This window comes from Lepisosteus oculatus, chromosome 6 (assembly GCF_040954835.1).
Source record: "Lepisosteus oculatus isolate fLepOcu1 chromosome 6, fLepOcu1.hap2, whole genome shotgun sequence".
Taxonomy (NCBI): Eukaryota; Metazoa; Chordata; class Actinopteri; order Semionotiformes; family Lepisosteidae; genus Lepisosteus; species Lepisosteus oculatus.
Genome location: NC_090701.1, coordinates 42,587,357 through 43,156,724, shown reverse-complemented (window position 1 = coordinate 43,156,724; position 569,368 = coordinate 42,587,357). Strand labels below are relative to the sequence as shown.

Below are 569,368 nucleotides of genomic sequence, written 5' to 3'. Positions count from 1 at the left end.
ACCTGCAGTGCAGGAAAGGTGTTGTTTTGCTGTTTCCTGGAAAAACAAATTTGACCCAATTTTGCCGTTTTTGCTAAGCCGCGCGCCTGTCAAAAATGGTCGAAAATCAAAATTCTCAATCCACACTTTGTACATGCTAAACTTTCTTCTTTTCTGTTTTGAAAACTAGAGGAAAGAACAATTTTGGCCCAACCTTTCTGGTAATTGTAATGCTCACGTGAAAACCACTCGATAATGGCATGTTTGAAATGTCTTTCCAGCAGCAGTTTTGTCAAAAAAGCAATGCCACAGAATTGAATCCCTTTCACTCTAGATGCATTAAACAATAACTGTGGACTGGTAATTGACATGATTCTGACTAATTGGGAGTCATTTGTGGACTTTTTTGAACACAGTTTTTAAAGCAGGGATTTGGAAGTCTGTTCCAAAAGTGTCCGAGCTAGGGTTAGGGTTAGTGTTGGAACAACACCTACACATTTTCGAATGCCTTTGCTGTGCTTTAGGATGTACCTGCAGTGCAGGAAAGGTGTTGTTTTGCTGTTTCCTGGAAAAACAAATTTGACCCAATTTTGCCGTTTTTGCTAAGCCGCGCGCCTGTCAAAAATGGTCGAAAATCAAAATTCTCAATCCACACTTTGTACATGCTAAACTTTCTTCTTTTCTGTTTTGAAAACTAGAGGAAAGAACAATTTTGGCCCAACCTTTCTGGTAATTGTAATGCTCACGTGAAAACCACTCGATAATGGCATGTTTGAAATGTCTTTCCAGCAGCAGTTTTGTCAAAAAAGCAATGCCACAGAATTGAATCCCTTTCACTCTAGATGCATTAAACAATAACTGTGGACTGGTAATTGACATGATTCTGACTAATTGGGAGTCATTTGTGGACTTTTTTGAACACAGTTTTTAAAGCAGGGATTTGGAAGTCTGTTCCAAAAGTGTCCGAGCTAGGGTTAGGGTTAGTGTTGGAACAACACCTACACATTTTCGAATGCCTTTGCTGTGCTTTAGGATGTACCTGCAGTGCAGGAAAGGTGTTGTTTTGCTGTTTCCTGGAAAAACAAATTTGACCCAATTTTGCCGTTTTTGCTAAGCCGCGCGCCTGTCAAAAATGGTCGAAAATCAAAATTCTCAATCCACACTTTGTACATGCTAAACTTTCTTCTTTTCTGTTTTGAAAACTAGAGGAAAGAACAATTTTGGCCCAACCTTTCTGGTAATTGTAATGCTCACGTGAAAACCACTCGATAATGGCATGTTTGAAATGTCTTTCCAGCAGCAGTTTTGTCAAAAAAGCAATGCCACAGAATTGAATCCCTTTCACTCTAGATGCATTAAACAATAACTGTGGACTGGTAATTGACATGATTCTGACTAATTGGGAGTCATTTGTGGACTTTTTTGAACACAGTTTTTAAAGCAGGGATTTGGAAGTCTGTTCCAAAAGTGTCCGAGCTAGGGTTAGGGTTAGTGTTGGAACAACACCTACACATTTTCGAATGCCTTTGCTGTGCTTTAGGATGTACCTGCAGTGCAGGAAAGGTGTTGTTTTGCTGTTTCCTGGAAAAACAAATTTGACCCAATTTTGCCGTTTTTGCTAAGCCGCGCGCCTGTCAAAAATGGTCGAAAATCAAAATTCTCAATCCACACTTAGTACATGCTAAACTTTCTTCTTTTCTGTTTTGAAAACTAGAGGAAAGAACAATTTTGGCCCAACCTTTCTGGTAATTGTAATGCTGACGTGAAAACCACTCGATAATGGCATGTTTGAAATGTCTTTCCAGCAGCAGTTTTGTCAAAAAAGCAATGCCACAGAATTGAATCCCTTTCACTCTAGATGCATTAAACAATAACTGTGGACTGGTAATTGACATGATTCTGACTAATTGGGAGTCCTTTGTGGACTTTTTTGAACACAGTTTTTAAAGCAGGGATTTGGAAGTCTGTTCCAAAAGTGTCCGAGCTAGGGTTAGGGTTAGTGTTGGAACAACACCTGCACATTTTCTAATGCCTTTGCTGTGCTTTAGGATGTATCTGCAGTGCAGGAAAGGTGTTGTTTTGCTGGTTCCTGGAAAAACAAATTTGACCCAATTTTGCCGTTTTTGCTAAGCCGCGCGCCTGTCAAAAATGGTCGAAAATCAAAATTCTCAATCCACACTTAGTACATGCTAAACTTTCTTCTTTTCTGTTTTGAAAACTAGAGGAAAGAACAATTTTGGCCCAACCTTTCTGGTAATTGTAATGCTGACGTGAAAACCACTCGATAATGGCATGTTTGAAATGTCTTTCCAGCAGCAGTTTTGTCAAAAAAGCAATGCCACAAAATTGAATCCCTTTCACTCTAGATGCATTAAACAATAACTGTGGACTGGTAATTGACATGATTCTGACTAATTGGGAGTCCTTTGTGGACTTTTTTGAACACAGTTTTTAAAGCAGGGATTTGGAAGTCTGTTCCAAAAGTGTCCGAGCTAGGGTTAGGGTTAGTGTTGGAAAAACACCTACACATTTTTTAATGCCTTTGCTGTGCTTTAGGATGTATCTGCAGTGCAGGAAAGGTGTTGTTTTGCTGTTTCCTGGAAAAACAAATTTGACCCAATTTTGCCGTTTTTGCTAAGCCGCGCGCCTGTCAAAAGTGGTCGAAAATCAAAAATCACAATCCACATTTTGTACATGCTAAACTTTCTTCTTTTCTGTTTTGAAAACTAGAGGAAAGAACAATTTTGGCCCAACCTTTCTGGTAATTGTAATGCTCACATGAAAACCACTCGATAATGGCATGTTTGAAATGTCTTTCCAGCAGCAGTTTTGTCAAAAAAGCAATGCCACAGAATTGAATCCCTTTCACTCTAGATGCATTAAACAATAACTGTGGACTGGTAATTGACATGATTCTGACTAATTGGGAGTCCTTTGTGGACTTTTTTGAACACAGTTTTTAAAGCAGGGATTTGGAAGTCTGTTCCAAAAGTGTCCGAGCTAGGGTTAGGGTTAGTGTTGGAACAACACCTGCACATTTTCTAATGCCTTTGCTGTGCTTTAGGATGTATCTGCAGTGCAGGAAAGGTGTTGTTTTGCTGGTTCCTGGAAAAACAAATTTGACCCAATTTTGCCGTTTTTGCTAAGCCGCGCGCCTGTCAAAAATGGTCGAAAATCAAAATTCTCAATCCACACTTAGTACATGCTAAACTTTCTTCTTTTCTGTTTTGAAAACTAGAGGAAAGAACAATTTTGGCCCAACCTTTCTGGTAATTGTAATGCTCACGTGAAAACCACTCGATAATGGCATGTTTGAAATGTCTTTCCAGCAGCAGTTTTGTCAAAAAAGCAATGCCACAGAATTGAATCCCTTTCACTCTAGATGCATTAAACAATAACTGTGGACTGGTAATTGACATGATTCTGACTAATTGGGAGTCATTTGTGGACTTTTTTGAACACAGTTTTTAAAGCAGGGATTTGGAAGTCTGTTCCAAAAGTGTCCGAGCTAGGGTTAGGGTTAGTGTTGGAACAACACCTACACATTTTCGAATGCCTTTGCTGTGCTTTAGGATGTACCTGCAGTGCAGGAAAGGTGTTGTTTTACTGTTTCCTGGAAAAACAAATTTGACCCAATTTTGCCGTTTTTGCTAAGCCGCGCGCCTGTCAAAAATGGTCGAAAATCAAAATTCTCAATCCACACTTAGTACATGCTAAACTTTCTTCTTTTCTGTTTTGAAAACTAGAGGAAAGAACAATTTTGGCCCAACCTTTCTGGTAATTGTAATGCTGACGTGAAAACCACTCGATAATGGCATGTTTGAAATGTCTTTCCAGCAGCAGTTTTGTCAAAAAAGCAATGCCACAGAATTGAATCCCTTTCACTCTAGATGCATTAAACAATAACTGTGGACTGGTAATTGACATGATTCTTACTAATTGGGAGTCATTTGTGGACTTTTTTGAACACAGTTTTTAAAGCAGGGATTTGGAAGTCTGTTCCAAAAGTGTCCGAGCTAGGGTTAGGGTTAGTGTTGGAAAAACACCTACACATTTTTTAATGCCTTTGCTGTGCTTTAGGATGTATCTGCAGTGCAGGAAAGGTGTTGTTTTGCTGTTTCCTGGAAAAACAAATATGACCCAATTTTGCCGTTTTTGCTAAGCCGCGCGCCTGTCAACAATGGTCGAAAATCAAAATTCTCAATCCACACTTTGTACATGCTAAACTTTCTTCTTTTCTGTTTTGAAAACTAGAGGAAAGAACAATTTTGGCCCAACCTTTCTGGTAATTGTAATGCTGACGTGAAAACCACTCGATAATGGCATGTTTGAAATGTCTTTCCAGCAGCAGTTTTGTCAAAAAAGCAATGCCACAGAATTGAATCCCTTTCACTCTAGATGCATTAAACAATAACTGTGGACTGGGAATTGACATGATTCTGACTAATTGGGAGTCATTTGTGGACTTTTTTGAACACAGTTTTTAAAGCAGGGATTTGGAAGTCTGTTCCAAAAGTATCCGAGCTAGGGTTAGGGTTAGTGTTGGAACAACACCTACACATTTTCTAATACCTTTGCTGTGCTTTAGGATGTATCTGCAGTGCAGGAAAGGTGTTGTTTTGCTCTTGCCTGGAAAAACAAATTTGACCCAATTTTGCCGTTTTTGCTAAGCCGCGCGCCTGTCAACAATGGTCGAAAATCAAAATTCTCAATCCACACTTTGTACATGCTAAACTTTCTTCTTTTCTGTTTTGAAAACTAGAGGAAAGAACAATTTTGGCCCAACCTTTCTGGTAATTGTAATGCTCACGTGAAAACCACTCGATAATGGCATGTTTGAAATGTCTTTCCAGCAGCAGTTTTGTCAAAAAAGCAATGCCACAGAATTGAATCCCTTTCACTCTAGATGCATTAAACAATAACTGTGGACTGGTAATTGACATGATTCTGACTAATTGGGAGTCCTTTGTGGACTTTTTTGAACACAGTTTTTAAAGCAGGGATTTGGAAGTCTGTTCCAAAAGTGTCCGAGCTAGGGTTAGGGTTAGTGTTGGAACAACACCTGCACATTTTCTAATGCCTTTGCTGTGCTTTAGGATGTATCTGCAGTGCAGGAAAGGTGTTGTTTTGCTGGTTCCTGGAAAAACAAATTTGACCCAATTTTGCCATTTTTGCTAAGCCGCGCGCGCCTGTCAAAAATGGTCGAAAATCAAAATTCTCAATCCACACTTAGTACATGCTAAACTTTCTTCTTTTCTGTTTTGAAAACTAGAGGAAAGAACAATTTTGGCCCAACCTTTCTGGTAATTGTAATGCTCACGTGAAAACCACTCGATAATGGCATGTTTGAAATGTCTTTCCAGCAGCAGTTTTGTCAAAAAAGCAATGCCACAGAATTGAATCCCTTTCACTCTAGATGCATTAAACAATAACTGTGGACTGGGAATTGACATGATTCTGACTAATTGGGAGTCATTTGTGGACTTTTTTGAACACAGTTTTTAAAGCAGGGATTTGGAAGTCTGTTCCAAAAGTATCCGAGCTAGGGTTAGGGTTAGTGTTGGAACAACACCTACACATTTTCTAATGCCTTTGCTGTGCTTTAGGATGTATCTGCAGTGCAGGAAAGGTGTTGTTTTGCTCTTACCTGGAAAAACAAATTTGACCCAATTTTGCCGTTTTTGCTAAGCCGCGCGCCTGTCAAAAATGGTCGAAAATCAAAATTCTCAATCCACACTTTGTACATGCTAAACTTTCTTCTTTTCTGTTTTGAAAACTAGAGGAAAGAACAATTTTGGCCCAACCTTTCTGGTAATTGTAATGCTCACGTGAAATCCACTCGATAATGGCATGTTTGAAATGTCTTTCCAGCAGCAGTTTTGTCAAAAAAGCAATGCCACAGAATTGAATCCCTTTCACTCTAGATGCATTAAACAATAACTGTGGACTGGTAATTGACATGATTCTGACTAATTGGGAGTCCTTTGTGGACTTTTTTGAACACAGTTTTTAAAGCAGGGATTTGGAAGTCTGTTCCAAAAGTGTCCGAGCTAGGGTTAGGGTTAGTGTTGGAACAACACCTGCACATTTTCTAATGCCTTTGCTGTGCTTTAGGATGTATCTGCAGTGCAGGAAAGGTGTTGTTTTGCTGGTTCCTGGAAAAACAAATTTGACCCAATTTTGCCGTTTTTGCTAAGCCGCGCGCCTGTCAAAAATGGTCGAAAATCAAAATTCTCAATCCACACTTAGTACATGCTAAACTTTCTTCTTTTCTGTTTTGAAAACTAGAGGAAAGAACAATTTTGGCCCAACCTTTCTGGTAATTGTAATGCTGACGTGAAAACCACTCGATAATGGCATGTTTGAAATGTCTTTCCAGCAGCAGTTTTGTCAAAAAAGCAATGCCACAAAATTGAATCCCTTTCACTCTAGATGCATTAAACAATAACTGTGGACTGGTAATTGACATGATTCTGACTAATTGGGAGTCCTTTGTGGACTTTTTTGAACACAGTTTTTAAAGCAGGGATTTGGAAGTCTGTTCCAAAAGTGTCCGAGCTAGGGTTAGGGTTAGTGTTGGAAAAACACCTACACATTTTTTAATGCCTTTGCTGTGCTTTAGGATGTATCTGCAGTGCAGGAAAGGTGTTGTTTTGCTGTTTCCTGGAAAAACAAATTTGACCCAATTTTGCCGTTTTTGCTAAGCCGCGCGCCTGTCAAAAGTGGTCGAAAATCAAAAATCACAATCCACATTTTGTACATGCTAAACTTTCTTCTTTTCTGTTTTGAAAACTAGAGGAAAGAACAATTTTGGCCCAACCTTTCTGGTAATTGTAATGCTCACATGAAAACCACTCGATAATGGCATGTTTGAAATGTCTTTCCAGCAGCAGTTTTGTCAAAAAAGCAATGCCACAGAATTGAATCCCTTTCACTCTAGATGCATTAAACAATAACTGTGGACTGGTAATTGACATGATTCTGACTAATTGGGAGTCCTTTGTGGACTTTTTTGAACACAGTTTTTAAAGCAGGGATTTGGAAGTCTGTTCCAAAAGTGTCCGAGCTAGGGTTAGGGTTAGTGTTGGAACAACACCTGCACATTTTCTAATGCCTTTGCTGTGCTTTAGGATGTATCTGCAGTGCAGGAAAGGTGTTGTTTTGCTGGTTCCTGGAAAAACAAATTTGACCCAATTTTGCCGTTTTTGCTAAGCCGCGCGCCTGTCAAAAATGGTCGAAAATCAAAATTCTCAATCCACACTTAGTACATGCTAAACTTTCTTCTTTTCTGTTTTGAAAACTAGAGGAAAGAACAATTTTGGCCCAACCTTTCTGGTAATTGTAATGCTCACGTGAAAACCACTCGATAATGGCATGTTTGAAATGTCTTTCCAGCAGCAGTTTTGTCAAAAAAGCAATGCCACAGAATTGAATCCCTTTCACTCTAGATGCATTAAACAATAACTGTGGACTGGTAATTGACATGATTCTGACTAATTGGGAGTCATTTGTGGACTTTTTTGAACACAGTTTTTAAAGCAGGGATTTGGAAGTCTGTTCCAAAAGTGTCCGAGCTAGGGTTAGGGTTAGTGTTGGAACAACACCTACACATTTTCGAATGCCTTTGCTGTGCTTTAGGATGTACCTGCAGTGCAGGAAAGGTGTTGTTTTACTGTTTCCTGGAAAAACAAATTTGACCCAATTTTGCCGTTTTTGCTAAGCCGCGCGCCTGTCAAAAATGGTCGAAAATCAAAATTCTCAATCCACACTTAGTACATGCTAAACTTTCTTCTTTTCTGTTTTGAAAACTAGAGGAAAGAACAATTTTGGCCCAACCTTTCTGGTAATTGTAATGCTGACGTGAAAACCACTCGATAATGGCATGTTTGAAATGTCTTTCCAGCAGCAGTTTTGTCAAAAAAGCAATGCCACAGAATTGAATCCCTTTCACTCTAGATGCATTAAACAATAACTGTGGACTGGTAATTGACATGATTCTTACTAATTGGGAGTCATTTGTGGACTTTTTTGAACACAGTTTTTAAAGCAGGGATTTGGAAGTCTGTTCCAAAAGTGTCCGAGCTAGGGTTAGGGTTAGTGTTGGAAAAACACCTACACATTTTTTAATGCCTTTGCTGTGCTTTAGGATGTATCTGCAGTGCAGGAAAGGTGTTGTTTTGCTGTTTCCTGGAAAAACAAATATGACCCAATTTTGCCGTTTTTGCTAAGCCGCGCGCCTGTCAACAATGGTCGAAAATCAAAATTCTCAATCCACACTTTGTACATGCTAAACTTTCTTCTTTTCTGTTTTGAAAACTAGAGGAAAGAACAATTTTGGCCCAACCTTTCTGGTAATTGTAATGCTGACGTGAAAACCACTCGATAATGGCATGTTTGAAATGTCTTTCCAGCAGCAGTTTTGTCAAAAAAGCAATGCCACAGAATTGAATCCCTTTCACTCTAGATGCATTAAACAATAACTGTGGACTGGGAATTGACATGATTCTGACTAATTGGGAGTCATTTGTGGACTTTTTTGAACACAGTTTTTAAAGCAGGGATTTGGAAGTCTGTTCCAAAAGTATCCGAGCTAGGGTTAGGGTTAGTGTTGGAACAACACCTACACATTTTCTAATACCTTTGCTGTGCTTTAGGATGTATCTGCAGTGCAGGAAAGGTGTTGTTTTGCTCTTGCCTGGAAAAACAAATTTGACCCAATTTTGCCGTTTTTGCTAAGCCGCGCGCCTGTCAACAATGGTCGAAAATCAAAATTCTCAATCCACACTTTGTACATGCTAAACTTTCTTCTTTTCTGTTTTGAAAACTAGAGGAAAGAACAATTTTGGCCCAACCTTTCTGGTAATTGTAATGCTCACGTGAAAACCACTCGATAATGGCATGTTTGAAATGTCTTTCCAGCAGCAGTTTTGTCAAAAAAGCAATGCCACAGAATTGAATCCCTTTCACTCTAGATGCATTAAACAATAACTGTGGACTGGTAATTGACATGATTCTGACTAATTGGGAGTCCTTTGTGGACTTTTTTGAACACAGTTTTTAAAGCAGGGATTTGGAAGTCTGTTCCAAAAGTGTCCGAGCTAGGGTTAGGGTTAGTGTTGGAACAACACCTGCACATTTTCTAATGCCTTTGCTGTGCTTTAGGATGTATCTGCAGTGCAGGAAAGGTGTTGTTTTGCTGGTTCCTGGAAAAACAAATTTGACCCAATTTTGCCATTTTTGCTAAGCCGCGCGCGCCTGTCAAAAATGGTCGAAAATCAAAATTCTCAATCCACACTTAGTACATGCTAAACTTTCTTCTTTTCTGTTTTGAAAACTAGAGGAAAGAACAATTTTGGCCCAACCTTTCTGGTAATTGTAATGCTCACGTGAAAACCACTCGATAATGGCATGTTTGAAATGTCTTTCCAGCAGCAGTTTTGTCAAAAAAGCAATGCCACAGAATTGAATCCCTTTCACTCTAGATGCATTAAACAATAACTGTGGACTGGGAATTGACATGATTCTGACTAATTGGGAGTCATTTGTGGACTTTTTTGAACACAGTTTTTAAAGCAGGGATTTGGAAGTCTGTTCCAAAAGTATCCGAGCTAGGGTTAGGGTTAGTGTTGGAACAACACCTACACATTTTCTAATGCCTTTGCTGTGCTTTAGGATGTATCTGCAGTGCAGGAAAGGTGTTGTTTTGCTCTTACCTGGAAAAACAAATTTGACCCAATTTTGCCGTTTTTGCTAAGCCGCGCGCCTGTCAAAAATGGTCGAAAATCAAAATTCTCAATCCACACTTTGTACATGCTAAACTTTCTTCTTTTCTGTTTTGAAAACTAGAGGAAAGAACAATTTTGGCCCAACCTTTCTGGTAATTGTAATGCTCACGTGAAAACCACTCGATAATGGCATGTTTGAAATGTCTTTCCAGCAGCAGTTTTGTCAAAAAAGCAATGCCACAGAATTGAATCCCTTTCACTCTAGATGCATTAAACAATAACTGTGGACTGGTAATTGACATGATTCTGACTAATTGGGAGTCCTTTGTGGACTTTTTTGAACACAGTTTTTAAAGCAGGGATTTGGAAGTCTGTTCCAAAAGTGTCCGAGCTAGGGTTAGGGTTAGTGTTGGAACAACACCTGCACATTTTCTAATGCCTTTGCTGTGCTTTAGGATGTATCTGCAGTGCAGGAAAGGTGTTGTTTTGCTGGTTCCTGGAAAAACAAATTTGACCCAATTTTGCCATTTTTGCTAAGCCGCGCGCCTGTCAAAAATGGTCGAAAATCAAAATTCTCAATCCACACTTAGTACATGCTAAACTTTCTTCTTTTCTGTTTTGAAAACTAGAGGAAAGAACAATTTTGGCCCAACCTTTCTGGTAATTGTAATGCTCACGTGAAAACCACTCGATAATGGCATGTTTGAAATGTCTTTCCAGCAGCAGTTTTGTCAAAAAAGCAATGCCACAGAATTGAATCCCTTTCACTCTAGATGCATTAAACAATAACTGTGGACTGGTAATTGACATGATTCTGACTAATTGGGAGTCATTTGTGGACTTTTTTGAACACAGTTTTTAAAGCAGGGATTTGGAAGTCTGTTCCAAAAGTGTCCGAGCTAGGGTTAGGGTTAGTGTTGGAACAACACCTACACATTTTCGAATGCCTTTGCTGTGCTTTAGGATGTACCTGCAGTGCAGGAAAGGTGTTGTTTTGCTGTTTCCTGGAAAAACAAATTTGACCCAATTTTGCCGTTTTTGCTAAGCCGCGCGCCTGTCAAAAATGGTCGAAAATCAAAATTCTCAATCCACACTTAGTACATGCTAAACTTTCTTCTTTTCTGTTTTGAAAACTAGAGGAAAGAACAATTTTGGCCCAACCTTTCTGGTAATTGTAATGCTGACGTGAAAACCACTCGATAATGGCATGTTTGAAATGTCTTTCCAGCAGCAGTTTTGTCAAAAAAGCAATGCCACAGAATTGAATCCCTTTCACTCTAGATGCATTAAACAATAACTGTGGACTGGTAATTGACATGATTCTGACTAATTGGGAGTCCTTTGTGGACTTTTTTGAACACAGTTTTTAAAGCAGGGATTTGGAAGTCTGTTCCAAAAGTGTCCGAGCTAGGGTTAGGGTTAGTGTTGGAACAACACCTGCACATTTTCTAATGCCTTTGCTGTGCTTTAGGATGTATCTGCAGTGCAGGAAAGGTGTTGTTTTGCTGGTTCCTGGAAAAACAAATTTGACCCAATTTTGCCATTTTTGCTAAGCCGCGCGCCTGTCAAAAATGGTCGAAAATCAAAATTCTCAATCCACACTTAGTACATGCTAAACTTTCTTCTTTTCTGTTTTGAAAACTAGAGGAAAGAACAATTTTGGCCCAACCTTTCTGGTAATTGTAATGCTCACGTGAAAACCACTCGATAATGGCATGTTTGAAATGTCTTTCCAGCAGCAGTTTTGTCAAAAAAGCAATGCCACAGAATTGAATCCCTTTCACTCTAGATGCATTAAACAATAACTGTGGACTGGTAATTGACATGATTCTGACTAATTGGGAGTCATTTGTGGACTTTTTTGAACACAGTTTTTAAAGCAGGGATTTGGAAGTCTGTTCCAAAAGTGTCCGAGCTAGGGTTAGGGTTAGTGTTGGAACAACACCTACACATTTTCGAATGCCTTTGCTGTGCTTTAGGATGTACCTGCAGTGCAGGAAAGGTGTTGTTTTGCTGTTTCCTGGAAAAACAAATTTGACCCAATTTTGCCGTTTTTGCTAAGCCGCGCGCCTGTCAAAAATGGTCGAAAATCAAAATTCTCAATCCACACTTAGTACATGCTAAACTTTCTTCTTTTCTGTTTTGAAAACTAGAGGAAAGAACAATTTTGGCCCAACCTTTCTGGTAATTGTAATGCTGACGTGAAAACCACTCGATAATGGCATGTTTGAAATGTCTTTCCAGCAGCAGTTTTGTCAAAAAAGCAATGCCACAGAATTGAATCCCTTTCACTCTAGATGCATTAAACAATAACTGTGGACTGGGAATTGACATGATTCTGACTAATTGGGAGTCATTTGTGGACTTTTTTGAACACAGTTTTTAAAGCAGGGATTTGGAAGTCTGTTCCAAAAGTATCCGAGCTAGGGTTAGGGTTAGTGTTGGAACAACACCTACACATTTTCTAATGCCTTTGCTGTGCTTTAGGATGTACCTGCAGTGCAGGAAAGGTGTTGTTTTGCTGTTTCCTGGAAAAACAAATTTGACCCAATATTGCCGTTTTTGCTAAGCCGCGCGCCTGTCAAAAATGGTCGAAAATCAAAATTCTCAATCCACACTTAGTACATGCTAAACTTTCTTCTTTTCTGTTTTGAAAACTAGAGGAAAGAACAATTTTGGCCCAACCTTTCTGATAATTGTAATGCTGACGTGAAAACCACTCGATAATGGCATGTTTGAAATGTCTTTCCAGCAGCAGTTTTGTCAAAAAAGCAATGCCACAGAATTGAATCCCTTTCACTCTAGATGCATTAAACAATAACTGTGGACTGGTAATTGACATGATTCTGACTAATTGGGAGTCATTTGTGGACTTTTTTGAACACAGTTTTTAAAGCAGGGATTTGGAAGTCTGTTCCAAAAGTGTCCGAGCTAGGGTTAGGGTTAGTGTTGGAACAACACCTACACATTTTCTAATGCCTTTGCTGTGCTTTAGGATGTACCTGCAGTGCAGGAAAGGTGTTGTTTTGCTGTTTCCTGGAAAAACAAATTTGACCCAATTTTGCCGTTTTTGCTAAGCCGCGCGCCTGTCAAAAATGGTCGAAAATCAAAATTCTCAATCCACACTTTGTACATGCTAAACTTTCTTCTTTTCTGTTTTGAAAACTAGAGGAAAGAACAATTTTGGCCCAACCTTTCTGGTAATTGTAATGCTGACGTGAAAGCCACTCGATAATGGCATGTTTGAAATGTCTTTCCAGCAGCAGTTTTGTCAAAAAAGCAATGCCACAGAATTGAATCCCTTTCACTCTAGATGCATTAAACAATAACTGTGGACTGGTAATTGACATGATTCTTACTAATTGGGAGTCATTTGTGGACTTTTTTGAACACAGTTTTTAAAGCAGGGATTTGGAAGTCTGTTCCAAAAGTGTACGAGCTAGGGTTAGGGTTAGTGTTGGAACAACACCTACACATTTTTTAATGCCTTTGCTGTGCTTTAGGATGTATCTGCAGTGCAGGAAAGGTGTTGTTTTGCTGTTTCCTGGAAAAACAAATTTGACCCAATTTTGCCGTTTTTGATAAGCCGCGCGCCTGTCAAAAATGGTCGAAAATCAAAATTCTCAATCCACACTTTGTACATGCTAAACTTTCTTCTTTTCTGTTTTGAAAACTAGAGGAAAGAACAATTTTGGCCCAACCTTTCTGGTAATTGTAATGCTGACGTGAAAACCACTCGATAATGGCATGTTTGAAATGTCTTTCCAGCAGCAGTTTTGTCAAAAAAGCAATGCCACAGAATTGAATCCCTTTCACTCTAGATGCATTAAACAATAACTGTGGACTGGTAATTGACATGATTCTGACATGATTCTAATTGGGAGTCATTTGTGGACTTTTTTGAACACAGTTTTTAAAGCAGGGATTTGGAAGTCTGTTCCAAAAGTGTCCGAGCTAGGGTTAGGGTTAGTGTTGGAACAACACCTACACATTTTCTAATGCCTTTGCTGTGCTTTAGGATGTACCTGCAGTGCAGGAAAGGTGTTGTTTTGCTGTTTCCTGGAAAAACAAATTTGACCCAATTTTGCCGTTTTTGCTAAGCCGCGCGCCTGTCAAAAATGGTCGAAAATCAAAATTCTCAATCCACACTTTGTACATGCTAAACTTTCTTCTTTTCTGTTTTGATAACTAGAGGAAAGAACAATTTTGGCCCAACCTTTCTGGGAATTGTAATGCTGACGTGAAAACCACTCGATAATGGCATGTTTGAAATGTCTTTCCAGCAGCAGTTTTGTCAAAAAAGCACTGACACAGAATTGAATCCCTTTCACTCTAGATGCATTAAACAATAACTGTGGACTGGTAATTGACATGATTCAGACTAATTGGGAGTCATTTGTGGACTTTTTTTAACACAGTTTTTAAAGCAGGGATTTGGAAGTCTGTTCCAAAAGTGTCCGAGCTAGAGTTAGGGTTAGTGTTGGAACAACACCTACACATTTTCGAGTGCCTTTGCTGTGCTTTAGGATGTATCTGCAGTGCAGGAAAGGTGTTGTTTTGCTGTTTCCTGGAAAAACAAATTTGACCCAATTTTGCCGTTTTTGCTAAGCCGCGCGCCTGTCAAAAATGGTCGAAAATCAAAATTCTCAATCCACACTTTGTACATGCTAAACTTTCTTCTTTTCTGTTTTGAAAACTAGAGGAAAGAACAATTTTGGCCCAACCTTTCTGGTAATTGTAATGCTGACGTGAAAACCACTCGATAATGGCATGTTTGAAATGTCTTTCCAGCAGCAGTTTTGTCAAAAAAGCAATGCCACAGAATTGAATCCCTTTCACTCTAGATGCATTAAACAATAACTGTGGACTGGTAATTGACATGATTCTGACTAATTGGGAGTCATTTGTGGACTTTTTTGAACACAGTTTTTAAAGCAGGGATTTGGAAGTCTGTTCCAAAAGTGTCCGAGCTAGGGTTAGGGTTAGTGTTGGAACAACACCTACACATTTTCTAATGCCTTTGCCGTGCTTTAGGATGTATCTGCAGTGCAGGAAAGGTGTTGTTTTGCTGTTTCCTGGAAAAACAAATTTGACCCAATTTTGCCGTTTTTGCTAAGCCTGTCAAAAATGGTCGAAAATCAAAATTCTCAATACACACTTTGTACATGCTAAACTTTCTTCTTTTCTGTTTTGAAAACTAGAGGAAAGAACAATTTTGGCCCAACCTTTCTGGTAATTGTAATGCTCACGTGAAAACCACTCGATAATGGCATGTTTGAAATGTCTTTCCAGCAGCAGTTTTGTCAAAAAAGCAATGCCACAGAATTGAATCCCTTTCACTCTAGATGCATTAAACAATAACTGTGGACTGGTAATTGACATGATTCTTACTAATTGGGAGTCATTTGTGGACTTTTTTTAACACAGTTTTTAAAGCAGGGATTTGGAAGTCTGTTCCAAAAGTGTCTGAGCTAGAGTTAGGGTTAGTGTTGGAACAACACCTACACATTTTCGAGTGCCTTTGCTGTGCTTTAGGATGTATCTGCAGTGCAGGAAAGGTGTTGTTTTGCTGTTTCCTGGAAAAACAAATTTGACCCAATTTTGCCGTTTTTGCTAAGCCGCGCGCCTGTCAAAAATGGTCGAAAATCAAAATTCTCAATCCACACTTTGTACATGCTAAACTTTCTTCTTTTCTGTTTTGAAAACTAGAGGAAAGAACAATTTTGGATCAACCTTTCTGGTAATTGTAATGCTGACGTGAAAACCACTCGATAATGGCATGTTTGAAATGTCTTTCCAGCAGCAGTTTTGTCAAAAAAGCAATGCCACAGAATTGAATCCCTTTCACTCTAGATGCATTAAACAATAACTGTGGACTGGTAATTGACATGATTCTGACTAATTGGGAGTCATTTGTGGACTTTTTTGAACACAGTTTTTAAAGCAGGGATTTGGAAGTCTGTTCCAAAAGTGTCCGAGCTAGGGTTAGGGTTAGTGTTGGAACAACACCTACACATTTTCGAGTGCCTTTGCTGTGCTTTAGGATGTATCTGCAGTGCAGGAAAGGTGTTGTTTTGCTGTTTCCTGGAAAAACAAATTTGACCCAATTTTGCCGTTTTTGCTAAGCCGCGCGCCTGTCAAAAATGGTCGAAAATCAAAATTCTCAATCCACACTTTGTACATGCTAAACTTTCTTCTTTTCTGTTTTGAAAACTAGAGGAAAGAACAATTTTGGCCCAACCTTTCTGGTAATTGTAATGCTGACGTGAAAACCACTCGATAATGGCATGTTTGAAATGTCTTTCCAGCAGCAGTTTTGTCAAAAAAGCAATGCCACAGAATTGAATCCCTTTCACTCTAGATGCATTAAACAATAACTGTGGACTGGTAATTGACATGATTCTGACTAATTGGGAGTCATTTGTGGACTTTTTTGAACACAGTTTTTAAAGCAGGGATTTGGAAGTCTGTTCCAAAAGTGTCCGAGCTAGGGTTAGGGTTAGTGTTGGAACAACACCTACACATTTTCGAATGCCTTTGCTGTGCTTTAGGATGTACCTGCAGTGCAGTAAAGGTGTTGTTTTGCTGTTTCCTGGAAAAACAAATTTGACCCAATTTTGCCGTTTTTGCTAAGCCGCGCGCCTGTCAAAAATGGTCGAAAATCAAAATTCTCAATCCACACTTTGTACATGCTAAACTTTCTTCTTTTCTGTTTTGAAAACTAGAGGAAAGAACAATTTTGGCCCAACCTTTCTGGTAATTGTAATGCTCACGTGAAAACCACTCGATAATGGCATGTTTGAAATGTCTTTCCAGCAGCAGTTTTGTCAAAAAAGCAATGCCACAGAATTGAATCCCTTTCACTCTAGATGCATTAAACAATAACTGTGGACTGGTAATTGACATGATTCTGACTAATTGGGAGTAATTTGTGGACTTTTTTGAACACAGTTTTTAAAGCAGGGATTTGGAAGTCTGTTCCAAAAGTGTCCGAGCTAGGGTTAGGGTTAGTGTTGGAACAACACCTACACATTTTCGAATGCCTTTGCTGTGCTTTAGGATGTATCTGAAGTGCAGGAAAGGTGTTGTTTTGCTGTTTCCTGGAAAAACAAATTTGACCCAATTTTGCCGTTTTTGCTAAGCCACACGCCTGTCAAAAATGGTCGAAAATCAAAATTCTCAATCCACACTTTGTACATGCTAGACTTTCTTCTTTTCTGTTTTGAAAACTAGAGGAAAGAACAATTTTGGCCCAACCTTTCTGGTAATTGTAATGCTGACGTGAAAACCACTCGATAATGGCATGTTTGAAATATCTTTCCAGCAGCAGTTTTGTCAAAAAAGCAATGCCACAGAATTGAATCCCTTTCACTCTAGATGCATTAAACAATAACTGTGGACTGGTAATTGACATGATTCTTACTAATTGGGAGTCATTTGTGGACTTTTTTGAACACAGTTTTTAAAGCAGGGATTTGGAAGTCTGTTCCAAAAGTGTCCGATCTAGGGTTAGGTTAGTGTTGGAACAACACCTACACATTTTCTAATGCCTTTGCTGTGCTTTAGGATGTATCTGCAGTGCAGGAAAGGTGTTGTTTTGCTGTTTCCTGGAAAAACAAATTTGACCCAATTTTGCCGTTTTTGCTAAGCCACGCGCCTGTCAAAAATGGTCGAAAATCAAAATTCTCAATCCACACTTTGTACATGCTAAACTTTCTTCTTTTCTGTTTTGAAAACTAGAGGAAAGAACAATTCTGGCCAAACCTTTCTGGTAATTGTAATGCTCACGTGAAAACCACTCGATAATGGCATGTATGAAATGTCTTTCCAGCAGCAGATTTGTCAAAAAAGCAATGCCACAGAATTGAATCCCTTTCACTCTAGATGCATTAAACAATAACTGTGGACTGGTAATTGACATGATTCTGACATGATTCTAATTGGGAGTCATTTGTGGACTTTTTTGAACACAGTTTTTAAAGCAGGGATTTGGAAGTCTGTTCCAAAAGTGTCCGATCTAGGGTTAGGTTAGTGTTGGAACAACACCTACACATTTTCTAATGCCTTTGCTGTGCTTTAGGATGTACCTGCAGTGCAGGAAAGGTGTTGTTTTGCTGTTTCCTGGAAAAACAAATTTGACCCAATTTTGCCGTTTTTGCTAAGCCGCGCGCCTGTCAAAAATAGTCGAAAATCAAAATTCTCAATCCACACTTTGTACATGCTAGACTTTCTTCTTTTCTGTTTTGAAAACTAGAGGAAAGAACAATTTTGGCCCAACCTTTCTGGTAATTGTAATGCTGACGTGAAAACCACTCGATAATGGCATGTTTGAAATGTCTTTCCAGCAGCAGTTTTGTCAAAAAAGCAATGCCACAGAATTGAATCCCTTTCACTATAGATGCATTAAACAATAACTGTGGACTGGTAATTGACATGATTCTGACATGATTCTAATTGGGAGTCATTTGTGGACTTTTTTGAACACAGTTTTTAAAGCAGGGATTTGGAAGTCTGTTCCAAAAGTGTCCGAGCTAGGGTTAGGGTTAGTGTTGGAACAACACCTACACATTTTCTAATGCCTTTGCTGTGCTTTAGGATGTACCTGCAGTGCAGGAAAGGTGTTGTTTTGCTGTTTCCTGGAAAATCAAATTTGACCCAATTTTGCCGTTTTTGCTAAGCCGCGCGCCTGTCAAAAATGGTCGAAAATCAAAATTCTCAATCCACACTTTGTACATGCTAAACTTTCTTCTTTTCTGTTTTGAAAACTAGAGGAAAGAACAATTTTGGCCCAACCTTTCTGGTAATTGTAATGCTGACGTGAAAACCACTCGATAATGGCATGTTTGAAATGTCTTTCCAGCAGCAGTTTTGTCAAAAAAGCAATGCCACAGAATTGAATCCCTTTCACTCTAGATGCATTAAACAATAACTGTGGACTGGTAATTGACATGATTCTGACTAATTGGGAGTCATTTGTGGACTTTTTTGAACACAGTTTTTAAAGCAGGGATTTGGAAGTCTGTTCCAAAAGTGTCCGAGCTAGGGTTAGGGTTAGTGTTGGAACAACACCTACACATTTTCTAATGCCTTTGCTGTGCTTTAGGATGTATCTGCAGTGCAGGAAAGGTGTTGTTTTGCCGTTTCCTGGAAAAACAAATTTGACCCAATTTTGCCGTTTTTGCTAAGCCGCGCGCCTGTCAAAAATGGTCGAAAATCAAAATTCTCAATCCACACTTTTTACATGCTAAACATTCTTCTTTTCTGTTTTGAAAACTAGAGGAAAGAACAATTTTGGCCCAAACTTTCTGGTAATTGTAATGCTGACGTGAAAACCACTCGATAATGGGATGTTTGAAATGTCTTTCCAGCAGCAGTTTTGTCAAAAAAGCAATGCCACAGAATTGAATCCCTTTCACTCTAGATGCATTAAACAATAACTGTGGACTGGTAATTGACATGATTCTGACTAATTGGGAGTCATTTGTGGACTTTTTTGAACACAGTTTTTAAAGCAGGGATTTGGAAGTCTGTTCCAAAAGTGTCCGAGCTAGGGTTAGGGTTAGTGTTGGAACAACACCTACACATTTTCTAATGCCTTTGCTGTGCTTTAGGATGTATCTCCAGTGCAGGAAAGGTGTTGTTTTGCTATTTCCTGGAAAAACAAATTTGACCCAATTTTGCCGTTTTTGCTAAGCCGCGCGCCTGTCAAAAATGGTCGAAAATCAAAATTCTCAATCCACACTTTGTACATGCTAAACTTTCTTCTTTTCTGTTTTGAAAACTAGAGGAAAGAACAATTTTGGCCTAACCTTTCTGGTAATTGTAATGCTGACGTGAAAACCACTCGATAATGGCATGTTTGAAATGTCTTTCCAGCAGCAGTTTTGTCAAAAAAGCAATGCCACAGAATTGAATCCCTTTCACTCTATCTAGAGTGAAAGGGATTCAATTCTGTGGCATTGCTTTTTTGACAAAACTGCATTAAACAATAACTGTGGACTGGTAATTGACATGATTCTGACTAATTGGGAGTCATTTGTGGACTTTTTTGAACACAGTTTTTAAAGCAGGGATTTGGAAGTCTGTTCCAAAAGTGTCCGAGCTAGGGTTAGGGTTAGTGTTGGAACAACACCTACACATTTTCTAAGGCCTTTGCTGTGCTTTAGGATGTATCTGCAGTGCAGGAAAGGTGTTGTTTTGCTGTTTCCTGGAAAAACAAATTTGACCCAATTTTGCCGTTTTTGCTAAGCCGCGCGCCTGTCAAAAATGGTCGAAAATCAAAATTCTCAATCCACACTTTGTACATGCTAAACTTTCTTCTTTTCTGTTTTGAAAACTAGAGGAAAGAACAATTTTGGCCCAACCTTTCTGGTAATTGTAATGCTCACGTGAAAACCACTCGATAATGGCATGTTTGAAATGTCTTTCCAGCAGCAGTTTTGTCAAAAAAGCAATGCCACAGAATTGAATCCCTTTCACTCTAGATGCATTAAACAATAACTGTGGACTGGTAATTGACATGATTCTGACTAATTGGGAGTCCTTTGTGGACTTTTTTGAACACAGTTTTTAAAGCAGGGATTTGGAAGTCTGTTCCAAAAGTGTCCGAGCTAGGGTTAGGGTTAGTGTTGGAACAACACCTGCACATTTTCTAATGCCTTTGCTGTGCTTTAGGATGTATCTGCAGTGCAGGAAAGGTGTTGTTTTGCTGGTTCCTGGAAAAACAAATTTGACCCAATTTTGCCATTTTTGCTAAGCCGCGCGCCTGTCAAAAATGGTCGAAAATCAAAATTCTCAATCCACACTTAGTACATGCTAAACTTTCTTCTTTTCTGTTTTGAAAACTAGAGGAAAGAACAATTTTGGCCCAACCTTTCTGGTAATTGTAATGCTCACGTGAAAACCACTCGATAATGGCATGTTTGAAATGTCTTTCCAGCAGCAGTTTTGTCAAAAAAGCAATGCCACAGAATTGAATCCCTTTCACTCTAGATGCATTAAACAATAACTGTGGACTGGTAATTGACATGATTCTGACTAATTGGGAGTCATTTGTGGACTTTTTTGAACACAGTTTTTAAAGCAGGGATTTGGAAGTCTGTTCCAAAAGTGTCCGAGCTAGGGTTAGGGTTAGTGTTGGAACAACACCTACACATTTTCGAATGCCTTTGCTGTGCTTTAGGATGTACCTGCAGTGCAGGAAAGGTGTTGTTTTGCTGTTTCCTGGAAAAACAAATTTGACCCAATTTTGCCGTTTTTGCTAAGCCGCGCGCCTGTCAAAAATGGTCGAAAATCAAAATTCTCAATCCACACTTAGTACATGCTAAACTTTCTTCTTTTCTGTTTTGAAAACTAGAGGAAAGAACAATTTTGGCCCAACCTTTCTGGTAATTGTAATGCTGACGTGAAAACCACTCGATAATGGCATGTTTGAAATGTCTTTCCAGCAGCAGTTTTGTCAAAAAAGCAATGCCACAGAATTGAATCCCTTTCACTCTAGATGCATTAAACAATAACTGTGGACTGGGAATTGACATGATTCTGACTAATTGGGAGTCATTTGTGGACTTTTTTGAACACAGTTTTTAAAGCAGGGATTTGGAAGTCTGTTCCAAAAGTATCCGAGCTAGGGTTAGGGTTAGTGTTGGAACAACACCTACACATTTTCTAATGCCTTTGCTGTGCTTTAGGATGTACCTGCAGTGCAGGAAAGGTGTTGTTTTGCTGTTTCCTGGAAAAACAAATTTGACCCAATATTGCCGTTTTTGCTAAGCCGCGCGCCTGTCAAAAATGGTCGAAAATCAAAATTCTCAATCCACACTTAGTACATGCTAAACTTTCTTCTTTTCTGTTTTGAAAACTAGAGGAAAGAACAATTTTGGCCCAACCTTTCTGATAATTGTAATGCTGACGTGAAAACCACTCGATAATGGCATGTTTGAAATGTCTTTCCAGCAGCAGTTTTGTCAAAAAAGCAATGCCACAGAATTGAATCCCTTTCACTCTAGATGCATTAAACAATAACTGTGGACTGGTAATTGACATGATTCTGACTAATTGGGAGTCATTTGTGGACTTTTTTGAACACAGTTTTTAAAGCAGGGATTTGGAAGTCTGTTCCAAAAGTGTCCGAGCTAGGGTTAGGGTTAGTGTTGGAACAACACCTACACATTTTCTAATGCCTTTGCTGTGCTTTAGGATGTACCTGCAGTGCAGGAAAGGTGTTGTTTTGCTGTTTCCTGGAAAAACAAATTTGACCCAATTTTGCCGTTTTTGCTAAGCCGCGCGCCTGTCAAAAATGGTCGAAAATCAAAATTCTCAATCCACACTTTGTACATGCTAAACTTTCTTCTTTTCTGTTTTGAAAACTAGAGGAAAGAACAATTTTGGCCCAACCTTTCTGGTAATTGTAATGCTGACGTGAAAGCCACTCGATAATGGCATGTTTGAAATGTCTTTCCAGCAGCAGTTTTGTCAAAAAAGCAATGCCACAGAATTGAATCCCTTTCACTCTAGATGCATTAAACAATAACTGTGGACTGGTAATTGACATGATTCTTACTAATTGGGAGTCATTTGTGGACTTTTTTGAACACAGTTTTTAAAGCAGGGATTTGGAAGTCTGTTCCAAAAGTGTACGAGCTAGGGTTAGGGTTAGTGTTGGAACAACACCTACACATTTTTTAATGCCTTTGCTGTGCTTTAGGATGTATCTGCAGTGCAGGAAAGGTGTTGTTTTGCTGTTTCCTGGAAAAACAAATTTGACCCAATTTTGCCGTTTTTGATAAGCCGCGCGCCTGTCAAAAATGGTCGAAAATCAAAATTCTCAATCCACACTTTGTACATGCTAAACTTTCTTCTTTTCTGTTTTGAAAACTAGAGGAAAGAACAATTTTGGCCCAACCTTTCTGGTAATTGTAATGCTGACGTGAAAACCACTCGATAATGGCATGTTTGAAATGTCTTTCCAGCAGCAGTTTTGTCAAAAAAGCAATGCCACAGAATTGAATCCCTTTCACTCTAGATGCATTAAACAATAACTGTGGACTGGTAATTGACATGATTCTGACTAATTGGGAGTCCTTTGTGGACTTTTTTGAACACAGTTTTTAAAGCAGGGATTTGAAAGTCTGTTCCAAAAGTGTCCGAGCTAGGGTTAGGGTTAGTGTTGGAACAACACCTGCACATTTTCTAATGCTTTTGCTGTGCTTTAGGATGTATCTGCAGTGCAGGAAAGGTGTTGTTTTGCTGTTTCCTGGAAAAACAAATATGACCCAATTTTGCCGTTTTTGCTAAGCCGCGCGCCTGTCAAAAATGGTCGAAAATCAAAATTCTCAATCCACACTTTGTACATGCTAAACTTTCTTCTTTTCTGTTTTGAAAACTAGAGGAAAGAACAATTTTGGCCCAACCTTTCTGGTAATTGTAATGCTGACGTGAAAACCACTCGATAATGGCATGTTTGAAATGTCTTTCCAGCAGCAGTTTTGTCAAAAAAGCAATGCCACAGAATTGAATCCCTTTCACTCTAGATGCATTAAACAATAACTGTGGACTGGTAATTGACATGATTCTGACATGATTCTAATTGGGAGTCATTTGTGGACTTTTTTGAACACAGTTTTTAAAGCAGGGATTTGGAAGTCTGTTCCAAAAGTGTCCGAGCTAGGGTTAGGGTTAGTGTTGGAACAACACCTACACATTTTCTAATGCCTTTGCTGTGCTTTAGGATGTACCTGCAGTGCAGGAAAGGTGTTGTTTTGCTGTTTCCTGGAAAAACAAATTTGACCCAATTTTGCCGTTTTTGCTAAGCCGCGCGCCTGTCAAAAATGGTCGAAAATCAAAATTCTCAATCCACACTTTGTACATGCTAAACTTTCTTCTTTTCTGTTTTGATAACTAGAGGAAAGAACAATTTTGGCCCAACCTTTCTGGGAATTGTAATGCTGACGTGAAAACCACTCGATAATGGCATGTTTGAAATGTCTTTCCAGCAGCAGTTTTGTCAAAAAAGCACTGACACAGAATTGAATCCCTTTCACTCTAGATGCATTAAACAATAACTGTGGACTGGTAATTGACATGATTCAGACTAATTGGGAGTCATTTGTGGACTTTTTTTAACACAGTTTTTAAAGCAGGGATTTGGAAGTCTGTTCCAAAAGTGTCCGAGCTAGAGTTAGGGTTAGTGTTGGAACAACACCTACACATTTTCGAGTGCCTTTGCTGTGCTTTAGGATGTATCTGCAGTGCAGGAAAGGTGTTGTTTTGCTGTTTCCTGGAAAAACAAATTTGACCCAATTTTGCCGTTTTTGCTAAGCCGCGCGCCTGTCAAAAATGGTCGAAAATCAAAATTCTCAATCCACACTTTGTACATGCTAAACTTTCTTCTTTTCTGTTTTGAAAACTAGAGGAAAGAACAATTTTGGCCCAACCTTTCTGGTAATTGTAATGCTGACGTGAAAACCACTCGATAATGGCATGTTTGAAATGTCTTTCCAGCAGCAGTTTTGTCAAAAAAGCAATGCCACAGAATTGAATCCCTTTCACTCTAGATGCATTAAACAATAACTGTGGACTGGTAATTGACATGATTCTGACTAATTGGGAGTCATTTGTGGACTTTTTTGAACACAGTTTTTAAAGCAGGGATTTGGAAGTCTGTTCCAAAAGTGTCCGAGCTAGGGTTAGGGTTAGTGTTGGAACAACACCTACACATTTTCTAATGCCTTTGCCGTGCTTTAGGATGTATCTGCAGTGCAGGAAAGGTGTTGTTTTGCTGTTTCCTGGAAAAACAAATTTGACCCAATTTTGCCGTTTTTGCTAAGCCTGTCAAAAATGGTCGAAAATCAAAATTCTCAATACACACTTTGTACATGCTAAACTTTCTTCTTTTCTGTTTTGAAAACTAGAGGAAAGAACAATTTTGGCCCAACCTTTCTGGTAATTGTAATGCTCACGTGAAAACCACTCGATAATGGCATGTTTGAAATGTCTTTCCAGCAGCAGTTTTGTCAAAAAAGCAATGCCACAGAATTGAATCCCTTTCACTCTAGATGCATTAAACAATAACTGTGGACTGGTAATTGACATGATTCTTACTAATTGGGAGTCATTTGTGGACTTTTTTTAACACAGTTTTTAAAGCAGGGATTTGGAAGTCTGTTCCAAAAGTGTCTGAGCTAGAGTTAGGGTTAGTGTTGGAACAACACCTACACATTTTCGAGTGCCTTTGCTGTGCTTTAGGATGTATCTGCAGTGCAGGAAAGGTGTTGTTTTGCTGTTTCCTGGAAAAACAAATTTGACCCAATTTTGCCGTTTTTGCTAAGCCGCGCGCCTGTCAAAAATGGTCGAAAATCAAAATTCTCAATCCACACTTTGTACATGCTAAACTTTCTTCTTTTCTGTTTTGAAAACTAGAGGAAAGAACAATTTTGGATCAACCTTTCTGGTAATTGTAATGCTGACGTGAAAACCACTCGATAATGGCATGTTTGAAATGTCTTTCCAGCAGCAGTTTTGTCAAAAAAGCAATGCCACAGAATTGAATCCCTTTCACTCTAGATGCATTAAACAATAACTGTGGACTGGTAATTGACATGATTCTGACTAATTGGGAGTCATTTGTGGACTTTTTTGAACACAGTTTTTAAAGCAGGGATTTGGAAGTCTGTTCCAAAAGTGTCCGAGCTAGGGTTAGGGTTAGTGTTGGAACAACACCTACACATTTTCGAGTGCCTTTGCTGTGCTTTAGGATGTATCTGCAGTGCAGGAAAGGTGTTGTTTTGCTGTTTCCTGGAAAAACAAATTTGACCCAATTTTGCTGTTTTTGCTAAGCCGCGCGCCTGTCAAAAATGGTCGAAAATCAAAATTCTCAATCCACACTTTGTACATGCTAAACTTTCTTCTTTTCTGTTTTGAAAACTAGAGGAAAGAACAATTTTGGCCCAATCTTTCTGGTAATTGTAATGCTGACGTGAAAACCACTCGATAATGGCATGTTTGAAATGTCTTTCCAGCAGCAGTTTTGTCAAAAAAGCAATGCCACAGAATTGAATCCCTTTCACTCTAGATGCATTAAACAATAACTGTGGACTGGTAATTGACATGATTCTGACTAATTGGGAGTCATTTGTGGACTTTTTTGAACACAGTTTTTAAAGCAGGGATTTGGAAGTCTGTTCCAAAAGTGTCCGAGCTAGGGTTAGGGTTAGTGTTGGAACAACACCTACACATTTTCGAATGCCTTTGCTGTGCTTTAGGATGTACCTGCAGTGCAGTAAAGGTGTTGTTTTGCTGTTTCCTGGAAAAACAAATTTGACCCAATTTTGCCGTTTTTGCTAAGCCGCGCGCCTGTCAAAAATGGTCGAAAATCAAAATTCTCAATCCACACTTTGTACATGCTAAACTTTCTTCTTTTCTGTTTTGAAAACTAGAGGAAAGAACAATTTTGGCCCAACCTTTCTGGTAATTGTAATGCTGACGTGAAAACCACTCGATAATGGCATGTTTGAAATGTCTTTCCAGCAGCAGTTTTGTCAAAAAAGCAATGCCACAGAATTGAATCCCTTTCACTCTAGATGCATTAAACAATAACTGTGGACTGGTAATTGACATGATTCTGACTAATTGGGAGTAATTTGTGGACTTTTTTGAACACAGTTTTTAAAGCAGGGATTTGGAAGTCTGTTCCAAAAGTGTCCGAGCTAGGGTTAGGGTTAGTGTTGGAACAACACCTACACATTTTCGAATGCCTTTGCTGTGCTTTAGGATGTATCTGAAGTGCAGGAAAGGTGTTGTTTTGCTGTTTCCTGGAAAAACAAATTTGACCCAATTTTGCCGTTTTTGCTAAGCCACACGCCGGTCGAAAATCAAAATTCTCAATCCACACTTTGTACATGCTAGACTTTCTTCTTTTCTGTTTTGAAAACTAGAGGAAAGAACAATTTTGGCCCAACCTTTCTGGTAATTGTAATGCTGACGTGAAAACCACTCGATAATGGCATGTTTGAAATATCTTTCCAGCAGCAGTTTTGTCAAAAAAGCAATGCCACAGAATTGAATCCCTTTCACTCTAGATGCATTAAACAATAACTGTGGACTGGTAATTGACATGATTCTTACTAATTGGGAGTCATTTGTGGACTTTTTTGAACACAGTTTTTAAAGCAGGGATTTGGAAGTCTGTTCCAAAAGTGTCCGATCTAGGGTTAGGTTAGTGTTGGAACAACACCTACACATTTTCTAATGCCTTTGCTGTGCTTTAGGATGTATCTGCAGTGCAGGAAAGGTGTTGTTTTGCTGTTTCCTGGAAAAACAAATTTGACCCAATTTTGCCGTTTTTGCTAAGCCACGCGCCTGTCAAAAATGGTCGAAAATCAAAATTCTCAATCCACACTTTGTACATGCTAAACTTTCTTCTTTTCTGTTTTGAAAACTAGAGGAAAGAACAATTCTGGCCAAACCTTTCTGGTAATTGTAATGCTCACGTGAAAACCACTCGATAATGGCATGTATGAAATGTCTTTCCAGCAGCAGATTTGTCAAAAAAGCAATGCCACAGAATTGAATCCCTTTCACTCTAGATGCATTAAACAATAACTGTGGACTGGTAATTGACATGATTCTGACATGATTCTAATTGGGAGTCATTTGTGGACTTTTTTGAACACAGTTTTTAAAGCAGGGATTTGGAAGTCTGTTCCAAAAGTGTCCGATCTAGGGTTAGGTTAGTGTTGGAACAACACCTACACATTTTCTAATGCCTTTGCTGTGCTTTAGGATGTACCTGCAGTGCAGGAAAGGTGTTGTTTTGCTGTTTCCTGGAAAAACAAATTTGACCCAATTTTGCCGTTTTTGCTAAGCCGCGCGCCTGTCAAAAATAGTCGAAAATCAAAATTCTCAATCCACACTTTGTACATGCTAGACTTTCTTCTTTTCTGTTTTGAAAACTAGAGGAAAGAACAATTTTGGCCCAACCTTTCTGGTAATTGTAATGCTGACGTGAAAACCACTCGATAATGGCATGTTTGAAATGTCTTTCCAGCAGCAGTTTTGTCAAAAAAGCAATGCCACAGAATTGAATCCCTTTCACTATAGATGCATTAAACAATAACTGTGGACTGGTAATTGACATGATTCTGACATGATTCTAATTGGGAGTCATTTGTGGACTTTTTTGAACACAGTTTTTAAAGCAGGGATTTGGAAGTCTGTTCCAAAAGTGTCCGAGCTAGGGTTAGGGTTAGTGTTGGAACAACACCTACACATTTTCTAATGCCTTTGCTGTGCTTTAGGATGTACCTGCAGTGCAGGAAAGGTGTTGTTTTGCTGTTTCCTGGAAAATCAAATTTGACCCAATTTTGCCGTTTTTGCTAAGCCGCGCGCCTGTCAAAAATGGTCGAAAATCAAAATTCTCAATCCACACTTTGTACATGCTAAACTTTCTTCTTTTCTGTTTTGAAAACTAGAGGAAAGAACAATTTTGGCCCAACCTTTCTGGTAATTGTAATGCTGACGTGAAAACCACTCGATAATGGCATGTTTGAAATGTCTTTCCAGCAGCAGTTTTGTCAAAAAAGCAATGCCACAGAATTGAATCCCTTTCACTCTAGATGCATTAAACAATAACTGTGGACTGGTAATTGACATGATTCTGACTAATTGGGAGTCATTTGTGGACTTTTTTGAACACAGTTTTTAAAGCAGGGATTTGGAAGTCTGTTCCAAAAGTGTCCGAGCTAGGGTTAGGGTTAGTGTTGGAACAACACCTACACATTTTCTAATGCCTTTGCTGTGCTTTAGGATGTATCTGCAGTGCAGGAAAGGTGTTGTTTTTCCGTTTCCTGGAAAAACAAATTTGACCCAATTTTGCCGTTTTTGCTAAGCCGCGCGCCTGTCAAAAATGGTCGAAAATCAAAATTCTCAATCCACACTTTTTACATGCTAAACATTCTTCTTTTCTGTTTTGAAAACTAGAGGAAAGAACAATTTTGGCCCAAACTTTCTGGTAATTGTAATGCTGACGTGAAAACCACTCGATAATGGGATGTTTGAAATGTCTTTCCAGCAGCAGTTTTGTCAAAAAAGCAATGCCACAGAATTGAATCCCTTTCACTCTAGATGCATTAAACAATAACTGTGGACTGGTAATTGACATGATTCTGACTAATTGGGAGTCATTTGTGGACTTTTTTGAACACAGTTTTTAAAGCAGGGATTTGGAAGTCTGTTCCAAAAGTGTCCGAGCTAGGGTTAGGGTTAGTGTTGGAACAACACCTACACATTTTCTAATGCCTTTGCTGTGCTTTAGGATGTATCTCCAGTGCAGGAAAGGTGTTGTTTTGCTATTTCCTGGAAAAACAAATTTGACCCAATTTTGCCGTTTTTGCTAAGCCGCGCGCCTGTCAAAAATGGTCGAAAATCAAAATTCTCAATCCACACTTTGTACATGCTAAACTTTCTTCTTTTCTGTTTTGAAAACTAGAGGAAAGAACAATTTTGGCCTAACCTTTCTGGTAATTGTAATGCTGACGTGAAAACCACTCGATAATGGCATGTTTGAAATGTCTTTCCAGCAGCAGTTTTGTCAAAAAAGCAATGCCACAGAATTGAATCCCTTTCACTCTAGATGCATTAAACAATAACTGTGGACTGGTAATTGACATGATTCTGACTAATTGGGAGTCATTTGTGGACTTTTTTGAACACAGTTTTTAAAGCAGGGATTTGGAAGTCTGTTCCAAAAGTGTCCGAGCTAGGGTTAGGGTTAGTGTTGGAACAACACCTACACATTTTCTAAGGCCTTTGCTGTGCTTTAGGATGTATCTGCAGTGCAGGAAAGGTGTTGTTTTGCTGTTTCCTGGAAAAACAAATTTGACCCAATTTTGCCGTTTTTGCTAAGCCGCGCGCCTGTCAAAAATGGTCGAAAATCAAAATTCTCAATCCACACTTTGTACATGCTAAACTTTCTTCTTTTCTGTTTTGAAAACTAGAGGAAAGAACAATTTTGGCCCAACCTTTCTGGTAATTGTAATGCTGACGTGAAAACCACTCGAAAATGGCATGTTTGAAATGTCTTTCCAGCAGCAGTTTTGTCAAAAAAGCAATGCCACAGAATTGAATCCCTTTCACTCTAGATGCATTAAACAATAACTGTGGACTGGTAATTGACATGATTCTGACTAATTGGGAGTCATTTGTGGACTTTTTTGAACACAGTTTTTAAAGCAGGGATTTGGAAGTCTGTTCCAAAAGTGTCCGAGCTAGGGTTAGGGTTAGTGTTGGAACAACACCTACACATTTTCGATTCCCTTTCTGTGCTTTAGGATGTACCTGCAGTGCAGGAAAGGTGTTGTTTTGCTGTTTCCTGGAAAAACAAATTTGACCCAATATTGCCGTTTTTGCTAAGCCGCGCGCCTGTCAAAAATGGTCGAAAATCAAAATTCTCAATCCACACTTTGTACATGCTAAACTTTCTTCTTTTCTGTTTTGAAAACTAGAGGAAAGAACAATTTTGGCCTAACCTTTCTGGTAATTGTAATGCTGACGTGAAAACCACTCGATAATGGCATGTTTGAAATGTCTTTCCAGCAGCAGTTTTGTCAAAAAAGCAATGCCACAGAATTGAATCCCTTTCACTCTAGATGCATTAAACAATAACTGTGGACTGGTAATTGACATGATTCTGACTAATTGGGAGTCATTTGTGGACTTTTTTGAACACAGTTTTTAAAGCAGGGATTTAGAAGTCTGTTCCAAAAGTGTCCGAGCTAGGGTTAGGGTTAGTGTTGGAACAACACCTACACATTTTCTAAGGCCTTTGCTGTGCTTTAGGATGTATCTGCAGTGCAGGAAAGGTGTTGTTTTGCTGTTTCCTGGAAAAACAAATTTGACCCAATTTTGCAGTTTTTGCTAAGCCGCGCGCCTGTCAAAAATGGTCGAAAATCAAAATTCTCAATCCACACTTTGTACATGCTAAACTTTCTTCTTTTCTGTTTTGAAAACTAGAGGAAAGAACAATTTTGGCCCAACCTTTCTGGTAATTGTAATGGTGACGTGAAAACCACTCGAAAATGGCATGTTTGAAATGTGGTTCCAGCAGCAGTTTTGTCAAAAAAGCAATGCCACAGAATTGAATCCCTTTCACTCTAGATGCATTAAACAATAACTGTGGACTGGTAATTGACATGATTCTGAGTAATTGGGAGTCATTTGTGGACTTTTTTGAACACAGTTTTTAAAGCAGGGATTTGGAAGTCTGTTCCAAAAGTGTCCGAGCTAGGGTTAGGGTTAGTGTTGGAACAACACCTACACATTTTCTAATGCCTTTGCTGTGCTTTAGGATGTACCTGCAGTGCAGGAAAGGTGTTGTTTTGCTGTTTCCTGGAAAAACAAATTTGACCCAATTTTGCCGTTTTTGCTAAGCCGCGCGCCTGTCAAAAATGGTCGAAAATCAAAATTCTCAATCCACACTTTGTACATGCTAAACTTTCTTCTTTTCTGTTTTGAAAACTAGAGGAAAGAACAATTTTGGCCCAACCTTTCTGGTAATTGTAATGCTGACGTGAAAACCACTCGATAATGGCATGTTTGAAATATCTTTCCAGCAGCAGTTTTGTCAAAAAAGCAATGCCACAGAATTGAATCCCTTTCACTCTAGATGCATTAAACAATAACTGTGGACTGGTAATTGACATGATTCTGACTAATTTTGAGTCATTTGTGGACTTTTTTGAACACAGTTTTTAAAGCAGGGATTTGGAAGTCTGTTCCAAAAGTGTCCGAGCTAGGGTTAGGGTTAGTGTTGGAACAACACCTACACATTTTCTAATGCCTTTGCTGTGCTTTAGGATGTATCTGCAGTGCAGTAAAGGTGTTGTTTTGCTGTTTCCTGGAAAAACAAATTTGACCCAATTTTGCCGTTTTTGCTAAGCCGCGCGCCTGTCAAAAATGGTCGAAAATCAAAATTCTCAATCCACACTTTGTACATGCTAAACTTTCTTCTTTTCTGTTTTGAAAACTAGAGGAAAGAACAATTTTGGTCCAACCTTTCTGGTAATTGTAATGCTGACGTGAAAACCACTCGATAATGGCATGTTTGAAATGTCTTTCCAGCAGCAGTTTTGTCAAAAAAGCAATGCCACAGAATTGAATCCCTTTCACTCTAGATGCATTAAACAATAACTGTGGACTGGTAATTGACATGATTCTGACTAATTGGGAGTCATTTGTGGACTTTTTTTAACACAGTTTTTAAAGCAGGGATTTGGAAGTCTGTTCCAAAAGTGTCCGAGCTAGGGTTAGGGTTAGTGTTGGAACAACACCTACACATTTTCTAATGCCTTTGCTGTGCTTTAGGATGTATCTGAAGTGCAGGAAAGGTGTTGTTTTGCTGTTTCCTGGAAAAACAAATTTGACCCAATTTTGCCGTTTTTGCTAAGCCACACGCCTGTCAAAAATGGTCGAAAATCAAAATTCTCAATCCACACTTTGTACATGCTAGACTTTCTTCTTTTCTGTTTTGAAAACTAGAGGAAAGAACAATTTTGGCCCAACCTTTCTGGTAATTGTAATGCTGACGTGAAAACCACTCGATAATGGCATGTTTGAAATATCTTTCCAGCAGCAGTTTTGTCAAAAAAGCAATGCCACAGAATTGAATCCCTTTCACTCTAGATGCATTAAACAATAACTGTGGACTGGTAATTGACATGATTCTTACTAATTGGGAGTCATTTGTGGACTTTTTTGAACACAGTTTTTAAAGCAGGGATTTGGAAGTCTGTTCCAAAAGTGTCCGATCTAGGGTTAGGTTAGTGTTGGAACACATTTTCTAATGCCTTTGCTGTGCTTTAGGATGTACCTGCAGTGCAGGAAAGGTGTTGTTTTGCTGTTTCCTGGAAAATCAAATTTGACCCAATTTTGCCGTTTTTGCTGAGCCGCGCGCCTGTCAAAAATGGTCGAAAATCAAAATTCTCAATCCACACTTTGTACATGCTAAACTTTCTTCTTTTCTGTTTTGAAAACTAGAGGAAAGAACAATTTTGGCCCAACCTTTCTGGTAATTGTAATGCTGACGTGAAAACCACTCGATAATGGCATGTTTGAAATGTCTTTCCAGCAGCAGTTTTGTCAAAAAAGCAATGCCACAGAATTGAATCCCTTTCACTCTAGATGCATTAAACAATAACTGTGGACTGGTAATTGACATGATTCTGACTAATTGGGAGTCATTTGTGGACTTTTTTGAACACAGTTTTTAAAGCAGGGATTTGGAAGTCTGTTCCAAAAGTGTCCGAGCTAGGGTTAGGGTTAGTGTTGGAACAACACCTACACATTTTCTAATGCCTTTGCTGTGCTTTAGGATGTATCTCCAGTGCAGGAAAGGTGTTGTTTTGCTATTTCCTGGAAAAACAAATTTGACCCAATTTTGCCGTTTTTGCTAAGCCGCGCGCCTGTCAAAAATGGTCGAAAATCAAAATTCTCAATCCACACTTTGTACATGCTAAACTTTCTTCTTTTCTGTTTTGAAAACTAGAGGAAAGAACAATTTTGGCCTAACCTTTCTGGTAATTGTAATGCTGACGTGAAAACCACTCGATAATGGCATGTTTGAAATGTCTTTCCAGCAGCAGTTTTGTCAAAAAAGCAATGCCACAGAATTGAATCCCTTTCACTCTAGATGCATTAAACAATAACTGTGGACTGGTAATTGACATGATTCTGACTAATTGGGAGTCATTTGTGGACTTTTTTGAACACAGTTTTTAAAGCAGGGATTTGGAAGTCTGTTCCAAAAGTGTCCGAGCTAGGGTTAGGGTTAGTGTTGGAACAACACCTACACATTTTCTAAGGCCTTTGCTGTGCTTTAGGATGTATCTGCAGTGCAGGAAAGGTGTTGTTTTGCTGTTTCCTGGAAAAACAAATTTGACCCAATTTTGCCGTTTTTGCTAAGCCGCGCGCCTGTCAAAAATGGTCGAAAATCAAAATTCTCAATCCACACTTTGTACATGCTAAACTTTCTTCTTTTCTGTTTTGAAAACTAGAGGAAAGAACAATTTTGGCCCAACCTTTCTGGTAATTGTAATGCTGACGTGAAAACCACTCGAAAATGGCATGTTTGAAATGTCTTTCCAGCAGCAGTTTTGTCAAAAAAGCAATGCCACAGAATTGAATCCCTTTCACTCTAGATGCATTAAACAATAACTGTGGACTGGTAATTGACATGATTCTGACTAATTGGGAGTCATTTGTGGACTTTTTTGAACACAGTTTTTAAAGCAGGGATTTGGAAGTCTGTTCCAAAAGTGTCCGAGCTAGGGTTAGGGTTAGTGTTGGAACAACACCTACACATTTTCGATTCCCTTTCTGTGCTTTAGGATGTACCTGCAGTGCAGGAAAGGTGTTGTTTTGCTGTTTCCTGGAAAAACAAATTTGACCCAATATTGCCGTTTTTGCTAAGCCGCGCGCCTGTCAAAAATGGTCGAAAATCAAAATTCTCAATCCACACTTTGTACATGCTAAACTTTCTTCTTTTCTGTTTTGAAAACTAGAGGAAAGAACAATTTTGGCCCAACCTTTCTGGTAATTGTAATGGTGACGTGAAAACCACTCGATAATGGCATGTTTGAAATGTCTTTCCAGCAGCAGTTTTGTCAAAAAAGCAATGCCACAGAATTGAATCCCTTTCACTCTAGATGCATTAAACAATAACTGTGGACTGGTAATTGACATGATTCTGAGTAATTGGGAGTCATTTGTGGACTTTTTTGAACACAGTTTTTAAAGCAGGGATTTGGAAGTCTGTTCCAAAAGTGTCCGAGCTAGGGTTAGGGTTAGTGCTGGAACAACACCTACACATTTTCTAATGCCTTTGCTGTGCTTTAGGATGTACCTGCAGTGCAGGAAAGGTGTTGTTTTGCTGTTTCCTGGAAAAACAAATTTGACCCAATTTTGCCGTTTTTGCTAAGCCGCGCGCCTGTCAAAAATGGTCGAAAATCAAAATTCTCAATCCACACTTTGTACATGCTAAACTTTCTTCTTTTCTGTTTTGAAAACTAGAGGAAAGAACAATTTTGGCCCAACCTTTCTGGTAATTGTAATGCTGACGTGAAAACCACTCGATAATGGCATGTTTGAAATATCTTTCCAGCAGCAGTTTTGTCAAAAAAGCAATGCCACAGAATTGAATCCCTTTCACTCTAGATGCATTAAACAATAACTGTGGACTGGTAATTGACATGATTCTGACTAATTTTGAGTCATTTGTGGACTTTTTTGAACACAGTTTTTAAAGCAGGGATTTGGAAGTCTGTTCCAAAAGTGTCCGAGCTAGGGTTAGGGTTAGTGTTGGAACAACACCTACACATTTTCTAATGCCTTTGCTGTGCTTTAGGATGTATCTGCAGTGCAGTAAAGGTGTTGTTTTGCTGTTTCCTGGAAAAACAAATTTGACCCAATTTTGCCGTTTTTGCTAAGCCGCGCGCCTGTCAAAAATGGTCGAAAATCAAAATTCTCAATCCACACTTTGTACATGCTAAACTTTCTTCTTTTCTGTTTTGAAAACTAGAGGAAAGAACAATTTTGGCCCAACCTTTCTGGTAATTGTAATGCTGATGTGAAAACCACTCGATAATGGCATGTTTGAAATGTCTTTCCAGCAGCAGTTTTGTCAAAAAAGCAATGCCACAGAATTGAATCCCTTTCACTCTAGATGCATTAAGCAATAACTGTGGACTGGTAATTGACATGATTCTGACTAATTGGGAGTCATTTGTGGACTTTTTTTAACACAGTTTTTAAAGCAGGGATTTGGAAGTCTGTTCCAAAAGTGTCCGAGCTAGGGTTAGGGTTAGTGTTGGAACAACACCTACACATTTTCTAATGCCTTTGCTGTGCTTTAGGATGTATCTGAAGTGCAGGAAAGGTGTTGTTTTGCTGTTTCCTGGAAAAACAAATTTGACCCAATTTTGCCGTTTTTGCTAAGCCACACGCCTGTCAAAAATGGTCGAAAATCAAAATTCTCAATCCACACTTTGTACATGCTAGACTTTCTTCTTTTCTGTTTTGAAAACTAGAGGAAAGAACAATTTTGGCCCAACCTTTCTGGTAATTGTAATGCTGACGTGAAAACCACTCGATAATGGCATGTTTGAAATGTCTTTCCAGCAGCAGTTTTGTCAAAAAAGCAATGCCACAGAATTGAATCCCTTTCACTCTAGATGCATTAAACAATAACTGTGGACTGGTAATTGACATGATTCTGACTAATTGGGAGTCCTTTGTGGACTTTTTTGAACACAGTTTTTAAAGCAGGGATTTGGAAGTCTGTTCCAAAAGTGTCCGAGCTAGGGTTAGGGTTAGTGTTGGAACAACACCTGCACATTTTCTAATGCCTTTGCTGTGCTTTAGGATGTATCTGCAGTGCAGGAAAGGTGTTGTTTTGCTGGTTCCTGGAAAAACAAATTTGACCCAATTTTGCCATTTTTGCTAAGCCGCGCGCCTGTCAAAAATGGTCGAAAATCAAAATTCTCAATCCACACTTAGTACATGCTAAACTTTCTTCTTTTCTGTTTTGAAAACTAGAGGAAAGAACAATTTTGGCCCAACCTTTCTGGTAATTGTAATGCTGACGTGAAAACCACTCGATAATGGCATGTTTGAAATGTCTTTCCAGCAGCAGTTTTGTCAAAAAAGCAATGCCACAGAATTGAATCCCTTTCACTCTAGATGCATTAAACAATAACTGTGGACTGGTAATTGACATGATTCTGACTAATTGGGAGTCCTTTGTGGACTTTTTTGAACACAGTTTTTAAAGCAGGGATTTGGAAGTCTGTTCCAAAAGTGTCCGAGCTAGGGTTAGGGTTAGTGTTGGAACAACACCTACACATTTTCTAATGCCTTTGCTGTGCTTTAGGATGTATCTGCAGTGCAGGAAAGGTGTTGTTTTGCTGTTTCCTGGAAAAACAAATTTGACCCAATTTTGCCGTTTTTGCTAAGCCGCGCGCCTGTCAAAAATGGTCGAAAATCAAAATTCTTAATCCACACTTTGTACATGCTAAACTTTCTTCTTTTCTGTTTTGAAAACTAGAGGAAAGAACAATTTTGGCCCAACCTTTCTGGTAATTGTAATGCTGACGTGAAAACCACTCGATAATGGCATGTTTGAAATGTCTTTCCTGCAGCAGTTTTGTCAAAAAAGCAATGCCACAGAATTGAATCCCTTTCACTCTAGATGCATTAAACAATAACTGTGGACTGGTAATTGACATGATTCTGACTAATTGGGAGTAATTTGTGGACTTTTTTTAACACAGTTTTTAAAGCAGGGATTTGGAAGTCTGTTCCAAAAGTGTCCGAGCTAGGGTTAGGGTTAGTGTTGGAACAACACCTACACATTTTCTAATGCCTTTGCTGTGCTTTAGGATGTATCTGAAGTGCAGGAAAGGTGTTGTTTTGCTGTTTCCTGGAAAAACAAATTTGACCCAATTTTGCCGTTTTTGCTAAGCCACACGCCTGTCAAAAATGGTCGAAAATCAAAATTCTCAATCCACACTTTGTACATGCTAGACTTTCTTCTTTTCTGTTTTGAAAACTAGAGGAAAGAACAATTTTGGCCCAACCTTTCTGGTAATTGTAATGCTGACGTGAAAACCACTCGATAATGGCATGTTTGAAATATCTTTCCAGCAGCAGTTTTGTCAAAAAAGCAATGCCACAGAATTGAATCCCTTTCACTCTAGATGCATTAAACAATAACTGTGGACTGGTAATTGACATGATTCTGACTAATTGGGAGTCCTTTGTGGACTTTTTTGAACACAGTTTTTAAAGCAGGGATTTGGAAGTCTGTTCCAAAAGTGTCCGAGCTAGGGTTAGGGTTAGTGTTGGAACAACACCTGCACATTTTCTAATGCCTTTGCTGTGCTTTAGGATGTATCTGCAGTGCAGGAAAGGTGTTGTTTTGCTGGTTCCTGGAAAAACAAATTTGACCCAATTTTGCCATTTTTGCTAAGCCGCGCGCCTGTCAAAAATGGTCGAAAATCAAAATTCTCAATCCACACTTAGTACATGCTAAACTTTCTTCTTTTCTGTTTTGAAAACTAGAGGAAAGAACAATTTTGGCCCAACCTTTCTGGTAATTGTAATGCTGACGTGAAAACCACTCGATAATGGCATGTTTGAAATGTCTTTCCAGCAGCAGTTTTGTCAAAAAAGCAATGCCACAGAATTGAATCCCTTTCACTCTAGATGCATTAAACAATAACTGTGGACTGGTAATTGACATGATTCTGACTAATTGGGAGTCCTTTGTGGACTTTTTTGAACACAGTTTTTAAAGCAGGGATTTGGAAGTCTGTTCCAAAAGTGTCCGAGCTAGGGTTAGGGTTAGTGTTGGAACAACACCTACACATTTTCTAATGCCTTTGCTGTGCTTTAGGATGTATCTGCAGTGCAGGAAAGGTGTTGTTTTGCTGTTTCCTGGAAAAACAAATTTGACCCAATTTTGCCGTTTTTGCTAAGCCGCGCGCCTGTCAAAAATGGTCGAAAATCAAAATTCTTAATCCACACTTTGTACATGCTAAACTTTCTTCTTTTCTGTTTTGAAAACTAGAGGAAAGAACAATTTTGGCCCAACCTTTCTGGTAATTGTAATGCTGACGTGAAAACCACTCGATAATGGCATGTTTGAAATGTCTTTCCTGCAGCAGTTTTGTCAAAAAAGCAATGCCACAGAATTGAATCCCTTTCACTCTAGATGCATTAAACAATAACTGTGGACTGGTAATTGACATGATTCTGACTAATTGGGAGTAATTTGTGGACTTTTTTTAACACAGTTTTTAAAGCAGGGATTTGGAAGTCTGTTCCAAAAGTGTCCGAGCTAGGGTTAGGGTTAGTGTTGGAACAACACCTACACATTTTCTAATGCCTTTGCTGTGCTTTAGGATGTATCTGAAGTGCAGGAAAGGTGTTGTTTTGCTGTTTCCTGGAAAAACAAATTTGACCCAATTTTGCCGTTTTTGCTAAGCCACACGCCTGTCAAAAATGGTCGAAAATCAAAATTCTCAATCCACACTTTGTACATGCTAGACTTTCTTCTTTTCTGTTTTGAAAACTAGAGGAAAGAACAATTTTGGCCCAACCTTTCTGGTAATTGTAATGCTGACGTGAAAACCACTCGATAATGGCATGTTTGAAATATCTTTCCAGCAGCAGTTTTGTCAAAAAAGCAATGCCACAGAATTGAATCCCTTTCACTCTAGATGCATTAAACAATAACTGTGGACTGGTAATTGACATGATTCTGACTAATTGGGAGTCATTTGTGGACTTTTTTGAACACAGTTTTTAAAGCAGGGATTTGGAAGTCTGTTCCAAAAGTGTCCGATCTAGGGTTAGGTTAGTGTTGGAACAACACCTACACATTTTCTAATGCCTTTGCTGTGCTTTAGGATGTATCTGCAGTGCAGGAAAGGTGTTGTTTTGCTGTTTCCTGGAAAAACAAATTTGACCCAATTTTGCCGTTTTTGCTAAGCCACGCGCCTGTCAAAAATGGTCGAAAATCAAAATTCTCAATCCACACTTTGTACATGCTAAACTTTCTTCTTTTCTGTTTTGAAAACTAGAGGAAAGAACAATTTTGGCCCAACCTTTCTGGTAATTGTAATGCTGACGTGAAAACCACTCGATAATGGCATGTTTGAAATGTCTTTCCTGCAGCAGTTTTGTCAAAAAAGCAATGCCACAGAATTGAATTCCTTTCACTCTAGATGCATTAAACAATAACTGTGGACTGGTAATTGACATGATTCTGACTAATTGGGAGTCCTTTGTGGACTTTTTTGAACACAGTTTTTAAAGCAGGGATTTGGAAGTCTGTTCCAAAAGTGTCCGAGCTAGGGTTAGGGTTAGTGTTGGAACAACACCTACACATTTTCTAATGCCTTTGCTGTGCTTTAGGATGTACCTGCAGTGCAGGAAAGGTGTTGTTTTGCTGTTTCCTGGAAAAACAAATTTGACCCAATTTTGCCGTTTTTGCTAAGCCGCGCGCCTGTCAAAAATGGTCGAAAATCAAAATTCTCAATCCACACTTTGTACATGCTAGACTTTCTTCTTTTCTGTTTTGAAAACTAGAGGAAAGAACAATTTTGGCCCAACCTTTCTGGTAATTGTAATGCTGACGTGAAAACCACTCGATAATGGCATGTTTGAAATGTCTTTCCAGCAGCAGTTTTGTCAAAAAAGCAATGCCACAGAATTGAATCCCTTTCACTCTAGATGCATTAAACAATAACTGTGGACTGGTAATTGACATGATTCTGACATGATTCTAATTGGGAGTAATTTGTGGACTTTTTTGAACACAGTTTTTAAAGCAGGGATTTGGAAGTCTGTTCCAAAAGTGTCCGAGCTAGGGTTAGGGTTAGTGTTGGAACAACACCTACACATTTTCTAATGCCTTTGCTGTGCTTTAGGATGTATCTGCAGTGCAGGAAAGGTGTTGTTTTGCCGTTTCCTGGAAAAACAAATTTGACCCAATTTTGCCGTTTTTGCTAAGCCGCGCGCCTGTCAAAAATGGTCGAAAATCAAAATTCTCAATCCACACTTTTTACATGCTAAACATTCTTCTTTTCTGTTTTGAAAACTAGAGGAAAGAACAATTTTGGCCCAACCTTTCTGGTAATTGTAATGCTGACGTGAAAACCACTCGATAATGGCATGTTTGAAATGTCTTTCCAGCAGCAGTTTTGTCAAAAAAGCAATGCCACAGAATTGAATCCCTTTCACTCTAGATGCATTAAACAATAACTGTGGACTGGTAATTGACATGATTCTGACTAATTGGGAGTCATTTGTGGACTTTTTTGAACACAGTTTTTAAAGCAGGGATTTGGAAGTCTGTTCCAAAAGTGTCCGAGCTAGGGTTAGGGTTAGTGTTGGAACAACACCTACACATTTTCTAATGCCTTTGCTGTGCTTTAGGATGTATCTGCAGTGCAGGAAAGGTGTTGTTTTGCCGTTTCCTGGAAAAACAAATTTGACCCAATTTTGCCGTTTTTGCTAAGCCGCGCGCCTGTCAAAAATGGTCGAAAATCAAAATTCTCAATCCACACTTTTTACATGCTAAACATTCTTCTTTTCTGTTTTGAAAACTAGAGGAAAGAACAATTTTGGCCCAACCTTTCTGGTAATTGTAATGCTGACGTGAAAACCACTCGATAATGGCATGTTTGAAATGTCTTTCCAGCAGCAGTTTTGTCAAAAAAGCAATGCCACAGAATTGAATCCCTTTCACTCTAGATGCATTAAACAATAACTGTGGACTGGTAATTGACATGATTCTGACTAATTGGGAGTCATTTGTGGACTTTTTTGAACACAGTTTTTAAAGCAGGGATTTGGAAGTCTGTTCCAAAAGTGTCCGAGCTAGGGTTAGGGTTAGTGTTGGAACAACACCTACACATTTTCTAATGCCTTTGCTGTGCTTTAGGATGTATCTCCAGTGCAGGAAAGGTGTTGTTTTGCTATTTCCTGGAAAAACAAATTTGACCCAATTTTGCCGTTTTTGCTAAGCCGCGCGCCTGTCAAAAATGGTCGAAAATCAAAATTCTCAATCCACACTTTGTACATGCTAAACTTTCTTCTTTTCTGTTTTGAAAACTAGAGGAAAGAACAATTTTGGCCTAACCTTTCTGGTAATTGTAATGCTGACGTGAAAACCACTCGATAATGGCATGTTTGAAATGTCTTTCCAGCAGCAGTTTTGTCAAAAAAGCAATGCCACAGAATTGAATCCCTTTCACTCTAGATGCATTAAACAATAACTGTGGACTGGTAATTGACATGATTCTGACTAATTGGGAGTCATTTGTGGACTTTTTTGAACACAGTTTTTAAAGCAGGGATTTGGAAGTCTGTTCCAAAAGTGTCCGAGCTAGGGTTAGGGTTAGTGTTGGAACAACACCTACACATTTTCGATTCCCTTTCTGTGCTTTAGGATGTACCTGCAGTGCAGGAAAGGTGTTGTTTTGCTGTTTCCTGGAAAAACAAATTTGACCCAATATTGCCGTTTTTGCTAAGCCGCGCGCCTGTCAAAAATGGTCGAAAATCAAAATTCTCAATCCACACTTTGTACATGCTAAACTTTCTTCTTTTCTGTTTTGAAAACTAGAGGAAAGAACAATTTTGGCCCAACCTTTCTGGTAATTGTAATGCTGACGTGAAAACCACTCGAAAATGGCATGTTTGAAATGTGGTTCCAGCAGCAGTTTTGTCAAAAAAGCAATGCCACAGAATTGAATCCCTTTCACTCTAGATGCATTAAACAATAACTGTGGACTGGTAATTGACATGATTCTGACTAATTGGGAGTCATTTGTGGACTTTTTTGAACACAGTTTTTAAAGCAGGGATTTGGAAGTCTGTTCCAAAAGTGTCCGAGCTAGGGTTAGGGTTAGTGCTGGAACAACACCTACACATTTTCTAATGCCTTTGCTGTGCTTTAGGATGTACCTGCAGTGCAGGAAAGGTGTTGTTTTGCTGTTTCCTGGAAAAACAAATTTGACCCAATTTTGCCGTTTTTGCTAAGCCGCGCGCCTGTCAAAAATGGTCGAAAATCAAAATTCTCAATCCACACTTTGTACATGCTAAACTTTCTTCTTTTCTGTTTTGAAAACTAGAGGAAAGAACAATTTTGGCCAAACCTTTCTGGTAATTGTAATGCTCACGTGAAAACCACTCGATAATGGCATGTTTGAAATGTCTTTCCAGCAGCAGATTTGTCAAAAAAGCAATGCCACAGAATTGAATCCCTTTCACTCTAGATGCATTAAACAATAACTGTGGACTGGTAATTGACATGATTCTGACATGATTCTAATTGGGAGTCATTTGTGGACTTTTTTGAACACAGTTTTTAAAGCAGGGATTTGGAAGTCTGTTCCAAAAGTGTCCGAGCTAGGGTTAGGGTTAGTGTTGGAACAACACCTACACATTTTCTAATGCCTTTGCTGTGCTTTAGGATGTACCTGCAGTGCAGGAAAGGTGTTGTTTTGCTGTTTCCTGGAAAAACAAATTTGACCCAATTTTGCCGTTTTTGCTAAGCCGCGCGCCTGTCAAAAATAGTCGAAAATCAAAATTCTCAATCCACACTTTGTACATGCTAGACTTTCTTCTTTTCTGTTTTGAAAACTAGAGGAAAGAACAATTTTGGCCCAACCTTTCTGGTAATTGTAATGCTGACGTGAAAACCACTCGATAATGGCATGTTTGAAATGTCTTTCCAGCAGCAGTTTTGTCAAAAAAGCAATGCCACAGAATTGAATCCCTTTCACTCTAGATGCATTAAACAATAACTGTGGACTGGTAATTGACATGATTCTGACATGATTCTAATTGGGAGTCATTTGTGGACTTTTTTGAACACAGTTTTTAAAGCAGGGATTTGGAAGTCTGTTCCAAAAGTGTCCGAGCTAGGGTTAGGGTTAGTGTTGGAACAACACCTACACATTTTCTAATGCCTTTGCTGTGCTTTAGGATGTATCTGCAGTGCAGGAAAGGTGTTGTTTTGCTGTTTCCTGGAAAAACAAATTTGACCCAATTTTGTCGTTTTTGCTAAGCCGCGCGCCTGTCAAAAATGGTCGAAAATCAAAATTCTCAATCCACACTTTGTACATCCTAAACTTTCTTCTTTTCTGTTTTGAAAATTAGAGGAAAGAACAATTTTGGCCCATCCTTTCTGGTAATTGTAATGCTCACGTGAAAACCACTCGATAGTGGCATGTTTGAAATGTCTTTCCAGCAGCAGTTTTGTCAAAAAAGCAATGCCACAGAATTGAATCCCTTTCACTCTAGATGCATTAAACAATAACTGTGGACTGGTAATTGACATGATTCTGACTAATTGGGAGTCATTTGTGGACTTTTTTGAACACAGTTTTTAAAGCAGGGATTTGGAAGTCTGTTCCAAAAGTGTCCGAGCTAGGGTTAGGGTTAGTGTTGGAACAACACCTACACATTTTCTAATGCCTTTGCTGTGCTTTAGGATGTATCTCCAGTGCAGGAAAGGTGTTGTTTTGCTATTTCCTGGAAAAACAAATTTGACCCAATTTTGCCGTTTTTGCTAAGCCGCGCGCCTGTCAAAAATGGTCGAAAATCAAAATTCTCAATCCACACTTTGTACATGCTAAACTTTCTTCTTTTCTGTTTTGAAAACTAGAGGAAAGAACAATTTTGGCCTAACCTTTCTGGTAATTGTAATGCTGACGTGAAAACCACTCGATAATGGCATGTTTGAAATGTCTTTCCAGCAGCAGTTTTGTCAAAAAAGCAATGCCACAGAATTGAATCCCTTTCACTCTAGATGCATTAAACAATAACTGTGGACTGGTAATTGACATGATTCTGACTAATTGGGAGTCATTTGTGGACTTTTTTGAACACAGTTTTTAAAGCAGGGATTTGGAAGTCTGTTCCAAAAGTGTCCGAGCTAGGGTTAGGGTTAGTGTTGGAACAACACCTACACATTTTCTAAGGCCTTTGCTGTGCTTTAGGATGTATCTGCAGTGCAGGAAAGGTGTTGTTTTGCTGTTTCCTGGAAAAACAAATTTGACCCAATTTTGCCGTTTTTGCTAAGCCGCGCGCCTGTCAAAAATGGTCGAAAATCAAAATTCTCAATCCACACTTTGTACATGCTAAACTTTCTTCTTTTCTGTTTTGAAAACTAGAGGAAAGAACAATTTTGGCCCAACCTTTCTGGTAATTGTAATGCTGACGTGAAAACCACTCGAAAATGGCATGTTTGAAATGTCTTTCCAGCAGCAGTTTTGTCAAAAAAGCAATGCCACAGAATTGAATCCCTTTCACTCTAGATGCATTAAACAATAACTGTGGACTGGTAATTGACATGATTCTGACTAATTGGGAGTCATTTGTGGACTTTTTTGAACACAGTTTTTAAAGCAGGGATTTGGAAGTCTGTTCCAAAAGTGTCCGAGCTAGGGTTAGGGTTAGTGTTGGAACAACACCTACACATTTTCGATTCCCTTTCTGTGCTTTAGGATGTACCTGCAGTGCAGGAAAGGTGTTGTTTTGCTGTTTCCTGGAAAAACAAATTTGACCCAATATTGCCGTTTTTGCTAAGCCGCGCGCCTGTCAAAAATGGTCGAAAATCAAAATTCTCAATCCACACTTTGTACATGCTAAACTTTCTTCTTTTCTGTTTTGAAAACTAGAGGAAAGAACAATTTTGGCCCAACCTTTCTGGTAATTGTAATGCTGACGTGAAAACCACTCGAAAATGGCATGTTTGAAATGTGGTTCCAGCAGCAGTTTTGTCAAAAAAGCAATGCCACAGAATTGAATCCCTTTCACTCTAGATGCATTAAACAATAACTGTGGACTGGTAATTGACATGATTCTGAGTAATTGGGAGTCATTTGTGGACTTTTTTGAACACAGTTTTTAAAGCAGGGATTTGGAAGTCTGTTCCAAAAGTGTCCGAGCTAGGGTTAGGGTTAGTGCTGGAACAACACCTACACATTTTCTAATGCCTTTGCTGTGCTTTAGGATGTACCTGCAGTGCAGGAAAGGTGTTGTTTTGCTGTTTCCTGGAAAAACAAATTTGACCCAATTTTGCCGTTTTTGCTAAGCCGCGCGCCTGTCAAAAATGGTCGAAAATCAAAATTCTCAATCCACACTTTGTACATGCTAAACTTTCTTCTTTTCTGTTTTGAAAACTAGAGGAAAGAACAATTTTGGCCAAACCTTTCTGGTAATTGTAATGCTCACGTGAAAACCACTCGATAATGGCATGTTTGAAATGTCTTTCCAGCAGCAGATTTGTCAAAAAAGCAATGCCACAGAATTGAATCCCTTTCACTCTAGATGCATTAAACAATAACTGTGGACTGGTAATTGACATGATTCTGACATGATTCTAATTGGGAGTCATTTGTGGACTTTTTTGAACACAGTTTTTAAAGCAGGGATTTGGAAGTCTGTTCCAAAAGTGTCCGAGCTAGGGTTAGGGTTAGTGTTGGAACAACACCTACACATTTTCTAATGCCTTTGCTGTGCTTTAGGATGTACCTGCAGTGCAGGAAAGGTGTTGTTTTGCTGTTTCCTGGAAAAACAAATTTGACCCAATTTTGCCGTTTTTGCTAAGCCGCGCGCCTGTCAAAAATAGTCGAAAATCAAAATTCTCAATCCACACTTTGTACATGCTAGACTTTCTTCTTTTCTGTTTTGAAAACTAGAGGAAAGAACAATTTTGGCCCAACCTTTCTGGTAATTGTAATGCTGACGTGAAAACCACTCGATAATGGCATGTTTGAAATGTCTTTCCAGCAGCAGTTTTGTCAAAAAAGCAATGCCACAGAATTGAATCCCTTTCACTCTAGATGCATTAAACAATAACTGTGGACTGGTAATTGACATGATTCTGACATGATTCTAATTGGGAGTCATTTGTGGACTTTTTTGAACACAGTTTTTAAAGCAGGGATTTGGAAGTCTGTTCCAAAAGTGTCCGAGCTAGGGTTAGGGTTAGTGTTGGAACAACACCTACACATTTTCTAAGGCCTTTGCTGTGCTTTAGGATGTATCTGCAGTGCAGGAAAGGTGTTGTTTTGCTGTTTCCTGGAAAAACAAATTTGACCCAATTTTGCCGTTTTTGCTAAGCCGCGCGCCTGTCAAAAATGGTCGAAAATCAAAATTCTCAATCCACACTTTGTACATGCTAAACTTTCTTCTTTTCTGTTTTGAAAACTAGAGGAAAGAACAATTTTGGCCCAACCTTTCTGGTAATTGTAATGCTGACGTGAAAACCACTCGAAAATGGCATGTTTGAAATGTCTTTCCAGCAGCAGTTTTGTCAAAAAAGCAATGCCACAGAATTGAATCCCTTTCACTCTAGATGCATTAAACAATAACTGTGGACTGGTAATTGACATGATTCTGACTAATTGGGAGTCATTTGTGGACTTTTTTGAACACAGTTTTTAAAGCAGGGATTTGGAAGTCTGTTCCAAAAGTGTCCGAGCTAGGGTTAGGGTTAGTGTTGGAACAACACCTACACATTTTCGATTCCCTTTCTGTGCTTTAGGATGTACCTGCAGTGCAGGAAAGGTGTTGTTTTGCTGTTTCCTGGAAAAACAAATTTGACCCAATATTGCCGTTTTTGCTAAGCCGCGCGCCTGTCAAAAATGGTCGAAAATCAAAATTCTCAATCCACACTTTGTACATGCTAAACTTTCTTCTTTTCTGTTTTGAAATCTAGAGGAAAGAACAATTTTGGCCTAACCTTTCTGGTAATTGTAATGCTGACGTGAAAACCACTCGATAATGGCATGTTTGAAATGTCTTTCCAGCAGCAGTTTTGTCAAAAAAGCAATGCCACAGAATTGAATCCCTTTCACTCTAGATGCATTAAACAATAACTGTGGACTGGTAATTGACATGATTCTGACTAATTGGGAGTCATTTGTGGACTTTTTTGAACACAGTTTTTAAAGCAGGGATTTAGAAGTCTGTTCCAAAAGTGTCCGAGCTAGGGTTAGGGTTAGTGTTGGAACAACACCTACACATTTTCTAAGGCCTTTGCTGTGCTTTAGGATGTATCTGCAGTGCAGGAAAGGTGTTGTTTTGCTGTTTCCTGGAAAAACAAATTTGACCCAATTTTGCAGTTTTTGCTAAGCCGCGCGCCTGTCAAAAATGGTCGAAAATCAAAATTCTCAATCCACACTTTGTACATGCTAAACTTTCTTCTTTTCTGTTTTGAAAACTAGAGGAAAGAACAATTTTGGCCCAACCTTTCTGGTAATTGTAATGGTGACATGAAAACCACTCGAAAATGGCATGTTTGAAATGTGGTTCCAGCAGCAGTTTTGTCAAAAAAGCAATGCCACAGAATTGAATCCCTTTCACTCTAGATGCATTAAACAATAACTGTGGACTGGTAATTGACATGATTCTGAGTAATTGGGAGTCATTTGTGGACTTTTTTGAACACAGTTTTTAAAGCAGGGATTTGGAAGTCTGTTCCAAAAGTGTCCGAGCTAGGGTTAGGGTTAGTGCTGGAACAACACCTACACATTTTCTAATGCTTTTGCTGTGCTTTAGGATGTACCTGCAGTGCAGGAAAGGTGTTGTTTTGCTGTTTCCTGGAAAAACAAATTTGACCCAATTTTGCCGTTTTTGCTAAGCCGCGCGCCTGTCAAAAATGGTCGAAAATCAAAATTCTCAATCCACACTTTGTACATGCTAAACTTTCTTCTTTTCTGTTTTGAAAACTAGAGGAAAGAACAATTTTGGCCCAACCTTTCTGGTAATTGTAATGCTGACGTGAAAACGACTCGATAATGGCATGTTTGAAATATCTTTCCAGCAGCAGTTTTGTCAAAAAAGCAATGCCACAGAATTGAATCCCTTTCACTCTAGATGCATTAAACAATAACTGTGGACTGGTAATTGACATGATTCTGACTAATTTTGAGTCATTTGTGGACTTTTTTGAACACAGTTTTTAAAGCAGGGATTTGGAAGTTTGTTCCAAAAGTGTCCGAGCTAGGGTTAGGGTTAGTGTTGGAACAACACCTACACATTTTCTAATGCCTTTGCTGTGCTTTAGGATGTATCTGCAGTGCAGGAAAGGTGTTGTTTTGTTGTTTCCTGGAAAAACAAATTTGACCTAATTTTGCCGTTTTTGCTAAGCCGCGCGCCTGTCAAAAATGGTCGAAAATCAAAATTCTCAATCCACACTTTGTACATGCTAAACTTTCTTCTTTTCTGTTTTGAAAACTAGAGGACAGAACAATTTTGGCCCAACCTTTCTGGTAATTGTAATGCTCACGTGAAAACCACTCGATAATGGCATGTTTGAAATGTCTTTCCAGCAGCAGTTTTGTCAAAAAAGCAATGCCACAGAATTGAATCCCTTTCACTCTAGATGCATTAAACAATAACTGTGGACTGGTAATTGACATGATTCTGACTAATTGGGAGTCATTTGTGGACTTTTTTGAACACAGTTTTTAAAGCAGGGATTTGGAAGTCTGTTCCAAAAGTGTCCGAGCTAGGGTTAGTGTTAGTGTTGGAACAACACCTACACATTTTCTAATGCCTTTGCTGTGCTTTAGGATGTACCTGCAGTGCAGGAAAGGTGTTGTTTTGCTGTTTCCTGGAAAAATAAATTTGACCCAATTTTGCCGTTTTTGCTAAGCCGCGCGCCTGTCAAAAATGGTCGAAAATCAAAATTCTCAATCCACACTTTGTACATGCTAAACTTTCTTCTTTTCTGTTTTGAAAACTAGAGGAAAGAACAATTTTGGCCCAACCTTTCTGGTAATTGTAATGCTGACGTGAAAACCACTCGATAATGGCATGTTTGAAATGTCTTTCCAGCAGCAGTTGTGTCAAAAAAGCAATGCCACAGAATTGAATCCCTTTCACTCTAAATGCATTAAACAATAACTGTGGACTGGTAATTGACATGATTCTGACTAATTGGGAGTCATTTGTGGACTTTTTTTAACACAGTTTTTAAAGCAGGGATTTGGAAGTCTGTTCCAAAAGTGTCCGAGCGAGGGTTAGGGTTAGTGTTGGAACAACACCTACACATTTTCTAAGGCCTTTGCTGTGCTTTAGGATGTATCTGCAGTGCAGGAAAGGTGTTGTTTTGCTGTTTCCTGGTAAAACAAATTTTACCCAATTTTGCCGTTTTTGCTAAGCCACGCGCCTGTCAAAAATGGTCGAAAATCAAAATTCTCAATCCACACTTTGTACATGCTAAACTTTCTTCTTTTCTGTTTTGAAAACTAGAGGAAAGAACAGTTTTGGCCCAACCTTTCTGGTAATTGTAATGCTCACGTGAAAACCACTAGATAATGGCATGTTTGAAATATCTTTCCAGCAGCAGTTTTGTCAAAACAGCAATGCCACAGAATTGAATCCCTTTCACTCTAGATGCATTAAACAATAACTGTGGACTGGTAATTTACATGATTCTGACTAATTGGGAGTCATTTGTGGACTTTTTTGAACACAGTTTTTAAAGCAGGGATTTGGAAGTCTGTTCCAAAAGTGTCCGAGCTAGGGTTAGGGTTAGTGTTGGAACAACACCTACACATTTTCTAAAGCCTTTTCTGTGCTTTAGGATGTACCTGCAGTGCAGGAAAGGTGTTGTTTTGCTGTTTCCTGGAAAAACAAATTTGACCCAATTTTGCCGTTTTTGCTAAGCCGCGCGCCTGTCAAAAATGGTCGAAAATCAAAATTCTCAATCCAGACTTTGTACATGCTAAACTTTCTTCTTTTCTGTTTTGAAAACTAGAGGAAAGAACAATTTTGGCCCAACCTTTCTGGTAATTGTAATGCTCACGTGAAAACCACTCGATAATGGCATGTTTGAAATGTCTTTCCAGCTGCAGTTTTGTCAAAAAAGCAATGCCACAGAATTGAATCCCTTTCACTCTAGATGCATTAAACAATAACTGTGGACTGGTAATTGACATGATTCTGACTATTTGGGAGTCATTTGTGGACTTTTTTGAACACAGTTTTTAAAGCAGGGATTTGGAAGTCTGTTCCAAAAGTGTCCGAGCTAGGGTTAGGGTTTGTGTTGGAACAACACCTACAAATTTTCCAATGCCTTTGCTGTGCTTTAGGATGTATCTGCAGTGCAGGAAAGGTGTTGTTTTGCTGTTTCCTGGAAAAACAAATTTGACCCAATTTTGCCGTTTTTGCTAAGCCGCGCGCCAGTCAAAAATGGTCGAAAATCAAAATTCTCAATCCACACTTTGTACATGCTAAACTTTCTTCTTTTCTGTTTTGAAAACTAGAGGAAAGAACAGTTTTGGCCCAACCTTTCTGGTAATTGTAATGCTCACGTGATAACCACTCGATAATGGCATGTTTGAAATGTCTTTCCAGCAGCAGTTTTGTCAAAAAAGCAATGCCACAGAATTGAATCCCTTTCACTCTATATGCATTAAACAATAACTGTGGACTGGTAATTGACATGATTCTGACTAATTGGGAGTCATTTGTGGACTTTTTTGAACACAGTTTTTAAAGCAGGGATTTGGAAGTCTGTTCCAAAAGTGTCCGAGCTAGGGTTAGGGTTAGTGTTGGAACAACACCTACACATTTTCTAATGCCTTTGCTGTGCTTTAGGATGTATCTGCAGTGCAGGAAAGGTGTTGTTTTGTTGTTTCCTGGAAAAACAAATTTGACCTAATTTTGCCGTTTTTGCTAAGCCGCGCGCCTGTCAAAAATGGTCGAAAATCAAAATTCTCAATCCACACTTTGTACATGCTAAACTTTCTTCTTTTCTGTTTTGAAAACTAGAGGAAAGAACAGTTTTGACCCAACCTTTCTGGTAATTGTAATGCTCACGTGAAAACCACTAGATAATGGCATGTTTGAAATATCTTTCCAGCAGCAGTTTTGTCAAAACAGCAATGCCACAGAATTGAATCCCTTTCACTCTAGATGCATTAAACAATAACTGTGGACTGGTAATTTACATGATTCTGACTAATTGGGAGTCATTTGTGGACTTTTTTGAACACAGTTTTTAAAGCAGGGATTTGGAAGTCTGTTCCAAAAGTGTCCGTGCTAGGGTTAGGGTTTGTGTTGGAACAACACCTACAAATTTTCTAATGCCTTTGCTGTGCTTTAGGATGTATCTGCAGTGCAGGAAAGGTGTTGTTTTGCTGTTTCCTGGAAAAACAAATTTGACCCAATTTTGCCGTTTTTGCTAAGCCGCGCGCCTGTCAAAAATGGTCGAAAATCAAAATTCTCAATCCACACTTTGTACATGCTAAACTTTCTTCTTTTCTGTTTTGAAAACTAGAGGAAAGAACAGTTTTGGCCCAACCTTTCTGGTAATTGTAATGCTCACGTGAAAACCACTAGATAATGGCATGTTTGAAATATCTTTCCAGCAGCAGTTTTGTCAAAACAGCAATGCCACAGAATTGAATCCCTTTCACTCTAGATGCATTAAACAATAACTGTGGACTGGTAATTTACATTTTTCTGACTAATTGGGAGTCATTTGTGGACTTTTTTGAACACAGTTTTTAAAGCAGGGATTTGGAAGTCTGTTCCAAAAGTGTCCGTGCTAGGGTTAGGGTTAGTGTTGGAACAACACCTACACATTTTCTAAGGCCTTTGCTGTGCTTTAGGATGTATCTGCAGTGCAGGAAAGGTGTTGTTTTGCTGTTTCCTGGAAAAAGAAATTTGACCCAATTTTGCCGTTTTTGCTAAGCCGCGCGCCTGTCAAAAATGGTCGAAAATCAAAATTCTCAATCCACACTTTGTACATGCTAAACTTTCTTCTTTTCTGTTTTGAAAACTAGAGGAAAGAACAATTTTGGCCCAACCTTTCTGGTAATTGTAATGCTGACGTGAAAACCACTCGATAATGGCATGTTTGAAATGTCTTTCCAGCAGCAGTTTTGTCAAAAAAGCAATGCCACAGAATTGAATCCCTTTCACTCTAGATGCATTAAACAATAACTGTGGACTGGTAATTGACATGATTCTGACTAATTGGGAGTCATTTGTGGACTTTTTTGAACACAGTTTTTAAAGCAGGGATTTGGAAGTCTGTTCCAAAAGTATCCGAGCTAGGGTTAGGGTTAGTGTTGGAACAACACCTACACATTTTCTAAGGCCTTTGCCGTGCTTTAGGATGTATCTGCAGTGCAGGAAAGGTGTTGTTTTGCTGTTTCCTGGAAAAACAAATTTGACCCAATTTTGCCGTTTTTGCTAAGCCGCGCGCCTGTCAAAAATGGTCGAAAATCAAAATTCTCAATCCACACTTTGTACATGCTAAACTTTCTTCTTTTCTGTTTTGAAAACTAGAGGAAAGAACAATTTTGGCCCAACCTTTCTGGTAATTGTAATGCTGACGTGAAAACCACTCGATAATGGCATGTTTGAAATGTCTTTCCAGCAGCAGTTTTGTCAAAAAAGCAATGCCACAGAATTGAATCCCTTTCACTCTAGATGCATTAAACAATAACTGTGGACTGGTAATTGACATGATTCTGACTAATTGGGAGTCATTTGTGGACTTTTTTGAACACAGTTTTTAAAGCAGGGATTTGGAAGTCTGTTCCAAAAGTATCCGAGCTAGGGTTAGGGTTAGTGTTGGAACAACACCTACACATTTTCTAAGGCCTTTGCCGTGCTTTAGGATGTATCTGCAGTGCAGGAAAGGTGTTGTTTTGCTGTTTCCTGGAAAAACAAATTTGACCCAATTTTGCCGTTTTTGCTAAGCCGCGCGCCTGTCAAAAATGGTCGAAAATCAAAATTCTCAATCCACACTTTGTACATGCTAAACTTTCTTCTTTTCTGTTTTGAAAACTAGAGGAAAGAACAATTTTGGCCTAACCTTTCTGGTAATTGTAATGCTGACGTGAAAACCACTCGATAATGGCATGTTTGAAATGTCTTTCCAGCAGCAGTTTTGTCAAAAAAGCAATGCCACAGAATTGAATCCCTTTCACTCTAGATGCATTAATCAATAACTGTGGACTGGTAATTCACATGATTCTGACTAATTGGGAGTCATTTGTGGACTTTTTTGAACACAGTTTTTAAAGCAGGGATTTGGAAGTCTGTTCCCAAAGTGTTCGAGCTAGGGTTAGGGTTAGTGTTGGAACAACACCTACACATTTTCTAAGGCCTTTGCTGTGCTTTAGGATGTATCTGCAGTGCAGGAAAGGTGTTGTTTTGCTGTTTCCTGGAAAAACAAATTTGACCCAATTTTGCCGTTTTTGCTAAGACGCACGCCAGTCAAAAATGGTCGAAAATCAAAATTCTCAATCCACACTTTGTACATGCTAAACTTTCTTCTTTTCTGTTTTGAAAACTAGAGGAAAGAACAGTTTTGGCCCAACCTTTCTGGTAATTGTAATGCTCACGTGAAAACCACTCGATAATGGCATGTTTGAAATGTCTTTCCAGCAGCAGTTTTGTCAAAAAAGCAATGCCACAGAATTGAATCCCTTTCACTCTAGATGCATTAAACAATAACTGTGGACTGGTAATTGACATGATTCTGACTATTTGGGAGTCATTTGTGGACTTTTTTGAACACAGTTTTTAAAGCAGGGATTTGGAAGTCTGTTCCAAAAGTGTCCGAGCTAGGGTTAGGGTTTGTGTTGGAACAACACCTACACATTTTCTAAGGCCTTTGCTGTGCTTTAGGATGTATCTGCAGTGCAGGAAAGGTGTTGTTTTGCTGTTTCCTGGAAAAACAAATTTGACCCAATTTTGCCGTTTTTGCTAAGCCGTGCGCCTGTCAAAAATGGTCGAAAATCAAAATTCTCAATCCACACTTTGTACATGCTAAACTTTCTTCTTTTCTGTTTTGAAAACTAGAGGAAAGAACAATTTTGGCCCAACCTTTCTGGTAATTGTAATGCTGACGTGAAAACCATTCGAAAATGGCATGTTTGAAATGTCTTTCCAGCAGCAGTTTTGTCAAAAAAGCAATGCCACAGAATTGAATCCCTTTCACTCTAGATGCATTAAACAATAACTGTGGACTGGTAATTGACATGATTCTGATTAATTGGGAGTCATTTGTGGACTTTTTTGAACACAGTTTTTAAAGCAGGGATTTGGAAGTCTGTTCCAAAAGTGTCCGAGCTAGGGTTAGGGTTAGTGTTGGAACAACACCTACACATTTTCTAAGGCCTTTGCTGTGCTTTAGGATGTATCTGCAGTGCAGGAAAGGTGTTGTTTTGCTGTTTCCTGGAAAAAAAATTTGACCCAATTTTGCCGTTTTTGCTAAGCCGTGCGCCTGTCAAAAATGGTCGAAAATCAAAATTCTCAATCCACACTTTGTACATGCTAAACTTTCTTCTTTTCTGTTTTGAAAACTAGAGGAAAGAACAATTTTGGCCAAACCTTTCTGGTAATTGTAATGCTCACGTGAAAACCACTCGATAATGGCATGTTTGAAATGTCTTTCCAGCAGCAGTTTTGTCAAAAAAGCAATGCCACAGAATTGAATCCCTTTCACTCTAGATGCATTAAAAAATAACTGTGGACTGGTAATTGACATGATTCTGACTATTTGGGAGTCATTTGTGGACTTTTTTGAACACAGTTTTTAAAGCAGGGATTTGGAAGTCTGTTCCCAAAGTGTCCGAGCTAGGGTTAGGGTTAGTGTTGGAACAACACCTACACATTTTCTAAGGCCTTTGCTGTGCTTTAGGATGTATCTGCAGTGCAGGAAAGGTGTTGTTTTGCTGTTTCCTGGAAAAACAAATTTGACCCAATTTTGCCGTTTTTGCGCGCCTGTCAAAAATGGTCGAAAATCAAAATTCTCAATCCACACTTTCTACATGCTAAACTTTGTTCTTTTCTGTTTTGAAAACTAGAGGAAAGAACAGTTTTGGCCCAACCTTTCTGGTAATTGTAATGCTCACGTGAAAACCACTCGATAATGGCATGTTTGAAATGTCTTTCCAGCAGCAGTTTTGTCAAAAAAGCAATGCCACAGAATTGAATCCCTTTCACTCTAGATGCATTAAACAATAACTGTGGACTGGTAATTGACATGATTCTGACTATTTGGGAGTCATTTGTGGACTTTTTTGAACACAGTTTTTAAAGCAGGGATTTGGAAGTCTGTTCCAAAAGTGTCCGAGCTAGGGTTAGGGTTTGTGTTGGAACAACACCTACACATTTTCTAATGCCTTTGCTGTGCTTTAGGATGTATCTGCAGTGCAGGAAAGGTGTTGTTTTGCCGTTTCCTGGAAAAACAAATTTGACCCAATTTTGCCGTTTTTGCGCGCCTGTCAAAAATGGTCGAAAATCAAAATTCTCAATCCACACTTTCTACATGCTAAACTTTGTTCTTTTCTGTTTTGAAAACTAGAGGAAAGAACAGTTTTGGCCCAACCTTTCTGGTAATTGTAATGCTCACGTGAAAACCACTCGATAATGGCATGTTTGAAATGTCTTTCCAGCAGCAGTTTTGTCAAAAAAGCAATGCCACAGAATTGAATCCCTTTCACTCTAGATGCATTAAACAATAACTGTGGACTGGTAATTGACATGATTCTGACTATTTGGGAGTCATTTGTGGACTTTTTTGAACACAGTTTTTAAAGCAGGGATTTGGAAGTCTGTTCCAAAAGTGTCCGAGCTAGGGTTAGGGTTTGTGTTGGAACAACACCTACACATTTTCTAATGCCTTTGCTGTGCTTTAGGATGTATCTGCAGTGCAGGAAAGGTGTTGTTTTGCCGTTTCCTGGAAAAACAAATTTGACCCAATTTTGCCGTTTTTGCTAAGCCGTGCGCCTGTCAAAAATGGTCGAAAATCAAAATTCTCAATCCACACTTTGTACATGCTAAACTTTCTTCTTTTCTGTTTTGAAAACTTGAGGAAAGAACAGTTTTGGCCTAACCTTTCTGGTAATTGTAATGCTGACGTGAAAACCACTCGATAATGGCATGTTTGAAATGTCTTTCCAGCAGCAGTTTTGTCAAAAAAGCAATGCCACAGAATTGAATCCCTTTCACTCTAGATGCATTAAACAATAACTGTGGACTGGTAATTGACATGATTCTGACTAATTGGGAGTCATTTGTGGACTTTTTTGAACACAGTTTTTAAAGCAGGGATTTGGAAGTCTGTTCCAAAAGTGTCCGAGCTAGGGTTAGGGTTAGTGTTGGAACAACACCTACACATTTTCTAAGGCCTTTGCTGTGCTTTAGGATGTATCTGCAGTGCAGGAAAGGTGTTGTTTTGCTGTTTCCTGGAAAAAAAATTTGACCCAATTTTGCCGTTTTTGCTAAGCCGTGCGCCTGTCAAAAATGGTCGAAAATCAAAATTCTCAATCCACACTTTGTACATGCTAAACTTTCTTCTTTTCTGTTTTGAAAACTAGAGGAAAGAACAATTTTGGCCAAACCTTTCTGGTAATTGTAATGCTCACGTGAAAACCATTCGAAAATGGCATGTTTGAAATGTCTTTCCAGCAGCAGTTTTGTCAAAAAAGCAATGCCACAGAATTGAATCCCTTTCACTCTAGATGCATTAAACAATAACTGTGGACTGGTAATTGACATGATTCTGACTAATTGGGAGTCATTTGTGGACTTTTTTGAACACAGTTTTTAAAGCAGGGATTTGGAAGTCTGTTCCAAAAGTGTCCGAGCTAGGGTTAGGGTTAGTGTTGGAACAACACCTACACATTTTCTAAGGCCTTTGCTGTGCTTTAGGATGTATCTGCAGTGCAGGAAAGGTGTTGTTTTGCTGTTTCCTGGAAAAACAAATTTGACCCAATTTTGCCGTTTTTGCTAAGCCGTGCGCCTGTCAAAAATGGTCGAAAATCAAAATTCTCAATCCACACTTTGTACATGCTAAACTTTCTTCTTTTCTGTTTTGAAAACTAGAGGAAAGAACAATTTTGGCCAAACCTTTCTGGTAATTGTAATGCTCACGTGAAAACCACTCGATAATGGCATGTTTGAAATGTCTTTCCAGCAGCAGTTTTGTCAAAAAAGCAATGCCACAGAATTGAATCCCTTTCACTCTAGATGCATTAAAAAATAACTGTGGACTGGTAATTGACATGATTCTGACTATTTGGGAGTCATTTGTGGACTTTTTTGAACACAGTTTTTAAAGCAGGGATTTGGAAGTCTGTTCCAAAAGTGTCCGAGCTAGGGTTAGGGTTAGTGTTGGAACAACACCTAAACATTTTCTAAGGCCTTTGCTGTGCTTTAGGATGTATCTGCAGTGCAGGAAAGGTGTTGTTTTGCTGTTTCCTGGAAAAACAAATTTGACCCAATTTTGCCGTTTTTGCTAAGACGCGCGCCTGTCAAAAATGGTCGAAAATCAAAATTCTCAATCCACACTTTGTACATGCTAAACTTTCTTCTTTTCTGTTTTGAAAACTAGAGGAAAGAACAGTTTTGGCCCAACCTTTCTGGTAATTGTAATGCTCACGTGAAAACCACTCGATAATGGCATGTTTGAAATGTCTTTCCAGCAGCAGTTTTGTCAAAAAAGCAATGCCACAGAATTGAATCCCTTTCACTCTAGATGCATTAAACAATAACTGTGGACTGGTAATTGACATGATTCTTAGTAATTGGGAGTCATTTGTGGACTTTTTTGAACACAGTTTTTAAAGCAGGGATTTGGAAGTCTGTACCAAAAGTGTCCGAGCTAGGGTTAGGGTTTGTGTTGGAACAACACCTACACATTTTCTAATGCCTTTGCTGTGCTTTAGGATGTATCTGCAGTGCAGGAAAGGTGTTGTTTTGCTGTTTCCTGGAAAAACAAATTTGACCCAATTTTGCCGTTTTTGCTAAGCCACGCGCCTGTCAAAAATGGTCGAAAATCAAAATTCTCAATCCACACTTTGTACATGCTAAACTTTCTTCTTTTCTGTTTTGAAAACTAGAGGAAAGAACAGTTTTGGCCCAACCTTTCTGGTAATTGTAATGCTCACGTGAAAACCACTCGATAATGGCATGTTTGAAATATCTTTCCAGCAGCAGTTTTGTCAAAAAAGCAATGCCACAGAATTGAATCCCTTTCACTCTAGATGCATTAAACAATAACTGTGGACTGGTAATTGACATGATTCTGAGTAATTGGGATTCATTTGTGGACTTTTTTGAACACAGTTTTTAAAGCAGGGATTTGGAAGTCTGTTCCAAAAGTGTCCGAGCTAGGGTTAGGGTTAGTGTTGGGACAACACCTACACATTTTCTAATGCCTTTGCTGTGCTTTAGGATGTATCTGCAGTGCAGGAAAGGTGTTGTTTTGTTGTTTCCTGGAAAAACAAATTTGACCCAATTTTGCCGTTTTTGCTAAGCCGCGCGCCTGTCAAAAATGGTCGAAAATCAAAATTCTCAATCCACACTTTGTACATGCTAAACTTTCTTCTTTTCTGTTTTGAAAACTAGAGGAAAGAACAATTTTGGCCTAACCTTTCTGGTAATTGTAATGCTGACGTGAAAACCACTCGATAATGGCATGTTTGAAATGTCTTTCCAGCAGCAGTTTTGTCAAAAAAGCAATGCCACAGAATTGAATCCCTTTCACTCTAGATGCATTAAACAATAACTGTGGACTGGTAATTGACATGATTCTTAGTAATTGGGAGTCATTTGTGGACTTTTTTGAACACAGTTTTTAAAGCAGGGATTTGGAAGTCTATTCCAAAAGTGTCCGAGCTAGGGTTAGGGTTAGTGTTGGAACAACACCTACACATTTTCTAATGCCTTTGCTGTGCTTTAGGATGTATCTGCAGTGCAGGAAAGGTGTTGTTTTGTTGTTTCCTGGAAAAACAAATTTGACCCAATTTTGCCGTTTTTGCTAAGCCGTGCGCCTGTCAAAAATGGTCGAAAATCAAAATTCTCAATCCACACTTTGTACATGCTAAACTTTCTTCTTTTCTGTTTTGAAAACTAGAGGAAAGAACAATTTTGGCCAAACCTTTCTGGTAATTGTAATGCTCACGTGAAAACCACTCGATAATGGCATGTTTGAAATGTCTTTCCAGCAGCAGTTTTGTCAAAAAAGCAATGCCACAGAATTGAATCCCTTTCACTCTAGATGCATTAAAAAATAACTGTGGACTGGTAATTGACATGATTCTGACTATTTGGGAGTCATTTGTGGACTTTTTTGAACACAGTTTTTAAAGCAGGGATTTGGAAGTCTGTTCCAAAAGTGTCCGAGCTAGGGTTAGGGTTAGTGTTGGAACAACACCTAAACATTTTCTAAGGCCTTTGCTGTGCTTTAGGATGTATCTGCAGTGCAGGAAAGGTGTTGTTTTGCTGTTTCCTGGAAAAACAAATTTGACCCAATTTTGCCGTTTTTGCTAAGACGCGCGCCTGTCAAAAATGGTCGAAAATCAAAATTCTCAATCCACACTTTGTACATGCTAAACTTTCTTCTTTTCTGTTTTGAAAACTAGAGGAAAGAACAGTTTTGGCCCAACCTTTCTGGTAATTGTAATGCTCACGTGAAAACCACTCGATAATGGCATGTTTGAAATGTCTTTCCAGCAGCAGTTTTGTCAAAAAAGCAATGCCACAGAATTGAATCCCTTTCACTCTAGATGCATTAAACAATAACTGTGGACTGGTAATTGACATGATTCTTAGTAATTGGGAGTCATTTGTGGACTTTTTTGAACACAGTTTTTAAAGCAGGGATTTGGAAGTCTGTACCAAAAGTGTCCGAGCTAGGGTTAGGGTTTGTGTTGGAACAACACCTACACATTTTCTAATGCCTTTGCTGTGCTTTAGGATGTATCTGCAGTGCAGGAAAGGTGTTGTTTTGCTGTTTCCTGGAAAAACAAATTTGACCCAATTTTGCCGTTTTTGCTAAGCCACGCGCCTGTCAAAAATGGTCGAAAATCAAAATTCTCAATCCACACTTTGTACATGCTAAACTTTCTTCTTTTCTGTTTTGAAAACTAGAGGAAAGAACAGTTTTGGCCCAACCTTTCTGGTAATTGTAATGCTCACGTGAAAACCACTCGATAATGGCATGTTTGAAATATCTTTCCAGCAGCAGTTTTGTCAAAAAAGCAATGCCACAGAATTGAATCCCTTTCACTCTAGATGCATTAAACAATAACTGTGGACTGGTAATTGACATGATTCTGAGTAATTGGGATTCATTTGTGGACTTTTTTGAACACAGTTTTTAAAGCAGGGATTTGGAAGTCTGTTCCAAAAGTGTCCGAGCTAGGGTTAGGGTTAGTGTTGGAACAACACCTACACATTTTCTAATGCCTTTGCTGTGCTTTAGGATGTATCTGCAGTGCAGGAAAGGTGTTGTTTTGTTGTTTCCTGGAAAAACAAATTTGACCCAATTTTGCCGTTTTTGCTAAGCCGTGCGCCTGTCAAAAATGGTCGAAAATCAAAATTCTCAATCCACACTTTGTACATGCTAAACTTTCTTCTTTTCTGTTTTGAAAACTAGAGGAAAGAACAATTTTGGCCAAACCTTTCTGGTAATTGTAATGCTCACGTGAAAACCACTCGATAATGGCATGTTTGAAATGTCTTTCCAGCAGCAGTTTTGTCAAAAAAGCAATGCCACAGAATTGAATCCCTTTCACTCTAGATGCATTAAACAATAACTGTGGACTGGTAATTGACATGATTCTGACTAATTGGGAGTCATTTGTGGACTTTTTTGAACACAGTTTTTAAAGCAGGGATTTGGAAGTCTGTTCCAAAAGTGTCCGAGCTAGGGTTAGGGTTAGTGTTGGAACAACACCTACACATTTTCTAATGCCTTTGCTGTGCTTTAGGATGTATCTGCAGTGCAGGAAAGGTGTTGTTTTGTTGTTTCCTGGAAAAACAAATTTGACCCAATTTTGCCGTTTTTGCTAAGCCGTGCGCCTGTCAAAAATGGTCGAAAATCAAAATTCTCAATCCACACTTTGTACATGCTAAACTTTCTTCTTTTCTGTTTTGAAAACTAGAGGAAAGAACAGTTTTGGCCCAACCTTTCTGGTAATTGTAATGCTCACGTGAAAACCACTCGATAATGGCATGTTTGAAATGTCTTTCCAGCAGCAGTTTTGTCAAAAAAGCAATGCCACAGAATTGAATCCCTTTCACTCTAGATGCATTAATCAATAACTGTGGACTGGTAATTGACATGATTCTGACTAATTGGGAGTCATTTGTGGACTTTTTTGAACACAGTTTTTAAAGCAGGGATTTGGAAGTCTGTTCCAAAAGTGTCCGAGCTAGGGTTAGGGTTAGTGTTGGAACAACACCTACACATTTTCTCAGGCCTATGCTTTGCTTTAGGATGTATCTGCAGTGCAGGAAAGGTGTTGTTTTGCTGTTTCCTGGAAAAACAAATTTGACCCAATTTTGCCGTTTTTGCTAAGCCGCGCGCCTGTCAAAAATGGTCGAAAATCAAAATTCTCAATCCACACTTTGTACATGCTAAACTTTCTTCTTTTCTGTTTTGAAAACTAGAGGAAAGAACAGTTTTGGCCCAACCTTTCTGGTAATTGTAATGCTCACGTGAAAACCACTCGATAATGGCATGTTTGAAATGTCTTTCCAGCAGCAGTTTTGTCAAAAAAGCAATGCCACAGAATTGAATCCCTTTCACTCTAGATGCATTAAACAATAACTGTGGACTGGTAATTGACATGATTCTGACTAATTGGGAGTCATTTGTGGACTTTTTTGAACACAGTTTTTAAAGCAGGGATTTGGAAGTCTGTTCCAAAAATGTCCGAGCTAGGGTTAGGGTTTGTGTTGGAACAACACCTACACATTTTCTAATGCCTTTGCTGTGCTTTAGGATGTATCTGCAGTGCAGGAAAGGTGTTGTTTTGTTGGTTCCTGGAAAAACAAATTTGACCCAATTTTGCCGTTTTTGCTAAGCCGTGCGCCTGTCAAAAATGGTCGAAAATCAAAATTCTCAATCCACACTTTGTACATGCTAAACTTTCTTCTTTTCTGTTTTGAAAACTAGAGGAAAGAACAGTTTTGGCAAACCTTTCTGGTAATTGTAATGCTCACGTGAAAACCACTCGATAATGGCATGTTTGAAATGTCTTTCCAGCAGCAGTTTTGTCAAAAAAGCAATGCCACAGAATTGAATCCCTTTCACTCTAGATGCATTAAACAATAACTGTGGACTGGTAATTGACATGATTCTGAGTAATTGGGATTCATTTGTGGACTTTTTTGAACACAGTTTTTAAAGCAGGGATTTGGAAGTCTGTTCCAAAAGTGTCCGAGCTAGGGTTAGGGTTAGTGTTGGGACAACACCTACACTATTTCTAATGCCTTTGCTGTGCTTTAGGATGTATCTGCAGTGCAGGAAAGGTGTTGTTTTGTTGTTTCCTGGAAAAACAAATTTGACCCAATTTTGCCGTTTTTGCTAAGCCGCGCGCCTGTCAAAAATGGTCGAAAATCAAAATTCTCAATCCACACTTTGTACATGCTAAACTTTCTTCTTTTCTGTTTTGAAAACTAGAGGAAAGAACAATTTTGGCCTAACCTTTCTGGTAATTGTAATGCTGACGTGAAAACCACTCGATAATGGCATGTTTGAAATGTCTTTCCAGCAGCAGTTTTGTCAAAAAAGCAATGCCACAGAATTGAATCCCTTTCACTCTAGATGCATTAAACAATAACTGTGGACTGGTAATTGACATGATTCTTAGTAATTGGGAGTCATTTGTGGACTTTTTTGAACACAGTTTTTAAAGCAGGGATTTGGAAGTCTATTCCAAAAGTGTCCGAGCTAGGGTTAGGGTTAGTGTTGGAACAACACCTACACATTTTCTAATGCCTTTGCTGTGCTTTAGGATGTATCTGCAGTGCAGGAAAGGTGTTGTTTTGTTGTTTCCTGGAAAAACAAATTTGACCCAATTTTGCCGTTTTTGCTAAGCCGTGCGCCTGTCAAAAATGGTCGAAAATCAAAATTCTCAATCCACACTTTGTACATGCTAAACTTTCTTCTTTTCTGTTTTGAAAACTAGAGGAAAGAACAATTTTGGCCAAACCTTTCTGGTAATTGTAATGCTCACGTGAAAACCACTCGATAATGGCATGTTTGAAATGTCTTTCCAGCAGCAGTTTTGTCAAAAAAGCAATGCCACAGAATTGAATCCCTTTCACTCTAGATGCATTAAAAAATAACTGTGGACTGGTAATTGACATGATTCTGACTATTTGGGAGTCATTTGTGGACTTTTTTGAACACAGTTTTTAAAGCAGGGATTTGGAAGTCTGTTCCAAAAGTGTCCGAGCTAGGGTTAGGGTTAGTGTTGGAACAACACCTAAACATTTTCTAAGGCCTTTGCTGTGCTTTAGGATGTATCTGCAGTGCAGGAAAGGTGTTGTTTTGCTGTTTCCTGGAAAAACAAATTTGACCCAATTTTGCCGTTTTTGCTAAGACGCGCGCCTGTCAAAAATGGTCGAAAATCAAAATTCTCAATCCACACTTTGTACATGCTAAACTTTCTTCTTTTCTGTTTTGAAAACTAGAGGAAAGAACAGTTTTGGCCCAACCTTTCTGGTAATTGTAATGCTCACGTGAAAACCACTCGATAATGGCATGTTTGAAATGTCTTTCCAGCAGCAGTTTTGTCAAAAAAGCAATGCCACAGAATTGAATCCCTTTCACTCTAGATGCATTAAACAATAACTGTGGACTGGTAATTGACATGATTCTTAGTAATTGGGAGTCATTTGTGGACTTTTTTGAACACAGTTTTTAAAGCAGGGATTTGGAAGTCTGTACCAAAAGTGTCCGAGCTAGGGTTAGGGTTTGTGTTGGAACAACACCTACACATTTTCTAATGCCTTTGCTGTGCTTTAGGATGTATCTGCAGTGCAGGAAAGGTGTTGTTTTGCTGTTTCCTGGAAAAACAAATTTGACCCAATTTTGCCGTTTTTGCTAAGCCACGCGCCTGTCAAAAATGGTCGAAAATCAAAATTCTCAATCCACACTTTGTACATGCTAAACTTTCTTCTTTTCTGTTTTGAAAACTAGAGGAAAGAACAGTTTTGGCCCAACCTTTCTGGTAATTGTAATGCTCACGTGAAAACCACTCGATAATGGCATGTTTGAAATATCTTTCCAGCAGCAGTTTTGTCAAAAAAGCAATGCCACAGAATTGAATCCCTTTCACTCTAGATGCATTAAACAATAACTGTGGACTGGTAATTGACATGATTCTGAGTAATTGGGATTCATTTGTGGACTTTTTTGAACACAGTTTTTAAAGCAGGGATTTGGAAGTCTGTTCCAAAAGTGTCCGAGCTAGGGTTAGGGTTAGTGTTGGAACAACACCTACACATTTTCTAATGCCTTTGCTGTGCTTTAGGATGTATCTGCAGTGCAGGAAAGGTGTTGTTTTGTTGTTTCCTGGAAAAACAAATTTGACCCAATTTTGCCGTTTTTGCTAAGCCGTGCGCCTGTCAAAAATGGTCGAAAATCAAAATTCTCAATCCACACTTTGTACATGCTAAACTTTCTTCTTTTCTGTTTTGAAAACTAGAGGAAAGAACAATTTTGGCCAAACCTTTCTGGTAATTGTAATGCTCACGTGAAAACCACTCGATAATGGCATGTTTGAAATGTCTTTCCAGCAGCAGTTTTGTCAAAAAAGCAATGCCACAGAATTGAATCCCTTTCACTCTAGATGCATTAAACAATAACTGTGGACTGGTAATTGACATGATTCTGACTAATTGGGAGTCATTTGTGGACTTTTTTGAACACAGTTTTTAAAGCAGGGATTTGGAAGTCTGTTCCAAAAGTGTCCGAGCTAGGGTTAGGGTTAGTGTTGGAACAACACCTACACATTTTCTAATGCCTTTGCTGTGCTTTAGGATGTATCTGCAGTGCAGGAAAGGTGTTGTTTTGTTGTTTCCTGGAAAAACAAATTTGACCCAATTTTGCCGTTTTTGCTAAGCCGTGCGCCTGTCAAAAATGGTCGAAAATCAAAATTCTCAATCCACACTTTGTACATGCTAAACTTTCTTCTTTTCTGTTTTGAAAACTAGAGGAAAGAACAGTTTTGGCCCAACCTTTCTGGTAATTGTAATGCTCACGTGAAAACCACTCGATAATGGCATGTTTGAAATGTCTTTCCAGCAGCAGTTTTGTCAAAAAAGCAATGCCACAGAATTGAATCCCTTTCACTCTAGATGCATTAATCAATAACTGTGGACTGGTAATTGACATGATTCTGACTAATTGGGAGTCATTTGTGGACTTTTTTGAACACAGTTTTTAAAGCAGGGATTTGGAAGTCTGTTCCAAAAGTGTCCGAGCTAGGGTTAGGGTTAGTGTTGGAACAACACCTACACATTTTCTCAGGCCTATGCTTTGCTTTAGGATGTATCTGCAGTGCAGGAAAGGTGTTGTTTTGCTGTTTCCTGGAAAAACAAATTTGACCCAATTTTGCCGTTTTTGCTAAGCCGCGCGCCTGTCAAAAATGGTCGAAAATCAAAATTCTCAATCCACACTTTGTACATGCTAAACTTTCTTCTTTTCTGTTTTGAAAACTAGAGGAAAGAACAGTTTTGGCCCAACCTTTCTGGTAATTGTAATGCTCACGTGAAAACCACTCGATAATGGCATGTTTGAAATGTCTTTCCAGCAGCAGTTTTGTCAAAAAAGCAATGCCACAGAATTGAATCCCTTTCACTCTAGATGCATTAAACAATAACTGTGGACTGGTAATTGACATGATTCTGACTAATTGGGAGTCATTTGTGGACTTTTTTGAACACAGTTTTTAAAGCAGGGATTTGGAAGTCTGTTCCAAAAATGTCCGAGCTAGGGTTAGGGTTTGTGTTGGAACAACACCTACACATTTTCTAATGCCTTTGCTGTGCTTTAGGATGTATCTGCAGTGCAGGAAAGGTGTTGTTTTGTTGGTTCCTGGAAAAACAAATTTGACCCAATTTTGCCGTTTTTGCTAAGCCGTGCGCCTGTCAAAAATGGTCGAAAATCAAAATTCTCAATCCACACTTTGTACATGCTAAACTTTCTTCTTTTCTGTTTTGAAAACTAGAGGAAAGAACAGTTTTGGCAAACCTTTCTGGTAATTGTAATGCTCACGTGAAAACCACTCGATAATGGCATGTTTGAAATGTCTTTCCAGCAGCAGTTTTGTCAAAAAAGCAATGCCACAGAATTGAATCCCTTTCACTCTAGATGCATTAAAAAATAACTGTGGACTGGTAATTGACATGATTCTGACTATTTGGGAGTCATTTGTGGACTTTTTTGAACACAGTTTTTAAAGCAGGGATTTGGAAGTCTGTTCCAAAAGTGTCCGAGCTAGGGTTAGGGTTAGTGTTGGAACAACACCTACACATTTTCTAATGCCTTTGCTGTGCTTTAGGATGTACCTGCAGTGCAGGAAAGGTGTTGTTTTGCTGTTTCCTGGAAAAACAAATTTGACCCAATTTTGCCGTTTTTGCTAAGCCGCGCGCCTGTCAAAAATGGTCGAAAATCAAAATTCTCAATCCACACTTTGTACATGCTAAACTTTCTTCTTTTCTGTTTTGAAAACTAGAGGAAAGAACAGTTTTGGCCCAACCTTTCTGGTAATTGTAATGCTCACGTGAAAACCACTCGATAATGGCATGTTTGAAATGTCTTTCCAGCAGCAGTTTTGTCAAAAAAGCAATGCCACAGAATTGAATCCCTTTCACTCTAGATGCATTAAACAATAACTGTGGACTGGGAATTGACATGATTCTGACTATTTGGGAGTCATTTGTGGACTTTTTTGAACACAGTTTTTAAAGCAGGGATTTGGAAGTCTGTTCCAAAAGTGTCCGAGCTAGGGTTAGGGTTTGTGTTGGAACAACACCTACACATTTTCTAATGCCTTTGCTGTGCTTTAGGATGTATCTGCAGTGCAGGAAAGGTGTTGTTTTGCTGTTTCCTGGAAAAACAAATTTGACCCAATTTTGCCGTTTTTGCTAAGCCGCGCGCCTGTCAAAAATGGTCGAAAATCAAAATTCTCAATCCACACTTTGTACATGCTAAACTTTCTTCTTTTCTGTTTTGAAAACTAGAGGAAAGAACAGTTTTGGCCCAACCTTACTGGTAATTGTAATGCTCACGTGAAAACCACTCGATAATGGCATGTTTGAAATGTCTTTCCAGCAGCAGTTTTGTCAAAAAAGCAATGCCACAGAATTGAATCCCTTTCACTCTAGATGCATTAAACAATAACTGTGGACTGGTAATTGACATGATTCTTAGTAATTGGGAGTCATTTGTTGACTTTTTTGAACACAGTTTTTAAAGCAGGGATTTGGAAGTCTGTTCCAAAAATGTCCGAGCTAGGGTTAGGGTTTGTGTTGGAACAACACCTACACATTTTCTAATGCCTTTGCTGTGCTTTAGGATGTATCTGCAGTGCAGGAAAGGTGTTGTTTTGTTGTTTCCTGGAAAAACAAATTTGACCCAATTTTGCCGTTTTTGCTAAGCCGTGCGCCTGTCAAAAATGGTCGAAAATCAAAATTCTCAATCCACACTTTGTACATGCTAAACTTTCTTCTTTTCTGTTTTGAAAACTAGAGGAAAGAACAGTTTTGGCAAACCTTTTTGGTAATTGTAATCCTCACGTTAAAACCACTCGATAATGGCATGTTTGAAATGTCTTTCCAGCAGCAGTTTTGTCAAAAAAGCAATGCCACAGAATTGAATCCCTTTCACTCTAGATGCATTAAACAATAACTGTGGACTGGGAATTGACATGATTCTGACTATTTGGGAGTCATTTGTGGACTTTTTTGAACACAGTTTTTAAAGCAGGGATTTGGAAGTCTGTTCCAAAAGTGTCCGAGCTAGGGTTAGGGTTTGTGTTGGAACAACACCTACACATTTTCTAATGCCTTTGCTGTGCTTTAGGATGTATCTGCAGTGCAGGAAAGGTGTTGTTTTGCTGTTTCCTGGAAAAACAAATTTGACCCAATTTTGCCGTTTTTGCTAAGCCACGCGCCTGTCAAAAATGGTCGAAAATCAAAATTCTCAATCCACACTTTGTACATGCTAAACTTTCTTCTTTTCTGTTTTGAAAACTAGAGGAAAGAACAGTTTTGGCCCAACCTTTCTGGTAATTGTAATGCTCACGTGAAAACCACTCGATAATGGCATGTTTGAAATATCTTTCCAGCAGCAGTTTTGTCAAAAAAGCAATGCCACAGAATTGAATCCCTTTCACTCTAGATGCATTAAAAAATAACTGTGGACTGGTAATTGACATGATTCTGACTATTTGGGAGTCATTTGTGGACTTTTTTGAACACAGTTTTTAAAGCAGGGATTTGGAAGTCTGTTCCAAAAGTGTCCGAGCTAGGGTTAGGGTTAGTGTTGGAACAACACCTACACATTTTCTAATGCCTTTGCTGTGCTTTAGGATGTACCTGCAGTGCAGGAAAGGTGTTGTTTTGTGGTTTCCTGGAAAAACAAATTTGACCCAATTTTGCCGTTTTTGCTAAGCCGCGCGCCTGTCAAAAATGGTCGAAAATCAAAATTCTCAATCCACACTTTGTACATGCTAAACTTTCTTCTTTTCTGTTTTGAAAACTAGAGGAAAGAACAGTTTTGGCCCAACCTTTCTGGTAATTGTAATGCTCACGTGAAAACCACTCGATAATGGCATGTTTGAAATGTCTTTCCAGCAGCAGTTTTGTCAAAAAAGCAATGCCACAGAATTGAATCCCTTTCACTCTAGATGCATTAAACAATAACTGTGGACTGGTAATTGACATGATTCTGACTATTTGGGAGTCATTTGTGGACTTTTTTGAACACAGTTCTTAAAGCAGGGATTTGGAAGTCTGTTCCAAAAGTGTCCGAGCTAGGGTTAGGGTTAGTGTTGGAACAACACCTACACATTTTCTAAGGCCTTTGCTGTGCTTTAGGATGTATCTGCAGTGCAGGAAAGGTGTTGTTTTGCTGTTTCCTGGAAAAACAAATTTGACCCAATTTTGCCGTTTTTGCTAAGCCGTGCGCCTGTCAAAAATGGTCGAAAATCAAAATTCTCAATCCACACTTTGTACATGCTAAACTTTCTTCTTTTCTGTTTTGAAAACTAGTGGAAAGAACAGTTTTGGCCCAACCTTTCTGGTAATTGTAATGCTCACGTGAAAACCACTCGATAATGGCATGTTTGAAATGTCTTTCCAGCAGCAGTTTTGTCAAAAAAGCAATGCCACAGAATTGAATCCCTTTCACTCTAGATGCATTAAAAAATAACTGTGGACTGGTAATTGACATGATTCTGACTATTTGGGAGTCATTTGTGGACTTTTTTGAACACAGTTTTTAAAGCAGGGATTTGGAAGTCTGTTCCAAAAGTGTCCGAGCTAGGGTTAGGGTTAGTGTTGGAACAACACCTACACATTTTCTAAGGCCTTTGCTGTGCTTTAGGATGTATCTGCAGTGCAGGAAAGGTGTTGTTTTGTTGTTTCCTGGAAAAACAAATTTGACCCAATTTTGCCGTTTTTGCTAAGCCACGCGCCTGTCAAAAATGGTCGAAAATCAAAATTCTCAATCCACACTTTGTACATGCTAAACTTTCTTCTTTTCTGTTTTGAAAACTAGAGGAAAGAACAATTTTGGCCAAACCTTTCTGGTAATTGTAATGCTCACGTGAAAACCACTCGATAATGGCATGTTTGAAATGTCTTTCCAGCAGCAGTTTTGTCAAAAAAGCAATGCCACAGAATTGAATCCCTTTCACTCTAGATGCATTAAACAATAACTGTGGACTGGTAATTGACATGATTCTGACTATTTGGGAGTCATTTGTGGACTTTTTTGAACACAGTTCTTAAAGCAGGGATTTGGAAGTCTGTTCCAAAAGTGTCCGAGCTAGGGTTAGGGTTAGTGTTGGAACAACACCTACACATTTTCTAATGCCTTTGCTGTGCTTTAGGATGTATCTGCAGTGCAGGAAAGGTGTTGTTTTGTTGTTTCCTGGAAAAACAAATTTGAACCAATTTTGCCGTTTTTGCTAAGCCGTGCGCCTGTCAAAAATGGTCGAAAATCAAAATTCTCAATCCACACTTTGTACATGCTAAACTTTCTTCTTTTCTGTTTTGAAAACTAGAGGAAAGAACAATTTTGGCCAAACCTTTCTGGTAATTGTAATGCTCACGTGAAAACCACTCGATAATGGCATGTTTGAAATGTCTTTCCAGCAGCAGTTTTGTCAAAAAAGCAATGCCACAGAATTGAATCCCTTTCACTCTAGATGCATTAAAAAATAACTGTGGACTGGTAATTGACATGATTCTGACTATTTGGGAGTCATTTGTGGACTTTTTTGAACACAGTTTTTAAAGCAGGGATTTGGAAGTCTGTTCCAAAAGTGTCCGAGCTAGGGTTAGGGTTAGTGTTGGAACAACACCTACACATTTTTTAATGCCTTTGCTGTGCTTTAGGATGTACCTGCAGTGCAGGAAAGGTGTTGTTTTGCTGTTTCCTGGAAAAACAAATTTGACCCAATTTTGCCGTTTTTGCTAAGCCGCGCGCCTGTCAAAAATGGTCGAAAATCAAAATTCTCAATCCACACTTTGTACATGCTAAACTTTCTTCTTTTCTGTTTTGAAAACTAGAGGAAAGAACAATTTTGGCCCAACCTTTCTGGTAATTGTAATGCTCACGTGAAAACCACTCGATAATGGCATGTTTGAAATGTCTTTCCAGCAGCAGTTTTGTCAAAAAAGCAATGCCACAGAATTGAATCCCTTTCACTCTAGATGCATTAAACAATAACTGTGGACTGGTAATTGACATGATTCTGACTATTTGGGAGTCATTTGTGGACTTTTTTGAACACAGTTTTTAAAGCAGGGATTTGGAAGTCTGATCCAAAAGTGTCCGAGCTAGGATTAGGGTTAGTGTTGGAACAACACCTACACATTTTCTAAGGCCTTTGCTGTGCTTTAGGATGTATCTGCAGTGCAGGAAAGGTGTTGTTTTGTGGTTTCCTGGAAAAACAAATTTCACCCAATTTTGCCGTTTTTGCTAAGCCGTGCGCCTGTCAAAAATGGTCGAAAATCAAAATTCTCAATCCACACTTTGTACATGCTAAACTTTCTTCTTTTCTGTTTTGAAAACTAGAGGAAAGAACAATTTTGGCCCAACCTTTCTGGTAATTGTAATGCTCACGTGAAAACCACTCGATAATGGCATGTTTGAAATGTCTTTCCAGCAGCAGTTTTGTCAAAAAAGCAATGCCACAGAATTGAATCCTTTTCACTCTAGATGCATTAAACAATAACTGTGGACTGGTAATTGACATGATTCTGACTATTTGGGAGTCATTTGTGGACTTTTTTGAACACAGTTTTTAAAGCAGGGATTTGGAAGTCTGTTCCAAAAGTATCCGAGCTAGGGTTAGGGTTTGTGTTGGAACAACACCTACACATTTTCTAATGCCTTTGCTGTGCTTTAGGATGTACCTGCAGTGCAGGAAAGGTGTTGTTTTGCTGTTTCCTGGAAAAACAAATTTGACCCAATTTTGCCATTTTTGCTAAGCCGCGCGCCTGTCAAAAATGGTCGAAAATCAAAATTCTCAATCCACACTTTGTACATGCTAAACTTTCTTCTTTTCTGTTTTGAAAACTAGAGGAAAGAACAATTTTGGCCCAACCTTTCTGGTAATTGTAATGCTCACGTGAAAACCACTCGATAATGGCATGTTTGAAATGTCTTTCCAGCAGCAGTTTTGTCAAAAAAGCAATGCCACAGAATTGAATCCCTTTCACTCTAGATGCATTAAACAATAACTGTGGACTGGTAATTGACATGATTCTGACTATTTGGGAGTCATTTGTGGACTTTTTTGAACACAGTTTTTAAAGCAGGGATTTGGAAGTCTGATCCAAAAGTGTCCGAGCTAGGGTTAGGGTTAGTGTTGGAACAACACCTACACATTTTCTAAGGCCTTTGCTGTGCTTTAGGATGTATCTGCAGTGCAGGAAAGGTGTTGTTTTGTGGTTTCCTGGAAAAACAAATTTCACCCAATTTTGCCGTTTTTGCTAAGCCGTGCGCCTGTCAAAAATGGTCGAAAATCAAAATTCTCAATCCACACTTTGTACATGCTAAACTTTCTTCTTTTCTGTTTTGAAAACTAGAGGAAAGAACAATTTTGGCCCAACCTTTCTGGTAATTGTAATGCTCACGTGAAAACCACTCGATAATGGCATGTTTGAAATGTCTTTCCAGCAGCAGTTTTGTCAAAAAAGCAATGCCACAGAATTGAATCCCTTTCACTCTAGATGCATTAAACAATAACTGTGGACTGGTAATTGACATGATTCTGAGTAATTGGGAGTCATTTGTGGACTTTTTTGAAGACAGTTTTTAAAGCAGGGATTTGGAAGTCTGTTCCAAAAGTGTCCGAGCTAGGGTTAGGGTTAGTGTTGGAACAACACCTACACATTTTCTAATGCCTTTGCTGTGCTTTCGGATGTACCTGCAGTGCAGGAAAGGTGTTGTTTTGCTGTTTCCTGGAAAAACAAATTTGACCCAATTTTGCCGTTTTTGCTAAGCCATGCGCCTGTCAAAAATGGTCGAAAATCAAAATTCTCAATCCACACTTTGTACATGCTAAACTTTCTTCTTTTCTGTTTTGAAAACTAGAGGAAAGAACAATTTTGGCCAAACCTTTCTGGTAATTGTAATGCTCACGTGAAAACCACTCGATAATGGCATGTTTGAAATGTCTTTCCAGCAGCAGTTTTGTCAAAAAAGCAATGCCACAGAATTGAATCCCTTTCACTCTAGATGCATTAAAAAATAACTGTGGACTGGTAATTGACATGATTCTGACTATTTGGGAGTCATTTGTGGACTTTTTTTAACACAGTTTTTAAAGCAGGGATTTGGAAGTCTGATCCAAAAGTGTCCGAGCTAGGGTTAGGGTTAGTGTTGGAACAACACCTACACATTTTCTAATGCCTTTGCTGTGCTTTAGGATGTACCTGCAGTGCAAGAAAGGTGTTGTTTTGCTGTTTCCTGGAAAAACAAATTTGACCCAATTTTGCGGTTTTTGCTAAGCCGCGCCCCTGTCAAAAATGGTCGAAAATCAAAATTCTCAATCCACACTTTGTACATGCTAAACTTTCTTCTTTTCTGTTTTGAAAACTAGAGGAAAGAACAATTTTTGCCCAACCTTTCTGGTAATTGTAATGCTGACGTGAAAACCACTCGATAATGCCAGCAGCAGTTTTGTCAAAAAAGCAATGCCACAGAATTGAATCCCTTTCATTCTAGATGCATTAAACAATAACTGTGGACTGGAAATTGACATGATTCTGAGTAATTGGGAGTCATTTGTGGACTTTTTTGAACACAGTTTTTAAAGCAGGGATTTGGAAGTCTGTTCCAAAAGTGTCCGAGCTAGGGTTAGGGTTAGTGTTGGAACAACACCTACACATTTTCTAATGCCTTTGCTGTGCTTTAGGATGTATCTGCAGTGCAGGAAAGGTGTTGTTTTGTTGTTTCCTGGAAAAACAAATTTGAACCAATTTTGCCGTTTTTGCTAAGCCGTGCGCCTGTCAAAAATGGTCGAAAATCAAAATTCTCAATCCACACTTTGTACATGCTAAACTTTCTTCTTTTCTGTTTTGAAAACTAGAGGAAAGAACAATTTTGGCCAAACCTTTCTGGTAATTGTAATGCTCACGTGAAAACCACTCGATAATGGCATGTTTGAAATGTCTTTCCAGCAGCAGTTTTGTCAAAAAAGCAATGCCACAGAATTGAATCCCTTTCACTCTAGATGCATTAAAAAATAACTGTGGACTGGTAATTGACATGATTCTGACTATTTGGGAGTCATTTGTGGACTTTTTTGAACACAGTTTTTAAAGCAGGGATTTGGAAGTCTGTTCCAAAAGTGTCCGAGCTAGGGTTAGGGTTAGTGTTGGAACAACACCTACACATTTTCTAATGCCTTTGCTGTGCTTTAGGATGTATCTGCAGTGCAGGAAAGGTGTTGTTTTGTTGTTTCCTGGAAAAACAAATTTGACCCAATTTTGCCGTTTTTGCTAAGCCGTGCGCCTGTCAAAAATGGTCGAAAATCAAAATTCTCAATCCACACTTTGTACATGCTAAACTTTCTTCTTTTCTGTTTTGAAAACTAGAGGAAAGAACAATTTTGGCCAAACCTTTCTGGTAATTGTAATGCTCACGTGAAAACCACTCGATAATGGCATGTTTGAAATGTCTTTCCAGCAGCAGTTTTGTCAAAAAAGCAATGCCACAGAATTGAATCCCTTTCACTCTAGATGCATTAAAAAATAACTGTGGACTGGTAATTGACATGATTCTGACTATTTGGGAGTCATTTGTGGACTTTTTTGAACACAGTTTTTAAAGCAGGGATTTGGAAGTCTGTTCCAAAAGTGTCCGAGCTAGGGTTAGGGTTAGTGTTGGAACAACACCTACACATTTTCTAATGCCTTTGCTGTGCTTTAGGATGTATCTGCAGTGCAGGAAAGGTGTTGTTTTGTTGTTTCCTGGAAAAACAAATTTGACCCAATTTTGCCGTTTTTGCTAAGCCGTGCGCCTGTCAAAAATGGTCGAAAATCAAAATTCTCAATCCACACTTTGTACATGCTAAACTTTCTTCTTTTCTGTTTTGAAAACTAGAGGAAAGAACAATTTTGGCCAAACCTTTCTGGTAATTGTAATGCTCACGTGAAAACCACTCGATAATGGCATGTTTGAAATGTCTTTCCAGCAGCAGTTTTGTCAAAAAAGCAATGCCACAGAATTGAATCCCTTTCACTCTAGATGCATTAAAAAATAACTGTGGACTGGTAATTGACATGATTCTGACTATTTGGGAGTCATTTGTGGACTTTTTTGAACACAGTTTTTAAAGCAGGGATTTGGAAGTCTGTTCCAAAAGTGTCCGAGCTAGGGTTAGGGTTAGTGTTGGAACAACACCTACACATTTTCTAATGCCTTTGCTGTGCTTTAGGATGTACCTGCAGTGCAGGAAAGGTGTTGTTTTGCTGTTTCCTGGAAAAACAAATTTGACCCAATTTTGCCGTTTTTGCTAAGCCGCGCGCCTGTCAAAAATGGTCGAAAATCAAAATTCTCAATCCACACTTTGTACATGCTAAACTTTCTTCTTTTCTGTTTTGAAAACTAGAGGAAAGAACAGTTTTGGCCCAACCTTTCTGGTAATTGTAATGCTCACGTGAAAACCACTCGATAATGGCATGTTTGAAATGTCTTTCCAGCAGCAGTTTTGTCAAAAAAGCAATGCCACAGAATTGAATCCCTTTCACTCTAGATGCATTAAACAATAACTGTGGACTGGTAATTGACATGATTCTGACTATTTGGGAGTCATTTGTGGACTTTTTTGAACACAGTTTTTAAAGCAGGGATTTGGAAGTCTGTTCCAAAAGTGTCCGAGCTAGGGTTAGGGTTTGTGTTGGAACAACACCTACACATTTTCTAAGGCCTTTGCTGTGCTTTAGGATGTATCTGCAGTGCAGGAAAGGTGTTGTTTTGCTGTTTCCTGGAAAAACAAATTTCACCCAATTTTGCCGTTTTTGCTAAGCCACGCGCCTGTCAAAAATGGTCGAAAATCAAAATTCTCAATCCACACTTTGTACATGCTAAACCTTCTTCTTTTCTGTTTTGAAAACTAGAGGAAAGAACAGTTTTGGCCCAACCTTTCTGGTAATTGTAATGCTCACGTGAAAACCACTCGATAATGGCATGTTTGAAATATCTTTCCAGCAGCAGTTTTGTCAAAAAAGCAATGCCACAGAATTGAATCCCTTTCACTCTAGATGCATTAAACAATAACTGTGGACTGGTAATTTACATGATTCTGACTAATTGGGAGTCATTTGTGGACTTTTTTGAACACAGTTTTTAAAGCAGGGATTTGGAAGTCTGTTCCAAAAGTGTCCGAGCTAGGGTTAGGGTTAGTGTTGGAACAACACCTACACATTTTCTAAGGCCTTTGCTGTGCTTTAGGATGTATCTGCAGTGCAGGAAAGGTGTTGTTTTGCTGTTTCCTGGAAAAACAAATTTGACCCAATTTTGCCGTTTTTGCTAAGCCGTGCGCCTGTCAAAAATGGTCGAAAATCAAAATTCTCAATCCACACTTTGTACATGCTAAACTTTCTTCTTTTCTGTTTTGAAAACTAGAGGAAAGAACAATTTTGGCCAAACCTTTCTGGTAATTGTAATGCTCACGTGAAAACCACTCGATAATGGCATGTTTGAAATGTCTTTCCAGCAGCAGTTTTGTCAAAAAAGCAATGCCACAGAATTGAATCCCTTTCACTCTAGATGCATTAAAAAATAACTGTGGACTGGTAATTGACATGATTCTGACTATTTGGGAGTCATTTGTGGACTTTTTTGAACACAGTTTTTAAAGCAGGGATTTGGAAGTCTGTTCCAAAAGTGTCCGAGCTAGGGTTAGGGTTAGTGTTGGAACAACACCTACACATTTTCTAAGGCCTTTGCTTTGCTTTAGGATGTACCTGCAGTGCAGGAAAGGTGTTGTTTTGCTGTTTCCTGGAAAAACAAATTTGACCCAATTTTGCCGTTTTTGCTAAGCCGCGCGCCTGTCAAAAATGGTCGAAAATCAAAATTCTCAATCCACACTTTGTACATGCTAAACTTTCTTCTTTTCTGTTTTGAAAACTAGAGGAAAGAACAATTTTGGCCTAACCTTTCTGGTAATTGTAATGCTCACGTGAAAACCACTCGATAATGGCATGTTTGAAATGTCTTTCCAGCAGCAGTTTTGTCAAAAAAGCAATGCCACAGAATTGAATCCCTTTCATTCTAGATGCATTAAACAATAACTGTGGACTGGTAATTGACATGATTCTGAGTAATTGGGAGTCATTTGTGGACTTTTTTGAACACAGTTTTTAAAGCAGGGATTTGGAAGTCTGTTCCAAAAGTGTCCGAGCTAGGGTTAGGGTTAGTGTTGGAACAACACCTACACATTTTCTAATGCCTTTGCTGTGCTTTAGGATGTATCTGCAGTGCAGGAAAGGTGTTGTTTTGTTGTTTCCTGGAAAAACAAATTTGACCCAATTTTGCCGTTTTTGCTAAGCCGTGCGCCTGTCAAAAATGGTCGAAAATCAAAATTCTCATTCCACACTTTGTACATGCTAAACTTTCTTCTTTTCTGTTTTGAAAACTAGAGGAAAGAACAATTTTGGCCAAACCTTTCTGGTAATTGTAATGCTCACGTGAAAACCACTCGATAATGGCATGTTTGAAATGTCTTTCCAGCAGCAGTTTTGTCAAAAAAGCAATGCCACAGAATTGAATCCCTTTCACTCTAGATGCATTAAAAAATAACTGTGGACTGGTAATTGACATGATTCTGACTATTTGGGAGTCATTTGTGGACTTTTTTGAACACAGTTTTTAAAGCAGGGATTTGGAAGTCTGTTCCAAAAGTGTCCGAGCTAGGGTTAGGGTTAGTGTTGGAACAACACCTACAAATTTTCTAATGCCTTTGCTGTGCTTTAGGATGTACCTGCAGTGCAGGAAAGGTGTTGTTTTGCTGTTTCCTGGAAAAACAAATTTGACCCAATTTTGCCGTTTTTGCTAAGCCGCGCGCCTGTCAAAAATGGTCGAAAATCAAAATTCTCAATCCACACTTTGTACATGCTAAACTTTCTTCTTTTCTGTTTTGAAAACTAGAGGAAAGAACAGTTTTGGCCCAATCTTTCTGGTAATTGTAATGCTCACGTGAAAACCACTAGATAATGGCATGTTTGAAATATCTTTCCAGCAGCAGTTTTGTCAAAAAAGCAATGCCACAGAATTGAATCCCTTTCACTCTAGATGCATTAAAAAATAACTGTGGACTGGTAATTGACATGATTCTGACTATTTGGGAGTCATTTGTGGACTTTTTTGAACACAGTTTTTAAAGCAGGGATTTGGAAGTCTGTTCCAAAAGTGTCCGAGCTAGGGTTAGGGTTTGTGTTGGAACAACACCTACACATTTTCTAAGGCCTTTGCTGTGCTTTAGGATGTATCTGCAGTGCAGGAAAGGTGTTGTTTTGCTGTTTCCTGGAAAAACAAATTTCACCCAATTTTGCCGTTTTTGCTAAGCCGTGCGCCTGTCAAAAATGGTCGAAAATCAAAATTCTCAATCCACACTTTGTACATGCTAAACTTTCTTCTTTTCTGTTTTGAAAACTAGAGGAAAGAACAATTTTGGCCAAACCTTTCTGGTAATTGTAATGCTCACGTGAAAACCACTCGATAATGGCATGTTTGAAATGTCTTTCCAGCAGCAGTTTTGTCAAAAAAGCAATGCCACAGAATTGAATCCCTTTCACTCTAGATGCATTAAAAAATAACTGTGGACTGGTAATTGACATGATTCTGACTATTTGGGAGTCATTTGTGGACTTTTTTGAACACAGTTTTTAAAGCAGGGATTTGGAAGTCTGTTCCAAAAGTGTCCGAGCTAGGGTTAGGGTTAGTGTTGGAACAACACCTACACATTTTCTAAGGCCTTTGCTTTGCTTTAGGATGTATCTGCAGTGCAGGAAAGGTGTTGTTTTGCTGTTTCCTGGAAAAACAAATTTGACCCAATTTTGCCGTTTTTGCTAAGCCGCGCGCCTGTCAAAAATGGTCGAAAATCAAAATTCTCAATCCACACTTTGTACATGCTAAACTTTCTTCTTTTCTGTTTTGAAAACTAGAGGAAAGAACAATTTTGGCCTAACCTTTCTGGTAATTGTAATGCTCACGTGAAAACCACTCGATAATGGCATGTTTGAAATGTCTTTCCAGCAGCAGTTTTGTCAAAAAAGCAATGCCACAGAATTGAATCCCTTTCATTCTAGATGCATTAAACAATAACTGTGGACTGGTAATTGACATGATTCTGACTATTTGGGAGTCATTTGTGGACTTTTTTGAACACAGTTTTTAAAGCAGGGATTTGGAAGTCTGTTCCAAAAGTGTCCGAGCTAGGGTTAGGGTTAGTGTTGGAACAACACCTACAAATTTTCTAATGCCTTTGCTGTGCTTTAGGATGTACCTGCAGTGCAGGAAAGGTGTTGTTTTGCTGTTTCCTGGAAAAACAAATTTGACCCAATTTTGCCGTTTTTGCTAAGCCGCGCGCCTGTCAAAAATGGTCGAAAATCAAAATTCTCAATCCACACTTTGTACATGCTAAACTTTCTTCTTTTCTGTTTTGAAAACTAGAGGAAAGAACAATTTTGGCCCAACCTTTCTGGTAATTGTAATGCTCACGTGAAAACCACTCGATAATGGCATGTTTGAAATGTCTTTCCAGCAGCAGTTTTGTCAAAAAAGCAATGCCACAGAATTGAATCCTTTTCACTCTAGATGCATTAAACAATAACTGTGGACTGGTAATTGACATGATTCTGACTATTTGGGAGTCATTTGTGGACTTTTTTGAACACAGTTTTTAAAGCAGGGATTTGGAAGTCTGTTCCAAAAGTATCCGAGCTAGGGTTAGGGTTTGTGTTGGAACAACACCTACACATTTTCTAATGCCTTTGCTGTGCTTTAGGATGTACCTGCAGTGCAAGAAAGGTGTTGTTTTGCTGTTTCCTGGAAAAACAAATTTGACCCAATTTTGCCATTTTTGCTAAGCCGCGCGCCTGTCAAAAATGGTCGAAAATCAAAATTCTCAATCCACACTTTGTACATGCTAAACTTTCTTCTTTTCTGTTTTGAAAACTAGAGGAAAGAACAATTTTGGCCCAACCTTTCTGGTAATTGTAATGCTCACGTGAAAACCACTCGATAATGGCATGTTTGAAATGTCTTTCCAGCAGCAGTTTTGTCAAAAAAGCAATGCCACAGAATTGAATCCCTTTCACTCTAGATGCATTAAACAATAACTGTGGACTGGTAATTGACATGATTCTGACTATTTGGGAGTCATTTGTGGACTTTTTTGAACACAGTTTTTAAAGCAGGGATTTGGAAGTCTGTTCCAAAAGTGTCCGAGCTAGGGTTAGGGTTTGTGTTGGAACAACACCTACACATTTTCTAAGGCCTTTGCTGTGCTTTAGGATGTATCTGCAGTGCAGGAAAGGTGTTGTTTTGCTGTTTCCTGGAAAAACAAATTTCACCCAATTTTGCCGTTTTTGCTAAGCCACGCGCCTGTCAAAAATGGTCGAAAATCAAAATTCTCAATCCACACTTTGTACATGCTAAACCTTCTTCTTTTCTGTTTTGAAAACTAGAGGAAAGAACAGTTTTGGCCCAACCTTTCTGGTAATTGTAATGCTCACGTGAAAACCACTCGATAATGGCATGTTTGAAATATCTTTCCAGCAGCAGTTTTGTCAAAAAAGCAATGCCACAGAATTGAATCCCTTTCACTCTAGATGCATTAAACAATAACTGTGGATTGGTAATTTACATGATTCTGACTAATTGGGAGTCATTTGTGGACTTTTTTGAACACAGTTTTTAAAGCAGGGATTTGGAAGTCTGTTCCAAAAGTGTCCGAGCTAGGGTTAGGGTTAGTGTTGGAACAACACCTACACATTTTCTAAGGCCTTTGCTGTGCTTTAGGATGTATCTGCAGTGCAGGAAAGGTGTTGTTTTGCTGTTTCCTGGAAAAACAAATTTGACCCAATTTTGCCGTTTTTGCTAAGCCGTGCGCCTGTCAAAAATGGTCGAAAATCAAAAATCTCAATCCACACTTTGTACATGCTAAACTTTCTTCTTTTCTGTTTTGAAAACTAGAGGAAAGAACAATTTTGGCCAAACCTTTCTGGTAATTGTAATGCTCACGTGAAAACCACTCGATAATGGCATGTTTGAAATGTCTTTCCAGCAGCAGTTTTGTCAAAAAAGCAATGCCACAGAATTGAATCCCTTTCACTCTAGATGCATTAAAAAATAACTGTGGACTGGTAATTGACATGATTCTGACTATTTGGGAGTCATTTGTGGACTTTTTTGAACACAGTTTTTAAAGCAGGGATTTGGAAGTCTGTTCCAAAAGTGTCCGAGCTAGGGTTAGGGTTAGTGTTGGAACAACACCTACACATTTTCTAAGGCCTTTGCTTTGCTTTAGGATGTATCTGCAGTGCAGGAAAGGTGTTGTTTTGCTGTTTCCTGGAAAAACAAATTTGACCCAATTTTGCCGTTTTTGCTAAGCCGCGCGCCTGTCAAAAATGGTCGAAAATCAAAATTCTCAATCCACACTTTGTACATGCTAAACTTTCTTTTTTTCTGTTTTGAAAACTAGAGGAAAGAACAGTTTTGGCCCAACCTTTCTGGTAATTGTAATGCTCACGTGAAAACCACTCGATAATGGCATGTTTGAAATGTCTTTCCAGCAGCAGTTTTGTCAAAAAAGCAATGCCACAGAATTGAATCCCTTTCATTCTAGATGCATTAAACAATAACTGTGGACTGGTAATTGACATGATTCTGAGTAATTGGGAGTCATTTGTGGACTTTTTTGAACACAGTTTTTAAAGCAGGGATTTGGAAGTCTGTTCCAAAAGTGTCCGAGCTAGGGTTAGGGTTAGTGTTGGAACAACACCTACACATTTTCTAATGCCTTTGCTGTGCTTTAGGATGTATCTGCAGTGCAGGAAAGGTGTTGTTTTGTTGTTTCCTGGAAAAACAAATTTGACCCAATTTTGCCGTTTTTGCTAAGCCGTGCGCCTGTCAAAAATGGTCGAAAATCAAAATTCTCATTCCACGCTTTGTACATGCTAAACTTTCTTCTTTTCTGTTTTGAAAACTAGAGGAAAGAACAATTTTGGCCAAACCTTTCTGGTAATTGTAATGCTCACGTGAAAACCACTCGATAATGGCATGTTTGAAATGTCTTTCCAGCAGCAGTTTTGTCAAAAAAGCAATGCCACAGAATTGAATCCCTTTCACTCTAGATGCATTAAAAAATAACTGTGGACTGGTAATTGACATGATTCTGACTATTTGGGAGTCATTTGTGGACTTTTTTGAACACAGTTTTTAAAGCAGGGATTTGGAAGTCTGTTCCAAAAGTGTCCGAGCTAGGGTTAGGGTTAGTGTTGGAACAACACCTACAAATTTTCTAATGCCTTTGCTGTGCTTTAGGATGTACCTGCAGTGCAGGAAAGGTGTTGTTTTGCTGTTTCCTGGAAAAACAAATTTCACCCAATTTTGCCGTTTTTGCTAAGCCGCGCGCCTGTCAAAAATGGTCGAAAATCAAAATTCTCAATCCACACTTTGTACATGCTAAACTTTCTTCTTTTCTGTTTTGAAAACTAGAGGAAAGAACAATTTTGGCCTAACCTTTCTGGTAATTGTAATGCTGACGTGAAAACCACTCGATAATGGCATGTTTGAAATGTCTTTCCAGCAGCAGTTTTGTCAAAAAAGCAATGCCACAGAATTGAATCCCTTTCACTCTAGATGCATTAAACAATAACTGTGGACTGGTAATTGACATGATTCTGACTAATTGGGAGTCATTTGTGGACTTTTTTGAACACAGTTTTTAAAGCAGGGATTTGGAAGTCTGTTCCAAAAGTGTCCGAGCTAGGGTTAGGGTTAGTGTTGGAACAACACCTACACATTTTCTAAGGCCTTTGCTGTGCTTTAGGATGTACCTGCAGTGCAGGAAAGGTGTTGTTTTGCTGTTTCCTGGAAAAACAAATTTGACCCAATTTTGCCGTTTTTGCTAAGCCGTGCGCCTGTCAAAAATGGTCGAAAATCAAAATTCTCAATCCACACTTTGTACATGCTAAACTTTCTTCTTTTCTGTTTTGAAAACTAGAGGAAAGAACAATTTTGGCCCAACCTTTCTGGTAATTGTAATGCTCACGTGAAAACCACTCGATAATGGCATGTTTGAAATGTCTTTCCAGCAGCAGTTTTGTCAAAAAAGCAATGCCACAGAATTGAATCCTTTTCACTCTAGATGCATTAAACAATAACTGTGGACTGGTAATTGACATGATTCTGACTATTTGGGAGTCATTTGTGGACTTTTTTGAACACAGTTTTTAAAGCAGGGATTTGGAAGTCTGTTCCAAAAGTATCCGAGCTAGGGTTAGGGTTTGTGTTGGAACAACACCTACACATTTTCTAATGCCTTTGCTGTGCTTTAGGATGTACCTGCAGTGCAGGAAAGGTGTTGTTTTGCTGTTTCCTGGAAAAACAAATTTGACCCAATTTTGCCATTTTTGCTAAGCCGCGCGCCTGTCAAAAATGGTCGAAAATCAAAATTCTCAATCCACACTTTGTACATGCTAAACTTTCTTCTTTTCTGTTTTGAAAACTAGAGGAAAGAACAATTTTGGCCCAACCTTTCTGGTAATTGTAATGCTGACGTGAAAACCACTCGATAATGGCATGTTTGAAATGTCTTTCCAGCAGCAGTTTTGTCAAAAAAGCAATGCCACAGAATTGAATCCCTTTCACTCTAGATGCATTAAACAATAACTGTGGACTGGTAATTGACATGATTCTGACTATTTGGGAGTCATTTGTGGACTTTTTTGAACACAGTTTTTAAAGCAGGGATTTTGAAGTCTGATCCAAAAGTGTCCGAGCTAGGGTTAGGGTTAGTGTTGGAACAACACCTACACATTTTCTAAGGCCTTTGCTGTGCTTTAGGATGTATCTGCAGTGCAGGAAAGGTGTTGTTTTGTGGTTTCCTGGAAAAACAAATTTCACCCAATTTTGCCGTTTTTGCTAAGCCGTGCGCCTGTCAAAAATGGTCGAAAATCAAAATTCTCAATCCACACTTTGTACATGCTAAACTTTCTTCTTTTCTGTTTTGAAAACTAGAGGAAAGAACAATTTTGGCCCAACCTTTCTGGTAATTGTAATGCTCACGTGAAAACCACTCGATAATGGCATGTTTGAAATGTCTTTCCAGCAGCAGTTTTGTCAAAAAAGCAATGCCACAGAATTGAATCCTTTTCACTCTAGATGCATTAAACAATAACTGTGGACTGGTAATTGACATGATTCTGACTATTTGGGAGTCATTTGTGGACTTTTTTGAACACAGTTTTTAAAGCAGGGATTTGGAAGTCTGTTCCAAAAGTATCCGAGCTAGGGTTAGGGTTTGTGTTGGAACAACACCTACACATTTTCTAATGCCTTTGCTGTGCTTTAGGATGTACCTGCAGTGCAGGAAAGGTGTTGTTTTGCTGTTTCCTGGAAAAACAAATTTGACCCAATTTTGCCATTTTTGCTAAGCCGTGCGCCTGTCAAAAATGGTCGAAAATCAAAATTCTCAATCCACACTTTGTACATGCTAAACTTTCTTCTTTTCTGTTTTGAAAACTAGAGGAAAGAACAATTTTGGCCTAACCTTTCTGGTAATTGTAATGCTGACGTGAAAACCACTCGATAATGGCATGTTTGAAACGTCTTTCCAGCAGCAGTTTTGTCAAAAAAGCAATGCCACAGAATTGAATCCCTTTCACTCTAGATGCATTAATCAATAACTGTGGACTGGTAATTGACATGATTCTGAGTAATTGGGAGTCATTTGTGGACTTTTTTGAACACAGTTTTTAAAGCAGGGATTTGGAAGTCTGTTCCAAAAGTGTCCGAGCTAGGGTTAGGGTTAGTGTTGGAACAACACCTACACATTTTCTAATGCCTTTGCTGTGCTTTAGGATGTACCTGCAGTGCAGGAAAGGTGTTGTTTTGCTGTTTCCTGGAAAAACAAATTTGACCCAATTTTGCCGTTTTTGCTAAGCCGCGCGCCTGTCAAAAATGGTCGAAAATCAAAATTCTCAATCCACACTTTGTACATGCTAAACTTTCTTCTTTTCTGTTTTGAAAACTAGAGGAAAGAACAATTTTGGCCCAATCTTTCTGGTAACCCAATTTTGCCGTTTTTGCTAAGCCGCGCGCCTGTCAAAAATGGTCGAAAATCAAAATTCTCAATCCACACTTTGTACATGCTAAACTTTCTTCTTTTCTGTTTTGAAAACTAGAGGAAAGAACAATTTTGGCCCAATCTTTCTGGTAACCCAATTTTGCCGTTTTGCTAAGCCGCGCGCCTGTCAAAAATGGTCGAAAATCAAAATTCTCAATCCACACTTTGTACATGCTAAACTTTCTTCTTTTCTGTTTTGAAAGCTAGAGGAAAGAACAATTTTGGCCCAACCTTTCTGGTAATTGTAATGCTGACGTGAAAACCACTCGATAATGGCATGTTTGAAATGTCTTTCCAGCAGCAGTTTTGTCAAAAAAGCAATGCCACAGATTTGAATCCCTTTCACTCTAGATGCATTAAACAATAACTGTGGACTGGTGATTGACATGATTCTGACTAATTGGGAGTCATTTGTGGACTTTTTTGAACACAGTTTTTAAAGCAGGGATTTGGAAGTCTGTTCCAAAAGTGTCCGAGCTAGGGTTAGGGTTAGTGTTGGAACAACACCTACACATTTTCTAATGCCTTTGCTGTGCTTTAGGATGTACCTGCAGTGCAGGAAAGGTGTTGTTTTGCTGTTTCCTGGAAAAACAAATTTGACCCAATTTTGCCGTTTTTGCTAAGCCGCGCGCCTGTCAAAAATGGTCGAAAATCAAAATTCTCAATCAACACTTTGTACATGCTAAACTTTCTTCTTTTCTGTTTTGAAAACTAGAGGAAAGAACAATTTTGGCACAACCTTTCTGGTAACCCAATTTTGCCGTTTTTGCTAAGCCGCGCGCCTGTCAAAAATGATCGAAAATCAAAATTCTCAATCCACACTTTGTACATGCTAAACTTTCTTCTTTTCTGTTTTGAAAACTAGAGGAAAGAACAATTTTGGCCCAATCTTTCTGGTAACCCAATTTTGCCGTTTTGCTAAGCCGCGCGCCTGTCAAAAATGGTCGAAAATCAAAATTCTCAATCCACACTTTGTACATGCTAAACTTTCTTCTTTTCTGTTTTGAAAGCTAGAGGAAAGAACAATTTTGGCCCAACCTTTCTGGTAATTGTAATGCTGACGTGAAAACCACTCGATAATGGCATGTTTGAAATGTCTTTCCAGGAGCAGTTTTGTCAAAAAAGCAATGCCACAGAATTGAATCCCTTTCACTCTAGATGCATTAAACAATAACTGTGGACTGGTGATTGACATGATTCTGACTAATTGGGAGTCCTTTGTGGACTTTTTTGAACACAGTTTTTAAAGCAGGGATTTGGAAGTCTGTTCCAAAAGTGTCCGAGCTAGGGTTAGGGTTAGTGTTGGAACAACACCTACACATTTTCTAATGCCTTTGCTGTGCTTTAGGATGTACCTGCAGTGCAGGAAAGGTGTTGTTTTGCTGTTTCCTGGAAAAACAAATTTGACCCAATTTTGCCGTTTTTGCTAAGCCGCGCGCCTGTCAAAAATGGTCGAAAATCAAAATTCTCAATCCACACTTTGTACATGCTAAACTTTCTTCTTTTCTGTTTTGAAAACTAGAGGAAAGAACAATTTTGGCCCAACTTTTCTGGTAATTGTAATGCTGACGTGAAAACCACTCGATAATGGCATGTTTGAAAGGTCTTTCCAGCAGCAGTTTTGTCAAAAAAGCAATGCCACAGAATTGAATCCCTTTCACTCTAGATGCATTAAACAATAACTGTGGACTGGTAATTGACATGATTCTGACTAATTGGGAGTCATTTGTGGACTTTTTTGAACACAGTTTTTAAAGCAGGGATTTGGAAGTCTGTTCCAAAAGTGTCCGAGCTAGGGTTAGGGTTAGTGTTGGAACAACACCTACACATTTTCTAATGCCTTTGCTGTGCTTTAGGATGTATCTGCAGTGCAGGAAAGGTGTTGTTTTGCTGTTTCCTGGAAAAACAAATTTGACCCAATTTTGCCGTTTTTGCTAAGCCGCGCGCCTGTCAAAAATGGTCGAAAATCAAAATTCTCAATCCACACTTTGTACATGCTAAACTTTCTTCTTTTCTGTTTTGAAAACTAGAGGAAAGAACAATTTTGGCCCAATCTTTCTGGTAACCCAATTTTGCCGTTTTTGCTAAGCCGCGCGCCTGTCAAAAATGGTCGAAAATCAAAATTCTCAATCCACACTTTGTACATGCTAAACTTTCTTCTTTTCTGTTTTGAAAGCTAGAGGAAAGAACAATTTTGGCCCAACCTTTCTGGTAATTGTAATGCTGACGTGAAAACCACTCGATAATGGCATGTTTGAAATGTCTTTCCAGCAGCAGTTTTGTCAAAAAAGCAATGCCACAGAATTGAATCCCTTTCACTCTAGATGCATTAAACAATAACTGTGGACTGGTAATTGACATGATTCTGACTAATTGGGAGTCATTTGTGGACTTTTTTGAACACAGTTTTTAAAGCAGGGATTTGGAAGTCTGTTCCAAAAGTGTCCGAGCTAGGGTTAGGGTTAGTGTTGGAACAACACCTACACATTTTCTAATGCCTTTGCTGTGCTTTAGGATGTATCTGCAGTGCAGGAAAGGTGTTGTTTTGCTGTTTCCTGGAAAAACAAATTTGACCCAATTTTGCCGTTTTTGCTAAGCCGCGCGCCTGTCAAAAATGGTCGAAAATCAAAATTCTCAATCCACACTTTGTACATGCTAAACTTTCTTCTTTTCTGTTTTGAAAACTAGAGGAAAGAACAATTTTGGCCCAACTTTTCTGGTAATTGTAATGCTGACGTGAAAACCACTCGATAATGGCATGTTTGAAAGGTCTTTCCAGCAGCAGTTTTGTCAAAAAAGCAATGCCACAGAATTGAATCCCTTTCACTCTAGATGCATTAAACAATAACTGTGGACTGGTAATTGACATGATTCTGACTAATTGGGAGTCATTTGTGGACTTTTTTGAACACAGTTTTTAAAGCAGGGATTTGGAAGTCTGTTCCAAAAGTGTCCGAGGTAGGGTTAGGGTTAGTGTTGGAACAACACCTACACATTTTCTAATGCCTTTGCTGTGTTTTAGGATGTATCTGCAGTGCAGGAAAGGTGTTGTTTTGCTGTTTCCTGGAAAAACAAATTTGACCCAATTTTGCCGTTTTTGCTAAGCCGCGCGCCTGTCAAAAATGGTCGAAAATCAAAATTCTCAATCCACACTTTGTACATGCTAAACTTTCTTCTTTTCTGTTTTGAAAACTAGAGGAAAGAACAATTTTGGCCCAATCTTTCTGGTAACCCAATTTTGCCGTTTTGCTAAGCCGCGCGCCTGTCAAAAATGGTCGAAAATCAAAATTCTCAATCCACACTTTGTACATGCTAAACTTTCTTCTTTTCTGTTTTGAAAGCTAGAGGAAAGAACAATTTTGGCCCAACCTTTCTGGTAATTGTAATGCTGACGTGAAAACCACTCGATAATGGCATGTTTGAAATGTCTTTCCAGCAGCAGTTTTGTCAAAAAAGCAATGCCACAGAATTGAATCCCTTTCACTCTAGATGCATTAAACAATAACTGTGGACTGGTGATTGACATGATTCTGACTAATTGGGAGTCATTTGTGGACTTTTTTGAACACAGTTTTTAAAGCAGGGATTTGGAAGTCTGTTCCAAAAGTGTCCGAGCTAGGGTTAGGGTTAGTGTTGGAACAACACCTACACATTTTCTAATGCCTTTGCTGTGCTTTAGGATGTACCTGCAGTGCAGGAAAGGTGTTGTTTTGCTGTTTCCTGGAAAAACAAATTTGACCCAATTTTGCCGTTTTTGCTAAGCCGCGCGCCTGTCAAAAATGGTCGAAAATCAAAATTCTCAATCCACACTTTGTACATGCTAAACTTTCTTCTTTTCTGTTTTGAAAACTAGAGGAAAGAACAATTTTGGCCAAACCTTTCTGGTAATTGTAATGCTGACGTGAAAACCACTCGATAATGGCATTTTTGAAATGTCTTTCCAGCAGCAGTTTTGTCAAAAAAGCAATGCCACAGAATTGAATCCCTTTCACTCTAGATGCATTAAACAATAACTGTGGACTGGTAATTGACATGATTCTGACTAATTGGGAGTCATTTGTGGACTTTTTTGAACACAGTTTTTAAAGCAGGGATTTGGAAGTCTGTTCCAAAAGTGTCCGAGCTAGGGTTAGGGTTAGTGTTGGAACAACACCTACACATTTTCTAATGCCTTTGCTGTGTTTTAGGATGTATCTGCAGTGCAGGAAAGGTGTTGTTTTGCTGTTTCCTGGAAAAACAAATTTGACCCAATTTTGCCGTTTTTGCTAAGCCGCGCGCCTGTCAAAAATGGTCGAAAATCAAAATTCTCAATCCACACTTTGTACATGCTAAACTTTCTTCTTTTCTGTTTTGAAAACTAGAGGAAAGAACAATTTTGGCCCAATCTTTCTGGTAACCCAATTTTGCCGTTTTTGCTAAGCCGCGCGCCTGTCAAAAATGGTCGAAAATCAAAATTCTCAATCCACACTTTGTACATGCTAAACTTTCTTCTTTTCTGTTTTGAAAGCTAGAGGAAAGAACAATTTTGGCCCAACCTTTCTGGTAATTGTAATGCTGACGTGAAAACCACTCGATAATGGCATGTTTGAAATGTCTTTCCAGCAGCAGTTTTGTCAAAAAAGCAATGCCACAGAATTGAATCCCTTTCACTCTAGATGCATTAAACAATAACTGTGGACTGGTAATTGACATGATTCTGACTAATTGGGAGTCATTTGTGGACTTTTTTGAACACAGTTTTTAAAGCAGGGATTTGGAAGTCTGTTCCAAAAGTGTCCGAGCTAGGGTTAGGGTTAGTGTTGGAACAACACCTACACATTTTCTAATGCCTTTGCTGTGCTTTAGGATGTATCTGCAGTGCAGGAAAGGTGTTGTTTTGCTGTTTCCTGGAAAAACAAATTTGACCCAATTTTGCCGTTTTTGCTAAGCCGCGCGCCTGTCAAAAATGGTCGAAAATCAAAATTCTCAATCCACACTTTGTACATGCTAAACTTTCATCTTTTCTGTTTTGAAAACTAGAGGAAAGAACAATTTTGACCCAACCTTTCTGGTAATTGTAATGCTGACGTGAAAACCACTCGATAATGGCGTGTTTGAAAGGTCTTTCCAGCAGCAGTTTTGTCAAAAAAGCAATGCCACAGAATTGAATCCCTTTCACTCTAGATGCATTAAACAATAACTGTGGACTGGTAATTGACATGATTCTGACTAATTGGTAGTCATTTGTGGACTTTTTTGAACACAGTTTTTAAAGCAGGGATTTGGAAGTCTGTTCCAAAAGTGTCCGAGCTAGGGTTAGGGCTAGTGTTGGAACAACACCTACACATTTTCTAAAGCCTTTGCTGTGCTTTAGGATGTATCTGCAGTGCAGGAAAGGTGTTGTTTTGCTGTTTCCTGGAAAAACAAATTTGACCCAATTTTGCCGTTTTTGCTAAGCCGCGCGCCTGTCAAAAATGGTCGAAAATCAAAATTCTCAATCCACACTTTGTACATGCTAAACTTTCTTCTTTTCTGTTTTGAAAACTAGAGGAAAGAACAATTTTGGCCCAACCTTTCTGGTAACCCAATTTTGCCGTTTTTGCTAAGCCGCGCGCCTGTCAAAAATGGTCGAAAATCAAAATTCTCAATCCACACTTTGTACATGCTAAACTTTCTTCTTTTCTGTTTTGAAAACTAGAGGAAAGAACAATTTTGGCCCAACCTTTCTGGTAATTGTAATGCTGACGTGAAAACCACTCGATAATGGCATGTTTGAAATGAATTTCCAGCAGCAGTTTTGTCAAAAAAGCAATGCCACAGAATTGAATCCCTTTCACTCTAGATGCATTAAACAATAACTGTGGACTGGTAATTGACATGATTCTGACTAATTGGGAGTCATTTGTGGACTTTTTTGAACACAGTTTTTAAAGCAGGGATTTGGAAGTCTGTTCCAAAAGTGTCCGAGCTAGGGTTAGGGTTAGTGTTGGAACAACACCTACACATTTTCTAATGCCTTTGCTGTGCTTTAGGATGTACCTGCAGTGCAGGAAAGGTGTTGTTTTGCTGTTTCCTGGAAAAACAAATTTGACCCAATTTTGCCGTTTTTGCTAAGCCGCGCGCCTGTCAAAAATGGTCGAAAATCAAAATTCTCAATCCACACTTTGTACATGCTAAACTTTCTTCTTTTCTGTTTTGAAAACTAGAGGAAAGAACAATTTTGCCCCAACCTTTGTGGTAACCCAATTTTGCCGTTTTTGCTAAGCCGCGCGCCTGTCAAAAATGGTCGAAAATCAAAATTCTCAATCCACACTTTGTACATGCTAAACTTTCTTCTTTTCTGTTTTGAAAGCTAGAGGAAAGAACAATTTTGGCCCAACCTTTCTGGTAATTGTAATGCTGACGTGAAAACCACTCGATAATGGCATGTTTGAAATGCCTTTCCAGCAGCAGTTTTGTCAAAAAAGCAATGCCACAGAATTGAATCCCTTTCACTCTAGATGCATTAAACAATAACTGTGGACTGGTAATTGACATGATTCTGACTAATTGGGAGTCATTTGTGGACTTTTTTGAACACAGTTTTTAAAGCAGGGATTTGGAAGTCTGTTCCAAAAGTGTCCGAGCTAGGGTTAGGGTTAGTGTTGGAACAACACCTACACATTTTCTAATGCCTTTGCTGTGCTTTAGGATGTACCTGCAGTGCAGGAAAGGTGTTGTTTTGCTGTTTCCTGGAAAAACAAATTTGACCCAATTTTGCCGTTTTTGCTAAGCCGCGCGCCTGTCAAAAATGGTCGAAAATCAAAATTCTCAATCCACACTTTGTACATGCTAAACTTTCTTCTTTTCTGTTTTGAAAACTAGAGGAAAGAACAATTTTGGCCCAATCTTTCTGGTAACCCAATTTTGCCGTTTTTGCTAAGCCGCGCGCCTGTCAAAAATGGTCGAAAATCAAAATTCTCAATCCACACTTTGTACATGCTAAACTTTCTTCTTTTCTGTTTTGAAAACTAGAGGAAAGAACAATTTTGGCCCAATCTTTCTGGTAACCCAATTTTGCCGTTTTTGCTAAGCCGCGCGCCTGTCAAAAATGGTCGAAAATCAAAATTCTCAATCCACACTTTGTACATGCTAAACTTTCTTCTTTTCTGTTTTGAAAGCTAGAGGAAAGAACAATTTTGGCCCAACCTTTCTGGTAATTGTAATGCTGACGTGAAAACCACTCGATAATGGCTTGTTTGAAATGTCTTTCCAGCAGCAGTTTTGTCAAAAAAGCAATGCCACAGAATTGAATCCCTTTCACTCTAGATGCATTAAACAATAACTGTGGACTGGTAATTGACATGATTCTGACTAATTGGGAGTCATTTGTGGACTTTTTTGAACACAGTTTTTAAAGCAGGGATTTGGAAGTCTGTTCCAAAAGTGTCCGAGCTAGGGTTAGGGTTAGTGTTGGAACAACACCTACACATTTTCTAATGCCTTTGCTGTGCTTTAGGATGTACCTGCAGTGCAGGAAAGGTGTTGTTTTGCTGTTTCCTGGAAAAACAAATTTGACCCAATTTTGCCGTTTTTGCTAAGCCGCGCGCCTGTCAAAAATGGTCGAAAATCAAAATTCTCAATCCACACTTTGTACATGCTAAACTTTCTTCTTTTCTGTTTTGAAAACTAGAGGAAAGAACAATTTTGCCCCAACCTTTGTGGTAACCCAATTTTGCCGTTTTTGCTAAGCCGCGCGCCTGTCAAAAATGGTCGAAAATCAAAATTCTCAATCCACACTTTGTACATGCTAAACTTTCTTCTTTTCTGTTTTGAAAGCTAGAGGAAAGAACAATTTTGGCCCAACCTTTCTGGTAATTGTAATGCTGACGTGAAAACCACTCGATAATGGCATGTTTGAAATGTCTTTCCAGCAGCAGTTTTGTCAAAAAAGCAATGCCACAGAATTGAATCCCTTTCACTCTAGATGCATTAAACAATAACTGTGGACTGGTAATTGACATGATTCTGACTAATTGGGAGTCATTTGTGGACTTTTTTAAACACAGTTTTTAAAGCAGGGATTTGGAAGTCTGTTCCAAAAGTGTCCGAGCTAGGGTTAGGGTTAGTGTTGGAACAACACCTACACATTTTCTAATGCCTTTGCTGTGCTTTAGGATGTATCTGCAGTGCAGGAAAGGTGTTGTTTTGCTGTTTCCTGGAAAAACAAATTTGACCCAATTTTGCCGTTTTTGCTAAGCCGCGCGCCTGTCAAAAATGGTCGAAAATCAAAATTCTCAATCCACACTTTGTACATGCTAAACTTTCTTCTTTTCTGTTTTGAAAACTAGAGGAAAGAACAATTTTGGCCCAACCTTTCTGGTAACCCAATTTTGCCGTTTTTGCTAAGCCGCGCGCCTGTCAAAAATGGTCGAAAATCAAAATTCTCAATCCACACTTTGTACATGCTAAACTTTCTTCTTTTCTGTTTTGAAAGCTAGAGGAAAGAACAATTTTGGCCCAACCTTTCTGGTAATTGTAATGCTGACGTGAAAACCACTCGATAATGGCATGTTTGAAATGCCTTTCCAGCAGCAGTTTTGTCAAAAAAGCAATGCCACAGAATTGAATCCCTTTCACTCTAGATGCATTAAACAATAACTGTGGACTGGTAATTGACATGATTCTGACTAATTGGGAGTCATTTGTGGACTTTTTTGAACACAGTTTTTAAAGCAGGGATTTGGAAGTCTGTTCCAAAAGTGTCCGAGCTAGGGTTAGGGTTAGTGTTGGAACAACACCTACACATTTTCTAATGCCTTTGCTGTGCTTTAGGATGTACCTGCAGTGCAGGAAAGGTGTTGTTTTGCTGTTTCCTGGAAAAACAAATTTGACCCAATTTTGCCGTTTTTGCTAAGCCGCGCGCCTGTCAAAAATGGTCGAAAATCAAAATTCTCAATCCACACTTTGTACATGCTAAACTTTCTTCTTTTCTGTTTTGAAAACTAGAGGAAAGAACAATTTTGGCCCAACCTTTCTGGTAACCCAATTTTGCCGTTTTTGCTAAGCCGCGCGCCTGTCAAAAATGGTCGAAAATCAAAATTCTCAATCCACACTTTGTACATGCTAAACTTTCTTCTTTTCTGTTTTGAAAACTAGAGGAAAGAACAATTTTGGCCCAACCTTTCTTGTAATTGTAATGCTGACGTGAAAACCACTCGATAATGGCATGTTTGAAATGTCTTTCCAGCAGCAGTTTTGTCAAAAAAGCAATGCCACAGAATTGAATCCCTTTCACTCTAGATGCATTAAACAATAACTGTGGACTGGTAATTGACATGATTCTGACTAATTGGGAGTCATTTGTGGACTTTTTTAAACACAGTTTTTAAAGCAGGGATTTGGAAGTCTGTTCCAAAAGTGTCCGAGCTAGGGTTAGGGTTAGTGTTGGAACAACACCTACACATTTTCTAATGCCTTTGCTGTGCTTTAGGATGTATCTGCAGTGCAGGAAAGGTGTTGTTTTGCTGTTTCCTGGAAAAACAAATTTGACCCAATTTTGCCGTTTTTGCTAAGCCGCGCGCCTGTCAAAAATGGTCGAAAATCAAAATTCTCAATCCACACTTTGTACATGCTAAACTTTCTTCTTTTCTGTTTTGAAAACTAGAGGAAAGAACAATTTTGGCCCAACCTTTCTGGTAACCCAATTTTGCCGTTTTTGCTAAGCCGCGCGCCTGTCAAAAATGGTCGAAAATCAAAATTCTCAATCCACACTTTGTACATGCTAAACTTTCATCTTTTCTGTTTTGAAAATTAGAGGAAAGAACAATTTTGGCCCAACCTTTCTGGTAATTGTAATGCTGACGTGAAAACCACTCGATAATGGCATGTTTGAAAGGTCTTTCCAGCAGCAGTTTTGTCAAAAAAGCAATGCCACAGAATTGAATCCCTTTCACTCTAGATGCATTAAACAATAACTGTGGAGTGGTAATTGACATGATTCTGACTAATTGGGAGTCATTTGTGGACTTTTTTGAACACAGTTTTTAAAGCAGGGATTTGGAAGTCTGTTCCAAAAGTGTCCGAGCTAGGGTTAGGGTTAGTGTTGGAACAACACCTACACATTTTCTAATGCCTTTTCTGTGCTTTAGGATGTATCTGCAGTGCAGGAAAGGTATTGTTTTGCTGTTTCCTGGAAAAACAAATTTGACCCAATTTTGCCGTTTTTGCTAAGCCGCGCGCCTGTCAAAAATGGTCGAAAATCAAAATTCTCAATCCACACTTTGTACATGCTAAACTTTCTTCTTTTCTGTTTTGAAAACTAGAGGAAAGAACAATTTTGGCCCAACCTTTCTGGTAATTGTAATGCTCACGTGAAAACCACTCGATAATGGCATGTTTGAAATGTCTTTCCAGCAGCAGTTTTGTCAAAAAAGCAATGCCACAGAATTGAATCCCTTTCACTCTAGATGCATTAAACAATAACTGTGGACTGGTCATTGACATGATTCTGACTAATTGGGAGTCATATGTGGACTTTTTTGAACACAGTTTTTAAAGCAGGGATTTGGAAGTCTGTTCCAAAAGTGTCCGAGCTAGGGTTAGGGTTAGTGTTGGAACAACACCTACACATTTTCTAATGCCTTTGCTGTGCTTTAGGATGTATCTGCAGTGCAGGAAAGGTGTTGTTTTGCTGTTTCCTGGAAAAACAAATTTGACCCAATTTTGCCGTTTTTGCTAAGCGCCTGTCAAAAATGGTCGAAAATCAAAATTCTCAATCCACACTTTGTACATGCTAAACTTTCTTCTTTTCTGTTTTGAAAACTAGAGGAAAGAACAATTTTGGCCCAATCTTTCTGGTAACCCAATTTTGCCGTTTTTGCTAAGCCGCGCGCCTGTCAAAAATGGTCGAAAATCAAAATTCTCAATCCACACTTTGTACATGCTAAACTTTCTTCTTTTCTGTTTTGAAAACTAGAGGAAAGAACAATTTTGGCCCAATCTTTCTGGTAACCCAATTTTGCCATTTTGCTAAGCCGCGCGCCTGTCAAAAATGGTCGAAAATCAAAATTCTCAATCCACACTTTGTACATGCTAAACTTTCTTCTTTTCTGTTTTGAAAGCTAGAGGAAAGAACAATTTTGGCCCAACCTTTCTGGTAATTGTAATGCTGACGTGAAAACCACTCGATAATGGCATGTTTGAAATGTCTTTCCAGCAGCAGTTTTGTCAAAAAAGCAATGCCACAGAATTGAATCCCTTTCACTCTAGATGCATTAAACAATAACTGTGGACTGGTGATTGACATGATTCTGACTAATTGGGAGTCATTTGTGGACTTTTTTGAACACAGTTTTTAAAGCAGGGATTTGGAAGTCTGTTCCAAAAGTGTCCGAGCTAGGGTTAAGGTTAGTGTTGGAACAACACCTACACATTTTCTAATGCCTTTGCTGTGCTTTAAGATGTACCTGCAGTGCAGGAAAGGTGTTGTTTTGCTGTTTCCTGGAAAAACAAATTTGACCCAATTTTGCCGTTTTTGCTAAGCCGCGCGCCTGTCAAAAATGGTCGAAAATCAAAATTCTCAATCCACACTTTGTACATGCTAAACTTTCTTCTTTTCTGTTTTGAAAACTAGAGGAAAGAACAATTTTGGCCCAACCTTTCTGGTAACCCAATTTTGCCGTTTTTGCTAAGCCGCGCGCCTGTCAAAAATGGTCGAAAATCAATATTCTCAATCCACACTTTGTACATGCTAAACTTTCTTCTTTTCTTTTTTGAAAGCTAGAGGATAGAACAATTTTGGCCCAACATTTCTGGTAATTGTAATGCTGACGTGAAAACCACTCGATAATGGCATGTTTGAAATGTCTTTCCAGCAGCAGTTTTGTCAAAAAAGCAATGCCACAGAATTGAATCCCTTTCACTCTAGATGCATTAAACAATAACTGTGGACTGGTAATTGACATGATTCTGACTAATTGGGAGTCATTTGTGGACTTTTTTGAACACAGTTTTTAAAGCAGGGATTTGGAAGTCTGTTCCAAAAGTGTCCGAGCTAGGGTTAGGGTTAGTGTTGGAACAACACCTACACATTTTCTAATGCCTTTGCTGTGCTTTAGGATGTATCTGCAGTGCAGGAAAGGTGTTGTTTTGCTGTTTCCTGGAAAAACAAATTTGACCCAATTTTGCCGTTTTTGCTAAGCCGCGCGCCTGTCAAAAATGGTCGAAAATCAAAATTCTCAATCCACACTTTGTACATGCTAAACTTTCTTCTTTTCTGTTTTGAAAACTAGAGGAAAGAACAATTTTGGCCCAATCTTTCTGGTAACCCAATTTTGCCGTTTTTGCTAAGCCGCGCGCCTGTCAAAAATGGTCGAAAATCAAAATTCTCAATCCACACTTTGTACATGCTAAACTTTCTTCTTTTCTGTTTTGAAAGCTAGAGGAAAGAACAATTTTGGCCCAACCTTTCTGGTAATTGTAATGCTCACGTGAAAACCACTCGATAATGGCATGTTTGAAATGTCTTTCCAGCAGCAGTTTTGTCAAAAAAGCAATGCCACAGAATTGAATCCCTTTCACTCTAGATGCATTAAACAATAACTGTGGACTGGTAATTGACATGATTCTGACTAATTGGGAGTCATTTGTGGACTTTTTTGAACACAGTTTTTAAAGCAGGGATTTGGAAGTCTGTTCCAAAAGTGTCCGAGCTAGGGTTAGGGTTAGTGTTGGAACAACACCTACACATTTTCTAATGCCTTTGCTGTGCTTTAGGATGTATCTGCAGTGCAGGAAAGGTGTTGTTTTGCTGTTTCCTGGAAAAACAAATTTGACCCAATTTTGCGGTTTTTGCTAAGCCGCGCGCCTGTCAAAAATGGTCGAAAATCAAAATTCTCAATCCACACTTTGTACATGCTAAACTTTCTTCTTTTCTGTTTTGAAAACTAGAGGAAAGAACAATTTTGGCCCAACCTTTCTGGTAATTGTAATGCTGACGTGAAAACCACTCGATAATGGCATGTTTGAAATGTCTTTCCAGCAGCAGTTTTGTCAAAAAAGCAATGCCACAGAATTGAATCCCTTTCACTCTAGATGCATTAAACAATAACTGTGGACTGGTGATTGACATGATTCTGACTAATTGGGAGTCATTTGTGAACTTTTTTGAACACAGTTTTTAAAGCAGGGATTTGGAAGTCTGTTCCAAAAGTGTCCGAGCTAGGGTTAAGGTTAGTGTTGGAACAACACCTACACATTTTCTAATGCCTTTGCTGTGCTTTAGGATGTACCTGCAGTGCAGGAAAGGTGTTGTTTTGCTGTTTCCTGGAAAAACAAATTTGACCCAATTTTGCCGTTTTTGCTAAGCCGCGCGCCTGTCAAAAATGGTCGAAAATCAAAATTCTCAATCCACACTTTGTACATGCTAAACTTTCTTCTTTTCTGTTTTGAAAACTAGAGGAAAGAACAATTTTGGCCCAATCTTTCTGGTAACCCAATTTTGCCGTTTTTGCTAAGCCGCGCGCCTGTCAAAAATGGTCGAAAATCAAAATTCTCAATCCACACTTTGTACATGCTAAACTTTCTTCTTTTCTGTTTTGAAAGCTAGAGGAAAGAACAATTTTGGCCCAACCTTTCTGGTAATTGTAATGCTCACGTGAAAACCACTCGATAATGGCATGTTTGAAATGTCTTTCCAGCAGCAGTTTTGTCAAAAAAGCAATGCCACAGAATTGAATCCCTTTCACTCTAGATGCATTAAACAATAACTGTGGACTGGTAATTGACATGATTCTGACTAATTGGGAGTCATTTGTGGACTTTTTTGAACACAGTTTTTAAAGCAGGGATTTGGAAGTCTGTTCCAAAAGTGTCCGAGCTAGGGTTAGGGTTAGTGTTGGAACAACACCTACACATTTTCTAATGCCTTTGCTGTGCTTTAGGATGTATCTGCAGTGCAGGAAAGGTGTTGTTTTGCTGTTTCCTGGAAAAACAAATTTGACCCAATTTTGCGGTTTTTGCTAAGCCGCGCGCCTGTCAAAAATGGTCGAAAATCAAAATTCTCAATCCACACTTTGTACATGCTAAACTTTCTTCTTTTCTGTTTTGAAAACTAGAGGAAAGAACAATTTTGGCCCAACCTTTCTGGTAATTGTAATGCTGACGTGAAAACCACTCGATAATGGCATGTTTGAAATGTCTTTCCAGCAGCAGTTTTGTCAAAAAAGCAATGCCACAGAATTGAATCCCTTTCACTCTAGATGCATTAAACAATAACTGTGGACTGGTGATTGACATGATTCTGACTAATTGGGAGTCATTTGTGGACTTTTTTGAACACAGTTTTTAAAGCAGGGATTTGGAAGTCTGTTCCAAAAGTGTCCGAGCTAGGGTTAAGGTTAGTGTTGGAACAACACCTACACATTTTCTAATGCCTTTGCTGTGCTTTAGGATGTACCTGCAGTGCAGGAAAGGTGTTGTTTTGCTGTTTCCTGGAAAAACAAATTTGACCCAATTTTGCCGTTTTTGCTAAGCCGCGCGCCTGTCAAAAATGGTCGAAAATCAAAATTCTCAATCCACACTTTGTACATGCTAAACTTTCTTCTTTTCTGTTTTGAAAACTAGAGGAAAGAACAATTTTGGCCCAACCTTTCTGGTAACCCAATTTTGCCGTTTTTGCTAAGCCGCGCGCCTGTCAAAAATGGTCGAAAATCAATATTCTCAATCCACACTTTGTACATGCTAAACTTTCTTCTTTTCTTTTTTGAAAGCTAGAGGAAAGAACAATTTTGGCCCAACATTTCTGGTAATTGTAATGCTGACGTGAAAACCACTCGATAATGGCATGTTTGAAATGTCTTTCCAGCAGCAGTTTTGTCAAAAAAGCAATGCCACAGAATTGAATCCCTTTCACTCTAGATGCATTAAACAATAACTGTGGACTGGTAATTGACATGATTCTGACTAATTGGGAGTCATTTGTGGACTTTTTTGAACACAGTTTTTAAAGCAGGGATTTGGAAGTCTGTTCCAAAAGTGTCCGAGCTAGGGTTAGGGTTAGTGTTGGAACAACACCTACACATTTTCTAATGCCTTTGCTGTGCTTTAGGATGTATCTGCAGTGCAGGAAAGGTGTTGTTTTGCTGTTTCCTGGAAAAACAAATTTGACCCAATTTTGCCGTTTTTGCTAAGCCGCGCGCCTGTCAAAAATGGTCGAAAATCAAAATTCTCAATCCACACTTTGTACATGCTAAACTTTCTTCTTTTCTGTTTTGAAAACTAGAGGAAAGAACAATTTTGGCCCAATCTTTCTGGTAACCCAATTTTGCCGTTTTTGCTAAGCCGCGCGCCTGTCAAAAATGGTCGAAAATCAAAATTCTCAATCCACACTTTGTACATGCTAAACTTTCTTCTTTTCTGTTTTGAAAGCTAGAGGAAAGAACAATTTTGGCCCAACCTTTCTGGTAATTGTAATGCTCACGTGAAAACCACTCGATAATGGCATGTTTGAAATGTCTTTCCAGCAGCAGTTTTGTCAAAAAAGCAATGCCACAGAATTGAATCCCTTTCACTCTAGATGCATTAAACAATAACTGTGGACTGGTAATTGACATGATTCTGACTAATTGGGAGTCATTTGTGGACTTTTTTGAACACAGTTTTTAAAGCAGGGATTTGGAAGTCTGTTCCAAAAGTGTCCGAGCTAGGGTTAGGGTTAGTGTTGGAACAACACCTACACATTTTCTAATGCCTTTGCTGTGCTTTAGGATGTATCTGCAGTGCAGGAAAGGTGTTGTTTTGCTGTTTCCTGGAAAAACAAATTTGACCCAATTTTGCGGTTTTTGCTAAGCCGCGCGCCTGTCAAAAATGGTCGAAAATCAAAATTCTCAATCCACACTTTGTACATGCTAAACTTTCTTCTTTTCTGTTTTGAAAACTAGAGGAAAGAACAATTTTGGCCCAACCTTTCTGGTAATTGTAATGCTGACGTGAAAACCACTCGATAATGGCATGTTTGAAATGTCTTTCCAGCAGCAGTTTTGTCAAAAAAGCAATGCCACAGAATTGAATCCCTTTCACTCTAGATGCATTAAACAATAACTGTGGACTGGTAATTGACATGATTCTGACTAATTGGGAGTCATTTGTGGACTTTTTTGAACACAGTTTTTAAAGCAGGGATTTGGAAGTCTGTTCCAAAAGTGTCCGAGCTAGGGTTAGGGTTAGTGTTGGAACAACACCTACACATTTTCTAATGCCTCTGCTGTGCTTTAGGATGTACCTGCAGTGCAGGAAAGGTGTTGTTTTGCTGTTTCCTGGAAAAACAAATCTGACCCAATTTTGCCATTTTTGCTAAGCCGCGCGCCTGTCAAAAATGGTCGCAAATCAAAATTCTCAATCCACACTTTGTACATGCTAAACTTTCATCTTTTCTGTTTTGAAAGCTAGAGGAAAGAACAATTTTGGCCCAACCTTTCTGGTAATTGTAATGCTGACGTGAAAACCACTCGATAATGGCATGTTTGAAATGCCTTTCCAGCAGCAGTTTTGTCAAAAAAGCAATGCCACAGAATTGAATCCCTTTCACTCTAGATGCATTAAACAATAACTGTGGACTGGTAATTGACATGATTCTGACTAATTGGGAGTCATTTGTGGACTTTTTTGAACACAGTTTTTAAAGCAGGGATTTGGAAGTCTGTTCCAAAAGTGTCCGAGCTAGGGTTAGGGTTAGTGTTGGAACAACACCTACACATTTTCTAATGCCTTTGCTGTGCTTTAGGATGTATCTGCAGTGCAGGAAAGGTGTTGTTTTGCTGTTTCCTGGAAAAACAAATTTGACCCAATTTTGCCGTTTTTGCTAACCCGCGCGCCTGTCAAAAAGGTCGAAAATCAAAATTCTCAATCCACACTTTGTACATGCTAAACTTTCTTCTTTTCTGTTTTGAAAACTAGAGGAAAGAACAATTTTGGCCCAACCTTTCTGGTAACCCAATTTTGCCGTTTTTGCTAAGCCGCGCGCCTGTCAAAAAAGGTCGAAAATCAAAATTCTCAATCCACACTTTGTACATGCTAAACTTTCTTCTTTTCTGTTTTGAAAACTAGAGGAAAGAACAATTTTGGCCCAACCTTTCTGGTAACCCAATTTTGCCGTTTTTGCTAAGCCGCGCGCCTGTCAAAAATGGTCGAAAATCAAAATTCTCAATCCACACTTTGTACATGCTAAACTTTCTTCTTTTCTGTTTTGAAAACTAGAGGAAAGAACAATTTTGGCCCAACCTTTCTGGTAATTGTAATGCTGACGTGAAAACCACTCGATAATGGCATGTTTGAAAGGTCTTTCCAGCAGCAGTTTTGTCAAAAAAGCAATGCCACAGAATTGAATCCCTTTCACTCTAGATGCATTAAACAATAACTGTGGAGTGGTAATTGACATGATTCTGACTAATTGGGAGTCATTTGTGGACTTTTTTAAACACAGTTTTTAAAGCAGGGATTTGGAAGTCTGTTCCAAAAGTGTCCGAGCTAGGGTTAGGGTTAGTGTTGGAACAACACCTACACATTTTCTAATGCCTTTGCTGTGCTTTAGGATGTATCTGCAGTGCAGGAAAGGTGTTGTTTTGCTGTTTCCTGGAAAAACAAATTTGACCCAATTTGCCGTTTTTGCGCGCGCCTGTCAAAAATGGTCGAAAATCAAAATTCTCAATCCACACTTTGTACATCCTAAACTTTCTTCTTTTCTGTTTTGAAAACTAGAGGAAAGAACAATTTTGGCCCAACCTTTCTGGTAATTGTAATGCTCACGTGAAAACCACTCGATAATGGCATGTTTGAAATGTCTTTCCAGCAGCAGTTTTGTCAAAAGAGCAATGCCACAGAATTGAATCCCTTTCACTCTAGATGCATTAAACAATAACTGTGGACTGGTAATTGACATGATTCTGACTAATTGGGAGTCATTTGTGGACTTTTTTGAACACAGTTTTTAAAGCAGGGATTTGGAAGTCTGTTCCAAAAGTGTCCGAGCTAGGGTTAGGGTTAGTGTTGGAACAACACCTACACATTTTCTAATGCCTTTGCTGTGCTTTAGGATGTATCTGCAGTGCAGGAAAGGTGTTGTTTTGCTGTTTCCTGGAAAAACAAATTTGACCCAATTTTGCCGTTTTTGCTAAGCGCCTGTCAAAAATGGTCGAAAATCAAAATTCTCAATCCACACTTTGTACATGCTAAACTTTCTTCTTTTCTGTTTTGAAAGCTAGAGGAAAGAACAATTTTGGCCCAACCTTTCTGGTAATTGTAATGCTCACGTGAAAACCACTCCATAATGGCATGTTTAAAATTTCTTTCCAGCAGCAGTTTTGTCAAGAAAGCAATGCCACAGAATTGAATCCCTTTCACTCTAGATGCGTTAAACAATAACTGTGGACTGCTAATTGACATGATTCTGACTAATTGGGAGTCATTTGTGGACTTTTTTTAACACAATTTTAAAGCAGGGATTTGGAAGTCTGTTCCAAAAGTGTCCGAGCTAGGGTTAGGGTTAGTGTTGGAACAACACCTACACATTTTCTAATGCCTTTGCTGTGCTTTAGGATGTATCTGCAGTGCAGGAAAGGTGTTGTTTTGCTGTTTCCTGGAAAAACAAATTTGACCCAATTTTGCCGTTTTTGCTAAGCGCCTGTCAAAATTGGTCGAAAATCAAAATTCTCAATCCACACTTTGTACATGCTAAACTTTCTTCATTTCTGTTTTGAAAACTAGAGGAAAGAACAATTTTGGCCCAACCTTTCTGGTAATTGTAATGCTCACATGAAAACCACTCGATAATGGCATGTTTGAAATGTCTTTCCAGCAGCAGTTTTGTCAAAAGAGCAATGCCACAGAATTGAATCCCTTTCACTCTAGATGCATTAAACAATAACTGTGGACTGCTAATTGACATGATTCTGACTAATTGGGAGTCATTTGTGGACTTTTTTGAACACAGTTTTTAAAGCAGGGATTTGGAAGTCTGTTCCAAAAGTGTCCGAGCTAGGGTTAGGGTTAGTGTTGGAACAACACCTACACATTTTCTAATGCCTTTGCTGTGCTTTAGGATGTACCTGCAGTGCAGGAAAGGTGTTGTTTTGCTGTTTCCTGGAAAAACAAATTTGACCCAATTTTGCCGTTTTTGCTAAGCCGCGCGCCTGTCAAAAATGGTCGAAAATCAAAAATCTCAATCCACACTTTGTACATGCTAAACTTTCTTCTTTTCTGTTTTGAAAACTAGAGGAAAGAACAATTTTGGCCCAACCTTTCTGGTAATTGTAATGCTCACGTGAAAACCACTCCATAATGGCATGTTTAAAATGTCTTTCCAGCAGCAGTTTTGTCAAGAAAGCAATGCCACAGAATTGAATCCCTTTCACTCTAGATGCGTTAAACAATAACTGTGGACTGGTAATTGACATGATTCTGACTAATTGGGAGTCATTTGTGGACTTTTTTGAACACAATTTTAAAGCAGGGATTTGGAAGTCTGTTCCAAAAGTGTCCGAGCTAGGGTTAGGGTTAGTTTTGGAACAACACCTACACATTTTCTAATGCCTTTGCTATGCTTTAGGATGTATCTGCAGTGCAGGAAAGGTGTTGTTCTGCTGTTTCCTTGAAAAACAAATTTGACCCAATTTTGCCGTTTTTGCTAAGCCGCGGCGCGCCTGTCAAAAATGGTCGAAAATCAAAATTCTCAATCCACACTTTGTACATGCTAAACTTTCTTCTTTTCTGTTTTGAAAACTAGAGGAAAGAACAATTTTGGCCCAACCTTTCTGGTAATTGTAATGCTGACGTGAAAACCACTCGATAATGGCATGTTTGAAATGTCTTTCCAGCAGCAGTTTTGTCAAGAAAGCAATGCCACAGAATTGAATCCCTTTCACTCTAGATGCATTAAACAATAACTGTGGACTGGTAATTGACATGATTCTGACTAATTGGGAGTCATTTGTGGACTTTTTTGAACACAGTTTTTAAAGCAGGGATTTGGAAGTCTGTTCCAAAAGTGTCCGAGCTAGGGTTAGGGTTAGTGTTGGAACAACACCTACACATTTTCTAATGCCTTTGCTGTGCTTTAGGATGTATCTGCAGTGCAGGAAAGGTGTTGTTTTGCTGTTTCCTGGAAAAACAAATTTGACCCAATTTTGCCATTTTTGCTAAGCCGCGCGCCTGTCAAAAATGGTCGAAAATCAAAATTCTCAATCCACACTTTGTACATGCTAAACTTTCTTCTTTTCTGTTTTGAAAACTAGAGGAAAGAACAATTTTGGCCCAACCTTTCTGGTAATTGTAATGCTGACGTGAAAACCACTCCATAATGGCATGTTTGAAATGTCTTTCCAGCAGCAGTTTTGTCAAGAAAGCAATGCCACAGAATTGAATCCCTTTCACTCTAGATGCATTAAGCAATAACTGTGGACTGCTAATTGACATGATTCTGACTAATTGGGAGTCATTTGTGGACTTTTTTGAACACAATTTTAAAGCAGGGATTTGGAAGTCTGTTCCAAAAGTGTCCGAGCTAGGGTTAGGGTTAGTGTTGGAACAACACCTACACATTTTCGAGTGCCTTTGCTGTGCTTTAGGATGTATCTGCAGTGCAGGAAAGGTGTTGTTTTGCTGTTTCCTGGAAAAACAAATTTGACCCAATTTTGCCGTTTTTGAGCGCGCGCCTGTCAAAAATAGTCCAAAATCAAAATTCTCAATCCACATTTTGTACATGCTAAACTTTCTTCTTTTCTGTTTTGAAAACTAGAGGAAAGAACAATTTTGGCCCAACCTTTCTGGTAATTGTAATGCTCACGTGAAAACCACTCGATAATGGCATGTTTGAAATGTCTTTCCAGCAGCAGTTTTGTCAAAAAAGCAATGCCACAGAATTGAATCCTTTTCACTCTAGATGCATTAAACAATAACTGTGGACTGGTAATTGACATGATTCTGACTAATTGGGAGTCATTTGTGGACTTTTTTGAACACAGTTTTTAAAGCAGGGATTTGGAAGTCTGTTCCAAAAGTGTCCGAGCTAGGGTTAGGGTTAGTGTTGGAACAACACCTACACATTTTCTAATGCCTTTGCTGTGCTTTAGGATGTATCTGCAGTGCAGGAAAGGTGTTGTTTTGCTGTTTCCTGGAAAAACAAATTTGACCCAATTTTGCCGTTTTTGCTAAGCCGCGCGCCTGTCAAAAATGGTCGAAAATCAAAATTCTCAATCCACACTTTGTACATGTACATGCTAAACTTTCTTCTTTTCTGTTTTCAAAACTAGAGGAAAGAACATTTTTGGCCCAACCTTTCTGGTAATTTTAATGCTCACGTGAAAACCACTCGATAATGGCATATTTGAAGGCATCTACTCTTGTTTGTTCTTGGGGTGGATCCTCCTGTGTGCAATGCAAATGTACATCTGGTATTCTAATGATCTAACTCACAAAAGAGGATTGGAACAACCTGAAATAATGCAGACTGAAAAAGCAAATATCTGAAGACTTGAAAGAAGTATCTTAATATTCTAAGTCTAACACATCTTCAGATGTGTTATCTATGGAGGAATGCAGAGTTACAGAAAAGGACTTTTATTACACATGCCTGTTCTTTGATTCTGCAAGCTCAGCTCCAGAGCTAAGCAGATGCTTCTCATTGTATTACGCAATTCCTTCATAATAATTTGAAAAACCGTTAATAAGATTAACACATCAAGAGAGACTACATTCTGTAATTAGAATTTTGAGATTACAGTCATTGTTTTTCTTTAAATGTCAATGCATTAGCATGTGCAAACTTTAAATGTTCAATAGGTGTGTAGGAGGAATAATCAAAATACTGGTATTAAAACAAGAAACCTCCTCCTCACTGTAATTTAACTGAAAACAAAATATCAAAGCAAGTTTTATTAAATTCTATACCTGGTGGAAATTACAGTTTCAGTAACAGTGCTAAGTAACCACACTGATGTGTTTTTTATAGGTATAAAACTGATATTAGTGTTAGTTTCCTCAACCTTGCTAAGAAAAGGTCTGTTGGAATTGTATTTTTCTTGCTCTGCTTCCCCGGGGCATGACTCTATTCATCACTAGCATTACGCCAATGCACTTATGGTTTAAGAAATTATCATCGTATATCACTGCGATTAAATCATAACACTGTTATTGAAGTCACACGAACCTTTCTCGCCTTATCTTAGATTAACTCCCTACAGCTGGCACATCATTTGTTCTGTCTTTTGTATTTCAAAATAGCAGATTTGAAACCATAAAAATAGTTTCTCAGACCATAAAACCACCACATTTTTTTTCCTCATATGGATTTCCCTTTTCTCTTGTCTGTGTAAAAGATGTGTATCGAAAGTGCTTGAATTGCTGTTGGTTGAACTTGGATGGGAAAAAAAAGCATCTGCCACGCTTTGATTTTTTTTTCACAGCTTATGTTGCAAACTCAAATGAAATTACCTTTATATGGGATTTTTTGTTACTGATCACTCTGTGTCGACATCACTCTACAATGGAGAAAACCTCATTGTAGGCCACCTGTGTTGGAACCTGGGCTGGAACAGAAGGAAAGGCAGACAAATTAGAGAGAGAGGGCAGTAGGACACCTGCAGGCTAAGCCAAGAGTGGGATGCCAGACAAGCCTGTGGCTGAGGAGGCAGCATCAAGAACAGCAGGGGCAGAAAGAGAGAAAATCAAGGTCAAAGGCACATAAGGTGTCATCTTAAGGTGTTATTCGATGTTGGGCACAGGTAGAAGAAAGGGTAAAAACAACATGCAACATGCAGGAAGGGCACAAACATGGGGCTGGGTTGTTAAAACAAGGATTATATAAATCAAGAGGCAGCAGGGACAGCATAAAAAGAAAAAGAAGGGATAGTGTCACAGATTGGGACTCCTAAATGCTTTTTTAAAGTTATGGCCAGCTACTCCACCTAGCAATTATAATGGTGCTGGGACCCTTTCCCCCCTGTGGTTCTCTATAAGTGGGAGAAACAGGGCACTCACAGACAAAACAGTCACCCCTGTTAAATACCCTATTTGATTACAGTCTGTCAATTTACTCATCACACAGAAGCCATGACTCAAGTTATCCACAAGGGACTCACTCACAGATCATATGAACACAAGGACAACAGTTACCACAATCCCAGTGTCCCAAGAAGCAGTTCAACATCCCTGTTCTCTAAATCCAGCTCCCCATGATGACCTGGTGTTCCTCCTTCCATCACAGCAAGGAAAGTCCGTGGTGTCTGAGTCCTTTCCTGAGTCCAACATTGCAATCTGTGTCCCCCTCAATCCTACCTTCTCCAGTCCTCTTCTGAGTGTTCCAGACGTGGGTTCCTCAACCCCAGGCATGCCAGAGCTCAGGAGTCCTTCTCAGGTGGGATAGAAATGTCCCTTTAATGTCTTGGGTGTGGACCGACTTAATTGCTTAGGGCTTATTGATCAACTGACTGTACGCGGATGGCCAGGTGTAATGATGAATTGTGTATTCACTCCCTGTTCTTAAAGCCCCTCCCCTCTCTCACAGTTTGACAGGATTTTCAATCCCACATGTCACCTCTAAACTGTGTGGTGATTAACAATGGTCTGTACACTTGTTGATGGGAATAAGATCAAAGAACAAGAACGTTTAACACATCAACTCATCATTGGGAGACACTGGCCAAGTCAATGCAACCTTAAAGTCAGCACAGTCCCTGAGTCCTGCTGCCCCTACGTCCTTATTTTTCACTGAGTGGAAATAGCCTACAAGCAGTAAAAGCTGAGTCCGACTATAAGCAAGAACAGGAAATGTTAAGAGAATTAAAAGGACAAGTTAGGATGGAAGCACAGGCAGCACAGGGTTCCTTTCAGTAGATGAGAAGCTCCCGTCACAATGGATGATGTCACCACCAACCATGGAAGTAGACTGGAAACTCACTTTCTTCAAGGCATTCCTTCTGAAAGAAATACCATTTTTATGAAAGGTCCTTTGCAGCTTGTCTAGAGTTAATGAAATAGCAGACAGAGATGGAAATGACAGCAAAGACTCTGGGATGAACACCAGGAGCAGTTCTGAATCTTTTGGGAGCTGCAGAAGTGCAGGAACATAGTCCTGGTGAGATTAAGAGGAGCAGCATGGTGATAAGGAACCAGAGACACCTGCTGGAGTCTGAACAGCTCTTTGTCAAAGCGGCAATCTGGAGATCCGTATCAAAGAGGAATACTTCTGTGAAACTACAGTGGTGAAACAGTTAAGAAATCCTATCAGAAATATTTTTTTTTCCATCTGTTGTTGTTTTATGAATGAGATGAAATATGAAAAGAAAAATATTTGCGTATCATATATATATATAGTAGCTTCAAGAAGTGATGTTGGAAATGATAATAATGGAGAACAGCTGGAACAAAAGTGATCTGGTTGTCTTCATCCCTCCTGAACTTCAGTTAAGAGCATTCTGTTAAAGCTAAGGTATGTTTCTTTGTTCAGTAATTTAAAAAAATGATTTGAAAGAAGACACGTCAAGTCACTTCAAATAACAAGTTGCTACAAGATAAAAAAACTTCTTATATAGCCAACCTCATTTAAATAAAACTCTGATAGCAACACATTTCCTTATCAAATAAAGCTTTATTTTTCCAAATAGCAACATATTTCTGTATCAGATAAAGGTAAAATAAACTTTTTTCTTTAACAAACTCTGTTATTAAATTACTTTATTGGTGGTTCTATTCTATTATGTATAGTTGTATCATTTCCTTTGGGTAATATATTGAAAAAAGATATTTTAAAACATAATAAAAACATAATTGGGGATTTCACATTTTGTGGATTTTCATTCCTGCATTATTTAAAACTAGTGATGGCACATATCAAGGCTCTTAAATAGTTAATCAATCTCGGTTTGATTACCTTATTCAGAAGGTTTGGAAAAATTGAGATTGTTGTATAGCATTTAAGCAAGAAAACATGGATGACAAAGATGATCAGAATGAGGCATAATAATTTATTCAGGTTAATTAGCTTCACTGTAATCATTTAGATATCCATATAAAAGAATAAACATACAACAGTGGCCATCCCTAATGAGGTCATTAAGCTAGTCTTCATACTGTTGGAATGGGCAGTGAGATAAGTAACAGCACATGTCAACAAAAACCTAAGAGAAATAATAAAACGTTTATTGCATTGTTTTGAATGATTCAGGACCATGAGCCCTTTGGCTGCAATCACGGTTACAAGTGTTTTTGGTAAGCCCCATGAACGCCGATCACCGTTCAATGCAATGCGGTTGGTGCAATTTTTGACCATTTGTCTTAGCGGACATTCTCATTCTACAGTATATCCAATTGCCTTGGGATCGCTTATGGATAGTAGTAGTAGTAATAATAATAATAATAATAATAATAATAATAATAATAATAATAATAATAATTTCGTACACTTATATAGCGCTTTTCTGGACACTCCACTCAAAGCGCTTTACGGGTAATGGGGATCCCCTCCACCACCAATGGTGGTGGTAGTTCTCACCTCTTTCCACAGATTCTCGGTATCTGTTCTCAATTCTCATTTTTTCAGGGTCACTCCAATGTCAGTCACTGAACTCTGTAACGCTTTCAAAGTAGCCATTGACCTGAAGGTGACATCCTTATCCAGTTTACTCCATGCTCAGTTGCTCAGTTTGGAGGGACAGCCTGATCAAAGTAGTGTCTAAGTGCTTTCCATATTTATTTTACAAGATAATTTAAGAGATGAAGGGGAATAAATTCTGAAACAAAAAAAGGATTCCTTGGGTTTACCAGATTAACATAATAATCATGTAATTCCCTCCACAATTGTATGTTTTTAAAACTTGTTTTGAATTCCTAGTGTAGCAGAAAGGCATACATGACCCAAAGGATGACCCATGACCCAAAGGACAATCATCCAATGAGGAACCTGCTGGATACTGTAGATATCAGGATTATACCTGATGACATCCTAACCAATCATCAGCTGTAATTTATGCTTTTTAAGGTAGTACCTATCTCACTTTGTTGGTTAGCTTGCAGGCACGGTCATCTGCTCTCTCTCGTAGCCTGACAATCTGACTTTTCCAACCACGTGACTGCAAGCAATCCGAGTCGGAACTTTAATTTTGCTTTAATTGTACACCAGGTTCTGCACTGCTTCAGTCTGGCCTTGGTCACATGCGGTTTCCAAATAGCAGAAATTGGTAAATGTTGCTGTTTCTGTGACAGACAAACCTACAGTGTATGAACTCTTTCACAATCTGTTCTCTGTCTCATGTTGCTTTAGAAACTCACACATTAAACTGTCGATTTTAATATATCTCTTATAGCAGAAACACTTTGGTAATAATTATTGACATTAAAATTGAAACACGTTGAGAATCCTTCTTGATTGAAATTTAGTTACTTCAAAATACAAGTCTTTTTTTTGTAGGTTTTTCAACTATTCTATCCACCATCTGTACATACTATCTGAACTCCTAGTAAAACACTATGCACATATTCAGCGTGATCTATAATATCTATATATGGTTCTAAGGCAGCATGGTGGGTCCAAACCTGGACTTGGAGTGTTGTCCAAGTGGAGTTTGCCTGGGTTTCCTCTGGGTTCTCCAGTTTTCTCCCACAGTCCAAAGACATACTTGTTGGTTAAATGGCTTCTGGGAAATCTGACCCTGGTGTGAGTGTGTGCATGTTTTTGACTTTCTCTCTGTGTCTAACCTGCGATGGACTGGTGTCCCACCTAGGTTGTGTCACGCCTTGCATCCATTTGCTTGCTGGGACAGGCTCCAGCTCCTCCGTGCTCTTGTAGTGGATAAAGCAGTTAGAAGATTACGGGCCTTTCCCCCAGACTATGCTAGCAGTGTTTAAATTGAACGTCTACATGGTATTTGATGGATTCTGTAAAATGTGAGAAGAAAAAAATAAATGCATTGAAAAAAAAACTTACATTCAAATAATTAAGGAGAGACCATCTAAAGAAAATTGGTATGCCCACCAATTATGTTTATTACAGCAATAATTACAATGAAACAATACAAAAGTATCAGTATTAGTAAGTCTTGAGTATAACATCATATTTATTAGTAATTACACGTACATGTGTGTTTGACAGTGTTTCTCAATGTAGCTAGTGGTTAAGTGTAACAGGTTAAGTTATAACAGGAAACATCACAAAATCACAAATAAATTGTGCAGTTATTCCAACATCATTAAAATTGCATGTATATTCAATTATATTTACCATGAAACAATCATATAAGTATTTATTTACCCTGTAACACCATAAAATAATTCAATGCATATTTAATAAACATAATGTTGAATTCAAATATTTGACAAACTGTACTCAAATATCTGGCATTATATCTTTGTTTTTTTTCGTTAGTAATACGCGATGTTTACATATTCATGTCAATATTTGTATTTCTTTGAAAAAATAAAACAAATGTATAGTCTATTTGTTAAATGCTTTTTGCGTTTTCTACAGTTAATTAAGCAAATCATAGACACATCTGGCAAATCAAATGTTCACACAATTTATCTTCACACATTAAGCTCATGAATATTTGTTTTGAACACATGGCTCCAGCTATTTTCGAGCCTTTCAGCTCCTACATGTTTGTGTAAAACACATAATGTAAAGTAGCCGAATTGTTTTTGTATGTGTGTTTGTGGTGTGACTTCAGCAGACACTTATTACATATTTAATAACTGAGAAACTGTTAACTGAAGCTCTCTACATATGCAATATGCTAAGGCAGGATTATATAAAAAGATTTTATGTGTAATTAAACAATGCCCTTGGGAATCTTTTTTGCTTAATTTACATTGCATTCATTGCTTGTGTTTGCAGTGTAAAGTATTTGTCATCTGTGATCAAGACAGCTTCAATGAACAAATGTCAGTGCAATAAACACTTGACTATCAGCTAAACTTCAAGAGGACTGTTCTTTATATAGGAGGTAAGACCAAGTAAATAACATGGTCTCCATTACTTTAATAATAAAACCAGGCAACTTCAAATTGTTTTGGTACCATTACCTAGAGGAACGTTATTTGTAAACCGTGATTGAGGGGTCAGCCTCTTTCTGTACAGGTTATAAAAAATAGATTAATGCCATCTTCCATTTTAACATCATGTATATATAACTTCAGAAACATGTTTAACATTAATGTGGAGGATGTAAATAGGTTCTGTCATATCTAAAGCTTTAGGATAATAAAAACAAAATCAATATTTTTTTGTTCAAGGAAATTAAACGCAAACAAATCAAAGTATTTTCTATTCCTAGGTTGTCATGTTCGACAGGTATACTCTAACATAAGTAACATAAGGTGAAATTGTATAAAAACAAGGTCTAACTACATTTTTAAAACAGCCCCGCATTATGAAAAAGCACCATTTGCTAGATTCCCAATTTAACAAAACATACTCATTACCTCTTTGTATGTATCTCTTTGTAAATCTTGTTCAAAAACTGGCAAAAATGAATCAGCTGCCATATAAATGTTCAGTATATCAGGTGGGACAGAAATGCAAATTAAACAGGCTCCGGGATTAGTGATCAGCATCATTTGTAAACTCTGCTTGAGGGCCTGATAAGGCTAACACTCAGTGTCTGAGATGATAAGTGAAAGTAGCTTGCCTTACTTTGTAATTAGCAGTTCATTAAACTGTCGTTATTAACTACTGATATACTAAGGTGGTTCAAAATGTAGTTGTAGAGGAAGTGTGTGGACAGTCTGTCAATGTTTTCCACTAATTCAGAGCTTTTCACATTCCCCTGACAAGCTAGATCTGTGACAACATCAAACAGGGTCACCATGGTCAGAGGTAGAGAACCATGCTAATTTTTTACATCTTGTCCTGAAATTCAGTTCACTTGCACCGTTCAGCTTTCCTGAAGTCTGTGCTGGTGAAATTGAAGGCTGAAGTGGCTTCTACCAGTTTATAGTTATAAAACTCTTAACAACAGAAGTATAATTTCCTGTAAAGAAAAAAATAGTCAGTAGGTGGACTATAGAGCTTGTGAGTCTGAGTATTCAAAGACATTCAGAAATAATCGGATTTTTGCATATGTGTGATATTATTAAACAGTTTCAGTGAATTTTTTGCCTCTTTAACCTGATGGTCCACAGGACAGGAATATATCCACATGTTCCAATTGTTTGTGCAGGATGTGATCGGCCCCCAGGCATACCTTCTCAGTTAATGGAAGTTGTGACCATTACTGGCTGATAGCTGAGCACCGAAGTTCCTGGGTTGTGATTATGCCTGGTGTTTCCACTGCATAGACTCCACCTTGAACTAGGTGTGATGACGATGACTCCATGTTTCATCGGCTCTATGTCCTTGCCTTTCAATTCCACTGATGCAGTTCCCTCTCCTGGAGGAATCAGGTGTACCATCTTGCAAACACCTTGGACACGCAGCAGATACCATAGTTCAGGTTTATTTTAAAAACAGTTCCACAAGAAATATAAAGTTCTGTCATGATCAAACGGACCAGTAGGCAAAACATGTGTTTTAAATGCTTCTGTTTCAGCAATTGCTCTGAGTTGTCCCTTCCAATAGGTCTATGACCAAGTTTCTTCTAGAGTAATTCTAATGTAATGAGGTACACCATCACAGACTCGTCCAGCGCGTGTCCTTCACTCGCAGAAGTTCTTAGTTTAAATAATAGAAGCTCACAACTCACAACTACAGTTCAACTTTAGGGGAAACTCTTTAGGTTTAAACGTTCATTCTGGGACATAGAAGGTTAGTCAAATAATATTGTCATGCTAAGCTGATGCTTGAATCTAAATAATTTGACAATTTTAAAATGTCTCCTAACAATGAGTCAGATCATTGGTCCGTCTATAGTTGATTGATTTAAAGGTAAAGTTCAATTACAGATAGTATTTTATTAAAAAACGCAAAATGTTCAGTATTCTATTGAATAGTTAATTGTGTATATAATTAATAAATAAATAGTTTAAACAGACAATGTCTATGAAAAATCTTTCTCCAAAAGAAAGAAGACAAAAGGTTTCCCTGCATTTGTTTATTAAGGATCTGTACTTTGTGGTGCTTGCTGCTGTTTTGTATGCAGGCTATTTATAAATTCAGCAATATTAACTAATTTACTAAGATTGTATCAATTAATCTTTTGCATTGTACGGTACATCTTTTATCAAATCATCTCAAACAAAAATCTAGGGTTCGTATAGGCATTACAGATTGCATGCATTAAACATAACAATAAACCTTGACATACATAAGCTTCATTCACTTGGACCAAACTGCCACACTCACATCTAATAACATGAGTTAAACTTGCTTCATTTTCCTACGTTTTAAATGCCCCGAACATGAGATTCAATAAATGTACTCTCCCCGACAACCTGTACAAGCTTCTGACTTTTATTTTGGTTATCAGCTTAGTAATAAAAATATTTGTCTATTATTTAAACACAAGTGGTACAGTAGATTGGTTTGGTTTCCATTAGTGGATATTCCACTAGTGGATATTTCAGATTACCTACAGATAGCTCATGATGGATGTTGATGCTGAATACTTAGCTGTTCTTCATATGTTTTCCACTGACCTCGAAAGACTGACACTGCAGGTTGCATAAGTGCTAAAGCATACGGAAATTAAATTGCACCACTAAAAGAAACAAAAACACAGAATTTGTCATTTTAAAAGCAATATCACTGGTCATTACAGGATTTTTCACCATGAGTCAAATCCTATAATTCTTTCAGAGGAAATGCTTCAAAAACAATAAAAATACCAGATTCAGCATAGCTGAGATTTCACATTTTAACAATCAACATCCAAAATTTGAGTTGAAAATCATTTTTTAAGATGCAGTCAGTTCATGGTTAAGTGAGAAAGCACAAATCAGCATTTCTGGAAAAATAGTGATACTCATTTTTCCTTGTGTTTATGTAAAAGTGTAGATATTGTGCCTGGTTCTCTTTTTTGTTTACAATGTTCACCACATTTTCTTAAAATACAGATGGAAAGTGTATGTCTAATTTTACTTTGCATATCCAAAAAATGTATTGTTGATTCATCTGAATGCTTGACTGCATCCGTAGTTGACTGAGCATTAAAGCGACAGCTAGTTTAGTCTTAATCTTTTAATCTGTCTTTTATGTTTAATTTGTGACTATAAAATTAATCTTTTCTCTTCCCAAGGTAATTCACAATCTAGAAAATTTGATCCCCTAGAAACCATTGCTTGTTTGGAAAAAATTACTATTGAATTTATTATTATTTGAGCATTTCCTTTGAAAGTTACACATCTTTAAGCACAATTTAACCTTGTAACACTTCATTTATCTTTCTGCTGTTGGCATACTGCAGATTAAGTTTTTTAGAAGATATGACTTCTGTTCAAACTCTAGAACAAAACTTGTAGTACAAGCACATACAAATGTCTCCTACAAACACTGTAACAAAATGCTTTATACATGACTTATTTTTCTGTATTCCATCATGTAATTTATTCAACGCTACACCTGTTCACTGGATTCTGTAGGCTTAATGCCAGATGTGCCCATTCAAGAAAAACTGGACTTGATTACACAGTGTAAATACTTGGGCTGAATTTAACACTTCACTACAGATAGATCACCCCATCCAGACACTTTGGACATTGCTGTTATATCCTTGAGCAACAGACTTTATCCTGATTGGTTCAATACACCCAGCACTATGGATACACTAGCACTGCTGGGGACAGTCCTGAGATGAAAGAGTACTCCATCCAGGAGTGAGTCCTAAAGAATCAGTCTACTTCACAACACAGGGACAGGGCCAGACATTGGCATGATGGCCCAACACATTTGAGGATAGTCTTTACATGTGTGATTCCTTGGGGTCTTGGCTTGATTTAACAGGTTTGTGTGTGCTCTACATCTGAATTGTACAGATTCTTCGCTTCCGTCTTAACGAGAGTTTGTATGGCCCCTGGCACCAATTTGACAGAATCTGGTAGGTATACATTAATGAAACTGGCTGGTTCCACCCCTTAATAAACAGTATATGACTGTCAGCTACACTAAAAGTCCTGATTTTAATTTTTAATTTTCCTTCCCCTTCATATTGTATGGCATAGTGGCTCAAGCGGTTGAGGCCCAACCCTAATGAAAAAGTGGATCATCTTGCTCTATAGAAGACTTTTAGAGATAATCCACATACTGCATTGTGTTTACAAAATGTACAGTTATTTCCTCATGTCATTTTTGTCACAGAAAACGCAAAACCATCTTTTAATATGGTTTACTGGCTTAAAAGGAAGCATGGCAGCATTGTGTTATAGAAGTACCCTGATGCATGTAATAATACATTTTGATAGAATTTCTAATGAAGCATCTCCACACAGTATTTATATTTCAAAGTATATTACATCACAATTAAAATATATTGTTTTTACATTCACATGCATGTGTACTTAAAATGAAACCGATCTCGATCGCGTTGCATAAGACACATATACTGTGCTCACGTGCCCTGAAAATATAAAAATATTGAAAAAGAGCAAAGTGCCAAGAGAAATATACATTTAACTACATTTCAGTTATAGTCACTTCTTAACAAAATTCTGTTACTGTCACTGAGTTTATGATATACTGAAGAAATAAATTCAGAGGTAGAAAGAACAATGCAGGAAATGTTCATCAGTAATGATCACAACAACCAGTCTGAAATTATGCATCAAATTCAAATAAATTAAAAACTACTGAATGTTAAATAAAGCATCAATAAACTCTAATAGGAGAGTGTGATCTACATTGCAAAAGACTAAACTTTTAAAACTAGCCTTAACAGTAAGAATCTCTGTTTTACAATTAACCTGGATCTGACCATCCTTTTACACAAAGTGTTAATGAGAATACTGCAGTAGAAAATAAAAAAATGAGTTATAATGAATTTCCTAATCAGTCAAAACACTCAGTGTTCAAAGATTTCTTTACAAAAGTACAGAATTTGCTTTTAATTTACTTACTTTAATTATAAAAGTGTGACAATGCCTGTCAGACTAGAGACAATATGCAGTAGATTTGGAAAAATATATTTTTTAAATTTATTTTACTTATAAAATAATGTAGGGATTTTTGGTGAATGGTATTCAGAGAGAGAAAAACTGGAGAACATTTTGGAATGGATTATAAAAACATAAGCTATGAGTATACTATCCATTTTGTCTTAAAAACTCATTCAAATTTAATTGTTTTCCTTTACTCTGAAAACAAATACTAAGTAGTTTTTTTTAACTGACATTTCAATCTCTTTAGACCTGAGGGCAATCATTATAATAAAAAAACAAAGTCTGCTCATCTCATTAAGGCCTGATACACAGATTAAAGATAAAACAAAGTTAATTGTTAATTGTTATAATTTAATATATTTTAAAAACAAGTTTCTGCTTATAGCAAATTGTGGATATTGAATAGATAATCACAACTGGCCTAAATAAGATTTAATTTACCCCCTTGCAATAAAGTGTATATTTCCCTGCTTGTTCACAACTAGTATTTTGAAAATGGTACACATTAAATGTAAGACATTCACGTAAAAACAGTGCCTTGCAAAATGATTCAGTCCCTTCCAAGATGTCCCATTTTGTGAAATTACAAAATGATGGATACACGTTTTTAAACACAAGACTTAGGATAAGATAAATTACAATAAATGTGGGCAAAAACTAATGAATAAAAAACTGAAATATGCTGATTGCAGGAGTCATCAGACCCCTAAACTCAATATGTGGTAGATGCACCTTTGATGGAAATAACAGCCGTAAGACTTTTTGGGTGAGTCTCTACCAACTTTGCACAAACTGGTGCAATTTTCATTCATTAGTCTTGGCAGATTTGCTCAAGCTCACTCAAGTTGCTTGTGGATCACTTATGGACAGCAGCTTTCAAGTCCTTTCAAAAGGAATTTAAAATGATCCAAGTCACGACTTTGACAGGTCAATCAAAGACATTCACTTTCTTATTTTCAAGCCACTCCAGTGTAGCTTTTGGTCTTGTACTTTGGATCACTGTCCCACTAAAAGGTGAATTTGTCTCAGTTTTAGGTCTGAAACTGGTTTTTACTCTAAGAATTACTAGTACTTTGCTCCACTTGTGTTCCCATCAGCCTTAACAGGTTTTCTGGTCCCTGCTGATTAGATGGAGAACTAAAGCATAAAGTTTTCTCCAGAATGCTTGAAGGTAGGTTTGGTATTGACTAAGTGATGTGCTATGTTGGGTTTGTGTCAGATATAAGAGTGCAATTAGTCCACAAATTCCAATTTTGTCTTGTCTGACTAAAAATCCTTTTGCGAAAGGTTTGTAGAAACAAATATATTGCTAGACCATGGACTTTTTATACTATCTTAGCCACTGGACTCTCTTGTCACTCATTCTAATCGGTGTCTGGTCCACTTCTTAATGATCACCATGCTCAAGGAGATATTATCTTAGAAATATTCTTCTTGTTGTTCTCCTGATCTGTGCTTTGATATAGCTTTATCCCTGAGTTGATATTAAAAGTCCTTCACCTTCATCTGGTAAAATCTCTGCTTGAAATGTACTACCTGATCCAGGAACCTTACAGATGTACTGTATGTGTATTTATTCTCAGATCATATGAAACACTATTATTGCGCACAGAAACAGGCCACTATACTTATATTTTGTGATTTACTAAGATAATTGTGTATACCGTAATTAATTTAGGTTTGCCACAGCAAAGGGTTTGAACACATATGCAATAACATTTCCTTTGTTTCATATTATCTATTTATATCATTTTTCTTTGAATGTGTAGAGTAGGTTGTGCATTTAAGAAATTCTAATTTATACAAATTACTAGGTGACCACAAGCTTTAAAGCAACAAAATATGTACAAGGTCTTAATACAATTGCAAGGCACTGCAGACATTAATTTGTATTTATCCTTTAAATAAATATAAAAAATAACAGTGGATTTACACATAAAAAATATTTACACTGGTCAAGGTAAAAATAAATCTGTAAATAAAAAATAAAAGCACTCTGAAAATACATGCACAAAATACTATGGGGTAGCAGCTTTTGAGTGTGCTGGCACTGTCTCCAAAGTTATCTCCAAGCTGTCAATTTCTGAACTCTTTTTACCTCTGACAATAACTCGGACAGATTTCTTGGAGGTTTGTCGCATTTTTGGTTGCTGTTTAGGCTCTGGGGAAGTGCTTTCCTGAAGGCTAAATTGCACAGTGTTGACACTCACCTGGCAGCTTTTGGGGTAGTTTTTAAAACATTCAAAAGTGTTGTCGCATTTTTCACACGTACATTTAGAACATTCTTGGCCCAGCTGAGCAGAGGGGGCACTGGATCCAGTTCTCCTTTTCAAGGACTTTAAACTGATCTCAATGACTGACCTGTAGTGACATTTTTGCAAGCTCCTGATACACAAACAATTTCCCGAACTAATGTGCTGTAGAATTCCACAGTCTTTGCACACGAAGTTCCTGAAGTTGGGTTTCAGCAGAAGATAGATGATGGGATTATAGAGGGTGGAGGATTTAGCAAACACAGCTGGGATAGCAAAGGCTAGTGGAGGAATATTTTCTATGGAGCCAAAGGCAGCCCACATAGACACCAGCGCATAAGGACTCCATGCGGTGAAGAAGCCGATGCACACTGCAACACTCAGCTGAGAAAAGGGAGACAACACTGTTATAAGATATAATTTGAGGCAGCAGTTTTCAAAAGTTAACGTTTCTTTCATTTTCTGACTAATTGACCCAGGGATCTCCACCACCTGTTTCTTAAAAAAAAAAACAGGAGATCAGTTTCAGTTATATAGCTGAGCTATTGTTTCACACTCCCACAACATCAAGACCTGCCAGTATAAATTTAAAGAATTATCAAAATACTGTAAATAGCTCACCATGCTGACCTCACAGCTCTGTAGTGGATAAAGTCATTAGAAAATGGATGGATGATTAAATGGATTTTATAACGAACGTTCATGAGGGATGACAACCACCAAGTTTAATCAGCCTTAGTTGTCAGTAATTTGTAATCAACCCTGATGTCTTTTTCTCCCCTAAACATAAGAAATACTATAAGTAATACCTTTCTCTTCCTCGTATACATGGACCTGTTTTGCATTGACTGCTCTACAACTCTGCATCTTCCCTGTTTCACTACTGCTGCTTTGCTTCGCAATAGATTTTCCCAGTATGCTGCTATTGGTGTAGGACACCTCGGGTCCTCAAGCTTACTCTATACCTGCACGTTTTCCTTCTGCTGCTTCACCGTCTAAGTCAGTCACTTCCAAAGCTTGTTTCAGCGACGGGTTCTGTCACGAAAGCTGGTTCTGACCCCCGTGAAGGTGTGTTGTTAAAGATCCTATGCGGCACGGTATTATCCGGAAGTGACTGGAGAAGGACATCAGGGAAGACCTGGCGAGGAATGGGCGGGATGACGGGCAGGGGGCAGTGAAGACAGTGCAAGGGATGAGCGCAGGCGAACGAGTCCAAAAGGAACTCCAAAGGGGGACATCAGGGCGCAGTCCAAGTTCCAGGTGCCGGGAGATCCACCAGAGACGAACACACGGTGAACGGGGAACTAGGAATACGAAAGGTTAAAACCATAATGGGACAAGGCGCTCCGAGCCCCGGACTCAGAGGTCAGGACATCTGGGGAAAAGGCCTGTGCCCTCGGCCTGCTCCTGAGCCCGGTGGATAGACGGGCCTTCAGACATCCATCTTCCAAAGCTGAGCCCAGAAAAATTGAGACACCGGGTTTAAATAAGGGAAAGGGAATTGGACACAGGTGGGAACAATGAAAAAGTGTAGGAGCGCCCTCTAGAGGAGGGCTGACGATCATGACAGGTTTGTGACAACTCAAGGAACAAGTGTTCTTTAAACTAAGCCACTCATTCAATGCTGGAAATCATTGGACATCAAATCTATTGGATGTCAACTTTAACTCTTCAATCTGTTCAAGCTTCTCTTGCCGGTTCTTCACATTGGCAGTTTCTGCGATGAAGCTCATAGCTGCTCTATGTGCCCTCATAGTCCTTTTCCTTCATACTCTGCGTCATGTTCACATGACTATTGATTCACGTCTCGACTCCGATTGATATTCCCAAACTGGCTTTCAAATTACGTCATTACCCTGAATCACTCCGGATTCAGATCATCAATAGCTAGAGCATCAGGGCCAGCGGTGCAATGGATAACGCGTCCAAATACGGATCAGAAGATTGTAGGTGGTGGTTATCACATTCGCCACACACGAAAGGACCCGGTTCGCAACCAGGCAGGAAGAGCATCACGTTCGGCCAGCAGCCATATCACCCTGCAACTCACCACTGGCACCCCACTGAAGCCCAGCAGTTACTGGAGCCAGTAGGGGGCACTCACCCTGCAGTACGAGTGAGTCCTAATGCCCCAGTATAGTGACGGGAACACTATACTGTAAAAAGGCACCACATTTCGGATAAGACGTAAAACTGTGGTCCTGACTCCCTGTGGTCATTAAAAATCCCAGGGTGTTTCTCGAAAAGAGTAGGGGCATAACTACAAGCTCCCATTTCTCCTTTGTCTCCTTGATGATTTTCTCACAATCAACTTTCCTTCTGCAAAGGTCTCATCCACTTTGATATTGGTTTTCAACTGAGGGTCCCTCTTGCCCGGGATGAAACATCAGATGTCCCCTCTCTACAATCCTGGAATTCACTGAAATCATTGTTAATTCCAAACATTGTACAGTCACTTTACCCCACAACACGCTTGACCACATTCAATTGTATATTTCCACCTACTTGTCTGCTACGTTTTATGCGAAAAAGGAACCGTTGTCCTTGCTGGGTCACCTCAACTATGCTATGCAAATTATACCCCAAGACAGATCTTTTATTCCAACTCTTCTCTAGCTTTCGTCATCACTCTCATCCTTACACCAAGACATAACTCTTAATTCAAATGGAAAAACAGAGCTTTGGTTCTCCTCTGAGTTATCCTCCATCCGTGCTTCTGATCATTCATCTGCCTTATTCTAATTGTTTCCAACTGTCATGGCTGCTTTTTTGGGGGGAGGGTAACTACTGGAAACAGAAACACTCAATAAAACTTTTGCTACACCTAATCTTAGGTGATGTGATTCCTGCTGCAATATAAATTATCCTTTGTGGAAATAAAGGCTATATTTCTTTGTTTGGCATTAGCTCTGACCAGAGGGCATCTCCACACCATCTTTTCCACCATCCCCATGAAGATGCCCCTGCTCAGGTAGGTGTCCTGTTCTGCACATCTATTGCTTTTCATGTTTTTGTCTAATTCTGTTGTACCTACTGTAAATGTTTTTAGACCCCTCTGGAACTGACTACTTCATCACAATCTCATCAACTTTTTTTATGCTGGAGACTACTGGACCAAGGGAAATGTATGAAGATGGTTGTGACTCAAGGCACTTTACATGTGTATTGAATGAGGAAAATACAGTACATTGTTTCCAAAGACTTTTTTCTGTTTCTGCTATTTGCTGTTTGCTGTTTTTAGATAACTTTTGGCATTAGTCTAGGATTAGTCTGGGATTAGTGGAGAGGGTCATATGTTAAAAATATAATTGTGTTAAACACAAATTATTTGCCACTTACTCAAGTGCCCTTGATTTTTTTTTTTAGAATCTAAATTTAAACATTTAGAAATGCATTAATTTAATTAAAAACCTTTTCTACAAATTAACCCATTAAGGCTATGTAGAAACAAAGCATTTTTCTCCTCACTGTAGTCCAATTTGTCTACTATTATTGCAAAACGGACATTAGGCTTACTAATGTCTAAATGTTTACTATGTTTTCAAACCATGGAATGCACAGTGCCAGTTCACACAAGGTAATTCTGCTTCTGAGACTTGATAATCGCATAGTAATTAAGATTTCTGTGGCTTCATTCCCTCGCTACTTGACTTCAGGGCTTATTGGATTATTATTTGACACAGAAGCCATAAAACATGTTAACAGAAAATAAGTTTATATTAGAGGCACAACTAATGGGCAGATGTAAACACTGCTGGTATATAATTAAGATTATCTTTCCCTATATGTAAAGAGCTGTGGAATACTTTAGAAGAAATGGGCCTTATACTGTAAATGCTGTATTTATTCATTTTTATCTGTATAGTTATAGGAACAAGTATTGGTAACAAATATAGCATGCAGAACATACTGTACATATAGTACATTTGAAAGTTGATAATTTGGAAAGCTTATTTTATTTTCACACACATTTACTCTAAATGCCGTATTATGCTATGTTATCCTAGTGACTGCACATCTCTCCCCTTCTCTGTTTCTGCATTGTGGTCCGCTTGTCTCTTTCTGAGGGGGTCCGTGTCTCCTCATCCTATGGCCAGAAGGCTACCCCCTTAACCAAGCAGGCTTAGCCAAAACATGTTGCTGATGGTCACCAAGCCACACAATATATGACTTACGTATACCGTACTTCTACTGTACGTACACAGCAGCCCCATTAAAAAATAAAAAATAAAGTTCCAAGTCACTTGTAATCTTTTACAAAGCGCACGGAGCTCAGAACTACCGTATGTCGTGTTGAACAACGTGGCTGGGCTGTGAAAGAACATGCATCCCGGACTGAACTCAGCATTTAATCTCATAAATTCATTCTAACCAAGGACAGCAAGCGAACATCGGATGTGAAAAGCAGTCCTGGTGCAGTGACGAAAACGATAACAATAAAATTATTATGCTAGAATAAAAAATGGATCTATTTCATAAATATGAAAAGGGCAACTCACTATCAAGACTGCACCTGAACGCTGTGGGCTGGTGTTATTTACCAGGGAAACGAATAATTGAACATGCTCAGCGATCTGCCCCCGTGAAATCAATTACTACAACAAAGCACTGAGGGGATGTTATTGAGGAAATAGAAAAACTTTTAATTTTGTGGATAGAAGATCAAACACATGCCTCAAAGCATTGCCTCTCATTAAGGTATATGTTATCAAATATTACATTCATTTTATGGTTGCATTTAATCATGTTCTTTTCCAGGTTTTTAATATACTGTATAACATAAATAATATACTATATACACATCAGCAAATGCTTACTGTAGCTTTGTCATAAATATTAGGGTCTTTATATACACAGTGTTTGAAGCTCAGTTATTCCTACAATGATGATGACCTCACTCTGTATATTTAACATTTCTTTACCTGGAACTGTCTTCAACACAACTAACAGACAACAGATAGAACTATGATAAAACACAGTGATATGGCCTCTCAACAGCAGTAAGTCCTGCAAGGAAATAAAACACACAAAGTATAATACCTATACTGCTACACACTATCAACCCAATATAAAAAGCAACAATTAATTATATACTGCATTTGTTCTTGTTTTTTTGTGAAGTTTTTTTATCTTATAGATAATATTGTAATTTTGTATACTGTACATAATATAAACAGATCAAATTGTGTCTCTAGCACACAGTTTTTCCACAGGTTTAAGGCTTGATATGGACAGTATAGAAATTCTATGGAAATATGAAAAGGCGAGTTACGTAATATTCAGGTTACGTAGCCGGTTCAAGAATGTAACCCCTATGACTGACTGTATACTTAAAATATTCAATTAATATTCACAAAGTATTTGATTCTTGCATGTTGTTATTCCCATTGAATTTGTCCTTGGATCTGGATGATAGGACAGACCCATGCTAGATTGAGGTGATTGAGGCTGATTTGGGTAAGAAAAGTACAAACTTGCATATAAGATCTGTATGATATGTAAAGATTTTGAATAATAATACCTGCTGCTTGCTGGGATAAACTCAGCCTCCCTTGCAACCTTGTATTGGAAGAAGTGATTAGAAAATGGATGGATGTCGTTTGTACCTGAGATCTCTCCTCCTGTGGCTCGTGAGGCCTGAGCACATGAACAAACCTCTAGTGAAGGAAATACTGGGAAATTGGGACTTGACTCAAGTCAAGGTTTGCAGTCCACACAAAGGAAACCTACTCTAGCACCCTGACACCTGCTGTCACCAGGGAACACTTTCTATACATGCCTGGACTAATGGGCACCTGTGTGAGAGTATGACTCTCACCCGCCACCAATTAACCTGATTAATTAACTAACCCATCCCACGTGAATCTAAATACAGTCTACAGTATATACTGTGGAGGTATATACGCCCTCTAGTGGCAGGACAGCAGAAACGAATTCTGTACATCAATCCTGCTGGACACAGCGCACTGTCCTTTGAATTAACCTCCATTTATGGGAAACTGCTGAAGTTAAAGCACTAGGAAAAACAACCAGCACCAGAGTAAGAGCCTCACTAAGGAGATATTCTCCTTTTGCTCAGCTGTTGTTTCAGGGGCTGCACCCAAAAAAGTCCAAACTGAAAACAGTTTCTTTACAAAGAAAATAAATGAATCACACAATTAAGCCATTACCATTGGGACACAAAATGAAGAATGTGAATAACTGTTCTGTATTTGTATAATAATACCCCCTTTGTGTTTGTTCCTTCGATCATTGCTTTTATACTAATACACCTGTTGTGTATGTGAATGGATAACATTGCCCTCCAAGTAGGTTTGTTACTGTAATAAGCTGCTGCAATTTTTGCTCAGCTTGTAGATTTCTATTTCCTGTGAGTTGTGCGGAAATGCAGAAACCTCAAGCAGCCCCAGCATATTGCTGCACTTATAAAACTACCTGTAATTACATAGCACCCATAGGTTAAAGGCATTGCAAAAGGGGTGGAAATGAAAGCAGCAGCCAGCACAACAAACAGCATGGTATTTGTACAGCCCCAGACTGATTATCATGTCATTTGCCTGAACCATTGGAAATCAAATAGGCAAAAGCGTACTAATTTCTAAAATGTGCTCACAAGCATTTGTTTCCTTTCACAGTTGAGTATTGCAACCGTTTTCTTCAATGAATCAGCTGTAATAAAAGTGATAGGTTCAACGGCGTGGGTTTTATTGTACAGTACATTCTCCCCCCAAAAAATTTAAAAAGCCTCTAAATATGAAAGTCTGAGGGTGTACAGGGAGAATACAAACTAAGTTATTCTGGGTCTTTCCATTTGGATTGGTCCAGTGAAGTACGTTTGTTTTGTTTGTTTCGTTCTTTATCAGTCCTGTCCATCTTGGGGGGGTGATTTTCCACGGCTTAAAGAGACAACTTCAAATTCAGGAAATCTTAGGATAAACTTGTGAGGACTTTGTATTTCGCAGGTTAACTACCATTTTGGTGTAGTGTAAACTGCATCAGAAGAGGGAGAATCAAAAGAAAACCAGCAAAAAAGAGCAAATAGTTTAGGACTCGTAGTTAGAGGATCTGGCCTCACTACATTTCACCCTTAATTCAGTTGGGTGAGGCAGTGTTTCACTTCTCTGCTGTGTCTTGGGGTTGCCTGCACACGATTGCAGTCACACATACCCGAGGGGCTTTGGTAGCCTTGGGGGATACAATGCACTATACAGTACCTGCAGCCTTTTTAATGTGTTTGCCAGACCTTTCAATACAGTATAACATTTGTTCGCATAACTTTTGTAATTATTTGAGAATTGTGTCAAATTAATTGAGTTTGAGTTAGAACACATGCTTCCAAAGAGAACTAGAAAAACGCAGACAATTGCTTTCAGGAGCTGTGAAATATATTCTCTTTGAATTGAGAAAGTAAAGCGAGTTTCTGAGTTGCTCTCAAAACGGTTAAAAACAAAATATTAAAGGACCGGGTACTTAATACTTGGTCCTAATACCACGAGTATTAGAACCAAAGTACAACAAATATGGGCCACTGAGTTGTCAAGTGATTATGGTGAAATGAGAATAGAGACACATGGCTAGCAAAAGAGTGATGGTGATGAATAGAACATCAATGAATGCTCAGCAGCCCAATGAGACAGGAACGCTGGAAGCAAAGCACAATAAATCAACCTGAATGAACGAAGCATCTCAGAAACTACAGTATCTGAGTCCGTATCTCAGTGTATTTGAAAAAACTCAACAATATACTATTTTTTTCTGTAAACTATGCAACAAATTAAATGCAACAGAGAACCATGTGTCCATAACACTGTTTCTACTGTCTGTGGTGTTTGTAGTAGCTGGCTGTGATAAGAAACGATCATTAACTCACCTTAACAATGATAGTCTGGATGTTGCCCATTCTTGTTGGGGTGGACACATGCTGCTCCACTGCTTTTCTGGATTCTTTTACCGTGATCAGGATTTGCGAGTAAGAGGCAATGATTATGCCGCAGGGCAGAATGAAGCAAAACACGAACAGGACTACGGTGTAGGATTTTGCCACCGGGTCCGTGTTGGAGGACTTCCAGTCGATGCAGCAGGCGGTGCCGTAAGGCTCAGGGCCGTACTCCCCCCAGTGCGCCAAAGGCGAACACGCGAACAGCAGCGCGTATGCCCAGGCGCAGGCGATCAGCAAACGCCCGTGGTCGAGAGTAAACCTGTTTCCTGCCAACGGAAGAGAAAGAAGGAGTAAGGGGCACGTCAATCTGTCGGGCTGCCGCTTCCTTTCATGAGCTCGCTTGCCCAAAAGAACGTACGGTTCAATTACGTCTTTAGTTATTTGTGTACAAGAGACAATACCGAGGCTGGGTCAGTCTACTTCAGTGCTTATACTGTAGCAGCAACGTGTGGCCGAACTGATTCCGCTTCATGTTGACACTCGGCCAATAGCTCTTGATTAAGCTTCTCCGAGTGATGTGGGTAGAGGACTCAGCTGCACTTTCTGTTGGAGTTTTTGTCTGCCGAACTGTAAACGCTCACATCAAAAAGAGTTGTTCACTAGCGGTCCCGGCACAAGAGCCCGCAGAAAAATCCATAAGCGCTAAATTAAAGCAGCGAAAGAAAATCCACAAGCGAGACGCATAAACTGTACAGTGAAAAATAAAACCCAAATCAAAACAAAACAACAAAGGACCAGGTTATTATTTGCTTCTACAGAGCCTTGTAAAAGTGTCCAGATCCTGCCTGTGGTGTCCCACTTTGCGAAATCACAAAATGATGTGAACACGTTTTTTGAACTTCACAATTGATTCGAAAGCTGAATGTCCTGACTGAAGTCTTCTGGCGGTAAGGTTAGTAACAGTTAATCGAACTAATGAGAAGAAATTGAAATATGTCATGTAGGTGGGACAGCATGCAAAGGAAAATGCAAAGGTTTATTCCACGCTGAAAAGAGAGGAAAAGAAACACAGTGTTTCGGCTGTGGAGCCTTCTCCGGGGGGAAACTAAAATATGTTAAATTAAAGTATTCAGATTTGTTAGCACAACATTTGGTGGACATACTGTATATTTAAAGCAGTTACAGATGCAGCTCTTTTTGGATAAGTCTCACGTTGTGTCCACGTTTGGCACTTTTTTCTCAGTAGATCAGATCTAGCTGTTTCAGGTTGCTTGGGAATTGCTTAGAATCGACAGTTTTCAAGATTCTGCAACGGATTAGAGTCAAGATTTTCATTATGCCTCTTAGGCACATTTACTTACTTAGCCTTAAGCCACCCCAGCATGGCTTTGGCCTTGCTCTTTGGATCACTGTGCTGCTAGAAGGTGATTTTATTCTCTCGTTTTTTATTATTTTGCAGAATTAAACAGTTTCTGTTTCCTCAGGTCAGACCACAGGAATGGTCTTTGCAAAGCATTGTAAATGACAGATTTTCTTGCTGTAGTTCAGCAGGATGGTAATGCAGATCTTTCTATGATCCTGAAAGTTAAATTTAATATTAACAGACTTAATAACTAACAGACAGCTTTGGTTCAGTTGTTCTAAAACTTCATTTTGTTTTGAGTACAGGAATAAGTGGAGAAGGGGGGAGGTTATGATTTCAAAAAATGTTTAAGGAATAAACCAAATCACTTGTTTGAGTTTAAACCCTGTGACCAGTGAAGTTTCCATACTTCACTGGTCACGCTATTATTGGACATCTCTGAATTTGTTTACTTATTGTGCTGACATGAGGGCAGTATGTATCCCACTTCTTAATAGATTGTGTGCATAGCAGAGCCCAGCACACAGCAACTGAAGTTTTTCATCTCCAGATTAAAAATATTATTTTAATCTCCGGATCAAAAATATGATCTTGGGTTCTTTGAAAAGTGGCGATTCATTAAGCCATTTACTAAGCTGAAAGTTTTTTCAGCCATATATGAATTATCTATGATTTATTTTATTCTAGCATGAACATTTATTTTAATTTTGCAAAATGGACGTACTACCAATCATCAGTTTAGATCACCAGGTAATCCACTCTGACCTGACACTTTGCAGATGTTCTGAACACAGCCTCAAGAGGGAGCTTCAGCACTGCTCCAGAGTGGATTTAGAAGAGGCGCTACAGAACATGAATAAAGCCAATTCCCACGGGTCTGATGGAATACTGCCCATGTTCGCCCTTCCAGGACAGGCTGCTACTATTACTAGTGGAGATGATGCAGGGCTATAGTGATATGCCTTTTATTAGCCATTTGAATAGTACCATCGTTTCACTGTTACTGTTGAAAGAAAAGGACCCCTCTCTGTGTGCTAGCTATTGTCCCCTCCTTGATAACTTTGGACCTTAGGCCATGTGCCAAAGTATTTTCATGTAGACCTGAGACTTATGTGACTACATTGATTCATCCTCATCGTACAAAGTTGCTTACACTGGATGCCATTTGGCGAGAGTTTATATCCATCTGCTTCACTCTATTCATGCTGTCACTAACACCAAAACATCCACTGTACTGTACATTCCCTACTTTGAGAGGCTGAACGAGTATTCTTTGAATATAAGTGACATTGTGCGGCCATCAGTCAGTCACGGTTTCTCCTTAGAGGAATATTGTGATGATAGTCAGTTCCTCTGGCCAGGTGAACGGCGCAGCTGAAGAAATGTGCTGAGGGATGTGCAGTACATGTGTCCACTTCTTGCTCCAAGAAGCATGAAAGGAGCAGCTCTGCAGAGATCTCCAGAGACTATGTGAACTGTAAAGGATGTTGCCTTGAGTGTGAGGTGGTGCACTAGGCAAGGTTGTCAGAGGCCTAGAGTCATGAGGAGGCTCCTGTATTACTGTACCTACTGCAGCTGACTGGGCCTTCTTGGCTGGAGGTCATGGCCATCCCTAGGTGGGTGGGTTTTCCGTTGGAGCAGGCTGCTCTGGATCAACTGATTTGTCCAGGATTTTGGTGTCTTTTGGCAAATTAGTCAGGCTCATTATAACGTGATATTCTTCTGATATACTGTATGATGTTAGTGTATCACATATAATTGTAAGAGTTATATGAGATATACTATAACTAGTTCAGAAAGCTGTTATAGAAAGTTTTACAGGGGAAATGTTTTCCCTATTTACTTTGCTTTTTGTAACACCTGAAGCACTGAAAACACATTTTGCCAACTATTGTTAAAAATAAGGAGGATATTCACAAATGAAAATAACCAAGGGAGATCACAAGAGCCTTTGTTGTTGACAAAATACAGCAAAAAACAGGTTTTGAAATAAACGCATAGTTGTCACAAAAAATCATAAATCTAGCATTCATTCAAGGGGTTGGGATATATTTTTTAAAGAAAATTTATATAATGTGTAATAAGCAAAACTATGATATTTTAAGTAATTACATTTATGTTAAAAATCTCATACTAAGAGAGTAATTAGTAAGTTTTGTTAAATTGGCATCTAGTGATGCCAAAATGCAAAACACTAGAAGTGATACTTTGCAATGGTTGAGTCTAGTAAGTTATTGTACAGATTGCATAGTCTGCTTGAAGTACACCCACTCCCTGGGTTACATAAGATCCAGCTTTAAGTAAAGACCTCCCACGGGCCCCATAATAAACTTTTGGAGTTGTGGAAAGCAGAATTTCATTGTTTGAGAGATAAACCCAGTAGTAGGTGAGGTAAGAGGCAGAGTGGTAATGTAGCAAGGTGGGCATGCAAGATAAACAAGCAAGAGAATGCAATTAACAACAAAACAAAACATGTAGCTGGCAATAAATACATTAACAAGGCCCAAAGGAAAATCAAAAAGGCATAGTGTCAAATGTAGTGGGGAAACTACAGGAGTCCAGGAACACAGGAAGCTGAGACAAAGCATTTGAGAGGCTCCAAGTAAACCCTATACCAGAGTGCTGAGCACACTCAGAGGAAACCTTAAATTACCTGAACCACCTGAGGTGGGAGTGGTCTTAAATTGTTCCCAGGTGGCACAGGTCTCCTGTCTGATTACATATCCACGGCAACCAGTGTGAGTGGGCAGTTGCCATGGCAATACAAAGTTGCCCTGCAGCTCTCCAATAGGGACAAGTATGATGTAAAGATCAAGCAGTGTGGTGAGGTCCTTCTGCATGGAGTTAGTGCAATGTGGTCACACCACCATTATTCAATTTACTCTTCAGTCTCACTTTCTTTTCACACGTGTGGCACCCTCCACATATTATCTTGTGCTCTGTCATTGGAAATGGTGAGTAATCCATACTGTAATCATGTCAGGGAAGCAGATTTATTATTGAGTATTTAAATTTGTGTTTAATTACTCAAGAGTGTAAGGTAATGACATCGTATATATAATTTTGTCAAAAGGTAAATCTCTCTCTCCAATGTTTAATATACTTATATTAAGTGTATGTTGTATTAAAATTGTAATTATTCCTAAAATAGGGTTACAACATTTTTATTCAAAGTTTTTAAATCTCTCTTCCTCTGTAATAACAAGGGAAGATTCCTTTTGTTCTCTGTACCTCCTGGACTGCTGGCATTCTGCTATGTTCTCTCTCTCTTTCCCTCTGCCTCGACCTGACCAGCACACACCCCTGTTAACCACCGCAGGGCAACAGACCCCAGTGAGCCTGCAGTTCTGCTCTCCTGTCTCTCCTTACTCACCTACCAGCACAGCTGGAGAAAATAAGGGAAAATCGCTGCAGTATCGTGAATGGTACATCTCTAGATGTGTTCATGCAGTGGGTAAGAAAGGGTCATTTCTGACTTATGTAAAATTCAGTTTACATAAAGACCTGCAGAGCAGAATCCTAATGTATCTTAGAAATGCACCTTTAAATCAAATCTGGCACACCTGGAGAGATTAACACCCCTGCCTTAAACACAAAATCAGACTCAGCAAAATAACAAGTAGGTAAAAACATACCTACCATACAGCGGATAACAGACTTTCATGCAACACACAATGCTAAGTAGGGTTAATGTTGAAAGACTGCAAATTCCAAATAACACCCCACAGAACGCGTAGATTAAGCACATTGTTTTTCCATATAGCCACCTGCAACAAAAGAAAGAGTTCAGCCATTAGCTGTTAGTGTAAATCAAAGATCAAAGCTGTTAGTGCAAATCAAAGATCACCAGCCGTGGTCCTGTGGGTCAAATGGGTCTATTGGTATCATTCCAGGCAAGCCCTCAGTTACTTAAAAGATCCAATTATTTCTGATTAAATTAAGATCTGTGTTATTTTGGCTAATGCATGACCTCTTCAGGACAGGTGATGATTATAATGCAAGCTTATTTTAAAAATTATCTGCCCTCCTTTACTCCACATGTAGTGAGTTCAAGGCCCATGGTGGCTTTGCCATTAGAAGGCTGGAAAGACACAGCATTAGCATGAAAAAGTGAACATAAAAAATAAATACATCCAAACAGCAAACAACAATTATTAACAAAATTGTTAAAAAGCCTGATTTTACATTCTAGGCTACATACTATACAATGCAGAAAAGGCCACCACTGGTTTTGTAAGTAAACAGAGCAAACATGCGATTACATACTGAGAGGGCTGGCCCGCACACTGCTTTAAACAAGTGCCTTGTCATAGCTGGTCCGAACACTCACACGTGTGCCTTAATGCTTCTCCCTGCTCAGTGAAGCAGCTCGTCACGGTGTGCCCCTGGTCCCGTGTGCATTGCTGAGCTGGCACATTCATATATAGGTTAGTGTGCTTCTGCCAAGCAAAAGCAGTAGTGGCATCTATTTATCCATCAATTTCTTCCAATTCAGGGGAAGTCTGCAGCCTAGCCAGGCAAACAACAGGCACACGGCAGGGCACACCCTGGACAGGACGCCAGTCCATCCCAGGACACACACAGACACAAACGCGCGCACACTCACACTCACACCTGGGCCAGTTTTCCCAGAAACCAATTCACCCACCAGTGGGTGTTTGGATTGCAAAAACGGGGATAATGTACAAACTCCCCACATACTGTAGCACCTCAGGAATTAGAGCCAGGGGACGCAGCACTGCAGGGTAGCAATACTAGCCACTGCACCACAGTGCCACTCTTTTTGGACACCGAATAATATTCGTTAATCACTTGTTTGCATTTTTCTCGCATTTTTCATTAACACAGAATCTCAAAGTATGCACATGCAGGAGGAGAGCTTCCTCCTCGACAGGAGTACAGCACCCGCCTGGGTGAGGTCTGCCAGTCATTCTGTAGCAGCAGGTCCACTACACAGCACCACAGGTAGAGAAGTGCGCAATTTGCCCAAATCAGCTGTTCTTTGCCGTTTGGGGAAAAAAAACTGTTAATGATTCATTTAGGCTCACTTTAATCAGTAGTCAAACCCATCCCTATTCTCACCACTTTATCCAGTACTGTGTCGCAGGAAGAGCCAGAGCCTATCTGGGCAAGCAATGGGCGCAAGTGCTGGAGCTCTGGGTTCGATTCCTGGTGCTGTCTGCGTGGAGTTTGTATGTTCTCCTCTGCTCTGGTTTCCTCCCACAGTCCAGAGGCAAGCTGGTAGGTTAATTAGCTTCTGGCCCTGGGTGAGTATGTGCATTTGTGGCTGTGTGCGTCCTGCAATGCACTGTTGTCCCATCCAGGGTGTATCCTGCCCTGCACCTGTTGCTTGCCAGTATAGGCTCCGGCTCCCCAGCGACCCTGAATTGCAAGAGGCTGTTAGGAAACGGATGGATGAATAAACAGACACCTAAACATGCTTGTTTTTACATTCCTGTTTTCCTGCTCTTCATTTTTCTTGAAAGCTGTCCTTAGGTGTAAGTATATAACCTGGGTGTTTTTGGACAGTTATCTTCCATGAAGAAATGTTTTGAATTTCCCAATCATATTGCCTTGTCAGGAAAGTCTCTTTATTGACGTGGTGATATTGACCTTCGAGAAGCTGCGAGGTGTGTGGTAAATCACTCTGTCATCTTGTTTTCTTCTTATTTTTCTTCTTCTGCCTGAGCCATTTCTCCCTGTGTAGCTACCCATTTCTCATATAGTACTGATTACAGTGTAGGCATTGATTTTCTTGCCTTTTCCCTATCAGAGCGCCTTTCTGTGTGAAGGGTAATTGCGAATACATGACTGTTCTATTTAGGAACACACGGAGGTTAATTCCATGCTGTGAAGTAGAAAGGGAGAAAAAAAGCAGTGCCATATCTACTGTGTTTTATCCAGGTCATTGTGACACTGTGGGGCTCTGGTGTTTCACTTACTGCACTTGGAACATTAGCACATAAAAAGGCTGCAAACAGATCCTCCTATGTTCCATTGAGCCTATTAAATAGACTGATAACAAAAGCAGCTTGGAGATACTGAGACAACTCTGCTGCACATAAAGGGACACCACTCCAGTTTTTGAACCTTTCTCTGCTGTCCTGGTTTTTATCATTCAAGGCCATAGAGATCATCATATGCAAATGACTACTAATTCTAAGACATTTCATTATTACAATTTCCGAATTACATCTACTGTATGTGTTGTGGCCCCTTAGCAGTAATAATAATAATAATTAATGTTATTATTATCCTTGTTGAACTTGCAGACTCACTAGCTTGTATGTTTTCTTTCTTTTTCCTGAATCCAATTAAAATAAAACAAGGTGATAGTTTTTAAGATATCTAATTTATGCACAGCTCCGGGCTCTGTAGATTAAATGATGAGGAACACAAAGTCAGCATAGAATTCAGCAATATATCGTACGCAGCCATCTTCATTGTTATTAAACTAATTGAACTTTTATAACCATCTTCTAATTTAGGGTATAGGATGCCAGTTCTTGTGTGCAACTCCATTCATATCTACAAAGCTGCATCTATTAAGCTCTAGACACCCAGTGTTTTAAATTAGTTTGTTCATGTCCATTTGTAAGGACACATATGGGTTCATTAAACAAAGAACAGGTACCACTGATAAATAAATATAACAATTAAATTTATATATAATTACTTAATAAAATCTAAAATTATAGCAAGTAAACTGGTTTTAGATCATTGATGCCAGGGTTTATTTCTGCAACTGCAATAACTATGAACTGATATTATCTCTCTGTTCTCCTCCACACTGAAAGCTGGTGTTGTGAGCGTTCTGGCGCACTATGGCTGCTGTCGCATCATCCAGGTGGGGCTGCACACTGGTGGTGGTGGAGGGGATCCCCATTACCTGCAAAGTGCTTTGAGTGGAGTGTCCAGAAAAAGCACTATATTAGTTCAAAAAATGATTATTAATAATCAGCAATACATTTCATTTGGTTTGCTAGCCAAGATGACATTGACCGAGATGGCTTTATTAATGTTGTGACCTTCCACAGTTTCTATCTATTGTCTCAATCTGTAAGAATAGCTGCGAGTCCCTTTCAAGGTCACTGGTTCAACTGTAATATTATCATGAGTGGCTTTCAGTTCCTTAGCTGGGGTGAATCTATTACTTAAAAAAGCTGTTGTTGCTTCTGCTTCATGATAGGTACTGCACATTGCAAATGTATTTACATTGAGAAAACATAGCTTACCTGTGAGATATGCTGGATGTTATTGCTAGAGGATATAAAGTCACAGTCATTCCCAGGTCACTGATGGCGAGGTTGATAATGAAAAATTCGGCTGGCTTCAATAAATGTTTTTTTTTGTATGAAACATACAGCAGCGTGCTGTTCCCAAATAAGGAGCAGATGCCTATGACAAAACAACAACGAACAAAAAAGTACACCAAGATATTACAATACATACAATAAACAAAGTCAGTCTAGGAAGTACTGCACAAAAGTACTTTGTTAAATTATTCCATCGAGATTTGTAGTGAAAAGGGGTGTGGTACTAATACAGTCTAAAAAGAGACCAAATACTTGTCAGGCGGAGTTGTACAGTAAAGTAGTGATTACACCCTTTCCATGGGTCACACAAGACTTAACTTACACAAATTAGACAATTCTCTCCACTAATTCTCTCTAATGTTTTTACTGTACTTTATACTTTTCATTGTGTGCTGTGATGAATAATTCTAACAACCAGGTTTTTAAATGATCTTTTTCATTCATGGTTATTTCATTTCTCTCCCCCTGTAAAAACAGGGCACGTTTCCCATCTCTCTCTACCTCATGGCCAGCGAACTGCTGCTACATCCTCTCTCTTCCTCTCTAACCCCTCCTTGATCAGCCACACACCTCTTAACCATGAAAGGACAGCAGACCCTGTTGAGCCTGCAGTCCAGCCCTCCTGTCCCTCCTGCCTCACTCACAGACACACCTAGAGCGAGTAAGAGAGGACGCACTGCAATACAATGACTGGTAATTCTCTCTGTTTAATCTCATAAAAGCTACAAAAGAGTCACTTTTGACTTACAGCAGACCCAGGTTACAGTTAGACTTGTGGAACTGAACGTTTAAGTACAGTAAGCTGGGCAGTGGGTGTAGAAAGGTACAGTACACATATTTTGTGTTGTACTGTATTGCCGAACTGAGGCATCAAAATGTCACTTTGCTCCAATTTTTGTAAGAAACTAAATGCTTTTATTTTCTTTTAAACCCAATATCCCCAAAGACCCACCCCCTTAAAACACAAAAATGTGAGGGGCCGTTACGGAATGTCCCCTTTGTTTATTTAGATCAGGATGTCTACATCCAGTCCTGCAGAGCCAGCTTGTCATTCCTGCTCACTTGGTAATACCCCAGTCCAACAAATTATTGATTTAGCTTGAGCAGGTTAGCGACTCTTGCTGTTTTTTAAGGTGCTGCTAATTTAGAGAGAACTATAAAATCTTCTGCACCTGGCACCTGGACCTCCAAGCACGGAATTAGTCCCCCCCTCATTTAGGTTATCATCTGCGTGGCAAAGTCCTGTAAGAAACTCACTGTACGTGCACCAGACAAAACAAGCAGCTGACACCTAATGCTCATCAGAGTTTTGAATCTACAGTACCAGTAGTACCAGCATGACCAGATGAAAGAATGTTCAAAAGAGGAAAGGAACATACTGTAGTTGCTGTCACAGCTTTTTTTGTGCCTTTTGCCTACTAGAAGTTGTGTATCTTATGTTAAAGACTGGCGGAAAAAGAGGACTGAAGATAACAATTGATGTAAAGCTCCAGGTAAGCACTTAAAATAAATGGATTTATCATTTTTCTTTTAGACCCCTCAAACCTGGAATTGTCCTTCTTACTGTACATACTTGGTTTTACCCAAGGTGCCCAATGCTGCATCAGTCGAATCAGGTTGAGGACTATGTACAGTACATTCTCCTCCAGTGCTGACTCAGCATCTCTCGGAGGTTAAATATGGCTCTCAGCCCTGCGTGTACTTAACAAGTTAATTTTTCCTTGACAGCAATAGTATGAAAACAGTAGATTGTCAGCGATACAAGTTCATCATTTCAAAGGTTCTTTTTTGTTTGGTTAATCTTTCCAAAACATTTGCACCCTTTGCCACGTCCTTTGTTCAATCAGAATATTGGAGCTTCCAAAGGAACATTAGAAAGGTTAAAAAACAAAAGGAGTCTGTTCAGCCCATCTAGCCCAGTGAGGTCGTTAGTGGACGACTGATCCAAGGATCCAGCTGTTTCTCGAAGGAGGCCAGTGTTTCAAGGTTTCAGCTTCAACACCATGGTTACGTACAGTAGCTTGCTCCATACCCCCCCACAGCTCTTTGAGTAAAAATGTGCCTCTTTTTTCAAATTGAAATGCACTTCTACTGGGATCTCTGGTTGGTGCTTCACTGTTGATTAATTAATTCGGCTCACCCCTATTTATACAGTTTGAAGGAAGTTCCTTTCTCAAGGATAAGTAATAGCCATTAGAAACACAATGTTTCATTATTAGTCCAGAGCCCTAACTACTAGTCCCCAGTGTTCCCACATTTGGTAGAAAGACATTTCATAAACGCAATTTTCCAAGGAATAAAAATATCACTGTATTTTGATTATGAGGGCACAGCCAGTTCATACAACAAGGCAGCCTTTTCTGGACCACATTTCCCAGAAGCCTTTGGGGAATGAGCTGCTGCTGCCCTCAGTCACCTGACCAGTGGTGGGAAGATGATCGGTCAAGTGACAGTTTAAAAAGCAGGACATGGAGACTTTCTGGGTCTGTTTGTTGCCAGAATGGAGATGCCAGAATGGTGTGTTCAATATACCAGAGGGAGAAAAACCAATCATGGGGCAGTGGACAGTGAGAATCTGAGATTTTGGAGGAGTCTCGGAGAGAGTCTTGGTGAGAGACTTAGTTTGGTAAGTTTGGTAGTCTCAGACTGAGACTGAAGTTTTGTGAATTGTTGGTTTTAAGGGAGGAAAGCAGCTTATCTGTCTGGCTATAACAGTCAGGGACTGAAGAAGTTCAGTCAGGAGCACAAAAGGTGCTCTCAGGCTTTTGTTCTGATGTTTTGGTTTGTAGTGACTATTTTCCCTGTATTGTAAAGTAATGAACACTATTCTCTTACCCTAATGCCTGTATTGGTACAGTATGTCTGTTGTCCTGGGACTGCCTATTTTAAAAGATTCTATTAAGTTGTGCCCAGCAGGCCATCATAGTTATATTTGTCAAATATAGCATTAATAATTTAACATAGCAAAATTTTGTTTGACATTAGTAAAAATGAAATTTAATTCATGACTTTTGAAAGTTATGATTGTGAATGTATGTGCAGTGATCAACAGTCCACAAGCTATTTACCATGATGTAAACAGAGAAAAGATTTCAAACAGATTTGAAAAACAGCATATAATTCCATTTACTTTTTCAAATTCTAAACTTTACATAAGATTAACCTTCTAGATATACAGTTGTTTCTGTATACATACACTCTTATTAGAAAAGAACACTTCAGCTTCATGCAAAGATTCTGCTTGTGGAGAAATATGTTCTTTTACATAATAGTATTTAATTACACCTTTGCAGACTATGCAAGATGATGCACCTGAACTACTTCAACCATTGTGGTATTTATTTTTGTTTATTCAAAGCGTCAAATGCAGTCGGAATCCAACTTTTTTTCCTTTGTTACAATGAGAAACTGCACCCAGCCTTTATAACTGGCGCATTGTAATGAAAGGATTCACAGCGAAAATTGATCAATAAACATTCACTACATAACATCTCAAGAATTACAGTTATACTTGAAACCCCCCATAGTAGGGTATACAGAGCACCTTGGACCTCCAAGCCATGTTTGGAGTTTGTGAACCTTCACAAAAAGATGATATTGTGGGGGTACATGAGTTTATACATTTCTGGGTACCTTAGACTATTTTGTTAGCGTAAATGAAAAAGGAAACAGAAGAACAAGGCAGATTCATCAGCCAATGTGGAAGCAGCAGTATTTCCACACAGACACTTGACCTGGCGATGATTATCACAAACTTTCTGCTTCTTCTAACTTACATTTAAGAGTAATCAGGATTATTTATATCCATGGATGGCAGAGGGATGTAAGTATGTATATGATTTATACTGCACTTACCCCAGAAGACTTTAATGATGTTCCAAGCATGGCAGCGAATTTCTCTAACCATGGTAGCATGCTTACTGGATCATTCATGCAGACAGATGGATTTATGGTAGGAAGACTGCAAGTGACCTAGATTAGAATATACTCTGATGAGAAGACCACCCGTTAAAAGCTGTGATACAGAAAAGCTTGTGTGCTGGCTCTCATGCATACTAAACAGCCACGCCAAATGTGACAGATTTGACACCCACAATGGCTTTGCACAATGTTGCGATGGGGAAAGGGATGCATTTCTGCATCACGTGGTCCAAACTGACTGACTTCCAGTCTCCTTCCTCTTTTTTTCCAGTGCTAAAAATTAAAAAGCGATGCACGTTATTGTTAATGAGTGAGAATAAAAACCTTGCTGGATTTTTTGCATGCCCACGTACAAGAATGTTTATCGCTGATCGCAATTAAATATAAACTCTAATTAGCAACATGGTACCAGATAAATTATGCTTTCCACCAGAAGGCAGTACAAACACCTAATTAGTGCAATAATTACTAACAGAAATGATGTTGCTCATCAGCTGTAGTTAACAGTGGCTTAAGGATGCTTTTTCGCATTTGAAAAAAATATCCACTAAACAGCTTGACAGATATCAGAGGCATTAACTTCCTTTTCTTCTCATTAACTGAAATCTTTTTTTATTCCATATGTTGGTTTTACTCATGTAGGTGCAGTGCACTACATACTGTAAGTATTGGGACAGTAAAGTAAAAAATGTTATCTTTGCTGTACAGTATAATCAAGCTCAGGAACAAGGTGTTATGGGCAGAGGATAGATAACCCTCTAGGAAAGTGATGGCAAGGAGAAAGTGTGGAGAAAGGAACAAACTGCAGATGATCCAAAGTATACAACACCACTTCATCTTCATGGCTGCCTCTGGAACTGGCAAACTCGTCTTTATTGATGATGTAACTAATGAATGTAGCAAAAGAATGGCTTTCAGGAGTGTATAAAAACATCTTGTCTGCCTGTGTACAAGAAAATATCTCTAGATTCGTTGGTCGGCTTCAAGACAATGACCCAAAATACACTGCCAATGCAACCACAGAGCCAACCATAGGAAAAACTGCCCACACCAGTCTCCTAGTTTAAATCCAGTTGAGCCTGTATTTCACTTGTTTAAAAGCAAACTGAAGTCACAAACCCCCAAGAACAAATAGCAACTAAAAATGGCTACAGCAAAGGCTTGGAAAAACATCTCAGAAGAACAAACCAATTCCAATGGGTTACAGGCTTGATGCAGTTGATGTGTGCAAGGGATTTGCAAACACATGTTGTTTTATACTACTTTAATTTACTTTAGGGTAATTTGTCCCAGAACATATCCTCACCAGAAATGGGGGAACACAACACAACACATGGTGTTATTCTCAAATGTTTAAACATATATGCTCAGAAATACCCACAATTAAATCATGACATTCTGTATTTTTGTCTGATATTCATTTTTTCAGCTCAAACCTGAATTAGTTGAATATAGAGCAAACATTTTGATGACTTTACACTTTAAATACTTTTGCAAGGCATGAAAAACATGAGCATTGAGGCAAGAGCTTATAATGTAAGTAAAAATATAATTAGAGCTAGAAATATGTTTCTGTATATATTTACTCTTTACAAAATGATAACCCCAAACAGTATAGTATAAATAGACCATGATATAGGACTCATGCTACTTTGTGATTTATAAATGTGTTGCTCTCCCCATCTTCTTCATTGCAATACACCAGCGCAGTGCATTGCAACAGGTAAAGGTATTGAGTATCATTTCCATAAAACAAAATATAGAATTTGTCCATTTGGTAGCATCTCCTGATATAGAATAATATTTCTGTAAATTCACATTTTCAAGCACATACTTATGTATTGGCATACTTTGTTCTCATTAAGGTTAATGGTAATATCCATTGGATCTTCATGAGAGGGCCTGCCAAGATGTACAGTTTATTGACTCTTTAAATGAGTAGAGTTGTTTTGAGATATTAATATTCATGTTTTTAATATTATATTCAGACTCCTTTTTGATCAAATACAGAGTGTGTTCTAGCACTTGTGCAGTCAAGGTTATGGAACAGAAGGCCCAGCAGCTGAAAAGGTTTTAAAAATGCTCCTTCCGCTAAGATTTCTGCTGTAACATCATATTCCAATAATGTAGTAAATTCATTAAGTTTAGAGAGAAAAAATGTAATTGCAAAGATTCCTTTTAATTGTAAATTTGTAGTGGAATTCACATTCAGGGCTGCACTGTGATATATTACATAACATTTATTTTAAAATAATAAAATAAATTCAAGGCCCAGAAAAGGAAAAATATTGCTTCATCTACAAACAAGTCTTGGTTCTTTTAACTATACATTGCAGTTAGGAATGGTGCAATCTAATGCTTTAGAATCAAGGACTTTCATCATGTGTGAGTTTATACAGTATCCGTAGTATTTTAAATATGGGGCTTAGCTAATGCAAGATGAAGGCAGCCCAAGAAAATCTAAAATTAGACATGAATGAATACATCAAAAAAGCCATAAAATGTTTAAGATTGACAGAGTCAATAATTTTATTTTGTAAAGTGGGATATCTCAGGTGCAGTTAAACAGTGTGAGGGTTATTTCAGCTACTACAAATAAATTGCTACTCCTCCTAAAACTAATATCTTTCCCTTTATCTTTCTTTCCATTTATATATATTTCCCTACTCTTTTATTAAATTAATTTTCTTGTGCTACTGATTGGTTCTTAATGCCTTTAGCTGTCTTCATGGGGCTGTTAGATTGCTCTGTTTCACATTCATTTTGTCTCACATTAGTTCCCATCTATGGGTGAACAGGCAAAGCCTAATGTTTATACAGTTTGTCGCTTAATGTGATTAAAGACGCATATGTGATACAAATATGATCATTCTTTACTGTCTAATTTATCAGAAATCTCTTGTATCTAAGCAGATGTTATACATACAGAGAAACTTACAAACACATACTGTACGAACAGAACAAGCAAACAGTATACATACAGTAACAGAGATTCACCTATACACATTCATTTCACACGGCTTCTACTTAAATCCACATAACTACACCAGAGCCCTATCAATTTTCTCCCCCCACTATCACCCTTAACCCCCCTTCACTTTTTTACATACCTCCGATTGCACGTGTCCAAAAACCATTACTGCTTTATTGGGAACTAATTTGGTGATGAGTTATTTGACTGAGTATGGGATGAAAGAATTTCTTGTTTTGCAAGTCTACACAGAGGGCCTGAACTGGTATGCTTCATGCAGAACACGTGAGGGAACAGAGATAGTAACACAGCCAGTCTCCACACACCCTTACCGTGAGCAGTGGGAAATCTCTGCTCAAGTGGCTGCCCTGCTATCTTAGCACACGTCCTCAAGTGCATAATCTAAATCTAAAGGTCTAATAAAATAATTTAACGCTTAAATTTAAATTTAACCACAAGAACTCTCTTACAGGGATTAGGAGGGGAAATCTCTTAATCACTTTTTCCACCAGAAATAAACCGCAAAAAAGGAATTATTTCATTTCTAAAGAGAAGAAAAATGAATTTGGGTGATTTCCTTGATCAATAGTACTATGACATTGTATAATGAAATGGAAGTTCTTGATTGAAGTTAGGAAGGGGTTGGGATAAACAAAGCCAGTTTTACCTTTCTATTTTAAATCCCAATCATTACTGACTTGCTATTTACACATCTCTGCACACACTTCTTGCTTATTGTTGCATTCTTCACTTTGTTGAAGCTTGGACCAGCTCCCATTTAAATATAAGACAGATGCAAAAATACAAATATTCTACCCTTTTCGCAAATCGCCTCACACATTATTCGTCTACACGTGGACAATGCTCCAAACAAAAAAGAAAGACAAAACGACAGAATAAAAGAGGAAAAGACATCTCGCATTTGCATCATGCATTATTTTGTAGACTATGCTCAGAACTACAAAAAAACAAAGAAATCTATTCTACAGTACATGTGATTGCAGAATGGATCTGTTACTGAAGTAATTTTGTAGGACATCTATTTGTTACGTTCATTAAGAGGAACTTCCAGAATGCTTCGCAAAATTTTCTGAAAGAACTGTCTTTGATTTTCTCATGACTATCAGGTTTAGCTGCATATGAGGAAATAGCCAAATAGGAACACAGGCAACCTGGAGGGATGAGATTGTCATTAACTGCAACAGGGAGCTCATGAAGGTGGTTGCTGATTCCATTAAAGACAGAAAATGCAGCTCCGTGAATTACGAAGAATGTTATAGACAATTCCACTTTCTGTGAGTTGCCCCTTTCCCAGGTCGTCAGGTATGTTCAGGGCAATAATGTCACTGTCAATGTACAGGCAGTGCGATGTACAGGACTGGGTGTTCACTGCCTGAACAGTAGATCTCAGAGTTTCATGAGTTTGCTGGAAGCATCAGAAACGATGAGGCAGACTATGTTTTGAACACCCTCTCCAGAAGAAGAACGGATCTGAAATCGGAATGCTCACTCACAGTTACAGCTGCTGAAATGCTCCTCTGCCCCTGCCCAGGGCTGGATCACCTTCTTGCCAGATTATGAATAGGAGTTTCCAGGATCACTATCCTGCTCTCAGTGCCCTTTGCTTTTCACCTGTAAATCTGTTGGAGCTGGACGTATTTTATTTTGGAGAAATTGCTGCATACCATCCTCTAAACACATCTTGACAGAGAGCTTCCTTGAACATACGACATGGAAACCAGGATGACTGTAGATTTAATTTTGCTGCATCCTTTGTCTGGCAAAACAGTTGTTATAATAATCCAGGTAGCAGAAGAATATTTCTTCAGCCTGTTTTGCCATTGAGGATGTAGTTGCTAGAATTAGCAGTAGCAGGAATCTGACCATCACATAAATGATGTATAGGATGCAATAAGTCACAGCATGGTGCAGCAAAGGCTTGAAATGAGTTTGTTTGGTATGAAAAAGGCCATTTTCTGAAGAACATCCAAGAAGACACACACAGAGTACATTTTCAGAAAGGTTTTATAGTCAGAGTGCAGCTCCAGTCACTATCTGTTATCACCAGAAATGGGTGTTTAGAAGTGATCATTGCACATGTGTCAGAACCCATGGAAAATGTTTACACACATAACACAATGGCTGTTTTGGTAAAACTCTACTTGAATGTTGTTGCATAATGGCTTTATCCCTTCATAACTGCTACATAAAATGTTATAATCCCGTGCTTGATGCTTTATAGGGACATGTGCAAAAGACATAACGTGTGAATAAAACAGGACATTTGTTGTAACTTCACATCATACTAAGCACTATAAATAAACCAGATATCATTACCTCTTATGAAGCCTTTATGCAGCAACATTCAATTCAAACATTGCCACAGGTTATCCCTGTCGTAGAGTTATTACCGAAATGTCACATACAACAGATGTCTGCCTCTCTAAATTTAGAATGAACCCCAGGTTCTGCACTGAAATGCTTCCATAATTCACCCTGTTAATCCAGATCCAGCATCACTTACTGTCCAAGTTCTGTTGTGACGAGAAAGAGATGAATCTTGAAATCCTTTTCCAAACACTTCTGTCTGCTTTGCTTATAGTGTTGTGATTCATAAAAAAGAAGGCTACTTGACAATAAATTACCAAGAAGCAACGAAGTGAGATTGATGGGCAGAATGGCTTACTCATAGTTTTCAGCTTTTCTAATTTACTAGTGTTCCTTTCCTATCATGTGTGTAATTAGGTACATTTTTTTCTTCTGTTGTATTTGTAATTAAAATATTAAAAGATGATTTATGTACACAATGGTCAAGTGAATAAACAATTGTCCTACTGTACGGTGTATATATTGTTATTGGGTAGTGGCTGTTGTGGTGTCAATCTAATGGACAGTGGTCAGCACCTGACTATTGTCAACATTTCTAGTTCTTGGAAGCTTCAGGGAAAGGAGATGTTTACTTAGCTGTGCTAGGTGTGAGATACATTGATGACCGGAATCAGCTGATCTATCTTGGTTAAGAAATATAAGAAATTTCACTGTTCACACTCAAAGCCAAGGGGGTAAGCTTTAATTTAAGACCTGAACCAGGCTCCTGCTATGTTCTGCTGCAGAGATATAACAAAATGTTTAAGGGGAGGAAATTCCAGGCGGACGTAGGCTAAAAGGGTCTTCGCCACTATACTACCAGGTACCTAAATACACCTTTCTTCAGATATGGCAACAATTGAATTGAAGCTGAATTCAGCAGTAAAATAGCAAGATGATTTGGTTGCAAAATAGCCATAGGCTTCTAAACTTTCAACCACTAGCTTTTCAGCATAAGATAATCCTTGTCTGTACTGACTTTTTTTCAATTTCAGCTGAGTTTTTCCTAATTTAAATTCTTACATTTATCCCCTTCCTTGAAGCCATATAAAAATACTTAGTATACACAATTCTGTCCTCTTTAAGGTTCTTTATTTAAAATAATCATTATACTTCTTGCAGATTTTCACATTTCTATTTTGCATTAGCATTATTTTAGTACATTTTTTAAGTATTGTATCACCATCATTTTCTCCATGAGAGAGCATAATATTAACTTAACATTTCTGTAGCAGTAACAGTACTGGGAGAGGAAGGTAGGTGCAGACAAGATGGGGACACCTGTCTGAACTCCATTCCCCAGAAGGCTGTGGAGAATGACCTGCTGTCATCAATCACATGACCGGTTGGTGTGAGACAATTGGTCAGGTGTAAATTTTAAAACCAGGAAGTGGGGGGGGTCTTTATGACATCCCACAACAGGTGTATCACAAGTGTGTACAGTGTTTTAGTACAAAGGTACATTAAAAGGTATACTTACCAAATATTGAATATACAACTGCAACCAATATATCAGCATTTTCTGGTATACTTGATTTGAATGTAGAGTTAACAGCAGATATTCCCATCTGAAATTAAAGAATATCATGTAAAATATTGAAAACGCATATCACATAAACAAATAACAAACATCCATGGATCTTCCTTTTGTGTCAAACTCACAAAATCCTGGTATTCATAATTAACGCATTAGAACAAAGAGCAGCCCAAACATCTCCAAATCATGTCTGAAGGTGAACATACAGAAACAAGAAGTCATTTGTAGCATATTTCGGAGTAAAGCAAGCAGTTCAGTGTTTGGAACCTGTTCCCAGATCACAAATATGATACAGAAACTACAGAGAACCTGAAAGAGCAATAGTTAAACACTTGGAATATCTTGAAGGGAGAGAATAAACGCAAATGAGCTTGAGCACAAAAAAAAATAGCTTTATCATAATAAAGACGAAGATACTAATATGGCAATAGGTTGCACATGTAAATAAAGAACTGTTTATTGTTTTACCGGAGAAACACCAAAATTACACTTGCTGTTGTCCTTCAGGCTTTAAGATGGCTCAGACCATGTCTTTTCCTTCTCCCACAGGCCCACAATTCCATCCTAGAGGAATTAAGTGTAGGACCAAAAATAAAACCTATTGTTCTTTGTTAGGATTTGATTCTTACAGGCTGTGTCTTTCTGTGTTTTAAAAGTCATTATCATTTTTCCCCCACAGGTCACCTACCTCAATATAGTACAGTAGGACTCAACACTCGAGAGGGTTTGCTGCAGATAACTATTGCAAACAGCCAAATTCACAGTATAACCAAGTCCACCCCTATGCTTTTGCATAACGTACTACAGTATACTGTATATTGTGCATAGTTAAAAGTTACCCCTTCTCATATGATAATGAATATTGCAGTTTTAGTTTGAAATAGGCATTTGTACTTTGTACTGTATACTTTTCAATCAAAAGGAAATAGTCTTCAAAACCCTTTAGGTGAATTACAATGGACTGAAAACAGTGTACTAACTGGATTTTATCTCATGGCTAGCATACAGCTAACCACATATTGGCTATTTAGTTAAACTACTTCACTAACTAAAGACAAATTTAAACAAACATGACTCTGAAATTAGTCCACAGCTCCAAAATAAATGTTCTCCATTGCAGCGAACCCTAAGTAACAGCTACTGCCCTCTAGAGATGACTAAAATAAGGGACTAATTTAAACCACCAATATTCGAATCACAATCAGGGCTAAAATTTCTCCCTTCTCCATCTGCTTTGCTATTGGAGCAGAGCATTGGCACTGTGGTTATGGCTCTCTCCCTGTGGCTGGAAGGTTGCTAATTCAAATCTCATGGCTGGCAGAAGAATCCTACTCCGTTGGGCCCCTGAGCAAGGCCCTTAACCCCAGCTGCTCCAGGTGTGCTGTATAAATGGCAGACCCTGCACTCTGTCCCCAAGCTTCTCTCTTTCCACCTGTGTGTCTCATGGAGAGCAAGCTGGGTTATGTGAAAAGACAAATTCCCAATGCAAGAAATTGTATATGGCTAATAGAGTGATCTCTCTCTTTCTGTCTCTATTTGGTGGGGCTGTAGGTGCCGATTAGCTGCCAGGTGTGTGAAGCACCTCAGAGGTGAATCACAGATCCCCTTTTGCCTGCAGGCTCTCCCATGGGCCAGGCTTTTGGATAAAAAGCGTTACAGCAATGTGTCTTAATTATGGGTGTATAAAGTTATATTTTTGACAAAGATTAATGAAATAATGGAACACTAATGGACTGTCAGCACTGTTTAAACCTTTCATTATTTCACATTTCTTGTCTTTCTTCCATGTATGTACTTCATAGCACACAGCACAGGGCTTATTAAAAAATATGATTATTTCCTTCTCTAGGTCAGGGCATTAAACTCCATGAAGTGTATTGTTCTAATAAACTCAGTCGTTCCAAGTTACTGTATTCCACTGTGTTCCCCAGAGAGCTGGGGAGATAGAGTTGAACTAATTGAGAGATTTCCAGCTGAAGGCTTTTTTTTTTAGTATGGCACTTAAAGTCAAGGACAAACCTAAACAATATGTAGATAATGATTTGTCAGAACAATCATTTTCAAATGGTGAAAATTAGTGTTACCTCAACGGGAATTTTAAAAAACAAGGCAAAAAAAAACTTCACTTATTGTGTTAGTAATGGTTGTGAAAGTACTTCTCCACAAGCATCTTGATTGAGTTCCCTACAAGAGGCCAGCACAGTCCGGCAGTTAATCATGTTTGTTTTCCTTTATTAGTACAGTCTGCATTGTTATTTTAGCAAATTTTAGCTTTATTAAATTAAACATTAAAGGAAAGTGTATTTATTGGAAAGCCAATGCAATAGTTTTAAAGAAGCTGTATTTATTCTGAGTTGATCGCTCTGTATTCCAGCATTTTTAACATGTGACCTCAGAATTATTGAAAAAACATTCTTAACATCAAGAGAAACATTTAAAAAATTGGCAAATCTATTAATATGCGACTAATTGACTTGAATCTGACATGCAGAATCTAATGTTGAAGAATGTATGAAGCCTCAGATTCATTTTTGATTTCTGTTAGGAATAAACAGAATAAACACAATCCAAGCCATTAAAAGCAGGATTGTGTAGCTGCATGTGGTTCTGTACTGCAACATTCTAATGACGGATTAATTTGGAGTGCAAAATCAGATGACCTGCTGCTGTTTTTATGCATTACAGGTTTCTGTCTAACATTAAGATATGGATGTAAAAGAAATTGCTCAAGATAAACCATGACACGTTTTGCTCACAGGTTCATCAGTCTGCAAAGTTGGTGTCTTCAGGGTTGTTGCTGGCAGTGCTGAAATCAAGCCTTTGAAGGACATTAGAAACCATGGTGTTACTTTTGACCTTGTTTTAGCATTTGAAATGCATTTTAGGAACATCACAAGGGAATCTACCCATACAGAATCGCTAAGATAAGACCCTTGCTTTGAAAATTTGATATAGAAATATTGATACTCACCTTTATATCATCAAGAGTAAACTGTACTTTCTTACTAGGGTATCTTCAAAGACACTAAATAGGTTTCAGGATTCCACAGCCTGCATCCTAACTAAAAGTACAAATCCATCAGCGACACTATGTTTTGAAACATTGTGAAATCTCATTTAAGCACCTTAATTTTTTCCAAGGTTTTAATGTACAGTATAATGTCTTTTTACATTGGACCGTTACAAAGGCAATTTGATGAGTCTTTTTCCACTTTCTGCTTCTGCTGTGCATTACACGTTATGTACAGTGATTTTAGTTTGAGGAAAAGAAATCATAAATAATATTGTATGGTTTTTATAAAATCCTGCAGTAAAAACATGAGAATGATTATATACACTGATTATATACTGATATGATTATATACAGTGCTTTGCAAAACGTCTTCCAGTGATGTCACATTTTAATGGAATTAAAAAAGAGTCTAAATACTATTTAGACCACAAAAACATTAATTTCAGCATTTAAGTTTTGATTAAATATTCTATTTAAAAAAATGTATATACCTCATTTGTAATTTAATGAGGCCAATTAACAGCGGTGTTATATAGAGCTCAAAATCCAGAGGGAATATTTTTCTTCTCTGTACTCAGTGGCATGAATGGACTACAGCTAAGTCACTCCTATAACATGCAAAAGGGAACACCATGATCAATGACAGCCGCAAAGACCACCTACTGCTTCTGAGTGTACATCTGCATAGAAATTAGAACATTAAATAGATGAAAAATCAAAAGTACTGTATGTCAATTTTATGGATCTAAGAAGATGGATCATTCCAAGGCTGTTCTTCCTAATAGAGCCCCAATTTAACCAAGCAGTATCACTAGTGACTGACATCAACTGTAGTCTGTGAGATACTTCATGTATCACTACTGATATCAGCTGTACTCTGTAAGATACTTCATGTATCACTACTGATATCAGCTGTACTCTGTAAGATACTTCATGTATCACTACTGATATCAGCTGTACTCTGTAAGATACTTCATGTATGACTAGTGACGTCAACTGTACTCTGAGATATCAGTAATGATACATGAAGGATCTCACAGAGTACAGCTGATATCAGTAGTGATACATGAATTACCAGCTGTAGTCTGTGGGATACTCATGTATCACTACTGATATCAGCTGTACTCTGTAAGATACTTCATGTACAGTATCACTACTGATATCAGTTGTACTCTGTGCCTTACTTCAGCACTCAGTACTAGTTAGCATGTTGAAGTCAGACCAAAGCTCCATGAGATCAAACATTTGTGTGGTATTGGACTCCTTTTGTTTCACTCCTGTAACCACAATCAATGAACACTGATGTTTCACCATTTATGGTCCATAAGCCCTGAAATCATATGCAGCCATTAAATCCTAAATTAGTGAGCTGTCTTCCAGTTCGAGTTCCACCTGAGCTCTCAGTTATTTACCACTTAAGCACTTTTTCCAGGTTTTAACCAGATGGTCAGGTGATGACGTAAAGGCATCAACAAATCTTACAGAGCTGCAACTGAAGATTTGTTTGTCTTTTCTAGATTGTATTTTAGCTGGTTTCAGATGTGTATAGTACAAGGCTGGGGTTTTTATCTTTTTTTATTTTTATTTTTCACTTTTTTTGTTGTTGGTGTTTCATGATTGTTTCTGTTTTCAAATTTTCAACTGTAGGTTATCTATAAATAATGAAATCATAGTTTTGATAAGGTCATCTACTTAGAATGATCCATTTTACATTATATTTTGTAGTAAAGGGTTATTTAGGATTTTAATTAGTATACACATGTCAAAAACATTTTTTATGGAACATTCACATCCTCAAAATTAATAATAACATTTTTATTCCAGTCTGATATTGCCTTTGGAATATTTAAACACATAACTACACACATATGGCAAGCAGTAGAAAGTGTACAGTAAACAATGTTTTTTTGTTTGTTTTAGCTATACCTTATTAACTAATAGCAAGGAATCAGAGCAAACAATACATAATATCTCCCCACTTCTATTTACAAACCCCTAAAAAATGAAAAAGAATGAAAGAAAGAAATAAAAAATGAAAACCTTCCCTATATTCTTGTGCCTAATACTTATTATGGAAAAATCAATTTTGTATTTATAGCTTCACACAGGATTCTTTGAAAATGCCATATAGATTCAAATTCATTCAGAATTGTCAGTAAATTATGATCTACAAATTCAACACTGATCCTGTCCCTCACCCGTCCTCAGACTGCCTCATCACCCCAACACACCTGGAGACCGTAGGCTTGACTGCTTAAGAGGTAATCTTTCCATTTTTTTACTTTTCTGTTTATTACTCTGTGTGACAACAGCAGTGCTTTTCCACATTAGAAAGACTGTGCCACAGAGCCAAATGAAAGAGAAAGCTCAGGCTGTGGTTTTGCGAAATGTAACAAATGTAAGTGTCACGCCTTGATGATTCCCACTAACTTAACTTCACAGGGATGAAAATATAAAATATTTAATATTTTAGTCCGTTTCAGTTGACCTAACCTCAGTATCAGTCCCTTGCCATACATTTTCTTGAACCTTGGTTTTTTTAAAGAGATTTAGATATTTTTTTTTTGTATTGTAACAAAAGTGCAGCGCTGTGCAGCAAGATAATCGATTTAAAAGAGAGTGATGAGAAAAAAGGCTTGTTGTGCTCCCTAAGGGTAATACATATTATAACAGATTATAATGCTCGAACAGGAGTTTTAATTCCACTGACATGTATCGATGTTGGTTGGCTGAATGCCTAGCTGTATTATTAAAACAATGCGTGAGGCGTTTTCGACAGGTTGCTTCAGCAGGACTAATGATAACTGAAAATGCCTCTTGAGCAACTTTTGGTGACCAATGTATTAATTGTCCTGAATTATGTTGTGTACTTTGTGAAGGCCCATTAAAGAATGCCAGGAGTAAATACTACAATTATATCAAAATAATACACTTTTTACTTTTTACCCTTTGATAACATACTAAATACTTCAATTTAATCAGCTCATTAAAAAAGAAATGCAACAAGGATCCAATTCCAAGCCAAGTGTCAATGATAATGTTTCTTTATTAGCCCTATACAATTTCTTGCATTAGGAATTTATCTTTTCGCATAACCCAGCTTTTCTCCATGGAGACACAGACAGGGAGAGAAGCTTGGGGTCAGAGCACAGGGTCAGCCATTGTACAGCACCCCTGGAGCAGCTGGGGTTAAGGGCCTTGCTCAGGGGCCCAACAGAGTAGGATTCCTCTGCCAGCTGTGGGATTTGAACCAGCAACCTTCCAGTCACAGGCGCAGATCCTTAGCCACAGAGCCACCAACAGCAATGGGTTCAGAGATGATGAAATAAACACGGCCGAATTGAATGGCAGCTGGAAATGGTAAATTATTGTCGATGTAAGAATTAGGAAAATCTAAATTAATTGGGCCATTTAACTTGCATTCTCACTTGTTGGTTGAACTAATCCACGTGTGTCTGCAACTCCTTCCAAACTGAAGTGAGGCATGGTATAGCACTCTCAGATGTCATCCTCATGAACAGGGAAAACAAATACTGCACAATAAATGACCTACTAAAAAGCCACACAAGCTACAATATATGGGGCCAATAGCCTCCTCTCATTTTATGTTCTTATACCCCATTACAATTATATTATATATTAATAGTATGGAGGTGCAAATCACAGCTTCATAATATTGGGGTCCTACCCTACAACTGTGAGGCTGTTCCTGTCATAGTAAGGCAAATAGCTTTGAAATAAACTGGATAGACACTGTTAAGCTATGATCTTGGTAATTATTTGTGTGAGCCCCTGTGTCCTGGCTAAAAACATATACAGTATGAGTTTGCAAAGCCTGGCCTACATTCCACCTGAATTCAATTAGTGAAGCAATTTCTCACTTCTCGACCTATTCTGCTCTGTAGAGGGGTTGGCCCAGGTGGGGCTGTACTTAGTGGTGGATGTAGTGGGATCCCTGCTATATGTAGAGCAATCTGGAATCCTTTGAGATGAAAAGCATTACATAACACAATTACTTTTACTATGTAAATGCTTCAGATAGATGAAATATCATATGAAGCATACTACGGTACTTAAATAGGAGTAGTACAGGGCAACTGGAAAGAACTACAAGTTGATCTTACACTTTCAATAATTGTATCATGTAGGATCATGTTGAGTTGTCACATAATCTGTCTAGATGGAAGAAAGACTAAAGCCTGTATCTCTGAAAAGCCCATTTATTTTGGTATTGTATAAAGTAACTGTAAATTTCTTGTCAGGGGGGTTTAAGACGTATCGTCTAGAAACATCACGTTAGTGTTGAAAATGTCAACTGTAATAAGCTTGTCTAAGTGCATACATCTATAAGCCTTTAAATATGTATCCCGTCAAGAGAGAATTTAAAAATGATCAAATACTCCATACATATGTAAGGATGATTAGTCATACACTTTAACCACCTTAACTACAAAATACAAGAAGATTTACTGTGAATAGTTCATTAAATAAAATCCAAAGTACACTTTTCAGAAGAACATTTTCTTGGATATGAATAACCCTAACGTTACACGTAACAGAAGTAGAAAACATGCAAAGACTAGGAGCTCTAAGATTTAAGACCCCTTAACCAGGCTTGACAACATTTTTCATTTGTAGTAAAAAAAATGAAAGTTTACTTTCTATATGTACTGTACAGTGTTAACTAGGATTTTTTGGAACATCAATAAAGGTAACAAAGTGTGAACCAGGAAACTCAGACCAATCAGACTTATTTGAGATGAACATGTAAAGACTGATAAAGGTACAGCTCAACATACTGTACCTACAATATACCTACAGTACATTATCATTTATAGCATGTGTTTTAAAAAAAAGTAATGTTTAAGTTTCCTGATGGATTTCCTTGATTAAACAACAGGTTGAACCTGCGTGTACTGTTGTTCCTGTATTCTACAGTTGTTAGAGCCCCTGTATTTTGTGTGTGGATGTCATTTGTCCCCAAACCATTACAGAACTGGCCTGTGCACCTAGACCTGTCTGTCTCCACTGCGATCACCATCGGAGGGCTGCCCGTCACCCCGCTGCCAGCTGCCAGCTGAGTCTCGATCCGTCCATGAAGACGAGGCTGTGCCACCAAGGTCGCAGCTGGCATGAGTGCAATCGGCACCACTGGGAATCTGCATCATGGAATTTTTTGAGAATCCTGGATGTACAGTACTGTTGGTCAACAGTGACAAATATCATGTTATTGTAACCTTGTTGCCAAGGAAACATTGCTCCAGGGTAGGGTTTCCTTCTACATGAGCTTTCTTCCTAGGTAGTGCTGATTGTTTTACATCTCTTGTAAAACACTTTGAGATGTCTTGACATTAAATGCACTATAATTATATTTGCAGATAGATTATTTGGTTGCTAAGACCGGGTTGTTAGAGTTGCTATCTCAAGGTGATTGTAGAGGTCTTGAACATGCCTCACCATTGACATTGTGACATTTTAACATTTCAAAATTGCTAGTAGTGCTTCTGTGGCATCTGTAGTGGCATGGAACACCTTGTTGGGATTTTTCAGCTTGAAGCACCTACTGTACGATCACGTACTGTTGGATGATCATGGCAGGACTTAACTAAACGTAACTGTTTGTTTGCTTAACTGTTTTATACTAATTACTCCCCTGCACTGATATGCCACACTTGAGAACATGATTTTAAAACAGTACGTTGTGAAATACAGTATACTCTATATTGGAGTAAAAAATATATACAATATGTGAATCATATAACATACTACAACAATAACTTTTATTCATATTCGGTAATTTTCCTTAAGAAACAAAAACAAAAAACAATGGAACAAAGTATTAAGTGTAAATGCTAAACCATATATTTCATGAGTACGGCAGCTGTTACAATACCACTCACAAACAGATATAACTTGACCTTTACATTAAAATTCAAGTCAAAAGCCCATCAAAATAAATGGATATGATCCTCAATACACTTAACCCACTGTACAGCATTAAAATAGAACTCACAGAATTAATGAGGATTTAGAGTACATATGGCAAATTGGAGAGACTCTTCATCAAGGCAGATAATTTTTTGGTAATTCATGCTGCCAAGGAGTACAGAATAAAACAAATCACTGAACCCAGTCTAGCTTCTCCAGCTTAGCCATTGATCTATCAAGTATATTACTGTATGTGTTAGATTTCTTAAAATCAGTCATCCAAAACTTTTCCATAAAAATACAAGCAAAAACCACACTGCAGATTTAATAACTAGTTTGAAATGATCACTGTGTAATATCTGAAAAAAGTTACATTTGTCTCAATATTTATAGTCTGTGCAGTTTTAAATGGAAAAGGCGGATATGATCAGATCACTTTATTGGCCATATACAATTTCTTGCATTAGGAATTCGTCTTTTTACATACCCCGGCTTGCTTTCCATGAGACACACAGATGTGTGTGCCAGATCAAAAGAACAATAAGACTTCAACATTTCTGCAATGACGCAGACAGTATCATGTATATCAGAACATAACATAATTCAAGTGAAATATTAAAACCATCCTTTCATTCACTTTATTCTGCACAAGGTCCCCAGAGCCTATCCTGGCAAGCAATGGGAGCAAGGCAGGGTACACCCTGTACAGGATGTCAGTCCATCACAGGACAGATGGACACAAACACACACTCACACCAGGGCCAGTTTTCCCAGAAGCCAATGAACCTACCAGTACGTCTTTGGACTGTGGGAGGAAACCCACACAAACACAGAAACTCCTCACAGAGAGCAGGAATTGAACCCCAGGCCCCCACCCTTGTGAGGCAGATATGCTATCCACTGTGCCACCCTTCTGTATTAACTATATGTTTTTCACAAGAGCTTGAAAATGAAGGAATGGCTGTTGGAATTTCACAGACGGAATGGCAGGGGATAATGACAGCACATATTATGACTGCTTGGGGGAAGACGCCAAGAGCTGATTTACATCGGATGTCCTTTCGGAGAGCTTTACCCAAACCCTCACATTTCTCGTGCTACTGTACATCAGGGTAGCAAAGAAATTGTAAAGAAAACCTGATTGGCGGTATTATTAGCATGCACAACATAGTGAGGATCACTATCGGTACTGTGTGACACCACTGATATAAGGAGAAAACAAATTACTTGTGAGGGGCATCCAGGCTCCTCAATCATTGTAAAGAGCAGATGTGGTTCACTTTCATCAGTTTCAATCCATATTTTTCAACATCTTCAAATAAAACACTATGTGCCTTATAGTTAAGATACTTAAGCACCTTAATGCCCAGAGAAAGCATTAGGGATTTAAGCACCTAAGTGTTTTGAATACAGGCCCCCACATGTTCCTATATAAACAACATACCTTGAGTCATATAGTCTCTCATCTTTGTTATTCAAGCTTAAACAACACATAGCCTTTCAAATTATTTGGTCTTCACATATTTTCTCAGTTTTTTCTAAAGCCAGCTTTCAGAATGATCTCCCATTGTATGTGCTGGTCTAAGCTCCCCCTGTGCCATAAAATTGATTGTGGGATTAACTGTTTTTTATTTCCTTGCAGATTACAAAAACAGGCACCGCAGGCGTGCTTCCTCATGACGAGCTTTATGACACACACACAGCGGGCACACCTGTGTCATTGCCAGTACACGCACACACATCAATCGCACACTCACAGAGTGCGATCAAAGAGGCCCCTGGTTGGTAAACTCAAAACTGCCATCTGTGTGTACATTTCCCGTTGCGATCTTCAATTTCCAGCTTCAGCTTCCGAAAACCAAGAACGTACAGTATCATAACCTGCCTCTGCCTCTTTACTCGTTGATATTTTCATTGTCCTCCCAAGTCCAGGCAAAGACTGTGTGATCCCAGAAAATCAGCTCATTTGACTGACAGATTTCCAGCACTCTCACACAAACATAATTCATTACGAACAGTATTATGTACTGTATGGCTCCTGTTCCTCACAGTGGGGAAGGTAAATCTTTCTGGAGGAATTCAATTATGGAAAGAGAGATGGTAATAAGCAAATTTCCATTTTCTCCATTCAGCCCTTTCAGCTTCCCATTAATGCACATTATATGTCCACTTAATACGATGATTAAAAATGGAATCATCATATAGCTGGATGCAAAGGCACTTGAAGATTCATGGAATTACCTTTCCCAACAAAAGGAGACACATTCATTGGCTGTGGCCTGTTTCCAATTGGCAGCAGCTCCTGAGTCTTCCAGTTCAGAGCATAAGACAAACCCATTGACCTAGATAAGTGTGTAAGACCAATGGGTCACATCATTAGTGTGACTGTCAGGACCTGGCTGAGTCATCAGTGAACCACTGACTGGCCTCTTGACCTTCACTTGGATTCCTGAACATTTGCTGGTATTGAGCACAATAAGACTGTCTCATAATTAGTACTCCAGCTCTCCTGTTTTCATTCCAAATCCCTGAGCAAAACATAAGATTCAACCTACCACCAGGCAGCCATACAAAATTCTCAGATGGTATTCTCCTAGTAGAAAGCGGAGTTCGGGGATCTCTCAAATTACATAAGAATGTTATCTGTCTTTTGATGATTTAGATTATTTGATTTAAATGTTCTTAACCCGTGTGTACTGGTTTTGAAGACAATAAATGCAGATGTGATTCTATTTGTGTTTTTGACAACTGTATTTGTCAAAAACAAACTAGGATGTTCCACTGCCCTCTAAATGTATTTGGGATGGCAAAGTCAAAACTGTTTTCTGTGCTTCACAGTCAAGCAGTCTGTATTTGTGATCGTGAGATTCATTCTCGCATACAGAGCGTACTCCATGACACCTGAACCTGCAGCATTTAACTTGATGAATTCTGAATGTCACATTGCACAATTAGAATTCTAAACAGAGCCATCTCGTTAATGTAAAGATGTGTAGAAGAATGTGAACAAGGGCCAGGAACCCTCGAGATGCTAAATCAAATTAGATCTGAATGGACTGTGGTTGAACAGAGGTGCAGCTGTTAGCATCGCTGCCTTGAATCGCTAGGGCCCTGGGTTCAATTCTGCACCTGAGATGCTGTCTCTGTGGAGTTTGTGTGTTCTTCCTGGTCTTACATGGGGTTCCTCTGGGTGCCCCAGTTTCCTCCCACAGTCCAAAGCCCTAGTGTTAGGTTAACTGGCCCTGGCTGAGTATGTGCATTTGTGTCGGTGTAGCGGAGCTAGTGCGGTGACGTCAGCGCCCTCACTGAGCGTAGCAGGGACCTCAGCTGCTTGGGCTGGGGGAGGTCTCCTTTGGCTCACGCGGTTGGTGCCCTGTTGCATTATACCAGAGACCCGGGTTCGTGCCCCAGGTGTGCGGGATGGAACGGGTGGCGGGAGGCATGACACCGCGCAGTAGCGCAATGATCGATTGGTGCCGTGACTTGGGAGGAAGACAGGAGACCTCCCTCAGCCCAGGCAGCTGAGGTCCCTGCTACATGCAGTGAGGGTGATGATGTCATTGCACTTACTCTGCTACAGGTACATCTGTGTGTGCCCTACAATGGGCTGGTGTACCCCACCTCATGCTCATTGCTTGCCAGGATAGGCTCGGGCTCCCCCATGACCTAGAATTGGACTAAGTGATTAGAAGATGGATAGATGAATGAATATACGGTCTTAAGTTAAATAACTATATCATGATTTTTGTACATCAAACAAATTATTGAAATACATGGAAAGCATCACGCTTTTAATTAAAATTATCACGTGCTCATTTTAAACCACTTTAGAAATGGTTTCGAATCAAATGTTCCAGTTATAAATAAAATGTATCACTAACAGGTCTGAAATGTATAATGATGTGTGTGTGTGCTACTCACACGCATTCATGCCATATGATTCTACAGGTTTTTAAGCGAGTCTCGCTGTACACTGACACCTTCCCACTTCACAGACGACTTCCAGCAGACAGCCTCTCCATAACAAACATATGGCAAAATATCAGACAGATCTGGATGTCTCTCTGTAATTGTTATTAATAATTCTGTAGCAATTAGCAATTCTTTTTCCCGATAAAAGAGTAAGAAAACATATTTAATTACAAGTTGCTGCTGATTAATAATCAGAACAACACTGGTTCTCAGATCTTGAATCTTGCATCATTATAAAAGCATACTGATTTAGTCTGTCTCTTAACGAAGGCATAATTTAACATTGTTAAATGCAAACAAGAAAAACACTATAAATGAAGATAGAAATTGTACATAGTATATGTTGTAACGTCATGACAAATCAAACTGAAATTACCCAGGGAAGCTTGTGCACAGAGGGCACTTTACTTGCTGCAATTGCACAAACCCAGTAGCTACAAAACCATCTGAAGAAATACAGTACAGGAGTACATTTTTTGGAATTTAAAGATGTGCAGCATTTTACCAGTGGCAGCAATAATTTAATATAATACCATGTGCTAACACTTTTCTACATGAATCACAGATTTGTTCAAAACAAGTCTTGGCATTAATGGACAGTTAAATATGGGAGTTAGCTGTCTGCATTGTGCTGTGTTTCGGTCACAAAGACAGAGCCAAATAAGGTTTGCCTGCCCTGTGGTATTGGACTGTATTTTATGACGTCAGAAGATTGCTGTCTTGGGCATTTATGGCGGAAGACGGGGCCGATTGTTAATGGGCCTGGGAATAGCATCAACTGTTGCTGAGGTGCCCTTAAGACAGCAGGACCTCTTTCTATTCCACCTTTATTGACAGTGGTCACCGTAGTCCTACAGTCCTTTACTCCACAATCAGTGATGCTGCTTGAAAAACGGAGCCGCTAAACGAGACTTCCTAAGCCCCGTTCCAATGCCTCTATTCAAAACTAGCTTCCCAGCTAACCTCATCAGTGAGTCCCTGACATCTGCTCTTCTGCCTGTAGGACTCGAGTTTACTGCAATCACACCTATGCCGAGCAGGACCTCTAAGCCCTTAACAATTATTGACCTATTTCCATGATGTGGAATGGATCATGGTACTGTGACTTAATTACTATTGCACCAAGCATCTAATGAACGATTTGAATCTTCTCAGTTAGTGTTTAGACGCTTCTATTCTATTTGATTTTTTATGTACTTTATGTATTACTGTTGTTTATACAGAAGCTCACAGCAAGGTTAGGGTCTGGTCTAGAAATCTATGACAGTCTTTTTTCTTGTTTTGGAAATAAATCTAAGAACTGGTCAACTGATGTGACCCAGCTCCTGAGGACTGTTTCTGAAGTCACAACAGAATCCCCTGGCAATGCAGCTGCCATAACTATTCCAACATAATTCCGAGTTCATCTTAGCACTACCGGAGTGATGGTGATGCCGAGATCGGCTCCTCTCTGTCTGCAGTTCCAACAGGGATGCTCACATGTTGACATGTCTCCACCCGTCACAAGTCTACTGACGGGGCAGAGTGGCCTATCAATGAGGAGTTTGCCACCACACCTGATGACGTCGGCACCAATCACCATCCATGATGACACGGCTTCAAGCTTGTTGCAGTACATCCTGTGCTTGTTCTCTGAGATCCTGGCATGCTGACAAATGAATCACTCAGCGGTGACCAACCCTGTCCTAACAGAACCGCTAAGCCAAAAGAAACACTCTTGAGCTAAACTTCTGACAAGATTGGCATTATGCTCATAGGCTCCAAATATCGGATTTGCGAAATTGCTGACTTCATGGTTGTTGGCAGTGCTGAAACCAAGCCTTGGATTGTATCTAGCTCTGACATTTCAATGGAATTCAAGGTTCCCAGGCCCTAAATGCTCTAGATCATAATTAAAAGTTTAAGATATAAATACAATTTCTCGTATATTATATCTCAAATAGAACCATGTAAGTGATATGCCCTCGTGTCTGACAATGCAGACATTAATATTGAGTAAATCCTGTATTTCTAGTTTTTACTTAATTCAAGCATGATTGGCAAAGATCCAGGTAAAGAGCTGGCAGGCATAGTGGCTTAAAGAGCACGAGAAAACGATGACAAAAAGACAAGGGAAAAAATACTACCTAATATAGGCTAAAAGTAATATATTTATGATCTACTGTAGGAGAAAACTTGTGGATTAGGTTGGTTAGGTCCTAAAAATTTGAATTAGATGTTAGATTATTTTTGTCCCAATTATTTTAATTGTATTTTGCTTGCCTTACTGTAAGTGCATTGCACAATACAATTAACAGACTAATCCAAATTGTACTTTTAAAAAGCATGTTCTTTCTCCAAGTATACCTTTCTGGAGATAATGTGTAGCACTATAAATGCCTCATTTACATAACTGGAACATATTTACATAACTCGCTTATTTACATAAAAATTATATTAAGATAATTATGTAAATAACATGTGCAATACCACTTTTGTATCTAAAACACAGTTAAAAGAGAACAGATTGAACTTAACAAAGAAAACAGAAATGCCAGTGAATTGACCACCTCAAAGGAATCCCTCATTTTGTAAAAAACACTAATATTGTATTAGGATTCAGTAATCCAAACACAATTGCAGCACACACATCTCAGCAGTCACGTTCACAACTAACATTACTGGTGTTTATATAAACCAAGTAAAAAGGGAACCCAGAATTATCTGATAAAATGTTAATCACACAATCAAGATTAATCAAAATTAATTAAATTGTACAGTCATACACACACACACCTACTGGCTTTTGTTCCACTGGAGCACTCAATTAAAAAATTATATAAATCAATTCTTTAATACAGAGCTGATTTATTAAATACTTAAAATAAATAATCTATTAACTGCCAACTACCAAACAGGCTACATGGGTTAAATGACCTCTTTGTTGTGCTGTTGTAATTGCACTCTTTATAGAATTAGTTATAGGATTATCACGAAATCTGTTTTCTGTTCCTCTACACACTCTCTGGGTTGGTCACGCCAGTGCCTCCATCTCAGGCACAATCACAAACACTTTCACCAGGTCCTTGAATTCCACTACACACAATTCACAAGACAGAAGGGCTCCAGAAAGTGTACCTAAACTGGGACCAGGTATGTAAGCAAGAGCAGGAATCTCCAGATGACTCATTGAAAGTTACTACATCATTTTTGCCTCCTATCTCCCAGGTGCAGGAAAATTAAGATATATGGGGGGTTTGGAGGAAGTCGTGACTCAGCCAGCCCTACTAGTGGCTCCTTTCTTCATCAGATGTATTGGCTTTGCTTTGACGCTAAAGAGCTGTGAGGTGGTTGCATACGGTGTCTGTTTCCTAATTATCCTTAAACCAGGTTTCATGTTCTTTCAAGCAGTCGGTCATTGTTTTTTTTCAAACCCATACAAAGGTTTCAATCTTACTTTTGACTTATCCGATCTCTTGTTCGGTTAACTCTCTATCGAAGGAACTTTGCTAGGAAGATCAAGGTCAATTTCCGTCATACATTTCACAATTGGTCTTTACTCACTCCTGTACTGTAGTGTATGGGGGGTAATAGCTTCTAGCTCCTGTTGCCATAGTTGTGTACTAGAGTCTGAGTTAGATATAAATCAAGTATATTGATGTAAAGTACTAAATTTAGCTCCACATTCTGTTTGTTTCAAGCAATCTTTACTTATCTGCTCCCTCATCAGGCTCAGTGTCATTTCTACCTTTATACTTCCTCTAATCTCCTAGAAAGGTCTCCATAACCCAGGTAATTAAAAAAAAAATAGCTTATTAGAATGGGTACCTGTTAACTTGCAAGCATTTAGCCAATTTTAGACAGAAGGGCCGCAGGAGACTTAAATAAGGAAGTAAATTCTTAAGATCCCACTACATTGTATGGAAGCAACACAGCTGAGACCTTACCATTGGAACATAGTGTATATTGAGCGCAAAACAGCTGGAATATTAGGCACACACAGTGAAGGGGTGAGTCATACAAACACAGTGAAAATTAAATACAGACAGCAAAGAAGTGAGACATGTTTTTCTCACAAGTAGAACAAAAAAACAAAAACAAAACTACTTATCAAGAAACAACCAACCAGAAAACACAAAACAGTTGTAGTCCAGAGAGTCCAAAAACACTAAAAAGAAAGTTCTCACCCATGTCTCATGTGTCAAGTAATACTCTAGTTCAGTAGCTGCACTACACTTCAAATTTAGTTTGAAAGGGCAGAGAAAGCATGTGAGTTTTTAAAATTCTGGTCTGTCTTCATGGTCTCTTCGTCCCGACCACCGTAGAAATCACCTGAGCGTCTTTTCCCATGTTTCCCTCCCTTTATTCTTCCTGGTATGCTGACTCTTTCCTGGAAGTGAGCCTGCCCACCATGCTCTAGGAACTGATCATTTCCCTTTCCTTAAAGGAGCATGATGGGTCCTAATTCAACAATGATAATAATCTGCAAACATTTTAAGAAAGTCCTGAGAACATCTTGGCCAGGGTGTGGTGCACACTCACAAACCACTTTAATTTATGTAATGCTTGTTGCAGTACTGTACATATCAGCATCACAAATTCAACCCCATAGGGATTGTATAATGATAAGCATATTTCATACTGCTGACGTTTTGGTGTATATCAAGTAAAATCATTTTAATTCCACAAATTTACAAATTTGCAATAAATGTTTAATTCCTATTTGGACTAGACTATAAATGTAACATAAATGTAATGATAATCTCAATCATTATCACAGTTCTCAATAATTGTAATTAGACCCTTGGTGGCACATGTATGATACATTTTAAGATAAAAATCAAAATATTAATTAAATGTCTTCATCTTTGAGCAAAACAAGAACCTGCACATCACAATTTCATAAACTGATCGAAAATTATTGGAAGCTTTAACTGCAAGTTTTAGAAACATTCTGATTAAGACAACTCTACATCCTTACCAGCTGTAGCTTTTATGAATAGATTTCAGCTGTATCTATAATAAAAATTATCATTGATTTCCTACTAGGGCTCTAGGTTTCATATCCCCAAATTCACAGAGAACTCATAACAAGACTGTGCTAATTAAAGTGTTCTGACATTGATGGCTGTTCCTAGTTTTGCTGTAATGAGAATAAATTCAATATTTCAGTTCTCTTGTGGTTTTACTCAAATGCACACAGTCCAGAAGGACAATTCAAAATATAATTAAAAATCCTCGGTAGGATAGGTATTCCATCCGTCCATTTTCTATAAGCTTCTTCCAATTCAGGATCGCAGGAGAGCCAGAGTCTATCCCGGCAAGCAATGGGAGCAAGGCAGGGTACACCCTGGATGGAACGCCAGTCAGGATTGGTAATCATTTTCTTTGCCATCAGAGAGTAAATTATTTTATAGTTCAGGTGCCAAAAAGACAATGAGTAAAAAGCAGACCCACTTCAAAAGTGACTTTGACTGCTCCTGTGACAGATGAGGATTTTTTTTCATTTTTTTTGGCTTAATATTCAGAATACAGAAATGTATTTCCATTAATTTTGAGAGTGTTCTGGAGGGTTACCACCTCCTTTAAAATGCTTACTTGTAGGAGGTATATTTTAAATATAGCATCCTGGAAATTAGGTCAGAGAGCAACTCAGCAGCCTGCCAAGAAGGAAATCAACTGTCAAGAGTAACACTTCTGCGGTTCTCTCACCATTTGGAGAAACATTTAAAAATATTGAATGGTCCTAGCAGAAGGCATAGTCACCAGAGAGGACAGACCAGGGTCAGGGGGAACTTTGGGACTGCAGGGGACAGAAAAGGCGAAAGGTGCTGAATTCCCTTTGCCTTGTCAAATAGGTTTCACTCAAAACGCATACTGTTACACAATGCACATACTGCTCAGCAAAACTGCAGAAAAAGACAGCAAAAATCACCCTACTGATTTCTCAGACTGATCAGTTTGGCCATAAAAAATATCCTTTACTTTCTGCAATCCAGTTACTCTTTTACAACACTAATTTCACAGTATCTAGTTCCATGGGTAATGGTTAGCCCTCCGGGCTCTGAATCCAGCCATCTGAGTCCAAATCTCGGTGAAACCTGAGTTGAATATCCTTTTCAAGAGCATACAGACACTTACCACTAGATTCTTCAATAACTTCTACCCACAAGCAGTGCGACTGGCGAACACTTTTGGCCATGTCCCTCGGATCACACCTAAACCATCTGCCTCATTGTAATTTCATTTATTGCACATCTGCAGTCATTGTTTACATTCGAACTGTTTACTTGTACATCGTCTACTGTTTGTTTGTATATTGTCTTGATCCACTGTCTGCACTTTGTGTTTTACACTTTTTTTTAACAATCAAGAGACTTTCTGTAAGTAAGAATTCCATTGTACCAGTACCTGTACCAGTTACATATAGCAATAAAGCTCGAGTTCTAAATAATAAATGAGTCGCTTGCAGTGAAAGTGTAAATATTATAGAATCATCATGAAATGAAATTCCAGTGGAAGCATTCAGTGAAAAAGCGCACAGAGACCTTAAGATCCCCATCTCATCAGTGAGCTGATCTTCAGTCAGCTTCAGCTGAAGTATTTATTGAGGATTTAGCTCACTGGAGTGGTCATTCTCGAGTGGCATGTAAATTAACAAGTACTATACATCAATATCTTGGTAGAAAAAATGAGCATAAGCTATTTCCTTCTAGTGCAGTTATGGCATTAAAGCATTTATCTTGAGAAACAAAGTCATAAGGAATATTATTTGTTTCATCGTTTTTCACTGAAACCAGAATCCAACACTTATACTGTATAATATTTAATGCTGCCCCTTGAATATTCTGTCCATAAACACATTCCTGTGTTGATTATATATACTAGTTACACAGTATCTTTAAAAAAAAAAGATGTAAAAATGTTCATGCCTGGAAGGCATAAATCAATACACTTGCATCATGTTCCACATTTCAAACTTGCAAATCAAAAGAGAAATTTCACCTTTGCGTTTCATATTAATTTATCCAATTAGATCAATTTATTTTGCGCGTTAGTTGAACCAATTAAGTTCTTTCTGGCAACCCTATGCATATAGTTTACATTATTGTAGAAGAGACATCAACACATAAGAGACTCTCTCGATGCAATCAAAGGATTTTGGATCTTAGTTTTATATAATTTATGGCAATACATTCCAATATTATTATTGTAAAAGCTAAACACCTTCATAATTAAATTAGAAATACTCTGAATTCTCTCCATTAAAAACCTACTAACATGATCACTTTAAAGAGATTGAATGGTCCTGAGTAGGTGGGATACTGACATTAAGGCTGATTATTTTTAACTGGGAGTGAGGTACAGTAGAACCATTTTGTATCATTCATTTCTTGTCAATATACCACATTTTAGGCATGATCAGAACTAAACAGTTTTTGGAAATAAGTGGTAAAAGCAGTTAACTTCTCCATTTCAGTTCTTTCACCATTGGAGTCCACCTGGAAGCATACTTTAAGTCTGAATGACTTCAAGCTTTATGGGATTTTTACTCAATCAACAAACTCACAAAAAATTCAGAACATTACAGTTTTTCTCAATTGCTTGCTTATATGCAGTTCCTGAAACAGTATTGCCAAAGTCAATACAGTGAACACACCCCTCCAAAAACGATTTCAGTTTGCAAAATAATACAAGAACATAAACGTCTTACGGCACTCGAAATATTTTACACTAGTCTCAAAATCCCGATCGTCATCCTTCCTCTTAAGGTCACTCTGACCCTTTCTTATTTTAGTTCATTACTGTATGTGCACCTGTCCCTTGCTTTCCTTATTACTTAAAGCCTGGTGCTCCCACTATCTCCTGGCTCCTGGACCTTGGACTGCGCCCTGGTTTCTCCTTAACACTACCTTAGGACTTGTTCGCCTGTGTCACACCCCATGAGTCTTATTCCAGTCACTTCCAGATTATACCTTCTGCAGAGGGTCGAAAATAGTAGTAGCGTGAAGCTAGTTACATCAACCGATGTGAATGCACTGCTCGGGAGTCAGGACCAGCTCCCGTGACACAAACAAAATACTGAGCATCAACATCAGCCACAACTGGGAACCCACTAAAGCTAAGCAGGTGTGAGCCTGGTCAGTACGTGGATGGGAGACCTCCTGGGAAAAACTAAGGTTGCTGCTAGAAGAGGTATTAGTGGGGCCAGCAGGGGGCGCTCACCCTGTGGTCCATGTGGGTCTTAATGCCCAAGTATAGTGATGGGGACACTATACTGTAAAAAGGCATCGTCCTTCGGGTGAGATGTAAAACTGAGGTCCTGCCTCTCTATGGTTTCTTGAAAAGAGTATGTGTTCTGGCCACATTTCCCATTGGCCCTTACCAATCATGACCTCCTAATAATCCCCATCTATGAATTGGCTTCATTATTCTGCTCTCTTCCCCACTGATAGCTGGTGTGTGGTGAGTGTACTGGCGCACTATGGCTGTTGTCGCATCATCCAGGTAGGGCTGCACATTGGTGGTGGTGGAGGGGAGTCCCCATTACCTGTAAAGTGCTTTGAGTGGAGTGTCCAGAAAAGTGCTACATAAGTGTAAGCAATTATTATTATTATTATTATTATTATTATCAATATGAGCGAGAGTACTTGTTCCTCTACCTCACAGTCCCAGCAGACAGCGATTGTCATTGAATTGGGGGGTCTAATGTTGGAAAATCCTGTTCTGTCAATTACCGTACCTCCATACTGTGTGAGAAATGGTTTCCAAGTTTCGGTTATCTTCTAAAAATGAAAAGTGACACCCAATACAGCGCAGAACACAAAAACAGAATGCCACATGTGGCGATGCAGTCACTGCCCGTGGCAAATGCGCTGTGTTGCCGGCAATGATTGTTCTTGTTATGTTCTGATTTAGCACTGGCATCATGACCGTCTGAAGAAATCTCTTTTCTCTGCTGTGAACTGTAGGGTTTATGAACAGTGTGTACATATCAGACAGTTCAACACCCCCATACAATAAAAAGAAAAACGGGGTTTGAATAAAAAATAACTCGAACAGTTATCTAGTTACCTAGAAGTTCCGTAATTCATTACCTTTTATTCTGCTGATCTATTCAACAGTACGAGTTCTTTTTTGGTCAGTAATAGAAATCATTGAACTACAGTATTTCTGTTCTCTTCATACTTTATGACTGTAGTTACAAACCACGAGACAACGAAAAAGAAGCTAATTAAAATGATCAGGTTTGTGAAGTCTACATAGGAAGATATTGTTTTAATCAATAAATCAATACCAAACATGATTCCCCGTTGGAGGATGTGTTCTAGTTAAATTGTACGCTAACCGCTTATACGAAACGAATTCAGGCTACAGTACTGTGACAAACCCACATAAGTTGCTTCTACTTTCTTCAAATCTACTGTATGCGATAATTGGTATCATGGGATGCCGAGGCATTACCGAGGTAAATTTCCGAAAGCCTTGTTCAACTTTTGTAATATCATAAAAAACTTGTTTTCGTCGGTCTCCACGGCTCACCTTGAATAGGAACACCTGTTACTTGTACAATCCAGCGGACGTCTTGTTTTAAGGAACAGACAAAATGAATTTGCATCAAGACTACCATTAATTGGGCAACAAACATCTACCTGAACGCCTAAAATGGATGGGATTTTGTCTTCCAAATTGCTATGCAAAATCTGTTTTAAATTCAGCAGCTTGATCATATGTATTGAAAGCATATGCAGTATTTTCCCGGATATTCTTATATCCGTAACCCTTTCGGTTACTTTTCTTTGCGTTCACCTATTCAAGTTTACAGAGCTCGGTTATGAAATGGTATGTTTTTACCAATTTAAAACAGACCTACTTTGAATTAAGAATTAGAACACATCGCGCTCAATCTGACAAAGTACTGCCTGTCATGTCTTCAAATGAAGAGACTGAATTTTACCCATTGAAAAATGCTGTTCTCGTGGTACTACGTAGCCTTTATTTTAATAAGATTCATTCTTAGTTTTCGACTGCTGCGCACTCCGTCATACAAGAAGGGAAGTCCCGATTGCAGACATTATAGCCTTCAAATTGCTTCTCTGCAGCTCAAGTCAGACAGGTGGGTACTGGCGTCTCGTCCCGGTGTTTCCAGTGGAACAGACGCGGGTGTCGGAGAGGTGCTGTTCTGTGCCGAGTGGTCAGGCGGTCACTGTCCGCGGATGCTAGAGGGGCAGAAACAACACTCTCGCCTGCTATCCCTGCTACAGTAAATAATACAACGAGACCACACACCTACCGATGGCGAAGAGATTGGAAGTCGTCTGCTAAATTACGCGGAGCTCCGAGTATGTACCTAGTAATAAGGCAGTGACTGAAACGAAGAAGCTGCCAGCTTCTACCAGTGTGGCACATTGAATAGCGCGGATCTATGATATCTTCGAATTGCTCTGTGACATCTTGCTACAGAGCGCGTCTTTACCGTCATTGCAAAGACCGCACTTTAGGTCGAACATTTAGTTTGAACTTTTTTGAGTTAAACAACTTCTGTCCTGTCACACACCCGAAGAAGGCTCCACAGCCGAAACGTTGGGTTTCTTTTCTTCTCTTTTCAGCATGGAATAAACCTTTACTGATTTCTGTCTTGGTTTGTTAGAACAGCGGTTAAATTAAATCGGAGCCACTTGCTGTTAGTGAAATGAATGTCACACATCCACATGATGCAAGAGTGGGCATTATCGTTAAATGACAAAATCACCATACAAAGCTCTTACCTTGCAATTATATCTGAATCTGTGCAAATCGCAGTTGCGACCTTTGATCCAGTTTCAAGCAAAGCCCATCCGTATAGCTCAGTCTTGCCGAAATGACGGTGTGAGAAAACTTCATTTGGATCTCTTTCTCAATCTAACTTTAAAAAAAGGAAAACAAAATGACAATAACCAGAATAACGAGAAAGAATGTGAAGGTCCTGATCAGCAAGTTGTTTTCTCATCTGTCTCCGGAGTTGTAGTGGCGAATGAAAAGCGTTCGGAATGATATGATCCAGGGGTTACTAGATGTAGTGTGAATCACAATCTCAAGACTGCAGCTTACGCACCGTGCAGTGCCATAGAGGCAACTTCCTCGGCGCTCCCCCTTATAAACCGCTAGTGAGAGGCTGAAAGGGAGCGCTTTGCCACCTCCCACTCCCACGCGCGAGGCTGACACACTGACCCGCCACGCGTCGTGCACATTTCTCCGACTCCGACAGGTTTCCTTTCGTGTCGTCTTCCCTCTTTCCTCTGGTTCGGATTCATTTGTACACGACGTTGGAGGCTGGTGGAGACTGTCCGCCTAGATGAATGAAAGTGGATGGGATTTTGTTTTCCGAATTCCCGTGCAACAGCTGATTCAAATCCAGCAGCTTCAAGTCTTGCAGATAGAAAACACGTTATTTACCCGCATGTTTTCATATCCCTAACCCATTCGATGACGTTTCATTTTATACAACTCTTCAAGCTCACAGCATTCATTTATGAAAAGGTGTTTATTTTACAAATTGAAGGTTTTATGAGAACTACAGTATGAGTTCTAGAGTTCATATGGGTATAGAACACGATAAGTGTTACTGAAACTGAAAAATGAAAGATGGAAAAGTAGCTGCTCCCCAACACAATGTTCCCTCTATTCAACTTTCTCCACCAAATACTGTCGCAAAATATGGATTATTAAGAGCGTACTGGTGGATTATTAAAGTCCACCAGTACGCCGTGGGAATTCTGTAGTTACAATGATCCGGCCATTTCGCAGTGTGATGACGATGTCGGAGGCTCTGTTGCCCGTAGAGAACTATTCTATTATCTACATTGAATAACTGACTCTACACCATCAACGAAAAACGCTTTAAAAGGCCTTAAAAATTCCTTCGTGTAGGAATAATCTACATTTATAGCCAGTTCTCAACGTTATGCAGTACAAATGCAGATGCCTGTGTAAAAAATAAATAATATTTTATAATTATTATTTACGCTAGCAGCTATACCACCCCGCAGCTCACAACTATGATGTCATTGAAACTCAGCAGGTACTGTATGAGCCTGGCCAGTACCTGGATGAGAGAACTCTTTCTCTCCTGGGAAAACTAAGGTTGCTGCTGGAAGAGGTGTTAGTGGGACCACAAGCGTGCTTGTGATAAAAGTTTCAGGTTTTTCAAGGTAAAGTCCTAAATTTACTGGAGTATTTATTTATTATGAATTTAACATCTCTTTAAACTGTGCTAACATTTTTGTTAGAATAAGTATTAAATTTGGTAAAGCTTTGGTTAGGCATTTGGTTAGGTTTTGAGTGGCCTGCCCCTAACCCTATTTTTCCCATAAGCCCTGTTATTTACATTGCGCGATTTTGCATAACACGAGGTTTTATAGGAACGCATCTATCGCGTTATAGCAGAGACGCCTGTACTATAATAAATGGATGCCGTGGTGGTTCTGGGAGAAAAAAAGAACCTGTTGAAATTCTGGACATACAAATCCAAAAGTATAGAGACAGAAATGATCTTCACAAAATTAACACATGCAATTAAGTGGAGAAACAAACAGCACCAGTTGGTAAGGTCAGAAAGTTATGCTTCACTGATCTGTTCGTGTAGATGCAATTAAAACGGGAAAACGAAATGTTGAGTATAGCACGTATTTACAATGCTTTTTAATAAAATATAGTTAAAAACCTACAATTTAAATTAAAAGATGTCATCATAACATTAGAGTAGAGCACCAGTAGAGCCTCATGCAGAACATTATATACAATTTTTGTTACCTTGTTATAAACAGATAGTGCAGCTCTAGAGAACAGGAGGTACTTAGTTATCCGAAGTGTTGTGAGAGGATGGAACAAGTTCCTCAGCTACCGATGTTGTTGAACGATTCTGTCACGCCCTCGACAGCTAGAGGGCGCTCCTACTCTACCCTGTCCCTAGGTTCCTGTGCTTTGCTTGTCCTTTCAGTGTGTCTCTGTCTGGAGCTATACTGTATATTTCCGGTTCAAGCTTTCCTCCTGGCTCATGATTGAGGGTACGGATGTCCTGAGACCGTGGCCTGAGGGCATAGGTTTCTATACGGCATTTCCTGGATAGCTGAGCCCCGGCTAAACCCCGTCCTGCCGCGACGCATAGGGTCTTTTTTCGCTATTTCACGGTTCGTCCCTTACGACATCCGTGACAGATTCCCCTGACTTGTTTCAAGAAATGACTGGACAAGGTCCTCGGATCAGTTAGTTACTACTGTGCATACCACTCAGTAGAATGTCTGATCTAATTTTCTATTCTAATACTAACAGGGCCGAATAGTCTTCACTAGTTTGTCCTCCCTTATTATGTTCTTCTGCGAATGTCCTTGATTCCCAGATAAGTACTGCTGCCAGTCAATGGGTAATTAGAGGGAGGGTAATTTTCAGTAAGGCAGAGTGATTCGTATAGCTGCCTCCTAGTGCTGGGGCCCTGAGTTCAATTCCAGACCTGGGGTGCTGTCTGTGTGGAGTGTGTATGGTCTCCCTGTGTTCATGTGGGTGATCCAGTTTCATTTCGCTGACAAAGACATATTGGAAAGGTTATGGCGTCTGGGAAAATTGGCCTTGGTGTGTATGTGTGCGTCACCATGTGACAGACAGGTGTCCAGTCCATGGTGTATCCTACCTTGTGCCTGTTGCTTGCTGGGATAGGGTCTGGCTCCCCTGGGACCCTGAATTGGATAAAAGAGTTAGCAGATGGATGGGTAATTTTCAGTATAACCTTGAATAGAAAATAAATCACCTTCATTGCAGCGTAAAGGGAACTGTCTGGGGAAGAAAAAGGATAAAATCAAGAGTATGTAAAGAAATCTTATGCTGTTGCTCACTACACTATATTCCCCACACTTCTTGGCTGCTTCAGAGAGGTATTCTAGCATCTTTAAGCAGATAGAGGGTTATAATTCTCAATCAACAATTCACTTCCAAAACCAAATTCTTTGAACAACTGGAACAACTACAAGGATTTTCTTAGATATAAAATAATTTATTTAGAGACCCATTGAAGTTTGTTTGTATCTATTAAACAGAACAGTAGGTGCTGAAGTATTTTCTGTCAAGATAAAATTAAATGTTATTATTGTAAAAAAAGACTCTTACCTTTTCTGATGATAGTATAGTTTTGGTTAATGCAATCTAGAACAACTCTGGTCCTCAAGTTTATTTGATTATCAGATTTATTATTTCCCCAGTCCTTTGCACCTGGCTGAAGTGGATCTGGATAGATTTTCTAGGTATTACTGGATGCTGTCTGTAAAACAGCAACACCTATACACAGGTCTAAGTTAAACCTGGAGTACTTTAGTAAAGTCTTTAATATAGGGTAAACGTTAGGTTACAAGCACAGCACTGGTGTTGGGGTAGCTGGTACACAAGGCCAGTATCCATGTCTAGGATGCATGGCATGTCTCGGAATCTAGTTTTCTTCATCTGTATTTTTGGTTTTGGATAGGGGCGTTTTCTCTTCAGAAAACTGTTAGTCACATTGCAATTTACATACAAGACGTTTGTCGCTGTCCACAGTGCAAGACAAGTAAAAGGAAATTTATCTCAGTTCCAGGAGCCATCAGGCTTGCAAAGAGTGGCTGTAAAGAAGTCTTATCAATATGATGTCTATTGGACAGAGCCCCCTCTACAGATGTGCGCCTACTTTAACACCTTCCCAAATACCGTTTTCATTTTTCATCCAAGTACAGTATATACTTTTTTTCTAAGCTTTTTCTGCTTTCATGTGTTGTGCGCTGCACTGCTTTCTGCTTAAATCGTCCCCCTACTGGAGACAAATAAAGTATTTTGAATGGAACTGAATATCACTTATGAGCAGATTTACTGCAGACCTTTCAGAAGGGGTTCGAAGGGTTCAGGTAATAATCTGATCCCTGCTGTGTCCAGGCCAATCATTCTTCACTATAAGCAGAGTCACAGCAGGATCTGGGTTATGAATCTTGGCCGGGAATTGATGTTGCTTTCTGTCCCCAAGACTAATTCATCAGCAATGCTGCAGTTGCTGAGACTGATAGTTAAACTACTGTTTAAATTTAAAATGTGATAATTTAGAGTGCACTTAGCAATCTTTTACAGTCATTTATATTTACAGTTCAGAATACAGTATAAAAAATATTGACTGGCCCTGATTTTATTACCCTTAACCAACCACCACATGTTCGGCACAAATGTTCAAATGTAAGTCTGTGCTTTCTGCATCTTTAATTTGTCTTTTAATTTTCAATGCTTATTTACCGCCCAACCAACAATTTTGACCTGGAAAATTAATGAACCTGACCTTGCTCTGTAATCTCTGGCTTGTGGGGGTGTTTGTAAAGAGGAAAAAGAAAAATGAACCGAGAAACAGAAAATCTATCGGAACTCGCAAAAATGATCATCCGCTCATTATTTAGTTTTTCCAGACAAATACACCTCTGTGTTTCTCCCCGCTGTTTTAGCAGACAAACATAACAGCATCCAAAATCAAAATTCAAATTAATGTTTTTCCTCAGGACATGATTTGCTAGATATTTTAAAGGAACTTTGTAAAGAAAAGTAGAAAAAAACGACATTAAAAATACTGAAGAAAGGAGTTTGAAGATACTCTAATCGTTATAATAGTTAATGTTGTGGGTGGCGAGTTGGCACGTTGGTTCAATGGTTAGCGTCACTTGCTTGCAGTGGGTTCAATTCCCAGGGTGCTATCTGTGTGGAGTTTGTATGTTCTCCCCATGTTCACATGGGTTTCCTCCCACAACCCAAAAACATACTGGTAGGGTAATTGGTCTGTGGAAAAGCTGGCGAGAGTGAGTGCCTGTTCATGTCTGTCTGTGCCCTGTGATGGACTGGCATCCTTCTCTTCCCAGTATAGACTCTGGGCCACCATGACCTTGAATTGGATAAAGTAGTGAGAAGATGGATGGGTTATCATTTGAGAAAAGTGCTTTCCTGTTTTTATGATACAACAGCAGTGTTTTCTTCTTGTGGCTTGATCTCGAAGATGAGTAAGTTGAACCCATTTGCTGCTGTAAGTGGACCAGCATTTTCAAAGCTGTGTCCCAAGATGGTGATGGGGAACATTATTCCCCATCTATTGGGGATATACATACTTTTGCAGGATATGCCATTCTAAGTAACTGGTCATTTGACATCCCACTGTTCTTAAGAATGGCTAAATTCCACACTGGGGCCCAGGGTTCAATTTCAGAGATGGGGTGCGATCTGCATGGAGTTTCTCCTGGTGCTCCAGTTTTCTCCTGCAGTCCATAGACATACTGGTAGGTTAACTGGCTTCTGGGAAAACTGGCCCTGGTGTGATTGTGTACATATTGTCTGTGTACTCTGTGATGAACTGGTGTCCCGTCTAGGGTGTACCCTGCACTGCGCTCACTGCTTGCCAGGATAGACTCCAGCTCCCCCGTCAACCTGAATTGCATAAAACGGTAAGAAAATGGATGGATGAAAATAAAGCGCTTTCGAAAAATGATTATAATGAATATCAAGTTAAAGATAATACGTACAATGAATCATAAGTAAAATATAACAGGATAATCAATGAGCCAAGAGAGAAACTGAAAGGAATATTGCAATGGAAATTAAAAAACAGTAAAAGCTTTACTATTCAGCCTTTTGATACCCAGGATGCTCTGTTAACAAGCATTTTCTGCTGAAATTATTTACCACGCGGGAAACTGCTGGTTCAGTCCAGCTTGCATCCTCTGTCGGTGCCACGGTTCTGTAGTTCAGGATGCTGTCCAGAGAGTGCACTCAGTTACTGGAAACATCCACCAAAGCGCAGATATCACAAATTCACACTATTACAGTGTTATTATTTCTACACACTTTAACAATAAAACCATAATTCAAGCTTTTCAGCTGTGACTGAAAGGGAAACAATGCCGACATACAGTGTGAAAACACACAGTGGAAATTATTTCAGACCATGCACACACAAGAGCAGATATACACAAGAGGCAAAATAGAACTGAGGACGCAATCAACTTTTGTGCAAACTCAGATTTATGCAGGATAAAGACTATGAAGGAGAAATAGCTTAACGAATACTTCACTCAGGTGTTCACGAAGGAAGAAGTCAACAACATGCCTCAGACATTGGAAGGTCAAAGTCCTCCATTGGATAGTATCATCATAGAAGAGGCAAGAGGCATAGAAGAGGCAATAGAAGCTCTCAAAGATTAATCACCCCCCAGGGCCTGATGGTATCTTATCAACTTTACTCGAGGAAACAAGATGTTATTCAGAAGTCATGGATACGGCTCTTTCAACAGTCACTCAAGACAGAGGATGTACCCAGGGCCTGGGGAATCGTTAATGAACCCATTTGCAAAAAGGTTGACAAAAATGAATCAAGTAATTGTAGACCAATAAATCTGACTTCTGTTTTATTTAATGCTACAGATACTTATTTCTTAGAACTAGAGGATCTGAAAATAATTATCCCAGGAGATGATCCACATGGATTTAGAAAAAGGTAGGTCTTGAATAACCAACTTGTTTAGAGCTCTTTCAGAAAGTTACAACAGGGATGGATACACACAGGGCAAATTGTGTGTTTGGATTAAGAATTGGTTATTAAAGAGAAAACAGAGTGTAAAGATAAGTGGTGAATTCTCACACTGGGGTGAAATACCGTAAGTAATTGAGTAACTGGCAGATGACTTTTAAGGTAGACAAGTGAAGGGACTGCATGCAGATAATAAACATGTATACATACTAAATGGAAAATGCTGTCCTAGAAGATGCTACTTATGAAAAGGAGATGTTGAAGTTAGCACATATGGTAAAGATATTAAAAAGTCTAACAAAATGCTAGGATATATAGGTAAAGGAGCATAATTTAAGTCAAGGGATATGAAAATTGTTTAACGCACAAGCAAGGCCAACAGATCTACAGGACATTGTATACAATTCAGTGTGTAAATTCTTTTGATCTTATTTTCCAACTAAACAAAATAGACACTCTCTTATCCTGCCTTCCCATTGTGAATTAAAAAAAAATCTTAAAACAAATTATCCCTCAAAGTGCAATTTTACATTTTGTTGTATAAAAATTCTTTAAATTGATTTATCCTATTTTCCAAGCATTAATTTAAATTAAATATTATAGTCCATTTACATATCTGTTTGATCCAATAGGAAATTGACAGAATCTAAACAAACCATGCGTCACTTAAAATATATTAATTTTTAAGGCTTATGGTTGATGAAACATTAGCATTCATATTCCTTCATATTCCTTTATATTCCAGCAATTAAAATCTCACGAGAACCTGATCAAGTTATTTAACTTCGCCTTTATATGCACATTTCTGAACACTACTTTCGGATATGTAAAATCGCAGTTTTCAGGTTTGTCAAGCCAGGTGGTGAAACTAACTTAAAATGCAATTTTACATGCCTAAACAATTCAAAGCTGTTGAATATTTTTTCTTTAAAAAAATCTAATAAGATTTGATATGCATGCATTGTTCTTCCAAAGAAGTGCTGAGCTCCAAGCTTTAAAAACTAAAACGCACTGAATAAAGACGAGACGATATTCATTTGCCATTTATCTACACTCTTCCAGCAGTCTCTTGAGACTAATAGGATAGAGTTCTTTAAACAACAGGACATGATATAATGGGATATATACAGTATATGTAGATTTTCACTTGGCTTTAGATTAAGATCTTCATCTTAAAAGAATTTGTAAAGGATGCGTGTGCTTGGATTTAGTGGTGGTTAATGGAAAGGAAAGAGTACAGATAAGAGGTTAATTTACAGATGTAGGTGGCAAAATTGGAATGACACAGGGATCCTCTTTGTAATTTCTACCCATGACTAAGATTTTGGTAAAGTTAGCAAACTAGTCAAGTTCGCAGAGAACAGCACAGCAGGAGGATTAGCAAACACTGTAGAAGCTGCAAAACAAATTCTACATTAAATAAGACCTGGATGAACTCCAAGCAGATATTTCATTTATGCAAGTGTAGGGTTCTGCAGGCAGGTAACACAAAACCAGAAATCTAAACTGGAAAATGACAAACAACCTTTTCACTCTCCAGAGAATCTGGGGTAGCAATAAAAAGGCAAAGAGAAAATTGGATACGCAGTTAAAGGTGTGGAATTTAAACCAAGTGATGTGATATGTCAACATTTTACAATGCATTAGGTCTCATTTAGAATATCGTGTTCAGTTTTGGTCACCCTTTAGTCCTAAAGGGAGAAAACCATGAGGGGACCGAATTCACATATTCAGAATCCGCGAAGTCACAGACAAAAGCCAGACACAAAATCCTTTGGCATCAAGCCTGAGAAAGGGTACCTTCTAGCTAGTGTTACCTAGACGTCACCGGCTGAAGGGGAGCACGAAGACCAACGACGGGAACAACTAATTGGATCAGCCAGCGGCTCCCAGCCTCAGCTACCAGTACAAGGACCGGACAGTGGTGCAGCCACTCGAGACAGAGACTTCACATCTACCCACAACCCCAGCAGATATACAAATTAGTCTTAATTTAGAATCTGAAACTAAAATTTTTGGAGTATTTGAAGTTTACATTTGGTGGCTTTTAAAAAAAATGTAACCTACTGTACATTAAAGCATCTCCCTAGAAACGACTGTTCAATACAATACACCTGTTAGTATAAAGAGGACAGTATCATTACTGACACACAGTTACAGCATGAAGAAAAGGACTAATGAGATCAAATTCACAATGTATTTTGGTTATGTTTTATTCTATTTACAGTAAATTTGTTATAAATATATTACATCATTTTCTGAAAAGCAGTCTAGATACACTTAAATAACATCTTAATCAAATGGTCAAGTTACACAGTAAGGGAAATGATTCGTTTATAGAACATTAAAATAACGTGCTTGTGAGATCAGCACAGTTTCCCTCAATATTTTAGGGTTGATTTTTCATCGTTGGCTGCATTAGTTGATTGATCCTCCTTTTCATGTATGAGTTATGATCAAATTTAAATAACATTAATTGTCTAATTACGGGATTCGTAATAAAAAATAAAATGCAACCAATGAAATCTAGTTTCTGCTGTAGTTGCTTTTATACCAAAGACATGTTCCTCTCATACAATATAGAATTAACCCAATGGAGATTGAATGTCTGTTTAATACAGCCCGGTAGATAGTTTTCCTTTTATTTTAAACCATAGAACCATAACTAAACAGCCACAAACAGAATGTGAGGAAGACAAATTAGTGCAGACAAAAAAGCTGCTGTTCATCTTCCGCCAGCTGTAAATATTTAGTTATTGTTATAAAAAAGACTAGGTACAAGCTGAGATGAAAGATAAATATGCTGAAAAAAATCATCACATACACACTTAAAAGTCCATAATGCTTTGCAGGTGACACATAAAATAAGTTTAAGATCTTGCCATTGCAATCTATACAAGCAAGTCTGATGCAGGAATTTTTAAGAAGTACAAAATGATATCTGTTTCCAGTATTTATCTGAATTGAGATCCGAAAGTTAGTTTCAGATGTTGTTGATTATGATTAATGCTGGCATAGAGTTTTGCTGGCTAGTTTCACACATTGATCCTTGATCTGTCAGTTTAGCAAAAACCCTAGGTGTCCCAAGATTGTAGACCCCAGCATGGATGAAGCAGGCTTTGAGATGAAGCTTGTAAACTTCCTGAGCTTTCAGCTGAAGCTTGTACTGGGTCTGCCCAAGCCAAGTGAAAGAACCGTGGACTTCTAATGTCTCAGGACTGAAGGCAAGGGAGAAAGACAAAAATTGAGAAAAAAATGTTAAGAATTTCTGTTACATATTTGAGAACATCAAATATTAACCTAGATGTATACAGATTGTGCCTTATTTTTGTCATGAATGTCTTGTATTGTGCTGTGCTGGGCATTACAGCAGTTTCACCTGATGAGCTGCTAAATATTGTCATTCTGTAACATTATTCCTCTCTGTAGAAAATGAAAGGTGCAGTTCAGATGATACTGTACTAAATTTTTTAAACCAGTTCTCACATTTACTTATGCAAACCTACTTTATGAGCTATTTTGTTCAATAATTTTTATGGCGAATATAGAGCAACAGATATTGAATGTTCTAAACTATGCAATTAAAGCATACTGTATGAATGGTTCTCCAGCAGTGCCGTCTGCTGTTTGGAATAGCATTATTGGCTTTGAAATGTCTAGAAATCAGAAACCTCCCTTTTATTTGGTTGATTCAGTCTGTTTAAAATTTTAATGAAGCTTATTTGCATGGGATTTACATGCTGTTTTTTATGCAAAGGCATTTATTATTTGGAAAAAATGACAGCAAAACCATATAGTATGTCATGGAAAAGGGCACTAAACACTAATACCCAGCCAAGTTTTTATAAAAAACTACACTTCATAAGTTCTTTTTCCATTTGGAAATGCTGATTTTTGATTATGTATAAAACATGTTATAAAGCCATTATAGCACTGAAGTACACTTTATTAGTACCATTTATCACAAATATTTTAATCTGAACTCTCTTTATATCATAGTTTTTAAAAGTAAAAGTTTTTAAATAAAAACCCTAATCACTTAGACTTAGTTTTGGTAAGTCACTGTTCTCTTATCAACTACCACCAATGTGATACAAAATGAATTATTTTGTTACGTTTTAATCTGCATATAATTTATATTTCTTACCTTGTGGCTTTATGACGCAAGTCTATGATAACATCAACTCCAGCGAGGGAGCAGTTCGAAAGCATTAGAGTTACAGGTACCATGCACAGACTGCAAGGAGATAAAGAGAACCAATCATTTGTTACGCGACTTCAATATTTTATCTGTTGTCAACACATAACATTAAAGATTAGGCATTGAAATACTGCCTATGTAAATTTATTTTTGGGTACCTGATCCTGAGACACAACCAGTGATGTTTACTGGTGAATTAAAGCAGTTTATGGTAAAACACATAAGTAAATAATTATCTAATAACTGCTTATGCTAAACAGTTTTATAATAGTTTTATATAAAGAAAGATAGCATTTAATAGCTCTCAGCTTTGAGACAGCAGCAACAATAAACATATCAGCAGCTCCTCATTAACAGTATTCTGATTCATGTCAACTCTGGGATTTTTACATATTTGCAAAGCCTATGTTGCTCAAAGCTGGTGAAACCCTTAAGAGACTTATTAGTGCTTTAAATAAAAAAGGAATGCTTTAAACAGCTCAGAGAAACCCTGTTTTGCCTCTCACTGATTTATGTACGGAGAATGGATTAAGAGAATGGGTTGATAATTTTTCATGATTTTCCAACAGAAACACAGCATTTTATTAAAGATATTTTGAGCCTTAGAATTTGTTTCATTTAAAAAATAATTAAAAAAAACCTTCTAATGAATGGCACCAAGTGGTAAAGCATAGTTCTAAAGTTGCTGCAGTTTGAAAACACTGAGGGTCTATGAAATCACTGAAATGGCTCCCCCAGCAGGGACTCGATCTAATGCTGGATTAACTCGTGATCCTGGCACAGAGGTCTGAATCTAATAATTCCTTACACTTATAGAGCACTTTCCTGGACACTCCATTCAAAGTGCTTTACAGGTAATGGGGACTCTCCTCCACCAACACCAGTGTGCAGCCCCAGCTGGATGATGCGACGGCAGCCATAGTGTACAGTATGCTCACCACACACCAGCTAACAGTAGGGAGGAGAACAGAGTGACGAAGCCACTTCAGAGATGGGGATTATTAGGAGGCCATGATTGGTAAGGGCCAAAGGGAAATTTGGCCAGGACACCGGGCTAACGCATCTATGCTTTTCAAGGAACTCCATGGGATTTTTAGTGACCACAGAAGGTCAAGACTTTGGTTTTTCATCTCATCTCATCTGCAGGACAGCGCCTTTTTACAGTTTAGCATCCCCATCACTATAGTGAGGCATTAGGACCCACACAGACCACTGGGTGAGCGCCTCCTACTGGTCCCACTCACACCACTTCCAGCAGCAACCTTAGTTTTTCCCAGGAGTCACCCATCCAGGTACTGACCAGGCTCACACCTGCTGAGCTTCAGTGGGCTGCCAGCTGGGAGTTGTAGGGTGATATGGCTGCTGGCGTCTGGCGTGCTTGCTGGAGTCTGAGTTATGTGACTAGCTGACCGTGACCAGGGTGCCCTAAGCTGAGGGTAGGATGGGAAGCATCAGCCAGTACTCTGCAGCAGGGACCCCTGTGGCTTGTCGCATGCTTGGAGGTCGGCTGTGCCGAGAGTGAGGAAGATCTCTTCCAATTGACTCTGAACCTCCGGTATGTGGCTGTGCAGTCAGTGAGATCATAAAAGATGACTAGCCTAAAGGCGGTCAGACAAATCTTCCTACATTTCCATATTCTCTCCTCTGTGTCACAAAATAGATCTGTGACTTGAACTGACCCACTAATATCAACTGCCTTATTAATCTAGTGTCTGCTGCATTTTAAAAAAGATCTAGTAAATCTTATAATAAATAATATACCTTCACTGCACACCAAGGGAAGAATTATGCACTTAACACAATACAACGGAGGAAAAACTAATCATGTGATATCATGTTATCCGAGAAATAACAGGGAGGAAACATCCAGAATATCTCTCATCACAAGAAAATTCAGAATAATGTCTAAGTGTCTTACTGTAAGATGAGTTAAGAGAGCAATTCAGCATTGGCCTTGACACAGATCTGGGTCAGGGAAGGAAAAATTAACCTTCAACCCAACACTACAGAGAGGGTGACCAATAAACAAGGTTGCAATTTTAGACAAAGTAGTGTTCAGCACCGTGTACACCGATTAGTTTTTTTTAGCCTTCTCGGTGACATATTTTTGCAAGGGAGTTGATTAGATGAGAAACTATTTTCATATTTTATTTCTCTCAAATTTGAGGACAGTCACCAAATCACAAACTGACACCACAGAAACCAGAAAGAGCTAGCTGGGGTGTTGTGTGCTGGATGATCAATATGATCAGGATACAATATTACATTGCCACAACACCACAGGCACAAGACAGTTTGTATGTTAGTAAGTAACAGGCAAGCAGTAACCACCAGCCTGCAATAGACAGGCTAGAAATGTCACCCCTACACAGCAATGTCACTCATATCCTGGTTCCCAGTAGCATAACAAGGATATCTCGACAGACTTACACCATAGATCTTACTGGGGTGTGATAAAAATGCACAAGTTCAAAATTGTGCGCTTTCTTCGGCACACATGCACCACAAGAAACAAGAACCGTATCTGCTTCCACAGGATAATCATGTTGTTCAGGAGCAGAACACAACATCCCCATCATGTGCTCACACACATTCTGGCTGAGGCAGTACTTAACAGCCTGTCAAGATGTTAAAACAAATTCTACACTTATATAAACTCTAATAAATCAAAATCAAAATTTCCCTCAAGAGTCTCAAGTTAAACACAAGCTACTACAAAGCATTTATAGATGTATTAGTGAAATACCTAAACGTGTATGTTTTGAAGCTTGTCAGTACTGATTGATAAAACTACATGTAGCTGTAGAGATGCTTACATATTTAACTGTAATTGAGGACCACAGGAGATACACAAATAGCTGCTTCACAAACCATTCTGCACAGCCAATACTTACATTTACAGGCCTATGTTGTCCTTAAATAGCAAACCACACAGTCTCAGACGACTGGAGGGCATTCCAGACCTGCAGTGCTTCAGCATGGCTTTTTATCCTTGAATGTTTTCTATGAAGAAAACATTCAAGGACCAAATAAAAGTATTTTATAAATTAGCTCAAGTCAGTTTGGTTTCCATCGTTTGAGAGCTCTAATGCAATTGCTTTTGTACTGCCTGGCTCTGAGAAGGAATCAAGCTTACGTTCCCACTAGACACAGCTGAGAATCTAGCTACAGTTTTGGCTATTGATTAGCTGTTGAACTTCTGACTAACCACAACATTGTCTCCACTTGGACCATGGACCCTGCTGAGGGTGAGGTCTTCCTTAGCGATTCACCACCATATAGAAAACATAGGCCCTCTTTAGTCATACTGCCTCAGGTTTTTATCATTGCACTTTGCATCGGACTCATTAAACTTTTGCTTTTAGAAATAGCACAAAATACAGCAACTAAAACAAAAAGATAAATGAAATGAACTCTACACACTTTCTTAATCCGGAGATTAATTTTCTTGTTCGGATAATCTAATCTTTTTTTTGCCACTCCTATGTCTCTATTCCCGGCCTGGAGGGAAAGTTCCACAGTTCCACAGGTCTACTCATTCAATAAGCAGAATTGTAATACGTCAGGAGGACTGATTTTTCACTTTAACAGTGTGTTTCATATTTTCTTTTCAATCACAAACAAAAGAAGAACAAGATCTTGGGCAGGTAATGGAGGTACAGTAGACATGGAGGAAGACTGCACTATACTGTACCTCCTTATTTGTATTCCGCTGTTTTGTGTTAGCTGTGCGATTTTCCAATTCAGAAGAAACAGAACACCTCAGTCAAACCTAGCATCATAGGGGTCATCGATCCTCACACTTCTAAGTGTTTTTTTTTATAACTGTGCCTATAATTAAGCAAATTATTTGAGTAAACAACCATAAAAGACCTTAATAAAAATCTTATATTTGAATCGATTACTCAGGCTCAGAGAAGACTAGGCCATTCAGAAGTTTAGTCTGGAAGCCCTACCCTAAATGTTAAAATAAAAGGTTTTAGGCTCCACAAACAAGCAAAGTAGTTTCCACACAAGTTTTAACATTATCTTATTAATTTTGTGGCCTGATGTGGATCTTGTATTTCAAAGAAATTTCTTGAACTCTCATTAATAATGTCATTTGTCTGTCTCTGGACCCTTGGGAAATTTGATTGAATTGTCAACCTGAGGTTAGAAAGTAATGGAGGCCGTTTGACCCACTGTGCTTGCTTGATTGCGAGCAGCTTGTTGAAAGAGAAGACGTGCTACCTATGATGTTCTGTGAAATCCTACTTTAGGTTAACACAATCTGGCCTACTTAAAGTTTCTCCTTTTTGTCAATTGGTTATTATTGCAGTTAGGTCTAACTTAACATTCTCAAATTCGCGTATTCGTCATTCGGGCTGGCTGACAGGGACTTGGATGAAAGAGAAGAGTGGGATGAAACCGAGGTGAAGGTTAAGTGCAACTTTCACAACGGCCAGTTGCATTAAAGTGGAGCTGGGTTGGGCTAAGCACAGACGCACAGAGGGAACGTGCAAGTATACGCTTGACGCACTGGAGAGTTTTGTGTTGTTTAACTGATTACTGTAAGTTTGGAATACCTGTTGGTTCTTTCAGTTGATCAATGTTATTTAAATTAAAGACAATGCATGAGTACTTTATCGTATAAGGAGGGCAACTTCCATCAATCATACATACTATATACTGTGCAGCTATGGATTTGGCTGTTTGCGATGGTTCTGTGCACCGAACACGCGCAAACGCTAAGACCCAAGGCAGGGTACACCCTAGACGGGATGCAGCTTTTCCTGCAATTCATTCTTGTATATTTGCAATTATCAACAGCCAACTATGAGATAAATTAACGTTGTTTAGTTTTTGGCTGGGAGTTCCAATAACCGAACATCTGTATAACAAGCAAAAAAACGACAAAGTGAGATGACACCGAACTGCTTGATTAATTAAGCCTGAAGTAGACTAGCAATTAAATTTAAAGGGGAGGGAGAAAGATGGACATTTTAAAGCTCCAATTACATGAAAGTCCATTTAACCTGTTAATATGTTTAATTTGTCTGTGAAGGGCTGTTTTACTAGGAAGCTATGTAAAATGCCAAGCTATATAATATTAATATTATGAGAAGAAAAAAAAAACAGTTTTTAACTTGAGCTGTACCCTTTTAATACAAATATACTTTAGTCTGCTCAATATAAAAGAAAAATGATTATTCAGTCTTATCCTTAGATCTTACATAGCCCTAAGTAACTGAAATTAGACACCTATTTGTATGGAGCCTCAACTTCAAAGTACCTATAAGTTAATAGAGTATGCATCTAACAATAACTGCCTTTAAGCTACTAAAATAGCTACTATAATAAAAGCACTTAATTTAAAAAATGTCAATATGCAAAAGACATTTTTTTCTGTGGTTAACATTTTAAGTAATGTTAAAAAGTAACAGAACAAAGACTGGGAAACTGCAGTTAGTTTTGAAAGCTAAAAGCAAATCACTTTCCACTTTAACAGTGTAAGTAAAGTAAGGGGAAATGAGGCTGATATCTACTATGTTTGGGTATCAATGGACAGACAGTTTATATGCAGTTTCCTGATACAGACAGAAACTTTTGGCAAGACTACCAAAAGTTTGCCAATAGAAGAGAAAAGCCAACAGAGAAACGAAAATGTCTGATTAAGAGTGATTATTTTAGTTGTATAATTTCACTTATTTTTTTCCAACCTTTGTCTTATTCTCAGCTCAAACATACCAGACAGTTAAGTTACAAATCTTTCTAATACTTTCTCTGGAATTTCAGAAATTATCTTAAGACTTCCCTCAAAGCTGTAAAAAATACAGGAAAAATTATAGACTGCAAAAGCTTGTAAAATATTCAGTTAGGTTTTTTTACTGAATTATAATGTCATAATACATCAAAAACACATTTACAGTAAATCAGTAATAGGATTCAAAATATCCAAATCAGAATTAGGTGCAACTTAATCTTTTAACAAGCATCACACAACAGTTAGAATTTTACATTTTACCATCTTAAGTTTGCGGAATTAAATTTTTGTATACATTCAAGCTTTATACAATATAGCTTGAAGTTATACAATAAACAAGAGTGACAGAACTGAAGAGAAGAAAAAAGCAAACCATTGCTTAACAGTCTGGCACATGATCCAGGCAGCAATCTATTAACAGCTTACAGAACTATACAAACATATTAAGGTCACCTCTTCTCTTTTTAAACAGAGAAAGCATTAGGTGGTCCTAGTTGTGAAGTCAGGCAAAGCCTGTTAAATCACAGTGTCTTTCTTGTTGTCATAAAAATAAATTGGAAAAGAAATGAGACTGCAACAATAAATTAGGTGAGGCTACCATCATTTGTAGTTTTCAAACTAAAATTAAACTGCATTTTCCTCATAAAACCCGTTAGCAGTGTGACCCCTTTGAATAAAAATGAACCTATGGTACAAAAATTAAATATTTTACATAAGGTGCTAAAAAATGACAGAGATTTTCCAGTAAAGTTCTTTTAAAAAAACACTTTTAGCAAGAACCAATCTTTATAAAACAAAGTATTTAAATAATGCAGTCTTGTCATATTATTCTTAAAGTAAGGTGCCCAAATAGTTTGTGTACAGACCATGTTGCTGCCCAAAAAAAAAAAGATCTTGTAAAAACCAAATGAAGTGTGAGAGAATGTTAAGTGAATGAGATTAAACAATATGAGCTTTTATTCATGAAACTGAAGGAGGAGCAGTACAAAAAGAGCTGTGGTTCCCCGAAAGAACAAGAAAGATAGGTCAACACTATAGTTTAAAGCGATAGCGCAGTCGTTTTTCTTCAGTACTAAGGAAAAAACTAAGTTCTGATTTAGCAACCCCTTCTTTTACATAATATTTTCTAATGTGGTAGGAAAAAGGTGAACTTCAATGTGACTCGATCCCTTCAGGACTAAACAAATGCAAATAGGTGGTTTTCCTGCAAATATGATTAAACGCAGATCTTAAGCATTTCAGTTTGAAAATAAAATAGCCAGTTGCCTTGAGGTTGAGATAAAGAATGAGTGACAAGAGAGGGAATTGAGTCTCTTGTTACTGAACAAGATACAGTCACTGGTGAATCAATGCCTTAGCAAATCATTGAAATTGCAGTTGGTTTCTTGCTTCACTTAGGAGGTTAATGCAGAAAACTCAGATTGGTTTTGTCGCAAATCCTGATTTTTCACTGCACCTTTTAAACCAAAGGCACCTTCAAAACTTCATAAAAATTTAAATCGCTTCGAACAATAAGCTAAAACGTTACAGAAAAAAATGTAGAGCGATTTAAGTGACTCACAATAAGACTAAAAGAAACGAGATCTCAAAGCAGTAATAATAAAACTAATTAAAACTGCCCCATTAAAAAAGTTGAACGTGTGCGCTTTAATGTGAAATGTGTACAAATGATGTTTTTCCCTAATCTACTCTGAAAGCTATTGGAAACTGAATTCTGAATGACCCAAACTGCACATCATCCAATACATATGCTGTCATCCAATATTCAGATTCTAAGAAACAAATTATATCCTTGTCATGGATTTAATAATCTTTCAACATCTTTAAAAACAACTGCACAAAACTATGAATACTGTCACATTTTATATCAATCAGCCATACACGAGTTCTTTAAAATGACATTTCTCAACACAGGGACTTTTCAAGCCTTCTCTTTGGCCAGTTGCTATACAGCAGGTAGGTATTGGAAATTACATGTACTTTTCAAGAACGCAATAAAAAAACAAGCATTTTCACTTTCCAAACTAACATTCTAATAATCAATAACTGTACAACCTTCACCCACATGATACAAACAAATGTATCATGTTGCAACCATTACATCCGAAGTTCAGTCAGTTACACATCTAAAACTAGTAAGGAATGAAAGAGTTTTAACACACTTGAGAAAAAAAAGCTGCTCAGTAGATAATCAGCAACAAACATGTAGAAAAAAACGGCTTTCTGGCAGCTGTACATGTGAAATGCTTAAGCAAGCAGCAGCATCGTCTAAGAATGTCTGTTTTTATTTAAAAGCTAATATCAAAACCAGACCTTTACTGAGATCACATCATAGCTCTATTGCACTCATTAGAACTAGTACCTTTTGAAGTATTTGTTCCTTAGAACATGTTGTATGCTGTGTATATGTATAATGTCTTAACTTTTTACATTGATTTTCATAGGCTATACACCAACAAAGCCCCCAAAATCTAATATTTTAAGCAAATCATATTATTTTGTACTGCCATTCAATAAACTACGTTCTTTATACCTTCAAGACACAAATTACGCATCGGCTGCCTCACAGCATTACTGATTTTATGTCCTTCAAAGCACCAGTAGGCAGCCAAGGGGTAGCAATCTGAATTTTCCATTTTTTGAGAAATGTTACTAATTTCCTAAGGTTCAAAACAGCTGGAATGCCTACTGCATTCTATCAAAATGATAAAAAAGGCTTGGGGTAAAAGATGTCCCCTTCTCAGAGCTTCATCTATCTCACTAAGATATTTTTTCTTTGTACAACACTGTATTATTGGTGCTGCAAACACTAAGCGGGATAATAGCTCCCCTTATGAAAACAAATGGCTTCACTATTAGCTGAAGAGTGTGCATAAGCATATGTTCTTTTTCACTACATCAGTAAGTCAGCCCTTTTAAGGCAGGTGGGGTGAGAACCGGTGCAGATAATTAAAAACATGGCTTTTCTATGTTCCTGGGTGCTTTGTGATTTTATCAGTGCTGCTAAAAGGACGTTCCTTCCACCTGCCTTGACAGGGCTGTCGCCTGAGCCAAAAGCAGCCCTCAGGGCATCACCCCAAAGAGGAATTCCTTTACCCAGAACTGCATACCACCTCTCCTTCCCTTCCACCCTTCTGTTCTCTAGGCCAGCAAACACAAATTTGCCACTTGTAAAGATGGCAAAGAACAAGTAAAGATTTATTCCATGCTGAAAAAAAAAAGAGACTAAATGTTTCGGCTGTGGAGCCCTTTTTACCTTTTCTTTTCAGCGTGGAATAAACCTTCACATGTTTCTTCGCAGTTTACACATGCTGATGCAGATTCCAACTTGCACTTTATAAAACGACCTTTCCAAGGGAAGCTTTTTTCCAAAACCCACTGAACATTTCCCAACACCTGACCAATTTACTAATCACCGCGGTCTTCTTGTCCACATGTCCCTTAAAACATCCACAATCATCGTCCAAGTCGGGCACCTTCCGTTGCACCAGAAGCTGTGATTTCACACAGAAATACTCATTCAGCATCAGAAGCATTCCTGGCCACTCCAGCTATTTCAGGATCATCCAGAGGGCATCACTCCTGTCCAGCTATTTTACCGATTTACCTTCTTGAAAAAGGAGTCCTGCAAGTTACACTGGTGAAACCAGGAGGAGTCTGGTCGAGCAGTTCAGGACATATGTCACATCAGTGAGGATCAAAGATTTCTCTAAGGTGGTAGTTTCACATTTTACCACTCCCAAGCATGATTATACAGCCCCTTCTGGTATCTATCCTTTCACAGGGATTAAATGATATGTAATTTAAGGAGTTTGCCAAAATCATCTTTAACCCAGGTTCATGCATTTCTCATTCTCTCATTTCTAAACAATGAACTTTCTGAATCTTTTCACTCATTTCCAGATTTCAATCTCTTTGACCCTCATCCCACCTATCCACGCTTGTCTCTTCACATGTACTTCTTACCTACCCTTGCCATATATTCCTGCTCTTTATTCCTTCTCCCATATATATGAAAAGCTTCACAGGTTATCTTTTTTTAAACAAAGTGGAAATAAACTTAACTGTGACAAGACTGAAGTCATGCTTATTGGTACCCCCCATCAACTTCGTAAAGCCAGTCCTGTAACCCTGTCTGTAGATGGCTCTGTACTTGAGCTTCAATCAAAATTGAAAAACCTTGGGGTTATATTCGATTCTGGCTTAACATTCGACCCACATGTACAGCATACTGTCATAACATCTTTTTTTCACCTTAGAAATATCGCAAGACTACGCCCTATGCTATCATTAACTGTGGCTGAAAAGCTGATCAACATATTTGTATTCTCTCGAATTGACTACTGCAATGCTCTGCTCCCTGGTGTATCTAAATCTACTCTGAACAAGCTGCAGTATGTCCAAAATTCAGCAGCCAGAATCCTGACCAGGTCTAGTACAAGTGTTCACATTACTCCTATCCTGGAGTCCTTGCACTGGCTTCCGGTCAAATTCCGCGTAGACTTTAAAATCCTCATGCTCACCTACAAGGCTTTACATGGCTTGGCACCTCAATACCTGTCTGAACTTTTATCGCCCTACTCCCCACCTCGCAACCTCCGCTCTTCAAATTCTGCCCTCCTTACTGTCCCCCAAGCCCGTCTACATTGTATGGGCGACAGGGCCTTCTCCTGCTATGCCCCCAAGCTCTGGAACTCTTTACCCAAGGATATTAGAGAGTCACCTTCTCTAAACTCCTTCAAATCCAGACTCAAAACTTTCTTCTTCAGTAAAGCCTTTACTTAACTGGTTCCATTCTTCACCCCTCTGCTCTTCTTAATACCATCTTCCACGGTCTCCTCTATTGTTATTGTTGTATTGTTGTAATTATAATTGTGTCCTGTCTTGTGAAATTTTCTTATTTATTGTTGTAGTCTTCTTATTTATTGTTATTGTCATCCTGTAAAGCGCTTTGAGAAGCCACCTTTAAAGGCGCTATATAAAATAAAGTTTATTATTATTATTATTATTAAACACGTAGCACGCATTCATACCGACACAGCTACCCACTCTAATCATGATCAAATCACGACAAAATATTACCTTATAAAACTAAGTCCGGAGAACCCTAATTCACATTCATGACCTTTCTAAATCCCCTGTTTCTAAAGACGGAAACAGTTTTTTGTTTTACTGCCAAACTAATAATGTCTAAAATTAATAGAACTCTGGTCACTGGTTCACTAAGAGAGATGATAGCCCAGATTAAAGAGATGAAATGCCAGCAATCGCATGGTCTAACAGGTACTGAAATTGTTTACTTAAAGCATGTCTTACATTTTCCCTGTAAATTTTAAAACAACTGTTAATATTTAAACAAATATATGAATTGCACTCTTTATATACTTAGGGCCTCAGGATATTTAGAGAAAAATATTTCAACATTAAAATCCAAGAACATTTACCTTTTCTGTAGAAATGGATGATCATAGGACTCAGGATAATGAAGGCTTGTTTTTATTAGGTGAGAGAGCTGTTCCATAGATGGTCTCGAGAGTGGAGGGGGCTGTTCAGGGCGGATAAACTTCAGCAACACCATTTCTTGAGCCTCCTGTAGATTAAGCAAGTTAAGACTGAGTTTTATTTAAATGGGTTTGACAGAAAAAATATCAATGTTTTTTGTTAAAGGGAAATGGTGTAGTCATGAGGGAATATTAATCTACACACTCACAAGTAAAACACATATGTTTTACAATATAAAAATTAGTGTTTCACAATTCAAAAATCAACATTTTATTTTGATGTCAAAGAGATAAAGTCAATATTTTGTTCCCCCTACACATAATGCTGAATAGATTTCTTGTTTGAATACCTCAAGCCATTATTTGGTAACAAAATGTGAAAGTTTTTTTCATCTTTTTAAAGGAAAGCCATTCACAAGGCGCTCTGCGATTAATCTTCTAACTGATCAAGCAAACCAGTATTATGTAAGTACATCAGTAACATCAGAAGTAGTAACCTGCTTTTACTTTAAGTATGAAATAATGACGAGGCAAGGAAAAAGGCAACCGTACTTAGAACAAGTTGATCTGATTACCGACTTGCTGAAAAGCTCTCACGTGCAGGCTAAAAACAGCCACGAGCATAAACAGACGGGTACAATTTCTCCTCCTTTGAGAAGTTCCCTTGCCTTATACATGAATGCCTATTCTCGGGACACAGTTGCTATGCAACACTACGAAGTGATGGGTTCACTATGGTTTCATCCTTTGGTGGAGGCGGGATAAAAAGAAAGCGTCACGTTTCAGCCCTATTTTTAAACCTCTTTGTGGATTTTTTCACCAAACCACTAAGAATCATTTTGAAAATTATGGTAAGCACATCACCCTCAGAGGATTTCATGTGTGAGCTCCATTAAAAAAAATGACTGCACAAAACACTGAAGGAAAGAAATATCCCTAACAAATGCAAAAACAATAAATGTACAATAATTGCACTAACAACTACATTGCACACTTAATTTATTAACAAATGATCATAAAAATGAAATGGTAAGTTTCCGTGAAAATGGATTTGTATAATTTCCTTAACCATCTCACAGTCATGTATATGAGAGAGATAACACCCTGGGTTGGAATTTAGTCATCTGCACTTACATTTCTACAAACTTGTGCATTCTTACTGTTTCACAAGAGTAAATCTGAAGGTAGAGCGCCTGTAGACATCTACACTCACATGTACAAACTGAATATTTTGAAACAATATGATATACAGTATGCACCAACTGGAAGTGTGTGTCTAAGTTTGACATCTTACAATATCTGGTAAACAGCTTGTATTTTCCTATATATGCCATCCAATCTGCATTACTGAGTTAACAGTATACAAATCAAGCACAAATCTGCTCATTCTGTAAAGCAATACAGATCAGAAAAGGTTTTTGGGGGTAGTTCACAGTAAACTATCAAAATTCATGCTTAGATGGTTTAACACCCAGTTCTAGTACTAAGTAGTTCTATGACTTACATCAAGGTAAAGCAGGTGGGTCAATGAGTGCTAACCAGTTAACCGAGATAACCAATGGAACTAAAGATCGAAAATAATGTGGAGGAGCAAACTTAAACAATTGCAAGAAAGCAGGTCAGTTACTCCTCCTACAAGTCTAGCCTCATGCCTCGAGCTAAGGAAACATCAAAAGAACTGAGGAAAAAAGTAGTGGATTCTCATCAGTCTGGACAAGGTTATAAAGCCATTTCAAAAAGATTCGGACTCCATAAGTCCAAATAGTACACAAGTGGAGGACATTTAAAACAACGGCAACCCTGACAAGAAATGGAAGTCCTCCTACAATTTTACCCAGGGTCACAAGGAGACTAATAAAAGAGGTAAAAGGTAATTCTAAAATAACATCCAGAGATCTACAAGCCTCCCTAGCTGCCTCTGGAGTAGTGATGCATAGATCAACAATAAGAAGAACCCTGAACAGAAGTGCCATCTACAGAAGTGTTGTCAGGAAGAAGCCTCTGCTGTCAAAAAAGAAAAAAGCCCGGAAAAGCCTGAAGAGTTCTGGAAGTCTGTTCTCTGGACAGATGAATCCAAAATTGAACTATTTGGGCACAACAAGAGGGCTCATGTTTGGCAAAGAGCCAACACAGCCTACCACAAACAAAACTTTATCCCTACTGTCAAGCATGGTGGTGGGAGTGTCCTTGTATGGGGCTGTTTTTCTTACTCTGGCCCTGGGCAACTAGACATCGCAGAGGGAATCATGAATTCTGAGAAATATCAAGTCATTCTTAAGAAGAATGTCAGGCCATCAGTTCGAAAACTCAAGCTGGGCACAAAGTGGATGTTTCAACAAGACAACGATCCCAAACTTTCAAGTAAGTCCACTAAAGAATGGCTTAGGAAGAAGAGGTTCCGTGTCCTGGAATGGCCAAGCCAAAGCCCTGACCTGAATCCTATTGAAATGCTGTGGCAGGCCCTGAAAAGGTTGGCACACTGTTGTAAAGAGGACTGGGAAAAATCCCTCCAGCAAGATGTCAGAGCCTGATAATTGGTTACAGGAGCCAACTGTGAAGTTATTGCTGCTAAAGGAGGTGCCACAAGTTATTGACTGAAATGAGTTCATTTTCTTTTGCACTCAAGAATATCTGGTGATTTGCTAAATATTACAATTTAATAATCTATGAGTTCAAATCCCTTTTTATGTGTGGGAAGTCTTTATTTAGGATATTCATTCTATATATTTATTAAGAGTTCAGGTTCATATAATATCCGTATAATATCTAAAATAATGACCACCTTGAAGGGTTCACATACTTTACGACTGTAGTAAGGGACCTACTGTAACGAAGGGTGCATTACCACATGGGCAATGCACAGCAGTAATTAGGAGCCTCATTACAGACCAGTTCATGTGGAGAACTGATTAACTGCTGCAAAATGATAAAGGAAGGACAGATTCTTACAAACTGGGACCTTGTTTTAATGTCTCACTCAAAGGACAGAATTGATTTGTGGAGTAATTAGAATCAGCACTCCTCCTCACTTTTGTAGGGGTGTTACCATAGCATCCTGGCCGAAGTTCTCCCTGGCCTTTACAAATCATGGCCTCCTAATAATCAGCATCTATGAACTGGCTTCATCACTCTTTTGCATCATTCAGGTGGGGGCTGCACATTAGTGGTGCTGGAGGGGAGTCCCTTTTACCTCTAAACCACTTTGTGTGGAGTGTCCAGAAAAGCACAATACAAATGAAGGGAATTATTGTTATTCTTGTTAAAAAAAATAATAAAACAATAATAAATTCATATTCTGCAATGGTTAATGAACTCATTCAGGTGGCTTAGAAAACAAAAAGAGAAAAATCGTCAGATATTGCTAAAAACAAGCTCCAGCTACAAAGGAGAGACTAAATTTTAAAGGTGCTACAATACATACAAAAAAGACAGCTGTGTACACTGACTGTATATCGTCTAGAAACAAAAGTAGGAAAAGAAGAAACAATGGAAAATGTTAGATTAGTTAAAAGCAAACAAAAAAATGAAATCGATGGATGTTGGGTTCAAAATGTAAAATACATTAGTAAGACCTCATTTTCAAAACCTGTGCCCACTGTCCTATGCTGACAAGCTAAGACAGCTCAATCTTGAACAACCAAGACTGAGGAGCTTAGTTTCAAGCCTTAAAAATCCTCAAAGGCACTTGCAAAGCTAACACTAAGGACTTCTTCAGAAATCAGTGGGGAAAATAAAAGAAGTGGAAACCAAGTTGAAGTGCATATACTGTACAACTGAGAACAGCAGGCACTTCTGTACACAGTTTTTCTTGATGTTGTCATGTCAGTCCAGGCAAACAGTACTGCATTAACTGAATTTAAACAGCTTGTTGCTAACATCTGCCACTGCAGATAAAACAAAAGTAGGTCACAAGTGAATAAAACTTTCCAGTTAGGTATGTTAAGAGGACATGCCTGGGTTGAACACGTTTATTCTCAAGTTTATCACAGCACTAACATTTCTGATCGTGAGAGATTCTACCTTGCTCAGTGTGTAAAAATATTAGAGTGAATACTGGACGAGGTACAGTATACAGTAAAACTATAAAAACTGCTCAGAATGACAAAAAGTGCATATGTTTTATGAAAGGCAGAGGGAATATTTCGATGAAGGATTGCAGTGAAATTATTGAACAGCACTTTGTTTTATTTTACTGTGAACTGATTTACTTCTTAAATATGATCATTTTAAACAGGTCTTGCTTTCTCGGCAACTGTACATTAAACTGAACTACTTGTATTGTTCTTTTAACAACAGGAATTGCAATTTAAATGAAAAAAGCAGGTTTCCACCTCCCCCTTGTGGTGAAGTGCCACACAAAACAATATAATTGGTTACAATGTTTATCATCCAATGAAGCCCAAGGCATCAGTATATCTTCCTTGACCCACCAAGGCAATGTGTGAATTTCAACAAACATAAAAAAATTTGACATTGCAGCCCTAAAAAGAGTTCAAAAAAGCACTTGAACTGTTGATGGTCTCAAAGGAATGTCATGCACAACTAAATTAAAGGTATTGAATCGCTTCAGTTTTTAAACAGAATTACTGGAGGGATTTCAAAATCTGACAACTGTCTGAAAAACTCGGCGAAGAAGACTACTTCATACTCAATGATATGACGATCTAGGCTAAAAGAGAAAACTAGGAGCTTACAGGTAGGGCTTCAACAGTGCTGCGAGCACTGTGCCAGCATCTGGAGGTAAGGCAAGGTCCGAGTCCTCGGACAACACTCTTGGTTTACAGGCTGATCAACATTGCCTGTCCTCGCCTGAGATTGTGAACTCGGGGCAATGACTACAAGAACAGGAGTGCTGGTAGAATGAGCACAGGTCAGGTCTCTCTGCAGGGGAGCTGGGCTTACTTGCCATGACAAGATGAGGATGGGGCAGGGCCTCTTTAACGTCACTTCCCCTCTGGCTCAAGAAGAGGGAAGGTACAGTAGATAGGGAAAACTCCCAGAGCAGAGCTTCAGTAACCCTGGGCACGCTGGGCAGACTGCACATCTCGGCTAGCCTGGGAACCGCAGGAGAGGAGGTGAAATCTTTTTCCTCCGCTCCATTACTTGTGAATCTCCAAACACTTTCAGCACTCCAAGACGAGAGCTGTGTGATTTCACGATACAGCTGTGCAGACAACGTTATCTCTATCCAATATTAACATCAACAGACTTGTTTGTTCTGCAGGCAGATTAATTAGAGAAGATTATACCCTGCATTTCCTCCTGAGCTCACAGCTGGCACAAAACAAAAATCAGCTCCAAAGTTTACAATCAAACTCCTACAACAGAACCAATTTAAACACTTACAGGATATGCCAACAAACAATAGAAAAGCATGTATTTTTTCACACAATTGAGTAAACCCCTTTTAAAAAGGTTAGTTAGGCACTGCTATGTTTTGTCAGTTATGAGAACAACATATACACAGCTTTCAATTTCACTGTAAAGGCACATATCAGCAAGCTGTGTACTGAAGCACATCACTTCTCACTTTTTCAAGCTAAACAAAACCTGTAACAAATCTTTGATACACCTTCCTTTGTGTGTAGAAGTATCTATTACATTTTAGAAAGTAAAACCTTATTAGTTTTTGACATGGTGGCACGATAGTTGGCACTGCTGTATTGCAGCACTGGGGCCCCTGGGTTCGATTCTTGGGCTGCTGTCTGTGTGGAGTTTGTATGCTCACCCTGTGTTCACGTGGATTTCCTACAGTTTCCTCCCATAGACCAAGGACATACTGGTACGTTAACTGGCTTCTGGAAACACTGGCCCTGGTGTGAGTGAGTGTGTTTGTCTCTGTCTGTCCTGTGGTGGACTGGCATCCTGTCCAGGGTGTATCCTGCCTGGCACCTGTTGCTCTTGTCGGGATAGGCTGTGGCTTCCCTGAGACCCCGTGTTGGAAGTTAGAAAACAGATGGATGGAAACCTTGTTCTATTACAAGGGTACCAATTACCACCTGACTACTCAATCTTCCCTCAATGAGTTAATGTAGCTTTACTGTCTCAATACAGAGAAAAATAGTTATTTACCACAAGAACTAGAAAACACTTAGCACTTTTGAGGTTTCTAAGCAAGTCTCTTTACAACTATTTGAAGAGTGTGAGTTAACTGTAAGCAAAAGAAAACCACAATGACTCCTATTAACTTTGGAGCTCCTTTTGAGGAACAGCCATCAGTAAAAAGAATGCTTCTGACTGCTGCACAACTACGGCAATCAAGTTTTATTGATAGATTGATTTTATTTATCGCCACACGGAAGAGGTGCACGGATTTGTACCTCAAATAATAACTCTCATACAGGGAAACCAGTGGTTGAAAACTGTAAGGACCGGGAGTACTGAAAAACAAGCTTCTCAACCTGTTCTCTGAACATACCTTCCTATTGCTCCACAGTGCTGGTCTCCCACTGAGGTTCAATTACTAACCAGAGCAACATTATTTTGTTGGGATAAAACAAGCAGCTGCAAATTAATTTTAACCATGAGCATTTAGACCGTGACAACTATCATTTATAATTCTTGGTTTTGTTTTTACCTTAACATTCTTTGCTGAAGATTTTTATGCCCTTCATCAATCTAGGACACAGCTTTTTTACATAACGGATATTTCCTACACAGCATTTCTCTGCCAAAGGCACATGAATGCAATGACATGCAGTAGTGATTTTGGTTCTATTCACAGCTGCACTCTCTCATTCACCTAGAACCTCAGCACAGAGCAAAAGCTATAGATCTATATTGGAAAGCTATTTTCCTTATAGCAGTAAGCATCCCCTGTTACACCACAAAATTGTTTTTTTCAAAGTTTCTCTTCTGAAAATAATGCACAGTTGTCCCAACAATAATATTAAATTTAAGCACATTCTGTATTTATTTTTTTACTGAAGAGAGAAGATCACTCACAAATTATTTTCAAATGATTACAGTAGACTTCAAGGCATTAACACTTTAATGTGAAGGTGGAGGAATTAAAAAAAGTAGCAAGTTCACTCCTATACAGGCAAAATGATTCATGATGTAAAATTGCAGGAGTTACCTTTGATGATGGCTTTCTGAGCACTTGCTAATACCACCCTTACTATAAAGTGCATTTAAAATTCCAGTTAGAATTATTTTAGTAAATTGAACATTTCAATAATATTTTCTTCATTCAGGTCTGTTGAAGATTCAGCTCTGTTTTTGTCGTCACCTGCTTCCTTGATGCTAACATTTACGTACAGCTCCATACATAGCTATGTTAATTATCTGTAATTTAGCTTGCTAAGTAACCTTCCTTTGCAGCCGACCACAGAACAGACTATAAGCTGGCATGCATCAAGCAATAAGGTGCATTCTATCATTAATATAACCTCATTACTGTCAATCATTATTTCACTACTTCTTATCCTTTAAAGAAGAAAGTAAGCTTTTAGTATAATTGTTTAAACTCACCGAAAAAAAAGTCACAACAAAAGCCAAACTAGTTATTTCCTAATCAGATATTGAAAGCTAAAGTATTCTGTTGAATAATTCAGGCTCTGAACATCAGAAAGGACATTCAATCTAAGCTTTCATACATGCAGTACAGACTACTTTAATTTTTTGAATACTTAAAAGTTATCCACAACTTTTAAATAATCTTAAGAGGTTTTTAACTAGGCTACACAGAGAAAAATATAATCTAATGGCATGCATACAGTGCAGTTAACCTTAGGATGGCAGTAGTCATGGACAAACATGAAGGTTGCACAAAGGAATTTTTTTCTTTACATTAAAACCAGACAATTAGCCAATGTAATTTCATCACAGTTCAAAATGCATGACCACACTGTGAATCAATGATTGTTCTCTACTTGCAAATAGTGAGCAAACCTTCAAGCAGAATGGAAAAACAGGAAAAAATTCCCCAACGCTGAAGAAGTGCCAAAGCCAAATATAAGAAGTTAATAAAAATGTACCTGTTTCTGTGATAAAGAACATGCTTCCTTCCCAATGGTCTGAAGAGCCACATGGAGCTGACCTTCCAAAATGAACTGCTTGTTGTCTTCAACCACGTATGCCTGTGAAATAAGATCAGTAGGTCAAATCATGATTCATGTTAAAAGTCTGAACAGCAAAGTTCAACAATACAAAGAACACTTGACCTCAATCACTAAAAGACAGTAAACTGCCATTACCACCACCTGGTAAAGGGAAGTAAAATTGTCATATAAAATAGTTTTTCAAAGGTACATCAGAGTGCTGCAAGGTGGTGTTCAACAGAATAGACCCGAATACAGAGCTCTGCTGAGTGCTTTTACTGGAATAGGCTCCATTGAGAATGGGAGATAAACTTCATTTCCCCTGCTGTTGACAAGCTCACTCAATGCTACACATTTATCAGAAAGTACAGCAGAACTAGGGTTTCTGATGATGGTTATTAACTGTTAAGCACCAAAAAAACACTCCTGAAGTAAATTAATTTCATAACTTTGTTTTTTCCAATGCCAAGAAGAGCAATACTAAACTATCAAAAATGTTTTACAATTAAAAAAGTTTTAGAATACAAGTAAAACACTGGGGAGAACTCCCAAAATACAAAAACTATTACATTTTAATTATAAAATAAGACTATAATAATATAATAAAATAATACAGTAATTATCTATATTATACTGGACCAGAAGTCTCCTTCACAGGTCCTGCAAAGTCCCAATCCAGTTACTCTCATACGATGCCTAAAATGACCCATCATCTGAATATTAAGAACAATGCAATGATGGGGAAAACTGGAAAATGCTGATCTCCCCGTTCTTTATAGGATAAACACTGATTTTAAAGAAAAGAGCAAAATGGAAGATCTCAACTGCTCAACTGTTTTGCAGTCTTTTAGCTACAGGAAGCATCAATTTGGTTGCAAGTGAATGCTGCCTCATTTAATATAGAACCATACAGCAGGGTGATAAGAACATCACTCTAATAATCCTGATGTGTCCCTGAGCACCAAGCATTGTTTTCCAACATAATTAAATTTCTTCCAGGACTTCGTTTGAGAGCCCTACATTTATTCGGTATCAGAGGAAAGAAAAGACCCAAAGCTCTCCTACTTGATGACAGAGATCTCATAGTGCAACTCACTCGCTGCTCCATTTCTTCACACACTACAACTACAGGAAATTAGAGATGTGAGTTTTGTGCAAGCTCCAGTTAAATACAGCCCATTTAACCGGTAGATTTAGACCCCAATAGTGTAAATATACTTCTATAGTGCAAATCTAAAAAATACACACCAGTTCAGTTCATTAATTCATTAATCAATGCTTCACGTAAAAGCATACCTTCCACAACACGATGATATTCAGATCCACTTCAGTGCACTTTCTCACCACCCTTGTTATATCGTCTTTTGGCAATCCTGAAGGAACACCTCTGTTATGAGCAGCAGGTGCAGTCTTCTTTGGCTCTCTAGTTAGGCAGCTTCGAAAGAAGAAATCTGCACAAGGAGTGGTAGCACTGACTATCTATTAAAAGACAAAGAAAAGACAGGCAGTACATCAGATGGGAAAAATAACTGCTTGCTTAACAAACATAATTATAAATATACAGTATAACAAGCATAATAAACCTAGAAACACAAAAAACTGTGTATTGAGTGTATCACACCTCTTAGTTTTGAATAATTATAAAGAGAGTGTTTTGATTGGGAAGGATATAATCTTTGTCCACCATAAAGAAAATCACTTATTTATCAGTTTGCCTTAGTAAAAGGATGTGAGAATATTGTGACACTGGGGGTGTGTGGCAAAATCAGTTTGCAGTTCACATCATGATTACACTACTCATGGCCTTACTCAAAAAGCATAAAACATAACACAAAACTCTGCAAGCACAAAGCATTCATAAAAAGGTGTATAGTTTTTAGGTTTTCCCCAATTGTAGACAGGCTTTAGACAGTTTCTGATTATGTACTCTGGTTAAGTAAATTAATGGTAAATCCCTAATTACCAAGGCAGAGGCAAAGGACAGAAAAGAGGTAAGGAAGACAGAGAGAAAGTGGAGAAGAGACAGAAAAGACGGAACCATCACTCTCTTCTGATCAGTCTTGGAGACCAGATTCTGCGTAGGTACTCTGAATATTATTATAGTTAACCTGCTGTTTTATTTTAGCAAATTATTACCTCCTATATATTATGGAAGCCTCAGACTAAAAAGTTCTGTCCTAGATTGGTGATGCATATTAGAATAGGGAGATAGATTCCGATCCGATTTTGAGCGTCCATAATATAGGACAGAAGACTTAGTTCTGTTTAGGGTCCATTTTCTTAGGATGCAAGAAGCTATTTTGCAGTGTTTCCAGAAGGACAGAATTCAGCTTTTCAAGGTCTATAGAACATAACTTACACTCCACCCAAAGTGTTTTACAGGTAATGGGGACTCCCCTCCACCACAACCAATGTGCAATACCCACCCGGGTGGTGCACAGGCAGCCAAAGTGCACCAGTACACTCACCACACACCAGCTATCAGTGGGGAGAAGGACAGAGTAATAAAGCTAATTGATAGATGGGGATACTTAGGAGGCCATGATCCATAAAGGCCAAGGGGACACAGGCCTCTGGAATGCATAGATTACTGTATATGGTATGTGTTATCATGTAACATTGTGTTATGCTTCTGTGTTAATTATTCTTAAGTATTTGCCTCGTCCAAGTATGACTAATTCATTACTCCAGTACCAGCTAAATTGGAAAACATGAACGTGTGTGCCTCAATATTTTTCAAATGCACAGTTCATTTTCTGATCCTGTTATTTGTAACAATTTGCACAAAAAAAATAAAATTTCACCTGTTCATTTCCTAGATTTATGTCGGCAAATGTATACTTCTCTAATGCACTTGAGGTAGCTGTGGAGAAGAAAAAAAATGTTAAATACAGAAACAATAACAAACTTAAAAAAAGATAACTTTACTGTATATACTGTAAGTAACCCACCTTCTTGGCTTCTGCATTTTGATGCTCTGAAGCACAATTTTCCTCTTTCTCTGCTTGTAAGTTTTGCGTCTGCAGAAACAAGAAGTGTATTACATTCATGAAGCATGATTTTCATTAACTTAAATACTTTAGTTTTTGTGTTTGCTGTTGATCATTTCCTCTGAGCATTTTCTTGTGTTTAGATATACCCAGTTAAAAGAATGTACGATCTGCAGATATATAGTTTCTTCTCATTAAAAATATAGAAAGCAAAGAGATCTAAATAAATTCAGCCTTTGAAGAAACTTGAATACTTCTGGTCTACAACTCTAAATGGGAATATCAGAGCAGACTGATTTTTAAAAAGCAAATTGGTGAAACGAATGTACATGTTTTGATAATCAAAGAACATCAAAAGTATATTTTCCAGTGTGTGACTTGCAAATTCCTTGAAGCCTACTGACCCAGATGTTTACAACAGACAGTGCAGTCACCAGAAACAAATGCAAAAGCCTGCAACTCGTAAACAAAAATACATGTTTCACCCAATAAAGAAGACTATTCACTAGATCGAGGAAAGAGAGTCTGGAAGCTCCTGTGGTCAATCAAACCATAGAGGCCATTTATCACTGCAAATAGTAATAAATGCCAGAAAAAGCAATGTAGAATATCATATTCCATTCTTATTTTCATTTTCCCACCATTTAACAAAGACGATTGTTTATTACATTTGATGTATTAACATTTCATGAAACAGGTAAAATAACATATCACTGAAGCAAAATGAAAACAGCACAGCTAAATTCATGAGAAAATAAAAAGCAAAAATAAATTAAAAGCTTTAGTGTACAGGTCTTTACAAAAAGTAAGTCATAAGAGTGTCTAATGGATTAGAGCAATGCACTCCACTAGTTACAAATGTTAAAATCTCTATCACTCATTGTGTGAAACAGCTGATTTCAAATTAAGAGCCAAATCATATTTATATAAAAAAGGCCTTATAATAATAATAATAATAATAATAATAATAATAATAATCTGGATCTAGACCATTCTTTGCCTTTCATATAATCAGGAGAAGCATACATTCAACACACAATATATTACTGCTAATTTGCAGTGGACAGGGCAAGTTTATTTAGAACCCACAGAGACCTATTTAATACCTTTCAAGATATCCCGGCAAGTAAGAAGATACAGTGGGCTAATCTTGATTAAGGTATGTATTTTAAGATCAGAGAGGAAGAGCAAGGGGTTACACTGAGCAGTGTTATGTAGGTGGAAGAAATACACCCTTGTGACATTCCATATATGCACCTGTAATGATAACAAATACAAGTAACACCAGAGTTTTCATGTATTTGGTATACAAATAAATCTGTGGGTCTTCAGCATAGCAGGGAATACAAATGATCTAAACAAGAGGCAACATGCAAATATTACAAATAAAGTACCTAGCATAGACCCTGGAACACTCATCATTGCATTTTAAACCACAATTTCCGTGCAATCCAGTTGGATGTGGTGACTGACAGTATCAAAGGTTGCACTGAAATCCCAAAAAAGAAGACTATTATATCAGAAGACTGTAAGAAAATCTTTAACACAATTACTGCAGTTTCAGTGCTATCATGTCTAATACACTCTGGGGAGCTCATTAAATGCCAGATGGGATTTAATAGAATTGTCAATGCCTATTCCTGAAGAAAGGGCAGACTGGGAATAGGGGGTCTACACAATCACATATTCATTTCTATAATTATGAAGTACATTAAATAAACTCTATAGTCAGCAGCCAAAATATCTATTAAGAGTGTATACCTGTTTCCTGTATGAAAAAAAAACAACAACCTCTAATATACATTACATTCAATACTCCACTATTTTTTTAACTTTTTAAATTTTTAAGGTGTGTGACATCTAGGAACTCCAACAGCAAGACTACATGTGTGGTAAGTGGCTACAAAAATGAAGGAACTAAAGGAGTTCAAAGAGCTCCAAGAGACTTAAGAACCAGCAAAGCCAATATTCAGGAAGGCATGCAACTGAAATTATCAGAAATCACAACATGGAGAAACTAAAAGAACCTAGCCACACATTTCCAAAGCTTTCTAAAAAATACCACTTATTATCCCACAACCAGGAAAAGTCAAGGCAATTAGAGCACAGCTTGGGTGTAAATTCTCAAAATGGGGGTAATGTAACTAGTGGAGTTCCACAGGGATCTGTACAACGAATACTGCTTGACCCAATTATATCCGTGTTCTTGAATGTAGTTACCAGACTGGTCAAACTTGCAGGCGACAACAAATAAAGAGGATTAGCCTAGACCAGAAGCACTAAATTAATTTTCAAAAGACAAAATTCAAGACTGAGAAAACACCTGGCACATGACATTGAATGCTGTGTTTTTCATGCAGGTAGTAAAAAGGGTTACATACGTATAGGCCAGAGGGACAGAACAATTCTGGTTTTCCTTTGTATTGTGAGCTCTTAATTATATGACTTGAACTCACTATTTGCTTAACTGAAGAAGCTGAAACCTGTCCTGGTTCTTCCGAAGCTAGGAGAGGACTAAAAAACGTGCTGGACAGCAGCCCCTGAGGACCCAAACTGAGCACCCCCTGCTCTAGAAAATGCGTATTGGCATAAAAAAAGGCAAGATAAAAATTCAAAATCAAAGAACATAAATTGTGGGATGTTAGGCTAAGAATATATAAGGCATTAATAAATTTAGAATATTGCGTTCAATTTTAGCTACCGTGTTATAGAAACTATATTGCTGGAATCAGTCCAGAGAAGAGCAACCTGACATTCCGGAGCTTAAAGGACTGTCCTACACTGACCAGCTAAAGGAACCAAACCTTTGTAGTCTTGAAGAGAGAAGACTAGGAAGGAAGCCAATACAAGTATTTCAAATCTGAAAAGGTCAAACCAGCAGACATCTTCAGAATGAACACTGAAACACAAAGAGGAAACTGCACCAATGTGTCTAATTGTGGTTTACAATGGCGAAGACTTCATATCTTACACTGCAACGTTGTCAGAGCTCAAACCAATGGGTGGGGAAAAAAGCCCTTTTGTTAAGTGGTCCCCTTTGTAAATAGATGTGTTAGCCTTGTTAAAAGAACTAGGAATGTTCCTAAAGCTCCCTCCCCAGATGATGAGAAAGTTAAGCCTGTTGTGCACAGTTCAAAACATGTAATATTAACTGCATACCTGGAACCTAAAAGTACAAAATGTGCAGTTCTCAATATAAAAACATTGCAGCTGAATTGGGAAATGGACAACTGACCTTTGTCTTCAGAAGGGTTAATACGTTTCTGTAGCCTCCATTGTTTACTGCTGCTGGAAACCTGCACGATGTGAAACTCTCGTACGCCTGCTTCATTCTGAAAAGAAATGTGCATATTCAGCTGGCATCAAAATTGGGTAAAGAAAGATTAGCTCAGATTCAAAGGCACAGGAATCTATAAGATTCATTCACTAAAATCACACAACCATGTGTTGTGTGTTAATTAGGCGCTAAAGCAACATACACAAAGGAAACTGTAAGAAAACACACAAAATGCGTACTAATGGACATTAAGATCAATATCTTCCATCCATTCATTATCTAACCGCTTCTTCCCATTATAGTTCAGGGGGAGCTGGAGCCTATCCCAGCAAGCAATGGGCACCAGGCAGGACAGGAGGCAGGTCCATTATAGGGCACACAGACACTCTCACTCCAGGGTCCATGTTCCCCAGTGCTAATTCACCTACTATTATGTATTTGGGACTGTGGGACGAAACCCAAGAGGTTATGAGGAGAACATACAAACTCCACGCAGACAGCACCCCATTAATTGATCCCAAGGAAATGCTAACCACTGCTCCACTGTGCCACCCCAAGATCAATAACTTGCCAGAAGAAAACAGAACTAAGTAAACTCACAGTGTTTACATTTTCCACATCAACAAAAACAAGCATGTTGCCATTTCTTCCATCTTCCTCATCCTGGAAGGTATTGCTTCGGCACACTGTTGCCCTCACACTTAAAGACCGGCTTGTACAGATCACTGCCGTGTGGCGCAAGACCCTATGGCTGTAGAGAAAGTTCCACATTGGGAAGAATCATTTAAAATAAATTTCACAAACAGTAAAACTTTCTTTTTAATCTATAACAACTTAATAGTTAAGATAAATCTCTTTTACTTCAATTAAACCCTTCCAAGTCCCTTGCTACTTCAAAATCATTATATTTATGTAGTCAGAGCAGATTTTTATTACTGTATACTGAATCAATACGTTTCTATGTATGGGATGAATTCAATTTTCGTTTGCATGTATATTATGGTCTGAGATTTATGAAACCCCTTGGTTGGTTTGTATTCTTGAGTATATTAAACTTAAAACATACCTATATGTGAAGGATGTCATGAAGATCTTAATAAAAGATGAAGGTAACACTATTAAAGACGTAAGGCGAAGACATAAGATATAACTGGATGATATGATGAACACAATATTTAAAAGCAAATACCCTCAATAGAATTAATATGTGAACCATTTGATTCAATAACAGAATTGCAGTTCAATAATTCCTTGACATGAATAACAATCACTTAAACTAGACATTTCCTAGCTGCCTCTAACAGCAGGACTTGTGGCCCCTGTCTCCATTCAGAACCGCTTCTTGTCAGTGTAAGTTCTGACTCTGACTTGGACAGTCACAAATTTCTTCTTCAGCTATACTGTTGTAGAACTGCTTGTATATTTAGGATCACGGTCTGCAGTCATCATGACTGCATGACCTTTTCTCCTGAGTTTCGGCCAATGAACGGATGACCTGACTCCTTTGGAGGAGATGACTCTCCTCCAAAGCTTTGCCAATACTGTACAGTCCTGAAGCAGTGAAGCAGCCCAAACCATGATACTATCACCACGGTCCTTGATGGTCAGGAGGAGGTTCTTATAATAGAAGACAGGATTTGGTTTTTGCCATACACAATGTTTCTCGTTGGGGCCACAACTTTCTACTTGCCTCTCTCTAGAGACTATTCATCCAGTACTGTTGTGGATCGCCCAGGTGATCTTTGTTTAAATTAAAAGAGGGAGGCATTAATGTGCTATTTAGGGAGCACTGGTTAAGGATCTGCAGCCTGCAGATCCTTAGACATAACTCTGGTGTTGTTTGTCATTTTCTGGATGACTTATTAGGTTCTCTTAGAGAAAACGTGGCAGGACGATTTTAGTGGATGGGTGGAGCCTAAGATGTTTAGAAATAGTTTTGCAGCCCTCTCAATCTGATGAGCATCATCTACTCTTTTTCTGAAGTCCCCTGAAATCTCTTTTGATTGTGGTACGATGTGTTTCTACTCAACTGTATGGTGCAGACCAAATTCAGAGTTTCAATCCTTTAAATAAGACAGGGCTGCCCAAACACCTTGTTTACTTTGACTATCTAATTAACTTATTCTAATTACTCCCTTTATTGCACAAAGAAAACTAGGGGTTCACCTAATACATTCATCAATTTTCTAATCACTTCATCGAATTCAGGATCACAAGGCAGCCAGAGCCTATCCCAGCAAGCAACGGGCACAAGGCAGGATACATTCTGGATGGGACACCAGTCACTTCATACACTTATTCTTAATGATTTGTTTTTCTAATTCATACCCAATTACATCTCATTGAATTTGGATTCATACGATTTCAATGAAATAAGGGTATCATGGCATAAAATTATAATTTCCATACTGAATTTTCGTGGCACTGTATGCTTACATCAACGTCCATATATAACTTAAGAATAATACAGCAGAATACTCCTACGCAGTGTCATTTCTTGAGCTGACAAAAATGTTAAAAATCGAAAGCATGTATGGACGGACGTATTAACATGATAAAAAGTTTTTATTCCTTTGGCCTTTATTATAAATGTATATTTGCAGCTTTGGATACATTAGCTTCTGTTACATAAACACGATTTTTTTTAAGGCAAGCAACTTTGAGATGAGCGAATTTTGATGCAAGCCAAAACTCCGTCCAAATCTTGTGAACTGACTGCAGTTGCCAGTCAAGAACTCAGATTCTTTCAGAGGTTGAAACGTGAACCTACATCTAAACAAGTCTACAAATTAGAGCTAGTATTTCATGCAATAAAGTGTCTTGGTATCGTTCAGACCATGATGGGACTAACCACTTAAATCCCCAAAAATCCCAAAAGCTCTCATTGTAGTCTATTGTTTGTTTTCACAAGCAAGTCATTAAAGTGTGTATGACAAGAAAAAGCAAAAAGAAGACACCCATTTATATAATTTTATATGTTATTCCAATATAATTCTGAGATCATGAAGCCCAAACAAATACAGCCTTAAATATACACTAGAACAGCAATTAGACACTAGAGTTACTGCACAAGTCAGGAGAGATCTGTCACACTTGACTCAGATTTACATTAAAAATCATCTGCAAGTCTTGACTGAGACCAAATTACAAGACTCTAACACTTGCATCCAACACATCCCCCTGACATTTATAGTTGAGCAATGCCTTAGCTTTTGGTGTTTTCACTTACCTCAGCTTTGAGGTCTTCTCTGTGCTTTCGTAATAGAATAAGAAGTTAATTTCATGGACGCCCTCTTTATCGGGTCCTCGCAGCCACATGGGCAGCTGAATAGAGTTTCCTGGCAAAAGCACAGAATCCGGCAGTGGTATATCAACCACCCCCAGACAGGGGTTTTCGCACCCGACTCCGAAGTCCGCTGGCGACACAAGCGAAGTCACTGCCGTGCCCAAAGGAGAACCGGTGACTACGGTCTTGTAAGCACTACAGTTTTCAGATGCCGTAGGGCTCAGCGGTGTCAGCGATGCAGTATGGCTTCCAAATGTGAAGAACTCCGGATGCTTAGAAACCACCTTTAATCCTGTGAGGGGAACCTTGCTTACATTCACAAATTCCACATACGCTTTCCTGATCTCCCCACAGAGCAGTCCGGTAGGAAAATTAATGAAGAACACCTGCAAAAACAAAAAACAAACAAAAGTTTTGAATACTTGTGCAAAACTACAATGACAGCAAATAAGCATCTTCATTTTTGAAAAACTGTAGATAATTTATCGTTCTATTTTTACTTTTTTTTTATCTTACAATTTAAAATACTTGATCATAAGTTATGTTCCAGCCATTGGCACGGTGGTGTTTATCATCTCAATTCCCAAACAGTATAGTATGTTACGGTGGCGCAATTCATTCTGTTGACTGCAGAAAGCTGAGAGTGCAAACGCAGTACTTATGCTCGAATCACATCTCCTGACATCTCGAATTCGCATCTGTCAAGACTGAAGAGACTCAGTTCCCTTCAGATGCCCCTGACAAGCCCCTGAGGCCAGAGCCAGGCCCCGAAGCGGATAAGGAACGGTACCTCGAGCAGCGGCATCGGCGGGGCGACGATGGGGTCAAGCCGCCGGTCCGGGCCGTGCTTGACGGACGTCTTCTCTTCCTTAGTGCTGTTCAGGCGGGGCCCCTGGATCTCTAGGGCCTGCTGGCCCCGAACCGACATTCCAGTGCTGCCGAGATTGCCTGTGGAGGAAAATGCGGATTGAACCTTCACTGGAAAACTGCAACAACAAAGCACCTAATGGGAACTAGTGACAGGGCTTTATGCTTTATGCTTTAAGCCTGAAGCGGTGTTGATGGGCTGTTGAACAATATTTTGAGGAGAAGCTCCCCAGCATTAAATAGAAGTGACGTAAGAGGACTTCTTAACAGATTTCATCAGCTCTACCAAATCTAAAGAATTCAAGAAACATTATTTACATTATTTATTCTAAGGAGAAGAAGAATATTCAAACCTCAAAACATCAATAAATTAGTTCTGTTCTTAATTTTAACTATTTTGAAAGTAAACAAACTAACTTACCTTTTTAAGATTTTATATATTTAAATCATACTTTATATCTGAGAGATGCGAGTAAGTTGAAACTGAGTACGCTATTTTTTATTTTGATCAAGCCTCTGTAGATAAGGTAATCATGAACCAATTTCCTGTTTAAAAACTACAACACACCATGTCAAGGAGTCTTAAGTTTTTTCATTTTTAGGCAATGAAGCAGAAAAAAAGGTCTGGAAATGTTTGTAAAGCATGTAGACTACTGGATTTAAAAGCGCACGTGTTCTAACTCAATATAAAGCCTTGCTTTCGCTACCAAGCTTTGGTCATACCTCTGAATTTTGTGTTGTACTGAAACTCACCTTCCATTTGGACCCCAGAAAAAACGTCTGTCCCATCTGCAGCTGGGACTGTACCCAAATTGTACACCACTCCAAGAATATGAAGCTCTCCTGTTTGATGAGGAAAGAGTTTCAAGCGTGCCTGTGGGAAAAAGTTTACATCAAAACCAACATTAAAGTTTTACAGAAAGCACAGTCAGATTTTCAGGATAAAAGTAGGCTATTTTTTTCCAATTGCAAAAATAAAAAATCAGTGAACCCTAAAAGAAACATTGTAGGTTGCACAATTATTTGTAAATATCAGTTACCAATATTTGCAATTATTTATAGAATTTACACAGTCACATATACAGAATGCAGTTGAGCTACAGCGCCATTTTCACTAGTTTAAAAAAATTAAAAACTTTTTCTGGCAATTCCAAACCAAGCGCTTTTTGAGTATACTCAGTAAACACTATGGGACTGTGACTCCTTGATGGGAAAATTAAATGTACAGTATACGTAATTTATATAGTAGACTAAAAAGTAATCATCTTCAACTAAAATTCTTGTGATGCCATTGTTTTTTATTTATTCACAAAGTTAATTTAAATTATATACTTACATAGCGGTTGAAAGCTAACTTTTAAAATACATCAATACTGTACACACACTTTAAATGTAGTTCTGAGGGACAACACAACTCTATTGCCTAATGTACTAAGGATTATGTGAGAACAACTCACCACTTTTGTCTCTTCATGACCCATGTAAAATTCTGATATTACTTCAGTGCCGATAAGATCAGTTTTGAATGTGGCCTGCAAAATGGAAAACGAGATCATGATGTAATTTCTAAAAAGCTGTAATAATTAAAAACACAACGAAAAGTTAAAACCTGTCGGCTTGCCAGCTGGCTAAAGACAAATTGAATGGACTAGATCAGAAATGGCCAGGTTTAAGGAGCCTTGCTCTGATCAGCCCAGGGGTGGGAATTTAATACCACACAGGTATACATGCTGGTATAACGAGAACAACTCTTTCACAGGTGAAGAAAACAGTACATGACCTGTTTTTTTAAATCAGGACAAATGGTTCCTAATTGGGAATCTGCTGAAACAAATTCTGGTAATATCACCAATTTCACATAAAATATTTTGCAGGTAAAGTTTTAGGATACAGTACAAGTTATTAAATGTTTTTGCTGAGAGGGGCAAAGTACAACATGTAGACAAAAGGAACTTGATTAGAAACTAGAGGAGAAACTATACAAAGTATTTAGGCTTTTGGAAATCTCCAGTTTAATTTAAAAATAAAAAAGTGCATCCTGGACTGATTAATATCTTGAATACTCAAGTTACGTTTCCAGTTATCGCAAAATTGGCTGATTCCTCATGAAAAACATTTTATCCAACAAATCCAAAAAATAAAAACAACAAATAAAAACCTTTTATGCAATAATTGTGCACAATAAAAAAACATCATGTCTGACCATTAGGAACAAACTTCATAATTTGTGGTCTTCATATATAATCATAGTAGCACAGTATGTGCTAGAAATTCATTTTAAAAGTGTCGAGACAGCTTTTTTTAAAAAAAATGAAAATACAAATTAATAATTGGTCCCTACTATTTGGAAATGATAACCGAAGCAATCTGCTTCTCTAAAATATGGTGAGTTGGCTATTAAACACTGAAAAAATAGTCAACACAATAAGATAAACTTTGTCATCTAGTGCATAAAGCAATGATTAATTTTACACTGAAAATCCTTGAATACTTCCAATTGCTTTGGACACAAAAAGGAATTCATGCATGCATACGGACATCTGTTACCTTAAACCTGAAGGTTTAAAACTACACTTTGGCAAACATGGGGATTTAACAACTGAAACTCAGGCTCAGCCTCACAGAAGTTTTTTTGTTTTTGCAGTTTTATTTTTAAAAGCAGGCAATTTTCATGTAGTTAACTGTTGTATTATCTGAATAGCTACCTTTCAGACAACCGACAGGTAATACAAAGTAGTTCTTTTCATTTTATACAAAGGAGTCCAATGTTTTGCAGCTTTCATTCTGGTGAACTGGTTTGAAATGCCTGTCACAGAAAAGTCATTTTATCTTTTACCAAAGTAAACTTTTGATTACATTTATGAACTATACCAATTTTAGTGTATTTTGTCTAATTGTGTCCCTCACTAGAAAATGTGAAGAAATGATAATTAAGGCCAATAATTCCTTTGTATACACGGTAAAATAAAATTTCCAGCAAGGGGCATATTAATGAGTTATTATATTTTTGTAATCATGTATCATAATTGTAATAATGTCACTTCAAGAAACACATTTGGATGCATGATTAATTTTGGCCACTAAATGACATGAACTTCACTGCTTGTGCCGACATCAGTCTAAAAAAAAGAATTATTGATCTTACTGGATTCCTCGAAATTCTTCAAAAATCAACTAAGTTGGTCAGAAATGGCTACTTTCACTCATAACCTTTCATATAGCCTTATGTTAATAGGATACATTTTCATTAATTCAACTTGCACCACAATCTAAGAAATGCTGAACAAAGAAATACAAACACTGCAGAAAACTCATTAATCAATGCAGATTGCCAAACATTCTTTGTGTCTTACAAACTAATTTGCTAGAACCGTACAGATGCAATGTCAGACATCATTACACAAGTAAAACAACTCAAGAAAATCAGTCCTGCATTCAAACACTAAAGTGGAAATGTCTGTTTGTACCTAATGCTTGATTACAGCTTCAACTGCTTTAACTAAAATCTGAAGGCGTCAAACGTAAAATAAAAAACTTATTTTAACCCTAATACAATGTGTAGTACAAATCAAAATGAGTTGTTCATCATACATTTGCAGAACATTCTCCAGTTTATGCCATTTTAAAAGTATTTGTTACATAAATAGGTTATCACCTTTAGGTGTAGATCAATTAAATTAACATGTAAAGAAATAGAAAAGTGAGAACTAAGTTTATTGGCCTCCACACATTAACTAGCTTATGTTCCTCCACTCTTTCCAATGTACTCTTTAGTCACAAACGAAGCTTCATAAGAACTTATGCAGTGAACACAATTTACATTGGTGATAGGACATAAAATATGCTCAGAAAGGGTACAGGCAAAGCAAAGATCATGAATGCTGTTGAACTACAGGATTATTGAAACAGGGGCAGCATTCACTTCTGTAGTTGTACATTTTACAATAAATTGGACTAAGCAGTCTTCATAACTTGAGCAGCACACAGATATTTTGCTTTTTACAAGGATTTACCTTCATATGTGCATCCTTCTCGTTAGTTACTGCCTCGACAGCCTCCCCATTCTGAGGCCGACAGAAGTCTTTAGGGTGGAATTTCCACAGCAGCGAAAGGTCAGTGAGGACAAGGGGAACCTTCAAGGGGTTTCTGAAGACCACCTCAACAATCATTGGCTCTAAAGGAAACCAAATCATGTTAATGTTTTAAATAGGCATCTTCAAAAGAAAATAGAGAAAAATGGAAAACAAAACACCAGCAAAAGATCAGAAACCTGATATAAGACCTTTCACAGAATACAGAGGGTAAATTGTTAGCATAAATCATTTGTCTTGTTTTTTACCCTTTTTCAAAATAGGCTGTTTATGTTACTCAGAACAATCTGAAAGTTTAAATCAAAGCTTTTCAACACCCTACAGTACTTTTGCTCCTGTAGAGAAATTGTCCTTTAACAGTATGAGCTGATAGAGCCAGATAAAAGATTGTCACTTTCTGAACTGATGAAGTTAAATGTTTTAATAAATCCCAGTGTTTGAAAACAAAAACAAAAAAACAAAAGTGCACAAAGACCAATTGAGTGTGTTTTTATTCAATTCAATTCAGGTTTTTATCTTTTATTCAATTCAATTCAAGGTGCTTTATTAGCATGACTGATAGGTACAATCAGTGTTGCCAAAGCAACAGCATTCTCTCGTGTAAGTCAAGAATGTTGTTTGAAGAAACATGGAAAGCAAAAAATAAGGCTTTATAAAAATGAAACCAGGAGTTTGCTAAATACTTGCTCTTTGTGAGGGTCTGTACATATACAATAAAAAACGATTACAACACAAAGCAGCAAGGGCATTTGGGAAAGATGGTAATTGACTTTCATTGAGAGGAAGGTGCACTTTTATTCACAGAACAGGAAATAAAGAATAGCTTTTCTATACTAGTGTCAAGAATAGCAATAGAATAAAGAATTGTGTAAAACAACTCATTTTGATTTTTTCCTTTGTAATCTTCTGTACTGTTTGACCTCCAAACTGGACAAAATGAAAATAATGCGATTGTGAAAATGAACAGCTCAGTGATAGCTTTGATCATTGTTATACTTTTTAATCACTAGTGAAGGGAATGTTTTCCCATAATAATTAACTTATTTATTCAATATTAGAGTTTGGCAAGGAGGCACTGTGGTTAAAATTGCCGCACTGCAGCCCTGAGGCCCCCAAGCTTGCATGTTCTCCCACGTTCGTGTGGGTTTCCTGTGGGTGTTCCAATGTGTGTCCTTCACATCGTTTGAATGAAAGACAAACTGGTAGGTTAAATCGTTTCTGGGGACATTAGCCATAGGTGTGAGCATGTGCATGTGGATGGGTCTGTCTGTCCTGCAATGGACTGGAGTCTGGTCCAGATGTATCCTGCCTTATGCATGTTTATTGCTGGGATATACCCTGGCTCCTCTGCGACCCTGCAGGAAGCGTTAAGGAAACGGATGAATGGATTCCATAGATGAGGAAAACATTCCTGTGAATCCTTCCCAGAAAAATTCGTCTGTGTGCATGGTTTCACTGTTTTGCAAATTACTCACCAGTGGCATGAAATGACGCACAAATAATTTCTGAATAATAATAATTATAACTATTACCTTCTACAACGGCCAGTGGAAACCGTAAATTGTCCGTCTGGCTGTTCAGACAATACTGAGTAGGTTGAAAGTTGACAGGGACTGTTCCTCTGTTGACAATAGATACAACTTGTTCCTCAAGCTCCTTCCACTGTTGCGACAAATCCCGATCAAATTCCTGGTCGAGGCTGACATGAGTGGCAGCCTGTTTCTCTCCTGTATGGAGAAAAAAAATTGGTAAGATATAAAAAAAACAACCAGTTTACTAAATTGAAAAAAAATTCATATAACACAGCATAAGAACATAAAGCTTACAATTTAGCCCAATTGGTTAATGGTCGCTACTGGCAATCGGTCTGAGGATCTTGAGTATGCATAAATCTAACATGCTATACCTTACTAATACATGCGACAGGTTATTTGCATTAAAGATGATGAAAAAGATAAATGACCTTATTCTCTTTTGCAGATGAAGCCATTATGTGCAGAACACATGTAAAATGAAAAAAAAACAACCATAAGGCACATGTCTGAATCTCTAGTACTGCTCTACTCCATTCATGGAAAACACACCTGTAAGGTTATATAAAAAATTAAAAGCTGTACAAATACTGCTTCCCTTACTCACAAAAGGCCACATGCTTTAAAACAATTTCTGCCATGTTTCAGCTTGGATTTACATCCTTTGCAATACAAAGAACTAAGTTCAAGGACTTGAACACTCAGCTGACAACAATACAACAAAAGCTCAAGGCTGTCATTTAGTTCTTGGCTTTCGTACAATGTGTGAGTCCATTGTCCGCTCGTCTTTATTCTGTAACCACAAAACAGTGGTTTTTGACTTGATGCTCCTCTATGTGCAACATTTTTGCCAACATCTGCCAATTCTCCTGCTAGAATAGAAGCAGTAAATACACAGTATTTTGAGTTGCCGAATAGGTTAAGTCTGGCCAATAAGAACCATTTGTAAATAGAATTATCCAAATTAGGTTAAAATCTTACTGAAAACTGACACCTTCATGAAATTCATTATGATGCAAGACCTACTTTTTCCATGTTGAGTATCTCCTAGTACCTGATTCATACTTTACTTATATAAATACTGTCCTTTTATATACAGTTGGTGATCATGGATTTTCAGAAGGCTTTTGATCAAGTTCTTCATAAAATATTAATTCTCAAATGACAAGCAGTAGGAATTCAGAGAGCTCCGAGAGCTCTGGTAATATTGCGAATTGGTTAACAAACAGAACAGACAAGGGATGAACGCTCAAATTATGGTGACATTATTAGTGAAGCACCACAGGAATCTGTACAAGCAGGATTGCTCCTCCATGTCACATCACTAGTTTACACTTTGGCATTGTTTGCAAACAAGTCAGAACATAGCAAATTAGGAGGACTGGTAAACACAGTAGAAGCAACACACGGAAATCAAAAAGAATTTGATCAATTTAAAGACAAGACAAACACCTGACAGATGATGCTTAATGTAGACAAGTGCGGGGTTTTGCATAGGTCATCTATTGCTGACAAATCATTCCCCCCACACTGTACCTTCAATACAATGTGAGGAATGAAAATAGGCAAACTGTTAGCATTTTTTACTGCATAGTTAAAATGTAGAATTTTAAACAAGGGCTGTGATGCTACAATTGTACAACACACTAGTAGACCTCATTTAGAATATTGTGTACAATACTGGTCACCATGTCCTAGAGAATACACTCTTGCTCTGGAATCAGTCCAGAGGAGGGCAACCAGATCCATTCCTGGGCTGAAGGGAAGGTCCTACACTAACAGGACTAATCGCTTTAGTCTTGAACAGAGAAGACCAAGAGGGGAGCAGATACAAATAGTCGAAATCCTCAAAGCCACTGACAAAGTCAGCCCAGTGCATTTTCCCAGACATCTTCAGTCTTCTTCAGAATCCACAGTGGAACAGGAATCAGAGGACACAGGTGCAAACTATGTGGAAGTGCATTTAAAACTAAGAACAGGAGGCACTTTTTTTACACGAAGGGTTATGGCAGCGGTGAACAAAGTGCCCAGACATGATGTTGAAGGAAACAGATAGATGTGATCCTTCAATTACTTAGATAAGATCACTTTATTGGCCATATGCAATTTCTTGCATTAGGAATTCATCTTTCCACATACCCCAACTTGCTCTCCAGGAGACACACAGACAGGGAGAGAAGCTTGGGATCAGAGCGCAGGGTCAGCTATTGTACAGCGCCCCTGGAGCAGTTGGGGCTAAGGGCCTGGCTCAGGGGCCCAACGGAGTAGGATTCCTTTGCTTAAATGGGCTGAACCGCTTATATGGAATGGGTCTTACGTTTTTATGGTAAATAATAATAGAAAATGTGTGTTTCACAATACATGAAATAAATCTCTGTTTGTCTTTTAAGTTTTGCTGCAATGTTTCTTACCCCGGTATTTCACTTGTGTGTGCTACGAAACGATACACTAGCCTTGAGATAAAACGGGTCATGCAATGAATAGAGTTGACTTTCTGTGGGATTGAAAAAGCAATCACCTTTTAATAGTTTCTTCCTTTCAAAGCTCAAAGCTAATACAACCTGATAAGGTAAATGTGGGAGGAATAAATTGGTACCTAACAGCTATGGTATGTGCATGAAATAACTTCAAAATGACTGCATTATACCGACAAGATTTAATTTCTGCATAATTCCAGTAGCTCAGTACAAACCCAACTAAAAAAAACTCACAAAGACCACCAGAAAACAGACTGGCAAACCTTTTTTACAGTACTTGAAAGAATACCCTCAAGACCAAAATTAATCAATTCATCCTATAAAACAATAGACATTAGAATTTCTTAGATTTCAATTTATAATTACTAATACAGACTGCACAAAACGTGCATAGAAGATGTTTTCCAACATTGATTGTTGTCTGAGTTTAACAAGAAAAGACCATGTTAATGCAATCCAAATAATTTTAAGGCTGCTAATTTGTTCACCCTTTTAGACTGAAATTACCATAAGAACAGCTATAAATGAATTGATAATGTAAATAACCTGTCTTTTTTAATACTGCATTTCTATTACAAATTAATTTGCACATTTAGTCCAAACTAGAATAAAAACTAGTTTGGACCTAGCAGGTATGTTGTCCATAAACACATTTCCATGTGAGATTCTCAGCAATGAAAGCATGAAGCCAGCACATCTGAGGCGGCACCTTACCACGAAACATGCGCTCTTGAAGGATAAGCCTGCTGATTTTTTTCAAAGGAAACTTAAAGATCTGAAGCAGCGCAAGTCCACCATAAGGAACAGTGTCACTCCAGTTTCCAAAGCCCAAGAAGCATCTTACCATGCAAGGTTGCCGATTGCAGACAGAGCGCATTAAGATGAGCAGATGCTTTTCACCGCAATTAGATGAATCTGTAGGTGTCGTTGATTTGGCCAATTTGCTCGTTTACGTTAGATATAAGTTGAGGGCATGTCGCATGAGGACTTTCTGTTCTGCAAGCTGCTACCAACAAGAACTACAGGAGAGCACATATTTCAGCTTCCGAATGAATGTATCAAGGAGTGTGGCATTGGCTGGAAAAAACGCATCGGAGTTTGTACAGATGGTGCTAGAGCGATGACAGGCAGACACAGCGGTGTAGTTGCAAGAATTAGAGAGGTTGCTCCAGATATGAAGTGGACACACTGCAGCAGCCACCGCGAGGCCTTGGCAGCCAAGAAAATGCCTGAGGGTTTAAAATGTGTGTTAGACTCGGCTGTCAAAGTTGTGAATTCTATCAAGGCTCGCCCAATGAATTCACGTCCGTTCAGTGTGCTTTGTAATGAAATGGGTAACAAACATATGCAGCTTTTGCTACATGCTGAAGTGAGATGGTTATCAATTGGGGAAAGTGCTCACGAGGCTCTTTGAACTGCACTCTGAGGTACAGATGTTTTTGCATGACCAGCAATCTCCCTTGTCAAGTCTATTTGACGATCCAGTGTGACTGGTAAAACTAGCCTACCTGGCTGATATAGTCACGTTTGAATGAGCTGAATATGGGACTGCAAGGGCTCGTAACAATTTTTGATGTGTCTGACAAAATCACTGCTATGAAGAAAAAGCTTTTTTGTTAATAAAATCAATGCAAGTGATGTCTCTGCTTTCCCAACTTTGGAGAACTATCTGCATATGGTGTGGCACTTGATGCTGCTGCTCATGATGTGATTGCAGTGTACCTCTTGTCATTGGAAGAACAGTTCTCCGAGTACTTTGCAGTTGAGGCCACACCAGGGTGGATCAGGAACCCCTTTACTGTTGATGTCGTAGGAATTCCCAAGGATCTGAAAAGTTGCTCGAGTTATCATCTGATGTGAATTTGATGTCAGAATTGAAACAACAGTCACTGTTGGATTTCTGAATACCCAGCTCTTTCATTAAAGGCTGTGCGGTTTTTGATGCCTTTTACTACTTCCTACCTTTGTGAAAAAGGCTTCTCTACTCCCACTGCAATCAAGACAAAGTACCGCAACAAGATGGATGCTGGGCCAGATCTGCGTTTGAAGCTCACTGCCCTTGTTTCTGACATTGTAAGGCTTCACTCGACTAAACAGTCTCACCCCTCTCACTGAAATTGTAAATGCTCAGTGCAATTGTTATTATATATGTGTGTGCGTTCATGTTGGTCACTCATGATTTTCTGTGCTTCCTATGAGAAGATGATTTGTAGGTGGTACTTGGATGCTTTGGTTTGATCAGGGGTGGTATTTGGTCCAAACAGTTTGAGAACCACTGGTTTAAGCTATACACTAGTCACAAAATACATCAAGTTGAGCAGTCTCAAAGTCCTCAAATTGAACTATATCTGCAGTCTGATTTTTTTTATATAAAAACCAAACCTCTTAACAGCAGTACTTTGGCACATACCATCTATTTCGTTTACATGAACTTTTCATGCGACCTCTTGGCTTAAGAGACTGGTGCATATGTTACTGAAAGCATTAGTGGTTTGGCTTTGGAAGACTTCTGGTGAACAAAACCACATTTTCAAAAAGCTCTGAACTACCATTTTGCAACGAAAAAATCTTGATTAATGAGAGAAACTCATTATATGGTATACAGTATGTGGCATGATTCATTTTTGGAAACAAAATGCATTTTCTATGAGACCTTATTTAGTCAATATGTTTAAAGTCTTCCGCTATCTGAAATTGCTCTGTGCTAAAATTTATAATAAAATGTAATAATAAATTTACCATTTTCCATTAAAAGAGAGTAGTTTTTAATTAAATGATGTTAATTCATCCTTCTTTTCTTTATCAAGAATTTATTCATGGAAAGGCTTCCAGTGGCATGTGTACAATTATGCGTTCAATTTAACCCTGCTCCAAGGATGTTAGATATCCAAGGTTTACTGTTAACCATATCTCCATTCAATAAACTGCATTTTTGTACAGTGCCATTCTGGCAACAAAAAGGAAAACAGGCTTTATAATTTAAGTAAAATAATGCAATGCCTATTAATCAAGCACAGCTTTGAATTCTACATATGATGCATTCCAGCTGCTTTTGCAGAAGCAAAATACTTTTCTCTTTTCTCCTTACCTTTAGAAAGAAAACATTTGAAATCTGTTTCTCTAAAGAAAGGTGTGCAACACGGTGGCACCACTGTGGTTAGCATTGCTGCCTTGCAGTGCTGGGATCTGGATTCAATGCCTGGGGCGCTTCTTGTGTGGAGTTCGTATGTACTCCTCGTGTTCGCATGGGTTTCCTCCCAGAGTCCAAAGACATGCTGGTAGGTTAACTGGCTTCTGGCCCTGGTGTTGAGTGTTTGCACGTTTGAGCCTGTGGGCCCTGTGATGGACCGATGTCCCCTCCAGGGTTTACCCTGGAGCGCGAGTCGCTTGCCGGGACAGGCTCCCCCGCAGTTCTGAATTAGATGAAGCTGTCAGAACTCGATGGATGGACGGATGGACACATGTTCGAGAGCTGTACAAAGACTTGTGACTAGCAGATTTTATCGTTCGCGTTTTTCTTTATTTCATGCACTGTGGCAGCTAGCAGCTTAAAAGAATTTTAAATATTATTTTAAACTATATGCCACTTGGGGAGCTACATGCTCAAATCATTAAATGCTAGATAGCATTCCCAGCAGGTCTCTTCGTAACAGTCTCTCCAAGGTCAGATTCATGCAGTTTTTCATGTGCAGCAGCAATTTCTTTGGGCGTGTTTAAGCTTCAATCAATACAAGGCAATCAATACAATTGCTTCGATGTAACAGCAGAATGTAAACCGCAGGTATTAATCGATGATGGAAAGAGATAAGCTTGTGGCCAATGAAAAAGGCAGATTCATTCCTCACTACTTCTTTGACGCACTTGTAGCGGCAATTCTTATTAATAATACAGGAATTAAGTTTGCTGTCCCCCTGCCAGTCTCTCTCCCTCATCTCAGTGGTGCTGGAAACAGAGAGGCCATTCCATGTGGTTCAGATTGAAGGTGTTTTTCTGTCTGATAAGAGTTTTCTGATAAGGAACAACTCCCAGGGCTGAGATTCTCCAGCTACCCAAATGAATGGTCATCTCTGGCGCCTTTCTGTCTGGGAGATTCCAAGGGAGAGTCTCATCCTAAGATGTTTACAACCCTAAGGTCAGAGAGCGCTGTTACTCATCCTCCACCTTGATCAGCCAATCAGAACTGGTAGGGCAGGGTAACCCCACTTGGGTCTCAAATGCCTGCAAAACATTCCACCAATGAACGACCGTAGTTCCTCCAGATAAAAGAGGCAGCACAGGGCCCAGAAGATGCCCCTCTAGGACATACTCAGACTTAGCTCGGACAATCATGTGATGGCCAATGTGGCTGAGTGCCAGGACTTTATTTTGTAACCAAAGGATCCACCCAAAGTTAGCCCAGCAGCAAGTCTCGTGAACCACCGGTGCCCCACCGCGAACGCTCGCCTGATCAACGAGTGAACTATGGTCGGAACTGCGGACAGCTGAATCTCAGTATTCAGGACTAGCGCTACATTGGGAACGAACCGGTCTTCTTCCTGTCTAAAGAGTGTGACTTGCTCGGACCTGCAGTCAATTTTCATGAGCACAAACTCTGCTAGTTCTAATTAGCAGGACTAACTAGCCAGGTCCTCAGAGAGGACAGTTTAATTTTTCATTGACAAAGGAAGAGAAAAACTGAGATAGTGCTATTCATAGGAAACAAATCCACACATGCTATTTAACCTATCCTTATTAAAAAGAACACCAGTGGAAATGTAGAAAATCTGAAAAAAATTGTTTAAACCAATGCACTCAAATATATAGTTCTACACGTAGGTGATTAGGGTCTTGGTTAAAACTATACAACTACACTTTTCCCACTGTGAAGAAGACTGTAGAATTAAACTGCATAAAAACTGATTAAACACTAAACCAAATTACTAAAACCCAAATGAACTGGATGGGTTAAATGGCTCTAATGTACCTCTTATATCTATTTTTGTGGTAACTTAAATTTTGACAGCAGTTATCAAGGTTGACTGTTACCGTGCATAGTTATTTAAATTTATTGATAGGAAAATAATCGATGGTATACCAGAGGCAATAGTTTACATAGCCTACTTAGTTTCACCTGACTAGAACTAAAGTTGTGCAGATGGAAAAATATATATTTCACATAAAAAAAAGCTGCCGGACAAGACAGAGCAGTTTTCTGAGTGGTGCTGAACACAGAAGTGCTCACAAAGACTCTAAACTTAAACCCATCACTATGGAATAGGCTATATATGGAGTATATTGGTATATAATACTGAATGGATGAATGGACGCTTTATTAAATTTAAAGCAAAGAGACAAATAATATGTATTCAACTTTCAAGTACGCAACCATCTAAAGTGTGACTCAAATATTTTACCCAGAACAAATAACTTAATGTGGAAGAGATTTAAATATAAAGCATCCAAAGATGTCTCAACCTCCAGTTCCAGTTGTTTCTCAGTCGTGTTGAATAAGAGCGACTCACCCTCTGCCAGTCTCCGGTCGTGCCCGAAGAAGACCCTCGTGGCTGAGCTCTGAATGCAAGGCAACGGCAGCTGTGGCAGTGCGCCCTCTGGGGACAGCTGGCTCACACTCTGCACCCCAGAAACATGAAGCAGTCAGTGCAACCAGCGACAGCCTAGACACGCACGGGTTTACTGCTGCGCAGCTGCTTTAGTTAACTTACGGAATTTAGGATACGTTTTTGTTCTCAAAATGAAAAAAAAAATACAATTTGACCGTTCTTGCACATAACGTTATAAGAAGGAAAGATTCACTATACAGCCAATAAAATGTGTGGTTTATTGTGAATTTTATTTTCTTTTTAATTCAAAGAAAATCTGATCTGCATCTTTTCAATATAATTACAAAACCATAAGATGAAATATAAAAATTCTGTCTTCCACTTCATTTCCCCTTTCACTCATCGTTTAAAAGTGTAGGCTCTCCTGTACACTTTTACACTCTGCTAAACTTTGTATCTTTTCAGAATTGTTCTTAATGGCAAACCTAAGACACTAATAAACAGTAAACTACAGAGAATGACAGACTGCTGTTTCTTTACTTCTTCTTTTCCTTTAATTTTTCTTAACTGAAATATATATATATATTACACAAAACTAGAGTCCCAGAAAAGCTTAATTAAAAATCTGTCTGGCAGGAAACACTCTTTAATGACTATTTAAATACACAAAAGGTCTTACACAATACCAAAAATCGAAAACCTGCAATGACATTTTTATACCTTCACTGTAATATAAAAAACTAACACTGCCTAAGTACACCTCCATTAACTATCCGCTTGTGACAATAATAGACAGTTGTGATTTGCTTCATGTTGCTTTGCTTCGATACTCTTATCATCTTAGATAATTGGCTTCTAGGATGCCAATTATCTAAATCAATACATTACATAGAAGAAAAAAAATATTTTCTCTAGAGAAGCAAACGTGGCATATTACTTTGTAAAAGGTAGAGTCTATTTAACGTCGTAACAAGGTTGCAGTAAATTGACTGGACCTTTCAAGTGTGCAAACAAGGATGTAAAATGACAGTTTGGAGATCTGAATGTTCCCATTACAAAAATAATGTTTTTTTCATCTTACAGTTGATGATGGGTGTTTGATTTAGGAACCACTTTGCCTCAAACAATCAGATACAAATGTTTGTATCAAAATATAAACAATTCATACAGAACATTACAAAAATGTAAACGTTCAAATTTCAGTGACATATTATATGCATTTGTTTTATAGCAAAAAGATATCAACAGTTCCTTAACCTGCAAAAATAAGAGCATAACCACATTAATGCAAAATGAACACAATCAAGAGAGGCCTTATCAATTTTAAGCCATATTCCCAGGCAGTCGCCTTCAGTTTACCCACCTTGTAAACATAAAGATATTCCCTCAGGAATGCTCCCTGCTGAGATGCGGTTTGCTTGCTCTCATTGATCAATATATGCCTGAAGGCTGAAACAGCATTTTCCAATTGCCTCAATGTGTAGGACTGTCGTCCAATGGTGAAATTAATATGGTCTTCAGCAAGGGACCAGCCTTTTCCCTTGTACACCTGCATTGCTTGACAGTAACACCTTAGGGCATGCCTCTTCTGCAAAAACAGGAGAATGAAAGCCATAATTTATTAAGAATACTTTCCATAAACCATTTCCACATTCAGCTGTTCCAACATCAAAAGGCTAAAATTTACATAATCAGTAAAACTTAAATTGTTAGCATGTTTCTCGATAGTACTTACAAGCCTTTTAAATTTGGAAGTATTCAAAAGTAATAGAAAAATTAACACTTACTGAAAATGCCACAACGTTCCCCATAGGAATTATGAAACTAATAATAAAAAAATCTCTGACTTATGGGATACACTTTTAAACTAAACAATCAGATGCATTTTAATTCAGAAAGAGTTATGACTTCAGGATGGATATGCTTTAAAAGCCTATCTGTGTGACAGTTTGAAAGTTGATTACAGTATTTTTTTTCCAGTGAAGTTGAAATTACTGGAAGGCTTAGTGAGAAGCTAAAATAAATATATATATACACACAAAGAAAGTCTATTAGATTGCACTAAAAATTTAAAGCTCTGGCAAACTGACATTAATAGTACTGAAGGTGAACTGTGTTCATAAAGATGAAGACAGATTAATTAATATTAACAAACTGAATTCAAATGACACTTTTCAAACTAAAGGATATCAGAGTACTATACATGTGCTGGGAAGAAAAAAAATAATTTACCAGTTGAGAAGACCTTTAGGTTGGCCAGACACTGCAAGCCCAGTGTGTAACTGAGCCAGGATATTGGAATTAACTCTACTGAGTGCCATGAGATCTTTAATGATCCAGAGATAAGGACCTAATTTTAATGTCTCTTTTCAAGGACAGGCCCTTCTAGAAATAATGATAAAGTTTGTGTCCAGAGGGAAGAGTGTCACCTGGTGATTGACTTTCTAAGGCTGCTTTAAAAACCTTTTGTTCTAGAGCCCAGTTTGTTCTCCATTTTATTGAAGCTTTAAGCTAACATACCACAAGACAATGTATGCATGGAGAAGAAAAGGGGAAACAATATTTTTCACGCAAACAACAGGAGTTTATTTTCTGTCACAATGTGAAACAAAACCAAGAGCCTTTAAGGGTTTCCACCTACTGCTCACTATTTTCTTCTCATTAAAAATGTGTAGCACACAGCTTCAGGGTACAAAAAACTAACTACACACGCCTCTCAGATCTCTTTCAATTCCCTTTCATAACTTACTGATTTTCTGATTTCTCTCTCCAGATACCCCCACCTAGACATACTTCCTATCGCCTCAGTCCTTCATCTCAAATATCTTCCCTGGCAGGATTCTCCTCATCTAGGTCTCGAAAGTAGATTACTACAACTTTCCCCTACATCAGTGATATACTGTACCTTCAGCATAAAAGAGAATTTGCTAGCAAGGTGAATCTAAACTTTGCCCAGTCAATTCAGAAGCAGCTTTCACTGGTCTGAAATAGGCTTCCCAAAAACCACAACTCTTTGTAGAGAGTTTCCTGTTCCTAAACAAATTCCATTTTATTTTCCATTTGTGACCTCGTGTCCTCATTTATTTTTTATTTCTAGGGGAAAAATAGAGATCAAAGTGAAAGTGTTTCCCTTCAATGGAATGTGGAAACTAATTTTACAGTGATGCTCTAATTGTGGTTGCTATTTCAAATTTATATTTGTTTTATGTTGCAGTCCAATTCCATTTCAATTTTTGTAAGATATCAATAATGGCATTTGCTTTAAAACACTATCACTTTAAGTGTCCTATAATGTATATAATGTCCTATAATTTTTACTTCACTTTTACTTTCATACCGATTACTACCACTGAGGAATACACAAGAATAGGTCACAACAGGGAACAGCAAGTATACAATACTAAGAAAGAAAAATTACATTACCGAAAACTGCTATTTGCATAAGTGCTAGCAATCATAAAGACAAATGATCATGTGCCTCCTTACAAAAAAATGCAAAGAAGAATAAAATGTGCAATGCCTGTGTACTGACCATAGTTTTGCGTTTACTTAAACAAAATCACTATTTCAAAAGTTTAAGACATTAAATTAAACATTCGTAACATAAAAGATTTTCACAATAACATGAGCTGCAAATTGGTTAACATGACAGTTTCAATCTGTAAGTAAAATGCCAGGTTAATTATATATTCCACCTCAGTGTGGTTTAAAATTAAACTTTCATGCCACCTAATAGAACACTCCTTTGATGGTATGAAATTGATTTAATTTGCAATCAATTTTTGCAAAGCACATGAATTTAGTCTTTTTCTATAAATCAGTGACACCTACAGTATGTCTGATCAAACGTGACTGTTTCCAGTCATTCAGAAGGACTGTGTCTGTATATTGTAAGAGAAGAAAATTAACAGAATTTCATCTTATCCACATTGAGCCTACATAGTTGGGCAAACGGCAGTACCACAAAAGAAATAAGCTGTCCTATACAGCAATAGTCCACTTTTAACATAAAGGAATGCTGATGCTCAAAATAAGAATCAAAAACTTGCTTAAAATATGAGTGTTATTCAATGACTACTGGACTGAAAATCATGGTGGGATTTGAGCTGTAAAAACAAAACCACAGGGTATTTAAGCCTAGCAAGATACAGAAGGTACCAATGCCTTCTTTGTTTGCAGCCCATCCTATTGTTTCTGGAGTACAGAAAACTGATCAGTATACAATACCCTGCCCTTACATTTTTAAGACAAATATCTCATTACATTAATTGTGCAGAAAATTATACTAAACTACGAAGTTGGATTTGATTGAATGTGAAGACAGGTGTCAGAATTGTATCTGAAGTACAAGAAAAAAAAAAACCTACCTGGCCAGCTTTACTAAACCTGTGCCCTGCCAGGATCATGTGAAAGGCAAACTTCCGCACCATCGGGCTCCTCATGTTAATGAAGCAATGTGCTGCCTGCTCCAGCAAGAGGGCACTCCGCAGGTCCGAGTCCTAGAACACAACACAGAAGGGGATGAGTAAAACTGCCGGAAAGAAGTAAAAGTCTCCAGACAGAAATTACGTTTCCACTCTATGGTTAAGTATGCCTCCCATTAGCGAGTCTGAATGTTATCATGAAATTCTCTTTTGCACCATATGATAGAAATAAAGCACAAACAATGTACTTGTGTCTAAGTGTGGAAGGGCACTGACTTTCACCCCACGTTTCAAAAAGTTTTGTTTTGTTTTTTATTTAAAAAACTGAGCTACCGATACCACTCTGAACTCAAGACTGCTCCAGTGACGTCTCCTCTTCAGCACTCACAGTGTGTGTTGTGTAGTTTGGGGGCTGGAAGACGCCTCAAAGAGATGGTAATTAACCCTGATTGACCACAAGCTGCACCACAATCACACAGGAGCACAAAACAAGCATATAATGATACAGTGCTTAATACAAAAAATATTTTATATTGTAAAAACCAAAATGTTTACTTTGGAAAAACCCATTAGTTTAATAGTTTGAAGCAAAAGCCATAAAGACAGGATCCTACATACAATCTAAGCATTCAATGTTCATTCTAAATTCCAAAATGGAGACGTGCACGACTAACACCTCTCACCTCACTGGTCATTCTGATTAAGAGTGTTGCAGCTTCTGAGTACTTGGCCTGGCTTTTCAGAACTTCTGCACTGAGCAAAGCACACCTCTCCGCTAGCACCATATTTCTGCGCGAAAGAGAGGAAATTAAACTGTTCAGAAAAACACAAGTGCATAGCAGAAGAGAGACATGCAAAAAAATGTTAATGTTGCCAAATGTCCCAACAACAAACTTGTAGCGAGACAACTAGAGAAACCTAAACCTGCTATGGTGGTGTCATAGCCAGGTTGTTTTATGGCCAAGGGAACAGCTCCTCGGTGAATGGGATATCTGCACTATCATGAACATACTGCAGACAAACACACCTTGTTAGCTGTATACAAGGGGTGTTGCGTTGCTTGAGCACACTAGATTCTTTGCATGTCAACATACCTAACAAGCTGCTGTTTTTGCTATCCATTAAGTTCCCGTTTCTACCTTCTTCTTGAATAGTCTGGCATAAGTGCCTGACAGCTGTATCCCACCTAGCTATGCATAGATGTAATTTGACAATCATTCTGCGGCTGTTTTATATTATTACATATATATATTATATGCATAATATTGCTTATACAACATACTTGCACACATCCCTGTATGTCTGAATAGCTGTATCCATATAGTGAGCTGGGTAGGGTCTAGGAGCCCCAGGCTGTAGAAAAGCAGAAATGGCTGCCATTTCCTGTAAGAAAAGTTAGGCATTTAAATGTTCAAGAGCAGATCATGATTTAAGTCAAGTAACTCATCTCTTTGGAAAGAATGTACCAAGAGTTTAATAAATATGGTGAATCAGACAGTCAAACTACATTGTTAATATGGGTACCTAATACAAATATATTCTATTTAATTCCTTCTGTATCTGACAAATCCAAATGTTGTTAGCTTACAGACCTTTTGTAATTTAAGAGAAAGCTCAGGGAACAAGCATGACTTTTTCAGAATGTTTCTGTCTACTTGTCCCAACTACACTCCATGTTACAATTAAGGGACAGGTAACTTCCGGTCATTGTATTTCTTCCACATTAGAAAGTCAATATTCCATGTCGCTTCTTTAAACACGCAGTCATATCTACTGTAAATCAAATACAGCAGAGTTTCATGACATTTGTGTTTTACAAGATCACTGTTAATTAATAAAAGATAACACATGTTAATTCAAAAAAGTGTACTTCAAAAGTATCACAGGGATGCAAATCCATGCAGTCAAAAACCTTTAAGCAGACCTGGCAAAGTTACTGAGCTCCAAACAATATTGAAATGTACAACTTATAAATGTACTGGAAAAAATGAATGAACTGTTATCTATGTGTGCTGTCTGGAAGCAACCATACTAACCAGGGCTCCAGCAGCATAAAGCATGGCTTGATCATTCAGGAAGTCTTTCTTGGCAGTGTGGTAGCAGCTGTATGCTAAATCATAATGCTGGACTAAGAAGCACAGGTCCGCCATCTTCCTTATTTGCAGTTCAGGAGCTTCTGGAGGGTACCTACAACGAGAGATAGATCTGCATGGCACGGTTTGTAGTTTAAGGTCTGCAAATGCAAAAAACAGGGCATCTCTGCTAAACTGTAATGACAAAACACTTTCAACAAATGAATACAACCACTCCCCGGGTTAAACATCACTCAACCTAATTAAAAAACACCCCACAGATTCCATAACAAAATCTGAGCCACTGAAAGTTCATGCTGGATGAAGAGCCAGCAGGGCGGAGTAAGAGCAAAGTGGGGATGGATTTCCATTCAGTCTCACTTTGGCAACATCATGAATGACCCATATACCAGTCATAGATTCAATTTTGCATTTAATCAATGAACACTACAGAGTAGGGAAATGAAATGTACAGTATTTATATATCATCCAATGTTTATTTTATTATTTACTGTGTTTTGTTGATTTTGTGTTTAAGTATGCTAATCATAGGTTTTAAAAAACTTTTTTAATTAAGCAAAATGTTCTTATTTAGAAATATAATGAATAGAAATTATCTAGATGTATTCAGGCATTGGCTAAGAAAGGTTAAGTAAAAACTTTCAGAACAGAACCTAAACCTAAGTTGTGGAATGGGTGTACCTTCAAAGACAAGGATTGATACACTAATCTATGAACTGGCGTCATTACTCTGCTCTCCTCCCCACTGAGAGCTGGTGTGTGGTGAGCGTTTTGGCGCACAATGGTTGCCGTTGCATCATCCAGGTGGGGCTACATATTAGTGGTGGTGGAGGAGATCCCCATCACCTGTAAAGAGCTTTGAGTGGAGTGTCCAGAAAAGTGCTATATAAGTGTAACCAATTATTATTATAACGGGACACAATGTCAGACTCCTTCGGTTTAATTACAAAGATAATTTGCATTACCTAATAAACATGGTGCGCTGCACGGCGGCACAGCTGTTAGCACTGCAGCCTCAAGGTGCGTTCAGGTCTGGACCTGGGGTGCTATCTCTGGGGAGTCTATATGTTCTCCCCATGTTCACATGGATCCCCTCTGGGAGTTTCCTCCCACAGTCCAAAGACATTCTGGTAGGTTAATTTGCTTCTGGGAGAATCTCTGGTGCGCGCGCGCGCGTGTGGGTGTGTGTGTGTCTTTGTTTGTGGCTGCGTGTGTCCTGTGATGGACTGGTGTCTTGTCCAGGGTGTGACCTGCCTTGAACCCCATGATTCCCAGGATAGGCTCTGGGCTCCCATGACCCTGAACTGGATAAGTGCTGATTGAAAGTGATGTGACGATGTTCATTTCAAAATAATATATAACAATGTCCAACAATTTTTAGTTTCATGATTGAGACTCTATTTAAAAGTGTCTGTTTTTAAATATTTTATACCACTGGCCTTTGTGCTTGTTTAAAGCTACAATAAATACCAGGATTACAAAATGTACTCACTATATTTTCAGCACATTGTAGACAGTAAATTAGATCAGACTAATGAGTAGCACAAGATATTTAAAATGAATTAGGATTTTTGGTATACTTCCATGATTGCTTAATGTAATAAAATAATTCTGTTCCTCTGAAACTCATGAAGAGAACTATTTTAAAGAGGGCAGAGGTTGCAGTTTAAATAAAAGGCGATTTACAATACAAAGATTAAAAGGTCCTGTCTTGTAATCTATGCTTAATCCCTTAAAGGTGGAAACCACGTACACATGATTGTACTTAAATGATTGTGTTCTGTGAACAATTAGGTAAACTAAATATACAGTTCACTGTCAGGATTTACTGTGACCCCACATTTTTCAGTATAGTGACCCAATATCATTGTGTCAGGAAGCAATGAGATTACTTCAGATTCTTTCTGTGCATTCTTATTATCCTAAATTTAAGGTGGAAATACATACTTTAGCTGCAAAATACAGCAATAAGCAACAAGAAAGAAACAATATTACAAGCATCATTTAATCTTAATTGTACCAAATTAATTCTGCTCCTTTATATAACATGTATTCTGAATTCCAAAGAAAGCAAATAATTTGAAGAATGATCTGTTATACTTTGCTTTTTCTACTACTGACAAGGAAGAAAGAGCTTGTAAATGATAAAAATGTGAAAAATAAAACACTGAGCAGAATTTAGTATTAGTATGCTTACTTATGAAGATTTTGATAATGAACACTATTAAGGCATCATTTTGCAGATTGGTTATAATAGCTTTTTAAAACTGTTTCAATTTGTTCAACATGTCTTATTTTGTTTATGCAATATCTAACGAAATAATTTGATACTAACATACTCTGTTCAAACACGGTTGTTCTATAGAGTAATACATAATACACTAAGTACACAGAATGTTGTTTACACTGTATAAGGCACACAGGGACTGGTGTTAATCTTTATTTTTTTATTTTGGTAATTCATCTGAGGTGTTATTTTCTTTGTTATTAAATAAGAGAGATCCAGTGATAAGGCTTTTTTTCCAGTAAGATGTTTAGGGCACATAGGTATAAGGAATGACAAATAGACATTTTTCCACAAAGCTTTCCGAGAGTGATACGGTAGTCATTAATTTACAAGATGTTTAGCATATTTACACAAAACTAATAATGCATAGCATTTTGTCATTATGAGATGTGTTATGAAAAAAACCATCTGAAGAAACAAATATAAAGATAAATAAGGGAAATACATTTTTATAGAAAAGAGCAGCTGCCATCAAAAACAAAATATCCAGATAAGAATCCCACTGCAAAATGCTTGAAAAACTAATATATTTTAAATGCATGTGGTATGTTTTCTTTTGTTACAATACCCTTAAGATGGAGTGTTTTAAAAAAATGTTTCCTCTCTATATTGATTGGCATACAGTGTTTACAAAAGTATTCACCCCATTCAAATGATGTCCCATTTCAGTGAATTGCAAATGTACCCACTTTTTTTTAAATCCATACTTTCAATCAAAACTTGAAAGCTCAGATCGATCACTTAAACCTGAAAGAAGGAAGATATCAGCAAAAACTGCAAAGCAAAATATTTAAATTAAAAGGAGCGCTCCAAATGTTACTTACAACAGGCCTGCTGTGTTTTTCAGCTCATTGATGCTTTTTTCTGGTACTTTGCTCCCACTAAACCACTTCTTTGTTGCAGAAAATAAAGATCGGCTCAGGCCCTTCCGGGACAACAGCTGACGGAAAACAAATACAATGTAAGAGTTAGCAGTTCATCCAGAAAATTATATGCTCATTTAAGACACAGGGCCTCCTCTGGGGCTAGTAATCTTCCCTTTCGCAAAGCTATATCCTACTGTCAGTATAGAAAATGTAATAAGATACAGTCCCATCTTTGGGCAGATGCTGCACTAGAGGCATGCTATCAGCAAACTAAAGTAAGAAGATACAACACACTACAAGTGCATGAGTGACATCCCACCTCCTAAAGACTTGCTTGCTAAGACCGATTTGCTAGTCGGTTATGTGCACTCAGCTCCGCTCTGGACCCTCACTTCAGCAGGGACCCTCTTCCCTGTTCCAGACTAAAAAGGTTCAGTTCTGTTAGCTTGTAATGTGGGTGCCTATAGGAGATCATTTTGAGCCTGGGAATGTAGCTGGCTAATAAAACATCACTTGATTTAAATTCTATCCTTATAATCGGTTTATCATTTTATTGCTTCCCCTACATTGTCAAAAAACGTAAAAGCGGTGTTGAAAAACAGCTAATTCTTTTACATAAGCAGCCTCTTCAAACTCACTTTTATTTACCCAAGTTTCCCATTTTATATTTATAGTTCATGCTTTTTCTACTTTCTTGCAACACTTTACACATGTCTGAACAAATGTCACCTGCCAGGTGTTTGTCTGATCCGTAAGTTATCTAAGCCATTCTGAACTTCCTTTCCAAAATCTTCAATTCTAATTCTCCTTGCGTGATCATCTGCTAAGCTGACGAGGAGCCACACTTACCTGGTCATTGAGCTGCCGAATGGTTTTTTCTATGTGCGGCAGAAGCCCCCTGAAGGTGAACTCCTGGATGAACTGCCTGATTCGGTCGTGGTCGGTAAGTGTCAGACAAGCACCGTGAGTTGTAACACTGGTTTGTTTCTTAGCATCAGAGACTGGTGTGGTGGACTTTAAGACATCAAGGCCATCAAACTGGCCACCGGGATCACTGGGGTGGTCTAACTGCAGAGGGTGGGCTTTAAAATTGTTGGGGATCCCATCTACTGAAGAAAAAAAAGAGCACTACATTACATATTTAATAATACTGTTAACAAACTGAACAATTTAGATCAATAAGCACTCCTGAACTCTCGCTCTCTCCCTTTTCATTCATCTGAACAACTTAACTAATCTCCTGTTAGAACAGAAATTGTTTTACTACATAAAGAGTTTCCTACAGAACTGCTCTGATATATCAGCCATTAAATGACGTGAAAGCATCTATGAACTCATGCTTCTGTTCTCCGGTTTGCGTGTTGGTTTGGTCTGTGCTCTCTCTGTAGACAGGTTTAAGTGAAGAACATGAATATTGTAATCAAGACAACTTAAATGTATTTGTGAATATAAAGAGGATGTGCCTAACGTGAAACGTTAACGTGCCTAAGACGAAAACTGGTCTAGAAGAAAACAATGCTTGATTTACCTTTGCCTGGATGATCAGGACCATCAACTTCTGGTGCACTTATGTTGTTTTCCACATTCTTATAGTTTATGACTACTGACGAATGTTCTTCATGTAACTCCTGAAAAAAGTTTTACAACGTTCAATGTTTCAAAGAGGACTGGAGATCCCGAGTTCTGCAGTCTCCTAGGTAGAAACTGCATACATTTTACTACAAAACAGACCAAATGTTTTATTTAATAAAATCAACAAACTGGGGATAATAAAAGTAATGTATATGAAGTTTTAAAAAATAGTAAATAAATCTGACAGAAATTAAGAGCAAGCTTTGGTGGCTTTTGTTTTGGAAGAAAATTAGAGTAACAATCCATTGACAAGGAAGATCGAGGATGAAACAGGGCGAATGTTAAAACTAATTAGTTTTTCTCACAAGTACTATCAGAAAGCAGAAAACGCCTTGGGAATTTCATGCTGTACCACAAAGAAAGGAGGAATATCACATGGAAACCAGCTATTGCCATTAACTGACTGTCATGGACTGCCATCTTGTGGGGGAAAAAAAAAAGATATTTCTAAAGATAAAATCATCTCTAAATCGTAAAGAACAGACTGTAACAAGTAACAAGTAACAAGTAACAAGTAACAAGTAACAAGTAACAAGTAACAAGTAACAAGTAACAAGTAACAAGTAACAAGTAACAAGTAACAGCAGTAAATAATATTTTGCAAGCTTCAGAGATACTGGATATAGTTTGCTCCTGTCTGTTCTATATGGTAATTTAGAATACCGTGGCACTTTGCAGCTGTCACTCCATTACAGCTCTGTCGTCCCTCAATGCTGTGGCTGGCATGCTAGTGTTCTTCTCGTGGGTCTAGTTCTGAACACACGGCACCACATGGACGTTTGTAATCGTAAACTAAGACTTTGCACTCAGGTACTAAGGTACAGTACTGCAGCACTGTCAACAGGTACTGTTTTACAACTGCAGCCTACACTGTCCAATCCCACGCATGTATAGGTGTCTCTTACTAAAGAGCAAAATGCCAGTGCTGTGCACTACGCTCAAAAATAGACTAAGCTTCTCTCTATATTCCATAATCTGAAGAATGGAAGGTATCAGTTACAAAGCCAGTTATAAGATGATGTTGCAAACTACTCAATCAAAGGGAATACAGTATACCCTGTATTAAGCTTCAGATAGTTCCTTTTTTATCATTTTCAGAATGGAAACTGTGAGTCTAACATGATCAGATTAGATCACCTCACCTTTTTAGTTTTTTTCTACACAGCCTTTTCTCACTAAAGCAAACCACTGCAGTACTTTTCAACATACTACTTTTTCCAATAGTTGCATTATTTTCATAGTGTGCAATATGCTTTACCCTTTAGCTTTCAAATCTAACTCTAGTCTAACTGTTAAAAGTCTCAGCAGTGTGCCAATGAAAGCACCTCACATATATTTTTGGGTTATTTCTAAAGAAGCCCATTCATCACATTGCAGTGATCAGAAGAACTTTTATCCAAATTAAACAATACCTGATTCTGGAAGTTGCTTTTCTGTAAATACTGGCTCCAAGGGTCAGGAATCTGTTCGTCTGAGCCAACTGCCGTAGCCCGTGAGTTAATTTTGAGCAAGTAGCAACCCTGAGTTCCATACCTTTGTTTCATTTCCTCATAAACAGAATCAGCCCTAGAGAAGAAAATGCCAAAAAAAAGTTTAGTTTAGAGGATAATAAATTATCAAAGCTCTCAGTGCATCTCAATGTATAATAGATATATATTATTAAAGAATGGCTGGCATATGGTTAAATGCCAATTGCAGCATGCCTAACCACAGGTCTTGGAGCTTATGTTGGAAAAAGAGTCACCTCTAATTAATCTGGCATATCAACGCAAGAACTGTGGAAATGCACCAAAAGAGAAAAAAAATGTGTTGCTAAATAACCTTGAGAGGTAAAACAAACGTATCATAGTATATCAATAGTGCTAAAAAAATCTAAAACTATTTTAAATGAGAAATCATGGATGTCCAAGGCCTGTTTCCAGTAAATACTCGGAATACTAGAACTATAGTTGCTTAAACTGTAGAGAAATTAATGTTCCAAACCAGACCCCCTCACTGGTGTATGGAGCACATCAAATCATTGTGTTCTGATTCCAGAAGATTGTATGACAGACCTTAAAAGCACATTACCTTTGCTCATCTCCTTCACTGATGTCATGGAGTAACACGAAATACTTGAGCGTGTTGGGAATGAACCACTTGGGATAGGAGAACTCGCTGCTGTGTTGAATGCGGTGTTGCTCCTGAGACAGCTTCAGGAACTGCTCCACCGGCTCTGGCTCGTGAGAAGAAACTACAAGCATACCTTTCAAGAGTCACACATTAAGGAAATTATCGAACAGACTTTATTCTTCAGTGTACAAGATTCATCAACCAAATTTAAACCGTCTTCATCTCCAATGAACTATCATTCTCCAATCATAATACATATTATATTAATAATGGAAAAAGTGATTACATTAATTGATCTGTTCGCATAGACAGTTCATTTGTTTCTGTGCTCCACTGCGAGTTCCCCAAATACACCACTTCAAGGTTACTCTTTACAAGAATAATACCCAGAACCTTAAGCAACTTGCTGACATTTATTTTGTTCTAAACTGTTTCAAAGCAGATCCGCTACTGATGAACGGTAGCAGCCGGAAAAGGCAATGTGTAATCAACGTTGCAACAATGAGGAGTTTTGTTTTTTCCTTTTGGAGCCATCCAGTTGATGACATTTCGCAGTTCTAATGCTCTGAAACTGATACAAGGTTGATACCAATTACAATCCTCAGCTAAACCCACTAGAGCAGAAAGCAAAAAATCTGTCTCAAACAGAAAAGTGAAATAAAATTTTAAGTTCTAAATAAACCTTTAAATTAGTTAGAAAAGACTCACACTGCCTCACCACATGCTCAACACAAGGAGTTCAACCTCCATAAACATTCTTGCAGCATTCAAGTTGAATGTAAAAGGTTAAAAAAAACTTGCTTGTGGTTTGGGCATCACTATCAATAAATATGAATGCCTTGCAACACTGAATAAGTCTCATCTAAAATATGCTTGGTATTCTTCTTAAAAGTAAGAATTAAGCATGCTCTAAGGCTTTTCAGCCCTTTATAAAGCATATCTGTTAAAAGGACACCAAAATAAAATAAGTAATTCTCTAAGCAAGGACATGAAAGTCATTATAAATGTAACTTAATAAGCATGGGAAAGGATACATGCCAGATAATGATTAAGAAACTCATGATCTGAGGCCGGCATGGACTGAAAGAAGTTCTCTCTGTACGTCTCAAACCAAGGGGTAGTTGCTGAAAAGACACAAGTAGGTACAAAATCAGCTTAACTGCTGAATTAAAAGTTCTGTGCACAAAAATAAAACTGAAGAGCAGGAAGACAAACTAGACAGCACTGGAGACCAAACTATCAGAAAAGTCCACAAGAACTGTATATATACTCAGAATTCAGAGATAACATTGAAGATCTGCAGTGGAGTAAATTCGATGCATTTCTATGTACTATGTATTACTACCTACATACCTTACATAGTGATACCAAAGGCAAAAGAGAAGAGCTAAAACTCAAAACAAACATTCACTACAAAGACGTACCTGTCTGCACTTTGAGAATGCAACATTTTTCAAAAACAAAAGGAGTATATTTCCCTTTATCTGAACTAAAAACCAAAAAAACACACAATGGAAAGGGACATTCGTGCTCACCAGTTTCTAAAAGGATTTAAATAGGAAGCAGTACAATATTCCAGTGCAAACATTTCACAAACTGAAGAAACAGTATCGTACTTGAACATTCTTCTTCAAGGTTGTTATTGTATTGTTCTTACAGCTCATAGCCTGAACTTCAAGAACTGTTGAGAAAGCTTGTCTGTGAATCAGTTGTTTATGTTGAATCAGCTGTTGGTTTATGTTTTCAGACTCCTCCTTTGCGTGGGATTTCTTCCTTCACTCTGAATCGCCACACCAGGAAAGGTGAAGGTAACACACAGTAACGTGTGTCTGGTGAAATGAGTTTTGTCTACCTTTTCATTTTCTCACGCTGCAGAGAGGGTGACAAACTGGTGTATGAAAGACCAGTGCACCCCAGACTACTACCCTACAAGCTACTCCACCCCACAGGTAGTTCCCTCCAGCCACTGCCGGGCTAGAAGACACTCCAAGCAGAACTATTTACCCTCTGAGGCACTTAAGAATAGCAAATCCTTTTACATTTAGCTTATTTTAAAGACCTACAGTAACCAACTTTGTATAAGAGACGTGACTTGTTATACTAATAAACTTACAACTACTAAGTAACATTATTTCAAAATAAAGTACTGCGTGGGAGAGGCAATTTTAATTCAAAGCATCGACATCCCATGTCGAATCCACCTGTAACCTTAACTACCATATTCTGCTGGAAAGAAAAAGCCTATATATCTCACTTCATGAATCAGTGAATGACACACAAGGTACAAAAACTGCATTTAAAGCCATGACTATATAACACCATAGCCCTATTGCTGGGATTCCCCTCCAACATTTACGGAGTTCAACCTCCATAAAAAGTTACTTTTGCTTCAGAGTTCAATTAGACAGAAGACTATTACCTCTCCACTGGTACACTGGTATACTGGAGGAAAAAGCAGCAGCTTGAGATGTACCTGTTGATGGTTAAAACTTGAGCAATATCATGTGTACAACACTCAGCAGCAGAGAATTTGTTCTGCAAAGAATTTCTCATCATCTGCAAATGACTGATACTTCCAAGAAAAAACAGTGCGATATTTTTTTTTACCAACACAGAACACGGATAAACTTCAGCTATGCGTGATAAATTAGAGCTTCTGCTACAATACAGAGACAAAGAGCTGGAAGAACAAGGAACACTGAAATGATTTATTGCATTTTATTCAAAGCTCAGAATCAAGAAGGTTTATACAAAAAAAAACAGTGGTTACAAGAAGTGGCCCACAGCAGCCTATCCAGAGGCTTATACTGCCAGGATTATGACGATGTTCCAGGACGTCACACCCTAAAACTTTGTAACATCTTTCTGCTGACAATGCATTGTTTTCAGCTAATACAGGAAACCTATGCTTCTTTGTCCTGTACCTTTGCTCACTTTTTCTCTTTTGTTTTTTTTTTAATTCATTTAAAAATTTCAATTAAATCCATTCCAGATGCCCATTCATATTTTATTAAAGATCAAGAACAGAATTCATGTGAAAAATCCTGTATTCGTTTTAGGTCATCACACTGTAGAGGCCAACTATAAATTGAACCAATTTAGTTTTTATTTTATTATTTAATTGCACGATTTAAGAGCACTCCTAAAACTTCAGACAGCTCCAGGAGACAATCGAGACCAATAATTTCAATAAGCCAGGGTAACAGTACTTATTGTAACCACTTCATAATGATTTGAGCTTTTCTGCAATTCATCATTTTCTACACACTATAGACTAGAAAGCATCCCCAACATGAAGGAAACTGTACAAAAGGGGGATCTAGGAGGGAGAAACCAAGAGTTCACTACACAGCAAGTTAAGCTATAGGACACATTTGCAGTGGGTACAGGAAATGAAACCAAGACAAAGTATATTAGCCCCACACCAATTTGTAAGAATACCTGCATAGAACTTGGAAGTGTAGAGTTCCATCAGTGTTTCTTTCCAATTATTGTACCAAGGAACACTAGCTTTAAGAGAGCGATCTGATGGAAATAAAATACAGTATGATATTATTTACCATTTTTTTCTGTTGTCTCCAGTATTTTAAGATGAAAAATATGGACCTTAAGTTTTTGTAAACATAAGAGTTATTAACTAATGACCAATACTATAAATACTGAGAATGTATCTCAAACAGGATTGTTACTGTAATCTGCTGGAATTGTAAAACTACACATAGCTGAACACTAAACCCCCATAGCCAACTAACATCAATGTTAAAGTCTCACATCCACATTCAAAAACCCATAGAACCAAAAATCTGAAAAAGATCAAAATCACAAATAAAAAAAAATTGTATATAATATATATATAATTGGGTGCCTTCCTCTCTGTCACTTTATGGGTGAAACAAAATCCGGTCAGAACTTTTGCACTACTCACAGTTAGCTTTTCGTCTCATGTACAATATTAAACTATTTGTGCTATATTCTTAAATGCTCTCAAATGTATTTCTGCAATAACTGAGCATTTAAAGCAGTCTGTTAAGTCCAATATTTGCCCCCCCTTACACCATATGTTCCCTCATTAGAAAACAAAAAGCAGAAGTAAAAGAATTCCAAAAATTCACGAGTGATCGTGTTATTTGTTATGAAGGTGAACCGTTTGATTTTCAAGGCATTTTTGCCCTGGAGTAGAAGCTGGTAGTAACTTTCAAACTAGTAAAATTTAGTAGTAGTCAGATTTAAAGTGACTAGTCTAGCAAAAAACATTAAAATTGTTCCATCGAGTGAATGTGACAAAAGTATACATTTCAAAATAATTTCACAGAGCTTTAAGTGTCCTGCAACTTACCACTTATATTGAGATCATAATCTCCTGCTGTAATCACATTAGCTACTAATCCTTCTGCAGGCTGACTCACTGACACAACTTCACTTAGCATGTTCTGGATAGCCATCGGCTGAGGAGGCTGTGTCACAATGTTCGATATGCTAATCTTCAGATTTTTGATTACGTGGATCTGGTTGCTGGGATCTCTCATATGACCTGCAAATAAAAAGGAAAAGAATTCTGTTGTCACTATAAAAAAGAATTCTTCAATTAAGCCTATTCCAATTGTGGATCCTGAATTGCCACTTGTAGATTTTAACAGATTTAGAGCTGTACTCTAACACCAACAGTCTGTCTTTATGAAGTATGCATTTTGCATGCCATGATCCTTCTTCATAAGCTATTGAAGTTCATAACAGGACAGTAAAGCAGTTTTAAAGGCCACACAAGAAGTCTAACGTATACAGTGAAACAGACTGAACAAGTAACTCTGAATTCCAGTTCCGCTGCATGTCAGTTGTTCCTGTAAAAAGCAATACCGAACCAATAGGTCTATGAAGGTTAAGCATCATTTAAATCAGAAGTGTATTCGGATTCTATTATCACAACGGACAGCAGTGCATAAATATTTCAGGTGAATCTTCTTTTTATTTCAAACGTTTGGGACAGCTGCATTTGAGTCTGCTGTGCTTTTTCTCCATACAATATATGCAGCATGACCTATATTCACTGACAGTCTGCTTTGCTGTGGGAGTCTGGAATAAACTACCTCAGCAAGCCCTGCAAGATTGTATCGAGGATATCCTGGCTGCTTTCAGGAAACGGCTGGGGCTGAATAAGACCCTCCAATCAATTAGCTTCCTCTCCTTTTTAATCTTTCCACGGTCCAGCCACTACTAAATCATTCTGCCAGGTCTGAACAGTTAATCAATTCCAGATATTTCTCTGGAACACGTTCTTTTCCACCTGGTGAAGAATATTTTAGACCAGATCCAAGCAGGGTCTCAGTTGTACCTGAGCTTCACTTCGAAATTCAATGATACCTCTTTGTTTTTCTTATACACTCAACATTTAGATGTAACCAAGCTCCAACTATATTCTATATTCAAGAGTGGGCTGACATCAAAGAGTTTCATTAAAATGAATTTAAAAACATGTTTAAACATACTGTCTATTTATATAGTTCAGGTGGGTAGCTGCGTCAGCATGCGTAGGCTGCAAAGAAACAAGTAATAGGTTTATTCCATGCTGAAAAAAAGAAGAAAGAGAACACAACGTTTCGGCCGTGGAGCTTTCACTCCTCCTCCTCCCAACCTTTGTTCTCCCGCTACTTTACATACTGCCCTGTCTCTCTCACACCTGAAGAAGGCTCCACGACCGAAACGTTGTGTTCTCTTTCTTCTTTTTTTCAGCATGGAATAAACCTATTACTTGTTCCTTTGTTGTCTATTTATATAGGCTAAAATACAAACTGCTTTGAAGTATGTGGACTTCTGTCAGAGAAAAGCTTCAAAAACAGGTGATTTTAACAATAAATTTTTTCATCTCTGTATTAAGGTGCAGTGCTTGCTCTGGGAGAAAACAGGACAGTGTGGGGGGAAAAAGGGAAAATCTGCCCCTCTTATTCCACCAGCATACACAGAGTTCACAGGACATAAACCAAAATAGAACCATGATCTGCAAGAGAATATTTCACAAAAGTGTCAGAAGGTTTTGAAACACTGAAAGAATGGGCCATACCTTTCAACTTTCGGCAAATCATGAAAAGTCCACTCAAAAGCTGACATTGACAGCATCCTGCCAATATCTGTTTGAAGATACCAACTTAGAAGCAGCATAAAGGTCCAATCAGAAAGCATGCCAACAGAAAGCTAAGGGACAGCAACCAATAGGTAAGGGTCAGTTTTTTTTTATGTGGCAGACTCCCTTAAAACCTCCGGTGATAACTTGAACCAGAAACCAAATAAAAAGCATACAAATTAACCCTAAAAAAAAACTTCCTAGAAAAACTCTCAACTTGAACACACATAAAGAGGGATGAATATTGAAATACTACACGTAAGCTTTAAGCCTGAGCTGACTTCTAGTCATAAAGATAGACTTCGACTGTACATGAGAAGGTCTGTGTTGCCAGCAAACAAAACAAAGTCTAAGCTATCCGATAAAGTTAGTCTAAGCTAGTCAGATAAAATATAACATTGATAAGGCACTCTGATATAATTAGGCAGCCTTAACCAGTACTGATCTGAGATGTTTGTGTAATATGTTTTTAAATTTCTCTACACAGCATTCTCACCTGAGCTCAAACAGCATTATTGACAAGCAATGGGGATCTCCTGTCATTAAGTAGGAAGAGTAAACATAAATTATTGGGTTTGCTTACATGAATAATTTCTTTTCAATTCACAAATAAAGATTTGAAAACTTCGTTTTGATTACTACTGCTAATCATCAGGCTCCCACACAAAACTTGCTTTTACTTCAGTAAAATATAGCCAGACCGCATGGTGAGCAACACCAACATAAATCCAAACAACAATAATATAAGATGCAAGCCACTTATGTTATTTTGCAACAATGTGTCATAATGTGCCCTGCCCATTTTTAAAATAATTCAATCACATAGCTGATTACTAACAGACTGGCTGTCAGATCCATCCAGCCTTTTTTCAACAGCTCTATCAAATTCAAGGTCGCAGGGGAGCTGGAGCCAACAAGCACAAGGCGGGGTACACCCTGGGCAGACCAGTCTGTCGCAGGGCACACACTCACACCAGGGACAATTTCCCCAGAAGCCAAGTATGTTTGTGGACTGTGGGAGGAAACTGGGGCACCTGGAGGAAACCCACGTTGAGAACATACAAACTCCACACAGACAGCACCCCAGGGATGGAACTCAAGGCCCCGACACTACGAGGCAGAAACGCTCACCACTGTGCCACCTACTATCAGATGCTACCTTCACATAATGTACTATGATGTTATTAGCAGGGAACCTGAAACCCACAGAACACGGGACAAATGCGTGCAGGAGATAATCTAAAGTCGTAATACTTAACATGCATCTCGAATCACATAATAAAATCCCAGTTGCTACCTCAAATGCTACATGAATTTAACCAAAATGTCAAAACCTACGACCGTGTGATCATTTTCACCTACAGCATAGTTTGAGAGTTTAATGCTTTTTGTAAAGTAGACATCTACTTCAGAGGTAGAAGAATACTTTTTTACATACTAGGATTTAGCCGTTTCCCTCTCATTCTGTAGATGCCAAGCATTCCCACCAATAAAGTGCTGAAGCACTCTCAGTACAGACAGCTCTCTTCTGATCGGAGAAAGTGTATTTGACTTAATATCTGGCCCTACAAATTTCATTGGGTGAAGAAAAATCTAAGTCAGAGGTGCTTGTGGGCAACCTGACTACATGAAAAAAAGAACAGAAACACTTTGCATCCTGAGTCACCGCTGCTGAAAGGAAATGGGCTAACACAAGACAACACATTGCTAATAATGTTGTGGAAGAGAATGCCTTAAGGGTGCAGTTGTGATTGCTAATAAGCTTTAGCATCCCAGGTTTTATTGTAATATCTTTGCAATAACATTTAAACAAAGGATTTACGATGCTGTATTTTCTTTTGAGACGGTTAGCCTTTCATAAGACAATGTTTCATCCTAATTCCTTTCACGTCAGCGTGATTTTACCAACATATCCAGATGTTCCTATCATCTGGTTTGCCATTCGGTATTGTAATGGGATATATCAACGATGGTCCAGCTTGGTTTCCATGGAATCAGGTTACCAAGCTATTGGGCAACAACTGCTAATGGAAAATGTGGCACTACATGTCCTAGTACTGATTACAAGCAAGAAAGGAAGTAAATAACCATGTAACAGTCCACTTTGCCACTAACACTTTTGTTAGCAGGTCTCCTCATTTAGTGTGAACATGTTTTTTTTTCCAAGAAAATCTATGACAACACAAGCAGAAAGAACACAGAGATAAAGACTACAGCACGTTCAATATATCCAACTATTGTCTAACTGCTTCATCTGATTCAGGGTCACAGTGGAGGAGGAACCAATCCCAACAGCAAATGGGGATAAACCCCTGTCCATTCCAGGGCAGACAGAGACAAACAAACACACACATGCACGCACACCAGGGGCAATTTACCCAAAAGCCAATTAACCTACAAGCATGTCTTTGGACTAGTGGAGATAACCAGAGCAACTGGAGGAAAACTCGACATTGACAGTACCCCAGATCAGGAACACGGGACCCTAGTGCCATGAGGCAGCACTGCACTGTGATGCCTCCACATACAACAGAATCACATCCAAAAAAACAATATGGTGGTGGGGTGCATTGCTTATGGTGAACCTTTAAAAGGTAAATTCCTGGGGCCTCTCAAGAGGCTCAATTGGAAAAAAGATGCTCACACTAGTGCAGGCTGAGCTCTGTGATCCTGGGTTATGTCACTAGCGGACTGTGACCAGTGGAGGAACTTGATGCAAATCCTGTGGACAATTGTTCTCCCCCGTATTCATAGGAGAACTGGGCGGTATGTACCTAGAAAGCACTGAGCCATAAGTCAATGAAGGCTTAAAGCTCCAACTCTCCTCTGGGTGCAACCTGGAATAAATTCTCTGTTTTAGCTAGTTTAACTGCTGCCTCAAACTGCTCTCTACTAAGAGCACCATGTCAGTGACAGACTAAGACTTTAGGTCTTGTGTTGATGACCTACGGCTAATTTTAAAAAATGCCAAGACTTTCTCTTTTGCTCTTTTATTTTCCCCATGAAGCTCCTGGCAACTAAATACGTTACTCAAATTTACATGGCATTTTATGAACTCAACCCCAGAACAAACCCTGGCCTTAGCCAGATTCAACAAAAACTTTCTCAAGTAGATGACAATTTAGAAAGCATCTGAGACGGTGAGGATTGTTCAGTATTGGGCAGCACCCAACGGCCGCAGCGGCTCGTATCGCTGCCTTGCAGAGACAAGGGCCCCGGTGCTACTATCTGCCTGGAATTTGTCAGTTCTCCCCGTGTTTGTGTGGGTTTCCTCCAGGTGCTCCAGTATCCCTCCCACAGCCGAAAGACATAACAGCAGATTAACTGGCTTCTGGGAAAAATGCTGCCCTGCTGCGAGTGTCTGTTGCTGTGTGCCCAGCAACGGACTGACGTCCTGTCCACGGTGTACCCCACCTTGCACCCGTTGCTTGAGGGGATAGGCTCCGGTCCCCCCACGACCCTGTACTGGATATAAAACAGTTAGCAGACGGATGGAAGGACATTCAATATTAGTGGTATAAACCAGTGAATCACAACAAGTGCATAAGACTTATAAGTGCATCTTTCTAAAGATTAGGTGGGTAGCTGCGTCAGCATGCGTAGGCTGCAAAGGAACAAGTAATAGGTTTATTCCACGCTGAAAAAAAGAAGAAAGAGAACACAACGTTTCGGCCGTGGAGCCTTCTTCAGGTGTCAGGTGTCACACCTGAAGAAGGCTCCTCGGCCGAAACGTTGTGTTCTCTTTCTTCTTTTTTTCAGCATGGAATAAACCTATTACTTGTTCCTTTCTAAAGATTATACCGTTTAACCATTTACCGCCTGTCATGAGTTCTAAGGGGGTCCATACTTAGATGCAGAGGGGCTGTGCATGACGGGGGCCGGTGGCTCAGCCAGCAATGGGGTACAAACCGGCGGAGCGGCCCCGCCCACTTGCAGCCTCCCTGGCACTCCAGCCATACAGGGCTGCCGTACAGGGCTGAGCTGTAAGTCACATGCAACTGGCCGGCCCAAATCAGGTCAGGATAGCAAAGAATTAAAGAATTGGCGATTCCAAATTAAAAAATAAATAAATAACAGATTTCATTTTCAACTGTATAATCTGATGACAGGGAAGAGTTTCCAGACACCTGCGTTCATATATCGGATATATACAATATATAAACAGTGTAGGAGAACACACGTATAGTGGTCCTGATCATTCCCATCCTAGAAAGGGGGTTTTACAGTAGTTGGCGTGATTTTTAACACGAAATAATTAAATGATTTATTCAGAAAGTTCCAAACCTATTTTAGTGATTTTTAATACAGAAAACATTGTCGTGAAAAAGTCTGATGATGCAAAAAACATGGTAAAGCTTACATTTCCCGGCCTGTGTAATGTAAGAGATATGTAGCCGATGCACGACTGAAAAGAAGGAAATACTAAAAGCATATTTTACAGTGCACATAATGTGGCATAAAGCACATATACATTGGATGCTGGCAACGTGATGCTTTCTCAGTCTTGTTATGAATGACCGTTCTTGTCGAAATGAAGAGTCCAACACGAACACCACGCCTCAGCACCGCTTCTCTAGACGTGAACAGGACTGCTCTCCCCGGACAGCCCGCAGAGCCGTGAGAACTGAACTTCTTCAGTCACCATCTACGGCTCCGCTGATATTACCTGCCCAGAGCAACAGCAGTTTATTAACCACTTCTACTCGCTGCTGTCATCTGAAGGGGTCAGTGGGACCGATCCTTTCCCTCAGGCGGCATCCGCTAACTTTCGGGAAACACGCAAAGGTGTGCGGCATTCGCGGGACACGGCTTCACTCACAGCCGTCACGCAAAAATACACTCGGCTGCGCCGCCTAAAATGTAGGTTACTGATTCTATATCCAGTCAGGCGTGGTGACCCACTGTACATTTCCCCCAAACACAGCGCCTTAACCCTTAACATTAGGGAAGACGCTATGCGGATCTGTGTAATGAAAGTGTATCCCTCACCGAACATCTCTTTCGGCCTGCTCCACGGAGAGAAAACGCCACATAAAACTAAGTGTACCTCCATTTTGACTCTTCGACAATAATGCCAAACTACTGAGATATTAATGAACCGCCTCAAGGAGACGGAACTTAAAACCCGAGAAGGCCCTGGTGCACCGAATTATCTCCCCTTTAAATATTGAATTATAACCAGCCCTGCCTGTCATTTGTCAAGCGCCGACAGAACAAGGGTATCGCAGTACACACAGACATCCCCACGAAACGAAACTACCCACATTGCATGGAAGTTAAAACAAAAAAAAAACACAAACCTTCCGAGGTGAGCCGACAGAAAGGCCTCACCAGCTCTGAGAAATTCAGGTTGTTTTTCCGAGTCACTTTCTCCGCATCTTCGCTGCACAAGACGGCCACCATGGGCACGAACGAGTCCTGAATAAACTCCTGCACGGACTGGAGACACTGGGCCATGGCGGACACTGCGATCTCGGTCGCTACGTCCGGAACAAAAATCCAAGCCGCGGAAAGATTTGTCTTTTGTTGTTCTTTCAAAGTTAACCACTAGCCCCAGAGTTGAAAACAACTCCCCTACTGACAGCCGAGAGCAGCCATGTTGGATTCTCCAGCTGCCTGCTGATCGATTTCATTCCCGTGGAGCACCGGGGCGGTCATGTGATCGCGCTCACCCGCAGGTCACGAGCCGCAGACAGCTGTGCACCAGGTATTTCCTGTGCGCTGGCTGCGGGGATACTTCGTGTATAGAAGGGGACGTTTTGTTGTTGCAATCCGAAAAGATATGTGCTGTGATGTGTGATGTCGTACAGTACAAGTCGCAAATTCAAATTAGACGACGCAATTTCGATATTTTGCCTTCCTAGCGATAAATATATACCTCGATACTGGTAACGTTTCAAAGCTTGAAAAATTGGAAATGTGGAGTACAAAGTCTAATGTGTATCACACATGAAAACACTGCTTAGCTATGTGTATCTTAAATTATTTTGATTATTTCTAAATCCGACATGAGGTTAGGTTTCCATTTTATTTTCTTCTCTCGGTCAGAGAAACAAAGTTAATATAAAAACAAACCCGAGCAACGAGCGTGTTACAGACGAGAGGAGGTCATTCAGCTAATTTAGCCCTTTGGCAGTGAATTGATCCATGGAGCTCCTCCAGACGTTTCTTAAAAGAAGCCAGGGTACTGGCTTCAACATCATGGCTGGGTAGATTGACCCACACTCACCACCCTTTGTGTAAAGACGTGTCCCCTGTTCTCTATTATAATACTTCCCAAAAAAATCATTCAAGCCAGAGTTGAACCAGTGACCCAAGGATAGTCAACAGCTGTTTCACTGCTGTCCTCCACTCTACCAGTTTGAAATTAAAGGAACTTTACTCTCTAAATACAGTTGTACAAACACAAGAGCACACCACAAATCCCACTACCACTGTAGTCAGCTTGCAAAAAAAGTGTAAGAAGGGAACCAAAACTGATTAAACTTTGAGACTTCGTTTTTATGAGTATACAGAAGTTCTTCTGCTTCTCCTAGCACAAACTGTGTTCAGAGGGATAATCTGACAAATGAGTTCACACTGAAAACTACAGAAACAGCACATTTGTTTGAGACAACAATTTAATGATATCAGGAGTAACCATCATTGGTCAAAGGTATTTATAATAAATTCTCCTTGTTTCAGTCTGGCCTCGAGATCACCCCTCAGTCAGACAGTTCTATACAGCACTGTTAAACAGGCATGACATAGGTTGTTTCATTATGCTGAATAACAATTTGTCATTATCATGGGTGATCAACACAGCGTGTGCTGATAAAGGCTCGCAGGGCATCGCTGGAAACAACACACACTCCACCTCTGTGAAGCATACTTTTCCCCGGGATGCTGAGGCTGTGTTGTGGGAGTCAGTCCTTTTTTCTTCTTGCAGATCCTGGACAAGCATATGTCTGGTGTACGAGCCCTAGACGCCACACACGTTTCCAGCTCGTTGTACAAGACATTTTGGGCATGACGTCACATTCCCACCTCTCAAGAAAGCCCTGGCAGTGTGAATCTGAATCTGTCTCCGAAGAACATCTTTTGGATTTGTGATGTTTTATAAAACATCCAGCTAAAAAAGCTGTCCCAGAGTTTTGTAGTCATTCCCTGCTTTCAAATCTGACTCCCTATTTGAAAACAACACTGATAAATAAATATTTAATTAGTATGTATCTTCCCTTTAATGAGATCTGCACTAAGCAGGAAACAAGCACAGGCTTTATAAATATAAGATTGGATGGAAACATATGAGATTCAGCTTCCTGTTCTGTAATACCGAAAGTGAAAATGTTGCTTGTTGGCTCGTGTTTTATGGTACAACAGCATCAGCACATTTTAAATGCTTTGTGGACTGCAGCACAAGCGAATCCTGCCTCGACCAGCTCTTCTTACAACTTGGTAATGTGCATTTTTACTAAGGCTCCTCACTTCAAAGCGATAAAATGAAAATGGCATTGTTACTGTGTCTGAGTTTCTGACTATTTTCATAACATCTACTGTTTGTGTTTAGCTGACGTTAAGAATGTTCTCTTCTTATTATGTTGTTTCTTTTTCTGACTGTGCAGTAAAGTTCAAGTAAATAAAGTACAGTATGCATGTGTTGTAGGTTTTAAAAGAACATGTTTATTTCTACCATTCATTTCATATGCAAAACATTTATTTTAATGTTCTCTGAAAAGCTCAATATTTCCCCATGGTGCATTTAATGAGTGATACTAGCTATACCTGCTTATCAAGTTTATATATGACCATGTACAGTATGTATCTGTACAGCAGGTGAAAGATGATATTGTACAGCTTTAAACACAAGCATTGACACTACCTGTATATGTCAATGACTTGACAGAAGGATATCTATTAAGAATAATTAAAGTTGTTTGTCAAGCTCTTAGCCACTTGTGAACAACTAATTCAGCCTGACCAGTACTAAAGCTATTCTGATGAGATAAGGTATTCTGAAGGTATTTTTTGTCATCTCTATATATAAAAATTAGATGCAAGACACAAGGCTACAGTACACAGCTACAATTTATAGATAGCTGTTAAATATTCTGTTAACTGAATTTTCAAATACGTCTTTTGTGGCTTCCTGGAATGTAGGGGATTTATGTGTTTTAAAAACATTCCTTCAGCATCACTGGAGATAGATAGCAGTTTAACGGGCGTTTTGGCATACCGTGCTCTCACACGCAAAGTAAATTTGGACCTGCTGTATATTCAGTTTTAAGTAGGTGCCCAACAGCTACCTTAAACGTTTGTTGTTTTCTTGCTTGAGGGGTATCGTGGGCATCATACGAAAAAGAAACTTTCACTTTTTGTTTGCCTTTTTCCTTTAAATGTGTGTGACGCAGGAAATGTGCAAGCATGACAAAGCTGGAAAGTCCCGTAAATATTTATTTCTCACTAAAAGCAACGGATTTGGTTCACTTCCACTTTATTTTCTATTTCACAGCATCCTGTTTAATACCCGGTGAGCACTCACACAGATACGAATTCAATGCAATTTGACATTTTAAAGCAATTTTAAAACAATTTCAAAGCTATACTTATGCAAATTATGCTGTATTGAATTTTTGCATGGAATGTTTACCTAAGAATACTACAGAAAACAATTATTATGGTAATATATAAGGATGAATTAGCACTTAAATTATGCACACATTTATAAGGCTGAGTATTTGTGCCTCAGATGTCTGTGGAGTACTTTTAAAATATTATGAGACTTTGCGTTTGTATAAATTGAAAATTAAGCAGTTTACACCTGTACTTGTCTTTAAAGCTTAAATGCTATTAAGCTAATTACCCTTCTGTGAATGAAACATAAAAATAGATCGCAGAGCTTCCTTCCCACCTCACGATGGGATCCGCTGAAGAAGAAGGAGCCAGGCCGCCCGCAGAAGAACCATTCAGCGATCTGGATCTCTCGGGGGATTTTGACTGTCCAATATGCCAAGAAGTCTTCAAAACACCCATCAGGACCAAAACCTGCAAACACGTGTGAGTAAAATGGACTGATCTTTTCACTGAGCCCCTGAATTTAACATTTGATGGACGTCCTATTTTGCTTTTCTGCATTGTGCAAGAGCTGACCCCAGCTAATGATAATCGTTACTGTATGTGGAAGGTGAGCTTGTAGATTTGAACACTGCAGTATCTGCACCCCTTCACGAAACAGCTGGGAGGGGAGAGTGTGGGGGGCGTGGCTTTCAGCGATGTTTCCTCACGGCTTCGGGGTCCTGCGTTCAGTCCTGGGTGCTCCGGTTCCTTTTCACCTCCAAATGACACGTTGACTCAGCTGGGCAGACCCCTTGTGTCCTGCACAGACTGTGTTTGCTCTCCGTCCTGCGTTGCTGCCCACTGCTGTGACTCTCTCCCGGATGAGCAGCTCACTGACCCTGCACACAACACCTCAAGGGTGAAACTGGATGTAGCAGTGCAGATTTAAAAACCAGGCCAGGGAGATCCTATGGGATTAGCCAGTGGGCTGGTGCAGGAGATGAGGGTTGAATTGCCTATTAGCCCTCTCCGTTCTGCCACTTCTAGAGTCGGTTCCTTATCCCTTAGTCCTTGCTCCTCAGTGGAGGGATGAGCCACCAGCAGAACAAAGGACTGCCCAGTCCTGAGCTCCTTTCAGTGCATCCTGTCGGCTTCCTCCTACATCTCTCAAACTGCTCCTGCCGTTCCCTTGCTAGACAACAGGGTCCTCACTCCACCAGAGCCTCCACATAATGGCTTTGTACCCACACCACCGGGGTGTACACACATTTAATAATAATAAAAGCATCACTTTATTAACCCTTTATAATTTCTTGCATTAGGAATTTGTCTTTTCACATACCCCAGCTTGCTCTCCATGAGACACACAGACAGGGAGAGAAGCTTGGGGTCAGAGTGCAGGTTAAACATTGTACAGTGCCCCTGGAGTAGTTGGGGTTAAGGCCCTTGCTCAGGGGCCCAATAGAGTAGGTTTCCTCTGCCGGCTGCAGGATTTGAGCCGGCAACCCTCCAGCCACAGGCACGGATCCTTAGCCACAGAGCCACCTCTCCGCCCTGTTTGTCCTGGTGCTTCCCACTTCATTCATGTATGGGTTGTATTTTGCATGCAGAGCCCTTTCCCACATTGGTGTGCTTGTTTTCATTTTCATTTCATTTTTTCATTTCCTTTATACTGTCTTGAAATCCATCCGTCCATTTCTTAAGCATCCGTCTGTTCCGTTACTAACCATTTCATCCAATTCGGGGTCGCAGGGCACACACACACACACACACACACACACAGGGCCATCTTTCCCAGAAGCCAGGTGACCCACCAGCATGTCCGTGGACTGCAGGAGGAAACCCATGAGAACATGGAGAGATCATGCATACTCCAGACAGCAATGCTAACCACTGTGCCACCCTTAACTGAGATCTTCTCTTTAATTGCCTTTTGTATTTACACTTAATATACAACTTCATAAACATGGTAAGCTGCCCTAGTTAAATAATAATATCCAGCAGGAAAAGTATTTTCAAGTATGCATTTATTTCTCAGTCAATGCCATGTTAGTTTACAGTATCAAATTCTGTGTATCAATGTGTGTGACCCTGCATCAATGTGTGTGTCCCTGTATCACTGTCTGTGACCCTGAATCAATGTGTATCACTGTCTGTGACCCTGCATCAATGTGTATCAATGTGTGTGACTCTGTATCAATGTGTATCACTGTGTGTGACCCTGCATCAATGTGTATCAATGTGTGTGTCTCTGACTCAATGTGTATCAATGTCTGTGTCCCTATATAATGTGTATCGATGTGTGTGACTCTATATCAATGGGTATCAATGTCTGTGTCCCTGTATAATGTGTATTGATGTGTGTCCCTGTATAATGCGTATAATGTGTATTGATGTGTGTGTCCATGTCTAATGTGTATCAATGTCTGTGTCCCTGTATAATGTGTATTGATGTGTATGTCCTTGTCAAATGTGTATCGATGTGTGTGTCCCTGTATAATGTGTGTCGATGTGTGTGTCCCTGTATAATGTGTGTCAATGTGTGTGTCCCTGTCTAATGTGTATCAATGTCTGTGTCCCTGTATAATGTGTATCGATGTGTGTGTCCCTGTATTATGTGTCGATGTGTATGTCCCTGTATAATGTGTGTCGATGTGTGTGTCCCTGTATAATGTGTATTGATGTGTATGTCCCTGTCTAATGTGTATCGATGTGTGTGTCCCTGTATTATGTGTGTCGATGTGTATGTCCCTGTATAATGTGTGTCGATGTGTGTGTCCCTGTATAATGTGTATCGATGTGTGTGTCCCTGTATTATGTGTGTTGATGTGTATGTCCCTGTATAATGTGTGTCGATGTGTATGTCCCTGTCTAATGTGTATCGATGTGTGTGTCCCTGTATTATGTGTGTCGATGTGTATGTCCCTGTATAATGTGTGTCGATGTGTGTGTCCCTGTATAATGTGTATTGATGTGTGTGTCCCTGTATAATGTGTGTCGATGTGTGTGTCCCTGTATAATGTGTGTCGATGTGTGTGTCCCTGTATATTGTGTGTCGATGTGTGTGTCCCTGTATAATGTGATTCGATGTGTGTGTCCCTGTCTAATGTGTGTCGATGTGTGTGTCCCTGTATTATGTGTCGATGTGTATGTCCCTGTATAATGTGTGTCGATGTGTGTGTCCCTGTATAATGTGTATCAATGTCTGTGTCCCTGTATAATGTGTATCAATGTGTGTGTTCCTGTATAATGTGTGTCGATGTGTGTGTCCCTGTATATTGTGTGTCGATGTGTGTGTCCCTGTATAATGTGTGTCAATGTGTGTGTCCCTGTATAATGTGTGTCGATGTGTGTGTCCCTGTATAATGTGTCGATGTGTGTGTCCCTGTATAATGTGTGTCGATGTGTGTGTCCCTGTATAATGTGTGTCAATGTGTGTGTCCCTGTATAATGTGTGTCGATGTGTGTGTCCCTGTATAATGTGTGTTGATGTGTGTGTCCCTGTATAATGTGTGTCGATGTGTGTGTCCCTGTATAATGTGTATCGATGTGTGTGTCCCTGTCTGAAGGGCCTGAGCACAGCCGTGCTGTGACTCCTCTGCCTCCCGACCATGAGTGTGTCATGTGTGTGGGATCTCTCCCTGCAGGTTCTGTAAGCACTGCTTCGTGGCGGCGGTGAGGGCTTGCGGGCCGCACTGCCCCATGTGCCGAGGGCCCGTGTCAGAAGACGAGAAGAGAGCCACCGACGTGGCCCGCCGGATGAGGACGAGGAGGGGGCGATGCAGAGCCTGCGGAAGTTGTGTAAATACTGTGTTTATTTACTTCCTGTTGCTGAAAGGGTGCTCACTGAAATTGACTGCAGGTCAGCAGTATGCGTACCCCCCCAGGAATAAAACTGTAGTTTGAGACATCGCAAAGGAGAGAATAATTTTCGCAATTTTGTATTAAAAATAGAAAACAAAAAATAAAAACACTCTAACTGACCCGTTTGCAAACGCAAACTGAAACTTTTAGATGGGTATAAAATTACCGGTACTTTTCTGTTCCCAAACAGCTGTTCCACAATGGATTGACCATCATGGTATACTACAGTTTAGTACTGCAGATCTGCAGTTTATTACTGCAGATCTTTTCAAAAGATATGCCTATATTAAAAAAAAAACAACGATGGAAAGTACATTGTGCAAAAATGTTTTAAATGAAAGTGAAACTCAGATGGCAAGTGAGGAACGGACTTTTAGATTTTGAGTGTTTTTTAAAGCGAAAGTGATTCTTCAGGTGCTGGCCTGGTAAATTGGGGACTCTCTGTCCTTGTGCCTGTAAGTTCCCCTGCCCCAGGTTCTTGAGCAATTCTGAAAGCAGAAAACCTCTCTCTCCTGATTGCTTTCAGAAATGCGTGTGCGATCATGTTGACGGCCGATTGTGCGATAAAGCTGCAGTGTTCTTCCACAGAGTGTTTTCAGTCAAATGAGGAGGCATTACAAGTACTGCAGGAAGTACAGAGAAGAGTATGGGAACCCTGTTGTGCCCCAAGCCCAGGGAACAGTGTCTGGCGGAGCACAGAGCACAGCCACCATCAGGTAACTGGCACCAAGCAGCCCCCTTCCACTCATTGCTCAACAGGCTAAGAAATGCAGCGGAAATCTGCTAGTTCGCCTTTTGTGGCAAAGCAGTGCAAGAAGATTTCCTAATATCGTAAGCCCATATCGAACAGTTTTGTGCTACTCTGGAAATACAGTACCGCAGACAGGAATTGTGAATCTCTGTGCTTGGCTCAGAGATGTGATACACCTTCCAAAATCTTTCTTGACTCTAAAAAAGAATTAACATGTACATCAGCTGAAAGATTTAGCTTAGTTTTAGCTGTGAAGTTACATCTATTCTGTATTTGGCTGTTCATATGTCCATGTTGACACATCAGGACTATTCTATTTCAACTACTATTACTGTCCAGTCCACAGACCACTTGTTGGTCAGTCATTAAGGACTACAGAGAGCCCAAATCTAAGACAATGTCGGAAAAGTGAACATTTCTTTAAAAAAATCACTTCTGTCTTCTTGTTTTATACTGTATATGTTTTCTAAATGTATCTTTGCCGGAGCTTGCGGGCATGGGAATTTTTCAGCGTGTGGAAACAGTGACCCCTGCTGTTCAGAAAGGTCTATGGCAGGTGTTCCTGTGTTGACACGCAGTGTGCAAGATCGCTTACAGGGAATTTCCGCTTCGACAGAAGACTAACTGCCCTGGCTCGTCATTTTAGTCATGAAAGTAAAATAGTCTTTACAAAAATAAAAAAGTCTGACATCTGTTAGTGACTTTTACACAGCAAAGCAATAAAATGAGCCATATTGTATACAAACTCATTATAGTCATTATAGTATTTTGTTGACTTTTAAATATTTTGAGAAACGTTTTGTATGAAAATAGTTTTGCTGAATACGACTTTTATTGACATCTAGGAACCTGACTGCGGTGCACGACCATCGACCCGTTCTTGGGCCTGAAAGGTGGGAACGTTGAAGATAAATCAATAACGAGGCACAGATTCCTCAATAAGATGCTAGCTAGATTTTTGATTCTGCTACAAGAACTGCTAGACCATAACCTTTAAATGTTATTCTTTATTCAGACCGTTTCGAAAAATAACGCCAGGCTCTCATATCTTTCATAATGATGGGTACATACAGGTGTTCGTATATATTTTACGACCTTAATCTTGAAAGTTATGTACTTGTAGTTTTCATATGAAATCCCCCAAAATGCATTTATTTGGAAGAGTGAAGGGACCACAGTGCTAACCTGGCAATCTTGTGTATTCTCGTGTCCTAGCATGAGCATGACGTACTCCTGCCCTTACTGTCAGCAGCCGGGCTTGTCTGACATGAGCCTGGTGCAGCACTGCAGAGGCAATCACGTGGGAAACCCCGCTCCGGTGGTGAGTAGCGGAGCGGTGACGTCATCGCCCCCCGGCGCCTGCTCCTTGCGGTTTCACACAGAGATGATTGGCTCGCCTTGTTCTTGCAGGTCTGTCCTATCTGCGCAGCCACCTCCTGGGGAAATCCAAGTTACTACAGCACGAATTTCATTGGCCACTTAAATCAGAGGCACAGGTTCAGCTATGACAATTACACGGTAAGGCCTCATTTTACAAAAATTAAAATCGACGTTTTAAAGCTTAACCGGGGAAGTCAAAGTACCGTATACGAAATAAACGTAGTTCAGAAACTTCTGTCTGTATGCAGCCTTTCTGAATGACAAATATCCTCTTCCATTAGCTAAGGAAAATAATTACCACAAGTCATTTTTGTACAGCATACGGATAATTTGCACTGCTTTGACGAATAAACAAGAGAAAGTGACTTCTTTCCTAAAAAAAAGGCAAGATTCTATATTGCCTATTGATTGCTAGTAGAGGGAAAACAGAACTGTTAAAAAATGTTAGACCTTTACTTGTTCTCTGAGTTCCTGGCTGAAAAGTATAATTTCCCTTCTTTTATATCGATCCAGAAATCACATGCAAACCACATCACTCTTTCTGTACTGCTAATGCTCATATTATCCTTTTTTCAGAACACACGTGTGGATGAAGATGCCCTGTTTCATCTGGCCGTGGAACAGTCTGTACGTCATAGTCTTCAGAACAATCAGCTATAGTTTGGAAGCCTTTGCTGCCCCCAGCATTCTGCATGAAGCTTGAACTCTGCCTCTTGCACCTCTTGATATAAAATGACTGCATTGCACACAGGGCTTGATTTCTGAAAATCTAGCTTTAACAAGAGAAGTGCAAGTGTTTAACGAACCCATACAAACCCCATGAGTTTACATATAATATCTGTGGATCGGGCGGGATGCCCACAAATATCACTTTTTAATTAAAAGATTTCTGTATTTCTATTTATATATAGGAACAAGTAATAGGTTTATTCCATGCTGAAAAGATAAGAAAGAAAACACAATGTTTCGGCTGTGGAGCCTTCTCACGCCTGAAGAAGGCTCCACAGCCGAAATGTTGTGTTCTCTTTCTTCTCTTTTCAGCATGGAATAAACCTATTACTTGTTCCATTGCAGCCTACCCATGCTGACGCAGCTACCCACCTGAACTATTTATATATAGTTTATTTATATATAATGATGAATACTTTTGAAAACTCTAGTTCTGATGAACTAGAAGTGCGTTACTTCCGCTGGGGAATAAACACAGTTTTAAAATGCTTCCAAGAAATCCATCGTGGGATAAAAACCTATAAAAATCTGTTGTGATGAAAGTGATGTACATATCTACCACGGGGATTATTTCAGCATAGGCAAAGTGCCAGAGGACATTTTACATGAAGATTCTTTCAGTCGTGTACTAGTAAAAACTGAATGTGATTTTACAATTAAAAATTATTATTTTGAAACTGGAGGGCATCCTTATCAGTAGGAAACAGTATCTTATATAAGCTCATGGATTTATAACACTTCTAGATTACTAGGCTATTATTCAGAAAAGTACCATGACATTTAAGTACACCTACAAATAATCACTTTACTTTTCCTGGTTTGAAGCAGGTGGGAAAAGTATTATCCAGCATTAGCTCTTCTGTCTGCGTGCAAGTGCTTATGTTCAGCATTATATAGCTGATCACTCAGGAATTGCGCACATAGACTTTTTAGTGCCGTATTTTTGAAAGACATCACGTGTGAATTAAAAAGGGACAAAATAAAGTTAAACAAATCCAGTATGCAAGTTTCTTTATTTCGTGTTTGTTGTGAAAAAAATAGTATTTTAAATTATATCTTAAAATATTGTATCTGTACAGTAATACATTCATGACAGTACTATGTGATTAGTTTTATAACTTTTGAACACAATTATGACTAACAGTAGCGTAAGGCAGAATATTTACAGACATTCAGTTGTTGCTGTATATTTATTCTTTGAATCAGTGAATAATAACGGCCTGATATATGGGTTCTTAATGTATCATATGACATGCCATATTCTACAAGCACCTTTATAATAAAGACACTTTACTGTTTATAGGCTCACCAGTTGAAGCACTAATTTTATTAATATTGTATTGTATTGAAATCAAAATGTGCCTAAAGCCTTCGGTAAACCACTACTAGAATACAGCAAGCGTGGCTCTCTCATACGTACACTTTAGCAGTAATGCTGCAACGCAGTTTTTCCAGCTCCATAACACCTGTCAAGTGCCAGGTAGGTGAAATTACTTTCAAGCACGGTTCCCGAAGACCTTGTCTGTTCTGTTCCAATCTGACTAGTAAATCAAACAATTAACCTACACTGGACACATACAGCTTTGCCTGGACGCGTTGTACTGTACTGTAATTGTACAGTATTTATCATTCAGAAATGGGAGAGAGGATATTGCCTTATATTGATTTATGAGATCCCTTTTGCATTGTGCTTGGTATTAAGATACACCATAATTTTAGACTGACCCTTTGTTGTTGGTATCATTTATTAATAAGATTCACATTTGTAAAACACAAATTATAACAGACAGATAGCCCAAAGACATAATGAAAAATGATTTCCAGTGGCTTGCAAAAGTGGACAACCCCTTGGAAAGCTTCCTCATTTTATTGCTGTCAGAGTTTGCAATCATTATACTTTATATTTAGAATATCTTGCAAATACCTTTCATTATTTTTGCAGAGTGTAAATGCAACATTAGAAATAATAATTGTGTGCCCTCTAAACACCATCTCAGTGTCACTGTTAAATCAGTCTTTTCTGGGGGTGAAAGTAGCAACTCCTAAGTGAAGAGATAAGATCACTTTATTAACCATATACAATTTCTTGCATTAGGAATTTGTCTTTTCACATACCCCAACTTGCTCTTCATGAGACACACAGACAGGGAGAGAGAAGCTGGGGGTCAGAGCGCAGGGTCAGCCATTTATACAGCGCCCCTGGAGCAGTTGGGGTTAAGGGACTCGCTCGGGGGCCCAACGCAGTAGGATTCCTCTGTCGGCCGTGGGATACAAACCGGCAACCTTCCAGCCACAGGCACAGATCCTTAGCTACAGAGCCGCCGCCCCAGTAAGAAGGACATCCAGCTCAGGTTCCACCGAGATTGAACTCGGATTACACCATGGAACCGATAGCGAGTATCTTGGCTTGTTCACATGTTTTCATCTAAAACTAATCATATTTTATGTGGCTGTTTGTCACATAAACCACTTCAAACAGAGTGAGTTTTTTAAACATCTCTATATACATGCTGTTACTCTCAACATTTTCTTTGTAATATTTTCTTCTGTTTCACACTGTCCTCTATTACATCTTGATACAAGTGCAGCCTCGCAGGAGGGGATTTAGTAATATGAAGCAGTAGCGTGACTCAGATATTTCTGAGGGTTATTTGGGAGCTGTTTGTTGAATTACTGTAAATAGAGACAGAGATTGAACGTATCTGTACGTGGTGATAAAAATATCAGGAAGCTGGCAAGAAAACGGAAATTACAAACGTTCTGTGTGGTATTGTGGGTAAAGTTGTGTTGCATAGTTTGGGAGAGATGTGTTAAAGCAAAAGTAAAACAACTTTCTCAGTGCTTCAGCAGATCATGGAGTCTGGAACTGCAGGTGGTGACACGCCAGTCGAATTTGAGTGCCCAATCTGTAAAGATGTCTTTCTGGATCCTATTTATTTACCCTGCAGACATGCGTAAGTAGAGAACAGTACTGTCTGAACTCAGAAAGCGAACTGTGATGGAATACATTGAGCACAGGATTGGTCTTTTGATCTGCCTCTGTTAAGCGATAATGTTTCAGTTCTGTGGGTCAGACGGAATGCTGGTATTGTACTATCTAGATTACATGACCCAGAATGAATTCTAAAATCTTTTTATTATGATTTTAATTGTTTTCGCACTTGAAAGTGAAGTCCAACGTTCAGCCTTCTAAGAGTGTAAAGAACAGATAAGCAAGTTGTGAGTCAGAGTAAGCAAGGGGTGCAAGGCAGTATACACCCTGGATAAGACACCAGTCTATCACAAGGCACGCACAGACAAACACACACACTCACACACAATTTTCCCAGGAGCCAATTAACCTACCCGGATGTGTCTGGGAGACTGTGGGAGGGAACTGGAGCACCCAGAGGAAACTCACGTGAACAGAGAGACAACATAAAACTCCATGCAGACAGCACCCCAGGAATTGAACCCAGGGCCCCAGAGCCCAGCTAGCCACTGCACCACTGTGCCAGCCAAATGCGCTAGTATTTATATGTATATTAGTATACAAAGTATATAATTCGGAAAAATAAATATTTAGATTCAGTGCATCAGAGAGGCTTTAACGATTTCCAGCAAAATGTTTTGCTGTAATGCTGATCCAACCAATTCTTCTGGGAGAGTAGATTTTACTGCAATAGAATCTAATGCCTCTCATTTTCCAGTATCACGGTACTATTTTGAGTGTTAATATGTGACTTGTGTGCTGTGAGCTCTGGTTATTATTTGAGGCAAAAAAAAAGCTCAGGAACTGAGTTTTGTTGTGAAACTGTCATATAGACCTTTAACTAAGTCAGTCTTTAAGCAGGTTCTACAATAATAAAATTATAAAAGGCTAAAAATATATCTGTCTATTCGTTTCTGATAAGTAAGTGTTTATTTAGTGACACAAAGAGTGTATGAAAAGAGTCATTCTCTTGTCGGGTGTACAGACCAGGTCATGTGATCGGGGAATTCTTTAATGATGGCAAAACTTCTGGCTGACTTGACTGTGCTATTTCCTTAAAATGTATAGCTTTGGTAAAAAAAAACTTCTATAGAATTTCAACCTACTGTCCTTGACATTGGATAGAGCCGATGGTAAAGATGTATTCTTTTTTTATCACTCCATTTTAAGTCTTTAGAACAGAACAGGTCAAGAATGAATCAGTAGTGAAGCTTCCACACCTAGATTCTATTATACCAGAATACAAATTTTTCTGCTGTACTGTAATTGAGGGTGTACCCAGCGTTGCACTTTACAGAGTACTTTACAAAAGTAACTCTCTTATCTCCTGTAACACTGTCTCTGTTGGTAATGTTTATCTTCTTTGTTTTATTGTTGTACTGGACTGTGCCATAAAACAACCCCACCCCACCCTCCTGAGGATAATGTCTTTGCAGTGTTTATTGGATTTATTTGATGCCTCTATAGTAGTCTGCTGTATTACAGAAAGCCTGCTGATAAATACATATGATAAATTCACTTTAGGACTTCTTTGGCACAGGATGCATTAGGGGCGTTAGAGAGCAAGTATACGAGACATGAGATCTGAAACTGGTTTTAAAGGAATCACAGCTCAGTACACGTCTGACAGGTCTGACCGTAGTTTGGCATGGATATGGGAAAAAACAATGTAACAAAGGCCGTGACAGAAAAGTCAACATTGGTTATCTCTGTGCCAAATCACTGGTGATTAATGTTCTATATTATATTTCTAAAGAATTATTCATATCTGTGCTGTTTTTGAAAAAACTTTAGTTTTTTTGACAATCATTACTGCTGCTCTAGTTGCTTGTGGTAGTGTCAGGGGAGCCGGGACTAACTCCCGTGAAATGCGTTGTAACAGACCCTGTGCGTGACGGTATGATCCGGAAGTGTCTGGAGAAGCGCATCAGGGAAGGGACAGCGAGATGAGGTCGGGTCGACAGACAGGGGGCACTGACGGTGGTGATCCGGTGCACAGGGAAAGGCTGAGGCGACAAATCCAAAAAGTCCAATGTCCATTGCAAGGAGGTCCATCCAAGATGAACACAGGAACAAGGAAGTAGTAACACGGAATGGTAAAGCCATAACGGGGCAAGGCGCTCCAAGCCCCGGACTCAGAGGTCAGGACGCCTGGGGAAAAGGCCTGTGCCCTCGGCCTGCTCCTGAGCCCAGTGGATAGGCGGGCCTTCAGACGTCTCCCAAAGCTGAGCCCGGAACAATGGAGACACTGGGCTTAAATTAGGGAATGAGACCCAGGTGAAACTAATAAACTAAGAACAACACAGGAGCGCCCTCTAGAGGAGGGATGACGACCGTGACAGGTAGCATGACAGTCATATTGACCACAATCGTTGTAGAAGGGTCCTTCTGCAGAAACACCTATATCTCTGTTCCGTTTTCTCTTCCAGCTTCTGCCGGTCTTGTGTGTCTGAGGCTCTCCGGACCAGGAGCCACTGCCCCGTCTGTAGGGGTCCCAGCGATGGGCCGGTCACACCGGCGAGAGATGTCGTGCAGAGGATGGAGAGCACCTCCGGCACTTGCGCAGAATGTCGCTCCGTGGTAGGCAATACTCACCGCGAGAGAGAGGAGAGGGAGAGTTTGTTTGCCATAAATGTCCATATACATTAGGATTTGTATTGGCGCTGTTCTCTCGGGATCTGAACAGGGCAATAGGTAAAGCACTTTCACACAATGTGCAAGTACATTACAAAACAGTAAATAATAAATAATGACAGTACAACAAAGCACAACAACATACAACAGTCTGTACAAAACAATAGTCATGCGGGACAATAAACACATGAATTTATGTAAAACTGAGTTCTTGACTCTCCGTGGTCATTAAAAATCCCAGGACGTTTCTCAAAAAGAGTAGGCGTGTCACCACAGTGTCCTGGCCATATTCTCCCCTGGCCTTTACCAGTCATGGCCTCCTAATAATCCCCCTCTCTGAACTTGCTTCATCACTCTGTTCTCATCCACACTGGTAGTACTGGTGCACTATGGCTGCTGTCGCATCATCCAGGTGGAGCTGCACACTGGTGGTGCTGGAGGGGAGTCCTCATTCCCTTAAAAGCGCTTTGAGTGGAGTGTCCAGAAAAGTGCTATATAAGTGTAAGGATGATTATTTTCCAACATACACTGTATATATCATATCTGAATCATGCGAAGACCTCAGAATCTTATTTATTTCCTGATGAATGGTTGTACACAATAAATGATCCTTCATGGTAGATTCTGAGCTGTTTTGTACAAAGCCAAATAAAATTGTGAAAATAAGCTCTACTCAGCAGCACCAAAATCTCACAAAGCTTAAATGTAAATAGTTCTCTGTCATTGATATTAACTTATTACAAATAATACATCTTTGTGACTAGTCTACCAGCCCCAAATAAGAACTCAAAAGAGGTAATTAGTCATCAATCAGTTAAAAACATTTTCAACCAAATACAGGATGTGCAGCTACTCCAGATGTTATTCCTTCACTCAGACTCCATTAGTCTTACACAAACAGACAGTGCCCTGGGTCAACAGCACCACCCTCTTGATGAAAAGAGAATGTTGTCAATTGTAGTGTAAACACAATTTACAGGGACTGCAAATCCCTACCAATACAAAGACCAAGAGCTTTAGTAGTTAGAATTAAGTAACATAGTCTATAGGGGAGTGTTATTTCTCAAAATGCCTGAGAAAGAAAGCAAAGAAAACTGAAGAAAGAGCAAAACAATTCCAGGGGCCTTTCTTCCTCAACACATAAACTGGTAAAACCATTTTTGTATATGCATCCCACGTATTGTTGTTACAAATAGCTTTCCGGTAACATAATCTCTAAATACCCTTGATAAAACTTTTACCTGAACACTAATTCACTTAAGAGTAACAAAGGGAAAATATGGTATGCTTTTTTGTGAAAACATCATGCATGATCTTTGATGATATGTATGAGCATCACAAATGTTTAACTGTTTAATTTGAATAAAAGCACAGCTGTACTTTACTTTAAAACTCCAGTGTCCAGCAAAAGTGGCTAAATTTTGATCATCAATGCACATGACATAGGACCTATGGTATATTAAACGAAGAGTAATTATGATGAAATACAGTATACTTTATAATTGAGTTGTCTTTTTAATATTAGCTAGAATTTATTCCAATTAGCTTTTTTTTTAAATGTAAAAGCTAATTATTCTTTCATTTAACCAACAAGATATTATAACTAGTACTCAGGGTATCATTCGTTTATAAGTGATAATATTGTGGTAACTATAGCAGTAGTGGCAAATACACTGGGGCAGATAGCACCCCAGGATTTAAAACAAGGTCCTTGGTGCTGCAAAGCCGTAATGCGAACCACTGCCTCTGTAAAAGGCTGTGATCTCTGATGCCTTGACATGGGTTTTGAGCCCATATGGGCATCCCAGTCAGGTTCAGCCCACTGAGCTACCTCAATTCTACAATGCTTTAAAGGCAAACCTTGAGAACTGAAATAAAAAGTGAGGCTAAAATCACCATCTGAAAGGCTTTTATTTGAACAAATGAAAATCTGATGATTCCAATGTGCCACACTAAGACAACTGAGATGGATGAAGAGTGCTGATGCCCCCTTACAGAATAAGACAGACAGCCCGTAACGCTGCCCTCTGTTTCCTAGGTGTTCTTCAGCCAAATGAGACATCACGCTCAAAGGCACTGCTCCGTCCTCCGCGTTGCACGTCCCTCTCCTGCAGGCCCGGCGGTGACTGTTGAAGGGTGGGTGTCTCTTACTGCCCTGTCACTTTCTCAGTGTCACAAAGCGTTCTCTCAGGACCCTATGCAGACAACACAATCTGGGGAGGAGTGAAGAAAACACGGGGAAAAAGGCATGCAAGGGGGCTGGAAGGAAAACAGGGGGAGTGTCCAGGGTGCACTGGTGTTCGGGGGAGGTCTAGCCGAGGTAAACAGTCCAAGGGAGTCCGAGGCAAATCCATGAGTGTAGCAAATGTCCAAGACCGGGTAGTCCATCCTGATAGACAAACAGAGTTAAAAACCGGAGCGGGATCCGGCGGAGGGTCGGGAAATAAAAAGGGGGTAACGGGACCAGACGCTACCTAATCCCGGACCCAGATGGTCAGGACGCCGTTGTGAACCCTATGCCGTCGAGTCGCTCCTGGACTCGCGGGTAGGTGGGTAGGCGGGCGTCCATCTTCCAAAGCTGAGCCCCGATAGGCAGGAACTTATATATCTGGCTTTTATAGCACAGGGGGCTGGAACCGGAGGCAGGTGTGGGAAATAAGTATAAAACAAGGAAGAGCTGGAGTGTCCTTAAGAGGAGGGGTTTACGATCGGGACACTCAGGCTACAGACAGGAGGAGGCAATTCATCCTGTCTGACTCCTGGATTGCTCTGTTGTTCGAAACACACGTGTCTGTGCTCCTATAATTTACCGTTGTTCGGACAGATTCCAGATAGCTGCTTGGGGTCGAGGATATCAACTACAAAACTGCCATGTGGGGCAGAAATGTTTCTGAAGCCATCCTCTCTGCCACTCCCACCTCTTCCCACGTACCCTTTTGGTTCCTTTAAAAGATACTTCATCTTTTGAGAACTTAGAGAGAAGTCTCTGCTGACACTGTGCTGAGCTGTCGACACTGCGACACTGGGTCTGTCATTTGTATTTGCATATTGTACGAGTATGATCTTTAGGCATTTGATGGAAGTTTTTCGTTTGAACGAAAGCGCTTCTTGTTGCAGTGTCCCAGTGATGACCTTTCAGTGCCCATACTGTGAGGAAGCTGGTCTTGATGAGCTGGATTTGCTGGACCACTGTAATGAAAACCATCTCCGCGACACCAGGCGTGTGGTAAATAAATTACCATCAAATTACAAGCTGTTAAACTGAATATATTTAGTGACCTAAATCCAAATGAACCCTGAATCAATGCTCTTATTTATTCTATTCTATTATTCCAATTTTCCAATTTATTTTCCTTGCAAGGTTTGTCCAATATGTTCAGCTCTGCCTCATGGGGATCCTACTTATCAGAGTCGAAACTTCATTGGACACCTAATCCTGAGACACGGCTTCTACATGGAGGACTTTATGGTGAGTTATTATGAACAGAAGCAATGACATTGAATTATTTGAATTGAAATTTAATTGTGCACTGAGGTTTACTTAGCATAATGTGCAAAGAAATATCTTACAAGTTTATGGTGGTCACCGAAAGTTTGATCACATACAGTATTTATGACAAAGTAGAATACATTGAATTGAACTGAATCCAATTGAATTGAATCAAATTGAATTGACCTTCATTGCCCTTAATGGAATTAATATTGTATTACATACTTGACAATAATTCACTACAGCGACAGTACATGATACAAAACAACATTTAACAGCAGTGCTCAGTCAGAACCCATAGGTATCATAAGGTTAAAAGATGAAAAACAGACAATTATCTAGTAAAGTGTCTAAAACAACAAGAATAATAAGATCCCTGCATGCAAACATTGCATTTCATTTGATTGCATTGATTTTTAGGTGGAATTAAATTTGAACTTACAGAAGGAAAAGGGTTTGGCTGTGACACAAACTCTTGGAATTGATGCAATCCTTTCAGAAATATCTTATTTAGTCAGGATTTATTTAGGCACTCCAATTCCAATAGTTAATAATCAATAGTATTTTAACTCTTACTTTCAAAAACAAACAAACCACTTTTGGTGTGCTTGCCCAGCGTATTAACTAATCTGATGGTCCAAACCAATACCTTCTTTTGACACTATCTCAAACACTTTTTTTTACAGGACACGAGACATGATGACACCATTAACGAGCAAGCTGCAATCTTAGCATCTTATAACGCACTAGTGCAATAAGCCTGGCATGTTTCCAACCTAAATGTAGTCCAAATTTATAGAATGGTCCTCATCAGATACCTTGAGTAAAATGTAATTTCTGTGCTTCCTGTACTAATTACTTTAATCACAAAATCAATGTACTGTATATGGGTCCTGTCAGTCATATAGTTTTGGATTAAATCAAAACTGCTATCCATTTGTCAATCCCAAAGCTACTGTACATGGCAGACTGTCATAGTTTAAAATGAAGAGGCAAACAAGTTGACATTAAGACCAGGGACTGGCGAGGGGATTGGAAGTTTGATTTATCCAGGCCTCACTCTAGCATTAAGGATTTCAGTCTCTCTCATTTGCTCAGGTAAGAAGGACGTCAAAGTAAAACATGCTCTTTCAGATCAAAAAGTAGGAACCAGCATAGAATGCATCAAGTCGCTTTTGTTAAATGTTGTGACAAACTATAAAGTTTCTATAAAGGGTTCACATGGGCGCCCTCACCACTGCCACATCAGGTCAGCCCACTACCATCAGGGACTCAAACCCAGGCCTCTGGCATCACTCAGCAGGGACCCAGCCTCTTGAGCCAAAGGGAAATCTCCCGTCAGGCCGGCGGCTGCGGTCCCTGCTATTCACAGGGAAGGGCGGTGGCGTCACCACGCTGGTAAGCCGGCTCACACAAGGAATGGAGGCCGTAAGCGTTACAATAGCTTATTTCTAAATGAGGCTTTGCTGTTGTATACGAGACATGGCATAGTGTGTGCTGTTGGGTTTTCTGTGATTCTTTGTAAGTTTTGTTATGATTTCTTTCCATATGTAACATATTAAAATCATATGAGAGATCTATAAATATGTTCTTGTGAAGAATCTGCCATGAAAGGTAGAGTAGCAGGTGGAAGCTGCTCATAAAACCATCCTTTCATAATATAAAAGTGTCTCTGTTGTCATTAAAAATCCCAGGGTGTTTCTCGAAAAGAGTAGGGGCGTCCTGGCGAAATTTCCCATTGGCCTTTACCAATCATGGCCTCCTAATAGTCCCCCTCTATGAACTGGCTTCATTACTCTGCTCTCCTCCCCACTGACAGCTGATGTGTGGTGAGCGTTCTGGCGCACTATGGCTGCTGTTGCATCATCCAGGTGGGGCTGCACATTGGTGGTGGTGGAGGGGAGTCCCCATTACCTGTAAAGCGCTTTGAGTGGAGTGTCCAGAAAAGTGCTATATAAGTGTAAGCAATTATTAACTATTATTATTATTATTATTATTGTCAAATTCTAGCTGTAACATAACATGGAGCCCAACTATCCAGGTACATCAGAAACCTATCTAAACACAAAGGGTTTATGTTCAGTTATGAGCTCTTGGAAAGAATCAGAAACTTTTATATGACTTTTAATGGAAATGTAGTGCCACTTTTACAAGTCTTTGTTTTTCATGAATTTTGGAACCAACATTTCTCATCTGGTGAGGGATGAGTGTACTATATTCCAATAGTCCAAGTGTGGTCTTAATAGTGTCCCACGATGTCAACGTCATACAGCATGTCTTTGTGTGAATTCTGTAGGATTAAGGTGAAATATGTATATTTCACACAAAACCTTAAGGGAGAAAACCAGCTAAAGCAAAATTCACATTGCAATAGAGAGTAAGAAATAAAACTACACAGCCTCTTTAAAACGTTTTTGGAGAAAATCATACATACAAGAGTTTCACTTCTCTTCATCTGCTTTCCACCCTGAGCAGGCCGGTGAGGCCGGATGTTACTAGTGATACACATTAACAGGGCAGGAATGTGAATCTTTGCAACAGTTACTGGCTTTTTTGTTGAAGGAGAATATCTCAAGCGCTCACAAGCGCCCCCTAGTGGTAAAGGACATTTTTTCTCTAGACTCGGCGGCCAAACACTTTTAGACAACATTTGTTTTAGAAAAATCAGATTCAGAATTTCAAAACAAATGCTAAAGCTTTATCATACGTTTGCTTAGATTTACCAAACACTGTGTACTAATTTTAATGTTTCATTTTTTAATGTTAGTTAACATACCTCCGATTACGTCAGGTTACGCCTATGAAATGGATGTAAAATGAATAAAGTAATGCATAGTCATGCATATAATTTTAAAAAAAATTTAAAAGGATCTGTGCTTAAAAATAACCACAGTTCTATTTAAGGTGAGGCAAAGGAAAAAATAAAACTCCATCAGTCTCCTAGACTTTGGCTTTGTTCTCATAAACTGCCTTCTGGAATTTATGATGGGCTGATAAAAAAGCCCCAGGTGTACTTGGCAATGATCTGTATATGGCAGACAGTTACAACACAGCCACCACAGCATGGAATAAACCTCTACTTGTTCCAGATGGCCCATGTGAACTTATAAACGCTGCATGTCTCCTGTTGTACACAGAGTACTAATGCCTTGTGCTCCAATTTGTCACGATCGCAACCCCTCCTCTGAAGGGCGCTCCAGCCCTTCCTTGTTAGTTTCATCTCCCGCACCTGCTCCCTGTTCCAGCCCCTTTTCAGTTCCCCCTTAAAAGCCAGACGCTGACGCTAATCTGGGCTCTGCATTGGTTCCCGCATCGTGCGAGCCCAGGACCTGGTTGCGTTATGGTTTTAGTTTCTGTTTCTTGTTCCCGTTCCAGTGCCACCTGCCGGTACTGACCCAGTTCTGGATTTACATCGTCTGTCTCAGATCGATCGCCTGGCCTCTGACTTTTTCCCTGTTTTAGGATTTCCCGTTTGTCTCATCCCTGGATCATTTGCCTCGGCCACACCTCCCCCGACCACCAGCACTCCATGAACACGTCCCCCCTGTTTTCATCCCCATATCCTGCATGCTTTTTTCCTCAGGCTTTCTCACTCAACCCTGGATCGTGTCGCCCTATAGGGTCCAGAAAGAACACACCATGACATAATTAATAATATGAGCATTTTCAAGTGGGCTTTACTGATGAAAGAGCCACAATGGAGAGTTTAGATTGTAATAAATACTGTAGGAAAGCTTAGTAGAAATAGAGACCCTCTTGAACCTTTGACCTTTTAGGGTTAATTTCTTGTAGTATAATCCCTTTTATTTCCATCTAAATAATAGTCCCACTGTGACAGTGCATGATGGAACAAGTGATGTGACAGGTTGAGAAGGTTTGAGGAACCTGATTTTTTAGAGGCTGTATCGTGTCAGAAATCACTGCACAGTCTCCTACATCATCTCAACATTATCAAAGATTACTCTGCTAGAATTCAATCTCCTAAATGATTCTAAGGCTTCTTCACTTCACTGCTGTGAAGATACCAAATATTAATAGCTAAGAAGTCTTAAAATCTTTCAATTTGTTCTTACGTATCCATGTTCCTGGGGAGCCATGGGGTCTTAAAAGGTAAATGTACAGTATATCAACTTGTTCTACTGTATGGTGAAGATTCTGATTTTATTTTTGGAGACTCCTGTCTGGATGTCCTGCTGAGATCCCTGACATCCCATAAAAGGGAACAAGTAAAGGTTTATTCCCTGCTGAAAAGAGAAGGAAGGAAACACAACGTTTCGGCGGTGGAGCCTTTTTTGGGCGTGAGGAAGACAGGGAAGTCAGCAGAGATTATATAGCACAGGAGAACAAAAGCCAGGAGTGGAGAGGAGGCAGGAGCAGGAGGGAGGCAGAGTGGGCACTCAGGCGGTGTGAGGTCTAGAGAGGTGTGAAGTCGAAAACCCACAAATTAATAAAGAGGATTAGAAGGAAACAAGTCTGTCATTGAGAGAAGGGGGAGGTGTGAACCTAGTTTCAGGTCCTGAAAATCCTTGTTTCCTTCTAACTCTGCTGTCTTCCCTGTCTTTCTCACACAGGAAGAAGTCTCCACGGTCAAAACATTGTGTTTCCTTTCTACTCTTTTCAGCCTGGAATAAACTTTTAACTTTTTAACGTTCCTTTGCAGCCTGCGCATGCTGATGCAGCCACCTCCTTGAACCTCTTCATCCTGTATAAGGGATAGCGCTTTCCTGTGACCCCCAGCTCATCCATGAGGATTTCAGCTACAGCCCTGGAAAGGAGGAGCTCATTTCTGGATAACTGCTTCTCCTGCAGGGTTTCCCACTGTGTGTGAAAGAGGCCAGGGTCAGGCAGAAATAAAAACTCAAGACACATCCCGAATGTGACAAGACAGATCAACCCCACTGCACCCATGTGCTCAATAGCTGTTGGATGTCTTCAATTCAGAGCAGGGTGCAGTATTTCCTTGCTGTTGAGGAGTTCAGCAATGACAGCAGATACACCAAGCAGGATTGTGACCTCTTTAGGTCTTTAATATAGAAATCAATATTCAGTTCAGATTGCACATTATTGTTAATATAAAATGATGCCTTTTTACTTCTGGGAGCACACTGTTATCAATTAGTTACTGAAAAACTGAAACATTCACTTGAAGGGATTAATAATTTCCTGTATGTAACCATTCTTTCAATATATCTTTTGTGAGTCTCACTGAGATGATGCTGAAATGTTTGGATGTATTTGATATTTTGGTCTGGTGACACAACCGGATGTACAGTACGTGAATCCCTTCTCCCTGAATTTTGGGAGTCTATTTTTGTTTTGGAACTGGCTATGGAGCTATCAGAGGACAAAGTAGAAATCTTTTTTTCGGAAGGCAGGATTATGCATTGGCTATAAGTCATGTAATTGGTCGCTGGTCTGCCAAATGGCAGCCATGATCCAGTCAGTCAGGTGATGTTTTTATAGTTTTCACAGCAATCGCTGTGCAAGGTACTTTTACCCCAGTGAAACTTGGAGTCTATTTCTGATCTCTGCATTTAATCTCTGTCAATTTGCCGTGTTGTTCACATTCAGAACATTTTCAAAATATTAAAGTACAATACAATTCCAAAAAAGAAAAATAATAACACTGGGAGAAAACATGATTATGGCCTCTGGCATTTCTTCTACAGCTGGACAGGATATTTGCTTCTCACTGTGGGCCAGTGAGCCTGGCTACCTGGCACAAGTTTTGCATTTATAAAGTTCAAAGTTGTGCGCTGGCTGCTTCTTGTGTTCTGTGGACATGATGTTTTGCTGATGAACTGAGGTTAGAGCTCACCTGATGACCGTTGCCCCACAATATCAACACAAAAAGGGGAAATGCCTTATGATGTAGGGTCACTCACAAACATGTTATTAACTCTGCACTCAGGATCAAATATCATGCAACAAATTATACATTTTCATAATGAAAGTTATAAATATGAAAAGAGACAGCAAGCAAAATCTGTGTGTATGTTATAGAGAAGGTGGATTCACAATAACTTGAATGTAATGGACTTGAAAGCAAAAAAGGCTTAATATTTACAATATATAGCAAGTGTTTTATCTTAACTGCAAGGACTGAAGTTTATGTTGTTAATATTTAAGTTATGATAAGTACTGTCTCTGAGGGCAAAGTGGTGCAATTCGAATGTACAATAAAACTGTAGTTTTATTGTATCTGCCTGTCTTGTGACCAGTAACCCAAGAAGAATGGACACGTACTCTGCGTTTCTCATTCTGAGTTTGTTTTGCCAGCAATGTCTATGCATGGTGAGTACTTTAAAAACATAATCCAATCCAATGTAATATTTTGAAACTCTGTAACAACAATGTAACACATGAACATTTTTTGAGAAAATATATTTACAAAACTCCATAACATTCACGATTCTTGTTCTCTCTGTAAGAAGGAGCCAGTAAATTAGTACAGTAAATTCAATGTTTGAAAAACACATTCCTTTATTAAACTTTTGTTAACATACTTTTTGGGATCAGTAACTGAGTTAGATACTAATGAAAGGGAACAAGAGAAAGACAAATATAAGAATAAAGCATAAATATAAAAATATTTATTGGCCATATACAATTTCCTGCATGAGGAATTTGTCTTTTCACATACCCAGCTTGCTCTCCATGAGGCACACAGATGGGGAGAGAGAAGCTTGAGGTCAGAGCACAGGGTCAGCCATTTATACAGCACCCCTGGAGCAGCTGGGGTTAAGGGTAACAAAGTAGGATTCCTCTGCCAGGTGGGGGAGTTGAACCAGCAACCTTCCAGCCACAGGCACAGATCCTTAGCCACAGTGCAAAGGGTGTCTGGCTTAGCTCGCCTGGCTGAAACTGGCAGGCTACCCAGACCCCCTTTGTATCATAAGGAATGAGGCAGGGATCTGCTGCAGGGGTGTAGATGAGGGGGAACAGAAAGGTACGAGCATGATCCGCTCAAGTCCTGGGTGTGAGACTTATATACACAGGTGAGTGGAATTGTGCTAAGAAATTCCTCAAATTCAATTAACTGACACTTCAATCCATAGCAACTGAGAGGAATTATCTATTTTTTTCCACATGCATTCTGGTACACATTTACACAGGTGCATTATGTACCTTATTCAACAGTGAAGTAGCAGGGGCCTCATGGGATTTTAACTACAAACCTCAAGAGTCCTCACAACTACTCTTCACTGTTCCTTTGAATCAGATCATCTGTACTGAAAGAACATGACTTGCCAGTGCTCAAGGACTGATCCTATAAAGGTTGGGCTGTAGGCGTTATTGCTGAGTTGAGATAGAGTGAATTTGTTCACATTTGTTCATGTGTTTTCAACAGCCTGAACATGGTGCTGTAGTATGTGGTTAGGTGAAAAACGATGGTCTTCATCAGTAAGCCTTGATTCCTTATGTATTCAATTTAGAGGGCAACATTATTCCCTGGACTATTGTGCTGTGAAAGAATTTCATGCCCCTACCTTAACTAATATTCTCTAGACTTTGTCTCTGTGATTCATAGACTGAAGTGTGTATTATAGTCTAAGTGATTCAGAGAAGGCATTACCCTTAAAGACACAGTAGAAAACAAAGAGCATGTGCAGATAATTTTCCGTCTGTCTGACAACACTATATGTTTTATAACTTTTTTTTAATACTGAGGGTCTGGAATAAGACCTGTATCATTGTAGGTTGTAGAAAGTACCTTGGGATCATTTTAGAAATGTTTGTGTAAGAATTCCATTGTACGAGTACATGTACCGGTTACATATGGCAATAAAGTTCAAGTTCAAGTTCGAGATCAGAATGTCCTCCTTGTTTTCAACCTTTTCTGATGACATATAAAACCTTTGTATTTATTTAGTTTTTCAAGGTCTTTCCAATCTTTAAATAGTTAGAATTACAGATTGGAATAAAAATAGTTAATGTTGGCATTAAAAATAGTTTAAAAAATCATTTTCTAATATACTACTCTAATGAAGTCAATATGGTCAACTAACTTCAGCCTGTTCTTGTTGGTTGAGTGCTGGTTAAAAACAATGATTCCCAATCAGAAGAGATTATTACTCTTGTAAAACATCAGATTAAACTAAGCAAGAGAACAACAGCAAAATCAAGCGATGGGCATGGACCTGAATGTTAATTATTTTTATTAACACTAAACCAAAGGCTAATTTGTCACAATTACAGCTGTGCTCTTACACTGTGATACTGTATAACTTCGATATCACTTTACAGTGTTTTATCTTTTTCTTCCTTTCAGCCAACATCTCGGGATATCGGTGAGTGTATTTTCCTGATTTTTTTCAGATTTCTGTTTTAACAAAGCTGCTACTGTGAAACCGACGTTGGATCCTTAGTGAACCTACTGTACATTTTTAAAGTCTGTATTATTTGTGCTGCACATGGTTTGTGTTATGTGATGCCTAAAAAGCAGAAGAATGAATTTCTCCTTGTTTCTTTACAGAAATTGACGTGGATGGTGGAAAAGATCGAGACATTTTCGATATAAATGAAGGTTTGCTATAAAGATGAAGCTTTTATTGAATACATTCAGACTAAATATTTGAACTGAAGCTCATGAGTGTCTGTTATCTTTGCTTCCAGAATCAGGACTGAATCTTGTAGAAGGAGACATAGAGTATGACCAGGTAAGGCTGTCATTTGTTTTTGTTTTTATTAAACATGATCTTATCGTGGCTTATTAGATTATTCTTTATTATTCTCTCCTGCCACTCAACAATAGTTGGTGGAATTTGCTATTGGTACAGCAAGAACAAAGATGAGACATACTGTACATAGAAAGCCAGCCACAGACAGAGATTCTGTTTTATTTCATTTATTCTAGTTATCCTATTTCATACAGATTTTGATGCCTGTAGGTAACTTTGTTGCATATTACTGTCATTTATCATTATTATAATTTTGGCAGCTGTATTGGCACTTGTCAGATGCCAGAACCTACTCACTTGCGTTAAGGTTAGGGTTATGACAGGTTTAATCTAAAGGCCATTTAGTCTATATAGATCACAAACACAGCACGACCTGTCCTTTGATAACTACCCAGGCACTCCTGTAACATTGTGTGTTTATGGGAAGCTCTGTGTTCACGATAAAGTGTTACATCAAGTTAGGAACACAGCCTCAGTCCCTTACTAAATGGTAAATAGGAAAAGGATTTCAGTTATGTTAAAATATGAGGAAACTAGATAAACCAGAAGATTATTTCAGAGGGTACCTCAGGTCTTCGGTTAACATTTCTGTGTCACTTCAGAAACAGGGGAGAAACTCCATTTTGGGGGATGAGTACAGATGGCCAAAAATAATTCCCTACTATCTGGAAGACAGTTTAGGTAAGAATGATCGAGATATCTGCATTTATTCAGTCAGGTAATGTATAATACATAGCATAGGAGTACTTTCATCATTTAATAACACTTGAGCTGTTATACGTCCATCATTTTATAGTCCATTTTAAAAACTACAAGACACCTCAATGCCATTTAATAAATGGTTTCATAACTTCTTTTAAAACTGATTATAGTCAGATCGGGTCAAGAAAATAAGAGAACACTTGCAATTATACAGTATATACAATTACACAATCAATTTATGTCATCTAAAACTATTATTATTTGGTAAAAATAATTACAATTGTTTAAAAATAATTTAGATAAGAGTCTATCTTACTGTGTACTGCATCCACTATTTGAGTTGGATTGGAAAAGTTGCTAGTTTATACTGAAAATCCTTTCTCACATTCCTAAACACACTAGAGACTTGCACCCAGTCACAGAAGCTTGAACTATCATGAAGTAAATATTGAGCTGTGAAGTGAGCTTTTACTTGAATGAAAGATCAGTGAAACAATTGAACTGCATTACTGTTCGGATCACACACATTTATTTGTAATAATCTAAGAAGCGATTAAACCATCATAGTTGACATAGTGATAAAAAGCGACATGAATCATATGGATTGTGGAGCTATGCTGGGCAGAGAGAAGCACACTGTTTTAATGTGCCTTACCTTCAATATAAGGACAAGACACATTTCAACAGTTTTTGCTTCAGTACAAAATCATGGCAAATAACCTCCAACTAGCTGGTAGCAAGACTGTGCTGCAGTGAAAACCTATGCTTGGCATTCCTAATTTATATAGAATTTTTTTAGGCTGGTTTTATACCCTTGAACGTCTACAAGAACCCTGAATATACAGGGGCTAATTTAGCTCTGAAGCAAAATATTTTTCATATTGTGCTGCAAATGCATGTTGTACATATGTAAAAAAACGGAACTGCAACTAATACAACAGGAGCGATTAAAGCAGACCACCCTTGTGCCTGTACTGTTTCTGATTGCTCCCCATTGTTAGGTGCTCTTTGTTGGGACCTATTGACACTGCAATGGGGATTCTAGGAACAGCTGTAGAATGGAGCACCAGGAGGCTTACATGTTAACAGGCTTACATACTACTGCAGAGCACAGATTTGCAGGAACTGATTTGTTCAAACACATTCAAATCAAAGCAACACAGGAAATACGAGGACATACTGTATGATATGTTTATATGGTGGATAGAACATAGGTGTTTTTTTCTGGAAATCCAGAATTGATTTTGAATTAAACTACAAAGATGGCAAAAACATTGTTCTTCTCCTATTGGAAAACTGACCTGACTTGAAATTCCCACTTAATTGTAGCCACATCTGCAAAGTCACAATGTAATGAAACATTTTTGGAGAATTGCTCTAATTTGTGTCCTCCATCTAAAATCCTTAGAACTGAGCTTTGCTTTTACAGTATTAGATATTCCTCACTTAAACTAGTACACCCAACACTTTTCTTCCCTATTTGAAACTTCTTCAGAGTAAGATGGAGATGAGTGTAAGCAATATTACTTTCCCTCCAACAGTGTTTATATAGGAGCTTAAACTATAGACAGTTTTGCACACAGGTTCCAAACCAGCTCAGAGCTGTAATTTTGGGGGTTTCGGGACTAAACCAGCCTAATCATCTGTTCAGATTCAAGATTTGTAGTTTGTTTGCTGGGACTTCCCAGCATGCCAATAAAGTGAAAGACTGGTTTAAATTTCAGAATTAATTCCTCTGCTTTTTTCATAGAAATTAATGCCAAAGGAGTTATCTTAAAGGCTTTTGAACAATATCGGCTAAAAACCTGCATTGACTACAAGCCCTGGGAAGGGGAGCAAAATTACATCTCTGTCTTCAAAGGCAGTGGGTAAGACCGCCTTCCTGAAAACAAAACTTCCACTGTGATGATCATTTAAAATTAAATCATTTATTGAACAAGGCAAAATAAATGTGCTTTAATATTCCATGCTGAATATCAGAATAGTCTTTAAAATTTGAATATATTGATATATTAAACTGAACTGCACTATCTGCACACAAAATTCTGCATGGAAGTTTTTCTCCCATTGTCCTGAAAGAAGAAGAGAGACAATTTTAGGGTGCATTTCTACCAGGCGACAGCATAGATGCAGAAATTAGGAATACAGCAACCTATCTTTTTCAATCAGAAGTAGATCTTGAAAATGAGTTGATCTGCTCTCAATGAATCAAACAGATTTTGCACTTGAGTAAAAAGCTTGTGAAGTCATTCTGCTGATCCACTCTCATGTCAAACATCTAGGAATGAGGCTCTTACATGTACTCTGTAAAATACAGGCCTGGCACATTGACAAGTAAGGGATGTAGATTCTAAGAACTGCAATGATAGGTTTGATAGGTGCACTACAGAGAGAAGCTCCTGAAGTCATTCTGATGATTCACTCTCATGGTAAACATCCTGGAATGGGGATCTGATTTAGTGAGACCCAGGTATATTATAAGATCACTTTTATTGGCCATATACAAGTAGCTTGCTCTCCATGAGACACACAGACAGGGAGAGAAGCTGTGGGTCAAAGCGCAGGGTCAGCCATTTATACAGCGCCCCTGGAGCTGTTAGGGTTAAGGGCCTTGCTCAGGGGCCCAGTGAAGTAGGATTCCTCTGCCAGCCGCGGGATTAGAACCGGCAGCCTTCTAGCAACAGGCACAGACCCACCTCTCCGCCCGTCTATTAAACATCTGCATTGACAAACAAATAACGTTGATCCCGACAACTGTAGTTGGTCAGTTACTTCCCAGAGGCTGTCTTGCAACCTTTTTCGGGGCTTCAGTCTGGTCTTTCCTCCTTTAGATGCTTCTCCTCAGTTGGGAATCGCCATGTGGGGAAACAAAGATTGTCCATCGGGAACAACTGTGACCGGATCGCCACGATCGAGCACGAGTTCCTTCATGCGCTGGGGTTCTGGCACGAGCAGTCCAGATCGGATCGAGACGACTACGTCAAAATCATGTGGGATCGCATCTCCGAAGGTATTGCATCCCTGTTGTGTTGAAAGCTGACCTTCTGAGTGCCCCAGAGACTTGTACATGTTGGCTTTTATTTAACTTAGCCCATGGTAGTTAAATGCTAAGGATTTCTTTTTTCATGTGTTATTCTGTAACAGTGTCTTGAGGAGCTTGGTGAGCAATTTCACTCTGCAGAACAATACACTATGCGCCACCCTTCCTTTACAGGGTTTGTACAGGCGGCTGCTGTAATTCAAATTAAAATGGATTTATAGCGCCATGCGTCATCACTCATCCATCCATTGTCTAGCAGCTTCTTCCAATTCAAGGTCATGGAGGAGAGAAGGGCTGGATACACCCTTGCCAGGACGCCAGTCCATCACAGAGCACACAGACACAAACACACTCACACTCATACTGGGGCCTGTTTCCCAAAAGCCAATTAAATTACTAGCATCTCCGTGTAGATAGCACTGCAGGGCCCCAGTGCTGCAAGGCAGCGATGCTAAGCACTGCACTATCATGCTGCCCAACACGCTACATCAAATGCTTATCCTGTTCTTTTTTAATGCACTTCAGAAAAGGGCTTTAGGAGCACTAACGATCCGAAAAAAAATATCACACCGCCTGGCCTAGAAAAATTTAAATGAGATCAAAATTATTACAATTATTAAAGGCATATACTACAATTGTACTCTTGTTTTTTTTTGTTTCTACCAATTCATCACTTACAGGCGTCTGTTGTTGGGTTTTTTTCAGGCAAAGAGCACAACTTCAACACCTACAACGACACCGTGTCCAGCGCACTGAATGTCCCCTATGACTACAACTCCATGATGCACTACAGCAAGACCGCCTTCAGAAACGGAACCGAACCCACCATCCTCACGAAGATCCCGCAGTTCATGGACGTGATTGGTCAGCGCATGGAGTTCAGCGACAGTGACCTTCTGAAGCTCAACCGGCTCTACAACTGCTGTAGGTCTCCTGCCGCGCTCCACAAATAGCAATGTCAGCAGTCCTATATCCTGGTAACTAAATAAATAGCTAACCTTTGGTTTGTTTTCTTAAAAACATGAAGCACAATTAATTAAGCTGATATTGCTGAAGATAAAACGGATTGATTGCTAAGTAATATATATATATATTAATAGCAGGTGAATTATATATATTAATAGCAGGAACTGCACTCTGACCAGATCATTTATTTATCTGAATCACTCACCTGCAAATTAATTCACAATCGTGTTCATGTAGTTAAATGCAGGTTTCCTTCTCTGACTGCGAGGTAACACTTGCTAAACACTTATGGGTTAGGATCCATGGTCCATGTTCATCAGTCATCGACGGCTGACGTAACTTGCAAATGCCTCTGTTTACAATGACAAATACAATATCTCGAATTAGAAAGTAAAAGGAAAACTCGTTTTACCTGAAGCTTCGTAGCAGAATCATTGCTACACTGGTGCTGACTGACTCCTCACTTTATCGCCCAGATGGTGGCTCGTTCACACCCATTACCCACTCATGAACATTAATCCCACACGTCCAGACGCTTTTCCAAGTTCTTCACATTTCCTGCACAGTTCCCCCCCGCCCCATTTCTCTCATGCTTAATGGCCAAGGTTGGAATTAAATATTACAACACAATTTGTATGAGACGGCAAAGGAACTGAGTATACTGTGCTTTAGAAACCTCTGTAACCACGCGAAAACGCAAACCTGCTCTCTCACCGGGGTAAAGAGACGCGTGGAGCGCGGAGGAGTCGACACAGCGCCTCAGCGTCTAGAGCCGGTTGTTTCGCGGGGTGACATTGGACCGTTCTTCTTTAAAAATAAACTGTACAGCACTTTTCACGTGGAAACATATGCTAAGAATGGTTTTAGCCAGATATGTCAGGGTCACAGAGAAGTCACCATTGCTCGTATTTGCAGTAAATAAGAAAGTAAAAATACAATCGATGTTTAATGATATAGAATTAACAGACTTGCCTTTTCCTCCTTATATTATACCCTGTGATTTTCTATATCTAAGTGTTCTACATTAATTGCGAGGGATTTGGCACAAAAAATAAAAACACCGAGGGAGCAAACCTCTTCATCCACATGGGTTTTATTCGTGACTACCTCCTGGCATATACATGATCAGTTTGTACTCATCTGCTCGGTTATTAAACTATTTATCTACTTTACAGCTGTCCAAAGATTTCTTGCTGACATTTTCATACCTGCAGCGTCAACGTTAACGTTTCTGGAGCAATGCAGCTTCGAGCTGGAGAATATCTGCGGGATGATCCAGGGCCCGGGCGATAACGCCGATTGGGAGCGTGTGAAGCAGGTCCCGAGCAAGCCGGATACGGATCACACGGACATGGGCAAGTGCAAAGGTGAGAGCCCCGTCTCTGACGTCGAACCTCCTATCTGCTCGCTACCGGTGAACCGCCGAAGCAAAGCAAAGTCAGGCGCATGAAAAACACACACGCCTCTTGCCTCGCCAAGGGAGTCAGACCTAGGGAGTCAGACCCTGTTTTGTTTTCTTTTTTAACTAGGCCGGCAGGCTACAGTAGTCAATTCTTGTCACAGTTAGGTGAAAATTAGGCAAAGATAAAAGCTGTTTTTATTTTGACTCTACATGTTTTCAGGTTGTCCATCAAAAACATACTGTGTGAGATGACAAGTCGATTCAAGACATTTGGGCCAGAAATTGTTTAACCTTATCTATTGCTGCGACAAAAGGGGCTGTAAAGGTGGCCAAAAAGTTTTTTTTTTATTTTTGAATTGTTAAGAGATCTGTACAGAAAGAAAAAAAGACATTCAATCTGACTAGCAGGATACTATTCACATTTATAATATTGTTAATTAATTTTAATATTTTTTACAACGATGAGTTCAGGAGGGGTGACAGAAGCCAGGTTTAACAGGCTCAGCTGCCTAAATCCTAGTCATTCCTATTGTTATTTCCTCACAATATCAAAACTTTGAAAACAACTGTGAAGGCTATATTCAAACCCCTTCTCTGCTTCGTATTCCTTGATTCCTCTACTCCATCTCCACCACCTCACTCTGAATGGAGTCTCAGCCTCCTTGCCCTCAGATCTTTTAGGGGGAAAACCACACCACACCACTGGCTCCTCAGACAAGCACTGACACCAGATATCTGTCCCTGCAGCTCCTCTTGTACTGAGCAGGATTACCGTGGCAACAGCACAGCATCAGTAGGGTAGAACTCACCTCTCATGACTGTCTAAACCCAGCTCAGCCGAGCAGGTCAAGTCAAATATACTACGACTGAAACACTCAAACATTCACAACTGCTGTCATTCCTAGTGAAGTATCTGTATATAAACCACAGCTGAAGACGAAACGGTAGGGTCATGAATGTCATGAAACTTTCAGAGGGGGTTGGAGTGATTTTTCTTCGTCAGCACAAGTAAGAAAAACCTGCGACCTATTCATTTGAATAGTCAGCTCAAAGTCTCTCAGTGGTTTAGAAAAAGAAAGCCTCTTGAAAATATGGCCAATAAAGTGATCTTACTGGAACCCTGTTTGCAGGTGCAGGCTACTTCATGCACTTCAGCACAGCCACAGGAAGTGCGGGAGACAAAGCCTACTTGGAAAGCAGAATACTGTACCCCAAAAGAGGCTTCCAGTGTCTGCAGTTCTTCTATTACCACAGTGGAAGTGCAGATGATGAGCTGAAGATCTTGGTCCGTGAATATGATCAGGATAACCCTCAAGGAACCCTTAGGCACATGGGGAATGTCACAGGTAATACTTTTAATACTAAAATGCTGGACTGAGCAGTAGAAATGTCTTTATATATTCATTATTGGCACCACAGTGGTCAGAACTGCTGGTTCGCAGTGGTGGGGCCCTGGGTTCAGTTCTGAAACTGGGGTGCTATCCGTGTGGTTTTTGTATGTTCTCCCTGTGTTTGTGTGGGTTTCCCCTGGGTGCTCTGGTTTTATTCCACAAGCCGAAGAAACGCTGGTGGGTTAATTGGCTTCTGGGAAGATTGGCTCTGGTGTGAGCGTTTGTGCTGCATGTGTGCCCTGTGATGGACTGGCGTCCTGTCCGGAAGTTGTAGCCCGTTGCTTGCTGGGATAGGCTCCAGCTCTCCTGCGAGCCTGAATTCGAAGAAGTGGTTAGAAAATGGATGGATGGATTTTCCTTTTAATCTGTTTCTTTGTTTTTCGTGAACATTATTGATTAATAACTGTTTGGAACCGAACCTTGAGATGCGGACTAATGTAATAACTTTTTCACAACATTTTTGCGGAATGTGACAGGTTAACACAAACATAGAAAAGATAGTTTGGACCACAGAAATAATGACATTATTTTCCTTGTAGCATCCCCTGAAGACTTTTGGAAACTGTATCATTTACACCTGAACGTCTCAAAAAAGTTCCGGGTCGTATTTGAAGGAACAAAAGGAGCAGGAAATTCACTTGGAGGTTTTTCTATTGATGACATCAACTTATCAGAGACAGAATGTCCGGATCATGTGTGGCACATAAGAAATTTCACTCACCTTTTAGAAAATAGTCCCCCCGGAAAACAGGGAAGGATTTACAGCCCCCGATTCTACTCCAGAGCTGGATATGCCTTTCAGATTGGTCTGTATGTAAATGGTACCGATAACAATCCTTCTAATCTCGCCATCTACTTCCACTTAACCTCTGGAACCAACAGCGACCGACTGCAGTGGCCTTGTCCATGGCAACAGGCCACGATGTTACTGCTGGACCAGCACCCTGACATTCGCCGACGAATGTCCAACCAGAGAAGCATCACCACTGACCCCACAGAGCAGAAAACTGAATGTAAGTTATCAAGGTCATGTGTGCTTTTAGGCTGATTTAATAAACAGGCTGCTGAGATTAGATATGAACGTTCTGTTGACTTAAGCAAAATTTAAACACTGAAGGGAAGATACAACCTCCAAAACGTGTTATATCTGTTTTGAAAATACAGATGTTTTTACACAGTCCAAATAACTTGCTCTCACTTCCTTTGAGACTGGGCAATGTTAATAAAAAGAAGTCAGAAAAAACGTAAGCATTTAAAATACATTTCACTAGGAATAACAACACTCAAGAATAAGGTGTCCTGAAAGGATTATGGGGTCTTTAGTGAAAATGTGGTTTAACCTGCTTGGCTGAGGGCTGACCTCCTGGTCCTGGCCATTGGAGAGTGGGCCAGGACCCCCATGCAGAGTGAGGAGTGACCAAGGGGCAGCAAAAGAGGGAGAGGGAGAGAAGGGGATCACATAAGTATTTATATTGTTTTAGGACAGCAAAATACATCAGCGGTGATTGCTAATTACTGACAGCCAAGTCTGATTGAACTGGGTTGTTGTCATCCCTCCCGAACGTTTGTTACAAACTCCATTAAAAGGCTTAACACACATATTTCAAATCATTTACACATCAGTCCTGCCATTTAAAATCATAGGCTTACAGTTCCATTTGCCCATCTGTCATTTCCAGTGAATGGGTCCCTATATTATTTTTGGGATAAACCTGAAACTGTAGGACAGCTTGTCCGTGATCCAGATGGAACTGAGTACTACAGAGGTCCAGGAAGAGGCACCAGTGCATTCCTAACTCATGACAGGCTGAGAAGCAGAGAGTTCATAAAAGGAGATGACGTCTTTTTCCTCATGACTGTGGAAGGTATGCCCCCTTGAACAGAGGTTTGGAAAAAAAACTGTTCTACCTTTGCGGTATAAAAGAGACAAAGATTTATAGCCTTATTTTATTTACACTAATGTCCAAGGCCTTTTCATGGACTGACACGTTCATGTTTGTCGGTTTGTGGAAGAGGTTAACCAGGAGCAGATCAACAAAGATCTGAAGGTGATACAGAGGGTCACTAAAATTCTAGATATGTTCTAGATTAAACAGTACTGTGCTGAAGTTTACATTACACCTAAAGAAGAAAACGTTGTCTGTATTTTCTTTTCCTTTGCAGCCTACGCATGCTGACGCAGCTCCCTATTTAAAAGTTTATGTTATTCATTTTAAATCTACAATGTTATTTCTCTATACAATTACTAATTACTGTGACATAAAATGTATTACAGTCATAAAAAGGCTACTGTATTCGTTAAACATTTAACAGAGGACAGCTTGCTTCAGGGTATGTGGAATTGTGGTTTAACACAGGGAGGAACATTTGAAGAGATTTTACACTAACTGTCAAGTAAAGGCTGCGATGTTTGGTGGATCTGTACCCCTGATTTCAGCTTCTCGCAAATGGATGTGAAACAAAATCTTATCAAACCTTTGCTGAATGCCAAAAGCATCATTCTATTTTTCTGGGGGGTTAGTTCCTGTCTGTCTGACAAAGCTGTCACCATGAACGTGACAAAAGATGAAGTATGTTCCCTCTGTTGCAGATGTTTCAAGACTTCTTCTTACTCAGCCAGTCCCACCATCCACATTTTCCCCCACTACCACAGCGTCTCCCGGTGAACCCTGTAAAAACCACACCTGTGAAAACGATGGGATCTGTGTGGTAGAGAATCAGCAGCCAGTCTGCAGGTGAGATCTGTTGCTGGAGAAACTCCAAAATAACGAGGTTGATCCAGGAATACTACACATGGGTTTCTGGGGAAGATCTGTCTGCTACAATGTCAAACAGTAAAAGAAAATCAAAATCATTGTAAATGTAAACTGACACCAGGTGATTTTATTTGCTGGGTCCCTGGGTCCAATCCCACACCTGGGGTACTGTATGTTCTCCCTGCATTTGTGTGGGTTTCCTCCCACAGTCCACAGACATACTGATAGGTTAATGGGCTTCTGAGAAATTGGAAAGCTGGTGTGAATGGGTGCATGTTTGTGCTTGCACGTGTCCTGCGCTGGTCTGGCATCCCGTGCATCCTGTTTTGCGGCTCTGGCTGCCCTTTGCCCCAATATAGGTTGAAGTGGTTAGAAAATGGACGGGGGGTTGATATTGTCCGATACGCGACAGGTGACAACACTCGCAACAACATCAGGAAATGTCCAACTTGACGTCCATATATCCTCCTCAGGTGTGCAGCAGGTGAAGACTGGTGGTACATGGGGAGCAGGTGCCAGAGGAAAGGGAGATCTGAAGACGTTGTTATTACAGCAGTGGCCTCATCTGTGTCCGTGTTTGCAGTCATGTTATTAATCACGGCTGTGACCGCATGCTGCCTGAAAAAGAAGTACAAGAAGAAACCACGCAATGACAACCAACACATGGTGATGGAAAATGTAAGTATTCAGACATCAAATGGCGGGACAAACAGCAGTGATGATCATTGTGTTTTAAAGCAGAAAACAAATCGGTGTTTGCATGTTGCAGAAAGCCATTTCAATTAATAACGCAAAAGACAAATAAAAAAACATTGCTGAGGGATATTTAGGTTTGCGATTCCGTTCCCGATACCAGTCTGTTCTTCTCGTCTCCATTTCCTATAGCATTCGTCAGTTGCCGATCAAATGCCCTCATTCCGCACGTCTGTTAGTAAAATGCTTCCTTAACGTTTTTTGAAGGAAAGAGAGGGAAAAGGGTCTAGATTTTGAACGCTTTGCTTGCTTGTTTTAGAGTTTATGCAGTTCCTGTAATAATCTGTTATTAAGGTTGGAATAGCAGCAGATATATGAGGTGCAGAGTGAACCCAAGTGCTGGGCGAGAGGCAGCTGAGACAGGGAAGCTTGCAGGCAGTGTGCAGCCGGAGCCCTGCACAGGCAGGGTGTGCTGAGCACGTAGCTAGTGCAGGACTCAGGGAAGCACAGAGAGACGGTGTGCTGTGAAAGAGAATCTCAAAGCTCAAGTACAGTGGAGGTTTCTAGAGAGTGGTCAGATCAGGTGAAGCAGGAATCTATTCCAGGAAGATACTGTAGTGAAGTGTGAGGGCAGAATAAAAGTTGATATACATTTACATTATATCTAAAGTTTTTAAAAATAATTTTATAAACTACGAAGAGTGCAAGGAGCAGTTTATAAAAACCAATGCCAACACAAGGAAAACATGCAAACTCCACACAGATAGCATCGCAGGTCTAGGATTGAATCTGGGGCTCCTGCACTGCAAGGCAATAATGCTAACTACTGTGTCAGCATGCTGCCCACAAACTAATAATAACCCATGAAAAACCTGTTTAAAGCCTATCAAAAGTTAACATAGTAAAATAATTAGATTAATAGGTATTTTATCACAATAAATGTTCACCTATTTTATGTTAAATGTAACATTGGTATATATCTGGTGCTTGCGAATAAACTTCCAATTTTCTAGTTAAGTCTCTCGACATCATAAAGCTTTTAGTAGTTAATTGCAGAAAGGCATTAATTTGTTTCTTCTATAAGTGGCTACAAGTTTACCCACAACATATTGCTTGCGTTTCAATTTTCATGGCAAGTCACTAGAGCTATCGAGAATGGTTCTGAATCAGCTTAAGTTTTTAAACAGCATTTTACAGGACAGTCCCAGTCCTGGTGAAGTACTGAGTTCTAAATTTGTAGTGTTTACTGATCTGCTTGCTTGTTTAGACTTTTGGTTAACTTAGTTTGGCCTCACTGCCAAGTTTCAAGAATACCTTACTTCAAATGGATGGTTTCCAATAAAGTAAACAACGTCAAGCAGACCTTCCTCAACTAACTTCTTTGTAATCCTACCTAAACAATTGATGATCAGTTTCTTCTAAAAAGATGGGAATGACATTTTCTCAAACAGCCCACGATGAGCATTATTCTTCCCTCCGCAGAGGCCCAGTTGGTTACCAGTCATGCGGCACACCCGAATGAGGGCAGTTTTCAAATTAAAAAGAGTTGTTACACAGGCGATACCAAGTACAATTCTCAACCAACCTCTCATGAGCTGAAAGTCTTTAAAATTAGGCTCCAAATAAGTCAATTATCCAGTGATCAAGAACTTGAGTTGCAAAAGCCATGAAGACAAACAGTTCTCCAGGAACAACAGGGTTGGTTCACAATGTTTTGCAAGAGTTAAAATATTCTATGTCATGAACTTTATGATGACACATTAGCTTTTAACGTGTAACTGCGCACTGAACCAGGAAGAAGTAAGAAGTAATCCCGATGTAGTTGCTCCTAACCAGAACACACCGCTCACAAGTCTCTGACCCGTAGCCTTTCTGTTGAGGAAAACGCACGGTCATACGAGACGAGCTGGCAGAAGCTATTACTATCTCATTACAGTCAACGCGTCTTCATTGTGACTTAGATCAGAAGGAAGTGTTTCTAACACAAGGATTTCCAACCCACCTACAACAAAATGATGGAGTCTGCTAGCAGAATATGTATGTTACTCTGTACCCATATAGTGGTAGGAGCTGTGAACTCCTGCTGAATTCACATGCTAAAGTCGAACCTTCACACTTGCTTTGGCAAAGATGCTTCTCCCTTCCTGTACTGAACTTCCATCTTCTGTACTAAACTCCCTGATGGGGAATGTTTATACTAAACTCCTGCTGAGAAAGGAAGGTTTAAGTGCTTTCTGAGTCCTGAGGTTTCTTCAAAAAGCTACCTCAAAGACAGGAGGGGGAGGGTGTAGAGCCATATCCCCCCTGAGCAATACAACAATAAGCATCAAATGTGTTGTTCCTTGTAGGCATACAATAAAGCTTGAGATGAATGGACACTTCAGGCTCGAATCTCTTGGTTTCTAAAGTAGTTCTTAATTTAATGTGCTATTGAAACTTGTATTTCAGACCAACACTCTTAAAGTGGGCTGTACTAGAGCGAGTGGAGAGAAAGTGTAAACCACCAAGCAGATTGCACACTGGCAGCAATTAGAACTTGAAGAGACCAGCTGGAATAAAAGCTAGCAGACAAAGGGGTCCTCCAACCCTAGTCCAGCATGTTACATAAATCATATAAAATCCCTTACCAGAAATTGTAACAAGTTTAATCAATTAAGCAAGTGATATGGCAAATTAATTAAGAGATTAACATGTAAATATGTTTTTCTCCTCAAGGACTAGAGAGATTTTAAATGACCGGTCTCCAAATCCACCCAGTGAATATCTTCCATATCCACAGTGAAACGTGGAGGAAGGGTAAAGAGATAGATCACGGTTGGGAATCTTTTACGTTTCGATACGCAGTACATAGTTCTTAACAAGCGTGTTGAAAACTGGCAGATTCGAGTGACAGTGTCCACTTCATCTTGTCTTTTTTTTTTCCCAGAGAACTGCCCATTGAAGATGACCAGAAGAAGAAAAAGGAGCAGTCTATCACCTTTTCATCTCCCAAACAGCTGAATTTCTTTAAAAAAGTGACCTTGAGTTTTACGTGCCCAAAATTTTAGAATTTCATTCAGAAGTTTGGAGATTCTGAATTTCAGGCCAAAATAATCTTCTTGCATTTGAAGCATATATATTTATATACACACACTTGTAAATCTTTCATTTTCAGTCCAACACATTTTAAGATGCCAACAGGTTAAGAGCTATAAAATAGTAGACTGGGTGTTTCAAAAGAGGTTTTTGGAGTCACCCAGAGCCACTTTTTAACAGGAATTTTAAGCCAACTATTGTATAATCCAGTAAACTGCATTTCTGCATTGTATCATAGTCTTGCATCTTAATAACCATCATTGGGTGATGATTAAGCTAGACATTTTTTTTAGGAATTTTATAAGCTGTAGCTTATAAAATTTCTAACAGATTTGATGCCTTCATTGGTGCTAGTTGCAGAAGTATACAGATACACCTCTCAGTAATGAGCATCAAGAAGAGACCACTCTGTGTGGCACTGCAGTAATACTGTATGTCAACTGAAAAAGCACAGAGTATAGGGACCACCAAAGGATGAGCAAATACCAAAGTTTTTTTTTTTAAATACCTGAAACACCATTTCCTTGTTCATTATTAATGTTATAATAATTCCTATGCGATGCTAGAATATAGTATAGGAAAACCTGAATTAACTGGTTTTCTACATTACATACTAGAAGTAATGTTAGTGTAGTCAGCACATGGGGAGAAAGGGGTGTTTTCTCAAGGAAAGGACGGTGACAGTCATTAGAGAAGATACAGAAACCACTGTATGCACATTGAATGTGCAACTCCAGGCAGTTCCACATTTCTTCAATCATTAAAAATTGCACTTCGCACCAATGTACAGGACACTGGAGGATCTGGAGAGGTTGGCTTTAGGATTTTAGTTTAATTGGAACCCAGTAGTCCTTAAAATATTCCCCATTTATACCTCAAATTAGTGTAATAAAGCTCCACGTGCTTTACCAGATATGGAAACATTTACCAAGCTTTTTCCAGAAATGACTGATTTTGATTTTTAATGAAAGCTAAAATACCCACATTAGCCATAAATTTTAGATTAGTTCATAAAAAGCGTTTTTTATTGCACAACCTATATGCACAGTGACTTACAGCATTTTAACTTTCATATTTTATTCCTTCTAAAAACCATTAGGAAGAGTAAATGACTCAATACTCTAAATATATAGACCTTAAAATTTAAGTTTACTAGCTTACAGCGCAAGAATGATGGCTGTACTCTTAAGATTTATCCTTGAGTGAAACTTCAACACACTTGGGTGGACCCAATTGCAGACACTGGCACCTTACGAAAAACAAACATTTATATACAGCTGTACAGAGATTTACAAAAGTGAAATTACAAAAGTGTGCACACACAACCTCTCAATTAAACATGTCATCGGTGAGCTGGACTATATCAGGAAAACAACATCTTCTGACACCATAACCTGATTGTCATCTTGCATTTGACCGAGAAGCTGTTTGACTTCGTCGGGCTCAAACGGGTCATTATTGCCTTTATTGATGTTTGCGATGACCTCTGGAATCGAGATGGACTGAGAGCGGGTCGCTTTGAAAGCTTTCAGCAACGCCGCCTTGAACAGTTTCAGCCTGGTTTGAAGAAAACCAAGAAAATTAGTGCAACAGCCCTGGTTAACTTCAATAGCCGAGTGAAAAGCACATCTCTGACAGAGAGGCTTGTGTCAGATTTTAATTCAATGCACTAAATTTGAGAATACAGGAACAAAATGTCAGGCAGGCTGCCTTTGATTTTGGAAACGCAGAATTTCGATGGAAAATATCCTTTTTTGGAAAAAAGAACCATGCACAAAAGGTTCGAATGGGAAAAAAAAACAGGTTGTGTGTAGAATGTTTTGTGCTAGAGGCTCTTTGGGTAAGGGTCCAAGAACAGGATTAACATTTGCACAACTTTCAATACTAACTTTGACAATTGAAATTATATTGAGGCTTTAAACTGGGTTCTATAAATCAAGGTTTAGTAGGTTTGTTAAAGATCACTTACAATAATGGAGGTGTAATATTAAAGCTTCATTTATGCAATTTAATCTTAACTCCATAGTCATTAATCTCCTGAATACCAGATGGAAGTATTTTCATATAATAAATACATTATTTCAGACAACCACAAGCTCTTGAAACAAAAGCAACAAAAAAAAAATCACACTTGGGGTTCTACCTGTCTTTGTGGACTTCAGTCTTTTTCTTTGGTGTTCCTCTGTCCTCTGCACGTCTGTGCCTTTGTCCAGAACCCACTATACCAGCAATACAAAAACAGCAGGCACTAAATTCAGCTCGACAGGGGTTAAATATGATTGTACTGACATTTCAGAAAAAAATGTTTTTAAAATCTTTCCCTTCAGCCTGGGCATCAAAACCCATTTGCTGCATCTACGTCCCAAGCTGTAAAAAGCCTTATGAAAACTCACGCTGCACATCTGCATGCTGTTCATCAAGGCTGAAGTCATAGCAATCCATGTCCTCGGCTTCAGTCGAATCCAGATCCTTGGACATGAGCCTAGAACTCTTTCTGTGAATGGAGGGAGGGGATACATTATCACAGATCTCCCAGAGCTCTGTCATGGGAAGACTCTAAAAACTGTCGATTTACCTCATGCTTCTCTGGCTTGAATCCTCTTGACTTTGAGGGACGTCGCCATTCATGCTGTCCATGTCCACCTTTTTCTTTTTTTCTTTGTCCAAAATCTGAGAAAACCGAAAGTTGAGATTTGTAAGAATAAAGAGGTGGGGAGGGAGGGAGGGGTGCTCGACTTCAGTCGCACAAAACAAAACGCATACCTTTTTAAAGTAAGCAAACTGAATGAGCTCCAGAGCCGCCTGAGAGTCCTGAAGTTCAATGGCTTTGCTCATCCTGGCTTTCGCGTGGGCCGTGGCCAATCGGATCATGGTCTCCAGAGCTCTGGCCGTGATTGGCATCGTCTGAGCATGCCGGAGAAACAGCGTCCATCACAAACCTACCGACTGCTTTCTCAGCGGTGCGGAGGCGAGAGACTCTCCCACTGTGGGTGACTATTTACCCGAGCGGAGTCGGAGTTCAGCTGATCATGACTCCTCAGCCTGGAGTACTCTTCAGAGATGAAGTCCGCAGCCTCCTGGGTCAGCAGGGGCTTCATCAGCTTGGCAACATGTACGTACTTCTTAATGAACTCCATGCTGACTATCTTTTCTCTGCCAAGCCAGAATAAAAGTCTGACTGCCTCGGGTGCACATTGGTTTAAAACCCAATTTCAATACAGAGTAACAGACAGTTTTGTGCAGTATTAAAAAAAGAATAACTCCATATTAAATGGACTAGACATAAAACTGCAAAAGCTAAAACCAAGACCGCTAAAAATGTCCTGAATTGGAAAAAGGTTACTCTGTGCCAACATCATTTAGGCTAGATTTTCATTTTCATGTCAAATTAAGAACATACTTTTTCTTTCGATGTCCGTGTAAAAGGTTGTCCCGCTTTTCATATATCTGAAGTTCTCGGTCAGCTGCTTCGGTAATATTTGGATCCTCTGTGGCAAACAGATCTATTGTGCAACCCAGTGGCAGAGCTGAAATAAGGGGGGGGAAGAGACAACTTAAATCAATAACCAAATACATTTTAAGATCCCTCAGACGATGTTTGCACTAATTTTGGGTGACCAAGTGTTAACAGCCATCCAGATTCAGAGCCAGTGCCAATCAGAGATATGCACGTGTATCTTGAGCATTTATTCAGCTAAACTAAAAGCTAAAAAATTATCAAAAATGCAGGTGTACATCAATGTTTTGCAATTCATGAAAGGAGTGCTGAATAACAACAGCATAATATTCAAGTTTATATCCTGTAAGAAAGCTTAAAACAAAAGATGTATATTCTATCCTCTAATGCTCCAGGTCATCCAGGAGTTTCACAAAGCCTTTGGAAAAGTTTCATAGAAGTCTCTGGAAGTTGTATTAATAGCCACTATTAAGGAACGGTTTGAAAGCTTAGCCGCACTGAAGTTAGAGACCAGACAGAGCTGCTGTAGGTCTTAAGGTTTCTTTACCCTCCAGAACGCAACACCAAAGTGTATTAAAACAGAAGAAAATACTGAATGCAGACCTGTATTTCTATGCTAAGTTATCCTTGAACTGGAATTGAAAGCTATGAAAAAAAAATTGTACAGTATAAATTTATCACGGCATAATACGAACTTTGAGGTTAATTTTTCCCCAATTTGCTTGGAATGCGAGTTCAATTAAATCAGGGATTGAACTGGAGATATGAAAGTTAAAGCCTTACAAAAACACTTACACTGGAAAACTCAGTTGAATACATGCTTTACGAATGAAGAACGTTCTCTCTTACCAGTGCCGTCTTGCTCTCCGGGAGCTCTGTATCTGTGCATACGAAGAACATGCTCAGAGATCTCTCTGTCACTGTCGGGGTCCATGTGGTCCAAGACTATGAACAACAGATCAAATCTTGACAGCAGAGAGTCCTGCAGTCCAATATTCTCCATTGGGGTTCTATATTGATCATACTGTAAAGGCAAGAGATATTTTCACTGTTATGGAAGCTAATGATCATTGCCAGCAGTGCCAGATGTCCGTCTAGCAAAGATCTTTAACTGGGAGTTTCATGGTGAGAAATAGCCTACCAGGAAGACATGGGGGGCTGGTCAAATGAGAACTCAAGCATAAAAGTTGGGTCATTTTTCCAACAATGAAATGAACATCTGCTGATATTGCACACATTGGAATAATGCTCTCTGCTGTCTTGTGTGGTGCCCAGACAACCTTTAATCATATTCATTTTTGGCAATTTCAGGCAAGACAACCATCCAATGTCTTACCAAACCTCTCTTTCCAAAGAAAAGAGAAGAACCCATCTTAGGAAGGCAGTACAACAGATCGTAAGGCTAACACAACTGCTGCTGAAGCAAGGCTGTACCTTTGTTCCCAATTAGAGGCTATACAATTCTGTTCCAACCACTGTAATTTACCATTAACATACTGTACAGTGTCAAGCACCAACCTGTTGGATCAGTTGATGTGCAATGGGTGGATGATATAACATGGAAGACACAAGCTGAAGCATCAAACCTGCTTGATTAATCTTCTGCTTTTGGTGCCACAACTGTCTAGCAGGCAGAATTGTCAGCACTGTGGGAGTACCGTCAAAGCTGTGTTAACTGCAGAGCAGTGTTCAGCTGTAAATGTCAGCTGGCCGACCACGCCACTGTTGCACAGATGGACATGTAGAGTCAGTTCTCAGGATAGAGAAGAACGATCTGGAGGAACTAAGATCATTGCAGAGCAACCCAAAACAAGTTTAAGACCTCCAATTTTATTTGATACATTTTATACCCATCTCCGGAGGTTAGAGGCAAAAAAATAAAAATCAATGACCATTTGGAAAAATACATTTTGCAGGTGGACATTTTCTTTCATTGGCCTAATGTGAATACCTGCAGTTTCATACATAAATCCTCATTTCAAAACTTATCAGCGCTGCAAGGATTTCAAACCTTTTAGATAAGTTGTCCCTAATTGGAATACAGTGAGGCCATCTTCTGACACAGGGGTTATACAGTATGTTCCTCCATCTCTGTACACTGGAGAAACACAACAGCTTATGGGAAAATTGGTTGTCAATAAATAGATTGCACAACATCCCCACTTATCACCAGATATTTTTTACACTGTTTATAGAGGGTTATTTTAATAATTCAATAACTTAGTGTGCAATAGCATGTACAGAAGATCCTATTTTAAGATTTCATAAGGTTCCAAAGAAAGCAACCTTGGTGTTTTTTCACACTCACTCCATCTGTTCACTCACTTTGAACAACGTGGAAGATAATTCCAGCTTAGCCGAGTTTTCTCCATTCAACTCACTTTCAACCTCATGACTCGGTGACACCATGTTGTGCAGTTGGAATGCAGGGACAACCCAGAATAAACCAGAAAAACTGGTTTGTTTTTCTGAATGAATGGATTAATAGAATGATGAATAGAACCAGTGAGAACAGTGAGAAGGGGGAAAAGAGCAACAGTGGACTGGAATGCTGGGAATATTACAGTGCTGCCCAGAACAGAACCGATATGAGATATAATGAGAAATACAACTCAGCAGAGCTCCAGCGCAATTTCTGCCTTGTCGTGACACTTTCAATGCTTGGGGAAATTTTGGTTGCTTTTTTTGTGACATGTTCTGGTGAAACCACGTCGGGAGGGGGCTTACTGTAGACCGTTACAAACTCGGGTTCAAAAGGCTGCATATTACTCACCACACTGCTTACAAAGAGTGCCATGATCTAACCACATTGATTACGCAGCTGCAGGCAGAGAGAAGCATTGCAACCGCGGTTTAGAAACGGGACGACGAGAGCTACATTTCCCCAAAAGCTTCCCTCCCGTACCTGTAGCTGCTGCTGCTCCTCGCGCCACTCGTTTCCCCGACGTAGCTCTAACTCACCCTCCCGTAAACCGGGTTGGCTGCGGCCAGCACGCTGCAGCGAGCGTTCAGCCGGGCCTGGATCCCCGCCTTGGCGATCGTGACGCGGCCCTGCTCCATCACCTCATGGATGGCGGTCCGGTCCATGTCAGACATCTTGTCAAACTCGTCGATGCAGACGACGCCTCGGTCCGCCAGCACCATGGCCCCGGCCTCCAGCCTGCGCTCCCCTGCGGCGAGGCGAGGAAGGGTTCACGACACGCGATGGAACCAACAGGCACCGGCGCCAGCAACAGGCGGGTTCAGGTCAGCTCACCGGTCTCCTGATCCGTGGTGACGGCTGCGGTCAAGCCCACCCCTGACGACCCCCTTCCAGTGGTGGGAATGGCCCGCGGAGCCGTGAAGAGCACATAGCGCAGCAGCTGGGACTTCGCCACAGAAGGGTCGCCTGAAGGAAGCAGATTCAGCAGAAAGCGGTTCATGCAGATGAAAAGAGGGATTGAAAGTCCACAGTGCTCGACTGAAAACCGGTGCCGAGACATTTGTACCACCAAAAAATATTTAACTCCTTAAAAATACTTCCAACGGGAGAAGTTACTCATGCAAGTGGCTGTAGTAAACAGATCAACATCAGATTTCCATCATTCGGATTTTCCCTAAAGCTTGCTTCAGGCCCAACAACGGCTCTTCCAGAGTCGAGCCGCGTTTTAGGATCTGCATCATGTCACCATAAAACACTGGACCTTTATGGGTTTTTAATTTTAAAAAAAAGTTTCCCTTTGATTACAGCTAGGCTCCTTAAGATGTTATGCTTACTATCATATGTTGGTTTATATTGTTAAGGAGAAAACGCACATTTCACTCAAGTCAAGATTGTGAAGAGAAGCCTTTTAAATCGGCATGCAGAAACAAAATCTTACCTATTAGTAAGATGTTGATATCGCCTCTTATACGCGTCCCATTTTCCAAAATCTTCTCATTTCCTCCAAGCAACAGACACAGAATTGCTTTTTTAATATACTCATGGCCATGGATACTAGGTGCCAGCGACTTGCTCAAATGTTCAAAGACATCCTGGTTAAGGTTAAGAAAAAAGCAATTAATATGCTTCTTATATGTAAAAGGTCTTGGTCAACCACCCAAGCAAAATGCTTGTTCTACCGCCTCCTAGAAACTCCATGTTTAACTGAACTGCAAGAATGATTAATACAACAGCCATGTAATTACTTGTCTGCATTGCATGATGAGGGAGAACTGCACATACATGTGGGATCAATTCCACTGGATTTTGCATTCGTCCAAGGGTCCTGCAAACCTCAACATAAACACTTTAACAGGTATCAATATGGTCAAGCCAATATTTCAAGAACAAAGTTTCCAGATGTAGAATGGCCAAATGACCTCTCACTCATCGGGCTGCTGTATACAAATCCACAAATCAGCCTACAGCCACATCTTAAAGGATACTAAGGAACCTGGTACAAGAACATAGAACAGTTTGATCTAGGCAGCCCTTCAATTATAGTCCTTTAAAAGACTAAAAGTGGCTTGAATGAGCTATTTACTGAATGGGAAAAAAAAAATACATTTCCACAAAAATAACATGAGAGATGGTTAACACTGAAATTGGATAAAGATTTTTTTTTTACTTTTTGGAAGTATACATACTTTGGAATGGGTTCTACTGAACTTCTTTATCTTGCCCACATCATCAGCAGAAAACGTAGGAGCCATTTCCTTGCTCAGAAGCTTTATATTGTTGGCAAGCAGGGTTGTCCTATTCAGAAGGGGAGAATTTAAAAAGGGCTTATTTAACAGTAAAGGAAAAACTCACTTAGGCCAAAAAGATATAGGAAAAGGGTGGAAAAATGTACTGCAACATGAATTTCGGTGTATGCAAACAGCTGACGACAATAACCTACTAAGATATGCTAGCGGTTTTAAAAAAGGCCACTATCAAGAGCCCACTGGGCAAGATCATATTTCATGTTACCTGAACGTGCCTGAAGTGTAGCCTCCATGCTTGGCTGGGAGACAACGATAGACTCCTACCAGCTGCACTCTGTCTCCAGGCTTGACTTTGTCAACCAGATCATCGTCGGTGATTATGTCAATCGAGCGAGGCAACTGGCCAGCAGGTGCCTTTTCGGGCATCTCCTGGATAGTCAGCGTCTGATGGTCCTTGTAAGTACTGAGCCCAAATTCAGTCTCTAAAGGATTATTCTCTTCATCCTGGAGAACGATATTCCAGGAGTTCCGAGTCTGTCTGCCTGGACCTCCCAGGCATGCATAAACCAGCACTCACAAACGAAAAATTGACATGCCATTTTAGGTTGTAGTACTGAAATATGACATTCCTCCTTTATTCTTAAACGTTTGCATGCCCTTAACACTATCTGTAGAAATGTGTTGCCCTGAAAGAGAGCTATGAATTAACTACCCCAGCAAAACTCATCCTGCTACTATTCTTCCATTCATCCTACTTCTAACCTCTTCATTTAATTCAGGAGCGCAGGAGAGCCATAGCCTATCCCAACAAGCAATGGGCGCAAGAGAACATACACCCCGAATGGGATGCCAGTCCACCAGAGGCTATTCTTCCAGCTGAAACTAACCGTGACGCAAAGTCACAGAATATCCGATTTGATGATGAACCAGGTTTTGCAGCAGTTGGCAGACTGAAAAAAGCATACCTTAGTTGGGTAGATTGCACTTGAAGGAAAAGCATCTAAAGAGGTGAGGTCAGTGTACCTCCTTTCAAGCGTTTTCTTAGTAGCGGGACAGTAGTGTACACTACGGGTCACCTTGGGCCTCACCAGTGAGCCTTGTAAGAAAAGGTCAGAAAGAGCAATTGTGTCATGCCACAACTGCTGGAGCAAAACACTAGATTATTAACAACTATGATAATGATATGATATCATTATCAGACAACTATGGTGGTCTGACAACTTTTTTGGTGGGGAGGGGGAAAGAGCTACAGAAATATGTCTCTAATTCCACATTTTCTACAAACTTAAAATGTCTATTAGGGTAGACGTACAAGCATAAGTGAGTCAACTCTGGTGTGATTGTTTTTGGTATTTGGATAGCACCCTTCATCTCAAAACGACATCCTCTTTGTGTAGCTAAGAGGTCTAGTGATTAACAAATTGAACAATGAAAAACAATCTTACACTTGGTGACGATTCCTTCGACACAGACCATGTTGCCAAGTAAACGTGCAGTCAGCGTGCGTGGGGAGACGTGCTTCCCTCCGAAACTTCCTTCCAGGCCCACAAAGAACTCTTCAAACTGCTTGGCATAGGTCCCATCAACGGAGGCCACAAAATCTTTCAAGGCTCTTTGAAAAGCAATGAGCTCCTTAAACGCATCATTAACCAACCTGGAAAACAAATGAAAACTATTGATCCACGGCATAAATTTCTAACATTTTCACGAGTCGGTCCTGAGCGACAACATTTTCAGATCACCAACAGTTTTGGCATACACCAAAAGAATCAAGCATGGCCTGATTTGCCATTGTGCCTGTCCAGAAAGGTTAAAAAGATTGAAAGATTATTCCAAACTAAATATAACGCATAAACATGCTTTTCATTATTCGACAGTCCAAGATGCTGAACATCAATAGCAGGGGGGCTGTCGGGGAGTTTTTCTTGTTGTCCACTCAGTAGATGTACTGTCTCATGAGGCAGGAATGAAGGAAAGTGTGTAAAACGGGAACAAAATTAACATCAGGTGAATAATGGCAAAAGGGAACTGGCAGGTCCCGTTGAAAAGCTTAGTCTATTTCAGAATGAAAATGATCTAAAGAGCTTAGCATGAAGACCCCTACTACATTGTTTCAAACCTAATATTCAGTCGTTTCCAGTTACTTAAAAACTGAACGTGCTCCAAACTCCATGTAGGCAAGACTGGGTCTTCTTATTTAGGTTAGTAAGAAGTTACGGTGACCCATGATGGGTCAAAAGATGTGAGCATGTGTTCGAAAAGCTGAAGGTTTGGGCTTTTGTCCCATTTCCCACATGTTGATTCATTCTTCCCAGTCCCTCGGAGCCTGATTTATCAGGATCAAATTGATCAGCAAATTGATAAGTGGAATCTCATCTCTCTCAGAGAAGACCTACACCTAAATCAGCCATTCTGGACCGTGAAATGGTTTAAGTCAGAAAAGCTTCACGATTCCCCATATGGCACGCAGTTTAGCAGTTGTGGGGCTTAACATTAGGGGAAACTGCAATGTTTTTTTTAAACTTTCTGAGCCTGAAATTTATCAGCATTGATGATTGTATTTAAAACCAGAGTGAGCAGTAAAATGTACATATTGTGCAAAACGTAAATTGCACAATACTATGCACATCACAAAATAGACTGAATTTCCAGGTATGTGCAGCTCCATATTCTGCGATTCAGAACAAGACTACTCAGTTTCTGATAAGGTAAAGCAGGCTTGGGAAGACATCTCTTCCAATGCGACAGAAATATTGCCCCCGACTTTTAGACCGTTTTTCCAACAAAATACTACTTGTTCCAACAAGATCCGCTTGTTGGAACATTTCCGCAGGAAAATGTCTGCTGCACAACCTGTACATCGCATTACATTAGGCATTACAGTGACTAGCGAGCAGGAAAGGCCACATCACGTCAGAATTTGTGCAAACTCTCACTCTCGCCTGTGGAGAGACCAGGTTTGTGACAACATGGCAATGTGCAGTACTCTACAAAGCTCACAATTATGTACTTAATTCTGAATTTATCAAATTTCAAGATACATTGAATTAACTAAATTTTGTTTCTGAGATTTAATAACCAGGCTGAGAAATTGGGACTGCAGCTCCTTTTTGGCAGACGTTAAAAACACCACCTCGAGGCAGCACTGGCTGCCTGCCCACATCATGTACTTATGCATTTAGCACGTGCGATCTTCAAGGAACACTGAAGTAGCCATTGGCTTCTTGGCCCTGATACAGAGCCTGCCATGGGGCTGACACCCAGAGGTGGGGCTGCTGGAGGGTTCAAGAAGGGTTTGCCGAGTTGTGATGGCGAGTTGGCAAGACAATTTTTTTAAAAATCAGGAAAAATTACCAAAAAGAAGAATATCGATTTGTATTGGCATAATAATATGCCGTACACAATTTAGTTGTCATACAATATTTCATTCGATATGAAACGCAAGTCCCGTTAAAGGTGGTTTCCCCAAAGTCCAAATTTTACTACTCATAAAATCACGAGCGTTTACAAATCTTAAGAAAGAAATTGCACTTGAATATAAAAAAAAAAGGTCAAAGAATGCTGAAAGTCTTTCAGGAGACAAATTCAAAAACATCTATTAAAAACCTCAGAGTTTCAGACCGCCATCCAACATTAATTCACACAATTAATACGAACACTAAAATTTACCAAGGTAATTTTGATACAAATCGGGAAACGTGTAATACACGTTTCTATGTATTACATGGAGAAAAAAAATAAAACCTAACAGAATCAGACTTAAGGGCTCATATTACTTTCAATTTGCCATCTCAAGGATTCAGCGACGTTTTCCGCGCAAGGAGAGCCGACTCCTAAACTTTAAGCAACAAATACAATTAGCCGTGAAGTTGTTCTTCCTTTTTTGTGAGAATATTAACTGTATAGAACTTCTGGTTTGCGATTTGACCGTTGCTCTCACTCTGGTTTTGCTGTGATGAACAAAGGTGAACAGGCTACCATGAGCAAATCTGTTTGTAACCAAACGGGCGATGAAGACACTTTTCCTTTTCCTGGAGTCCTGTGAACAATCACCAGGTACACTGCTACTTCCACGGGGTTAAGAACTAAGCCCCTCGTTCACCTTTCATATTAAAATAGTTCGGACGCTAACGGTCCTACAGCACCTCGCTTCAGTTTCTAGTCCTCTAGTTAAGAATACTTACAAGTTGGCTCTCTTCTCATTTCTTCTTCGGAGATCGTTAATATTGACAATTAAACGACAGCGATTTTCTGAGACCATAGCTCTTACTTTCCCATGATAAACACCTTGATCTTGCTGTAGGGGGGTAAAAAAGAGGACGGATTATAAATTTCTCAATCTCGCAAAAGAAACCGGAACATTATTTAGTCGAACGCTTCGCAGCTCCAACGCAACTTTAACGTTTCGCTTGCTAACAGCGAAGTAGGGTGTTTTTTTTTTAAAAAAGGTTTATCTTGCCTTCTGAGAAATGCTGAACGCCTTGTACAACTAGAATTCAATTAGCGAGGTAAGGCAAGGAGATGAAAGGCCATTTATTTCTACCTAGAGCTGTAATTACGCTCTTACTCATCCAACTAATGAGCTTTTCGCGTCACACGCAGAAAGACTTTTCACAGACGCGACAGGCAGTAAACTTCTTCAGCAGCTGTAATATATAATGTGTAGCAGCATCTACGCTTATTCAAACAAGCTGTTCACATCCCAAGACCAAATAGCCCAACAGACATAGCACTGCGAGTTCTTGCTTTTTGCATTAGAAACGTACATGTTAAATACGCAGCGTTGGTACGTTTTATGTGACAAACACGGTGGAAAGCGTAATCATCGCAGACCTAGGGTAACAACTCAAGACACAAACACCTATGGGTCCAACGGATGTAAAAAACGTATTCGCCTACATCATCATCGAGAAAATCCAAGTACTCTCTCTGCGCTTCACGCAGCTCTTGGTCTTCAAAACCACCGTCCATTCTATTAATCGAGTCTTTAACCACCCGAAAACAGAAGATTTAGGTCCACGCTCAGCCGACTTGCTTTATTCCGGAAGAAGGGAACCAATCACAGCTTTTAAAACTACACGTGTGCAGAAAAATTAGGTGTTCTCTATTATTACCTAATGAAGAAATGAAATTGCCTGTGACTTAAAAACATAAATAGCATGAGATTAGCCAGGGCATTACCTTAACGCTTCAATGTCCGAGCTGTCAGAAGCATTTTAGTGTATTAATGTAATTAACATCTGATAATTCACTCCCTGCTTGATCATTTGCCTTGACTTAACAGATAGATGCAAAGAAATGCCTGGTGACTTTTTTTGTTTTTATTACGCGTAATTCGCTGATAGTATTTTTTTCTTATCTGTTTGTTTACTACAAACCACGGAGATGCTGTTAAGTGGAAGAAGCGGTAGAAATTTGAAAGCACCTAAAGCCCGCTAATTGCTGATACAGAAACACATTATTAATGAGAATTAATGTGATTTGTGTTACACACACAAATCGTGGTTGGAGTGTTATTTGTTTTTCTAATTGCTCTCGCCTCTTTTCCCAGGTGTTGCCAATTCATTAATGAAGTAGCCGAGGCGGGAGCATTCAAAGGGCAGCCCTGAGAGCTCGGATAGGAGGAACGGAGATAGTGAAGGTGTGTGGTTTTTGGGACGGGGAAATAGCATGAGATTAGCTCGGGCATTACCTTAACTGTCCGAGCTGTCAGAAACATTTTAGTGTATTAATGTAATTAACATCTGATAATTCACTCCCTGCCTGGTGACTTTTTTGTTTTTATTACGCTGATAGTATTTTTTCTTACCCGTTTGTTTACTACAAACCACGGAGATGCTGTAAGTGGAAGAAGCGGTAAAAATTTGAAAGCACCTAAAGCCCGCTAATTGCCAACACAGAAACACATTATTAATGAGAATTGCTTAGTAATCTAAGGACAATCACTTTAAACCTTACGTATCTACGTGTAAGAACCAGCTAAACAAAATGTTAAAACATAACGTACTATTTCAAACTGGACAAAGGGATTCCCTTCATTAACACTGCTCTGAGCTGTGAAATTTCAACTTCCGTGCTCGCTGTTTGGGGATACAAAACGGACTGGAGAATGCGGGCATCGATCCCGCTACCTCTCGCATGCTAAGCGAGCGCTCTACCATTTGAGCTAATTCCCCTCTGCGCCTGAGGCCCTCTCTTTTCAGTCATGCTAGTTTTAGCCAATCAACGTTCGTCTTGCTACCACACTTGACCAATCAAGAGTGCAGATTCTCAATCTGGGTCAATTTCGCCCAATCGTCGCCCCAACTCCTACCATGATGCGGGCAGAGTTTAGCCAATCACGTCTGGGAGGACTGTTGACTTGTTTACCCGTCTCCTGTCGCTCCCGCACCTCGAACTGGGAGTCCGGGAGATTCGCGTTTCCCCTCTGTATTCCCAAATTAAATACTTGGATGAATCGTAGAATTACTGTTTCTCCTTGCTTTTTATTTTCCACGGCATCATCGTTTCATCATCCCGAGTGCATTGCTGGGAAAGAAATACTTGTTAATTGAAACATACTCCTTTTTTAACAATTTGCTAACCTGCAGTTTTCTTTGAACAGATGTTGGTAAATGTAAAAAAAACGTTTAGTAAAATGTTATTGTAAAGGGTTTCCTGAAGTGAGATTAACACGTGTTTTATTTACTGTTATTTCTTTAGTCTCGGGTGTTTTTATTTGTAATCGTGCGCTGAAGATCCCAACAAAAAGAAAAGTGTTCAGTTCCACACTGCTGTGATATGATACTCCTCAAACTCAGAACAGTACCGGAGTGCCCCGTCCTAAACGCTGGACTGACTTCTGAAACCTCACCCAAGCTTTTGCCAGGCTGATTCTGTCTCACACCCTCGACAAGAATGGTGAGGTCTCCTTTTAGTGCACATGTATGTCAGGCGGACACCTGTGTCTCTGCTGCTCTCGGCACCAGCCCCTCTCCGTGAGGAGCAGGACACACTGTGTTCTGAGGTCAAGAACCTGAGCGAGCCGGCAGCTCGCTGCACTATTTGATCTGATCCTCATAGCTGGACACGGGGCGGTATAGGAATGAACTCACGAAATGTTTGTCTCCAGCCACTCGCTGTAAAGTGTTGAAATTTCTATTAAGAGTGTTCCCATATTACAACAAAAATTACGCGTACCCGTGAAGTCAAATTACAGAGGATCTTGCATGATACCACTACACCACTGACACCAGAAACGCTGAAACAAGACTGCAGAAACGAGTTAAAAACCTGACGTCGAACTGAGATTGAAATGACCAGGAACACCGCACGAATTTGGGCCGAAAGTGTGAGAAAAGAAGAACTAGTCGTCGTCCCTTCGATAGCTCAGTTGGTAGAGCGGAGGACTGTAGTGGGAAACGCTGGGAATCCTTAGGTCGCTGGTTCGAATCCGGCTCGAAGGAAGCAATTGTTTTATTGTTCTCTGGTTCTCTGGATCAATCTCTTGAAAATTAGAAATAGCGCATCTCAGCGATTGGTCGAAAGCTTAATAAAGGCTGAAGCAAACGCTCCCGGCGTTGGTTGTCCTAAAGTGTGATTGTCCTGTTTTTACCGAAGTATCCAGTGCCGACTCTCCCTGATAGCCCCAGTCAGTGACTGGTAATCACAAACTCAATGAAACAACTGCAGAGATCCTGTCGGGGATGTAGCTCAGTGGTAGAGTGCATGCTTTGCATGTATGAGGCCCCGGGTTCAATCCCCGGCATCTCCAATCAGGCTTTTGTTAAATGTGATATCTATCTTTCTTACACTAGGTAAGACACGTTGTGGGCAGTTTTGTTTTCACGTTGCAATGCAAAGAGCCTCAAAAGCCCAGTATAATCCATGAACAGGATTAAAATAAGAAGATTTTATTTTACTTTGTGAAGGTTTAAAAAGGCATCACTTTTATGCGCCAGCCGGGAATCGAGCCCAGGTCGCAAGAATGGGAATCTTGCATGATACCACTACACCACTGAGTGAGCCTGACAGGGAGAAGAAACACATTTACTCACCTAGATCTTCACGAAGTGCACTGAGTGCTAAGAAGAAGTTGAAATTGAGAAAGTTAGAATACGTTTGCATTTCAATGTGTTAAAAACATTTTCGGATTCACTACCACTATTAATGTGATTTGTGTTACGGTCCATAGTTGGAGTGTTATTTTTTGTTCCAATTGTTCTCTCCTCTTTTCCCAGGTGTTGCCAATTCATTAATTAAGTAGCTGAGGTGGGAGCATTTAAAGGGCAGCCCTGAGAGCTCGGATACGAGGAACGGAGATAGTGAAGGTGTGTGGTTTTTGGGACGGGGAAATAGCATGAGATTAGCCAGGGCATTACGTGGGCAATACCTTAACGTTTCAATGTCCGAACTGTCAGAAGCATTTTAGTGTATTAATGTAATTAACATCTGATAATTCACTCCCTGCTTGATCACTTGAATGCTGGCAGCCATATCACCCTGCAACTCACAACTGGCAACCCACTGAAGCTAAACAGGTGTGAGCCTGGTCAGTACCTGGATGAGAGACCTCCTGGGGAAAACTAAGGTTGCTGCTGGAAGAGGTGTTAGTAGGACCAGCAGGGGGTGCTCACCCTGTGGTCCATGTGGGTCCTAATGCCCCAGTATAGTGATGGGGACACTACACTGTAAACAGGCACTGTACTGTACAATAAATAGTGTGAAAGAACTATTTCATGTTACAACATATCTTTCTCTTTTTTGTGCACTCTTTTTGGTGAACTCTTCAACATACAGCTTGTGTTGTGCCGTTTTTTGTTCGTGCTCATTTTTGTAGTTTTGCACTTATGCACCACCGAAATGTTTGCGGTGTACAAACAGTCCCCAAATTGTAATAGCAACATTTGCTATCTTAACTGGAAGGGTGTTTCCACGCGTCTACTTTAGCGCTCTTCAACTCGTCACATAACAACTTTGGTTTAAAGAGACGTTATTTTAAAACACGAAATGTAGAAAACACGTGTATCCAAGTCGATTACCTCAGCGCTCTTTCCTCTCACAAACGACCCAGAGCGGAGGAGCGGAGTATCTGCAGCTCGAATGTTATTTTGTGGTGATAGTTAACAGACGTGATTCAAGTAGGTATCTGCGTCAGGAGGGAAAAGGAGTCACTTCCCTGACCGGGAATCGAACCCAGGCCGCGGCGGTGAGAGCGCCGAATCCTAACCACTAGACCACCAGGGAGACGGTCAGCTTGCTCACTGTGTGCGAAGATAAGACAGCGGTAACTGGGATTCGCACCGGTGAATTTTAAAAGGACACAGAGAGCGATCGACACGCTTTTACAGTCTGTGTAGCGCAGCAGCGACACTGAGAGCTGCTGTGTGTAAGAAAGAGAAAATAAGATCTGGTCACCAACACTTGTTGAGCCTTTATTAGTATGTTTTATAAGTCACCCTTAATCACCACCTTTTGAAGTTTTGGAACAAAAGTTAACTTAATGATAAATATAACAAGCAACTGCATGACGGGATAAACATTGGTGGTTTGTGTCTTAAAGTCATGATTATTTCCAAATGATCTTTAAAATACTACATTTAGTCTTTACAAAGTGGGGGGCAGCTAAGGGTTCTTCAGTCCTGTTGGGATCCTCATGGCCTGAATCAGCTCGTTACTGACCCCCAGGACCAGGACTGACGTCCCCTGAATTATATAACGACAGGGTACAAACTTAAGGGCATCGTAACAGTGTGGCCCTGCTCACCTGAGTGGGCCTGACAGGGAGAAGAAACACATTTACTCACCTAGATCTTCACGAAGTGCACTGAGTGCTAAGAAGAAGTTGGAAATGAGAAAGTTAGAATACGTTTGCATTTCAATGTGTTAAAAACATTTTCGGATTCACTACCACTATTAATGTGATTTGTGTTACGGTCCGTGGTTGGAGTGTTATTTTTTGTTCCAATTGTTCTCTCCTCTTTTCCCAGGTGTTGCCAATTCATTAATTAAGTAGCTGAGGTGGGAGCATTCAAAGGGCAGCCCTGAGAGCTCGGATACGAGGAACGGAGATAGTGAAGGTGTGTGGTTTTTGGGACGGATTAGCCAGGGCATTACCTGGGCAATACCTTAACGTTTCAATGTCCGAACTGTCAGAAGCATTTTAGTGTATTAATGTAATTAACATCTGATAATTCACTCCCTGCTTGATCATTTGAATGCTGGCAGCCATATCACCCTGCAACTCACAACTGGCAACCCACTGAAGCTAAGCAGGTGTGAGCCTGGTCAGTACCTGTGCTCACCCTGTGGTCCATGCGGGTCCTAATGCCCCAGTATAGTGATGGGGACACTACACTGTAAACAGGCACTGTCCTTTGGATGAGATGTAAAACTGAGGTGTAAACCTTATCTCCTGGCCAAGTTCCCCATTGGCCCTTACCAATTATGGCCTCCTAATAATCCCCATCTATGAATTGGCTTCATTACTCTGCTCTCCTCTGTTCTGGTGCACTATGGCTGCTGTCGCATCATCCAAGAGATAACTAAAGTCTGGAATACGTGACAGCTGTATGGTGTTTTGCAAGAAAACGGTTTTTCTTTGATGTCGAAATCAAGCGGAGTTTCAACGTTACACATAGATTTCGACAAAATGTAGAAAGCACCCGTATCCAAGTTAGAACAGTCGGGCGGGATGACTAGTACTAGAAGGGAAGCTCACTGTGATGCGGTGCAACTCTATCAGCGGGGCCAGTGGATAACGCGGACTGGACTGCTGATCAGAAGGTTGTAGGTTCGATCTTTTTTTAAACACATCGGGCTGCTCACTAGCACATTGCCTTCTTTTCATTGTTGGTAGCCTTAACCAATCAAGACCCGCATCGCTAACAAGAATTGTCCAATCACAGTGTCCGCTCTCATTTTAGGTAGTTTTCGCCCAATCACAGCGCTCCTTGCTGCCAAGATATGGGTCTGGAGTTCAGCCATGCAAGTGCTGGTTTGACACTCACATGGTTTTTCAATTTAGACGCGCCAGGAGTACCGATTGCTCTATCTTCGTTCTTTGTCCGCTTTAAAATATTCTTCTTACTTGCAAGCTATCTGTCATACAAACAGAAATCGGTGCGCGGTATTTTAACACACCTGGTGTTTGGATTCAGTGGGAGCTACTTCTGCTTCGTATTCAAAAATGGATAACATGTAAATAAAGGTTTGTCGATTTCAGTGTTTTGTGTTTTTACTAGTTCCCTACTTAGTTGACTTTATGGTTTTGATTTTGAGTCTTTATAATATTAAGTTTGTCTTTCTCATTTATCTTCGTCTTGTAAAGTTTGAAAACCCATGTAACTGTGCTATAGATGTGTGCGGGGACACTCATCTGTTTATACTAGCAGTAACTTCGAAAGTGTTACTGTCAAAATACAGCTACGGTGCCTTTTTCGGGAGTTGAAAACAGAGAAGTTCTCGATGATTTGGCCAAATGTAAAAGAGGAAAACCCCCCAGCGTCATAGACCAGCAGGAACCCCTCATTATATAAGGCTAGTTCAGGGGGGTAGCTGCGTCAGCATGGGAAGGCTGCAAAGGAACAATAGGTTTATTCCATGCTGAAAAAAAGAAGAGAAAAAAACCTGAAGAAGGCTCCACGGCCGTGTTTTTTCTCTCTTCTTTTTTTTCGGCATTATATAAGGCTGTTGTTTTGTTATTGTGGCATCCTTATACATTATTTTTAAGCTAATACGATTTTTATAACCGGATTTTGGAGCAAATTTCACACATTGATGATTTTTTCTTCTTCAGATTCCTGTACTTTACGCCAACAAAACCAAGCAGATCTTATTTACTCTTTTTTACACACAGCAGCTCTGAGTGTCACACACACCGGAGTCTCACGCAGACAAATTAAACACGCAGAAGATCTCGTTACGGATCTTTAAAGGTTGCTCACAAGCCAGCGGTTCCAGTGATCCGAGTTCAAATCTCGGACAGCAATTATCCAGTTAAATTGCGGCGAAGTGCTCTTCCACGCGACTATTTCAGAGCTCTCTCCTCTCACAAATGACCCAGAGCGCTGGAGCGGAGTATCTGGAGCCCGATGGTTCTGTCATGGTAAAACATGCTATCGAAGGAACGGAGGGTGGAGCTTTTCTCACAAGTTCAGCATAATGGACTGATGTATGGTCAGCCAGGGAGAAAGAGAAGGAATTTAGGCGTAAAGTAAGGAGGGCTAAGACGGATCTTAAAAACAACGTTGAGCAGAACCGTTTCTGCTGCGGAATAATCCGCAGTGTTATCTATTGAAATACTGTACAATAAATAGTGTGAAAGAACTATTTCATTTTACAACATATCTTTCTCTTTTTTGTGCACTCTTTTTGGTGAACTCTTCAACATACAGCTTGTGTTGTGCCGTTTTTTGTTCGTGCTCATTTTTGTAGTTTTGCACTTATGCACCACCGAAATGTTTGCGGTGTACAAACAGTCCCCAAATTGTAATAGCAACATTTGCTAGCTTAACTGGAAGGGTATGTTTCCACGCGTCTACTTTAGCGCTCTTCAACTCGTCACATAACAACTTTGGTTTAAAGAGACTTTATTTTAAAACACGAAATGTAGAAAACACGTGTATCCAAGTCGATTACTTCAGCGCTATTTCCTCTCACAAACGACCCACAGCGGAGGAGCGGAGTACTTGCAGCTCGAATGTTATTTTGTGGTGATAGTTAACAGACGTGGTTCAAGTAGGTATCTGCGTCAGGAGGGAAAAGGAGTCACTTCCCTGACCGGGAATCGAACCCGGGCCGCGGCGGTGAGAGCGCCGAATCCTAACCACTAGACCACCAGGGAGACGGTCAACTTGCTCACTGTGTGCGAAGATAAGACACCGGTGAATTTTAAAAGGACAGAGAGCGATCGACACGCTTTTACAGTCTGTGTAGCGCAGCAGCGACACTGAGAGCTGCTGTGTGTAAGAAAGACAAAATAAGATCTGGTCACCAACACTTGTTGAGATAGCCTTTATTAGTATGTTTTATAAGTCACCCTTAATCACCACCTTTTGAAGTTTTGGAACAAAAGTTAACTTAATGATAAATATAACAAGCAAATGCTTGACGGGATAAACATCGGTGGTTTGTGTCTTAAAGTCATGATTATTTCCAAATAATCTTTAAAATCCGACATTTAGTCTTTACAAATTGGGGGGCAGCTAAGGGTTCTTCAGTCCTGTTGGGATCCTCATGGGCTGAATCAGCTCGTTACTGACCCCCAGGACCAGGACTGACGTCCCCAGAATTATATAATGACAGGGTACAAACTTAAGGGCATCGTAACAGTGTGGCCCTGCTCACCTGAGTGGGCCTGACAGGGAGAAGAAACACATTTACTCACCTAGATCTTTACGAAGTGCACTGTGCTAAGAAGAAGTTGAAAATGAGAAAGTTAGAATACGTTTGCATTTCAATGTGTTAAAAACATTTTCGGATTCACTACCACTATTAATGTGATTTGTGTTACGGTCCGTGGTTGGAGTGTTATTTTTTGTTCCAATTGTTCTCTCCTCTTTTCCCAGGTGTTGCCAATTCATTAATTAAGTAGCTGAGGTGGGAGCATTCAAAGGGCAGCCCTGAGAGCTCGGATACGAGGAACGGAGATAGTGAAGGTGTGTGGTTTTTGGGACGGATTAGCCAGGGCATTACCTGGGCAATACCTTAACGTTTCAATGTCCGAACTGTTAGAAGCATTTTAGTGTATTAATGTAATTAACATCTGATAATTCACTCCCTGCTTGATCATTTGAATGCCAGCAGCCATATCACCCTGCAACTCACAACTGGCAACCCACTGAAGCTAAGCAGGTGTGAGCCTGGTCAGTACCTGGATGGGAGACCTCCTGGGGAGAACTAAGGTTGATGCTGGAAGAGGTGTTAGTAGGACCAGCAGGGGGTGCTCACCCTGTGGTCCATGTGGGTCCTAATGCCCCAGTATAGTGATGGGGACACTACACTGTAAACAAGCACTGTCCTTTGGATGAGGTGTAAACCTTATCTCCTGGCCAAGTTCCCCATTTGCCCTTACCAACTATGGCCTCCTAATAATCCCCATCTATGAATTGGCTTCATTACTCTGCTCTCCTCTGTTCTAGTGCACTATGGCTGCTGTTGCATCATCCAGGTGGATGCTGCACATTGGTGGTGGAGGGGAGTCCCCATTAGTGTAAAGTGCTTTGAGTGGAGTGTCCAGAAAAGTGCTATATAAGTGTAAGCAATTATTATTATTGGCCTTGACTTAACGGATAGATGCAAAGAAATGCCTGGTGACTTTTTTTGTTCTTATTACGCATAATTCGCTGATAGTATTTTTTCTTACCCGTTTGTTTACTACAAACCACGGAGATGCTGTAAGTGGAAGAAGCGGTAGAAATTTGAAAGCACCTAAAGCCCGCTAATTGGTGACACAGAAACACATTTTTAATGAGAATTGCTTAGTATTCTAAGGACAATCACTTTAAACCTTACGTATCTACGTGTAAGAACCAGCTAAACAAAATGTTAAAACATAACGTACTATTTCAAACTGGACAAAGGGATTCCCTTCATTAACACTGCTCTGAGCTGTGAAATTTCAACTTCCGTGCTCGCTGTTTGGGGATACAAAACGGACTGGAGAATGCGGGCATCGGTCCCACTACCTCTCGCATGCTAAGCGAGCGCTCTACCATTTGAGCTTATTCCCCTATGCGTCAACACACTGTCGGGGTGTCCCATCCAAAACGCTGGACTGATTTCTGAAACCGAGTTCAAATCTCGGTGGTACCTGGGAGGTGTGTCCTTTCTTACATCTTTCTCAACCTAAACGGGTCAGCGTTTTGTAAATCTTAAGTGTAAAAAAAGAAACCTCTAATATGTCGTTAAGTTAAAATCGATCACTTCCTGAACATATGTACGAAACTCTTGATTTCGGCTCTCATTGCTTCATTACAGGTGTGCTTTTAGGATTCCAGAGCCGTTCAGGTAATTTTCATTGATGAAGGAAGCTTTTTTTTCAGAATCTGTGATCTTCTCGTCCAACAGGGTCTGCTGTCTTTCTGATTTATGTTTAAAAGGTCACAACTGAATAATAATAAAGGTCACAACTTAAAAATATCTCCAACTGCTCAACTGAGTGAAACAACAGGACCTAAGATTACACTAATTGAAGAGATAACTAAAGTCTGGAATACGTGACAGCTGTATGGTGTTTGCAAGAAAACGTTTTTTCTTTGATGTCGGCCCTTTTCTTTGATGTCGGCCCTTACCAATTGATGTTGGCCCTTACCAATTGTATTTTTTCTTACCCGTTTGTTTACTACAAACCACAGAGATGCTGTAAGTGGAAGAAGCGGTAGAAATTTGAAAGCCCGCTAATTGGCGACACAGAAACACATTTTTAATGAGAATTGCTTAGTATTCTAAGGACAATCACTTTAAACCTTACGTATCTACGTGTAAGAACCAGCTAAACAAAATGTTAAAACATAACGTACTATTTCAAACTGGACAAAGGGATTCCCTTCATTAACACTGCTCTGAGCTGTGAAATTTCAACTTCCGGGCTCGCTGTTTGGGGATACAAAAGGGACTGGAGAATGCGGGCATCGATCCCGCTACCTCTCGCATGCTAAGCGAGCGCTCTACCATTTGAGCTAATTCCCCTCTGGGTCAATTTCGCCCAATCGTCGCCCCAACTCCTACCATGATGCGGGCAGAGTTTAGCCAATCACGTCTGGGAGGACTGTTGACTTGTTTACCCGTCTCCTGTCGCTCCCGCACCTCGAACTGGGAGTCCGGGAGATTCGCGTTTCCCCTCTGTATTCCCAAATTAAATACTTGGATGAATCGTAGAATTACTGTTTCTCCTTGCTTTTTATTTTCCACGGCATCATCGTTTCATCATCCCGAGTGCATTGCTGGGAAAGAAATACTTGTTAATTGAAACATACTCCTTTTTTAACAATTTGCTAACCTGCAGTTTTCTTTGAACAGATGTTGGTAAATGTAAAAAAAACGTTTAGTAAAATGTTATTGTAAAGGGTTTCCTGAAGTGAGATTAACACGTGTTTTATTTACTGTTATTTCTTTAGTCTCGGGTGTTTTTATTTGTAATCGTGCGCTGAAGATCCCAACAAAAAGAAAAGTGTTCCACACTGCTGTGATATGATACTCCTCAAACTCAGAACAGTACCGGAGTGCCCCGTCCTAAACGCTGGACTGACTTCTGAAACCTCACCCAAGCTTTTGCCAGGCTGATTCTGTCTCACACCCTCGACAAGAACGGTGAGGTCTCTTTTTAGTGCACATGTATGTCAGGCGGACACCTGTGTCTCTGCTGCTCTCGGCACCAGCCCCTCTCCGTGAGGAGCAGGACACACTGTGTTCTGAGGTCAAGAACCTGAGCGAGCCGGCAGCTCGCTGCACTATTTGATCTGATCCTCATAGCTGGACACGGGGCGGTATAGGAATGAACTCACGAAATGTTTGTCTCCAGCCACTCGCTGTAAAGTGTTGAAATTTCTATCAAGAGTGTTCCCATATTACAACAAAAATTACGCGTACCCGTGAAGTCAAATTACAGAGGATCTTGCATGATACCACTACACCACTGACACCAGAAACGCTGAAACAAGACTGCAGAAACGAGTTAAAAACCTGACGTCGAACTGAGATTGAAATGACCAGGAACACCGCACGAATTTGGGCCGAGAGTGTGAGAAAAGAAGAACTAGTCGTCGTCGTCCCTTCGATAGCTCAGTTGGTAGAGCGGAGGACTGTAGTGGGAAACGCTGGGAATCCTTAGGTCGCTGGTTCGAATCCGGCTCGATGGAAGCAATTGTTTTATTGTTCTCTGGTTCTCTGGATCAATCTCTTGAAAATTAGAAATAGCGCATCTCAGCGGTTCGTCGAAAGCTTAATGAAGGCTGAAGCAAACGCTCCCCGTGTTGGTTGTCCTAAAGTGTGATTGTCCCGTTTTTACCGAAGTATCCAGTGTCGACCCTCCCTGATAGCCCCAGTCAGTGACTGGTAATCACAAACTCAATGAAACAACCGCAGAGAGGTGAGCCTGTCGGGGATGTAGCTCAGTGGTAGAGCGCATGCTTTGCATGTATGAGGTCCTGGGTTCAATCCCTGGTATCTCCAATCAGGTTTTTGTTAAATGTGATATCTATCCTTCCTACACTAGGTAAGACACGTTGTGGGCAGTTTTGTTTTCACGTTGCGATGCAAAGAGCCTCAAAAGCCCAGTATGATAGTAACCGAGCCGGACTGAGCTCATACTCGCTCCCCGTGCTGAAACAGACTTCGCGCTTCCCCGAGCACCGTCTAGAGCTGCTGGGTAGGGCTCTGCGTCCTACTGCTCCTGTCTGCCAGCAGTGACTTTGACAAAAGGCTAAAAAATACTTGTGCTCTTTCAACCTTCTGGCAACGGCCGGCGAGACTGCAGTAGGCACGGGATGAAGACACCCGCTGGTCCACCTTCTGTAAGTTTCACACTAAGCAGTAGCCTGATTCTTTAATCAATTGACCTGAATTGAAATCTATTTTTTTGTTTTGCTTTATAATGGTGTAAAACCACTATAGAGTCTTGTGACAAACTGCATACGTAATCCATGAACAGGATTAAAATAAGAAGATTTTATGTTACTTTAAAAAGGCATCACTTTTATGCGCCAACCGGGAATCGAACCCGGGTCGCAAGAATGGGAATCTTGCATGATACCACTACACCACTGGCGCACCTGAGATAGCTTAAAAATATCTCCAACTGCTCAACTGAGTGAAACAACAACAGGACCTAAGATTACACTAATTGAAGAGATAACTAAAGTCTGGAATACGTGACAGCTGTATGGTGTTTTGCAAGAAAACGGTTTTTCTTTGATGTCGAAATCAAGCGGAGTTTCAACGTTACACATAGATTTCGACAAAATGTAGAAAGCACCCGTATCCAAGTTAGAACAGTCGGGCGGGATGACTAGTACTAGAAGGGAAGCTCACTGTGATGCGGTGCAACTCTATCAGCGGGGCCAGTGGATAACGCGGACTGGACTGCGGATCAGAAGGTTGTAGGTTCGATCTTTTTTTAAACACATCGGGCTGCTCACTAGCACATTGCCTTCTTTTCATTGTTGGTAGCCTTAACCAATCAAGACCCGCATCGCTAACAAGAATTGTCCAATCACAGTGTCCGCTCTCATTTTAGGTAGTTTTCGCCCAATCACAGCGCTCCTTGCTGCCAAGATATGGGTCTGGAGTTCAGCCATGCAAGTGCTGGTTTGACACTCACATGGTTTTTCAATTTAGACGCGCCAGGAGTACCGATTGCTCTATCTTCGTTCTTTGTCCGCTTTAAAATATTCTTCTTACTTGCAAGCTATCTGTCATACAAACAGAAATCGGTGCGCGGTATTTTAACACATCTGGTGTTTGGATTCAGTGGGAGCTACTTCTGCTTCGTATTCAAAAATGGATAACATGTAAATAAAGGTTTGTCGATTTCAGTGTTTTGTGTTTTTACTAGTTCCCTACTTAGTTGACTTTATGGTTTTGATTTTGAGTCTTTATAATATTAAGTTTGTCTTTCTCATTTATCTTCGTCTTGTAAAGTTTGAAAACCCATGTAACTGTGCTATAGATGTGTGCGGGGACACTCATCTGTTTATACTAGCAGTAACTTCGAAAGTGTTACTGTCAAAATACAGCTACGGTGCCTTTTTCGGGAGTTGAAAACAGAGAAGTTCTCGATGATTTGGCCAAATGTAAAAGAGGAAAACCCCCCAGCGTCATAGACCAGCAGGAACCCCTCATTATATAAGGCTAGTTCAGGGGGGTAGCTGCGTCAGCATGGGAAGGCTGCAAAGGAACAATAGGTTTATTCCATGCTGAAAAAAAGAAGAGAAAAAAACCTGAAGAAGGCTCCACGGCCGTGTTTTTTCTCTCTTCTTTTTTTTCGGCATTATATAAGGCTGTTGTTTTGTTATTGTGGCATCCTTATACATTATTTTTAAGCTAATACGATTTTTATAACCGGATTTTGGAGCAAATTTCACACATTGATGATTTTTTCTTCTTCAGATTCCTGTACTTTACGCCAACAAAACCAAGCAGATCTTATTTACTCTTTTTTACACACAGCAGCTCTGAGTGTCACACACACCGGAGTCTCACGCAGACAAATTAAACACGCAGAAGATCTCGTTACGGATCTTTAAAGGTTGCTCACAAGCCAGCGGTTCCAGTGATCCGAGTTCAAATCTCGGACAGCAATTATCCAGTTAAATTGCGGCGAAGTGCTCTTCCACGCGACTATTTCAGAGCTCTCTCCTCTCACAAATGACCCAGAGCGCTGGAGCGGAGTATCTGGAGCCCGATGGTTCTGTCATGGTAAAACATGCTATCGAAGGAACGGAGGGTGGAGCTTTTCTCACAAGTTCAGCATAATGGACTGATGTATGGTCAGCCAGGGAGAAAGAGAAGGAATTTAGGCGTAAAGTAAGGAGGGCTAAGACGGATCTTAAAAACAACGTTGAGCAGAACCGTTTCTGCTGCGGAATAATCCGCAGTGTTATCTATTGAAATACTGTACAATAAATAGTGTGAAAGAACTATTTCATTTTACAACATATCTTTCTCTTTTTTGTGCACTCTTTTTGGTGAACTCTTCAACATACAGCTTGTGTTGTGCCGTTTTTTGTTCGTGCTCATTTTTGTAGTTTTGCACTTATGCACCACCGAAATGTTTGCGGTGTACAAACAGTCCCCAAATTGTAATAGCAACATTTGCTAGCTTAACTGGAAGGGTATGTTTCCACGCGTCTACTTTAGCGCTCTTCAACTCGTCACATAACAACTTTGGTTTAAAGAGACTTTATTTTAAAACACGAAATGTAGAAAACACGTGTATCCAAGTCGATTACTTCAGCGCTATTTCCTCTCACAAACGACCCACAGCGGAGGAGCGGAGTACTTGCAGCTCGAATGTTATTTTGTGGTGATAGTTAACAGACGTGGTTCAAGTAGGTATCTGCGTCAGGAGGGAAAAGGAGTCACTTCCCTGACCGGGAATCGAACCCGGGCCGCGGCGGTGAGAGCGCCGAATCCTAACCACTAGACCACCAGGGAGACGGTCAACTTGCTCACTGTGTGCGAAGATAAGACACCGGTGAATTTTAAAAGGACAGAGAGCGATCGACACGCTTTTACAGTCTGTGTAGCGCAGCAGCGACACTGAGAGCTGCTGTGTGTAAGAAAGACAAAATAAGATCTGGTCACCAACACTTGTTGAGATAGCCTTTATTAGTATGTTTTATAAGTCACCCTTAATCACCACCTTTTGAAGTTTTGGAACAAAAGTTAACTTAATGATAAATATAACAAGCAAATGCTTGACGGGATAAACATCGGTGGTTTGTGTCTTAAAGTCATGATTATTTCCAAATAATCTTTAAAATCCGACATTTAGTCTTTACAAATTGGGGGGCAGCTAAGGGTTCTTCAGTCCTGTTGGGATCCTCATGGGCTGAATCAGCTCGTTACTGACCCCCAGGACCAGGACTGACGTCCCCAGAATTATATAATGACAGGGTACAAACTTAAGGGCATCGTAACAGTGTGGCCCTGCTCACCTGAGTGGGCCTGACAGGGAGAAGAAACACATTTACTCACCTAGATCTTTACGAAGTGCACTGTGCTAAGAAGAAGTTGAAAATGAGAAAGTTAGAATACGTTTGCATTTCAATGTGTTAAAAACATTTTCGGATTCACTACCACTATTAATGTGATTTGTGTTACGGTCCGTGGTTGGAGTGTTATTTTTTGTTCCAATTGTTCTCTCCTCTTTTCCCAGGTGTTGCCAATTCATTAATTAAGTAGCTGAGGTGGGAGCATTCAAAGGGCAGCCCTGAGAGCTCGGATACGAGGAACGGAGATAGTGAAGGTGTGTGGTTTTTGGGACGGATTAGCCAGGGCATTACCTGGGCAATACCTTAACGTTTCAATGTCCGAACTGTTAGAAGCATTTTAGTGTATTAATGTAATTAACATCTGATAATTCACTCCCTGCTTGATCATTTGAATGCCAGCAGCCATATCACCCTGCAACTCACAACTGGCAACCCACTGAAGCTAAGCAGGTGTGAGCCTGGTCAGTACCTGGATGGGAGACCTCCTGGGGAGAACTAAGGTTGATGCTGGAAGAGGTGTTAGTAGGACCAGCAGGGGGTGCTCACCCTGTGGTCCATGTGGGTCCTAATGCCCCAGTATAGTGATGGGGACACTACACTGTAAACAAGCACTGTCCTTTGGATGAGGTGTAAACCTTATCTCCTGGCCAAGTTCCCCATTTGCCCTTACCAACTATGGCCTCCTAATAATCCCCATCTATGAATTGGCTTCATTACTCTGCTCTCCTCTGTTCTAGTGCACTATGGCTGCTGTTGCATCATCCAGGTGGATGCTGCACATTGGTGGTGGAGGGGAGTCCCCATTAGTGTAAAGTGCTTTGAGTGGAGTGTCCAGAAAAGTGCTATATAAGTGTAAGCAATTATTATTATTGGCCTTGACTTAACGGATAGATGCAAAGAAATGCCTGGTGACTTTTTTTGTTCTTATTACGCATAATTCGCTGATAGTATTTTTTCTTACCCGTTTGTTTACTACAAACCACGGAGATGCTGTAAGTGGAAGAAGCGGTAGAAATTTGAAAGCACCTAAAGCCCGCTAATTGGTGACACAGAAACACATTTTTAATGAGAATTGCTTAGTATTCTAAGGACAATCACTTTAAACCTTACGTATCTACGTGTAAGAACCAGCTAAACAAAATGTTAAAACATAACGTACTATTTCAAACTGGACAAAGGGATTCCCTTCATTAACACTGCTCTGAGCTGTGAAATTTCAACTTCCGTGCTCGCTGTTTGGGGATACAAAACGGACTGGAGAATGCGGGCATCGGTCCCACTACCTCTCGCATGCTAAGCGAGCGCTCTACCATTTGAGCTTATTCCCCTATGCGTCAACACACTGTCGGGGTGTCCCATCCAAAACGCTGGACTGATTTCTGAAACCGAGTTCAAATCTCGGTGGTACCTGGGAGGTGTGTCCTTTCTTACATCTTTCTCAACCTAAACGGGTCAGCGTTTTGTAAATCTTAAGTGTAAAAAAAGAAACCTCTAATATGTCGTTAAGTTAAAATCGATCACTTCCTGAACATATGTACGAAACTCTTGATTTCGGCTCTCATTGCTTCATTACAGGTGTGCTTTTAGGATTCCAGAGCCGTTCAGGTAATTTTCATTGATGAAGGAAGCTTTTTTTTCAGAATCTGTGATCTTCTCGTCCAACAGGGTCTGCTGTCTTTCTGATTTATGTTTAAAAGGTCACAACTGAATAATAATAAAGGTCACAACTTAAAAATATCTCCAACTGCTCAACTGAGTGAAACAACAGGACCTAAGATTACACTAATTGAAGAGATAACTAAAGTCTGGAATACGTGACAGCTGTATGGTGTTTGCAAGAAAACGTTTTTTCTTTGATGTCGGCCCTTTTCTTTGATGTCGGCCCTTACCAATTGATGTTGGCCCTTACCAATTGTATTTTTTCTTACCCGTTTGTTTACTACAAACCACAGAGATGCTGTAAGTGGAAGAAGCGGTAGAAATTTGAAAGCCCGCTAATTGGCGACACAGAAACACATTTTTAATGAGAATTGCTTAGTATTCTAAGGACAATCACTTTAAACCTTACGTATCTACGTGTAAGAACCAGCTAAACAAAATGTTAAAACATAACGTACTATTTCAAACTGGACAAAGGGATTCCCTTCATTAACACTGCTCTGAGCTGTGAAATTTCAACTTCCGGGCTCGCTGTTTGGGGATACAAAAGGGACTGGAGAATGCGGGCATCGATCCCGCTACCTCTCGCATGCTAAGCGAGCGCTCTACCATTTGAGCTAATTCCCCTCTGGGTCAATTTCGCCCAATCGTCGCCCCAACTCCTACCATGATGCGGGCAGAGTTTAGCCAATCACGTCTGGGAGGACTGTTGACTTGTTTACCCGTCTCCTGTCGCTCCCGCACCTCGAACTGGGAGTCCGGGAGATTCGCGTTTCCCCTCTGTATTCCCAAATTAAATACTTGGATGAATCGTAGAATTACTGTTTCTCCTTGCTTTTTATTTTCCACGGCATCATCGTTTCATCATCCCGAGTGCATTGCTGGGAAAGAAATACTTGTTAATTGAAACATACTCCTTTTTTAACAATTTGCTAACCTGCAGTTTTCTTTGAACAGATGTTGGTAAATGTAAAAAAAACGTTTAGTAAAATGTTATTGTAAAGGGTTTCCTGAAGTGAGATTAACACGTGTTTTATTTACTGTTATTTCTTTAGTCTCGGGTGTTTTTATTTGTAATCGTGCGCTGAAGATCCCAACAAAAAGAAAAGTGTTCCACACTGCTGTGATATGATACTCCTCAAACTCAGAACAGTACCGGAGTGCCCCGTCCTAAACGCTGGACTGACTTCTGAAACCTCACCCAAGCTTTTGCCAGGCTGATTCTGTCTCACACCCTCGACAAGAACGGTGAGGTCTCTTTTTAGTGCACATGTATCTCAGGCGGACACCTGTGTCTCTGCTGCTCTCGGCACCAGCCCCTCTCCGTGAGGAGCAGGACACACTGTGTTCTGAGGTCAAGAACCTGAGCGAGCCGGCAGCTCGCTGCACTATTTGATCTGATCCTCATAGCTGGACACGGGGCGGTATAGGAATGAACTCACGAAATGTTTGTCTCCAGCCACTCGCTGTAAAGTGTTGAAATTTCTATCAAGAGTGTTCCCATATTACAACAAAAATTACGCGTACCCGTGAAGTCAAATTACAGAGGATCTTGCATGATACCACTACACCACTGACACCAGAAACGCTGAAACAAGACTGCAGAAACGAGTTAAAAACCTGACGTCGAACTGAGATTGAAATGACCAGGAACACCGCACGAATTTGGGCCGAGAGTGTGAGAAAAGAAGAACTAGTCGTCGTCGTCCCTTCGATAGCTCAGTTGGTAGAGCGGAGGACTGTAGTGGGAAACGCTGGGAATCCTTAGGTCGCTGGTTCGAATCCGGCTCGATGGAAGCAATTGTTTTATTGTTCTCTGGTTCTCTGGATCAATCTCTTGAAAATTAGAAATAGCGCATCTCAGCGGTTCGTCGAAAGCTTAATGAAGGCTGAAGCAAACGCTCCCCGTGTTGGTTGTCCTAAAGTGTGATTGTCCCGTTTTTACCGAAGTATCCAGTGTCGACCCTCCCTGATAGCCCCAGTCAGTGACTGGTAATCACAAACTCAATGAAACAACCGCAGAGAGGTGAGCCTGTCGGGGATGTAGCTCAGTGGTAGAGCGCATGCTTTGCATGTATGAGGTCCTGGGTTCAATCCCTGGTATCTCCAATCAGGTTTTTGTTAAATGTGATATCTATCCTTCCTACACTAGGTAAGACACGTTGTGGGCAGTTTTGTTTTCACGTTGCGATGCAAAGAGCCTCAAAAGCCCAGTATGATAGTAACCGAGCCGGACTGAGCTCATACTCGCTCCCCGTGCTGAAACAGACTTCGCGCTTCCCCGAGCACCGTCTAGAGCTGCTGGGTAGGGCTCTGCGTCCTACTGCTCCTGTCTGCCAGCAGTGACTTTGACAAAAGGCTAAAAAATACTTGTGCTCTTTCAACCTTCTGGCAACGGCCGGCGAGACTGCAGTAGGCACGGGATGAAGACACCCGCTGGTCCACCTTCTGTAAGTTTCACACTAAGCAGTAGCCTGATTCTTTAATCAATTGACCTGAATTGAAATCTATTTTTTTGTTTTGCTTTATAATGGTGTAAAACCACTATAGAGTCTTGTGACAAACTGCATACGTAATCCATGAACAGGATTAAAATAAGAAGATTTTATGTTACTTTAAAAAGGCATCACTTTTATGCGCCAACCGGGAATCGAACCCGGGTCGCAAGAATGGGAATCTTGCATGATACCACTACACCACTGGCGCACCTGAGATAGCTTAAAAATATCTCCAACTGCTCAACTGAGTGAAACAACAACAGGACCTAAGATTACACTAATTGAAGAGATAACTAAAGTCTGGAATACGTGACAGCTGTATGGTGTTTTGCAAGAAAACGGTTTTTCTTTGATGTCGAAATCAAGCGGAGTTTCAACGTTACACATAGATTTCGACAAAATGTAGAAAGCACCCGTATCCAAGTTAGAACAGTCGGGCGGGATGACTAGTACTAGAAGGGAAGCTCACTGTGATGCGGTGCAACTCTATCAGCGGGGCCAGTGGATAACGCGGACTGGACTGCGGATCAGAAGGTTGTAGGTTCGATCTTTTTTTAAACACATCGGGCTGCTCACTAGCACATTGCCTTCTTTTCATTGTTGGTAGCCTTAACCAATCAAGACCCGCATCGCTAACAAGAATTGTCCAATCACAGTGTCCGCTCTCATTTTAGGTAGTTTTCGCCCAATCACAGCGCTCCTTGCTGCCAAGATATGGGTCTGGAGTTCAGCCATGCAAGTGCTGGTTTGACACTCACATGGTTTTTCAATTTAGACGCGCCAGGAGTACCGATTGCTCTATCTTCGTTCTTTGTCCGCTTTAAAATATTCTTCTTACTTGCAAGCTATCTGTCATACAAACAGAAATCGGTGCGCGGTATTTTAACACATCTGGTGTTTGGATTCAGTGGGAGCTACTTCTGCTTCGTATTCAAAAATGGATAACATGTAAATAAAGGTTTGTCGATTTCAGTGTTTTGTGTTTTTACTAGTTCCCTACTTAGTTGACTTTATGGTTTTGATTTTGAGTCTTTATAATATTAAGTTTGTCTTTCTCATTTATCTTCGTCTTGTAAAGTTTGAAAACCCATGTAACTGTGCTATAGATGTGTGCGGGGACACTCATCTGTTTATACTAGCAGTAACTTCGAAAGTGTTACTGTCAAAATACAGCTACGGTGCCTTTTTCGGGAGTTGAAAACAGAGAAGTTCTCGATGATTTGGCCAAATGTAAAAGAGGAAAACCCCCCAGCGTCATAGACCAGCAGGAACCCCTCATTATATAAGGCTAGTTCAGGGGGGTAGCTGCGTCAGCATGGGAAGGCTGCAAAGGAACAATAGGTTTATTCCATGCTGAAAAAAAGAAGAGAAAAAAACCTGAAGAAGGCTCCACGGCCGTGTTTTTTCTCTCTTCTTTTTTTTCGGCATTATATAAGGCTGTTGTTTTGTTATTGTGGCATCCTTATACATTATTTTTAAGCTAATACGATTTTTATAACCGGATTTTGGAGCAAATTTCACACATTGATGATTTTTTCTTCTTCAGATTCCTGTACTTTACGCCAACAAAACCAAGCAGATCTTATTTACTCTTTTTTACACACAGCAGCTCTGAGTGTCACACACACCGGAGTCTCACGCAGACAAATTAAACACGCAGAAGATCTCGTTACGGATCTTTAAAGGTTGCTCACAAGCCAGCGGTTCCAGTGATCCGAGTTCAAATCTCGGACAGCAATTATCCAGTTAAATTGCGGCGAAGTGCTCTTCCACGCGACTATTTCAGAGCTCTCTCCTCTCACAAATGACCCAGAGCGCTGGAGCGGAGTATCTGGAGCCCGATGGTTCTGTCATGGTAAAACATGCTATCGAAGGAACGGAGGGTGGAGCTTTTCTCACAAGTTCAGCATAATGGACTGATGTATGGTCAGCCAGGGAGAAAGAGAAGGAATTTAGGCGTAAAGTAAGGAGGGCTAAGACGGATCTTAAAAACAACGTTGAGCAGAACCGTTTCTGCTGCGGAATAATCCGCAGTGTTATCTATTGAAATACTGTACAATAAATAGTGTGAAAGAACTATTTCATTTTACAACATATCTTTCTCTTTTTTGTGCACTCTTTTTGGTGAACTCTTCAACATACAGCTTGTGTTGTGCCGTTTTTTGTTCGTGCTCATTTTTGTAGTTTTGCACTTATGCACCACCGAAATGTTTGCGGTGTACAGTCCACAAATTGTAATAATAATAATTATAATTGCTTACACTTATATAGCGCTTTTCTGGACACTCCACTCAAAGCGCTTTACAGGTAATGGGGTCTCCCCTCCACCACCACTGTGCAGCATCCACCTGGATGATGCGACGGCAGCCATAGTGCGCCAGAACGCTCACCACACATCAGCTATTAGTGGGGAGGAGAGCAGAGAGTAATGAAGCCAATTCATAGATGGGGATTATTAGGAGGCCATGATTGGTTAAGGCCAATGGGAAATTTGGCCAGGACGCCAGGGTTACACCCCTACTCTTTTCGAGAAACGCCCTGGGATTTTTAACGACCACAGAGAGTCAGGACCTCGGTTTTACGTCTCATCCGAAGGACGGCACCTTTTTACAGTATAGTGTCCCCCTCACTATACTGGGGCATTAGGACCCACGTGGACCACAGGGTGAGCGCCCCCTGCTGGCCCCACTAACACCTCTTCGAGCAGCAACCTTAGTTTTTCCCAGGAGGTCTCCCATCCAGGTACTGACCAGGCTCACACCTGCTTAGCTTCAGTGGGTTGCCAGTTGTGAGTTGCAGGGTGATATAGCTGCTGGCTGGCAACATTTGCTATCTTAACTGGAAGGGTATGTTTCCACGCGTCTACTTTAGCGCTCTTCAACTCGTCACATAACAACTTTGGTTTAAAGAGACTTTATTTTAAAACACGAAATGTAGAAAACACGTGTATCCAAGTCGATTACTTCAGCGCTATTTCCTCTCACAAACGACCCACAGCGGAGGAGCGGAGTACTTGCAGCTCGAATGTTATTTTGTGGTGATAGTTAACAGACGTGGTTCAAGTAGTTATCTGCGTCAGGAGGGAAAAGGAGTCACTTCCCTGACCGGGAATCGAACCCGGGCCGCGGCGGTGAGAGCGCCGAATCCTAACCACTAGACCACCAGGGAGACGATCAGCTTGCATACTGTGTGCGAAGATAAGACAGCGGTAACTGGGATTCGCACCGGTGAATTTTAAAAGGACACAGAGTGCGATCGACACGCTTTTACAGTCTGTGTAGCGCAGCAGCGACACTGAGAGCTGCTGTGTGTAAGAAAGACAAAATAAGATCTGGTCACCAACACTTGTTGAGATAGCCTTTATTAGTATGTTTTATAAGTCACCCTTAATCACCACCTTTTGAAGTTTTGGAACAAAAGTTAACTTAATGATAAATATAACAAGCAACTGCATGACGGGATAAACATTGGTGGTTTGTGTCTTAAAGTCATGATTATTTCCAAATAATCTTTAAAATCCGACATTTAGTCTTTACAAAGTGGGGGGCAGCTAAGGGTTCTTCAGTCCTGTTGGGATCCTCATGGCCTGAATCAGCTCGTTACTGACCCCCAGGACCAGGACTGACGTCCCCTGAATTATATAACGACAGGGTACAAACTTAAGGGCATCGTAACAGTGTGGCCCTGCTCACCTGAGTGGGCCTGACAGGGAGAAGAAACACATTTACTCACCTAGATCTTCACGAAGTGCACTGAGTGCTAAGAAGAAGTTGAAAATGAGAAAGTTAGAATACGTTTGCATTTCAATGTGTTAAAAACATTTTCGGATTCACTACAACTATTAATGTGATTTGTGTTACGGTCCGTGGTTGGAGTGTTATTTTTTGTTCCAATTGTTCTCTCCTCTTTTCCCAGGTGTTGCCAATTCATTAATTAAGTAGCTGAGGTGGGAGCATTCAAAGGGCAGCCCTGAGAGCTCGGATACGAGGAACGGAGATAGTGAAGGTGTGTGGTTTTTGGGACGGATTAGCCAGGGCATTACCTGGGCAATACCTTAACGTTTCAATGTCCGAACTGTCAGAAGCATTTTAGTGTATTAATGTAATTAACATCTGATAATTCACTCCCTGCTTGATCATTTGAATGCTGGCAGCCATATCACCCTGCAACTCACAACTGGCAACCCACTGAAGCTAAGCAGGTGTGAGCCTGGTCAGTACCTGGATGGGAGACCTCCTGGGGAAAACTAAGGTTGATGCTGGAAGAGGTGTTAGTAGGACCAGCAGGGGGTGCTATGTGGGTCCTAATGCCCCAGTATAGTGATGGGGACACTACACTGTAAACAGGCACTGTTCTTTGGATGAGATGTAAAGCTGAGGTGTAAACCTTATCTCCTGGCCAAGTTCCCCATTGGCCCTTACCAATTATGGCCTCCTAATAATCCCCATCTATGAATTGGCTTCATTACTCTGCTCTCCTCTGTTCTGGTGCACTATGGCTGCTGTCGCATCATCCAGGTGGATGCTGCACATTGGTGGTGGTGGTGGAGGGGAGTCCCCATTAGTGTAAAGTGCTTTGAGTGGAGTGTCCAGAAAAGCGTTATATAAGTGTAAGCAATTATTATTATTGGCCTTGACTTAACGGATAGATGCAAAGAAATGCCTGGTGACTTTTTTTGTTCTTATTACGCATAATTCGCTGATAGTATTTTTTCTTACCCGTTTGTTTACTACAAACCACGGAGATGCTGTAAGTGGAAGAAGCGGTAGAAATTTGAAAGCACCTAAAGCCCGCTAATTGCTGACACAGAAACACATTATTAATGAGAATTGCTTAGTATTCTAAGGACAATCACTTTAAACCTTACGTACCAGATAACAAAATGTTAAAACATAACGTACTATTTCAAACTGGACAAAGGGATTCCCTTCATTAACACTGCTCTGAGCTGTGAAATTTCAACTTCTGTGCTCGCTGTTTGGGGATACAAAACGGACTGGAGAATGCGGGCATCAATCCCGCTACCTCTCGCATGCTAAGCGAGCGCTCTACCATTTGAGCTAATTCCCCTATGCGTCAACACAATATCGGAGTGTCCCGTCCAAAACGCTGGACTGATTTCTGAACCCTCACCCAGGCTTTTGCCAGTCTGATTCTGTCTCACACCCTCGACAACAACGATGAGGTCTCCTTTTTGTGCGGATGTATGTCAGGCGGACACCTGTGTCTCTGCTGCTCTCAGCACCAGCCCCTCTCCGTGTGGAGCAGAAACCTGAGCGAGCCGGCAGAGTAAAAAACCTGACGTCACTGGCGCACCTGAGAGATGAGTCTCCACACGACTACTTCAGCGCTCTTTCCTCTTTCCACAACTGGCCAAGAGCAGGGCTCAGATGCACAGCTGCTAGTGTACATCATAAACATAGATAAGTAGCCATTCGGTTCCATGGTGTAATGGTTAGCACTCTGGACTCTGAATCCAGCGATCTGAGTTCAAATCTCGGTGGGACCTGGGAGGTGTGTCCTTTCTTACATCTTTCTCAACCTAAACAGTTCAGCTTTAGTTTCCTCTCTGGGGAAAATGCACTTACAACAGGTGTACAGTGAGTCTGGTCTTACACAGCATGTTAAACACAGCAGATACAAGTTTAACAGACGCTCCCGTCGCAAGTAATACCCACTTATCACCGTTCACTCCCGTCACTATTTCAGTTACCCTCTTTCCTCACTTCCCCGCTCACTCTGGCGGGTTCTCCTCGAGTTCGCGTTATTTCACTGCTAGTCTCCACTCGGTTTTTGATCTTCTAGCCTGCCCCTCGATTTCAACCTTGTTTTGAGTTTTGGTTGCTGCTCTCTGGTTGTCTTTCTCGTTTTCCGACCTTCTTGCTTGCTTCCTGGTATACGTTTTGCTTGGCGATTTGGATTGGTGTTCCCTCTCTCTCCTGAGTCCTGCACAGGATCCATACTTCCTACCTGCCCGTTCCTACAATCAATCTCCAAATCGCTAAAAACTCACACTGAAGAGCTCGGTCTCTTAGACACGTCCGGACTCGCTCCCAACCACCACCCTGCTGGTCTGAGAGAATGATCTCCTAAAATCTGAAAACGAAAATAGGTCACGGAAAAATAATCTCACAAACACCTTCAAGTATCAAGACGTCTCGCTATGCAACAAGGTCTTTGTGCCAAGCAGATCTCATTTTCACTTTCTTACACACAGCAGCTCTGAGTGTCGCTGCTGTCGCTACACAGACTTCGACGTCACACAGACACCGGAGTCTCACGCAGACAAATTAAACACGCAGAAGATCTCATTACGGATCTTTAAAGGTTGCTCACAAGCCATCGGTTCCAGTGATCCGAGTTCAAATCTCGGACAGCAATTATCCAGTTAAATTGCGGTGAAGTGCTCTTCCACGCGACTATTTCAGAGCTCTCTCCTCTCACAAATGACCCAGAGCGCTGGAGCGGAGTATCTGGAGCCCGATGGTTCTGTCATGGTAAAACATGCTATCGAAGGAACGGAGGGTGGAGCTTTTCTCACAAGTTCAGCATAATGGACTGATGTATGGTCAGCCAGGGAGAAAGAGAAGGAATTTAGGCGTAAAGTAAGGAGGGCTAAGACGGATCTTAAAAACAAAGTTGAGCAGAACCGTTCCTGCTGCGGTATAATCCGCAGTGTTATCTATTGAAATACTGTACAATAAATAGTGTGAAAGAACTATTTCATGTTACAACATATCTTTCTCTTTTTTGTGCACTCTTTCTTTTTGGTGAACTCTTCAACATACAGCTTGTGTTGTGCCGTTTTTTGTTCGTGCTCATTTTTGTAGTTTTGCACTTATGCACCACCGTAAAGATTTTTTTGCGGTGTACAAACAGTCCACAAATTGTAATAGCAACATTTGCTATCTTAACTGGAAGGGTATGTTTCCACGCGACTACTTTAGCGCTCTTCAACTCGTCACATAACAACTTTGGTTTAAAGAGACGTTATTTTAAAACACAAAATGTAGAAAACACGTGTATCCAAGTCGATTACTTCAGCGCGCTTTCCTCTCACAAATGACCCAGAGCAGAGGAGCGGAGTATCTACAGCTCGAATGTTATTTTGTGGTGATAGTTAACAGACGTGGTTCAAGTAGGTATCTGCGTCAGGAGGGAAAAGAGTCACTTCCCTGACCGGGAATCGAACCCGGGCCGCGGCGGTGAGAGCGCCGAATCCTAACCACTAGACCACCAGGGAGACTGTCTGCTGTCTCACTGTGTTTGAAGAGAAGACAGCTGGGATTCTCACCGGTGATCTTAATAGGACACAGAAAGCGATCGATACGCTTTTACAGACTGTGCAGCGACAGCAGCGACACTGAGAGCTGCTGTGTGTAAGAAAGAGAAAATAAGATCTGCTTGGTACAAAATGCGTACCGAGACGCTTTGAGACTCGAAGGTATTTGAGGGATTATTTTTCCGTGGCTTGTTTTCGCTTTCAGATTTTAGGAGATCATTCTCTCAGCACCCAGGGAGATGGCCGACAGCGAGTCCGGCGTGTCTGAGAGACCGATCCCCACGGAAAGTGACGCTTTATTGATAAAATTGACGCAGGAGCACAAGGGAAGACCCCACATGTGAGAATCCGCCCACAAGTAAACTTAGTTCTCTTCAGGAGCTCACATGCTGCTGATGATATTTGCGTGTAAAACAGATTTTCTTCTTGTATTTAGATACAAAGACTCGAGTTCAACGGTCCTTTTGTGCGTCTCGGGTGAGTCCGTTTCTAACAAAACTCTTCAGTGTTTTAGTTTTTAGTGGGATGGAAGCACCGTATCGGACTAACAGAAATAATCCAGTTAAACCGCAGTGAAGTGCTCTTCCACATGACTACTTCACTACATGACTAGTGGTGGAGTGGTGACTCTGCACCTGTGGCTAGAAGGTTGCTGGTTTAAATCCTGTGGTTGGTAGAGGAATCCTACTTGGGCTCCTGAGCAAGGCCCTTCACCCCAACAGCTTGGTGATTGTTAAGCGGGAGTGTGGGCAAGTCTATGAGACTGAAAGTGGATGGAACTGTTCAGAGGGCTTAGGTGGTTGGATCCACGGTGTAATGGTGAGCACTCTGAATCCAGTGATCTAAGTCTCAATCTTGGTGGAACCTGCCCTGTCCACCCTTCTTTATACTTAATTGGTGAGTGTTTTGTTAATCATATTTGTATAAATGAAACCTTTGATATTATCAGAAGGTTAGAATCAATCACTTTATGAAATGAAGTACAAAATTCTCCTCTTGATTTCAGCTTTCTTTGCTTTATTACAGGTGTGTTTTTATGATTCCAGAGTCAAGTTCAGCTGCTTTACTTGCTGAAGGAAGGTCTCTTCTCTTCCATTTCAATCATATTTAAACTGTATTCTACTTGTTGCAGAGGACACTAATGTCAGAACCCTCCCCTTCAGAGAAGCAACAACTGCAAGCAGCTGCAGGTAAGGCTTTGCAAAGCATCTCAAAGGAACTCATTAAGTGTCAAAATGAAGAGATTTTGATGGGGTCACAGTCTTGAAACAGTATTGCATGTAAGGGGTATGTGATGAAAATACTAACTTTACGCTAGATTAATTTACTTTAAGTTTTCCCAAAAAGTAAGATGAGCTGAACCTGGGGAGTTCAACACAAAATGATTTTGTTCTTACACGGTTTAACATGCACGTGCAAACACATCCACACATCAAAGTTGACATTCTGCACTTTATCATTTGGCTTTTTGCATATTTCAATAATACACAACAGAACTGACAAATTTCACATCATTGTCCCAGTGCTAAGCTTTTCACTGCATATATTCTTACAAAGTTCTGTACATCTTGCAAAAACAGAAATCCAAGGAAACAATCACAAATATGAAATGAAACACAAATACAAATAGAGTACATGCTAAAAATCTTGAGATTTCAAGACATCTAACTAAATTCCACAGAAGGACCAAAGGCGAGTACTTTACAGATTTATAATGTCAAATCAGACCTGACCCCAGTTGAAAGTGAAATTACTCGCAACAACTATTATTCAAGTTAGTACAGGTGTAATAAGAAATCACTCTGGGGTGCAGCCACAGGGGAAATTGGACACGGACACTGATAAATGTTTACCAGTATTTAGTCAATATTCCTGGTGTTATAATTATCAAACACAATAAACAACAGACATACTACTGCAAACAGAAGGCAATCTAATGTGTTTATTTAAGCCTTGGTCAAAGGATGTGGGAAGAGTTCAATATCCCAAGCATGACAGCCTCTGTTTCTGCTCAGCTCAGCAAGGGCCTGTTCTCCTTGCCCTGGCACTCCTCCTGTCTGTGAGAGCTCCTAACATGCTCAAGGATCACAAGATCGGGGCCTCCTCTCAGGCCTGGGCAGAAGAGGGGATACAGCCTCCCACTGAACCTGTCCTCAAAGCTGAAGATGAGTTTTAACGACTCCAGGTTGTAGAAGGAGAGGATTCCTGCATCATAGTCCAAAACTACTCCCATTTTCCGTGGGATCTGATTGATAGGTAAGCTGCTTCGGGGATCTGTCAAAGCCCAGAATTCCTGCCCATCTCGGAGCCCCAAGGCCCAAATCCCTTCGCTCCGGATCAGTGGGATCCGTCTGGTCCTCTCTACTGATTCCTTGGCCACTCCAATATCCCAGTATTGGAGATCACCCACATCCACCTCCCAGTAGTGTGTCCCTGAGGTGAAGCCCTCTGTTGCCAGGACAAAGGGGTACTCCATGAACCTGTATGTATTTACTGAGTGTCTCCGGGTCTCCTCCAAGAAATGAACACATTTCCCATCCAGAGAGACATCGAGGTTAGAGTGAGCAGTTGAGGGGTCTAGTTTCACGTCAACTATAGGAAAGACAGAATGGATACATTGACTGGATACTACAGTACATTAACTCTGCACTGAGAGAGAGGGGTTAATACAGTCCAGACACACTGACTGGACACTACAGGACATTAACACTGCACTGAGAGAGAGGGGTTAATACAGTCCAGACACACTGACTGGACACTACAGGACATTAACACTGCACTGAGAGAGAGGGGTTAATACAGTCCAGACACACTGACTGGACACTACAGGACATTAACACTGCACTGAGAGAGAGGGGTTAATACAGTCCAGACACACTGACTGGACACTCCAGGACATTAACACTGCACTGAGAGACAGGGGTTAATACAGTCCAGACACACTGACTGGACACTACAGGACATTAACACTACACTGAGAGAGAGGGGTTAATACTTTCTTGTCACTGGACATCTTTGTAAATGTTGTGATAATTATATCAGCTGTGGGAACATTGTAAATCACCAGTCATATCAATAAATGTCATGCTGCAGCAGGCAGGAGTAGTGGGACCCAATGCGTAGCAGTCTCCAGTGGAGAAACGAGAGCCAAGGTTGAGGTCGAGTACATTAACAGGGAGTCAAAAACTGCTAAGGACAAAAATGAGAAAAAGGTTGCCTTCGGGAGAAGGCTGTAATGGAGCAGGTCGGTGAGGTTCCCTTGCCTCTCGTTTTGGTTTAGCTATCCTCTCGAATCCCTTCCCATCTCCTGACTCGACTCCACTGGAGACTGCTACACATTGGGTCCCACTACCCCTGCCTGCTGCTTGTGAGACAATAAAGCCATTTGATTTCATTTGAATTGAGCACATTAACACTGCAAGAGAGAGAGATCATCATAGTACAGGCATCATGACTGCAGCTAACTACCCTTTGTATTTGAACCATTCACTGACTGATTGCCAGTAATCTTGTCACTTGTTGAGAAAGCCCTTATCAGTATGTTTTATAAGTCACCCTTAATCACCACCTTTTTAAGTTTTGGAACAAAAGTTAACTTAATGATAAATATAACAGGCAACTGCATGACGGGATAAATATTGGTGGTTTGTGGCTTAAAGTCATGATTATTTCCAAATAATCTTTAAAACACTATATTTTAAAGATCTCCTGCTTAATAGATCACAATTAAATGTTCTGAGTCTTTACAAAGTGGGGTGCAGCTAAGGGTTCTTCAGTCCTGTTGGGATCTTCATGGCCTGAATCAGCTCGTTACTGACCCCCAGGACCAGGACTGACGTCCCCTGAATTATATAACGACAGGGTACAAACTTAAGGACATCGTAACAGTGTGGCCCTGCTCACCTGAGTGGGCCTGACAGGGAGAAGAAACACATTTACTCACCTAGATCTTCACGAAGTGCACTGAGTGCTAAGAAGAAGTTGAAAATGAGAAAGTTAGAATATGTTTGCATTTCAATGTGTTAAAAATATTTTCAGATTCACTACCACTATTAATGTGATTTGTGCTGTTACGGTCCATGGTTGGAGTGTTATTTTTTTTTCTAATTGCTCTCTCCTCTTTTCCCAGGTGTTGCCAATTCATTAAGTAGCTGAGGTGGGAGCATTTAAAGTGCAGCCCTGAGAGCTCGGATACAAGGAACGGAGATAGTGGAGGTGTGTGGTTTTTGGGACGGGGAAAGACGTGGTGCATGTTTCTTTTTGTTTTGGTTTTGGTTTGTTAGTGTAGATAGGTGTAGAATGCAGAAGACTTTTTTTTTGGTACGGTCTTATTGTTTATGCACTTTTTTTCTCCAGTTCTAGTCTATCTAGTTTATTTTTCTTTTATAATCAGTTATCTTTGCTTGGGGTTTTTCTTACTTTCCCCTCCCGATTTGAATATGAACATTGACTTCTGGTTCCCTGGATTTGAGATAATAATAAAATTGATTTGTTTTCCCAGGAAAGTCCGATTTCTCTGATGTTTTGTTGATGTTGAGGCTTTTGGTCAAACCCTCGACGTATTTTTAAGGTCGAAACAGTCTCAGCAATGGAACGAATTCTCTTTGATTTCCTTCATCCCATGTTGTTTCTACTGCTGTGTCAGTATTAATATTAATAACGGCACCTTGCTGCCTCTGGACCTCACCTTCTTGTGTCAGAGTAGTCTGGACAGTGGCAGCACCTCCCAGCTTACAGATGACCAGGTCAGCCGGATCGTGACCTGGAGAGAACACTGGGTACAGGTTCCCGCAAAATTTCTCCTCAAACTTGAAAATCAGATTCCTGTTCTCCACATTGTAGAAGGACAGCACCCCCCTCTCATGGTCCAGGAACACTCCCATTCTCCTGGGGATTTCCTCCGGTGGGATTCTGGTCCGGGGATCTGTCAGGGCCCACAACTCATTGCGGTCCCGGAGACCCAGGGCAAAGAGCCCCTCTCTCGGGGTTAGCGGGACCCTTCTGTTTCTGGGGAAGGATTCCTGAGCCACCCCCACGTCCCAGTACGGCTTCTCCCCCAGCTCCACCTCCCAGTAGTGTCGTCCAGCAGGGAAGCCCTCCATGCCCGCGACGAAGGGGTGCTCTGTGAACCGGGTCTCGCTCGGGGGCAGCTTCCTCCTGGCCTCCCAGCGCCGCACCTTCCACCCCTGTCCCCTGATCGAGAGGCCGGGGTGGGCGGTATCTGGGTCCAGCCTCACGTCCACTGTGATTGTGACAGGGGAAGAACCGAGTAGAATCACCATCGCTGTTCCCTGCCAGGGCTCACTGCTCCTAACAATTCATCATGGCTTCTATTGCTTACTACTTGCAGTACCTGGGACCTATACTGCTGTTTTTACTGATTGCTCTCCAGCTGGCATGGCGGCTATTGATGCTGGTACCAAAGCCAATTCAGAAACTGATACTATCCGTCACTGAGGCCTTACAACAGCCTGTGTAGCTTCTAATACTGCTGCTTCTATATTACTGCTCTATTTAGCAGACAAGGAGGAGGAAAAGGGGAAAAGGGTGTAAGTACTGGAGTGATCACTGCTGCAAGTATTACTGCTCATGCTAGTTGACCAATTACTGTACATCGCACATCTGCAGTTCGTGTTGGCATTATTACTTCTGATGTTACCGCTGCTATCAGTGGAAATACTACAAGTGATGTTGTCGTTACTGTTCCTACTACTGTTACTGCTTTTCCTTCTTCATAGTTATTTTTATTGTTATCAGTTGAGAAGATATGCCCACCCACATGGCATGACCCTGCCTTAAACCCACGATCACAGGACTCAACATGCAGTGCTATTGTTTGAACGACAGCTATTATAATAGCAGTGCTGCTAATTACACTATGGCATTAGTGCTCTACTCTGAGTGTGACGTGTGACACAGCTGCCACTACTAAAAAACACAGTGAAGAAATCAACTCTTCCTGTCTTACCAGCACAATCCTGGATGGCTGACCATTCTAAACAAATAAAGAAAATGTAACAATTAAACAGGAACAGAGAACAGTCAGTGTTTTTTTTAATAACTGGATAAAAAGGACAATAAGTGATTCAACTCACCTGTCTTTGGGATCAGTTTACCGGCATCTAGGGACCAACACACACAAATCCAGACATAAAAAAGAAGAATGAATAAAGAGTCTTCATAATGAATACAAAACCTCATTGTCAAAAGCAAGAGCACAGACATACAGATTTTGACCCCATAATCAGGATGCTTGACTGCTCTGTGTTAAGTCACATCATGGCTGTGACTAACAGTATTTAACTTGTTCATTAACACTCTTGTCTGTGTAACATGGATCAGTGCACCAATATAGAAGTAAAACCACACAACTCTGAAATCTAGACAGTGTAAAACTCTGACTAGAGAGGGGACTTGTGTGGCTTTGGGCCTACTTGTACTTCAATCCCTGTCAGTAGTGTATATCACAATCCACCCTGCCACTGTTGGGATCCAATCACTATCACTAGTGTATATCACAATCCACCCTGCTCCTGCTGGGATTCAATCACTATTCACTATCACTAGTGTATATCACAATCCACCCTGCCACTGTTGGGATTCAATCACTGCCACTAGTGTATATAACAATTCAACTTGCCCCTGCTGGCATTCAATCACTATCACTAGTGCATATCACAATCCATTCTGCTTCCGCTATGATTCAATCAATGTCACTAATGAGCCCAGAGCAATCACAATCACAAACCTCAAAGACACTGACCAGGTTATCCCAGAGGATTTCTTCAGAATCAACAGTGAAAGAACTTCTAGTGGACAAGTAGACACCTTGAGGAAGGTATTAGGAGTGTGCAATACGCTACTCTGCCATGTTGTTGAAGACCACATATTTTACTCTTTCAAGAAACTGCTGGATAGTATCATGAGCCAAATGAATGTAGTACAATGAAAACAGCAGTGCCAGTCACTGTGCACTGCTGTCTCTGGTGTGGAGACAAGCAACATACTGCAAATCCATATGGAGGTTTTACTCAGGACCTACTGTACTAGACTGAAAATATCATAGTCCATTATAGCTGGTGGGCATTCCCAGACTCATGAGGAAAAAGAAATAAGAGGATAGTACATGGACATCATGCCACTGCCAGGATCAGGGTAGGAACTTACCAAACTCCTCACGCAGCCACAGGCATTCTGCAAACACAGAGAACACTGTTAGATTCTTACTGCCACTGCTTCAATTCCTCCTAATGTTACTACTGCAATTACTGCAAATACTGCACCTGTTACTACTGTTCCTACTACTGGTAACACTACTAACACTGCCAATATTAGTTACTACTGTTCCTACTACTGTTACTAATACTAATACTGCTAATACTGCGACTGTTACTACTGTTCCTACTACTGTCACTACTGCTAATACTGCCAATACTGCACCTGTTACTACTGTTAACACTACTAACATGGATAATCCTGAATCTGTTACTAGTATTCCTATTACAGTTAACACTACTCATACTGAGAATACTGCAGCCGTTACTACTATTCCTGTTCCTTCTATTACTCCAACTGTATAACAAGTTGAGAGTGATGCAAGAGTCTTACCATCACGGGCTTCCTTTCTTTTGCGGCGTTCTGAGAGAAAGGTAAACAACAGTCAAGTTCTTTCATTCTCAACAATACACACATGATTCACAGAGAGATTTGTTCATGCAGGAAGTGGAGGGGGCAGTTCTATGCACTCTTGAGATGTATTCAGTATGACAGAGTCAAGCCAAGAGGGGATATCTCCAACTTACAGCACTTTTGTACACATCAGCTGTAGCACTGAAATGTACTTAATAGTATCTCATACTGTTAAAGCTGGTGTTCCTATACGAAGAATAGCATGCTGTATTAGAGTGAAGTGAGTGACAAGCTACACATAATGGATAGATCTGGACACCTCTGTGTTCACAGGATGTGCAGCTGTCTCACTTATTTTGAAACAAGCAAATAAATTACAGCTGAATTCTACAAATACCACCACCACCGTGAGGATGGTCAATGGGTGGTAGATACAGTGGTGGCCATAACAGTACGACAATGTTGGCTTGCGTGAGCAGTCGCAGAGCCTGGTGCATTTTGTGCTGCACTGATCCCATGTGCTGCACATCACTCATTCGCTGGTCTCCCACGGTTGGGATCGCTCAACGCAGAGTCCACACTCTGCCTAGCAGGGCGAGCGGGTGGGCCACTCACCCTCCCGACTCATCCAGAGCAGCCCGGTGCTCAGGCCGACTGCGGCCACGAGCAGGAGTGCCAGCAGGGCCACCGCCACTCTCCAGGGCAGCAGGACGGGGAACACAGCTCCTGGAGGAAGACAAGCACCATCAAGACCCCACTCGCCCATAGCACCCAGATAGGAGGAATACTCAGGCTGCAGTGCTGCCATTACAGGAGTACAACAGGGATCCGTGCTGGTTCACCAGTCTTCCCAATTTATATAGTGATCCTGGAATAGTTCGCAAACTATTCTTTTCTATAAACTATTGCAGATCACAGGGAAGGTTACAAATGAAAGTCCATTCAGTCATTAGTAGTCAATTGGTCTGAGGACCTCATCTAGACATTTCTTGAAAAAAGTTAGGGTATTGGCTTCAATGCCATAGCTGGGCAGCTTGTTCCACACACCCACTACTTTTTGGGTAAAGAGGTACCTCCTCTTCTACATTTTATATGTATTTCCACAAAGTTCTCAATTGTATCATCTGGCTCATGTTTTAGTCTTGTTAGAGTCTTTGAGGATTTTAAATACTTGTATCAGGTCCCCTTATAGCCTTCTCTGTTCAACAGTAAAGAGATTCAGTCCCTCCATCATGTCTGTGAGGGACATTTCTTTTAGAACCAGAACGTATGGGGTTGACCTTTATTAAACTGTTTGCTTTGAAATACACATTCTAACATTTTGTTTGTCTTTATAATTGCTTCCTTACGTTGTCTGGGAGATGTAAAAGATGGCACAAATACGTCAGTTTCTAATGTAGCCTCTTCTGTCTCAGTGTTTCCCATTTTGTATTTGTAGCTCATGTTTTTGCTACCTGCATGTTAACACTTGGAGGGTGTCTACATTAAACATTGCATGCTTAGCTAAATATTTTAGAATTTAAACTTTACCTGACATTCAGGAAGGATGATGACAATGAAGCCTTTTGCCCAAACTGTTCTAAATCATAATCAGCCCCAATGATATTTCTCCAACCTATATACAAAACACACCCCTTCACAATCACCTCATTCCTCCCTCCTCCCTCCTCTCTCCTCCACCTCATTCTTCAGGGGGTTCCCAGTCTCCTCGCACTGTGGCCAGCGGACAGGCCCTCAGCCAAGCGGGACAGGACAAAACCTCAAAATATTCCATCTACACCTTGCTGTTCTGAGTGGATAATCAGCACTGAGCTGTCATCAGTACTACAATTGTGACAGTGTGTCAGTGGTAACTTTGTTTCAGTGTGTACAAGACGACGACCTGTGAACAGTATCTCGGTGTGATCCGATGCGCCGGTGTGCTCCAGGAAGAGAGTGCACCTCACACTCTGCCTGTCCTTCTGTCTAGGAAACTGCAGGTGGCTGGAGACGCTGTACAGGCCCTGCTCGTCCTGGGTGGTTTCTGTCTCAGCACTGAATGTCCAGTCCTGCCTGTGTGGATCGCTCCAGGAGAGCTGTGGCAGGGGGTACCATCCGCTCACCGAGCAGTCAAGAGAAAAGCTCCAGCTGTCTGGGGGCTCTGTCAGAGAGATCACTGGCTGCGAGCCTACGGCTGGGAGAGAGAGGAGGCAAGCAGAGAAGATCAGGAAACTCTGCCTTCTGTATATTTGTTTGTGATGGTGCTAGCCTTCGTGTGTCTCTCCTCTCTGTCTCTCCCTGGGTCTGCTCACCTGTTCCTGTCCATCTGCCCTTTGCTGGTCACCTGTCTGCCATTCTCTTAAGTTACTCACTTCAAAATTAAGTTAAATATGAAGGGCTTTTTTGGCATGACTGATGAGTTACAGTGTTGCCACAGGAGATACAATTAAGTACATTCACAGCAATTTCCAGTACAAGGTTGTAGAGTCAGTCTCAAAACAGTATTAACCTGTATTAACCCCTCTCTCTCTCAGTGCAGTGTTAATGTACTGGAGTGTCAAGTCAGTGTGTCTGTACTGTATTAACCCCTCTCTCTCAGTGCAGTGTTAATGTCCTGTAGTGTCCAGTCAGTGTGTCTGGACTGTATTAACCCCTCTCTCTCAGTGCAGTGTTAATGTCCTGTAGTGTCCAGTCAGTGTGTCTGGACTGTATTAACCCCTCTCTCTCAGTGCAGTGTTAATGTACTGTAGTGTCCAGTCAGTGTGTCTGGAAAGTATTAACCTCTCTCACCTGTCACTTTTAGCACCAGGTACTCTTGGCTGTAGTAGGAGCTGGTCCTGACAAAGCAGACATATGTTCCCTCGTCAGAGACGTGCACCCTGCTGATCTTCAGAGACACATGGCCCACTGTCAGCCCCTCTCCTCCATGTGACAGAGTTGCTCGGCCCCCCAGCCCACCACTCTCCACCCCCTCTTTCACCATGATGACGGTGGAGTCGCTCTCAACCCTGGACCAGCGCATCTGGGCACTGCTGATATCTTGGGAGGGGGCCAGCTGGCAAGGCAGGATCACGTCGGTGCCAACGATGGCGTCCACTGGGTCAGAGGGCACGAGGAGGGAGAACTGCCCTGATGGAGACAGAAAGTTCAGACTCACTGAGCCTTTTACAGCAGGGCAATCAGACTGTGCCAGGAGACAAAGGGGTTAATAAGAAAGGTCATGAAGACATCATCTGTCACCGATGTCAGGTGTCCACACTGCGTGGGGCAGAGAAATGTGTGGCTGACCATGACCATGAGACATAGGAAAATGCTGGACTTTGTCAGAGGACCCTATAAGAGGACCTGATCCAAGTATTCAAAATGAGAAGGATCCAAGGATCATAATCTGGTAAGCACCTGGTAATAGGGTTTTAGCAAACCCAAAGTGATAAATATAACATGGAAAATGCTGAGGTACTGTAGTAGAAGCCACTTATGAAAAATACTTTGGTGTTCATGACGACACATCATTTATATCTTCTATACAGTGTGGGATGCAGTTAAAAAGGCAAGTGAACCTAAAAAACATAGATTTTAAATCAAAGAGCTGTGTGAAAATTAAATTACAAAGTAGTAAGGTCTTGTTTACTTTGTGCACAATGTTGGTCAGAATGGTACAGACAAGACTCTGCTGCTCTGGAAGAGAAGAGCAGCCAGATCTGTCCTATGAATTAATGTCATGTTTTACACTGATAATTTGTAGGACCTGAATATCTTCAGTCCTGTACAGAGAAGACTACGAGGGGATCTGATACACGTCTTCAAGACTCTCTAAGGAACTGACAAAGGCTACCCAATTTCTTCAGAATTTACAGTTAGACACAAATCAGAGGACACAAGTCCAAACTGCAGGGAAGTGAATTTAAAGCAGAGGACAGCAGGCCCTTCTTTACTGTAAGGGTGGTGGGTGTGTGGAACAAACTACCCAACCATTTTTTATGATATCTGGACCTCTTTCAAGTTACAAGATCAATTCTCAATCCTCAGATCAAACAACTTACAACTACCAAATGGGCCAGATGTCTCCTGGCGTCTCATGTTTCCACGTCCTTACCAGAATCAGAGCGAGAGAGCAAGGGGAGATAGAGAATCAACACCATCTGGAGGCGGGGGGGCATCATTCCTTCTGCTACCTGGACAGCACTGGCAGCTCCAGCCTGTGGGAGAACATGATCTCAATGACAGAAGGAGAAATAGCCTTGAAGCAGGAGGACTGTACTACCCTCCAACAGGGGGCTACAGTTAAAGGGCTGCAGACATTACAATAAGGGCTGAAGTAGCAGTACAACAGAATACAAAAGAACAGGTAAAGGTTTATTCCACGTTAAAAAGAGAAGAAAAGAAACACATTTCAGCTGTGGAGCCTTCCACGAGCGTCAAATAACAGCATAAATGAATATTCCTCTTGGAATACAGCACTGTAGGTGAAGCAGAGTGTGAGAGGACAGGCTATTGTAAACGTACAGGGAGGCATTTAAGCTCCAGTATGGCAACAATATAGTATGGAAAGAATACTGCGCGACTGTGGTACCGGGAAATTCGAAGCACCTCACATTTCTTGTGCAGAGTGAGCTCTAGGGAAACAGAGGTTTACACGCTGACGGAGGGCAGCCGCCACAGCAGACCCACAGCCACACGCGGTACACAGCAGGCTGGACCGGTGAGGGAGAGCACCGCAAATGACGGGACCGCCTAGCGGAGTCCGGGCAGATCAGGACTCGAGCAGGCAACAGGGACAGTCCAGGCAGGGAAACAAGAGCAGACGGAAAACAGGGACGAAGCAGGGACAACTCCGCTGGGAAACGGCCTGCTGGCAATCTGAAGGTGCAGGGCAGGACAGGGAGCGGACGGCAATGCTGGGCTGCTGAGGGGAAGCCGATCGGGACTGCAGCACCTGCCCCTGGCTGGTCTCTCAGTGCGTTCAGGTGCTGCTCAGCAGCCGGCGCAGGACGGACAGGAGAGAAGAGCCCACAAGCCCCGCAGCTGCTCCGCTGGACAAACGGAACAGGGAACAGAGGTTCCCCAGCGTGGCCCACATCCGCCCTCTGCAGTCAGGGGGCAGAACCTCCGATAGGCAAACTCTTACTTCTCAGAACATTTCGACATGTCGATACACAAAAGGCAATGTTTGTTTGTACCTAACAGATTCTTTGCATGAAGTGACAGTTCTCTGCGGATGGAAATGGGATTGAGAGTGTAACGCTTACGGCCACCATTGCAGGTTGTTCGAGCCGGCTTACCAGCGTGGTGACGTCACCGCCCTTCCCTGTGAATAGCAGGGACCACAGCCACTGGGCTGACAGGAGATTTCCCTTTGGCTCAAGAGGCTGGGTCCCTGCTGAGTGATGCCGGAGGCCTGGGTTTGAGTCCCTGATGGTGGGGGGTTGACCTTAGGCAGCAGAGGTGAGGGTGTATACCCATGTGAACACTGGAGAGTGCTACATTACTGTTAGCACTGATTATATGACTACACTAGCATTGATTACATGCCACATTGTTTCCTGTTACTTTAGTGTCTAATTTGCTAATTAACAGTACAATTGTTAAGACCTCTACCAAGGCTTGAGGGCATTATACAGGCGACTGTATATTTGACTGAACTGCATTTTTTTTCCAGCGATCATCAGTAAAAGACCGTAAGAAAAATCTCCTAATTCCATAACATGCCATAATTGGTTAATTTAGTATTTAGGAAGACACCCGGCCCTAATAAAGACACCCAGGTCAGTGACTAACCCAGGGGTCCCAGTTCCAGTCCTGGGAGGACTCCCACACCTTCTGGTTTTCCTTCTCAAGTGAGCTCTTTATTTTAAGGAGTCCTTAACTACTTGGCTACAACCTTTTGGAAGTTTTTGTTTTCTACTTTAAGGTTGAAGATCTTCAGCTATTTCCAAACACGTTAGTCAAAAGGTAAAGAGCTCGAATTAATCTTATTTTAAGCCTGTTAAAGGATTTTTTCATTTAAAATTAATTGAGCGATGAGGTGGAACAACAGGTGTGGGCGTCCCCTCCACATTTTTTCAAGTCCCCCTCCTAAACACCGAACGGCCCTATGGTCTCTGTACTGCCTTAAGGTCGGCAGTAGTTTCGCTTTCGAGCGATCTGTTATTTTCCCTTCGGACCTCATCTGCCAACTCAGCTAGCCAGTAGATAAACGCGTTAAGCCGCTGTAGGAATTGTTAACGCACTCGCCGCATCAGTGAGCTAAAAGCGACTGTTCTTACTGGGAAAGGACGCTCGCTTCTCCAGAGTTAATTCTTGTCTCTTGTGCTTCTCCCAGGGCCGGTGTGATCTCGGACCGATTTCAGTATCCCCTGCAAATCAGGATTCTCCCTTTTACAAATGCGCATGTGCGGTGGATATCGCGTTTGGTCGATTTGGTTTCGATTCCGTGTGCAGTTGGACTTTGAGATCGGCCGATGACTCAGACATAATGACAGCCGGCACCCGGGCTCAGTACATGTCAGACAACACGAATTCATTCAAACATCATTTCAAATGGCACAGTTTCAAAATTCGAATTAATTCCTAATAAATTCCTAATTAATCCCTGAGCCCTGTGGTGGACTTTGATAAAAGTCCACCACAGGGCTCAGGGAGATGTGAACTCACACTCTCCACTGACCGTGCAGAAAAGACACCCATCGGAGCCAGAACAACAGACACACCTGTATGACAAAAAGCCTCTCCCGCCTCGCCTGCCTTTCTAGATGTAATCAACATCAATTACTTTGAGTTAACAATCGATTTCCGAATAAATCACTAACAATAACTAAGGACTTTCTTGTTTCCGAGAGAGAATTATCAGGGATCAAAAAGTTCCTTCGTCGTGCAGGGACGAGAAGGAGCCACGAAACGGCATTAGAGGCGGCCTCACGGGGCACTGCCGCACACGACTGGCCTGTATAGCAGCGATCGGACTAAAGACTGAAGTTAACACTCCTTACCCAACACCAAGCAGTCAGAGCCCGAGGTGGCAGCGTCTGAAACCGGGCGAACTTCCCGTGCGTGGCGCAGGATCTCACCAAGCTCTCAGGGCGATCTTTATTTAACAGAAGGACGAAGGATCTTTTGCAGAGATGTAGTCAACAAAGAAAGCGGCTACTGGGGTTATGTTTTGAACGAATTACTGCGGTATTAATATTGTTAGCAGAACGGTCTGAATACCCCAAACATGGGAGTGGTCTAGTGGTAAGGATTCAGCGCTTTCGGTCTAATCTTTTTATAGAAGTTTGAACGACCCTTTTGGGCATTGAAGCCAGACAGGGGATTGAAGAAGATGTGACTGCTTTTTACTTAAAAGCAGTATATACTGTATATATACTGGCACGAGCCAGGCAGGAGTCGAACCCCGTTTCTGCTTTGTGTTTGTGTTGAGGTCACCAGAAGTAAAAACATCGTGTTTCTTTTCTTTTCAGCATGGGATAAACCTTTACCTGTTCCTTTTGCAGCCTACGCAAGTTGACTCAGCTACCTACTTGAACCACGTCTCTTAACTATCACTACAAAATAACCTCCAGATACTCCGCTCCTGCGCTCTGGGTCATTTGTAAGAGGAAAGAGCGCTGAAGTAATCGACTTGGTTACACGTGTTTTCTACATTTTGTGTTTTAAAATAATGTCTCTTTAAACCAAAGTGTTTATGTGTCGAGTTGAAATTACGCTTGATTACGAAATCAAAGAAAAACCGCTTTCTTCCAAAATATCACACCGTTTTCACATCTTCCAGACTGCTTCTCTCTTCTAGTACTAAAGCAGACCAGAGAGTCGGAATGCAACTTCTTACATTAAGCAAAGCACCTGAAGACCCTAAAATAGTAAAAACACACCTGTAATAAAGCAAACAAAGCAGAAAATAGGATGAGAATTCCGAACTCAAGTTCAAGAGTTCATCATTGTTAACCTAAAGTTATATTTACGGTCTCATCTACACTTGTAAGATTAACAAAAAGCTCACCTCATTAAGAAAAAGTAATAGGTTTATTCCATGCTCAGGTGTGAGTCTTCTTCAGGTGTGATCATTAAGAAGAATCTGCGCTCAGGTTCGACAGAGATTTGGAGTCCTGCTTAACAATCACCGATCAATAACCATCGGGCTCCAGATACTCCGCTCCTGCGCTCTGAGTCATTTGTGAGAGGAAAGAGCGCTCAAGTAGCCGTGTGGAGACTCATTTCTCAGGTGCGCCAGTGGTGTAGTGGTATCATGCAAGATTCCCATTCTTGCGACCCGGGTTCGATTCCCGGCTGGTGCAAAAACAGTCAAACTACCTTAAGATAGCAAATGTTGTCGTTACAATTTTATACTGTTTATACACCGCAAACATGTCTTTACGGTGGTGTATAAGTGCAAAAAACACAAGCTGTATGTTGAAAAGTTAACCAAAACGAAAGTGCACAAACAAAAGAGAAAGAAATGTTGTAACATGAAATACTTCTTCCACACTATTGTGCAGTAGTTCAATAGATAACACTACGGATTCTATCGCAGCAGAAACGCTTCTGTTCAACTTTATTTTTGAGATCTGTCTTAGCCCTCCTTACTTTATTCCTAAATTCCTTCTCTTTCTCCCTGACTGACCATACATCAGTACATAATGCTGAACATGTGAGAAAAGCTCCACTCTCCGTTCCTTCGATAGCATGTTTTACCATGATATAACCACAACCGTCGGGCTCCAGATACTCCTCTCCTGCGCTCCGGGCCATTTGTGAGAGGAAGAGCGCTGATGTAGTCGCGTGTAAGAGCGCTTCGCTGCAGTTTAACAGGATAATTGCTGTTAGTCCGATACGGTGATTGCGTCTCACTAAAAACTAAAACATTGAAAAGTTTGGTAAAAAACGGACTCGCCCCAGACGCACAATTGCTTTATGAAGAGAAATTATCAAGCCTATGTCTTTTTCGGGCTGTATCTAGCTGTTAACAGGCATTTTAGAAAGACATCTATCGCGAGTGTGAAACTTACAGAAGGTGGATATGCGGGTGTCTTCATTCCGTGCCTACTGCAGTCTTGCCGGTCTTATTCTTCGTCAAAGTCACTGCTGGCAGACAGCAGCAGTAGGACGCAAAGCCCTATCCAGCAGCTCTAGACGGTGCTCGGGGAAGCGCTAAGTCTGTTTCAGCACAGGGAGCGAGTATGAGCTCGTTCCAGCTCTCAATCCATTCCGGCTCAGTTACTGTCGGACTGGGCATTTGAGACTCATCTGATCGCAACGTAGAAAAAAATGCAACACCTGTATCCAAGTTAGAAAAGCTGGAGCGGGGCGATGCCGTACCAATAGCGGCGCGGAGCTCACTGTGGTGCGATGCAGCTCTGTCAGCGGGGCCAGTGGCGCAATGGATAACGCGTCTGACTACGGATCAGAAGATTGTAGGTTCGACTCCTGCCTGGCTCGTTTTTCTTTGAAACACATCGGGCTGCTCACTAGCACATTGCTTTCTGTTCGTTGTTGGTAGCTAATCTAAGCCGAACAGTAGATATGCTCAACGTCGGTTCCGTAATGTAATGTTGAGCATTTTGGACTCTGAATCCAGCAATCCGAGTTCGAATCTCGGTAGAATCTGTGACGTGTACCCTTCTTACTCAGTGGAACAAGTAATAGGTTTATCCCATGCTGAAAAAAAGAAGAAAGAGAACACAACGTTTCGGCCGTGGAGCCTTCTTACACCTGAAGAAGAAAGAGAACACAACGTTTCGGCCGTGGAGCCTTCTTACACCTGAAGAAGAAAGAGAACACAACGTTTCGGCCGTGGAGCCTTCTTACACCTGAAGAAGGCTCCACGGCCGAAACGTTGTGTTCTCTTTCTTCTTTTTTTCAGCATGGAATAAACCTATTACTTGTTCCACTGAGTAAGAAGGGTACACGTCACGTGGAGCCTTCTTACACCTGAAGAAGGCTCCACGGCCGAAACGTTGTGTTCTCTTTCTTCTTTTTTTCAGCATGGAATAAACCTATTACTTGTTCCTTTGCAGCCTACGCATGCTGACGCAGCTACCCACCTGAACTACTACTTCTTACTCAGTCCTTTGGTTGTTTTGTTAATCTTACCTTAAAGACCTTAAGAACAATCTCTTATTTCTACAATATATTGGGTATTATATTGAGTATTTAGAAAGACACCCATCCCTAATTGACACCCGGGTCACTGATTAACTATAGATATTTCACATTGAATGAATGTGTTAAAATACCGCGCACCGATTTCTGTTTGTATGACAGATAGCTTGCAAATAAGAATATTTTAAAGCGGACAAAGAACGAAGATAGAGCAATCGGTACGCCTGGCGCGTCTAAATTGAAAAACCATGTGAGTGTCAAACCAGCACTTGCTTGGCTGAACTCCAGACCCATATCTTGGCAGCAAGAGCGCTGTGATTGGGCGAAAACTACCTAAAATGAGAGCGGACACTGTGATTGGACAATTCTTGTTAGCGATGCGGGTCTTGATTGGTTAAGGCTACCAACAATGAAAAGAAGGCAATGTGTTAGTGAGCAGCCCGATGTGTTTACAAAAAGGTCGAACCTACAACCTTCTGATCCGCAGTCCAGTCCGCGGCCCCGCTGATAGAGCTGCACCGCATCACCGTGAGCTTCGCGCCGCTACTAGCACAAGTAATTAGTCTTTCATCATTGCTGGCAGACAGGAGCAGTAAAAGACGTTAGATGTTATTTTAAAAGATAAAATGTAGAAACGCGTGTATCCAAGTTAGAAAAGTTGGAGCGGGGACACTCATCTGTTTATACTAGCAGTAACTTCGAAAGTGTTACTGTCAAAATACAGCTACGGTGCCTTTTTCGGGAGTTGAAAACAGTTGAAAACAGAGATGTTCTCGATGATTTGGCAAAATGTAAAAGAGGAAAACACCCCCAGCGTCATAGACGAGCAGGAACCCCTCATTATATAAGGCTAGTTCAGGGGGGTAGCAGCGTCAGCATGGGAAGGCTGCAAAGGAACAATAGATTTATTCCATGCATTTAGTGTATTAATGTAATTAACATCTGATAATTCACTCCATGCTTGATCATTTGCCTTGACTTAACGGATAGATGCAAAGAAATGCCTGGTGACTTTTTTGTTCTTATTACGCGTAATTCGCTGATAGTATTTTTTTTCTTATCTGTTTGTTTACTACAAACCACGGAGATGCTGTAAGTGGAAGAAGCGGTAGAAATTTGAAAGCACCTAAAGCCCGCTAATTGCCGATATAGAAACACATTATTAATGAGAATTGCTTAGTATTCTAAGGACAATCACTTTAAACCTTACGTATCTACGTGTAAGAACCAGCTAAACAAAATGTTAAAACATAACGTACTATTTGAAACTGGACAAAGGGATTCCCTTCATTAACATTGCTCTGAGCTGTGAAATTTCAACTTCCTTGCTCACTGCTTGGGGATACAAAACGGACTGGAGAATGCGGGCATCGATCCCGCTACCTCTCGCATGCTAAGCGAGCGCTCTACCATTTGAGCTAATTCCCCTCTACGTCGGGACGGTTTCGGAGTGTCCCGTCCAAAACGCTGGACTGACTTCTGAAACCTCACCCAAGCTTTTGCCATGCTGATTCTGTCTCTCACCCTCGACAAGGACGATGAGGTCTCCTTTTTGTGCGCATGTATGTCAGGCGGACACCTGTGTCTCTGCTGCTCTCACCACCAGCCCCTCTCCGTGTGGAGCAGGACACTGTGTTCTGAGGTCAAGAAACCTGAGCGAGCCGGCAGCTCGCTGCACTATTTGATCTGATCCTCATAGCTGGACACGGGGCGGTATTGGAATGAACTCACGAAATGTTTGTCTCCAGCCACTCGCTATAAAGTGTTGCAATTTCTATTAAGAGTGTTCCCATATTACAACAAAAATTACGCGTACCCATGAAGTCAAATTACAGAGAAACGCTTAAAACAAGACTGCAGAAACGAGTTAAAAACCTGACGTCGAACTGAGATTGAAATGACCAGGAACACCCGACGAATTTGGGCTGAAAGTGTGAGAAAAGAAACTCTTGTCGTCGTCCCTTCGATAGCTCAGTTGGTAGAGCGGAGGACTGTAGTGGAAATCGCTGGGAATCCTTAGGTCGCTGGTTATATATGGTAATATATCGATAAGTTAAAATCGATCACTTCCTGAACTTATGTACGAAACTCTTGATTTCGGCTCTCATTGCTTCATTACAGGTGTGATTTTAGGATTCCAGAGCCGTTCAGGTAATTTTCATTTATGAACGAAGCTTTTTTTTTTCAGAATCTGTGACTGCTCGCACAACAGGGTCTGCTGTCCTTCTGATTTATGTTTAAAAGGTCACAACTGAATAATGATAAAGGTCACAACTTAAAAATATCTCCAACTGCTCAACTGAGTGAAACAACAACAGGACCTAAGATTACACTAATTGAAGAGATAACTAAAGTCTGGAATACGTGACAGCTGTATGGTGTTTTGGAAGAAAACGTTTTTTCTTTTATGTCGAAATCAAGCGGAGTTTCAATGTTACACATAGATTTCGACAAAATGTAGAAAACGCGTGTATCCAAGTTAGAAAAGCTGGAGCGGGGCGATGCCGTACCAGTAGCGGCGCGGAGCTCACTGTAGTGCGGTGCAGCGCTGTCAGCGGGGCCAGTGGCGCAATGGATAACGCGTCTGACTACGGATCAGAAGATTGTAGGTTCGACTCCTGCCTGGCTCGTCTATCTTTTAAACACATCGGGCTGCTCACTAGCACATTGCCTTCTGTTCATTGTTGATAGCCTTAACCAATCAAGACCCGTATCGCTAACAAGAATTGTCCAATCACAGTGTCCGCTCTCATTTAAGGTAGTTTTCGCCCAATCACAACGCTCCCTGCTGCCAAGATATGGGTCTGGAGTTCAGCCAAGCAGGTGCTGGTTTGTCACTCACATGGTTTTTCAATTTAGACGCGCCAGGAGTACCGATTGCTCTATTTTCGTTCTTTGTCCGCTTTAAAATATTCTTCTTATTTGCAAGCTATCTGTCATACAAACAGAAATCGGTGCGCGGTATTTTAACACACCTGGTGTTTGGATTCAGTGGGAGCTACTTCTGCTTCGTATTCAAAAATGGATAATATGTAAATAAAGGTTTGTCGATTTCAGTGTTTTGTGTTTTTACTAGTTCCATACTTAGTTGACTTTATGGTTTTGATTTTGAGGCTTTATAATATTAAGTCTGTCTTTCTCATTTATCTTCGTCTTGTAAAGTTTGAAAACCCATGTAACTGTGCTATAAATGTGCGCGGGGACACTCATCTGTTTATACTAGCAGTAACTTCGAAAGTGTTACTGTCAAAATACAGCTACGGTGCCTTTTTCGGGAGTTAAAAACAGAGAAGTTCTCGATGATTTGGCCAAATGTAAAAGAGGAAAACACCCCCAGCGTCATAGACGAGCAGGAACCCCTCATTATATAAGGCTAGTTCAGGGGGGTAGCTGCGTCAGCATGGGAAGGCTGCAAAGGAACAATAGGTTTATTCCATGCTGAAAAAAAGAAGAGAAGAAAACCTGAAGAAGGCTCCACGGCCGAAACGTTGTGTTTTTTCTCTCTTCTTTTTTTCAGCATTATATAAGGCTGTTGTTTTGTTATTGTGGCATCCTTATACATTATTTTTAAGCTAATACGATTTTATAACCGGATTTTGGAGCAAAGTTCACACATTTTTTCTTCTTCAGATTCCTGTACTTAACGCCAACAAAAAACCTCTCTGGGGAAAATCCACTTACAACAGGTGTACAGTGAGTCTGGTCTTACACAGCATGTTAAACACAGCAGATACAAGTTTAACAAACGCTCCCGTCGCAAGTAATACCCACTTATCACCGTTCACTCCCGTCACTATTTCAGTTACCCTCTTTCCTCACTTCCCCGCTCACTCTGGCGGGTTCTCCTCGAGTTCGCGTTATTTCACTGCTAGTCTCCACTCGGTTTTTGATCTTCTAGCCTGCCCCTCGATTTCAACCTTGTTTTGAGTTTTGGTTGCTGCTCTCTGGTTGTCTTTCTCGTTTTCCGACCTTCTTGCTTGCTTCCTGGTATACGTTTTGCTTGGCGATTTGGATTGGTGTTCCCTCTCTCTCCTGAGTCCTGCACAGGATCCATGCTTCCTACCTGCCCGTTCCTACAATCAATCTCCAAATCGCTAAAAACTCACACTGAAGAGCTCGGTCTCTTAGACACGTCCGGACTCGCTCCCAACCACCACCCTGCTGGTCTGAGAGAATGATCTCCTACAATCTGAAAACGAAAATAAGTCACGGAAAAATAATCCCACAAACACCTTCAAGTATCAAGACGTCTCGCTATGCAACAAGGTCTTTGTGCCAAGCAGATCTTATTTTCACTTTCTTACACACAGCAGCTCTGAGTGTCGCTGCTGTCGCTACACAGACTTCGACGTCACACAGACACCAGAGCCTCACGCAGACAAATTAAACACGCAGAAGATCTCGTTACGGATCTTTAAAGGTTGCTCACAAGCCAGCGGTTCCAGTGATCCGAGTTCAAATCTCGGACAGCAATTATCCAGTTAAATTGCGGTGAAGTGCTCTTCCACGCGACTATTTCAGAGCTCTCTCCTCTCACAAATGACCCAGAGCGCTGGAGCGGAGTATCTGGAGCCCGATGGTTATGTCATGGTAAAACATGCTATCGAAGGAACGGAGGGTGGAGCTTTTCTCACAAGTTCAACATAATGTACTGATGTATGGTCAGTCAGGGAGAAAGAGAAGGAATTTAGGCGTAAAGTAAGGAGGGCTAAGAAGGATCTTAAAAACAAAGTTGAGCAGAACCGTTCCTGCTGCGGTATAATCCGCAGTGTTATCTATTGAAATACTGTACAATAAATAGTGTGAAAGAACTATTTCATGTTACAACATATCTTTCTCTTTTTTGTGCACTCTTTCTTTTTGGTGAACTCTTCATCATACAGCTTGTGTTGTGCCGTTTTTTGTTCGTGCTCATTTTTGTAGTCCTGCACTTATGCACCACCGTAAAGAAATTTCTGCGGTGTACAAACAGTCCACAAATTGTAATAGCAACATTTGCTATCTTAACTGGAAGGGTATGTTTCCACGCGACTACTTTACCGCTCTTCAACTCGACACATAAAAACTTTGGTTTAAAGAGACGTTATTTTAAAACACAAAATGTAGAAAACACGTGTATCCAAGTCGATTACTTCAGCGCGCTTTCCTCTCACAAACGACCCAGAGCGGAGGAGCGGAGTATCTGCAGCTCGAATGTTATTTTGTGGTGATAGTTAACAGACGTGGTTCAAGTAGGTATCTGCGTCAGGAAGGAAAAGGAGTCACTTCCCTGACCGGGAATCGAACCCGGGCCGCGGCGGTGAGAGCGCCGAATCCTAACCACTAGACCACCAGGGAGACGGTCCGTTCTCTTACTGTGTGTGAAGAGAAGACAGCAGTAACTGGGATTCGTGCCGGTGATCTTAACAGGACACAGAGAGCGATCGACACGCTTTTACAGTCTGTGTAGCGACAGCAGCGACACTGAGAGCTGCTGTGTGTAAGAAAGACAAAATAAGATCTGGTCACCAACACTTGTTGAGATAGCCTTTATTAGTATGTTTTCTAAGTCACCCTTAATCACCACCTTTTGAAGTTTTAGAACAAAAGTTAACTTAATGATAAATATAACAAGCAACTGCTTGACGGGATAAACATCGGTGGTTTGTGTCTTAAAGTCATGATTATTTCCAAATAATCTTTAAAATCCGACATTTAGTCTTTACAAAGTGGGGGGCAGCTAAGGGTTCTTCAGTCCTGTTGGGATCCTCATGGGCTGAATCAGCTCGTTACTGACCCCCAGGACCAGGACTGACGTCCCCTGAATTATATAACGACAGGGTACAAACTTAAGGGCATCGTAACAGTGTGGCCCTGCTCACCTGAGTGGGCCTGACAGGGAGAAGAAACACATTTACTCACCTAGATCTTCACGAAGTGCACTGAGTGCTAAGAAGAAGTTGAAAATGAGAAAGTTAGAATACGTTTGCATTTCAATGTGTTAAAAACATTTTCGGATTCACTACCACTATTAATGTGATTTGTGTTACGGTCCGTGGTTGGAGTGTTATTTTTTGTTCCAATTGTTCTCTCCTCTTTTCCCAGGTGTTGCCAATTCGTTAATTAAGTAGCTGAGGTGGGAGCATTTAAAGGGCAGCCCTGAGAGCTCGGATACGAGGAACGGAGATAGTGAAGGTGTGTGGTTTTTGGGACGGATTAGCCAGGGCATTACCTGGGCAATACCTTAACGTTTCAATGTCCGAACTCTCAGAAGCATTTTAGTGTATTAATGTAATTAACATCTGATAATTCACTCCCTGCTTGATAACTTGAATGCCAGCAGCCATATCACCCTGCAACTCACAACTGGCAACCAACTGAAGCTAAGCAGGTGTGAGCCTGGTCAGTACCTGGATGGGAGACCTCCTGGGGAAAACTAAGGTTTCTGCTGGAAGAGGTGTTAGTAGGACCAGCAGGGGATGATCACCCTGTGGTCCATGTGGGTCCTAATGCCCCAGTATAGTGATGGGGACACTACACTGTAAACAGGCACTGTCCTTTGGATGAGATGTAAAACTGAGGTGTAAACCTTATCTCCTGGCCAAGTTCCCCATTGGCCCTTACCAATTATGGCCTCCTAATAATCCCCATCTATGAATTGGCTTCATTACTCTGCTCTCCTCTGTTCTGGTGCACTATGGCTGCTGTCGCATCATCCAGGTGGATGCTGCACATTGGTGGTGGTGGAGGGGAGTCCCCATTAGTGTAAAGTGCTTTGAGTGGAGTGTCCAGAAAGGTGTAAGCAATTATTATTATTGGCCTTGACTTAACGGATAGATGCAAAGAAATGCCTGGTGACTTTTTTTGTTCTTATTACGCATAATTCGCTGATAGTATTTTTTCTTACCCGTTTGTTTACTACAAACCACGGAGATGCTGTAAGTGGAAGAAGCGGTCGAAATTTGAAAGCACCTAAAGCCCGCTAATTGCCGACACAGAAACACATTATTAATGAGAATTGCTTAGTATTCTAAGGACAATCACTTTAAACCTTACGTATCTACGTGTAAGAACCAGCTAAACAAAATGTTAAAACATAACGTACTATTTCAAACTGGACAAAGGGATTCCCTTCATTAACACTGCTCTGAGCTGTGAAATTTCAACTTCCGTGCTCGCTGTTTGGGGATACAAAACGGACTGGAGAATGCGGGCATCGATCCCGCTACCTCTCGCATGCTAAGCGAGCGCTCTACCATTTGAGCTAATTCCCCTCTGTGCCTGAGGCCCTCTCTTTTCAGTCATGCTAGTTTTCGCCAATCAACGTTCGTCTTGCTACCACACTTGACCAATCAAGAGTGCAGATTCTCAATCTGGGTCAATTTCGCCCAATCGTCGCCCCAACTCCTACCATGATGCGGGCAGAGTTTAGCCAATCACGTCTGGGAGGACTGTTGACTTGTTTACCCGTCTCCTGTCGCTCCCGCACCTCGAACTGGGAGTCCGGGAGATTCGCGTTTCCCCTCTGTATTCCCAAATTAAATACTTGGATGAATCGTAGAATTACTGTTTCTCCTTGCTTTTTATTTTCCACGGCATCATCGTTTCATCATCCCGAGTGCATTGCTGGGAAAGAAATACTTGTTAATTGAAACATACTCCTTTTTTAACAATTTGCTAACCTGCAGTTTTCTTTGAACAGATGTTGGTAAATGTAAAAAAAACGTTTAGTAAAATGTTATTGTAAAGGGTTTCCTGAAGTGAGATTAACACGTGTTTTATTTACTGTTATTTCTTTAGTCTCGGGTGTTTTTATTTGTAATCGTGCGCTGAAGATCCCGACAAAAAGAAAAGTGTTCAGTTCCACACTGCTGTGATATGATACTCCTCAAAGTCAGAACAGTACCGGAGTGCCCCGTCCTAAACGCTGGACTGACTTCTGAAACCTCACCCAAGCTTTTGCCAGGCTGATTCTGTCTCACACCCTCGACAAGAACGGTGAGGTCTCTTTTTTGTGCACATGTATCTCAGGCGGACACCTGTGTCTCTGCTGCTCTCGGCACCAGCCCCTCTCCGTGAGGAGCAGGACACACTGTGTTCTGAGGTCAAGAACCTGAGCGAGCCGGCAGCTCGCTGCACTATTTGATCTGATCCTCATAGCTGGACACGGGGCGGTATTGGAATGAACTCACGAAATGTTTGTCTCCAGCCACTCGCTGGAGTGTTCCCATATTACAACAAAAATTACGCGTACCCGTGAAGTCAAATTACAGAGGATCTTGCATGATACCACTACACCACTGACACCAGAAACGCTTGAAACAAGACTGCAGAAACGAGTTAAAATTGCAATACATTGCAATACAGTGCAATACATTTATATTTATATTTATATCTATGGTTACATCTATATTTATATTCATACGTGTGATACGATTTTCTGTGTACTGTTCTGTTCTAGTTTCCTCTTGTGTGTCCGGACTGTGAGTAACTCTTGTATTGTATTGTATGTATTGTACTATTAGTATATAATTCGTTACACTGTGGCTGTGTTGTGTGTGTTAAGCTGCTGTTGCACTGCAATTTCCCTCACGGGATCAATAAAGTATCTATCTATCTAAAAACCTGACGTCGAAATGAGATTGAAATGACCAGGAACACCGCACGAATTTGGGCTGAAAGTGTGAGAAAAGAAACTCTTGTCGTCGTCCCTTCGATAGCTCAGTTGGTAGAGCGGAGGACTGTAGTGGAAATCGCTGGGAATCCTTAGGTCGCTGGTTCGAATCCGGCTCGAAGGAAGGAACCGTTTTATTGTTCCCCGGTTCTCTGGATCAGTCTCTTGAAAATTAAAAATAGCGCATCTCAGCGGTTGGTCGAAAGCTTAATAAAGGCTGAAGCAAATGCTCCCAGTGTTGGTTGTCCTAAAGTGTGATTGTCCCGTTTTTACCGAAGTATCCAGTGTGTCGACTCGCCCTGATAGCCCCAGTCAGTGACTGGTAATCACAAACTCAATGAAACAACCGCAGAGAAGTGAGCCTGTCGGGGATGTAGCTCAGTAGTAGAGCGCATGCTTTGCATGTATGAGGCCCCGGGTTCAATCCCCGGCATCTCCAGTCATGCTTTTGTTAAATGTGATATCTATCCTTCCTACACTAGGTAAGACACGTTGTGGGCAGTTTTGTTTTCACGTTGCGATGCAAAGAGCCTCAAAAGCCCAGTATGACAGTAACCGAGCTGGAATGAGCTCATACTCGCTCCCCGTGCTAAAACAGACTTAGCGCTTCCCCGAGCACCGTCTAGAGCTGCTGGATAGGGCTCTGTGTCCTACTGCTCCTGTCTGCCAGCAGTGACTTTGACAAAAGGCTAAAAAATACTTGTGCTCTTTCAACCTTCTGGCAACGGCCGGCGAGACTGCAGTAGGCACAGGGTGGAGACACCCGCTGGTCCACCTTCTGTAAGTTTCACACTAAGCAGTAGCCTGATTCTTTAATCAATTGACCTGAATTGAAATCTATTTTTTTGTTTTGCTTTATAATGGTGTAAAACCACTATAGAGTCTTGTGACAAACTGCATACGTAATCCATGAACAGGATTAAAATAAGAAGATTTTATGTTACTTTAAAAAGGCATCACTTTTATGCGCCAGCCGGGAATCGAACCCGGGTCGCAAGAATGGGAATCTTGCATGATACCACTACACCACTGGCGCACCTGACATAACTTAAAAAATATCTCCAACTGCTCAACTGAGTGAAACAACAACAGGACCTAAGATTACGCTAATTGAAGAGATAACTAAAGTCTGGAATACGTGACAGCTGTATGGTGTTTGCAAGAAAACGGTTTTTCTTTGATGTCGAAATCAAGCGGAGTTTCAACGTTACACATAGATTTCGACAAAATGTAGAAAGCACCTGTATCCAAGTTAGAACAGTTGGGCGGGATGACTAGTACTAGAAGGGAAGCTCACTGTGATGCGGTACAACTCTATCAGCGGGGCCAGTAGATAACGCGGACTGGACTGCGGATCAGAAGGTTGTAGGTTCGACCTTTTTCTAAACACATCGGGCTGCTCACTAGCACATTGCCTTCTTTTCATTGTTGGTAGCCTTAACCAATCAAGACCCGCATCGCTAACAAGAATTGTCCAATCACAGTGTCCGCTCTCATTTTAGGGAGTTTTCGCCCAATCACAGCGCTCCTTGCTGCCAATATATGGGTCTGGAGTTCAGCCAAGCAAGTGCTGGTTTGACACTCACATGGTTTTTCAATTTAGACGCGCCAGGAGTACCGATTGCTCTATCTTCGTTCTTTGTCCGCTTTAAAATATTCTTCTTATGTGCAAGCTATCTGTCATAGAAACAGAAATCGGTGCGCGGTATTTTAACACACTTGGTGTTTGGATTCAGTGGGAGCTACTTCTGCTTCGTATTCAAAAATGGATAATATGTAAATAAAGGTTTGTCGATTTCAGTGTTTTGTGTTTTTACTAGTTCCCTACTTAGTTGACTTTATGGTTTTGATTTTGAGGCTTTATAATATTAAGTCTGTCTTTCTCATTTATCTTCGTCTTGTAAAGTTTGAAAACCCATGTAACTGTGCTATAGATGTGTGCGGGGACACTCATCTGTTTATACTAGCAGTAACTTCGAAAGTGTTACTGTCAAAATACAGCTACGGTGCATTTTCGGGAGTTGAAAACAGAGAAGTTCTCGATGATTTGGCCAAATGTAAAAGAGGAAAACACCCCCAGCCTCATAGACGAGCAGGAACCCCTCATTATATAAGGCTAGTTCAGGGGGGTAGCTGCGTCAGCATGGGAAGGCTGCAAAGGAACAATAGGTTTATTCCATGCTGAAAAAAAGAAGAGAAAAAAACCTGAAGAAGGCTCCACGGCCGTTTTTTTTCTCTCTTCTTTTTTTTCGGCATTATATAAGGCTGTTGTTTTGTTATTGTGGCATCCTTATACATTATTTTTAAGCTAATACGATTTTTATAACCGGATTTTGGAGCTAATTTCACACATTGATGATTTTTTCTTCTTCAGAGTCCTGTACTTTACGCCAACAAAACCAAGCAGATCTCATTTTCACTTTCTTACACACAGCAGCTCTGAGTGTCGCTGCTGTCGCTACACAGACTTCGACGTCACACAGACACCGGAGTCTCACGCAGACAAATTAAACACGCAGAAGATCTCATTACGGATCTTTAAAGGTTGCTCACAAGCCAGCGTTTCCAGTGATCCGATTTCATATCTCGGACAGCAATTATCCAGTTAAATTGCGGTGAAGTGCTCTTCCACGCGACTATTTCAGAGCTCTTTCCTCTCACAAATGACCCAGAGCGCTGGAGCGGAGTATCTGGAGCCCGATGGTTCTGTCATGGTAAAACATGCTATCGAAGGAACGGAGGGTGGAGCTTTTCTCACAAGTTCAGCATAATGGACTGATGTATGGTCAGTCAGGGAGAAATAGAAGGAATTTAGGCGTAAAGTAAGGAGGGCTAAGACGGATCTTAAAAACAAAGTTGAGCAGAACCGTTCCTGCTGCGGTATAATCCGCAGTGTTATCTATTGAAATACTGTACAATAAATAGTGTGAAAGAACTATTTCATGTTACAACATATCTTTCTCTTTTTTGTGGACTCTTTCTTTTTGGTGAACTCTTCAACATACAGCTTGTGTTGTGCCGTTTTTTGTTCGTGCTCATTTTTGTAGTTTTGCACTTATGCACCACCGAAATTTTTGCGGTGTACAAACAGTCCACAAATTGTAATAGCAACATTTGCTATCTTAACTGGAAGGGTATGTTTCCTCGCGTCTACTTTAGCGCTCTTCAACTCGTCACATAACAACTTTGGTTTAAAGAGACTTTATTTTAAAACACGAAATGTAGAAAACACGTGTATCCAAGTCGATTACTTCAGCGCTCTTTCCTCTCACAAACGACCCAGAGCGGAGGAGCGGAGTATCTGCAGCTCGAATGTTATTTTGTGGTGATAGTTAACAGACGTGGTTCAAGTAGGTATCTGCGTCAGGAAGGAAAAGGAGTCACTTCCCTGACCGGGAATCGAACCCGGGCCGCGGCGGTGAGAGCGCCGAATCCTAACCACTAGACCACCAGGGAGACGGTCGGTTCTCTTACTGTGTGTGAAGAGAAGACAGCAGTAACTGGGATTCGTGCCGGTGATCTTAACAGGACACAGAGAGCGATCGACACGCTTTTACAGTCTGTGTAGCGACAGCAGCGACACTGAGAGCTGCTGTGTGTAAGAAAGACAAAATAAGATCTGGTCACCAACACTTGTTGAGATAGCCTTTATTAGTATGTTTTATAAGTCACCCTTAATCACCACCTTTTGAAGTTTTGGAACAAAAGTTAACTTAATGATAAATATAACAAGCAACTGCTTGACGGGATAAACATCGGTGGTTTGTGTCTTAAAGTCATGATTATTTCCAAATAATCTTTAAAATCCGACATTTAGTCTTTACAAAGTGGGGGGCAGCTAAGGGTTCTTCAGTCCTGTTGGGATCCTCATGGGCTGAATCAGCTCGTTACTGACCCCCAGGACCAGGACTGACGTCCCCTGAATTATATAACGACAGGGTACAAACTTAAGGGCATCGTAACAGTGTGGCCCTGCTCACCTGAGTGGGCCTGACAGGGAGAAGAAACACATTTACTCACCTAGATCTTCACGAAGTGCACTGAGTGCTAAGAAGAAGTTGAAAATGAGAAAGTTAGAATACGTTTGCATTTCAATGTGTTAAAAACATTTTCGGATTCACTACCACTATTAATGTGATTTGTGTTACGGTCCGTAGTTGGAGTGTTATTTTTTTTTCCAATTGCTCTGTCCTCTTCTCCCAAGTGTTGCCAATTCATTAATGAAGTAGCCGAGGCGGGAGCATTTAAAGGGCAGCCCTGAGAGCTCGGATGCGTGGAACGGAGATAGTGAAGGTGTGTGGTTTTTGGGACGGGGAAATAGCATGAGATTAGCCAGGGCATTACCTTAACGTTTCAATGTCCGAACTGTCAGAAGCATTTTAGTGTATTAATGTAATTAACATCTGATAATTCACTCCCTGCTTGATCATTTGCCTTGACTTAACGGATAGATGCAAAGAAATGCCTGGTGACTTTTTTGTTCTTATTACGCGTAATTCGCTGATAGTTTTTCTTACCCGTTTGTTTACTACAAACCACGGAGATGCTGTTAAGTGGAAGAAGCGGTAGAAATTTGAAAGAGTTTCGTACATACGTTCAGGAAGTGATCGATTTTAACTTAACGACATATTAAAGGTTTCTTTTTTACACTTAAGATTTACGAAACGCTGACCCGTTTAGGTTGAGAAAGATGTAAGAAAGGACACACCTCCCAGGTCCCACCGAGAGTTGAACTCGGATCGCTGGATTCAGAGTCCAGAGTGCTAACCATTACACCATGGAACCACATGGACACCTGTCTATGTTTATGATGTACACTAGCAGCTGTGCATCTGAGCCCTGCTCTTGGCCAGTTGTGGAAAGAGGAAAGAGCGCTGAAGTAGTCGTGTGGAGACTCATCCAGGGTCTGCTGTCCTTCTGATTTATGTTTAAAAGGTCACAACTGAATAATAATAAAGGTCACAACTTAAAAATATCTCCAACTGCTCAACTAAGTGAAACAACAACAGGACCTTAGATGACACTAATTGAAGAGATAACTAAAGTCTGGAATACGTGACAGCTGTATGGTGTTTTGCAAGAAAACGGGTTTTCTTTGCTGTCGAAATCAAGCGGAGTTTCAACGTTACACATAGATTTCGACAAAATGCAGAAAACGCGTGTATCCAAGTTAGAAAAGCTGGAGCGGGGCGATGCCGTACCAGTAGCGGCGCGGAGCTCACTGCGGTGCGGTGCCGCTCTGTCAGCGGGGCCAGTGGCGCAATGGATAACGCGTCTGACTACGGATCAGAAGATTGTAGGTTCGACTCCTGCCTGGCTCGTCTTTCTTTTAAACACATCGGGCTGCTCACTAGCACATTGCTTTCCGTTCATTGTTGATAGCCTTAACCAATCAAGACCCGTATAGCTAACAAGAATTGTCCAATCACAGTGTCCGCTCTCATTTTAGGTAGTTTTCGCCCAATCACAGCGCTCCTTGCTGCCAAGATATGGGTCTGGAGTTCGGCCAAGCAGGTGCTGGTTTGACACTCACATATTTACTAATATGTAAATAAAGGTTTGTCGATTTCAGTGTTTTGTGTTTTTACTAGTTCCATTCTTAGTTGACTTTATGGTTTTGATTTTGAGGCTTTATAATATTAAGTCTGTCTTTCTCATTTATCTTCGTCTTGTAAAGTTTGAAAACCCATGTAACTGTGCTATAAATGTGCGCGGGGACACTCATCTGTTTATACTAGCAGTAACTTCGAAAGTGTTACTGTCAAAATACAGCTACGGTGCCTTTTTCGGGAGTTAAAAACAGAGAAGTTCTCGATGATTTGGCCAAATGTAAAAGAGGAAAACACCCCCAGCGTCATAGACGAGCAGGAACCCCTCATTATATAAGGCTAGTTCAGGGGGGTAGCTGCGTCAGCATGGGAAGGCTGCAAAGGAACAATAGGTTTATTCCATGCTGAAAAAAAGAAGAGAAGAAAACCTGAAGAAGGCTCCACGGCCGAAACGTTGTGTTTTTTCTCTCTTCTTTTTTTCAGCATTATATAAGGCTGTTGTTTTGTTATTGTGGCATCCTTATACATTATTTTTAAGCTAATACGATTTTATAACCGGATTTTGGAGCAAAGTTCACACATTTTTTCTTCTTCAGATTCCTGTACTTAACGCCAACAAAAAACCTCTCTGGGGAAAATCCACTTACAACAGGTGTACAGTGAGTCTGGTCTTACACAGCATGTTAAACACAGCAGATACAAGTTTAACAAACGCTCCCGCCACAAGTAATACCCACCTATCACCGTTCACTCCGTCACTATTTCAGTTACCCTCTCTCCTCACTTCCCCGCTCACTCTGGCGGGTTCTCCTCGAGTTCGCGTTATTTCACTGCTAGTCTCCACTCGGTTTTTGATCTTCTAGCCTGCCCCTCGATTTCAACCTTGTTTTGAGTTTTGGTTGCTGCTCTCTGGTTGTCTTTCTCGTTTTCCGACCTTCTTGCTTGCTTCCTGGTATACGTTTTGCTTGGCGATTTGGATTGGTGTTCCCTCTCTCTCTCCTGAGTCCTGCACAGGATCCATGCTTCCTACCTGCCCGTTCCTACAATCAATCTCCAAATCGCTAAAAACTCACACTGAAGAGCTCGGTCTCTTAGACACGTCCGGACTCGCTCCCAACTACCACCCTGCTGGTCTGAGAGAATGATCTCCTACAATCTGAAAACGAAAATAAGTCACGGAAAAATAATCCCACAAACACCTTCAAGTATCAAGACGTCTCGCTATGCAACAAGGTCTTTGTGCCAAGCAGATCTTATTTTCACTTTCTTACACACAGCAGCTCTGAGTGTCGCTGCTGTCGCTACACAGACTTCGACGTCACACAGACACCAGAGCCTCACGCAGACAAATTAAACACGCAGAAGATCTCGTTACGGATCTTTAAAGGTTGCTCACAAGCCAGCGGTTCCAGTGATCCGAGTTCAAATCTCGGACAGCAATTATCCAGTTAAATTGCGGTGAAGTGCTCTTCCACGCGACTATTTCAGAGCTCTCTCCTCTCACAAATGACCCAGAGCGCTGGAGCGGAGTATCTGGAGCCCGATGGTTATGTCATGGTAAAACATGCTATCGAAGGAACGGAGGGTGGAGCTTTTCTCACAAGTTCAACATAATGTACTGATGTATGGTCAGTCAGGGAGAAAGAGAAGGAATTTAGGCGTAAAGTAAGGAGGGCTAAGAAGGATCTTAAAAACAAAGTTGAGCAGAACCGTTCCTGCTGCGGTATAATCCGCAGTGTTATCTATTGAAATACTGTACAATAAATAGTGTGAAAGAACTATTTCATGTTACAACATATCTTTCTCTTTTTTGTGGACTCTTTCTTTTTGGTGAACTCTTCATCATACAGCTTGTGTTGTGCCGTTTTTTGTTCGTGCTCATTTTTGTAGTCCTGCACTTATGCACCACCGTAAAGAAATTTCTGCGGTGTACAAACAGTCCACAAATTGTAATAGCAACATTTGCTATCTTAACTGGAAGGGTATGTTTCCACGCGACTACTTTACCGCTCTTCAACTCGACACATAAAAACTTTGGTTTAAAGAGACGTTATTTTAAAACACAAAATGTAGAAAACACGTGTATCCAAGTCGATTACTTCAGCGCGCTTTCCTCTCACAAACGACCCAGAGCGGAGGAGCGGAGTATCTGCAGCTCGAATGTTATTTTGTGGTGATAGTTAACAGACGTGGTTCAAGTAGGTATCTGCGTCAGGAAGGAAAAGGAGTCACTTCCCTGACCGGGAATCGAACCCGGGCCGCGGCGGTGAGAGCGCCGAATCCTAACCACTAGACCACCAGGGAGACGGTCCGTTCTCTTACTGTGTGTGAAGAGAACACAGCAGTAACTGGGATTCGTGCCGGTGATCTTAACAGGACACAGAGAGCGATCGACACGCTTTTACAGTCTGTGTAGCGACAGCAGCGACACTGAGAGCTGCTGTGTGTAAGAAAGACAAAATAAGATCTGGTCACCAACACTTGTTGAGATAGCCTTTATTAGTATGTTTTATAAGTCACCCTTAATCACCACCTTTTGAAGTTTTAGAACAAAAGTTAACTTAATGATAAATATAACAAGCAACTGCTTGACGGGATAAACATCGGTGGTTTGTGTCTTAAAGTCATGATTATTTCCAAATAATCTTTAAAATCCGACATTTAGTCTTTACAAAGTGGGGGGCAGCTAAGGGTTCTTCAGTCCTGTTGGGATCCTCATGGGCTGAATCAGCTCGTTACTGACCCCCAGGACCAGGACTGACGTCCCCTGAATTATATAACGACAGGGTACAAACTTAAGGGCATCGTAACAGTGTGGCCCTGCTCACCTGAGTGGGCCTGACAGGGAGAAGAAACACATTTACTCACCTAGATCTTCACGAAGTGCACTGAGTGCTAAGAAGAAGTTGAAAATGAGAAAGTTAGAATACGTTTGTATTGAATATGTTTGTATGTTTGTTGTATAGAATACGTTTGAATATGTTCCCCTATGCGTCAACACAATGTCGGGGTGTCCCGTCCAAAACGCTGGACTGATTTCTGAAACCGAGTTCAAATCTCGGTGGTACCTGGGAGGTGTGTCCTTTCTTACATCTTTCTCAACCTAAACGGGTCAGCGTTTTGTAAATCTTAAGTGTAAAAAAAGAAACCTCTAATATGTCGTTAAGTTAAAATCGATCACTTCCTGAACGTATGTACGAAACTCTTGATTTCGGCTCTCATTGCTTCATTACAGGTGTGCTTTTAGGATTCCAGAGCCGTTCAGGTAATTTTCATTGATGAAGGAAGCTTTCTTTTCAGAATCTGTGATCTGCTCGTCCAACAGGGTCTGCTGTCCTTCTGATTTATGTTTAAAAGGTCACAACTGAATAATAATAAAGGTCACAACTTAAAAATATCTCCAACTGCTCAACTGAGTGAAACAACAACAGGACCTAAGATTACACTAATTGAAGAGATAACTAAAGTCTTGAATACGTGACAGCTGTATGGTGTTTGCAAGAAAACGGTTTTTCTTTGCTGTCGAAATCAAGCGGAGTTTCAACGTTACACATAGATTTCGACAAAATGTAGAAAGCACCTGTATCCAAGTTAGAACAGTTGGGCGGGATGACTAGTACTAGTAGGGAAGCTCACTGTGATGCGGTAAAACTCTATCAGCGGGGCCAGTAGATAACGCGAACTGGACTGCGGATCAGAAGGTTGTAGGTTCGACCTTTTTCTGAACACATCGGGCTGCTCACTAGCACATTGCCTTCTTTTCATTGTTGGTAGCCTTAACCAATCAAGACCCGCATCGCTAACAAGAATTGTCCAATCACAGTGTCCGCTCTCATTTTAGGTAGTTTTCGCCCAATCACAGCGCTCCTTGCTGCCAAGATATGGGTCTGGAGTTCAGCCATGCAAGTGCTGGTTTGACACTCACATGGTTTTTCAATTTAGACGCGCCAGGAGTACCGATTGCTCTATCTTCGTTCTTTGTCCGCTTTAAAATATTCTTCTTACTTGCAAGCTATCTGTCATACAAACAGAAATCGGTGCGCGGTATTTTAACACACCTGGTGTTTGGATTCAGTGGGAGCTACTTCTGCTTCGTATTCAAAAATGGATAATATGTAAATAAAGGTTTGTCGATTTCAGTGTTTTGTGTTTTTACTAGTTCCCTACTTAGTTGACCTTATGGTTTTGATTTAGAGTCTTTATAATATTAAGTCTGTCTTTCTCATTTATCTTCGTCTTGTAAAGTTTGAAAACCCATGTAACTGTGCTATAAATGTGTGCGGGGACACTCATCTGTTTATACTAGCAGTAACTTCGAAAGTGTTACTGTCAAAATACAGCTACGGTGCATTTTCGGGAGTTGAAAACAGAGAAGTTCTCGATGATTTGGCAAAATGTAAAAGAGGAAAACCCCCCAGCCTCATAGACCAGCAGGAACCCCTCATTATATAAAGCTAGTTCAGGGGGGTAGCTGCGTCAGCATGGGAAGGCTGCAAAGGAACAATAGGTTTATTCCATGCTGAAAAAAAGAAGAGAAGAAAACCTGAAGAAGGCTCCACGGCCGAAACGTTGTGTTTTTTCTCTCTTTTTTTTCAGCATTATATAAGGCTGTTGTTTTGTTATTGTGGCATCCTTATACATTATTTTTAAGCTAATACGATTTTATAACCGGATTTTGGAGCAAAGTTCACACATTTTTTCTTCTTCAGATTCCTGTACTTAACGCCAACAAAAAACCTCTCTGGGGAAAATCCACTTACAACAGGTGTACAGTGAGTCTGGTCTTACACAGCATGTTAAACACAGCAGATACAAGTTTAACAAACGCTCCCGCCGCAAGTAATACCCACCTATCACTGTTCACTCCCGTCACTATTTCAGTTACCCTCTCTCCTCACTTCCCCGCTCACTCTGGCGGGTTCTCCTCGAGTTCGCGTTATTTCACTGCTAGTCTCCACTCGGTTTTTGATCTTCTAGCCTGCCCTCGATTTCAACCTTGTTTTGAGTTTTGGTTGCTGCTCTCTGGTTGTCTTTCTCGTTTTCCGACCTTCTTGCTTGCTTCCTGGTATACGTTTTGCTTGGCGATTTGGATTGGTGTTCCCTCTCTCTCCTGAGTCCTGCACAGGATCCATACTTCCTACCTGCCCGTTCCTACAATCAATCTCCAAATCGCTAAAAACTCACACTGAAGAGCTCGGTCTCTTAGACAAGTCCGGACTCGCTCCCAACCACCACCCTGCTGGTCTGAGAGAATGATCTCCTAAAATCTGAAAACGAAAATAAGTCACGGAAAAATAATCCCACAAACACCTTCAAGTATCAAGACGTCTCGCTATGCAACAAGGTCTTTGTGCCAAGCACAAGAGAAAGAGAAGAGAAAGAGAAGGAATTTAGGCGTAAAGTAAGGAGGGCTAAGACGGATCTTAAAAACAAAGTTGAGCAGAACCGTTTCTGCTGCGGTATAATCCGCAGTGTTATCTATTGAAATACTGTACAATAAATAATGTGAAAGAACTTTTTCATGTTACAACATATCTTTCTCTTTTTTGTGCACTCTTTCTTTTTGGTGAACTCTTCAACATACAGCTTGTGTTGTGCCGTTTTTTGTTCGTGCTCATTTTTGTAGTTTTGCACTTATACACCACCGTAAAGAAATGTTTGCGGTGTACAAACAGTCCACAAATTGTAATTGGAACATTTGCTATCTTAACTGGAAGGGTATGTTTCCACGCGACTACTTTAGCGCTCTTCAACTCGACACATAACAACTTTGGTTTAAAGAGACGTTATTTTAAAACACAAAATGTAGAAAACACGTGTATCCAAGTCGATTACTTCACCGCGCTTTCCTCTCACAAACGACCCAGAGCGGAGGAGCGGAGTATCTGCAGCTCGAATGTTATTTTGTGGTGATAGTTAACAGACGTGATTCAAGTAGGTATCTGCGTCAGGAGGGAAAAGGAGTCACTTCCCTGACCGGGAATCGAACCCGGGCCGCGGCGGTGAGAGCGCCGAATCCTAACCACTAGACCACCAGGGAGACGGTCAGTTTGCTCACTGTGTGCGAAGATAAGACAGCGGTAACTGGGATTCGCACCGGTGAATTTTAAAAGGACATAGAGAGCGATCGACACGCTTTTACAGAAAGTTAGAATACGTTTGCATTTCAATGTGTTAAAAACATTTTCGGATTCACTACCACTATTAATGTGATTTGTGTTACGGTCCGTGGTTGGAGTGTTATTTTTTGTTCCAATTGTTCTCTCCTCTTTTCCCAGGTGTTGCCAATTCGTTAATTAAGTAGCTGAGGTGGGAGCATTTAAAGGGCAGCCCTGAGAGCTCGGATACGAGGAACGGAGATAGTGAAGGTGTGTGGTTTTTGGGACGGATTAGCCAGGGCATTACCTGGGCAATACCTTAACGTTTCAATGTCCAAACTGTCAGAAGCATTTTAGTGTATTAATGTAATTAACATCTGATAATTCACTCCCTGCTTGATCACTTGAATGCCGGCAGCCATATCACCCTGCAACTCACACCTAGCAACCCACTGAAGCTAAGCAGGTGTGAGCCTGGTCAGTACCTGGATGGGAGACCTCCTGGGGAAAACTAAGGATGATGCTGGAAGAGGTGTTAGTAGGACCAGCAGGGGGTGCTCACCCTGTGGTCCATGTGGGTCCTAATGCCCCAGTATAGTGATGGGGACACTACACTGTAAACAGGCACTGTCCTTTGGATGAGATGTAAAACTGAGGTGTAAACCTTATCTCCTGGCCAAGTTCCCCATTGGCCCTTACCAATTATGGCCTCCTAATAATCCCCATCTATGAATTGGCTTCATTACTCTGCTCTCCTCTGTTCTGGTGCACTATGGCTGCTGTCGCATCATCCAGGTGGATGCTGCACATTGGTGGTGGTGGAGGGGAGTCCCCATTAGTGTAAAGTGCTTTGAGTGGAGTGTCCAGAAAGGTGTAAGCAATTATTATTATTGGCCTTGACTTAACGGATAGATGCAAAGAAATGCCTGGTGACTTTTTTTGTTCTTATTACGCATAATTCGCTGATAGTATTTTTTCTTACCCGTTTGTTTACTACAAACCACGGAGATGCTGTAAGTGGAAGAAGCGGTCGAAATTTGAAAGCACCTAAAGCCCGCTAATTGCCGACACAGAAACACATTATTAATGAGAATTGCTTAGTATTCTAAGGACAATCACTTTAAACCTTACGTATCTACGTGTAAGAACCAGCTAAACAAAATGTTAAAACATAACGTACTATTTCAAACTGGACAAAGGGATTCCCTTCATTAACACTGCTCTGAGCTGTGAAATTTCAACTTCCGTGCTCGCTGTTTGGGGATACAAAACGGACTGGAGAATGCGGGCATCGATCCCGCTACCTCTCGCATGCTAAGCGAGCGCTCTACCATTTGAGCTAATTCCCCTCTGTGCCTGAGGCCCTCTCTTTTCAGTCATGCTAGTTTTCGCCAATCAACGTTCGTCTTGCTACCACACTTGACCAATCAAGAGTGCAGATTCTCAATCTGGGTCAATTTCGCCCAATCGTCGCCCCAACTCCTACCATGATGCGGGCAGAGTTTAGCCAATCACGTCTGGGAGGACTGTTGACTTGTTTACCCGTCTCCTGTCGCTCCCGCACCTCGAACTGGGAGTCCGGGAGATTCGCGTTTCCCCTCTGTATTCCCAAATTAAATACTTGGATGAATCGTAGAATTACTGTTTCTCCTTGCTTTTTATTTTCCACGGCATCATCGTTTCATCATCCCGAGTGCATTGCTGGGAAAGAAATACTTGTTAATTGAAACATACTCCTTTTTTAACAATTTGCTAACCTGCAGTTTTCTTTGAACAGATGTTGGTAAATGTAAAAAAAACGTTTAGTAAAATGTTATTGTAAAGGGTTTCCTGAAGTGAGATTAACACGTGTTTTATTTACTGTTATTTCTTTAGTCTCGGGTGTTTTTATTTGTAATCGTGCGCTGAAGATCCCGACAAAAAGAAAAGTGTTCAGTTCCACACTGCTGTGATATGATACTCCTCAAAGTCAGAACAGTACCGGAGTGCCCCGTCCTAAACGCTGGACTGACTTCTGAAACCTCACCCAAGCTTTTGCCAGGCTGATTCTGTCTCACACCCTCGACAAGAACGGTGAGGTCTCTTTTTTGTGCACATGTATCTCAGGCGGACACCTGTGTCTCTGCTGCTCTCGGCACCAGCCCCTCTCCGTGAGGAGCAGGACACACTGTGTTCTGAGGTCAAGAACCTGAGCGAGCCGGCAGCTCGCTGCACTATTTGATCTGATCCTCATAGCTGGACACGGGGCGGTATTGGAATGAACTCACGAAATGTTTGTCTCCAGCCACTCGCTGGAGTGTTCCCATATTACAACAAAAATTACGCGTACCCGTGAAGTCAAATTACAGAGGATCTTGCATGATACCACTACACCACTGACACCAGAAACGCTTGAAACAAGACTGCAGAAACGAGTTAAAATTGCAATACATTGCAATACAGTGCAATACATTTATATTTATATTTATATCTATGGTTACATCTATATTTATATTCATACGTGTGATACGATTTTCTGTGTACTGTTCTGTTCTAGTTTCCTCTTGTGTGTCCGGACTGTGAGTAACTCTTGTATTGTATTGTATGTATTGTACTATTAGTATATAATTCGTTACACTGTGGCTGTGTTGTGTGTGTTAAGCTGCTGTTGCACTGCAATTTCCCTCACGGGATCAATAAAGTATCTATCTATCTAAAAACCTGACGTCGAAATGAGATTGAAATGACCAGGAACACCGCACGAATTTGGGCTGAAAGTGTGAGAAAAGAAACTCTTGTCGTCGTCCCTTCGATAGCTCAGTTGGTAGAGCGGAGGACTGTAGTGGAAATCGCTGGGAATCCTTAGGTCGCTGGTTCGAATCCGGCTCGAAGGAAGGAACCGTTTTATTGTTCCCCGGTTCTCTGGATCAGTCTCTTGAAAATTAAAAATAGCGCATCTCAGCGGTTGGTCGAAAGCTTAATAAAGGCTGAAGCAAATGCTCCCAGTGTTGGTTGTCCTAAAGTGTGATTGTCCCGTTTTTACCGAAGTATCCAGTGTGTCGACTCGCCCTGATAGCCCCAGTCAGTGACTGGTAATCACAAACTCAATGAAACAACCGCAGAGAAGTGAGCCTGTCGGGGATGTAGCTCAGTGGTAGAGCGCATGCTTTGCATGTATGAGGCCCCGGGTTCAATCCCCGGCATCTCCAGTCATGCTTTTGTTAAATGTGATATCTATCCTTCCTACACTAGGTAAGACACGTTGTGGGCAGTTTTGTTTTCACGTTGCGATGCAAAGAGCCTCAAAAGCCCAGTATGACAGTAACCGAGCTGGAATGAGCTCATACTCGCTCCCCGTGCTAAAACAGACTTAGCGCTTCCCCGAGCACCGTCTAGAGCTGCTGGATAGGGCTCTGTGTCCTACTGCTCCTGTCTGCCAGCAGTGACTTTGACAAAAGGTTAAAAAATACTTGTGCTCTTTCAACCTTCTGGCAACGGCCGGCGAGACTGCAGTAGGCACAGGGTGGAGACACCCGCTGGTCCACCTTCTGTAAGTTTCACACTAAGCAGTAGCCTGATTCTTTAATCAATTGACCTGAATTGAAATCTATTTTTTTGTTTTGCTTTATAATGGTGTAAAACCACTATAGAGTCTTGTGACAAACTGCATACGTAATCCATGAACAGGATTAAAATAAGAAGATTTTATGTTACTTTAAAAAGGCATCACTTTTATGCGCCAGCCGGGAATCGAACCCGGGTCGCAAGAATGGGAATCTTGCATGATACCACTACACCACTGGCGCACCTGACATAACTTAAAAAATATCTCCAACTGCTCAACTGAGTGAAACAACAACAGGACCTAAGATTACGCTAATTGAAGAGATAACTAAAGTCTGGAATACGTGACAGCTGTATGGTGTTTGCAAGAAAACGGTTTTTCTTTGATGTCGAAATCAAGCGGAGTTTCAACGTTACACATAGATTTCGACAAAATGTAGAAAGCACCTGTATCCAAGTTAGAACAGTTGGGCGGGATGACTAGTACTAGAAGGGAAGCTCACTGTGATGCGGTACAACTCTATCAGCGGGGCCAGTAGATAACGCGGACTGGACTGCGGATCAGAAGGTTGTAGGTTCGACCTTTTTCTAAACACATCGGGCTGCTCACTAGCACATTGCCTTCTTTTCATTGTTGGTAGCCTTAACCAATCAAGACCCGCATCGCTAACAAGAATTGTCCAATCACAGTGTCCGCTCTCATTTTAGGGAGTTTTCGCCCAATCACAGCGCTCCTTGCTGCCAAGATATGGGTCTGGAGTTCAGCCAAGCAAGTGCTGGTTTGACACTCACATGGTTTTTCAATTTAGACGCGCCAGGAGTACCGATTGCTCTATCTTCGTTCTTTGTCCGCTTTAAAATATTCTTCTTATGTGCAAGCTATCTGTCATAGAAACAGAAATCGGTGCGCGGTATTTTAACACACCTGGTGTTTGGATTCAGTGGGAGCTACTTCTGCTTCGTATTCAAAAATGGATAATATGTAAATAAAGGTTTGTCGATTTCAGTGTTTTGTGTTTTTACTAGATCCCTACTTAGTTGACTTTATGGTTTTGATTTTTAGTCTTTATAATATTAAGTCTGTCTTTCTCATTTATCTTCGTCTTGTAAAGTTTGAAAACCCATGTAACTGTGCTATAGATGTGTGCGGGGACACTCATCTGTTTATACTAGCAGTAACTTCGAAAGTGTTACTGTCAAAATACAGCTACAGTGCATTTTCGGGAGTTGAAAACAGAGAAGTTCTCGATGATTTGGCCAAATGTAAAAGAGGAAAACCCCCCAGCCTCATAGACGAGCAGGAACCCCTCATTATATAAGGCTAGTTCAGGGGGGTAGCTGCGTCAGCATGGGAAGGCTGCAAAGGAACAATAGGTTTATTCCAAGCTGAAAAAAAGAAGAGAAGAAAACCTGAAGAAGGCTCCACGGCCGTGTTTTTTCTCTCTTCTTTTTTTTCGGCATTATATAAGGCTGTTGTTTTGTTATTGTGGCATCCTTATTCATTATTTTTAAGCTAATACGATTTTTATAACCGGATTTTGGAGCTAATTTCACACATTGATGATTTTTTCTTCTTCAGATTCCTGTACTTTACGCCAACAAAACCAAGCAGATCTTATTTACTCTTTTTTACACACAGCAGCTCTGAGTGTCGCTGCTGTCGCTACACAGACTTCGACGTCACACACACCGGAGTCTCACGCAGACAAATTAAACACGCAGAAGATCTCATTACGGATCTTTAAAGGTTGCTCACAAGCCAGCGTTTCCAGTGATCCGATTTCATATCTCGGACAGCAATTATCCAGTTAAATTGCGGTGAAGTGCTCTTCCACGCGACTATTTCAGAGCTCTTTCCTCTCACAAATGACCCAGAGCGCTGGAGCGGAGTATCTGGAGCCCGATGGTTCTGTCATGGTAAAACATGCTATCGAAGGAACGGAGGGTGGAGCTTTTCTCACAAGTTCAGCATAATGGACTGATGTATGGTCAGTCAGGGAGAAATAGAAGGAATTTAGGCGTAAAGTAAGGAGGGCTAAGACGGATCTTAAAAACAAAGTTGAGCAGAACCGTTCCTGCTGCGGTATAATCCGCAGTGTTATCTATTGAAATACTGTACAATAAATAGTGTGAAAGAACTATTTCATGTTACAACATATCTTTCTCTTTTTTGTGGACTCTTTCTTTTTGGTGAACTCTTCAACATACAGCTTGTGTTGTGCCGTTTTTTGTTCGTGCTCATTTTTGTAGTTTTGCACTTATGCACCACCGAAATTTTTGCGGTGTACAAACAGTCCACAAATTGTAATAGCAACATTTGCTATCTTAACTGGAAGGGTATGTTTCCTCGCGTCTACTTTAGCGCTCTTCAACTCGTCACATAACAACTTTGGTTTAAAGAGACTTTATTTTAAAACACGAAATGTAGAAAACACGTGTATCCAAGTCGATTACTTCAGCGCTCTTTCCTCTCACAAACGACCCAGAGCGGAGGAGCGGAGTATCTGCAGCTCGAATGTTATTTTGTGGTGATAGTTAACAGACGTGGTTCAAGTAGGTATCTGCGTCAGGAGGGAAAATGAGTCACTTCCCTGACCGGGAATCGAACCCGGGCCGCGGCGGTGAGAGCGCCGAATCCTAACCACTAGACCACCAGGGAGACGGTCAACTTGCTCACTGTGTGCGAAGATAAGACAGCGGTAACTGGGATTCGCACCGGTGAATTTTAAAAGGACACAGAGAGCGATCGACACGCTTTTACAGTCTGTGTAGCGCAGCAGCGACACTGAGAGCTGCTGTGTGTAAGAAAGACAAAATAAGATCTGGTCACCAACACTTGTTGAGATAGCCTTTATTAGTATGTTTTATAAGTCACCCTTAATCACCACCTTTTGAAGTTTTGGAACAAAAGTTAACTTAATGATAAATATAACAAGCAACTGCATGACGGGATAAACATTGGTGGTTTGTGTCTTAAAGTCATGATTATTTCCAAATAATCTTTAAAATACTACATTTAGTCTTTACAAAGTGGGGGGCAGCTAAGGGTTCTTCAGTCCTGTTGGGATCCTCATGGCCTGAATCAGCTCGTTACTGACCCCCAGGAACAGGACTGACGTCCCCTGAATTATATAACGACAGGGTACAAACTTAAGGGCATCGTAACAGTGTGGCCCTGCTCACCTGAGTGGGCCTGACAGGGAGAAGAAACACATTTACTCACCTAGATCTTCACGAAGTGCACTGAGTGCTAAGAAGAAGTTGAAAATGAGAAAGTTAGAATACGTTTGCATTTCAATGTGTTAAAAACATTTTCGGATTCACTACCACTATTAATGTGATTTGTGTTACGGTCCGTGGTTGGAGTGTTATTTTTTGTTCCAATTGTTCTCTCCTCTTTTCCCAGGTGTTGCCAATTCATTAATTAAGTAGCTGAGGTGGGAGCATTCAAAGGGCAGCCCTGAGAGCTCGGATACGAGGAACGGAGATAGTGAAGGTGTGTGGTTTTTGGGACGGATTAGCCAGGGCATTACCTGGGCAATACCTTAACGTTTCAATGTCCGAACTGTCAGAAGCATTTTAGTGTATTAATGTAATTAACATCTGATAATTCACTCCCTGCTTGATCATTTGAATGCTGGCAGCCATATCACCCTGCAACTCACAACTAGCAACCCACTGAAGCTAAGCAGGTGTGAGCCTGGTCAGTACCTGGATGAGAGACCTCCTGGGGAAAACTAAGGTTGATGCTGGAAGAGGTGTTAGTAGGACCAGCAGGGGGTGCTCACCCTGTGGTCCATGTGGGTCCTAATGCCCCAATGCCCCAGTATAGTGATGGGGACACTACACTGTAAACAGGCACTGTCCTTTGGATGAGATGTAAAACTGAGGTGTAAACCTTATCTCCTGGCCAAGTTCCCCATTGGCCCTTACCAATTATGGCCTCCTAACAATCCCCATCTATGAATTGGCTTCATTACTCTGCTCTCCTCTGTTCTGGTGCACTATGGCTGCTGTCGCATCATCCAGGTGGATGCTGCACATTGGTGGTGGTGGAGGGGAGTCCCCATTAGTGTAAAGTGCTTTGAGTGTCCAGAAAAGCGTTATATAAGTGTAAGCAATTATTATTATTGGCCTTGACTTAACGGATAGATGCAAAGAAATGCCTGGTGACTTTTTTTGTTCTTATTACGCATAATTCGCTGATAGTATTTTTTCTTACCCGTTTGTTTACTACAAACCACGGAGATGCTGTTAAGTGGAAGAAGCGGTAGAAATTTGAAAGCACCTAAAGCCCGCTAATTGCCGACACAGAAACACATTATTAATGAGAATTGCTTATTATTCTAAGGACAATCACTTTAAACCTTACGTATCTACGTGTAAGAACCAGATAACAAAATGTTAAAACATAACGTACTATTTCAAACTGGACAAAGGGATTCCCTTCATTAACACTGCTCTGAGCTGTGAAATTTCAACTTCCGTGCTCGCTGTTAGGGGATACAAAACAGACTGGAGAATGCGGGCATCGATCCCGCTACTTCTCGCATGCTAAGCGAGCGCTCTACCATTTGAGCTAATTCCCCTCTGTGCCCGAGGCCCTCTCTTTTCAGTCATGTTATTTTTAGCCAATCAACGTTCGTCTCGCTACCAACACTTGAACAATCAAGAGTGCAGATTCTCAATCTGGGTCAATTTCGCCCAATCGTCGCCCCAACTCCTACCATGATGCGGGCAGAGTTTAGCCAATCACGTCTGGGAGGACTGTTGACTTGTTTACCCGTCTCCTGTCGCTCCCGCACCTCGAACTGGGAGTCCGGGAGATTCGCGTTTCCCCTCTGTATTCCCAAATTAAATACTTGGATGAATCGTAGAATTACTGTTTCTCCTTGCTTTTTATTTTCCACGGCATCATCGTTTCATCATCCCGAGTGCATTGCTGGGAAAGAAATACTTGTTAATTGAAACATACTCCTTTTTTAACAATTTGCTAACCTGCAGTTTTCTTTGAACAGATGTTGGTAAATGTAAAAAAAACGTTTAGTAAAATGTTATTGTAAAGGGTTTCCTGAAGTGAGATTAACACGTGTTTTATTTACTGTTATTTCTTTAGTCTCGGGTGTTTTTATTTGTAATCGTGCCCTGAAGATCCCAACAAAAAGAAAAGTGTTCAGTTCCACACTGCTGTGATATGATACTCCTCAAAGTCAGAACAGTACCGTAGCGCCCCGTCCTAAACGCTGGACTGACTTCTGAAACCTCACCCAAGCTTTTGCCAGGCTGATTCTGTCTCACACCCTCGACAAGAACGGTGAGGTCTCTTTTTTGTGCACATGTATCTCAGGCGGACACCTGTGTCTCTGCTGCTCTCGGCACCAGCCCCTCTCCGTGAGGAGCAGGACACACTGTGTTCTGAGGTCAAGAACCTGAGCGAGCCGGCAGCTCGCTGCACTATTTGATCTGATCCTCATAGCTGGACACGGGGCGGTATAGGAATGAACTCACGAAATGTTTGTCTCCAGCCACTCGCTGTAAAGTGTTGAAATTTCTATTAAGAGTGTTCCCATATTACAACAAAAATTACGCGTACCCGTGAAGTCAAATTACAGAGGATCTTGCATGATACCACTACACCACTGACACCAGAAACGCTGAAACAAGACTGCAGAAACGAGTTAAAAACCTGACGTCGAACTGAGATTGAAATGACCAGGAACACCGCACGAATTTGGGCCGAAAGTGTGAGAAAAGAAGAACTAGTCGTCGTCCCTTCGATAGCTCAGTTGGTAGAGCGGAGGACTGTAGTGGAAATCGCTGGGAATCCTTAGGTCGCTGGTTCGAATCCGGCTCGAAGGAAGGAATTGTTTTATTGTTCTCTGGATCAATCTCTTGAAAATTAAAAATAGCGCATCTCAGCGGTTGGTCGAAAGCTTAATAAAGGCTGAAGCAAATGCTCCCAGTGTTGGTTGTCCTAAAGTGTGATTGTCCCGTTTTTACCGAAGTATCCAGTGTGTCGACTCGCCCTGATAGCCCCAGTCAGTGACTGGTAATCACAAACTCAATGAATCAACCGCAGAGGGATGAGCCTGTCGGGGATGTAGCTCAGTGGTAGAGCGCATGCTTTGCATGTATGAGGCCCCGGGTTCAATCCCCGGCATCTCCAATCAGGTTTTTGTTAAATGTGATATCTATCCTTCCTACACTAGGTAAGACACGTTGTGGGCAGTTTTGTTTTCACGTTGCGATGCAAAGAGCCTCAAAAGCCCAGTCCAACAGTAACCGAACCGGAATGAGCTCATACTCGCTCCCTGTGCTGAAACAGACTTAGCGCTTCCCCGAGCACCGTCTACACCTGTTGGATAGGGCTCTGTGTCCTACTGCTCCTGTCTGCCAGCAGTGACTTTGACAAAAGGCTAAAAAATACTTGTGCTCTTTCAACCTTCTGGCAACGGCCGGCGAGACTGCAGTAGGCACAGGGTGGAGACACCCGCTGGTCCACCTTCTGTAAGTTTCACACTAAGCAGTAGCCTGATTCTTTAATCAATTGACCTGAATTGAAATCTATTTTTTTGTTTTGCTTTATAATGGTGTAAAACCACTATAGAGTCTTGTAACAAACTGCATACGTAATCCATGAACAGGATTAAAATAAGAAGATTTTATGTTACTTTGTGAAGGTTTAAAAAGGCATCACTTTTATGCGCCAGCCGGGAATCGAACCCGGGTCACAAGAATGGGAATCTTGCATGATACCACTACACCACTGGCGCACCTGAGATATGTCTCCACACGACTACTTTAACGCTCTTTCCTCTTTCAACAAATGGCCAAGAGCAGGGCTCAGATGCACAGCTGCTACAGTACATCATAAACGTAGACAGGTATCCATGCAGTTCCATGGTGTAATGGTTAGCACTCTGGACTCTGAATCCAGCGATCCGAGTTGGATCGCACCTAGATCTTCATGGAGTGCACTGAGTGCTAAGAAGAAGCTGAAAGTTAGAATACGTTTGCATTTCAATGTGTTAAGAACATTTTCGGATTCACTACCACTATTAATGTGATTTGTGTTACGGTCCGTGGTTGGAGTGTTATTTGTTTTTCTAATTGCTCTCGCCTCTTTTCCCAGGTGTTGCCAATTCATTAATGAAGTAGCCGAGGCGGGAGCATTCAAAGGGCAGCCCTGAGAGCTCGGATACGAGGAACGGAGATAGTGAAGGTGTGTGGTTTTTGGGACGGGGAAATAGCATGAGATTAGCCAGGGCATTACGTGGGCAATACCTTAACGTTTCAATGTCCGAACTGTCAGAAGCATTTTAGTGTATTAATGTAATTAACATCTGATAATTCACTCCCTGCCTGGTGACTTTTTTGTTTTTATTACGCATAATTCGCTGATAGTATTTTTTCTTACCCGTTTGTTTACTACAAACCACGGAGATGCTGTAAGTGGAAGAAGCGGTAGAAATTTGAAAGCACCTAAAGCCCGCTAATTGCCGACACAGAAACACATTATTAATGAGAATTGCTTATTATTCTAAGGACAATCACTTTAAACCTTACGTATCTACGTGTAAGAACCAGCTAAACAAAATGTTAAAACATAACGTACTATTTCAAACTGGACAAAGGGATTCCCTTCATTAACACTGCTCTGAGCTGTGAAATTTCAACTTCCGTGCTCGCTGTTTGGGGATACAAAACAGACTGGAGAATGCGGGCATCGATCCCGCTACCTCTCGCATGCTAAGCGAGCGCTCTACCATTTGAGCTAATTCCCCTCTACATCGGGATGGTTTCGGAGTGTCCCGTCCAAAACGCTGGACTGACTTCTGAAACCTCACCCAAGCTTTTGCCAGGCTGATTCTGTCTCTCACCCTCGACAAGGACGATGAGGTCTCCTTTTTGTGCGCATGTATGTCAGGCAGACACCTGTGTCTCTGCTGCTCTCAGCACCAGCCCCTCTCCGTGAGGAGCAGGACACTGTGTTCTGAGGTCAAGTAACCTGAGCGAGCCGGCAGCTCGCTGCACTATTTGATCTGATCCTCATAGCTGGACACGGGGCGGTATTGGAATGAACTCACGAAATGTTTGTCTCCAGCCACTCGCTGTAAAGTGTTGCAATTTCTATTAAGAGTGTTCCCATATTACAACAAAAATTATGCGTACCCATGAAGTCAAATTACAGAGAAACGCTTGAAACAAGACTGCAGAAACGAGTTAAAAACCTGACGTCACTGGCGCACCTGAGATACGAGTCTCCACACGACTACTTTAGCGCTCTTTCCTCATTCCACAAATGGCCAAGAGCAGGGCTCAGATGCACAGCTGCTAAAGTACATCATAAACATAGACGGGTATCCATGCGGTTCCATGGTGTAATGGTTAGCACTCTGGACTCTGAATCCAGTGATCCGAGTTCAAATCTCGGTGGGACCTAGGAGGTGTGTCCTTTCTTACATCTTTCTCAACCAAAACGGGTCAGCGTTTTGTAAATCTTAAGTGTAAAAAAGAAACCTTTAATATGTCGTTAAGTTAAAATCGATCACTTCCTGAACGTATGTACGAAACTCTTGATTTCGGCTCTCATTGCTTCATTACAGGTGAGCTTTTAGGATTCCAGAGCCGTTCAGGTAATTTTCATTGATGAACGAAGCTTTTTTTTTCAGAATCTGTGATCTACTCGCATAACAGGGTCTGCTGTCCTTCTGATTTATGTTTAAAAGGTCACAACTGAATAATAATAAAGGTCACAACTTAAAAATATCTCCAACTGCTCAACTGAGTGAAACAACAACAGGACCTAAGATTACACTAATTGAAGAGATAACTAAAGTCTGGAATACGTGACAGCTGTATGGTGTTTGCAAGAAAACGGTTTTTCTTTGATGTCGAAATCAAGCGGAGTTTCAACGTTACACATAGATTTCGACAAAATGTAGAAAACACCTGTATCAAGTTAGAAAAGTTGGAGCGGGGCGATGCCGTACCAGTAGCGGCGCGGAGCTCACTGTGGTGCGGTGCAGCTCTGTCAGCGGGGCCAGTGGCGCAATGGATAACGCGTCTGACTACGGATCAGAAGATTGTAGGTTCGACTCCTACCTGGCTCGTCTTTCTTTTAAACACATCCGGCTGCTCACTAGCACATTGCTTTCCGTTCATTGTTGATAGCCTTAACCAATCAAGACCCGTATAGCTAACAAGAATTGTCCAATCACAGTGTCCGCTCTCATTTTAGGTAGTTTTCGCCCAATCACAGCGCTCCTTGCTGCCAAGATATGGGTCTGGAGTTCGGCCAAGCAGGTGCTGGTTTGACACTCACATATTTACTAATATGTAAATAAAGGTTTGTCGATTTCAGTGTTTTGTGTTTTTACTAGTTCCATTCTTAGTTGACTTTATGTTTTTGATTTTGAGGCTTTATAATATTAAGTCTGTCTTTCTCATTTATCTTCGTCTTGTAAAGTTTGAAAACCCATGTAACTGTGCTATAAATGTGCGCGGGGACACTCATCTGTTTATACTAGCAGTAACTTCGAAAGTGTTACTGTCAAAATACAGCTACGGTGCCTTTTTCGGGAGATGAAAACAGAGAAGTTCTTGATGATTTGGCAAAATGTAATAATAATAATAATAATAATAATAAACTTCATTTTATATAGCGCCTTTAAAGGTGGCTTCTCAAAGCGCTAAAATGTAAAAGAGGAAAACCCCCCAGCCTCATAGACGAGCAGGAACCCCTCATTATATAAGGCTAGTTCAGGGAGGTAGCTGCGTCAGCATGGGAAGGCTGCAAAGGAAAAATAGGTTTATTCCATGCTGAAAAAAAGAAGAGAAGAAAACCTGAAGAAGGCTCCACGGCCGAAACGTTGTGTTTTTTCTCTCTTCTTTTTTCAGCATTATATAAGGCTGTTGTTTTGTTATTGTGGCATCCTTATACATTATTTTTAAGCTAATACGATTTTATAACCGGATTGTGGAGCACAGTTCACACATTTTTTCTTCTTCAGATTCCTGTACTTAACGCCAACAAAAAACCTCTCTGGGGAAAATCCACTTACAACAGGTGTACAGTGAGTCTGGTCTTACACAGCATGTTAAACACAGCAGATACAAGTTTAACAAACGCTCCCGCCGCAAGAAATACCCACCTATCACCGTTCACTCCCGTCACTATTTCAGTTACCCTCCTTCCTCACTTCCCCGCTCACTCTGGCGGGTTCTCCTCGAGTTCGCGTTATTTCACTGCTAGTCTCCACTCGGTTTTTGATCTTCTAGCCTGCCCCTCGATTTCAACCTTGTTTTGAGTTTTGGTTGCTGCTCTCTGGTTGTCTTTCTCGTTTTCCGACCTTCTTGCTTGCTTCCTGGTATACGTTTTGCTTGGCGATTTGGATTGGTGTTCCCTCTCTCTCCTGAGTCCTGCACAGGATCCATACTTCCTACCTGCCCGTTCCTACAATCAATCTCCAAATCGCTAAAAACTCACACTGAAGAGCTCGGTCTCTTAGACACGTCCGGACTCGCTCCCAACCACCACCCTGCTGGTCTGAGAGAATGATCTCCTAAAATCTGAAAACGAAAATAAATCACGGAAAAATAATCCCACAAACACCTTCAAGTATCAAGACGTCTCGCTATGCAACAAGGTCTTTGTGCCAAGCAGATCTTATTTTCACTTTCTTACACACAGCAGCTCTGAGTGTCGCTGTTGTCGCTACACAGACTTCGACGTCACACAGACACCGGAGTCTCACGCAGACAAATTAAACACGCAGAAGATCTCGTTACGGATCTTTAAAGGTTGCTCACAAGCCAGCGGTTCCAGTGATCCGAGTTCAAATCTCGGACAGCAATTATCCAGTTAAATTGCGGTGAAGTGCTCTTCCACGCGACTATTTCAGAGCTCTCTCCTCTCACAAATGACCCAGAGCGCTGGAGCGGAGTATCTGGAGCCCGATGGTTCTGTCATGGTAAAACATGCTATCGAAGGAACGGAGGGTGGAGCTTTTCTCACAAGTTCAGCATAATGTACTGATGTATGGTCAGCCAGGGAGAAAGAGAAGGAATTTAGGCGTAAAGTAAGGAGGGCTAAGACGGATCTTAACAACAAAGTTGAGCAGAACCGTTCCTGCTGCGGTATAATCCGCAGTGTTATCTATTGAAATACTGTACAATAAATAGTGTGAAAGAACTATTTCATGTTACAACATATCTTTCTCTTTTTTGTGGACTCTTTCTTTTTGGTGAACTCTTCAACATACAGCTTGTGTTGTGCCGTTTTTTGTTCGTGCTCATTTTTGTAGTCTTGCACTTATGCACCACCGTAAAGAAATTTTTGCGGTGTACAAACAGTCCACAAATTGTAATAGCAACTTTTGCTATCTTAACTGGAAGGGTATGTTTCCACGCGACTACTTTACCGCTCTTCAACTCGACACATAAAAACTTTGGTTTAAAGAGACGTTATTTTAAAACACAAAATGTAGAAAACACGTGTATCCAAGTCAATGACTTCAGCGCGCTTTCCTCTCACAAATGACCCAGAGAGGAGGAGCGGAGTATCTGCAGCTCGAATGTTATTTTTTGGTGATAGTTAACAGACGTGGTTCAAGTAGGTATCTGCGTCAGGAGGGAAAAGGAGTCACTTCCCTGACCGGGAATCGAACCCGGGCCGCGGCGGTGAGAGCGCCGAATCCTAACCACTAGACCACCAGGGAGACGGTCGGTTCTCTCACTGTGTGCGAAGAGAAGACAGCGGTAACTGGGATTCGCACCGGTGATCTTAACAGGACACAGAGAGCGATCGACACGCTTTTACAGTCTGTGTAGCGACAGCAGCGACACTGAGAGCTGCTGTGTGTAAGAAAGACAAAATAAGATCTGGTCACCAACACTTGTTGAGATAGCCTTTATTAGTATGTTTTATAAGTCACCCTTAATCACCACCTTTTGAAGTTTTGGAACAAAAGTTAACTTAATGATAAATATAACAAGCAACTGCTTGACGGGATAAACATCGGTGGTTTGTGGCTTAAAGTCATGATTATTTCCAAAAAATCTTTAAAATACTTCATTTAAAAGATCTCCCGCTTAATTGATCACAATTAAAATGTTCTGAGTCTTTACAAAGTGGGGGGCAGCTAATTGTTCTTCAGTCCTGTTGGGATCTTCATGGCCTGAATCAGCTTGTTACTGACCCCCAGGACCAGGACTGACGTCCCCTGAATTATATAACGACAGGGTACAAACTTAAGGGCATCGTAACAGTGTGGCCCTGCTCACCTGAGTGGCCCTGATAGGGAGAAGAAACGCATTTACTCACCTAGATCTTCACGAAGTGCACTGAGTGCTAAGAAGAAGTTGAAAATGAGAAAGTTAGAATACGTTTGCATTTCAATGTGTTAAAAACATTTTCGGATTCACTACCACTATTAATGTGATTTGTGTTACGGTCCGTAGTTGGAGTGTTATTTTTTTTTCTAATTGCTCTGTCCTCTGCCTTGCTCTGCTCTGTGCAGGGCCGAATTAGGCAAACACAAAAGAAATAAAGTGTTTATTAAAGAAATAAAATAAAATACTGGTTACACCTGAGAAACAGTGACCAGCTCTCCTTCTGCCACAAGGCCCTGCTGAGCAAGGAGCTGAGTCCACAGAAGAGCCCTTCTCAGCCAGTAGGCTCTGAAGTACACTGACACCAGCCTGCCTCAGGACAGCACTGCTTAATCAGCATGAACCACAATAAACCAAATCACAGCATAAGCAAAACAACACTACCTCAACCACTGGGACACACACACATAAACACAACACAGACCTGAACATCCACACACGCTGAGTATCTGACTAAGGTAATAGACAGGTACCAAAAACAGACCCAGATGAAGTATAGGCCCAGTGTCACAGGACAGGCACAGTGACCACAACCTATACATAGACATCACTCCGTGAGGAGCAGGGCCCCCTGTGTTCTGAGGTTGAGAAACATGAGCGAGTGGGCAGCTCGCTGCACTATTGATCTGATCCTCATGGCTGTACACGGGGCGGTATTGGAATGAACTCACGAAATGTTTGTCTCCGGCACTCGCTGTAAAGTGTTGCAATTTCTATTAAGAGTGTTCTCAAATTACTACAAAAATTACGCGTACCTGTGAAGTCAAATGACAGAGAAACGCTTGAAACAAGACTGCAGAAACGAGTTAAAAACCTGACGTCGAACTGAAACTGAAATGACCAAGAACACCGCACGTATTTGGCCTGAACATGTGAGAAGAAATTTTCATGCCGTCCCTTCGATAGCTCAGTTGGTAGAGCGGAGGACTGTAGTGAAAACTGCTGGGATTTCTTAGGTTGCTTGTTTGAATCTGGTTTGAAGAAAGGTGTTGTTTTCCTGTTCTCTGAAATAGAAAACTAAAAATAGCGAATATCAGAGGTTGATCGAAAGCTCAATAAAGGCTGAAGCAAAAGTTACTGGTGTTAATTGTCCTCACCTGTGATTGTCCTGTTTTTACCGTTAAAAACTCGCCACACTTCCTGACAGAGAGCTGTAGTCAGTGACTGGCAACCCCTCATTGTATAAGGCTGTTGTTTAGTTGCTGTGGGAGGTTGTGTATACTGTGCATGAGCTTCTTTGGTGTAACAAGCAATCAAACACATCAGCTCTATGAGTTGAAGATCTTGGTTCAAGTCCTGGCAGCAGTAAAGCTGTGTTTGGAATGGTTTCAGTGATGTGTATTTGTACATTACATTTAGAACTGTGTTTTAAAGGGAGCTGAATGGAGAACCTGAGACTTTGTATCTCTTATAACTTAAATTACAACTCAGAAATAAACCTCTTGTGTGTTCTGGCTGAAAGGTGGAGGTTTAACATCCCACGGTCAAGATGTAGAAGTAACCTCTCTTAATTCATATGGATATACATCCACACGAAGGTCAGTGTCTTGCAGACTAGTTAATATATTATTTGGAGATCGTCTCAGCTTTAAGCTCAATTGCAACAAAAAAACTTGTGGAACAAAATTGGAGACCAAAGTCCACCTTCTGTAAGTTTATCAATAAGCAGTAGCCTGATTTTTTAATCAGTCAATTGACCTGTGAAATCTATTTTTCGTTTCTACATTTCTTTATTATGTTGGTGTAAAACGTCCGTGAGATAAATTGCACAAGTAATCCCTAACAGTATTAAAATAAGAACATTAACAGTGCTTTATTAAGGCTTAAAACAACACCATTTCTTATGCGCCAGCCGGGAATCAAACCCAGGTCAAAAGAATGGGAATTTTGCATGATACCACTACACCACTGGCACTCAGGAAAATTAATTTTCCACGCGCTCTTTCCTCTCACAAATGACTCAGAGCGCAGGAGCGGAGTGTCTGGAGCCCGATGGTTAATGATCGGTGACTGTTAAGCGGGAGTGCGGACGTATCTGTGAGACTGAAAGAGGACAGAACCGATTGTAGCGCTGAGATGCACAGCGGCTACAGCAGAGCATCGACGTCACAGATACTGTAGTCTCACTCAGACGGGTTTAACATGCAGAAGATCAGAGCGGGGATTTTAGACCCTTTTTGCAGCTGCTGGTTCCATGGTGTAATGGTTAGCACTCTGGACTTTGAATCCAGCGATCCGAGTTCAAATCTCGGTGGAACCTAAGTCGACTAGGTTTTAGGATCCAAAGTCAAGTTCAGATAATTCGCTTGATGAAAGCAGCTCTTTTCCGAATCTGATCTGCTCGCCCAAAACGGCGCTTTCCTGCTGAAAGAGAGAAGCAGAGTAAGGAGAAACTATTTCAAACTGCTCAACTGAGTGAAACAACAATAACATGACCTAAGTTTAGACTAATGAAAGAGAGAACTAAAGTCTGGAAGCCGTGACAGCTGTACGATGTTTTGGAAGAAAACGATGTTTCTTTGATGTCGAAACGAAGCGGAATTTGAACGTGACACAAGCGCACCAGAAATTAGTCTTTCGTCAAAGTCATTGCTGGCAGACAGGAGCAGTAAAAGATGTTCAGAGATGTTATTTTAAAAGACAAAATGTAGAAAACAAGTTAGAAAAGCTGGGGATTGGTTAAGATAAGTAGCTGCGTTGCTGGTGTTTATAGACCACTTCCTACTCCCAGACCAGGACAGCGCAGCGCAGTGCTGGACAGGGATACGTCTCACTCACCAACAACCACCTCTGTGAGCCTCTCCAAGACCTTGAAATTCCGCTTGATTTCCAATTCAAAGAAAAACCGGTTTCTTCCAAAAACAGCATAAAGCTGTCATTTCCCAGGCTCTGCTTCTCTCTTTTAGTAGTAAAGCAGACTTTATTGGGCGAGCAGATCAGAGAGGCGGGAAGGAGCTGCCTTCATCCAGCACAGAACCTGAATCTGACTCTGGTATCGTAAAAACACACCTGTAATAAAGCAAATAAAGCCGAAATAAGGAGGAAAATCTCGTATTTAAGTTTAGGAAGTGATCGCAGCTAATCTAACGATACATGAAAGGTTTGAAGTACACATGTAAGATGATCAAAATGCTCACCGAGTAGTAAGAGCGAGCTGAAAAGACAGGTCCCACCGAGATTTGAACTCGGATCGCTGGATTCAGAGTCCAGAGTGCTAACCATTACACCATGGAACCGATACGTTGAGCAGCAGCAGTAGGACACAGAGCCCTACCCAGCAGCTCTAGACGGTGCTCTGGGAAGCGCTAAGTCTGTTTCAGCACAGGGAGCGAGTATGAGCTCAGTCCGGCTCCCAGCAGCAGGGACGTGCGGTGCAGGGGGGGCTACAGTGGCCCGAGCCCCCGCCCCTTTGCCCTTATTGGCCCAAGTGCCCTTTTCTGCTTGTGGAAAAAAAAGTCAAACCAATTAGATTTTTTTCGTCACTCGACGATTCTGCTTCTGTATTTAGCACGGATCTCCCGTTAGAAAAAAACATCTTTGACCTAATTGATCTCACCCGAGCATAAGTGCCCGCCTCCTGTTCGTTGTAAAAAGCGATGAAAAAAGCAGCGATAAGCAACGGAGGCTACTACACCTGCGGAGGACGAGTTAAACATTTTTGAACGGTGAGAAGATAATACACAGAGTTTTCAGGACTGTACAAAAGCAACACACCAAGGGTGTCGTATTGAGCAGTTTGTGTTTAAGAAAGACTATTTTCACTCACCTATTCTAAGTTTTGCAAACCGACGAGCTCGCCACGTTATTGTCTGCTGCTTACCTAGCTAGATTTGAGATTTCCTTAAAGCTATTTACTTAAATGAGTAGACAAGCCAGTCGTTTTGCATTTGATATAAACAGCTGCCATGCATATTCTTTGTTGTATAAATATGGTTTAATTACAGAAACAGGAGAGCAGGTCTTCAGAAAAAAAAAGAGAAAGAATTTAGGGAGGCAGCTAAAGGGAGTAGATCGCTTCATAACTGGGTCACAACTGGCGGCAGACGAACAGGTACTTGGTCATCAAGAAGTCCAAATCCTTGTTTTACATGCTACGTTCGCCTCAATAACACAAGATTCCCGTTTGGAACGGACTCGCTCGAGAGAGAGAAAAGGACCGTTGAACTCGAGTCCTTGAATCTAAATACAAGAAGACCAATCTGTTTTACACGCCAATATCATCAGCAGCATGTGAGCTCCTGAAGAAAACTAAGTTTACTTGTGGGCGGATTCTCACATGTGGGGTCTTCCCTTGTGCTCCTGCGTCAATTGTATCAATAAAGCATCACTTTCCGTGGGGATCGGTCTCTCAGACACGTCCGGACTCGCTCTCCACCATCTCCCTGGGTGCTGAGAGAATGAAACTTTGTAACAGAGTGAATGAATGAATTTGTTTCTCGCAGATTTCACGAGAACAGGGTAAGAACGTGAATAAAAATACGTTCGTGTGGCAGTCTCTAATATACGGAACCTGCTGTTTTGCTCCGGCAGTAATTTTCTTACAGTTCCTAAAACGAAAATAAGAGTCACAGCTCAGGTTCTACCGAGATTTGAACTCGGATCGCTGGATTCAGAGTCCAGAGTGCTAACCATTACACCATAGAACCACGACACAAGTGCATCAGCTACAGGTTCCCACTCTGATCAAACTGCCTCCGTGAGACTACGATGTATGTGTGATGTTGATGCTCTGCTGCAGCCGCTGTGCATCTGAGCTCCACAAACAGGTCCGTCTGCTTTCAGTCTCACAGACACGTCCGCACTCACGCTTAACAATCACCGATCAATAACCATTGGGCTCCAGATACTCCGCTCCTGCGCTCTGAGTCATTTGTGAGAGGAAAGAGCGCTCAGGTAGTTGCGTTGACAAAGCCTCTTCAGCTGCGCCAGTGGTGTAGTGGTATCATGCAAGATTCCCATTCTTGCGACCCGGGTTCGATTCCCGGCTGGCGCAAAAAAACGGGGTTTCTTTTTAACCTTCACGAAACAACGCAAAATACAGTTATTTTAATCCTGTTGTGGATTACGAATGCAGTTTATCGCAAGACTGTGGTGGACGGACACAGAACCCTATCCAGCAGCTCCAGACGGTGCTTAGGGAACCGCCGAGTCTGTTTCAGTACTGGGAGCGCGTATGAGCTCATTCCGGTTCGGTTCCTGTCGGACTGGCCAGCAGCTTCATAGGATTATTGCTGTTGGTCCGATATGGTATTTCCGTCTCAGACTCAACCACAGCACAGACTTTATTTTATGTTTTGCTCCATGTTAATTTTATTATTTTTATTTGCTTTAGCAACACTGATTGTACCCATCGGTCATGCTAATAAAGCACCTTGAATTGAATTAATAGCGTTTCGCGCAGGCTAGTAACTGACTAGTAACTAGTAGTTAAACCCTCGCTACCAGGCTGCTGCACGCCTGACTTGTACATATCTTTGAAAACCCTCCCATGTGTTTTTCTATTTTTTTAGAAAATAAACTGTTAAAAGGGAGTCCTGTGTGAGCTCCTCCTGCGCGCACCGGTGACTGCACACGATCAGCTGTAAATCTGACAGAACTGGGAGGGATCCGCTGACGTCACCACAGCCTGGCAGAATAGGGACTGTGACGTTGACGCCGTCAGGAAGTCGAGCAGTGCGTTATGGGAGTTGGAGTTAATAAAACACGGCTACGTCTGTGAGCAGCTATAGCCAGTTCTAATACCCGGCTTCCCGTAAGACAGGGTTACAAGTGCACAAACAAAAAACGGCAACACAAAAAAAATGAGACAGAAATGCTGTGACATGAAATACTTCCTCCACACTATTTATTGTGCAGCATTTCTATAGATAACGCTGCGGCAGCAGCACAACGACCTGAAATGCGGGATTGCTCCCAGACGTTTTTCATGAAGAAGAAAGCCTGTGTATTTCCCGCAATGTGGGGAAAAAGAATAGTTTTCACCAGGCCGCCCTCCACAGAACATTCTACTGTCGTGGTGTTTTTAAGATTTTAGAAAATTCGCAAAAACGTCTCATCAAGAGCTCAACACGCGCTCGCCCCTCAGCGCTGCACTCTTCCCTGACAACAGATTATTATGAGAACCTATTTCCATTTTGAACACTTTTCATGCGTGACGCTTTTTTGTGTTACTGTTTTTGTTTGTGCACTCATTTTTTGTGTTTCCATTTTTTCTCTGAGTACTATTTTTAGTTTGTGCACTCTTTTTTGTTTCTATGTTTGGCACTTCTGGTTCACCGTACGTTTATGACCGACATCATAATGTAATGGAAAAAGGAAAAATGCGATTCGAATACCTCAATTGATTTATGAAGAGAAATGATCAAGCCCAAGTCTTTTTCGGGCTTTTGTTCTCCTACATTACCTTTGCTTACTGCCCTGTCTTTCTCACTGCTGAAGAAGGCTCCACGGCCGAAACGTTGTGTTTTTTCTTCTCTTTTCGGCATGGAAAGCAATAGGTCAACGTGAGGACCTATTGCTTGTTCCAATTAGTGTTTCGTCAGTCATTGCTGGCAGACAGCAGCAGTAGGACACAGAGCCCTATCCAGCAGCTCTAGACGGTGCTCGGGGAAGCGCTAAGTCTGTTTCAGCACAGGGAGCGAGTATGAGCTCATTCCGGTTCGGTTACTGTCGGACTGGGCATTTGAAGCTCTTTGGATCGCAACGTGAAAACACAACTTCTACAGCGTGCGTCTTACCTAGTGTAGGAAGAGTAGATCTCATATTTAACAAAAACCTTTCTGGAGATGCCGGGGATTGAACCCGGGGCCTCATACATGCAAAGCATGCGCTCTACCACTGAGCTACATCCCCGACAAGCCCTCACGTCTTCGGTTGTTTGATAGAGTCTGTGATTACCAGTCTGACTGCAGCTCTCTGTCAGGACGTGTGACGTGTTTTTAACGGTAAAAACAGGACATTCACACGTGAGGACAATAAACACCGATAACTTTCGCTTCAGCCTCTATTGAACTTTCGATCAACCTCTGATATTCGCTATTTTTAATTTTCGATGTCAGAGAACAATAAAACAATGCCTTCCTTCGAGTCGGATTCGAACCAGCGACCTAAGGATTCCCAGCGGTTCCCACTACAGTCCTCCGCTCTACCAACTGAGCTATCGAAGGGACGACAAGCAGCGCTTTTCTCACATATTCAGCCCAAATTCGTGCGGTGTTCCTGGTCATTTCAATCGCATTTCGACGGCAGGTTTTGCAAAAACGAGTATGTTGCAATTAACAAGTATTCCTTTCCGAGTAACACACTGAGGGTGATGAAACAATGACGCCGCGGAAAATAAAAAGCAGGCAGAAACGGTAATTCTGCGATTCATCCAAGTATTAAAATTGGGAATACAGAGGGGGAACGTGAACCTTTCGGACTCCCAGTCCCATACAAGGACTCAAAACCAAATCCAAATAATAAAGTCAATTGAACACTTAACGTTTAATAACACAGAATACCCTTATATCGACAGAGAGGCTTTACTTATATTTTCATTTATTTTTGAATTACAAAGCTGACGGAGCAGTCCTTGACATTCAAACACATGCAAAAAGATTATCTGTATTTTAAAATGTATTTTAACAGAAACGCCTTTCTTACTTTAAAAATAACATTAAACTGCCTGGCACATTTAATAATCAGTCGGTTAATTTGTAGGCCATAATTATTACTTTTTATGTCTCGTGTTAAGATATAACTGAATGTGCCTGGCAGTGTAACGATATTTTTCAAGCAAAGAAAGTCTCCTGTAAACAACAGAAGCTGTAATAAAGGCAAAGGTTGGACACACTAATCAATTAAAGATCTGACATTATATTTAGTTGTGGAGCTTTTGTGTAATTTTCTGTTAAATTTATGTTTCCTGGAATAATTTCTGACATTGAAAAATAAAGTAATTGCACTTAATGACCGTTTTGACTGGAAATTAAATAAACGAAAGGGTAGTCTCTGACTTTTCACAGTACTGAAAGTGCTGTTAATATCTACAGTAGGTCAGTGGGAGTTAGTTATAATAGACATTAACACATTCTGTTAACTCCCTTTTCTTCCTTCATTTTTTCGATAGTGGACTCTGGAATGTACCTCTCCCTGAGGAAATTGATAAGACCCTCCACCCTGCAATTGTGGCATAGGAAGCACACATGGGACAGTGGTGCAGCATTGCTTAGTTAGCATAGTGTAATTACCTAGTCTACTAGCAGCCTGCTGAAGCTCAGCAATTGTGAGCCTGGTCAATACCTGAATGGGAGACCTCCTGGGAAAAACTAAATCTGCTGCTGGAAGTCGTGTTAGTGGGGCCAGCAAGGGATGCTCACCCTGTGGTCCATATGGGTCCTAATTCCCCAGCATAGTGATGGGGACCCTATACTGTAAACAGGCGCTGTCCTTCGGATGAGACGTAAAACCGAGGTCCTGACTCTCTGTGGTCATTAAAAAAAGCCAGGGCTTTTCTTGAAAATAGTAGGGGTGTAACCCTGGCATCTCAAGTCTGGAAGCTGTGACAGCTGTATGATGTTTTGGAAGAAAACAGTGTTTCTTTGATGTCGAAATCAAGCGGAATTTGAACGTGACACAATCACACAAGTAATTAGTCTTTCGTCAAAGTCTTTGCTGATAGACTGGAGCAGTAAAAGGAGATGTTATTTTAAAAGATAAAATGTAGAAAACGCGTGAATCCAAGTTAGAAGAGCTGGAGCGGGGCGATGCCGTACCAGTAGCGGCGCGGAGCTCACTGTGGTGCGTTGCAGCTCTGTCAGCGGGGCCAGTGGCGCAATGGATAACGCGTCTGACTACGGATCAGAAGATTGTAGGTGCGACTCCTACCTGTCTCGTGTCTCTTTTAAACACATCGGGCTGCTCACTAGCACATTGCCTTCTGTTCATTGTTAGTAGCCTTAGCTAATCGCCACCAATAATAATAATTGCTTACACTTATATAGCGCTTTTCTGGACACTCCTCTCAAAGCGCTTTACACTAATGGGGACTCCCCTCCACCACCAATGTGCAGCATCCACCTGGATGATGCGACAACAGCCATAGTGCGCCAGAACACTCTCTTCCCCACAGCTATCAGTGGGGAGGAGAGCAGAGTAATGTAGCCAATTCATAGAGGGGGATTATTAGGAGGCCATGATGGGGTAAAGGCCAGGGGGGAAATTTGGCCAGGACACCAGGGTTACACCCCTACTCTTTTCGAGAAGCCCCCTGGGATTTTTAATGACCACAGAGAGTCAGGACCTCGGTTTTTACATCTCATCCGAACGACAGCGCCTGTTTACAGTATAGTGTCCCCATCACTATACTGGGGCATTAGGACCCACATGGACCGCAGGGTGAGCACCCCCTGCTGGCCCCACTAACACCTCTTCCAGCAGCAACCTTAGCTTTTCCCAGGAGGTCTCCCATCCAGGTACTGACCAGGCTCACACCTGCTTAGCTTCAGTGGGCTGCCAGTTGTGAGTTGCAGGGTGATATGGCTGCTGGTATGATCCAATCACAGCATCCGCTCTCATTCTTGATAGTTTTCTCCAATTTTCTCCAAGTGTCGTGCTGGGAGTTTAATGTAGTTTAATCAGCAGCATGTGAGCTCATGAAGAAAACTAAGTTTACTTGTGGGCGGATTCTCACATGTGGGGTCTTCCCTTGTGCTCCTGCGTCAATTGTATCAATAAAGCGTCACTTTCCGTCGGGATCGGTCTCTCAGACACGTCCGGACTCGCTCTCCACCATCTCCCTGGGTGCTGAGAGAATGATCTCCTAAAATCTGAAAGCGCATTAAACCACGGAAATACTATCCTTCAAACACCTTCGAGTCTCAAACCGTCTCGCTATGCAAGCAAATCTTAGTTCCAAGCAGATCTTATTTTGTCTTTCTTACACACAGCAGCTCTGAGTGTCGCTGCTGTCGCTACACAGACTGTAAAAGCGTGTCGATCGCTTTCTGTGTCCTATTAAGATCACCAGCACTAATCCCAGTTACCGCTGTCTTGTCTTCACATAGAGGGATTGATCTCACCGTCTCCCTGGTGGTCTAGTGGATAGGATTCGGTGCTCTCACCGCCGAGGCCCGGGTTCGATTCCCGGTCAGGGAAGAGTCTACTTTTCCTCCGTTTGTGTCCATTACAGCCTCCCTGGACACTGAAGATGAACAAGATGCACCTCATGTTTTCATTCAGTAGAAACATCCATAGCAGATTGCATGGAAAAACACAATTCTGTGTTTTTCATGCAAGTTTCAGCAGGACAGGGTGAGCTCTTGAATAAAAATAAATGTACTTGCAGTACATCTCTGTCCCTCTGTGGACCCTGCTCTTTTGTTCTGGATGTTTCTGAAAATTGGATGGCACGCAGATATATATATATAAATTCAATGTGAGGGCAAGGGCAAACAACCATAGTTCTGTAAGAAACATGCTCCATGTGCAGAGAACAATGCCTAAGAATGTGTGCAGGGCCGAATTAGGCCAACACAAAAGAAATAAAACACTGGTAACACCTGAGAAACAGTGACCAGCTCTCCTTCTGCCCCAAGGCCCTGCTGAGCAAGGAGCTGAGTCCACAGAAGAGCCCTTCTCAGCCAGAAGGTTCTGAAGCACACTGACACCAGCCTGCCTCAGGACAGCACTGCTTAATCAGCATGAACCACAATCAACCAAATCACAGCATAAGCGAAACAACACTACCTCAACCACTGGGACACACACACATAAACACAACACAGACTTGAACATCAACACACACAAGCTGAGTATCTGACTAAGGTAATAGACAGGTACCAAAAACAGACCCAGATGAAGTATAGGCCCAGTGTCACAGGACAGGAACAGTGACCACGACCTATACATAGACATCACTCCGTGAGGAGCAGGACCCCCTGTGTTCTGAGGTCAAGAAACCTGAGCGAGCGGGCAGCTCGCTGCACTATTTGGTCTGATCCTCATAGCTGGACACGGGGCGGTATTGGAATGAACTCACGAAATGTTTGTCTCCAGCCCCTCGCTGTAAAGTGTTGCAATTTCTATTAAGAGTGTTCTCAAATTACTACAAAAATTACGCGTACCCGTGAAGTCAAATGACAGAGAAACGCTTGAAACAAGACTGCAGAAACGAGTTAAAAACCTGACGTCGAACTGAAACTGAAATGACCAGGAACACCGCACGTATTTGGGCTGAACATGTGAGAAAAGAACTGCTTGTTGTCCCTTTGATAGCTCAGTTGGTAGAGGAAAGCGCTGTAATAGAAACCAGTGGGAATCCTTAGGTTGCTGGTTTGAATCCAGCTTGAAGAAAGGTGTTGTTTTATTGTTCTCTGAAATAGAAAACTAAAAATAGCGAATATCAGAGGTTGATCGAAAGCTCAATAAAGGCTGAAGCAAAAGTTACTGGTGTTAATTGTCCTCACCTGTGATTGTCCTGTTTTTACCGTTAAAAACTCGCCACACTTCCTGACAGAGAGCTGTAGTCAGTGACTGGCAACCCCTCATTGTATAAGGCTGTTGTTTAGTTGCTGTGGGAGGTTGTGTATACTGTGCATGAGCTTCTTTGGTGTAACAAGCAATCAAACACATCAGCTCTATGAGGTGAAGATCTAGGTTCAAGTCCTGGCAGCAGTAAAACTGTGTTTTGAATGGTTTCAGTGATGTGTATTCGTACATTATTTTTAGAAATGTGTTTTAAAGGGAGGTGAATGGAGAACCTGAGAATTTGTATTTCTTATAACTTAAATTACAACTCAGAAATAAACCTCTTGTGTGTTGTGGCTGAAAGATGGAGGTTTAACATCCCACGACCAAGATGTCGAAGTAACCTGTCTTACTTCATACGGATATACATCCACACGGAGGTCAGTGTCTTGCAGACTAGTTAAAATATTATTTGGAGATCGTCTCAGCTTTGAGCTCAATTGCAACAAAAAAACTTGTGGAAAAAAATTGGAGACCAAAATCCACCTTCTGTAAGTTTATCAATAAACAGTAGAGTGATTTTTTAATCAGTCAATTGACCTGTGAAATCTATTTTTTTCATTTCTACATTTCTTTATTATGTTGGTGTAAAACGTCCGTGAGATAAATTGCACAAGTAATCCCTAACAGTATTAAAATAGGAATGATTAACAGTGCTTTATTAAGGCTTAAAACAACACCATTTCTTATGCGCCAGCCAGGAATCAAACCCATGTCAAAAGAGTGGGAATTTTGCATGATACCACTACACCACTGGCACTCAGGAAGACCAAATTTCCACGCGACTTCTTGAGCGCTATTTCCTCTCACAAATGAGCCAGAGCGCAGGAGCGGAGTATCTGGAGCCCGATGGTTATTGATCGGTGATTGCTAAGCGGGAGGGCGGACGTGTCTGTGAGACTGAAAGCGGACGGAACCGATTGTAGCGCTGAGATGCACAGCGGCTACAGCAGAGCATCGACGTCACAGATACTGTAGTCTCACTCAGACGGGTTTAACATGCAGAAGATCAGAGCGGGGATCTGTAGACGCGTTTCATAGCTGCTGGTTCCATGGTGTAATGGTTAGCACTCTGGACTTTGAATCCAGCGATCCGAGTTCAAATCTCGGTGGAACCAAAGTCGACTGTGTTTTAGTATCCAGAGTCAAGTTCAGATAATTTGCTTGATGAAAGCAGCTCTTTTTCGAATCTGATCTGCTCGCCCAACACGGTTTGCTTTCCTGCTGAAAGAGAGAAGCAGAGTAAGGAAAAACTATTTCAAACTGCTCAACTGAGTGAAACAACAATAACATGACCTAACTTTAGACTAATGAAAGAGAGAACTAAAGTCTGGAAGCTGTGACAGCTGTATGATGTTTTGGAAGAAAACGATGTTTCTTTGATGTCGAAATGAAGCGGAATTTGAACGTGAAACAAGCGCACAAGTAATTAGTCTTTCGTCAAAGTCATTGCTGGCAGACAGGAGCAGTAAAAGATGTTCAGAGATGTTATTTTAAAAGACAAAATGTAGAAAACAAGTTAGAAAAGCTGGAGATGGGATAAGATAAGTTGCTGTGTTGCTGGTGTTTATAGACCACTTCCTACTCCCAGACCAGGACAGCACAGCGCAGTGCTGGACAGGGATACGTCTCACTCACCAACAACCGAAAATGTGTGCCTCTCCAAGACGTTGAAATTCCGCTTGATTTCCAATTCAAAGAAAAACCGGTTTCTTCCAAAAACAGCACAAAGCTGTCATTTCCCAGGCTCTGCTTCTCTCTTTTAGTAGTAAAGCAGACTTTATTGGGCGAGCAGATCAGAGAGGCGGGAAGGAGCTTCCTTCATCCAGCACAGAACCTGAACCTGACTCTGGTATCGTAAAAACACACCTGTAATAATTACACCTGTAATTTTACGAGGAAAATCTCGTATTTAAGTTCAAGAAGCGATCGCTGTTAACCTAAGGATACATGAAAGGTTTGAAGTACACATGTAAGATTAACAAAACGCTCAACAACTACTGTAGTAAGAGCGAACTGAAAAGGCAGTTCGCACCGACATATGAACTCGGATCGCTGGATTCAGCTAATCATTACACCATGGAACCAACAAATTGTGCAGCAGCAGTAGGACAGAGAGCCCTATCCAACAGGTGTAGACGGTGCTGGGGAAATTTTGAGAAATTTCCTGGGATTTTTTAATGACCACAGAGAGTCAGGATGTCAGTTTTACGTCTCATCTGAAGGACGGCACCTTTGTACAGTTTAATGGCCCCCTCACTAAACTGGGGCATCAGGACCCACATAGACCACAGAGTGAGCACCCCCTACTGGCCTCTCTAACACCTCTTCCAGCAGTAACCTTATTTTCCCAGGAGGTCTCCCATCCAGGTACTGGATAGGTTCCTACTTGCTGAGCTTCAGGGGGCTGCTAGCTGGGAGCTGCAGGGTGATACGTCTGCTAGCAATAAACTGGCACGGGGTTCTTGGCCACCACCAGACGGCTCAGGCGGCTGGCTCTTCAAGCACTAACGCACTGGTGACCCAGAATACTATAGCTGTGCTCACGTAGGGATTGATCGTTGAGCACTTGTGTACCTGTGAGATGAGGTTGCACATACATGGGATGGGTTTTTTTCAGCTGTGAAATGAATGAATTCCTCTTGTTTTACACATCTCACTCGATTGGTTTGTGTACCAGCTGCAGAGATCTGCAGGCACTGCTTTGCACATTCATTGTGCCTGACATTTACATTTCGTGTTACAATCAAAATGATCTAGTGATTTGCAAAACATGCAACAAAGAGAAGATGTATTTTTTGAGGAAGGAGAGTTTTAAGCAATGAAACAAATGTATTGAAAACAATTGCACTGCTAGATCTAATTTAAAGTACCGCAGTTTTATAGTCGTGGATCGACCAATTGCTATAAGAGCTCTATGAAGCCGTAAGTGCCGCGTTAACCAGCTTCACTGAGCTGTGATTGTCCGCCATTGCCCCGCTAGCAGAGTGCGCGCTATTATCGCTACATAGACTGAATGAGAATCCAGCAGATCTTATTTACTCTTTCTTACACACAGCAGCTCTCAGTGTCGCTGCTGTCGCTACACAGACTGTAAAAGCGTGTCGATTGCGCTCTGTGTCCTTTCAAGATCGCTGTCTTCTCTTCACACACAGTGAGAGAGCCAACCGTCTCCCTGGTGGTCTAGTGGTTAGGATTCGGCGCTCTCACCGCCGCGGCCCGGGTTCGATTCCCGGTCAGGGAATGACATTCGTTTTGTTTTGTTTTCTTTTTAAATTAGGAGCAATGAACTTGAACAAAATGCACCTAATATTTTAATCCTGTTGAAACTTTGTAACAGAGTGAATGAATGAATTTGTTTCTTGCAGATTTCACGAGAACAGGGTAAGAACGTGAATAAAAATACATTCGTGTGGCAGTCTCTAATCTACGGAACCTGCTGTTTTGCTCCGGAAGTAATTTTTTTAGTTCCTTAAACGAAAGTAAAAGTCACCGCTTAGGTTCTACCGAGACTTGAACTCGGATCGCTGGATTCAGAGTCCAGAGTGCTAACCATTACACCATAGAACCAAGGCATAAGTGCTATAGCTACAGGTTCCCACTTGATCATCTGCGAGTTCAACCTGCCTCCGTGAGACTACGATGTCTGTGTGATGTTGATGCTCTGCTGCAGCCGCTGTGCATCTGAGCCCTACAAACAGGTCCGTCCGCTTTCAGTCTCACAGACACGTCCGCACTCCCGCTTAACAATCACCGATCAATAACCTTCGGGCTCCAGATACTCCGCTCCTGCGCTCTGAGTCATTTGTGAGAGGAAAGTAGTTCTCTGTCAGGACGTGTGACGAGTTTTTAACGGTAAAAACAGGACATTCACACGTGAGGACAATAAACACCGATAACTTTTGCTTCAGCCTTTATTGAGCTTTCGATAAACCTCTGATATTTGCTTTTTTAAATTTTCGATGTCAGATAACAATGGAACAACGCCTTCTTTCGAGCCGGAATCGAACCAGCGACCTAAGGATTCCCAGCGGTTTCCACTACAGTCCTCCGCTCTACCAACAGAGTTATCGAAGGGAAAGCAAAATGCATTACTTATATTTTGATTTAATTTCGAATTACAAAGCAGAAAACCGAGGTCCTGACTCTCTGTGGTCATTAAAAAACCCCAGGGCTTTTCTTGAAGAGAGTAGGGGTGTAACCCTGGCATCTCAAGTCTGGAAGCTGTGACAGCTGTATGATGTTTTGGAAAAAAACGTTGTTTCTTTGACGTCGAAATCAAGGGGAATTTGAACGTGACACAAGCAGACAAGTAATTAGTCTTTCGTCAAAGTCATTGCTGACAGACAGTGACACTGTGGTGCGGTGCAGCTCTGTCAGCGGGGCCAGTGGCGCAATGGATAACGCGTCTGACTACGGATCAGAAGACTGTAGGTTCGACTCCTGCCTGGCTCGTATTTCTTTTAAACACATCGGGCTGCTCACTAGCACATTGCCTTCTGTTCATTGTTAGTAGCCTTAGCTAATCAAGGCCCGTATCGCCACCAAGAATAATCCAATCACAGCTTCCGCTCTCATTCTTGATAGTTTTCTCCAATCGCAGCGCTCCCTGCTGCCAAGTGTCGTGCTGGGAGTTTAATGTAGTTTAATCAGCAGCATGTGAGCTCATGAAGAAAACTTAGTTTACTTGTGGGCGGATTCTCACATGTGGGGTCTTCCCTTGTGCTCCTGCGTCAATTGTATCAATAAAGCATCACTTTTCTTACACACAGCAGCTCTGAGTGTCGCTGCTGTCGCTACACAGTCTGTAAAAGCGTGTCGCTCGCTCTCTGTGTCGTATTAAGATCACCGGCACGAATCCCAGTTATCGCTATTCAATTACAAGTCCCGACTCCCGCGTCTGGTCTAGAAGACCAAAACCTCACATCAGAGGCAGGCACGGATTGTTTTGTGTTTGTGTCCGCCGTGGTACAGTAGCGTTCAGCAGCCTAGGTAATTGTTGCTTAACTTGTGTGTGTGAGAGAGAGAGACAGTATGTGTCATAAGGTTCCGCTAATTCTGCTGATTATACCGATCGAGGATTGCATTGGAAATTGGAGGGTGAGCACGAAGAGGTTCTAAAATTTCCCCTGTAAACACATGACAAGATTTGGAATGCATGACTAACATTAAGATAATATTGACGGATAGATGCGAGTGTGCATTTTACAGATAAGTATTCAGATCGCCTCTAAATGTCCTGCAGTATTTTTAAGTGAACGACGTTTACAGAGCTAAAATACATCCAAAGTATGTATTTGACGCTTTCATTAGCACACTATCTTGCAATTAAAGGTACGATGAATTGGCACTGTAATACGACTATAACAATTGAGTGTTAAGTCTTGTGGGAAGTCACGAATTGTGGCAATTGGGTACAAGTATGAAAGGGGTGCGAAACCAGGGAGCTATTTACAAGAATGCGGGCGATCTCACCAAACTGTACGCCCGTTTTGCAGTCAGCGGCTTTCCTAGTACCCCAGCCGGGCGCTCTTCGGCCGCAGCGCCAGGCGAATGGCTACAGTACTCATTTCGTGGGTTTCATCCAAGTTTAGAAGCATCATGAAGAATCAAACAAGATCTTTAGAACGTAATATTTTAATACCTTTGCAGTTTTTATTCTCATGGCGCCTCACTCAATATAACCCTTGGGGTGATGCATTTACTGATGCATTTACAACCTGTGGTTGTAATGTATGTAAAATCACCGAGATCACCGTGATTGTCGGGGTATGTCATATCGCGATATGCGGGCTCTATGTCGCGACATAGGGGCGGGGCACTTTTGGGTATGTCATATCGCGATATGCGGGCTTCATGTCGTGACATGGTGCGGGGGTGTTTTGTCGAGGTATGTCATATCGTGATATTTGGACTTAATGTCGCTAGTGGCGCCATGACAGTGGTGGGCCAGTCGCAATGGGTCTCACGATGTGATCGTGATGCCTGCACTCCTATCGTGACATGCTATCGGAGTCGTGACCTTGCTGTGGATGCCATGACGTTCTTTGTCTGCTATTCACTTTTGACCTCATTGGCAGCTTGATCCACACCCTCACCACTCTTTGTGTAAAGAAGTGCCTCTGTTCTCTGTTTAAAATAGGTCATTCAGACAAATAGAAATTGAATGATAATTTATACATATTAAGATCACCTTGTTGCACTAGTCTGTCCTGCTTTAAGTAATTACTAAGACATTTGTAAGATAATAATAATAAGATTAATTATTTTTATAAGGTAATAAGATTCAAAGCATCAGGAGGAAGAGAATCAGACAGTGCCACTTGTCTGTCCACTGTATCACTACAGGCCTGTGTGGGCTTGAATTAGACATAGTCCCTTTGGCATCTATTCTGAATGATGGGTTTTTAAATGTCTAACTTATTATTATTATGGGCTGTGGGAGCCCATTAGATAAGAGTTTCACTTATCACTTTATTCACAGTCAGACAAAAGGAAACTGATATAAGTCTTTCCTGTGGACACCTACTGTATGAACCTCCCCTAAATCTCTAAATGGTCAAATTTCACTAAATGACAGCTAGTTTCACCTATCAGAGCACTCCTTTCACATTGAGCGTTGGATCTCTCTCACTCATTCATTTTTTCTGTGGGTATTATTTGGATTCAGGTCCAGATACGTGACAAGAGTTTTTGCAGCTATGTAGTAAGAACATTGGGTTTTTGATACTTTGTGATTTAACAAGGTTTTACATTTACGATATTAGGTCTTTACTGTAAAAAATGCAAATAAGCAGTTTGTGATCTTTGAAAAGAGTGCATCTTTTTAATGTATAATCAGGAAAATAATCTTATAAAAATGAAGGAAAAGTTGTTTTGTTTCTTAAGATCTATAGTTTGTGGTGCTGTCTTTCAATTTTCCTGCAAAAGTTGATTAAATATACAAGTGAAGCTGTATATACTTTAATTTATTAACTCAATACTGGGTCATAAATTTGTTTTGTTTTTTAAAATAATATTTTAGTCTCGACAGAGCCTACAGTCCCGATTGTGCTGGGAGTCCTGTCTGTGATTGTGGTGGTTGTTTCTGCTGCACTGTGCTACTGGAAACATTTGAGAGACAAGAACAAAGACGGTAAGAGTCTACAGTATTTTCTACTGTATCCCTAATCGATAAGAGGAGCTCATCCAGATGTTTCTTGGAAGAAGCCAGGACATCGGCTTCAATGACTGGCTCAGCAACACTGTCCCACACTCCCACCACTCTTTCTGTAAAGAAGCGCTTCCTGATCACAGTTTTAAATGATCTTCCACATAGTTTCCACTTCTGTCCTTTGCTTGAGTTTTCACTGTTGAAAACAGAAGAATCCCTCGGTTGAGGGCTGAAGTTTGAGAACTTTGATCTCTTATATCCGGTCCCCACTAGTCTTCCAGTTCAACACCAGATATGTCCTGTTTCTTAAGAACGTCAGTGTAGAACATTCCTTTAAACTCTGACGTTCTCAGCACTGATCAGCCATATTATTGAAAAAAGTATGCAGTATTTTTCGAGTAATTTTAACACCCCTTGATTTAAAGTCTATGATTCTGAATGTTTGTGTCAGTAAAACAAGATTAGTTTTAATAAAATCTTGCTTTCCCAATTTTCAGTGTTTATGACTGAGTGATTCTCTGTTATCTCCTCTCTCATTGTGTCTCCTGTACTGTTGTGTGTGTTCTCTGTTTTCCCTCCTGTGCCTGTGCTGTCTATATCTTCCAAGATAAAGCAAGATGGTTAAGGGCACACTCATTCCAGACAGAAATGGCCTGTGGAGGGCTGGGGATGAATAATTATAGTTTCCCATTATAGAAAAGATGAATAATGGGAAACAGGTGTGAATGATACTCACTGAAGCTGAGCAGGAGAGAGAGGCCACAGGGAGCTTTTGCTACAAGCAAAACCCTGTAGCTCAGAGAATAGGGCATTGGTGCCAGCACATCCGTGACCAGCTTTCATGTCAAAGTGAGCAGAAACTGTATTTTAAAATTGAAAATTTGACCACACCCAACAGCTGTCCTATATTTTAGGAAACTCTGATTTCCTTAATTCTGAAATCCTTATGAGGAAGACATCCTCTACATGTTAATGGTATATTTTTAAGAATAGGCAGATTCCCATTCTCTTTGAGGCTTCTGGATTTTAGGAAGGGAAATTTAGCTCAGAGTCATAATCTGTCATTGTAAATAAAGACGGTATTTTGTCTTATTGGCTTGTTAGGCATAATACAGGATTTCAGATTACTGGGTAAGCACTCTGGGTTTTCAGGGACGGTAGAACGCTGGCCTGGGATTACTTCTCCTCTCTCTCACTGTGCCTCCTGTACTGTTGTGTTTATCACTGAGGGATTCTCTGTGATCTCCTCTCTCTCGCTGTGCCTCCTGTCCTGTTGCGTGTGTTTATTACAGATTGATTCCCTCTTGTCTCCTCTCTCTCGCTGTGTTAAGGTCCTCACAGTGATGTCGTGTACGCTGACGTACAGCTCAGCTCCTCTCAGCCCCGGACTCCGGGGTCAGCTCCCAGCCCCAAGCCGGTGAGTCACTGTCTCTGTCCGACTGCTGTCCCGACTGGTCACCGACTGTCCTGCTCTCAGAGCTCGGTTTGACACTCCCTGACCTCTGCCATGGACGGGTTGAGGCAGCTCAGTCTCCTCTGGAACAGTGGGGCTGAGACTGAGAAGGGGTTTGATCCAGGCAGAGAAAGGTTGAGCCCAGGGGCCTGTTTCACACTCAGTGGTGAAACAAGGACACAGGGTCACAAGCAGAAACCAAAGGGGAATTAGTTTAGGATTAGTTTAAGATTTGCTCATCTACAAAAAACTACAAATAATAATAACTTACACTTATATAGGCTTTTCTGGACACTCCACTCAAAGCACTTTACAGATAATGGGGACTCCCCTCCACCACCACCGATGTGCAGCCCCACCTGGATGATGCGACGGCAGCCAAAGTGCGCCAGAATGCTCACCACGCACCAGCTCTCAGTGGGGAGGAGAGCAGAGTGATGAAACCAGTTCATAGATGGGGATTATTAGGAAGCCACGATTGATAAGGGCCAATGTGAAATTTGGCCAGGAGATCGGGGTTACACCCCTACTCTTTTTGAGAAATGCCCTGGGATTTTTAAATACCACAGAGAGTCAGAACCTTGGGTTTACATCTCATCCGAAGGACAGCGCCTGTTTACAGTATAGTGTCCCCTTCACTATACTGGGGCATTAGGACCCACATGGACTGCAGGGTGAGCACCCCCTGCTGGCCCCACTAATACCTCTTCCAGCAGCAACCTTTTTTTCCCAGGAGTCTCCCATCCAGGTACTGACCAGGCTCACACTTGCTGAGCTTCAGTGGGCTGCTAGCTGTGAGTTGCAGAGCAATATGGCTGTTGGATTATTAAGCAGGATGGGTCAAATGGCCTCCTCTCATTTGCAAACAGTGCAATTAGTCTCCTGTTCTTTCTCCATGGACATGCCTGGTTATTGTTGACTGATGGAGCTCTAGTCCAGTCTTATCTTCCAGCCTCTGACAGGCCATAGTTGACGATCATGTGCTCATTCTTCAGCTCCTGTGCTCGGTGTCTCACCCCGACTCTCTCTCGGCAGGATGCTGATGAGCCCTGTGTCTATGCTGTCATTAACACTTAATCATCTGCCTCGCCCCACCTCATGGGGGTCCGGGAGATGACACTCTTCCTGGATCACCATAGGTCAAAGGTCAAGGTCAGCATCTCCTGGTGCAGCACACCGGGTGTGGTCTCATGTCAAACTGCAGAGGACTCTGGGAGCCGGCGTGAGATCATATTGAGTGCCGTCCGACAGCAAGGGCCCAGTGGAAAAAAGTCAGACTGGACAAGTGGTCGCTGCAGTCCCATCATTCCTAAAATGTGTGACCTGAGCTTGGCCAAAGATCACAGTCATTGAGTTTGAAACGCCGCTGCAACAGAATGATTCCCAGTGCACCTCCCGTTCCAGAAACTGCAGGTCACTTTCAGACATTGTGGTAGACGCACGCCTCTGGACTTTCTGTTTTCTCTGCAGCAGTGTGAGTCTAAAGCAGTAGTGCTTGAATTAGAGCATGGTAGTTTATCCACTACTTGTGACTTCTGTCAACATCCTTTCATTATTCTGCTTAAATAGCCACAGAGGCTGGAAACAGTAGTGGGACAGTAGTGCTGTCGCGCGAGATGTCGGTGATATCATTGCTTCAGCCATTCCATCCTGAACAAGTCAATAACTGTCAAATTTATTTGTGTCCATTTTGGAAGTCCACAGAGCAGTGCAATAAATTACACTTTATATTGTCATAAGCAACACATTCTTTTTAGCATTTCACAAGGTATTGCACATGCAAGTAAACTCTAATATCCTCTAAATCCAAACATAACATGTATTTTCCCAGCAGTGAAACCATTTTCTAAATATTAAACATATTAATGAGACAACACTTGCCACAACAATAAAAGCACATACAGCCCTATCAGTCATTTTCATCAGCTTTTAGCCTCCAGATCAAAACACATCACAACAGGATACAAGAAACAAGACAACCGCTACTTCTGATCTGTATATTTTAAATCTTAGATATAAAAACATTGTTCTGATGAGTTAGTATGAGAGATGCTTGATATCAAAATAACACATACTGCTAATTTGGCTAGGAAAGCCAGGACAGATGGCAGGATATGGCTTTATAAAACCTCCTACGAACTTTGTTCTAGCAGTTTCAGATTTTTATCCAGTAGTAGACATATTGGAGAAGTTTGAGAAAAAAACTGTATTCCTGCATGTGCTACACCTTGAAAAATTGACTCTTGAATTAATAAAACGATATGTGTTTGTTGTTTTTTTCTGCTCTTGTTTTGGATATTTCTTTCTAGAGTATAGAGTTTAAAAGTGTAGTAATGTATTGAGTGTGTACTGAGTAAGACATAACAAAATCCAATGTTTCTGACGGGATGACCATGGGGTTCCCTTGGTTTCAAGTCCTCACCCAGGCCTGTGCTGTCTATACCTTCCAAGATAAAGCAAGATGTTTAAGGGCACACCCAATCCGGACAGGAATGGCCTCTGGAAAAGACGAATAATGGGAAACAGGTGTGAATGATACTCACTGAAGCTGAGCAGGAGAGAGTGGCCACAGAGAACTTTTAGGGCATTGGTGCCAGCACATCCATGACCAGCTTACATGTCAAGGTGACTTTATAGGTAATGGATACTCACCTCCACCACCACCAGTGTGCAGCCCCACCTGGATGATCATCAGTCTGCTCACACACACCAGCTCTCAGTGGGGAGGAGAGCAGAGTGATGAAGCCAGTTCAGAGATGGGGATTATTAGGAGGCCATGATTGGTAAAGCCCAGGGGGAAATTTGGCCAGGACGCCGGGTTAACTGTTTTTGAAAAATTTCCTAGGATTTTTTAATGACCACAGAGAGTCAGGACGTCAGTTTTACGTCTCATCTGAAGGACGGCACCTTTTTACAGTTTAATGTCCCCGTCACTATACTGGGGCATCAGGACCCACATAGACCACAGGGTGAGCGCCCCCTACTGGCCCCTCTAACACCTCTTCCAGCAGCAACCTTATTTTGGGAAGGAAGACAGCAGCAGCCTCTGTCACAGCTCCCTCTGGCCAGCCCACGTCATCACACCCTCCAGGGGGAATCCGGGCCTGACCCTCAAACCCAAACTGGGGATGCCAGGGACTGAACGGGGGGCCTCATACATGCAAAGCATGTGCTCTACCACTGAGCCACATCCCCAACTAACACCCTCCTCACCTAATATAATAACCTTCGCCCTCCTCTTCCTCATCCCCTGCCGCACATTGTCCTGGTCCACTGACTGAGGCTCTGTGTCCAGTAAGGCTCCTGCTACATCACCATCATCAAGCCATGATCTACTGCATGACATGGTCCACTCTGGGGCCCTTATTCATTAGAGATATCTGTGTGCCATCACCTTCCTCCTCCTCGCTTCCAGCACACAGAGCCCTCTCCCTCCGCCAGCCGCCTGTTCCTGCTCCACCTCTCAGAAACCCTGACGCACTGGGAGCCTTATCTACCTGTGCTCAAGCACCGACTGACTGATGGGTGAACACTTGTGTACCAGTGAGGACAGGGGAAGGGGAGCAGGAAACCAGGCCCTGACTGGAGCAGGGTGCTCAGGGTGCCGAGAGCTGACATTGTCCTCCACTGTCCTCCACTGTCCTCCTCCAGCTGCTTGTTCCTGCTCCATCGCTCAGCAGCACTAACGCACTGGTGACCCAGAATACTATAGCTGTGCTCACGTAGGGATTGATCGTTGAGCACTTGTGCACCTGTGAGGTGAGGGTGCACACACTTGGGAGGGGTTTTTTTCAGCTGTGAAATGAATGAATTCCTCTTGTTTTACACATCTCACTCGATTGGTTTGTGTACCAGCTGCATAGATCTGGGGGCACTGTTTTGCACATTCATTGTGCCTGACATTTACATTTCGTGTGGACACAATCAAAATGATCTAGTGATTTTGCAAAGCATGCAGCAAAGAGAAGATGCATCTTTTGAGGAAGGAGAGTTTTAAGCAATGACTTCTGTTCTAGGAAAACCCGAGTGGTGTGGCAATATCAGTACAGGGGGAGAGGAAAGAGATGAGAGAGACACAGGACACAGAGGAAGAAAAAGGGGGTTGTCTCGAGCTGTGCTCTCCGGTTGTGAACAGGGGAGAGCTGTGTTAGAGTAAACGAGAGTGAGACAGAGAGAGGAAGAGCAGGGTTATCTCGAGCTGTGCTCTCGAGTTGCAGTCAGAGTCTGGCAGGAGGAAGTCTGTCTCAGAGAGAGGAAGACGAGCACTGTTGTCAGCTGTGCTCTAGGGATGTGGTCAGGCGCAAAGGTGTGTCGGACTGAACGGTTCCTGGCTTCGCCCAGGCCAGAGGTTTCTCAATCTGCTGTGTCTTCTGTTCAGGTGGACAGGGAGCAGAGAGGCTCCCCTGGGGAGTGAGATAAGAACCCAGAATGAAAGAATATAAGAACAAAACATATAGAGCAAAAGAATACAGGAACTTAAGAACATACAAGCAAATACAAGACAAGAGCAGAAGGAACAGGAGAACGTGTGAACATAAAAGAGCTGGCTAATGAGTGGAGCCCACCTTCAAGCCCACTTGGCTGATGGCTTCTGATCTCGATGGGCACCTACCTTTGTGACTGACCTTCTTCTACGTTTTTGCCTTTTTATGATTTTATGATTTCCTGTCCAGCTCCAGAAACAGCGTTGTGGTTAGTAAACACTAAGCTCATATCAATCGGTGTGGAATTCACCAGTAGCTATAAGAGCTCTATGAAGCCGTAAGTGCCGCGTTCACCAGCTTCACTGAGCTGTGATTGTCCGCCATTGCCCCGCTAGCAGAGTGCGCGCTATTATCGCTACATAGACTGAATGAGAATCCAGCAGATCCTATTTTCTCTTTCTTACACACAGCAGCTCTCAGTGTCGCTGCTGTCGCTACACAGACTGTAAAAGCGTGTCGATCGCTCTCTGTGTCGTATTAAGATCACCGGCACAAATCCCAGTTACCGCTGTCTTTTCTTCGCACTCAGTGAAAAAGCTGACCGTCTCCCTGGTGGTCTAGTGGTTAGGATTCGGCGCTCTCACCGCCGCGGCCCGGGTTCGATTCCCGGTCAGGGAATGATCTGCCTTTTGTTTGTTTTTTTAAATCCGCTTAGGAGCAATGAACTTGAACAAAATGCACCTAATATTTTAATCCTGTTGAAATTTTGTAACAGAGTGAATGAATGAATTTGTTTTTCGCAGATTTCACGAGAACAGGGTAAGAACGTGAATAAAAATACATTCGTGTGGCAGTCTCTAATCTACGGAACCTGCTGTTTTGCTCCGGCAGTAATTTTTTTACAGTTCCTAAAACGAAAATAGAAGTCACAGCTCAGGTTCTACTGAGATTTGAACTCAGATCGCTGGATTCAGAGTCCAGAGTGCTAACCACTACACCATAGAACCAAGACATAAACACAGCAGCTACAGGTTCCCACTCTGATCATCTGCGAGTTCAACCTGCCTCCGTGAGACTACGATGTCTGTGTGACGTCAGCACTCCCGCTTAACAATCACCGATCCGCTCCTGCGCTCTGAGCATTTGTGAGAGGAAAGAGCGCTCAAGTAGTTGCGTTGAGAAAGCTTCTTCAGCTGCGCCAGTGGTGTAGTGGTATCATGCAAGATTCCCATTCTTGCGACCCTGGTTCGATTCCCGGCTGGCGCATAACAACGTGGTATCTTTTAAACATTCACAGAGCAACGCAAAATATTGTTATTTTAATCCTGTTGTGGATTACCAATGTAGTTTATCGCAAGACTGTGGTGGACGGACACAGAGCCCTATGCAGCAGCTCTAGACGGTGCTTAGGGAACCGCCGTGTCTGTTTCAGTACTGGGAGCGAGTATGAGCTCATTCCGGTTCAGTTACTGTCGGACTGGCCAGCAGCTTCACAGGATTATTGCTGCTGGTCCGATACGGTGTTTCCGTCTCAGACTCAACCACAGCACAGACTTTACTTTAATTTTATTTTATGTTTTGCTCCATGTTAATTTTATTATTTTTATTTGCTTTAGCAACACTGATTTTACCCATCGGTCATGCTAATAAAGCACCTTGAATTGAATTGAATTAATAGCGTTTCGCGCAGGCTAGTAACAAAAAACGGCAACACAAAGAAAAATGAGACAGAAATGCTGTGACATGAAATACTTCTTCCACACTATTTATTGTGCAGCATTTCTATAGATAACGCTGCGGCAGCAGCACAACGACCTGAAATGCGGGATTGTTCCCAGAAGTTTTTCATGAAGAAGAAAGCCTGTGTATTTCCCGCAATGTGGGGAAAATAATAGTTTTCACCAGGCCGCCCTCCACAGAACATTCTACTGTCGTGGTGTTTTTAAGATTTTACAAAATTCACAAAAAAGTCTCATCAAGACCTCAACATGCGCTCGCCCGTCAGCGCTGCCCTCTTCCCTGACAACAGATTATTATGAGAACCTATTTCCATTTTGAACACTTTTCACGCGTGACGCTTTTTTGTGTTACTGTTTTTTGTTTGTGCACTCATTTTTTGTGTTGCCATTTTTTCTCTGAGTACTATTTTTAGTTTGTGCACTCTTTTTTGTTTCTGTGTTTGGCACTTCTGGGTCACCGTACGTTTATGACCGACATCATAATGTAATGGAAAAAGGAAAAATGCGATTCGAATACCTCAATTGATTTATGAAGAGAAATGATCAAGCCTAAGTCTTTTTCGGGCTTTTGTTCTCCTACATTACCTTTGCTTACTGCCCTGTCTTTCTCACTGCTGAAGAAGGCTCCACGGCCGAAACGTTGTGTTTTTTCTTCTCTTTTCAGCATGGAGTAAACCTATTACTTGTTCCAATTAGTGTTTCGTCAGTCATTGCTGGCAGACAGCAGCAGTAGGACGCAAAGCCCTACCCAGCAGCTCTAGACGGTGCTCGGGGAAGCGGTAAGTCTGTTTCAGCACAGGGAGCGAGAATGAGCTCATTCCGGTTCGGTTACTGTCGGACTGGGCATTTGAAGCTCTTTGGATCGCAACTTGAAAACACAACTTCCTACAGCGTGCGTCTTACCTAGTGTAGGAAGGATAGATATCACATTTAACAAAAGCCTGATTGGAGATGCCGGGGATTGAACCCGGGGCCTCACACATGCAAAGCATGCGCTGTACGACTGAGCTATATCCCCGACAGACATTCACCTGTTCGGTTGCTAGATAGAGTCTGTGATTACCAGTCACTGACTGCAGCTTTCTGTCAGGACGTGTGACGAGCACATCAAGCTGGGAGTTGGGGATGTAGCTCAGTGGTAGAGCGCATGCTTTGCATGTATGAGGCCCCGGGTTCAATCCCCGGCATCTCCAGAAAGGCTTTTGTTAAATATGAGATCTACTCTTCCTACACTAGGTAAGACGCACGCTGTAGGCTTTGTGTTTTGCACGTTGCGATCCAAAGAGCCTCAGATGCCCAGTCCGACAGTAACCGAACCGGAATGAGCTCATACTCGCTCCCTGTGCTGAAACAGACTTAGAGCTTCTCCGAGCACCGTCTAGAGCTGCTGGACAGGGCTCTGCGTCCTACTGCTCCTGTCCGCCAGCAATGACTTTGACGAAAGACTAATTCTGCGCTTTTAACCGGCGAAACTGCAGTAAGCACAGGTTGAAAATATCCGCTGGTTCAAATCAAATCAAAGTTTATTTATCAAATGCACAACAATGCAGCGTGCAGCAGTAGTTGTTGGCAATGAAATGTCTATTCTGAGAGCTCACAAAAATCACAAGAATCACAAAATTAAGGTTACGAAAATAATGTTACATAATAATAGATAATAATTTAATGGAAATTGAATAACACTCAATATGAATAGAGCTGCTATGTGTCCATGGTGTATCTATTTTAATTTGTTATTTTAAAAGGCAAAATGTAGAAAACGCGTGTATCCAAGTTAGAAAAGCTGGAGCGGGGCGACTCCTGCCTGGCTCGTCTTTCTTTTAAGCACATCGGGCTGCTCACTAGCACATTGCCTTCTGTTCACGTGGTTTTGTCCAATTTAAAATACTTTTCTTATTTGCAAGATGTTAAGTAAACAGAAATCGTTACGCGGTATTTTTACACACGTGAATTCAGTGACAGCTCCTTCTGCTTTCAGAAATGGATGAAATGTAAGTAAAGGTTTATCGAATTGAAGGTCTTCTGTGTTTTACGTTCCATACTTAGTTGACTTTATAGTTTTGATTTTGAGCTGTTATGTTAGTACGTTTGTTATTAAGTCGTTAAGTTATTAAGTTACTTATCTACGTCCAGTACATTTCCGTGGATTTTGAAATTATGCTTAAAATGCACGCAGGCACACTCACCTGTTTATACCAGCAGTGCCTTCGAACCTGTTACTGCCAAAATACAGCTACGATGCCTTTTCAGGAGTAGAAAAAGAGAAGTTCTCGCTGATATGGCAAAATGTAAAAGGGGAAAACTCCCCAGCCTGATGGACCAGCAGCAACCCCTCATTGTATAAGACTGTTGTTTTGTTGCTGTGGGAGGCTGTGTATACTGTACATGTGCGCCTGTGGTGTAACAAGCACTCACACACATCAGCCCTATGGGTTCAATATCCAGGCTTGAGCCCTGGCAGCAGTAAAACTGTGTTTGGAATGGTTTCAGTGATGTATCTTTGTACTTTATTTTTAGAAATGTGTTTTAAAGGGAGCTGAATGGAGAACCTGAGAATTTGTATTTCTTATAGCTTAAATCACAACTCAGGAGCAAACCTCTTATGTGTTGTGGCGGAAAGGTGGAGGTTTAACATCCCACGGCCAAGACGTGGAAACAACCTCTCTTACTCCATACGAATATACATCCACACAGAGGTCAATATCTTGCAGACTAGTTAATATATTATTTGGAGATCGTCACAGCTATGAACTCAATTGCAACAAATAAACTTGTGGAACAAAGTTGGAGACCAAAGTCCACCTTCTGTAAGTTTATTAATAAGCAGTAGCCAGTTTTTTCATCAGTCAATTGACCTGAGAAATCTATTTGTCGTTTCTACATTGCTTTATTATGTTGGTGTAAAAGTAATCCCTAACAGTATTAAAATAGGAGTGATTAACGGTGCTTTATTGAAGGCTTAAAACAACAACATTCTAAATGCGCCAGCCGGGAACCGAAACCGGGTCGCAAGAACAGGAATCTTGCATGATACCACTACACCACTGGCACACCTGACCAGTGTGTTTCAACGCAACTACTTGAGCGCTCTTTCCTCTCACAAATGACTCAGAGCGCAGGAGCGGAGTATCTGGAGCCCGATGGTTATTGATCGGGAGCGCGGACGTGTCTGTGAGACTGAAAGCGAAAGGAACCGTTTGTAGGGCTCAGATACACAGCGGCTACAGCAGAGCATCGATGTTACAGATACTGTTGTCTCACTGAGACGGGTTGAACATCCAGATGATCAAAGTGGGGATCCGTAGACGGACATTTTCAGTACTTGGTTCCATGGTGTAATGGTTAGCACTCTGGACTTTGAATCCAGCGATCCGAGTTCAAGTCTCGGTGGAACCTAAGCAGCGTACGTTTTAAGATCCAGAGTCAAATTCAGATAATGTGCTTGATGAAAGCAGCTCTTTTCCGAATCTGATCTGCTCGCCCAACACGGTTCGCTTTCCTACTGAAAGAGAGAAGCAGAGAAAGGAGAAAGTATTTCAAACTTCTCAACTGAGTGAAACAACAATAACATGGCCTAAAATTACGCTAATAAAAGAGAGAACTAAAGTCTGGAAGCCGTGACAGCTGTATGATGTTTTGGAAGAAAACGGTGTTTCTTTGATGTCAAAATCAAGCGTAATTTGAACGTGACACAAGTAATTAGTCTTTCGTCAAAGTCATTGCTGGCAGACAGGAGCAGTAAAATATATTAGGCGATGTTATTTTAAATGACAAAATGTAGAAAACGCGTGTATCCAAGTTAGAAAAGTTGGAGCGGGGCGATGCCGTACATAAACACGTGGTTTCTTTTAAACATTCACAAAGCAACGCAAAATATTGTTATTTTAATCCTGTTGTGGATTACGAATGCAGTTTATCGAAAGACTCAGACGGACCCAGAGCCCTATGCAGCAGCTCTAGACGGTGCTAAGTTAAGCGCCGAGTCTGTTTCAGTACTGGGAGCGAGTATGAGCTCATTCCGGTTCGGTTACTGTCGGACTGGCCAGCAGCTTCACAGGATTATTGCTGTTGGTCCGATACGGTGCTTCCGTCTCACTTAAAACTAACACTAAAGAGCTCGGATTGGAACGGGTGCAGGGCCGAATTAGTACCCGCTATTGATAATCATACAGAAAAGAGTATTAAAGTAAGTTATTATAAACCCTCCCATGTGTTTTTCTATTTTTTTTTAAATGAACTGTTAAAAGGGAGTCCTGTGTGAGCTCCTCCTGCGCGCACCGGTGACTGCACACGATCAGCTGTAAATCTGGAAGGGATCCGATGACGTCACCACAGCCTGGCAGAATAGGGGCTGTGACGTTGACGCCGTCAGGAAGTCGAGCAGTGCATTATGGGAGTTGTAGTTAATAAAACACGGCTCCGTCTGTGAGCAGCTATAGCCAGTTCTAATACCCGACTTCCCGTAAGACAGGGTTACAAGTGCACAAACCAAAAACGGCAACACAAAGAAAAATGAGAAAGAAATGCTGTGACATGAAATACTTCCTCCACACTATTTATTGTGCAGCATTTCTATAGATAACGCTGCGGCAGCAGCACAACGACCTGAAATGCGGGATTGCTCCCAGAAGTTTTTCATGAAGAAGAAAGCCTGTGTATTTCCCGCAATGTGGGGAAAAAGAATAGTTTTCACCAGGCCGCCCTCCACAGAACATTCTACTGTCGTGGTGTTTTTAAGATTTTAGAAAATTCACAAAAACGTCTCATCAAGAGCTCAACACGCGCTCGCCCCTCAGCGCTGCCCTCTTCCCTGACAACAGATTATTATGAGAACCTATTTCCATTTTGAACACTTTTCACGCGTGACGCTTTTTTGTGTTACTGTTTTTGTTTGTGCACTCATTTTTTGTGTTTCCATTTTTTCTCTGAGTACTATTTTTAGTTTGTGCACTCTTTTTTGTTTCTGTGTTTGGCACTTCTGGTTCACCGTACGTTTATGACCGACATCATAATGTAATGGAAAAAGGAAAAATGCGATTCGAATACCTCAATTGATTTATGAAGAGAAATGATCAAGCCTAAGTCTTTTTCGGGCTTTTGTTCTCCTACATTACCTTTGCTTACTGCTCTGTCTTTCTCACAGCTGAAGAAGGCTCCACGGCCGAAACGCTGTGTTTTGTCTTCTCTTTTCAGCATGGAATAAACCTATTGCTTGTTCCAATTAGTGTTTCGTCAGTCATTGCTGGCAGACAGCAGCAGTAGGACGCAGAGCCCTATCCAGCAGCTCTAGACGGTGCTCGGGGAAGCGCTAAGTCTGTTTCAGCACAGGGAGCGAGTATGAGCTCATTCCGGTTCGGTTACTGTCGGACTGTAGAGTCTGTGATTCCAGTCACTGACTGCAGCTCTCTGTCAGGACGTGTGACGAGTTTCTAACGGTAAAAACAGGACATTCAGACGTGAGGGCAATAAACACCGATAACTTTCGCTTCAGCCTCTATTGAGCTTTCGATCAACCTCTGATATTCGCTATTTTTAATGTCAGAGAACAATAAAACAGCGCCTTCCTTCGAGACGGATTCGAACCAGCGACCTAAGGATTCCTAGCGGTTCACACTACAGTCCTCCGCTCTACCAACTGAGCTATCGAAGGGACGATAAGCACCTCTTTTCACACACATTTAGCCGAAATTCGTGCGGTGTTCCTGGTCATTTCAATCGCATTTCGACGGCAGGTTTTGCAAAAACGAGTATGTTGCAATTAACAAGTATTTCTTTCCAAGTAACACACTGAGGGTGATGAAACAATGACGCCGCGGAAAATAAAAAGCAGGCAGAAACGGTAATTCTGCGATTCATCCAAGTATTAAAATTGGGAATACAGAGGGGGAACGTGAACCTTTCGGACTCCCAGTTTGAGGTGCGGAAGCGACAGGCGTCAACAGTAAAGCAGCAAGCATGGAAATTCAAATTTCATACTTAATACAAGGACTCAAAATCAAAACCAAATCCAAATAATAAAGTCAATTGAACACTTAACGTTTAATAACGCAGAATACCCTTATATCGACAGAGAGGCTTTACTTATATTTTCATTTATTTTTGAATTACAAAGCTGACGGAGCAGTCCTTGACATTCAAACACATGCAAAAAGACTATCTGGTGTATTTTAACAGAAACGCCTTTCTTACTTTAATGGGGACACTATACTGTACAAGAGGCGCCGTCCTTTCGGATGAGACAGAAAACCGAGGACCTGACTCTCTGTGGTCATTAAAAACCCCAGGGCTTTTCTTGAAGAGTAGGGGTGTAACCCTGGCATCGAAAGTCTGGAAGCTGTGACACTTGTATGATGTTTTGGGGAAAAAAACGGTGTTTCTTCGATGTCGAAATCAAGCGGAATTTGAACGTGGCACAAGCAGACACGTAATTAGTCTTTCGTCAAAGTCTTTGCTGATAGACAGGAGCAGTAAAAGATATTAGGAGATGTTATTTTAAAAGATAAAATGTAGAAAACGCGTGTATCCAAGTTAGAAAAGCTGGAGCGGGGCGATGCCGTACCAGTAGCGGCGCGGAGCTCACTGTGGTGCGGTGCAGTTTTGGCAGCGGGGCCGGTGGCGCAATGGATAACGCGTCTGACTACGGATCAGAAGATTGTAGGTTCGACTCCTACCTGGCTCGTGTTTCTTTTAAACACATCGGGCTGCTCACTAGCACATTGCCTTCTGTTCATTGTTAGTAGCCTTAGCTAATCAAAGCCCGTATCGCCACCAAGAATGATCCAATCACAGCATCCGCTCTCAGTCTTGATAGTTTTCTCCAATCGCAGCGCTCCCTGCTGCCAAGTGTCGTGCTGGGAGTTTAATGTAGTTTAATCAGCAGCATGTGAGCTCATGAAGAAAACTAAGTTTACTTGTTGGCGGATTCTCACATGTGCCAGCAGCCATATCACCCTGCAACTCACAACTGGCAACCCACTGAAGCTAAGCAGGTGTGAGCCTGGTCAGTACCTGGATGGGAGACCTCCTGGGAAAAACTAAGGTTGCTGCTGGAAGAGGTGTTAGTGGGGCCAGCAGGGGGCGCTCACCCTGCGGTCTGTGTGGGTCCTAATGCCCCAGTATAGTGATGGGGACACTATACTGTAAACAGGTGCCGTCGTTCGGATGAGACGTAAAACCGAGGTCCTGACTCTCTGTGGTCATTAAAAATCCCAGGGCGCTTCTCGAAAAGAGTAGGGGTGTAACCCCGGTGTCCTGGCCAAATTTCCAATTGGCCCTTATCACCCTGCAATCATGGCCCCCTCTATGAATTGGCTACATCACTCTGCTCTCCTCCCCACTGATAGCTGATGTGTGGTGAGCGTTCTGGCGCACTATGGCTGCCGTCGCATCATCCAGGTGGATGCTACATGATGTCCCCATTACCTGTAAAGCGCTTTGAGTGGAGTGTCCAGAAAAGCGCTATATAAGTGTGAGCAATTATTGTGCTCCTGCGGACTCGCTGTCAGCCATCATCCTTGTTCCCTAAAATCTGAAAATGAAAACAAACAACGGAAAAAGAATCCCTCAAACATCTTCGTGTCTCAATATGCAAAACAAGTCTGTTCCAGGCAGATCGTGTTTGCTGTCGCTACACAGACTGTAGACTGTAGAAGCGTGTCGATCGCTCTCTGTGTCCTATTAAGATCACCGGCACGAATCCCAGTTACCGCTGTCTTCTCTTCACACAGAGTGAGAAAGCCGACCGTCTCTCTAGTGGTCTAATGGTTAGGATTTGGCGCTTTCACCGCCGCGGCCGGGCTCTCCTTTTCCTTCCTTGTCCCCATTACAGTCTCACTGGAAACTGAAGAAAAACAAGATGTGCCGCTTATTTTCATTTAGTAGAAAGCTTTGTAACAGACTGTATGAATAAACACGTTCTGGTTTTCAAACAAATTTCAGCAGGAAAGGGTGAGCTCTTTAATAAAAATAAAGAAATGTGCGGACAGTCTCCCTACTGTGTACCCTGCTCTTATGTTCTGGATGTTTCTGAAAATTGGATGGCACTCAGATATATATAAATAAATATACTCTTGTTTCTCCGGCTACTTACCTTTCCAATGTAGAAGAAAGACTTCCAGGTTTGGCAATGTACTGTCTTCTTATTTATGCACAGTTTTTATTACTTGATTACATGTTATTTATGTTATGTTATTACATGTTACTGTTATTGTTATTGTGTTACTGTCTATTGTCTTATCTTCTGTCCTATTTATATACTGCACCTGAGTGACTAATGAGAAACACTTTTCATTATACTATGCACCTGTGTATGTTTAATGACAATAAAGTTTAATTGAATTATTTCCCATTTAGCTTCCTAGACGAGTGAACATGTCTCAGGAGTAGGTTCTGTGAAGAGCGTTTTGAGGGGCAATGCGTCGTTTGGGCTTTCGGTCTCAGTCTGCTCCAGGGGAGCTCTAACCATCTTCTACCGGTAAAAATACGAAATAACTGTAAAGTCCAGGCAAGCATTGCTGACTACTTCCCAGCAACAGTGTGATGTGAAAGAATAAGCATTGTTATGCCAACGCAAATTAAATTAAAGTAGGTTAGAAGTGTGTGAGGTCGGGAAAAGCAGAAGATTTTGTGTGAATGTTGCCATCTTGGCTCAAAACTCAGGTCCAACAGTGTGGCCTTCAGCCAAAATGGCTTCCTGTCACTTGGGACAGACACATTCCATGTGAGGGCAAGGGCAAACAGCCATAGTTCTGTAAAAAAACATGGTCCATGTACAGAGAACAATGCCTAAGAATGTGTGCAGGGCCGAATTAGGCCAACGCTAAATAAATAAAGTGTTTATTAAATAAATAATTAAAATAAAATAAAATATTGGCTATACTTGAGGAACAGTGACCGGCTCTCCTTCTGCCACAAGGCCCTGCTGAGCAAGGAGCTGAGTCCAGAGAAGAGCCCCCTCAGCCAGAAGGTTCTGAAGCTCAGTGACACCAGCCTGCCTCAGGACAGCACTGCTTAATCAGCATGAACCACAATCAACCAAATCACAACACAAGCGAAACAAGACTACCTCAACCACTGGGACACACACACATAAACACAACACAGACATGAACATCAACACACACAAGCTGAGTATCTGACTAAGGTAATAGACAGGTACCAAAAACAGACCCAGATGAAGTACAGGCACACAACCTGTACATAGACCACAACCTGTACATAGACACTGGACACAGACAGACCTGACTGTCCTGGGAGGACAGGATCAGTGACCACAGCCTGGACATAGAAACTTGACACAGACAGACCTGACTGTCCAGAGATGACAGGCTCAGTGAGTTCAGCCTGGGTTCAGAGAAACGGTTCAGAGTAGCAAACAGAGCGAGGAGCAGCAGAAGAGAGAAGACTGTGGGGTTTTCCATGAGAGTGGACAATCAAGTTCAATCACGGATCACAGAGGGGTCTGGAAGTACTTTGTCAAATCACTTCAAACACTAATAACTAAGGGGTGGCATTGGCTGTTATCATGTTAGTTTATTGGATATGCTTTAATGCCAGTAGTCATGGGAGACCTCCTGGGAAAAACTAAGGTTGCTGCTGGAAGAGGTGTTAGTGGGGCCAGCAGGGGGCGCTCACCCTGTGGTTCATGTGGGTCCTAATGCCCCAGTATAGTGACGGGGACACTATACTGTAAAAAGGTTCTGTCCTTCGGATGAGATGTAAAACCGAGGTCCTGACTCTCTGTGGTCATTAAAAATCCCAGGGTGTTTCTTGAAAAGAGTAGGGGTGTAAACCTGGTGTCTTGGCCAAATTTCCTGTTTGGCCCTTACCAATCATGGCCTCCTAATAATCCCCCTCTATGAACTGGCTTCATTACTCTGCTCTCCTCCCCACTGATAGCTGGTGCACTACTGCTGCTGTCGCATCATCCAGGTGGGGCTGCACATTGGTGGTGGTGGAGGGGAGTCCCCATTACATGTAAAATGCTTTGAGTGGAGTGTCCAGAAAAGTGCTATATAAGTGTAAGTAATTATTATTATTCCTAGAACATCTTCATATTAAAGCATCTGAAAGCAACTGTAGTGAATTTACTGGAAGAACCATACAATGGAACAGTAAATTGCAGGAGTACTTCATGGCTATTAGGAATATGAACAGAACAGCAAGCAACATCAGCACATAGAATTATAATATTCAATTTAAAACATTAATAGAAAATGCCTCGTAAAGCAGTTAAATTTCTGTGATGCTGATTATTACACTTCCAGTGTATGTGCGCCAGATAATTATACATTTTCAGGCTCCACAATTTTGTGTTTGAGGGAAACGAAATTGCCAATGATTCAACCTGTGAAACTGTTATGGAAAATCTCAGAGTCTTAAATGAAGAAATCACATCTGCCAAGTAAATAATGGAGCAACAATGCTCATTGTTTTATTTAAGAGCACCTATATTGAAAGGAGTTTTATTTATTTTTCAGTGTATGTGCTGAGTTATCGTTTTGATTCATTCTTGTCCTCAAGGAATTAAAATCCAGAGTTGTTTCCACCTTCATCATCATCATCATGAAGTCTGTACAGAAAGTGCTGTACAGGGGTCCCAGGGCTCTGACTGTACAGCTGTATATGTATTCAAACACACATGACGCTCACACCTCCTTAAAATCACACAGTGAACTGACTTCTGTCTTCAATTACAAAAAGCTCCTTTCTGGCTTTCCACGGAAATGTTGAATTAAAACATTCGCACCATTTCTTTTGGTTACTTTAGCTAAGATTTTGACCAGAAGGTGTAATTGACTGTGTTCTCATCATCCAGGGGCCCGTTCTCGTCTGGTCAGGGTGTAGAGACTGACAGCGTCCCTCCATCTGCAGGGCTGGAAGGTGAAATTGTTCAGATCAACTGCTGTCTGGCTGCACTTGAGATTTCTCTATCAATTCCACTCTATTTCCAAGATGATTTTTACTGTAAGTGACAAAGAGGTACTGATGCTGAGAGGGGTTGAATGGCTCTTAGTAGGTAGTCAGTTTGTCAGATAGTTATAGAAATGATGAGGAAAACTCTGTTCTAATGGAGAATGATGAAGAAGCTGTCTGCAAGCAGCTGTTACTCATGTTCACTGTGGTGGCACATGGTGATTGTGTCATTCTGATGGAGCTGTCAGCTCTGAAAGAGTTTCACACAAAGTCAGACAGCTTTACAATTTAAAACTCTTTTCCACCCATGATTTTCTATGTAGAGCAGATAATCTGCTTTTTGTTAACATTTAACAAGTTACTGTCTCTCTGTTCTCCTCACGTCCCTTCCCTCACTCTGTTCTTTACTTCTTTCAACCTTCACCACTGGACCAGCAGTCAGGACACTGGGGTCAACACCTCTACTCTCACTGACAGTGTCCTGGGTCTATAACCAGTAGTCAGGACACTGGGGTCAACACCCCTACTCTCACTGACAGTGTCCTGGGTCTATAACCAGTAGTCAGGACCTTGGATTAAAATTTCAAACAAAGGACAGCAACACAGTCTGTAGGGATATTGTGGGGAGAGGGAAGAGTGCCACCTGGAGGTTGACCAGCACAGCTCACAGTTCCCCATCCCAGTACTGGCCTGGTCCAGTAAATCAATACTTGTCAATCAGGCCAGACATGTAAGTCTTGGTAGGTCTAGAGTTGGCCTATCAGACCAATTAAACCAACACACTAGAGATGGGAAACTCCAGCCATCCAAGACAACAGCGTCCTCTGGTTGGGATCCCCCCACTGGACTTCATTAAGCTTATTAGTTCCAGAAGGATTCTTATCCTCTGTTTCTCGGGTCTTGATTGGCTGGTAATCTGCAGAACACCAGACCCTGAGGCAGGAGATCCATAACCCTTATTTTTCAGCCCGTGGTCCTCAGGGTGACCAGCCCAAACGGAGTGGTATTACAGACAACCACCGCCGCAGGAAATGTAGCTGATGGCAGACTCGCTCTGTCACTCTCACACAGTGAAGGTCTTGTGGTTTGTTGTCTCACTGCTCAACTGTTGCCATCAAACCACATATATAAAGTCCCAGAAATGGAGTTACAATCACAAAAATAGACTCTGACTCCCGCAGCCTGAGACCATCAGTCTTCTTTATAACACCAGGGATAAGTAAATTAATAAAAAGGGCAAATTGATGAGACTTTGTTTCAAGTGATGATAGATATGAATTATGGGAATGGGAATATTAATTGTCTCTGATTCTTTTATAACACATAGAATAATTCTTTGCTTCTATTGCATACCACTGAGAAGCAGAGAAAATCAGTATTTCTATAAACCATAGCAACGTATTCTTCTTAAGAGACACTGTATGTCTGAAACATGGTCTCAGTGAAACAAACAGATACCTGCTTTCTTTATGACTTTCTGTCAGCTTCTTCAGGATGAGCTCATTCCGAATCACAGCCAGGACTGCGAACACAGTCAGCACTCCGAACACTGACAAAAAGTTAAAAAGTGCACAGCTGCTGAAGTCACACTCCAACTGCTCCCAGTATCTGTGAAACAGCAGAGAGAGAGTAATACCCAATACTACAGTACATGAACACTGCACTGAGAGAGAGGGGTTAATACAGTACAGACACACTGACTGGACACTACAGTACACGAACACTGCACTGAGAGAGAGGGGTTAATACAGTCCAGACACACTGACTGGACACTACAGGACATTAACACTGCACTGAGAGAGAGGGGTTAATACAGTACAGACACACTGACTGGACACTACAGGACATTAACACTGCACTGAGAGAGAGGGGTTAATACAGTGCAGACACACTGACTGAACACTACAGTATATTAACACTGCACTGAGAGAGAGGGGTTAATACAGTACAGACACAGTGACTGGACACTACAGGACATTAACACTGCACTGAGAGAGAGGGGTTAATACAGTACAGACACACTGACTGAACACTGCAGGACATTAACACTGCACTGAGAGAGAGGGGTTAAGACAGTACAGACACACTGACTGGGCACTCCAGTACAACACCACTACACTGAGAGAGAGGGGTTAATACAGTACAGACACAGTGACTGGACACTACAGGACATTAACACTGCACTGAGAGAGAGGGGTTAATACAGTACAGACACAGTGACTGGACACTACAGGACATTAACACTGCACTGAGAGAGAGGGGTTAATACAGTACAGACACACTGACTGAACACTACAGTATATTAACACTGCACTGAGAGAGAGGGGTTAATACAGTACAGACACACTGACTGAACACTACAGTATATTAACACTGCACTGAGAGAGAGGGGTTAATACAGTACAGACACACTAACTGGACACTACAGGACATTAACACTGCACTGAGAGAGAGGGGTTAATACAGCCCAGACACACTGGACACTACAGTACATTATCACTGCACTGAGAGAGACAGATATACTGATTGCTGGATGACTGAAAACCAGCTTACAATGGTACACATACAAAGGCACAGTAATTTAAGATAATAGCAGCACTACACTAACACATTTGCTTACCTATCTTTTTGCAGTTCTGCACAGAGACTGTCTCAGTGCTGACTGGGTTAGAGGCCACACAGCTGTAGGAATGAGAGAGTCCTTCTGTCTCCAGAGGGAGAGTCAGGGGGGTGTTGAGATCAGGGTTGTTGATGTGGGACAGTGTCTCCCCTTTTCTCTGCAAGCACAGGGTAACCTCTCTCCCATTACTCACAGAGCACAGGAGAGAGTAGCTCTCACTGACCTGGGACACTGTGGACACCTGAGGCTTGGACACTCTCTCTGTAGAGATACAACAGCAGCGAGTCCTCAATTGCATGATTTGTGGTAGGATGATAATTGGTCAGGTGGTTTGTACAACTAGGAAGCAGAGCTTTCCAATCAGTCATCAACCTCAGCTTCTCTGGTAGAGAACAGAGCCTCAGGGATGTGCTGCAGCTCGGGGAGAAGGAGACTAACAGATTGATAGCTCATGGATGTGTGATTCATTGTAAGTGTTTTGGAGTTTTGTGAGAAAGAGATCTGGTTTCTGGAGCTGCTACATAGCTTACGTTCCTGAGGCATATTATCTGCCCTTCCTTAGTAAATACCCGATAAATACCCAAGGGATTTTGAAAAGAGAGTAGTACAGTAGTCACAGTGAATACACACAGTAGCATGAATTAATTTAAGAATACAGAACTCAAATGTAATGTGCCACATTACAAAAAACTACCTGCAAGAAAGGACAACTTAAAGGACAATTATATTGCTAGGGACAGATGGTATTTTTTCACTGTTGTGTTAAAGGAAAAATGAGAGATATTATTCATAGACCTTAAAGACATCAGCTGTTGCTGAGGATGGGATGTCTAGATTGAAGAGACCAACTGAACTAGAAAACTATAAACAGACACTACTGGCTATAGAAAATTAGGCAGTTATAGAACCACTAGGCTGAGCTATACTAGAAGAATTATTAAAACAATGACGTTTTAAAAGGCAGCCAGTATGGACATAACCAAAATAGGTCTTGATTAACTTCATAGAATTGTTTGAAAAAGTAACAATGTGATTCACCTCTGTAGATGACATAATGTGTCTAGATTTGTTTCAAGCTTTTAATAAGGTCCGTTAGAACTTGATTTGCAAATTAATCGCCACAGAAATACAAGTTAAAGGATGCACGTTGATCAAGAACTTGTTAAACAGCCTCAATACAGTGTGTAGAAGCAAATAAAAAGCACAGTGTACAGATAATGTGATGCAGTCGTAGTGGGCTCTGTGATGAAGCCCATTGGTGTGACCTTGAGCCAAGATGGCCACCTGGTGTTTGGAAATTGCTGCTAAATGAGACACCATTGGGCTGATTGAGTCTGCAGTGTACAGAGGGAATGGGGAGAGAGAGGGCTCCACAGCCAGGGGTACCTGCTTGAGACAGATCGGGCTGGCCGACTCTTGAGGACCCTTGAAGCCTGGCCAGTGGTGTCAGAGAGGATCAACGCTGACAGGTGAGGTGGGCGCCCGCAGCACAGGCACAGAGGGACACTGCCTGGCTGGGTAGACAGACAGGAGGCGTCTACAGGACTGGAGCTGCTGTCTCCAGGAGGCCAGGCTTGGGGCCACAGGCATCAGATCAACACAGAGGGAAGAGTCAGGAGAGCTCGGACAATCGAGAATAAGAGGGAGCACTAAAGTTCGGTGAAATGAAAGTGAACTCGGAGCCCAACAGAAGATACAACGCCCCCTCGCTTCATGTAAATGTTTATAGGGAAACAAAAAAAAGAAAGTTGAGGTTGGAAGAATGTGAGTAAAGAGACAGGGGAAGATATGAAGGAGGAAGTGGAGCAACATAGTGCTGGTGGTGTAAGTTGAGGTTGCAAGCAATGTATATATTAATATACATGTATTATTTATGTATTTAATGTGAAGTAAAACACCGTGGGCCCACATGGACTGTCCTCTGTCAGGTTAAAGGCTGTAGACACAGTGGTTATACTTACTGTATACTTCTAGGTGGAAATTCACTGTGATCGTCTTCTGTCCATCATTATTCTGTACTTTATAATCCCCAGACTCCTGTGTGTTCAGGTCTGTGATTTTAAAGAGCCCAGTATGACTGTCCCAGGACACTCTCCCTTTGAATCTCTTCACAAAATCAGTACTGCCCTTTCCATCAATCACTGCTGCCATACCGTCACTTCCATGATTAAAAAAGCCTCTCTGTAACACTGCGGCTTCAAAAGTGACCGACTGTCCCACAGCACGAACCAGCTGCTTCCCCTCAGACTGGGCTGAGGATGGGTCCATCCCTGTGGAGGAGAGAGCAGACAGGTGACCTCAAAACAAGCTTAATACAGGAGAAAGAGAGAATATAGTGGAAAAGAAAAAGAAAAGAAAGACAATATGGTGGTGTAACTGTTACGGTCTAGTCAGAAGTGTTTTTATATGGAGCCCCCAGCTTGTTTTAGAGGAGTCTTGTGTATTGCAGGATGGCACAGTGATTGAGGTGCACTGCAGCACCTTGCACCCCGGAGTGGCTCTTGACCAGGGGCTCCCAGCTGCACCCATCTCTCCCCCTGGTGCGGACACTCCAGATTCACCCCCAGTGTATTCAGAATGGGGGTGCAGCAGTCAGGGACACAGAGCAGAGCAGGGGTCTGGTTTCAATCTGGGCAGTCAATTACACAACCAAGTTAACGATTCTTTCATACCTTCTACTCAATCATCCCTTTTCCCTATAAAACATCTTTGATCCTGGTTAAAAGTATGACAGTCGCTAATTTGATCCACTATGTAACGGAGATCTTGTTTGGGATCAAAGCTCCTTCATACGCGCTGCAGGAAGGAGGTTTGAGGGTGAAGATTTCGGCGAGACCCCTGACAAACCAAAGACCTGCAGAGAGGGGCAAGTGATGGTGCTGTGACAAATCCCCACTGCTGATAGTGTGGCTCAGTTCAGTTTATTTGTCATCTGCACCAGCGCAATGAAATGCTTATTTGCATGTAGACTCCAATACAAAGACTGGAATCACCAAAACATAAACACAGAGCAGCAGCAGCAACAACAAGCTGAATCACATACAAAAGAGCAAGTCAGACAAGCCGTGTGAGAAGAGAAAGAAAACACACTGATGGGAGGAGTAATGTAAGTGTAGCAATGTAAAGTAGATGGTTAAGTCAGTGGTTGGGGTAGAATTCAATAAATCTGAGCCTGTGGGAACAAACTGTCTCTGAATCTGGAGGTTTGTGACTTTATATTCTTGAAACGCTGACCAGAGAAAAAAGTGAGAAACCAGGCTGGTTGGTATCCTTGGCAATACTTCCAGCGAGTTGTAAAAACATCCACAATACAGGGATCACTCCTGGTACGGCCTTTCAGTTAGACAACAAGCTGCTGCCAAACCACACTAATACCACATGTGAGCACACTCTCAATAGAACACCTTTAAAATAGTTGAAGATAAACCACATGTTTTCAACTGTCTGAGGGAGAAAAGGCGCTGATGTGATTTCTTTGTAGCTCCAGTTACATAATGGGACCACATTACATTGTTAGTAATGAATGTACCCAGGAACTTGAAGCTGCTAACCATCTCTACAGCCACCCCATTGATGCAAATAGGGAGGTGGTCCACACCCTGCATTCTAAAATCAATGACCAGCACTTTGGTTTTGCTGATGTTGAGGGCGATATCATTATCACCCTGCAACTCACAACTGGCAACCCACTGAAGCTAAGCAGGTGTGAGCCTGGTCAGTACCTGGATGGGAGACCTCCTGGGAAAAACTAAGGTTGCTGCTAGAAGAGGTGTTAGTGGGGCCAGCAGGGGGCGCTCACCCTGCGGTCCATGTGGGTCCTAATGCCCCAGTATAGTGACGGGGACACTGTACTGTAAACAGGCGCCGTAAAACCGAGGTCCTGACTCTCTGTGGTCATTAAAAATCCCAGGGCGCTTCTTGAAAAGAGTAGGGGTGTAACCCCGGCGTCCTGGCCAAATGTCCCATTGGCCCTTACCAATCATGGCCTCCTAATAATCCCCCTCTATGAATTGGCTTCATTACTCTGCTCTCCCCACTGATAGCTGATGTGTGGTGAGTGCTCTGGCGCACTATGGCTGCCGTCGCATCATCCAGGTGGATGCTGCACATTGGTGGTGGTGGAGGGGAGTCCCCATTACCTGTAAAGCGCTTTGAGTGGAAAAGTGCTATATAAGTGTAAGCAATTATTATTATTATTGTCAAGGCACCACTCCACCAGGTTCTGTTGTGGTTCCACCATCCGGCCACCAGAGGGCACCCCAACCTCTATCACCTGCTCTGACTGCGCAGCCCAGGCACAAACCAAGCAGACATCTGTAGCCAATCATTACTCAGCTAGTGTCCATAGCTAACCACACCTCCCCTCCTCCAGCCTACTTACACCCTGCTCATGGTTCAAACTGTGCTCAGTGATGTTGCCACTACCCTGAGTGCTAATTTGAGACTTTGCAATATTCTTCCCTGGTTCCTGTTTTGTCTGTCTCCTACTCTTGTTTACCTCCCTGTTCATTGTTCACTTTTCCTTTGTTCCCGAGTTTTGTCTGGTTGTAGCTTAATGGACTGTTTTTTTTTTCAGTTTGATGTTTTCAGACCTTGATCTTTTGTTGTCCTCCTGGACTGCTATCCTGGTTTTTGGATTTTGGCCTGTTTCTCAACTCTGACTTTTTGGGTCTTGCTCCTGGACCCTGATTCTTGATTTCATCTTCTGACTCTGGACTCCCCGCTCGCCTCAAGACCCTGGCCTTGGACTTCCCTCATTCACTGGTTTGGTTGTGTGCAACCTAGGATCCTGCACAGGGTCCATTCCCTGTTTTCTGGATAGTAGACGTATCTAACAACATATCTAACAAGTTCTTGACCTCATCCCTGTAGGCTGTCTCTTTATTAGCAGTGACTCAGCCAATAATGGAAATGTCATCAGCATAGTTGTAGACGGAGATTGAGCTGTGTCTGGCCACACAATCATACACAAAGCACTCAGTTGTCTGAAGCCTTAAAGGTTTTAACAAAAACCTCTAAAACACAATTATTCCACAAAATTACAAACTCTGTTACTAACAACTCTTAATGCTGTGTGAGCCTTTTTATTCTTTTACACATTACTGATTATTCCCCTGTGAGATTGTACATTCCAAACAATCAGAAACTGATTAACCTACAGCTGCTACAACCACATACAAGCATTCGAGTCTGAGAGTCTCTCTCATCAGAGTCTCTCAGCTCTGACTCCATGGCAGCAGAATAGATCTGCAGCATCTCAGGTCACTCAGCAGACCCTTTCAGGACCAGCTCTGCTCCTCTGATGACACAGAGGTGTCTGAGTACCAGCATCTACCCAGCCTGCAAGGGGAGAAAGGTCAGACAGTAAGAAAAAGGGACACAGTGTCCACACCATGAAGGACATAGTTGAAGCACAGTGACAGGGCAGTAGAAGGGGTCAAGACAGGGATTCACTTCACCCAGGAGGAATAGAAACACAAGGCAGGTTAGCAATGAAAGGAAGATATCCACTGGGCTGACAGTGAGTTCTTGGATTAGTTCAGTGTGCAACACTCCCTTCAGCAGAAAGAGACGCAGTTCCTTCAGCCTGTCAGTGTGGGACACTCCCTTAAGACTAAAGAGGCTCAGTTCCCTCAGTCTGTCAGTGTTGGACACTGCCCTCAGACTGAAGAGATTCTGTTCCTTCAGTCTCTCTCCTCATCCCTCCCTGTTCATCAGCACCTTCCTCTGCAGCTAGAAGGGCAATGATTGAAATTCACATTCAAACAGCTTTACTGCAATGACCGGTGGATTACAGTGTAAAAGCCCTCTGCCTCTGTGAATGTCCCAACCTGTCTCCTGCCTATTCTGTGTTGCCAACCTCTCTGCCGAGCCGGGGTGCGGGCTGAGTCGCCACAACAAGAGAACTGCTCACAACAAGAGAGGAAGTCCGGAATAGAAGAGCAGGTTCCGCAGAGGGACAGAGATGTACATTTATTTTTATTCAGGAGCTCACCCTTTACTGCTGAAATTTGCATGAAAATCAGAACGTGTTTATTTATACAGTCTATTACAAAGCCTTCACCTAAATGAAAATAAGCGGCACATCTTGTTCATCTTCAGTGTCCAGTGAGGCTGTAATGGGGACAAGAAGAGAAAAAGTGACTCTTCCCTGACCGGGAATCGAACCCGGGCCGCGGCGGTGAGAGCGCCGAATCCTAACCACTAGACCACCAGGGAGACGGTCATTACTCTCACTGTGTGTGAAGAGAAGACAGCGGTAACTGGGATTCGCGCCGGTGATCTTAACAGGACACAGAGAGCGATCAACACGCTTTTACAGTCTGTGTAGCGACAGCAGCGACACTGAGAGCTGCTGTGTGTTAGAAAAAGAAAATACGATCTGCTTGGAACAGAGTTGTTTTGTATATTTGAGGGATTATTTTTCCGTTGTTTATTTTCGCTTTCAGTTTTAGGAGATCATTCTCTCAGCACCCAGGGAGATGGCTGACAGCGAGTCCGGCGTGTCTGAGAGACCGATCGAGACGGAAAGTGACGCTTTATTGATACAATTGGCGCAGGAGCACTAGGGAAGACCCCTCTGTGAGAATCCGCCCTCAAGTAAACTTAGTTTTCTTCAGGAGCTCACATGCTGCTGATGATATTGGCGTGTAAAACAGATTGTCTTCTTGTATTCAGATTCAAGGACTCGAGTTCAACGGTCCTTTCTCTCCGTTCCAAACAGGACTCTTCCGTTATCGAGGCGTATGTAGCATGTAGAAGAAGGAACTGGACTTCTTGATGACCACTTACCTGTTCGTCTGCCGCCAGTTGTGACCCAGTTATGAAGCGATGTACTCCCTTTAGCTGCCTCCCTAAATTCTTTCTCTTTTTTTCTGAAGACCTGCTCTCCTGTTTCTGTAATTGAACCGTATTTATACAACAAAGAATATGCATGGCAGCTGTTTATATCAAATACAAAACGACTGGCTTGTGTACTCATTTAACTAAATCGTCTGAAGGAAATCTCAAATCTAGCCAGGTAAGTAGCAGACAATAACGTGGCGAGCTCGTCGGTTTGCAAACTTGGAATAGGTGAGTGAAAATAGTCTTTCTTAAACACAAACTGCTCAATACGACACCATTGGTGTGTTACTCTTGTACAGTCCTGAAAACTCTGTGTATTATCTTCTCACCGTTCAAAAATGTTTAACTCGTCCTCCGCAGGTGTAGTAGCCTCCGTTGCTTATCGCTGCTTTTTTTTCTCCGCTTTTTACAACGAACAGGAGGCGGGCACTTGTGCTCGGGTGAGATCAATTAAGTAAAATATTTTTTTTTCTAACGGGAGATCCGTGCTTAATTTCAGAAGCAGAATCGTCCAGTGACGAAAAAAATCAAATTGGTTGGACTTTTTTTTTCCACAAGCAGAAAAGGGCACTTGGGCCAATAAGGGCAAAGGGGCTCTCTGTGTCCTATTAAGATCACAGATTCCAAAAAGAGCTGCTCTCATCAAGCAAACTGTCTGAACTTGTGTCTGAATTTGACGCTGAATCCTAAAAGGTATACCGCGCAGGTTCCACCGAGATTTGAACTCTGATCGCTGGATTCAGACAATAAAGTTTCTACATTTCTTTATTATGTTGGTGTAAAAAGTCCGTGCGATAAATTGCACAAGTAATCCCTGACAGTATTAAAACAGGAATGATTAACGGTGCTTTATTGAAGGCTTAAAACAACACCATTTTTTATGCGTCAGCCGTCACAGATACTGTAGTCTCACGCAGACGGGTTGAATATGCAGAAGATCAGAGTGGGGATCTGTAGACGCGTTTCAAAGCTGCTGGTTCCATGGTGTAATGGTTAGCACTCTGGACTTTGAATCCAGTGGTCTGACTTCAAATCTCGGTGGAACCTAAGTGGACTATGTTTTAGGATCCAGAGTCAAGTTCAGATAATTTGCTTGATGAAAGCAGCTCTTTTCCGAATCTGATCTGCTCGCCCAACACGGTTTGCTTTCCTGCTGAAAGAGAGAAGCAGAGTAAGGAAAAACTATTTCAAACTGCTCAACTGAGTGAAACAACAATAACATGGCCTAAGTTTAGACTAATAAAAGAGAGAACTAAAGTCTGGAAGCTGTGACAGCTGTATGATGTTTTGGAAGAAAAAGGTGTTTCTTTGATGTCGAAATCAAGCGGAATGTGAACGTGACACAAGCGCACATGAAATTATAATAATAATGTATAATGTTTCTTCATTAGCCCTATACAATTTCTTGCATTAGGAATTCGTCTTTTCGCATACCCCAGCTTTTCTCCAAGGAGACACAGACACACAGACAGGGAGAAAAGCTTGGGGTCAGAGCGCAGTGTCTGCCATTGTACGGCGCCCCTGGAGCAGTTGGGGTTAAGGGCCTTGCTTAGTCTTTCGTCAAAGTCATTTCTGACAGACAGGAGCAGTAAAATATATTAGGAGATGTTATTTTAAAAGGCAAAATGTAGAAAACAGCTGTATCCAAGTTAGAAAAGTTGGAGCGGGGCGATGCCGTACCAGTAGCGGCGCGGAGCTCACTGTGGTGCGGTGCAGCTCTGTCAGCGGGGCTAGTGGCGCAATGGATAACGCGTCTGACTACGGATCAGAAGATTTTAGGTTCGACTCCTACCTGGCTCGTCTTTCTTTTAAACACATCGGGCTGCTCACTAGCACATTCCCTTCTGTTCATTGTTAGTAGCCTTAGCTAATCAAGGCCCGTATCGCCACCAAGAATGATCCAATCACAGTATCCGCTCTCAGTCTTGATAGTTTTCTCCAGTCGCAGCGCTCCCTGTTGCTGTATCGTGTATCGTGCTGGGAGTTTAATGTAGAAGCGCCAGGGAGTGCGGGTGTAGTATGTTCCTTCCTTCTCTCATTGAAAATACTTTTCTTAGCAGAATAACTATTGTAAAACAACATTATTGATTTAGTTTCTCCAGTGCTGTTCGAGATCAATCTAAATCGGTACGTGGTATTATAACACATCTGGTGTTTGAATGAATTCGGGGACTGTCTGCTTTGTAATTCAAAAATGGATAAAAATGTAATTTAAGCTTGTTTCTCAGCTAATAGAAAATCACCATGGCATTGTCAGATAAGTTGCTGTGTTGCCAGTGTTGCTGGTGTTTATAGACCACTTCCTACTCCCAGACCAGGACAGCGCAGTGCAGTGCTGGACAGGGATACGTCTTACTCACCAACAACCAAAAATGTGTGCCTCACCAAGACGTTGAAATTCCGCTTGATTTCCAATTCAAAGAAAAAACGGTTTCTTCCAAAAACAGGCTCTGCTTCCCTCTTTTAGTAGTAAAGCAGACTTTATTGGGTGAGTAGATCAGAGAGGCGGGAAGGAGCTTCCTTCATCCAGCACAGAACTTGAATCTGACTCTGGTATCGTACAAACACACCTGTAATAAAGCAAACAAAGCCGAAATAAGGAGGAAAATCTCGTACTTAAGTTCAAGAAGCGATCGCTGATAACCCAACGATACATGAAAGGTTTACAGTACACATGTAAGATTAACAAAACGCTCACCAAGTAGTAAGAGCGAGCTGAAAAAGGAAGGTCCCACCGAGATTTGAACTCGGATCGCTGGATTCAGAGTCCAGAGTGCTAACCATTACACCATGGAACCGATAAGTTAAGGTGCAGCAGTAGGACACAGAGCCCTACCCAGCAGCTCTAGACGGTGCTCGGGGAAGCGCTAAGTCTGTTTCAGCACAGGGAGCGAGTATGAGCTCAGTCCGGCTCCCAGCAGCAGGGACGTGCGGAGCAGGGGGGGCTACAGTGGCCCGAGCCCCCGGCCCTTTGCCCTTATTGGCCCAAGTGCCCTTTTCTGCTTGTCGAAAAAAAAGTCCAACCAGTTTGATTTTTTTCGTCACTCGACGATTCTGCTTCTGTATTTAGCACGGATCTCCTGTTAGAAAAAAACATCTTTGACCTAATTGATCTCACCCGAGCACAAGTGCCCGCCTCCTGTTCGTTGTAAAAAGCGATGAAAAAAGCAGCGATAAGCAACGGAGGCAACTACACCTGCGGAGGACGAGTTAAACATTTTTGAACGGTGAGAAGATAATACACAGAGTTTTCAGGACTGTACAAAAGTAACACACCAAGGGTGTCGTATTGAGCAGTTTTTGTTTAAGAAAGACTATTTTCACTCACCTACTCTAAGTTTGCAAACTGACGAGCTCGCCACGTTATTGTCTGCTACTTACCTGGCTAGATTTGAGATTTCCTTCAGACGGTTTAGTTAGTTAAATGAGTACACAAGCCAGTCGTTTTGTATTTGATATAAACAGCTGCCATGCATATTCTTCGTTGTATAAATATGGTTCAATTACAGAAACAGGAGAGCAGGTCTTCAGAAAAAAAAGAGAAAGAATTTAGGGAGGCAGCTAAATAAATTAAATAAAGCGTCACTTTCCGTGGGGATCGGTCTCTGAGACACGCCCGGACGCAAATCTTATTTTCTCTTTCTTACACACAGCAGCTCTCAGTGTCGCTGCTGTCGCTACACAGACTGTAAAAGCGTGTCGATCGCTCTCTGTCCCCTATTAAGATCACCGGCACGAATCCCAGTTACCGCTGTCTTCTCTTCACACACAGTGAGAGTAACGACCGTCTCTCTGGTGGTCTAGTGGTTAGGATTCGGTGCTTTTACCGGCGCTGCCCGGTTTCAATTCCTGGTCAGGGAAGCAGCTCCTTTTCCCTTCTTTGTGTCCATTACAGTCTCACTGGACACTGAAGATGAACAAGATGCGCCTCATATTTTCAATCAATAGAAAGCTTTGTAACAGACTGTATGAATAAACACGTTCTGATTTCCATGCAAATTTCAGCATTAAAGGGTGAGCTCTTGAATCAAAATAAATGTACATCTCTGTCCCTCTGCGGAACCTGCTCTTCTATTCCGGACTTCCTCTCTTGTTGTGAGCAGTTCTCTTGTTGTGGCGACTCAGCCCGCACCCCGGCTCGGCAGAGAGGTTGGCAACACAGAATAGGCAGGAGACAGGTTGGGACATTCACAGAGGCAGAGGGCTTTTACACTGTAATCCACCGGTCATTGCAGTAAAGCTGTTTGAATGTGAATTTGAATCATTGCCCTTCTAGCTGCAGAGGAAGGTGCTGATGAACAGGGAGGGATGAGGAGAGAGACGGCAGAGGGAGAGAAGGGGGGGGGGGGGGGAGATCAGGCCACAAACAGACGTCAACGCAATCACACTTCTTCCACCCCTGAAAGTGTTCAGTTTGAGCACTCAAGGTCGTGATGAAAAGGATTCACTTGAACACACCTATTCACACAAAAACAAAAAACAGACATCAGCAAAACAGACAGCAGTGAAAGAGTTTGTCACATTGTTGAAGCTGAGGAATGTCTAATCGCTCTGACTCTCCACAGCCTCTGTACTGGTATTGTGACAGAAGAGAGAGAGGCCGGATCTTGCAGAAAGAGGAAGCGTTGGTCTTCAGGAAACGAGACATCTTCCTGGCAGTTACTACAGCACCAGAGCCACCATGAGATCTGTTCATGTAGGGCTGCTGTACGTCGCTTGGATTTCTGGTAGGACAAACAGACTGAACGGCTTCCTGTGGCTTGTTACTGTTCTTCTGCCCTGTTATTCTCAGAAGGAGATCGCTTCACATCTTTCTCTTCCAACATCTTAGTTTTGTTTGTCGATCGGATTCCTGAGGTTGCAGTATCAATAATGTTAAGAAGGACTCTTCCTTGTGCTCAGGTTTCAGCTGTTGCAGCCTATTGCAGGCTTGTTAGTATAGTATCGGTACGAAAGGGAACGCTCTGCTGACCAGGGTCACTGCGTTTTTAATGCTACAAAAAAAGCCATTTCTATCTATTCCTTATTCTCTAACCCCTACAGGAAGTAATGTCCAGCAATCTTCCTCTTAGTCATACAGTCATGAGAAACTGGGGAAGTCAGGGATGTCAATCTGGAGGGCTGTGAGGTTTCACAGGAAAGTTCTTGGCTTGCAGATCTCCTTCACTCTGGCTCTGTTAATCTTGAGGTGTCTTTGCAGTCTTGTTGTGTACTCAGTGAGTGAGTCTGAAGGGAGTGTCCCACACTGACAGGCTGAAGGACTGAAGGAACAGAATCTATTTAGTCTGAAGGCAGTGTCCAACACTGACAGACTGAGGGAACTGAGTCTCTTTAGTCTTAAGGGAGTGTCCCACAGTGACAGGCTGAAGGAACTGCGTCTCTTTCTGCTGAAGGGAGTGTTGCACACTGAACTAATCGAAGAACTCACTGTCAGCCCAGTGGATATCTTCCTTTCATTGCTAACCTGCCTTGTGTTTCTATTCCTCCTGGGTGAAGTGAATCCCTGTCTTGACCCCTTCTTCTGCCCTGTCAATGAGCTTCAACTATGTCCTTCATGGTGTGGACACTGTGTCCCTTTTTCTCGCTGTCTGATCTGTCTCCCCTTGCGGGCTGGGTAGATGTTGGTACTCAGACACCTCTGTGTCATCAGAGGAGCAGAGCTGGTCCTGAAAGGGTCTGCTGAGTGACCTGAGATGCTGTAGATCTATTCTGCTGCCATGGAGTAAGAGCTGAGAGACTCTGATGAGAGAGACTCTCAGACTCGAATGCTTGTATGTGGTTGTAGCAGCTGTAGGTTAATCAGTTTCTGATTGTTTGGAATGTACAATCTCACAGGGGAATAATCAGTAATGTGTAAAAGAATAAAAAGGCTCACACAGCATTAAGAGTTGTTAATAACAGAGTTTGTAATTTTGTGGAATAATTGTGTTTTAGAGGTTTTTGTTAAAACCTTTAAGGCTTCAGACAGCTGAGTGCTTTGTGTATGATTGTGTGGCCAGACACAGCTCAATCTTCGTCTACTAATATGCTGATGACATTTCCATTATTGGCTGAGTCACTGCTAATAAAGAGACAGCCTACAGGGATGAGGTCAAGAACGTGTTAGATATGTTGTTAGATACGTCTACTATCCAGAAAACAGGGAATGGACCCTGTGCAGGATCCTAGGTTGCACAGAACCAAACCAGTGAATGAGGGAAGTCCAAGGCCAGGGTCTTGAGGCGAGCGGGGAGTCCAGAGTCAGAAGGTGAAATCAAGAATCAGGGTCCAGGAGCAAGACCCAAAAAGTCAGAGTTGAGAAACAGGCCAAAATCCAAAAACCAGGATAGCAGTCCAGGAGGACAACAAAAGATCAAGGTCTGAAAACATCAAACTGAAACAAAAAAACAGTCCAGGAAGCTACAACCAGACAAAACTCGGGAACAAAGGAAAAGTGAACAATGAACAGGGAGGTAAACAAGAGTAGGAGACAGACAAAACAGGAACCAGGGAAGAATATTGCAAAGTCTCAAATTAGCACTCAGGGTAGTGGCAACATCACTGAGCACAGTTTGAACCATGAGCAGGGTGTAAGTAGGCTGGAGGAGGGGAGGTGTGGTTAGCTATGGACACTAGCCGAGTAATGATTGGCTACAGATGTCTGCTTGGTTTGTGCCTGGGCTGCGCAGTCAGAGCAGGTGATAGAGGTTGGGGTGCCCTCTGGTGGCCGGATGGTGGAACCACAACAGAACCTGGTGGAGTGGTGCCTTGACAATGATATCGCCCTCAACATCAGCAAAACCAAAGTGCTGGTCATTGATTTTAGAATGCAGGGTGTGGACCACCTCCCTATTTGCATCAATGGGGTGGCTGTAGAGATGGTTAGCAGCTTCAAGTTCCTGGGTACATTCATTACTAACAATGTAATGTGGTCCCATTATGTAACTGGAGCTACAAAGAAATCATATCAGCGCCTTTTCTCCCTCAGACAGTTGAAAACATGTGGTTTATCTTCAACTATTTTAAAGGTGTTCTATTGAGAGTGTGCTCACATGTGGTATTAGTGTGGTTTGGCAGCAGCTTGTTGTCTAACTGAAAGGCCGTACCAGGAGTGATCCCTGTTTTGTGGATGTTTTTTCAACTCGCTGGAAGTATTGCCAAGGATACCAACCAGCCTGGTTTCTCACTTTTTTCTCTGGTCAGCGTTTCAAGAATATAAAGGCACAAACCTCCAGATTCAGAGACAGTTTGTTCCCACAGGCTCAGATTTATTGAATTCTACCCCAACCACTGACTTAACCATCTATTTTACATTGCTACACTTACATTACTCCTCCCATCAGTGTGTTTTCTTTCTCTTCTCACATGGCTTGTCTGACTTGCTCTTTTAAAGTTGTATGTGATTCAGCTTGTTGTTGCTGCTGCTGCTCTGTGTTTATGTTTTGGTGATTCCAGTCTTTGTATTGGAGTCTACATGCAAATAAGCATTTCATTGCGCTGGTGCAGATGACAAATAAACTGAACTGAGCCACACTATCAGCAGTGGGGATCTGTCACAGCACCATCACTTGTCCCTCTCTGCAGGTCTTTGGTTTGTCAGGGGTCTCGCCAAAATCTTCACCCTCAAACCTCCTTCCTGCAGCGCGTATGAAGGAGCTTTGATCCCAAACAAGATCTCCGTTACATAGTGGATCAAATTAGCAACTGTCATACTTTTAACCAGGATCAAAGATGTTTTATAGGGAAAGGGGATGATTGAGTAGAAGGTATGAAATAATCGTTAACGTGGTTGTGTAATTGACTGCCCAGATTGAAACCAGACCCCTGCTCTGCTCTGTGTCCCTGACTGCTGCACCCCCATTCTGAATACACTTGGGGTGAATCTGGAGTGCCCGCACCAGGGGGAGAGATGGGTGCAGCTGGGAGCCCCTGGTCAAGAGCCACTCCGGGGTGCAAGGTGCTGCAGTGCACCTCAATCACTGTGCCATCCTGCAATACACAAGACTCCTCTAAAACAAGCTGGGGGCTCCATATAAAAACACTTCTGACTTGACCTTAACAGTTACGCCACCATATTGTCTTTCTTTTCTTTTTCTTTTCCACTGTATTCTCTCTTTCTCCTGTATTAAGCTTGTTTTGAGGTCACCTGTCTGCTCTCTCCTCCACAGGGATGGACCCATCCTCAGCCCAGTCTGAGGGGAAGCAGCTGGTTCGTGCTGTGGGACAGTCGGTCACTTTTGAAGTCGTAGTGTTACAGAGAGGCTTTTTTAATCATGGAAGTGACGGTATGGCAGCAGTGATTGATGGAAAGGGCAGTACTGATTTTGTGGAGAGATTCAAAGGGAGAGTGTCCTGGGACAGTCAGACTGGGCTCTTTAAAATCACAGACCTGAACACACAGGACTCTGGGAATTATAATATACAGAATAATGATGGACAGAAGACGATCACAGTGAATTTCCACCTAGAAGTATACAGTAAGTATAACCACTGTGTCTACAGCGTTTAACCTGACAGACGACAGTCCATATGGGCCCACGGTGTTTGACTTCACATTAAATACATAAATAATACATGTATATTAATATATACATTGCTTGCAACCTCAACTTACACCACCAGCACTATGTTGCTCCACTTTCCTCCTTCACATCTTCCCCTGTCTCTTTACTCACATTCTTCCAACCTCAACTTTCTTATTTTTTGTTTCCCTATAAACATTTACATGAAGCGAGGGGGTGTTGTATCTTCTGTTGGGCTCCGAGTTCACTTTCATTTCACCGAACTTTAGTGCTCCCTCTTATTCTCGATTGTCCGAGCTCTCCTGACTCTTCCCTCTGTGTTGATCTGATGCCTGTGGCCCCAAGCCTGGCCTCCTGGAGACAGCAGCTCCAGTCCTGTAGACGCCTCCTGTCTGTCTACCCAGCCAGGCAGTGTCCCTCTGTGCCTGTGCTGCGGGCGCCCACCTCCCCTGTCAGCGCTGATCCTCTCTGACACCACTGGCCAGGCTTCAAGGGTCCTCAAGAGTCGGCCAGCCCGATCTGTCTCAAGCAGGTACCCCTGGCTGTGGAGCCCTCTCTCTCCCCATTCCCTCTGTACACTGCAGACTCAATCAGCCCAGTGGTGTCTCATTTAGCAGCAATTTCCAAACACCAGGTGGCCATCTTGGCTCAAGGTCACACCAAAGGGCTCCATCACGGAGCCCCACTACAACTGCATCACATTATCTATACACTGTGCTTTTTATTTGCTTCTACATACTGTATTGAGGCTGTTTAACAAGTTCTTGATCAACGTGCATCCTTTAACTTGTATTTCTGTGGCCATTAATTTGTGAATCAATTTCTAATGGACCTTATTAAAAGCTTGAAACAAATCTAGACACATTATGTCATCTACGTAGGTGAATCGCATTGTTACTTTTTCCAACAATTCTATGAAGTTAATCAAGACCTATTTTGGTTAAGTCCATACTGGCTGCCTTTTAAAATGTCATTGTTTTAATAATTCTTCTAGTATAGCTCAGCCTAGTGGTTCTATAACTGCCTAGTTTTCTATAGCCAGTAGTGTCTGTTTATAGTTTTCTAGTTCAGTTGGTCTCTTCAATCTAGATATCCCATCCTCAGCAACAGCTGATGTCTTTAAGGTCTATGAATAATATCTCTCATTTTTCCTTTAACACAACAGTGAAAAAATACCATCTGTCCCTAGCAATATAATTGTCCTTTAAGTTGTCCTTTCTTGCAGGTAGTTTTTGTTATGTGGCACATTTTCTAATCATCTAGCTGTCCACATTACATTTTGAGAGTGAAACTGCACTTTTTCCATATACTTTTGAGTTCTGTATTCTTAAATTAATTCATGCTACTGTGTGTATTCACTGTGACTACTGTACTACTCTCTTTTCAAAATCCCTTGGGTATTTATCGGGTATTTATAAAGGAAGGACAGATAATATGCCTCAGGAACTAAAGCTATGTAGCAGCTCCGGAAACCATATCTCTTTCTCACAAAACTCCAAAACACTTACAATGAATCACACATCCATGAGCTATCAGTCTGTTAGTCTCCTTCTCCCTGAGCTGCAGCACATCCCTGAGGCTCTGTTCTCTGCCAGAGAAGCTGAGGTTGATGACTGATTGGAAAGCTCTGCTTCCTAGTTGTACAGATCACCTGACCAATTATCTTCCTGCCATAAATCATGTCATTGAGGACACACTGTTGCTGTATTTCCACAGATAGAGTGTCCAAGCCTCAGGTGTCCACAGTGTCCCAGGTCAGTGAGAGCTGCTCTCTGCTGTGCTCTGTGAGTAATGGGAGAGAGGTGACCCTGTCCTGGCAGAGAGACAGGACGATACTCGACCACACCAGCAACCCTGATCTCAACACCCCCCTGACTCTCCCTCTGGAGACAGAAGGTCTCTCTCACTCCTACAGCTGTGTGGCCTCTAACCCAGTCAGCAATGAGACAGTCTCTCTGCAGAACTGCAAAGAGACAGGTAAGCAAATGTGTTAGTGTACTGCTGCTATTATCTTAAATTACTGTGCCTTTGTATGTGTACCATTGTAAGCTGGTTTTCAGTCATCCAGCAATCAGTATATCTGTCTCTCTCAGTGCAGTGTTAATGTACTGTAGTGTCCAGTCAGTGTGTCTGTGCTGTATTAACCCCTCTCTCTCAGTGCAGTGTTAATGTCCTGTAGTGTCCAGTCAGTGTGTCTGTGCTGTATTAACCCCTCTCTCTCAGTGCAGTGTTAATGTACTGTAGTGTCCAGTCAGTGTGTCTGGACTGTATTAACCCCTCTCTCTCAGTGCAGTGTTAATGTACTGTAGTGTCCAGTCAGTGTGTCTGTGCTGTATTAACCCCTCTCTCTCAGTGCAGTGTTAATGTACTGGAGTGTCCAGTCTGTGTGTCTGTACTGTATTAACCCCTCTCTCTCAGTGCAGTGTTAATGTCCTGTAGTGTCCAGTCAGTGTGTCTGTACTGTATTAACCCCTCTCTCTCAGTGCAGTGTTAATATACTGTAGTGTTCAGTCAGTGTGTCTGTACTGTATTAACCCCTCTCTCTCAGTGCAGTGTTAATATACTGTAGTGTTCAGTCAGTGTGTCTGTACTGTATTAACCCCTTTTAATATTAATATTGTGTATTACTCTCTCTCTGCTGTTTCACAGATACTGGGAGCAGTTGGAGTGTGACTTCAGCAGCTGTGCACTTTTTAACTGTGTCAGTGTTCGGAGTGCTGACTGTGTTCGCAGTCCTGGCTGTGATTCGGAATGAGCTCATCCTGAAGAAGCTGACAGAAAGTCATAAAGAAAGCAGGTATCTGTTTGTTTCACTGAGACCATGTTTCAGACATACAGTGTCTCTTAAGAAGAATACGTTGCTATGGTTTATAGAAATACTGATTTTCTCTGTTTCTCAGTGGTATGCAATAGAAGCAAAGAATTATTCTATGTGTTATAAAAGAATCAGAGACAATTAAAATTCCCATTCCCATAATTCATATCTATCATCACTCAAAACACAGTCTCATCAAATTGCCCTTTTTGTTAATGTTCTTAACATTGGTGTTATAAAGAAGACTGATGGTCTCAGGCTGTGGGAGTCAGAGTCTATTTTTGTGATTGTAACTCCATTTCTGCGACCTTATATATGTGGTTTGATGGCAACAGTTGAGCAATGAGACAACAAACCACAAGACCTTCACTGTGTGAGATTGACAGAGCGAGTCTGCCTTCAGCTGCATTTCCTGCGGCGGTGGTTGTCTGTAATACCACTCCGTTTGGGCTGGTCACCCTGAGGATCACGGGCTGAAAAATAAGGGTTATGGATCTCCTGCCTCAGGGTCTGGTGTTCTGCAGATTACCAGCCAATCAAGACCAGAGAAACAGAGGATAAGAATCCTTCTGGAACTAATAAGCGTAATGAAGTCCAGTGGGGGGATCCCAACCAGAGGACGCTGTTGTCTTGGATGGCTGGAGTTTCCCATCTCTAGTGTGTTGGTTTAATTGGTGTGATAGGCCAACTCTAGACCTACCAAGACTTACATGTCTGGCCTGATTGACAAGTATTGATTTACTGGACCAGGCCAGTACTGGGATGCGGAACTGTGAGCTGTGCTGGTCAACCTGCAGGTGCCACTCTTCCCTCTCCCCACAATGTCCCTACAGACTGCGTTGCTGTCCTTTGTTTGAAATTTTAATCCAAGGTCCTGACTACTGGTTTTAGACCCAGGACACTGTCAGTGAGAGTAGGGGTGTTGACCCCAGTGTCCTGACTGCTGGTCATTACAGACCCAGGACACTGTCAGTGAGAGTAGAGGTGTTGACCCCAGTGTCCTGACTGCTGGTCCAGTGGTGAAGGTTGAAAGAAGTAAAGAACAGAGTGAGGGAAGGGACGTGAGGAGAACAGAGAGACAGTAACTTGTGAAATGTTAACTAAAAGCAGATTATCTGCTCTACATAGAAAATCATGGGTGGAAAAGAGTTTTAAATTGTAAAGCTGTCTGACTTTGTGTGAAACTATTTCAGAGCAAACAGCTCCATCAGAATGACACTATCACCATGTGCCACCACAGTAAACATGAGTAACATCTGCTTGCAGACAGCTTCTTCATCATTCTCCATTAGACCAGAGTTTTCCTCATCATTTCTATAACTATCTGACAAACTGACTTCCTACTAAGAGCCATTCAACCCCTCTCAGCATCAGAACCTCTTTGTCACTTACAGTAAAAATCATCTTGGAAATAGAGTGGAATTGATAGAGAAATCTCAAGTGCAGCCAGACAGCAGTTGATCTGAACAATTTCACCTTCCAGCCCTGCAGATGGAGGGACGCTGTCAGTCTCTACACCCTGACCAGACGAGAACGGGCCCCTGGATGATGAGAACACAGTCAATTACACCTTCTGGTCAAAATCGTAGCTAAAGTAACCAAAAGAAATGATGCGAATGTTTTAATTCAACATTTCCGTTGAAAGCCTGAAAGGAGCTTTTTGTAATTGAAGACAGAAGTCAGTTCACTGTGTGATTTTAAGGGGGTGTGAGCGTCATGTGTGTTTGAATACATATACAGCTGTGCAGTCAGAGCCCTGGGACGCCTGTACAGCACTTTCTGTACAGACTTCATGATGATGATGATGATGAAGATGGAAACAACTCTGGATTTTAATTCTGTGAGGACAAGAATGAATCAAAACTAAAACTCAGCACATACACTGAAAAATAAATAAAACTCCTTTCAATATAGGTGCTCTTAAATAAAACAAAGAGCATTGTTGCTCCATTATTTACTCGGCAGATGTGATTTCTTCATTTAAGACTCTGAGATTTTCCATAACAGTTTTACAGGTTGAATCATCGGCAATTTCGTTTCCCTCAAACAAAATTGTGGAGCCTGAAAATGTATAATTATCTGGCGCACCTGCACTGGAAGTGTAATAATCAGCATGACAGAAATTTAACTGCTTTACTAGGCATTTTCTATTAATGTTTTAAATTGAATATTATAATTCTATGTGCTGATGTTGCCTGCTGTTCTGTTCATATTCCTAATAGCCATGAAGTTCACTACAGTTGCTTTCAGATGCTTTAATATGAAGATGTTCTAGGAATAATAATAATAATTACTTACACTTATATAGCACTTTTCTGGACACTCCACTCAAAGCATTTTACATGTAATGGGGACTCCCCTCCACCACCACCAATGTGCAGCCCCACCTGGATGATGCGACAGCAGTCATAGTGCGCCAGAACGCTCACCACACACCAGCTCTCAGTGGGGAGGAGAGCAGAGTAATGAAGCCAGTTCATAGATGGGGATTATTAGGAGGCCATGATTGGTGAGAGCCAAACAGGAAATTTGGCCAGGACGCCAGGGTTACACCCCTTCTCTTTTCAAGAAACGCCCTGGGATTTTTAATTACCACATAGAGTCAGGACCTCAGTTTTACATCTCATCCGTAGGACAGCACCTTTTTACAGTATAGTGTCCCCGTCACTATACTGGGGCATTAGGACCCACATGGACCACAGGGTGAGCACCCCCTGCTGGCCCCACTAACACCTCTTCCAGCAGCAACCTTAGTTTTTTCCAGGAGGCCTCCCATCCAGGTACTGACCAGATTCACACCTGCGTAGCTTCAGTGGGTTGCCAGTTGTGAGTTGCAGGGTGATATGGCTACCGGCATTAAAGCATATCCAATAAACTAACGTGATAACAGCCAGTGCCACCCCTTAGTTATTAGTGTTTGAAGTGGTTTGACATAGTACTTCCAGACCCCTCTGTGATCCGTGATTGAACTTGATTGTCCACTCTCATGGAAAACCACACAGTCCTCTTTCTTCTGCTGCTCCTCGCTCTGTCCGTTACTCTGAACCGTTACTCTGAACCCAGGCTGAACTCACTGAGCCTGTCATCTCTGGACAGTCAGGTCTGTCTGTGTCCAGTGTCTATGTATAGGTTGTGGTCACTGTGCCTGTACTTCATCTGGGTCTGTTTTTGGTACCTGTCTATTACCTTAGGCAGATACTCAGCTTGTGTGTGTTGATGTTCATGTCTGTGTTGTGTTTATGTGTGTGTGTCCCAGTGGTTGAGGTAGTCTTGTTTCGCTTGTGTTGTGATTTGGTTGACTGTGGTTCATGCTGATTAAGCAGTACTGTCCTGAGGCAGGCTGGTGTCAGTGAGCTTCAGAACCTGCTGGCTGAGGGGGCTCTTCTCTGGACTCAGCTCCTTGCTCAGCAGGGCCTTGTGGCAGAAGGAAAGCTGGTCACTGTTCCTCAAGTGTAGCCAATATTTTATTTTATTTTATTTTAATTGTTTATTTAATAAACACTTTATTTATTTAGCGTCGGCCTAATTCGGCCCTGCACACATTCTTAGGCATTGTTCTCTGCACATGGACCATGTTTTTTTACAGAACTATGGCTGTTTGCCCTTGCCCTCACATGGAATGTGTCTGTCCCAAGTGACAGGAAGCCATTTTGGCTGAAGGCCACACTGTTGGGCCTGAGTTTTGAGCCAAGATGGCAACATTCACACGAAATCTTCTGCTTTTCCCGACCTCACACACTTCTAACCTACTTTAATTTAATTCGTGTTGGCATAACAATGCTTATTCTTTTACATCACACTGTTGCTGGGAAGTAGTCAGCAACGCTTGCCTGGACTTTACAGTTATTTCGTATTTTTACCGGTAGAAGATGGTTAGAGCTCCCCTGGAGCAGACTGAGACCGAAAGCCCAAACGACACATTGCCCCTCAAAACTCTCGTCACAGAACCTACTCCTGAGACAGGTTCACTCGTCTAGGAAGCTAAATGGGAAATAATTCAATTAAACTTTATTGTCATTAAACTTACACAGGTGCATAGTATAATGAAAAGTGTTTCTCATTAGTCACTCAGGTGCAGTATATAAATAGGACAGAAGATAAGACAATAGACAGTAACACAATAGCAATAACAGTAACATGTAATAACATAACATAAATAACATGTAATCAAGTAATAAAAACTGTGCATAAATAAGAAGACAGTACATTGACAGACCTGGAAGTCTTTCTTCTACATTGGAAAGGTAAGTAGCCGGAGAAACAAGAGTATATTTATTTATATATATCTGAGTGCCATCCAATTTTCAGAAACATCCAGAACATAAGAGCAGGGTACACACTAGGGAGACTGTCCGCACATTATTTTTATTAAAGAGCTCACCCTTTACTGCTGAAATTTGTTTGAAGACCAGAACGTGTTTATTCATACAGTCTGTTACAAAGCTTTCTACTAAATGAAAATAAGCGGCACATCTTGTTTTTCTTCGGTGTCCAGTGAGACTGTAATGGGGACAAGGAAGGAAAAGGAGAGCCCGGCCGCGGCGGTGAGAGCGCCAAATCCTAACCATTAGACCACCAGAGAGACTGTCGGCTCTCTCACTGTGTGTGAAGAGAAGACAGCGGTAACTGGGATTCGCGCCGGTGATCTTAATAGGACACAGAGAGCTATCGACACGCTTTTACAGTCTGTGTAGCGACAGCAGCGACACTGAGAGCTGCTGCGTGTAAGAAAGAGAAAACACGATCTGCCTGGAACAGACTTGTTTTGCATATTGAGACACGAAGATGTTTGAGGGATTCTTTTTCCGTTGTTTGTTTTCAGTTTCAGATTTTAGGGAATAAGGATGATGGCTGACAGCGAGTCCGCAGGAGCAAAACGTTAGTTCCCACACGTGAGAATCCGCCCACAAGTAAACTTAGTTTTCTTCTTGAGCTCACATGCCGCTGATTAAACTACATTAAACTCCCAGCACGACACTTGGCAGCAGGGAGCGCTGCGATTGGAGAAAACTATCAAGACTGAGAGCGGATGCTGTGATTGGATCATTCTTGGTGGCGATACGGGACTTGATTAGCTAAGGCTACTAACAATGAACAGAAGGCAATGTGCTAGTGAGCAGCCCGATGTGTTTAAAAGAAAGACGAGCCAGGCAGGAGTCGAACCTACAATCTTCTGATCCGTAGTCAGACGCGTTATCCATTGCGCCACCGGCCCCGCTGACAGAGCTGCACCGCACCACAGTGAGCTCCGTGCCGCTACTGGTACGGCATCGCCCCGCTCCAACTTTTCTAACTTGGATACACGCGTTTTCTACATTTTGTCTTTTAAAAATTACATCTCCTAATATCTTTTACTGCTCCTGTCTGCCAGCAATGACTTTGACGAAAGACTTATTACATGTGCACTTGTGTCACGTTCAAATTCCGCTTCATTTCGACATCAAAGAAACACCGTTTTCTTCCAAAACATCATACAGCTGTCACAGCTTCCAGACTTTAGTTCTCTCTTTTATTAGTCTAAACTTAGGTCATGTTATTGTTGTTTCACTCAGTTGAGCAGTTTGAAATAGTTTTTCCTTACTCTGCTTCTCTCTTTCAGCAGGAAAGCAAACCGTGTTGGGCGAGCAGATCAGATTCGGAAAATAGCTGCTTTCATCAAGCAAGTTATCTGAACTTGACTCTGGATCTTAAAACGTACGCTACTTAGGTTCCACCGAGACTTGAACTCGGATTGCTGGATTCAAAGTCCAGAGTGCTAACCATTACACCATGGAACCAGCAGCTATGAAACTCCTCTACAGATCCCCGCTCTGGTCTTCTGCATCTTCAACCCGTCTCAGTGAGACTACAGTATCTGTAACGTCGATGCTCTGCTGTAGCCGTTGTGCATCTGAGCCCTCCAAACGGTTCCGTTCGCTTTCAGTCACACAGACAAGTCCGCACTCCCGCTTAACAATCACCGATCAATAACCATCGGGCTCCAGATATTCCTGCGCTCTGAGTTATTTGTGAGAGGAAAGAGCGCTCAATGAGTTGCGTTGAAAGACCTTCTTCAGTGGTGTAGTGGTGTCATGCGAAGTTCCCATTCTTGCGACCCGGGTTCGATTCCCGGTTGGTGCACTTAAAATAATGTTGGTTAAAGCCTTCGATAAAGCACCGTTTATCACTCCTACTTTAATACTGTTAGGGATTACTTTTACACCAACATAATAAAGCAATGTAGAAACGACAAATAGATTTCTCAGGTCAATTGACTGATGAAAAAATCTGCCTACTGCTTATTAATAAACTTACAGAAGGTGGACTTTGGTCTCCAACTTTGTTCCACAAGTTTATTTGTTGCAATTGAGCTCACAGCTGAGACGATCTCCAAATAATATATTAACTAGTCTGCACGATATTGACCTCTGTGTGGATGTATATTCGTATGGAGTAAGAGAGGTTGTTTCCACGTCTTGGCTGTGGGATGTTAAACCTCCACCTTTCCGCCACAATACACAAGAGGTTTGCTTCTGAGATGTGATTTAAGCTGTAAGAAATACAAATTCTCAGGTTCTCCATTCAGCTCCCTTTAAAACACATTTCTAAAAATAAAGTACAAAGATACATCACTGAAACCATTCCAAACACAGTTTTACTGCTGCCAGGGCTCAAGCCTGGATATTGAACCCATAGGGCTGATGTGTGTGAGTGCTTGTTACACCACAGGCGCACATGCACAGTATACACAGCCTCCCACAGCAACAAAACAACAGTCTTATACAATGAGGGTTTCTGCTGGTCCATGAGGCTGCTGGTTTTCCCCTTTTACATTTTGCTATATCATCAAGAACTTCTCTTTTGCTACTCCCGAAAAGGCACCTTAGCTGTATTTTGGCAGTAACAGGTTCGAAGTTACTGCTGGTTTCAACAGATTAACACCGTTAACTTTTGCTTTAGCCGTTATTGAGCTTTCGATGAGTCTCTGAGATCCGCTATTTTTAATTTCGATACCAGAGAACAACAGAACAGCGACCTTAGACCTTCCAGCAGTTTCCACTACAGTTCTCCGCCCTACCAACCGCTCTTCCAATTTCTCTAACTTGCATACAGGTGTTTTCTACATTTTGTCTTTTAAAATAACATCTAACGTCTTTTAATGCTCCTGTCTGCCAGAAATGGCTTTGATGAAAGACTAATTACTTGTGCGCTTTTCACCTTCTATGCGTCACCATGAAATCCTCTGATGATGTGATAATGTGATCCAGAGTCCAAAGTCCAGAGTGCTAACCATTACACCATGGAACCAGCAGTCGAAACTTTCGTTTACAGATCCCCGCTCTGATCTTCTGCATGTTAAACCCGTCTGAGTGAGACTACAGTATCTGTGACGTCGATGCTCTGCTGCAGCCGCTGTGCATCTCAGCGCTACAATCGGTTCCGTCCGCTTTCAGTCTCACAGACACGTCTGCACTCCCGCTTAACAATCACCGATCAATAACCTTCGGGCTCCAGATACGCCGCTCCTCCGCTCTCGGTCATTTGTGAGAGGAAAGAGCGCTCAAGAAGTCGCGTGGAAATTACTTTTTCCGGAGCGCCAGTGGTGTAGTGGTCTCATGCAAGATTCCCAAAATACTGACCTCCGTGCACATGGAGCATGTTTTTTACAAAACTATGGTTGTTTGCCCTTGCCCTCACATGGAATTTATATATATATCTGAGTACCATCCAATTTTCAGAAACATCCAGAACAAAAGAGCAGGGTCCACAGACGGACAGAGATGTACTGCAAGTACATTTATTTTTATTCAAGAGCTCAACCTGTCCTGCTGAAACTTGCATTAAAAACACAGAATTGTGTTTATCCATGCAATCTGCTACAGATGGTTCTACTGAATGAAAATACAAGGTGCATCTTGTTCATCTTCAGTGTCCAGGGAGGCTGTAATGGACACAAACTGAGGAAAAGTAGACTCTTCCCTGACCGGGAATCGAACCCGGGCCGCGGCGGTGAGAGCGCCGAATCCTAACCACTAGACCACCAGGGAGACGGTTTACCTGCTCACTCTATGTGAAGAGAAGACAGCGGTAACTGGGATTCGCGCTGGAGATCTTAATAGGACACAGAGAGCGATCGACACGCTTTTACAGTCTGTTTAGCGACAGCACCGACACTCAGCGCTGCTGTGTGTAAGAAATAGAAAATACGATCTGCTTGGAACTGAGATCTGCTTGCATAGCGAGACGGTTTGAGACTCGAAGGTGTTTGAAGGATAATATTTCCGTGGCTTGTTTTCGCTTTCAGATTTTAGGAGATCATTCTCTCAGCACCGCTGGGAGATGGCTGACAGTGAGTCCGGACGTGTCTGAGAGACCAATCCCCACGGAAAGTGACGGTTTATTGACAATTAATACCGGTAAATTTAGGAACAAGTAATAGGTTGGAATAAACCTATTACTTGTTCCTTTGCAGCTTAAGTATGCTGACGCAGCGACCCCACCTGAAATTCTACCGGTAAATTTAGCTTCCTTTCTTACCTTTATTGAGCTTTCGATCAACCTCTGATATTCGCTATTTTTAATTTTTGATGTCAGAGAACAATAAAGAAACGCCTTCCTTCGAGCCGGATTCAAACCAGCGACCTAAGGATTCCCAGCGATTTCCACTACAGTCCTCCGCTCTACCAACTGAGCTATCGAAGGGACGATGACAACTAGCACTTCTTTTCTCACACATTCAGCCCAAATTCGTGCGGTGTTCCTGATCATTTGTATCTCAGTTTGACGTCAGATTTCTAACTCGTTTCTATAGTCTTGTTTAAAGCGTTTCTCTGTAATTTGAATTTACGGGTGCGCATAGCTTTGGTAGTAATATGAGAGGACTCTTACCAGAAGTGGAGTAGAAGCACTTCTGGACACGAATTCCGTTTTCAAAGTGAGTCTTTTTGCTGTAGATTGCGATATTTAGGATGATTATCAAGGTTGGCCTGTGTTTGGTCGTGGGGGCCTCGGTACTGTATGCTAATGCTAAAGACAGATTCACCCGTTTTCTGTATCAGTGCAGAAACGTCAAAGAGTGAATGGCTGTACCTCTATTGTATCCGTGATCAATGAATGAAATCACTAATAAATGAATATATGTATAGTGTAACGCTTACCCCGTTGCGTTACAATAGTTATACGAAAAAGAAAAGTCGCTTGTTCCGCTATCTCGTCTCCACTTGTCCTTTGTCCTGTGAGAACTTTAAACGTTGTGTAACCTTATTTTTGTAACCTTAATTTTATGATTTTTGTGAGCGCGCAGAAAAGACATTTAATTGCCAGCAACTACTGCTGCTACATGACTGCTGGTTGTAATGACAGAAGGGAGACGATTGAACCATATTTATACACCAAAGAATATGCATGGCAGCTGTTTATATCAAATGCAAAACGACTGGCTTGTCTACTCATTTAAGTAAATCGCTTTAAGGAAATCTCAAATCTAGCCAGGTAAGTAGCAGACAATAACGTGGCGATCTCGTCGGTTTGCAAAACTTAGAATAGGTGAGTGAAAATAGTCTTTCTTAAACACAAACTGCTCAATACGACACCCTTGGTGTGTTACTTTTGTACAGTCCTGAAAACTCTGTGTATTATCTTCTCACCGTTCAAAAATGTTTAACTCGTCCTCCGCAGGTGTAGTAGCCTCCGTTGCTTATCGCTGCTTTTTTCATCGCTTTTTACAACGAACAGGAGGCAGGCACTTGTGCTCGGGTGAGATCATTTAGGTCAAAGATGTTTTTTTCTAACGGGAGATCCGTGCTAAATACAGAAGCAGAATCGTCGAGTGACGAAAAATATCAAACTGGTTGGACTTTTTTTTCCACAAGCAGAAAAGGGCACTTGGGCCAATAAGGGCAAAGGGGCGGGGGCTCGGGCCACTGTAGCCCCCCCTGCACCGCAAGTCCCTGCTGCTGGGAGCCGGACTGAGCTCATACTCGCTCCATGTGCTGAAACAGACTTAGCGCTTCCCCGAGCACCGTCTAGAGCTGCTGGGTAGGGCTCTGTGTCCTACTGCTGCTGCACAATTTGTTGGTTCCATGGTGTCTTTTAAAATAACATCTCTGAACATCTTTTACTGCTCCTGTCTGCCAGCAATGACTTTGACGAAAGACTAATTACTTGTGCGCTTGTGTCACGTTCAAATTCCGCTTCATTTCGACATCAAAGAAACACCGTTTTCTTCCAAAATATCATACAACTGTCACGGCTTCCAGACTTTAGTTCTCTCTTTTATTAGTATAAACTTAGGTCATGTTATTGTTGTTTCACTCAGTTGAGCAGTTTGAAATAGTTTCTCCTTACTCTGCTTCTCTCTTTCAGCAGGAAAGCAAACCGTGTTGCTCGAGCAGATCAGATTCGGAAAAGAGCTGCTTTCATCAAGCAAATTATCTGAACTTGACTCTGGATCCTAAAACACAATTGATTCAGGTTCCACCGAGACTCGAACTCGGATCGCTGGATTCAAAGTCCAGAGTGCTAACCATTACACCATGGAACCAGCAGCTGTGAAACGCGTCTACAGATCCCCGCTCTGATCTTCTGCATGTTAAAACCGTCTGAGTGAGACTACAGTATCTGTGACGTCGATGCTCTTCTGCAGCCGCTGTGCATCTCAGCGCTACAATCGGTTCCGTCCGCTTTCAGTCTCACAGACACGTCCGCGCTCCCGCTTAACAATCACCGATCAATAACCATCGGGCTCCAGACACGCCGCTCCTGCGCTCTGGGTCATTTGTGAGAGGAAAGAGCGCTTAAGTAGTCGCGTGGAAATTTCTTTTTCCTAAGCGCCAGTGGTGTAGTGGTATCATGCAAAGTTCCCATTCTTACGACCCGATTGCGATTCCCGGCTGGCGCATAAGAAATGGTGTCTTAAGCCTTAACAAAGCACTGTTAATCATTCCTATTTTAATACTGTTAGGGATTACTTGTGCAATTTATCTCACTGACGTTTTACACCAACATATAAAGAAATGTAGAAACGAAAAATAGATTTCACAGGTCAATTGACTGATTAAAAAATCAGGCTACTGCTTATTGATAAACTTACAGAAGGTGGACTTTGGTCTCCAATTTTGTTCCACAAGTTTTTTTGTTGCAATTGAGCTTAAAGCTGAGACGATCTCCAAATAATATATTAACTAGTCTGCAAGACACTGACCTTCGTGTGGATGTATATCCATATGAAGTAAGAGAGGTTACTTCCACATCTTGACCGTGGGATGTTAAACCTCCACATTTCAGCCACAACACACAAGAGGTTTATTTCTGAGTTGCAATTTAAGTTATAAGAGATACAAATTCTCAGGTTCTCCATTTTCTCGAATACACATCACTGAAACCATTCCAAACAGTTTTACTGCTGCCAGGACTCGAATCTAGATCTTCAACTCATAGAGCTGATGTGTTTGATTGCTTGTTACACCAAAGAAGCTCATGCACAGTATACACAACCTCCCACAGCAACTAAACAACAGCCTTATACAATGAGGGGTTGCCAGTCACTGACTACAGTTCTCTGTCAGGAAGTGTGGCGAGTTTTTAACGGTAAAAACAGGACAATCAAAGGTGAGGACAATTAACACCAGTAACTTTTGCTTCAGCCTTTATTGAGCTTTCGATCAACCTCTGATATTCGCTATTTTTAGTTTTCTATTTCAGAGAACAGCAAAACAACACCTTTCTTCGAACCAGCGACCTAAGAAATCCCAGCAGTTTTCACTACAGTCCTCCGCTCTACCAACTGATCTATCGAAGGGATGACCTGAAAATTTCTTCTCACATGTTCAGGCCAAATACGTGCGGTGTTCTTGGTCATTTCAGTTTCAGTTCGACATTAGGTTTTTAACTCGTTTCTGCAGTCCTGTTTCAAGCGTTTCTCTGTCATTTGACTTCACAGGTACGCGTAATTTTTGTAGTAATTTGAGAACACTCTTAATAGAAATTGCAACACTTTACAGCGAGTGCCTGGAGACAAACATTTCGTAAGTTAATTCCAATACCGCCCCGTGTCCAGCCATGAGGATCAGATCAATTTCTTGACCTCAGAACACAGGGGGTCCTGCTCCTCACGGAGTGATGTCTATGTATAGGTTGTGGTCACTGTGCCTGTCCTGTGACACTGGGCCTATACTTCATCTGGGTCTGTTTTTGGTACAAAGATTTGTTTGCATAGTGAGACGGTTTGAGACTTGAAGGTGTTTGAAGGATTATTTTTCCGTATTTTTTTTTCGCTTTCAGATTTTAGGAGATCATTCTCTCAGCACTGCAGGGTGATGGTGTAGAGCGAGTTCAGACGTGTCTGAAAGACCGATCCCCACTGAAAGTGACGCTTTATTGATACAATTGACGCCGGAGCACAAGGGAAGACCCCACATTTGAGAATCCGCCCACAAGTAAACTTAGTTTTCTTCAGGAGCTCACATTCTGCTGATTAAACTACATTAAACTCCCAGCACGACACTTGGCAGCAGGGAGCGCTGCGATTGGAGAAAACTATCAAGACTGAGAGCGGATGCTGTGATTGGATCATTCTTGGTGGCGATACGGGCTTTGATTAGCTAAGGCTATTAACGATAAACAGAAGGCAATGTGCTAGTGAGCAGACCGATGTGTTTAAAAGAAATACGAGCCAGGTAGGAGTCGAACCTACAATCTTCTGATCCGTAGTCAGACGCGTTATTCATTGCGCCACCGGCCCCGCTGAGAGAGCTGCACCGCACCACAGTGAGCTCCGCGCCGCTACTAGTCCGGCATCGCCCCGCTCCAACTTTTCTAACTTGGATACAGGTGTTTTCTACATTTTGTCTTTTAAAATAACATCTCTGAACATCTTTTACTGCTCCTGTCTGCCAGCAATGACTTTGACGGAAGATTAATTACTTGTGCGCTTGTGTCACGTTCAAATTCCCCTTGATTTCGACGTCAAAGAAACACCGTTTTTTTCCAAAACATCATACAGCTGTCACAGCTTCCAGACTTGAGATGCCAGGGTTACACCCCTACTCTTTTCAAGAAAAGCCCTGTTTTTTTTTAATGACCACAGAGCATCAGGACCTCGGTTTTCTGCTTTGTGTAATGGTTCTATGGTGTAATGGTTAGCATTCTGGACTCTGAATCCAGCGATCCGAGTTCAAATCTCGGTAGGACCTGAGCTGCGACTCTTATTTTCGTTTTAGGAACTGTAAAAAAATTACTGCCGGAGCAAAACAGCAGGTTACGTAGATTAGAGACTGCGACACGAATGTATATTTATTCACGTTCTTACCCTGTTCTCGTGAAATCTGCGAGAAACAAATTCATTCATTCACTCTGTTACAAATTTTCAACAGGATTAAACTATGAGGTGCATTTTGTTCAAGTTCATTGCTCCTAAGAGGATTTTTTAAACAAACAAGAATAAGGCCATTCTCTGACCAGCTATCGAACCCGGGCCGCGGCGGTGAGAGCGCCGAATCCTAACCACTAGACCCCCAGGGAGACGGTTAGCTCCCTCCCTGTATGTGAAGAGAAGACAGCGGTAACTGGGATTCGCGCTGGAGCTCTTAATAGGACAGAGAGCGATCAACACGCTTTTACGTAGCATGTAGAAGAAGGAACTGGACCTTTTGATGACCAAGTACCTGTTCGTCTGCCGCCAGTTGTACCTAGCTAAATCTAGCCAGGTAAGTAGCAGACAATAACGTGGCGAGCTCGTCGGTTTGCAAAACGTAGAGTAGGTGAGTGAAAATAGTCTTTCAAAAACACAAACTGCTCAATACGACACCCTTGGTGTGTTACTTTTGTACAGTCCTGAAAACTCTGTGTATTATCTTCTCACCGTTCAAAAATGTTTAACTCGTCCTCCGCAGGTGTAGTAGCCTCCGTTGCTTATCGCTGCTTTTTTCATCGCTTTTTACAACGAACAGGAGGCGGGCACTTATGCTCGGGTGAGATCAATTAGGTCAAAGATGTTTTTTTCTAACGGGAGATCCGTGCTAAATACAGAAGCAGAATCGTCGAGTGACGAAAAAAATCAAATTGGTTGGACTTTTTTTTCCACAAGCAGAAAAGGGCACTTGGGCCAATAAGGGCAAAGGGGCGGGGGCTCGGGCCACTGTAGCCCCCCCTGCTCCGCAAGTCCCTGCTGCTGGGAGCCGGACTGAGCTCATACTCGCTCCCTGTGCTGAAACAGACTTAGCGCTTCCCCGAGCACCATCTAGAGCTGCTGGGTAGGGCTCTGTGTCCTACTGCTGCTGCACAATTTGTTGGTTCCATGGTGTCTTTTAAAATAACATCTCTGAACATCTTTTACTGCTCCTGTCTGCCAGCAATGACTTTGACGAAAGACTAATTACTTGTGCGCTTGTGTCACGTTCAAATTCCGCTTCATTTCGACATCAAAGAAACACCGTTTTCTTCCAAAATATCATACAACTGTCACGGCTTCCAGACTTTAGTTCTCTCTTTTATTAGTATAAACTAAGGTCATGTTATTGTTGTTTCACTCAGTTGAGCAGTTTGAAATAGTTTCTCCTTACTCTGCTTCTCTCTTTCTGCAGGAAAGCAAACCGTGTTGGGCGACAGATCAGATTCGGAAAAGAGCTGCTTTCCTCAAGCAAATGACCTGAACTTGACTCTGGATCCTAAAGCATAGTCGACTTAGGTTCCACCGAGATTTGAACTCGGATGGCTGGATTCAAAGTCCAGAGTGCTAACCATTACACCATGGAACCAGCAGTTGAGAAACTCGTCTACAGATCCCCGCTCTGATCTTCTGCATGTTAAACCCTTCTGAGTGAGACTACAGTATCTGTGACGTCGATGCTCTGCTGTAGCCGCTGTGCATCTCAGCGCTACAATCGGTTCCGTCCGCTTTCAGTCTCACAGACATGTCCGCACTCCCGCTTAACAATCACCGATCAATAACCATCGGGCTCCAGACACGCCGCTCCGGCGCTCTGGGTCATTTGTGAGAGGAAAGAGCGCTTAAGTAGTCGCGTGGATTTTTTTTTTTTCTGGAGCTCCAGTGGTGTAGGATTATCATGCAAGTTTCCCAAAATACTGACCTCCATGTGGATTTCCATTCGTATGGAGTAAGAGAGGTTGCTTGTTCTCTGCACATGGAGCATGTTTTTTACAGAACTATGGTTGTTTGCCCTTGCCCTCACGTTGAATTTATATTTACATATCTGAGTGCCATCCAATTTTCAGAAATATCCAGAACAAAAGAGCAGGGACAGAGATGTACTGCAAGCACATTTATTTTTATCCAAGAGCTCACTCTGTCCTGCTGAAACTTGCATTAAAAACACAGAATTGTGTTTATCCATGCAATCTACTACAGATGTTTCTACTGAATGAAACTATGAGGCGCATCTGAAGGACACAGCCTTCAGTATCCAGGGAGGCTGTAATGGACACAAACGGAGGAAAAGTAGACGCTTCCCTGACCGGGAATCGAACCCGGGCCGCGGCGGTGAGAGCGCCGAATCCTAACCACTAGACCACCAGGGAGACGATTGGTTTTTTCACTGTGTGTGAAGAGAAGACAGCGATCTTAACAGGACACAGAGCGATCGAAACGCTTTTACGTTTCGCAGGGCGATGGTGTAGAGCGAGTTCAGACGTGTCTGAAAGAAAGATTCCGATGGAAAGTGACGCTTTATTGATACAATTGACGCAGGAGCACAAGGGAAGACCCCACATGTGAGAATCCGCCCACAAGTAAACTTAGTTTTCTTCATGAGCTCACATGCTGCTGATTAAACTACATTAAACTCCCAGCACGACACTTGGCAGCAGGGAGCGCTGCGATTGGAGAAAACTATCAAGAATGAGAGCGGATGCTGTGATTGGATCATTCTTGGTGGCGATACGGGCCTTGATTAGCTAAGGCTACTAAAAATGAACAGAAGGCAATGTGCTAGTGAGCAGCCCGACGTGTTTAAAAGAAACACGAGCCAGGTAGGAGTCGAACCTACAATCTTCTGATCCGTAGTCAGACGCGTTATCCATTGCGCCACTGGCCCCGCTGACAGAGCTGCACCGCACCACAGTGAGCTCCGCGCCGCTACTGGTACGGCATCGCCCCGCTCCAGCTTTTCTAACTTGGATACAAGCGTTTTCTACATTTTGTCTTTTAAAATAACATCTCCTAACATCTTCTACTGCTCCTGTCTGCCAGCAATGACTTTGACGAAAGACTAATTACTTGTGCGCTTGTGTCACGTTCAAATTCCTTTTGATTTCGACATCAAAGAAACATCGTTTTCTTTAAAAAAATCACACAGCTGTCACAGCTTCCAGACTTTAGTTCTCTCTTTTATTAGTCTAAACTTAGGTCATGTTATTGTTGTTTCACTCAGTTTCCTTACTCTGCTTCTCTCTTTCAGTAGGAAAGCAAACCGTGTTGGGCGAGCAGATCAGAGTCGGAAAAGAGCTGCTTTCATCAAGCAAATTATCTGAACTAGACTCTGGATCTTAAACCTTCGCTGCTTAGGCTCTAACGAGACTTGAACTAGGATCGCTAGATTCAAAGTCCAGAATGCTAAACATTACACCATGGAACCAAGTGCCAAGGAAAAAGCTAGTCTACAGATCCCCACTTTGATCATCTGCATGTTCAACCCGTCTCAGTGAGACAACAGTATCTGTAACGTCGATGCTCTGCTGTAGCCGCTATCTGAGCCCTACAAACGGTTCCGTTCGCTTTAGTCTATATATCCTGTGTGCCGCAACTATACGGCAATCTGCATAGTGGACGAAGTAAATTATTTTCGCAGTAATTTATTTACACGTGTATAATAACTATATTAATAAATATAGTACATATAGTAAAAAAATATAGTAAATAAATTAATTACTCTGAAAATAATTTACTTCGTACACTATGCAGATTGCCGTATAGTTCCGGCACACACAATATATACAGTAAAAAGCCTCAGGCACTGTTGGATGTGTTTTCGACGTTATATATGCGTTTATTAATGTTGTCGATTTTACGGTTGCAATTCAACGTTGATTATAAGTCGCGGCGACGTACATATACGTATAGCCGTATTTTCGCCGTAATATATACGTATATTTGACGAATCACTGCCCACTGGGGAAATATTAAGTTCTGAAGATCTTGTTTGATTCTTCGTGATGCTTCCAAACTTGTATGAAACCCACGAAATGAGTACTGTAGCCATTCGCCCGGCGCTGCGGCCGAAGAGCGCCCGGCTGGGGTACTAGGAAAGCCGCTGACTGCAAAACGGGCGTACAGTTTGGTGAGATCGCCCGCATTCTTGTAAATAGTTCCCTGGTTTCGCACCCCTTTCATACTTGTACCCAATTGCCACCCTACCGCTGTGTAACTACCTGCTCGCTCACTCTCTCTGCTAGCGCAGGGGCGCGGGGGTGCTGTGCTGCCTGTGCCGAAAAATAAAGGCACGTGTTTCATTCAACGACTGTATGAATCTCTGAGTCCGTCCGCGCCGACCCGGAAAATGCTACAGTTTTCTATTTTCGATGCCAAAAGACACCTAACTGGGAAATTCGTGACTTCCCACAAGACTTAACGCTCAATTGTTATAGTCGCATTACAGTACCAATTCATCGCACCTTTAATTGCAAGATAGCGTGCTAATAAAAGCGTCAAATACATACTTTGGATGTATTTTAGCTCTGTAAACTTCGTTCACTTAAAAATACAGCAAGGCATTTAGAGGCGATCTGAATAGTTGTCTGTAAAATGCACACTCGCATCTATCCGTCAATATTATCTTAATGTTAGTCATGCACTCCAAATCTTGGCATGTGTTTACAGGGGAAATTTTAGAACCTCTCCGTGCTCACCCTCCAATTTCCAATGCAATCCTCGATCGGTATAATCAGCAGAATTAGCGGAACCTTATGATACATACTGTCTCTCTCTCTCACACACACAGAGGTTAAGCAAAAAATACCTTGGCTGCTGAACGCTACTGTCCCACGGCGGACACCCCAAAAACAATCCTTGCCTGCCTCTGTTGTGAGGTTTCGGTCTTCTAGACCAGACGCAGGCGTCGTGACTTGGAATTGAATATGGCGATAATGTCGTCACTGTCTAAGAGTCGGCAAATTCCCGTTCAAATGACAGCTAGTTTGCAAAGGTCTCTCATATGAGGACATTGTCTTCAGCTAAAGAAATGCTGCAAGAGCTCATTTTCACTTGTTGCTTGTAACATTTCTAAGTATTTCTTATGCTTGCTTTCAGATTATTCAGTATTTTGAAGTGAATTACTCTGAAGTTAATAATTGATTGCAAAACACAATGAACACAACGTAAAACGAAAGATTCAAAATCCGTCCGAAATATTTTATTTAAAATACCAGGTAGGGTTTGCCTTGAGCTCCGTGAAGTTGCCCCCCCTACAGACAGCACAATGAAACCCTCCTCATTCGTCTGTGCGGGTTTGTGCAGTTAAAAGTAGCCTTTGTGCTGTTTTTTATTTGTTTTTTAATGGCACTACGTACAAGGTTGTAGCGGGTAGTAAATAACACACCCGAGAAGCAATACTGGAAAGTCCACCGTCTCACACCAGCGGACCGCGGCAATATTGGAAACTTTTATTTTCACATAACAGAAGTGAACATATATCTGGATTCTTTAATAAACTGTCATTATTCGCGTGTTTGTATTTAAAGGGGTCTTTGCGCAAACATGAAGCGATGAGCTCACACTCCTTTTATCTTTTTGTTTTCGGCCAGTCCTTGGTGTAGAATACAGCGTGAAGGCACACCTGCCCTCTGAAGACACAGGTATGGGCGCCTGTGTTAGATCCTCAGGTGAAGTCGAGTCTTCTGCAGTCTGCAATGTAATGCCCCAGACATGTTTGCACGTCCTGCTCCACGAAGTTGCCCACCCGCCCGTCGAACAGCACAAACGTCGAAACTCACAGCAACCGTTAGTGCTGCGTTTGTGCCGGTTTGTGTCGCTGTAAGTAGCGTTTGTGCTGCTTTACCGAGATATAGCGCCTTGTTTTTTCGGGCAATCACGTGACTATCTACAAGGAAGTTTACGGGTACCAACAAACTCGGTACTTGAACTCCTGATTGTGATTAAAACAATGGGGGCAATTTGTTTTCCGAGTGTATCTGGTCAGGTGGGGTGGATGTTTCAATATATTTCAATATAGCGCCTTCTTTTCCTGGCAAAACGGCAAAGTCACGACCACCAGATCTTTCAGTTGTGATCTTTTTATCAGTTGAGCACAGATTTGCAGCCTTTACGCGAATAAGCAGTCTTACATTTAGGGAGGAGTTACTATGTTAGAACATTGGGTTAGATGTTTTCTTTTCATTTTTAACCATGTTCTTGAAAATGTATTGTTTGTGTAGGCCTTTCATTGGTAAAGAGACGCCAGTTTCCAAATTACCGCTGGTACAACACGAGAGCCCATATTCACATTTTTAGTATTAGTTTCAAGATCGATATAATTTAACAATAAAAAACAAAATTTAAAAGCACGACCATAAAAATATAATGAAAATAAACTTTACATGTCTATTAATGATCGAAGCACAAAGCAGAAGGTGTCTCCCCTACCTTAAATAAACAATTCAAATTGTTCAAATACCATGTATTCCTTACAGAAAGCAGCGGAGACAGTTATATTGCAAATAAAAAATGTTTTTATTTCGAAGAGTATGAGACATTGTGAATCAATAAAGACGTTTAAAAATAAGCCGGTGTAGTTATAGTGCAAATAAGTAAAGCATTTTAAAAATAGATTCTCATTTACAGTATACAAGGCGATCCACCTGGCGCTGCTAGCATGAACAGCTCTCAGACCCGTGATTGGCTGAAGCCCCGAACAGTTCAGGCCGCGATTGGGGGAAAAGTGAGAATCGACACTCTGAGTGGGTAAAACGCCACAGCGGAAGTTCCGTGTATACTGTATGTGCTGTATGAGCACACTGGATACACAGTAACACATGCACTGGTTTCCAATTGCTGATCATTCTAAGAGAAGTCGCAATGAGGTCAAAAGTGAATAGCAGACAAAGAACGTCATGGCATCCACAGCGAGGTCACGACTCCGATAGCATGTCACGATAGGAGTGCGGGCATCACGATCACATCGCCATACCCATTGCGACTGGCCCACCACTGTCATGGCGCCACTCGCGACATTAAGTCAATATATCACGATATGACATACCTCGACAAAACACACCCGCACCATGTCACGACATGGAGACCGCATATCGCGATATGACGTACCCCGATAAAAGTGCCCCGCCCCCATGTCGCGACATTAAGCCCGCATATGGCAATATGACTTACCCCAACAAAAGTGCACCGCCCCCAAGTCGTGAAACAAAGCCCGCATATCGCGATATGACATACCCCGACAAAAGTGCCCCGCCTCTATGTCGCGACATAGAGCCTGCATATCGCGATATGAAATACCCAGACAAAAGTGCCCTGCCCTCATGTCGCGACATGGAATTCCATATGTTGCGATAGGACATACCCTGATAGGATATATGATGACCCCATGTCGCGACGTAAAATCCATATATCGCTACACGTCCTATCTGGGTATATCATGTCCGGAAATGAGACCTTTGTTGCGACAGCGCTACCAGGGTTGCATGGAAGCAAGGCGCCAGTCGTGATATACACTGCCTCGATATACATGCGATATACTGTACATGGGGTCCCTATCATGACATGCTGCGGAGGGCTTGTCGCGATGGTATCCCACAGTTAAACGTTTGGCAACAGCTTGTCACGGTAGGGAAAGTAAAGGAAAACTTGCCATAGAAAATTAAAACCATAGATCTTACAATCACGGTGATTTTACATACATTACAACCAAAGGTTGTAAATGCATCAGTAAATGCATAGCCCCAAGGGTAATATCGACTGAGGCGCCATGAGAATAAAAACTGCAAAGGTATTAAAATATTAAGTTCTGAAGATCTTGTTTGATTCTTCATGATGCTTCTAAACTTGTATGAAACCCACGAAATGAGTACTGTAGCCATTCGCCTGGCGCTGCGGCCGAAGAGCGCCCGGCTGGGGTACTAGGAAAGCCGCTGACTGCAAAACGGGCGTACAGTTTGGTGAGATCGCCCGCATTCTTGTAAATAGTTCCCAGGTTTCGCACCCCTTTCATACTTGTACCCAATTGCCACCCTATCGCTGTGTAACTACCTGCTCGCTCACTCTCTCTGCTAGCGCAGGGGCGCGGGGGTGCTGTGCTGCCTGTGCCGAAAAATAAAGGCACGTGTTTCATTCAACGACTGTATGAATCTCTGTGTCCGTCCACGCAGACCCCGAAAATGCTACAGTTTTCTATTTTCGATGCCAAAAGACACCTAACTGGGAAATTCGTGACTTCCCACAAGACTAAACACTCAATTGTTATAGCCGCATTACAATGCCAATTCATCGTACCTTTGGGTGTATTTTAGCTCTATAAACGTCGTTCGCTTAAAAATACTGCAGGACATTTAGAGGCGATCTCAATAGTTATCTGTAAAATACACACTCGCATCTATCCGTCAATATTATCTTAATGTTAGTCATGCACTCCAAATCTTGTCATGTGTTTACAGGGGAAATTTTAGAACCTCTTCGTTCTCACCCTCCAACTTACAATGCAATCCCCGATCGGTATAATCAGCAGAATTAGCGGAACCTTATGATACATACTGTCTCTCTCTCACACACACACAGAGGTTAAGCAACAATTACCTAGGCTGCTGAACGCTACTGTGCCACGGCGGACACACACACAGAAAACAACCAGTACAAGGACTCAAAATCAAAACCAAATCAATAGAACACCGAACATGTAATAGCGCAAAACGCCCTCATAGCGACAAAGAGGCTTTACTTGTGTTTTTATCCATTTTTGAATGACAAAGCAGAGGAAGCAGTCCTTGACATTCAAACACATGCAAAAAGACTATCTGGCGTATTTTAAAAGAAACGCCTTTCTTACTTTAAAAATAACAAAACAACAGCCTTATACAATGAGGGTTTCTGCTGGTCCATGAGGCTGCGGGTTTTCATCATCGAGAGCTTCTCTTTTGCTACTCCCGAAAAGGCACCTTAGCTGTATTTTGGCAGTAACAGGTTCGACGTTACTGCTGGTATCAACAGATTAACACCGTTAACTTTTGCTTCAGCCGTTATTGAGCTTTCGATGAGCCTCTGAGATTCGCTATTTTTAATTTCGATACCAGAGAACAACAGAACAGCGACCTTAGACCTTCCAGCAGTTTCCACTACAGTTCTCCGCTCTACCAACCGCTCTTCCGATTTCTCTAACTTGCATACAGGTGTTTTCTACATTTTGTCTTTTAAAATAACATCTGTCTTTTCTGCTCCTGTGTGCCAGCAATGGCTTTGATGAAAGACTAATTACTTGTGCGCTTTTCACCTTCTATGTGTCACCATGAAATTCTCTGATGATGTGACTTAGCGTTGACAGCAGCAACCTTAGTTTTTCCCAGGAGGTCTCCCATCCAGGTACTGACCAGGCTCACACTTGCTGAGTTTCAGTGGGCTGCTAGTAGACTAGGTAATTACACTATGCTAACTCTTCAATGCTGTACCACTGTCCCATGTGTGCTTCCTAGGCCACAATTGCAGGATGGAGGGTCTTATCGATTTCCTCAGGGAGAGGGACATTTCAGAGTCCACTATCGAAAAAATGAAGGAAGAAAAGGTAGTTAACAGAATGTGTTAATGTCTATTATAACTAACTCCCACTGACCTACTGTAGATATTAACAGCACTTTCAGTACTGCGAAAAGTCAGAGACTACCCTTTCGTTTATTTAATTTCCAGTCAAAACGGTCATTAAGTGCAATTACTTTATTTTTCAATGTCAGAAATTATTCCAGGAAACATATATTTAACAGAAAATTACACAAAAGCATCCACAACTAAATATAATGTCAGATCTTTAATTGATTAGTGTGTCCACCCTTTGCCTTTATTACAGCTTCTATTGTTTACAGGAGACTTTCTTTCCTTTAAAAATATCGTTACACTGCCAGGCACATTCAGTTATATCTTAACACGAGACATAAAAAGTAATACTTATGGCCTACAAATTAACCAACTGATTATTAAATGTGCCAGGCATTTTAATGTTATTTTTAAAGTAAGAAAGGCGTTTCTCTTAAAATACACCAGATAGTCTTTTTGCATGTGTTTGAATGTCAAGGACTGCTCCGTCAGCTTTGTAATTCAAAAATAAATGAAAATATAAGCCTCTTTGTCGATATAAGGGTATTCTGCGTTATTAAACGTTAAGTGTTCAATTTACTTTATTATTTGGATTTGGTTTTGATTTTGAGTCCTTGTATTAAGTATGAAATTTGAATTTCCATGCTTGCTGCTTTACTGTTGACGCCTGTCGCTCCCGCACCTCAAACTGGGAGTCCGAGAGATTCACGTTCCCCCTCTGTATTCCCAATTTTAATACTTGGATGAATCGCAGAATTACCGTTTCTGCCTGCTTTTTATTTTCCGCGGCGTCATTGTTTCATCACCCTCAGTGTGTTACTTGGAAAGAAATACTTGTAAATTGCAACATACTCCTTTTTCCAAAACCTGCCGTCGAAATCCGATTGAAACGACCAGGAACACCGCACGCATTTGGGCTGAATATGTGAGAAAAGAGCGGCGTGTCGTCCCTTCGATAGCTCAGTTGGTAGAGCGGAGGACTGTAGTGGAAACCGCTGGGAATCCTTAGGTCGCTGGTTCGAATCCGGCTCGAAGGAAGGCGATGTTTTATTGTTCTCTGACATCGAAAATTAAAAATAGCGAATATCAGAGGTTGATCGAAAGCTCAATAGAGGCTGAAGCAAAAGTTATCGGTGTTTGTTGTCCTCACGTGTGAATGTCCTCTTTTTACCGTTAAAAACTCGTCACTCGACCTGACAGAGAACCGCAGTCAGTGACTGGTAATCACAGGCTCTATCAAAGAACCGAAAAGTTAAGTGTTTGTCGGGGATGTAGCTCAGTGGTAGAGCGCATGCTTTGCATGTATGAGGCCCCGGGTTCAATCCCCGGCATCTCCAGAAAGGTTTTTTTCAAATATGAGATCTCCTCTTACCACACTAGGTAAGACGCAGGTTGCGATCCAAAGAGCTTCAAAGTCCGACAGTAACCGAACCGGAATGAGCTCATACTCGCTCCCTGTGCTGAAACAGACTTAGCGCTTCCCCGAGCACCGTCTAGAGCTGCTGGATAGGGCTCTGTGTCCTACTGCTGCTGTCTGCCAGCAATGACTGACGAAACACTAATTGGAACAAGCAATAGGTTTACTCCATGCCGAAAAGAGAAGAAAAAACACAACGTTTCGGCCGTGGAGCCTTCTTCAGCAGTGAGAAAGACAGGGCAGTAAGCAAAGGTAATGTAGGAGAACAAAAGCCCGAAAAAGACTTGGGCTTGATCATTTCTCTTTATAAATCAATTGAGGTATTCGAATCGCATTTTTCCTTTTTCCATTACATTATGATGTCGGTCATAAACGTACGGTGAACCAGAAGTGCCAAACACAGAAACAAAAAAGAGTGCACAAACTAAAAATAGTACTCAGAGAAAAAATGGCAACACAAAAAATGAGTGCACAAACAAAAACAGTAACACAAAAAAGTGTCACGTGTGAAAAGTGTTCAAAATGGAAATAGGTTCTCATAATAATCTGTTGTCAGGGAAGAGGGCAGCGCTGAGGGGCGAGCGCGTGTTGAGCTCTTGATGAGACGTTCTTGTGAATTTTCTAAAATCTTAAAAACACCACGACAGTAGAATGTTCTGTGGAGGGCGGCCTGGTGAAAACTATTCTTTTTCCCCACATTGCGGGAAATACACAGGCTTTCTTCTTCATGAAAAACTTCTGGGAGCAATCCCGCATTTCAAGTCGTTGTGGTGCTGCCGCAGCGTTATCTATAGGAATGCTGCACAATAAATAGTGTGGAGGAAGTATTTCATGTCACAGCATTTCTGTCTCATTTTTCTTTGTGTTGCCGTTTTTTTTTACTAGCCTGTGCGAAACGCTATTAATGCAATTCAAGGTGTTTTATTAGCATGACCGATGGGTAAAATCAGTGTTGCTAAAGCAAATAAAAATAATAAAATTAACATGGAGCAAAACATAAAATAAAATTAAAGTAAAGTCTATGCTGTGGTTGAGTCTGAGACGGAAACACCGTATCGGACCAACAGCAATAATGCTGTGAAGCTGCTGGCCAGTCCGACTGTAACCGAACCGGAATGAGCTCATACTCGCTCCCAGTACTGAAACAGACACGGCGCTTCCCTAAGCACCGTCTAGAGCTGCTGCATAGGGCTCTGTGTCCGTCCACCACAGTCTTGCGATAAACTACATTGGTAATCCACCACAGGGTTAAAATAACAATATTTTGCGTTGCTTTGTGAATGTTTAAAAGACACCACGTTTTTATGCGCCAGCCGGGAATCGAACCCGGGTCGCAAGAATGGGAATCTTGCATGATACCACTACACCACTGGCGCAGCTGAAGAGGCTTTGTCAACGCAACTACTTGAGCGCTCTTTCCTCTCACAAATGCTCAGAGCGCAGGAGCGGAGTATTTGGAGCCCGATGGTTATTGATCGGTGATCGTTAAGCGGGAGTGCGGACGTGTCTGTGAGACTGAAAGCGGACGGACCTGTTTGTGGAGCTCAGATGCACAGCGGCTGCAGCAGAGCATCGACATCACACAGACATCGTAGTCTCACGGAGGCAGGTTGAACTCGCAGATGATCAGAGTGGGAACCTGTAACTGGTGTGTTTATGTCTTGGTTCTATGGTGTAATGGTTAGCACTCTGGACTCTGAATCCAGCGATCTGAGTTCAAATCTCAGTAGAACCTGAGCTGTGACATTTATTTTCGTTTTAGGAACTGTAAAAAAATTACTGCCGGAGCAAAACAGCAGGTTCCGTAGATTAGAGACTGCCACACGAATGTATTTTTATTCACGTTCTTACCCTGTTCTCGTGAAATCTGCGAGAAACAAATTCATTCATTCACTCTGTTACAAAGTTTCAACAGGATTAAAATATTAGGTGCATTTTGTTCAAGTTCATTGCTCCTAAGCGGATTTAAAAAAAACAAACAAAATGAAGGTCATTCCCTGACCGGGAATCGAACCCGGGCCGCGGCGGTGAGAGCGCCGAATCCTAACCACTAGACCACCAGGGAGACGGTCGGCTTTCTCACTGTGTGCGAAGAGAAGACAGCGGTAACTGGGATTCGCACCGGTGATCTTAATGGGACACAGAGAGCGATCGACACGCTTTTACAGTCTGTGTAGCGACAGCAGCGACACTGAGAGCTGCTGTGTGTAAGAAAGAGTAAATAAGATCTGCTGGATTCTCATTCAGTTTATGTAGCGATAATAGCGCGCACTCTGCTAGCGGGGCAAGGGCGGACAATCACAGCTCAGTGAAGCTGGTGAACGCGGCACTTACGGCTTCATAGAGCTCTTATAGCTACTGGTGAATTCCACACCGATTGATATGAGCTTAGTGTTTACTAACCACAACGCTGTTTCTGGAGCTGGACAGGAAATCATAAAATCATAAAAAGGCAAAAACGTAGAAGAAGGTCAGTCACAAAGGTAGGTGCCCATCGAGATCAGAAGCCATCAGCCAAGTGGGCTTGAAGGTTCCACTCATTAGCCAGCTCTTTTATGTTCACACGTTCTCCTGTTCCTTCTGCTCTTGTCTTGTATTTGCTTGTATGTTCTTAAGTTCCTGTGTTCTTTTGCTCTATATGTTTTGTTCTTATATTCTTTCATTTTGGGTTCTTGTCTCACTCCCCAGGGGAGCCTCTCTGCTCCCTGTCCACCTGAACAGAAGACACAGCAGATTGAGAAACCTCTGGCCTGGGCGAAGCCAGGAACCGTTCAGTCTGACACACCTTTGCGCCTGACCACATCCCTAGAGCACAGCTGACAACAGTGCTCGTCTTCCTCTCTCTGAGACAGACTTCCTCCTGCCAGACCCTGACTGCAACTCGAGAGCACAGCTCGAGATAACCCTGCTGTTCCTCTCTCTGTCTCACTCTCGTTTACTCTGACACAGCTCTCCCCTGATCACAACCTGAGGGCACAGCTCGAGACAACCCCCTTTTTCTTCCTCTGTGTCCTGTGTCTCTCTCATCTCTTTCCTCTCCCCCTGTACTGATATTGCCACACCACACGGGTTTTCCTAGAACAGAAGTCATTGCTTAAAACTCTCCTTCCTCAAAAGATGCATCTTCTCTTTGCTGCATGTTTTGCAAATCACTAGATCATTTTGATTGTGTCCACACAAAATGTAAATGTCAGGCACAATGAATGTGCAAAGCAGTGCCTGCAGATCTCTGCAGCTGGTACACAAACCAATCGAGTGAGACGTGTGAAACAAGAGGAATTCATTCATTTCACAGCTGAAAAAAAACCCTCCCAAGTGTGCTCAACGATCAATCCCTAAGTGAGCACAGGTATAGTATTCTGGGTCACCAGTGCGTTAGTGCTGCTGAGCGATGGAGCAGGAACAAGCAGCTGGAGGAGGACAGTGGTGGACAATGTCAGCTCTCGGCACCCTGAGCACTCTGCTCCAGTCAGGGCCTGGTTTCCTGCTCCCCGGCCATTAATACCTCCAGCCCTGGAGTGTTCACCCAAGTGTTCACCAATCAGTCAGTCGGTGCTTGAGCACAGGTAGATAAGGCTCCCAGTGCGTCAGGGTTTCTGAGAGGTGGAGCAGGAACAGGCGGCTGGCGGAGGGAGAGGGCTCTGTGTGCTGGAAGCGAGGAGGAGGAAGGTGATGGCACCCAGATATCTGTCTCTAATGAATAAGGGCCCCAGAGTGGACCATGTCATGCAGTAGATCATGGCTTGATGATGGTGATGTAGCAGGAGCCTTACTGGACACAGAGCCTCAGTCAGTGGCCCAGGACGGTGTGGGGCAGGGGATGAGGAAGAGGAGGGCGAAGGTTATTATATTAGGTGAGGAGGGTGTTAGTCGAGGATGTAGCTCAGTGGTAGAGCACATGCTTTGCATGTATGAGGCCCCCCGTTCAGTCCCCGGCATCCCCAGTTTGGGTTTGAGGGTCAGGCCCGGATTCCCCCTGGAGGGTGTGATGACGATGGCTGGTGGGCTGGCCAGAGGGAGCTGTGACAGAGGCTGCTGCTGTCTCCCTTCCCAAAATAAGGTTGCTGCTGGAAGAGGTGTTAGAGGGGCCAGTAGGGGGCGCTCACCCTGTGGTCTATGTGGGTCCAGATGCCCCAGTATAGTGACGGGGACATTAAACTGTAAAAAGGTGCCGTCCTTCAGATGAGACGTAAAACTGACGTCCTGACACTCTGTGGTCATTAAAAAATCCCAGGAAATTTCTCAAAAACAGTTACCCCGGCATCCTGGCCAAATTTCCCCCTGGGCTTTACCAATCATGGCCTCCTAATAATCCCCATCTCTGAACTGGCTTCATCACTCTGCTCTCCTCCCCACTGAGAGCTGGTGTGTGTGAGCAGACTGATGATCATCCAGGTGGGGCTGCACACTGGTGGTGATGGAGGTGAGTATCCATTACATATAAAGTCACCTTGACATGTAAGCTGGTCATGGATGTGCTGGCACCAATGCCCTAAAAGTTCTCTGTGGCCACTCTCTCCTGCTCAGCTTCAGTGAGTATCATTCACACCTGTTTCCCATTATTCGTCTTTTCCAGAGGCCATTCCTGTCCGGATTGGGTGTGCCCTTAAACATCTTGCTTTATCTTGGAAGGTATAGACAGCACAGAACTGGGTGAGGACTTGAAACCAAGGGAACCCCATGGTCATCCAGTCAGAAACATTGGATTTTGTTATTTCTTACTCAGTACACACTCAATACAGTACTACACTCTTAAACTCTATACTCTAGAAAGAAATATCCAAAACAGGAGCAGAAAAAAACAACAAACACATATCGTTTTATTAATTCAAGAGTCAATTTTTCAAGGTGTAGCACATTCAGGAATACAGTTTTTTTCTCAAACTTCTCCAATATGCTTACTACTGGATAAAAATCTGAAACTGCTAGAACAAAGTTCGTAGGAGGTTTTATAAAGCCATATCCTGCCATCTGTCCTGGCTTTCCTAGCCAAATTAGCAGTGTGTGTTATTTTGATATCAAGCATCTCTCATACTAACTCATCAGAACAATGTTTTTATATCTAAAGATTTAAAATATACAGATCAGAAGTAGAGGTTGTCTTGTCTCTTGTATCCTGTTGTGATGTGTTTTGATCTGGAGGCTAAAAGCTGATGAAAATGACTGATAGGGCTGTATGTGCTTTTATTGTTGTGGCTAGTGTTGTCTCATTAATATGTTTAATATTTAGAAAATGGTTTCACTGCTGGGAAAATACATGTTATGTTTGGATTTAGAGGATATTAGAGTTTACTTGCATGTGCAATACCTTGTGAAATGCTAAAAACAATGTGTTGCTTATGACAATATAAAGTGTAATTTATTGCACTGCTCTGTGGACTTCCAAAATGGACATAAATAAATTTGACAGTTATTGACTTGTTCAGGATGGAACGCCTGAAGCAATAACATCACTGACATCTCCCACAAAAGCACTACTGTCCCACTACTGTTTCCAGCCTCTGTGGCTATTTAAGCAGAATAATGAAAGGATGTTGACAGAAGTCACAAGTAGTGGATAAACTACCATGCTCTAATTCAAGCACTACTGCTTTAGACTCACACTGCTGCAGGGAAAACAGAAAGTCCAGAGGCGCGCGTCTAACACAATGTCTGAAAGTGACCTGCAGTTTCTGGAACGGGAGGTGCACTGGGAATCATTCCTGTTGCAGCGACGTTTCAAACTCAATGACTGTGATCTTTGGCCAAGCTCAGTTCACACATTTTAGGAATGATGGGACTGCAGCGACCACTTGTCCAGTCTGACTTTTTTCCACTGGGCCCCTCGCTGGCGGACGGCACTCAATATGATCTCACGCCGGCTCCCAGAGTCCTCTGCAGTTTGACATGAGACCACACCCGGTGTGCTGCACCAGGAGATGCTGACCTTGACCTTTGACCTATGGTGATCCAGGAAGAGTGTCATCTCCCGGACCCCCATGAGGTGGGGCGAGGCAGATGATTAAGTGTTAATGACAGTATAGACACAGGGCTCATCAGCATCCTGCCGAGAGAGAGTCGGGGTGAGACACCGAGCACAGGAGCTGAAGAATGAGCACATGATCGTCAACTCTGGCCAGTCAGAGGCTGGAAGATAAGACTGGACTAGAGCTCCATCAGTCAACAATAACCAGGCATGTCCATGGAGAAAGAGCAGGAGACTAATTGCACTGTCTGCAAATGAGAAGAGGCCATTTGACCCATCCTGCTTGTTAAGCCAGTAGCCATATCGCTCTTCAACTCACAACTGGCAACCCACTGAACTCAGCAGCTGTGAGCCTGGTCAGTACCTGGATGGGAGACTCCTGGGGAAAAACTAAGGTTGCTGCTGGAAGAGGTGTTAGTGGGGCCAGCAGGGAGTGCTCACCCTGCGGTCCATGTGGGTCCTAATCCTCATTATAGTGATGGGGACATTATAGAGTAAACAGGCGCTGTCCTTCGGATGAGATGTAAACCCGAGGTTCTGACTCTCTGTGGTATTTAAACTAATTCCCCTTTGGTTTCTGCTTGTGACCCTGTGTCCTTGTTTCACCACTGAGTGTGAAACAGGCCCCTGGGCTCAACCTTTCTCTGCCTGGATCAAACCCCTTCTCAGTCTCAGCCCCACTGTTCCAGAGGAGACTGAGCTGCCTCAACCCGTCCATGGCAGAGGTCAGGGAGTGTCAAACCGAGCTCTGAGAGCAGGACAGTCGGTGACCAGTCCGGACAGCAGTCGGACAGAGACAGTGACTCACCGGCTTGGGGCTGGGAGCTGACCCCGGAGTCCGGGGCTCGGAGGAGCTCAGCTGTACGTCAGCGTACACGACATCACTGTGAGGACCTTAACACAGCGAGAGAGAGGAGACAAGAGGGAATCAATCTGTAATAAACGCACGCAACAGGACAGGAGGCACAGCGAGAGAGAGGAGATCACAGAGAATCCCTCAGTAATAAACACAACAGTACAGGAGGCACAGTGAGAGACAGGAGGAGTAATCACAGGCCAGCGTTCTACCGTCCCTAATTTAGAATATTGCATATTTTTAAAATAATATTGCTGATCAGTGCTGAGAACGTCAGAGTTTAAAGGAATGTTCTACACTGAGGTTCCTAAGAAACAGGACATATCTGGTGTTGAACTGGAAGACTAGTGGGGACCGGATACAAGAGATCAAAATTCTCAAACTTAAGCCCTCAACCGAGGGATTCTTCTGTTTTCAACAGTGAAAACTCAAGCAAAGGACAGATGTGGACACTGTGTGGAAGAGCATTTAAAACTGTGATCAGGAAGCGCTTCTTTACACAAAGGGTGGTGGGAGTGTGGGACAGTGTTGCTGAGCCAGTCATTGAAGCTGGCTTCTTCCAAGCAACATCTGTATGAGAACCTCTTATCGATTAGGGATACACTAAAAAATACTGTAGACTCTTACCTTCTTTGTTCTTGTCTCTCAAGTGTTTCCAGTAGCACAGTGCAGCAGAAACAACCACCACAATCACAGACAGGACTCACAGCACAATCGGGACTGTAGGCTCTGTTGAGACTAAAAACACTATTTAAAAAAACCCAACAAATTTATGACCCAGCATTGAGTTCATTAATTAAAGCATATAGAGCTTCACTTGTAGATTTAATCAACTTTTGCAGAAAAATTGAAAGACAGCACCACAAACTATAGATCGTAAAAAACAAAACAACTTTTCCTTCATTTTTATAAGATTATTTTCCTGATTATGCATTAAAAAGATGCACTCTTTTCAAAGATCACAAACTGCTTATTTGCAATTTTTACAGTAAAAACCCCATATCGTAAATGTAAAACCTTGTTAAATCACAAAGTATCTTAATGTTCTTACTAAGTGGCTGCAAAAACTCTTGTCACGTATCTGGACCTGAATCCAAATAATACCCACAGAAAAAAAGAATGAGTGAGTGGGCTCTAATGCTCAATGTGAAAGTAGTGCTCTGATAGGTGAAACTAGCTGTCATTCAGTGAAATCTGACCATTTAGAGATTTAGGGGAGGTTCATACAGTAGGTGTCCACAGCAAAGAGTTATATCAGTTTCCTTTTGTCTGACTGTGAATAAAGTGATAAGTGAAACTCTTATCTAATGGGCTCCCACAGCCCATAATAATAATAAGTTAGACATTTAAAAACCCATCATTCAGAATAGATGCCAAAGGGACTATGTCTAATTCAAGCCCACACAGGCCTGCAGTGATACAGTGGACAGACAAGTGGCACTGTCTGATTCTCTTCCTCCTGATGGTTTGAATCTTATTACCTTATAAAAATAATTAATCTTATTATTATTATCTTTCAAATGTCTTAGTAATTACTTAAAGCAGGACAGAATAGTGCAACAAGGTGATCTTAATATGTATAAATTATCATTCAATTTCTATTTGTCTGAATGACCCATTTTAAACAGAGAACAGAGGCACTTCTTTACACAAAGAGTGGTGAGGGTGTGGATCAAGCTGCCCAGCCATGTATGAGATCCTGAGATGAATTATGTACTAACAACCAAGGGGGCAGGGAGTGTGAACAGTGGGAGTGTGACTTCAGCAGCTGTGCACTTTGTAACTGTGTCAGTGTTCGGAGTAGGCTGGATACACAGTAACACATCCATTGGTTTCCAATTACTGATCAGAGAAGAGAAGTCGCAATGAGGTCAAAAGTGAATAGCAGACAAAGAACATCATGGCATCCACAGCGAGGTCACGACTCCGAAAGCATGTCACGATAGGAGTGCGGGCATCACGATCACATCGTGAGACACATTGCGACTGGCCCACCACTGTCATGGCGCCACTAGCGACATTAAGTCCAAATCTCACGATATGACATACCTCGACAAAACACCTCCGCACCATGTCGTGACATGAAGCCCGCATATCGCGATATGACATACCCAAAAGTGCCCCGCCCCTATGTCGCGACATAGAGCCCGCATATCGCGATATGACATACCCCGACAATCACGGTGATCTCGGTGATTTTACATACATTACAACTACAGGTTGTAAATGCATCAGTAAATGCATCACCCCAAGGGTAATATTGAGTGAGGCGCCATGAGAATAAAAACTGCAAATGTATTAAAATATTACGTTCTGAAGATCTTGTTTGATTCTTCATGATGCTTCTAAACTTGTATGAAATCCACGAAATGAGTACTGTAGCCATTCGCCTGGCGCTGTGGTCGAAGAGCGCCCGGCTGGGGTACTAGGAAAGCCGCTGACTGCAAAACGGGCGTACAGTTTGGTGAGATCGCCCGCATTCTTGTAAATAGTTCCCTGGTTTCGCACCCCTTTCATACTTGTACCCAATTGCCACCCTACCGCTGTGTAACTACCTGCTCGCTCACTCTCTCTGCTAGCGCAGCGGCGCGGGGGTGCTGTGCTGCCTGTGCCGAAAAATAAAGGCACGTGTTTCATTCAACTACTGTATGAATCTCTGTGTCCGTCCGCGCCAATGCTACAGTTTTCTATTTTCGATGCCAAAAGACACCTAACTGGGAAATTCGTGACTTCCCACAAGACTTCACACTCAATTGGTATAGTCGTATTACAGTGCCAATTCATCGTACCTTTAATTGCAAGATAGCGTGCTAATGAAAGCGTCAAATACATACTTTGGATGTATTTTAGCTCTGTAAACGTCGTTCACTTAAAAATACTGCAGGACATTTAGAGGCGATCTGAATACTTATCTGTAAAATGCACACTCGCATCTATCCGTCAATATTATCTTAATGTTAGTCATGCATTCCAAATCTTGTCATGTGTTTACAGGGGAAATTTTAGAACCTCTTCGTGCTCACCCTCCAATTTCCAATGCAATCCTCGATCGGTATAATCAGCAGAATTAGCGGAACCTTATGATACGTACTGTCTTTCTCTCTCACACACACTCAGGTTAAGCAACAATTACCTAGGCTGCTGAATGCTACTGTGCCACGGCGGACACACACAAAAAACAATCCGTGCCTGCCTCTGATGTGAGGTTTTGGTCTTCTAGACCAGAAGCGGGCGTCGGGACTTGTAATTGAATAGCGATCACTGGGATTCGTGCCGGTGATCTTAATACGACACAGAGAGCGATCGACACGCTTTTACAGTCCGTGTAGCGACTGCAGGGATACTCAGAGCTGCTGTGTGTAAGAAAGACAAAATAAGATCTGCTTAGAACTAAGATTTGCTTGCATAGCGAGACGGTTTGAGACTCGAAGGTGTTTGAAGGATAATATTTCCGTGGTTTATTTTCGGTTTCAGGTTTTAGGAGATCATTCTCTCAGCACCCAGGGAGATGGTGGAGAGCGAGTCCGGACGTGTCTGAGAGAACGATCCCCACGGAAAGTGATGCTTTATTGATACAATTGACGCAGGAGCACAAGGGAAGACCCCACATGTGAGAATCCGCCCTCAAGTAAACTTAGTTTTCTTCAGGAGCTCACATGCTGCTGATGATATTGGCGTGTAAAACAGATTGTCTTCTTGTATTTAGATTCAAGGACTCGAGTTCAACGGTCCTTTTCTCTCTCTCGAGCGAGTCCGTTCCAAACGGGAATCTTGTGTTATTGAGGCGACCGTAGCATGTAAAACAAGGATTTGGACTTCTTGATGACCAAGTACCTGTTCGTCTGCCGCCAGTTGTGACCCAGTTATGAAGCGATGTACTCCCTTTAGCTGCCTCCCTAAATTCTTTCTCTTTTTTTTCTGAGACCTGCTCTCCTGTTTCTGTGATTGAACCATATTTATACAACAAAGAATATGCATGGCAGCTGTTTATATCAAATACAAAACGACTGGCTTGTCTACTCATTTAAGTAAATGGCTTTAAGGAAATCTCAAATCTAGCTAGATAAGTAGCAGACAATAACGTGGCGAGCTCGTCGGTTTGCAAAACTTAGAATAGGTGAGTGAAAATAGTCTTTCTTAAACACAAACTGCTCAATACGACACCCGTGGGTTGCTTTTGTACAGTCCTGAAAACTCTGTGTATTATCTTCTCACCGTTCAAAAGTGTTTTACTCGTCCTCCGCAGGTGTAGTTGCCTCCGTTGCTTATCGCTGCTTTTTTCATCGCTTTTTACAACGAACAGGAGGCTGGCACTTGTGCTCGGGTGAGATCAATTAGGTCAAAGATGTTTTTTTCTAACGGGAGATCCGTGCTAAATACAGAAGCAGAATCGTCGAGTGACGAAAAAAATCAAACTGGTTGGACTTTTTTTTCCACAAGCAGAAAAGGGCACTTGGGCCAATAAGGACAAAGGGGCGGGGGCTCGGGCCACTGTAGCCCCCCCTGCTCCGCAAGTCCCTGCTGCTGGGAGCCGGACTGAGCTCATACTCGCTCCCTGTGCTGAAACAGACTTAGCGCTTCCCCGAGCACCGTCTAGAGCTGCTGGGTAGGGCTCTGTGTCCTACTGCTACTGCTCAACATATCGGTTCCATGGTGTAATGGTTAGCACTCTGGACTCTGAATCCAGCGATCCGAGTTCAAATCTCGGTGGGACCTGCCTTTTCAGCTCGCTCTTACTAGTCGGTGAGCAATTTGTTCATCTTACATGTGTACTTCAAACCTTTCATGTATCGTTAGATTAGCTGCGATCACTTCCTAAACTTAAATACGAGATTTTCCTCCTTATTTCGGCTTTGTTTGCTTTATTACAGGTTTGTTTTGACGATACCAGAGTCAGATTCAGGTTCTGTGCTGGATGAAGGAAGCTCCTTCCCGCCTCTCTGATCTGCTCGCCCAATAAAGTCTGCTTTACTACCAAAAGAGAGAAGCAGAGCCTGGGACATGACAGCTTTATGCTGTTTTTGGACGAAACCGGTTTTTCTTTGAATTGGAAATCAAGCGGAATTTCAAGGTCTTGGAGAGGCTCACATTTTCGGTTGTTGGTGAGTGAGACGTATCCCTGTCCAGCACTGCGCTGCGCTGTCCTGGTCTGGAAGTAGGAAGTGGTCTATAAACACCAGCGACACAGCAACTTATCATATCCCATCCCCAGCTTTTCTAACTTGTTTTCTACATTTTGTCTTTTAAAATAACATCTCTGAACATCTTTTACTGCTCCTGTCTGGCAGCAATGACTTTGACGAAAGATTAATTTCTGGTGCGCTTGTGTCACGTTCAAATTCCGCTTCGTTTCGACATCAAAGAAACATCGTTTTCTTCCAAAACATCATACAGCTGTCACAGCTTCCAGACTTTAGTTCTCTCTTTCTAAACTTAGGCCATGTTATTGTTGTTTCACTCAGTTGAGCAGTTTGAAATAGTTTTTCCTTACTCTGCTTCTCTCTTTCTGCAGGAAAGCAAACCGTGTTGGGCGAGCAGATCAGATTCGGAAAAGAGCTGCTTTCATCAAGCAAATTATCTGAACTTGACTCTGGATCCTAAAACATAGTCGACTTAGGTTCCACCGAGATTTGAACTCGGATCGCTGGATTCAAAGTCCAGAGTGCTAACCATTACACCATGGAACCAGCAACTGTGAAATGCATATACAGATCCCCGCTCTGATCTTCTGCATGTTAAACCCGTCTAAGTGAGACTACAGTATCTGTGACGTCGATGCTCTGCTGTAGCCGCTGTGCATCTCAGCGCTACAATCGGTTCCGTCCGCTTTCAGTCTCACAGACACGTCCGCACTCCCGCTTAATAATCACCGATCAATAACCATCGGGCTCCAGACACGCCGCTCCTGCGCTCTGGGTCATTTGTGAGAGGAAAGAGCGCTCAAGACGTCGCGTGGAAATTTCTTTTTCCTGAGTGCCAGTGGTGTAGTGGTATCATGCAAGATTCCCACTCTTTTGACCTGGGTTTGATTCCCGGCTGGCGCATAAGAAATGGTGTTGTTTTAAGCCTTAATAAAGCACTGTTGATCATTCCTATTTTAATACTGTTAGGGATTACTTGTGCAATTTATCTCACGGACTTTTTACACCAACATAATAAAGAAATGTAGAAATGAAAAATAGATTTCACAGGTCAATTGACTGATTAAAAAATCAGTCTACTGCTTATTGATAAACTTACAGAAGGTGGACTTTGGTCTCCACAAGTTTTTTTGTTGCAATTGAGCTCAAAGCTGAGACGATCTCCAAATAATATATTAAGTAGTCTGCAAGACACTGACCTTCGTGTGGATGTATATCCGTATGAAGTAAGACAGGTTACTTCCACATCTTGGTCGTGGGATGTTAAACCTCCACCTTTCAGCTACAACACACAAGAGGTTTATTTCTGAGTTGTAATTTAAGTTATAAGAAATATAAATTCTCAGGTTCTCCATTCAGCTCCCTTTAAAACACATTTCTAAAAATAATGTACAAATACACATCACTGAAACCAGTCCAAACACAGTTTTACTGCTGCCAGGACTTGAACCTAGATCTTCAACTCATAGAGCTGATGTGTTTGATTGCTTGTCACACCAAAGAAGCTCATGCACAGTATACACAACCTCCCACAACAACTAAACAACAGCCTTATACAATGAGGGGTTGCCAGTCACTGACTACAGCTCTCTGTCAGGAAGTGTGGCGAGTTTTTAACGGTAAAAACAGGACAATCACAGGTGAGGACAATTAACACCAGTAACTTTTGCTTCAGCCTTTATTGAGCTTTCGATCAACCTCTGATATTCGCTATTTTTAGTTTTCTATTTCAGAGAACAAAAAACCAACACCTTTCTTCAAGCTGGATTCAAACCAGCAACCTAAGGATTCCCAGTGGTTCCTATTACAGCACGCTGCTCTACCAACTGAGCTATCAAAGGGACGACAAGCAGTTCACATGTTCAGCCCAAATTCGTGCGATGTTCCTGGTCATTTCAGTTTCAGTTCGATGTCAGGTTTTTAACTCGTTTCTGCAGTCTTGTTTCAAGCGTTTCTCTGTCATTTGACTTCACGGGTACGCATAATTTTTGTAGTAATTTGAGAACACTCTTAATAGAAATTGCAACACTTTACAGCGAGTGGCTGGAGACAAACATTTCGTGAGTTCATTCCTATACCGCCCCGTGTCCAGCTATGAGGATCAGATCAAATAGTGCAGCGAGCTGCCCGCTCGCTCAGGTTTCACGACCTCAGAACACAGGGGGCCCTGCTCCTCACGGAGTGATGTCTATGTATAGGTTGTGGTCACTGTGCCTGTCCTGTGACACTGGGCCTATACTTCATCTGGGTCTGTTTTTGGTACCTGTCTATTACCTTAGTCAGATACTCAGCTTGTGTGTGTTGATGTTCAAGTCTATGTTGTGTTTATGTGTGTGTGTCCCAGTGGTTGAGGTAGTGTTGTTTCGCTTATGCTGTGATTTGGTTGATTGTGGTTCATGCTGATTAAGCAGTGCTGTCCTGAGGCAGGCTGGTGTCAGTGTGCTTCATAACCTTCTGGCTGAGAAGGGCTCTTCTGTGGACTCAGCTCCTTGCTCAGCAGGGCCTTGTGGCAGAAGGAGAGCTGGTCACTGTTTCTCAGGTGTAACCAGTGTTTTATTTCTTTTGTGTTGGCCTAATTCGGCCCTGCACACATTCTTAGGCATTGTTCTCTGCACATCGAGCATGTTTTTTACAGAACTATGGTTGTTTGCCCTTGCCCTCACACTGACTTTATATATACATATCTGAGTGCCATCCAATTTTCAGAAACATCCAGAACAAAAGAGCAGGGTCCACAGAGGGACAGAGATGTACTGCAAGTACATTTATTTTTATTCAAGAGCTCACCCTGTCCTGCTGAAACTTGCATGAAAAACACACAATTGTGTTTATCCATGCAATCTGCTATGGATGTTTCTACTGAATGAAAACATGAGGTGCATCTTGTTCATCTTCAGTGTCCAGGGAGGCTGTAATGGACACAAACGGAGGAAAAGTAGACTTTTCTACTTTTCTACGGAGGAAAAGACTAATTACTTGTGCGCTTGTGTCACGTTCAAATTACGCTTGATTTTGACATCAAAGAAACACCGTTTTCTTCCAAAACATCATACAGCTGTCACGGCTTCCAGACTTTAGTTCTCTCTTTTATTAGCGTAATTTTAGGCCATGTTATTGTTGTTTCACTCAGTTGAGAAGTTTGAAATACTTTTTCCTTACTCTGCTTCTCTCTTTCAGTAGGAAAGCGAACCGTGTTGGGCGAGCAGATCAGATTCGGAAAAGAGCTGCTTTCATCAAGCAAATGATCTGAATTTGACTCTGGATCTTAAAACGTACGCTGCTTAGGTTCCACCGAGACTTGAACTCGGATCGCTGGATTCAAAGTCCAGAGTGCTAACCATTACACCATGGAACCAAGTACTACAGACAATAGTCTACAGATCCCCAGTTTGATCATCTGGATGTACAACCCGTCTCAGTGAGACTACAGTATCTGTAACGTCGATGCTCTGCTGTAGCCGCTGTGTATCTGAGCCCTACAAACGGTTCCTTTCGCTTTCAGTCTCACAGACACGTCCGCACTCTCGATCAATAACCATCGGGCTCCAGATACTCCGCTCCTGCGCTCTGAGTCATTTGTGAGAGGAAAGAGCGCTCAAGTAGTTGTGTTGAAACACACTGATCTTGTTTGATTCTTCGTGATGCTTCTAAACTTGTACGAAACCCACGAAATGAGTACTGTAGTCATTCATCTGGCGCTGCGGCCGAAGAGCGCACGGCTATCGCTGTGTAACTACCTGCTCGCTCACTCTCTCTGCTAGCGCAGGGGCGCGGGGGTGCTGTCCTGCCTGTGCCGAAACATAGAAGCACGTTTTTCATTCAACAACTGTATGAATCTCTGTGTCCGTCCGCGCCGACCCCGAAAATGCTACAGTTTTCTATTTTCGATGCCAAAAGACACCTAATTGGGAAATTCGTGACTTCCCACAAGACTTAACGCTCAATTGTTATAGTCGCATTACAGTGCCAATTCATCGCACCTTTAATTGCAAGATAGTGTGCTAATAAAAGCGTCAAATACATACTTTGGATGTATTTTAGCTCTGTAAACGTCGTTCACTTAAAAATACAGCTGGGCATTTAGAGGCGATCTGAATAGTTATCTGTAAAATGCACACTCGCATCTATCCTTCAATATTATCTTAATGTTAGTCATGCATTCCAAATCTTGTCATGTGTTTACAGGGGAAATTTTAGAACCTCTTCGTGCTCACCCTCCAATTTCCAATGCAATCCTCGATTGGTATAATCAGCAGAATTAGCGGAACCTTATGATACATACTGTCTCTCTCTCTCACACACACAGAGGTTAAGCAACAATTACCTAGGCTGCTGAACGCTACTGTGCCACGGGGGACACACACAAAAAACAATCCGTGCCTGCCTCTGTTGTGAGGTTTTGGTCTTCTAGACCAGACGCAGGCGTCGGGATTTGGAATTGAATATGGCGATAATCTCGTCACTGTCTAAGAGTCGGCAAATTCCCGTTCAAATGACAGCTAGTTTGCAAAGGTCTCTCATATGAGGACATTGTCTTCAGCTAAAGAAACGCTTCAAGAGCTCATTTTCACTTGTTGCTTGTAACAGTTCTAAGTATTTCTTATGCTTGCTTTTAGATTATTCAGTATTTTGAAGTTAATTACTCTGAAGTTAATAATTGATTGCAAAATACAATGAACACAATGTAAAACGCAAGATTCAAAATCCCTCCGAAATATTGTATTTAAAATACCATGCAGGGTTTGCCTTGAGCTCCGTGAAGTTGCCCCCCTACAGACAGCACAATGAAACCCTCCTCATTCGTCTGTGCCGGTTTGTGCAGTTGAAAGTAGCCTTTGTGTATTTGTTTGTATGTTTTTAAGGGCGCTACGTACAAGGTTGTAAATAACACATCCGAGAAGCAATACTGGAAAGTCCACCGTCTCACACCAGCGGACCGCGGAACATATATCTGGATTCTTTAATACACTGTCATTATCCGCGTGTTTGTATTTAAAGTGGTCTATGCGCAAACATGAAGCGATGAGCTCACACTCCTTTTATCTTCGTGTTTCCGGCCAGTTCTTGGTGTAGAATACAGTGTGAGGGCACGCCTGCCCTCTGAAGACACAGGTATGGGCGCCTGTGTTAGATCCTCAGGTGAAGTCGAGTCTTCTGCAGTCTCCAATGTAATGACCCAGACATGTTTGCACGTCCTGCTCCACGAAGTTGCCCACCCGCCCGTCGAACAGCACAAACGTCGAAACTCACCGCAATCGCTAGTGCTGCGTTTGTACCGGTTTGTGTCGCTGTAAGTAGCGTTTGTGCTGCTTTACCGAGATATAGCGCCTTGTTTTCTCGGGCAATCGCGTGACTATCTACAAGGACGTTTACGGGTACCAACAAACTCGGTACTTGAACTCCTGATTGTGATTAAAACAATGGGGGCAATTTTTTTTCCGAGTGTATCTGATCAGGTGAGGTGGATGTTTCAATATATTTCAATATAGCGCCTTCTTTTCCTGGCAAAACGGCAAAGTCACGACCACCAGATCTTCCAGTTGTGATCTTTTCATCAATTGAGCACAGACTTTGCAGCCTTTACGCGAATAAACAGTCTCACATTTAGGGAGGAGTTACTATGTTAGAACATTGGGTTAGATGTTTTCTTTTCATTTTTAACCATGTTCTCGAAAATGTATCGCTTGTGTACTCCTTTCATTGGTGAAGAGACGCCAGATTCCAGATTACCGCTGGTACAACACGAGAGCCCATATTCACATTTTCGTATTAGTTTCAAGATCGATATAATTTAACATTAAAAATCTAAATTTAAGAGCACGAGCATAATAATATAATGAAAATAAACTTTACATGTCTATTAATGATTGAAGCACAAAGCAGAAGGTGTCTCCCCTACCTTAAATAAACGATTCAAATTGTTCAAATACCATGTATTCCTTACAGAAAGCAGCGGAGACAGTTATATTGTAAATAAAAAATGTATTTATTTCGAAGAGTATGGGACATTGTGAATCAATAAAGACGTTTAAAAATAAGCCGATGTAGTTATAGTGCAAATAAGTAAAGCATTTTAAAAATAGATTCTCATTTACAGTAAACGAGGTGATCCACCTAGCGCTGCTGGCTTGAACAGCTCTCAGACCCGTGATTGACTAAAGCCCCGAACAGTTCGGGCCGCGATTGGGTGAAAAGTGAGAATCGACACTCTGAGTGGGTAAAGCGCCACAGCGGAAGTTCCGTGTGTACTCTGTGTGCTGTATGAGCACGCTGGATACACAGTAACACATGCATTGGTTTCCAATTACTGATCATTCTAAGAGAAGTCGCAATGAGGTCAAAAGTGAATAGCAGACAAAGAAAGTCATGGCATCCACAGTGAAGTCACGAGTCCGATAGCATGTCATGACAGGAGTGCGGGCATCACGATCACATACCCATTGCGACTGGCCCACCACTGTCATGGCGCCACTCGCGACATTAAGTCCATATATCACGATATGACATACCTCGACAAAACACCCCCCCACCATGTCACGACATGGAGACCGCATATCGCGATATGAAGTACCCTGACAAAAGTGCCCCGCCCCCATGTCGCGACATGAAGCCCGCTTATCGCAATCTGACATACCCCAACAAAAGTGCACCGCCCCCAAGTCGTGAAATAAAGCCCGCATATCGCGATATGACATACCCCGACAAAAGTGCCTCGCCCCTATGTCGCGACATAGAGCCCGCATATCGCAATATGACATACCCCGACAAAAGTGCCCTGCCCTCATGTCGCGACATGGAGTCCATATATTGCGATAGGACATACCCTGACAGGATATGCTGACTCCATGTCGCAACACAAAGTCCATATATCGCTACACGTCCTATCTGGATATATCATGTCCGGTTATGAGACCTTTGTTGCACCAGCGCTACCAGGGTTGCATGGAAGCAAGGCGCCAGTCGTGATATACACTGCCTCGATATACATGCGATATACTGTACATGGGGTCCCTATCATGACATACTGCGGAGGGCTTGTCGCGATGGTATCCCACAGTTCAATGTTTGGCAACAGAGTGTCACGGTAGGGAAAGAAAGGAAAACGTGCCTTAGAAAATTAAAACCATAGATCTTACAATCACGGTGATTTTACATACATTACAACCACAGGTTGTAAATGCATCAGTAAAGGCATCGCCCCAATGGTAATATCGAGTGAGGCGCCATGAGAATAAAAACTGCAAAGGTATTAAAATATTAAGTTCTGAAGATCTTGTTTGATTCTTCATGATACTTCTAAACTTATACGAAACCCACGAAATTAGTACTGTAGCCATTCGCCCGGCGCTACGGCCGAAGAGCGCCCGGCTGGGGTACTAGGAAAGCCGCTGACTGCAAAACGGGCGTACAGTTTGGTGAGATCGCCCGCATTCTTGTAAATAGTTCCCTGGTTTCGCACCCCTTTCATACTTGTACCCAATTGCCACCCTACCGCTGTGTAACTACCTGCCTGCTCACTCTCTCTGCTAGCGCAGGGGCGCGGGGGTGCTGTGCTGCCTGTGCCGAGAAATAAAGGCACGTGTTTCATTCAACTACTGTATGAATCTCTGTGTCCGTCCGCGCCGACCCCGAAAATGCTACAGTTTTCTATTTTCGATACCAAAAGACACCTAACTGGGAAATTCGTGACTTCCCACAAGACTTAACGCTCAATTGTTATAGTCGCATTACAGTGCCAATTCATCGTACCTTTAATTGCAAGATAGCGTGCTAATAAAAGCGTCAAATACATACTTTGGATGTATTTTAGCTCTGTAAACGTCGTTCACTTAACAATACAGCAAGGCATTTAGAGGCGATCTGAATAGTTATCTGGAAAATGCACACGCGCATCTATCCGTCAATATTATCTTAATGTTAGTCATGCATTCCAAATCTTGTCATGTGTTTACAGGGGAAATTTTAGAACCTCTTCGTGCTCACCCTCCAATTTACAATGCAATCCTCGATCGGTATAATCAGCAGAATTAGCGGAACCTTATGATACATACTGTCTCTCTCTCACACACACACAGAGGTTAAGCAACAATTACCTAGGCTGCTGAACGCTACTGAGCCACGGCGGACACACACACAAAAAACAACCAGTACAAGGTCTCAAAATCAAAACCAAATCAATAGAACACCGAACATGTAATAGCGCAAAACGCCCTCATAGCGACAAAGAGGCTTTACTTGTATTTTTATCCATTTTTGAATTACAAAGCAGAGTAAGCAGTCCTTGACATTCAAACACATGCAAAACGACTATCTGGCGTATTTTAAAATAAACGCCTTTCTTACTTTAAACAACAGCCTTATACAATGAGGGTTTCTGCTGGTCCATGAGGCTGCGGGTTTTCCCCTTTTACATTTTGCTATATCATCGAGAACTTCTCTTTTGCTACTCCCGAAAAGGCACCTTAGCTGTATTTTGGCAGTAACAGGTTCGACGTTACTGCTGGTATCAACAGATTAACACCGTTAACTTTTGCTTCAGCCGTTATTGAGCTTTCGATGAGCCTCTGAGATTCGCTATTTTTAATTTCGATACCAGAGAACAACAGAACAGCGACCTTAGACCTTCCAGCAGTTTCCACTACAGTTCTCCGCTCTACCAACCGCTCTTCCGATTTCTCTAACTTGCATACAGGTGTTTTCTACATTTTGTCTTTTAAAATAACATCTGTCTTTTCTGCTCCTGTCAGCCAGCAATGGCTTTGATGAAAGACTAATTACTTGTGCGCTTTTCACCTTCTATGTGTCACCATGAAATCCTCTGATGATGTGATAATGTGATCTTCTGCGTGTTCAATCTGTCTGAGTGAGACTAGAGTATCTGTGTGACGTTGATGCTCTGAGCGCTACAAACGGTTCCGTCCCAAAAAAATCTGTTTTTGTTAGTAACCAATATTTTATTACATTATTATCTATTATTATGTAACCTTATTTTCGTAACCTTAATTTGGTGATTCTTGTGATTTTTGTGAGCTCACAGAAAAGACATTTCACTGCCAGCAACTACTGCTGCACGCTGTATTGTTGTGCATCTGATAAATAAACTTTGATTTGATTTGAACAAGTGGATGTTTTCAACCTCTGCTTACTGCAGTTTCGCCTGTCGTTGCCAGAAAATTAAAAGCGCACAAGGAATTAGGCTTTAGTCAAAGCTTTTGCTGGCAGACAGGAGCAGTAGGACGCAGAGCCCTATCCAACAGCTCTAGATGGTGCTCGGGGAAGCGCTACAGTTGCTTTCGGATACTTTAATATGAAGATGTTCTAGGAATAAAAGCATATCCAATAAACTAACATGATAACAGCCAGTGCCACCCCTTAGTTATTAGTGTTTGAAGTGGTTTGACAAAGTACTTCCAGCCCCCTCTGTGATCCTAGATTGAACTTGATTGTCCACTCTCATGGAAAACCACACAGTCCTCTATTTTCTGCTGCTCCTCGCTCTGTCCATTACTCTGAACTCATGACTCATCACGCTCGCTCAATCTGCTCCTCAGAAATCACCAGGAACTGTGTGTTCAGGGACACCTCTGTGTACCCAGGCCCTGAGTTCTGACTCCCTGCCTCAGCAGCAGCCTGTCTTCCCTGTTCAGTTGAGTCTCTGTGTCCAGTCTCTATGGGCAGGGTGTGGTAACTGAGCCTGTCCTCTCTGGACACGACACAGCGCCCCTCAATACTCTCTTTACAGAACCTACTCCAGAGACAGGTTCAGTCGTCTAAGAAGCTAAATGGAAAATAAGAAGACAGTACATTGACAGGCCTGCAAGTCTTTCTTCTACATTGGAAAGGTAAGTAGCCGGAGAAACAAGAGTATATTTATTTATATATATCTGAGTGCCATCCAATTTTCAGAAACATCCAGAACATAAGAGCAGGGTACACAGTAAGGAGACTGTCCGCACATTTCTTTATTTTTATTAAAGAGCTTACCCTTTACTGCTGAAATTTGTTTGAAAACCAGAACGTGTTTATTCATACAGTCTGTTACAAAGCTTTCTACTAAATGAAAATAAGCGGCACATCTTGTTTTTCTTCGGTGTCCAGTGAGACTGTAATGGGGACAAGGAAGGAAAAGGAGAGCCCGGCCGCGGCGGTGAAAGCGCCAAATCCTAACCATTAGATCACCAGAGAGACAGTCGGCTCACTCACTGTGTGTGAAGAGAAGACAGCGGTAACTGGGATTCGCGCCGGTGATCTTAATAGGACACAGAGAGCGATCGACACGCTTTTACAGTCTGTGTAGCGACAGCAGCGACACTGAGAGCTGCTGCGTGTAAGAAAGAGAAAACACGATCTGTCTGGAACAGACTTGTTTTGCATATTGAGACACGAAGATGTTTGAGGGATTCTTTTTCCGTTGTTTGTTTTCATTTTCAGATTTTAGGGAATAAGGATGATGGCTGACAGCGAGTCCGCAGGAGCAAAACGTTAGTTCCCACACGTGAGATTCCGCCCACAAGTAAACTTAGTTTTCTTCTTGAGCTCACATGCTGCTGATTAAACTACATTAAACTCCCAGCACGACACTTGGCAGCAGGGAGCGCTGCAATTGGAGAAAACTATCAAGACTGAGAGCGGATGCTGTTATTGGATCATTCTTGGTGGCGATACGGGCCTTGATAAGCTAAGGCTACTAACAATGAACAGAAGGCAATGTGCTAGTGAGCAGCCCGATGTGTTTAAAAGAAAGACGAGCCAAGCAGGAGTCGAACCTACAATCTTCTGATCCGTAGTCAGACGCGTTATCCATTGCGCCACTGGCCCCGCTGACAGAGCTACACCGCACCACAGTGAGCTCCGCGCCGCTACTGGTACGGCATCGCCCCGCTCCAGCTTTTCTAACTTGGATACACGCGTTTTCTACATTTTGTCTTTTAAAAATTACATCTCCTAATATCTTTTACTGCTCCTGTCTGCCAGCAATGACTTTGACGAAAGACTAATTACTTGTGCGCCTGTGTCACGTTCAAATTCCGCTTGATTTCGACATCAAAGAAACACCGTTTTCTTCCAAAACATCATACATCTGTCACAGCTTCCAGACTTGAGATGCCAGGGTTACACCCCTACTCTCTTCAAGAAAAGCCCTGGGTTTGTTTAATGACCACAGAGAGTCAGGACCTCGGTTTTCTGCTTTGTAATTCGAAATTAAATCAAAATATAAGTATTTTTCTTTCCCTTCGATAACTCAGTTGGTAGAGCGGAGGACTGTAGTGAAAACCGCTGGGAATCCTTAGGTCGCTGGTTCGATTCCGGCTCGAAAGAAGGCGTTGTTCCATTGTTCTTTGACATCGAAAATTAAAAAAAAGCAAATATCAGAGGTTTATCGAAAGCTCAATAAAGGCTGAAGCAAAAGTTATCGGTATTTATTGTCCTCACGTGTGAATGTCCTGTTTTTACCGTTAAAAACTCGTCACACGTCCTGACAGAGAATTACTTTCCTCTCACAAATGACTCAGAGCGCAGGAGCGGAGTATCTGGAGCCCGAAGGTTATTGATCGGTGATTGTTAAGCGGGAGTGCGGACGTGTCTGTGAGACTGAAAGCGGACGGACCTGTTTGTAGGGCTCAGATGCACAGCGGCTGCAGCAGAGCATCAACATCACACAGACATCGTAATCTCACGGAGGCAGGTTGAACTCGCAGATGATCACAGTGGGAACCTGTAGCTGATGAGTTTATGTCTTGGTTCTATGGTGTAATGGTTAGCACTCTGGACTCTGAATCCAGCGATCCGAGTTCAAATCTCGGTAGAACCTAAGCGGTGTCTTTTACTTTCGTTTAAGGAACTGTAAAAAAATTACTTCCGGAGCAAAACAGCAGGATCCGTAGATTAGAGACTGCCACACGAATGTATTTTTATCCACGTCCTTACCACGTTCGTGAAATCTGCGAGAACAAAACGATTGTCATTCCCTGACCGGGAATCGAACCCGGGCCGCGGCGGTGAGAGCGCCGAATCCTAACCACTAGACCACCAGGGAGACGGTTGACTCCTTCACTGTCTGTGAAGAGAAGACAGCGATCTTAACAGGACACAGAGCGCACTCGACACGCTTTTACAGTCTGTGTAGCGACAGCAGCGACACTGAGAGCTGCTGTGTGTAAGAAAGAGTAAATAAGATCTGCTGGATTCTCATTCAGTCTATGTAGCGATAATAGCGCGCACTCTGCTAGCGGGGCAAGGGCGGACAATCACAGCTCAGTGAAGCTGGTGAACGCGGCACTTACGGCTTCATAGAGCTCTTATAGCAATTGGTCGATCCACGACTATACAACTGCGGTAATTTAAATTAGATCTAGCAGTGCAATTGTTTTCAATACATTTGTTTCATTGCTTAAAACTCTCCTTCCTCAAAAAATACATCTTCTCTTTGTTGCATGTTTTGCAAATCACTAGATCATTTTGATTGTGTCCACACAAAATGTAAATGTCAGGCACAATGAATGTGCAAAGCAGTGCCTGCAGATCTCTGCAGCTGGTACACAAACCAATCGAGTGAGATGTGTAAAACAAGAGGAATTCATTCATTTCACAGCTGAAAAAAACCCGTCCCATGTGTGTGCAACCTCATCTCACAGGTACACAAGTGCTCAACGATCAATCCCTACGTGAGCACAGGTATAGTATTCTGGGTCACCAGTGCGTTAGTGCTGCTGAGCGATGGAGCAGGAACAAGCAGCTGGAGGAGGACAGTGGAGGACAATGTCAGCTCTCGGCACCCTGAGCACTCTGCTCCAGTCAGGGCCTGGTTTCCTGCTCCCCTTCCCCTGTCCTCACTGGTACACAAGTGTTCACCCATCAGTCAGTCGGTGCTTGAGCACAGGTAGATAAGGGTCCCCTGGGCTTTACCAATCATGGCCTCCTAATAATTCCCATCTCTGAACTGCCTTCATCACTCTGCTCTCTTCCCCACTGGTGGCTGGTGTGTGAGAGCAGACTGATGATCATCCAGGTGGGGCTGCACACTGGTGGTGGTGGAGGGGATCCCCATTACCTATGAAGTCACCTTGACATATAAGATGGTCATGGATGTGCTGGCACCAATGCCCTAAAAGTTCTCTGTGGCCACTCTCTCCTGCTCAGCTTTAGAGAGTATCATTCACACCTGTTTCCCATTATTCATCTTTTCCAGCACAGAGGCCATTTCTGTCTGGATTGGGTGTGCCCTTAAACATCTTGCTTTATCTTGGAAGGTATAGACAGCACAGGCCTGGGTGGGCACTTGAAACCAAGGGAACCCCATGGTCATCCAGTCAGAAACATTGGATTTTGTTATTTCTTACTCAGTACACACTCAATACAGTACTACACTCTTAAACTCTAGACTCTAGTAAGAAATATCCAAAACAAGAGCAGAAAAAAACAACAGGGCCTGGTTTCCTGCTCCCCGGCCATGAATACCTCCAGCCCTGTTCCCCTCCCCTGTCCTCACTGGTACACAAGTGTTCACCCATCAGTCAGTCAGTGCTTGAGCACAGGTAGATAAGGCTCCCAGTGCGTCAGGGTTTCTGAGAGGTGGAGCAGGAACAGGCGGTTGGTGGAGGGAGAGGGGTCTGTGTGCTGGAAGCGAGGAGGAGGAAGGCGAAGGCACCCAGATATCTCTAATGAATAAGGGCCCCAGAGTGAACCATGTCATGCAGTAGATCATGGCTTGACGATGGTGATGTAGCAGGAGCCTTACTGGACACAGAGCCTCAGTCAGTGGCCCAGGACGGTGTGGGGCAGGGGATGAAGAAGAGGATGGCAAAGGTTATTATATTAGGTGAGGAGGGTGTTAGTCGGGGATGTAGGAAGGAACTGGACCTCTTGATGACCAAGTACCTGTTAATCTGCTGCCAGTTGTACCTAGCCAAATCTAGCCAGGTAAGTAGAAGACAACAACGTGGCGAGCTCGTCGGTTTGCAAAACTTAGAATAGGTACGTGAAAATAGTCTTTCTTAAACACAAACTGCTCAATACGACACCCTTGGTGTGTTACTTTTGTACAGTCCTGAAAACTCTGTGTATTATCTTCTCACCGTTCAAAAATGTTTAACTCGTCCTCCGCAGGTGTAGTAGCCTCCGTTGCTTCTTGCTGCTTTTTTCATCGCTTTTAACAACGAACAGGAGGCGGGCACAGTTTGAAATAGTTTTTCCTTACTCTGCTTCTCTCTTTCAGCAGGAAAGCGCCATGTTGGGCGAGCAGATCAAATTCGGAAAAGAGGTGCTTTCATCAAGCAAATTATCTGAACTTGACTCTGGATCCTAAAACATAGTCGACTTAGGTTCCACCGAGATTTGAACTCGGATCGCTGGATTCAAAGTCCAGAGTGCTAACCATTACACCATGGAACCAGCAACTGTGAAATGCATATACAGATCCCCGCTCTGATCTTCTGCATGTTAAACCCGTCTAAGTGAGACTACAGTATCTGTGACGTCGATGCTCTGCTGTAGCCGCTGTGCATCTCAGCGCTACAATCGGTTCCGTCCGCTTTCAGTCTCACAGACACGTCCGCCCTCCCGCTTAACAATCACCGATCAATAACCATCGGGCTCCAGATACTCCACTCCTGCGCTCTGGCTCATTTGTGAGAGGAAATAGCGCTCAAGAAGTCGCGTGGAAATTTGGTCTTCCTGAGTGCCAGTGGTGTACTGGTATCATGCAAGACTCCTACTCTTTTGACCTGGGTTTGATTCCCGGCTGGCGCATAAGAAATGGTGTTGTTTTAAGCCTTAATAAAGCACTGTTAATCATTCCTATTTTAATACTGTTAGGGATTACTTGTGCAATTTATCTCACGGACGTTTTACACCAACATAATAAATGTAGAAATGAAAAAAATACATTTCACAGGTCAATTGACTGATTAAAAAATCACTCTACTGTTTATTGATAAACTTACAGAAGGTGGATTTTGGTCTCCAATTTTTTTCCACAAGTTTTTTTGTTGCAATTGAGCTCAAAGCTGAGACGATCTCCAAATAATATATTAACTAGTCTGCAAGACACTGACCTCCGTGTGGATGTATATCCGTATGAAGTAAGACAGGTTACTTCCACATCTTGGTCGTGGGATGTTAAACCTCCATCTTTCAGCCACAACACACAAGAGGTTTATTTCTGAGTTGTAATTTAAGTTATAAGAAATATAAATTCTCAGGTTCTCCATTCAGCTCCCTTTAAAACACATTTCTAAAAATAATGTACGAATACACATCACTGAAACCATTCCAAACACAGTTTTACTGCTGCCAGGACTCGAACCTAGATCTTCACCTCATAGAGCTGATGTGTTTGATTGCTTGTTACACCAAAGAAGCTCATGCACAGTATACACAACCTCCCACAGCACCTAAACAACAGCCTTATACAATGAGGGGTTGCCAGTCACTGACTACAGCTCTCTGTCAGGAAGTGTGGCGAGTTTTTAACAGTAAAAACAGGACAATCACAGGTGAGGACAATTAACACCAGTAACTTTTGCTTCAGCCTTTATTGAGCTTTCGATCAACCTCTGATATTCGCTATTTTTAGTTTTCTATTTCAGAGAACAATAAAACAACACCTTTCTTCAAGCTGGATTCAAACCAGCAACCTAAGGATTCCCAGTGGTTTCTATTACAGCGCTCTGCTCTACCAACTGAGCTATCAAAGGGACAGCAAGCAGTTCTTTTCTCACATGTTCAGCCCAAATTCGTGCGGTGTTCCTGGTCATTTCAGTTTCAGTTTGACGTCAGGTTTTTAACTCGTTTCTGCGGTCTTGTTTCAAGCGTTTCTCTGTCATTTGACTTCACGGGTACGCGTAATTTTTGTAGTAATTTGAGAACACTCTTAATAGAAATTGCAACACTTTACAGCGAGGGGCTGGAGACAAACATTTCGTGAGTTCTTTCCAATACCGCCCCGTGTCCAGCTATGAGGATCAGATCAAATAGTGCAGCGAGCTGCCCGCTCGCTCAGGTTTCTTGACCTCAGAACACAGGGGGTCCTGCTCCTCACGGAGTGATGTCTATGTATAGGTTGTGGTCACTGTGCCTGTCCTGTGACACTGGGCCTATACTTCATCTGGGTCTGTTTTTGGTACCTGTCTATTACCTTAGTCAGATACTCAGCTTGTGTGTGTTGATGTTCAAGTCTGTGTTGTGTTTATGTGTGTGTGTCCCAGTGGTTGAGGTAGTGTTGTTTCGCTTATGCTGTGATTTGGTTGATTGTGGTTCGTGCTGATAAAGCAGTGCTGTCCTGAGGCAGGCTGGTGTCAGTGTGCTTCAGAACCTTCTGGCTGAGAAGGGTTCTTCTGTGGACTCAGCTCCTTGCTCAGCAGGGCCTTGTGGCAGAAGGAGAGCTGGTCACTGTTTCTCAGGTGTAACCAGTGTTTTATTTCTTTTGTGTTGGCCAAATTCGGCCCTGCACACATTCTTAGGCATTGTTCTCTGCACATGGAGCATGCTTTTTACAGAACTATGGTTGTTTGCCCTTGCCCTCACATTGAATTTATATATACATATCTGAGTGCCATCCAATTTTCAGAAACATCCAGAACAAAAGAGCAGGGTCCACAGACGGACAGAGATGTACTGCAAGTACATTTATTTTTATTCAGGAGCTCACCCTGTCCTGCTGAAACTTGCATGAAAAACACAGAATTGTGTTTATCCATGCAATCTGCTACGGCTGTTTCTACTGAATGAAAATATGAGGCGCATCTGAAGGACACAGTCTTCAGTGTCCAGGAAGGCTGTAATGGTCACAAACGGAGGAAAAATAGACTCTTCCCTGACCGGGAATCGAACCCGGGCCGCGGCGGTGAGAGCGCCGAATCCTAACCACTAGACCACCAGGGAGGTGGCTAGTGTTCTCCCTGTATGTGAAGAGAAGACAGCGGTAACTGGGATTCGCGCTGGAGATCTTAATAGGACACAGAGAGCGATCGACACGCTTTTACAGACTGTGTAGCGACAGCAGCGACACTCAGAGCAGCTGTGTGTAAGACAGACAAAATAAGATCTGCTTGGAACTAAAATTTGCTTGCATAGCGAGACGGTTTGAGACTCGAAGGTGTTTGTAGGATAATATTTCCGTGGTTTATTTTCGCTTTCAGATTTTAGGAGATCATTCTCTCAGCACCCAGGGAGATGGTGGAGAGAGAGTCCGGACGTGTCTGAGAGACCGATCCCCATGGAAAGTGACGCTTTATTGATACAATTGACGCAGGAGCACAAGGAAAGACCCCACATGTGAGAATCCGCCCACAAGTAAACTTAGTTTTCTTCATGAGCTCACATGCTGCTGATTAAACTACATTAAACTCCCAGCACGACAATTGGCAGCAGGGAGCGCTGCGATTGGAGAAAACTATCAAGAATGAGAGCGGATGCTGTGATTGGATCATTCTTGGTGGCGATACGGGCCTTGATTAGCTAAGGCTACTAACAATGAACAGAAGGCAATGTGCTAGTGAGCAGCCCGATGTGTTTAAAAGAAACACGAGCCAGGTAGGAGTCGAACCTACAATCTTCTGATCCGTAGTCAGACGCGTTATCCATTGCGCCACTGGCCCCGCTGACAGAGCTACACCGCACCACAGTGAGCTCCGCGCCGCTACTGGTACGGCATCGCCCCGCTCCAGCTTTTCTAACTTGGATACACGCGTTTTCTACATTTTATCTTTTAAAATAACATCTTCTTATATCTTTTAATGCTCCTGTCTATCAGCAAATACTTTGACGAAAGACTAATTACTTGTGAAAACCGTTTTCTTACATTTTAATACTTGGATGAATCGCAGAATTACCGTTTCTGCCTGCTTTTTATTTTCCGCGGTGTCATTGTTTCATCACCCTCAGTGTGTTACTTGGAAAGAAATACTTGTTAATTGCAACATACTCCTTTTTCCAAAACCTGACGTCGAAATGCGATTGAAATGACCAGGAACACCGCACGAATTTGGGCTGAATGTGTGAGAAAAGAAGTGCTCGTCGTCCCTTCGATAGCTCAGTTGGTAGAGCGGAGGACTGTAGTGTAGCGAATATCAGAGGTTGATCGAAAGCTCAATAGAGGCTGAAGCAAATGTTATCAGTGTTTATTGTCCTCACGTGTGAATGTCCTGTTTTTACCGTTAAAAACTCGTCACAGATCCTAACACAGAGCTGCAGTCACTGACAACCGAAGAGATGATTGCTTGTCGGGGATGTAGCTCAGTGGTAGAGCGCATGCTTTGCATGTATGAGGCCCCGGGTTCAATCCCCGGCATCTCCAGAAAGGTTTTTGTAAAATATGAGATCTACTCTTCCTACACTAGGTAAGACGCACGCTGTAGGAAGTTGTTTTTTCACGTTCCGATCCAAAGAGCTTCAAATGCCCAGTCCGACAGTAACCGAACCGGAATGAGCTCATACTCGCTCCCTGTGCTGAAACAGACTTAGCGCTTCCCCGAGCACCGTCTAGAGCTGCTGGATAGGGCTCTGCGTCCTACTGCTGCTGTCTGCCAGCAATGACTGACGAAACACTAATTGGAACAAGCAATAGGTTTATTCCATGCCGAAAAGAGAAGAAAAAACACAACGTTTCGGCCGTGGAGCCTTCTTCAGCAGTGAGAAAGACAGGGCAGTAAGCAAAGGTAATGTAGGAGAACAAAAGCCCGAAAAAGACTTAGGCTTGATCATTTCTCTTCATAAATCAATTGAGGTATTCGAATCGCATTTTTCCTTTTTCCATTACATTATGATGTCGGTCATAAACGTACGGTGACCCAGAAGTGCCAAACACAGAAACAAAAAAGAGTGCACAAACTAAAAATAGTACTCAGAGAAAAAATGGCAACACAAAAAATGAGTGCACAAACAAAAACAGTAACACAAAAAAGCGTCACGCGTGAGAAGTGTTCAAAATGGAAACAGGTTCTCATAATAATCTGTTGTCAGGGAAGAGGGCAGCGCTGAGGGGCGAGCGCGTGTTGAGCTCTTGATGAGACGTTTTTGTGAATTTTCTAAAATCTTAAAAACACCACGACAGTAGAATGTTCTGTGGAGGGCGGCCTGGTGAAAACTATTCTTTTTCCCCACATTGCGGGAAATACACTGGCTTTCTTCTTCATGAAAAACTTCTGGGAACAATCCCGCATTTCAGGTCGTCGTGCTGCTGCCGCAGCGTTATCTATAGAAATGCTGCACAATAAATAGTGTGGAGGAAGTTTTTCATGTCATAGCATTTCTGTCTCATTTTTCTTTGTGTTGCCGTTTTTTGTTTGTGCACTTGTAACCCTGTCTTACGGGAAGCCGGGTATTAGAACTGGCTATAGCTGCTCATTGACGGAGCCGTGTTTTATTAACTCCAACTCCCATAATGCACTGCTCGACTTCCTGACGGCGCCAACAAGATTTACCTGGTAGCGAGGGTTTAACTACTAGTTACTAGTCAGTTACTAGCCTGCGCGAAACGCTATTAATTCAATTCAATTCAAGGTGTTTTATTAGCATGACCGATGGGTACACTCAGTGTTGCTAAAGCAAATAAAAATGATAAAATTAGCATGAAGAAAAACATAAAATAAAGTCTGTGCTGTGGTTGAGTCTGAAGTTGCTGGCCAGTCCGACAGAAACAGAACCGGAATGAGCTCATACTCGCTCCCAGTACTGAAACAGACTCGGCGCTTCCCTAAGCACCGTCTAGAGCTGCTGGATAGGGCTCTGTGTCCGTCCACTACAGTCTTGCGATAAACTGCATTCGTAATCCACCACAGGATTAAAATAACAATATTTTGCGATGGTTGAAAAGAAACCACGTTTTTATGCGCCAGCCGGGAATCGAACCCGGGTCGCAAGAATGGGAATCTTGCATGATACCACTACACCACTGGCGCAGCTGAAGAAGCCTTGTCAACGCAACTACTTGAGCGCTCTTTCCTCTCACAAATGACTCAGAGCGCAGGAGCGGAGTATCTGGAGCCCAATGGTTATTGATCGGTGATTGTTAAACGGGAGTGCGGACGTGTCTGTGAGACTGAAAGCGGACGGACCTGTTTGTAGGGCTCAGATGCACAGCGGCTGCAGCAGAGCATCGACATCACACAGACTAACTGGGATAGGACACAGAGAGCGATCGACACGCTTTTACAGTCTGTGTAGCGCCAACAGCGACACTCAGAGCTTCTGTGTGTAAGAAAGAGTAAATAAGATCTGCTTGGTACAAAGAAACCACGAAATCCTCAGGTGAAGTCGAGTCTTCTGCAGTCTCCAATGTAATGACCCAGACATGTTTGCACGTCCTGCTCCACGAAGTTGCCCACCCGCCCGTCGAACAGCAGAAACGACGAAACTCACCGCAATCGCTAGTGCTGCGTTTGTGCCGGTTTGTGTCGCTGTAAGTAGCGTTTGTGCTGCTTTACCGAGATATAGCGCCTTGATTTTTCGGGCAATCACGTGACTATCCACAAGGAAGTTTACGGGTACCAACAAACTCGGTACTTGAACTCCTGATTGTGATTAAAACAATGGGGGCAATTTGTTTTCCGAGTGTATCTGGTCAGGTGGGGTGGATGTTTCAATATATTTCAATATAGCGCCTTCTTTTCCTGTCAAAACGGAAAAGTCACGACCACCAGATCTTCCAGTTGTGATCTTTTCATCAGTTGAGCACAGACTTTGCAGCCTTTACGCGAATAAACAGTCTCACATTTAGGGAGGAGTTACTATGTTAGAACATTGGGTTAGATGTTTTCTTTTCATTTTTAACCATGTTCTCGAAAATGTATCGCTTGTGTACTCCTTTCATTGGTGAAGAGACGCCAGTTTCCAGATTACCGCTGGTACAACACGAGAGCCCATATTCACATTTTCGTATTAGTTTCAAGATCGATATAATTTAACATTAAAAATCAAAATTTAAGAGCACGAGCATAATAATATAATGAAAATAAACTTTACATGTCTATTAATGATCGAAGCACAAAGCAGAAGGTGTCTCCCCTACCTTAAATAAACAATTCATTGTTCAAATACCATGTATTCCTTACAGAAAGCAGCGGAGACAGTTATATTGCAAATAAAAAATGTATTTATTTCGAAGAGTATGAGACATTGTTAATCAATAAAGACGTTTAAAAATAAGCCGATGTAGTTATAGTGCAAATAAGTAAAGCATTTTAAAAATAGATTCTCATTTACAGTAAACGAGGTGATCCACCTAGCGCTGCTGGCTTGAACAGCTCTCAGACCCGTGATTGACTAAAGCCCCGAACAGTTCGGGCCGCGATTGGGTGAAAAGTGAGAATCGACACTCTGAGTGGGTAAAGCGCCACAGCGGAAGTTCCGTGTGTACTCTGTGTGCTGTATGAGCACGCTGGATACACAGTAACACATGCACTGGTTTCCAATTACTGATCATTCTAAGAGAAGTCGCAATGAGGTCAAAAGTGAATAGCAGACAAAGAACGTCATGGCATCCACAGCGAGGTAACGACTCCGATAGCATGTCACGATAGGAGTGCGGGCATCACGATCACATCGCCATACCCATTGCGACTGGCCCACCACTGTCATGGCGCCACTCGCGACATTAAATCAAAATATCCCGATATGACATACCTCGACAAAACACCCCCGCACCATGTCACGACATGGAGACCGCATATCGTGATATGACGTACCCCGATAAAAGTGCCCCGCCCCCATGTCGCGACATGAAGCCCGCATATGGCAATATGACATACCCCAACAAAAGTGCACCGCCCCCAAGTCGTGAAACAAAGCCCGCATATCGCGATATGACATACCCCGACAAAAGTGCCCCGCCCCCATGTCGCGACATGAAGCCCGCATATGGCAATATGACATATCCCAACAAAAGTGCACCGCCCCCAAGTCGTGAAACAAAGCCCGCATATTGCGATATGAAATACCCCGACAAAAGTGCCCTGCCCTCATGTCGCGACATGGAGTCCATATGTTGTGATAGGACATACCCTGACAGGATATATGATGACCCCATGTCGCGACGTAAAATCCATATATCGCTACACGTCCTATCTGGGTATATCATGTCCGGATATGAGACCTTTGTTGCGACAGCGCTACCAGGGTTGCATGGAAGCAAGGCGCCAGTCGTGATATACACTGCCTCCATATACATGCGATATACTGTACATGGGGTCCCTATCATGACATTCTGCGGAGGGCTTGTCGCGATGGTATCCCACAGTTAAACGTTTGGCAACAGCTTGTCACGGTAGGGAAAGTAAAGGAAAACTTGCCATAGAAAATTAAAACCATAGATCTTACAATCACGGTGATTTTACATACATTACAACCACAGGTTGTAAATGCATCAGTAAAGGCATCGCCCCAATGGTAATATCGAGTGAGGCGCCATGAGAATAAAAACTGCAAAGGTATTAAAATATTAAGTTCTGAAGATCTTGTTTGATTCTTCATGATACTTCTAAACTTATACGAAACCCACGAAATTAGTACTGTAGCCATTCGCCTGGCGCTGCGGCCAAAGAGCGCCCGGCTGGGGTACTAGGAAAGCCGCTGACTGCAAAACGGGCGTACAGTTTGGTGAGATCGCCCGCATTCTTGTAAATAGTCCCCTGGTTTCGCACCCCTTTCATACTTGTACCCAATTGCCACCCTACCGCTGTGTAACTACCTGCTCGCTCACTCTCTCTGCTAGCGCAGGGGCGCGGGGGTGCTGTGCTGCCTGTGCCGAAAAATAAAGGCACGTGTTTCATTCAACGACTGTATGAATCTCTGTGTCCGTCCGCGCCAATGCTACAGTTTTCTATTTTCGATGCCAAAAGACACCTAACTGGGAAATTCGTGACTTCCCACAAGACTTAACACTCAATTGTTATAGTCGCATTACAGTGCCAATTCATCGTACCTTTAATTGCAAGATAGCGTGCTAATAAAAGCGTCAAATACATACTTTGGATGTATTTTAGCTCTGTAAACGTCGTTCACTTAAAAATACAGCTGGGCATTTAGAGGCGATCTCAATAGTTATCTGTAAAATGCACACTCGCATCTATCCGTCAATATTATCTTAATGTTAGTCATGCACTCCAAATTTTGTAATGTGTTTACAGGGGAAATTTTAGAACCTCTTCGTGCTCACCCTCCAATTTGCAATGCAATCCTCGATCGGTATAATCAGCAGAATTAGCGGAACCTTATGATACATACTGTCTCTCTCTCACACACACAGAGGTTAAGCAACAATTACCTAGGCTGCTGAACGCTACTGTGCCACGGCGGACACACACACAGAAAACAACCAGTACAAGGTCTCAAAATCAAAACCAAATCAATAGAACACCGAACATGTAATAGCGCAAAACGCCCTCATAGCGACAAAGACGCTTTACTTGTGTTTTTATCCATTTTTGAATTACAAAGCAGAGTAAGCAGTCCTTGACATTCAAACACATGCAAAACGACTATCTGGCGTATTTTAAAAGAAACGCCTTTCTTACTTTAAACAACAGCCTTATACAATGAGGGTTTCTGCTGGTCCATGAAGCTGCGGGTTTTCCCCTTTTACATTTTGCTAAATCATCGAGAACTTCTCTTTTGCTACTCCCGAAAAGGCACCTTAGCTGTATTTTGGCAGTAACAGGTTCGACGTTTCTGCTGGTATCAACAGATTAACACCGTTAACTTTTGCTTCAGCCGTTATTGAGCTTTCGATGAGCCTCTGAGATTCGCTATTTTGGCTTTGATGAAAGACTAATTACTTGTGCGCTTTTCACCTTCTATGTGTCACCATGAAATCCTCTGATGATGTGATAATGTGATCTTCTGCGTGTTCAATCTGTCTGAGTGAGACTAGAGTATCTGTGTGACGTTGATGCTCTGAGCGCTACAAACGGTTCCGTCCCAAAAAAATCTGTTTTTGTTAGTAACCAATATTTTATTACATTATTATCTATTATTATGTAAGCTTATTTTCGTAACCTTAATTTGGTGATTCTTGTGATTTTTGTGAGCTCACAGAAAAGACATTTCACTGCCAGCAACTACTGCTGCACGCTGTATTGTTGTGCATCTGATAAATAAACTTTGATTTGATTTGAACAAGTGGATGTTTTCAACCTCTGCTTACTGCAGTTTCGCCTGTCGTTGCCAGAAAATTAAAAGCGCACAAGGAATTAGGCTTTAGTCAAAGCTTTTGCTGGCAGACAGGAGCAGTAGGACGCAGAGCCCTATCCAACAGCTCTAGATGGTGCTCGGGGAAGCGCTACAGTTGCTTTCGGATACTTTAATATGAAGATGTTCTAGGAATAAAAGCATATCCAATAAACTAACATGATAACAGCCAGTGCCACCCCTTAGTTATTAGTGTTTGAAGTGGTTTGACAAAGTACTTCCAGCCCCCTCTGTGATCCTAGATTGAACTTGATTGTCCACTCTCATGGAAAACCACACAGTCCTCTATTTTCTGCTGCTCCTCACTCTGTCCATTACTCTGAACTCATGACTCATCACGCTCGCTCAATCTGCTCCTCAGAAATCACCAGGAACTGTGTGTTCAGGGACACCTCTGTGTACCCAGGCCCTGAGTTCTGACTCCCTGCCTCAGCAGCAGCCTGTCTTCCCTGTTCAGTTGAGTCTCTGTGTCCAGTCTCTATGGGCAGGGTGTGGTCACTGAGCCTGTCCTCTCTGGACAGTCAGGTCTGTCTGTGTCCAGTCTCTATGGCCAGGCTGTGGTAACTGAGCCTGTCCTCTCTGGACAGTCAGGTCTGTCTGTGTCCAGTCTCTATGGCCAGGCTGTGGTAACTGAGCCTGTCCTCTCTGGACACGACACAGCGCCCCTCAATACTCTCTTTACAGAACCTACTCCAGAGACAGGTTCAGTCGTCTAAGAAGCTAAATGGAAAATAAGAAGACAGTACATTGACAGGCCTGCAAGTCTTTCTTCTACATTGGAAAGGTAAGTAGCCGGAGAAACAAGAGTATATTTATTTATATATATCTGAGTGCCATCCAATTTTCAGAAACATCCAGAACATAAGAGCAGGGTACACAGTAAGGAGACTGTCCGCACATTTCTTTATTTTTATTAAAGAGCTTACCCTTTACTGCTGAAATTTGTTTGAAAACCAGAACGTGTTTATTCATACAGTCTGTTACAAAGCTTTCTACTAAATGAAAATAAGCGGCACATCTTGTTTTTCTTCGGTGTCCAGTGAGACTGTAATGGGGACAAGGAAGGAAAAGGAGAGCCCGGCCGCGGCGGTGAAAGCGCCAAATCCTAACCATTAGATCACCAGAGAGACTGTCGGCTCACTCACTGTGTGTGAAGAGAAGACAGCGGTAACTGGGATTCGCGCCGGTGATCTTAATAGGACACAGAGAGCGATCGACACGCTTTTACAGTCTGTGTAGCGACAGCAGCGACACTGAGAGCTGCTGCGTGTAAGAAAGAGAAAACACGATCTGTCTGGAACAGACTTGTTTTGCATATTGAGACACGAAGATGTTTGAGGGATTCTTTTTCCGTTGTTTGTTTTCATTTTCAGATTTTAGGGAATAAGGATGATGGCTGACAGCGAGTCCGCAGGAGCAAAACGTTAGTTCCCACACGTGAGATTCCGCCCACAAGTAAACTTAGTTTTCTTCTTGAGCTCACATGCTGCTGATTAAACTACATTAAACTCCCAGCACGACACTTGGCAGCAGGGAGCGCTGCAATTGGAGAAAACTATCAAGACTGAGAGCGGATGCTGTTATTGGATCATTCTTGGTGGCGATACGGGCCTTGATAAGCTAAGGCTACTAACAATGAACAGAAGGCAATGTGCTAGTGAGCAGCCCGATGTGTTTAAAAGAAAGACGAGCCAAGCAGGAGTCGAACCTACAATCTTCTGATCCGTAGTCAGACGCGTTATCCATTGCGCCACTGGCCCCGCTGACAGAGCTACACCGCACCACAGTGAGCTCCGCGCCGCTACTGGTACGGCATCGCCCCGCTCCAGCTTTTCTAACTTGGATACACGCGTTTTCTACATTTTGTCTTTTAAAAATTACATCTCCTAATATCTTTTACTGCTCCTGTCTGCCAGCAATGACTTTGACGAAAGACTAATTACTTGTGCGCCTGTGTCACGTTCAAATTCCGCTTGATTTCGACATCAAAGAAACACCGTTTTCTTCCAAAACATCATACATCTGTCACAGCTTCCAGACTTGAGATGCCAGGGTTACACCCCTACTCTCTTCAAGAAAAGCCCTGGGTTTGTTTAATGACCACAGAGAGTCAGGACCTCGGTTTTCTGCTTTGTAATTCGAAATTAAATCAAAATATAAGTGTTTTTCTTTCCCTTCGATAACTCAGTTGGTAGAGCGGAGGACTGTAGTGAAAACCGCTGGGAATCCTTAGGTCGCTGGTTCGATTCCGGCTCGAAAGAAGGCGTTGTTCCATTGTTCTTTGACATCGAAAATTAAAAAAAAGCAAATATCAGAGGTTTATCGAAAGCTCAATAAAGGCTGAAGCAAAAGTTATCGGTATTTATTGTCCTCACGTGTGAATGTCCTGTTTTTACCGTTAAAAACTCGTCACACGTCCTGACAGAGAATTACTTTCCTCTCACAAATGACTCAGAGCGCAGGAGCGGAGTATCTGGAGCCCGAAGGTTATTGATCGGTGATTGTTAAGCGGGAGTGCGGACGTGTCTGTGAGACTGAAAGCGGACGGACCTGTTTGTAGGGCTCAGATGCACAGCGGCTGCAGCAGAGCATCAACATCACACAGACATCGTAATCTCACGGAGGCAGGTTGAACTCGCAGATGATCACAGTGGGAACCTGTAGCTGATGAGTTTATGTCTTGGTTCTATGGTGTAATGGTTAGCACTCTGGACTCTGAATCCAGCGATCCGAGTTCAAATCTCGGTAGAACCTAAGCGGTGTCTTTTACTTTCGTTTAAGGAACTGTAAAAAAATTACTTCCGGAGCAAAACAGCAGGATCCGTAGATTAGAGACTGCCACACGAATGTATTTTTATCCACGTCCTTACCACGTTCGTGAAATCTGCGAGAACAAAACGATTGTCATTCCCTGACCGGGAATCGAACCCGGGCCGCGGCGGTGAGAGCGCCGAATCCTAACCACTAGACCACCAGGGAGACGGTTGGCTCTTTCACTGTCTGTGAAGAGAAGACAGCGATCTTAACAGGACACAGAGCGCACTCGACACGCTTTTACAGTCTGTGTAGCGACAGCAGCGACACTGAGAGCTGCTGTGTGTAAGAAAGAGTAAATAAGATCTGCTGGATTCTCATTCAGTCTATGTAGCGATAATAGCGCGCACTCTGCTAGCGGGGCAAGGGCGGACAATCACAGCTCAGTGAAGCTGGTGAACGCGGCACTTACGGCTTCATAGAGCTCTTATAGCAATTGGTCGATCCACGACTATACAACTGCGGTAATTTAAATTAGATCTAGCAGTGCAATTGTTTTCAATACATTTGTTTCATTGCTTAAAACTCTCCTTCCTCAAAAAATACATCTTCTCTTTGTTGCATGTTTTGCAAATCACTAGATCATTTTGATTGTGTCCACACAAAATGTAAATGTCAGGCACAATGAATGTGCAAAGCAGTGCCTGCAGATCTCTGCAGCTGGTACACAAACCAATCGAGTGAGATGTGTAAAACAAGAGGAATTCATTCATTTCACAGCTGAAAAAAACCCGTCCCATGTGTGTGCAACCTCATCTCACAGGTACACAAGTGCTCAACGATCAATCCCTACGTGAGCACAGGTATAGTATTCTGGGTCACCAGTGCGTTAGTGCTGCTGAGCGATGGAGCAGGAACAAGCAGCTGGAGGAGGACAGTGGAGGACAATGTCAGCTCTCGGCACCCTGAGCACTCTGCTCCAGTCAGGGCCTGGTTTCCTGCTCCCCTTCCCCTGTCCTCACTGGTACACAAGTGTTCACCCATCAGTCAGTCGGTGCTTGAGCACAGGTAGATAAGGGTCCCCTGGGCTTTACCAATCATGGCCTCCTAATAATTCCCATCTCTGAACTGCCTTCATCACTCTGCTCTCTTCCCCACTGGTGGCTGGTGTGTGAGAGCAGACTGATGATCATCCAGGTGGGGCTGCACACTGGTGGTGGTGGAGGGGATCCCCATTACCTATGAAGTCACCTTGACATATAAGATGGTCATGGATGTGCTGGCACCAATGCCCTAAAAGTTCTCTGTGGCCACTCTCTCCTGCTCAGCTTTAGAGAGTATCATTCACACCTGTTTCCCATTATTCATCTTTTCCAGCACAGAGGCCATTTCTGTCTGGATTGGGTGTGCCCTTAAACATCTTGCTTTATCTTGGAAGGTATAGACAGCACAGGCCTGGGTGGGCACTTGAAACCAAGGGAACCCCATGGTCATCCAGTCAGAAACATTGGATTTTGTTATTTCTTACTCAGTACACACTCAATACAGTACTACACTCTTAAACTCTAGACTCTAGTAAGAAATATCCAAAACAAGAGCAGAAAAAAACAACAGGGCCTGGTTTCCTGCTCCCCGGCCATGAATACCTCCAGCCCTGTTCCCCTCCCCTGTCCTCACTGGTACACAAGTGTTCACCCATCAGTCAGTCAGTGCTTGAGCACAGGTAGATAAGGCTCCCAGTGCGTCAGGGTTTCTGAGAGGTGGAGCAGGAACAGGCGGTTGGTGGAGGGAGAGGGGTCTGTGTGCTGGAAGCGAGGAGGAGGAAGGCGAAGGCACCCAGATATCTCTAATGAATAAGGGCCCCAGAGTGAACCATGTCATGCAGTAGATCATGGCTTGACGATGGTGATGTAGCAGGAGCCTTACTGGACACAGAGCCTCAGTCAGTGGCCCAGGACGGTGTGGGGCAGGGGATGAAGAAGAGGATGGCAAAGGTTATTATATTAGGTGAGGAGGGTGTTAGTCGGGGATGTAGGAAGGAACTGGACCTCTTGATGACCAAGTACCTGTTAATCTGCTGCCAGTTGTACCTAGCCAAATCTAGCCAGGTAAGTAGAAGACAACAACGTGGCGAGCTCGTCGGTTTGCAAAACTTAGAATAGGTACGTGAAAATAGTCTTTCTTAAACACAAACTGCTCAATACGACACCCTTGGTGTGTTACTTTTGTACAGTCCTGAAAACTCTGTGTATTATCTTCTCACCGTTCAAAAATGTTTAACTCGTCCTCCGCAGGTGTAGTAGCCTCCGTTGCTTCTTTCTGCTTTTTTCATCGCTTTTAACAACGAACAGGAGGCGGGCACAGTTTGAAATAGTTTTTCCTTACTCTGCTTCTCTCTTTCAGCAGGAAAGCGCCATGTTGGGCGAGCAGATCAAATTCGGAAAAGAGGTGCTTTCATCAAGCAAATTATCTGAACTTGACTCTGGATCCTAACATAGTCGACTTAGGTTCCACCGAGATTTGAACTCGGATCGCTGGATTCAAAGTCCAGAGTGCTAACCATTACACCATGGAACCAGCAACTGTGAAATGCATCTACAGATCCCCGCTCTGATCTTCTGCATGTTAAACCCGTCTAAGTGAGACTACAGTATCTGTGACGTCGATGCTCTGCTGTAGCCGCTGTGCATCTCAGCGCTACAATCGGTTCCGTCCGCTTTCAGTCTCACAGACACGTCCGCCCTCCCGCTTAACAATCACCGATCAATAACCATCGGGCTCCAGATACTCCACTCCTGCGCTCTGGCTCATTTGTGAGAGGAAATAGCGCTCAAGAAGTCGCGTGGAAATTTGGTCTTCCTGAGTGCCAGTGGTGTACTGGTATCATGCAAGACTCCTACTCTTTTGACCTGGGTTTGATTCCCGGCTGGCGCATAAGAAATGGTGTTGTTTTAAGCCTTAATAAAGCACTGTTAATCATTCCTATTTTAATACTGTTAGGGATTACTTGTGCAATTTATCTCACGGACGTTTTACACCAACATAATAAATGTAGAAATGAAAAAAATACATTTCACAGGTCAATTGACTGATTAAAAAATCACTCTACTGTTTATTGATAAACTTACAGAAGGTGGATTTTGGTCTCCAATTTTTTTCCACAAGTTTTTTTGTTGCAATTGAGCTCAAAGCTGAGACGATCTCCAAATAATATATTAACTAGTCTGCAAGACACTGACCTCCGTGTGGATGTATATCCGTATGAAGTAAGACAGGTTACTTCCACATCTTGGTCGTGGGATGTTAAACCTCCATCTTTCAGCCACAACACACAAGAGGTTTATTTCTGAGTTGTAATTTAAGTTATAAGAAATATAAATTCTCAGGTTCTCCATTCAGCTCCCTTTAAAACACATTTCTAAAAATAATGTACGAATACACATCACTGAAACCATTCCAAACACAGTTTTACTGCTGCCAGGACTCGAACCTAGATCTTCACCTCATAGAGCTGATGTGTTTGATTGCTTGTTACACCAAAGAAGCTCATGCACAGTATACACAACCTCCCACAGCACCTAAACAACAGCCTTATACAATGAGGGGTTGCCAGTCACTGACTACAGCTCTCTGTCAGGAAGTGTGGCGAGTTTTTAACAGTAAAAACAGGACAATCACAGGTGAGGACAATTAACACCAGTAACTTTTGCTTCAGCCTTTATTGAGCTTTCGATCAACCTCTGATATTTGCTATTTTTAGTTTTCTATTTCAGAGAACAATAAAACAACACCTTTCTTCAAGCTGGATTCAAACCAGCAACCTAAGGATTCCCAGTGGTTTCTATTACAGCGCTCTGCTCTACCAACTGAGCTATCAAAGGGACAGCAAGCAGTTCTTTTCTCACATGTTCAGCCCAAATTCGTGCGGTGTTCCTGGTCATTTCAGTTTCAGTTTGACGTCAGGTTTTTAACTCGTTTCTGCGGTCTTGTTTCAAGCGTTTCTCTGTCATTTGACTTCACGGGTACGCGTAATTTTTGTAGTAATTTGAGAACACTCTTAATAGAAATTGCAACACTTTACAGCGAGGGGCTGGAGACAAACATTTCGTGAGTTCTTTCCAATACCGCCCCGTGTCCAGCTATGAGGATCAGATCAAATAGTGCAGCGAGCTGCCCGCTCGCTCAGGTTTCTTGACCTCAGAACACAGGGGGTCCTGCTCCTCACGGAGTGATGTCTATGTATAGGTTGTGGTCACTGTGCCTGTCCTGTGACACTGGGCCTATACTTCATCTGGGTCTGTTTTTGGTACCTGTCTATTACCTTAGTCAGATACTCAGCTTGTGTGTGTTGATGTTCAAGTCTGTGTTGTGTTTATGTGTGTGTGTCCCAGTGGTTGAGGTAGTGTTGTTTCGCTTATGCTGTGATTTGGTTGATTGTGGTTCGTGCTGATAAAGCAGTGCTGTCCTGAGGCAGGCTGGTGTCAGTGTGCTTCAGAACCTTCTGGCTGAGAAGGGTTCTTCTGTGGACTCAGCTCCTTGCTCAGCAGGGCCTTGTGGCAGAAGGAGAGCTGGTCACTGTTTCTCAGGTGTAACCAGTATTTTATTTCTTTTGTGTTGGCCAAATTCGGCCCTGCACACATTCTTAGGCATTGTTCTCTGCACATGGAGCATGCTTTTTACAGAACTATGGTTGTTTGCCCTTGCCCTCACATTGAATTTATATATACATATCTGAGTGCCATCCAATTTTCAGAAACATCCAGAACAAAAGAGCAGGGTCCACAGACGGACAGAGATGTACTGCAAGTACATTTATTTTTATTCAGGAGCTCACCCTGTCCTGCTGAAACTTGCATGAAAAACACAGAATTGTGTTTATCCATGCAATCTGCTACGGCTGTTTCTACTGAATGAAAATATGAGGCGCATCTGAAGGACACAGTCTTCAGTGTCCAGGAAGGCTGTAATGGACACAAACGGAGGAAAAGTAGACTCTTCCCTGACCGGGAATCGAACCCGGGCCGCGGCGGTGAGAGCGCCGAATCCTAACCACTAGACCACCAGGGAGGTGGCTAGTGTTCTCCCTGTATGTGAAGAGAAGACAGCGGTAACTGGGATTCGCGCTGGAGATCTTAATAGGACACAGAGAGCGATCGACACGCTTTTACAGACTGTGTAGCGACAGCAGCGACACTCAGAGCAGCTGTGTGTAAGACAGACAAAATAAGATCTGCTTGGAACTAAAATTTGCTTGCATAGCGAGACGGTTTGAGACTCGAAGGTGTTTGTAGGATAATATTTCCGTGGTTTATTTTCGCTTTCAGATTTTAGGAGATCATTCTCTCAGCACCCAGGGAGATGGTGGAGAGAGAGTCCGGACGTGTCTGAGAGACCGATCCCCATGGAAAGTGACGCTTTATTGATACAATTGACGCAGGAGCACAAGGAAAGACCCCACATGTGAGAATCCGCCCACAAGTAAACTTAGTTTTCTTCATGAGCTCACATGCTGCTGATTAAACTACATTAAACTCCCAGCACGACAATTGGCAGCAGGGAGCGCTGCGATTGGAGAAAACTATCAAGAATGAGAGCGGATGCTGTGATTGGATCATTCTTGGTGGCGATACGGGCCTTGATTAGCTAAGGCTACTAACAATGAACAGAAGGCAATGTGCTAGTGAGCAGCCCGATGTGTTTAAAAGAAAGACGAGCCAGGCAGGAGTCGAACCTACAATCTTCTGATCCGTAGTCAGACGCGTTATCCATTGCGCCACTGGCCCCGCTGACAGAGCGGCACCGCACCACAGTGAGCACCGCGCCGCTACTGGTACGGCATCGCCCCGCTCCAGCTTTTCTAACTTGGATACACGCGTTTTCTACATTTTATCTTTTAAAATAACATCTTCTTATATCTTTTAATGCTCCTGTCTATCAGCAAATACTTTGACGAAAGACTAATTACTTGTGAAAACCGTTTTCTTACATTTTAATACTTGGATGAATCGCAGAATTACCGTTTCTGCCTGCTTTTTATTTTCCGCGGTGTCATTGTTTCATCACCCTCAGTGTGTTACTTGGAAAGAAATACTTGTTAATTGCAACATACTCCTTTTTCCAAAACCTGACGTCGAAATGCGATTGAAATGACCAGGAACACCGCACGAATTTGGGCTGAATGTGTGAGAAAAGAAGTGCTCGTCGTCCCTTCGATAGCTCAGTTGGTAGAGCGGAGGACTGTAGTGTAGCGAATATCAGAGGTTGATCGAAAGCTCAATAGAGGCTGAAGCAAATGTTATCAGTGTTTATTGTCCTCACGTGTGAATGTCCTGTTTTTACCGTTAAAAACTCGTCACAGATCCTAACACAGAGCTGCAGTCACTGACAACCGAAGAGATGATTGCTTGTCGGGGATGTAGCTCAGTGGTAGAGCGCATGCTTTGCATGTATGAGGCCCCGGGTTCAATCCCCGGCATCTCCAGAAAGGTTTTTGTTAAATATGAGATCTACTCTTCCTACACTAGGTAAGACGCACGCTGTAGGAAGTTGTTTTTTCACGTTCCGATCCAAAGAGCTTCAAATGCCCAGTCCGACAGTAACCGAACCGGAATGAGCTCATACTCGCTCCCTGTGCTGAAACAGACTTAGCGCTTCCCCGAGCACCGTCTAGAGCTGCTGGATAGGGCTCTGCGTCCTACTGCTGCTGTCTGCCAGCAATGACTGACGAAACACTAATTGGAACAAGCAATAGGTTTATTCCATGCCGAAAAGAGAAGAAAAAACACAACGTTTCGGCCGTGGAGCCTTCTTCAGCAGTGAGAAAGACAGGGCAGTAAGCAAAGGTAATGTAGGAGAACAAAAGCCCGAAAAAGACTTAGGCTTGATCATTTCTCTTCATAAATCAATTGAGGTATTCGAATCGCATTTTTCCTTTTTCCATTACATTATGATGTCGGTCATAAACGTACGGTGACCCAGAAGTGCCAAACACAGAAACAAAAAAGAGTGCACAAACTAAAAATAGTACTCAGAGAAAAAATGGCAACACAAAAAATGAGTGCACAAACAAAAACAGTAACACAAAAAAGCGTCACGCGTGAGAAGTGTTCAAAATGGAAACAGGTTCTCATAATAATCTGTTGTCAGGGAAGAGGGCAGCGCTGAGGGGCGAGCGCGTGTTGAGCTCTTGATGAGACGTTTTTGTGAATTTTCTAAAATCTTAAAAACACCACGACAGTAGAATGTTCTGTGGAGGGCGGCCTGGTGAAAACTATTCTTTTTCCCCACATTGCGGGAAATACACTGGCTTTCTTCTTCATGAAAAACTTCTGGGAACAATCCCGCATTTCAGGTCGTCGTGCTGCTGCCGCAGCGTTATCTATAGAAATGCTGCACAATAAATAGTGTGGAGGAAGTTTTTCATGTCATAGCATTTCTGTCTCATTTTTCTTTGTGTTGCCGTTTTTTGTTTGTGCACTTGTAACCCTGTCTTACGGGAAGCCGGGTATTAGAACTGGCTATAGCTGCTCATTGACGGAGCCGTGTTTTATTAACTCCAACTCCCATAATGCACTGCTCGACTTCCTGACGGCGCCAACAAGATTTACCTGGTAGCGAGGGTTTAACTACTAGTTACTAGTCAGTTACTAGCCTGCGCGAAACGCTATTAATTCAATTCAATTCAAGGTGTTTTATTAGCATGACCGATGGGTACACTCAGTGTTGCTAAAGCAAATAAAAATGATAAAATTAGCATGAAGAAAAACATAAAATAAAGTCTGTGCTGTGGTTGAGTCTGAAGTTGCTGGCCAGTCCGACAGAAACAGAACCGGAATGAGCTCATACTCGCTCCCAGTACTGAAACAGACTCGGCGCTTCCCTAAGCACCGTCTAGAGCTGCTGGATAGGGCTCTGTGTCCGTCCACTACAGTCTTGCGATAAACTGCATTCGTAATCCACCACAGGATTAAAATAACAATATTTTGCGATGGTTGAAAAGAAACCACGTTATTATGCGCCAGCCGGGAATCGAACCCGGGTCGCAAGAATGGGAATCTTGCATGATACCACTACACCACTGGCGCAGCTGAATAAAACTTGTCAACGCAACTACTTGAGCGCTCTTTCCTCTCACAAATGACTCAGAGCGCAGGAGCGGAGTATCTGGAGCCCGATGGTTATTGATCGGTGATTGTTAAACGGGAGTGCGGACGTGTCTGTGAGACTGAAAGCGGACGGACCTGTTTGTAGGGCTCAGATGCACAGCGGCTGCAGCAGAGCATCGACATCACACAGACTAACTGGGATAGGACACAGAGAGCGATCGACACGCTTTTACAGTCTGTGTAGCGCCAACAGCGACACTCAGAGCTTCTGTGTGTAAGAAAGAGTAAATAAGATCTGCTTGGTACAAAGAAACCACGAAATCCTCAGGTGAAGTCGAGTCTTCTGCAGTCTGCAATGTAATGACCCAGACATGTTTGCACGTCCTGCTCCACGAAGTTGCCCACCCGCCCGTCGAACAGCAGAAACGACGAAACTCACCGCAATCGCTAGTGCTGCGTTTGTGCCGGTTTGTGTCGCTGTAAGTAGCGTTTGTGCTGCTTTACCGAGATATAGCGCCTTGATTTTTCGGGCAATCACGTGACTATCCACAAGGAAGTTTACGGGTACCAACAAACTCGGTACTTGAACTCCTGATTGTGATTAAAACAATGGGGGCAATTTGTTTTCCGAGTGTATCTGGTCAGGTGGGGTGGATGTTTCAATATATTTCAATATAGCGCCTTCTTTTCCTGTCAAAACGGAAAAGTCACGACCACCAGATCTTCCAGTTGTGATCTTTTCATCAGTTGAGCACAGACTTTGCAGCCTTTACGCGAATAAACAGTCTCACATTTAGGGAGGAGTTACTATGTTAGAACATTGGGTTAGATGTTTTCTTTTCATTTTTAACCATGTTCTCGAAAATGTATCGCTTGTGTACTCCTTTCATTGGTGAAGAGACGCCAGTTTCCAGATTACCGCTGGTACAACACGAGAGCCCATATTCACATTTTCGTATTAGTTTCAAGATCGATATAATTTAACATTAAAAATCAAAATTTAAGAGCACGAGCATAATAATATAATGAAAATAAACTTTACATGTCTATTAATGATCGAAGCACAAAGCAGAAGGTGTCTCCCCTACCTTAAATAAACAATTCATTGTTCAAATACCATGTATTCCTTACAGAAAGCAGCGGAGACAGTTATATTGCAAATAAAAAATGTATTTATTTCGAAGAGTATGAGACATTGTTAATCAATAAAGACGTTTAAAAATAAGCCGGTGTAGTTATAGTGCAAATAAGTAAAGCATTTTAAAAATACATTCTCATTGACAGTAAACAAGGCGATCCACCTAGCGCTGAAGGCATGAACAGCTCTCAGACCCGTGATTGGCTAAAGCCCCGAACAGTTCGGGCCGCGATTGGGTGAAAAGTGAGAATCGACACTCTGAGTGGGTAAAGCGCCACAGCGGAAGTTCCGTGTGTACTCTGTGTGCTGTATGAGCACGCTGGATACACAGTAACACATGCACTGGTTTCCAATTACTGATCATTCTAAGAGAAGTCGCAATGAGGTCAAAAGTGAATAGCAGACAAAGAACGTCATGGCATCCACAGCGAGGTAACGACTCCGATAGCATGTCACGATAGGAGTGCGGGCATCACGATCACATCGCCATACCCATTGCGACTGGCCCACCACTGTCATGGCGCCACTCGCGACATTAAATCAAAATATCCCGATATGACATACCTCGACAAAACACCCCCGCACCATGTCACGACATGGAGACCGCATATCGTGATATGACGTACCCCGATAAAAGTGCCCCGCCCCCATGTCGCGACATGAAGCCCGCATATGGCAATATGACATACCCCAACAAAAGTGCACCGCCCCCAAGTCGTGAAACAAAGCCCGCATATCGCGATATGACATACCCCGACAAAAGTGCCCCGCCCCCATGTCGCGACATGAAGCCCGCATATGGCAATATGACATACCCCAACAAAAGTGCACCGCCCCCAAGTCGTGAAACAAAGCCCGCATATTGCGATATGAAATACCCCGACAAAAGTGCCCTGCCCTCATGTCGCGACATGGAGTCTATATGTTGCGATAGGACATACCCTGACAGGATATATGATGACCCCATGTCGCGACGTAAAATCCATATATCGCTACACGTCCTATCTGGGTATATCATGTCCGGATATGAGACCTTTGTTGCGACAGCGCTACCAGGGTTGCATGGAAGCAAGGCGCCAGTCGTGATATACACTGCCTCCATATACATGCGATATACTGTACATGGGGTCCCTATCATGACATTCTGCGGAGGGCTTGTCGCGATGGTATCCCACAGTTAAACGTTTGGCAACAGCTTGTCACGGTAGGGAAAGTAAAGGAAAACTTGCCATAGAAAATTAAAACCATAGATCTTACAATCACGGTGATTTTACATACATTACAACCACAGGTTGTAAATGCATCAGTAAAGGCATCGCCCCAAGGGTAATATCGAGTGAGGCGCCATGAGAATAAAAACTGCAAAGGTATTAAAATATTAAGTTCTGAAGATCTTGTTTGATTCTTCATGATGCTTCTAAACTTGTACGAAACCCACGAAATGAGTACTGTAGTCATTCGCCTGGCGCTGCGGCCGAAGAGCGCCCGGCTGGGGTACTAGGAAAGCCGCTGACTGCAAAACGGGCGTACAGTTTGGTGAGATCGCCCGCATTCTTGTAAATAGTTCCCTGGTTTCGCACCCCTTTCATACTTGTACCCAATTGCCACCCTACCGCTGTGTAACTACCTGCCTGCTCACTCTCTCTGCTAGCGCAGGGGCGCGGGGGTGCTGTGCTGCCTGTGCCGAAAAATAAAGGCACGTGTTTCATTCAACGACTGTATGAATCTCTGTGTCCGTACTCGCCGACCCCGAAAATGCTACAGTTTTCTATTTTCGATACCAAAAGACACCTAACTGGGAAATTCGTGACTTCCCACAAGACTTAACACTCAATTGTTATAGTCGCATTACAGTGCCAATTCATCGTACCTTTAATTGCAAGATAGCGTGCTAATAAAAGCGTCAAATACATACTTTGGATGTATTTTAGCTCTGTAAACGTCGTTCACTTAAAAATACAGCTGGGCATTTAGAGGCGATCTCAATAGTTATCTGTAAAATGCACACTCGCATCTATCCGTCAATATTATCTTAATGTTAGTCATGCACTCCAAATTTTGTAATGTGTTTACAGGGGAAATTTTAGAACCTCTTCGTGCTCACCCTCCAATTTGCAATGCAATCCTCGATCGGTATAATCAGCAGAATTAGCGGAACCTTTTGATACATACTGTCTCTCTCTCACACACACAGAGGTTAAGCAACAATTACCTAGGCTGCTGAACGCTACTGTGCCACGGCGGACACACACACAAAAAACAACCAGTACAAGGTCTCAAAATCAAAACCAAATCAATAGAACACCGAACATGTAATAGCGCAAAACGCCCTCATAGCGACAAAGAGGCTTTACTTGTGTTTTTATCCATTTTTGAATTACAAAGCAGAGTAAGCAGTCCTTGACATTCAAACACATGCAAAACGACTATCTGGCGTATTTTAAAAGAAACGCCTTTCTTACTTTAAACAACAGCCTTATACAATGAGGGTTTCTGCTGGTCCATGAGGCTGCGGGTTTTCCCCTTTTACATTTTGCTAAATCATCGAGAACTTCTCTTTTGCTACTCCCGAAAAGGCACCTTAGCTGTATTTTGGCAGTAACAGGTTCGACGTTTCTGCTGGTATCAACAGATTAACACCGTTAACTTTTGCTTCAGCCGTTATTGAGCTTTCGATGAGCCTCTGAGATTCGCTATTTTGGCTTTGATGAAAGACTAATTACTTGTGCGCTTTTCACCTTCTATGTGTCACCATGAAATCCTCTGATGATGTGATAATGTGATCTTCTGCGTGTTCAATCTGTCTGAGTGAGACTAGAGTATCTGTGTGACGTTGATGCTCTGAGCGCTACAAACGGTTCCGTCCCAAAAAAATCTGTTTTTGTTAGTAACCAATATTTTATTACATTATTATCTATTATTATGTAAGCTTATTTTCGTAACCTTAATTTGGTGATTCTTGTGATTTTTGTGAGCTCACAGAAAAGACATTTCACTGCCAGCAACTACTGCTGCACGCTGTATTGTTGTGCATCTGGTAAATAAACTTTGATTTGATTTGAACAAGTGGATGTTTTCAACCTCTGCTTACTGCAGTTTCGCCTGTCGTTGCCCCGCACCACAGCTGCACCGCACCACAGTGAGCTCCGCGCCGCTACTGGTACGGCATCGCCCCGCTCCAGCTTTTCTAACTTGGATACAGGTGTTTTCTACATTTTGTCTTTTAAAAATTACATCTCCTAATATCTTTTACTGCTCCTGTCTGCCAGCAATGACTTTGACGAAAGACTAATTACTTGTGCGCTTGTGTCACGTTCAAATTCCGCTTGATTTCGACATCAAAGAAACACCGTTTTCTTCCAAAACATCATACATCTGTCACAGCTTCCAGACTTGAGATGCCAGGGTTACACCCCTACTCTCTTCAAGAAAAGCCCTGGGTTTGTTTAATGACCACAGAGAGTCAGGACCTCGGTTTTCTGCTTTGTAATTCGAAATTAAATCAAAATATAAGTAACGCATTTCGCTTTCCCTTCGATAACTCAGTTGGTAGAGCGGAGGACTGTAGTGGAAACCGCTGGGAATCCTTAGGTCGCTGGTTCGATTCCGGCTCGAAAGAAGGCGTTGTTCCATTGTTCTTTGACATCGAAAATTAAAAAAAGCAAATATCAGAGGTTTATCGAAAGCTCAATAAAGGCTGAAGCAAAAGTTATCGGTATTTATTGTCCTCACGTGTGAATGTCCTGTTTTTACCGTTAAAAACTCGTCACACGTCCTGACAGAGAACTACTTTCCTCTCACAAATGACTCAGAGCGCAGGAGCGGAGTATCTGGAGCCCGAAGGTTATTGATCGGTGATTGTTAAGCGGGAGTGCGGACGTGTCTGTGAGACTGAAAGCGGACGGACCTGTTTGTAGGGCTCAGATGCACAGCGGCTGCAGCAGAGCATCGACATCACACAGACATCGTAATCTCACGGCGGCAGGTTGAACTCGCAGATGATCACAGTGGGAACCTGTAGCTGTAGCACGTATGTCTTGGTTCTATGGTGTAATGGTTAGCACTCTGGACTCTGAATCCAGCGATCCGTGTTCAAATCTCGGTAGAACCTAAGCGGTGACTTTTACTTTCGTTTAAGGAACTGTAAAAAAATTACTTCCGGAGCAAAACAGCAGGATCCGTAGATTAGAGACTGCCACACGAATGTATTTTTATCCACGTCCTTACCACGTTCGTGAAATCTGCGAGAACAAAACGATTGTTATTCCCTGACCGGGAATCGAACCCGGGCCGCGGCGGTGAGAGCGCCGAATCCTAACCACTAGACCACCAGGGAGACGGTTGGCTCTTTCACTGTCTGTGAAGAGAAGACAGCGATCTTAACAGGACACAGAGCGCACTCGACACGCTTTTACAGTCTGTGTAGCGACAGCAGCGACACTGAGAGCTGCTGTGTGTAAGAAAGAGTAAATAAGATCTGCTGGATTCTCATTCAGTCTATGTAGCGATAATAGCGCGCACTCTGCTAGCGGGGCAAGGGCGGACAATCACAGCTCAGTGAAGCTGGTGAACGCGGCACTTACGGCTTCATAGAGCTCTTATAGCTACTGGTGAATTCCACACCGATTGATATGAGCTTAGTGTTTACTTACCACAACGCTGTTTCTGGACAGGAAATCATAAAATCATAAAAAGGCAAAAACGTAGAAGAAGGTCAGTCACAAAGGTAGGTGCCCATCGAGATCAGAAGCCATCAGCCAAGTGGGCTTGAAGGTGGGCTCCAAATCGTTAGCCAGCTCTTTTATGTTCACACGTTCTCCTGTTCCTTCTGCTCTTGTCTTGTATTTGCTTGTATGTTCTTAAGTTCCTGTATTCTTTTGCTCTATTTGTTTTGTTCTTATATTCTTTCATTTTGGGTTCTTATCTCACTCCCCAGGGGAGCCTCTCTGCTCCCTGTCCACCTGAACAGAAGACACAGCAGATTGAGAAACCTCTGGCCTGGGCGAAGCCAGGAACCGTTCAGTCCGACACACCTTTGCGCCTGACCACATCCCTAGAGCACAGCTGACAACAGTGCTCGTCTTCCTCTCTCTGAGACAGACTTCCTCCTGCCAGACTCTGACTGCAACTCGAGAGCACAGCTCGAGATAACCCTGCTCTTCCTCTCTCTGTCTCACTCTCGTTTACTCTAACACAGCTCTCCCCTGTTCACAACCGGAGAGCACAGCTCGAGACAACCCCCTTTTTCTTCCTCTGTGTCTCTCTCATCTCTTTCCTCTCCCCATGGACTGATATTGCCACACCACACGGGTTTTCCTAGAACAGAAGTCATTGCTTAAAACTCTCCTTCCTCAAAAGATGCATCTTCTCTTTGCTGCATGTTTTGCAGAATCACTAGATCATTTTGATTGTGTCCACACGAAATGTAAATGTCAGGCACAATGAATGTGGAAAGCAGTACCTGCAGATCTCTGCAGCTGGTACACAAACCAATCGAGTGAGACGTGTGAAACAAGAGGAATTCATTCATTTCACAGCTGAAAAAAACCCGTCCCAAGTGTGTGAAACCTCACCTCACAGGTGCACAAGTGCTCAACGATCAATCCCTACGTGAGCACAGGTATAGTATTCTGGGTCACCAGTGCTGCTGAGCGATGGAGCAGGAACAAGCAGCTGGAGGAGGACAGTGGAGGACAGTGGTGGACAATGTCAGCTCTCGGCACCCTGAGCACTCTGCTCCAGTCAGGGCCTGGTTTCCTGCTCCCCGGCCATTAATACCTCCAGCCCTGGAGTGTTCCCCCAAGTGTTCACCCATCAGTCAGTCGGTGCTTGAGCACAGGTAGATAAGGCTCCCAGTGCGTCAGGGTTTCTGAGAGGTGGAGCAGGAACAGGCGGCTGGCGGAGGGAGAGGGGTCTGTGTGCTGGAAGCGAGGAGGAGGAAGGCGAAGGCACCCAGATATCTGTCTCTAATGAATAAGGGCCCCAGAGTGGACCATGTCATGCAGTAGATCATGGCTTGATTATGGTGATGTAGCAGGAGCCTTACTGGACACACAGCCTCAGTCAGTGGCCCAGGACAATGTGTGGCAGGGGATGAGGAAGAGGAGGGCGAAGGTTATTATATTAGGTGAGGAGGGTGTTAGTCGGGGATGTAGCTCAGTGGTAGAGCACATGCTTTGCATGTATGAGGCCCCCCGTTCAATCCCCGGCATCCCCAGTTTGGGTTTGAGGGTCAGGCCCGGATTCCCCCTGGAGGGTGTGATGACGATGGCTGGTGGGCTGGCCAGAGGGAGCTGTGACAGAGGCTGCTGCTGTCTTCCTTCCCAAAATAAGGTTGCTGCTGGAAGAGGTGTTAGAGGGGCCAGTAGGGGGTGCTCACCCTGTGGTCTATGTGGGTCCTGATGCCCCAGTATAGTGACGGGGACATTAAACTGTAAAAAGGTGCCATCCATCAGATGAGATGTAAAACTGACGTCCTGACTCTCTGTGGTCAAAAACAGTTACCCCGGCGTCCTGGCCAAATTTCCCCCTGGGCTTTACCAATCATGGCCTCCTAATAATCCCCATCTCTGAACTGGCTTCATCATTCTGCTCTCCTCCCCACTGAGAGCTGGTGTGTGTGAGCAGACTGATGATCATCCAGGTGGGGCTGCACACTGGTGGTGATGGAGGTGAGTATCCATTACCTATAAAGTCACCTTGACATGTAAGCTAGTCATGGATGTGCTGGCACCAATGCCCTAAAAGTTCTCTGTGGCCACTCTCTCCTGCTCAGCTTCAGTGAGTATCATTCACACCTGTTTCCCATTATTCGTCTTTTCCAGAGGCCATTCCTGTCCGGATTGGGTGTGCCCTTAAACATCTTGCTTTATCTTGGAAGGTATAGACAGCACAGGCCTGGGTGGGGACTTGAAACCAAGGGAACCCCATGGTCATCCAGTCAGAAACATTGGATTTTGTTATGTCTTACTCAGTACACACTCAATACAGTACTACACTCTTAAACTCTATACTCTAGAAAGAAATATCCAAAACAAGAGCAGAAAAAAACAACAAACGCATAACATTTTATTAATTCAAGAGTCAATTTTTCAAGGTGTAGCACATGCAGGAATACAGTTTTTTTCCCAAACTTCTCCAATATGTCTACTACTGGATAAAAATCTGAAACTGCTAGAACAAAGTTTGTAGGGGGTTTTATAAAGCCATGTCCTGCCATCTGTCCTGGCTTTCCTAGCCAAATTAGCAGTATGTGTTATTTTGATATCAAGCATCTCTCATACTAACTCATCAGAACAATGTTTTTATATCTAAAGATTTAAAATATACAGATCAGAAGTAGAGGTTGTCTTGTTTCTTGTATCCTGTTGTGATGTGTTTTGATCTTGAGGCTAGAAGTTGATGAAAATGACTGATATGGCTGTATGTGCTTTTATTGTTGTGGCCAGTGTTGTCTCATTAATATGTTTAATTTTTAGAAAATGGTTTCACTGCTGTGAAAATAGATGTAATGTTTGGATTTAGGGGATATTAGAGTTTACTTGCATGTGCAATACTTTGTGAAATGCTTAAAAAATGTGTTGCTTATGACAATATAAAGTGTAATTTATTGCACTGCTCTGTGGACTTCCAAAATGGATACAAATAAATTTGACAGCTATTGACTTGTTCAGGATGGAACGCCTGAAGCAATAACATCACCGACATCTCCCGCGACAGCACTACTGTCCCACTACTGTTTCCAGCCTCTGTGGCTATTTAAGCAGAATAATGAAAGGATGTTGACAGAAGTCACAAGTAGTGGATAAACTATCATGCTCTAATTCAAGCACTACTGCTTTAGACTCACACTGCTGCAGAGAAAACAGAAAGTCCAGAGGCGTGCGTCTACCACAATGTCTGAAAGTGACCTGCAGTTTCTGGAACAGGAGGTGCACTGGGAATCATTCCTGTTGCAGCGGCGTTTCAAACTCAATGACTGTGATCTTTGGCCAAGCTCAGGTCACACATTTTTGGAATGATGGGACTACGGCGACCACTTGTCCAGTCTGACTATTTTCCACTGGGCCCCTCGCTGGCGGACGGCACTCAATATGATCTCACGCCGGCTCCCAGAGTCCTCTGCAGTTTGACATGAGACCACACCCGGTGTGCCGCACCAGGAGATGCTGACCTTGATCTTTGACCTATGGTGATCCAGGAAGAGTGTCATCTCCCGGACCCCCATGAGGTGGGGCGAGGCAGACGATTAAGTGTTAATGATAGCATAGACACAGGGCTCGTCAGCATCCTGCCGAGAGAGATTCGGGTTGAAACAACGAGCACAGGAGCTGAAGAAAGAGCACATGATCGACAACTATGGCCAGTCAGAGGCTGGAAGATAAGACTGGGCTAGAGCTCCATCAGTCAACGATAACAGGCATGTCCATGGAGAAAGAGCAGGAGACTAATTGCACTGTCTGCAAATGAGAGGAGGCCATTTGACCCATCCTGCTTATTAAGCTAACAGCCATATCGCTCTGCAACTCACAGCTAGCAGCCCACTGAAGCTCAGCAGGTGTGAGCCTGGTCAGTACCTGAATGGGAGACTCCTGGGGAAAAAAACAAGGTTGCCAGCAGGGGGTGCTCACCCTGCAGTCCATGTGGGTCCTAATGCCCCAGCGTAGTGACGGGGACACTATACTGTAAACAGGCGCTGTCCTTCGGATGAGACGTAAAACCGAGGTCCTGACTCTTTGTGGTCATTAAAAATCCCAGGGCGTTTCTCGAAAAGCATATGGGTGTAATCCCGGCGTCCTGGCCAAATTCCCCATTGGCCCTTACAAATCATGGCCTCATAATAATCCCCATCTATGAATTGGCTACATTACTCTGCTCTCCTCCCCACTGATAGCTGATGTGAGGTGAGCGTTCTGGCGCACTATGGCTGCCGTCGCATCATCCAGGTGTTGCTGCACATCTGTGGTGGTGGAGGGGAGTCCCCATTACCTGTAAAGCGCTTTGAGTGGAGTGTCCAGAAAAGCCTATATAAGTGTAAGCAATTATTATTTGTAGTTTTTTGTAGATGAGCAAATCTTAAACTAATCCTAAACTAATTCCCCTTTGGTTTCTGCTTGTGACCCTGTGTCCTTGTTTCACCACTGAGTGTGAAACAGGCCCCTGGGCTCAACCTTTCTCTGCCTGGATCAAACCCCTTCTCAGTCTCAGCCCCACTGTTCCAGAGGAGACTGAGCTGCCTCAACCTGTCCATGGCAGAGGTCAGGGAGTGTCAAACCGAGCTCTGAGAGCAGGACAGTCGGTGACCAGTCGGGACAGCAGTCGGACAGAGACAGTGACTCACCGACTTGGGGCTGGGAGCTGACCCCGGAGTCTGGGGCTGGGAGGAGCTGAGCTGTACGTCAGCGTACACGACATCACTGTGAGGACCTTAACACAGCGAGAGAGAGGAGACAAGAGGGAATCAATCTGTAATAAACGCACGCAACAGGACAGGAGGCACAGCGAGAGAGAGGAGATCACAGAGAATCCCTCAGTAATAAACACAACAGTACAGGAGGCACAGTGAGAGAGAGGAGGAGTAATCACAGGCCAGCGTTCTACCGTCCCTGAAAACCCAGAGTGCTTACCCAGTAATCTGAAATCCTGTATTATGCCTAACAAGCCAATAAGACAAAATACCGTCTTTATTTACAATGACAGAATATGACTCTGAGCTAAATTTCCCTTCCTAAAATCCAGAAGCCTCAAAGAGAATGAGAATCTGCCTATTCTTAAAAATATACCATTAACATGTAGAGGATGTCTTCCTCATAAGGATTTCAGAATTAAGGAAATCAGAGTTTCCTAAAATATAGGACAGCTGTTGGGTGTGGTCAAATTTTCAATTTTAAAATACAGTTTCTGCTCACTTTGACATGAAAGCTGGTCACGGATGTGCTGGCACCAATGCCCTATTCTCTGAGCTACAGGGTTTTGCTTGTAGCAAAAGCTCCCTGTGGCCTCTCTCTCTCCTGCTCAGCTTCAGTGAGTATCATTCACACCTGTTTCCCATTATTCATCTTTTCTACCCCCATCCCTCCACAGGCCATTTCTGTCTGGAATGAGTGTGCCCTTAACCATCTTGCTTTATCTTGGAAGATATAGACAGCACAGGCACAGGAGGGAAAACAGAGAACACACACAACAGTACAGGAGACGGTGAGAGAGGAGATAACACTGAAAATTGGGAAAGCAAGATTTTATTAAGTCTATTCTTGTTTTACTGACACAAACATTCAGAATCATAGACTTTAAATCAAGGGGTGTTAAAATTACTCGAAGAATACTGCATACTTTTTTCAATAATATGGCTGATCAGTGCTGAGAACGTCAGAGTTTAAAGGAATGTTCTACACTGACGTTCTTAAGATACAGGACATATCTGGTATTGAACTGGAAGACTAGTGGGGACCAGATACAAGAGATCAAAGTTCTCAAACTTCAGCCCTCAACCCAGGGATTCTTTAGAATCAACAGTGAAAACTCCAGCAAAGGACAGAAGTGGACACTGTGTGGAAGAGCATTTAAAACTGTGATCAGGAAGCGCTTCTTTACACAAAGGGTGGTGGGACTGTGGGACAGTGTTGCTGAGCCAGTCATTGAAGCCGATGTCCTGGCTTCTTCCAAGAAACATCTGGATGAGATCCTCTTATCGATTAGGGATACACTAGAAAATACTGTAGACTCTTACCTTCTTTGTTCTTGTCTCTCAAGTGTTTCCAGTAGCACAGTGCAGCAGAAACAACCACCACAATCACAGACAGGACTCCCAGCACAATCGGGACTGTAGGCTCTGTTGAGACTAAAATATTATTTTAAAAAACAAAACAAATTTATGACCCAGTATTGAGTTAATAAATTAAAGCATATACAGCTTCACTTGTATATTTAATCAACTTTTGCAGGAAAATTGAAAGACAGCACCACAAACTATAGATCTTAAGAAACAAAACAACTTTTCCTTAATTTCTATAAGATTATTTTCCTGATTATACATTAAAAAGATGCACTCTTTTCAAAGATCACAAACTGCTTATTTGCAATTTTTACAGTAAAGACCTAATATCGTAAATGTAAAACCTTGTTAAATCACAAAGTATCAAAAACCCAATGTTCTTACTACGTAGCTGCAAAAACTCTTGTCACGTATCTGGACCTGAATCCAAATAATACCCACAGAAAAAAAGAATGAGTGAGTGGGATCCAACGCTCAATGTGAAAGGAGCGCTCTGAAAGGTGAAACTAGCTGTCATTCAGTTAAATCTGACTATTTAGAGATTTAGGGAAGGTTCATGCTGTAGGTGTCCACAGCAAAGAGTTTCATTTTGTCTGCTTGTGAATAAAGTGATGCCGAAACTCTTATATGATGGGCTCCCACAGCCCATAATAATAATAAGTTAGACATTTAAAAACCCATCATTCAGAATAGATGCCAAAGGGACTATGTGGAATTCAAGCCCACACAGGCCTGTAGTGATACAGTGGCAGACAAGTGGCACTGTCTGATTCTCTTCCTCCCGATGGTTTGAATCTTATAACCTTATAAAAATAATGAATCTTATTATTATTATCTTAAATTATCTTACAAATGTCTTAGTAATTACTTTTAAAGCAGGACAGAGTAGTCTGAATGACCCATTTCAAACAGAGAACAGAGGCACTTCTTACACAAAGTGTGGTGGGGGTGTGCAGCAGAGCTTCCCAGCCATGTATGAGATCCTGGGATGAATTATATACTAACAACCAAGGGGGCAGGGAGTGTGAACAGTGGGAGTGTGACTTCAGCAGCTGTGCACTTTGTAACTGTGTCAGTGTTCGCAGTCCTGGCTGTGATTCGGAATAAGCACACCCTGAAGAGACAGTGATGGGCTGAATGGTCTCTTCTCATTTCAAAACAATAAAAGTTGTTGAAATGCACTTTATATTGTTTCATACTCCCCTTAATCCAATTGAAAACCATTACTACTACCATTCCCACTCAAACACTTCAAACACAAACAAGTGCTGACCTGTCTCTTTGCAGTTCTGAATAGATACTGTCTCATTGCTGACTGGGTTAGAGGCCACACAGCTGTAGGAGTGAGAGAGCCCTTCTGTCTCCAGAGGGAGAGTCAGGGGGGTGTTGAGATCAGGGTTGCTGGTGTGGTCCAGTATCGTCCCGTCTCTCTGCCAGGACAGGGTCACCTCTCTCCCGTTACTCACAGAGCACAGCAGAGAGCAGCTCTCACTGACCTGGGACACTGTGGACACCTGAGGCTTGGACACTTTGCCTGTGGAGATACATCAGCAGTAGTGAGACACCAGACACCAGTCAATAATAACCACTCACTGACAGTCTGAGAGGAGCTGCAGTACAGAGAGACTCAGTCTGGCTCATCTTTCACTCCCTTAACCACCTACTTTAACAATGTTATAATTCTAAAACGGTAACCGAGGACACACACCACAACAAGAAACAAACAGCTTCTCTTAATACTAGGCCATAATTAATTAAATATCTAAAAGCACTTTTCCATTGTAAACTTTACAGAAACATGTTCTATGACTGTAATAAATTAGAAATGATCATAAAGACTAATTGTGCTTTTATGTGGAATGAGCTTTTATTCCAAATTTAAATGCACTCAATGGTTAAATGAACTTGGTCAGGGAGTTCCAGAGTCTGAATACTCTGTTTGACACAATGGAGACACTGACTGTCCATTGTCAGGATAAGTGCTTGTCACGGTGGTTATACTTACTGTATACTTTTAGGAAGAAAATCTCTTTGACCGTCTCCTGTCCATCATTATTCTGTATATTATAATTCCCAGAGTCCTGTGTGTTCAGGTCTGTGATTTTAAAGAGCCCAGTCTGACTGTCCCAGGACACTCTCCCTTTGAATCTCTGCACAAAATCAGTGGTGCCCTTTCCATCAATCACTGCTGCTATACCAACACTTTCATGTTTTAAAAAGCCTCTCTGTAACACTGCGGCTTCAAAAGTGACCGACTGTCCCACAGCACGAACCAGCTGCTTCCCCTCAGACTGGGCTGAGGATGGGTCCATCCCTGTGGAGGAGAGAGCAGACAGGTGACCTCAAAACAAGCTTCACTGTCAGTGTTGATGCCATGTGTTTTATATTGTTCTGATGCAAAACACTGTTTATGCTATGACACAGTGTCCTAGAATATTTGGACACTTAAAAAAAACATTTTTAAATGCACAAACTATTCTGCAGCAAGTACTCACGCACTGCAATAGCATATTGTATTATACATACTTGGTGCAGTTAGTGTACTGTAGTGTCCAGTCAGTGTGTCTGTACTGTATTAACCCCTCTCTCTCAGTGCAGTGTTAATGTCCTGTAGTGTCCAGTCAGTGTGTCTGTACTGTATTAACCCCTCTCTCTCAGTGCAGTGTTAATGTCCTGTAGTGTCCAGTCAGTGTGTCTGGACTGTATTAACCCCTCTCTCCCAGTGCAGTGTTAATGTACTGGAGTGTCCAGTCAGTGTGTCTGTACTGTATTAACCCCTCTCTCTCAGTGCAGTGTTAATGTCCTGTAGTGTCCAGTCAGTGTGTCTGTACTGTATTAACCCATCTCTCTCAGTGCAGTGTTAATGTCCTGTAGTGTCCAGTCAGTGTGTCTGTACTGTATCGACCCCTCTCTCTCAGTGCAGTGTTAATGTACTGGAGTGTCCGGTCAAGGGAGTGTTACAAGTATACAGGAACAACTTGCAGGCATACAGTGTCTCTTAGGAAGAAGAAAAAGTTGTTACGACTTAAAGGAATATTACTTATCTCTCTCTATTTCACAGCCTGGAAAGCAGAGCAAAATAATTATGTTATGAAAGGACCAGAGCCTGTCAATATTGATCACTTGAGACACATCAAATTGCCCTTTTTATTAAGTTTACTTTAACCGCAGTGTTGTAAAGCAGGCTGCTGGTCACAGGCTGTAGGAGTCAGATTGTGATTCTGGCTCCACTTCTGGGACCTTAAGTTTGTGGTCTGAGCACAACTGTTGAAAAATGAGACAACAGACCACCAGACCATCACTGTGCAACTGAGCATGTTTGCACATCAGCTGCTCATGGTTCTAACTTCTTTCAAAAATTTTAATTTGTGATCTGAAATAACATAGAGATGAAGCACTAGCTCATAAGACTCCTGATGCACTGCAGTTAGATCCATGTCAGGTTTATTTTAGACGGAGACACTTAAATCAGGAGATAATGACGCTGCTGGGTAAAGTATTCATTCTGAGTCAACCAGCACACTCAGATGTGTGCAGTGAAAACAACAGGCAGAGCCTGCAGCTGGAAACCCTGGAGTGGATCTCACTGCTGTGCAGCGGGAGTCAGACCTGGTGCCCTGCAGTGTTAGAGGGGTCCTGGTGCTGACAGGGAGGTAACAACCAGTTCATGAACTGTGTCAGTGAACCCCAGGATGAAGGATCTGACCTTCTGTGATGGGGCTCTATTTCCCAGCAGCCATATCACTCTGCAGCTCACAACTGGCAGCCCACTGCCTGGTCAGTACCTGGATGGGACACCTCTTTGGAAAAAGGTTGCTGCTGGAAGAGGTGTTAGTGGATTTGGCGATGCATTTATAGAACAGCTAGATTCACTTATGGCCACCCAGCACTCTCAGGAAGGGAGAATTAGCACTGGGCTGTACTGTATTCTGTTAATTTAGGAAGCCATGTGTTTCTCTTGTTGGTCTGTTTAGGAATTCTTTAGGATTGCAGGTTACAGGAGCAGCATTCTGGGTTTCTGGGTCTAGAACTTAAGCCTATGAGATGTCTTCTTTTGTAAGTGTACCTTTTACATTGAATGTTGTGTTGCTATGTTGTTATTGGAAATGAATATTCATTTGAATCATCTGTACTACGAACCAGGAAACGTTTATGAGGCCCTAATAAAAAATCCTGATGCTAATGCCTTTACCATGTGGCAATACGGCACCTTCAATTGCAAAAGCTCCTGAAAAGGACCTTTCCAAGTTCAGACCTGTGACTTCACTCATCTTGTGGTACTATTTCGTTTCTGAGTTTAAGCTCAGTGCTGGGCAGCGTCAGGATAAGAGAATGAACGTACAGTACAGTCCGCTATTCACAAACTGCAGCCAACTAGAATATTGTGGAGGAATTCAGAAGTGACAAAGGATGAGGATGAACACAGATAGATGCTAAAGAACAGACTTTCCCACAGAATTTGAGCCCAAAGCCAACAAACTTGGCAAAACAAGAGGCAAGAAAACTCATGTTTAAGAGCCCCTAGTGATTTTCTATTTCGGATTTGGTGAATACCCAAAAATTAGTTTGTTAAAGGTAATCAAAGAGCTTCCATATTTTTATCTGCATTTGGATGTGGTGATAAGGGCAGCTAAAGCAAGCCACCAGTAATGCCATTGTAGAAAAACAGGAAACACCAACATAAAGTGTCTAAATACTGTAGGTTGTTGGGGCACCACGAGCCACCAGAAGAGCTTCAGTGAGCCTGGGCAGAGACTCTCGAAGTGGCCGGAAGTCTCCTGGAGGGGTGCGGCACCTTTCCTCCTGGAGAAATTCCAGCATTTGGAATCAGCGGCCAAGTGGAGCCAGAGGTACGAGACCACGAGGCACCAACCACAGGCCCCATACAAGGGGTGAGCAGGCATCTGGTCACCGGAGAGCGTCTGGATGGCCCTGCACCAGAGGCTGGCGATCAGAGAGGTCCTTCACAGACACTCGCTCACCAGCAATCCGCACTGCCCCCGGGACACGGGCTTCACCGGGGAGACGCCAGGGCGGCGTGGGGCAGAGCTGACAACACCGTGCAGCTCCTGGGAGCGGGAACAGGGCTAAGCTACCAGAGCATCCTACCGGGACCAGCACTTTCCGGATTGGACAAGGGGACACAGTACTTGGCTTGTCTGCTGGTGTCCCTGATACAACAAGGAATAGAGTTTATAGCAAAAGTCCGGGAGGGATGACAACAACCCAGCTCAATCAGACTCAGCTGCCAGTCATTAGCAATTGCTCCAGACAATCCATTGCTCTCCCAAATAATATAAATACCTATGAGATCCCTGTGTCTCTCTCTTGCACGTCTCTTGCATCCCACCTCCACCTCTGCAGCTACCCCTTGGTCACCCTGCAGGGGGCTCCTGTCTCCTTGTCTTCTGGCCAGGAGGCCAGCCCTCAGCCGAGCGGGTTAGGCCACAATTTTACTCCATGCTTTCATCTTGGGCGTTTGTCATTCCTCGTGAACAATGGAACGTGAGGAACACTCTCATTCGGCACAGCGCAGAGTGGGGACTGAGGGAGCTGGAGGAGAGGATCCTGGCGGACCTCAGAGGGAGGATGAAGCATGACATCACCAGATGGGGCTTCTCCATGGCGAGAGAGCACTAGAAGGGACTGTGGGCCCTGTATAGGGACTAAAGTAGAGACCCCTGTTCCCGGAGCTTCTGCAGAGGACTTGGCAGCCACAGTTTCAGAGCCAGGACAGGGGAAAGAGACATGGACAACAGCAAGCGGTAGGGCTTGGAAGGACTCTTTCATTGTGCAAATCTGGCACTGATTGATGATGGACACTCACCTCTTTTGAAACGTTTTCATTTGATGATAGCTTGAGATTTTGTTAGAACGTGTACCAGTTGTGAGATGTTTTCTTAAAAATCAAGTTTCTTGTGATAGAAAAAAAAATTGGAGTGCTGTTTGATAGCGATGGTTAATCAGGGTGTTTCAGGTGCTGCTCCAGAATCTCCCATAGGAACGTAGTTAGGTGGAAATGTGGTGACAGAGACGTCCATGGTGTCTGATTCACGTCGTTTTCACGCTCATCAAACCCACCTGTGCCCAGTCCTGCCCTGAGGATGGGGACACTATCATCCTGGGAGATTCCTCTCCCATCAGGATAGAAATGCTTCATGATCATGATCACTCAGAACGGCTTGGTATTTATTCACATTTACTGTACCTCACCGGCAACTGGGCCTGCCCAGCACTGTCGCACATAACCCCGAGCATGATGGGATGTTAATTGTTTAATTAACTCAGGAGCCACACCTGTGTGGAAGCACCTGCTTTCAGTACACTTTTTCATTTACTCAAGTGTTTCCTTTATTGTTGTAGCTAGCTGTAGATTGTCATAGTTTGGGATTTGCAATAAAAAATACATATTTAACCTTAATGTTATGTGTGTATTTAAAGTTGGACTGAAATAATATCAAGCTGTGGTGCAAAAATCTAGGCTGAAATATTTCTGTCTCTGTTTTAATTGATCTTAGAAACGTTGGTTGGCAAAAGACAAAAGGTTGTGGGTTTTATTTTTTTAAAAAGCAAACTGTCTCAACAGTCTAGAATACATCTGGAGAAAAGAAAGTCATTCAAAGTGAATGATATTACTGCAAAATCTGTCTTGTCTTTCCTCCTCTTTGCAACACTGGTCCATGTGGAAAACGCTTCTGGTAAGACGTGATAGCGTAACTCAGAAGAGGAAAGCTCAGTAACAGGAAACGATTGGTGAGGAACAGCAGGCATTAAACACAACACAGCTATTTTAGGAAAGTCCCATTTCTCGTGTCAAAATTTAACAGCTTTGCCGTCTCCATCCTACAAACCGGAGCAGCGCTGTGAGCTGCCAGGCCTAGAGAAAGCTTGCTCAGGTGGGCGTTTTCAGCCTCCTTGACACATGGATCACGGCAGGGACAAGGAGAGCTGGACCACTCACATACTGTACCAACACGGAGACCCGGAGCTCCTACACCAGGCGTTCCGGGACAAACGGCGCAGGCTGGCCGTCTTGTGAAAACCCTTATTTTGAGCCTGCAGTAGCACAGCCTCTGCATGGTGTAAATGTGTCATCTGACCAAAAGCCCAGCAGATTGGGAAATCAAGATATCCTGTCTGTAGAGCTGACTGTCTTGTTTCCACACTGTCTATTTTTGTCTCTGCTTTAACTCCTTGTTTTATCACTGGTAAAAGTCAGAGCACAAGGAAGGAGACAACACACACACACACACACACATACACACACACACACACACTTGGCGCTGTCATGATAACACCAGACAGGTGGCAAACGAGTCGAGACCTTACAGCCCATGTAGCCCAGCGGGTAGTTAGAAGCTCATTGATCGGAGGACCTCATCCAGCTTGTTTCTTGATAGAATTTAGAGTATTTGTTTAGCAACAGGGGGAGACAGCTTGTTATACACACCCACCACATGTTGTGTAGGAAGTGCCTCCTTCTATTCTCAATTTTAAAAGCAAACGTTTTTCTCAAGACATCCACTGGGTTGACTTTGAAGATATGGATCAGGTCCCCTCATAGTCTTCTCTCTTCAGGACAAAAGAGATTCATTTTCTTCTGTCTGTCAGGGTGGGACACTCCCTTCAGACTAAAGAGACTCAGTTCCTTCAGTCTGTCAGGGTGGGACACTCCCTTCAGACTAAAGAGACTCAGTTCCTTCAGTCTGTCAGGGTGGGACACTCGCTTTAGCCCAGGAATAGATGTGGCTGCTATCCTCTGGACTAATTCCAGAGCAGAAATATATTTTCTATTACATGGAGACCACAATCGCACACAGTAGTTTAAGCCAAGAAAGTCCATTAAGATTCTTTGTACACCAACCGACAACGCTATTTTTAACATTTGGCTGACAACACATTGACATTTTGGCACGCAAAGTACTCGTATGTACTGTACAGCAGAGGTTTCACATCTTCTAACAAATCAACCATGATATAAACACACAGCAGGTAGCCAGTTAAGACCTACACATAGTAAAAAAAAAAACGAGTCAGTTATTTTATGTGCATGGCTTCATGGGTTTTTGTCAGCTCACCTCCTGATTGGTAAATAAACTTCACATGGTATTGATATCACTGCTATTGCTTCTGCTTCGACTACTGCAACTACTACTGCTGTTATCCCTGCAGCTGCCTCTGTTTCTAGTACTATAACTGTCACTGCTATTACTACTACAGCTCTTATTACCACTACAACCGTTACTACTGCTGAAACAGCTGCTACAGCGACAGCCTCTGCTTCTACTAGTACTGTTGCTACTGCTATTAACTACTACTATGTCTATTAGTGGCTACTAGACCACTGCAGCTAGGAACAGTGACAGTGTGGCTAGTCCAGCGAAGATGAAGAAGCTCTTACCAGCAGACCAGAGGATCAGCAGCAGAGTGACACTGACTCGCCTCATGACTGTGACTGCTCTGGAACTGGAGAAATGGCAGCAGATCAGAGTGAATGCTGTCTCGCTTCTGCTTCCTGTGTGTTCCAACCCCCCTCTCTCGAATCCCTCCTCCTGTGGCCTGAAGCTCTGCAGACAGGAGTGTAATCGTCGAGCTTAACCAGTGGACCCTTGAAACAGCATCAGAATGTGTTGTCACCTTATCAAAGCCGACTGACACACCTGAAGAGGCTCGCAGCTAAAAGGTTGTTATTAATAAGAAGAATATATTGTATTTATAAAGCACCTTTCCAAACCCAGGGATGCTGTAGTGCTAAAATGAACAAAAATTTTAAAATGATAAATCGGGAGCATACAGGTTTATACAGATAGAATATAGGTCAGACAGATATAGGCCCTAGTAAAGACGTGAGTTTTAAGTTTGGATCTGAAGAGAGTCAAAGAATGCAGCTTCAGGGAATTTGAACGTCCACCAGAGTTTGATGTTACAGGGAGGAGAGTTAAGTGACGGAGAGAGTGGATCAGAGGGGGGAGAAGTATTCATGTCAATCTGAGCATCACACGCTTAACAGTGAAACTGAAGACTACGTTTGTGTATCATCTGATGAAGAGGGAGCATATAAATAATAAAAAGCAAAGGGCCCAAGACTGAGCCCTGAGGGACACCGTGACCGACTGGGGCCAGGAGGGGATTTATGAGCACCAAGAGAGACAAAATGCTGCCTGCCGGTCAGATAAGAGCAGACCCAGTTAAAGACAGTACCCCCAACAGACAAGGATGTCTGCAAGCAATTGAGCAACACTGAATGATTTACTGTATCAAAAGCAGCACTACGATCAAGGAGCAGAAGGACACTTTTATCCCCCGAGTCAGACGCAACAAGTAGATCGCTCGCAGCCCAGTCTCGGCGCTATGATTAGAGTGAAAACGGGACTGGAATGGTTAAAACAAGTCAGTACCTACTTTAATCATGTGAGTCTGCAGTTGACGTGCCACCACATTTTCTAAAACCTTAGAAAATATGCTGAAGCTTTCTCAGGTGGAGTGGTGGCACTGTGGCTAAGGATCTGTGCCTGTGGCTAGAAAGTTGCCAGTTCAAATCCCACAGCTGGCAGAGAAACCCTATGCTGTTGGGCCCCTGAGCAAGGCCCTTAACCCCAACTGCCCCAGGGGTGCTGTATAAATGACTGCCCCTGTGTTCTGACTCCAAGCGTCTCTTCCTCTCTGTCTGTCTCCCTCATGGAGAGCAAGCTGGGGTATGTGAAAAAAGAAATTCCTAATGCAAAAAATTGTGTATGGTTAATAAAGAGATCTGATCCTAAATTAGAAACTGGTCTATAGTTCATCATAATCATCTTATCAGAATCCAAGCCAGGCTTCTGTAGTTAGGGCGTTGTGTTGTGTTTCTTCTTTCTGTATTTCCTCTATTTAAAGTAACCTAGAGTAACCTCTACTTGTTCCTTTCCAGACAACGCACACTGACGCAGCTCCCCACTGCAAAACCTTGCATAAGAACATGAGACAGGTCATATCCAGTCCCTATGCTAGTCAGTAGCTCATTAGTCCCAGGATACCATCCAGCTGTTTTCTGACACAAGCCAGGGTATCAGCTTCAACAACGTGGCAGAGCAACTGGTCGCACACTCCCGCCACCCTTTGTGTAAACACGTACCTCCTGTGCTCTGTTTCACCTGCTCTTCCGCAGTTTCCTCTTCTGCCCTCTAGTTTGTGTTTCGCAGTTTATTCTGAAGAAGGCCTCTATGTTGAATACTCCCCCTCCATTAAATAAATACTGATGAAGTCCAGGCTTCACAAGATAATGAAGTAAAATCACCCCCTTTGGTTTGTATTGCTGCATTGGCCTCCAGTGCGTCTGAAAATAACCCAGCACAGCCAGTATCTGATACTGAAGAGAACGAGCACTGGGCATTAACTGATCCTGTCAAAGACAGCAAGCCATAAGCACTAGCCTGCAGTCATGGGAGTTTCAGATTCATAGCAGTAGTACCGAGCAGGGCTGTAGCATATACTGTATTCCTTTCCAGAAAGCCCAATGGACATCAGTTTGGGGTCGGAAGTGTATGACATACTGTAACAACAACCCAGATGTTTTTAAAGTCCAAGTATAGGCTTTTTTAAAAACATTTCAAACTGTGCTCACTTAGCTACAAAGCAAACATAAACACATTATATATACATTTCTAAACATGTTAGAAAAGAGCAAGGCATGTTTTTTTGCCTTGAAAGCATGTTGCAGTTGTGCATTACTGTTAACATTTCTCAGCAGACTGTGGCCAGTCCTCTATCACAGATCTGCCCACGAATTCTGTCCCTGTCAGATTTATTACAGCTCTCTCCACAAGGCCTGCCTGCACCAATTACAGAATTGTACAGTAGCTTCCCAACAAAATAATTGTTATTTATCGGTAGGCACATGTTTTATTAGTGGACATTTTCTCTGATTTAGCATCAACACTTAAGGGTTATACTGACGAGCACAACTGGTGCTTTAAATTACGCACTTACGTTTACAAATGTCTTGACGGGCTTGTACAGTAACACACGTGATTATGTCCTTCTAAATACAACTGAGCACTTACCCACCCGCGGGGAATTAACACGAGCGCAGCGTGACACGCACGCTATTCACACCTCCTGGCTAGGTGGCGCTAGCAGGAACGTAGAGGATTATATCCAGCTACACGCCCAGCCCCTAGTTTAACTGAACACCGTTGTTTTGTGGTTTGGTGTTAGCGGCTGCTTAAGTGCCCAACTGTCAGATCAGATCCGTGCCCAACTAAAGCAGCTGTTTTGCCGCTGTGCCGGTTATCAGCTTGCCTGTTCTGGTGAATCTTTGTTTCGGCTGGGTTGACGCAGACATAGCGGCTGCGAAGGCTTTGCAGATATCCGTGAGTCCGTGACCGCTCCCACTGTTTTCAGTGGCCCATACTGTGCTCGGTGAGCTTCAGATGAGATCCGTGCGCTGAGCCCGCAGCATGAGCGCTATGCAGAGTCTTCTCCGTGTGTTTCTGGTCTTTACTGCTGGTAGGTACTCTGCACACGCAGAGTTTTTCGCTTCTAAAAAATCGCTCTTTATTACATTTCACAACTTCTTTCTAATGGCGTGCAACAGCATCGGCCTGAGGGACAAGAGGAAATCGGTCGCTCTGGTGTGGGGACTGTTGGTGGAGTGGGTTACCTCCTGTGAGCAGAGAGCTTTCAGATTCCTGGCAATGAAGAGTGACGTAAACACTTAATAAATCCTCTTTCAAAACATATAAGTCAACATCACCTGAATGGTACTGCCGGATGAGACGTTAAACCGAGGTCCCGATTCTCAGTGGTCATTAAAGATCCCCGGGCATTCCTCGAGAAGAGTATCCCCGGGCCAAATTCCCACCCCGGCCTTTACCGTGACCTCCGTATTGTCCCCAAGTATGACTGGCTTGTACTTGCCCTGCGATGGATTGGTATCCTGCCCAGGCTGTACCCTGCCTTGCACTTGTTACGATATACGATACCGTATGGTATGAAGCAGTTTGGCAAATGACATGACAGGATGTGATGACGTTTTTGAGCTTATTCTCAGGGATCGTAAAATAACAGCCTCGCTGAGTCTCTGCACAGAGTATGAAATGAACTCCCCCTGTCACCGTCTGTTCACTGATGTTTCTGCTTGCAGTTCCCGGCCTGTGTTCTGCCCAGGATGAAGAGCAGCAGGTGAAAGGCTCTGTGGGACAGGCGGTCACTTTCAATGCCCAGGTGTTAAAGAGAGGGTTTTTAAGTCATGGAAATGACAATATAGCAGTAGTGATTGATGGAAAGGGCAGTACTGATTTTGTGGAGAGATTCAAAGGGAGAGTGTCCTGGGACAGTCAGACTGGGCTCTTTAAAATCACAGAGCTGAACACACAGGACTCTGGGAATTATAAAGTACAGAATAATGATGGACAGGAGACGGTCACAGTGAATTTCAAACTGACAGTCACAGGTAACAGTAAGTTTCTCCTGTATCCACAGTGTTTAACCTGACAGAGGACAGTCAATGTCTCCATTTTGTCCACATTGTTTAACTTGACTGAGGACAGTCAGTTTGTCCATTGTGTCCACAGTGTTTAACCTGACAGAGGACAGTCAGTGTCTCCATTTTGTCCACATTGTTTAACCTGACAGAGGACAGTCAGTGTCTCCATTTTGTCCACATTGTTTAACCTGACAGAGGACAGTCAGTGTGTCCATTGTGTCCACAGTGTTTAACCTGACAGAGGACAGTCAGTGTCTCAATTTTGTCCACATTGTTTAACCTGACAGAGGACAGTGTGTCCATTGTGTCTGTACTGTATTAACCCCTCTCTCTCAGTGCAGTGTTAATGTCCTGTAGTGTCCAGTCAGTGTGTCTGGACTGTATTAACCCCTCTCTCTCAGTGCAGTGTTAATGTCCTGTAGTGTCCAGTCAGTGTGTCTGGACTGTATTAACCCCTCTCTCTCAGTGCAGTGTTAATGTCCTGTAGTGTCCAGTCAGTGTGTCTGGACTGTATTAACCCCTCTCTCTCAGTGCAGTGTTAATGTCCTGTAGTGTCCAGTCAGTGTGTCTGGACTGTATTAACCCCTCTCTCTCAGTGCAGTGTTAATGTCCTGTAGTGTCCAGTCAGTGTATCTGGACTGTATTAACCCCTCTCTCTCTCAGTGCAGTGTTAATGTCCTGTAGTGCCCAGTCAGTGTGTCTGGACTGTATTAACCCCTCTCTCTCAGTGCAGTGTTAATGTCCTGTAGTGTCCAGTCAGTGTATCTGGACTGTATTAACCCCTGTCTCTCAGTGCAGTGTTAATGTCCTGTAGTGTCCAGTCAGTGTATCTGGACTGTATTAACCCCTGTCTCTCAGTGCAGTGTTAATGTTTCTGTCTTTTTTTCAGGCCCAGGTGAGATTTCAGCTGGAGCTATTGCAGGCATTGTGTTGGCAGTCCTGGCTGTGATAGGAGGTGTGATTGGAGGTGTTGTGTACAGCCAGTCGAAGGCGGCCTAGTAGAGGAGAGGAGGCAAGTGTCTTCTGTGTCCCATGTCACCCAGCCTGTGTTCGAATCCCAGCAGGACTGAGCCACACTGGGCCCAGCGAAAGGACACACCAAGTGTGTCCAGAGACACAGGCCAGCTTCAAATACTCATTCCAAAATCCTCTTTTTTCAGCACAACATACACTCGTTTGCCTGGCTTTTAACTATCCCCAAAATAGTCAAAACATTCAGATTTCCAGCTAAATAAAATTTATCATCAATAAAACATCTGTAGAAATTAAGCTCCCATTTTTAACAAGGTATGCCAGCCATCGGCTGTTGGACTTTAACGTTTCTTCCAGATTCCAAAACAGCCCTTTCTTGTACAGGCAATCTGTACAATAGATTCTAACGTCACGGGGATTTCCATTGTCCTAAAGAAAGGTGTAGAAATGCCTCACCTCTTCTGCATGTGCAGACTAGTCATTGTGCTGAACCCTGACCCTGATGATGTCACACAGATGATGATGTCACATAAATCGCATGTGACATCCAGCACAGTATAGCTTTCCAGATAGCCTAAAATTCTCTTTGTAGTCTGCATGCCGAAAAGCTCAGTATGTTACCAGCATTGCACTCAAAACACTGAGCCAGGGTGCCGGATCAAGCTTGTGCTGGAGGATAGATATGACCTGTAAGACTGTCAGTGAGCATCCCAGCATAATTCCTCCTTGTATGTCCCAGCGCTGTTAGTAAGCTGTACCCTTGTCTCATTTCAGCAAGACAGATAAATGGTCGAAATGTCAATTTTTTGTGCCTTGAGGGGAAAACCAGTTAGGAAAAGTATAATGTACACAACATCGGGTCATCACTGTGTCAGGAGGCCCAGACCTTTGGCATAGGGGAATTCCACATGACTAAATCCCCACAGGGGGCAGGGCTTCACCTGGCACACTCATCGATCTTCTCGGTCCCCAGTAGGACAGTCAGAAGTGAATCGTTATTAATGCTGAGCCAAATAACCATCCATTCATTAACCATTCATAACAAATTCATTAAGTACTAATGGATTTGTCAGCAAAGCATCAGTATCCTACTGGGGACGGAGAAGAGCGATGAGCCCTGCCCCCTGCGGGGATTGCAGTCATGTAGAATTCCCCTATGGCAAAAGTCTGGGCCTCCAGACACAGTGACAACCTGACTTCCAGAACACCGGGGAGGTCACCAGCCTGATGCTGACTAACTGCATGAAGACGAAGAGGAATAGGCAACGCTCTCATACAGGATAGGGACTAGCCAGTACAGTATCTAGAGAAGTTCCCTGCAGAAGAGACCTGGGAGTGCAGTGACCTAGCTTTGGACATCACTGTCCCCAGTGAAAGCTTGATCGCAGGCAGCAGTGTTCAGGCCAGGTGGGCAAGTTAGTAAACAGCACCTGGCCGAGTCGCCACAGATCCGGGGAAGTCCAACGGCGAATTAAGGCCCTGATGTCGCCCCAGCTTCCATCCGGTATCCAGAAGGTCTAGATGTGGTCTATCGCTGACCTGTGGATGTAGGAGATCACTATCCATGTGCACCTTTTAAGTCCTGCCCCCTTTCGAAACACACAGATCCCACAACACATTTCGAAGTGCTGTAACTCACCGGAGAAATGTTTGGGAACTGAGCTGCAGTTTGTGTGTGCTCGTGTTTTACTTACATGCGTGCAGGTGTGCATGTTATTAACCCACATGCATACAGGTGTGCACATCATTAACCCATATGTGTGCAGGTGTGCACGTTATTAACCCACACGCATACGGTGTGCACGTTATTAATTCACATATGTGCAGGTGTGCACGTTATTAACCCACACGCGTGCAGGTGTGCATGTTATTAATTCACATGCGTGCAGGTGTGCACGTTATTAACCCACATGTGCAGGTGTGCACTTTATTAACCCACATGCATACAAGTGTGCACATAATTAACCCATATGTGTACAGGTGTGCACGTTATTAACCCAGATGTGTATGTATGTTTCACTAACTCATCTGCATGCTGCACAATAATTTACTCTCATGTGTAGGGGGGTGAGTTTTACGGACTCGTGTCTGTGTGTGCAGCCCAGGTGTGCCTCTCTCCCGTTCTCTGTGCCCGCTGTCACTGCGGTAAGTCAGCGACTCCGTTTCCCCTCGTCCTGGCGGTGAACCTCCTCCTCTCTGTGTTTCAGCTGGTGGGCAGCCTCTCTGACTCGCTGGTCCACGCCTCATCCCTCTGTGGCCCTGCTTCCAGGGACTGTTTGTCCAGGATCATCGTCCCATCCTCCGCAAGTTCGCGCCTCCCTGCCCCATGTGGGAAATCTCGAACGCTGCTCCCGGAGACCTGCAGTCCTGCTGGTTGGACAGACAGCCAGTAAATCACGCGCTGGGACCAGTTCAGCAGAGATCTACAGAGCCACCTGCGCTCAGTGAGCAATGCCTTCGTTGAACATGTCCCACCCCAGCTGCTCAGCAGCTCTCCAGTGTTCCTGTAGGACTGGCAGGGCTGGGGCTCTCCAGGCCACTGCTTAGACTTACACAGCTGTTACACACTTAGCACTGTCTGCACGTCCGTTCTTGAAGAAGCGCTCGGGAAGTGTGAAGTGTGAGTAGGGTACATTGTGTACCTCCCAGCTCGCTTTGCAGTCTTAGCCAAAATCCCGCTGAGTTTTAAAAAGTGCCACCTGCCTCTTTCCATGCCTCCAGAAACCCCTGATGTGCTTTGTGACGTTAATTGTGGGTTAATTTATTCATGTGTGTTCCTCAGGAGGGAGGGGGGACGGGTGCGTTCCGCAGGGCTGCCGTCGTGCAGCCCGATCCGCGCGGATCTCAGGCGCTCAGCCAGGCTGGGCCTGGTCGGTACTGGGAGGGGAAACTGGAGGAAAACCAGGCTGCTGCTGTAAGTGGTGCTGGTGGACCAGTAGGGGGCGCTCTGCCCTCTGGACCACAACCTCCAAACCAGTTTGCCACTGTGGTGACTCCTGTCCTGACTGGGAGATCTCATCTGTTTCTGTCATCCCCAACTGTTTCTTGGAAGGAGCCAGGGTATCGGCTTCAGTACGGCTCGGTAACTTGTTCCACACTCCCACCACTCTCTGTGTAAAGAAGTGCCTCTGTTCTCAGTTTCAGATTCACTTCTTTAGTTTCTACTGGTGTCCTCTGGTTGGTGTTTCACTGTTGATCCTGAAGGAGTTTGCTGGGTGGACTGTGTCAGTAATTTTGAGGAGGGTAAACCTCTTCACAAGATTTCTCCTCGTAATCTCCTGTGTTCAGTTCCCTTTCCCTACTGCTCCGTTTTTAAGTGGGGAGTTCATCTCCTTTCACCCCAGAGACACTCTGCCACAGCTCCATGCTCGAGCTGAGTTAGGATGATTATTCCCTCCTCTTTCCTGTCAGAGCTTCTGAAAACCAGTGCATTCCCAGAGTTCGTCGTTTTGATTGATGTTTAATTTATGTTTGTGTATTTTTGTCATCCGTGCTTATGAGTATTAAAGGATTAACGTCCATACCTCTGTGGTGTGCTCTCTTCAGGGCAGTCTTGAGGGCAGTAGCCTTGAGGGGCCCACTCAGTTTCCACACCCTCCCTTATCACACAGAGACGTGGGGTGAAAGTGTGACAAATTGGGGTGCTGTCTGTGTGGAGTTTGCATGTTCTCTCCAGTTTTCTCGTGGGCTTCCACAGGGTGCTCTGGTGTCCTCCCACAGTCCAAAGACTTACTGGCAGTTTAATTGACTTCAGGGAATGCGGGCCCCGGTGTGAGTGTGTGTCTGTGTGCCCTGTGACTGACTGGCGTCTCATGCAGGGTGTACCCCGCCTGGAGCCTGGAGCCTGGAGCCTGGAGCCTGCCCGCAATGTGGCTGCCCTGCGGCTCTGAACTGGGTAGAGCGGTTAGGAAGTGGATGGATGAATAATTTATTCTATGATCTGTGCTATAGAGTATGAAATGAAGATATCCAGTTGTACTCTAGAAGGTACAGTATAATATCCCGACGGAAAGCAGTTTTCTCAGGCTGGCACAGGGCCTGTCAGTGCTTCGTCTCCCGGTCAGAGGGTCTCTCCTTGTGGTCCAGGAGCGCTCCCTAGGAATCTCTTCCTTCTCCTCCTTCCCACCTGCGTCTTGCAAGTCTCTGCTCCCTCTACTCGCAGGGTGGGATTTAAACTGAACCCCTTGCTGTTACGGGGTCATTCCACGGGGCGAAACACGCCGTGCTCGTGTGTGGGCGGACAGTGCATTGATGTCGGGGTGATGTACAGATCGAGCAGCGCTGACCATCTTGAAATCGGGAACTCCCCTCCCCCCACAAGAATGCCTTGCTAATTCCTAGACTTCGGCCCAGCCGAGGATGAAGTTCAGCTCAAAACGTACCCTCCGTTTCCCGATGGGTGACCCCTCCTCACCTCTCACTGCGAGGGGGCCGGGGGGGTAGGGGAGAGAGACACGGCTCTCCTCTGTGCACGGGCCGGTCAGCAATCACCCCTCCCAGTTACCCCCCTACCCCGGACCTGACATGAGCAGCCGCTGCCTGGGTGACAGTCAGTCATCGTGCTGACCCCTCCCAGCCACAGAATAAACGCTGACTGGCCCCCTCTGAGCGCGTGCTCGTGCCCTAAACACACACACAGTGGCCCACTGGAGGCAACAATTAGCAATGGTCATTAATCACGATGAACAAAACGCTGCCAAACGGCTAATGCATGCTGAGTGTTGTGGGATTTAAACACCAAAGACATTAGTGAAAGAGCGTACTCCAGCAGGGAACCCCTCTGGGCAAGAGGGCTGTAGGCCTCATCTATACGATCCCTCGCTGAGAGGCGATGGCACAGCGTCAGAGCCTCATAGGGAGAGGATATTCGCACTCAGCTATTTCAGTCCACTGTGCTGCTCCATCAGAGAAGAATATCACTGCACAGTATCGCACACGGCAAGACAACCCAGGGCCTGGACATACCCAGAGGACTATTAAAACTTTCTGCGCAGAACAAATTCATGTATTTCTGTATAGGTAAGTCCAGTCACAGGGCTCTAGACTCTTATAGTCCTGTGAGTGTACTGACACACTCCAGTCACAGGCTCTAGACTCTTATAGTCCTGTGAGTGTACTGACACAGCCCAGTCACAGGCTCTAGACTCTTATAGTCCTGTGAGTGTACTGACACAGCCCAGTCACAGGCTCTAGACTCTTACAGTCCTGTGAGTGTACTGACACAGTCCACTCACAGGCTCTAGACTCTTATAGTCCTGTGAGTGTACTGACACAGTCCACTCACAGGCTCTAGACTCTTATAGTCCTGTGAGTGTACTGACACAGCCCAGTCACAGGCTCTAGACTCTTATAGTCCTGTGAGTGTACTGACACAGCCCAGTCACAGGCTCTAGACTCTTATAGTCCTGTGAGTGTACTGACACAGCCCAGTCACAGGCTCTAGACTCTTATAGTCCTGTGAGTGTACTGACACAGCCCAGTCACAGGCTCTAGACTCTTATAGTCCTGTGAGTGTACTGACACAGCCCAGTCACAGGCTATAGACTCTTATAGTCCTGTGAGTGTACTGACACAGCCCAGTCACAGGCTCTAGACTCTTATAGTCCTGTGAGTGTACTGACACAGTCCAGTCACAGGCTCTAGACTCTTATAGTCCTGTGAGTGTACTGACACAGCCCAGTCACAGGCTCTAGACTCTTATAGTCCTGTGAGTGTACTGACACAGCCCAGTCACAGGCTCTAGACTCTTACAGTCCTGTGAGTGTACTGACACAGCCCAGTTACAGCCACACATAATATTCTCATTCCTATAATTAAAAACTATGCAAACAATACATAAGTGAATACATCACATTGGCAATGTTTTCTTATCATAAGAAAACAAATTTATAGAGAAATTAGTGCAAATCACTTTTCACTTGTGCTTTATTTAGGTGACAACTGTTTACAGTGCTTAATACTTAATATTCAAACAGCTATCATTTAAATTACAGAAAACTACAAATTTTTATCCCCTGCCATCTCCTTTCACTGAGTCTCCTGTCCTGTTGTGTGTATTAGGGAAAAGAATTAAATGTTATGTCTTATTACTTAAAGTTTCCCATCCGGATGTGTGGAATAGAGCAGCTGATTCCATTACCATACAGGACAGGAGATAGAGTGAGAGATGAAATTATAGAGGAGCAGATCAAGTAATATAGACAGTTACAGAGTTGAAAAGGAGACACAGTGGAGAACAAAGAGGGTTCTGTCTGTATATATAACTGGCATACAAAGTTATTGCAATTGTGTGCTCTAGCATGCAGAAATATTTAATAGTATTTGCAGTTGTCCTACATTGTCTTATTTGTATCTCATATTCATACTGATTTACTGTTTTGTAATAATGTGCTTTTTTCTGCTCAATGAAAGGAAGTGGATCATTGTTGAAGCCCCACCCCTCCATCCAGCTCCTTTCCCATTTGTCAGCTCTCTTGTCAGTCGCTCTTACAGTCCAATGGAGAAGGCCCCTGAGTCAGTGGACTGTTTTTCATCATATTTAAAGGACAGCGTCTGGTTACTCTTGTACAGATCGTTGCTGTTGGACATGGTCGACCTGATCTGGTGTTCGGACACCTGGACAAACAGAGGAAGGCAGACAGACAGAGCACAGAGTGAAGAGAGGCAGACACACTGACTGGACATTACAGAACATTAACACTGCAATGTGAGAGAGGAGTTAATACAGTACAGTACATTAACACTGCACTGAGAGAGAGGGGTTAATACAGTACAGACACACTGACTAGACACTCCAGTACATTAATACTGCACTGAGAAAGCCCTGACGTATTTAAATTCAAAATCATTAACATCATATCTCAGTTCTATGGATTAGGAGTTCTATGTTTACAATGAAATAACTTGACATTAAGATCAGTGTGAATCAGTACAGTGAAGTGCTCTGTCAAAGTTAGTGAGAATTTGATTGCAATATCAGTGAGATGGGCAATCACTCTCACAATAAAGTTAGTGAAACCAACAGTGGGTCAGACAGCTCTGTCATTTCAAGTGTAAATCCGAGTTGTAATGCAGCAATTAAGTGGGTGCTCTGATATGATCACACAGGCTACTGGACAAGACCTGACAGTTCTGACTTGCATAGGAGCTGACTGACTAGTCCTCCACCTCTTCAAATTTCTTGGCCTTGTACTGCTCCGCCCCTTTCAGGAAGTTCAAGAGGATGATATCACAAAGGACAGTGCCCTGCAGCCAATGAGAGAAGAGCAGGATGTCAGTCAAAACGCCAGCAGAGGATGTTGTAGCTTATAACAATGAGAATGAGAATGAGATTTCTTACCACTCCAACTGAGGTGAAAGCTGCCACAATGTTGATCAGTGTTGGAATCATGTTAAATTTCCCAGCCTGGGTTAAAGACAGTTAATAGCTTCTTGTTTCTTCATATCAATATGTATTTACTTTATGCTCTTTCTACCTGCAGTTGTCTAGAATACATGTCATCAGCCATTTGTGTGCCCAGTCCTGTCTGTGGTCTAAATCTTGGTGAATTTCCTTTGCTGTTTCTGCAGTGGCTGTTAAAGCAACTAGTTTATGAACTGCACCGGCGTCTTGATCATCGATCCCTGTGGTGCTCCACTCATTATTTCACATCAGTTTTAATAGTCCTCCCTTTTCTGTGCTTGCTGCAATCTTCACATGCTCTGTGTCTCTCCCTTACTGTTGCTTGTTCAAAGATCTCTAATACGCTGGTTAAAATGTATTTAATAAATTCTTGTTGACCGGTTCATAGGATATTATTTACTTGATATTTTCTTTAGTTTATGTCTAATTATTGTTTCCATATCCTTACATGTGACAGAAGGCTGACACATTTATCTAGAATTACCTGGCTCCTTTCCACAGATGGGTACTAAACAATTAGTAAGTCTCCAGTTTCCAGGTACCATCCCTGTCTCAGGATTCCGCTGGGAAACGACACGTAGTTTAAAGAACAACACTTACATTTCCATAGACAAGAACATCAAATCTGATGGCGTAGGCTTTGAGCAGGGTGCGATATTCTGTGCCGTTCTCCATCTTGTAATACTTGGCATATCTTCACCAGGGAGAGAGAAAGAGAAGGAAGTAAGTCCTTTTCCCATATGAGCCCACCGGCCACACCATTCACAAATATTCTGGGAAGAAGCATTTAATGATCAATTTGTCACTCCTCCACAAGTATCCCATTCCTATTCTCCTAGTGCAGACCTTTGCCATCAAGACCCCCCCCCCCCACCTCCATACATCACATGACTCTCATCAAGGCGACAGAACCAAGCAGGTGGTGCTCTGACACCATCTTTGAAATCACGCCCCGATCTTTGGCATCTTTTAGGCATGTCCTAGCAAAATCAATTTTACTTTGCGGTTTGTGTTACTCTCAGCTGCTTGAACAGCTTCAAGATTTTCAGCACCTCTGATAAATAATCCCATTTCTCCTTCGCCCTTCTGTTCCATGTTCTTTTGCCCACTCTTCCCAGCATTCCCCTGGGCAGAGTCCAATCTGCCCCCGGTTTGTGACACAGCTGGGATCCCTCCTGCCATGGGTACAACATGGGTCCCTCCAGCCTCATTCAAATTCTTCAAAACCTGGACATTTTTCCCTCCTCTGTGCTTTGTGATGAGCAGCTGCACCTTCCCACCTACTGTACCTGTCAAGTTTAATCTGTCATTAGTAAGGGAGCTGCTGTCATCGCCGTGTCACCTCGAGGTGACATTGTCCCACAATACCGAGCTCCCGTTTCATATCGTTCAGATCTCTCAAAGCTTCTGTTGCTGCTTGTCCTTTCAGAAACTGACCGGACCTGAGGGTGCCACGGCCGATAACATTGCTGCCTTGCGGGGCTGGGGCTGAGGGTTCAATTCCAGACCCGAGATGCTGTCTGTGTGGAGTTTGCATGTTCTCATTGGGTTTGTGTGGGTTTCCTCCGGGCCCTTGGGTTTCCCCTTACAATCCAGAGACAGGCTAGTAGATGAATTGGCTTCTGTTGTGTGTGTGTGTGAGTGTGTGTGTGTGTGTGTGTCTGTGTGTGTGTCTGTCTGCCTGCCTGCCCTGTGCTGGACTGGCGTCTCATCCTGCCTTGCACCTGCTGCTTGCCAGAAGAGGCTCCAGCTCCCCCACAGCCCTGGACTGGATAAAGCAGTTAGAAAATGAATGGATGATCTGGCTCTGAACGACACTATTACAGTGACAGCAGAATATTTTCAGAGTTGATTGAAGCAAGACACCTTCTCCAGTCCGTAACTCATTCTGCTGAATGAAGCTTTTTGCTTCGTGAGGAATAACAAGACCCAAATTACGGAGGGGCCTCCAATAGTTTCCCGCGAAGGAATGTGACGTTCAGGGCTGAGCTGCACTGAAAGGGCCTCTTTGAAGGGGGAGACGCAGAAAGAGGCAACTCAGATCTGCCAGCCTGCAGCTGAATGACCACTGGCACCCTGTCTTCTGATCAGACGAAGATGGAGCTTTAGGTCCTGATCATCAGCGTTCTGTTTGGTGTCAAAAGGCGAAGCTCCTGTTGAGGAAACACTTGTGCACTCAGAGGAATAGGGGGCGTCTCTCATATTTTGGGGTTATCCTCTTGTACTGCAGCTCAAGTCGGGAGAGGGGGAATTGTGAGCTCCGATACGGACCAGGACATTTCGAACAAAACGCCTCGTTCTTCCTGGCAACAAAATCAGGCTGGTTTGAAATGGTCACTCCGGCATGGCAGTGATCCAAAGCACAGATCCACACTGGCAACAAAATAGGTCATAGCTGTGACACCACCGGGGGCAGCAGAGAGCCTCTTTTAGTGCGCTGGTGTCAGGCAAACACTTGCGCAAATGGAACAAAACAGCATTTTAAATTCAAGCTTTTCATCTGAAAGGGACACAACACTCCGCACCAGGCAGTACGGAGCGCTGACTAACTTCTCTTTCAGATATTCAGACCCTTTGCCGGAGGGCTCGAGTGCAGGTGTCACCACAGCAGCAGGTTCTGCGAAGGGTACCTGAAGTTGTATCCCGGGGACACGCTGGTCTTCTCAGACATGCTGTCCAGTCGAGTGAAGGAATAAGAGGGGATACAGTGTTCCTCCGACTTGTCAAGGTCACACACCCAGCCGATCTTAATGCCAATCACTCCCCCCTGAGAGAGAGAGGGGTTAATACAGTCCAGACACACTGACTGGACACTACAGGACATTAACACTGCACTGAGAGAGAGGGGTTAATACAGTCCAGACACACTGACTGGACACTACAGTACATTAACACTGCACTGAGAGGGGTTAATACAGTACAGACACACTGACTGGACACTACAGGACATTAACACTGCACTGAGAGAGAGGGGTTAATACAGTCCAGACACACTGAATGGACACTACAGGACATTAACACTGCACTGAGAGAGAGGGGTTAATACAGTCCAGACACACTGACTGGACACTACAGGACATTAACACTGCACTGAGAGAGAGTGGTTAATACAGTCCAGACAAATGACACACAGAACTCGGCAGACAGACAGGGTAACACAGACTGGAAAAGCAGTGAGACAAGCAGCCAGACACATGAGATTCCCTGAGCACTCTAATACACGTACACACTTCCACTCACGCACCCAGAATCCCTGACACTGAGACACAGACACATGGAACCCCACCCTCGCGCACACAGCTGTACCTGGCTCGCCAGAGCGTAGAAGTCCTGGTGTGCGAATTTCAGGACGTCCCCCAGTCTGAAGATAGGGCAGTAGCGGTGCTCCACAGGGTGGAAGTTACAGGTCTTGATGTATGTCTTGGTGATGTTCGGCAGGAAATTCCCCCTGCACAGCACAGAGCACAGTGAGCAGAGAACAGGCTACAGACAGTGTAAACACTGTAGTGGACCACAACACACAGCGGAAAAGGCGCACTTTAGAGATTAGGAACCTGCCGTGGATAATGACAACATTACAGGGAGAGGGAGTGCTTGGCAAACCCAGACAGGAGTCACACAGGCAGCGAAGAGACAGGGGCAGTCCAGAACTGCTTAAGGAAAAACATCATGTCTGGGATGTAGGATGTGTCTGTGTAGGAGAGGGAGAGGAGGATTATGAGGTGAGGGGTGAGGTGGGGAGAAACGTGAAAGAGAGGAGAGAATGGGTAAGGGGAGGTGAAGGGGAGATGAAAATATGGGAGACTAATTCCATAGACAGTGGGAAGAAAGAAATGGGTAAAGGAATTGTAGAGATTTGCCATTTGACTCAGCCTCCAGTCTACCCTCTTCCCAGAGTTCCTGTGCTCTTTCCTCCTGACACAGGTCCACTCTACTCACTTCCCAGAGTTCCTGTGCTCTTTCTTCCTGACACAGGTCCACTCTACCCTCTTCCCAGAGTTCCTGTGCTCTTTCCTCCTGACACAGGTCCACTACCCTCTTCCCAGAGTTCCTGTGCTCTTTCTTCCTGACACAGGTCCACTACCCTCTTCCCAGAGTTCCTGTGCTCTTTCTTCCTGACACAGGTCCACTCTACCCTCTTCCCAGAGTTCCTGTGCTCTTTCTTCCTGACACAGGTCCACTCTACCCTCTTCCCAGAGTTCCTGTGCTCTTTCCTCCTGACAAAGGTCCACTCTACCCTCTTCCCAGAGTTCCTGTGCTCTTTCTTCCTGACACAAGTCCACTACCCTCTTCCCAGAGTTCCTGTGCTCTTTCTTCCTGACACAGGTCCACTACCCTCTTCCCAGAGTTCCTGTGCTCCTTCCTCCTGAGTTACCATATCACTTTCTCACTCACTTGGTGAAGTTGAACATCGGGAATCGGATGCTGTTCTTGATAAAAATGGTGAAATTCTCAGCCTCCATCATCGGGTCTCTGCCAAAGGGAATGAAACAGAAGACCTTAGTTTTGAACTTGTAGAGATAGGGTTAGAATCAAAGAGCTGCAATTTCTGCAGAGACAGCAGTCGCTGACGGAGCGACAGAAAGGGACAGGAGAGCTGTGGGGTCAATGCAGAGCGGCCGAACAGAACAGGTTCATCCCAGCCGGGAGAAAAAATCTCAATGGAAAACCTGTTGCAATTAAATTAATAAAGCACTTTGATCCATCGAGTCTGAGAAGCAAAGCCGAAAGAAAGCACTTTCTAACATGATTTAAAAAACACCAAGCTCCAGTTCAAGAACAGGAAAAAACAGCACGGCCTAAGAAAGAAACAGTGCAGTCGTACAGAAAAAGAGGTTCTCCGATTTCCCAACAGCAGAAGAACAGTGAAGGATGAGGCGTCTCAGAGATAATGACATGATGAATGAAGAAAAGGAGAAGACGTTTGTATTCAATTAAGATTCCACTCAGGTGTTTGCACGGGGAGAGATGAGCAACGACAAAGGTCTGTATTAATGAGGTTAGAACAGAAGATGCAGGACGGTTTGGGGCACTAGAAGCACTTACAGCTCTCTAGGGCCTGACATATCCTACCACTCGTACTCAAGGAAATGAGGGATGTAATTCAGAAGCCATTAACAAAGCTCTTCCACAGTCACTCGGGACAGGGGCGGACAGCTGCTGGCTGTTACTTGTAGTTTCCGTCCGTAGCAAGAGTGACAGGACTGACCCAGGTAATTATGGACCAATAGGTCGGATATCTGTGGCATTTGCACGGAATAACAACAGGAATTAAATGCTTTTGGGAATGTTTATTGATGGGAAGACTTGGTGTGATCTGCCGAGGGCCAGCCCCCTGGCCTTCGAATGAGGGGGCTGGGAGCCCCAAAAGAACCCAGAGGGACCCCCAAACCATTGCTTGGGAAAAGCGAGAGAAATGAATGACGGAGGAGGCAGCATGGATGTCGAAAGCAGGGAAACTGGAAGGGAGCTGAAAGAACTGGAAGCACTTCAGTAGGAAAGCTGGGTGTCCCTATAAAACAGCAACTGGGGCCAGTGGAGCTGCTGCTGGAGAGGACGGCTCCCAGGAACATGGGATCGGAATAAGGAGGAATTAGGCGAAAATCCAGACTGACACGGGGATCGGTGTTCTTGCGTTTCTGAAACTGGAAAGAAGAAGGCAAGGCGGAAGTACTGCTGAGATGCCCTGGGAGGTGAGCTGCAACCATTGTGATTAGTATTGGACTGGCTGGAGACAGCCGATCGAGGGCACAGCTTGCCTTTAAGGATAACACCTGAGAGAACGAGCATGCAGCAGCCAGTTGGGAAATGTAAATGTTGGCGAAGACGAAGAGGTGAAAGGATCGGGGTCCGCTCTGCAGGGCCGAGGTCTGAGGAAGGAGACTGAGAGGGGGGAACGATGCAGGAGAGCGACGTGACGCCCCCAGGAATAAGGCTGGAAAGTCCAGTGTTCAGGGCTGGCCAGCGGGAATGTTGTGTGCCCTCGGCTTAACGAGCTGCAGCTTCAACAAACAAAACAACGGATTGTGCTCTAAGTAGTGCAATCCCAAACCTCCCAAACATACAGACAAACCCAGAGTGACGTGCATGAAAGTCATGAAATTCTTAAGGAAGGGGCACAAAGTGAGATGGGGGCAGTCAGGGGCCGACACGTGCCAGGTGGGACACCAGCAGAGCAGGGCTGGAGACATTGCTGGGACCAGAGGCACAGTAAGTTGGACACCTGGCGTTGAGGAAGGATGGAAAAGAGGGGAATGGGGAAAGGGTTGAGGAGGCTGGATCCCACTCTGTGGCAGGTGGGATGCCAGCAGGGAAGGGAAACAGACAAGAATACAGGAGACATTGATGGGCTGAAGGCACAGTGGGTGGGACACCTGACACTGCAGAAAGAGCAGAAAAGGGGGTTGAGGAGTCAGGAGCTGACACGTGTCAGGTGGGACCCCAGAAGAGCAGGGCTGGAGACATTGCTGGGCTGAAGGCACAGTGGGTGGGACACCTGACGTTGACGGAAGGGTAGGACAGAAGATGGTGGAGAAGAGGGAGTCACGAGCCACACTGGCAGGTGGGATGGACGTCACCAAGACAGTGGGCTTTAGGATTACGAACCAAAGTGCAGGAGCTAGGGCTGCCAAGGGCTGTGCCAAAGAGAGGGTGAATGCTACATGATGAAATCACAGAAGAATCTGCTCGTCTGCAGATGATGCCAAAGCAGAAGGATTAGCAAACGCTGTATAAGCAGCAAAGGAAACTGAACGATTAAGGTCGAATCCAAGACTGGATAAAACAGCTGGCAGACGTGTCCATCTACTTGCAGACAAGTGCTGTTCATGCACAGGGGTGACATCGCTGCCTTGTAGCTCGGGGGTCCTGGGGTCAACTGACCTGGGGCGCTATCTATGAGGAGTTTGTATATTCTCTCAGTGTGGGTTTCCTCTTACATTCCAATGACATACTGGCAGTTTAATTGGCTTCTGGGAAAACTGGCCCTGGTGTGAGCGTGTGTCTGTGTGCCCTGTGATGGACTGATGTTCTGTGGACCCGTTCTTGTGCACATTGCTTGCCAGCAATCCGGATCCCCTGCTACCCTGAATTGGATAAAGAGGTTAGGAAATATATGGATGAATGTTATATCCAGGTAGCAAAAATGAAGTACAAATACAAAACAGGAAGCCCATATGAAGCACACAGAGGTGTTAATGGTGGCACTTCATTTTCATCTTGTGGACAATACAGGGAAGCAATTGAAAAGGCAAACAAAATGCTGGGATACAGAGTTAAAAAAATGACGTCTACATCAAGAGATGCTTTGTTAAAAGTTTACAATGCAATCATCAGACCTCATTAAGAATACCGCTTCAAAGCTTGTGGTCACAGCATTATCGAGAAGATACTTCTGGAATCAGTCCAGATAAAACAAGATTCATAACGAGACTTAAAGGCACACCCTGCGCGCACAGGATGATAATGTACCGTTTTCATCACCATTTCGAAGAACAGATATTGTTGCTCTGGAATTTGTCCAAGGAGAACCACCAGAGACATTCTGGGGATTCAAGGAACGTCCTACACTGTACACTGACAGGCTGAAGATACTGAATTTCCTCTGTTTTAAACAGAGAAGACTTTGAGAGGCCCTGATACACGTTTTCAAAAGCCTCAAATTTCACATGGCGGCATAATTTAGAAAGAACAATGAAACACAAAACAGAGGACACAAGTGGAAACTATATAAAAGTGCATTTAAAACCACAAAACGTATGTGGAAGTATGTAACAAGCTACCCAGCCATGTTGTTTAATCCATGACCTCAGCTGCTTTCAAGGAGCAGCTGGAAGACATCCTCAGATTAATAAAATACAAACCACTACATGGGATAGATGGGCCAATGTGTCTCCTCTGGTTTGTGAGGAGAAATTCTGACAAACACACTCACATGTGTATGGAGTCGACCTCTGCTGGACACCAGCCCTTCATCTCACAGGTTTTAAAAGTGCTGTTATAACTGACACACCGGCCAGTTTTTATACCTGAAAAAGAGACTGAGGTTAATACAGCCCAGACACACTGACTGGACACTCCAGGACATTAACACTGCACTGAGAGAGAGGGGTTAATACAGCCCAGACACACTGACTGGACACTCCAGTACATTAACACTGCACTGAGAGAGAGGGGTTAATACAGTACAGACACACTGACTGGACACTACAGTACATTAACACTGCACTGAGAGAGAGGGGTTAATACAGTACAGACACACTGACTGGACACTACAGTACATTGACACTGCACTGAGAGAGAGGGGTTAATACAGTCCAGACACACTGACTGGACACTACAGGACATTAACACTGCACTGAGAGAGAGGGGTTAATACAGTCCAGACACACTGACTGGACACTATAGTTTCCCTGTTCTTCATGTCTGTGTCACACTTGACTCACAACAGCCCTGGGCTCCCACCCTGCTCTGGAGCTGTGTGCTGAAAGGATGTGAAAGCAGGCTTGTGGTGAAGAGAGGGGTTCAACACTGACACAGACAGAGCCCGGCGGACACACACTCATGGGCAGAGGTGACTCACCATTGCCCCCAGACTGCCCCATGTGTTTCCTGCAGTCAACATCGCTGTGACACCGGTACTTGACCTCACTCTGCAGAGACACACAATGAGCACCACTCACACGGTTACTGCTTTAATTACACTTTCTAGTATTGTAACTACCTACCATCACTGCTACTACCATTATTACTATTGCAATTACTATTCATCACTAATATGTCACTACTACTCTATCACTAGTACTGCCACTCTGACTGGAGCTGTTAGTACTTCTGCCACTTATACTTGAGGTAATAAAGAGTTAAAAAGTTTTTAGCAAGCTAAGTCTAAGTTTCAAGTTCAATAAATACCGTGGCCTTGAGGTCCCGGGCACTCTGCCTAGTTCCCTAGTGCGCGACACCTGCACTCGTGTTTGTCTCATTCTCGTACTCGTACTCTCACGGATCGAGCTCTGCTGCTTAGCAGCCCCAACGATAAGAACGTTGTAACCTGCTCATTTTAGTGTATATATATGCTGGGAAGATGAGCTGCAGTTTGAGCTCCACTTTGCCATCCCGCTAGGTGTCTGCTCCTTGTGTACACAATAAAGACTCGTTCCTCTGACGGAACCTGAGTCAAGTTTCTGATTTGACACTTCTCTATCACTCATACAACAACCACTTTACTCATAATAACAAGAGAGTGCTGCTCACCTCTGGACAGAGCCCCTGCATCTGGTTTTCTGTGGTAATTAACTTGGTGATAATGCAGAACACTGAAGCACCCTAACGAGGAACAGACAAGAAAAGCACAAACATTGGATGTTTTTACATTAATATAATACTGTGTTAGCTCCTGCACTGGGCTGTGTGAGCTCTGTTAGTATTATACTGCTGTGTGTGTGATATTAATATAATACTGCACTGGGCTGTGTTAGCTCTGTTAGTATTATACTGCTGTGTGTGTGATATTAATATAATACTGCACTGGGCTGTGTGAGCTCTGTTAGTATTATACTGCTGTGTGTGTGATATTAATATAATACTGCACTGGGCTGTGTGAGCTCTGTTAGTATTATACTGCTGTGTGTGTGATATTAATATAATACTGCACTGGGCTGTGTGAGCTCTGTTAGTATTACACTGCTGTGTGTGTGATATTAATATAATACTGCACTGGGCTGTGTGAGCTCTGTTAGTATTACACTGCTGTGTGTGTGATATGAATATAATACTGCACTGGGCTGTGTGAGCTCTGTTAGTATTATACTGCTGTGTGTGTGATATTAATATAATACTGCACTGGGCTGTGTGAACTCTGGCTCATTCCCTCACCTGAGTTGGGGTGACGTAGTCGGCCACGTCCATCACCTTAGTGTTGTAGACCCCGAACCCCTTCACCTTGGTCATGACGGAGGACTCGATGGCCGTGTCCCGGACCTGGTAGGCCTTCTCGTGCAGGAACACCCAGCTGGACTCAGACAGAGAGCACAGCTCTTAATACAGCTCCTCGGGGTGGGCGGTGGGTATGGTATGGGTACAGAACAGTACCCAACGTCATCTGAAGACGTTCCTTCCTTGGCCCGCGGTCCGAGCGGGCCCCCCTCAGCGCTGTGAGAAAGCATGATGGAGCTGCCCGCCCACAGGGGGGCGACAGTGAGCCCTGGCCCTGCAGGAAGTGAGCCTGGCTCAAGGGGGAGCTCCAGGACCAGCGATCTCACACAGGAAGCAAGGCCCAACTCCTCCGACACGCCCGCCTTCCAGTCACTCGTCTCTACAGGTCTCCGGTAGCAGAGGATCAATGTCACAGTGACAGTCTCTCTCACGAGGTACCAGACTATTCCACTCGTGGAATTCTGTTATTCCATCACAGTTACACTCTCTCACGAGGTACCAGACTATTCCACTCATGGAATTCTGTTATTCCATCACAGTGACACTCTCTCACGAGGTACCAGACTATTCCACTCGTGGAATTCTATTATTCCATCACTGTGACACTGTTATGAATGGCTGAAAGTCACACTTCCACATTAATTTGTTTTCAATGAACTCAAGTTTATGAGCTGCACATACATTAGATATCTCTACTTCCTCTGACAGACTTCCCACACAAATCAAACCAAACACATAACACTCCATGCACTGCCCTCACTCTCCACATTCTGGAATCTATATTAAACCATTTGCTACTGTATGATTTCAGTGTTAGCATTGCTTTTTCTAAGAGCTATAAACCACATAAGCCACACAAACTCTATAATCAGTAGTCAAGGACTTCATTTTACACAGCATTCACAAAGTAAATTGAATAAAATGTGATGTTAAACTCTCTAGAGTGTATAAATATATACTGTAGCAGTTCAGGTGGGTAGCTGCGTCAGCATGCGTAGGCTGCAAAGGCATAGGTTTATTCCATGCTGAAAAGAGGAGAAAGAAAAAACAACGTTTTGGCCATGGAGCCTTCTTCAGGCGTGAGCTTACACACACACCCTCACACCTGAAGGAGGCTCCACGGCCGAAACGTTGTGTTTTCTTTCTTCTCTTTTCAGCCTGGAATAAACCTATGACTTAGTCCTTTGCATAAATATATACTGTTTCACTCTCTGTATATATAGTATATTCCATTTTGTATGCATCAATAATTCAAACATTCTTTTCTGCAAAATTCTCACAAATGACACATATTTTACACACTGTCCTCACTGTACATGTGCTGTAGTCAACTTCTCTGCAGACACACTCTACACATACTCTACACACTGTCGTCACTGAACATGAACTCTTCAACTTTTCTCTAGAATCACATTCTGTCAAGACTCATTGTCTACACACTCCCCTAACATTCTCCTCTCTCACACTCACACTGTACTCACGTGCTCCTCAGACTCACACTCACACTGTACTTCCATTCTCCTCAGACTCACACTCACACTGTACTCACATTCTCCTCAGACTCACACTCACACTCACACTCACACTGTACTCACATTCTCCTCAGACTCACACTCACATTCACACTGTACTCACATTCTCCTCAGACTCACTCTCACATTCACACTGCACTCACATTCTCCTCAGACTCACTCTCACACTGTACTCACATTCTCCTCAGACTCACACTCACATTCACACTGTACTCACATTCTCCTCAGACTCACTCTCACATTCACACTGTACTCACATTCTCCTCAGACTCACTCTCACACTGTACTCATGTTCTCCTCAGACTCACTCTCACACTGTACTCACGTTCTCCTCAGACTCACACTCACACTGTACTCACATTCTCCTCACTCACACTGTACTCACGTTCTCCTCAGACTCACACTCACACTGTTATCACATTCTCCTCACTCACACTGTACTCACGTTCTCCTCAGACTCACACTCACACTGTTATCACATTCTCCTCACTCACACTGTACTCACGTTCTCCTCAGACTCACTCTCACACTGTACTCACGTTCTCCTCAGACTCACACTCACACTGTACTCACATTCTCCTCACTCACACTGTACTCACGTTCTCCTCAGACTCACACTCACACTGTTATCACATTCTCCTCACTCACACTGTACTCATGTTCTCCTCAGACTCACTCTCTCCTCAGACTCACACTTACACTGTACTCGTGTTCTCCTCAGACTCACACGTACACTTGTACTCACGGTCTCCTCACACTCACTCTCGCATGACTCCCAGACTCACCCTATGAAGTATGTGATGATGAGAAGCTGCACGACTCTGTTGATGATGCCGATAGTCCAACTTTTCACCACCACAGACTTGGTCGTCTCGTAGGTGAAGAAGTCCTTGACGCAATTCATCTTCTTCCCTCCCAGTGTGATTGTCTTCTCTCCTGTCTCTCCGGAAATCTCTCTCCTCCGCGCGTGTTCCCTCTGCGTCCCCCTGTGGGAGTGTCACCCTGTGAATCAGTCGCCTGCCCGTCCGTGTCAGAAGTGTGCAGCTGTGTTCGCTCTGGTGAATTGACTCCGTGAGCAGGGGTTCGGGGTTCCACAGAACAAGCGATTCTGTCTGCGCCTGTCTCTCAACACAGCTGAGAGGCTGCTTCACTCTCCTCTCTTTCAATCCCACACCCACTCTCTGCCCTGCCTCTCTCTCTCTCCCCTGCCCTGCCCTGCCCCCTCTCCCGTCCTCTTTCTTGCATCTTCACTTCTCCCCCGTGCCCCGCTCAGCCTATGGGTCCCGCTGCCCTCCCCCCCCGCCCCCCCTCAGCCCTGCCAAAGCTCGACAGCAAGAGAGCGAAAACTGAGCGTGAAACAGACCCATCAGCAGGACGCTGAGAAAATAAAAATAAAAAACATCAAGTGAAAATCGCACACAGTAATCCATCAGCAAATCTTCCGTTCCCCTCTCTGCCCTGTCGGGTCTGTGCCGGGCTGGTGAGGACAGGGGACAGGGCGTGTGGTTACCGCAATGGGCTCGGGCCGTCCGCTCTGTGCGCGGTGGACTTTTGTGAAAGGTGATTCATGAGATCCTTCCTTCCTTCAGCGCAGAACTGCAGTTCATGCCCGCGTGCTGGTCTCTCAAGAGAATTTCAAAAGGGCTGCGAAGCTTGAACTTTGCAGGTGGAAGACCTACAGGAGCAAAAGTCTCTGTACTGCTTCTACAGACCAGAAACAGGGTCACAGCAGTATTGGAAGAAGAGCAGGGGGGGATGGCGGTTAACTCTGACGCTCAGGTTCCTGAGTGTGAGTCTGAACTGGGGTACATTCTGAGTGGAGCTTGCATGTTCTCCTTCTATTGGCATGGACTTCTTTTGACCTCCCAAAGGTTTAGGTTAAATGGAGCTTCTGTGTGTGTGTGGGCACAGGGGCGTTCTGTGATGGACTGTCGTCCAGAGGGGAGATCGGGATTGTCTCTGTGTTTCCTGCAACTCTTACCAGCAATAGGCAACTCTGTGATAATGGATTATTAATAAGACAAACTAGACACTGCTGTTTCATTACAGGGCTCCTCATTAAGCCTTGACTAACGTCCTGCCCCAGGTTTCAGGAAATGCAGCACTAATTGTCCTCAAAACCACAACACTGCCCCGATCCTGTACTTTCATTAATTATTTAACGAGCTACTCGGCCCAGCTGGAAGAGCTGGTCTCCCAAATGCCAGCGCTGTAAAACACAAGGCGCCCTGGTCACAACAGTCTAGTCTCCCTCTCTCTCTCTCCACCGGTCTGCAGCTGGATCTGTCATGATCATAGCGCATGAGACAGGTTACAGACAAGAAGAGGCCATACAGCCCATCCAGCTAGCTGGCCGTTAGTAGCTAATAGATCTGAGGATCTTATCCAGCTGTTTCATGAGAGAATCCTGAGTGCCGGCTGGCCATCATGGCTGGGAAGCTTGTTCCACACACCCACAGCTATCCCATTATTGCTACATTCGACAGCTAGGACTACACAACGTGAAGCACAGGCTGGTCATCCAGTCGAGTCTGGACACAGCACTGACACACATGGGAGGGACAAACCAGTGTCTCACTGTGACTGGTCACTGAGGGCTGGTGTGTGTGGACACAGTCTGACCACTGCACTGACACACACTGGAGGGACAGACCAGTGTCTCACAGTGACTGGTCACTGAGGGCTGGTGTGTGTGGACACACACTGGAGGGACAGACCAGTGTCTCACTGTGACTGGTCACTGAGGGCTGGTGTGTGTGGACACACACTGGAGGGACAGACCAGTGTCTCACTGTGACTGGTCACTGAGGGCTGGTGTGTGTGGACACAGTCTGACCACAGCACTGACACACACTGGAGGGACAGACCAGTGTCTCACTGTGACTGGTCACTCTGGGCTGGTGTGTGTGGACACAGTCTGACCACTGCACTGACACACACTGGAGGGACAGTGTCTCACTGTGACTGGTCACTGAGGGCTGGTGTGGACACCGTCTGACTGCAGAAGATGCCTTCAGAGGCTAAGAGGTGTGTAAGATTGAGTAACACTGGATTAGGGACTCCAAGATCCTCAAACCAACCAAAGGACTCAGAGTGGGAAAAGGGCCAGAAGAAAATTACATTTCATCGAGGAAATTGAAATCTAATGAGGCAGCAGGCACAACAGTTTCCATTCGCTGTGTCCACTGGACCCTGGTGCTGCAGGACTGAGCTGGATATTAATCTCTAATTAATCAGCAGCAGTGACCTCCAGCGACAGCTCGGCAGCGGGGAAGGGGTTAAGAGTGAGAGAGTGAGGAGGCAATCACAGCACTGCAGTCAGCACACACACACACACACACACACACTCCGCTGTCAGGGCTGGGGGAGGACAGTGGTATTATTGCATTTCTTAAGTGGCTCCATTAGCGTTGAGGCCAGCTTCTGACATAGAGTACAACCACAGAGCAGCTCCCACACTGAGTACACAACCACACACAGCACACACTAATACTGACACACTGAAAACCCAACAATGCACAGCACACACAAATACTGACACGCTGAAAACACAACAACGCACAGCACACACAAATACTGACACGCTGAAAACACAACAACGCACAGCACACACTAATACTGACACGCTGAAAACACAACATCGCACAGCACACACTAATACTGACACGCTGAAAACACAACATCGCACAGCACACACTAATACTGACACGCTGAAAACACAACAACGCACAGCACACACTAATACTGACACGCTGAAAACACAACAACGCACAGCACACACTAATACTGACACACTGAAAACCCAACAATGCACAGCACACACAAATACTGACACGCTGAAAACACAACAACGCACAGCACACACTAATACTGACACGCTGAAAACACAACATCACACAGCACACACTAATACTGACACGCTGAAAACACAACGCACAGCACACACTAATACTGACAGGCTGAAAACACACCACACAGCACACACTAATACTGACACACTGAATATACCACCTCACCAAATTATGTAAACATTTTACGAATCAGCTGGAAATTGAATTTCCAACCACATATGAAACGGTATTATGTCAACAGCAAATCTCGGGAAAGCAGGCATTGAAGGAAAGGTTTAAGTGAAGTACAATGGGATAGATATCCCATGAGTAGAAAAAAAGAAGGCAACAAATTCAACACAGGCTACGTGAAGCACTGACGGTCATCACCAAAGCTTAAAATCAGCTCCAGAATGGGTCAACAAATCAATCTGGAAACTTCCGAGTTAAAATAGGGAGCTTTAGGAAATCATGAAAAAACAGTAGGACGCAGTTAAAGAAAAGGAGTACACTGAATTGCAAGAACAGGTTGACAGAACATATTAGATGAGACTGAGAGAGAAACAGAAAATAGTACTTTAAGACAGGTTAAAATAAAATAAATAAGAAATTCTTTCATTTCTGCATCAGCAAAAGAAGAGTCAGGGAGGAAGGGAAAGGACACAGCTCTGGAGCAGAGGGAGGAGTTTTGTCCTAGAAGCACTGAAGATGATTAAACCCCCAGATGGTATCTTACTGACTGTACTCAAGGAAATGAGAGAGCAACTGTTCAACAGTCACTCATGACTGGGGTCGTACCCAGGGCCTGGAGTGCTGATATAATACCCATCCATGAAGAAGAAAACTGAGAAAACTGGACCAATAACTCTGACTTCTGTTTCGTGTAAGGTTAGAGAAGAACTACACCAGAAGATCCTCTATATATGGAAATGATATCCTAGGAGACAGTCAGCATGGATCTAGAAAAAGTGGCACTGGCCTTAGGGGTTTGTTAGAGCTCTTTAAACAAGTAACAACAGTAATGGATACACACAGAGCACATCAAGTGATTTTCAGAAGTTGTTTGATAAAGTTCCTCATTAAACATTACTTCTCAAATTGCAGGCAGTAGACATTCAGGCAAATGTGAGTGTTTGAATTCAGAATAAGACAATATAAGATCACTTTATGAGCCATATACAATTTCTTGCATTAAGAATCTGTCTTTTCACACACCCCAACTTGCTCTCCATGAGACACAGACAGGGAGAGAGACACTTGGGGTCAGAGCACAGGGTCAGCCATTTATACAGCACCCCTGGGGTTAAGGGCCTTGCTCAAGGGCCCAACGGAGTAGGATTCCTCTGCCAGCCAGAGGATTTGAACCGGCAGCCTTCCAGCCACAGCCACAGATCCTTAGCCACAGAGCCACTGTGTTTTCTTATTAAGTAGAAGACAGTGTTCAGATAAGCGATGGACTTTCACACAGAGGTGCTGTAATTAGTGGTGTGCCACAGGGCTCAGGGACTCTGTCAAAGTCAGGATCAGCAGTGAAACATTAACCAGAGCGCACAGGTGGAAACTGTGTGGAAGTAAAAACTTCTCTGCACTATCTGAACAGTAGACCTGTAGACAGTAGACCCTTCTTTACACAGAGAGCTGGGAGAATGTGGAAAAAGCTGCCCAGCCATGTTGTTGAAGCCGATTCTCTGACCACTGGCACCTACACTATAGACTTTCAGTGTAAGTAAACACTGTACAGTGTGTTCACTGACATACACTATACACAGACTCACAGTATACACACATACTGTACACAAACTCACACTGTATACTGAAACACTGATACACACACAATACACAGACTCACACTGAACACTGTTCACATACAATACACAGACTCACATTGAACACTAACACACTGTACACACACAATACACAAACTCACATTGAACACTGACACACTGTACACACACAATACACAGACTCACATTGAACACTGACACACTGTACACACACAATACACAGACTCACATTGAACACTGACACACTGTACACACACAATACACAGACTCACATTGAACACTGACACACTGTACACACACAATACACAAACTCACATTGAACACTGACACACTGTACACACACAATACACAGACTCACATTGAACACTGACACACCGTACACACACAATACACAGACTCACATTGAACACTAACACACCGTACACACACAATACACAGACTCACATTGAACACTGACACACTGTACACACACAACACACAGACTGACACTGTTCACTGATCCACACACGTTCACAGAGTCACTCTACACTCACACTGTATACACACACTGTGCACACACGGTAAAGGCCCAGAAGCTCAGAGACTCCCCCGTCACTATACACTGTCGACTTATACCCATTTCAGCCCTTGATTACCGAACACCAGCTGTGCCCCCTTGCATGATTCGAACCCACAACCGCCCCCTGTAACAAGTGTGGAGCTGCTGTGCCACCCCATGGCCAGGACGTGCTCCAACAGCTGGCATCCGGGGTGCTATGGAACAGGAGTCAGACTGCCAGCGGAGAGGGCGCAAGTCTGACCAGGTAACCACCCAGTCTCTCCTCCGAGCCGATGGAGAGGTCGGAGGGGGAAGATGGGAATCTTCAGACGTCCTAGAAACCACTCAGACTGCTCCTCTGTAATTCAATTCCCCGGTATTTGTTCCTCATTGAACAGAGTGCATTTCCTCTCTTGGCCCAGGATGGGGTGTCCGGTAACGCACCCAAAACTAATTACAGGGCTCTGAGATTCCCACAGAGATCGTCCCCCCCCCTCCTCTCTTCTCCGGGGGCCAGAGAGGTGGGGAGACAGACAGGCTGGGTCTCCCTCTAATCTAATGGGACTGCGGCTGCTCGCTGACCCTTCCCTGCACCGCCCAGGCGAGAAACAAGATGGGAATCATCCACACAGCAGGGAGGAGCGGACCGCAGGACAGCGGTGTGTCTGGACTGGGCCCACTGCACACTCACTGAACACAAAGTCTCTCTCTCTGTCCCTCGGGCTGTGATAGACACCAGGGACACGAGCTTCAGTCTAGACAAGTGTACAGACTCAGTGAACACAGTGTCTCTCTCTGTCCCTCGGGCTGAGACAGACACCCGGGACACGAGCTTCAGTCTAGACAAGTGTACAGACTCACTGAACACTGACACACTCTGAACACAGAGTCTCTCTCTGTCCCTCAGGCTGTGACAGACACCCGGGACACGAGCTTCAGTCTAGACAAGTTTAGAAATGCAAAATTGAGACTAGAAGAGGCTACTGGTGAAAATGACTGAGGTGCTTATGTTGAGACATCATTCACATCATCTTCCTGACAATGAAACTGACAAGGGAACTGAAAAGAGGAACAAAATGCTGGGATACAGAGTTAAAAATATAGAATTTAAATAAAGAAAAGTGTTAAACTCATATAACACACTAGTAAGGCGTCATTTAGAATCCTGTGAAATGTTTTTGTCATCACATCATAGGGAAGATATAGCTGCTCTGGAATCAGGCCAGAGAAGAGCAAGATGAAGGGACCTGAAAAAAGTATTTAAAATCCAGTGTCACTCAGTATCTATGTCTGGGCTATGGTAAGTGAGATCACTCTCTGGACAGCCAAACCTCTCCGTGACCAGGCTGTGGTCACTCAGCCTGTCCTCTCTGGACAGTCTGGACTCAGCCAGTGTGTACTGTCTTTGTAGGGTCTGGTGGTATTCCAGTTCGTGTGTCCGAGTGTGTGAGGGAATGTTTGTCTTGGACAGAAGTCAGCGTGTTAATAATGTGTCAAACCCCAGAATTCCCCCCACCTGCCAGAATCAGAACAGCTCCCAGTCCTACTGGGGGAGGAAACTCAGCAGAGCTGGAGCCCAGTATGTGACCTCCTGTTGCAGCCTGAGGAACAGAGGAAGACTGAAATAATTAGAACAAATGTGATGGTGAGAGGAGAGAGAGAGGAGAGAAAGAGGGATGGTGAGACAGAGTGAAGGATAGTGACCCAGGCCCTGAGGAAGTACAGGCTCAGTTACCACAGCCTGGCCATAGGAACTGGACACAGGCAGACCTGGCTGTCCAGAGAGGACAGGCTCAGTGACCACAGCCTGGCCATAGGAACTGGACACAGGAAGACCTGACTGTCCAGAGAGGACAGGCTCAGTGACCACAGCCTGGCCGTAGAAACTGGACAGACAGACCTGGCTGCCCAGAGAGGACAGCCTCAGTGACCACAGCCTGGCCATAGGAACTGGACACAGTCAGACCTGGCTGCCCAGAGAGGACAGGCTCAGTGACCACAGCCTGGCCATAGAAACTAGACACAGACAGACCGGACTGTCCAGAGAGGACAGGCTGTGCTCCCACTGAAATAGAGAAATAGAGACAGAGGTGCACTTCCTACTGCACTGTGACAGATCTCCTGGGATTAGAGAAACATCAATTTCCCTATGGGATTAATAAAGTATTATCTATCTTCCCCAAATTTACACATTTAATCCCAGAATTCCCACACCTGCCAGAATAACAACAAGGTTCCAATCCTACTGGGAGAGGGAGGAAGGAACTCAGTTGAACTGGCAGCCCAGTTTGTGATCTCCTGTCCCAGCCTGAGGAACGGAGGAAGACTCTGAAGTAATTCGAACAAATGTGATGGTGAGAGGAGATACAGGAGGAGAGTGAGGGATGGAGAGATAGAGAGAAGAAGACAGAGGGATGGAGAGACAGAGATAATAGACTGTAAAGAGCCGGTTGATCTGATTGTAATGTCAAATCACTTTAGAAGTGAGTGGGGTGTCATTAGGATTGTGTTACAGCTCAGACAAGGAAGAGCGGCCGTTTCAAATTAACACTTCAGTCCCCTGTAGGCCGAACACACCACCGACTGGACATTTCTACAGCCTGCACTACCTGAACACTTGGTTTACTGAACACTTCACAGTCTTTGCACATCTTTATTCCATCACCTCATAGGATGAAGACAGAACCCGGTCCCAGAAAGACGACGCAGGACGTGGCACCAGAGAGCCAAGGGTGAGGAGGGGAGTGTTGGTGCGACAGTCACGGTTCTGCGTGGGGTCGTGCCCCCCGCCGCCCCCACACCTGGGGCGCGAACCCGGGTCTCCGGTGTCACGCAAAAGGGCACCAACCGCGCGAGCTGAAGAGACCTCCCTCAGCCCTGAGGACCCTGCTACGCGCAGTGAGGGCGCCGACGTCACCACACCAGCTCCTCTACCTCCTCGGCACCTTCGGACTTGACGGAGGGAGGGGGCTCGATAGACTGAGCAGCTCTTGTCAGACCACGAAGAGGCTGGCGGAGGAGAGGGCTCTAAATCGTTCAGAGACCTGCTCCACCTCCCAGCCGAGTCTAACCGGGAGCACTCAGCTTCCACGGACATGGCCAGCCGCTCTCCACCGAGCTGACAGGGCAGCTGAGAGGGAGGAGAGAGTCAGCAGAGCAGCAGTTAAGATGAGATGAGACTTGAGATGAGCAGGGCTCTCTATGCCTTTAGAAGGAGGCACTACAATATCAACCCCCCTATCCAAAATCTACCTACAATGATTTGAAAGTTTAACCCAACCCTTTGCTCCATACGGCAGTGTAGTGTGGGGTCCCCTC

At 41.7% G+C, this 569,368-nt stretch overlaps 10 protein-coding genes, 3 long non-coding RNA genes and 104 other non-coding genes across 130 annotated transcripts; 51 read left to right on the top strand and 66 right to left on the bottom strand.

The window, feature by feature from the left end:
* Positions 1-112,099: 112,099 nt before the first annotated feature.
* Positions 112,100-171,757, bottom strand: opn7a (opsin 7, group member a). Of its 2 annotated transcripts, none has more exons than XM_015339535.2 (6): positions 171,439-171,757; positions 147,721-147,808; positions 136,901-137,063; positions 133,305-133,432; positions 128,294-128,628; positions 112,100-120,807 (listed from the first exon to the last, which is right to left on the bottom strand). In XM_015339535.2, exons 2-6 carry the CDS (start codon positions 147,806-147,808, stop codon positions 120,190-120,192), a joined length of 1,332 nt encoding a protein of 443 aa, XP_015195021.1. In that variant the 5' UTR covers positions 171,439-171,757; the 3' UTR covers positions 112,100-120,189. The 2 variants fall into 2 exon arrangements, with proteins under 2 accessions (XP_015195021.1, XP_015195024.1); XM_015339538.2 differs by lacking the exon at positions 171,439-171,757 and adding an exon at positions 140,837-140,953 and having other exon boundaries at positions 147,721-147,803.
* On the top strand, positions 132,498-136,281 carry LOC107076100 (uncharacterized). Of its 2 annotated transcripts, XR_011189911.1 has the most exons (4): positions 132,498-132,619; positions 132,960-133,119; positions 134,514-134,630; positions 134,760-136,281. It is a non-coding gene; the product is annotated as an uncharacterized lncRNA (long non-coding RNA). The 2 variants fall into 2 exon arrangements; XR_001477504.2 differs by having other exon boundaries at positions 134,514-134,788.
* An 8,648-nt stretch (positions 171,758-180,405) lies between the features above and the next one.
* On the bottom strand, positions 180,406-250,930 carry trappc8 (trafficking protein particle complex subunit 8). 4 transcript variants are annotated; one of them, XM_015339530.2, is made up of 30 exons: positions 250,594-250,930; positions 243,515-243,709; positions 242,620-242,703; positions 240,213-240,302; positions 239,137-239,311; positions 238,479-238,632; positions 236,963-237,062; positions 236,284-236,543; positions 235,393-235,508; positions 232,225-232,375; positions 231,471-231,571; positions 230,872-230,977; positions 230,132-230,263; positions 227,128-227,352; positions 225,726-225,834; positions 217,748-217,942; positions 216,138-216,298; positions 213,582-213,656; positions 212,878-212,998; positions 212,048-212,205; positions 211,201-211,643; positions 208,572-208,722; positions 207,930-208,026; positions 204,656-204,724; positions 204,509-204,567; positions 203,001-203,183; positions 201,642-201,743; positions 193,606-193,751; positions 182,365-182,454; positions 180,406-181,435 (listed from the first exon to the last, which is right to left on the bottom strand). In XM_015339530.2, exons 1-30 carry the CDS (start codon positions 250,748-250,750, stop codon positions 181,201-181,203), a joined length of 4,440 nt encoding a protein of 1,479 aa, XP_015195016.2. In that variant the 5' UTR covers positions 250,751-250,930; the 3' UTR covers positions 180,406-181,200. The 4 variants fall into 4 exon arrangements, with proteins under 4 accessions (XP_015195016.2, XP_015195017.2, XP_015195018.2 ...); XM_015339531.2 differs by having other exon boundaries at positions 236,284-236,540; XM_015339532.2 differs by lacking the exon at positions 242,620-242,703.
* Positions 250,931-252,647: 1,717 nt separating this feature from the next.
* On the top strand, positions 252,648-261,553 carry LOC102698592 (E3 ubiquitin-protein ligase RNF138-like). 2 transcript variants are annotated; one of them, XM_015339528.2, is made up of 8 exons: positions 252,648-252,730; positions 254,163-254,329; positions 257,476-257,629; positions 258,281-258,408; positions 259,289-259,336; positions 259,659-259,764; positions 259,854-259,961; positions 260,400-261,553. In XM_015339528.2, the coding sequence occupies exons 2-8, from the start codon at positions 254,190-254,192 to the stop codon at positions 260,481-260,483; spliced, it is 768 nt and encodes a 255-aa protein (XP_015195014.2). In that variant the 5' UTR covers positions 252,648-252,730; positions 254,163-254,189; the 3' UTR covers positions 260,484-261,553. The 2 variants fall into 2 exon arrangements, with proteins under 2 accessions (XP_015195014.2, XP_006643276.2); XM_006643213.3 differs by lacking the exon at positions 259,289-259,336.
* Positions 261,554-263,259: 1,706 nt separating this feature from the next.
* Positions 263,260-275,738, top strand: LOC102698387 (E3 ubiquitin-protein ligase RNF166). Of its 2 annotated transcripts, none has more exons than XM_069190815.1 (6): positions 263,260-263,506; positions 265,953-266,103; positions 268,196-268,293; positions 269,275-269,383; positions 269,519-269,626; positions 274,308-275,738. In XM_069190815.1, exons 1-6 carry the CDS (start codon positions 263,406-263,408, stop codon positions 274,362-274,364), a joined length of 624 nt encoding a protein of 207 aa, XP_069046916.1. In that variant the 5' UTR covers positions 263,260-263,405; the 3' UTR covers positions 274,365-275,738. The 2 variants fall into 2 exon arrangements, with proteins under 2 accessions (XP_069046916.1, XP_015195015.1); XM_015339529.2 differs by lacking the exon at positions 274,308-275,738 and adding an exon at positions 270,334-271,313 and having other exon boundaries at positions 263,270-263,506.
* Positions 275,739-275,871: 133 nt separating this feature from the next.
* mep1ba (meprin A subunit beta a) lies at positions 275,872-292,585 on the top strand. The gene is made up of 15 exons (XM_015339527.2): positions 275,872-275,941; positions 277,920-277,938; positions 278,124-278,174; positions 278,264-278,307; positions 278,931-279,009; positions 280,781-280,898; positions 281,862-282,040; positions 282,776-282,994; positions 284,251-284,403; positions 285,569-285,784; positions 286,369-286,842; positions 287,509-287,694; positions 288,420-288,564; positions 289,059-289,263; positions 292,205-292,585. The coding sequence occupies exons 1-15, from the start codon at positions 275,882-275,884 to the stop codon at positions 292,217-292,219; spliced, it is 2,163 nt and encodes a 720-aa protein (XP_015195013.2). The 5' UTR covers positions 275,872-275,881; the 3' UTR covers positions 292,220-292,585.
* On the bottom strand, positions 282,896-284,333 carry LOC107076099 (uncharacterized). The gene is made up of 3 exons (XR_001477503.2): positions 284,245-284,333; positions 283,242-283,388; positions 282,896-283,051 (listed from the first exon to the last, which is right to left on the bottom strand). It is a non-coding gene; the product is annotated as an uncharacterized lncRNA (long non-coding RNA).
* Positions 292,586-293,360: 775 nt separating the features above from the next.
* mcm3l (MCM3 minichromosome maintenance deficient 3 (S. cerevisiae), like) lies at positions 293,361-305,506 on the bottom strand. The gene is made up of 17 exons (XM_006643210.3): positions 305,378-305,506; positions 304,663-304,775; positions 301,924-302,132; positions 301,444-301,574; positions 300,744-300,982; positions 300,419-300,527; positions 299,671-299,824; positions 299,067-299,198; positions 298,772-298,980; positions 296,660-296,834; positions 295,754-295,880; positions 295,356-295,506; positions 295,117-295,257; positions 294,929-295,023; positions 294,747-294,847; positions 294,497-294,572; positions 293,361-293,910 (listed from the first exon to the last, which is right to left on the bottom strand). The coding sequence occupies exons 1-17, from the start codon at positions 305,447-305,449 to the stop codon at positions 293,712-293,714; spliced, it is 2,433 nt and encodes an 810-aa protein (XP_006643273.2). The 5' UTR covers positions 305,450-305,506; the 3' UTR covers positions 293,361-293,711.
* A 1,075-nt stretch (positions 305,507-306,581) lies between these two features.
* trnaa-agc (transfer RNA alanine (anticodon AGC)) lies at positions 306,582-306,654 on the bottom strand. Its single transcript has one exon. It is a non-coding gene; the product is annotated as a tRNA-Ala (tRNA).
* Positions 306,655-307,835: 1,181 nt separating this feature from the next.
* Positions 307,836-307,923, top strand: trnay-gua (transfer RNA tyrosine (anticodon GUA)). Its single transcript is given in 2 exon segments — positions 307,836-307,872; positions 307,888-307,923. It is a non-coding gene; the product is annotated as a tRNA-Tyr (tRNA).
* A 236-nt stretch (positions 307,924-308,159) lies between these two features.
* Positions 308,160-308,231, top strand: trnaa-ugc (transfer RNA alanine (anticodon UGC)). The gene has a single exon. It is a non-coding gene; the product is annotated as a tRNA-Ala (tRNA).
* Positions 308,232-309,631: 1,400 nt separating this feature from the next.
* trnae-cuc (transfer RNA glutamic acid (anticodon CUC)) lies at positions 309,632-309,703 on the bottom strand. The gene has a single exon. It is a non-coding gene; the product is annotated as a tRNA-Glu (tRNA).
* Positions 309,704-313,229: 3,526 nt separating this feature from the next.
* Positions 313,230-313,301, bottom strand: trnae-cuc (transfer RNA glutamic acid (anticodon CUC)). Its single transcript has one exon. It is a non-coding gene; the product is annotated as a tRNA-Glu (tRNA).
* Positions 313,302-316,074: 2,773 nt separating this feature from the next.
* trnaa-agc (transfer RNA alanine (anticodon AGC)) lies at positions 316,075-316,147 on the bottom strand. The gene has a single exon. It is a non-coding gene; the product is annotated as a tRNA-Ala (tRNA).
* A 1,081-nt stretch (positions 316,148-317,228) lies between these two features.
* Positions 317,229-317,316, top strand: trnay-gua (transfer RNA tyrosine (anticodon GUA)). Its single transcript is given in 2 exon segments — positions 317,229-317,265; positions 317,281-317,316. It is a non-coding gene; the product is annotated as a tRNA-Tyr (tRNA).
* A 241-nt stretch (positions 317,317-317,557) lies between these two features.
* trnaa-ugc (transfer RNA alanine (anticodon UGC)) lies at positions 317,558-317,629 on the top strand. Its single transcript has one exon. It is a non-coding gene; the product is annotated as a tRNA-Ala (tRNA).
* A 526-nt stretch (positions 317,630-318,155) lies between these two features.
* Positions 318,156-318,226, bottom strand: trnag-ccc (transfer RNA glycine (anticodon CCC)). Its single transcript has one exon. It is a non-coding gene; the product is annotated as a tRNA-Gly (tRNA).
* Positions 318,227-320,539: 2,313 nt separating this feature from the next.
* Positions 320,540-320,611, bottom strand: trnae-cuc (transfer RNA glutamic acid (anticodon CUC)). Its single transcript has one exon. It is a non-coding gene; the product is annotated as a tRNA-Glu (tRNA).
* Positions 320,612-323,384: 2,773 nt separating this feature from the next.
* Positions 323,385-323,457, bottom strand: trnaa-agc (transfer RNA alanine (anticodon AGC)). Its single transcript has one exon. It is a non-coding gene; the product is annotated as a tRNA-Ala (tRNA).
* A 1,081-nt stretch (positions 323,458-324,538) lies between these two features.
* trnay-gua (transfer RNA tyrosine (anticodon GUA)) lies at positions 324,539-324,626 on the top strand. Its single transcript is given in 2 exon segments — positions 324,539-324,575; positions 324,591-324,626. It is a non-coding gene; the product is annotated as a tRNA-Tyr (tRNA).
* A 241-nt stretch (positions 324,627-324,867) lies between these two features.
* trnaa-ugc (transfer RNA alanine (anticodon UGC)) lies at positions 324,868-324,939 on the top strand. Its single transcript has one exon. It is a non-coding gene; the product is annotated as a tRNA-Ala (tRNA).
* A 526-nt stretch (positions 324,940-325,465) lies between these two features.
* On the bottom strand, positions 325,466-325,536 carry trnag-ccc (transfer RNA glycine (anticodon CCC)). The gene has a single exon. It is a non-coding gene; the product is annotated as a tRNA-Gly (tRNA).
* A 2,888-nt stretch (positions 325,537-328,424) lies between these two features.
* trnae-cuc (transfer RNA glutamic acid (anticodon CUC)) lies at positions 328,425-328,496 on the bottom strand. The gene has a single exon. It is a non-coding gene; the product is annotated as a tRNA-Glu (tRNA).
* A 2,269-nt stretch (positions 328,497-330,765) lies between these two features.
* On the top strand, positions 330,766-330,837 carry trnaq-cug (transfer RNA glutamine (anticodon CUG)). The gene has a single exon. It is a non-coding gene; the product is annotated as a tRNA-Gln (tRNA).
* A 1,662-nt stretch (positions 330,838-332,499) lies between these two features.
* On the bottom strand, positions 332,500-332,571 carry trnae-cuc (transfer RNA glutamic acid (anticodon CUC)). Its single transcript has one exon. It is a non-coding gene; the product is annotated as a tRNA-Glu (tRNA).
* A 1,424-nt stretch (positions 332,572-333,995) lies between these two features.
* On the bottom strand, positions 333,996-346,588 carry LOC138239435 (butyrophilin subfamily 1 member A1-like). The gene is made up of 12 exons (XM_069191389.1): positions 346,485-346,588; positions 344,315-344,417; positions 343,009-343,347; positions 342,122-342,412; positions 340,855-340,965; positions 340,219-340,248; positions 339,778-339,804; positions 338,706-338,732; positions 338,579-338,605; positions 337,298-337,852; positions 336,554-336,580; positions 333,996-335,202 (listed from the first exon to the last, which is right to left on the bottom strand). Exons 2-12 carry the CDS (start codon positions 344,379-344,381, stop codon positions 334,622-334,624), a joined length of 2,082 nt encoding a protein of 693 aa, XP_069047490.1. The 5' UTR covers positions 344,382-344,417; positions 346,485-346,588; the 3' UTR covers positions 333,996-334,621.
* Positions 346,589-348,441: 1,853 nt separating this feature from the next.
* Positions 348,442-348,512, top strand: trnag-ccc (transfer RNA glycine (anticodon CCC)). The gene has a single exon. It is a non-coding gene; the product is annotated as a tRNA-Gly (tRNA).
* Positions 348,513-349,580: 1,068 nt separating this feature from the next.
* On the top strand, positions 349,581-349,653 carry trnar-acg (transfer RNA arginine (anticodon ACG)). Its single transcript has one exon. It is a non-coding gene; the product is annotated as a tRNA-Arg (tRNA).
* A 2,018-nt stretch (positions 349,654-351,671) lies between these two features.
* Positions 351,672-351,744, bottom strand: trnaa-agc (transfer RNA alanine (anticodon AGC)). The gene has a single exon. It is a non-coding gene; the product is annotated as a tRNA-Ala (tRNA).
* A 1,129-nt stretch (positions 351,745-352,873) lies between these two features.
* trnar-acg (transfer RNA arginine (anticodon ACG)) lies at positions 352,874-352,946 on the top strand. Its single transcript has one exon. It is a non-coding gene; the product is annotated as a tRNA-Arg (tRNA).
* Positions 352,947-355,581: 2,635 nt separating this feature from the next.
* trnae-cuc (transfer RNA glutamic acid (anticodon CUC)) lies at positions 355,582-355,653 on the bottom strand. The gene has a single exon. It is a non-coding gene; the product is annotated as a tRNA-Glu (tRNA).
* A 1,843-nt stretch (positions 355,654-357,496) lies between these two features.
* Positions 357,497-357,569, bottom strand: trnaa-agc (transfer RNA alanine (anticodon AGC)). Its single transcript has one exon. It is a non-coding gene; the product is annotated as a tRNA-Ala (tRNA).
* A 1,436-nt stretch (positions 357,570-359,005) lies between these two features.
* trnay-gua (transfer RNA tyrosine (anticodon GUA)) lies at positions 359,006-359,093 on the top strand. Its single transcript is given in 2 exon segments — positions 359,006-359,042; positions 359,058-359,093. It is a non-coding gene; the product is annotated as a tRNA-Tyr (tRNA).
* Positions 359,094-359,336: 243 nt separating this feature from the next.
* trnaa-ugc (transfer RNA alanine (anticodon UGC)) lies at positions 359,337-359,408 on the top strand. The gene has a single exon. It is a non-coding gene; the product is annotated as a tRNA-Ala (tRNA).
* A 526-nt stretch (positions 359,409-359,934) lies between these two features.
* Positions 359,935-360,005, bottom strand: trnag-ccc (transfer RNA glycine (anticodon CCC)). Its single transcript has one exon. It is a non-coding gene; the product is annotated as a tRNA-Gly (tRNA).
* Positions 360,006-362,353: 2,348 nt separating this feature from the next.
* trnae-cuc (transfer RNA glutamic acid (anticodon CUC)) lies at positions 362,354-362,425 on the bottom strand. Its single transcript has one exon. It is a non-coding gene; the product is annotated as a tRNA-Glu (tRNA).
* A 1,257-nt stretch (positions 362,426-363,682) lies between these two features.
* trnaq-cug (transfer RNA glutamine (anticodon CUG)) lies at positions 363,683-363,754 on the bottom strand. Its single transcript has one exon. It is a non-coding gene; the product is annotated as a tRNA-Gln (tRNA).
* Positions 363,755-364,217: 463 nt separating this feature from the next.
* On the top strand, positions 364,218-364,290 carry trnar-acg (transfer RNA arginine (anticodon ACG)). The gene has a single exon. It is a non-coding gene; the product is annotated as a tRNA-Arg (tRNA).
* A 2,460-nt stretch (positions 364,291-366,750) lies between these two features.
* On the bottom strand, positions 366,751-366,822 carry trnae-cuc (transfer RNA glutamic acid (anticodon CUC)). The gene has a single exon. It is a non-coding gene; the product is annotated as a tRNA-Glu (tRNA).
* A 3,664-nt stretch (positions 366,823-370,486) lies between these two features.
* On the bottom strand, positions 370,487-370,558 carry trnae-cuc (transfer RNA glutamic acid (anticodon CUC)). The gene has a single exon. It is a non-coding gene; the product is annotated as a tRNA-Glu (tRNA).
* A 1,334-nt stretch (positions 370,559-371,892) lies between these two features.
* trnaa-agc (transfer RNA alanine (anticodon AGC)) lies at positions 371,893-371,965 on the bottom strand. Its single transcript has one exon. It is a non-coding gene; the product is annotated as a tRNA-Ala (tRNA).
* Positions 371,966-373,401: 1,436 nt separating this feature from the next.
* trnay-gua (transfer RNA tyrosine (anticodon GUA)) lies at positions 373,402-373,489 on the top strand. The gene is given in 2 exon segments: positions 373,402-373,438; positions 373,454-373,489. It is a non-coding gene; the product is annotated as a tRNA-Tyr (tRNA).
* Positions 373,490-373,732: 243 nt separating this feature from the next.
* On the top strand, positions 373,733-373,804 carry trnaa-ugc (transfer RNA alanine (anticodon UGC)). The gene has a single exon. It is a non-coding gene; the product is annotated as a tRNA-Ala (tRNA).
* A 526-nt stretch (positions 373,805-374,330) lies between these two features.
* trnag-ccc (transfer RNA glycine (anticodon CCC)) lies at positions 374,331-374,401 on the bottom strand. The gene has a single exon. It is a non-coding gene; the product is annotated as a tRNA-Gly (tRNA).
* A 2,345-nt stretch (positions 374,402-376,746) lies between these two features.
* trnae-cuc (transfer RNA glutamic acid (anticodon CUC)) lies at positions 376,747-376,818 on the bottom strand. The gene has a single exon. It is a non-coding gene; the product is annotated as a tRNA-Glu (tRNA).
* A 3,112-nt stretch (positions 376,819-379,930) lies between these two features.
* Positions 379,931-380,018, top strand: trnay-gua (transfer RNA tyrosine (anticodon GUA)). The gene is given in 2 exon segments: positions 379,931-379,967; positions 379,983-380,018. It is a non-coding gene; the product is annotated as a tRNA-Tyr (tRNA).
* A 235-nt stretch (positions 380,019-380,253) lies between these two features.
* On the top strand, positions 380,254-380,325 carry trnaa-ugc (transfer RNA alanine (anticodon UGC)). Its single transcript has one exon. It is a non-coding gene; the product is annotated as a tRNA-Ala (tRNA).
* A 536-nt stretch (positions 380,326-380,861) lies between these two features.
* On the bottom strand, positions 380,862-380,932 carry trnag-ccc (transfer RNA glycine (anticodon CCC)). Its single transcript has one exon. It is a non-coding gene; the product is annotated as a tRNA-Gly (tRNA).
* A 938-nt stretch (positions 380,933-381,870) lies between these two features.
* Positions 381,871-381,943, bottom strand: trnaa-agc (transfer RNA alanine (anticodon AGC)). The gene has a single exon. It is a non-coding gene; the product is annotated as a tRNA-Ala (tRNA).
* Positions 381,944-382,529: 586 nt separating this feature from the next.
* On the top strand, positions 382,530-382,601 carry trnaq-cug (transfer RNA glutamine (anticodon CUG)). Its single transcript has one exon. It is a non-coding gene; the product is annotated as a tRNA-Gln (tRNA).
* A 598-nt stretch (positions 382,602-383,199) lies between these two features.
* trnar-acg (transfer RNA arginine (anticodon ACG)) lies at positions 383,200-383,272 on the top strand. Its single transcript has one exon. It is a non-coding gene; the product is annotated as a tRNA-Arg (tRNA).
* Positions 383,273-385,807: 2,535 nt separating this feature from the next.
* trnae-cuc (transfer RNA glutamic acid (anticodon CUC)) lies at positions 385,808-385,879 on the bottom strand. Its single transcript has one exon. It is a non-coding gene; the product is annotated as a tRNA-Glu (tRNA).
* Positions 385,880-388,740: 2,861 nt separating this feature from the next.
* Positions 388,741-388,812, top strand: trnaq-uug (transfer RNA glutamine (anticodon UUG)). Its single transcript has one exon. It is a non-coding gene; the product is annotated as a tRNA-Gln (tRNA).
* Positions 388,813-389,716: 904 nt separating this feature from the next.
* On the bottom strand, positions 389,717-389,788 carry trnaq-cug (transfer RNA glutamine (anticodon CUG)). Its single transcript has one exon. It is a non-coding gene; the product is annotated as a tRNA-Gln (tRNA).
* Positions 389,789-391,126: 1,338 nt separating this feature from the next.
* trnaq-cug (transfer RNA glutamine (anticodon CUG)) lies at positions 391,127-391,198 on the bottom strand. Its single transcript has one exon. It is a non-coding gene; the product is annotated as a tRNA-Gln (tRNA).
* Positions 391,199-391,474: 276 nt separating this feature from the next.
* On the top strand, positions 391,475-391,545 carry trnag-ccc (transfer RNA glycine (anticodon CCC)). Its single transcript has one exon. It is a non-coding gene; the product is annotated as a tRNA-Gly (tRNA).
* Positions 391,546-393,332: 1,787 nt separating this feature from the next.
* trnaa-ugc (transfer RNA alanine (anticodon UGC)) lies at positions 393,333-393,404 on the bottom strand. Its single transcript has one exon. It is a non-coding gene; the product is annotated as a tRNA-Ala (tRNA).
* A 226-nt stretch (positions 393,405-393,630) lies between these two features.
* On the bottom strand, positions 393,631-393,718 carry trnay-gua (transfer RNA tyrosine (anticodon GUA)). Its single transcript is given in 2 exon segments — positions 393,631-393,666; positions 393,682-393,718. It is a non-coding gene; the product is annotated as a tRNA-Tyr (tRNA).
* A 2,899-nt stretch (positions 393,719-396,617) lies between these two features.
* On the top strand, positions 396,618-396,689 carry trnae-cuc (transfer RNA glutamic acid (anticodon CUC)). Its single transcript has one exon. It is a non-coding gene; the product is annotated as a tRNA-Glu (tRNA).
* Positions 396,690-399,106: 2,417 nt separating this feature from the next.
* On the top strand, positions 399,107-399,178 carry trnaq-uug (transfer RNA glutamine (anticodon UUG)). The gene has a single exon. It is a non-coding gene; the product is annotated as a tRNA-Gln (tRNA).
* Positions 399,179-401,232: 2,054 nt separating this feature from the next.
* On the top strand, positions 401,233-401,304 carry trnae-cuc (transfer RNA glutamic acid (anticodon CUC)). The gene has a single exon. It is a non-coding gene; the product is annotated as a tRNA-Glu (tRNA).
* A 250-nt stretch (positions 401,305-401,554) lies between these two features.
* LOC138239356 (uncharacterized) lies at positions 401,555-408,942 on the top strand. Its single transcript, XR_011189812.1, has 4 exons — positions 401,555-401,761; positions 405,085-405,195; positions 406,545-406,630; positions 407,702-408,942. It is a non-coding gene; the product is annotated as an uncharacterized lncRNA (long non-coding RNA).
* Positions 401,559-401,630, bottom strand: trnaq-cug (transfer RNA glutamine (anticodon CUG)). Its single transcript has one exon. It is a non-coding gene; the product is annotated as a tRNA-Gln (tRNA).
* On the top strand, positions 402,443-402,515 carry trnar-acg (transfer RNA arginine (anticodon ACG)). The gene has a single exon. It is a non-coding gene; the product is annotated as a tRNA-Arg (tRNA).
* A 2,754-nt stretch (positions 408,943-411,696) lies between the features above and the next one.
* On the top strand, positions 411,697-411,768 carry trnae-cuc (transfer RNA glutamic acid (anticodon CUC)). The gene has a single exon. It is a non-coding gene; the product is annotated as a tRNA-Glu (tRNA).
* A 257-nt stretch (positions 411,769-412,025) lies between these two features.
* trnaq-cug (transfer RNA glutamine (anticodon CUG)) lies at positions 412,026-412,097 on the bottom strand. The gene has a single exon. It is a non-coding gene; the product is annotated as a tRNA-Gln (tRNA).
* Positions 412,098-412,285: 188 nt separating this feature from the next.
* Positions 412,286-412,356, top strand: trnag-ccc (transfer RNA glycine (anticodon CCC)). Its single transcript has one exon. It is a non-coding gene; the product is annotated as a tRNA-Gly (tRNA).
* Positions 412,357-413,950: 1,594 nt separating this feature from the next.
* Positions 413,951-414,022, top strand: trnaa-ugc (transfer RNA alanine (anticodon UGC)). Its single transcript has one exon. It is a non-coding gene; the product is annotated as a tRNA-Ala (tRNA).
* A 2,131-nt stretch (positions 414,023-416,153) lies between these two features.
* Positions 416,154-416,225, top strand: trnaq-uug (transfer RNA glutamine (anticodon UUG)). Its single transcript has one exon. It is a non-coding gene; the product is annotated as a tRNA-Gln (tRNA).
* A 2,166-nt stretch (positions 416,226-418,391) lies between these two features.
* On the bottom strand, positions 418,392-418,479 carry trnay-gua (transfer RNA tyrosine (anticodon GUA)). Its single transcript is given in 2 exon segments — positions 418,392-418,427; positions 418,443-418,479. It is a non-coding gene; the product is annotated as a tRNA-Tyr (tRNA).
* Positions 418,480-419,435: 956 nt separating this feature from the next.
* On the top strand, positions 419,436-419,508 carry trnar-acg (transfer RNA arginine (anticodon ACG)). The gene has a single exon. It is a non-coding gene; the product is annotated as a tRNA-Arg (tRNA).
* A 13,002-nt stretch (positions 419,509-432,510) lies between these two features.
* trnae-cuc (transfer RNA glutamic acid (anticodon CUC)) lies at positions 432,511-432,582 on the bottom strand. Its single transcript has one exon. It is a non-coding gene; the product is annotated as a tRNA-Glu (tRNA).
* A 1,602-nt stretch (positions 432,583-434,184) lies between these two features.
* Positions 434,185-434,256, top strand: trnaq-uug (transfer RNA glutamine (anticodon UUG)). The gene has a single exon. It is a non-coding gene; the product is annotated as a tRNA-Gln (tRNA).
* Positions 434,257-435,935: 1,679 nt separating this feature from the next.
* trnaq-cug (transfer RNA glutamine (anticodon CUG)) lies at positions 435,936-436,007 on the bottom strand. The gene has a single exon. It is a non-coding gene; the product is annotated as a tRNA-Gln (tRNA).
* A 321-nt stretch (positions 436,008-436,328) lies between these two features.
* Positions 436,329-449,758, top strand: LOC107078183 (SLAM family member 5-like). 2 transcript variants are annotated; one of them, XM_069190813.1, is made up of 6 exons: positions 436,329-436,436; positions 437,775-437,936; positions 441,357-441,665; positions 443,427-443,687; positions 444,360-444,507; positions 449,021-449,758. In XM_069190813.1, the coding sequence occupies exons 2-6, from the start codon at positions 437,891-437,893 to the stop codon at positions 449,094-449,096; spliced, it is 840 nt and encodes a 279-aa protein (XP_069046914.1). In that variant the 5' UTR covers positions 436,329-436,436; positions 437,775-437,890; the 3' UTR covers positions 449,097-449,758. The 2 variants fall into 2 exon arrangements, with proteins under 2 accessions (XP_069046914.1, XP_069046915.1); XM_069190814.1 differs by lacking the exon at positions 449,021-449,758 and adding an exon at positions 446,009-446,482 and having other exon boundaries at positions 436,339-436,436.
* Positions 449,668-449,740, bottom strand: trnar-acg (transfer RNA arginine (anticodon ACG)). The gene has a single exon. It is a non-coding gene; the product is annotated as a tRNA-Arg (tRNA).
* Positions 449,759-450,230: 472 nt separating the features above from the next.
* On the bottom strand, positions 450,231-450,302 carry trnaq-uug (transfer RNA glutamine (anticodon UUG)). The gene has a single exon. It is a non-coding gene; the product is annotated as a tRNA-Gln (tRNA).
* Positions 450,303-452,480: 2,178 nt separating this feature from the next.
* On the bottom strand, positions 452,481-452,552 carry trnae-cuc (transfer RNA glutamic acid (anticodon CUC)). Its single transcript has one exon. It is a non-coding gene; the product is annotated as a tRNA-Glu (tRNA).
* A 567-nt stretch (positions 452,553-453,119) lies between these two features.
* trnay-gua (transfer RNA tyrosine (anticodon GUA)) lies at positions 453,120-453,207 on the bottom strand. Its single transcript is given in 2 exon segments — positions 453,120-453,155; positions 453,171-453,207. It is a non-coding gene; the product is annotated as a tRNA-Tyr (tRNA).
* Positions 453,208-454,975: 1,768 nt separating this feature from the next.
* On the bottom strand, positions 454,976-455,047 carry trnaq-uug (transfer RNA glutamine (anticodon UUG)). Its single transcript has one exon. It is a non-coding gene; the product is annotated as a tRNA-Gln (tRNA).
* A 2,126-nt stretch (positions 455,048-457,173) lies between these two features.
* trnar-acg (transfer RNA arginine (anticodon ACG)) lies at positions 457,174-457,246 on the bottom strand. The gene has a single exon. It is a non-coding gene; the product is annotated as a tRNA-Arg (tRNA).
* Positions 457,247-457,625: 379 nt separating this feature from the next.
* trnaq-cug (transfer RNA glutamine (anticodon CUG)) lies at positions 457,626-457,697 on the top strand. Its single transcript has one exon. It is a non-coding gene; the product is annotated as a tRNA-Gln (tRNA).
* A 1,491-nt stretch (positions 457,698-459,188) lies between these two features.
* On the bottom strand, positions 459,189-459,260 carry trnaq-uug (transfer RNA glutamine (anticodon UUG)). The gene has a single exon. It is a non-coding gene; the product is annotated as a tRNA-Gln (tRNA).
* Positions 459,261-459,969: 709 nt separating this feature from the next.
* Positions 459,970-460,041, bottom strand: trnae-cuc (transfer RNA glutamic acid (anticodon CUC)). Its single transcript has one exon. It is a non-coding gene; the product is annotated as a tRNA-Glu (tRNA).
* A 442-nt stretch (positions 460,042-460,483) lies between these two features.
* trnar-acg (transfer RNA arginine (anticodon ACG)) lies at positions 460,484-460,556 on the bottom strand. Its single transcript has one exon. It is a non-coding gene; the product is annotated as a tRNA-Arg (tRNA).
* A 7,656-nt stretch (positions 460,557-468,212) lies between these two features.
* Positions 468,213-468,300, top strand: trnay-gua (transfer RNA tyrosine (anticodon GUA)). Its single transcript is given in 2 exon segments — positions 468,213-468,249; positions 468,265-468,300. It is a non-coding gene; the product is annotated as a tRNA-Tyr (tRNA).
* A 228-nt stretch (positions 468,301-468,528) lies between these two features.
* trnaa-ugc (transfer RNA alanine (anticodon UGC)) lies at positions 468,529-468,600 on the top strand. Its single transcript has one exon. It is a non-coding gene; the product is annotated as a tRNA-Ala (tRNA).
* Positions 468,601-469,985: 1,385 nt separating this feature from the next.
* Positions 469,986-470,056, bottom strand: trnag-ccc (transfer RNA glycine (anticodon CCC)). Its single transcript has one exon. It is a non-coding gene; the product is annotated as a tRNA-Gly (tRNA).
* A 287-nt stretch (positions 470,057-470,343) lies between these two features.
* Positions 470,344-470,415, top strand: trnaq-cug (transfer RNA glutamine (anticodon CUG)). Its single transcript has one exon. It is a non-coding gene; the product is annotated as a tRNA-Gln (tRNA).
* Positions 470,416-470,673: 258 nt separating this feature from the next.
* On the bottom strand, positions 470,674-470,745 carry trnae-cuc (transfer RNA glutamic acid (anticodon CUC)). Its single transcript has one exon. It is a non-coding gene; the product is annotated as a tRNA-Glu (tRNA).
* Positions 470,746-480,145: 9,400 nt separating this feature from the next.
* Positions 480,146-480,217, top strand: trnaq-cug (transfer RNA glutamine (anticodon CUG)). The gene has a single exon. It is a non-coding gene; the product is annotated as a tRNA-Gln (tRNA).
* Positions 480,218-481,116: 899 nt separating this feature from the next.
* trnaq-uug (transfer RNA glutamine (anticodon UUG)) lies at positions 481,117-481,188 on the bottom strand. Its single transcript has one exon. It is a non-coding gene; the product is annotated as a tRNA-Gln (tRNA).
* Positions 481,189-483,925: 2,737 nt separating this feature from the next.
* On the bottom strand, positions 483,926-483,997 carry trnaq-uug (transfer RNA glutamine (anticodon UUG)). Its single transcript has one exon. It is a non-coding gene; the product is annotated as a tRNA-Gln (tRNA).
* Positions 483,998-491,387: 7,390 nt separating this feature from the next.
* trnar-acg (transfer RNA arginine (anticodon ACG)) lies at positions 491,388-491,460 on the bottom strand. Its single transcript has one exon. It is a non-coding gene; the product is annotated as a tRNA-Arg (tRNA).
* Positions 491,461-491,873: 413 nt separating this feature from the next.
* On the top strand, positions 491,874-491,961 carry trnay-gua (transfer RNA tyrosine (anticodon GUA)). The gene is given in 2 exon segments: positions 491,874-491,910; positions 491,926-491,961. It is a non-coding gene; the product is annotated as a tRNA-Tyr (tRNA).
* A 421-nt stretch (positions 491,962-492,382) lies between these two features.
* On the top strand, positions 492,383-492,454 carry trnaq-cug (transfer RNA glutamine (anticodon CUG)). The gene has a single exon. It is a non-coding gene; the product is annotated as a tRNA-Gln (tRNA).
* A 153-nt stretch (positions 492,455-492,607) lies between these two features.
* Positions 492,608-492,679, bottom strand: trnae-cuc (transfer RNA glutamic acid (anticodon CUC)). The gene has a single exon. It is a non-coding gene; the product is annotated as a tRNA-Glu (tRNA).
* A 2,282-nt stretch (positions 492,680-494,961) lies between these two features.
* trnaq-uug (transfer RNA glutamine (anticodon UUG)) lies at positions 494,962-495,033 on the bottom strand. The gene has a single exon. It is a non-coding gene; the product is annotated as a tRNA-Gln (tRNA).
* Positions 495,034-497,451: 2,418 nt separating this feature from the next.
* On the bottom strand, positions 497,452-497,523 carry trnae-cuc (transfer RNA glutamic acid (anticodon CUC)). The gene has a single exon. It is a non-coding gene; the product is annotated as a tRNA-Glu (tRNA).
* A 643-nt stretch (positions 497,524-498,166) lies between these two features.
* On the bottom strand, positions 498,167-498,239 carry trnar-acg (transfer RNA arginine (anticodon ACG)). The gene has a single exon. It is a non-coding gene; the product is annotated as a tRNA-Arg (tRNA).
* Positions 498,240-498,865: 626 nt separating this feature from the next.
* Positions 498,866-498,937, top strand: trnaa-ugc (transfer RNA alanine (anticodon UGC)). The gene has a single exon. It is a non-coding gene; the product is annotated as a tRNA-Ala (tRNA).
* A 1,532-nt stretch (positions 498,938-500,469) lies between these two features.
* Positions 500,470-500,540, bottom strand: trnag-ccc (transfer RNA glycine (anticodon CCC)). The gene has a single exon. It is a non-coding gene; the product is annotated as a tRNA-Gly (tRNA).
* Positions 500,541-506,512: 5,972 nt separating this feature from the next.
* Positions 506,513-506,585, bottom strand: trnar-acg (transfer RNA arginine (anticodon ACG)). Its single transcript has one exon. It is a non-coding gene; the product is annotated as a tRNA-Arg (tRNA).
* Positions 506,586-506,998: 413 nt separating this feature from the next.
* Positions 506,999-507,086, top strand: trnay-gua (transfer RNA tyrosine (anticodon GUA)). The gene is given in 2 exon segments: positions 506,999-507,035; positions 507,051-507,086. It is a non-coding gene; the product is annotated as a tRNA-Tyr (tRNA).
* Positions 507,087-507,507: 421 nt separating this feature from the next.
* Positions 507,508-507,579, top strand: trnaq-cug (transfer RNA glutamine (anticodon CUG)). Its single transcript has one exon. It is a non-coding gene; the product is annotated as a tRNA-Gln (tRNA).
* A 153-nt stretch (positions 507,580-507,732) lies between these two features.
* Positions 507,733-507,804, bottom strand: trnae-cuc (transfer RNA glutamic acid (anticodon CUC)). The gene has a single exon. It is a non-coding gene; the product is annotated as a tRNA-Glu (tRNA).
* Positions 507,805-510,084: 2,280 nt separating this feature from the next.
* On the bottom strand, positions 510,085-510,156 carry trnaq-uug (transfer RNA glutamine (anticodon UUG)). The gene has a single exon. It is a non-coding gene; the product is annotated as a tRNA-Gln (tRNA).
* Positions 510,157-512,574: 2,418 nt separating this feature from the next.
* Positions 512,575-512,646, bottom strand: trnae-cuc (transfer RNA glutamic acid (anticodon CUC)). The gene has a single exon. It is a non-coding gene; the product is annotated as a tRNA-Glu (tRNA).
* Positions 512,647-513,289: 643 nt separating this feature from the next.
* Positions 513,290-513,362, bottom strand: trnar-acg (transfer RNA arginine (anticodon ACG)). The gene has a single exon. It is a non-coding gene; the product is annotated as a tRNA-Arg (tRNA).
* A 626-nt stretch (positions 513,363-513,988) lies between these two features.
* trnaa-ugc (transfer RNA alanine (anticodon UGC)) lies at positions 513,989-514,060 on the top strand. The gene has a single exon. It is a non-coding gene; the product is annotated as a tRNA-Ala (tRNA).
* A 1,532-nt stretch (positions 514,061-515,592) lies between these two features.
* trnag-ccc (transfer RNA glycine (anticodon CCC)) lies at positions 515,593-515,663 on the bottom strand. Its single transcript has one exon. It is a non-coding gene; the product is annotated as a tRNA-Gly (tRNA).
* A 4,690-nt stretch (positions 515,664-520,353) lies between these two features.
* On the top strand, positions 520,354-520,441 carry trnay-gua (transfer RNA tyrosine (anticodon GUA)). The gene is given in 2 exon segments: positions 520,354-520,390; positions 520,406-520,441. It is a non-coding gene; the product is annotated as a tRNA-Tyr (tRNA).
* A 420-nt stretch (positions 520,442-520,861) lies between these two features.
* On the top strand, positions 520,862-520,933 carry trnaq-cug (transfer RNA glutamine (anticodon CUG)). Its single transcript has one exon. It is a non-coding gene; the product is annotated as a tRNA-Gln (tRNA).
* A 153-nt stretch (positions 520,934-521,086) lies between these two features.
* trnae-cuc (transfer RNA glutamic acid (anticodon CUC)) lies at positions 521,087-521,158 on the bottom strand. The gene has a single exon. It is a non-coding gene; the product is annotated as a tRNA-Glu (tRNA).
* Positions 521,159-522,967: 1,809 nt separating this feature from the next.
* Positions 522,968-523,039, top strand: trnaa-ugc (transfer RNA alanine (anticodon UGC)). The gene has a single exon. It is a non-coding gene; the product is annotated as a tRNA-Ala (tRNA).
* An 829-nt stretch (positions 523,040-523,868) lies between these two features.
* On the bottom strand, positions 523,869-536,131 carry LOC138239434 (SLAM family member 5-like). 5 transcript variants are annotated; one of them, XM_069191387.1, is made up of 7 exons: positions 535,998-536,075; positions 535,047-535,168; positions 529,602-529,910; positions 528,870-529,130; positions 527,552-527,662; positions 526,163-526,248; positions 523,869-525,008 (listed from the first exon to the last, which is right to left on the bottom strand). In XM_069191387.1, the coding sequence occupies exons 3-7, from the start codon at positions 529,906-529,908 to the stop codon at positions 524,922-524,924; spliced, it is 852 nt and encodes a 283-aa protein (XP_069047488.1). In that variant the 5' UTR covers positions 529,909-529,910; positions 535,047-535,168; positions 535,998-536,075; the 3' UTR covers positions 523,869-524,921. The 5 variants fall into 5 exon arrangements, with proteins under 5 accessions (XP_069047488.1, XP_069047487.1, XP_069047485.1 ...); XM_069191386.1 differs by having other exon boundaries at positions 535,051-535,168; XM_069191384.1 differs by lacking the exon at positions 535,047-535,168 and having other exon boundaries at positions 535,998-536,131.
* A 10,813-nt stretch (positions 536,132-546,944) lies between these two features.
* On the bottom strand, positions 546,945-561,064 carry LOC102693432 (P2X purinoceptor 3). Of its 2 annotated transcripts, none has more exons than XM_069191382.1 (12): positions 560,684-561,064; positions 558,307-558,442; positions 557,686-557,757; positions 557,015-557,084; positions 556,367-556,460; positions 552,829-552,906; positions 551,740-551,881; positions 551,064-551,200; positions 549,034-549,127; positions 548,371-548,436; positions 548,199-548,276; positions 546,945-547,646 (listed from the first exon to the last, which is right to left on the bottom strand). In XM_069191382.1, the coding sequence occupies exons 1-12, from the start codon at positions 560,800-560,802 to the stop codon at positions 547,518-547,520; spliced, it is 1,215 nt and encodes a 404-aa protein (XP_069047483.1). In that variant the 5' UTR covers positions 560,803-561,064; the 3' UTR covers positions 546,945-547,517. The 2 variants fall into 2 exon arrangements, with proteins under 2 accessions (XP_069047483.1, XP_069047484.1); XM_069191383.1 differs by having other exon boundaries at positions 547,556-547,646; positions 548,168-548,276.
* Positions 561,065-569,368: the final 8,304 nt, after the last annotated feature.

What these genes read in the sequence shown, in the direction of transcription:
- opn7a (XM_015339535.2), bottom strand. Translation starts at nt 147,808, where the DNA reads ATGGGAATATCTGCTGTTAACTCTACATTCAAATCAAGTATACCAGAA. An exon ending in ACATCCAGCATATCTCACAG is followed by an intron (nt 133,433 to 136,900) that starts GTAAGCTATGTT and finishes CTTTTGTTGCAG; the next exon opens with GTGGCTATATGGAAAAACAA. An exon ending in TCCAGACTATCATTGTTAAG is followed by an intron (nt 120,808 to 128,293) that starts GTGAGTTAATGA and finishes CCCTTTTCTCAG; the next exon opens with CTGAGTGTTGCAGTGTGCAT.
- trappc8 (XM_015339530.2), bottom strand. Translation starts at nt 250,750, where the DNA reads ATGGCCCAGTGTCTCCAGTCCGTGCAGGAGTTTATTCAGGACTCGTTC. An exon ending in TTCTGGGGTCCAAATGGAAG is followed by an intron (nt 212,206 to 212,877) that starts GTGAGTTTCAGT and finishes TTTCCTCCACAG; the next exon opens with GCAATCTCGGCAGCACTGGA. An exon ending in TAACCCTTCTGAAGACAAAG is followed by an intron (nt 204,725 to 207,929) that starts GTCAGTTGTCCA and finishes TTGTTTCTGCAG; the next exon opens with ACGCAAAACTTACAAGCAGA.
- LOC102698592 (XM_015339528.2), top strand. Translation starts at nt 254,190, where the DNA reads ATGGGATCCGCTGAAGAAGAAGGAGCCAGGCCGCCCGCAGAAGAACCA. An exon ending in CCCGTTCTTGGGCCTGAAAG is followed by an intron (nt 259,337 to 259,658) that starts GTGGGAACGTTG and finishes CTCGTGTCCTAG; the next exon opens with CATGAGCATGACGTACTCCT. An exon ending in TCAGCTATGACAATTACACG is followed by an intron (nt 259,962 to 260,399) that starts GTAAGGCCTCAT and finishes TCCTTTTTTCAG; the next exon opens with AACACACGTGTGGATGAAGA.
- LOC102698387 (XM_015339529.2), top strand. Translation starts at nt 263,406, where the DNA reads ATGGAGTCTGGAACTGCAGGTGGTGACACGCCAGTCGAATTTGAGTGC. An exon ending in CCGGCGGTGACTGTTGAAGG is followed by an intron (nt 268,294 to 269,274) that starts GTGGGTGTCTCT and finishes TTCTTGTTGCAG; the next exon opens with TGTCCCAGTGATGACCTTTC. An exon ending in TCCGCGACACCAGGCGTGTG is followed by an intron (nt 269,384 to 269,518) that starts GTAAATAAATTA and finishes TTTCCTTGCAAG; the next exon opens with GTTTGTCCAATATGTTCAGC.
- mep1ba (XM_015339527.2), top strand. Translation starts at nt 275,882, where the DNA reads ATGGACACGTACTCTGCGTTTCTCATTCTGAGTTTGTTTTGCCAGCAA. An exon ending in GCACATGGGGAATGTCACAG is followed by an intron (nt 285,785 to 286,368) that starts GTAATACTTTTA and finishes TTTTCCTTGTAG; the next exon opens with CATCCCCTGAAGACTTTTGG. An exon ending in AATCAGCAGCCAGTCTGCAG is followed by an intron (nt 288,565 to 289,058) that starts GTGAGATCTGTT and finishes TATCCTCCTCAG; the next exon opens with GTGTGCAGCAGGTGAAGACT.
- mcm3l (XM_006643210.3), bottom strand. Translation starts at nt 305,449, where the DNA reads ATGGACGGTGGTTTTGAAGACCAAGAGCTGCGTGAAGCGCAGAGAGAG. An exon ending in CGAAGGAATCGTCACCAAGT is followed by an intron (nt 301,575 to 301,923) that starts GTAAGATTGTTT and finishes TTTTCTTACAAG; the next exon opens with GCTCACTGGTGAGGCCCAAG. An exon ending in TCAGTAGAACCCATTCCAAA is followed by an intron (nt 299,825 to 300,418) that starts GTATGTATACTT and finishes AACCTTAACCAG; the next exon opens with GATGTCTTTGAACATTTGAG.
- LOC138239435 (XM_069191389.1), bottom strand. Translation starts at nt 344,381, where the DNA reads ATGATGCCCCCCCGCCTCCAGATGGTGTTGATTCTCTATCTCCCCTTG. An exon ending in CCTGGTGCTAAAAGTGACAG is followed by an intron (nt 342,413 to 343,008) that starts GTGAGAGAGGTT and finishes TCTCTCTCCCAG; the next exon opens with CCGTAGGCTCGCAGCCAGTG. An exon ending in TGCACTTCGTGAAGATCTAG is followed by an intron (nt 335,203 to 336,553) that starts GTGAGTAAATGT and finishes TCTTTCCTATAG; the next exon opens with TTGACGTGAAACTAGACCCC.
- LOC107078183 (XM_069190813.1), top strand. Translation starts at nt 437,891, where the DNA reads ATGAGATCTGTTCATGTAGGGCTGCTGTACGTCGCTTGGATTTCTG. An exon ending in GCAGAACTGCAAAGAGACAG is followed by an intron (nt 443,688 to 444,359) that starts GTAAGCAAATGT and finishes GCTGTTTCACAG; the next exon opens with ATACTGGGAGCAGTTGGAGT. An exon ending in GAAAGTCATAAAGAAAGCAG is followed by an intron (nt 444,508 to 449,020) that starts GTATCTGTTTGT and finishes TTCGGTGTCCAG; the next exon opens with TGAGACTGTAATGGGGACAA.
- LOC138239434 (XM_069191384.1), bottom strand. Translation starts at nt 536,043, where the DNA reads ATGAGGCGAGTCAGTGTCACTCTGCTGCTGATCCTCTGGTCTGCTG. An exon ending in GAGAGACAAGAACAAAGAAG is followed by an intron (nt 526,249 to 527,551) that starts GTAAGAGTCTAC and finishes CGCTGTGTTAAG; the next exon opens with GTCCTCACAGTGATGTCGTG. An exon ending in CAGCTCCCAGCCCCAAGTCG is followed by an intron (nt 525,009 to 526,162) that starts GTGAGTCACTGT and finishes GGATCACCATAG; the next exon opens with GTCAAAGATCAAGGTCAGCA.
- LOC102693432 (XM_069191382.1), bottom strand. Translation starts at nt 560,802, where the DNA reads ATGAATTGCGTCAAGGACTTCTTCACCTACGAGACGACCAAGTCTGTG. An exon ending in TCTACGCTCTGGCGAGCCAG is followed by an intron (nt 551,201 to 551,739) that starts GTACAGCTGTGT and finishes TCTCTCTCTCAG; the next exon opens with GGGGGAGTGATTGGCATTAA. An exon ending in AGGCCAAGAAATTTGAAGAG is followed by an intron (nt 547,647 to 548,198) that starts GTGGAGGACTAG and finishes CTGTTTGTCCAG; the next exon opens with GTGTCCGAACACCAGATCAG.